General features: G+C 39.7%; 1 protein-coding gene and 2 long non-coding RNA genes across 14 annotated transcripts; 2 read left to right on the top strand and 1 right to left on the bottom strand.

The window, feature by feature from the left end:
• Positions 1–27,914: 27,914 nt before the first annotated feature.
• ADGB (androglobin) lies at positions 27,915–146,254 on the top strand. 8 transcript variants are annotated; one of them, XM_084777483.1, is made up of 37 exons: positions 27,915–28,074; positions 36,191–36,226; positions 44,275–44,419; positions 50,597–50,689; positions 53,249–53,320; positions 54,051–54,260; positions 66,194–66,333; positions 68,750–68,836; positions 70,789–71,036; positions 75,827–75,961; positions 83,686–83,780; positions 87,274–87,448; positions 88,306–88,396; positions 94,594–94,723; positions 95,004–95,037; positions 95,982–96,162; positions 97,716–97,779; positions 99,663–99,765; positions 102,384–102,525; positions 103,545–103,659; positions 105,861–106,028; positions 107,139–107,274; positions 107,827–107,964; positions 110,362–110,455; positions 111,191–111,325; positions 111,831–111,984; positions 115,400–115,587; positions 118,942–119,126; positions 119,845–120,044; positions 123,238–123,349; positions 130,295–130,467; positions 132,991–133,170; positions 133,892–134,003; positions 136,148–136,387; positions 142,363–142,453; positions 143,127–143,310; positions 145,838–146,254. In XM_084777483.1, exons 1-37 carry the CDS (start codon positions 28,001–28,003, stop codon positions 146,021–146,023), a joined length of 5,046 nt encoding a protein of 1,681 aa, XP_084633609.1. In that variant the 5' UTR covers positions 27,915–28,000; the 3' UTR covers positions 146,024–146,254. The 8 variants fall into 8 exon arrangements, with proteins under 8 accessions (XP_084633609.1, XP_084633610.1, XP_084633615.1 ...); XM_084777484.1 differs by having other exon boundaries at positions 107,830–107,964; XM_084777489.1 differs by lacking the exon at positions 136,148–136,387.
• LOC311595125 lies at positions 103,746–454,336 on the bottom strand. The gene is made up of 4 exons (XR_014778319.1): positions 454,236–454,336; positions 228,732–228,833; positions 115,790–115,904; positions 103,746–104,259 (listed from the first exon to the last, which is right to left on the bottom strand). It is a non-coding gene; the product is annotated as an uncharacterized lncRNA (long non-coding RNA).
• LOC311594054 lies at positions 260,967–269,197 on the top strand. 5 transcript variants are annotated; one of them, XR_014777929.1, is made up of 5 exons: positions 260,967–261,238; positions 263,776–263,862; positions 264,155–264,276; positions 268,371–268,611; positions 268,875–269,197. It is a non-coding gene; the product is annotated as an uncharacterized lncRNA (long non-coding RNA). The 5 variants fall into 5 exon arrangements; XR_014777930.1 differs by having other exon boundaries at positions 268,498–268,611; XR_014777931.1 differs by having other exon boundaries at positions 264,158–264,276; positions 268,498–268,611.
• Positions 454,337–498,816: the final 44,480 nt, after the last annotated feature.

A 498,816-nucleotide genomic window follows, 5' to 3' on the forward strand; every position in this document is an offset into this window, starting at 1 on the left:
GGAGGGGAGACCTGGTGGCACTCAGAGGAAGGACAGCAGGTTACCAAGAAGAGACTTGATACCCTATGAGCATATACAGGGGGAGGAAATCCCCCTCAGGAACAGTCATAGGGGAGGGGAATAAGGGGAAAATGGGAGGGAGGGAAGAATGGGAGGATACAAAGGATGGGATAACCATTGAGATGTAACAAGAACAAATTAATAAAATAATATATATCTTGGAAAAAAGAGAGACATGTCTTTAAATTATATGTATGTGAGGAGAGAATGTGTGATGAAGGTGAGAGCTACATGTAAAGGATTTCTGGCTCTATTTACACATCATGAATTAAGTCCACTGTCCCCAAGAAGCCACTTGAAAACCACCTAGTACCCTCTCACAAGTCCATCAGCATTTCACAAAATGAATTTTGCTCTCCCTGTGCCACAGTTGCTCTAAAACCTACAGCGCTCACGTGTCAAATGCAATGCATAGAATTAGACCTTCTATGAGGCAGCCCATGAAGCTGTCCTCTGAGGGCTCGCTGACTTGACTGAAATTCGGGACCACTTTAGATTTACAGTTTGCACGGATAAAAACTATGCTTCTGAGTCTTGAAGACGGCATCAGCCATGTTTTAAGGCTGTGGTTTTGGTGCCTATAGAACTGTGAAAGAACATACAGAAAGAAATACAGAGACAGTGATTGAGCCCAGCTTCAATTTCAGTTCAGTATACTGCTTCACTCATCTATAAAGACGAACTTCTATGTACTTTTTAAACTGCTAGTATTACATTTTTTTTAAATTAAAATATAATCATACCATTTTCCTCCTTCCCTTTTTTCCCTCAAACCTATCTCATGTCCTGCGCCCGCCCGCCTCACTCCCACCCCCTCCCCTGGCCTGCTTTCTCAAATTCATGGTCTCTTTTTTTGTTGTTGTCACAACCTTCCTTTTTATTGATTACTAGCTTTCAGCTACTGTCTAAAACCTTTATCTTCTGCAGAGATTTAGTTCCATAAAGTACCAGAGTGTTTTTAGGCTGCTTTGATTCAGAATGAGTTTAATCTCAGGGAACACAGGCCAAGTTTTTACAGTACTGTATCTTTAAAATAGAGCAGCTGTTCTGGGGTGCCACATGGTACTACTATTTGGCCATAAATAAGTTTGGTGCATGCTACTAACAATACACAATATGGGCAAAAGGATTTTTTTTGTCAAAATGAGTTATAGATAAACCAAGACCTTGATGCCAGGAGAGCAAGTCAGACATCTCTTGAGCACACAGAATGCTAATTAGGAACACTGTGCTCTGAGGTAGCGATACCTGCTAATCAGAAATCAGCTATGGTCAAACATTCAAACACCTCATCCTGCTGTGTAAAACAAAGCCTGATTGTTGCCACTGCCGCCTTGAAGGCGTTGCGTTCCAATACTGTGTGTGAATTTAAATAGTACCATGTCTGTTTCAATTATTTCACAACACACATTATTTAACTGCAAAAGGAACATGCAATAGGTATTTCTCTCTGTTAGCAGCCTATCGTAGGCATTTTTGCAGTTTAGTGAAGATCTCTAAAGAAGAAGAGAGTTTTTCTATATTTCAAAGGAGATCTCTGATAAAAAAACAAACTAAAGCAAGGCCATAAGCATATGGGACCCTGTGTGGTGACAGCACTTCCATCTGGGAAGCTAAGCAGAGCTGAGCCTGGTTAGGACTTGGATGGGAAACAAAACATGTAATGAACTCCTGTCTGCCTCCTTTCGCTCAGCACCCATGGGTGACGCATCTTGTGCGTGTCAGGCACAGTCTGCTGCAACAGCTAGCTTCTACTCAAAGCAGTAGTCTTGTTTCTAAATCATGGAGTAGTTAATTTAAATTACCTGTATATTCAATATGTGTTTCATTTTTATTTATGTGTACATTTCTGTGTGTGGGTGTACACACACATGTGTACCGAGGTCCAAGCTGTGCAGAAGAGGGAACCTGATCCCTGGAGGTGGAGTTAGAGGTAGCTGTGAGCCACCCCTCATGGGTCCTGGGAATTGAACCAGCAAGAGCGTCTAACAGCTGAGCCACCTCTCCAGCCCCTAGATCATGTGTTTGCAAGTGAAGATGCCACCTGAGCCTGGCTCTCCAACTGTGAGCCCCCATTCTATATATTAGATTACTAGATAAAGAGGGAACGCCGTAAGATTATTCCCAGGAGAGATAGTTTCAGAACTGTGTGTTATGAAAAGTTTGCCTTTTATCCTTTAGTAAACGACAAGTTTATAGGCTGTAGCCAACCTTGATTTTTTTTTAAGTGAAGGCTGATGATGAACTTGAAGAGGACAAAGAAACAGAGTCTGTCAAAAAGTGTCAGTTACCTGTGAGCTTCTCCACATACCTACTTGCTTTTGTCAGAGAAAGGCCCACCTTGTCCTTTTTAAAATATTTTTATTAATTTATTCATATTACACCTCAATTGTTATCCCATCCCTTGTATCCTCCCATTCCTCCCTCCCTCCCGCTTTTCCCCCTGCTCCCCTGCCCTGTGTCTGTGACTGAGGGGGACTTCCTCCTCTGTACATGCTCATAGGGTATCGACTCTCTTCTTGGTGACCTGCTATCCTTCCTCTGAGTGCCACCAGGCCTCCCCATCCAGGGAACTTGGTCAAATATGGGGCACCAGAGTTCGTGTGAAAGTCAGTCCCCACTCTCCACTCAATGGTGGAGCAGCAAGAGAAAAAGGCTGAGTAACAAAGCCCACCTTGTCCTTAAACACAATGTTTATTCTACTGCAGTCCTGATGTTTTAGGATGGCATGGCTACTTAACTAAGCTCTAGGGGCCACCTAAAAAAAAGTTGGCATTCACAATTTCTAATCCAACAGCCATTTATAAATACAGTATATGATAGGTTGTTATTTCAAACCAACAAAGAAGAGTTGATTATTTAGTAGAATAAGTTGTAATCACTAGGTGTATATCTAGGAAAATACACTGGTTCCTGACTTAGTTACTGCTCTATTGATGTTAAGAGGCGCCATAACCAAGACGGCTCTCATAAAAGAAAACATTTTGGGACTTTTGTTTTACAGTGAGCTCATTATCATCGTGGGGAAGAATGCAGTGTAACACAGACAGACACGGTACTACTGAAGTAGTTGAGAGTTAAAGCCCACCCCCAGTGACACATTTTTTTCAATAAGTCCACATATTCTTCAACGACACACCCCCTAATCCTTATCATTCTTTTGAGCAGTTGCACTCCCTGATGACTAAAAATTCTTATTCGAACCACCACAAATTTATTTATCCAAATAAATTTCAGATAAGAAAATAATTTAAATGGAAATAGATTTTTAAAAATCCAAACATAAAAACATTAAACTTTTTAAACAAATCATGACTGTAAAAAATCTGATTTATTTAAGTAAATGAAAATAAATTTTTGCCCAACATCACCTTAAATGAATTTAAAAGGCGATCCTGAAAAAAATGTATTCTATATCATAGATAAACTGCTATTTCATTAAATTTTAAGGTATTCCCAAGAAACAAAAGAAGAGCCTAATAGAAAACTGAGTGAAGAATGGTTCATCAAAATGAAAAGTCAAAGGAAATTTAACACAGGAAAAGATATTCAAACTTGCAACAATCCAAATTAAAAATGAAACTGAAATAGCATTCCCCTGATTGGGCAATAATACAACTGCTAAAAAAAATATGGAGGTGTAGTAAAACAGGCTCTCATGTTGCTGAGACTTCAAAAACCAGTGATGCATATGTAATGTATATAAAAACATCCATGATAGTTACAAATAGAGTGTTGGAATGTAGCTCAGTGGTAAAGACTTTTCTGGCACACACACGGCCCCAGGTCTAATCCCCCAAAAGAAAATAGATAGGGCTGGCAAAGGTGGTTCATTGTCACCAAGGACCCACATAGTGACATAATATAGCCAACTCCAGAAAATTGTCCTTTTTTATAAAGTAGCACTCAAACACCACCCCCATGCAGACAAGTAAAAGTTAAGTAAATAAAATGAAAATGAAAATGTGACTTTAAATTACATTTCCACACAGAACCTTAACTCATTGTAAAGTAGCTTGCTGCAGTAATATTTTCATAGGCAAAAATTTAGAAGCCATGTGTCAAAGCCAGAGTGATGCTGTGGTGTTATTTCCACAATCAGAGAAAAGCAAGAATACAGAACAGGTCCTTCTAGACGGGAACATGACAGCTTTACAGGTTGTTCTAAAAGTGAAGCACTAAATTAACTGCCGCTTGCTTCGCACTGTAGAAGTAAAACCTGCCTCATTTGATGTATGTCTCTGACTTTGCAGAAATGAATGGTTACTGTGGTCTGTGGTGAGAGCAAAAGGATCAACTTGCATATTGCACTCTCATAATTGCTTTCTGGGTTACGGTGACAACTGTCGCTGAAATCCTAGCCTACCATCTAATCTATACTAAAGAAATAATCTTGTCTTAAGGCTTAACTAACATACTATAACAAACTCGTGTAGACCAAATGGCCTATGAAGAACAGATATTTATTCTCCCAGCTCTGGGTGCTGGCGAGTCCACAATTTGGACCTTCGTAGATTCAAATGTGTTGGTATGTAGACAGCTGCTTTCTCTGTGTGTCCTCATGAGTCAGTGGAGACAGGAAGGAGGGTCTCAGATGAGGTGACATGACAATTGTGTTCCTGAACATTCTATCCCATGACTAAATCACCTTCCAAAAGGTTTGCCCCAAACAAATAACCTTGGAAGTTAAAGGCGGGATGGACGGAACCTCTTCAGTGTCCTCTGCTCCAGAAAGAATTGTAGAGTATGTATTGGGATAAGAAACGCTGAACCACATCCTAACTTTGAGAAAGAAGTGTACAAAAAGCTGAGGTCTGAAATCTTCAGGATGACTGCATCCAAACCACACCAGAGAGTTGGGAAAGGCAAACGCCTACCTCTGAGGACTCTCTCAAATAGACACTTCCAAGTGAGTAATAAGGGATTAAGTCATCACTCTTGATGGTGTAAAACAGCTCTTATTAACTGGGGTGTCAGCCAAGACGGAATTGTTTTAAAACTGAATAGAAAAGCACATGCATGATTCCTTAACTGCTACTGAGTTAAGAGGTGGATACACTTAGCCCATGGCTAATCAGGCAGAAAGAAGAAAGAAGGGGTGTGTGTGTGTGTGTGTGTGTGTGTGTGTGTGTGTGTGTGTGTGTGTTATCCTTACTGCTTGTTAAGATATACAGCATCAATATTCTCACAGCTGAGAAAACAGAGGTTCTAATAACTGAATTACTTGCCAATAACAACTCTGTGTGGGGAAGCCAGCTCGAACTCACTCTCTATCTGCCAGTGGCGGCTTTGTACTTATGCTCAGCTCAAACTGCTTTGGCTCCACAAACTTAGGTCCTCTCAGGCCTTCTTCCTTCACTTCCTCCTTTCTCACAAAGACTTCTCCACAATCACCCTGGAACCTTATTGTTCTCGGCTTCTCATGAACCAGATATGGATCTATGGTCACGGTCGCCTAGACACCCACCTGGCCTGGCTCTCTCAGTCAACCAGGTTTCTGACGTGGTTTCTCAGAATGTGGCTAGCTATGAGCTCAATTCCCCTACTCCCCTCCCCTTGACCCTAATTGATATAATTGATATTCTGCACAGCTGCAGCCAAGATCAATCACTTCTCACCTCTTCACCCCGCTCCCTACACCCTGCCTTTAAAGTATATAAGCCGCCTGAGAAAGTAAAATTTTTGTCAGCTTGATCAGACTCCTTGACTTGCTGTCTGTTCTTTGCGTCTCTTGTCCCCCAGTCTCTCCCTAGGGGTCCGAGGGTCTCAGTTGATTGTCTGGCGGGCCCGGACATCTATCCAATAAGAAATCAGAGTATCTTCTCACCATTGTTTTATGTTCCTCTAATAGCTATAACCTGCAAATTACCCCCTTAATATAGGTATTATTATACCATATCACCCTCTAGCAACTTCCTAGTATGGCAATTTTTTTTTTCATTTTTTTCGAGACAGCATTTCTCTGTGTCGCCTTGGCTGTCCTGGCCTCACTTTGTAGACCAGGCTGGCCTCGAACTCACAGAGATCTGCCTGCCTCTGCCTCCCGAGTGCTAGGATTAAAGGTGTGCACCACCACACCCGGCTGGCAAAATGTTTTTGATAAATTGACATTTGATATCTTGATGATAATCTTTCCAAACCGGATATGGCTGCCTCACACTGTTAGGCCTTTTGTTTCTCTATTCTTACACCTTCGGTTCTAGAAGAAAGCCCTGGGTGCCTTCCTTTCTTGGGTACAATGAAGCGTTGGTGATGACTGTTTATTTAGTAGCAGCTACAGCAAAAGAAGTTGTGGCTGTTCCTTAAAAGATGGACCCTCCATCCTTTCGGCTTTGCCTTGCTGCAGAGCAATTTCATTCCATAGCCATCATGCCCAGGCACTGCTGATGGAGCTTAAAGGCAGGGGCTCAATAGTGAATGCCAATGATGGGTTATAAGCCACAGACGATGGCGATTGTGTTCTCTTGGGTCCAGGAAATGACAATTGTGTCTTATCTTCTGTCATCTAGAATTGTGAAACTTTAAATATATATTTAAGGTTTTCAACATAAAAAATAAAGTCTAAAAAAAATGGATGAATGGGGGGGGGCATGCATTACATATGGCCCTGGGGATGCCAGCAAGAGGTTCACTGTCTAGTGTGGCCAGAGTTACAAGTTAATTCATAGTAGGTGAAAAGATAAATGTAACAATTAACATAGATGCATCTCTTTATGTATGTATTTTATATGTGTACATTCATTTGTCATTTATAAAATTTTATGAAGTCAACATTTGAAAAAGTTATGAGCCTCCCTAGATATCCTGCAAGGGTCTGTAAGCTTTGTTCAGTGGGTGGAAAGCTCTTTGTAGGAGGTACCATGTAAATGTGAGCAATGGAAAATCAGAAAAGCAATTGAATTACAGAGAGTCTCACTCTACAAGAGCAATCAACACAGCTGAGAGCATGGGGCCTGTGGAAATACTCTTGGTAGAATTGCAGTAGTGCTGAGGCTCATAGCCTGCTGCAGAGGTGGGACCTTCTGCAGCATCATATGGATGGAGCCTGCATCCTCCTACAGATAAAGGGGCATTTCTGGCCTAGAGGCATCAGAGAGACCAAGTGAAAAAAAAAGCAATGAGGGACAGGAGATGTAGCTCAGTAAATAGCGTGCTTGTCTAGCATACATAGGGCCGTGGGTTCTGTCCCCAGCATCGTGTAAAGCTGTGTGCGGTGGCACAATTCTGTCATCTCTTGCTTAGGAAGTGAAAGCAAGAGGATCAGAAGTTCAAGTTCATCCTCCAGTACAAAGAGGGTTCAAGCTTATCCTGGGCTGCATATGCTCTTGTTATAATAATAATAATGCTCAGGTTAAATGTGTAGCTATTTGTGAAATATTAAATTCTGTTATCAAAGAGGTGTCCTTAGTGAGAAAAAGGGCAGAACAGGCCATAATGAAGTTGTGTCCCTCCCTAAAAGCTGGAAAAAAATCTAGCAACACTGGAAGTCTTTAGATTTGGGGAACTCTGGATATCAACCAAAGACTGCCCCCTCCCAAAGAGTTGTTCAAGAACAGGGATCAGATCTCAGTGAGGACACAGAGGCTTGAAGCTTCTTGGGTACAGCCCCCTCCAGTGCATTAAAATTATCAATCAAAAAATAAATATTTCAAGTATCGAAAAAAATACCAAGTCTGGAAAACAGGAAGTAAAGAACAGAAGATGGGTTATAATAATGTCTTCCACTGCAAACACAGCCTTGGAGGTGATGACCTTCTTCCCGGAGCTAAGGATGCAGCCCGATTATCATCCATCTAATGGTTGCCTGGAGGCTAATTTGAAAACTTTATACTTTATTTCACCTGACTCCAAATGAGTCTAGTACTAAAGCTACTGTTCAGTAAGGTATTGGTGGAAAGTGCTAACAGGGAGACACTGCTGTAGCAGTAACTAAATCTATGTGTAATCATGGGACAAAGGCAGCTTGCTTTACGTCTATAAGGACAGAAGCCCAATGAGGGGTGGCCACAAGATCCTTGGAAAGCTCCCATGTTCTTTAGAAGACCATTCTTGGGAGGATACAGATACTTGCAGGCACAGGGAAAGGCCCCAAGCCAAAGGTTCTCAACCTGTGGGTCACAACCCATTTGTGGTCACCTAAGACTATTGGGGAAATTTACATTCTGTTTCATTTTAGCAACAAAATTGCAGATATAAAGAAACAAAAAAAAAATAATAATTCTGTGGTTGGGTTCACCACAACAGGAGGAACTGTATTTAAGAGTAGCAGCATTAGAAAGGTGGAGAAGCACTTGGAAGCTAACCTGGCTTGGCAGAGCACCTCTGGCTTTAGAGTTAGGATTTGCCATGGCTCTGTGTTAAAGGCATCCTTCTTGGAAAGGATGGGAAAGCCTTCGGTTGCATGCATGTAAGGACATTTCTATGTGATCATTATTTGACCACTAAATTAAGAAGCCTGTGGTAGGTCAAACAACACTACTCTGGAAAACGCAAAGGATACAACGACCCCAAATATGAAACTTTTTCAGAGATGGCAAGTGAAGAATTTAAAATGTTGGGGCATTTGGGGGTTGAGGGCTTGAATTAGTAATGTGAAGATAGTAAATTTTATGCAAACAGTCACAGATCTGGGAGACTCTGGAGCCCGAATCACACTTGCCCTCAAGCATTTTGGGTCAGGAATGCTCAACATGGACTTGGGTTATCATATGTGATCAAGGGTATATGTTTTCTAGAATTTAAGTTAAGAAATGTCTTTGAACAAATAGCAACCACAGCCATAGTGGGTGGGAAAAGAAAGGCCAGTGAGCCTCTGGAACCACTTGATACTGCTCCCCAATGCTGGGTTTAGTGGCATGCAGACATAATGTTGAGCTTTTTTTTTCTTTCATAAGGGTGGTGAGATTTGAACTCAAGTCCTCATGCTTGCACAGCCAGTGCTGTTCTCTCACTGAGCCATCTTCTTATCTGTAACCTATTATTTCTATACGTCATAAAAACAACAACAGCAGCAGACTGCCCAGGGACTGGTGAGAGGGCTCAGCAAGTAAAGGCACTTCCCGCTAAACCTGATGACCTGAGGTCCATCCCTGGAGTGCATACGGTAAGGCCATGAATGTCATGCATACATACATAACACACATACACACACACGCACACATGCATGTGCACGCGCGCGCACACACACACACACACACACACACACACACACACACACAAATAAATGTAAAAAAAAAACATAAAGAAAACTGCCCAAATCATTAGTTATAACAATATAAATGGAACCAAAATATAATTTCTAATAATAATGGCAAAAAAGTCAAAGATATAGAAGAAAGCTTGCTGTATAATTGGATTTAAAAAACTTAAAAATAATTAGTAAAACTCAAGTAGTCCTATAAGATGTGAAAAGATTGAATTAATGATTAGTTAATTGAATTAAAGATTAAATTACTAATTTAAATCTCTCAAGGAACAAGATCCATGTCTTCAATGATGAATTATGCCAAACATCAAGCAGTAATTAATTCCTACCCTGTGCCAACTTTTCCAAAACATAGGATGTGAAAACACTCTCTAATTTATTTTAAAATCAGTATTCCCAACATCAATGACAGACAAAGGTATCATAAAAAATAAAAACTAAATAAAACAAAGATCATGCAAAAGCCCTTAAAAACTAACAAAGCATTTTGAAAAATCAATGTAATCAATACACTATATTAATAAAGGAACAGAAAAAATGTGCTTACCTCAATAAAAACAGAAAGCATAAATGACAAAAATGAAAAATAAATTTAGTTATCCATGAAGAATAAAACACCTCCCTCCACCCTCTAAAAAGAAAAACAGAGAAGAAAATGTCCTCAAGGGTCTATCTGTTAAAATCACACAACAAATATCACATGTAATGCTGAAAGATGGAAGCTCCCAGAAAGAAAACAAAGATACCTTTTTTTTTGCATGTCCATCTTTATGGTACCAGGGGTTGTTCACACTAAAGCAATTAGGCAAGAAAAAGAGTGGAAAGGCATTAGGACTAAAATTAAAGAGCTAACATTACTCTTTGCTGCATACAACCTGACCTTTCATTTTGAAAAGCCATTAAGAATCCATTAAAATAATAGTGTTCATTTTCAATGAAATACTTGAGGAAAACTTCAGTGTGTAATACAATGCATAATACACCACATATAAAAAAATGGCATGTTTCTATTCATAGTAATCGTCTGAAAATGAAATTAACAAATTAATTTACAATATCATCAAATTTTAAAAAATATGTTAAATGAATTTAGCTAAAGAAGCACAAACTCCCGTACAATGATAATTGCAAACTTATTATTTTTAAATTAAAGAAGATCTAAATGAATGGATAAGTATCCCATGCTCAGGGTCCCAATGAGTTAATATTGTTGCTATACTCATTTTTGCCAAAACCTAATGAAACAAAATCAAAACCTTATCTAAATTACTTTTGTAAAATGTCAACTGCTATCTTTGTAGAAAAGGATAAATGGATCCTGAAATCTCCACAGAAGTATAAGGGGTGTGTGTTATGAGTCCCACTGCCATGACAAACAATTTAAGACGAGGAGGAGAAATTTACTTTTGCTCATACTTTCAGTCTGTAGTCACTTTGCTCCTGTAATGAGGAAGAGGTTCATGGAGCATGGTAAGGTATTGCTTACCTCGTAGTACAGAGAGATGGGCTGAGGGGAAGGAAAGAGGAAGAGGAGAGATGGAAAGAGGCAGACCAGAGCCCAGTACCTTTCATTAGCACACCCTGGAGACCCAGTTCCTCCAGCCAAGGCTTAGGGGCCATGCTAGGTCTATTTTAATAGAACCCCCAAATAATTAAAACAATGTTTTAAAATAACTACAAACCAGATGGTCTAATACCTCTTTATTTTGAACTCCATCCATAGTTACAACAATTAACTGATTTTTTTTCAGTAAGTAGTAAAATGTAAATAAAGATGAAAAACTAAATACAATGTTTAGATCTATAATTTATGTCTTCAAGCATTAAATTTGCTTATATGGTAGCTTGCATATCCCAATATTGAACTGCACACGTAAGAAAAGAAAAGTTAAATTCGCACAATTTTCAAAGCTTAGTATTAAACTCCAAGTGTTGCAGAGAGCTTCTTTGTGTTGCTATGGACAAAGTATTTGAATGACTTTAACAGATCCTTGAACTGAACAGAAATTGCTTCCCACTCAGTTATAATTTTACCACACGGAGGCTAGAGATTGGGACTAAAGCATAAGAAAGACATTCGGGTTCACATTTAATGCCTGTGTGGGATAGAACTGGTGAGTGGAAGCATGGCCTGGCGGTAGAGAGATCTTGCTTTTTAATCTGGAACACACACTGGAAGCTCTGGTTTTAATTTCACATAAGTAAATGAGGGGGGTTATCTTGAAGGAACAAATATGACTACTAAGAGTTAAGCCTTTAAAATTTGTCCCTGGAGCAGAAGTAATCACCAATAAAGAAAAATGTGGAAGAGGGATTTCCCTTTAATAAGTTTTTGCAAGTGCCAAACAGAATGATCGTTTCGTTATGTTTTCATGTATCATGTCCTTTGCTCCTGCCTTGCTCTCCCTCTCTCTTCTCCAACTGTCCTACTTTTTTGCGTTAATTGAAGTTTAGGTCATGCATGTGTCATGTTTTCTTGTCCTCCATTGTGTCTGAATGTGATATTTTATTGATTTTTGTCTCTCTCCCCCTGACAGTCTTTCTTCTATTTGATCTAGTTTCTTAATATTACTTTTCATTGTGACTTAAAAATAGTTATTGACATTTTCATTTGCAATGCCTGATTTTACTGTTTAACTCTTGGGTTCACTGTTGAATTTTATATTCTTTTGCTTGTTTATCCCCACTGAAATCATTGACGAGTTTTAGATGTAGACATTTGAATTTTCATCTGCAGTGTCAGATGTTTTAGTAGTCTTGAATTCGTTTACTGTGGGTGATAATCTCTTGGGGGACCCATGTTGCCTTACCTTCCCATGTTTCCTGTGTTTCTGTATTATGGTCTTTGCGTCTTTGGGGCTGGATGTCTTTTCTAGCTTTATTTTCAAATTTTCTTACTGCCTTCTTTCTTCTCCTGAGGGCTCAACCACCAGTACTGCTAAGAGAGGAGAAAAGAAAGCACTGAAAAAGTAATGACACCAAAACAAACCAAACTATAAATACCAGACATGAGAAGCCCACTTTCAGTTGTTGCTCAACGTCATTCAACAGACTGCCAAAACATTATATGCTGTTGTTATTGCCCTCAGTTGCCTCCCAGAGGTGTAAGGTAATTTCATATTGCTAAAGACAACATGCATTTTGGACACAGGGCCCAGAGGACCTGAGATAGATCTGACCTGAAAGTCTCCTTCTTAGAGACTAGTTTTCATGACCAAAATGTGTTGATACATGGTCTGATGTATCAGACCTCCTTCTTTGGAGGAGGAAACCAATTAGCAGTCTTAGCCAGCTGTGATGCCTATGAGTCACAACAACCAGCAATGCACAATAACCCTAAGGGTAAACTGGTGGCAGGCATTCCTTGGCAGTAACCAATAGCTCTCTAGTTTGACTTAGGGTGCCTTCAACAAGAAAGAAAGCATGCCTGGTACTGAAAACCTAGCCAACTACCTAGGCTAGTGAAGTCATGGATCTTGGAGGAGAACATACAACTGCCAGTTTACTGAAAGAATATAATCCCAAACTACATTCGGAATATTTGTTCTTATACCTGCAGATAATTGTAGTCCTCATCTTCATCAAGGAAACTTCCCTTTGCAGCAGACAGAAACTATTACATAAAACCACAACTGATCAAAATGCAGGGTAACGGAGCTCAGTCTAAACGATGCATTGTGATACAACTTTTGCACCTAAGAATCAAGGATCATTGCAGAAGAGGGGGAAGGACATGAAATGTCAGAGAAGCTACACCCATTAGGTCTTACCAACATGGCTGCCTTAATAGACATGCTAACACAGAAGGAAAGCCCATGCGGCTCAACCCTACACAAAGAACTATAGGCAACTAAGGAATCCTGAGAATGAGAGAAAGTCTTACCCAGGCAAGAGCACACCAATTGATTATCCAGTACCAAATGACCATCCCTGAAAACAAAACTACAAGCAACATTATAAAGACTAAGCAGGTTGCACTTATATATTTATTATATATGTGTTAATATATATATTAACAAAAAAAGAGTTCATGAAGTTGAAAGAAAGTAAGGGTATACATGTGAAAATTGAATAAAAGGAAAAGGAGGAAATGATATAAGTATATTATGACTTCAAAACTGACACAGAGTAAGGCACAATGTAAGCATTTTATTAGAATAAACTTTTTAAATGAATTAAATAAAGGCAGAAATCAATGACAAAGGAAGAAGAAAGGTAAGTTTACACAGAAGGAAGAAAGAAGAAAAGGATGATGAGAAGAGCACTACTCACTACTAGCTCTCTCTACCTCCTCTCTCTCTCTCTCTCTCTCTCTCTCTCTCTCTCTCTCTCTCTCTCTCTCTCTCTGGGGTACCCCTCCTTCTTTTCCTTCTCCTCCCATGCTCTTTTAATAAACCTCATATAATCTAAAAAAAAAATAAACAAAGAAGAAGAAGAGGAAGAGGAAGAAGAAGAAGAAGAAGAACAGTGAGAAGAGGGAGATTGCACAATAATGAAAAATGCAATACATGAATTGCCTTCATGTATGAATTCAAGAAGAGGAATCAAAAATGAAACTAAGACAAAATGACAGTAACATACAGTCAAAAGAGAAAGGGGAAACAAAGGTTAAAAAAAACAGGGCAATAAAATCAGACAGAGGAGTGTTTCCTACCTCCTCTGGTATTGGAATGGGCCAGATGAATGTGTCATTGCTTCATCTTGGAATTTCTTGTCCTCCCTGCCATTCAGCTTGGTGCTGAGCACAGACTGCACAAGGATCCTTGTCCTTCAGAGCTACAATCACTTTACTAGCTTCCCTTCTGTGTGGCAGAAGCCCCTGTTAGCCTCTCTTAGTCTTGCAGCATAGGGGGGTCTTGCAACTTCTCACTCTGGATACTCTGCAGTTAATAGGCCCTAGGGTACATAATGATGAGCTAAAAGACCCTCCTCACCAAGGGCACTGATACTAAGGAAGCAGGCAGAACACTGATATATTTATTGGAAAACTGGTCCTGGTGCTTTCAAATCTCTTCTTAGATGTTTTGTTGGGTGTGAACTCCAGAATCCTCAATCCTTCTAGCAGCTAACCATGCAGCTGGCCAAGCAGATTAGTGACCATAGGCTCAGGAATATAGCTCTCCTTCTGCCCACCCTCAGGTGACGGACTTTGTTTCTTATCAGCAAACAGCAGAGCCCTGAACCACAACTGGGAGCTCTGCTGCTGGTACTTTTCATCATGTCTGCTTCCTGTTCTCTTCCATTCTACAGTTGCCATCCAAGGACATGGACAGTGTCCTCAGGTTCCCTCATTAGTAATTGTTTCTTGTTTTAAGTCCCCCTTATTCCCTAACACATTTCAAAACTGATCCCTATTTTTAGACTCTAGAGTGGCCCGGTCTCTGTCCTCCCTCAAGATGGCACCTGGCTATAGTGATCTGAAATATAAGAAATGACAACACGACAAAGTGGATTGCTTCCTCCACGTCGACCTGTCACACAGGTAGAGTTACTGTCACATTAAATTCAGCAATGCTTATGAAAACTACGGGCCTGTCCTATGGATAGGACTTCCTGGTTTATTATAGGCATGACATTTTATGTCCCTCCCCTCCTCCCCAGACAGGCCTAGAGAAACAGGATTCATTTAAAAAATGAATGCATTCCAAAGATAAAATTCTAGATCATGGTTTTGGTAACTTGGCTTCTAGTCCTTTTATATTTCTTTTCTGTCAATTCTAAACAAACAAACAAACAACAAAAAAAAAAACCAGAACATTTTATGTCATTTTTCTGAAGCCTGTATCTGATTATTTGATATACTTTGGTAAATTTGGTGACTTTGCTCATAGACACCTGTGAAATTAATTGATATTTACCTGGGGCACAAATCATGGCAGAAATATTGAAGAGATTCAAAAGTAATCCTTCACTCAAAACATTAAGAAAAATAGGCACGGTTTGAATAAAAAATGTCTCCTGTGGGCTCACGTATTTGTTCATTCCAATTGGTAGCATTGTTGGTAGATACTATGGAACCTTTAGAAGGCTTGGCAGTTTCTGCAGGAAGTACATTACAGAAAGGGGGGGGGGGCTTTGAGAGATTATAGCCAGCCTTATCCCACTTCCTGCTCTCTCTGCTTCCTGTGTGTGGTTGAAGTGTGATCTTTCAGCTTACTGCATCTGCAACCATGCCTTCCCTAGCACTGTGACCATCTAGCCTTCTGGAACCATAAGCCAAAATAAACTCTTTCCTAAGTTGTTTACGGCCTATGGTGTTTTCTCACACACAAAAACGAACAAACAAAGACAACTTACACAGGAGATGAAATTTCAAGTATGCTGACTTATAATAAATATTTCTTTTCTAGCCCATTTCAACCCACACAATCCTGTAATTTATAGGCGTTCCCTCTGGTTTCATGTGGTCTGGTTCATTGTGTCTTCAGTTTCTCTTCCTACCATTTTAGTCATGCTTTTACACAGGGTATTTACTCCCTTTCTTCTCTTTCCTTACTTATTTCTCCATTTTTTATTACAAAGTATAATTTCTGGGTGCGTCTTCCTGATGAGGTCAGCACCTGAACCTTTGAGCTCAGTTTTGTAGATGACCCTGCTCTAAAGAGGCATTCATCCTCTCAGTGTACCGAGGGCTGGGCCGGTTATAACTGTGAAAGGAGGAGTAACTTGACTCTCTGTGTTCTGTTTAGCTGGGACTTCCATCTTTTTCTACCCATAAACATTGGTTCTTCAGACTCTGGGAGCTGCCTCAGCATAGTCCTCTTCTTTGCCTATTTGCAGGCTTTCAAACTCAATCTGAACCCCATCCTTGGCACTCTTCATTCTTCAGCCTGCAAATGACAGATCATGAGGCTTCTCCACCTCCATAATCAGATGAACAGAGTCCCATGATAAATCACTTGCCCACCCATTATCTATGTGTCCATCCATCATCAATATAACGATCCACCTCATTGGTCCTCTTTCCTTAACATCCCTGGCACACATAGTAAACATTATAATGCTCTGACATTTACTCCACTTACTAATTTTAAGATTAATCTATGTGTCTATAGCTCATTCTTTTCATTTTGAAAGCCATTATTGAATATGTTATCATTTTTTTTACTCTTATGTTAACAAAGATTTGAGTATTTCCAGTTTTTGGCACCATGAATGAAACTACTACAAACCTTTCCTTGTGCAAACTTTTATACAAATATTGTTACCTCTCTCTTGGGTCAATGTCAAAGTTGCTGATATTATAAAAGTACGTGTGTGCTTAAATTACAATTAACTATCCAACAGATTCCCTGAGTTCGCCATCAGTTACTACACGTTGCAGTTGCTTGTATCTGCTCCAGTAAACCTAGTAGTTTTGTTTCAAAGCAAAACACTCAGCATCGTAGAACATCACTGATCTGAGCCAGTGCATTACAGAGCTGAAGGCTGATTACCGAAATTGGATCATTTGGTTCTATTGTTAACAGGTGATGTTGTAACCTTGTTCCCTGTGTTTCAGAAAACTCTAGGACTTACCCACATGTAGCTAGGTTACCAAGTCAGCAAGAAAAGGCAAGTTCTAGTATATTTTTACTTTCAGGCCTCTGCATGGCTCATGTTTGCTAATGTCTCAGTAGCCCAGGAAAATGCCAAAGCCTAGAGACATAATTAAATGATGGAAAAAATAGAGACACCCCCATATTGAGAGGAGTTAAATCACTTTGAGACAGAACATTGCTGCAGGATAGAGAGTGAAAAAAAAAAACAGTGTATGGAAAGTAGTTTGTAGAGTGGACTTAGGGAAACCTGAAAACTCAAGTACTTCACAGAGCACAGCAGGACCAAGAGGAGGAAATTCGTGAAGTGAATGGAAGTGTCTCCTCTGTGTAGGAGCCCAAGGCTACCCTCCTGACTTACAGAACCACAGCCACAATTTGTCTGCAGGGTCACCAGGCCAGAAGGTGTGTTGGACATGGGGAGAAATGCGAATTGGCTACTTCCCCGAGGACGTACTTGCGGTGTGTGTGTGGTACTAGGGTACTTTCAGGAGTAACGGTCACTGTCTCACTTACATTGCTTTAAATCTTACACAAGTTCCTCCTCAGGCCAAATCTAAACAAGAAGAGGAAATTCCAAGAAATGAAGTCTAGCCAGGGTTTCAGAGAGCTACCAGCACACTAGTGTGAGTCTTGGTCAGTTTCAGAACTGTAGTTCTGTAGCGTAACTCTTTGGTTCCAATCTGTGCAAAACACACTTGTGCCTCCTTCATTCACTGTCTTCGGGTATCTCCACAGAGCTCACAGGACCACCTAATCCCTGACCTGCTTATGCAAATTAAACTCAACTCATACCCTCAGCATGCTTGCCTCAGACACTGGTTAATCTAAGGGAATTTATAGTTAAGTCTTTACTTATTCTTTGGTTTTTTTTTTTTTTCTTCACATCTGGCTGTATAGCCCAGGCGAGCCTAGAACTCAGTGTATATTCGAAGCTGCCCCCAAATTTGCAAATCTCCTATCTCAGCTTCTGTAGTGATGGGCTTACAGGTATGGACCACCACACCTGTAAGTTTATATTGAACCGTGTGAAATGCGACAGCTTGTTTCAGCTGGCTCGTCCCTCCATCTAGTTTTCCAATCCTTTTAACTCTAATGTGTCTGATTTGAACACTAAGTTACTTAAGACTCTGCGTTTCTTCTGATTTGTTTCCCTTCATGACAGTTTTTAGTGATCTGTAACACTGCGCGTTGGCCCGCTTGATTTCTAGTACCCCAAACTGACTGAATTCCAGGTGTCAGTATATGTCTAAGCCTCAGCACACTGCCCAGCTCACAATAGTCAACAGATATTTGTTGTGTTTCATAACTAATCAATTGTGGTAACTGACTGGCTCTGATCAAAATCTTTTTCCTTTTTGAAATTTGGAGCATCTACTTCACCCCACTTTGTAATACAATCTGAGATTAAATGAGATGGCCATTCTTAAACTCCAGTTATTCTTCGTGAAACCTCACTCTTTTCTGGGAAAAACCTTTCTCTATAGTAACGATTGCTTTGTGGAGAGGAAGAACACTCAGGCCATGTTGCCAATAAAGTAATAATATAGAAAGTTCTAAAGTGGGAACTGTATCTAAGCAGCGTTATCATATAAAACTTTAAACAGGGCGACTTTACTTGATTGAATAACACAAACACAAACCTTATCAGTTATTTTAACACTTAACCCAGTTGTTTCCCGTCTTCTTTTGAAATTCTCTTATGGACCTAACACACTAAAGGGAAATGTAAACAAAATATGCTTTCTTCTCTACCAAGTGTTAAATGAGACAAAGGAAACTCCATCTTTAAAAAGATTTGTAAAGATAGATCTGGCAAGCCCCTTAACTAGAACAGCATTCTCTAAGATGAAAATCAGGGCTGCATACTGCTCTCAAAGGTTGTACGTTGCTTATTAGTTGTGCATTTTGAGTTAGTTGTCCACACAGGAGGGAAAAGCCAAACTCTGGCCACTTGTAGTGAGGCATTGGACCCTTTTGCTTTAGGAATAAAAATCCAGCAGGAGCACTAGTGGCTGTGCTTGCCAGACTGACTTGGCTTGGCCATGTACCCTCCTCAGAAGTAAAATATTATGTCCTATCTAGATACATTGGGCTGTGTGTTGTTATTTTGTTGAGAGCTCAGAACCATTTCTAACACATACTCAAATACCTTGTATTTTCTACCAAAATAAGCTTTGCATATCTTCTTCATTTTTGAAACTGGGAGGGTCACTTTGTTCACCTTGTGGTCACTAAGGATTCACTTAGACCCAAATCCTTACCACGACTTTGATTCTTTCTTCTATCTCAGATACCATAACCTGTTGAGAAAATATCTTATGTGTTGTATGGATGCATCACTTGTTAGTTAAAACAAAACAAAACAAAACAAAACTATGGCCTATAAGATAGGTAGAATAGAAGGTGGGACATCTGGTCTTTGCCCTCCTCCTCATCCACCAGTATTTATTTTCAATAACATCACTAAATGTCCGCTCCAAATTTAGTTGCTTCCATCTGACTCAGAATAAATGGCATGAACTCAGTAAGGGGGTGTAGGGTCTGCCCCTTGTTCCTCTCTGAAGCAACCTTTTATTCTTCCCTGTGTTAGGTTCCACAGAGGCACAGAGTGCCCACGGCATGAGCCCTTCTCTCTCAGAGACTTCATTTTGTCAATGACGCTTTAAGGAATATTCTTGCTCCCAGAGGCCTGGGTGGCTTACCCCCTTACACAGGTCAGGTTTCTCTTCAAATGTCATGTTATCAGAGCAGCCATTCCTATGTCATTGTTATAATGTAGCAACTTCCTGCCCAGTTCCCGTCCCTGTTTCATGTTTCTTTTACATTACTTCCTTTTTCCTGATCTCATTTGTAACAACATAATATATCTATTATGCATTTATTATTTGTCTCCCTTTACTGAAGTATAGTAGGTTCATGAGGGCCAGGCCTTTCTTATATTCTACGCTCCTACGGTGGTTTGAATCAAAATGGCCCTCATAGACCCATAGGAAGTGGAACTGTTAGGAGGTGTGGCCTTGTTGGCATAGGTGTGGTCTTGTTGGAGGAAGGGTGTCACAGGCCTTGCGGTTTCAGATGCTCAAATCTGGTCCAGTGTCTCACTCCTTCCTGCTATTTGCCAATTCAGATGTAGAACTCTCAGCTACTTCTCCAGCGCCATGTCTGCCTGCATGCATCTGTGCTTCCCACCATGATGATAACGGTCTAGACCTCTGAATTGGAAGCCAACTCCAGTTAAATGTTTTCTTTTATAAGAGGTGTCATGGTCATGGTGTCTCTGCACAGCAATAGAAACCCTAACCAAGACACCCTCTTATATATTTCACCCCCTGCAACTAGGCCCTGGATACAACAGGCATCTAATAAATACACTAAGTGAAAGGACGGATGGGTCTATGGTCCTTATTTGCATTGTTCACACACTGTGCTCTTCCTCTATGGGCCTTTAACATTTAAAATCTGACTCTTTGGTAAAGAAAGCATACTTCTAATTAATTGTCCTTAAGTCAATGCACTTTGACAGTATGGGCAACGTATACATGTGTGTGTGTGTGTGTGTGTGTGTGTGTGTGTGTGTGTGTGCAGGCATGTGTAAGATATGGAATATGAAGACATTGAATGAGTTTCGTAAATGTAAAGAATTGTTGGCCGGGGCTGGAGAGATGGCTCAGAGGTTAGGAGTGCCGCCTGCTCTTCCAAAGGTCCTGAGTTCAATTCCCAGCAACCACATAGTGGCTCACAACCATCTATAATGTAATCTGATGTCCTCTTCTACTGTGCAGGTGTACACGGAGGTGGAACACTGTATAATAATAATAATTAATAAATAAATCTTTTAAAAAAGAGTTGCTGGTAGTTCAGCAAAAAGGCAGTAGATTCTAATTAAATTGACAGGATATGATTTTTTTTTTGGTGTGGTAAAGGATGTGCTTTATCACAATCATGGAATTTCATTCTTTTCATTTTAATCCTCAAGTTATGAAGCTTTAAATTAATCTTTACTCTCCTAAAAGATGTTAAAATTATTTGAAATTTTCACACACACACAATTTTATAAGTCTTTTCTTTGTCATTTCAGGTTTCTGTCCACTTGTTTTAGAGATTTTATGCAGATTAAGCAATGATGTCTCATAAGATAATAACTGTGTTTATTTCATTTGCCTTTGTTAGTCATAAGCAGCACAGTCAATCGTTGAAGTAAACAAAATAAGAAATGAAGTCAGGAGCTGCTTTTAGATGAGTAAGTAGAGGTTCAGAGTCTGACTTGCTCACTGTACACTTTATCCAGAATGTGAAATCAATTATGTTGAATCCCAAGTCCAAAGGCCAACATATTCATGCTAAGCTGCCTACGGAGTTGATGGCCCTCTTTGCATGGTAAGAAAGGGAGAGTTCAATCTTAGTATTCTTCGAGTTCCTCACTTCCTTCTATTCTGCCCCTGGATGCATCTTCTGCTATGCACAATTTCTTGTTGCAGCAAGTTTCCCAGGGCTGTCCCACGGCCAGGATTTGAGTGGCCATGCGCATCCTCTCCTTGTGTATCTGACTGGTACAAGACCCACGTATCTTGAGCTCATTGAGAAACTTCTTCTCAGGCATAAACTCTCATATGCCACCTTGAAGGGACCTCAGTTGAAGAACTGCTATATCAGGTTGGCCGGCTGGCATATATATGGGGGTGTTTTCTCGGTTGTTGACTGATATAGGAGGGCTCAGGCCATTGCAGATGTTATCATCCCTGGACAGATGGGCTTGGGCTATATAAGGAAAGTAGCTGAGCAAGCCACAAGGAGCAAGGTTGAAGACAGTGTTTTCTCCATGGTCTCTGCTTCCTGCTTGCCTCCAGGTTCCTGCCTTGATCTCTTGCTGTGACTTCTCTGGGTGGTATCTCAAACAAACTTTATTCTCCAATTTCCTCATGGTTGATGTTTTCTCATAGGAGCAGAGAAGCAAATAAGGGCCATGTCTTACCTGGGGCTACTTGAGAGCTCAAGTTTTGGCTATCTAGTAGACTCCCTGGCACCATCTGTAAGTGCCAGATTGTTTACTATTTTCTTTGCAGACTTACAAATTCTTCAGGGTCTGGAACCCAACCTACTCATCTTTTAAGAAACGCGCAATGCAGACAATTAAGTCTCCAACCAAGACCTATGGATAAACACAATTAAATTTGAGTAAAGAAAACTTAATATTTATAGTAGATGATGTAAACACAAAACAAGACAAAATGCATGTGTTATAACTAAGAAAAATAGCAAGTAAAGTGCAGAACATATACATTAAGAAGAAAAATAAATAAATCAACAGAAATTAATACAAAGGGAATAGAGATGGTTGAATTACTAGGTAATAACAGATACAGGCATGTTTTAAAAATGGTAACAGCTAGCAAGCTTCTTAGACTTTATAATCTCCAGCTCATGGAACCCTGACAGGTCTGAGATGTTATGACTCCTGGAACATGCTGTTCACTAATTTGCTGTCCTAATTTACTACAGCTTCAAGCTTGTCAGTCACACTGTAATCCTCTAATCAGCAATGACCTCTCTTAACTGTCCATCTGCTCCACACCTGACTGATTTTGAGGTATCTCTTTGATTCTAGTTAGCTTTATTCAATATCTTCATAATAAACCTGGGTATAGAGTGTTTACTATTTATTAGGCTTGGAGTTCACTTACATTGTTTTTTGTCCAGATAGGGTTTCTCTGTGTATCCTTGGCTGTCCTAGACTCACTTTGCAGGCCTCGAACTTACAGTGATCTGCCTGTTCTGAGCACTTGAATTAAAGGCATATGCCACCATACCTGCTTGACTTTTTCTTTTTTTAAAATGGAATCAACAGATGTGAATTAAACATTTTTTTGAGTACTATAAATGTTTTTGAGATTTTTTCCCCTGGGGTGCTGTTATTGAAAATACGATGGTCTTTTTAGGTATTGTGTATGAGATGTGTTAGGAGAAAGCAGCTTTTATATTATTGTTGTTGTTTTTGTTTTGAGTAGGGGTCTCAACTAGGTAGCCCCAACTGTCTTTGAACTCACCATATAGTCCTAGCTTTCTTCAAACTCACAGGAACCCACACTTCCTTAAGGCTGGGATTAAAGACATTCGCTACCATGCCTAGATAGGGAATAATACCTTATTTCCTGGTTCCCTTGTTTAAATGAACCTGTACTCAGAATTTCATCTCAAACATCACTAATGCTAGAGATAAAGCTTATTTGCTAGTAAACATTTTGCGGCAGGGCCACCTGATTTTTTATACATACAGAACCCAAATCAGCCATTGTAAATGTGGAGGTTGAGCTCTAGCAAAAATGGCTGGATTAAAACTGTGGTTTATAAAACCATTTTCAAACCTCCTCAGTTCATTCTATCTAGGATGGGCATGTAGTTATCTGAAACTCACTTAGCTTGCCCTAGGCCTTGTGTTCTTTAGATTTCTGGTGCAAAAAAAAAAAAAAAAAAAAAAAACAATTAGTGAAAAAGACTGCAAACTCCTTTTAATTGAAGGAGGAAGGGAGCAGAGCAAATTGCTTATAAACCTTCACTGTGAAGCAAAGTTATATTCTACTTCCATTTTTAGAGCTCTTGAGTGCTTTAGGTTTCAAACAAGATGCTTTGCCTTTTGGCAGTTTACTTTCTCTCTCTGTAAAATGGGCATGTGGCAATCCCTTGTTGTAAGTGAGTTAATAGGATAAAGGCTCTTGGAAGTATGAAGCAAGAGCTGAGCAGTCAGAAGAAGCAATCAGCAGGAGTCTAGAGGCTTAAAAAGTTCCAACTGGGTTTGTTGAAAAAGTAGGAAGATCCTTGCTTTGAGTGATCTTGTATACCATTAGTGAGAAGAGCTGGTGCATAAAAAAAAGGATTTAAAAACCCAGACTATCATAGCTACCTTACATTATAAACAGTAAAGCATGTTATAATAACAGCTATTGCTTTCTGAGTAAATGAGGCAAAGCCTGAAAATGGAAATGATGATAAACCACACTCTAATGAAGAGCACGTAGAGTTCACCCTTTATTTGGTTGAATTCCTAGCTATTAACTCTACAATTGGCCTAACTGTGAAGACACTGAGCAGCAGGAACTACAGGATTCCTTGTGGATTTGAACACTGGAGGGCACTTGAAGCAGAGATGGTAGTAGGTAGAAACTGCCACACTCACACACACAAACACACACACACACACACACACACACACACACACACACACACCTCCATTCCTCTCCTACTCCCTTTCCTCTCTTCTGGTCATCTAGGGCTGCCAGTGATGGAGAGATGGTCTGTACCAAAGCTTGATTCCACAGTTAGGCAGACACCTAGAAGCTTGCTCTGTTTCTGCAGATATATATAAGGAAGTGTGCCCTTCTACCCAGTTCCTTATGAGGCTGGGCTGCTGCTGCCCTAAGTCAAATTTCTCTTCCCTCTAGAACTAGTCTAATTGGGGGAGTGGCTACACGGTTAATAAGAAAAAAAAATAATAAAAATTATTATTATTAAAACAACAGCAGCAACAACAGCAGCAGCAGTAATAATAATAACAACATTCTCTTCTTTCCCAGTCTCTGAAAGATGTTAGCTAGAGGGGGGTTGGAGAGATGGCTCATTGACTAAGAGCACAGACCACTCTTCCAGAGGTCCTGAGTTCAATTCCCAGCACCTACATAGTGGCTCACAACCATCTATAATGTGATCAGATGCCTCTTCTGGCCCACCTGTGTGCATGAAGGCAGAGCACTATATACATAAAAATAAATAAATAAATATTTTTAAAAAGATGTCAGAAAGAAACCAGATTTGGAATTCCCTAAAATGAAACCCAAGGCAACTGCCTGGATGATGAAATGTGACCAGTGGGCAGCCTGAGGGAGTGACAGCTCAGGCTGTGCCTGGCCCATTTCCCCTCTGCAATACAGTTTCTTTACCTGTGAGGTGATAATATCACCCTCTTGAGTGCTTATTGAAGGAACCAGCCCCCTTAAGGACCCCCATTAAGGCCAAAATCTGAAAAATGTAAAAGCCGGCCTACCTCGTCTTTCCTTAAGGACCCCCATTAAGGCCAAAGCATGTAAATTTCTTGAGGGTGCAGCTTGAACCAAGGACAGACAGATATCAGATCACTGTGTGTGTGTGGCAGGGACAGAGAAAATCTTGAAGAGTCCAACTTGATTCAAGGCCTCAGTCTGTGCTCAGGGTCCAGCTGGATTCAAGGACAACCAGTTGTGTTTAAAATTTCCACTTACCCCCCCCCCCACTAAAAAAGTTCCTAAATGCCCCCTGTGACTGCTTCAACCAATCTTTTCCATAGGTTAACTTGCCCCTCCACTCACTATCCAACCATAAAATACCAAGACTTGTAACTCCCTGCTTGCAGCTTTTTTGCCCAAATGCCAACCAATCACATACTGTAAAACTCATTTCTTTGTCTAAGACCTATAAAAGGCCCGTGCCTCTGCTTCTTGAGGTCTGCAGCTTGAAAAAGCTGGGCAGACCCTGTCACGTTGGCTCAATAAATTTCTATGTGTTTGTACTGACAATGGACTCCGTCTCTTTTGGGGACTCCAGGAATAGACTAGAGATCTCTCTAAAGGTCTCAGTCTTACGTTATGACATGTCTAATACATGTGTGATATTTTACTAATAAAGAAAATGGTGGCACTCAGAGGAAGGATAGCAGGCTACCAAGAAGAGACTTGATACCCTATGAGCATATAAAGGGGGAGGAAGTCCTCCTCAGTCACAGTCATAGGGGAGGGAAGTAAGGGGAAAATGGGAAGGAGGGAGGAATGGGAGGATACAAGGGATGGGATAACCATAGAGATATAATATGAATAAATTAATAACATTTAAAAAAAAGAAAATGGAAGGTACATATCTGCCCCAAGAGCATTCTATGAATAAGAGGCAGCATTTAAATTCAGGGTTGTCTGTAAAGGGTCCAGCATCCTTTTCCCATATCTGGAATGTAGTGGACATGCAACACGTCACGCTGCTATTTTAATTATTACTCCAAAAGGACATCTGTCATCATTACCAGCATAGGGGTTTACTTTAAAGGCAGGTCTATAAGGCCAAGTCATTGTAAGGTTGGAGGAACACATGTGTTACTTGTATGGCTTCCTCAATGGTTTGACTCCATGAAGAAGAGAGGTAGCACCTGCCTATGCTGCATTCTCAATGGGATAACTGCAGGAGAAGGAACACCAGACCAGGAATTTCTTAGAACAACATACTTCTTAAAATTGTTTTGTGATCCTTTCATTCCATTCTAGTGATACTCGTCTTTTTTTTTTTTAAGATTTATTTATTTATTATGTATATAGTGCTGTGCTTGTATGTACACCTGCATTCCAGAAGAGAGCATTGGATCACATTATAGATGGCTGTGAGCCACCACGTGGTTGCTGGGCATTGAACTCATGACCTCTGGAAGAGCAGACAGTACTTTTAACCAATGAGCCATCTCTCCAGCCCTGACATCCCTCTATTTTTATCCTAACAACAGATGTTTAGAAAGCAGTTTCTGAGTGAAATAGCACTTGTGACTTAATGCCTTTCATCCACACTCCATCAGTGCTCAGTGCTGTGTTTTCTGGCAAGACATGTTTCTCCTCTAGGTCTGAGATCCTTTATATGTAAAATGTGGTTGTTTTGATTTGTAGGATTTTCTTCTCTAGAGGTTTTGGCATTTGCAGCCATAGACAGCCATGCCAAGGACATCCCTGGCTCAGAATGAAATGTACTTTTCCGTGTGGTTGGCTACTTAACGCTGTGCTATGTTTACACATGAGTCATTTGTATCAACTTATGACAACACACCTTACTGCTTCATCAAAACTCATTGTTTTGTCACCCTTTACTCTTTCATTTAGAAGAGTTCTACGGAAATTCTAGAACGTTGGTAAACAAAGCAGGGCCTTGCATTTTCTGTAGATCCATTTTAAAGGAAGGACGTGGGGGGCATACTTCTGTAGCCATAAATTTAACACTTCCAGCTTTAAATTTATTTTATGTATAAAATATGATGAAGTTGTTATCTATATAACTCTCAAGAGTATTGCAATAGTCACCCACACTCCGCTGAATGGAAGGGGGGCAGTCATTTGTAAGAGTTGAAAGATTTGATTTGAGGAAGCTGCTTTTCAATTGGATGGTGGTCTCAGCAGGTTCTTACTCCAGAGAGCAGAGGGAATTATTTTATTTCAAAGTGCTTGGTACTTTCAGGTTTATGGGTGAGGTCACCTGTATGTTCTAAATCTCAGGATCATTGGTCAAATGTCTTGGGGAAAAAAATCTTTTTGTTTTTGTTTGTTTGTTTTGTTGTGTCTTTGTGAGTGGTGATTTCCCAGTGTAAGCACTTTTTAGTTGAGCATAGTATCCACAGCTTCGTATTTAGCTGGTTGGCCAATCTTTCTCGTTATCTGCGTGCTCCCAGAAGGTACATAAGAAGCGTTGCATGTTGCGCTGAACACTTTATGTCCATTTTATCCTCCTAGTGTCATCATCACTAGCTAACAAATAGCAAAAGGAGGCTCAAAGAGAACCAGCCCCAAGTCAGGACAACTGCACAGACTGCCTGAGCACCAATCCTGAGCTTTAATAGACTTTGAGTTTACTTCGATTCCCTCCTGCCCAGCGTTTTCAGAGCCCCTCCATTCTATGACTGGATTAATCCTTTCACCTAGCCAGGCATGACACACTACTTGTCTATTTCAACGTCTAGACAAATGAATTCCTTTCTGGATCCACCGTTTTTTAAGCCTTTGGCAAACCCAGCAATATTTAATGAAGGCACTCTTCTGTTCAGCTAAGAGAGCACCCAGGTGTGCGGGGTGACACCAATAATATTAGTATTCTCCTAGCTGAAGAGGAGAATCTGTGTCTAAGGTTCATAGCCGCAGACCCAGGCATAGCACGCTGCAGAAGCCCCGTCAGCATCCATTTAACCCTGTCCATGCTTGCCCTGGTCACAGTTCCTCCCCCAGAAACCAACTTCTAGGTCTTCAGCTGTGCCGGCAATCAGAGTCCCGCCCTCCCGCCTGCTGGAAGGGCTGGGGGAGCCTTCTGGTTGGTTCTCAGAACTGGCTCACTGTCTCCAGGCAACAGTCAGTAGACGCGAGAAGCCTCCCGGGCCTGGCGGCACGCTCTCAGTGGGCCCTGCTGGAGGCTGCGGGAGCCGGCCGCAGGCATGGCTTCCAAACAAGCTAAAAGGAAAGAAGTGCATCGGATCAATTCTGCCCACGGATCTGATAAATCTAAAGAGTAAGGGGACCTCTATCATCCGGTGTTTTCCCTTCCCCTTCCCCTGGGCCTTCCACCCAGGGCCGGAAATGGTCCTTGAGCAAACCACCAGACCAGGAGTTGACTGGCTTGGTCTGTGTCTCTCTTCCCCCAGTAACCCGTCCTGGGGGTGGCCCGTCTTTTATCCTCCTCAGTCTAGAGTTACTTCCTTTCCAGAAAAGTTGCTTTCCTGCTCGGGTGTTCACACCTGTGAACTCTCCCCCACTCTTCCTGAGTGGCAAAGGCCTCTCAGAGGTTCAAAACGGTGGAGTTTCCTTTAAAAGGATGCTTGCCTGGGAAGACTTCAGCTAAAGACCACATCACTTTCACCTGTCCCCTGGAAGGAACTGGGCAGGCTGGAGACAAGACAGAAGGGGAGTTTGTGGTGTTTTGTTTTTGTTTTTGTTTTTTTTGCAGCAGCCCAGAATTCCAGACTTTTAATCAGATGAGATCAGACATGAAATGATTTCAGAAAACCAAAAGGGTCAAGTTTATAGCTTGAGGTCTATGTTTGTAATGCCTGCTCCAAGGAGGCAGGCTGGTTCATGGAATCTTTTTAGTGTCTTTCTGTTCTGGGCTGCTGTTATGTCTTCAACTTTATTCACAGTATTTTCTTTTGATATTCTCTTCCCTTTGGATACACAAGGCAGTATGTATATAGTTGAGGACTTGGCCATTCCAACTCTGAGAGACCGAAGCCTGCTATACCCATATCCTGAACAGCTCCTGCAGTACCTGTGGGAGATGGGCAGTACAAGATGTTTAACTGATGATTATAGATCCTCTCTTGCCTCTTTCTTCATCTCTTGCCCTACCTAAAGAAATCCCTCCTGTGGCTTCTCCTCCTTGGTGCCTAGTGTTTTCCTTGTAAACTCATCTGTTGTCTTTTCCTTGTAAAGTCATCTGCTGGGCCCAGTCCCGAATTGAGATGTCACTGGCAGATGTCACTGTCTCATAGAAGCAGAAAACAGTGCTATTTGGTAAAAGTACTTAATGGGCCAAATCAGTAAGTAACAATGGTTGAGGAAGAGATTTTTACCAGGCTTGAAGAAGAATTTTAAGTCCCTTTCCCCAAATAATAATTATGGTTATAAGTAATACACATCGAGGGCTCAAACCTATTTAGGAGCTTGGGGGAAAGTCTCGAGCATTACATCCTGGAAGAGATGAGGCCTTCTAACTTTGTAAGGCAACCAATTTTTATCAGTGTCTGGGTGGTATACAAAACATGACCTGGCAGGGTCCTGTGATAGTCACCGTTCCATGGGTAAGGTACTGGCTCTTTCTTTGCCTGGACTGCTGATTTCTTTTTGAAAAGATGATGTATTTTAAATGTGCTTCCTTCTTGTACACACATACAAAAAATTTGAATTAAATTCTGCTGATACAAATGTATATTTGGTATATAAAAACAGAAGGGAAATGGCAAGTACTTCTACAACATAATGTTTTAAAACTAGGTTTTGCTACTATTAATTAAACATTAAATACCAAATCATTATTTTGACATAGCATTAAGTGAGAGAATTCAAAGCAGAAGATAAATCAACTCCTTCCTCTGAGGTTTTACCAAAGAACCAATGGCTAACACGAGGCTGGTTCACAAATACCCAACAAAGTGCCACACAGTCACACAAGGATTCAGTTCCAGTTAGACTCAGGTGTGATTGTCTTTCACAATGCCCATGGGAGAAATTTAGAGAATTTGACCTCATTTTACCACTCAGGTGGTCATACAGCCAATAAAATCAATCAATCCTCCCTCCAATGATCCAGGATCAGGACATAAGAGAACAGGTTTCCAGAAGCTTGAAAGCAGCCATCCTATCCACCTAGAGCCATCATTGGTAGCATCTCTTTTGCCGTAAAATTATTTGTCAATCTGCAGAAGGGGCCATGTCTGGCTTTTGCTTACTAGAGTCGCCAACACCTGATGAGCTCTTACTGTGTGTTTGGTAAATAAGCACTTAGTTTGTTTCCCTACCTTGGTTTTCAGTTCATCTAGACTTGATTAAAACCTACCTCTCCCTCCATTCTCTCCTTTATATTCTATTGGCACCATTCAAAGTTGAGGTATCACAACTGACGTAGCCATAATAAAAATATTCCCAAGTAAATACGACTAAGCTGCCAGTTTTTACATTCCATTAGTGTGTCTGTCATGTGCACTCTTTCTCTCTAGGCCCATATAAAATCTTTTTGGGGCTCACTCTGGCACCAAACCATTTATGATGTTTGGTATTCAAATGTCGATTTTTTTTTTAGGAGCATCCATGTATGATTACTTTCTCCCTACCACTCCCTGTGCCCCTGCAACCCTACTTTGTTTTTCCTTCTCTTGTTTTATTAGATATTTTTAAACTCCAAAATAAGTGTGGGGATATTAGTATAGTAAAATATTTAGAATCTTCACTTAATTGACTCTTTTTGTTACCATTTAACATAATAAAAAATTAGCATGACTGGCAGGCACCATTATTCTTAATTTCAGGACCTTAGGCAATTCTAAGAATTCTAATAGGATGCATAGTCTGGGTCCTGTAACTACCAGTAGTTTCTTCTCACAGCAGGGAGTGACAGAGCAGGATCCCTGATGTCCTCCTCTGCCCTCCTCCTGTGAACATGTACCACCCCACCCCCACCCTGAAAGCTATTGGAATTGTTAATACACACTCTGAGATGTAGAACTAATGGGACTTCAAGGAGTAGGACCATGATGGGCTACAATTTGCTATTAGTAGTCACAAAAGTCTCTTCTACCTCCAACAGCATAGTCAAAGCCTGACTTAAAAGGCTACAAGAAATTTAATCAACTAACAAGAAATGTGCCGCCTTCTAGATTTGTAGCGGTGATAACAGCATCAAACCTCCCTCAAATTGAGAAACACGTGACTCATCTCCATGTTAATATTATCCTTAAAACCACAAACACACATAGAAATTTCAGAAAAGGTCAAATATAGCTGACCATATGAAAATGTGGAACAAGCTAGGATAATTTAAAAATTAATTTCAATGGTATTATGAAAGCAATATAAAATAGAATGATAAATTTGTTGCTGAGTATTAAATTGAGTTCTTGGTTATCAGAGAGGGAGGGAGGGAGGGAGGGAGGGAGAGAGAGAGAGAGAGAGAGAGAGAGAGAGATGTTGCCCTGCTTAGCGATATCAGAAAAGCCTCACCCACTGCAGAGTAAGGGACAGAAGGCGGCCCCTTTCTGCCTCCTGGTAGCTAGCTCCATCCTTCCAGTCCACACGAAAGGCAGAGGCCAGAGGAGCAAAGAGGAAGGAACAAAGAAAGTACTGCGGGGGACTTTGTGATATCTGTAGTTGACCTTTGTAGAACTCAACAACCAAGAACACTTTAAAAAGCTAGTTTTGTTGCTAGAAACACGCTCCAGGGAAATCCTAATTCTTCATGATATTTCTAACTATTTCATGAGCATGTTTCACACTCAAGTCACTGGAAAGCCACAAACAAAAAAAAAAAGTGTGGGACATGGTGAGTGCGGATACGATTCATAACAGAAGCCACTAGGAGATCTACAGTCATGTTTGAACTTCCCTGGGGACTTGTTGGACAGCAAAGAAGTCATGTGTCAGCTTGAGGTCAGATTAGCACATTCATGAGACTCCTAGACTGAGGCAGTGTGTGTTTGAGAGGAAGTTGCCTCTCACTGGAGGGTGTCTTTCATCATTTCCCTTAACAGTCACTCCTTCGACGGCTAGTGTTGGGGAGGGGTGTGTTTGGGGCACAAGAGGGCATCTGGACTGCTTGTGCAGCAGGTCTTTGGGTCTTGATGCAGGTACTAGCTCATGATGCACCTGGGTGAGGGTAGTGGAATGGGATGGATAAGAAAGCGAGTTAGAACTGTAAAGCTGTGTAAGGAACATATGATTTTACATACCTGACAGCAACATAGAACTTATGCTGCATGTCACACCAGGCAAGAACAAAACAGGCAGCGGTGTGAGCTTGCAGGATGCCTCCTCCTGACTATGAGGAACGCTGGGCACTGGGTTGCAGAGCAGATCTAAGTAGTAACTATGGGAAAATCTATAGAAGCTGTGTTTGCATTGCTCCAAGCACGATGATGGCCAGGCCCTGATAGTGTGGTGTCCAAAAAGGAAAGGGTTAGTGAGTGAAAGGTCTAGGATAATGCCCCATTTAGTCCATATTTTCCCCAGGGACTGGCATAATGTATAGTAATAAATGCATGTGTAATTTGAGTTAAGTGGAAACAAACTTGGTAGCTGGGTCATAAAACCCTCTGAATCAGAAACAGTAAGGACATGAGAGCCAGAGGGCAGAGGTTCATCTCAGGGGACAAGAATCCCTGGCCCTGGGTAACACTTGGCAGAGATGATGGCATTATGTAAGTGGCCACTGCATATTTTAAAATCTCAAGCCTTGCTCAGGCAAATAGCTCTGCTTAATGGAACTAAGATGCCTTCCAACCAGAACACGCTCTGCATTTAGCTCTCCTTCTGCGATCTTCACTTTGATGATTCAGGATATTAATTCACTCAAATTTGATGTGGCTCAAGAATTATTTGTGGCAGGGACTTGACTTGTTGAAATCATTCATTTTTTTAAAAAAATTGTTGTGTGTATGTGTGTGTGTGTGTGTGTGTGTGTGTGTGTGTGCGTGTGCGCGCGCGCGCACGCGCAGACATGCTTGTGGCATTATGTGCTTGTGAAGGTCATAGGACAACTTTGGGTGTCTGCACTCAATTTCTACTTTTTTTTTTCTATGACAGTCTTTGTTTAACACTAAGCCAGGGCTGGGGGTGGGGCAGTTGGCCCATGAGATTCCAGGGATTACCTTGTCTCTGCATCCCAATCTGACTGTACTGTTTCTGGAATTACAGATGTGTGTTGCAGCTGGCTTCCTGTGGGTAGTAGGGATTCTTTCTTTCACAACAAACTTTTTATCCACTGAGCCATGTCTCCACCTTATAGCTATCTAATTGTGTGTGTGTGTGTGTGTGTGTGTGTGTGTGTGCGCGTACACAGTCTTACCCATGGGTATAGAAAGACACTCAGCTTTATTGGGCTTTCCCACAGGACACAGAGAGCTCCACTCCACTCTTTATAATCTGCTAGCATCTTTTATGACCCTCCAAGACATACATTTCCCACTAAGGCTTTCTGGTCACCCATAGAGGCAAGACTATTTATTTGGTAATGGGCAATAGTAATCAACCTTCAAATTAGCTGTCTAATTTTTGACATGTTTAACTTTATGGAAGAAATAGATACAAGCTATTCTGTTGAATGATAAAGCAGTAAAAATAACTATTAGAGAAAAAGACTTGAAAGTAGATGCCCATAGGATCTGCTTCTCCTGTTACCTAAAATATGATCAAGTTTATGCTCTGACACTGTGGCATTGTTGGTAAGCCTTCCAGTGAGCCTTCATCAAAAGTAATTTTAGAAACATCTCGTTGACTTTCATATTACTTTGACATTTCTAGGCCAGGGATTATTTAAATAAAGGAATCAATTTAAATGGTCTGTATACTTATTCTGCCATGTAATGTGAGGTAAAATGATTCAAGACCATATCCGAGGGAGATTAAAATACATCTTTGTATAGCATGGATGATTAAGTAGAAGGGTGACTAATCTTGCTTATTTTCACCCCTGAGGGAGTCCACAAGGTAAAGAAGCACCCAAGAAGGTGCTTTCAATTTTTACTGTGAGTGTTCCCTCTCAGGCACCCGAGGCTGTGTGTATGTGTAGCCCTGCTCAGGGTGGGTCCAAGATAATTCCAGAATCTGAGGCTGTAGCCATGCTAATTTGTGTGGTTAAGTTAACACACGGTGCCTTTTTAATTTAACAAATGTTGACATTATTTTAGTGGCATCACAATGAGCACTGCAGCCTAAACATTTAGTAATTCTTTTCCTCCTGTTCCTTTGAGTTGATGAATATCAGAACTTCACTTATTGTTATGCTATAGTTCATTCCTCAAATATTAGAATGTCTTTTTTGCTCCCATTTCTTCAACCCTTTGTCTCTAGCCCAGGGTACCAGATTCTACCCATAGACTCTTTGTAGACTGAGAGATGAAGGTCAACACAGAGATAGGTGTTGAATATGTTTGTAAGTGGGATTGTGGCAAAGAACCACTTTGTTGGGTGGTAAAGAGTCTGAAGGGGAGCTGTGGACTGAGTCTGGTGAGGAGCAGGCATCTAGGCCAGTTGTTAACAACAGCGGCTCTGGGCCATCAACATTTTGTGGATGCAGAGGCAAAAGGAGAGAAAGTAGAAAGAACTATGAAATGATTTAGGCAGAACTAGAAAAATGGTTCATAAACATAACTAAGTGAAGATAAGGCTAAGAGCATAATCTGGCAGCAGAAACTCTCCTACAAACGATTGCAATGAAAACTGTAAAGGGATTGAACAGCAGATTGCAACACCATGACACCATGTGTTTACTCCTTACTGGATCTAGGTCTAAGGGAAAATATGGGCCAGTTTGTAACACACACAAAGAACAAAATCATGGACTAAATAGTTGGAGTTGTGTTAATGGGCTTAGTTTTAGCCTATGCATGTAGGAGCCTTTCAGTATAGTGGGCTTGTTTCTTTCCTGGATTTGGGGTTAAATCATGAGGTATACTATCTAGAGATTTTACACACTGTTATGTTTCATCTTAAGAAAAACATATGAGTGTTGCTGTGGCAAGTAGGGGGTGGCCCATCCTGGAAGTGTCAGATGGTAGTGATTAAAGCAGCCTATGTACTTGATGTGTGGTCAGAGCAGCAGCAGCCTGCCTCTCAGATGGCTTACCTGATTCCTCCCCATCCCCAAAGGGGTAGGGAACTCATGGCACTATACTGATGCGTACTAAGGTTCTTGGAAAGATGCCATACCAACATTAGACACTGTAAGTGTTGGCTGATGAATAAGAACGTCAGTTGACTGGAGAGGGTGGAATATCGCAGATGTGTCTGGGCTATCTTAGCCTTCTTAGTATCTATTCATTGCTTACGTCTGTGTCTCCTCTAACATCCTTGTGACTGCCATGTGAAACGTTTTAACAGACCACTATCTTTTACCAGCTTAAAATGTAAGAATCCTATCAGCAAGCATTTGAGGCATTAGAACCAAGATTTCCCCACTTTGTTGTGACCTGCTTCCCAGATATACTCACAACTGCATTTGTCACTTGAGTCCCTAGGCCAGGATCGGTCACATTAGGCTCCAGAATAGACATCTGTTATCCATTTTGAGGTGAGAGCTGTTTGTTTTTTTTCTGCTTATTGTTTGTTTTGTTGTTGTTGTTTTTAAAATCATCATTGTATTCTCTTTGGTTTCTCAGACTTTGTGATCTTTATAAAAAGAATTCAGATGAGTGACTGGAGAGATGGCTTGACAGTTAAGAGCATTTACTCCTTTTTCAGAGGACCAAGGCTCAATTCCCATCATCTATATGGCAGCTCACAGCCATTTATAACTGTAGTCTTAAGGCATCAGACACTCTGAAGTAGTGTGCAAACATACACATAGGCGAGACATCCACATACATTTTTTTAAAAAAATTAGCTTTAAAAAAAATGAAGACTTGGTTGGGATAGGAAGCATACAGTGTGAAAGTCAGGTAGGGCTTCTGACAGAGCAGGGAAGGGCTTTTTCTCTAGTGAGTGCCAACAGTGGCCAAGGAGACTGCCGTTCACACATATAGATTGGCTATATGTTATTTTGTAAAATACCTAGAACAAGGGCTGGAGTTATACATCAGTGATAGAGAGCTTGCCTAGCATAAGTGAGGATCTAGCTTATACTTCCAGCACTGAGAAGGGGCAAAAAAAAATCTCTAGAAGCAAGCTTTTGCTGGGATATTGTCCTATTGAGGTGATTGGTGTCCTGTTTGGATTGTCTCTTAAAGTGAAGGACATTGAGATGTCTTTACTTCCTCAAGAATCCTCTTGCTATCTAGGAATCCTAAGGTTTAAGACCCCTGGAATCATGTTTATATACATATGGATGGCCTTTTAGGCACCTTGAGTTACCAGATCTCCTTCCAGGGCCAGATCCTGACCAGTGATCAATGTCCTGATGGTTTTTTTTTTCCTTTGTTTTGCAGCATATTGACCAAGCATAATGTGGTGGATGTGAAAAGGTAGGGCCTTTATACACTCATGTGTTTGAATGCTTGGCCCATAGGGAGCGGCACTGTTGGAAGTATGTCCTTGTTGGAGTAGGTATGGCCTTGTTGGAGGTAGTGTGTCACTGTGGGGTGGGCTTGAAGTCTCCTGTGCTGAAGCTGTCCCCAGTATGGCACACAGTCTCCTACTGCTGCTTGAAAATCAGGTTGTAGAATTCTAGACTCTTCCAGCACCATGTCTGCCTGTACACTGCCTTGCTTCCTGCCATGTAAACCAGCCCCAGTGAAATGTTTTCCTTTATAAGAGTTGCTGTGGTCATGGTGTCTTTTCATAGCAATAAAACCATAAGATACCTGGTGTCTTCCAAACCTGCTGGTACGGGTAAGCTATTTACCAGTACTCAGCCTTGATTTCTCCTCCCCTTTTCATTTCTGGAGTCCATCTGTCCATCTGCCTTCTACCTTATTTTCTTTCTTTTACCTTCCAGTTTTATCATTCTGCAATGATTTAAGTTGAACTCTCACTTTCCTTCCTATTGATCATCTAAATGAATGGTCATCAATTAAATGCAACTTTATTAACAACTCCAGGCCTTCTCTTTTAGTTAACTAATACAAGTAGACAAATCTAGCAGGATGTGTGCTACTTCAAAGGAAATCTGTCCAATGTGGGGTCATCTTTTCTTTCCCCAATCTGTGCATTTCCCTTTACCCATTTAATGGATGCTATTGGCATCTTCTTGTCAATCATTGTAGACTCTCGGTGTCCTTTCTCCAGGGTATCAGTTGGTTTTCTCCCCATGCCTCAATTTTATACTTCAGCCCCGTTTTGTTCTCTTTCCTGTAGCATTGTAGTTTGCAGTCGAGTCTCTTATCAGCCCTAGGGTATAATTGCTAAGAAAATAACCTCACCCTTTTGCTGTTAGTCAAGGAATTTCTTATCTATTTTATATAATATGCAATACCGCTAGTGAGGCATTATCCACACTGCATTTCAGGTCAGATGTTTCTGATTAAAAAGTTAGGTAGAATGATGAAAGGGAGCGAGGAGGGCAAGAAAGAAAAAACGATAAAGGAGAGTAGAGAGGAGGAGAGGGAGAAGGTGGAGAGAGAGATAGAACTGGGGAGGGAGTAGGGGACCCACCAGTACTGCACATGACTAACAGTTCTTTCTGGTCTCTGCATCAGCTGAACCCTAGCACAGCAGTTCCCACTTACGCCAATCTTCTGCCTTGTGCACCCCCTCCTGCCCTTCTTTCTACATTTCTGATAGCATTACTCTATCCAACCCATCCATCGCTAACTGAAGGTCTTTTCCATGAGGCCAAAAATGACCTCTTCAGTCCAACATGTTTGCCCTCTTTTCTGCGGGTCAGGTCCTCTGTCTCGGCTTCCTCATGCCCTTCTCCACTCTTTAGGCTCTAATTATCATGTGCCTTTATCCTGGCTAATTTGAGACTAGAAACTGAATTTTGTTAATCTTTCTATTCACTCACACACACTGCATTTTCAAAAATGGACAAATGTTGACCTGTTAAAATCAACCTATTTAAATAATTTTAGTAAACCTTAGGGAATTAAAGGTCAGCATAACAACATGTTTTTAACTATGTTTCCATTAGAAAACCTATTGTTCTTTGTAACTTTTTTCCCTTAGGAATTTGATTTTCTGAAGAGTGTGACTCAGAATGCCCCTAAAGCAAATTAAGTCTATTGTGCAGTTCTATTCCTCTTCAGGTTCCTTGTGCACACTAGCTGACACTGCTGAAGAACGCATGCTGATTGCATTTTGCATAAATAAGCTGCCTCCCAGCAGGAGTCAAGTCATACCCCAACACTGAACAGCATGCTCTGAGAAAACAATGGCAACATTCCAGGCCCTCACTTTATTGACACTTTAATATCCCTACAGTGACCAGCTTCCATAAAATAATCTCATTAAAGCAGAGACGCACAACTGTGTCTGTGTCTGGAGAAACCAGACTCACACCTGCCTATGTTTTAGTGCTTAAAAGCCTCCAAAGGCTTCATATCTTTGAACTGATTGTTTTGTTTGAAGAACTCTTATTCTTTTTAGCTCTTGTATATTTCATATTGTGCCAGCATCTTGTTTAAAGGCTTAAGATTTACTTATATTTATCTAATGTGTTGATTTTTATTGACTAGAGATAAGGTCTTTTGGTGTCCCAGGTGGTCCTCAAATTCTGGGTGTTGTTTTTGCTTACTCAGCGTTGAGATAACAGGTATGCTGCACCATGCTGTGGGGGTGAGGTGACAAGGAAGAGTAGCAATGGATGAGAATATGATCAGAGCATATTGTGTGCATTCACGGTGACATTATAGTGAAAGCCCTGACTCTACATAATGATATGTGCTACAGTAACTTAAAAATCATCTTATTGTCTTTGCAAAATATGAGTTAGTAGTGTTTTGATGGCTCCTGAAGTTATTATGTTAGGAATAGTCATATGAGAATATTTTAAGTTATGGACAGATATAATCATATAGAATGACAATTTTGACCTTGTTTCAATTCCAAATCAGGCAAAGTATTTCATTTACTTGTTCTATACTCACCCCAGAGCATGGAGTGTTTAGTACTATATAGAAATAAGTGAGGTATGGTTTAAGTGAGGGTTTCCCTTAACCAGTCTGAAATTTTATATTTTTCTAAAATGATTTCTTCCCAACTATATCTGTTATTCTACCTCAGTTAAAATAATTCTGCATTCCCAGTTTCTTCTTTTCCTACAGTAGTTTCCAATTAATTCTTAACTAACACAAGATCACTCCTTTCTGCTCTCTCTGTTTTATATCGAATTTTTCAGAGTATCCTTAATTTTTTTTAATTGCATACGGGTTTATCTCAAGTACTTTCCACCAAGGTCTATACTTATTCAGCATTGTCTCTTTGACACAAGAATAATTGTTTCCCTTGGAATTCCTTTTGTCATCGACTCTATTTTATTTTATTTTATTGTAATTTAGGCATATCTTTTGAAAGCACAAAGCTATTATTATTGTATGTCTGTAGGACAGATTTAAAATTTTTTACTAACACATTATATTATTTACTTACCGTTGTTGTTTGAGGCCCACTCCTGGGTTATGTTCATTTTCGTGTTTTCTGGAGGTAAGTCCTTCAGGCTCCTTGTCTGTCTTGTGAAGAACTTGTTATGGTACAGTCAACATTAAAATGTTTATATCTCGCTTAAGATGAACATTTTTATCTTTTGTATGTATAGAGTTTGTTTGGATGCTTTATCCCTGGCAATCTATTTACTTTGCTTCTGAAGATCACACTTTATTGCTCTCTGGTACCTACTAGTACTAGGAATTTGAGATAGCTCTTCACTGTAGGTGATTCGACCTTCTGTCATGTAAGTAAGTACATATTGTACAGGTGTAATATATACGAATATATGATTGACCCGCATTTTTCATTTGATACACCTCGGTTCAGATTACTCCCTCCTTATTTCCTATTCACCTTTTAAACATGGCCAACCTTGAATCTGAAAACACATTTTTGTCAGTTCTGCATACTTTCCATAGTCATCTTTTTTAACATTCTATGTCTCTTTATCCCCATTCCAACCTTCTACCCACTTCATCTTCCTGGAAATCCTAGTACGTCTGTGCTGCATTTTAAAGTCAGTTCATATGTCTACTTCACATTTTCTGTTTCTTTCTTTTCCTGTAAATACCAGCTTTTAAACTTCTGCCTTCCAACAGCCTCCCCACCCCCAGCAGCGGCTGATTGTCTATTCTCTATGCTCTGCCCCAGCAGCAGGCTGTCTATTCTTTATGCTATTTTATAATAATTACTTTAAATTCTTAAAATTTTACTACTAATTTTTTAAAGGGCTTTGTTCACATCTAGGTTTTTGTTTAATGCCTACCTAGTCTCAGCCCCAGGTAGAAACTGCCCCTCCTTCATCCTTTTTGCGAATTCTAATTGCACTCATTTGAAAGGCTTTTACATTTATCACTTTTCTCTTCCTCGGGTTTGATTCTTTTCTTGAGAATGCTCACTGCTCCTGGCGTTTGATTTTGTGCTTTGCTCTGTAGTTTGCAGTTCATCTCTTGTAAATATAATGAAGTCTGGCACCTTATTCCTGCCATGGAGTTGCTATAGCTCTCCTGGGTGAACAGACCCCTAAGTCACACTCCTGAGGGGACACAGTAGCTGGAATAATACCTGGTCAGCTGGCAAATAGCTGTTTGGGGAGCTGCCTGAAGAATGTTCCTCTTCTCTTGAGCCCTAGTCTCCCCAGAAAGTCAAGCGTGAGCTACAACTGAGCTACAACATAGCCAGTGGACCAGCAGAGGCCCGGAGCACCCGGGTCCAACAGAAGAACATTGATCATGTTTTAAAGTTTTACCACAGAGCCACCACCTCCCAAATCTTAATGCTAGAATTTTGAGTCCTTTGCCATATGGGAAATAGCACCCCTGATGCCATACTCGTAGTGGAAGTCTGTCTCCATTCAAGCTGCCCAGCTTGTCATACCATAAACTGCAGGGCTGCAGTACCATACTTAATTCAAGGCTAAGAGCTTGGAAATGGCTCTGACCCCTTGTTCCCTCTTGATACTTCCTTCTCATGTCCCGCCATTTATGGGCATCTAGACTTTGAGATCTTCAAGCTCTACTGTTAGAATCCATGTCCTACTGAGCAGTTGTGCACTGTACCTTTTCATTGCACAACTCACCACAGCAAATTCTTTCTGGAATCAGCACACGAAGGGATCATCATCTGTCGCCCAGCACTGCTTCCCCATGATGCTTGCTCTCTCTTCCCCAGGCTGACCTTCCACAGCTTCGTATTTTTCCTATGGGAGCCATCTCTTCACAGTTATCTGTAGTGTTTCCTTCCTCCACACTGCTGAGTTTGTTGTTGCTGTTGTTCTCTTTGTTTGCTTGCTTGTTTGTTTTGTGATATCTTTTAAATATCCCATTCTGAACATTTGAAATATCCAGGTTTTACCTCAGAAATCTTCTCCATTAACTTGTAATAAGCTTTTAAAAGTTGTTTCTATCAAATGTATCTATATTTGAGTTCTTGATACAGCCTGTGCTTTTAATGATGTGATGTGATCTACTAGAACTCGAGTTTATTGCTACATCAATTAACTGTGACCAGCTCTGAGGTTTTGATATTGCTGGTTTGATTTTTCCAAAGCTTGGCAGCATGTATGTTTCTACTACTGCAAGTTCCCAAATCTTCCTTTACTGTACAGTGGTTAAGGGCATGTGCTGCTCTCCACAGAGGCCCAGGGTTGTGTTCTCATGGTAGCTCATAATTCCAGTTCCAGGGGGATCCAATGCCCTCTTCTGACTTCCACAGGCACCAGGCATGTGTACACCTACATTCATTTGGGTAAAACACTCATATACATAAACATTTAAAAATATAAAAGACATTCAAAAATCACCTGTTCTCAGAATTGATGAGACCAGGCACAGGGCGCCTTGAAGGTGTAAAAGGCTCTCATCTATGCGAGAACAGTTGCTAGGTTCTGCGAGCCGACTTCAAAGGCACACACACTGTGCTGAGAATTTAATGAGCAGCATTTTTCGAGGGTATTTGAAGTCCTCAGTATATTTGACCTTGGGCTGTACTTGAACATTATTTATCATGTGTGCCTAACATGACCAGTGGTTCTCCAGACCGCTTCGACACCATTGACTGCAATCTTTTTATGTAATATCCAATATAATTGTAATACGTCTGACGGGTTCCAAGGAAAGGCAGCCAATTAGTTACAAAGCTTAAGAGCTTGAAGAGGAACCATTGACTGATGTGTGGCAGACTGAAGAGGGAAACAAATATTTGAAGAACACTTCTTTCCTAAAAAAATAAAAATAAAAGTGAAATCTTTTAAAAATAGTTTTTAAGACTGTCAACTTTATAAAGCCAGGTGTGATGGGTGGGTTACACGTTTAATCCCAGCACCTGAGAGGCAGAGGCAGGTAGGCGCTCTCTCTCTCTCTTTCTCTCTGTATCTCTCTTTCTGTAAGATCGAGGTCAGCCTGTTCTACTCACACAGGGAGTTCTGACGACAGTCAGGATTACATAGAGAAACCCTGTACCCCCAAAACTAACAAAAACTGTTCATTTTTAACGTGATGTAACCTTAGCTCCGTTTTGTTTTTATTACAAAATCATCATTTCTTTTAACCTGTAGGCTGCAGCAGCACTTCAAAGAACTTCATGTCATAAAGACTTGTCCTTTGCCTAGGTTTCTCTATTAATAGTATGGAATTTTCTATTTTTCCTGAAAACTTATTCTTTGCCTCCTTATCTCTTATATATTCTGACATTCTGCTTAGGGATATATCCTCAGACTTTATTTCCTAACCAGGCAGCAGACTGATATTTAAAACAAAAACAAAACTGGAAAGCCCGTATTAAAAAAATGGGAAACTCTGGACCCCAAAATGAGGAAGAATTGAAGATGACAGCGTCTTCTGAAGAGGCTGGGCAGTGTCACGGGATCTTTTGCTTTAAAGCAAGTGGAGAAAAGTCCTGAGCACAAAAGAGGAAATGAGTATGGGATTCCACCTCTTCTGGCAGCCTTGTAGCTTTCCCCTCTAAGAGCAGCTGGGAGAGAGCGAATGTCGGGACACAGCACAGCAAACATGCAAGCTCTTCAACCAGAAGGAAGTGCGACCTGCTGTGGTTCCAGAGAGGGATGAAGAAATGCACCCTAACCCTCTAGCACTAGATTGGGAATTTCTGCATGAAGTTCGGGTCACACACTGGGTCACTATCACCACCCAGACAGAACGTGGCTGTCCCCAGACCAGAATATTTGCCAAACATTTCTTCTACCTCCCCCAACAATAGCAAGGGCCCGGCTTGAATCTAGACTGTTCTTGCTTTTCACAGGGTTTGAGTGAAAGCACATCTCTTACAATCCTTTGTTGAAATGTACTTGACAGAGGCCAATCCAGGTTCCCAGTTCTCCTGAGGAGGGTGAACTTTAGCACAAGCACCGTCGGCCAGTGGGAAGGAATACAAAGACAGAGCTGCACACAGGAAGTACTAACAGAGGGCCAGGGCCAGAGTGCCCAAGTCACTGAAAGGAGGCCTAGACCACATCAGGGAGCATCGGGGTACTACTGAGGGGCGGAGCCTAGGAGAGACCTTGCTAGCTAGCTCACAGGCTAAAGCTAAAGTGTCTGGGACCCAGTCCATTGACCCTCTACAGGTGCAAGTAAGATCCTGACTCCCGGTTGCCTCCCTTTCCCTTTGGTCCTCCATGGAGGATTGATGGGTGGAGAGAGGCCTAGAAAGGAAAAAGGTCTTGACAATTAGGAGAGAGAGAGAAAAATGTGTGTACAAGATTCATAGCAACAATAAAACCTACTGTAATCTTGTTTATAAAAATGAAAAGCTTTAAAATTGAAATCCACAAATTTGAAATTCCAAATTATGGATGTTTAGTTAAATGAAATATATAATAGAAGATGGCTATTATTATTATGCAACCATTAAAATAATAGATAAGTACTTATGTACACAGGACATACATAAAAATAGATGGGAAATATAATAGTAATTTTATTTTTTTAATCAAAAACTACAATTTTCACATTGATCTGATTGTGATAAACTATGTGGTACTTAAGGGAAATCCTTTTTGGTTAACAGTTTTTTTAAAAATCAAAATAATAATGACTTAGTACTTTTACATATAGAGAAACCAAAATCATATTTGTGGGAATATTCCAAAATCTACTATTCTTGTAAGAAAATTTTCTTGAGCATGAATTATAGTTAAATTATATTATATTCCTATGAAGCTAGGTAGTACTCTATTCACACCAACTTTTGAGTGTCCTGCCTTAGTCAGTAGGGACAAATGTTACTCTTTGCAAGTCCTCTCTTTCTCTAGAATTGGCACCTGTTAATGTCTGGCTGACAAGCGTACCCGATAAACTCTATTGGCAAGATCATTCAGTTTATGCTATGCAATTAGCTCACAATTTTATCTCATAAGCTGTAATTGAGACTCTTGAGCCTTCTGTCTCTCAAGGTTCTATCCCTTTAGCAGCACTGTACCACCGGGTTCGGTTGAACAGAAGAAGGGAAAGTTCCCGATCTGGCCGGAGTGGAGCGAGGCAGACATAAATGCTGAAAAGTGGGATGCAGGCAAAGGCGTGAAGGAGAAGGACAAGACTGGCAAGAGCCCCATCTTCGTAAGTAGGCGTGGCCTAGGCTGCTGACGCCATGTTGTGTGTTTTGCAGCCCTAGAGAGGTAAGCCAGGGTCTCACAAATGCTAGACAAGTTCTGCCCCTGAGTTGCACCCCTGGCTCGTTAACGGGAGTTTGCACTCCTCCGTCTCTCCAATCTCCATTCCAAAAGGAGAGCTTCTCTTTTCCCCTTGATCCCCTCCCTTCTGTACCCCCTTTCCATTTCCCCAAGCTTTGTTATCCTGGGACAATGGCTAGGAACAAATATGACCGCCTCCTTGTGAAATACACAGAAAAATGAGAGATAAATGAGCTGCTTTGGCAACTGGTTTGGACAACAGAGAACCTGTATTTGACTCATTAACAAAAGTCTTGGGGTATCTGCTTTGGCGTATGATGTTCAGCCTTTGACTGGCCTGAGAGGCTACAAAAGGAAACAAGGAGGCAGTTGGCCACTGTTCATTCTCTGTTTTCCTCCCACCTTCCAGACAGACGTGTGTCTTAGTAACACAGATACATCCTAGAATCTGATCAGCAAGATAGTTTTCACCATTACTCTGAGCTCCTAAAAGGTTGTTTTAAGGTCCCTGTGAGAGGTTTCAAGCCCTTCTGCCCTTCCCTCCTAAAGGTTTCCCCACACTTTGGGTTGATTCATCTGGTTGCTTCACAGCTCCATTGCTTAAAGATAGACTTGCCCAATCCAGCCCACTGCTGTAAAATCTGAGAGACACACACACCGGCAGAGATGCACATCCAAACGCAAGCAAGTTGTAATTGCTGCAAAGCACTATAATATCTTATCTTCACTTGAACTCACAGAGTTCACAGGCCCTTTGAGCCGGAAAGGTCCAATCATTTTAGGTAGGGAGCAAAGATTACATTGTGCTAACACATTGCTAATTTGGATATTTAGGGGCTAACAAACCAGTCACTGAGAATTTGCATTCTGTTGATAGAATTTAAACATTAATATCTATCATTTTAGAATATTCTATATAAATAAAGACATCATAGGCCAATCTAACCATTCTGGTTACCTTGCATGTATTTCAAAAAATTTGTGACACGAGTATTTGGAAGTGAATGTTACCAATGGTCCACAATTAAATTTTACTCAAGAATCAAGCTTCTGCCAAGGGCACATGCAATCTTAGAAAAAATCTTTTATATTTTTTCCTTTATTGAAAACAGATTTTTTTCTCTAACATAATGTATCCTGCTTCTGTTTTTTTCTCACCTCTCACATCTCAATTCTTTCCCACTTCCCATCTGGATCCATCCATGTTCTGTCTTATATTAGAAAACAAGCACGCTTCTAAGGGGTAATATTAAAATAAAATGTAATATAGTATAATAAGATAAAACAAAGACTAGCACATCCAAATTAGAGAAACCAAAGTGAAGGTGCCTTGTGCCCCATGAAAGGCACAAGACACAGACCTACTTGTCTGCATAACTCAGGAATCCCATAAAACCACTAAACTGGAAGCCATAATATATATGCAAAGGACCTATATGGTTTAAAAAAGAGAAGAAGTATATCTATATATAATTTATATAGAGTATATTATATAAATATAATATATGTATAACAAAAAATAATAAGATAAAGTTAAGAAAGGAAAAAAGCACAGGAGAAAAAGCCCTCCCAGGGCATTTAAGACAAGGAAACTCCACAGATGCCCCTGAATTCCTTTCCTTTTGGCCACCTAGTGCCGAGTATGCGGCAGACTACCATTAGTTTGTCTCCCCAGTGAGACTCTCCTTGAGAAATCTAGACTCTCATTTGCAGGTAGTTATCAGTTGGAGATTGTTTCTGGGCTAGGCATCTGTGTGTGTGTTCACTTCTCCTTTTAGCTCTAGGACTCCATTTGGTGTTGACCTCGACAGGCACTGTGCATGTCACCTCAGTCTCTGTGAGCTCATGTGAGCTTTGATTACGTTGATTTAGAAGGCCTTGTTTTCTTGCTTTCTTCCATCCCTTCTGGATCTTAATATCTTAGTGCCTCCTCTTCCTCAGGGTTCTCTGAGGTCTGAGGGGAGGGTTAGGATAGAGACAACTGGTTTTGGGCTGGATGTTCCAAGTCTCTCACTCTCTACATAATGACTGGCTGCAGGATAAAGTTTCTCTGATGATGGCTGAGGTAGACACTGATCTATAGGTATAGCAGAATGTTATGAGGAGTCATTTCACTATTTTTCTTTCTTATTCCTTACTTTCTTTTAGAACAATAGTATTTGTTTTACACTAGGTACTGGGGCTATTGAGCTTAGGTTGTTGATCACACAAGCAGTGATGGTATGGGTTCTGTATTGGGGAGTGATCCTAAGTCAAATCAGATATTGGTTTGTAGCTCCCACATGCTCTGTGCCATCATTGCCCTAGCTTATGGTAGGACTTTCATGCAAATCACTATGGTAAATACTAAAGGATTTGTGACTGAGTTGGTGTTTGGCTGTATGGGCAGTACCTTCCTGTATCAAAGGCCACTGTCAGGTTTAGCCATTCTTGAGGGTATAAGATGAAATCTCTAAGTAGCTTTGACATGCATTTCCCTGGTGGCTAAGGATGTTGAACATTTCTTTAAGAGTTTCTCAGCCACTTGAGTTTCTTCTTCTGAGAATTAACTGTTTATATCTTTACTCCATATTAAAGTGGGATTATTTGTTTCCTTGATATCTAGGTTTTTTTGAGCTCTTTATATATTTTGGATATTAGTCCTTTCTCAGATGTATAATTGGTTTTAAAAAATCTTTTCCCATTCTGTAGGCTGCCACTTTGAATGATAAAGTTTTTTGCTGTGCAGAAGCTTCTTGGTTTCGTGAAGTCTTGTTTACTAATTATTTATCTAGTGTCTGTGCTAACAATGTTCTTTCCAGAAAGTATTTTTCCTGTGCCAGTGAGTGCAATGCTACTCCCTAAGTTTCTTTTCTATCAGATTATGTGTGCCTCTGCTTATCTAGAGACTTCAGCTGTCATACTAGTATGAAGTCTCTCCAAGAATTTTTATGTAGGCACTTAGTGCTATAAACTTGCCTGTTTGAACTACCTTAATTATGTCTCTTAAGTTTGAACATGTGTTGTAATGATTTTTATTCAATTCTATAAAGTATTTAATTTCTTTTTTAACTTCTGTCTTGACCCATTTTTCATTCAGTAGTGAGTTGTTGAGTTTCCATGAGTTTACAGGGTTTTTATTGTTTCTGTTGCTGTTGCTATCCAGCTTTAATCTGTGGTGGTCATATAGGATGCAGGTGTTATTTCAGTTTTCTCATATCTGTTGAGAGTTGATTTGTGTCAAAGTTTATAGTCAGCTTTGGAGACAGTTTCATGAGGTAATGAGAAGAAGGTATATTCTTTTCTATTTGGGTAAAATTTTCGGTACATATTTGTTAGGTCCATTTAATTTATAATGTCACTTAGCTCCAGCATTTCTCCATTTAGTTCTTGTCTGGGTGACCAGTCTATTTGTGAGAGTTGGATTTTGTAGTCTCTCACTTTCAGTGTGAGGGTCAATATGTGATTGTAGTAGTAGTAGTGTTTCTCTTATGAACTTGGATGTTCTTGTGTTTGGTGCATAAATGTTAAGAATTTTGATGTCCTCTTGGTGGATTTTTCTTTGATGAACACATATTGTCCTTCCCTATCTCTTTTGGTTAGTTTTGGTTTGAAGTCTAGTTTGTCACATTAAAATGGCTATACTAGCTGGCCTTTTAGGTCTGTTTGTTTGGAATATCTTTTTCCATCCTTTTATCCTGAGGTGATCTATCCTTGATGTGAAGATGCATTTATTGGATAGAGAAGAAGGATGTATGCTATCTATACATCCGCATTGTTAGTCTGTGTCTCTTTATTAGGGAGCTGTAATCTTTGATGTTGAGAGATATCAATGAGTAGTGTTATTTTGCTGCTGTGTTTGTCGGTATGTTTCCTCTCTTTGGATTTGCTGGTCTGTGATTATTCCTTCCTTCGTGTTTTCTTGGATGTGTCTAACTCCTTTAGGTTGAAGTTTTCCTTCTATCACCTTTTGTAAGACTAGATTTGTAGATAGATATGGGTTAAATTAGGTTTTATCATGGAATGTTTTATTTTTCCATCTATTGGAACTCAACGTTTTGCTGGGTATAATAGTCTAGGCTGGCATCTGTGGTCTTTTAGCATCATTAGAATATCTACCCAGGCCCTTCTGGCCTTCTAGACTCTCTACTGAGAAGTCAGGTATAATTTTAATAGAACTGCCTTTATAAGTTACTTGTTTTTTTCCCTTGTAGCTTTTAATATTCTTTCTTTGTTTTGTACATTTAGTTATATTTGGTTATTATTCTTTTCTGGTCCAGTCTCTGTTTGGTGTTCTGTATGCTTTTTGTACCTTTTATGCATCTCCTTTTTATTCCAGGGGAATTATCTTCTATAATTTTGTTGAAAATATTTTCTGTACCACTGATCTGGATTCTCTTTCTCTTATTCATAATATCCTTAGATTTGATATTTTCATTATGTCCCAGATTTCTTAGATGTCAGGATTTTTTAGATTTAACATTTTCTTTGACCATGATATCCATTTCTTCTACAATGCCTCCAGTGTCTGAGGTTATCTCTTTCATCTCTTGTGTTCTGTTTGTTAGGCTTGCCTCTGAGGTTCCTGTTTGAGTTCCAAATATTTTTACTTTCAAATATCCCTAGTTTGGGTTTTCCTTATTAATTCTATTTCTACTTTTGGGTCTTTAATTGTTTTATTCATTTCCTGCTACTATTTGTTTGTGTGTTCTTAGATTTTTTTAAAGGGATTTTTTCATTTCTTATTTAAGGATCTTTATCATATTAACAAAGTCTATTTTAAGGTCTTTGTTATGTGCTTCAGCTATGTTGCAGCACTCAGGGCCTGCTTTCATAGGGCTGCTGGCCTCTCAGGGCCTACTTGTCATAGGGCCCGCTGTTATAGGGCTGCTGTGCTCTCAGGGCCTGCTGTCATAGGGCTCCTGTCATAGGGCTGCTGGGCTCTCAGGGCCTACTGTCACAGGGCTCCTGTCATAGGGCTGCTGTGCTCTCAAGGCCTACTTGTCATAGGGCTCCTGTCATAGGGCTGCTGTGCTCTCAAGGCCTATTGTCATAGGGCTCCTGTCATAGGGCTGTTGGGCTCTCAGGGCCTACTGTCATAGGGCTCCTGTAATCTCAGAGCCTGCTGTCATAGGGCTCCTGTCATAGGGCTGCTGTGCTCTCAAGGCCTATTGTCATAGGGCTCCTGTCATAGGGCTGCTGGCCTCTCAGGGCCCACTGTCATAGGGCTGCTGGCCTCTCAGAGCCTGCTGTCATAGGGCTCCTGGCCTTTCAGGGCCTGCTGTCATAGGGCTCCTGGCCTCTCAGGGCCTGCTGTCATAGGCCTGCTGGCCTCTCAGGGCCTACTTGTCATAGGGCTGCTGGGCTCTCAGGGCCTGCTGTCATAGGGCTGCTGGGCTCTAGTGGAGACATACTGTTCTGGCTGTTATGGATTACATTTTTACACTGGTGTGTAGGCACCTGGGTTTGGGAAGATCGTAATTCTAAGTGCAGATATTTAGTCTTTTCTTTGTTGGGCAGGTATGCTATTCCTTGGTTTCTGTTGCCCTCTCTGGTTCTTAGAAGAGTATGGTGGCTGGTGGGTGTTGCCTGGTAAGAAATTCTTCTGGGATTCTGATAGGTATGACCACTGGGGACAAAATGTATTTCTAGGTATTCGGAACTGACACTCGGGGATGGGGATGGGCTAGAGGGAGGGGAGGAGAGATTCACAGGAAGGAGGGAAACAGGTTGTTTCACCAGGATCTGCTTAGTTCCCTTGGAATGGGACCAGAGAGGAAGCAGAGTCCAAAGCAGGTGGCACTGCAAAGCGGGCATGAGAGCTGTGGGTTAGACTTGGAGGACCCAGAGGTGAAGATTTAACCACTTCCCTGACCATTCTGAATTTCAGTATTCAAGTATTTTACAAAGTACTTCTGAATACACACACACACACACACACACACACACACACACACACACACACACATACATACATACACACACACATACACACACACACCATCCACAAATGATACTATATTGATCTAACATTTGTATCAGTTGTTTTTTTAAATTTAAGATTGGAATTTTATTGTAACAAAACTGTATAACACGTTCAATTTATTTACTTATTTTTACCTAGCACTTTTTTGAAGACCCTGAAGGGAAGATTGAATTGCCACCATCATTGAAAATCTTTTCTTGGAAACGTCCGCAAGATTTTATACTTAGCCGTGTAAGAATTATTTTCACTATTGAATGAAATACTTATTACCTACAGGGATGGAATATCTTATTGACCAAAGCATGCAGTCCTCAAATAATTTGTATGTTTTTTCTGTGATTTATAGCAAAAGCAATTGTTCTTTTGGCTTCTAACTCAGAAGTTAGTATTTATAAGTGTATTTTAGTAATTCCTTTATTGGTGGAGCTATGGAGATGGCTCAGCTGATTTGGTGTTTTCTGGTCAAGGATGAGGACATGAGTTCAATCCCCAGAACCCTTTTAAAAAGCCAGCTGTGGCAGCATACACTTGCAAACACAGCACTGGAAAGGGACACACAGGCTACTTTCCAGGCCTCACCAGCCAACCAGCCTAGTGAATTTCAAGTGAAAGTAAAACCATCACTGTAAAGCCAGAGTGGGAGTGACTGAGGAAGAGACACAAGGTTGCCCTCTGGCCTCGCCTCCACATATGCCACCCATGTGTCCTAGCACACACACATGCATACTCACAGAGGCATAGCATAATAACAAGCTTTGTACAGATGTCAAAGAGATTATTGTATTTTTGTTGAAAGCCTTGGTTTTTCTACTTCTACCCAAAATGCCAAATTATAGCCAAACATGTTGCACAAAGTTATTCATTATTTCTGACTGTCGGATTCTGCATCTCGGCAGGAAATCACAAGGCCTGAAGGTCTGTTTCCTCTAATGTTTATTAGAACCAATTTTCTAGTCCAGGAGATTTGCACATGGGTTCCCGTCTTCCAGGGCTCCTTCAAACATCTTCCAAAGCTCATCTTGGTTTCTAGACTCCACGCTCAGCCAATTGAATCATACGTTTGTGGAGATGCCTTCATTCTAAACAGCTCTCACATACTTCAGAACTTTAGATGCTCCAGCCTAACATCTTAATAGCCACGTTAATTTGAGTGTATTTCTTGTCTCTGGGGTTTTAATTATCACTAATGCCTTTGCCCTTGCTGAATTTCTTACTGTTTTCACTGAATGCCTAGAACACCAGTAGGGCAAATTAATTAGTACCAGTCAAATAGTTGTAACGGAGCTGATTCTTGTGTGCGTTTGTAGCCTATTGAGTTGCTGTTTCCACATGAAGTAGTTTTTATTCTTCAAAGTGTTAGCCTCCATTACAGTTGGTACCAATGCAGGAAAATGGAATTCATTCCCCTTACTAATTGAAAAAATGCTGCATCTACATTCAAAATAATTTACTGAAACAATGGTGTATTTTGAATAATGTTTCTTTGTTAGCCGTTTCAGATAAGTCCATTATGCACAAATCATGCTTCTGAATCAATTTTAATATCAGACAAAATGCACATGAATATAAATTTTCCACTGTCCACATAATGCACCTAACATTAATAAGCTTTTAATAACTCTTAATCTATAAATTTACCATTGATTCATTTTATAAATCAAATTATTTTTGTGAACTCTACTTTTTAGTAGACCTTGAGTTACATTTGTATTAAAATTAAATTCAGTCTTTTAAATAGACTCTTCACGCCCATACATCATAAGAGGCCATGAGCCTGCACACCACTACTGGTCCTCGACCCAGGTTCAGCCACACATCCTAAGAGGCCTCATCAGCCTGCACAGCGCTACTGGTCCTCCACACAGGTTCCTCTCTAGATGGATCATCTAGAATAAGGTAACACAGAACATCTAGAACTGAAAGTCTAACTAAGGAAATCTCTAGAAGGTTTCAAGATTTGATGTATAGCATCACAGTAAGAATCATTAAGCATACTTGCAAGTACGGTTAAAACAAGGACAAAAAGGTCTCATAAAATAATAACTTCATATGAGATTTGATCTAGGACACCTTCCTTTCCTCCAACTGTTTCATGAACCTAATCTCTTTTTTTATTTTTTATTGCAACTCTTCACTGTTCCCTTTACTCTATCCAAACACTTCCACATGCCCTTCTTTTCATTAATTGCTGTTACATGCATTTGTGTATATACATGTGTATTCCTAAATATAACTTGCTGAGTCTCTATATACTGTATTCCTGTGTATGATTTCCAGTGAAGTACTTTAAGAAAGCTCAGGTTACCTTGGCCTCACCTCCTGCCCTTCAGAGTCACATTTGCCTGTAAACAAATGGTTGTTCACTACTTTTGATAGCAGGGTTTATTTTTTACACCACCAAAAAGGAGTCCTGATGTGTGCAAATTGTTTGGTTCCTCTGAAGGAATGGGCTTGTGTGATGGTTTCCAACATCAGAGGTTACATTGTAAAAAGCTGGGCAGCTGGTGTGATGTAATCTCAGCCTTTGACTTTAAAAACCCTTATCAGGCTTTGCCAAAGGTGTTCCCAGGCACTAGCCTGCTCTTGGTGGGCCTGTTAGAGGACGTGCTCTATTATTCATTGGCTTAATGCAGCGTGGTGATCTGTAACATTCAGGAATTTTGGTATAACCAATTGGTGTGCTCTCCCCTGGAGAAGACTACTTCTTCCACAAAACTGTCCTTCAATAAGTTAGATTTCTTCTATTTTTAAACAAATATATATGTGTCTACTTTGTTTTTTCAATTTCAGCCTCCCGTAGTTGTGAAAAATGAAATCATGTTTGACTTGTTTTCACCAAACGAGCACTTACTCTGCAGTGAGGTAGGTAGGGCCACAGGGCCCATTCCCAGCTGAGGAATGGCTCTAGGCCCGTCTACATAAACAGCTCCTGGTCAGCCATTGGCACTCACCCTTGCTCACCGTTAAGTCATGGTACTGTTGAATGGGATTTTTCTCTCCCCCCAGTTCCCTAGACGTATAGCTGTCAATTAAAATTTGTATTTATTTATGTATTTATGGTATATAATTTTAGTGATATACATGCACACACACATCACACACACATACACACACCACACACATAACATACACACACACACACATACACACACACAGAGAGAATGGACAATTCATCAAATCAAGCATACTTGCTTGTGTGGTGAGAATACTTAAAATCAACCATTTTAGCTTACTTAGTTTTAAAAATTCTGTTTTGTGAAGTACTTAGTTGCACACCACCCCATATATGTATGAGTGCTGTGTATGTGCATGTATGTATGTATATATATATATAAACACACTCTGCTAACTCAAAGTCAAAGTCAAATCAAGTTTTTTAGGTCTATTTAATTTATATTGTTATTCTATATCATGAAAATAAGACCTATGATTTATTTCCATAATGTTTCCATAATGTTGAAATTAAAATGATGAATATACTATATGTAAAATTTATTATTACTCTTAGAAACGGATTTTTACCATATTTCACATAAAACTGCATTGTCATTTTAACGTAACCTATTAGTGGCTCCTGTTGTTTTGTGTCCAGCTGATGAGATGGATCATCAGTGAAATCTACGCCGTGTGGAAGATCTTCAACGGAGGGATTCTGAGCAATTACTACAAAGGGAACTCGGGGGAGCTGCCTACTCTGCTCTGGAAACCCTGGGAGCACATATACTCCCTCTGCAAGGCGGTGAAAGGCCACATGCCTTTGTTTAACAGTTACGGGAAGTACGTAGTGAAGCTTTTCTGGATGGTAAGTCATTCAAGGTGTTGTACGTTTATCCTCCCTATTAAAATAATCAACCAGAATTAAAAAACCAAAACCCCAAAACCAAAACCACCAAAAACAAAACAAGACAAAACAAACAAACAAACAAACAAACAAACCCCCACAGTCTTTCGTCTGCTTGGGCAAGATCAGATTTTCTCTAGCAGGGTTAGTTAACCATTCTCTGGGAGACTGCCAGGAATGTGGCTGAGCAGCCAGATAGTTGTGGAGCTCAGCGATTTCCAGTGGTTCTTCAGTGTCATCCAAGGAACCCCTTGCAGGAGAGCTGCTCAGCAGCAGGCAAGCACTAATACACAACATTCCCATAGGCGTTCTTTTTGCCAGCACGTGATGGATTTTCAACTGATAGAAATCTACAGTCTCTCACCTGGGGGAAGAACTTCTACCTCTTTCTAAGCAAGCCCCAGCTAGGAGGGCTCCATCCATACCGGTGTGCATCACCATTACTGAAGGACTGAAGTCGCTCTTTCTGACGAGATATGCTTGGCCCACCCTCTCATTATCTCCTTTTCCAGACACAAACCTTTCAGGCTTTGATTTTGAAAATTCTTTTCCAGTTCTCCCGCAATACTCATTCTTGTCTATCATTTACTTTGCCCTGCAAAGATTTAGAAACATGTTCCTAAGAGAACTCTTGGCTCCCTTCTGCTTGCTCGCTCAGTGTGTGTGGTCTGCTGCAGACGCGTTTGCTCTCAGTTGCTGCTCCCTTCCTGGCTCCCTCTTCTCTGCCCTAATGTTTTCTTTTGACTCTAGAGTGATTTCATTTTCCTCTCTTGTTAAAGAGATGCTCTTCCTTCTTTTCATGGGAACCTCAGAGCCTTTTTCTTCATGACCTCTTAGAGGGTAACCCATTTCCTCGAGTCCTCTAATATTTAAAATTCTGTTTTTTAAAAACTGTCTTTAGAGATCGAGGCCCCAAATCTCCAAAACTCAAGAGGCTTAAGCAGGAGGTCCTGAAGTTCAAGGCCTTTCTAGGCTACCGATTAGGATCAAGGCTAGCGTGGGTTGTTTAGTGAGAGCCTTTCTCAAAATAAAAAGTTAAAACAAACGACATCAAAACCGCAGTTAAGCGTTCGGGCTAAATGGTAGAGTGCTTGTCTAATTGTCCCCAGTACTGTGACATTAAGTGAATAATTAATTGTGGTTGTTATACCAGCATATTATTTCTCAGAAAAGTGATCACATTATGTTTAGTCTGGATTCTCAGCTAGTTGTTCAAAGTCCTTTGACATCAGCTAGATAGACAAGGCATTGTGTCTCACTGGGAACAGCACATAGGACAGACATTGGTTTCCCATTCCATCTGGCTGTAATGACAGGATGCAGGGACACACAGAGCCTTTCCAAGTACTTCCCAATTTCCATATTGCTTTGGCTCCCAAGAGGAGAGAAAGAAGCAGTTTAGCTATTGTTCCCCACTTGAGATACAGAATGCTGTGGGCAGCCTGTCAGTGTTTTTGTGCTTTCATCTGCTTGTAATAAAAAGATAGCATGTACACAGAGACCAGTAATCCCCCTCGTTGCTATTAGTGTATTTATGTGAAAATGCTCTTGTTTTTATTCCTCACTGAGCTTTATATTTTCATTCACACTATTATTACCCAATCTAGAGCTTCTTGGACTGTGGGGAGTACAGCAAAACACCAGCAAGAACATGTGGGGGGACTACAAATCCCAGTTTCCCATGTCCCCGCTCCCGTTTTCTTGACCTTCTTAATCCATCTGAGAGCAGAGGCTACAATGTTGTTTTGCTTCCGCAGTGTTGTTTTTGAGACTGGGTCTCAATTGTACTGTCTGGCCTTGAACTCACAATGTCGTATGGCCTTGGAGTGTCCCGTTCTTACAAACTCCCATCTGTTCAGCTAGCTGACATCAGCCACTGAGTAACACTTAACAGTCCTGCTATTTGAATCAATTCTCAATGATATCTCTGTTAATTAAATTTAGTGCACAATGCTTTCAAGATATGAAATAATGGCAATGACAAATTCTTTTTCTATTACTCAGTTACTGTATCACCCCCAAAGAAATGCTATGTTTAAATTATTATTATTATTATTATTATTATTATTATTATTATTATTATTATTATTATATCTCTTATCAGGCAAATTCAAATGCTATTAACACAATCAAGATAGAAAATCAGAGTTCTTTGTAAGTTAGCACATTGAGACAACCACAGTCAATGCGTCATGTGCATTTCTTTAACTGTATATGAGAATATACAAATAATACAGTTCTACAATTGCCCACTCTCTTAATCATGAGCATTTTCTATGTTCATATCTTCTTGTGTGTTCTGTGTACTGTTCTGTGGACATATAAACAAATGCATGCTCATTTATACTAAGCTTCCATTAACAAACCCTTAGGCTATGACCAGTGTTTTACCTATACAAACAAGGCTACATGTCAGTATCTTTATGTGTATGTCTTGCCAAAGAGGATGGAGTTTTCTCTTTAATATTGTTGCATGTGAAAAGTGCACCATTATGAATATGAAAATGTTCAATTTGATAAGCATTCAAATTACTCATTTTAATTTGTATTTAAGTTACTTTTGCCATTTAATTCCTTGTTTATTCCTTGTTATCATTCTTATTTTGAAATTTGTTTATCTATCCTGACTACGTGTATGACTTTTGAGTGTTCTTTTGGGATTCTCTTTCAGTTTTTTCTGTTTGTGTTTGTGAGCATACTATATATATTTATTTTTCCAGGAAGTAAAATATACATGCAAAGCTCTACATAGCCCTTAGTAAGAAACCTTCACTCTTTCCCTTTTTGGAGATATTTTTCTTAAACATTTTCTGAATAGCTTGAGAACTTCATCATAAATTTCTTAAAAATTATTTTATTTTTAGTTACACGTGCACCTCTCTGTGTGTCTGTGCATGTGCTTGTAGGTACCAAGGGAGGCCAGAAAAGGGCATAAGATTTTCTGGAGCAGGACCTACAGGCTGTTGTGAGTTTCCTGGTATAGGTGCAAAGGACAGAACTCAATCTAGTCTTCATGATTAAGTAGCAAGGGATTTTACTCACTCCCTCCCTCTCTCTCTCTCTCTCTCTCTCTCTCTCTCTCTCTCTCTCTCTCTCTCTCCCCCCCTCTCTTTCTCTCTACCACCTCATTATAAGTTTGCTTTATTATTCACATACAATTTTAAGAGATCCTGAGAACAATACTCTCATACTGATAAGATGTTATTTCTTTCCCCTTACCTCTTACTTCATGCTTCATGTACTATTTCCTTTCATTGCATTTTTTAAAATCCTTCCTGGAGAATCCTCCCCTTTCACTGTTTCTGAGTCAGTCCCTTGGTAGCGCATTGCCTTGATTTCCCTCTTTCTAGAATGCTTACTTCATCCTCATGCCTTGAAGGATATTTACCCTAGTACCAGAGCTTAAGTCGACAGCTTTTTTCCTTCAGCATTTGAAAGAACATGCTCCCTGATCGTGCTCCCCAATAATGACCCCCATGCTTCCCAAAGAATACTCTGCCTTAACCAGCAGACTGTCTCTGTTCTTGCTTTTGGCTTCTGAGATTTTAGCCCCCGTTTTCACTTTTCAAAAGTTCGGTATCACTGGCTGTGGATTTCTTTGTATTTACCCAGTTTGGTTTAATCTGGGATTCTTTCATTTACAGGTTTATATCTTGAGAAAAAAATGTGAAAGTTTCAGCTGTAATATCATAAGATGTATTTTTATATCCACATTCTTTTTCCTCTTTTTTGTTGACTTAAAAACATGGATATTGACCAATTCTGTGTCACTCCTCATGTCTGAGCCTTATGTGTTAATCTCTACAACTCTAATGTTCACTTTGATAATTTCTATGCCATCTATAGTCGATTGTTCCCAATAGGGAAGAAGTTTTAACTTTAATTTTTAAATATTGTATTTTATACTTTTTACATTTTTGTTAAGATTTTCATTTAAGAGTTTTCTCTGTTACTTATTGGAGCATTATTAGTGTTATTGCTTTTAGTTTCTTCTTTAATAATGTCACTTTCTCCCCAATGGGTAGAGTGTGTGTGTGTGTGTGTGTGTGTGTGTGTGTGTGTGTGTTTGTGTCTGTGCACGCACGCGTGTGCACATGTGTGTGTGTGTTCTGACAAATATTGACATCTCAGGCTCTGCCCAGGAGAAATGTCATTTTATTACTGCAGTGGAGGTCAAGACAGATTGCAGCCTTGACTGAAATTTCACTTAACTGGTGAAATGTCTTTCCAATGATTGTTTACTCCTTGATTTTTCTAGTTGTAATTCACACTGTTAGTTAAATAATGGATTATGCTTTCACCATGCTTACGGAAGGAAGCAGCATAAATGTATAGTCACTTAGCTAGAACCTAATTGTGGAAACTATGATAATTTAAATATGATAATATATGAAAATATTTTTATAATTTATATTTATAGGTTTCTTTGTCCCAGTAATTTATAAGTCTGTATTGCTTAATGTTGCATCATAGTAAGAGAAATACCTGACAGAAATGATTATAAGAGGAAATATTTACTTTAGATCACTGTTTCAGAGGACTCAGCACATTGGCAGGAGGGTGTGGTAGAGCCAAGCAGATCATGTCATGATTGGCCAGGAAATGGAGAAAGGAGCTTTGGCTCCTTCTCACTTTCCCTCTTTGATGCTACCCAGGTGGTAATCTTGCTGAGGGTGGGCCTCATCATTACTCTTCGGAAACATCCTCTTAGCACAGCCACAGGTGTGCCTGACTAATCTCATAGGTGATTCTAAACCTATATGTATTGACCATAATGGTTAACCGTTACAGAGGGATACCACTTTAGAAGCAGCCTTAAAACTGAAAAAAACAAAGAAAAAGAAAAATTGAGATTTAAAAAAGATACGGTGCTAACACAATAAACATTTTCAAATATCCAATATAGGCTTTACATTAAAACAGTAAAATATCAAATCTAAGAATCCTTCTGTGTTCAGCCATGGAGGTATAAACCTCATACACATGTACATAAGTTAATTTAAGCTGCTATAATTAAATACTATATACTGGGTAACTTAAAAATGATAGAAATTGCTGGAAGTGCAAGTAACCAGATGTCTAGTGAAAGCTTGCTTCCTAGTTCATCTCACTATTACCTAATATGACATAAGAGAACTCAAATCTTCAGCCATTTATAGGGACACAAATAATTTCATGCAGTTTCTAGTTTTGTGATATAATTACCTTCCAAAGACCTCACCTCCCAGTACCAACATAGCTATTAAATTTTCAACATTTCTTTTGAGGGCAAATGGCAGTCTATAGAAAGTATGTATGTAGACATAAATGCATGAAGTGTTTAATGTGTAAATTTTAAGGAAAGAATCAGCCAAACTAGAAGGACAGTTAGAAGTCTACTCAATTTATACTTTAGAAATGTACACAATACTGAATGTTCACCCCTGTGTTATAATAGATTTTTATTTAATAGACTTTTTGAAATATAATTGCTTACAATATAAGGGGCACAGTTTAATAATAAAAGCATTCTTAGTTAAAACATCTTCAAACATCTGGCAAGAGAGAGTAGCTGTTGAATTGCTTTAATATAATTAATTATTGAAGATAGTTTCAAATTCTTCTTTCATGGGATCCAGTTGGCCACTTTGAAACATGGGTTGCAATCAAAATGTGAGAGGAGACCTTCCAGGAGCTATTTTTTTTTAATTGTAGCACAATATGTCAACTTTAACACACCATTTTAACCATTTAATAGTAGAATTCATTTGCTTTAAGTGTTTTCACAGTTTGTGAAACTGTCACTATTATTTCCTGAATTTTCCATCACAAGAAGGAGAGACTTTGTATTCAGTAAATACTGGCTTCCCATTCTTTTCCTCTGTGCCCCTTGGTGACCACTTTCTCTCTCTATGAGTGTCCTAATTTCATTTCTGTTGTTGTAATAAATTATCCTTGCAAAAACCAACAGAGGGGAGAAAGGGTTTCTTTGCCTTATAGTTATTATAGATCATAGTTTGTCACTGTAGGAAGCCCAGGGCAGGTTCTCAAAGCTCATCACATCCATAGTCCAGAGCTGAAAGGAAGAAAAGCGGGCCGGCTTCATGCTCAGCTAGGTTTCTGTATTCACAGTCCAGGGCCCAGGCCAGGGAGTGGTACTGCCCACTTTCACACTGGGCATCTCCACCTCAATCAACCTGAAAGTCAAAGTTTCTCAGATGCCAACCTGATCTAGACACTCCCTCACTGAGACCTTCTTCCCAGTAATTCTAGGTTGTGTCAAACTGACAGTGAAAATTGACCATCTCAGTGAGTCTGCCTTTTTTTAAAGGTACATTAGTGGGCAAAGCACCTCTCTTCTTGTATCTCCCTTATTTCTGTGTTGATGTATTGTTGTTAAAGTTACACGTAAAGTTACAAGGATGGGGGTGCCTTTACCCTGTAGCTTTAACTCTATCTTGCCCTGTAGCATCTATTGAGAAAGAAAGAGACATATACAAGGTACTAAATAAGGTAATATTGAATTCAGGGTTACAAGTACCATAGAAGGAAAATACTTCAAATGTCACTTTCTTAGAACTTCCCTCTAGCAAAATGAATTATTTTATTCTTCTGGCCCTGGGGTGATTTTCACATACTAGTTTTATATTATTTATATACATGCCTTTGCTAACTAGATCATAAATACTTAATAGCAAAAGCCTTAGCTGTAATGATTAAAAAAATAAGAATGCCAGGCAACAGATATGGTATAGAGAAGTTTATTATATGAGCATGGAAGTGGGAGAGACATGAGAGAGAGAAGGGCGGCGGGGGGGGGGGGGGTTTGTCCTTTTCATATCCTGGGGCAAGGGCACACCTAGTGGTAGGTAGGTAATGACTTCATAGGTTGCTAGGCAGACTGGGGGCAGTATGCTAGCATACCTCCCTTTTGCTATAATTAAAAATGAGGACATTGGATTGCTTTTCATGCAAAGTAAGTTAAATTATATAAATATAGGTTCATTGGAAGCAGCTCTTGGCTGTCATGTGAGGGGGAAAAGAGAGAGAGAGAGAAAAGCAAGAGCAACAAAATATCCAGATTATATGATGAAGGGGAAGAAAAAGCTCTGTCCTGGAAAGTTCAGGGCAGAGGGTAAGGTACATCTGCCATGTCCTGCAGCAGATAGGGATTGAGGAGTGCTGGGAGAACCTGGAGCTCTTTGCCCCAGGTCTGAAGCACACCACTTCAATCTTTTGTTGATAATAAATGGATAAGAATCAATCATTTTTTGACTGCTTCCTGCTGACAGTGGGGTGGTGACAGGGAATCAAAAGGCTGAAATGTTGGCTAAGTCCAGGAAGAGCAGGCTCTTGTATTTGCTGTCCCGGGTCTGGGAACACCTGCAGCTAGGAAGGAAAATCCAGGTCCAGCTGACATGACCTGTGAGGTTGAACTGGAGCACCTGTGGGTAGCTGCGTTGACGCTGTCCTGGATGTAGGAAATCCTGACAGGAAACTGGAACATATATGCAGGCAGAACACAAAGTCAGTAGGTTAGGGACAAAATTCTCTTTTGGTGTATATTTGAAACCTTTGGGAGAGCGAGCAGCGATGGAAGTTTTGGAGGGAAGAAGAGAAAAATTTGAGTCTGTGGGGTCTTCCTTTCATTTTACCTTAGGTGTTTATTTGAAACTTTTGGGAGAGCTGCCTGTAATTAAAAAGCCTCATTTTGGATCTGTCCAGGTTCAGCTGCAAAGGAGTGTAAGCTTAGCAGCCCTTAATGTGGGCACAGGGACTGGAAATTCTCTAAAAGGCATCACAGAGGGGAGCCTGAAAGGACAGGGAAGGGACTGTTCTCACTGGGGAGAGTAGAAGTCAGTGACTCTCAGGGTATCCCCTAAGGAAGATTTAACTGGACAAGGTTGGTACAACTGTTTCAGCAGCTCATCAGATGCTGGTCAGAGACCAAGGGCATGTCCTGAGAGTAGACATGGTTACCTAGTTCCAGGGTTTTGAACAAATGAGAAGGGAGTGAGATGGAACCATACTGGTAGAAGGAGATCTCACCCAAGCTGAGGAAGGTTTGGATGTAGGGTCTGAATGTAGGTTGGCAAGAATGGCGGGAAGGGATTGGATGAAGAGTTTGGATGTAGGTTGGCAAGAACAGCAGGTAGAGTTTAAGGCAACCAAAAGGGAAGACTCAGCAATCAGCCTGTGTTGGGTACAAGAATGTAGCAATCAAGTAGGTAGACGAGTCCAAAACTCAGAGAAAGGGCGAGGAATCCCACCCTCTGAGAAAGGCTATAGGTGGGAAACTTAGGCTGTTAACTGGCACTACTTATCTGCATTCCATTTGACCTGAGAGGTGGATTTTCTGTAGCTTACAAGAATCCTTTTAAGTTTTCAAAGGGAGATAAATTTCAGACAAGTGAGCATCATCATTGTTTGCAGTCTTCAGTGAAATTCATATTGTAGGAAAAGGCAATAGACATATTTTTGGGCCATAACATAGCAGAGGCTTGTGGAGGGGCAGAGGGAGGCGACTGAGTTAAAAGCATGAATACTCTTTGAGGTGAGCTTAGGAAAGGCAGAAGTCTTACAGATCTTTCTGACATATCTGGAACAGTAACATGGGAGGACATAAGGCTCCTGTAAAGCAGAGAGGCAAAAGCCCACTTGATCTTAATTTTTAGCATCAGTACACACCAGGAAAGATGTCTGTCCAGAAGACTGGATGTATATAACTCAAGCACAATGGGAAACCTTTTAGTCTATACTTACAAGACAGACCAAGGAAAATTTAAAATGTTGAGTTTGGAGCTATAATAGAGCATCATATAGTGGAATATTTTACCATAGTTAGATTAATAAATCAGAGCTTCATTGATTAGTGTCAACACGCTGAACAGTTAATATAAAATAGCATAGCAACAGAAAGAAATAAAACATCCTTTTAGATCCTCTGTCCTTCATAACTTGAATTTGCCAATTTTAAAACATCTTCATAGACCTTCTAAGATTCATAACTTGCTTTTACCAATCTTAAAACATCTTCTTAGACCTTTTAGCATTCATAAAACATCTACTTGGAAGCTTTAAGATATAGGTGAAGTGGCAGGTAGATTGTATCTAGACCTTACAGTAGCTCTAGGAGTGAGATTTAAAGCTTCTTGAATATGAAGAGGAGTGGGAAGGTATCTAAAGCCTGTTTATCTTTAACCTGAGGTCTGTGAGAAAGGCAAAGCTGTTTGTCCTTTTAAATAAGAGATTTAGTATCTAGTAGTTTTAACTAGCTAATAAATTGACCAATGAACTAACCGGGCAAATGACTTTGAGCTAAGGACCTAATTGTCTTTTTCCTAGCTATCAAGCTAACATCAACTTAGCCGTCAATGTGATCAGAGACCTGAGAAGGATAAATTGTAATCTGAATGAATCTATGTATTAATAAAAATGACAGAGATATCTAGTTAGTCATATGCCAGTATCTAGACAATTGTCTCCGGTGGCAACATGGCACCATGGGCAGACAGTCTGGCATCAGGCACAGAGGACAAGAGCTGTTTCTGTGGAAGGAGAATATGGGAGAGACTGACTTCACCTTGTTTTTAGGAAAGTGAGACAATGACTCTCCAGGTGTCCAGTTTGTCTACAGTTCATGTTGGGCCCTAGCAAGAGAGCAAGATGCTTGGGGCAGTCTTGCCTAGTGGTCAGCATACCACAATCCAGGCTTGAAGTCATCTGCCATTGTGCCCAAATTTGAGACCTTGGGGACTGTCATTATGATCTAGGAATCTTAATCCTCTCCCCCCCCCCTCTCTCTCTCTCTCTCTGTCACAATAAACTTACACATGATATGTTAAATGCCACAGTCAGCAAATCTCTGACAAGTTTGAGGGTTAGAATATTTGAGTTAAGCAACCTCTGTCTGCATCTAGTTATCTGCTCTAAACTGTACTTTGGAAATGTAAATTATAATGTTATGATCTTATCCTACGTTTGATCTTGAAAATATAATTAATCATATTAGTTCTTAGCATGGCTAAAAATATATTCTTGAATATGTTAAAGGATTTGACCATTTATAAGATCTTAATAATTAAAGACTAGGACTTTAGGTTTTATCCCTGTTAAGTAGAGGTCTTAAAAATCATAAACATAGTCCATAAACAGAGAACATAACAGTTTCCTGTATGATTAATAACATCATATTTAGGAAACAAAGCTAAACATATTTATAAGGCAGTGATTTTTAAGTTTTTGAGAATGTAAGTAGGGCATAATAGTTTTAACATTGTAAATGAATGAATATCTCTAGAATTAATATATTTTGATGTAGTAATACAGCAGGGCATTATATCAAATCTATTGACCAGGAAGCCTACAGGCACCCCTGGTGGGAGAAACAACATTCATCTTGTTAATTTGAATAGACCTTTATAACCTTGAAATAGAAAACATTTTGAACAGGGTAGAATAAAATGAGACTTGTTAGTTTCTTAGTCTAAAAGGAGATCAACAGAGAGTTAATTATGATTAAGAAGTTTTATAAAGGTTGATTTGTATCATATACTCTACATGAGAGTTTGAATTTAGATTCTAAACATCACACACAATGAACGAATGATAAATCTTTAGATAAGAGTTTACAGTGTAATTTTATGATTTTCTTTTAGAGCAAAAATATAAATCAGAGATGATTTTTACTTTTGAGAGTTGGAAAGTACAGCCTTAAAGAAATGAGGCCAGGTTTTTTAGCAGAGCGCGTGGCATATGTGGCTTCCTCAGCCCAGGATTCAGCAGGCACTGAGGACAGGGTGGGTGGCAGTTGTTCCAGCCATACCCAAGTGGTTCACAGTGGAAACGTGAGTGGGAGAGGTGGGAGCAAGTGACCCTGCCCCTGGCTATCCCAACCTTTGGGAATGTTGCGTGCATCCGTTTGTTTGTGTCTCCCACAGGCCCACTTACTATAGGAAAGGGAAGGGAGAGCATGCACCTTGGGAATCTGCAGGGGAGGAAGAAGTGAGTTACAGCACATTGTAATGATTAAAAAATAAAAATACCAGGCGAGAGACATGATATGGAGAAATTTATTAGATGATCATGGGAGAGCATGGAAGTGTGAGGGGCACTAGAGAGAGAGCAGGGGAGTGATGGGTTTGTCCTTTTTAAATCCTGGGCAGGGCACACCTAGTGGCAAGAAAGTAGTGATGGTCATAGATTGCTAGGCAGACTGTGGGCAGTATGCTAACATTAGCCATGGATCATGACTATTATCGGGCAATCCTTTGCTTGATTTTACTACTGAGAATTTTAACACAAGAATGAATTAACAAGAAATCTAGGCATGTAAGCGAAAACAAAAAAAATATAATTTGAGATCATTTGCTTCACGCTTTTAATTATGAAATGAAGAGCTTTTAGTTAAACATAATGGTTTGGCTAAAGAAAATATTACTTTATTTAATATTGAAAATTGGATGATTAACTAGGAGTACTTAAAATGCGGGGATTGGAAGTATGAGATTAGTAAGCATATGTCTGCTTAGTAATTACTGCTGAGTAATAATTAAGGTTCTATTTAAAGAATTTTTAGTGTGAATATGCAAAGTATATTATGTTCAATCTTATTTTTGGTTGAATCATGTTTTCATTCTGCTATTTAATATATATTTATTTCATTATATGCTCATAGGCCCTCCAAAAGAAAAATCAATATTGGTATCACTATAGATATGCTATGATAATATATTTCAGAAGCTAAAACAATCAGATTAGTTCTGAACCCTGTATCTCAGTTTTCTAACATAAGATGTTAACTTCAGATTTTTTTATTGAAAAATAAAAGTAAGCAGAAATATGTGTGAGAAAGAGAACACCATACGCCATCATCCATCACTGATGACATTACACTGTTTTCTTCTCATCTTCAGGGTTGCTGGAGAAAGATAACTATTGATGACTTTCTGCCATTCGATGAGGATAACAATCTATTGCTTCCAGCTACCTCCTATGAGTTTGAACTCTGGCCATTGCTACTGTCTAAAGCTATCATTAAGCTGGCAAATGTTGAGTATGTAAAGAGACATTATCACTTATTTATATGAAAATAACAGGACAGCTACCTCTAACCTGAACGCCTTTAACAAACTAATTCAAGGAAATCATTTCTAAACTATGTACACTTTCAAGTATAAAAGTCAATGTGACTATGGACGTATTGTCTTAACTGAGTAAGAGACAAAACCACCCCAAAAAAGAACACTCAAAAGTCCTGCACACCATGCTTTCTTACCAGGAGTGGAAAGTGTATCAGGGAGTGTGTTTCATGTAAATGAGGGAAATTGTTTCTTAGGGAGAAAACATTAAGTCTTTTAAGTAATGAATAATATGTATTAAGATCCAGCTAGTGTTTTATAGTCTGTGTTTGCAGCCATAATGTATAAACCTTGAAAAGACCCGAGAGCTCTTGAGTAGTTTGCTCCCACTGGCCACCTGATATCGTCATGATGAAAATTCTTCATTTTTTTTTAGTGTGTTTGCAAAATCTGCCTATATTCTTGCACCCACGGTACAAGTCTGCCATGGCTCCAGACAAGCCTTTCTTCCATTTTGGTCCTTTCAGAATCAACACACAGCGAGAAGAACGCTCAAATACTGGCGTTAGCCAAGCATGGCAACTGCACACATCCTCACACACAGCCCAATCCCGTAACCTCCTGCAGCATGCCATAGCAATGCTATCCTCCACAGAGCTCACCCTGGGTCCAGCAGACCCTGTCAGTCCCCTGCTCCAAGCTGAGCCCCTCCCCTGCTCTAAGAGGCGTTCGCACACCATGCTAAGGCTGCATTGTCTGTGCAGTCTCTTGACTCTGCTTCCTTTTTCAGTCTCTCAAGGATACAGAACAAAACAGCCACCACTACTGCCAACTTCTTCCTGTCAGCTAACCCTTAATTTCTACTGATAATTTGTTTTGCTCAGCTTTCAGTCCTTTATTTCAATGGTTTTTGTAAAAAAAAAAAATTAACTTGTTTTTTTCCTTTTAAGTAGATAAATATTATTACATATTTCCACTGGTGGCAGTTATGTCTGTTTGTTTGGGAAAAATATGTATAATGTCCTTAGTGTTCCTAAGAATCGGAGCTTCCAGGCTGGCGAAGGATTAAATAGTTGACCTGAATAGCTGCAGCAGCATTTCATTTGTTGTAAAGCCGTGGTTCAGTGCAATTCATTAAGAACACGACTAATAGAGTTATTCTTTTAAAATAAGTAAACAAAGCCAGCTTGAAAATAAAAGACTAATTAAAGTATAGTACATTTTTAAAAAGATTCCTAGTCGAACCTGCCTTACATGACATCCTTTAAATTTTTCTATAAATTCATCTCATATTTAATTTTATATGTGAGGTGTAGCATTCTATAGACAAACCTAATACATTGTGGTGATTTACATACCCATGTGGAATATGAAGAGAAAAGAGCATAATTTCCATAAGGCCTGCAATGTCACTCATAAAATGAAATTACCAGAGGCATTTAGAGGATACAATGAACCACACACCAGATTTATGTTGTCTTTGGGAAATGTACAGGCATCAGAATTCATAATCTATTAAATAAACCAGTGCAACCCCAGTAACAGAGGGCTACATCACTGACATGCTATGACTTGTTTCCCACGAAATGGAAGTGTGTTGGTCAGTCATCAGTGTTAGCACTGTGCTCGGCACAAGGTAGAGCATGCTCCACTCTGGAGTAGAAAGGGCCATCATATTTTTCTACGTAGACTAATTAATGGACATGTGAACACACTAAGCAGCCAAGGAAAGCACGCATAGGCAGAAGGACCAATGCAGGGTGCGGCATCTTGATAATGACAACCTGACTCTGCGTCCCACTGCCAGCTCTACTCTTTTACAGGATGGACCAGATAGTTCTGCAAGTTTCACTCAGGGTTCCACATACTGGTCTTGAGTTGCCATGTAAGAGACAATCCATGGCCTCGTGGGTGTCTCAGCACAGCCTCTACAAGTAGAATGGAGAACCTGCTTTACCATGAAAAGAACAGAGCCACAGGGACTATATAAACAAGTTAACATTTTATAATATAAAATATGAATGTTTTATATTTAGGAAAGTAATGGAAATATTAGAGCTTTTAAAGAAATAGTTCCTTAAAACTATTTTCAAAAGAACCCTTTGTCAAAAGAAAACAAAAATCATAGTTCATGCTTTCAAAATACATTTGAAGTTTCATATTCTATCTAACTCAAGTTTTGTTGTTGTTGTTTTTTTTTTTTTTTTTTTTTTTTTTTTACAAATTAAAGCATCTAGCTTGTGAGATAACATTCCTTTTCCCTGTGACATGCAGCTGGTATGATTCCCTGCTTTGATTATTATGCTGCTGTGTTGAGTGTTTCCTAGTCTTTATTCATTGGTATGTGTTTCCAAATGCTGGTAACTACAGCACCATGCTTTTTCTCCTCAGCATCCACATAGCACAAAGGAGAGAGCTAGGAGAATTCACAGTGATCCATGCGCTTACTGGATGGTTACCTGAAGTCATTCCTCTTCAGTAGGTTTTTAAAAGAAACATTTATTGTGTATTATTTATTATCTATCTATCTGTCATCTACCATCCATCTACCTATCTATCATCTATTTATCTATCATCTATCTATATCTATCAATCTTTCATCTATCATCTATCTATTTATCTATCTATCTATCTATCTATCTATCTATCTATCTATCTATCTATCTCTATTGTGGGTAGGGAATGGTATGCCAAGGTATACACGTGGAAATCAGAGAAGTCATGTTCCAAGGATCAAATTCAGGTCATCAGGCATAGAAGCAAGCACCTTTATCCACTGAGCTATTCACCAGCCTCTCTTCAGTAGACTTAAAGACTAAGTTGCTCATATTATTTTTTCTTTCGTTCCAGCATTTATTTAAGATATTCTTTAAGATCATTTCAAGAATGGTCATGTTTTACAAAATGCTTGGAATCAAATCATTTTGCATTTGTTTAAATTTTCTTGGGAGTTTTATGGTGAATTATTCTTCCCTATACCAATGATAATCCATAATATTCCTTGTTGAATCAAGGACAAACTAATCATAAAACAAGCAGTCAAGCAAAATCTGTTTGTGTTTGCCTACCTGCAAGATTCACCCAGCACTCAGCAGGCAAGTCTGCCATGGCTGCTCCCTGCAAAGCAACTAAAAGTGCCTGAGTCCTAGATGCTGTAGTGGGGAGTGCGTGATGACTGTACAGTACTGCTCCGTGAGAGCACCCTCACGTGGGTCGCACAGCCTGATCGCATTCCCTCCTGCAATGTATCACAGGAGCTCCATCCTCCACTGAGCCCATGCTCATGCCTCAGCAGACCCTGTCAGTCCTGTGCGCAAAGCTCAGCCCCTCCTCTTCTGTAGGAAGCATAGGTTTTTGACAGGTATATTTCAGATGTAAGTACTTAAAACAATAGCTCTGAGCCTAAGCTTGTACAGCATCTTCAGAAAAGAACAGTATATTGTTAGGGAAAAGGCCAGACAAAGGAGAAAAACTTTGAATTGCTACAGGTGGCAATCTTGGGAAGGCAAGTAGATCTCCTAAGAGGACAGATTAATACAGCTTGATCTGTAGGTCGTTCTGATATGGTCTGGAGCCCCATTCACTTCAGTTCTCTTTAGTGGTCATTCTTTACCTGCTGTGCTTAGCACAGTAATTCCAAATACTTGTCATAGAGTGTGCCCTCAATCAGTATACATAAGCGGAGTTAGTAATTTGTAAAGTATTTTCAAAGGCTCCCTAAATAGGTGTAACAATTCTTCAGGCTTTCAAAGCAAACACACGTAGCTTACTTGCCTCCATCCCTGAAATTGATGCTTGCACTGATGTCAAAGGAGCTGAAATTAATGTAACTGATTAGTGTGAGAAAATCAACTCAGAACAGATGGAGTAACAAGGAAGTGGGATAGACAAAGTATAATCCCAGAAAAGTGTACAATATGCCAGTGAATTCTAGAGCACCAATAGGAGAGGGGCTAGGGAGGGGCTTCATAAACTAAAGGCCTTTGCTACCATGTTAAAAACTCTCCCACCATCTTCTTAGGGTGAGCATATCGTTGGAAAATTCTACTCAAGAGGATGCCTTTGTACACATATGGCACTTATACATGTATAACATATTCATATACAGCATTTACAGTATCTATGCACGTATATCATGTAATCACATATAGCATATCTACACACGTATGTATTTCACCTGTCAGGGTTTTAGCATGCCTGTCACCCCTGCCAGCTTGACTTATCTGCTAGAATCTGTCTCCATATCATCAAAGCATGACACATAGGAGGAATGCAATAAAAGCATGGTCAGTGAATATTTGTAACCAAGACTTGAGGTAACAATTGCGATTAGTCTTATGATCTATGAAATTAATTAGTCTGTCAATGACTTCGTGATGTCAGGTAGAAAGCCATCATCCGGGAACTAACACAAATGTATTTCCTCTAAGTCCAGGGTATGCGGACAGAGTTTGGGAGCTCTTGAAGGAAATATTGCCTGAGTTTAAGCTCACAGAAGAGCATAGTTATGAAAACAAAATCACAGTGATAGACAACAAACTGAAAGAACCTGTGAAAGAAACCAAGGACGGCAAGGAAGTGAAGGACAGCAAGGAAGTGAAAGATGTGAAGGATTTCAAACCAGAAACTTCCGTTACAACGCTGAAGCCTCCAGAGAGAGGCGACAGAACTGTCAAGGGTAAGTCATCAAAAGTCATCCCACAGGGCACTGCATAGAGATGCTGTACGCCCCTCTTGGGGCTAATGATGCTCTTTTTATACTGTAACCATGTCTTAGCTCTCCCTTTTATTTTAGAACTCTCAGTGGTGTGAACTGTAGGTAGTTATCACCTCATACATCCCTTTCAAAAATATCAAAGGCAAGTCTCACTTTTGCTAATACTAAGTTGCTACTGTATTAGGAGCCATGATATGAACTCTAAATGTCCACTAGAATATCTTTCTCATATTTATGCACAGAGAGGGATGAACCCACACAGCAAAGTAAAAAACTTCCTTTGCTGTTTTTAGGAAATGTGATATAAGCATAGGGTACTAAGACCAGGGAGTTCAGTTTTGTAATTAGCCTTAGTTGTTTAGCGATTAAGATGTTTTTAGGTCTAGATAGATGTTTTAAGTTGATAAAGATGAGATATGATAGATATCGATTTACATTCAGAGTTTTAGATGCACCAAGATAGGAAAGATGGTTTCTTCAGGGCTGCGAAATACAAATAGCCAAAACACTATGAATGTGACATTTATATAATTCCTAATTGTTTTGTGGTTCTTCTTGCTGTAGGTAATTTATTGTTTGTTTGTGTGTGTATGTGTGTATGTGTGTGTGTGTGTGTGTGTGTGTGTGTGTGTGTAATATAAATGTATATGTAAATTAATAAAAGAAATAAAAAAGGTTCAAATCTGAAGAAAAACAATTTCAAATAATTTTTACAAACTTTACAGTTATTTCTGGTACTATCTTATAACTATGTGCATGTAGAAACTTCTGATGAAAAACAAATCTCCTAGGGAGGACTCAGGCTTTTCTGTATATTTGGTATTACCTAAAATGTTCCTTTAAACATTTATGTTTTATAAAGTATTAACATTTTACAGAAATACTCTTTATGAAGATTGTTTCTAACCTGGGAGGGAGAGACAGGAGGGTCACAGCTGGTAGCCAGCCTGGGCAACCATGTGAGAATCCAAAGCTCAGTGGTGTAACACTTGCCTAGCATAGGCAAGGACTTAAGTTTGATTCCCAGCTCTGAAAAGGTAAAAGCATAATAAAAGACCATATCTTCCAGTATTTCTTAACATGTAGTAGACAGAAAATTTTACTTCAGATCTTCAAACAGATGTCAAGATCAGATTCTGATCATTGTGCATCCACACAGGCCTAGCTTCCTGAAAATAAGCCAATACAGAAATGTGAGTGGGTTATTTTTTTCATTATATTCCCAATTAGTTTTCTTCTAGATGCCATTTTTGATGTTTCACAAATGAACATCCAAGCATCCATCCATTAATATTCATCTAAATATACTCTCTACTTATGAAAGTACGGGACATTTTCTAGGAATTGGTGACCATCTTGGCAAACAGATGTGGAACAACCCACCTTCTGAACCTGATGCTTTCCTGGGAAATGCTGACCAATTAAAAGGAAGCTATGCTAACCAAATGTGAACTTTGAAGGGCATGATAGGACGCTGTAAGGTTTGGTACAGGAGTTTGTTATAGCCTGCAGCAATGAGTGGGAGTAACCTAGAGGAAAAAGACAGCTGTGGTCAGAATGCTGGTAACAGAGGAGAAGGCAGACACAGATACTGAGAAACATGGGGAGGACAGCTGAGCATCAGAGGGCACGGTGTATAGAGTGTTTCGATGAAGCAGGGTGGAAGGCTTATTGGTTTAAGTAGAGCTGGGTTTAAGCAGGAGTGATCCGATGGCTTGTTCCCAATCATGTTAGGAATCCTGGTCTTCACTGTAAGCATTACTGACAGGCAGTGACCAGTCTTGAAGGGACTCAAAATCCAATTTGCTTTTACAGAAGATATTTTTTGGCCACCAATGACAAGAATATTTTGTGAGGTTTCAGAGAGGATCAGAGAGGAAATTGTGGATGGAAGTAGAAAAAAAGCCAGCTTGGGAACTGTTGGATCAGCTCATGTTAGATAAGGTGGCATCTTGGAATAGGGAAAGTGGAGAGGCCCAATGAGATGACTGATTCAAGGAAAAAAGAAGGAAGGGAGGGAGGAAGAAAGGAAGGAAAGAAGGAAGAAAAGAAAGGAAGATAGAGAAAGAAAGGAAGAAAGAATGAAAGAAAGAAAGAAAGAAAGAAAGAAAGAAAGAAAGGTAATTAGAAAATAGCAAAACTTAGTTTAGGTAATTTATGAAATTCTGAGTTGTAAAACTGGAAGCCTACCAGGAGGCGCCACAGAATGATTTTGGTCTTATTTAATCTGAAATGCTTTGAAAATAATCACATAGATTTTTAGTCTCAAACTGGCAGTGGTCATCCAGGAGGCATTCACAGGTAGGTGGTGAACTAAGAAGGTAGAAGCTGAACCTGGAGAGTGTAAATATCTGAAAACTGGTACCAATTACTGATTGGTGAGGTAGAAAAAAGAGGGGGAAAGTTCCTCCAAGAATAAGGAAGGATATATAAAATATTGTAGAAAGATGAACTGTGATGCAGACTTCAGCTTCTCCATCAGATTGTTTGCTGTAAAGGTCAGTAGACACTGGCCATGATGCATATGGTTAGCCATGAGAGAGAGTTAGGGGGACAGGAAGAAATATAATACACAGACAACTCTGTGAGAAATTTGGCCTTGAAGAGCAATAGAGTAATAAAACAAAAGTTGATGGTGATTAATGTGTGATAGCTAGAATATGTATTTGTTACCCTAATGAGGGAGAGTGCAGCAGTGCTACAGGGCATTGTGAGTCCAGTTCTTTCCCCCTTCTCAGGAAATGGACACTACTGCTATCGTTTAAGATGGATCTTTGTGGTCACTGGGTAGAACTGTTGAGTTTTCCATAGTCCTGAGGGACAATGGCTCCTCCGATCTAAGGGGCAGGTACATGTCCTGGGTCCATGGGGTGAATGGATGTAGGCTAGGCGAATAGACAAGCTTGGTTCAGAAGAGGTTGAGGATTGCTGACAAGAGATTTGAGTATTTTCTGTTTCTAGGAAGCCTAGCCCTGAGCTGAAAGTGAGGTTGAGATGGAAGTTAGGGACTTGGTGGAAATTTGCGAGCAATCAGCAAGGTTTGTAGGACTAGCTAAGAAGAATAATGCCGAGTAACACTCAGCTGTCAAGTTGTTTATAGTGGGGTTTGCCAAAATCATGTAATTAAAGGACAGATAACACCTTAATCAAGTCGTAAACTCAACTAGTAGCTTGTTTTTCTATTTATATATATTTTATAGGATATATTATAAATCAAATTCTAAATAGAACTTTGAAAGTAAAGTCTTAAAATTATAAATGAAATCATATACTGCTACATAAAATTAGCTTAAGTTAAGTTGATAATTATGTAAAATAAAGTTTTGTTAATCTAACTTTTAATACTTAAATTTCTCAATTAAACATCTCAGCCTATATTTGAAGTTATACTCATATTTGCTTTTATGTTTAACGTACATTTAAAATCTACTTCAAACACTATGAGACAGCTTAGGTTTATTTTCAATGCTAAGGGACACTATAATTAATTTAGGTAATAATTTTTAATAATTATACACATTTTTTAAAAAGTGAAAAGGAAGTTGTGCAATGGTGGCTCATGCCTTTAATCCTAGCAACTGAGAGGCAGAGGCAGGTGGATCTCTGTGAGTTCGAGACCAGCCTGGTCTACACAGTGAGTCTAGGACAGTCAGGGTAACACAGAGAAACCCTGACTGAAAAAGAAAAGAAAGGAAAGGAAAGGAAAGGAAAGAAAGAAAGAAAGAAAGAAAGAAAAGAAAAAAGTGGATAGGGGACCAACGAGGTTTATAAATTTAGCAGTTGATACAGAGAATCTGAACCCATATTCTGAATTGAAAGGATTCATTAATGAGAGAAAAGAATCTTGACTTTTTAAAATTAAAATAGACAGTCTTTCATAGAGCGCCCCTCTACCAAGCAGGGACAGCTTGGTAAATGGTTTATTGCACAAGCCATACTGAAAACAGGCAGTTGGTTTGTGGGTGTGGTTGGATTGCTACCCCACAAAAGGATGTTTTACGGAAAGAAAATGGTATTTTCTAGAACTTAAGGCCCCAAGTATAGAAGATTGAGAAGGCCTTAGATAGATAGGTCTAAATGTTCAAAGCATGCTTTGCTGGTTTTGATTGTTTGTTTCATTTTTGAGAAGAGGAAATTAGTCAGACATGACTATATACAAATAAAATATATCTGAGGGGCTGGAGGCGTGGCCTCCTGGTCGAGAACTTTCTACAAAGCATAGGAATCTGAGTCTGGTTTTCCAGCACCCTGCATAGAAAGCATGGGGCTGCCTCTGTAACCCCAGTGCTGTGGGGAGCAGAGACAGGAGGATCTACAGAGTTTACTAGCCAAGGAGTCAGCCAAAACAAGGGGGCTCCAGGTTCAGTGAGAGAGAGAGAGAGAGAGACCCTGACTCAAGGGCACAGGGGAGAAAGTGAGAGCAGGGCTCCCAGCATCCTCTTGTGCCTCTCTGTGTATGTGCATTAGCACCACAGGTCCCCATGCATACATGCACACATTCAATCACTATTTGCATACAACCTAAAACTTGGTATAGTAATTTAGTTACTATGCATATACTACTAATTCACAGCCCGTGCTTTATTATGCTATTTCTAATCAGAAGCGGCTACACTGTAGAAGAAATCAAGGTTATAGGTTTACACTTGAGTGTTGGTGCTTTGGCTTTCTTTAGAACACACTGGCTGAATATGTAGCACACTCTGAGGTTTTCTAGGCAAGAGATTTACCATGTTTTTTTAATGTGTTAGAGAAAGCAGATGCAAAAGACCTTGGGAAGAAGAAGAATAAGGATGGAGAGAAGGAGAAGGAAAGATTCAAATTTTCACTCCATGGTTCGAGACCCTCATCTGATGTTCAGTACTCTGTGCAGTCCTTGTCAGATTGTAAGCTCTCAGTCTCTTACAGTAACTACTGTAGTTGCTGCCTAAGATGATAGAAACTGCGGGGGGCAGGGGGGGGAGGTAGAGGTACGTTGTCTCTTTTGAAGTAACTAAGTAAGGTTCAAATTTTCCCTCAAACCTTGGATCCTTTGTGTAACTGATGGGTTGGTTTGTTGTGGCAGATGAAAACAAACGGAAAACTGCCCTTGACAGTGCCTCATTTAAACAGGACTAAACACTGCCTCCCCCTTTTCTTTGTGAAAGGAAAAGCTATTACGTATCCCCTCCCCCACATTAGAACTCATGGTTAAACTGGGTGTAGTGGTGCATGCCTTTAATCCCAGCACTCTGAAGGCAGAGTCAGGTGGATCTCTGTGTTTGAGGTTGCCTTGGTCTACATAGTGAATTCCATGCCTTCCAGGCCTACACAGTGAGACCCCGATCTCAAAACAGAACAAAACAAATAAAACAAAAAGCAGAAAAACTAAAACAAAAGAATCAAATCTGATTTTAAAAACCAAGGAATTTATGAATAAACAGGATCTGACTCAGCTTTGGACTGTGAGCTCTGCCTAAAGTCAGATCTCTCCTTCAACACTGGGTGTATGGGGAGGAAGGATAGTGAGTGAGCCCCCTTTGAAGCCAGCTTCCACCCCTGAGCACCACCACAGGAGCATCTAAGAGGGTTCTCAGAATTAAAAATTAAAGTCCAAACCATTTGTGTGTCGGTATGTCACGCTTTGAGGGTGCATTTCTCTTCATCAGCTGCTTTAGTTTTATAGCAGGTTATACCTAGATGGACCCTGAGTATTCAAAAGATAGCTAGCTGACTTATAGACCCAATTCCCAGGAGAAAGAATGGCTTAATTTATATTATTTATATTCAACTTGATGATAGAAATATAATATGCTTGAGCCAGCTCTAAAGAAGCATGGGAAATGTAATGTAAAAGACGTATGTTTTATTAATTTTCTGAAATTAATATGTTTATCATAGCAGTAATTAAAATAAAAGCCACTCATACTTTTAAATTTTCAAAAGGAAGATAAAGTGAGGTAACACGTGTTTTATAGATATTTATGGGCTAGACAGATGGCTTAGAGGTTAAGAGCACTGACTGCTCTTCCAGAGGTCCTGAGTTCAAATCCCAGCAACCACTTGGTGGCTCATAACCATCTATGATGTGATCTAATGCCTTCTTCTGGCCTGCACCTGTACATGCAGGCAGAGCACTGTATACTTAATTAACATTTAAAAATAAATAATAAATAAGTTTTTAAAAAACCCAGGTGGTGGTGGTGCACGCCTTTAATCCTAGCACTTGGGAGGCAGAAGCAGGCTGATCTCCATGAGTTCGAGGCCAGCCTGGTCTACAAAGTGAGTCCAGGACAGCCAAGGCTACACAGAGAAACCCTGTCTTGGAAAAAAACAAAAATAAATAGATATTTATGCATGCTTTTCATGTATGTGCTTACATTTCTATAATATATACTATAATCTATTATGTGCTAATAACTATGTGACATTTAAAGGTTTTCCCCCAGTTTGTTATTATAAAAATAAATATATTCACGAATGTAACTTAAAAATATTTCAAACAATACATTTCATTTTTCCAATGACATGAAATTAAGACTATTTCTTACTATCATGAATTCTTCTAAACAATATTTAACATAAATGTATTACTATCCTAGAGTTCTGACACCATTAGCCATGTGGATCCTAAAGTTTTTTTTTTAACAACAGATATGGGGAAATAGGTGAGGTGGTTACAGTTAAGATCTTTCCGGGTCAAACTCATCTGTAGTTGGCCACTTCTGTTTTTATATACCACTATAAATGCAGTTGCCCATGATTCCGGGAGCTGGAGAGAGACAGCATGCCTAGGTGTTTTAGGGAAAGAGGGCCCCCTCTGGTGGACAGTAGCTAACCTTTGTCAAATTTTGCTTCCTTGAATGCTGGATCCCCATTCCTCTTTTCGATAAATGTGTATTCAGCACTTTGCAAAAACATGGCCCAAATTGTGCAGTAATTGCATCTAGTTCAGGTTCATGGGAATTTAGGACATGTGCTTGCTCACACAGACACACACACCCACACCTCATCCCTTATGTATTGCTAAAGACAGAGTTTAATGGGAACTCTGTAATGTGAGTTCCCATTCATAAAAGGAAACAAAAGGGTGAATTGTAGTCATTGGCCTTTACCAACTATAAAATTCTTCTGAGAAATCCCAGTGTCGACCTTTGACCCCTATATGGGAAGTCCATTGGCCCTGGCTGTAGTATTTTGGCACAACTCCACAGGAGTCGGAAGTGGGTTTGCAAGTCTAGGACGATGACCTTCAGAGTCCATCCCATTAACCATTGTCTTATCCTTTCCCTCAACATCTGGTGATAGTACAATCTTTAAACATTGAACAGTTTCCTGACCAACTAAACTTAAAATGTAGTTTTAAAAGAAACTTGGGTTCACATTGTGACATTAATGAAAAACACGCAGGTTTTAATGTATGAGTGCATCAGACATTTCTACTATCTGACAAAAAGTTACCATAAATATCTATTTGAATTTTGACACAAAATTATTACCTCCAGGGTAACTTAGATTTCATAACTTATCAAGAGGTCTAAAATGTATGGCAAAGGAGCATTACTCAGTAGGACTAGGATATAGTTTTGTGGACACATTTCTGATTATGAGAGAGACTATCAACCTCTGTAATTTCCTCTCACTGATTAAGAACAGTTATTCTGTGCATCTCAGATTCTATGAAAGTTAGATTAGCCAGTGCTGGTGATGTAACCCATGAAACATGAGCAGGAATGAAATGCCCCACTTCCAGCTTGCTAATGGGATGCTCACATACACAACACTTCCTTTGCTATCCTGGCACTGTTGAGAGCATAGTCATAGGTGGACAGAGTCAGAAGCAATGAAAACCTATGGGGAGATTTGCTTGTGGGTCTGTAATGTCAGCTTCATACTATATGTAAACAAAAGGAAACTAATAACAACATTTCTAAACTTGTATAATGATTGGGGATTATTATAGCAGCTGGCATCACTTACCAATACGCACAATGTTGCCAAGGTTAGAGTACCAGTTTCAAGGTGAAGATATGTGGGGCCTGATTAGCAGGAGGGAGGCTAGCAATACAGACAGAAGTATCTCAAGCTTGACCTCTACCGAGATCTAGACATCTATCACTGCAAAGCTGGAAGCGGTTACACATTTGAAAGTGGTTGTGCAGTTGGTGAGTTTAGATCTCAGAAATACATGGTAGAATGCCTAGTAATGTGCACAGTGTTCATTTGTAATACTTACCCTTAGCAAGGTTCTGCCAATAAAAGATAAGCCTGCCAAGAATGGTCTATATTCCAAAATACTTTAAACAAACAAACAAACAAACAAACAAAAGTGCAGAAAAATGTCAGAGATCAAAGAACTATAAGATTAAGAAGAAGGCTACTTCTTGACCACAAATAATTTGACCTAACACTTTAGGATGCCCATGATTTTCATAGGCATGTGCCATTCATATACATGTGTCACTCATCCTCCATCTCACTGCCCTCCCCTTGCCTCCCTTCGGCTGGTTCCTATTCTTTGTCCAAACAGTCGCCCTTTTCCTTTCATGTCATATATGTTCCATTATCTTCTTTTGTACCCATCTCTTAATATGTCTCTTTCTACTTTATCATAATCTCCTCTTCTAGTTTCAGGACACATGCACACATACACACGTATCTACATACATGTATAATATCAAGCTAAGAAATTATAAGCCTACTAGAAAAATTCTTCTGCTGTTAAACTTTGCATCATATTCTGGAATTACAAATAACTTCTGGTGGAAAGTGACCTGAAAAGCCTTCTGGTCAACCTGTTCTTCAGCTATTGCTACAGAGAATAGTAGATAATAAAGAATTAAAAGCATCCTTTCACACTCACTTCTCACATTTTACACCACTCAACAATGCATCTTAGATACATTTATTAACCTAACTTAAATTTAGTTTTCTTACCTGAAAGAAATGGTGCCATACAATTTATTTCACAGACTTGTATGAGAACTGACTCATGTAATATACTTAAGGCAGCGCTTAACACATAGGAAACAGTCAATGGAGTTAGCCTCTCCAACAAACTGAATATCACAACTGAGGACAGATTTATAACCTTCAACAACATTCCAGGGCTTTCTAGTCATTTTGTAATAATTGGGTGTTCATCTACTGTAAATCAATGTTTCCGGCTGACCTGGTTCTATATTAAGACAGTACAGTTTAACAGAGGATGAACCAGTGACAAAAGGATGTTTAAGTAATTGTACATACTTTATGGCAGAGCTTTCTGGTATGTGCTTATAGGAAGCACAAAGAGCTTCATTCCATGTGAAATGAAACATCTAAATCATAACAACATGGCTAAAGCCTCTAGGAAGAAGACACTTAAAATTAAGATGGCAGTTTTTATCAAGGAGGAGACTCACAATACATACTCAGAAATATTTTAAGCCCATTTTAGAAGTTAGGATTTTGAATGTCATCTCTTCATATGAAAGTGAGTCTCTTCCCCACCCCCTTATATTAGCCTATTATTAAACATGCTGGAATGTAGGGCTGTTTCAATATCTGGAAAGTTAGATACTGAAATCATAGTTTCTGTCGTGAGTTGTGAATAAATGATACTATAGGATTCTTGGAGTCAAGTATCTACCTTCAGGGTGTTCCAAAGGTGCTTGGGTTCATATCTAACGAAACAAGAAGGCAGCGCAGAGTTCTAACTTAGTAAAATAAAATAGCATACTAACAAAGATAATGGCTGCCTGTTGAATATCTGAGCCTCATTATAAATAATTCTTACTGTTTGTAGATAACAGGCACTTTCAGATTTTTTTGAAAATTATTAACTTCCTCTCTTTTCTCAGACACTTAGTCTGTGATAGGAGGAACATGGAGAGGTCAGGGTCATCTCAGGATACACAGCAGGTTTCAGGCCAGCCTCAGCTTCTCCTGTCACAAACCACAAAAAGAAAGAAAGAAAGAAAGAAAGAAAGAAAGAAAGAAAGAAAGAAAGAAAGAAAGAAAGAAAGAAAGAAAAGGAAGAAAAAAATTGTTTCAGGAAGGACTACAGAAGAGATGGGGCATAATTTAGGCCCTAATACTTTTATATATAAAGACCTTAATATCAAAACTTAGGAGGAAGTTAATATAATGGATGATTTTATGTCTCTACTGGGTCATGTGGTACTCAGAAATCTGGGCAAGCATTGGGTGAAGATGCCTTCTGGATGATATTAATATTCAGATCGGTAGGCAGAGTGAAGCAGCTCAGAGTGTCTCCTGTGAACAGACTCCATCCAAACAGGTAAACACTGGATATGAAAAGGCTCACCTTCTCCCATCTGAGTGCCTATAGACTCAGACCAAAACACTGACCTGCCTTGGGACTGGAGTCTGTTCACCTTGCCCAGCTGACTGACTTACCTTCAGACTGGGTGATAATTACATGAAACAACTCCTCACTTTCACTCCAGTTCCATCTTGGTTCTGTTTCTCGAGTGGGACAGGATCGATGTAGATGTTGCTATGATGATTCAATGTGCTGGTATAACACACACTGAAAAATAGGGGCATGAATTTGGAACTGAGTGATGATATAGGCGCTCAGAAGAGTTTGAGATACACACTTGCAAAAGCCTGAATGTCTCTGAATAGCTGGTTGGTAAGAATTACATATATGAGAGGCCATGGGTAGCCATTGTAGTTGGATACAAGGAAGGGTTGACTGGAAACTGGAGGAAAGGCAGTTCTTGTTGTCAATTGGGAAGGAGGTGGTCAGACTGTTCTACTGTTTTGTAGAAGCAAAAAAACTGTGAGCAGTAGTAACACTGGGTATTTACCTGAGGTGGTTTCTCAGCACAGTTTTGGGCATGACGGCTAACTTTCTTACTTTGAGTATTAAAATATGAGAGAAGGGAGGTGAATGGAAGGAATTGTAAGCCAGAAAACAATAAAAACTTGAATATTAGAGACACTTTCAGACTAACCTTATCTTAAAACAAGAAAGCTTGTAAATGAGTGTCAAGGGTGTGGTTAAAAGCACTCATCAGGAAATTACCCACAATGGAGCTAATCAGTCAAGTTCACAAAGACTAGGGAGAGGAACAGTGTTATCCACACAGAGGCCATTTTAGAGTGCATACAGATAGGATGATGGAAGGCTGTTGGTCTGTAACTCCACAGGATAGGACCATAGAGCTGCTTGTCTGTGCGTGGGAATATGCAGGTAAGTCCCCAAGGCCATTCAGAGGCAATCAGAACTGCAGCGCATCTGATCCCCGGGGAAGCAAGGCTGTTTTCAGTTGATCTGTAGATGGTAGGCTGTGCTCCTTGCTTTTAGTAACTCATATTACTCATGCAAAAGGCCAGATGGGCCTCTTTGCAAGGGCTCTTTATAAAGGAAACCATGAGAAAATGTTCTTACAGTCAGGAACCGTGGCACGCACCTGTAATCCCAGCACTCAGGGAGTCAGAGGCAGGCAAATCTCTGTGAATTTGAGGCCAGCCTGGTCTACAAAGTGAGTCCAGGATGGCCAAGGCTGCACAGAGAAACCCTGTCTCTAAAAACTAAAATCGAAAGCAAAATAAAACCAACCAAACAACAACAAAATGTTCTCACAATTTCTCTGGACAAAGCCAATATGGTAGGACTGCCACTAAAGGCTGACGGAGAACAGTGGCTGAGAATCCAGCCCCAAAAGAATTATTCCCAAGCCTAAGATTCAGTGGAACTGACTTTGCTAAGCTTTTGTGACGACAGGGGTGCCTACCCCTGTCCTATGCTCTTCTCTCCATTCTATTTTGGAGTCACATTTCTTGTCCAATGCCACAGGCTCATAGCTATATAAGAACTTTAGGAGAAATTTTCATTTCTCTTTATAGCTGAATAAGTGTTCATTGTTCCATGTTAAGAGACAAACATAAGAAAAGTTTTGCCTTCGACGAGTCATGTGATAAGTCTCTGTGGAGGTGAGCTAGGTATTTCAGTGAAACTTTGCACTTGGGATTCATGCTAACTCACTTAACGCTCTTGGTGCTCTTATCCTGGGCCAAGAGGAAGTGGGGTATGTAGATGATATAGTTTATGGAGGAGCAGAACTTCTTGGAAGAGATTCTCTCTCTCTCTCTCTCTCTCTCTCTCTCTCTCTCTCTCTCTCTCTCTCTCTCTCTCTCTCTCTCTCTGTCTGTCTCTCCCTCCCTCCAAGCTTTATTTATTTATTACGTATTCTGTATCTTTAGACCAGAAGAGGGCACCAAATCTCACTATAGATTTGAGCCACATGTGAGCCACCATGTGTTTGCTGAGAATTGAACTCAGGACCTTTGGAAGAGCAGCCAGTGCTCTTAACCTCTGAGCCATCTCTCCAGCCCCGATTGTTTCTCTCTTAATTGAGATTTTGAAGCCCTGACCTCGACTGTGTTTTTGAAGATTCTTTTAGGGTGATAGTTCAGGTTAAATCATTATAAAAAGAGGAAAAGATGCCAGATATAGTCTACATTTTCTTATTTTCTTTATTATTTATGTCTCTTTCTCCTTCCCTTGTGCTTGCCTCCCCCTTGTTTTCATACCTCCCATAAGTAGTCCACAGTGAGCAAAAACTGTCTCATTTCACATTGACGAGAATGCTCATGGTCCAATGTGTTTGTTTTCCAGGTTCCTCGGCAACACAGTCCCCTCACATGGTTGTATATGCCACCTTTACACCACTCTATTTGTTTGAAAGCAAGATCTTTACATTAGAGAAGATGGTAAGAATTCAAAACCAAGAGATACAATATCCTTATCTGTAGTGGCCGGGAGAGCGGGGGGGGGGGGGGGGGAGGCGCGGGGATGGGGAGGTACATGTTACTTGACTTAAACTAAGGAGCTGCAACATGCAAAATTACCTCAGTTGTTCATAGTACTATCTAAGTATATAAAGGTAAAATATAATCACATTTTATTTTAAGATATTTTCTATTATATATGAAAGAAAAGATAGAGAATCCCTTCTGCTTGCTGGATGTCCCACATCTTTCCTGCCTTGGCCATAAGCCACAGGTTTTTAAACTGATGGATGTTGCATACATACAAAGCACAAGAGATCCCTTCTGCAGAAGTATATCACTAATGTTACAGCCCAAAGAGTGTTAAAATCAGCACATCATGACAGCTTGCATTTAGTAAAGTAGCAATGGAGAAAACATAAGAATAGAAGAAAATGTCTGCAATCTAGTAACCCTCCTCCAGTACACTTTGGGTTTTAGAAAAATAAGCTTCTCCCACCTGCCAGCTCTGGCCCATTCTTGTAGAGAATTTGAAATAGAATCGGGGAAGGAGTAAAGGGGTCTTGGAAATCAAGATTTCTAGCATAAGTTTTTTGCATGAACCATTCAACAGACATTATTAAGTACGGATTTAATCTTGCAAATGTTACTCTAAATCCATCTTTACCTTTAATTCTTGTTTAAGGATGCCTGAGACACTTCAGGAGAGTTTTTTTTTTTTAACAATAAAATTTTAACCAGAATTTGTAATATTACTTACTTAATTCATAAGCATTACATAATACATTGAAAATAAAGTCTGAGAGCTTTTTTCATTTTAGAATTTATCATGCTAAATCAGGCCACTACTTTGATAGATTAGTCATTATGGCACAGAATTAATACTGTGTTTTTCAACCAACACTCTATATTTTCACAATACTTTGTTTCATTTATTTTGTAATGTTGTACGGTTCAAAAAGAAGTTATTTTTTTATTAAAGCATTAAAGCTGAGAGAGAGAGAGAGAGAGAGAGAGAGAGAGAGAGAGAGAAGACAAACAGACAAAGACAGACAGATTGTGTCTCAAGATTATCCTTTGTAAAATGTCTAGAATTTATCCCGCTTAAAAGGTATTATTTTCGATAATACTAATGTGTAACCCTAGCAGCAATGCTCCTTTAAGACATGTTATTTTGAGGCATCCTCTTATTAATAGCCTTAAATTGTCCCCTGAGTTTCCAGTTGATTATTCTCAAGAGGTGACCTGATTTCATCATGGCTTCTAACACCTAATAAAATAAAGGTTGTAGGGAAAAACTTACTCTCTAGATGTTCTAGGGTTGTGTATTTTTAAAGCTACTCTATGAATTACAAAAATTTCTGAATGTTTTTTAGTAAATTGGTAAGAGTCTGCAAGGAAAAAAGTAAAAAACAGTTTCTCTCTAAGGCTACTTTTAAAACTCAGAGTATCACTTTTCTCTTATATTTGAATTATTATTATATCATTATTATAGAAACCAATTATGTAATTCCTTGAGAGACTAACTTCAGTGTGGTTGGTATTACTTAACTAAATAAATGCTAGTTATTAAATTTGCTATTACTAAAATTATATCATTTTGATATTATCTTTAAAATTGTTTATTAAATTCATTTCTTAAATGTAAAGCAACCTGTAGATCAATTTAGCGTTCTCTCTCTCTCTCTCTCTCTCTCTCTCTCTCTCTCTCTCTCTCCTCTTTCTTTTTCTATAACATATTTCCGGCAGCAGTTAGAAATAATAGTCTGACATATTTCAACCAGCTTAACAAAAGGACTAGTTCCCAGGGCAGCTTCTAGCCCCACTGTCAATGCCTCCATTGTCCCCAATGATGGGGACTTCCTGAGGAAAAACCCACTATTGAAAGATTACAATCTGGGTATATTCCAAGGAGTGGGATAGCTGGGTCTTGAGGAAGCCCTATTCCCATTTTTCTGAGAAAACGCCAGATAGCTTTCCAAAGTGGTTGTACTAGTTTGCATTCCCACCAGCAGTGAAGGAGTGTTCCTCTCTCTCCACATCCTCGCCAACATGTGGTGTCATTTGAGTTTTTGATCTTAGCCATTCTGATGGGTGTAAGATGGAATCTCAGTGTCGTTTTGATTTGCATTTCTCTGATGCCTAACGAGGATGAGCATTTCTTTAAGTGTTTCTCAGCCATTTGATATTCCTCTGTTGAGAATTCTCTGTTTAGTTCTAAGCCCCATTTTGCAATTGGGTTGTTTAGGGACATATGCTCAACCATGTTCATAGCTGCTTTATACACAATAGCCAGAACATGGAAACAGCCTAAGTGTCCCTCAGTAGAAGAATGGACTAAGAAACTATGGTACATTTACACTATGGAGTATTACTCAGCTATTAAAAACGAGGAATTCCCGAAATTTGTGGACAAATGGATTGACCTAGAAATTATCATAATGAGTGAGTTCACCCAGAAGCAAAAAGAGACAAACGGTATATACTCACTTATATCAAAACACTAGTCCAAGGGATACGTCCCATGAAAAACCTTACTTACCAAGAAAGTGGGTCAGAGGAGAGGACATCCTATTGAGACTTTAGGCGAGAGTAGCATGGAAGAATGGGGAAATAACAGGACCCACAGGGTCCTGGAAACCTACAAGAAGAACTTTATGACAGGCAGATCTGGGTCCTGGGGTCCTCCTCAAACTAAAGCACCAGCCAAGGAGAAATAGGCAGTAAACTTCGAACCCGTACCAAGACCTAGCCGACGAACACGATATTCTCCACTGTTGAGTGGAGAGTGAGATCTGATTCTCACGTGAACTCTGGTGCCCCTTTTCTGACCATGTCCCCTGGATGGGGAGGCCTGGTGGCACTCAGAAGAAGGATAGCAAGTTACCAAGAAGAGACTCAATAATCTTAGAGTATACATAGGGGGAAGAAGTCTCCCTCAATCACAGACATAGGGGAGGGGAGAAGGGGGGAAGTGGGAGGGAGGGAGGAATGGGAGGAAACAGGGGAAGGGCTAACAATCAAGATGTAATATGAATAAATTAATTAAAAAAAAAAAAAAAAAAAAGAAAGATTACAATCTGTCATAGATAAGGCCACCTCTTGCCACCATACAAAACCTAAAAACATTTAAAACCTTTAAAAACTCTTAAGTACCAATTGCTGGAGGGTTTTTTTTTTTCATTTTTGGATGATAAGAATTGGTTTTACAGCTTCAACAGAGAAAACTGCGGCCTACAAACTTTTATATTCTCATTGGAACTTAAACTTGAGAATGACCTAATTTCTTCCTTTTCAATAAGCAAACAGGGTCTCAGGAAAACTCAAAGATACAAAGAAATATAAATAGTAGTGGCATTTCTGTTAAAGGGTTAGAAACATAAGGCCTCCTTCTTTTTTTCTATATTGGCAAAACCGTTGTTTTAAATACACACGGCAGTGAAGATTCATTTTGATCCCTCTCTTCATCTCTTAGGCAAATTCTGCGGAGAAACTTAGGGAATATGGGCTTTCTCACCTCTGTAGCCATCCTGTGCTGGTGACCAGAAGTAGGTCATGTCCCCTTGTGCCACCCCCCACATCTCCTCCCTTACCTCCCTGGAAACTCATTCGCCAAAAAAAGGAAACAGTCATAACAGACGAAGCTCAAGGTATGCGCCCTGTTGTCTTACAGTCTAATTTACACTTCTCTCAGGGCTGGCCAGGCTCTTCCACGGAAAATGGTATGTGCTGAGGTAAACCATGCAGACTTGCACCTAAAGCCGCTAGACTCCTACATCCAAATTATGTAGTTAAAAAGTCAAATATGCACACTGTACTTTAGACTGGTGAGTTGAGCTTATCATACAGTTCTCTTCTTTTTATTGGGTTTAATATGTAAGGTACAAACAGGAACAGAAACGAGAAGTGACTTTCGCTCTGACGCACAGTGCAGAATGAGCAGAGGAGCTTTGCTGTCCTGTCTCAGCCCTGTTTCTTTTCCAGTTCCACTTCAGGTTCATCGTGGCAATGTGTGTATTTCTCCTTGGGAGTTTCTTACTTCTAAGCCAGCTTAGTGCTGCTGCATACCCAACAGTCCGCGCTCAGCCCACTGTTTCTTTGCTATCCACGGTACCCCCCCATTTCTTCTCCCACTCTGGTCTCTCTGAACCAGTTCACACTCCTTTGCATGTCCTAAACAGCTGTGCTGAGAGGTTACCTGATGGACACTGTTTTTCTTTAAAGACTTCTAAAGAACGTCATCCTTGTACTTAAAGCAGCAGCAAATGCAAAGGTTTGTCAAGCCTCACCATTTGGGATCATTGTTCCACGCACAGGCTTAAGAAAACGTGGCTAAGGACAAAGCTAATGTTGGCAAACCCCTTAAACTGTTTCAACTAACTGAAATGTCTCTGTTCATTCCTGCTTGTCTCCATTGAAATCCCCGGGTAAAACATGTCCTCTAACCGGCACTGCCTTAGAATCTGAAGGATTCTGGAAGTGTGCATCACACTTCCCGACTTTTCAGATGCTGCACCGAAGAAGCCCGAGCAGTTCCTTGAGATTTCAAGTCCATTTTTGAATTATAGAATGACTCCATTTACAATTCCAACAGAAACGTAAGTACACGATTCTCTCGCCAGTGCCCCTTGTTCACGCCGCATCTGTGATGCATGTGGTTAAAAACCATGCTGAATGGGAAGAGTGGTTGAAGAACATTCAAGCCAAATCCACGTGTGCAACTGGGGTGGGTGTTTTGTTTGTTTGTTTGGCTGGTTGGTTTTGTTTTGTTTTGTTGTTGTTTCATTGTGGTTTTTTGTTTGGTTGGTTTTGTTTTTGTTTTTCGAGACAGGGTTTCTCTGTGTAGCCTCAGCTGTCCTGTACTCACTTTGTAGGCTAACCTGGCCGCGAACTCACAGAGATCCATCTGCCTCTGCCTCCCTGAGTGCTGGGATTACTGGTATGTGTCACAGCGCCTGGCTCTCACAACCTGTTAAAGGTCTTGTAGACCATGATTACAACATTTTATTTATTCTCAAATATTTTTGTTTATATTTTTATGTATGTGTATTATAGGCTACATTTTTGATATTCCTCCTAAATGAAATGCTGAATTTCTAGCCCCTGGATGGCTGAGTTTGTTAGGAATGGTTTTTAAAAGTATAATTGAGTTATATAGGGCTCTAGTCTGATAACATCTGTCTGTGGGGGAGATTCCAAGAGCTCTTAGTCTTGATGATAAACAAGCTGTATGGATGCACAGTGGCTGCCAGCAGAAGTCTTATTTACACAAGGAAGCAAAAGTGTGCCTGGCCGAGGACCTCACGGAAGTTGTGGTTATCTGCATAGGATAAAACCAGTCAAAAACCTCACTGTGGGTAAGAGAGGTTCATCAGGCCCCATTGCTAGCTGGAAGAGCTATTGGCAGTTGATGACTGAGGGGTGGGGTCGGGGTGAGACAGTTCTTTCTTTACTGGTGTGAACTCTGTTAGGTCGCCTATGTGGATGGCCTCAGTGCCCTGCATATGGGCAGCAATTATCGCATTCAGTGGGTTCTTAGGGAGGAGGAGGAAGAGAAGGACATGGATTGTGAGGGAGAGCTTTCTAGGTGTGGTTGGAGGAGGGGGGGGTAGCGACAAATATGACCAAAATGCATTCCATGCATGTGTGAAATTTCCCCAAAATAATACATTTAAGTGTGCAGGCTGGGAAGCAACATGGCTGACCTCAGGTGGCGTTTTTGTGGGTTATTGCATGTTAATGGAGGGATGTTTCCAGAGTGGAGCTACTAAATTATCTTTCTGTTTGATATCAATTAGAACTTGAGGTTTCACTAGTCCAAGTCATATGCAGCTGGTGGTCAAAGGCAGGCTATGTATACAGTGGGATCTATTTTCCCTTAAGTGTGCCTTTTTTGGCCCAGGAGCATCAGTAAGACAGTCACAGTGGTCATTTATAGAGCTAGGTTTCTGGAATGCACGTGCCCTAGGGGTTTGTAGATAAAAGTGCTTTTGAAGTTCTGGGAGAATATTCTGTGATCAGGATAGCTCCTTCTTCGGACCGAACAAGAGGACTTAACAGTGGATCTCATGAGTAATAAAACAGCGGAGGTAGTATAGTGAGGGGACTGTCCCCTGACTCCACATGCCTTGCCTTGAAAACCTTTTCTCACTCATTACTCACAAAATAGTAGGACACAAAAATAACCCAGCAACGTTTTAACACTGACAGCCTTCTCGTTGTGTCCAGTCACACCATATTTGCACTGACATAGTATTGAAAATCACTTACGTATTCCGTGAAATTAGAGCTTTCTCTACACTTACCTCTCCTTTATGGTTCAGTACCAAAGTCATCTTTAACAGCAATGTAGGCATTTTTATAAAGTTCCAGATTGGTGTCTCCAGTTCAAGGTTGTTATTGCAGCAACAACCCATTTCCGGGCATCTATTCTGTCTGAGTTCGGAGTGTGTAAACGAAACATCATAAGAGCGTGGGTTGTAAATATCAAGAATATACCTCTGTCCTGGAAGCCAGGAAGTCCTAGATCAAGATGCCAGTTCATCTAATGTGTGGCAAGGACCCATTTGCTTACAGAACCCCCTCCCCCTTTTTCTGCTGCTGCACGTGCTGGAAGTGATACCCAGGCTCCCCAGTCCCTGAGCAAAAGTCTCACTTATAAGAACTTTGCTAGTTTGCATTCCCACCAGCAATGAAGGAGTGTTCCTCTCTCCCCACATCCTCGCCAGCATGTGGTGTCGCTTGAATTTTTGATCTTAGCCATTCTGATGGGTGTAAGATGGAATCTCAGAGTTGTTTTGATTTGCATTTCCCTGATGACTAAGGAGGTTGAGCATTTCTTTAAGTGTTTCTCAGCCATTTGATATTCCTCTGTTGAGAATTCTCTGTTTAGTTCCATGCCCCATTTCTCAATTGGGTTATTTGGTATGGTGGTATTTAATTTCTTGAGTTCCTTATATATTTTGGATATTAGACCTTTGTCAGACTTAGGGTTGGTGAAGATCTTTTCCCAGTCTGTAGACTGTCGCTTTGTTCTCTTTACAGTGTCTCCTGCCTTACAGAAGCTTCTCAGCCTCATGAGGTCCCATTTATTAATTGTTGACATTAATGTCTGGGCTGTTGGTGTTCTGTTCAGGAAGTTGTCTCCTGTGCCAATATGTTCCAAGCTCTTTCCCATTTTTTCTTCTAAGTGACTTAGTGTCTCTGGTTTTATGTTGAGGTCTTTAATCCACTTGGATTTGAGTTTTGTACAAGGTGACAAATATGGGTCCAGTTGCATTTTTTTACACATAGACATCCAGTTAGACCAGCACCATTTGTTGAAGATGCTATCCCTTTTCCATCGAATGGATTTAGCTTCTTTGTCAAAAATCAAATGACCATATGTGTGTGGATTCATATCTGGGTCTTCGATTCGATTCCACTGATCAACCAGCCTGTTGCTGTGCCAGTACCATGCTGTTTTAATTACTATTGCTTTATAGTACAGTTTGAGATCAGGTATGGAGACTCCTCCAGAGCACCTTTTATTGTACAAGATTGTTTTAGCTATTCTGGGTTTTTTGTTTTTCCATATGAAGTTCAGAATAGAACTTTCAATGTCCTTAAAAAATTGTGTAGGTATTTTGATAGGGATTGCATTGAATCTGTAGATTGCTTTTGGTAGGATGGCCATTTTTATTATGTTAATTCTCCCTATCCATGAGCAAGGTAGATCCTTCCATCTTCTCATGTCATCTTCAATCTCTTTCTTTAGGGTTTTGAAATTTTTTTCAAACAGGTCCTTCACTTGCTTAGTTAGAGTAACTCCTAAGTACTTTATATTGCTTGTAGCTAATGTGAAGGGTGTAGTTTTCCTAATTTCTTCCTCTGCAAGCTTGTCATTTGTGTATAGGAAGGCTATGTGTCCTAATAGCTTCCCCAGAGCCTCAGGGTTTAGGTCCAATGCAGGAACTGGACCTCGAAGGCCCACACACTAACAGCATGGCATTCCCTGCCCTTTGTGGGGCCATGTGCCCTGCTCTTCCTGAAGGGCACAACCCATGAAGCTATGAAAACTTCCAAGTATCTGACTATTTCTATACCTTTCTTATGGTTATATTTCTAGATATGTGGAAGAATATTGTGAAGTTTATTTTCCATTCTGTCTGCACTTTTTTTGTGTAGATTATAGGTTTTGTGCCAATCTGTAAAATTTTGATATTTAATACAACACTAAAGATTTGACAGGTGCTTGCACTCAGCAAGTATTGAGTGGAAAATGTCTAAGTCATTCAGAAGCTTTTTATTATCTTCCAGTTCGGTAGTTGTAATCACAGGTCACTATGCATGTTTGATGTATTTGGGCACATTTTAGAATATTTTAGTTGTTGAAAACATTTTATTTAAAGTATTGAATAAGAGAAATATTATTCTTCAGGGACGAGCACCCACCCCCGACTCTAATTGGTTATCTAATATCATGTGGTCAGTCTCAAAATCATATACATTCAGTTAACATTATATGCACTAAGCAGGTGGTATTTATATATTTAGAAATATATGTGCATGTATATATATATGTATATATAATACATATATCACAATTAAAGAAAATGGGGCACACATTTGAGAGAGAGCAAGGGGGTACATAGGAGGGTTGAAGATAGAAAAAGGCAGATGGGAAATGATATAATTATATTTCAATTACAAAAGTGAAACTGATTGTAACAGTCTTGAATAGCTTACATAATGGGATATATCATATCACTTTCCCCTTTGCTGTGACAAAATAGCAGACAGAAGCAACCTGAGGAAGGAAGTGGTGCTTTACCAGCTGCCTAGGTTCGCCTTACTCCAGTCCAGCCGACTCTGGAGGCTGGTCCTCGGATCCGTGAGGATTGTAGTTTTCCCTTTCAGAAATTCTTTGTAGTCTTTGGTCTTTGCGCTGACAAAACTTGCGTACTAATTACAGGTTATATGGGTTATAAAAACTGTAGCTCCTTGACACCAGAGGAAAGTTTCTTATAGCTTATAATACCCAGCCTTTAAGAATCTCTATGTTAATAGGATCCAAAACGGATTGATCTCATAGTCCAAGCTCCCCAAATTACTCCCATACAGAAGTTTCTGTAACTTCTGTTAGCTTTACTATTTGATTAAGGTACATTAAAAAAAATCTAATACCCAGAAAGAGTCAACTGTCACTTGATTGGCTGCCACTATCTTCTACCTGATGTAATATGTTATAATTCACTCACATATTCAAGCTCTGTAGCAGAGCCAAAGGCAGAGACATGTGAGTGACTTTGTACTTTTTCCAGAAGACATGTTCTAGACCTGTTCTTCTATACAATCAGATTTTTTAACTTTATTTTTTTTAATTCATAACTTACTCATATTACACCCCAACTTTACCCCCCTCACTCATATCCTCCCAGATTGACCCTCCCTCCCTCTTCTGCCCTATTCCCCTCCCCTAGTCCTCTGACATGGGGGCCCTCCTCCCCCACCACCTGACCACAGTCTCTATCAGGTCTTCTCAAGATAGCCTGCATCTCCTTCCTCTGTGGGCCCACAAGACCGCCCCACCATGGGTAAATGATCAAATTGCAGCCACTAGAGTTCATGTCAGAGTCAGTTCCTGCTCCCTCCTCCCCGCCACGCATGCCCCTGCTCCCCCACCACACACACACACACACACACACACACACACACACACACACACACACTTGGAGAATGAGCTGTCCATCAGTTCATGGACCCAGGGGGATCTGACAAACTGATGCACCAATTTAGAACAGTGCCTACAGAGAACAATCAGGTGTGTGTGTAGGTGTGTGTGTCTGCGCGCACGCATGTGCACGTGCACGCATGCACATGTGTGTGCAAGAGCAATACCATGGAAAATTTTTACTGTCATGATTTCGCTTTATTGAAATTCCATTGCTGTAGCAAAACAGGTTTGCTCACTCGCTCATGGTTTTAAGAGACAATTGGAGCCTCATAAATATGTTTCTGCTGCCCTCTAGCGGAAATTGTGTGTAAACTGGAGAATTCAACCTATGAAGTCTACATGTGTAAAATTTATTTTTCTTTTGCTTTTGAGACAGGGTTTCACTGATATCCCTAGCTGACCTAGAACTTAATATATAGGCCAGGTTGGCCATGCTTTCACAGAGATTTACCTGCATCTTCTTTCTATGTGCTGGGGTTAAAGGTGTTCACCACCATGCCCAACTATATATGTAGAATTTGATTTTCTTTGAAACACTGTGTAAAATGTAGATGCTATGATAGACATATCATTGTGCCAATGAAATTCATGCTACAGTGATGCTGTCTAGACCATATCAATCCATGACTTCCTGAGTGCCTTAAGTAGACAGTATGAAAGTCACACTTAAAAACTTAAGTGCTGACACTTTAGGATTAAATATCCCACAGCAATATTTTCATACACACACACACACACACACACACACACACACACACACACACAGAGAGAGAGAGAGAGAGAGAGAGAGAGAGAGAGAGAGAGAGAGGGAGAGGGCGGGAGGGAGAATTCCACTAATGCTGATAATTAAATCCCTTTATTTTGATCATTAACATGTACACCTTTAAAACAGTGTCACAAGAAAACTTTTACAGCAATACATGGACTGATAGAGTTGTAGTATAAAAAGTAGTATAAAAGGTTATTTGTCAACACTAACAAAATCAAACCCTTTTCTTGTTGGCAAAACTAAGCTTATTTGTTAGTCACTGTAAGGCAGAAATTACAGTAACAGAAGTTTTGTGGGTTTTTCTCCTCCAGGCATTTTGTGCAATCTGTCATTAAGAAAGGAACACCGCTAGGGTCCAGTCTTCCTCCCCTTGTGGAAAATGAATTAGTACCAAGAATCAGCCTTGGAGATATGAGCATCGTGGCAGGAAACCCATCTCAGGTGCTGGCTCAACCCTGAACCATATGAGAGTCATCCTACACTGTGAACTATCTTCTGTCTGTAAAGTGTATATACTCCACAGCTCAGCAGTATAAAGAATGCCTCTAAAGCATCCATCTCATGTGCCTGTGGCAGTTTAGAAAATGAATTATCTTCCTTTAAGAGTCCTTCTGTGTCCCTCCTGGCTCACATTTCCCATAAGCCATTAAAGAGAGCCTGTATAACTTTCTAATGTGTGCAATTTTGTTTATACTTTTATTTGTTCTTCTTTGTTTTGCAGGCTAATATTCCATCACAGAGTACACCTGGAAAAGGTAAATTAGTAATTTCCTGATGGTTTTGCTCTCCCATTGATATCAAAGTACACAAAAGCTTTGCTTCTCGGCAGTCTTAGTTCTCCTGTTCCTTGCCTCCGCACCTCCTATGATTTACTAATTCTTGTCTACTCCAGACTGGAAACATGGCATTTTCACAGATTAAGTTCAAACTAGAATAGAAATGGAGGAGAACACGAGTCTGTGAGTAAAGGGCATATGGTCATTTTATTTTGGTGTTTTATTTTATTTCATGTAAGACAGGGTCTTGCTGAATCTCCCAGACTGGCCTACAAGGTTGGCCTCAATCTCTTAATCTTCCAACTTGCTGAGTTTACAGATGTCTGTCTACAAGTTCATGACTTTTAATGCATGCTGTAGTCAAAGTACTGAAGCCATTGCCAGTTCCTGTTACTAACTAAAGACTTGACCAAGACTCAAATCCTAAAGAAATGTCACATACACATATATACGACATTGGTTCAAGGCTCTATGTGAGCTTTATGACAGCACTTGACAAATATAATCCATGGTCACATGGTCACCAAGGAGCGTAATTAAAGGGCTAGCAGAACAAAGCAGGGCCAACATACATGCCATGTTTTTATTTTGCTTTCTGCACTCTGGACTGTTCCTTCTTTTCAAACTCCCTCTGTAGCAGATTTTTAGCACATAAGTTAAGTAATCGTTGTTGTAACTTTGCAATTTCTGAAGAACATGCTCCTAAACTTACCAAAGCGAGTTCAAGGTCCCTGAGTTACAAAATCGTAACATGTGAGAATGATACCTTCACAAACCTTAGGCCTCATAGAAGTGATTGTCTCACTTCCCATAGATAGAACTTGGATTGGAAATATGCCCTACCATTCATTTTCCACACTTCAACAGCCTGTTGCTTAACAGTGTAAGATATGCTGGACATATTTGCTCTCTCCCCTTCCCAGAGGAGCAGACAGAGGTTGCACAGGGGGATAGCCACGCGCCCGAGGCTGCCGGGTTAGAAAAGGACTTGATCAACCTGATAACAGTGTCACAGGACAAGTCGCAGGAAGAGCTTGTGGCAATCAATGAAAGTGCTTCCAAAGAAATATGGTTGGACTTTGAAGACTTTTGTGTCTGTTTTCAGTAAGTATTTGTCTCCATCAGGGTTTCATTGCTGTGGTGAAACATCATGACCAAATCCCAAGTTGGGGTGGAAAAGGTTTATTTGGCTTACACTTCCACATTGCTGTTCATCACCAAAGGAGGTCAGTACAAGAACTTAAGCAGGGCAGGATTCTGGAGGCAGGAGCTGATGCAAAGACCATGGAGGGGTGCTGCTTACTGGCTTGCTTCCCATGGCTTGCTCAGCCTGCAAGGACCAGCAGCCCAGGCATGGCACCACCCACCATGGCCTGGGCTCTCCCCTGTTTATCACTAATTCAGAACATGCCTTAGAGCTGGATCTCGTAGAGGCATTCCTCAACTGAGGCTCTTTCCTCTTTGAGGACTCTAGCTTTTGTCAAGTTGATTACACACACATACACACACACACCACCACCACACATGTGCACGTGCACACACACACACACACACACACACACACACACACACACCACACAGAACTCCAGCAAATACAACATTCAAATGCCATTCATCTGACTAGGTTCTCCTGGCTAAATCCTGAGCTGCATACCATACAGGCTCGTAGCAGGGTCAATTTCTGTACATTTGTATATTATTCATATAATCTATTCATTCTTAACGATCATTCAAGAAGAAAGCAAATATCAGCTGGGAATTCACATAATTTTAAATTCAGTTTTTAAAATTTTTATTGGAAACACAATTTCTTATGGAATACATGCCAACCAGTTCCCCCCACCCCACCCCACTCATTGCAGCTCCTTTCCACATCCCTTGCCCTCCAGATCCATTCGGCCTCTATTTCCTCTTCAGAAAAGAGCAAACATCTAAGAGATGACAGCCAAAGAGGAGAAACCAAGACACAATAAGACAAGACAAAAGCCCTCATATTGAGGTTGAACAAGGCAACCCAATAGGAGGAAACAAGTCTCAAGAGCAAGCAAAAGAGTCAGAGACATACCTGCTCCAACCTTTAGGTGTCCCACAAATACACCAAACGGTCACAGCATGTACCCAGAGGACCTAGAGCAGACCCAAGCAGGCCCCGTGCTTGCTGCTTCAGTCTCTGTGAAAACTCAGCTCAGCTGAGCTCTACTTAGTTGGTTCAGTGGGCTGGGTTTCCTGGTGTCCTCCATCCCTCTGACTCCTACAGTCTTTCCTCTCAATCTTCCCTGGGATTCTCTGCTCTCTCTCTCTCTCTCTCTCTCTCTCTCTCTCTCTCTCTCTCTCTCTCTCTCTCTCTCTCTCTCTCTCTCTCTGGAAGGACCTGTGGGTCTCTGTACCTGCACTCTTCTGCTGGTGAGAAGGAATAATGGATGCACTGAATATCCATCCACACAGCACATTATCAAACCCACTCTAGCCAGTCTCAGCTCCTCCCCACACACTTGTTAAATAAGACGAATTTTCCCACTGAGATCATATATCATTCAGAACAACAAATGCAGCACTTTCTAAAAGGCTATAAAATTATTTGAGTCTAAGAAACTGAACATGTAGTACGAGTTTTACATGCAATAGCGATAACCTACTGTAAATGTTCTCTTTTTCAGCCACATATATATTTTCCACAAGCCAAGTTCTTATTGTCTTAATTATCAAAAATCAGAATTCAAGGTAATTGCATTAAACTTTCCTTTTTATGAATCAGTTTTATGTAGAATCAGCTTGTTAAAGTGATTCTAAGTGTCTCAAGCATTTATAAATCTCTTACACAATTATAACTGAAACATCAATTTTCATGTTTTTAATCACCCCTTGTCCAGGCCATAAGCAATGCTTTACCAGTTTGTATCCCCAAAAGTCACTCACATGGTTGGGGTATAACTGAGATAATGCTTGTAAGATGTTTGGAAAAGTGCTTATCAATATATATATATATATATATATATATATATATAATGTAATATATATAATGTCATATTATATATCAGTATACATAATACATGTTGTCTGTCATTTACTAGAGTTCACACTTTTTGAAACCATTTTAATATACATGCATATGTAGTGATATAATCAATTATTCTTTGTTTTGATATTCTTTTTATAAAATGATGGTGATTATTTTTCCTTTAAAAATGTCAGTTTGGCAAAATAGGATGGCATGTCTATGGGAATCTTTCCCCTGAGTGTTTATAGCATACATGGTTGTGAGAACATGATATATTTTAGAAACTGGAGCTCAAAGCTTTCCATGCAGCCTGAGAGGAAAGGTTGACTATGCTCTGAGGCTGGCCTTTAGTCACTGGTCCTGCCAACTTAGCACAGAGACAGAGGCCACAGCACACCTCACAGAGAGCCTCTTGATGCTCAGGGTGAGACTGGGGGAGAGAATTCTTAAACATCACTTATGGATGGCTTTGCGGACAGCCAATATCTCCATTGCTGAATATTTAACAATGAGTCCCTTGCAGAGACTCACCGTCACAGACACATGTTGCCCTGGGAGACCCAACATCCTTCACATGAGTATGTTGGAATTTAAAGAAAACATGAAATAAATGTTTGGATGGTAACTAATAAAAATATTGAAGAAGTCAGTGATTTAGAACTTCTTATGCCATGCCAGACATTTCTAGTAGTTGTTTCGTAGTTTATTGGATAAAAAGGTTTCCTTTTTCATGGTGTGATTCCTGTATTAAATGGTTGTTTAAATATTGTGGTAAAGTAGCACATCTATGACATAGTTCTACAGCATAGTGACAATTATATTTGTTGAATATTCTTATGGTATGTCATCATCCAAAATTGCATTAAAGAACTGTGGGGCTGGAAGCAATAACAAGACCGTAGTCATGAATACAGTGTTAACGTCAAGCTTTTATTTTCAACCCTTGCTTTGCTATGTATAAATGTGTACCTTTGGCAACCTGGTCATCCTGCTCTGCATTCTCTCGGGAATTAGGCATCCTCACAGTTCTCCATAGGATACACTAACATCCTAAACAGGTTGCTGTGTCAACTGTCTTTTCCAAGAACTCCAGTCTGACCAATCATTTCACTGTATCTCCAAAACAAAACTTTACCCTGCATGGTTAGCAGCAAGCAGTGGTCATATTTTTTAAAGATCTCATGAAAAGACTGAGAAAGGATTTGGTTTGTTGTTGTTGTTTTAACCATTGTATGGCTATGTAAAATGCCTGAATGCGTCCCTGCTAGGCCGTTGAATTTGTTGCCATGCTCAGTCTGTGTCCTCTTGCTTGTCCATAGCTGATCTCTGCCCTCAGCCTGCTCTCTTTCTCACCACTTTACTTCTGGAATTGACAGTTCCCCTATTTTGCTCACAATGAAGTTTTCTCATTCAGCAGCTCATCTCTCAGAGGCCCCAGACCCAGCTGCCACCAGACTATTGCTCAGAATGGCTTCATCTGCTTATAACTGTAGTGTACTGACTGTGGTCCATAGAATGTAGTCAGCTTCTCAGTGTGCATGAGCTACACTGTGACTGACCGGATGAACAGACTGCTAAGCTCGATGCCTGGTCTTATTTCTTGCAGTTTTCAGAGGAGCGTGTGCCCTACTATCTATTTGTGGACAGCCTGAAGCCCATTGAACTACTGGTTTGCTTTTCTGCTTTGGTGCGCTGGGGGGAATCTGGAGGTAAGAGGGTTCTGAGAGTGCGAGCGTCTGGATGCTCAGAGCACAGGTGGGCTCGGGAACATAGCACGATCAACTTCCCGGCCATGGGTGGAGAAGACAACATCTCTTTGTAGTTTGCCAAGAGTTACACAGGACTGCCACTGCCTATGTTGCTCTTGCCCCTCCAACACTGGGCATGGTACTGACTCTTGCCACCCAATTCTCTATTAGTCACAACCTCTTTGGCGTGCTTAGTCTTACTTCTTTTCACATCCACTTGTCATCTTTCTTGTTTGTTACTTGACCTGACAATGATCAACAATGATCTTTTGTGTTTTGTCTATTTTGGGTTCTTCTGTGATCTGTGACGCCCTTTTCCCTAAGGTCCTGTACTGGAGGTTTGTCCCCCATTGTGCTAATGTCCAGTTAGAGAAATCTGCATGTAGTAGAGGCTTGTGGGAAGTGACTAAGCTGCTGCATATGGATTGGGTTAATGTTGCTTTCAGACTGAATATAATAACCTAATGAGAAGGGGCTGGTATAGCATGGAGCCTCTGCATGTTTTTGGCTGCTTGTGCACACATTCAGTTCCCATTGCTATGTTATACAGGTAGACTGAGTGCTAACCTGGAATCCAGGGCAGTTTCCTTGGATTTCTAGACTCTAGACTAAATAAGCCTTCTTCTTCTTCTCCTTCTCCTCCTCCTCCTCCTTCTCCTTCTTTTTTCTTTATGAAGTATATAGATTTGAGTGCTTTCTTTTAACAGTAGAAGACAGAGCAATAGCCCATACTCACCATCATTATACTGGGAACTATATCCCCGACAGCTATGCATCGTCTCCGCCATCCTTATGCTAAGGTCTCAACTCTTTAACCACCATCTTTGCTCTTCAGCTCACCCTCTCTGGTCTCCCAGGCTTATAATTCTTGACTCTAATAAGCTCTCTGTCCATCTACACTATACTGTTCTTTATATGTCTATCACTCTTTGCATCACTGCTTTTCTTCTACTCCAGTGTAAGTTCTCTGGCCAGTCACTGTCATTTTATCCTTTTGTGAACCCTACAAGACATGCCCAGGTTTTTGACATTGTGACAGCCACAAAGTCCACTCTCTGCTTAACAAAACTAAAATCTCATAATGTTTTGAGTAAGTTAATGATTCTGTGTTGGGCTGCAGGAATGGCTCTCTTTAGCTGCATAAATCCACTTATGGCCCATGAACCACAAGTTGGAACATGCTGGCTAATAAACACACTTGCCCTTACCGCTTTACATCACTCCTTCCTGTTAAGCATTCTAGTGTCAAACTCAACACTGCCTAATCATTGGCTGCAGAAAAAGCATCAGAATATGACTGAAAGAAGGAAGAGCCCTCCTAGTCAGCTCACGCAACACTGAGGAACGCTGATCTCAGCCAGCTCCCCTCTGCAGGCATTCCCTGGTGTGCATTCTCCCACTCTCATTCTCATAAAGTATTACCTTCAACCTTGCCATCTTCAAGTCTTTCACATCTACTCTTATTCCCATTCATTTTTAGTTGAAAGCCATGCTGCTGACTTTAGTGAGAAAGCAGCAGGCCTCACTTCCCCCACACAAGTTCCCCAAGGCCCTAACCTGTCCTGCCTCTCACTTTAGTGGGTTGACTTCCCTACCTTGTGCAAGGATGCAGGATACACACTTCTGATTATTTTTGTACTCTTTTGGCCTATTTTGTTAAAGCACATCTTTAACTTGGGTTAACCATGTCATATCATAATTGTTAAACAAATGTCCCAATACTCAAGCACTGGGTATTCTGACCATATTAAGGGTCGGGGCTTTTATGCTTCAGCATGGATCCCAGTTGGTTTGAATCATGGATATTACATAGCATGTGCAAAATAAACATTCATTTAATAAACATTCCAAAATGTAGTGATCTGAGTTTAAGACAGCGACTAAGCTTCCAGCTCGGAGGTCTTCGTGTTCCAGGACATTGGAATTCTGCTTGAGTGAGGATGCTGTAACCTAGTGTCTTCATCCTGAAAGTTTTCTGGAAGGAGGGCAAAATACATTTTATTCTCAGTCACTGATGAAAGATAATTATTGATGCACATTTAAAGAAAAACCTACTTGATTTTAAAGTTAAATCTTGTTTCTTGCAACTTTTACATACGTTCAAAGATTCTTTGAATTTTAAAGGCAAACCCTTAGATAGACAGGGGAATGTTTTTATTTTCTCTAATACCATCTTGGAATTCTCTTACTGTTCTGGTTATTACATGATTTTTCCCATTATAGTTGCATCTGGGAAGATATTCTAATCATGCACATAGAGATGATTAAAAATTCTTGACAGACTATGATGAAATATATTGCATGCTCTCCTTTTCTCAATTTTCTCATCCTAATTTTTCATCTGAGGAGATAATTATGAAGGCCACACTGGACAGGGAGGCAGAGCCATAGCTAAGCAAGGGACTATTTGCCGTACTTACACTCTTAGCTTCTCACATGTCAGGAAGTCGTTTGGAATATCTTCAGTACCTGATCCATCTTTCATGATCACATACATTGTTGCTGGACAGAAAGCAGTGCAAAAGGAGGCCGGCTGTCCTTTCATACTCGTATTTCAATGTGTGTCCCTTCTCCCAAAGCCCTAACAAAAGATAGTCCTCACGTGGAGCCTGGGCTCTTGACAGCTGAAGAAATCACCTGGAAGTCCCTCAAGCCTGTCAGTTCTGTTCTGAGGATCCACACCTATGCTACCAAAGCCGCCATGGTGCGCCTGCCTGTCGGGTAGGCTCTGACTTCATTTTCCCACTTTTGAGTCTTTTAGACTGCTGCTAATGAGACAAAAAAAATGGGAGTTCTACATTATTATTCCCTGGAGTGATTTGACAAGGTACCTGTCTATCAGAGGGATTCTTGAGAGAGAGAATCCTATCAATGAATGACATTCCCAGGGCCACAAAGGATGGGGAGGCCCTAGGGCTGAACATGAAAGACATGGCTTAACCCTGCTTCACCCAGGGTTTCTAACATGAAGCCAGTAATAATATGTCCTGTGTTCTAATAAATCTTACTATTCGATAACAAGAACTCTGCTTGATTCTGCTTAAATATGGACCCCATTTAGATTGTAAAGTAGAATTTCTTCCCTCCAACCTAGAATTTCACCTGTGATGTGTTTTTGTTAGATGTTTATTTTTAACTGTGATAACACTAGACAAGCACATCACAGTTTCTGTTTGAAAGAAGTTACATACAATGGAAGTGTTTTCTTGATTTTAGAATATACAACTTTGAATACTATCTCATACTTCAAATGGAAAATATTATTCCTGGAATTTTACCCAAAGATCAGTCAATTATATGTGATCAGTAAAAAGTCATGGAGAGACTGAGGACGGTGGTCATCTCTGCTTTGAATGGCATAGACACTAGGCAGGAGGTAGAGAATTCATGTATGTGAAATTATTATGTGTTTGTGAATCTGCAAACTTCTGCACTCATGTGAGAGAAAACATCTAGAACCCTCTTCATTAGCACAGGATATGGGAAGCAGCTTCAATGTGTGAAAGTTTGCCATTTTTCTCTAATTATTTGTCTCCTACAATCAGTAAAACACAGATTTTGTAATTATCTAGCGTTATCCTAGAGTAGAATCCCAAAGATAGTTTTCCCGTCTATATTTTTTAAAAAAATAACTCTTTATTAACTTTGACTTAAAGTTCCAAACTCTGATCGAATAACTAGCAGAGGTGAAATACTTTCAACATAGGACGCAATCTTCACATGGTCTCCGTTCCCTCTAGGAGGCATATGCTGCTCTTCAGTGCTTATTCCCCCGTGGGACATGCCTTACATGTCTGCAGCATGGTGACATTTGTCATTGGGGATGAGGATGTTGTACTGCCCAACTTTGAGCCGGTAAATATCTTAGCAAAGCCCCCCTCTCTGGTATCAATCCTGTATGTATGTATGTATGTATGTATGTATGTATGTATGTATGTATGTACATACGTACGTACGTATGTATGCATGCATGCATGCATGTATATATTTAGCTTATTCCTTCCTCCTTTGAAAGCCTATTAAACTATTTCTATATCCTCTAACAAATGCTGACGTGTGTAATCTGTGTAATTAGCAGTCTAAAGTCTGTAGAGAAACAAAGTTAATTCTTCCCCGACAACTGCTCCCACCTCTACACATTTGAGTCTTTAATTTCTTTCAGTATATCCAGTGGGTGTATTGGTCCTTTGGAGGGGTAAAGCACCAGTGAAGTCCTTTTGAGTGACGTTTAAAATTTGAACATTTCTCCCCGCTTCCATCCCTTCCCTAATTTAGGCAGTTAGAGTGTGTAATTCAGGGAGTCCGAGGAGTCAGGGTGTTTCACTACAAGCATCCATCACTTCTTCCTCTTCCACGACAGTCTCTTCTTGCTTCTCTGCTCTGAAGATAAAGTGGGTGCAGCAAGGCCACTAACCTCTTCTCTCTGTTTACGGTGTTCTCTGTCGGCATGTGTACCTAGGGGAGGTTAAAATTTGTTATCTTCTGCTGTCTGACTCCCAGTACTTCCTCACCACCAGTAACTCTGACTAAAACGCCCAGATGAAACAAACTAAACATCCAAGATAGCGAGCTAAAACTCCAGTTGGCACAAATATGGGATTCTCTAAGGCAGCCAGCGGGAGACCTTGTAGCAACAAGAGGGTTGAAGACTGCATCTTTCCTGTCCTGTTCTGACGGCCCAGACAAGCCAGCTTTCGCCCCCTAGCGGTCTTAGCAGGATTCTACAAGCTTCTCAAGGCTTCCTTCTGTTAGCTGTGCTGTCTTCCCTGTGCTTCTCAGTCTGTTCAGCAAGGACTAAGGGAAGAACAAGTTGACCTCCTCTCCTAAGGCATCCTTTGTTTCCTTGGCTGTCCTGGAATTTTTGTTTGTGTTTATTACCTTGGCGTTTTGGAGATAAGAGATCATGATGTAACCCAAGCTAACCTGGAACTCAGGGTCACCTTGCATAGCTTCCTGAGGATCTGGGGTTACAAGCATTTGCGGCCATGGCTTGCTTTACCTTGCTTATTTCAAATTCTTCTGGAAGACAGTTCTCCTTATGTGCTGTGCAGTACCCAGCTTACAGGAGTCTTAGCTCCTGGTGATTATTTTGTTGTAAGATTTTCTATTTTTATACCATAGGATGGTATATACTCCTATGTTATAAGGAGTATTGCAGTCAATACTAATCTCTGTTCTGCCCTTTTTCTAATGGAGATGCAAAGGGCACACCCTTGCCCATGAGCTGAGAGAGCCTAATCCCCAGAGTCACAACTGATCATTCTCACAATGCTACGCAACTAAGTATTCCTCTGGGTAGAGGCTTAGTCTACTTAGACCGCCACTAGGCAAGACCTTGCTCAGCACTGATGGTTAGAAGGGTCAGGCAGGTATTCAAGTGTTGGCAGAGAAGGCATCTGTATGTTTGACAACACTTTCTCACCCATCAGGCCCTCTGGGTTGTCCAGGCACATTTGCTGGGTCTACTCTCAGTCCTGTGGGCATCCAGGGAACAGTGATGACACTATGATACCCCCTAGAGAAAGGGGAAAGAAGGCTCAGTTTTCCTCCAACTCCCTCTAAGCAGGCACGTACTGCTCCAGGCAATGCAAACACTACCCAGTACACACCAACCTGGGCAGTCTTCAAACATCTCAGACTGGCTTGTCCCCTAGAACCTCTGTCAGCTCAGAGCTCTTACTGGTTGTCAGAATGGCTAGTGGAGGGAGCCAGCAGCCCAAGCTAGCCCACATGCTGGTCTTTATCTTGCAAGACCCTTTCCTTACAAGCTTCTCTGCCCCACCCCCTGAAATCCCAGTCTCTCTCAGCCTGATTTCTAGACACCTTAGAGAACTAACTCCTAAAGTTAATACCCTGAGTCTCCCCAACTCTACCACGGTGCTGCTTTTCTTCCACGGTCCTTTTCCTAGGACCTCCAGTCCTTTTCTCATGTCTCCCAGGCATTCTCCATAAATAAAGTAGCCTTGAATCAGAGGATTTCCTTACACTTCCTGCAAACGTAACTACCGGTAGATAACCAAGAGGATGGCCACCACAGGTCCTTTCTGTCTTCACAGGAGAGCTACCGGTTTACGGAACAGTCTCTAATAATTATGAAGGCTATTGGAAATGTGATTACTAGTTTCAAAGACAAAGGTAAACTGTCTGCAGCTCTGAGGGACCTGCAAGCAGCTCACTACCCTATCCCCCTCCACAACAAAGAACTCACTGCTCAGCACTTCCGGGTAAGCAGTTCTGGTTCTGATGCTCACAGCAGGAGCCCTCCCACCAGAGAGATGGACTCCAAGTACTGAGTCTAGGGAAGTGGATTGCATGGAGCTTGTGTCTTTGGAGAGTCCTTTCAGGAAGCTGAGAGGAATCTAGAGGAATGAACTGAGAAAGTGGGCAAAACAGTTCCTGAAAGAGCATGGTAATGGCTGCTGTGAGCTACTGAGGCCCACTCATCAGGAGGCTCCTGCTAAACTGTGAATGATGTCTTTCCAGAAAGGACAAAGAGATGCAGCCACTTGCCAGCAGGGTTTTTTTTCCCCAATAGTTCAAGATGCCCTCTTATAACACAAGCTTCTGCTGCAGCTGAACAGCTTTCCCGCCTTCTAGATAGCCTGTAGGAAGGAAGGGAAGTCAGGGTACTTTGGGTTGTCTCATGAGGAAGGAACCTGAAGGTACTTGTTCACCCCACCTTTGTGGAGATCCCATTACATCTACTTGTATTTGTTTGCTGTTTGTTTGCCTCTGAGCAATTGACATTCAGGGTAAATTATTTTTGTTATGGGACTGTATTATGCAGTGTGAGATGTGTAACAGATCACTTGTCCTCACTGCATATGACAATAATATCCAGTTGTGACACCCCCCCCCAAAAAAAATGCCTTAGACCTTATCACACTACCTTTCAGAGAGGGATTTCATGCCCAGAAGGAAAATACAGGGTATTCAGTAAACCTAATTTTGTGTAAGCTTGTGTAAGCACAAGTAAAATTTTATTTGCCTTAAAAAACATTTTTATTGTTACTCACACGTAAGCTGATGTTGGATATTGTTGCCAAGCAGAAAAGAAGGAAATTGTTTTATGAACATTAAGGTAGAATACAATATACATCCCAGACATTCAGCTGAATCTGCAATGACATATGTCCACCTTGTCACATATTCAAACAGACACAACCTTTGCAGATATACTCAACAGTCAAGGCTAATCCTCTATTAAAGAACAATTCAGCTCCACTTGCCATAATTAGTTCAACCTAGATTGTCCCACTGTCGTTAATTGTGTGTGTGTGTGTGTGTGTGTGTGTGTGTGTGTGTGTGTGTGTGAATATTTTTATCTTTTCCAGGTTTTCCACATATCATTGTGGCGTTTAATGAAAAAATCTCAAATAACCAAGCCTCCTTTAAACTTCAAGTTTGCATTCCGGGCCATGGTTTTAGAGTTGGACGTACTGGATTCCTTCTCGGAGGATGCCTCTTTCGGTACTGACTCATTTTATGTCTCTGAGCGTGGAAATGATGAATAATTTTAAAAGGGTATGTTTAGCTGTTATGTGTCAGAGCCAACAGATATGCCAGACAGCCATAGAGGTCAAGCTCTCTCTAGGATGCTCCAAGGGCTCCTGAGGTCTGCTGAGGAAGCATACTAAGCCTTGTCATATGTACTCCCAGGGGCCCCAGAATTCCTCTGTACTTGTCACTGACCTGCCTGGTATGAACTGAGGAATCTTGAGGAGATGCCCAAATTCCTTCCTTCCTCTTAACATGGTCCATTTCTATTGTCACTATTCTGTTCCCTCTCAGTTCTGAGGGAAGCCTCTGGCTTCTTTCTGATGGAAGTTAAAGGCAGGTCATTAAACATCACAGCTTCCTTCCCCAGACCTTTACCTCACTCCGTGGACAGTGTGAAATGGGATGTTCAATCCATCCCATGGAATTTTACATACCTGAAGGCTTTCATAGCTGCCGGCATTAAAATTTGGGGGAAAGGATTAGATCTAAATCACAATCTAGCGTTTGACTTTCTTTTACCAGCAGAATGGGTAGACCTTAAATATTGTATGCCAATACATGAGAAGGAGTATTCTCCTGAGGAAATAGCTGCTGCAGTGAAAATTCAGTCCATGTGGAAAGGGACCTATGTCAGACAGCTCTTCAAAGCCAGAACACCAGGTATGGTTTTAAGACACTTGAAATGGACCCAAGAGTATAGGAATAAGTGCTTCTATAGTGCACTAAGGTGTTTTAGAGTCACCTTGCTTTACAGAACAGTTAATTAATTTTATCTATTAACCACTGAAATGCTCTGAGGCAAGGAGCTGGTCAGAGTTCATTTCTTCATTCTCTGAACTCATCAGTGTCTGAGACGTTATGCACAGATTTACTGAAAGGATGAATGTCAGGGCTGGGGCAATGAGGGAGAAGAGAAGCTTGCTGCACAAGCTTGAGAACTGAAGTTCAGATCCCAGATGCTACAGAAAAGCCATACAGATGTGGCAACCAAGCTGTCCCTGTGGCCAGCTGTCCATCCAGATGGGCCTCATCAGGGAGTTCGGGTTCTGCTGGAGACCCTGCCTCAGTAAACAATTAGAGAGTAACGGAGAAAGACACCTACATCAAATTTTGGCAGCTACATGTATGTGCATGCATGCATGTGTCCACTGCACACACATGTGTCCACACAGATGCACACATGCACTGATACTGCTCACTACACATTGAAATAGGATGTTTATTCCATGAATCATGGAGAAAATGACTGGCTTAGTTTTCCGAATCTGCTGTGAGTTTATTTCAGTCATGCCACGTTTGGTTGCAGCAGGTTCCTGCACATTTCTAGACTGAATTTCACTGCAGTGAAAGATGCAGGAGTGTCACAGAAGTGAATAAAGAATGCTGGTGCTTGTGTGCGTGCTGAAGCTGATGTTAAGTTAGGGGCAAGAATGTGTTTCAAAATGCTCTAACATTTGAGAAGGGAACTGTTTCAGGTATATCAGCTGAATTTGGAAGGAATAATGCCTGTTTTATCAAATCAAAGATTTAAAGGTGTAGTTGATCCTTTTCATCATGTAATATCTATTGACCATTTGAGAGGAAAGATTCATCTTTGATAGAACTTTTTTGCTCACTGAAACATTTTGTTATAAAATATCTCTATGGAAAACATTTAGTAACAACATTGGCATGTTTGCCTAAGGAGTAAAAAGATTTTTTAAGTATTTTTTAAACACACAGTAAATAGTCTTTGATAGAAACATATTACAAATGAAGGTGTGATAATGCACACGTGTATTTCCTGCACTCAGAAGGATGAGGGCAGAGGATTGCTAGTGCTAATTTGAAGCTTACCTGGATGACCAGATCAAGAAATGAGGTAGGCAGGCAGGCAGGCAGGAAGGAAGGAAGGAAGGAAGGGAGGAAGGAAGGCAGAAAGGCAGGCAGGCAGAAAGACAGACAGACAGGTAGGCAGGCAGGAAGGAAGGCAGGAAGGCAGGCAGGCAGGGAGGCAGGAAGGAAGGAAAGAAGGAAGGAAGGAAGGAAGGACAGAAGGAAAGCAGGTAAGCAGTCAGGCAGGAAGGGAGGGAGGGAGGGAGGAAGGCAGGCAGGAAGGAAGAAGGGGAGGAGGGAAGAAGGGAAGGAAAGAAAGAAAGGAAAGGAAAGGAGAAAGAAAGAGCAAGCTAAGATAGAAATAAATTATAATTACATGATTTTCACATTTTTCTCCATTAAAAAACTAATGCATTTATCAAATTCATTACATGGTTAAATGTTTATTTTTTCCTAAGTAGTAACTATTAGTCATACAGTTCTCTTTCTCTTTTTCTCCCCTGTTGTGGAAACTGAAAAGGTGCAAGCAATTTCACAACATAGTTCTTTCTCTCCACTCGAATCCATTGAATGGATCTCAGAGACCATACTCCAGTGACAAATACAGGAAGGAAACTGGCCAGGCAGACAAAGCGGCTCCCTTATATCAGGCAAATGCTACAGTTCTCACTTCAGATCCTGACCAGAACAATGAAAGAGCTTAGGCAGGGCATAAGAAAAAGAGAGTGGTCTTCTGACCAGTTGACTTTGGGATGCTTACCCAGAAGGCTGACCCCAGAAAGTTTAATTTAGGTATATTTAAGCTTAGCCCAACTTGGAAAAAAAGTTTCCTGGTGATAGTAACTCAATCACTAGTATACAACAGTTTAAGACATGAGTACGACTACATCAAAACTCTTATAAAGTGATATTTTCCATAAAGATATGCTCTACAGATGAACTGAGAAAGATGGGGTAGTCTCTGAAGGAGCCAATGTGGTCTGGCCATACACATAGCACTGAGGTCACTACTGTATTAAGCACATCTGAGAAACAGGTTACACATCCTTTTCTTTGAAGAGACAGCCCTGTGTGATTAACATCCCTGGCTTCCCTAGCCTTCTCTGTAAGTACAAGGACCTTCTGACTCCTTGAGTGGACTTCAAATTCTTTACTTGCAAAATGAAAACTGCAGAAGATCGTTGTTCATATGGATTTAATATTGTTGTTACTATCACTGTTGTTATTGCTATTGTTGTTTAGATACAAAGGAAAATACCACTGTTGCAGATACACTTCAAAAAATTTGGGCAGTATTAGAGATGAATATGGAGCAATACGCACTGTCTCTCCTAAGGTAACGAACACCTCTCAACCTAAAGATACTCCTAGGTCTCCAGTAAAGAACTGGCTATGTGGCCATAACGGACCCTATCCCAGATAGCTGCTGAGGTACTGTGAAAAAAGACCCAGCATTTGTGGTGCTTTTGAGGCTGGATGTATGTTCAGGCAGGAAGGGAGGAGCCATCCCTCAGCTCCACCCACTCCCACCCTGTTGTGGAAGATGCCACAGGCCTCCCTGAACAGTTATGGGAACCAGAAAACTCAAGAGGATGAAACTTCTAGTCTTATCCTCTTGTGGGTACCCTTAGTTTGTCGCAATCGAATTTTCCAAACTCATGGCTCACATTAACCTCACAAGCTCCATCCCAATCTCTAGTCTCTAGCAGGGTCCTTCAGTGGCCCTGACTCCATTTTTATAACTGCTTTGCCTGCTTAGCAGCTTAAACATCAAGCCTCGTTTCCCTCTGCGAGCATCAGTCATTCCCTTGCTTGGGAATTATAGTCTCCTTCAGTTACGATGATCAGACAACTTATGTGCCTTTGAAAGATGCCATTCCCCTCTGACCTGCAGTGTGCTCCTTCCCCCTTGAGGCCAGATGCAATGAATCACGCAGTGCCTCTTTGATGGTGACCCAGGAAACTTTGGCTTCTAGTATTTTAGTATTTCAGAAGCTCTGTCTTTTCTGTAGACAGAGTTCATTTGTAAAGTGCTTTGTCATTGATACTCAAGTTCTTTTTCTACTTCTAGACTAATGTTTAGAAGCAAGTGTAAGTCTATGGAGTCTTACCCATGCTACCAAGATGAAGAAACTAAGGTGGCCTTTGCTGACCACACTGTCAACTATGCAGACCAACCGCCAAATTCTTGGTTTATAGTATTCAGGCAAGTGGTGAACGGTGCCATTGTCAGATGGCATGCAATGTTCAGATCTGCAGTTTCAGGAACGAAAGTATGGTTAGCAGTAAAAGTACTGGCCTCTAGGCTGCTTTCATATTTGCTCACAACTTTTTCATATATGATACATAATTTTTTCATATATAAGATATGTCAAAGAATTTTTATCAATGTTGCTTATTTCAAAGTATGAAACAATTTATAGATTTTCAGTGAATATGTAACCATAATAAGTCAATCTGTTTCCACCAGAGATAGATAACATTTATTTCCAAGCAATAGCATATTAGGTACAAGTTATGAGTGGTATATAACATAGGCATTTGCATTTGTACATCAAAATAACACAGTAATAGTAACTTGACATGGAAAAGATAGGGCAAACCTTTCAGTTATTTGCAGCTTTATGTTTTTACAGAGATTCTTTGGGATGAAATTCTATTTCACGTTTTAAGAGTCTCATTAAGAAAAGCTCATGCTTTTGTAATTACAGAGAAACATTTTTGGTTCCTCAAGATATGATGTTAGTCCCCAAAGTATATACTACACTCCCCGTCTGTTTGCTGCACGTGGTTAACAATGACACAATGGAGCAGGTGCCCAAGGTGTTTCAGAAAGTGGTGCCTTACCTGTACACCAAAAACAAGGTAGGTGCAAAATGAATCCCCAGATGATAAAACAGAGAGAAAAGGCCTGGGCTAGACTGGGAGACCAGCAGCGAGCGCAGCAGCTATGCTTGCTGTCTACTGGGAGGAAAGGTGCCCTGTTTGTTCTAATACGAGTCCATACAGGAGGATACAGCAAGTGTGACTGCTGCCACACACTTTACATTTCAGAAGGAACACACTATGTGTGTCCTGTCCACTGTTGTAAACCACACCAACTTTGAAAACATAAATGGGTCCCAGGAGTTCATTTGGTCCTATATTCAAGCAGGTCAGAGGGGCGACTCTGTCTCACAGGTAGTAGCCTTGTTCGCTTAAGAATTTTAGGTCTAGATAGATAATTTAAGTTGATAGAGATGAGATATGACAGATACTGATTTACCTTTAGAATAGATAGGAAAGATGTTTTCATCAAGGTTGCCAAATTCAGGTAGCCAAAACATTATGAATGTAACTTTTTTTTTATATAATTCCTGATTGTTTTGTTATTGTTTTTAAAATTATCTCCATTACCTGTCCAGCTAGCCATCAATTAAGACATGGACACTTGTTATATTTTAAGATAGCCTTAGTTAACCTGGGGTAGTGCAGATATCAATCCTCTAAACTAGTACTTTCCATAGTAGGACAGGCATGGGATCCCTGTCTCAATCCCATGCCATCTGCTTCTAATAACTTCTATCAAACCATCTCTCATCCAAAATCCCAAATACTTGTTAATGTTCTTCATCTGGGCAGGATTCTCCATCCACACCGCCAGCCATGTGTTGTTTATTTATTTATTTGTGTTGGTGTGAGGGTGTCAGATCTTGGAGTTACAGACAGTTGTGAGCTGTCATGTGGGTGCTGGGAATTGAACCCGGGTCCTTTGGAAGAGCAGGCAGTGCTCTTAACCACTGTGCCATCTCTCCAGCCCGCCTTCTTTTCTTCAATTCAGGTCTCTCTTCTTTCTCCTGGTGGTGGTCCTTCTTCTTCCCAAAATTCCTTCCTCTTTAAGCCCCACCTGTCTGTCCCCTGCCCTCCCCAAGTGGGATGGCTTTTTTATTAAGCAAAGGGTGAGTCAGAAAGCAAGGAGTAATCAGCATCAAAATACATCAGCTTATCCCCCAATATCCCCCCTTTTCTGTCTAAATAAAAAAAGGCCATTTTTTATATACAGTAAGTACAATTGTGAAAAATTACAAAAACCAATTGGTAAGACTTACAAACATAATTTTTAATCAAAATGTATTTGGCAACCTTGTAGAACATATTGTCTATTCTATTGTGGTAAATCTAAAGTTTTGAACCTAAATCAACATCTATTAAAGCACACATATATCAACCTAAAAATATCTATCTAGACTTAAAAGTATCTTTTAAACTCTTAAAACAACTAAGCTTAATTTTAAAATTAACTATCTGGCCTTCAACCCCATCAGAGACTTGAGAAGGAATAAATTTAACTACCTAGGTAAAAGGGAAGTGTAGGTTAGCAGTTTTTAAAATGAAAAAATAACAGTTTATTGCCTGAATAGACACCAAAACTACATAACGTTGGCGCATCATCTTCAGTCTTCTGGCCCAGTATATCTGACAGGCATATTTGTGAAGCAGGAACCATTGAAGACTTGCTTACCCTGCCTTGGCAGAGTCTGGCCATCGACTCTGACATCCACTAGCATTCTGGTACCAGAAAAGCATGATGGTGCATGTGTACCTGAAAGTCATCAGTTTCCAACCATTACCATAAAATTCATGTCCTTCCAGGTGTTTATAAAACATACTATTCTAAAGTTTAAAACTACACAATTAATTTTTTATTTCATGATTTCTCAAGGTTTTTCATAAGCTAACATATATCTCCAGAGGGGAAAGTTATGCAATACTTCCCAAATATACTACATCATAGAAACCCATTTTCATAAAAGGTACAGGGTCCATATTTCACAAAAGATACAGGGTCCATATTTCACAAAACACATCTTAGAAGACACTACTGTAAATGGAAGCCCTTGTCATTTTCCTGCATAGAGTCTGACAGTCTTAACCATTAAATAATTTGTTCTGGCATTGATGAGCCATCTTGCTGTGATATCTCAGACATGGTCCCCAGCGATAGCAGAACACTATAGGGTATCTAAAACTAATGTAAAGCTGCATCAAATGTACCCCTGGATGCTACTCAACTTGGTTCCCCACCTGAAGACCTGATAAAGAGTCATCTTACATTGTGTGAAATCCATCAGCTCTGTCATTGTTTACCTGTGCATTTGTTATATGGAGTTATACTTCCTTATAGACTCAGGTTGGTTTGCAGGAGCCTGTTTGTTCCTTTGGACTTCCACAAGGCATGCTCTGAAGCCTCACAAGAACCGTCCCTGGACTTAGGCTTGCAACTGTATGTGCTTCTTCAGTTAAACAAATGAGCAGTTGTTTCCTCTACTCCTGTCATCATCCCTCAAAGACAGGACAATGCGATTTACAACACTGACCTGTGAGCTTTCTGAGAGTTTGTTTACAGTAATGGGGAATCTAACACAGGAATTCACACAAGCTAAGCAAGCATCCTATCATTTGAATACACCCTTAGTCCTAAGATGATTATTATTTTTTCTTTTTGCAAATTCATTTTACAGCCTGATCCCAGCCCCCTCCCTCCTGTCCTTCCAGCCCCACCTTCACATCTCTTTCCCATCCCTCCATCCTCTTATCTTCAGAGAAGGAAGCCCCCCCCCCATGGGTACCAACCCACCCTGGTACAACAAATCATTGCAGGACTAGGCACATCCGTCCCCACTGAGGCCAAACAAGGCAGCCCAGGTATATGAAAGGGATCCTAAGGCAATCTGCAGAGTTGAGATGGCCTCTGTTCTAATTGTTAGGGGACCTACATAAACAATGAGCTGCATATCTGCAACATATGTAGAGGGGACCTAGGTCCAGCATATGCATGCTCTTTGGTTGGTGTTTCAGACTCTGTGAGCCCCCATAGACCCAGGTTAGTTTACTCTGTAGGTCTTCTTGTGGTATCCTTGACCCCTCTGGCTCCCTCAGTCCTTTCTTCCATTCTTCTACAAGACTCCAGGAGTTCAACCTATTGTTTGGCTGTGGGTCTCTGCATCTGTTTCCATCAGCTACTAGATGAAGCCTCTCAGAAGACATTTATGCTAGGTTTCTGTCTTCAATCATAGCAGAGTATCATAAATAGTGACAGGGCTTGGCTCTCTCCCATGGGGGTGGGTCTCAAGATGATTATTTCTAAGAAGAATTTTAAATACAATGTTAATGGCTTGATGGTTCTTAGGGGCTCTTGGGCTCTATGAGGATATCGTAACATTTATTTCAATGAGCGGCCCACATATTTGAAAGGCTGGTGGCAATGTGAATGCTATGTGTGTGGTGCCTTCTGTTTTAGAAGGGATACACGTTTGTGGCGGAAGCATATACTGGCGAATCATATGTGTCAGGTGCACGATGGAAACTGAGGCTCATCGGCTCTTACAGCCCACTACCATTCCTCTCTCGAGATGCTCCATGCAACACCTTCACCATAAAGGAAATCAAAGACTACTACATCCCGAATGACAAGAAAATCCTCTTCAGGTATAACTACATAATAGAGAGATAAAGGCATTCTTTATAAATATTAATAATTAATATATAAATAAATAATAATTAATAAATATTAAGAATTAATAATTCTTGTACATTAAATTCAAAGTAATTTTATGGAAATAACTAATTAACAGTAACATTGGTAAATGGATACTGAGCACCCTGGCTCTGGATTCTGGTTCTGACATACCAGCACTTTGTGTGTTCTCCCCGTGTCTTCCTAATGCTCTTCCATTCCTTCAAGGTCTTCATTATGTTGATTGCATGAACTTGTTGTATTTGGAATCAAGACTCTCAATATATTCCTTTTAAAAAATTGCACCATCACCCCACATTCTTAATTTTTAGGTCTAGTATTTATTACCAAGGTAGTTACCTTTCTAACATAATATTTACACATGTGCTATAAAATGTGTGTTAGTTTTCCATTGGCTGTAGAGTAAAACTCAAGCTGCAGAGTCTAATGTTCCTTGTCCTTGCTCAGCCACCAACTTCTAGCCAGGGCTGCCTCTTAACAGAACAAAAAGTTCCTCCAGAAATGTGAGTTGTACACTTTTATTTTCTAGCACACTTATTTATTTTGAAATATTCCATCCTCATTTTGACACTTAATACTTTTCAAAATGTAAGCCCTTTGTATTGAAATTCACAAATATAAATAGCTGGTCCAGATGCCATTTTATGGTAAACATTTTGCTCAATGTATACATTCTAGCTGTGTCTTTGTGCATCAGCCTTTATGAAAATTAATACAAATGGAAGGCCAGATGCATGGACTTTCAAATAGGAATTAGCATAGTGCCTAATGCATAATTGGCCTACATTAAATTTCCTCTCTTTTTAATAGAAAACGTTCTTCTGCCTGAATTTAGGAATGCATTAACCATATGAATGCCATTCATAATCTATAAACAAACAGCCTTCACTTTGCTGTTGCTTCTTACGTCATTTCTCTCTGGTCATAGTTTACCATGTTTAAGATTGTAACAACGAGAGCAGTTCTGACATTAAGTACTATGTAATTATCATTTATTAATAGCATTATGATGTTTTTAGCTATTTTATTACTGCCCATACTCACTCATGTAAATACAGAGCCATTTACTTGGTTAAAGGCTGCTTCTTATTGTTAAAGACATGGTCTATGGTACCTAGTTTAAAAAATGCCCTATTACTTTCTAGGGCTTTATTATATTGAAGAGATCATGTGCTTTAAAAGTGCCACACCAGGGTGAATTGGTTTTCAGAAGAAAAAACTTAAGTCTTTCTGATATAATTTGCTAAATAATATACTTTGCCTGATTTTTCTTATAATTCCTATATTCAACTTGTAGAATATTAATGTATCACTCAGATGGCTTCCAGATGTTGACTTGAGTGAAAAGGGATGTAGAGGGTAGAGGGACAGACAGACAGCTCTAAGATAGTTCAAGTGGTAACCCTGGCAACAGCAAACACTTCAGCTCATTGCTCTGCCACAGCTGCCATGTTAAGGACTTGACACAATACTGAGTGGCTGAATGGCAAAAATGTCTCCTTCCACACTCTGAAGTCAAGTTGTCACCAGGGTGGTTATCTCCAAGGCATTCTGGGAAGAATTTGTTTCTTAACTTCTTCTCCGTGTTCTTTGTCTACTCACATTCTTCACTGTGTGGATCCATCTTTCAAATTTCTATTTTCCTCGTTATATGGTGTTGAATCATGTAATTGTTTCTAAATCCCACCTTTCTAAGATCATCAGCCATATTGATTTGGCCACATCCTTTAACTTTTCCTATGAAAAAATATTTTCACATGAGATGACCTTGTGAGGTTGCCAACATGGCTTTTATACAAAGAAGAGATAACAATTCAACCAACCATAAAGAGGTACATGGATCTAGAGAAAAAATATTTTACAAAGTTGAGGTAAAATTAAAAGACTTGGCTGATTGTATTTGCCTTGGGAAATGTCTGAGTGATGTCATTTACTTCAGGCAAGGACACAGGGCAGAAGATAATCCGTAAGGTAGTCAGTAGGAAGACAGTTCTCAATTGTAAATATCACTAACAACCACGTGACTCTTTGAGAGAGAGCTGAGCTTGGGGCTTCCATTTAGGAACCTTGATAACATTTAATCTCCTGGAGAACCCAGAAAACTGTAGAATGAATGTTGATTTCAATCTATGAATGAGAACAGAGCACTGCTTCTTTGACATGTGTGGGATATCAGTGACAGAGGGCCTGAGAAAGCAGACTCAAAGGGAAGGGACAGTATGAAGTTGTTCTACTCAGAGGGGACAGGTGTCTAGAGAGAAGACACCACAGGTCCCTCCAACCCTGCTGGACTCTCCCAAGACATCAGAAGATAAGAGCAGAAGTTTCCCTGCATCTGGGAGCTGCACACTGCTTGGAATTCTGCCAGTGCAAATCAAGACTCTGGTTAGTGCTGAGCAAGTGAGTGGGAGGCAATTGATGAGAAAAGAAAAAGGGGAGTGCCCTGTGGAAGGGTAGTCAGGGCACTGTGGAGAGCAAAGCGATAGCTTTGGGATTTGCCTCTTGTATTTACATTTGCTTAAAGTAACTGAAAGTCTATATCAAGGCCTGGACGTTTGTGAAGAATTACTGGAGATAGAAAACAACAGCAAAAATAAAAATATAAGAACCAGAAAGATAGCTCAGAGGGTCAAGTGCTTGCCATGAAATACTCAAGCATGACAATCTAAGCTCTATCCCAAGAATTCATGGGAAGGTGAAAAGAGAACCACCCATGTGTGCTTGCATGAATGTCCTTTTTCAATCTCAATCTCTCACCCCTCTCCCTCTCTATATCACATGTGCATGTGTGCTTGCATGTAGGCCTCTCCCAATTTCATTCTCTCACCCCTCTCCCTCCCCCTCCCCTTTCCCGTCATCCCTTTCTTTCACTCTCTTTCTCTCTCTCTCTCTCCCCCCCCCCCTCTCTCTCTCTCTCTCTCTCTCTCTCACACACACACACACACACACAAACACACACACACTAGAATACAATTTTTAATTAAAAAATACAGGCAGTGATGGTCATGTAACTGTCAAGGATGGTGGCTTTTAGGTATAAGTGGCTTCTCATCATACTTAACGAAAAGATGCAGTTCCTACTTGGAATTTTCTAATGCCAGAAACACATGCTACTGTTTTTCTCAACTGTGTGATATTGGCTTCCTTTGTCAAGGTCTGCAGTAACTAACATTTTAGCATTTCCATGGCCTTACAAAGCTGTTTTACTTTCAGGGGAGGGAATGAGAAAATCACACAATTTCTCTTACCGACTTAGGGGACAGATCAGTGTTCTTTCTCATAAAGCTGAGCCTTTCTCACAATAGGTACTCCATTAAAGTGACAGGGGCACAGTGTCTTACAATACAAGTCCGCACATCCAAATCTGATGCCTTCGTCAAGCTGCAAGTGCTGGAGAGCGAGGAGACCATGGTGAGCACCATGGGCAAAGGGCAAGCCATCATTCCTGCCTTCTACTTCCTTGGAAGTGAAAAAGCACTGAGCTCCCAGTGTAAGTACCTGTCTGGGGTGTCAACCGCATTCATAAACAGAGCCTTGTAGCACTGTGACATTTGAAATGTTTAAAATAGAAATCACGAGTTGCCACTTGACAAACACTGAGTTTGACCCCAGGGATGCTATTGTAATTATGTGTCTAAGTAGGATCCAAAACCAATAGATTGCTTAGGACTCTCCTTTCAAGATTGTACTTTGAGAATATGTATTTCTTAAACATGAGCCTGCTTTTGTTTTTTTATTTATCTGTATGTATATGAGTGTTCACCTACATGTATGAATGGGCACCGTATGCATGGTTGCTCCCACAGAGGTCAGAAGGAGGAGTTGGGTCTCTGGGAACTGGGGCCACGGGTAGCTTTAAGGTACCATGAGGATGCTGGGAACTAAACCAAAGTCCTCTTCAGGAGCAGCATGTGCTCTTTACTGATGAATCATCTCTCCAGCTCCACATAAACTTTCTCAATAACCTTCTCTAAGACTAGAAAACTTCAAAGACTCTAATGGGTTTTTTAAAGTTTATCTTCTTAAAATAAGCATATCCTTTAAAGTATACTATATGCTATTAGCATAGACTCTCTCTCTCTCTCTCTCTCTCTCTCTCTCTCTCTCTCTATATATATATATATATATATATATATATATATATATCCTATTACATCAGTAATACCAATGACTATCAAATATACTAACATACTGTTTCTCCTTTTTAGCTAGCAAGCAAATTCTCTTATCTCATACTTCACCTAAGAAAGAGCCAGAAGTGATACCCAAAAGAAAACCTGGCCAGACAAGTCAGAAATCCTTTAAGGGAAGACCCGGAAGTGTGTTGGTAGATATTGGTATGCCTCTGCTGGAAGACGAAGTTATGAGTGTACCCACTATCGAGGAAAATTTTAGCACAGGACAGCAGGTACATTAACAGAGAGAAAGAGAGGGAGAGGGAGGGAGAAGGAAAGAGAGAGGGAGAAAGGAGAATTGATTGAGGCTAGGAAGGTGGCTCAGTGGGTAAAATATACATAAGTAACTCCAGCCTGGAAGGCTGAGACAAGCAGGTCTCACTGGCTAGTTAGCTTAGGAAAAATGGAAAGTTCTAGATTCAGTCGGAGACTCTGTCTCAAAAAACTAAGATAGAGAGTGACCAAGGAAGAAACCTGAAATTGACTGTGGCCTCCAAGTGCACCTGTATACAAATGTTCACATGTGTGCATGCACACAGAGGGAACACATAAATGTAAAAACAAGTGAAGATTTATCGCAGAATGTACATAGGGACTGGGGCTTTTTTGTGATGATGCTTTTGGTCATACTACTTAGAAATCATTAGAGACTTTCAACCAAAATTAATCAGAAGAGATGGGGGAAGGACACATCATACTCATCAAAGAAAAAGATTCACCAAAATGACATCTCAATTCTGAACATCTATGCTCTAAATAAAAGGGCACCCATATTCATAAAAGAAACATTACTGATGCTTAAATCATATATCAAACCCTAGATATGAATAATGGGATACTTTAACAGGTTATTGAGACAGAACCTAAACAAAGAAATAATGAAGCTAACCAATGTTATGAATCAAATGGACCTAACAGTTACCTACAGAACGTTGTACTATAACACAAAAGAATATACCTTTTTCTCAGAACCTCTTAAAACCTTCTCCAAATTTTACAATATAGTAGTTCACAAAGCAAGCCTCAACAGATACAAAAAAATTGAAATAATACCTTGTATTCTATCAGAACACTATGAATTAAAGCTGGACTTAAACAACAGAAATAACAGAAAGCCTACAAACTCATAGAAACTGAACAACCCTCTATTCAGTGACCACTGGGTCAGGGAATAAATAATAAATAAATGAGACTTGCTAAAATTCAATGAAAATGAAGACACAGCATATCCAAACATATGATATACAATGAAAGCAGTATTAAGAGGAAAGTTCATAGCACTAAGTGCCTTCATAAGGAAATTGGAGGGACCTCATAATAGCATTTAAAAGCACACCTGAAAGCTCTAGAACAAAAAGAAACAGACATACCTAAGAAGAGTAGACAGAAGGAAATATTAAGACTCAAGCTGAAATCAATAACTTATAAACAAAGAGAACAAGACAACGAATCAACAAAACCAAGAGCTGGTTCTTTGAGAAAATGAACAAAATGGACAAACTCTTAGCCAAACTAAATAAAATATAGAGAGACAGTATCCAAATTAACAAATTCATAAATGAAAAGAGGGACACAGCAACAGACACAGTGGAAATCCAAAGAATCATTAGGTCTTATTTTAAAAACTTGTGCTCCACAAAATTGGAAATTCTAAAGGAAATAGACAACTTTCCTGATAGATAACCACTTACCAAAGTTAGATCAAGATCAGGTAAACAAGTTAAATAGACCTATTCCCCCTAAGGAAATAGAAGCACTTATTAAAATCATTCCAACCAAAAAAGCCCTAGACCAGAAAGTTCTAGCACAGAATTTTTTTAAAAAGAGCTAATACCAATACTACTCAAACTATTCCACAAAATAAAAACAAAAGAATATTGCCAAACTCATTCTGTGAGGCCATAGTCATTCTGATACCTAAACACTACAAAGATTCAACCAAGAAAGAGAATTTCAGACCAATTTCCTATGTGAACATTGATGCAAAATACTCAATAAAATGCTCACAAACCAAATCTAAGAACACATAAAAAAAATAATCCACCATAATCAAGTAGGCTTCACCCTAGGGATTCAGGGATGGTTCAGTATATGAAAATCCACCAATGTAATCTACCACATAAGCTAAAAGAAAAAAAAAACCCACATGATCATCTCATTAGACTCCGAAAAAAGCCTTTGACAAAATCTAACACCCATTCATGTTAAAAGTCTTGGAGAGATCAGGGACACAAGACACATACCTAAACCCAATGAAGGTAATATGCAGCAAGCTGAGAGCCAACATCAAATTAAATGGAGAGACACTTAAAGCAGTTCCAAGGACAAGACAAGACTGCCCACTCTCTCCAGAGCTGTTCAATATGGCACATGAAGTTCTAGCTAGAGCAATAAGGCAACTAAAGATCAAGGGGTGATGAGGCTTAAGGCCTGCATCTTAACTGAGGCTCCCCTCTCCCAAATGACTCCAGACTATATTGAGTTAACATAAAACAAGTCAGAACAAAGAGAAACACTGATTTTTTGGGGGGACGGGAAGGGGTGAAACTATCATTCAAGGGAGAAAAGGTAATCTGTCTATCAGAGGTGAGGGAACCTTCCTGTCCTTCATCACAGCTAATACTGTATATAAAGGTGGATTCCAGCTACACTGTAGATTTAAGTGGGAATATCAAGCCACAAAGGTAATAAAAGATGATGCAGAAGACCAATTTCCTAATTTAAGTATAAAGAAAAGAAAGCCCTAAGTGCCAATCACTTTGAAAAGATACTTGGGTTCTATAGAAATATAAGAATATGAAACAGAAATGCGATTTTTACTTTATGTCCATTGCAGTGGTAAAAATCAGAATATGTAGATGACGGAGGCAGTGACTGGGATGGAGAATGTTAAATGCGCTTTAACTGTGAGACCCGGGGTGTCTTAGCTACTGTTCTACTGCTGTGTGAGACAGGACACGATCAAGACTACTTATGAAAGAGAGGATTTAACTAGGGCAGCCTATGGTGCGAGGTGTGGCAGCAGGCAGGCAGGAGGCTGGAGTAAGAGGTAGAAGCTAACATCTTATCTGCAAGTTGGAGGCAGAGAGACTGGGCCTGATATAAAGCCCACCCTCCAGGACACACCTCCTCCAATAAGTCACACCTCCTTATTGTTCCCAAAACAGTTCTACCAACTTGAGAGGAAGCATTCAAACCTAGTAGCTTATGGCGTGGGGGGTAGGGTGGGGTGGGGTGGGTGTTCTTACTCAAACCTCCACAGCTTGTTTCTAAAAAAAAAAAAAAAAAAAAAAAAAAATTTCGTTTAATTAACCCATGATTTTTATGTTTCATAAAGTTATCCATTATAAGCTTGACCTAGTAACTTTGTGCACGCACACGCTGACTCTCTCGGCTGTCTTGCCTCCCTGCCTTTTCCGCTCTCAGTGTTACAGGTACATCATACAGTGCTTGGTGTTATTCAACAGCTGGCCACTCAATGAAACTCAACTGACATTTGTTCAAATGCTGAAAGACCTAGAGAAGCTTGATATCAAAGGTATGCTGACCTGAATACTTTTACAATACTTTTAAAATTTCATGTGTGTAAGTGTTTTGCCTGCATGTATGTATGCATGTGCATGCCTTGTGCTTGTGGAGGTCTAAAGAGGGCATTGGATCTCTGGCAACAGGAGTTCCAGATGATTGTGAGTCTCCATGTGGGTGTTAGGGGCAGAACCCTGGTCCTTTGCAACAGCAGCAGTGTTCTTAACACTGAGTCATCTCTCTGGATCCATACCTTAAACGTTACTTATACCATTTATATTTTAAGTACTGAATAGTACATTGGTCATACTCTATAATCTATAGTTTCATATTTTCTGTCGTATTAATTATGTTTCAATATTTTTACTACGTAATTTATGAAAAATAAAAGTATTTCATCATGGAGGCCGAGCCTAAACACATTTTGTCTAAGTAGCAAAACTTATGCAGCAGTTATACTTGTAAACCTTTCAAGAAATAAACACATGACTTTTATGATTATACAACTCTATTATCCATAATTGTCAGGAAAGAATAAGATGAAGAGAGACTCTGAAGGTACACTTATTTTATCACAGGACTCAGGAGGCAGAGGCAGGTGGATCTCTCTGAGTTCAAGGGCAGTATGGTATTCATAACTACATTGATCCAGGGTTACATAGTGAATCCCTGTCTCAAAAATATGTTATGCTAGGGCTAGAGAGATAGCTCAGAGGTTAAAATCACTGTCTACCTTCAAGAGGACTGTGGTTCAATTCCTAACACTAACATGACCCGACACCCTCACACAGAAATACATTCAAGGAAAACACCAATGCACATAAAAAATAAAAAGGAATCATCAAAAAATTTTAAAGGTTATGCTAAAGATTCATGTGCAAATAAAACATAATTACATACATAAATAGAAATAATAGAAAAACAGTACAATATTGTCAGTGCTTCTGTGTTCAGCAAAGCTAGCTTTCTTTTTTCTTTCCTGTTCCTCAGGGACAATTCATAGTGCTGATAAATGTTAAATTATATTCCTGGAAGATTAGAACTATAGTAGAGAAAAGAATAAAATCTAAGCCTTCTTGTTTGCCTGGATGGTCTAGTCCTTGAGATGCCTATGCTAATTATAATCATTTGTTAGATCGATCTTGACACAACCAAGATAGTCATGCTACTATTGCTCAAATCAATTCCAAATATATAGCACGTAACAGAGGACACGTTACTCAAGACCTGCTCACAAGAAGAGCCCATCAGGGCTGGAGACATAAGTCAGTGAAGTAAACCAGCCAGGCATGGGCAAGGCTCTTGGTTCAAACTAAGGGTGGGGAGGAGGGAGGGAGAGGTAGAAAGAAGAAGTGGGGGAGATGATGGAGGGAGGGAGAGGAAGAGGGAGGGAAGGAGGGGAAGAGAAGGAGGGAGAGAGGGAGTGGAGGGGTGGAGGGGGAGAGGAGGGAGGGGAACAACCTGATTAACATCACATGGGAGTGCACACATGGTAAGCTATCCAGGGCAAAGCAACATCACACAGTTTAGAATTAAAGTCAATTTAAACAGTGTGTAAAATGTGAAGATAACAACTCAAGTTAAGAGCCAGGCGTGGTGGTGCACACCTTTAATGCCAGCACTCCAGAGGCAGAGGCAGGTGGATCGCTGTGAGTTCGAGGCCAGCCTAGTCTACAAAGCGAGTCCAGGGTAGTCAAGGCTACACAGAGAAACCCTGTCTCAAACAAAACTGAACTAAACTAAACCAAACTAAACAAAAACCAACTTGAGTTAAGTCTACAAGAGGAAAGTCACACTGAGATGGGGAAATGCATCACAATAGCTAAGCTGCTGACTTCTGTCACATGTAAGGGCAGGAGAGCTCTGGTCCTGAAAGATTCTCACAAAGACACAGGCGGCCTGTAGGAGTTCTCAGCTCCTTGTAGCATTCAAACATGGTACCAGTGTTATTCTATATTTCAACTACAATATAGGCCTGCAAGACTCTTAACATGTATTGTTTTGTGATACCACATTTGTCAGTTTCATGTTGGATAAGCACCTGCTGAAATTAAACCATGCCATGCATTGAATAGAATATTTGTTGATGAAAAGTAGTAAGCAAAGAAACTAAGAAGTTATTACATTTAAAACAATCTGGGGAGATTTTCTATTTGAGAGGAGTTGTTGAGAAATCTTTTTGACAATCAAATAGCTTTTGAGTTCAGAGTAAGGGTTGTTACTAATTGCGTTTAAAAATGGTCTTATAATTACATTTTGTTTAGTGTGTGTGCATGTGTGTGTGCATGTGTGTGTGTTTGTGTGTGTGTATGTGTGTGCCCGCATACATGCACACACTTACTTCAGCTTTTGAGTATGGAAATCAGAGGGCAACCTGTGTGAGTTGATTTCCTCTTGCATTATTGTGGGTCCCTGAGATCAAACTCACATAACCAGGTTTGGCAACATTCCCCATTCACCCACTGAGCCTTTCTCGAGGACTCTGAAGTGTGGATTTTTTGGTGACCAGTTCAATTAAATTAAAACATATCAATACATCAACTATAGTGTTTCAGTTCTATTTACAGCTCAAAGCTTACATATTTTCTAGTTTTCTTTTTTAATTTGAAGGATATTGAGTGTTTGGAAAACTTTAGTTCTTGATGTTTTAATTATCAATATTTAGCTTAATTTTGAAATATAAATATTTTTATCAAGAAGAAATAGGTCATGTTATTTTGTTACTGTGCATTTAAATTTTCATATTCATCCTGAAGTCATAAAATATTTTTCATTAATTTAAACAATTTAATTTCTTTGAGAAATATATGATTTGATGTTTTTCAGAACTTTACATCCTTATACCTTAGAAATAAAAACAAAACCAAAAGAATCCCCAGGTCTGATATACAGACACAGATCTGTATTTCTGCTATTATTTATAGGAACTGTGACTTCCTGCAATGTGAGACAACAGCGCCACCTTTTGTTTGTTTCAGTACCTACAGTTCAGCCTTCAGCATTGTGATGCTGTCTTTCTAAACTGAGTCTGCCAATATGCCACCTCTTTATGTTAGTAATCAAGGCCTTTGAGGTTCTGATTTATCTAGTAAAACACATAATTCTTATCTATCAGATACTCTTGGTTTAGGGGCTTAGGTGATAAAGGCTTGCTAGGATTATTTGTTTTAGGAGAGAACTACACAATGAAGCATTGTGAATCCAAGTAAAAAAGTCTTTGTTGGGACAAAATATTACATACATTTTATATTGATATGGTTTAGAATATAATATTTTATAATAACAGACATTTTAAGATATATTACAAAACAGACATGGTTACTATATAAGATTGTTTTGTTTCCACTTACAAGGAAGTGAACCTCTTAGGTAAACACATAATTTGCCCTAAAGAAATTTAGAAATTATAGGATTGTTCAAATGCAAATCAGATTTCAGTTTCCAAGGATACAAATTAAATCACTGACTTTTAGTTGTTAAAAGCAAACTTGCATTTCTATCTATATGGTGTCCTCACCATCCACTGACAGTGTCCGTCTACTGTGTGCTGGGTACGTGGTGTCAGGCTTCTTAAGCGCATGGCAGCAGCAGGGGTTGATTCTCCCTGAGCTCTGCTTGCAAGGGATGTGCAGGGTGATGCCGCCAGGGCATTCTAATTGCAGCCGTTCCCATGATGTCACACCTTCCACAACTTTGGCGTCACCACAACTTTGGAGTCAGTAGACTGGGTTCCATCTCACAGCTTATTTTGATACATGCTGCCAACATAATGCACACTTCCTGCAAGCCTTGCACACTAAAGTAAGCAACCTGGTTATCACTGCATCCTATGGATTAATCAATTGATTTAAAGGGCACAGCATGAAGACAGACAAAATTTACATTTTGTCAGCATCAAAAGGAAAGAAATGTCTAAGAGCAAAGGCCTTGTACATTAATGAGATTAAATGGGTACTAATTCATGCTTATTATAAATAAATGTTTTTATTATAATCTTACTCAGAGACACCACTAAGAACATGAATATGTATAGAAAACAAACAAAAACATGGGAGAATTAAGAAACTGCAGAAGTAAGTATGGATTTGAAAGAAAAGAAGGTAGTCTCCGAAGATCAGAGGAACAAAAAGATATGTAGTAAAATAAATATAAAAATGGCCGCTATAAATTCTCCCTTTTGGATAATTATGTTTTGTAATTTAAATGTGCCTTATAACAAAACATCATTGAACTGTATATGTTCATAAGAGGGACATTCTTTAATTTCAAAGATATAACAAGTTTTAGGACAAAGGGATGGAACACACATTACAAATAGTAACCCAGATAAACCAGGAATTGTCAATAATAGATTTTAAAGGCCAAAACAGGTATTTCAGTTATTTTATAATGCTGAAGAGACCACATATCCATAAAGCAAAACCATTATAAACGTCTGAACCTAACAACAGTCTTTAAAATGCATGAAGCAGAACTCGTATTAAAATAAGAAATGGCTAATTCTACAGCAAGCTGGAAATTTCTGTTACTGCACTTTAAAAGCAAAATTCATAAGCTTATAAAACACTTGAATAACGTGGCAAACAATCCGCCCTAGGAAAAGAATTCTCCACCAAGCACCTCCAGGACCTCTGGAGCATCTGCAGGATGACGCCAGATAAAGCAGTGACATGAGCCTGAACAACCGGGCAGGGGTCAAAATCAGGCAGCTATGTTCTCTGATCACAATGGAAGAAAACTAGAAACCAGTACGAAATGAATGGGGAGATTTCATAGCTGTGGAACAAGCAAACCTGTCTTAACATAATTGTCTACATAAAAAAAAAAAAAGACCTGAAAAATGGAGTTGAGAGGGATGGCTCAGAGGCTAAAGAACACTTACTGCCCTTGTAGAGAACAAAGGTTCAGTTCCCAGCACCTACATGGTGGCTCACAACTGCCTGTAACTTCAGCTTCGGAAAATCTGATGTCTGAGGCCACCTATATGCACAAATGCCACACACACACACACACACACACATACACACACACACACACACACACACACACACACACACACACGTTTGTTCTTTTTAAAGAACAAACTAAAAAAAAAAAGAATAATAAGAAAAGAAAATTAATCCCAAATCAAAAGGAAGGAAACAGTAAAGGTTAGAGCACAGAGGAATGAACTGCATAGCACAGGCAACAATCACGGTAGCTATGTTATGAGGAAAAAGGCCCCCAGAAGGCAAGCAAGGTGATTAATGACCTGATGGGTGTATAACCTTAATGCTCTAAAGTCCACTACCCTATACACTGATGAGGCCAAGAATTCTGAGGCACTGCCTGACAAAATTCCAGTGCCCCAACAACTAGGTGTCCTTAAGGCGTGCTTGACAAAATGCCAGTGCCTGGGTGTCTTGGATTGACCCTTTACTATGGAAATTCCTCACTGCTAGAGGCTTCTCTCCAAAGTTTACAATTGGAAATTAGTAAAAGCTGATGCTAATAAAAACCAAGAAAGTTATTGGTGATTCCTTGGGAAAATACAACTATGTAGAAAAGTGAGTCTTTTACAGAATTTATTCAGATTCATTGTTAGATTATTAATAAATGATTTTGGTAAATGATATAGAGGATTTAAAAAGAATTAATAAAGAAGAAAAATTTAGGGAAACTTTGAAATCTGACAAACTATAATTAAAATCACTAGGTCTGTATGCTCAGCTTCGGAAACTAGGAACTAGTTTAGAAAGAAAGAGATTTTGATCATGCTATTATCAACAGTCCTTGGTGCCTGCTTAAAAGCAAAAGAAAACTGTTTTAAAATTGTAATGTTTCTTTACAGGATTATAATAAAAATAGAAATTGTATTAAAGTAAAAGTACATGATGAGGTTAAAGGAAAGTATTGGAAACAGTCCTAAAGTTCTAATAGTTTTCTATTCTTTGCAAAACTACAGTAAAGATAAAAATTGTATTGATACAGGAATTCAAGACAAAGTCACAGAGACAGGCATGTTGCCTCAGAGAACTGACTGCCCTTCTAGATAAACTTGACAGGCCAGGACTTTTCTGATGTTATGGAAAGACAAAAGGACAAGCCACCTCTAAGTAAAAAGACTACACAATATTTTTAAATGATAGTTTTATTTTAAATATTAAAAAAAATAAAAGATCTACTAAGGTTCAGGAAGACAAGGTTAGGGTATCAGATGGAGGGATTGATCTTTGATCTATATTTTAAAAATATATTTTATTAATTTATTCATATTACATCTCAGTTGTTATCTTGAGCTATTAACTATATCCCAACTTAAAACAAAATTAAGTAGAGTCACTTTGTTTAGCATCTTTTGTAACCCCAAGGCTTTACGATACCAATCATAAGGAAGAAAATTTTGAGTTAAAAGAAAATTGATTTTATCCTAAAGTTAAGATTTAGTCCTCAGGAAATTTGCTGTTTGCTCACTTTGTTCCCCTTGTTCCTATATACTTATGTAACAAAAAAAAAAAAAAAGATTTCAAGTTGTATAACCAATGAGTAAAGTTGATAAAGATCTTTAAGGAAATGATTTTGTGTATAAATAAAGCTTCTGAGAGACACAAGTTGCCAAAGCAGGTAAAGCCACTAAGGCTTCCTCTGTGTCCCAGCTCTCGTCAAAATAAATTGAGTGGTGTTCTGCATCTGATTCTTTCTTCCCTTGCTGCTCTTACATTTACACTTCTTCAGGATCCAACCCTCATCCAGAGTGGGACTCCGCCAATATACACCAATATTGAGTTTATGATATATGAACTATATCTGAATTTTATTAGAATTTTGACCAGTTCTTATGAAACTTTTGTTTACAAGGAAAATAATTTAACTTCTTTGGATGAAGAAGCATTTTCCCAGAGCGCTTGTCATGTCCCTACAGGAAATGGTCTTGTCGTCACGTCACGTCTCATTTGTTTTCACTTTCATGTCTCTTTAGCTCATATAGAGAAACATGAAGAACAAGTTACCACAGGAAGTCAAGATTTCCATGCTGTCAGCGAAGGGCAGAAATCTGTCAGCACTTCCAAAATGTCAAGGAAAGGCAAAGAGAAGGCTGCAGAGAGGGAAAAGTTAGCCAAGGAAAAGCAGGCTCCTCGCTCTGAACCTCAGGTGGGTGCAGGCATGACTTCCTCCTTAAGAGGTGCTGGTGGCACTTGTAAAATGGACGGTAAGGGGAAGTCAGCTATGGAAGAAAATGAGGATTCACTGTCCCAGACTCCAGGAGTGAGAACTCATGTCCACTTGCGTTTAAAAGTCCTACGTTTTAGCTGCATCATGCCCTTGGGAGCATCATGAAGTAAACAAGTTTGACTGTATCCACAGATTCATCCCTTAGCACCTTGATAGTTCTCTCTCTGTCAATCAAAACTCAATACTGGAAAAGCACTTTCAGAGCCATTTAAAGAGAAATGCTAACACTCCAGTCTTCAGAAGTAAGAAAGAAAAGAATTCTTATTTCTGACATGTGGTTCTCATTAAAATACAAAGAGCATCACTTAGGGAGCAAGGTCTTCTGGGTAACAATGAAACCAAATTTTAAGTGAAACCTTTATGCAGTGGCTACAACTGTCTCCTCTTCTCTGATACATTAATGAAACTAAATTTTAAGTGAAACCTTTATGCAGTGGCTACAACTGTCTCCTCTTCTCTGATAACATCATTTCAGATGGGCATAGTCTTGAGCTGCTGTGATGTCCTCTGCACCATACCACTTTTAACAATTAACTTGCCTGGTAGGGTCTTGGAAGTTCGCACTTCTGGAACCTCCAGATTCAAAGCTAGTTGGCCATGAAAACCCTTTCTTTTCCAAGTTGCTTTTGGTCATAGTGTTCATTACATCAACAGAAAAACATACATCCCAGCATATTAAATGGAAACTTGAGAGAGAGATTGGCAAAATGACTATTTGGAGAACAAGGGTCTCTCTCCTTCTCTGATTGTCCAGGTATGAACCTCTCATATGTAAAAGTCAAATCCCATTTCTGCTGTCTCCAATCCTTGGAAGTGATTCTATAGACCTTAAAGTACCCTTCACATCCAGAGTGAATCTGCAGCAACTACATTCAGAGCTAGAAATGATTAATTATCTTGTTCAGTTTTGTGAAGACATCATGAGTGGCCACAAGTATATTTTAGACTTTATGTAAAATATTTTAAACAGTGTGTGTTTGTGTGTGCATGCGCGCGTGTACGTTTGCATGCATGTGCGCACACATACTCATAGGTATATTTGCAGGCCACAGGACAACCCGTGGAAAGCAGTTCTCTCCTTCTACCATATATACTCTGGGGATGGAACTGACAGCATCAGGTTTGGCAGCGAGCCCCCTTACTTCCCTGGCTAGTTTCTGTTTTAAAACGGATACAGCTTAGCATCACTTGGGAAATCAATTGAAGAAATGCTTGCATCAGATTGGCTTGTGGCCATGTCTGAGAAATCATCTTTGATGATTGATGCAGGGCCCAGCCCACTGTAGGCAGCACCATCCCTATGCAGGTGAATCTGGGCTATATAAGAAAGCCAGGTGTACAAAAGCTGGTGAATTAACCAGCAAGGAGCCACCCTTCACGCTGTTTGCTTCAGTTCATGCTTGAGCTTCTGACCTGACTTCCTCCCAGTGATGGGCCCCAGAGCATAAGCTGAAATAACCCCTTTTTCTCCCCAAATTGCTTTGGTCATGGCATTTATCACATCAACAGAAAAACAAACTGCAACACCCATCAGCCAGATTTTGACTTTATTTTGTGTAATTTTAAGTCAAGACTGCATAAAGTGATGGGCATATATACTTGTTTTCATGTGATATACATGAATATGTGTCTGTCTGTGTACATGTATATAGTTACATGTGTATGCATGTGCCTGTAGAGGCTAAGTATTCATGTTAGGAGTCTTCCTCAATCACTTTCCAGTATATTCACTGACATAAGACCCCTCAGCTGAATCCCTAACTCATTGTGGTGGCCGGCCTAGCCAGCCAGCTTGTTCTGGGGGGAATCCCATCTTTACCTTCTGAGCACCTGGGTTCCACATGGGCAGATTTCCTGCATTCTGAACTCTACCCTTTATATTTTCAAAGCAAGCACACTTTATCTGCTCAGCCACATCTCCAGCTCCATAGGTGCCACACACAATTGTACAGGCCATTGACTTCCAACAAGCACAGCCACTGTGCAGCTCCCGGGAAAGATTGTAGATTATGTCCATGAACCCATTGCTGTCCCTGAACCAAAGCTCCAGGTAAGAACCTATCACACTACTTTCACAGAATTCGTACAGATGCCTCATACAAGTGGAATTAATGTGTGTTCAGCTTCTCTTACACCCGGGCCTGCAGGACTCTTCACATGGTAGGGTACAACAGATGTTTACTTGTAGTCAAGCTCAGCACCCAACATGGGAACGTGCTATAAGTTGTTTGTTCACCACCCCGATATTCTTTTATGTTATTCGATTCATATGCTTTTGCGGCTGTAAAAAGTGTATAAGGAACATTCTTACCCCAGTCTTAGCAATCATGGTATGATTTCTCTATGGTAAGTGTCTCACTGTGGGATCCCTGTTTAGCAGGGAATCCTAGAACCTTCCTAGGAGAGAAAAACATTCATATTTTTAACCTTTTTCTTTCCTAGCCAATTCCCACTGCTCACTCTCAGCAAGAAGATCCAAACAAACCCTACTGGATTTTGAGGCTGGTCTCTGAACACAGTGAGTCAGACTATGTTGATGTGAAAAAAGACACAGACCGAGCAGATGAAATCCGAGCCATGAAGCAAGCTTGGGAGACAACTGAGCCAGGAAGGGCTATCAAGGTCACCTGCCTGAAAGGCTGCTCTTTCTTTCTCTCTTCATTGTTGGATGTAGTCGGAGGCATGAGTTCCGTGGGTAAAACCACAGTGGGGTTCCTTTGGGTGTGGGACTTGGAATTTAATATTAGATACTGGCTAGTTGAATTGTGACATGACATAAGACTAAACTGTGACCATCAAACCCCCCTTTACACATAGCTATGAGGGCTGGGTTCATATGTATCCTGAAAAACCTCAAGTAGGAGAGCATGCAACATTTAATGTATGCGTTCCTGCTAGAGCTTTAGAATGAAAAGTATATGCTGCCCCCTTGTGGAATCTAAATACCTGTTTCTCCTTGCTCTTAATAGGACAGGCTCTCAATGTTTTTCCTGATGCTACTGCCCTTTAATATAGTTCCTTATGCTGTGGTGACCACCAACATATTACTTTCATTGCTACTTAATAACATAATTTCCTACTTTAATGAATCGTGATATAAATATTTTTGTAGAGGGTTGCCAAAGAGGTGGAGATCCACAAGTTGAGAATCGCTGGCTGGAGGCCTTAGAACTTCAGTTAATGAAGAGCTGGCCTGGTCTAAACTACCTTATTTGTATTTTCTTCTTTCATTTTATGTTTTGGAACGCATATGTCTCTCTTCCTTTGAGTACCATGACTTTGCTTTGGCCTGCACCACTTGCTGCTTTTCGAAGTGTTCACGGAGCTGACATCTGTCTTCTAGGCTTCTCAAGCCCGTTTGAAGTACCTCAGCCGGTTCATTAAGAAGCCACCTGAACCCCCGGCCCCCATCCCCGTCGCCGAGACTGTCTCTACTACTAAATCCTCAGAAGAAGGTTAGTGGAGGCCATGAGCTGCTCAGGCATTCAGTAGGGCCTCCTTAGTCACAAGGAATCATTTCAGAGTTTATAATCCTTGGGATGGCAAAAAGCCACGTGGCTTCAAATCAGGACACGAATAGCCTTTTAATTATCCAGCCACTTGCACCTATTTTCTCATTCATATGCCCGTTCTCCACACATAGGCAGAAGTAGGTTTTCTTCCTTAAGAGAAGTTGAAGAATATGGTGTGGTGCAATCCCTGCATTTGGGAGGTAGAGGCAAGAGGATTGTCATGTCCATATTCAATTATATAGCAAACTCAAGGCTGGCCTGAGCTACAGGCAACCCTGTGTTTAAAAGATAAGATGATAATGAAACCAAAGATGGAATAAGGTTCTTACTTACTGTGATGGTGGCCATGTGGAGTTTGAGACAGGCCTACAGCTTAATAATGCGGCACCTTAAGAATAAGAGTAAGAATAAGAATAGTTCTAATAAAGATAACTTCTTATGTGGAATCATTGTCAATACAATGACAATGGCCTGGCAACTTGCACTACTTAAACTACAGTTGATTCTGGTACTCAAAGATGATTGTCTTCAAGACCTACAGTGTATACCAAACTGCGCAAGAGTTGGCGGCCCTTCTAGGAAATGGTGATGTGTTTACATATAATCTGGGTACATTCTCCTGCATCCTTCCAATTACCCTCATATTTTTATAGACATAATTCAATCTAAGTGCTTTCTGAGTAGTTGCTATATCATTTAGAGAATATAAAGATAAACAAGTATATATGTTCAGTACAAATGAAACTAACATAGAACTAACTATGTAGTAAATAACAGCATACAATTTTAAACAATGTATTTCGGATTATTTAATATTTACCATACTATGTATATGTGCATGCTGTTTGGGTGGTTGCCATACTACACATACAGAGGACAAACAACTTTGTGCAGTCAGTTTTCTCCTTTCCATGGATTCTAGGAGTTGAACTCAGATCACTAGGCTTACACAGCAAGTATTACTTTACCTCTCTGAGCGTCTTGTCATTCTTTAACCTTATATGTTTATAATGTTGTATTAATTAGTTAATCTTTATGTTATGTATACGTGTGTTTTTTTCCTGCATGTATGTTCATGTACCACATGTGTGTCTGGTGTCCAAGGAGGCCAGAAGACAGCATCATATACCCTAAAACTAGAGTTATAGACAGTTGTCATTCAGGTACTGGGAATCAAATCTGGGTTCTCTAGAAGAGCATCTCTCCAGTCCTGCCTTAACAAATTCTTGATCCATAGTTAGTTGACTGGGTTCATGGATGTAGAACACAGAAATACAGAGGACAAACTAAACTTTTTTTGACATTTGTATACCAGCCCATTAATGTATATTCTGATTTCCAAGGCAGAGAGAATCTCAGTAATATATCTAAGTTTGTGAGAAACAAGAGACCCAGAAAGCATGCAGACCTGGCCCTCCTTTGATCCACTGTCTTGTCACAGATATAGTCATACCTATGTCCAAGTACCACTGGAGGCAGAAGCAATTCACACCCCAAAATCCTCCATTTCATTCAAATCAGAATATAATGTCAAGTAGGTCACCTACAATGGATGAATAAATAGGAGAATAATGCTTGGCTAATGTGCAAGTTGGGGGTCGTTTTTTGTGATTTTTTTCATGGCCAGGAATCACTATTAGAGTGTTGCTAAGGAAAATCTTCTTAGCTGTAGGATCTTCACAAGTAAGAATCTTTTTCAGTTGTATTTTATGACAACTTAAATAAGTATTGACTCAGTAGTCTCTTCTCAAAGAGAAGTACCTTGCATATATACAGTGGTCCCAATACTTAAGGACATCCCCCTCTATAAATATTGCCTTAGTTTCTTAAAGCCTCTGAGTGTGTATGGCTCTCATATCCAGAGGAGGCTTCCAATCATACCTCACACATAGGCCTACACTAGCCACATCACTCTTTGGCATCCCAAGTGCTGCAGGGTGCCCAGGCCCTGGTTAGACATTGCAAAGCTTTGGAATCATGTGCCCCAAATCTGGGCTCCTACGAACCAGCCCTGTTAGTTTTATTTGCATGTGACTTAGCAGAGTGCAAGTTATTTTTTTTTCAGGAACATATACATTGTGCTATAGGAGAAGTAGCAGGAAGTACTGGTAAAGATGTAGACACCAAAGAAGTGCCACCACCAACACCGGCAGCAGGAAACGTCCTGTGGAAGAAGTGGCAACTGTCCAAGAGCATCAAGGATCTGACAAAATCCACAACCAGTGAGGGTGGAGCGCCTGCGCCACCAAAGGAAGAACGCGAACCGAGTGCCCTGAGAAATGTCCTGAGCAGTATATTGAGTGCACAAGCACGCAAGGAGACCCCTGGTGAGTTCTCATCTTGCCGGTAAGGTAAGACACAAACTTGTCTTTGAAATGACAGTACGTCACAGATTATAACAAGCACATGTGAGACTAGGGCTCCCAAAATAGGAGGTGGGGAGGATGATCAGCTTTCACAGCTGGGACTGCAGCATTGGTTCCTGGCATACTAATCTAGATTTCATTGCTCTCCTGAGGACTACAGCAAATGCTGGAGTTAAAAGAAAATACTGTTGACCAAGGATTCTTTATCCAGTAAAAACCATTCTCAAAGACTTAAGCCTTTTAAAAAGTAGCTCAGTTGTCGAGCACTTGCTTACTACATGCAAGATTCTTAGTTCAATTTTCAGTACTAAAAAAAGGGAAAAAGGGTGGTGGTGGTGGTTGATGATTACAGAAAACTAGGTGCATCTTCCTGAAGACTGACGAATTTGAGTCTAGAGTAGATGGCTTAAAATCAGTGTCATAGGAAACCTTCTAGATTAAGAGGAAATGCAGATCCACAAGAAAAGGTCTTACATAGACATATGTTTGAAGAAATCATATTTATATTTCTGAATTTGAATTTTTAAATTGATTTGAAAAGAGTAATCGGAAAACTGTAGTGATTAGCTTCTGACTGGAAACACCATGCCAATAAGAGTACAAATGATGGCCTAGAAACAGGAGCTGTATAAAAAAATATTCTATATGATGTTTGCATGAATACCGATCTGATGTAAATGGTGACAAATGCAAATATGTATTGTAAAAAGTATTGTTAAACACATGAAAATAGCAGCATATCCAAACCACCAGTATACCACCAAGGCAGCTCCGAGGAAGTCTATGAGGATGAGCATCTCCTGGAAAAAAAAAAGTCCCTTCTACCTAGTACAACTCACAGAACTAGGGAACGGAGATTAGAGCTAATACAAATATAGAAGGAAAGAGATAAAAAACAGAGCATAAACAAATGAAATAAAGACTAAAAATCAAGGTACAAATGAGTCACTTTACTAACCTTTTAAAAAGGAGTGGGAGAGACTCAAATAAGTGAAAATAGGAGTTGGAAAGGAAGGCATTAAAATTAACAACAGAGAAATACAACGGTATGCTGGCCATGACCTTAAATGGATGGGAAAGTTGCTGGACAAATAGCTTCCAGGAATTGGATGGTGAAGAGCTAGGAGATGGCTCAGTGGCTAATGTTCAGGTCTGTAGCTCTAGTGCTCACCAACTCGGAAACATGTGGATCCTCAGAGTTTGCTGGCTAGTCAGTTTAGTGAAACAGTGAGCTCCAGGCTCTGTGAGAGACCATGCTGCTAAAAGTAGGTTGCCAGCCATAGCTGAAGATAGCTCTTGTCCTCTGGCTATTGTATGCTTTCCTGTACATACATGAACACACACACACACACACTATATATATATATATATATAGTGTGTGTGTGTGTGTGTGTGTGTGTGTGTATGACAAGAAATTCAAGTCTTTGAAGAAAGAAATCAAACAAGATATCAGAAGACAGAAAGATCTCCCATGCTCATGGATCAGTAGGATTAACATAGTAAAAATGGCCATCTTACCAAAAGCAATCTACAGATTCAATGCAATTCCCATCAAAATTCCAACACAACTGTTTACAGACCTTGAAAGAGCAGCCACCAATTTCATATGGGAAAACAAAAGACCCAGGATAGCTAAAACAATTTTTGTATAAAAACAAAACAAACAAAACAAAAGAACATCTGGAGGTATCACCATCCCTGATTTCAAGCTGTACTACAGAGCAATAGTAATGAAAACTGCATGGTATTGGCATAAAAACAAACAACTTGATCATTGGAGCAGAATTAATGACCCAGAATAAACCCACATACCTACAGACAACTAAATTTTTACAAATAAGCCAAAACCATACAATGGAAAAAATAAAGCATCTTCAATGAATGGTTCTGGTCTAACTGCATGTAGAAGAATTCAAATAGATCCATATGTATTACCCTTCACAAAACTCAAGTCCAAGTGGATCAAAAACCTCAATATAAACTCGGATACATTAAACCTATTAGAAGACAAAGTGGGGAAGAGCCTTGACATCATTGGCATAGGAGACAACTTCCTGAACAGAACACCAATAGTTCAGGCTCTAAGATCAACAATTAGTAAATGGGACCTCATGAAACTGAAAAGCTTCTGTAAAGCAAAGGACACTGACAACAGGACAAAAAGACAGCCTACACTCTGGGAAAAGATCTTCACCAACCCTACATCTTCGGAAATCAATCTGTTGCCTTCTCAGAAAACTGGGAATAGCTTTACCTTAAGCCCTAGCTATACTATTCCTGGGCATATACCCAAAAGATGCTCCACCATACAATAATGACATTTGCTCAACTATGTTCATAGCTACTTTATTCATAGTAGCTAGAATCTGAAAAAAAATACAGATGTCCCTCAACCAAAAATGGATAAAGAAACTGTGGTACATTTGCACAATGGAATACTACTAAGCTATTAAAAACAAGGAAATCATGAAATTTGCAGGCAAATAGAACTAGAAAAGATTATCCTGAGTGAGGTAGCCCAGACACAGAGAGACACATATGGCATATACTTACTTATAAATGGATTTTAGTCGTATACTGTAGGATAACCGTACTACAGTTCACAGACCCAAAGAAGATAAGTAACAAAGAGGACCCAAGGGAGGATGTTTAAATCTCACTGAGAAGTGGTTAAAGAGAGGGAACAGGGTAAGAGAGCAAGTAAAGAAAGAAAGGAAGGTCGATATCAGACCTGAGGCGTAGCAGGGGTTGGGAGGACAGAGGACATGCAGAGAAGAGAAACGTTGGGCAAGGACTTCTCTGCGACAAGCTGGGAGGGTGTACTTCTGGGAGGATACAAGGGTACCCTATCTAAGACTTCTATTACCAGGGCATGGAGTCTTAGCCACCCTCTAACTAGACACAACTCCTAGTGGAAGGAGGCGAACACTAACCCACAAAAAACTTCAGCCTAAAACCCTTACCTTGCTTCCAAGATATGTAGGGATAAAAATAAAGCAGAGATTGGGGAAATATCCAATCAATGCCTGGCCCAACCTGAGACCTACCTCATGGGAGACAGCCAACCCCTGACACTATTAAAGGTCCTCAGCTATGCTTGCAGATAGGAGCCTAGCGTAGCTGTCCTCTTGAGTGGCTACACCCACCAATGGCTCTGAACAGATGTGGAGACTCTCAGCTGAACATTGGACATAGCACAGGGAGTTTTATGGAAAAGTGGAGGAATGAATAGAAAGGCCTGGAGGTGATAGGAGCCCAAGAAGATCAACAGAGACAGCTAACCAGAGGGCAGGGGGGCCTGAGGAGACTGAAGCTCCAACTAAGGACCATGTATGAACTGTATCTAGGCCTCCTACACAGATGTAACCAATGGGTAGTTGGGTCCTTTATGGGTCCCTTATTAAGGGGAATGAGGGCTGACTCTAACATGGACTCTGTTGCCAGCTTTTCAATCACTTTCCCCTGGTGGGGCTACCTCATCAGGCCACAGGGGAAGAGGATGTACTAGGTCCTGATGTGACTTGATATGCTAGGGAGGATGGATAGGGAGCTCCCCTTCTCTGAGGACTAGAGGGGGGGGAGCTAGTGGAAACAGAGAGGGAGGGTGCGACCAGGAAGAGAGGTAGGAGGGGGCTATGGCTGGGGTATAAAGTTAATAATAATAATAATAATAATAATAATAATAATAATAATAATAATAATAATAATAATAATAATAAAAATCTGGTAAGAAAGCCGAGAGGCTGGACAAAATCAACCTGTCAGTCAGAAACCCAGTCCTCTGATAATGAAGCAATCCATAGAGTATTTCATGGATCTATGCATGAGGGTGAAGCTCTTGTTTCCTAATTTACTACCTCTAACAGTTCTATATATAGGCATATTTCATCTGTAACAGTGATGACTTAGTTTCATTCCAATTTCAATAAGATTTGTTATTCCTCCTCTTGCCTAATTGCTCCTCTAAGGCCTCCCAGATTATGTTAAATGAAAGAAAAATCTTTTATCTTATTCCAGACCTTAAAGCTACTTCTTTCGACTTTCTTCTGTTCAGTAATATTAGAATTGGTATCAATATGGCTTTTGTCTTTTTTGAGAAATGAACATGGAGTATAAAGAGGCAAGTAAAAAAAAAACAATCAAGAAAGACTTTATACTGTGTAATTACTGCACTGTTACCTACCTGTTAAGTAGGCTATAGAGGGTCTTTCTGAGCTGGTTGAATGTACTCTCAACAATATGTCAATCCATGACTCTATACAGTTATCCAAACCCATACAATATGGAAGACCTAGAGTGAACCCTAAAGTAAACTGTGGTGTTTGTGATGGTAGTTGGGAAATATTGACAATGGGGTAAGATATATGTGTATTTGTAAAGGGTTAAGCAGAATAGTTCCAATATTGCTATGAATCCAAACTACTCTTAGAAATAAGAATTGAAAACAGAATGAAATGAAAAGATTTTTTTCCTTGGTAATTCCAACTTTTATAATGATATTAGTAACAGTCACTTTGGATAGAGGGCCAGAGTTGGGTTAATGGGATAAAGTACCTGCTTGCCATGTAAGCTTGACAACCTGAGTTCACCCCGACATTAAAAAGTCAACGTGGTGTCATCCATCTGTATCTAGCACTCCTCAAGATGGGAGGTGGGACAGGAGAATGGGCTGGATGTTCACTGGCCAGCTGGCCTTGATATGTTGCACAGCATCAGAAATAACAGAAACCCTGTCTCAAGAAGGTGGAAGGTGAGAACTGACGCCCAAAAGTTGTCCTCTGACCTCGCATTGCATGCCATATGCATACTGATGCATCAAAAGGAAGGAAGGAAAGAAGGAAGGAAGGAAGGAAGAGAGGAAAAGAAAGAAAGAAAGAAGAAAGGAAGGAAAGGAAAGAAAGATCTACTGTGGTTTGAAAGTTCCTTAAGGGGGTATCTGTAATTTTACTTTTTAAATTTATTATACTTTATTCATATTGCATTCTGATTGTAACCCCCTCACTTGTATCTTCCCATTTCCAATCTCCCTCCCTCTTCCATGCTGTTCCTCTCCCCTAGGCCTCTGACGGGGGCTGGGGGTCTCCTCCCTTATCATCCGACAACAATATTGTGACCCAACCCATTCCCACTTATAGCAGACAGCCAAGAAAACAACACTAGATTCACCAATGTAGACTAAAGACTGCTCAGAGCTTCTGGAGGAAATGGACACTGACTGTATAGAAGGGTGGAATGAGTAATGTAAAACTCTTAGTTTGTATGTTTAAATGATGATCAAAGAACATAATAGATTTATTTTAAAATATTGTGTTGCATCCTTCAAATGGGGTGTTGTTGTTGTTGTTGTTGTTCTGTTTTGCATGTAAACTATGCTTTCTTTTTATTTTAAAGACACAGTGTTCTGGAAAAGTCAAAAGGTCACTATCATACAAAGACTTAAATTCTTCATTAAATCTCTTCTTGTGCCTCCCTGTGGGTGCATGGAGTAAAAGTTATTCCTTTGCTTTTCAGAGTGTTTATTTTACATATTGCTTAGTCCAGTGGAAGGCACAATAGAATCTTAAGTACATTTGAAATGTGTCTCCTGTAGTGCTTAGCATGACTTTCAAACATTTCTCCAGCTCTTTAAATTTTCATTTAACTCACTTACAATGTAACTTTGTAACTTGGAGTAAGTCTGTTTTCCCCTCCTTCATCTAAATGTGATTAGGAAAGAATTTGATAGTATTCTAATGGCGTATATTCATTTTCTTACCTCCCTCATTTAACTGTAGATAAAGTTATAACAAATAGAGGCTAACTATAAAATATTATATTTCAAAAAATCCTAACAAAACGGGGTTGTTCCTTACCAAAAAACACTGTTTTCAACCCGGAGATACAATACTAGTTTGGTTATTTACCTCCGGAAGCCTGTTTTCTTTGCTTTCCAACAGTGACCCGTGTTCGATCTCAGACGATTTTGGAAATGTCTCCACGGCTCATTCGAAAAGCACTAGAATTTGTGGACCTCAGTAATTATGTACGGTAAGTTTTAGCAAACATGACCAGTACAGACAAGTGTGTTCATAGAATCTTAGATATATCCCCAATGGGCAGTTGCTAAGGAACCAGAAAGTTGAAATCAAATACTTATTATGTCTTAATTTTGTGTAAGTCCTTAAAGCTGCATGAGTTTTCAGCATAAGTTCGGCAAATGTTTTATTACATCAGTCACCAACTCACTCACATGACTTTTGTAAAAAATTAACTTGAACCTACATGAAGTTCTCATAATTCATGCTACTATTATTTATAGAAGTTGCATTTTTTTAGAACTAAATAATAGGATTGATAGAGCTCATCCTGTATGTTTATATGTTTGAGAATGTTGTCACACTTACTAAATGGATAGATTCAAAACTAAGACCCACAAAATACTCAAAGTTTTGAACACTAACTTCATAGTCACTTTATATAATGATGTATCTAAATTTACTGACATTCTCCATAATATTTTACTAAAATATCAATGAGTGAGCATACAGTACTGAACCCATTTTTATAAAGTGAATGTTTTATTCCGCCATCCTTCATGTTTGGTTTGGTTCCCTTTACCTCGCTGCTAACACAATTCTAAATTACTTTTGCATTCTGAAATAACACTTACTGTCAAGCTCTCAAGTGATTTTCTTATTTCATCTGACATTTTTACACCAAGGAACACAACTGAAGAGGCTGTGCTGCAAACCGACGAGCTGAATAAGCAGCAAGCAATGCAGAAGGCAGAAGAAATCCACCAGTATCGCCAGTATAGGTCCCGAATCCTTAGCATCAGAGACATTGAACAGGAGGAACGATTTAAGGAAAGGGATGAGGTCCTGGAAATGTATGGGGAAATGCGGGTGAGTCTAGAATTATGCACGGCCACTTTGCTGAGTTAGTCATCTGCTTGGAGGAAGTTTTAATATTTAGTTCTATAGTTTACCACCTCCCAGAAAGGATGGATACGTGTTCATATGTCTCACTTCTTTCACTGACTCCTTAAAATCCCACTAACCTGTCATAGTAGGAATCTATCTTCAGAAGGGATGAATGTAGAAAATTATGGGCGGAAAGGATACTACCTGAGTTGAGACAGGCATCTGGCTCTGGGAAAATGCTTGGAAATCTACCTGTTTGCTCACAGAATTCACACAGGATAGTCCACAGGCCCAGCATGCTGGTACCATGGAGGTTGGGAAGTGAAAAGAAAGTGGAAAACAACTAGGTTTACTTGGTTTAGATATATTTAAAAGTCATAGATAAAAACCACAACTCTTCACTATGGGCGGCCATTGTTACCCCATTTCTGCAGCAGCATCAAGGTACTTACAGAGACATGGTACAAAGAAAAGCTTTCTATGATATGGAAGCCTGGACTTAATTGAAAACAGGACTATGGTAGTAGAAATGGAGAAACACAGCAAATGTGTAAGGATAGCTTCCATCTGTGATGAATGACAGGGATTTATTCTTTCCTCTGTCTTCCCTAATACTCATACATATACACAAATACACTCCAACATATTCATATAGACACACAGACACTCACACATTACACTGACATACAGACACACATATGTACACACCTACATATACACACAGTCACACATGTGCATATACATGCTATGCACATTCATACACACACACACACACACACACACACACACACACACACACACATACACACAGTGGGGAGGATGGAGAGCTATAGAACTTTCTAAGGATTTTAGCAATAATGATGGCTGGATTCTCCATCGCACTATTGCCTACTGATATGGAGGAATGTGTGAGTTAGGTGCCTCTTCTTGTCTGTTCAGCGGGCACTTCAAACAAACCCTCTCCAAATGTTAATTGTAGCACTTTTAGCCCTCCCTCCTATTTCATGACGAACTTGTCACTTCATCATTATCTTCATTTTAGAAAATGGCAATCACAATTTCCTTTGTACAGAGCAGAAACTTTGGTGGCAATCCTGACTGTCACTCTTTACCAGTAATCCATTATCAAATTCTATTTACTCTACCTTGAGAATCCATCTAGAGCTCAATTGTCTCTCCCTACACCCAGCCCCAGTGCAGACCATGATTATACCTGGGCAGGGTCTTGCTACAGATCACTCATTGATCTACTAACTACTTCCATCCTTGCCCTTGTGTGATATGCTCTTTCCTTGGCAACCAGAAGGACGGGACATTCTGGAGAAACTGTTTCATTTTGTGGTAACAAACGACCTCACTATTTCAGTGACCAATGGAGGAATCTGGCACACTTGTTTTCTATAAAGAGAGGGAATGTTTTGTTTCTGTGCATCCCATGGCTTTTTGTCCAGCACATATACTGCTTCTGATTACTTCACCCTACCAATAGTAACACCAAATCAAAGATCATACTTAACTGAGTGGAAATACATACAATAGTCAGATTTGTTTCACAAGCTTCATCGTTCCAAACTCTGGCATTTCTCATTCTAGGCATATGTCTAGTGCAATTCAGTGGGGTTCTTCTTATGTTTATTAAGATACAGAGTGAGTCTGAAAGAGATATTATGCAGAAATCTCTGCTGTGACTATTATGACAATGATTATGTATATGTATGTGTGTGTGTGTGTGTGTGTGTGTGTGTGTGTGTGTGTGTGTGACCACACTGAACTGATGGTGGCAATTCAGCCATGACACTTCTGTCCAGAAGTAGCACATTATTGCCACATGCATTTCATTGGTTAAAGTAAACCATGTGGTCACTCATAACTTCAAACGTAGAGCCAGTTTTGGTTGAATGTCAAACATATAAAGAGATGAAACAATGCATTTCTGTTACTTAAGCGACCTGGTTGCTGTGATTTTATAACAGCAACTCTGGCAGTCTAATACAGATGGCCAGATTACCTGCAGCTTGAGAAAGGATGGAGAAGTATTTATCCATTGCACTAATTGCATAATCGTGCCTCATTTTTGATTTTTTAAAGTTATATTCCTATGTGTATACCTCATTATTGCTTAACACGAAAGTGTAATATAGACTCTAAATATGAATGCATTTTAAATCTGTCTCTTCTAGAGAAGGCCTGCATCCTGGTTTACTCTTAGACTTGAAAGTGGAGAATAGGAACGGTGTTTGATAAATGAATCAGTATCGATTAATTATTGTTAAAATTGCATACAGTCAATATAACATAATACGTTATCAGAAATAGGGAATGTCAGGGTTACTTTCTATGTTTAGTAGCTGAGCAAATGTAATAGGCAAGGGGGACGTGGATAAGAAATATTAACTGGGACACTGTTGGCACAAGGGAAGGATAAAGAAAAAGCATTCTTTGTTTTCCCCCTGATAATTCTGCATCGTCATCAGTGAGACTGACGGGCATGGGGTTTGTCTTGGAACAGGACTCTGTAGATGAGGCCCGGCAGAAGATCCTTGATGTCCGGGAAGAATACAGAAACAAGTTGCTGGAGGCCGAGCGCCTGAGGCTGGAAGCTTTGGCAGCTCAGGAGGCTGCACTGAAGGCAGAGTCGGAAAAGAAGTCTCCAGTGTCCGACTCCCAGAAGAAGAAGAAAGGGAAGAAGAAGTAACTCCTCTGTCTAAGAAAGAAGTGTGCGATGCACTGTTCCCTTGCCTCTTAAAACAGTAGATCGACATTGGTTTCACTGGAGAAAATTTCCCCCACTCAGAGTGTCTACATTATAATGTTAACATGTTGGTTTTTCTTAGAAAAGATTTGAAGCCATTAGCTTCTCAGATGTTCTAATTTCAATAAAATTGATAACAAATGTTTAGATTGTAAATAAATTCTATGTGCTTCACTTTGAATCTTCTGCATTAAAATAAATCTGTGTGTGCATAGTGCCTGCATGCATGTGTGTGCATGTGGGTGTGCTCCTATATGTGGGCACACTCCATGCATTTAGGCATCAGAAACACTTTAGAGAAGGGGCTGTCTCTCCTTCCTCCCTGGCTTCTGCTGCTGTCTTGTATACTCCAGGCTCGCTGGCCCACAACCTCCAGGTGACATTATCCTGTATTCACTTCCCATCTTACCATAGCAGGGTTGCAGATTTGTGCTAGCACATCTGGCATCACACACAGGTTCCGGGGAAGTATATAACTCAGTCATTGGACTCTCGTGGCAGCTTCTTTGTATCCACTGAGACATCTTTTCCTGGCCCAAAGTTTAAGTATTTTTCTTGTTAATTATGTTTATATGTATTTGTGTGTATGTCTGCACATGTGTCATACCTTTACAACCCAGAAGATAGTATCAGGTCCCCTGGTGCTATGTCTCACCCTATGTGTGTCCTGGGAAGTGATCTCCAGTGCACTATAAGTGCAGCAAGGGCTCTGAACTCTTGAGCCATCTTTCCAGTCCCTTGAATTTTAACTGGTAGCAAACCAAGATCCTAAGTGAGTCAAGAGAATTATCTTTGGAAAAATCAAGGAAGATAGGTATATATTGTCCTTAAGAGAAGCTACGTCAAATTGCAAAAGTTTTAGAAGATAATTATGAATTCTTCATAATTGTGCCAGTTTTGAAAAGCTGAGCTTTAGTAAAACATTATTGGGCAAAATGGCTCCATTACAAAGGAAATAATAAGATGCAAACATTGTCTATAGAACTACTCACAAAAGACAGTAAATGCAGTCAACTGAGGTACCTGTTACCAGATGCATGAGTTCTTCTAAATGTATGTGCAATAAAACAGTCTTCAGTTATAAAAATAAAATAAATAGAATCCTGTCACTTTTAGCAACATGGGTGGAAGTGGGTGACATGGTATTAAATAAATCAAACCACATGCAAAACAATTCTGTTTTCACATCTGGAGCTGAGGTATTTGACTTTATGGAAAGGTAGTACTGGGTAGGACGATGGGTAGGGTTGCTGATTCTGCTTAATAGCCATTTATCATATATTTTTTATTTATCAATAGGGCCTTATTGTTTATTATCAGGCCTGTTGCTATTATTATATTTATTATTATTATTTATTACATGAGTATATTCTAACTCACTAGCAATCAATCAAGACACAGACACCTGTTATATTTTAAAATAGCCTTAGTTAACCTGGGGCAGAGCGGACATTAATCCTCTAAACTACTTTCCATAGCCCAATCCCATGCCATCTTTTTCTAATATTTCTAATATTTTCTATCAAGCTACCTCTCCTGAGGGATGGTATTAGAGGCAAATGCTACCGCTGGTTTATGTAGCATGGAACCCACAGGTTCACCCATTCCAGGCAAGCATTCAGAATGGTTTCTACCCACAGGTGTGTTCCACTCACTAGCTCCAATGCATATTGAAGATCCTTAGTAATTGAAGCGACCACCATTGTGTTGGCCTCGGTGGTTGCCCCCAGATGGCTACACTACCACATGTGAAATGATCTAATTATGAAATAACAAATCATTTCACCAGGCACCCATGCTTGCTTATGATTTGGCCAAATATGTAGGCATGTCTGTGATTCAACCAGACAAACATATATGCCTATGATTCAACCAGACATATATGTATGCCTATGATTTATCCAGACATACAAACATGCCTATGATTCAACAAGACACACGCATGTCTATAATTCTACCAGACAGACATGTTTACTTGTAATTCAGCCAGGCACACGTGTGCCTACAATTTAATCCAGCACACATGTGCCTATGACTTAATCAGGCATACTTTCATGCCTCCAAAGTAACCAGGGATATATTTGAGCCTAGGATTCAATCAGATGTACATATGTGCCTATAATTTAACAACACATACATATGTGCCCATAATTTTAAATAATTCTTATTTTATTAAAATAAACTGAAGATGTCTCTTCACTTTGTTAATTATAAAAGTCCACTCCTCTAATCTGCCAATACTTTTCCTACATTCCTGACATTTTCTATTTTCACCAACTCAAAGTATGTGACTGCATCTTCATTGCCTCCCTCTGTGGTTCAAACAAAGAGGGATACCAAACCGCACCCCCCCCAAAGAACCCCAAAACCAAAACAAAACAAAACCCAAATCCTAAAACGTGTGCCTTTGTGAGAGGACTCCAGGTAAATACGTTATATACTAAAGACTGTATTTAAATGATCAAATAACATAGATCATGAAAGCTCACTGGTGAAGATGGGCCAGTTTTAGTAATACTCACCATTGTGGTTTTAAGGCTTGGAACAGCCATTTATATGCTATTCTCAGAAGAAAATATGAACTTCTGCAAATGGATAAAATTATAGTAGCAAACCTCATCAGTGGTAATTTCCCTGGCGTAACAGGATATAAAACTACCATATATTTTCTCAGGAAACCTAACTTAGCTGATGTTTGAGTTAATTACTTCTGCAGTGACATTTTCTTCAACAAAATAAGGCAGAGGACTACATAGAAACACACCTGACACAATGACTCCTGTCTTCCACTTGCACGCACCACTTCTCTTAAGTTGTTCCTCTGGTATTTTGTCACAGTGAAAAAAAGTGAGTAATAACCTTCTTGACTACTTCACACATTTCATGTGCTACAATATGTTAAAAATGTACAGAATGTCACAATACATATAACAGAATAATTTTAATATATTTAAATATGCTATGCTATCTGTATGGTATGGACGGTTAGTCTGTTAACATGGCTTTATATTTGTAGTCATGGTCATTTTCCAAAAATTTATCACATTTGTCTTCAAGTGAAAATATTGAGAAACATAATTGACTGAGCTTAAGTGAGAGATTTACACCCTAGAGAGTAGGTGACAACAGATGGCCAGCAGTCAGCAGAGGCACTCTCTGGTTTTCACAGAAAAAGTGCGCCCTGCTCTAATCAAGACACCTCGGTCTTCCAAATATGCCCTTAATCAACACACCACTAAGGCATTTCGGACAGTATCTCATTTGGAAGCGCTTACTAAGAAAATTAAAATGAGACATCTTTCACACATGTCTTCATCCAGAAGAATCTCCCTTCGTCCCTATCTGCTTCCCACACATAAATACTGTACAGTTTTAAGCCGGAAAATAAATAGTGCTTTCATTCAGAAAGGCTGGAGCAGGAGACAGTCCCATTCTTGGTCCATACCCATTCTGAAGTTATTCTGTTAAACACTGTGAAGGTCTCTGGTAAGCAACAGAGAGAGCTTTGCTGAGCAGATCTGGTCCTGCACTTTAGGGAGACCCCTCTGCTCATGTGACCTGCCACAGTTCCTTGCTGCATCTACTCAGAAGCTCTTGTTTCTTATACTGATCCATATCTCACGTGGGAATGATTACAAAGATGCCCATCTTTGGAGCCGACTACTATTTGTTTCCGGTTCCTCTGAGTATACCCAGGTCTATTGCATACAGACACAGACTGATATCAGATAAAGGGGTTACTACGCTCAGAATTAAAATAGCAAACACGGTTCATAGCAATTACTTTCTTAATCTTCAAAAACCTGTGGCTACTATAATGGACAGGCCTGGTCTCTCCTGCTCCACATTCCTACTGGGTTTTTTTTCCTCTGTAAGACGACAACAAACAAACAAACAAACCCCAAAACAAAACAAAACAACAACAAAAACACCCTGAAGTTGAACCTAAATAAATACAAGCAACATAGGTCACCACACTGGCGTGGTTTGCTGTCCTTTTTTCTTCAATGGTTTTTGTCCTGTAAGTTGGCCAGAGTGGTGTGTGTGTGTGTGTGTGTGTGTGTGTGTGTGTGTGTGTGTGTGTGTGTTAAGAAGCAAATAATACCTGAAAAATGGTGTGCCTTGCCCTAAGTTTCTCTGTATCGTGTATAACAATGGTTTTGCAGACGGTGCCTTGTTCCAAGAAGGCTCTGTTTTACAAACAACTTTTGATTTCATTTTGAAGGTGGAAAATGAATCTGCATCTAAGTGGACCAATGAGAAAATGGCCCACTCTGTCTGATCACCCACAGGGCAGAGATTGATAAATGATTTATTCCAGGAAGTGGGAAGAATGGCATCCTATATATTTGCTGGGACTACATGCATGTAATTAAAATCATATCAAAATAAAAAGGAGCCTACTACTTACCCCCAAACCAAGGACAGGGTGGAACTCCCACACCTGGACGCCATACAGAGACAGACCTAACATTGTGATGGCGACCATAACACAGACCTGCTATCTGATCTCCAGGAATGAATATCAATGGACCAACAGGCAGAGAATGCTAGATGTCTCAATAGTTTCAGCTCGACCCAGTCTCCACTGATGAGGTAGCTGATCAGATTTACCACCTGCCTATCTTCCAAAAGGATGCTTGCTCATCTAGGGTGATGTCTAATCCTGTCCATTCATCTGTTTCCAGCCCTGGCCTTTCACTTTCAAGCTGGCCTTGACTCTGGCCTTGAAGACCCTGGGGGTTTTGTGTGGTCTCACCACCCACAAGATTCCCTTTCTATTTCTACCATTCCTTTGTTTTGGCTTCTCCAGACTCTGTATAACACCTTTAAAAACCTGGTTCCTTTAACCAAGCAAATGGTCCTTCTTGTTACCATCCTGTAACTTATGTATATACACCTGCATAGACAGGGAGGTGATAAGATAGGTCGCTAATAGAGTATTGCCATGGAATGCGTCATCTGAGAGTTAATATTAGTAATAATATTGGAGTGAAAGAACCTCTGCTTGTCTTGGCCAGTACTATCTAGGAGAGTACAAACCATCTCGAAAATAACCGTTTTACTGTTAGTCCTGAAAATTGTGAGGAGAAAAGACCAAATGCACCACTGTCCAATTAAAGCAAACTGCATTTTGGGGTGCACCTGGACCTGGCCAGCTGGCTGTCTCACTATACATAGGGATTTGAGAGCACAGCCTCTGCTGGACTCTTGAAGTTCCTTTTAAAGGAAGATAGGTGTTCGCAGGGACAAGAGAGTTGGTCTTTATACATTGTTAGATACAATGAAAGGGAAAGAACGAGAGTAAGGATGTACGTGGGGTGGGTGGGGTTTACGTGGGGTGGGTGGGGTTTACGTGGGGTGGGTGGGGTTTACGTGGGGTGGGTGGGGTTTACATTAGACCTAAGAAACAGGAATTTATTCTTTTTGTTTTTGTTTGGTTTTTGTTTTTTTCAAGGTTACACAGGGTTTCTCTGTGTAGCCTTGGCTGTCCTGGACACACTTTGCAGAGCAGGCTGGCCTAGACACTCCCAGAGATCTTCCTGCCTCTGCCTCCTGAGTGCTAGGATTACAAGCAGGCACCACCACACCCAGCAGGGCGCCCAGCAGGAACTTACTCTTTAAACTACTGTACGGATTTTAACACAGGAAAAACAGGAACGTTATTTTTTTTTTAAACTATAAGTAGAAACCTTTAACCTGCATGGGACAAACAGGAACTTATTAACTGTCTTATCTTCACACAGAACTCTACTTATAATGTATATATTTTCTGTTTTGCTCTCCCATTAACTTACCAGGTCTGTTGCTCCTGTTTCGGTCTTACATTACCTTAAGAATTTATTGTTATTCAAAAACTGCTAACATTATGGAAAGACCTAAATGTATTTGCCAATGTTTCTGACATAACGTATGATGTCTGCAGTCCAGGCTAGCAAGTCGTAAGAAGGGAGCACAGATATAGGAAGTTCATGGAGATGCTGTTCACAAAGAAATAAAGGCGAAGAGCTTCAGAATTGTCTCGTGAGAGTGGGCGGCTGAGTAAAGTCACTGTAGCAGCTTTGTTTCATGGAAACACCACACCATGCTCTACATGTCCAGATGGTCATTAGCAAATAAACTTTTTTTTTAATTGATAACTGGGGATCGGCATGTGATTTCCTGTCCCTGAGGTTTCTGTTCCATTCTGCACAAGGGGTCAGGTGTTGCCACCGTGTGATGCTAGGACATCCTTTGTAATTAGATAACCAGTTGTTTCAGCTTTTTGTTAAAAACAAACCAAAGAAAACCACTTGAGTGATCCTAATTACAGTCATGCTGGAGGGCAAAGAAATCATAGAGAGAGGACACTTGTGCCCTTCCCTATAGCTCTCAGACTAATGAAAAATTTCCGGGGGGAATCTCTGCTGGGGGAGGAAACGCTTGCACCCTATACCAGTCAGCAGGATCTTGTCTCCCTGCAAGAGACTTCATGCAGTTCTAATGGGCAACCTGCAGGCCTGAAGGGGAGTTTGGACCAAGCCTTGACTGCTCTTAGTGACCACGTCTATCACCTGCTTTCTGAAGTTCAAGTCAGAACTCAAAAGATGGGCTTCAGAAGCCTAGTGAGCCTCTTTATTTGTTCTTAAATGTCACCACACTTGATGAATTTCCTTTCTCTCAGTTTAATTGTTTCTCATCTCTTTAATTAGCATATTGAGGAAGGGTACCAAACTTCTTAGGGGCCGCCAGAGCTCAGGTGTGTACCCGAAAACTGGCAATGGCATTGCTGGCTACCTGATCATTTTGCCCCTTTTCGTGAAACACAACTGCAAATCGTGGAAATGGTACAAGACCAGATGTATTGTTTTCAGACCCACCAAAGCAAAAGAGAAGCCACGGGACGCTGAAGGTCCGCCTTATCTTCTAGGTCATCTGGAAATCCCTTTCGGTGTTAGGTGAACTGATACCACAAATGAAGTTTATCTATGTGGGGTCTCACCACTAGCAAGTAGCCAGAGCAAAAGCTTTCTTTTCTCTTCTTTCTTTCAGGCATTTCCTTTCTCTGGTGAGCAATAGCCATCATGTCAACAGAAGTAGCATCAGGGATTAAGATGTAGCTGAGTCAAGGAAGCGTCTTAGAGCCCATTGGTCCATGACTCTTCCCCAACTCAGAGATCCTCGGCCAAGAGGAAGAGAACTCAGAGTCAGCAAGAGGCCTCATTTGGCAGGACTGTTGGTACCTGCTGCCTGAGTCTTCTCTGGCCAGAGAAACACACTAGTCAGGGGGCATTTGTAGGAAGACTTACCACCCCTCACTCCTACTGGTGGCCACCCATCCATCACCTGGCACAAGGATATTTCCTTTTGGGTCCTGTGGCAGCACCAGCAAAGAGCAGCAGCAACACCAGACAAACCAAGGCAAGGTAGATATCACCACGAGGCTGTGCAGATTAAAATGCCATCACAACTATAATCCACATGAAAGGTCAAAACTCTCCATGCTATAAAGCTCAGCAAAGTAAAATATCAACATAGGCCCCAGACTAGCTTAACACAGCAAAGGGAGAAATATACAAATGCATTTGGTTCATACTAGTGACCTGTAAATGTCCCAGTCTGTGGGATTCTGAGATTCTGAATTTTCTTTGGCAGCCCTGTGTCATTTCCTGTATGAAAAAGACGGAAATAATTTTCATAGAGAAAATGAATGACCTTGAGGGGCTTGGAGCCCACTTAGTTTCCCCTAACAGCCTATAAAGCAACCTAGAACTCCAGTTGGCTTGGGCAATAAGCATACTCTTTTTTCTGACAATGTACCTGGAAACCTGGGAGCCCCAGCTACACCAGGATGCATGGATATCTGTTTTAAACTAAGGAATTCCTTTTCTCCCCTTACCAGCCCCTTGATAATACCCTGGTTGTGTTCAAACATCCTGAAAGCAAGAGAGACAGGCTGGTCAAGTTTGGGCTGGTTTTTGCCTGCATGCAAACAGTGTCCTCTGAGTGACTTTTTTAAGGGAAGAATCTCCTATTTACCATCATATGTCTATGAGTAAGCAAGGGTGCATCTGATTAAAATCAAATGCAGCATGAGACAGGGCACATGCAGTAGTAAAACATAAACTCAAGCTCACTGGCTGAAACCAAGAAGCCACCTACACGCTATGGCTAGCAACCAGCAGCTCCTCCTCCTGAACCCCACAGACAGAGGCTGCCAATAGTCATGTGAGGCCCCAATGTGTTCTGCCTCCAGGGTCAGGGGCTGGCTTACAGTATGCCAGTATGCACAGTCACCTTGCCTTTAGATAAATTTTCCTTTAAACCTCTTCGACCTCTAGGCACTTGGGTTCTTCAAACAGGATGCCAAGAAGCTGGAAGCACCCGGTTCAGGCGGCAACCTCCTGTTAGAGTTAGCATTTGCTCCCTTCCATCCTAGGTCTGCATGGAGGCATAGCAGGCACCAAGTCAGCTGCTCTACAGACCAACAAACAGAATACTCTGTGACCAAGAGCTTAGCACTGATGATGGCCATGATGAATGACAGGGTTGATGAAGACGTTGTCTGGAACACTGACTGGATCATTATGTAAGGCTCCAAAGAAGCACTGATGGCTGCATGGATTCTCGAGCCAGGCATGTTCCAAATGTCAAGGATTTGAAATGTGTCTGCAATGATTTTAAGTCAGCGTAGTCATTCTCACTTTCATAAGCAAAGTGAAATTATTTTATTAGTGTTTCTTTCCAAGTAGCTCTTCCCATCTGTTTTATAATTTGGCTGGAATTTTGTGGCAACATAAATTAAATAAAAAATTGGCCACGAGACACCCTGATGTTTGCTGAGGTGTGACATGATTCAGCACCTCAGATACAAGGCTGAGGAGTTGAGCGTCTAGAACAATCCAGGGTGAAGCTGAGAGAGCCAAAGGGAAAAGTTTACTGTAGAGAGTGAAGTCAGTTCAGTCCCAACATTATTAAAGTATTAAAGTATATTTTTAAAAATGTGCCTGTGCCTGCACATGCACGTTCTCTCACGCACACGCACAGGCACAGGCACGCACGCACCCTGCATACATCATGTGCAGTGGGCAAATGCTGTGGAGCTCCTGTGGAGTTCAAAGGACAGCATCATCAAGTCTTCCCATGTTTCCTTGTGTTCTGGGGTAAACTAAGACATCCAGGCTTGCGTAACTTGTGCCTTTACCCACCCGGTCCTCATCATCCCGCTGTGCCCTCTCAGCCTACTGTATATTTGTGGGTTTTTTTTTCCCAATGAGTCAGACAGGGAATAAAAGCTACCTTGTTGTAAATCACCAGAGATTCAAAGCCTGCCCTTGCCTCTTTCACGGTCTTCCTTTTACATCTCCCCTCCCATTCACCCTCCTTCTCATAGTTGCTAGGAGACACGCACTTACTAACATTTCAAGGAACGAGCTCTTGCTTTATGCTGGTTTGTATTTTTTCCCGAAGGGAATTTTTTTTCTTTTTTAAGATTTACTCATTTTTCTTTCATGGGCATGAGTGTCTTTTCTTGCATGTATATAAATGTACTCTATGCATGCCGGGTGCTCAAGGAGGCCAGAAGAGGACAGCAGATCCCTTGAGACTGGAGTTATAGATGGTCGTGAGCTACGATGCCAGTGCTGGGAACTGACCTCAGGTCCTCTGCCTGTGCAGCCAGCTCTCTTAATCACTGAGCTGTCTCTCCCAGTGCCCATTTTATACATTTTAAGTAAATCACCAAAGAATACCATCCTTGATTGGCCGTCTAAAACCAGACTGGTATGACTGTGCTAACCCCCTCCTTCCCCAGTGATTTTCCTGAGAGGGCTCCCCAGCTCAAGGGCAGGAGTGAACCATAGCCTATCTTCTCACTGCCTTGCCTGGCCCTTGAGCAGTGCCCACAGCCAGCAGGTGGGGACAATCGTGAGCTCCGGGTTACCATGAGCACACTGTCGAAATAAACACACCGTCATCATCTCATCGCCAGATCCTTTGTTCATTCAAGATGAAAACCAAAGCAATCTGAGAAAATGAGAATTAATAGATGAGAATTATTATATATTATATAATTATATAATAGAGAGAATTAATAGACCACACATTAAAAACAAAAAACAAACAGACAGACAAAAACTTCGCAATCAGACAAAAAGGCCTGTTTCAGCTTTGAGATCTCAAATTAGAAAACCGTCTTGCCAGGTGGCAGCAATGAATGTAGAAGGAGAACCCGAACCAGACCCAGAAATGTGGCCAGCCAAGATCAGCCTAGACCTTTAGTTATTAAAAACAAAAAAACCACAGACATAGGGGAGGGGTATAGGGGGAAAGCGGGAGGGAGGGAAGAATGGGAGGATACAAGGGATGGGATAACAACTGAGATGTAATATGAATAAATTAATAAAATATTTTAAAAACAAACAAACAAACAAAAACCAAAATAACAAAATAAAACAAAGCCAGCAGCTTGCTCTTGGCACCAGGAGTTGTGGGCCCCTTTGCCTGTCGCCTGCTGCCACACCTCTACTCTGCCACTGTGATCTCTCTGGAACCATTAGCCCCACTGAGCTCCCCCTTCCTTCAGCTGGCATTGATTCTTAGACAAGGCATCACGAAATTTGCTCAGGCTGACCTTGAACTTCTGTTCCTCCTAGTCCGCCTTCCTGATAGCTAGCCTGTGGCACCGGGCCTAGCTCTTTTCTTTACATAACACTATTAACTTGGAATCATTTGGGAGCTTATGGTTTACTTTTAAGAAAATATTTCAGAAGAAAGTCACAGGACAGAAACTTAAGGGCACCATAAGCATTAAGCGCTCAGTTAAAACACTCAGGAGTGGAAATGCAGTTATGTAAAGGGCAATATTAACTGCTTCCTCATTCCTCACCTGAGCTATGTTCCGACATGAAGCAAACTCTCTTAGGTTCAGACAAACATGCCCACATTTTTATCTGTCCCATAGCTCTTCTCAGTGTACACAATGCAGTGTGTAGCAATCAATTTGTGAATACATACCCTTGTCTAAACTATTAAAATCAAGATATCATTTTAAGAGCAAGTAAACTTCACTTGATTTTTCAGATGAGAACGTCATTACTCCTAAAACAGTTATACAATATTAGCACAAGTTTTCAAAAATTGTTATAAGAAAAAGGTAGTAATTAAGCTGTCACTGTGTGAGGTAAATCCATCATTTTGGTAAATGATAGAGTTGTGTGCAGTAGACAAGTTACCAAGTATTTAACTGGTCCCCTACCCTACTAGGTCTTATTTTATGTGTGCAGGTGTTTTGCTTTCCTGTTGTCTGTACCTACAAGCATGCTGTGCTCCCTCGTGAGGCTACAAGAGACACCTGACCCTTTGAAACTGGGGTTATAGATACACATGAGCTGCCATGTGGATGCTAGGAGTCAAACCCAGGTCCTCTGGAAGAACAGTTAGTGTTTTTTTAACCATGAGCCATCTCTCCAGTTCCATCTTATTAATTTTTAGTATTTTTTATAATTCTCTTAGAATTTGATACATGTGTACACTATATTTAGATCATATTTATGCCCTCCACTTCGTTAACTAATCCTGATTCTTCCCCACTCTCCCCCATTCTCCCACACCCGTACCAACAGCATGCTTTGTCTTTTTTTTTTTTTTTAATAATCTTCTGAGACCAACTTGTGAATCCAGGGTCCAAACTACAGAACGCACCTGACCAACAGATGACAGGCAACTTTGAGGGACCCAAAAGTGAAGGAGCTGCAAAGACTCACAACAAACACTGGACATCCAGAGAGATCCAGAGAGCCCTGAGGGTACCAGCACTAGGTATCAGCTATACTGGCCAATTACTCTTTGCTCTTTTTCCATGTTTGTCTCTCCTTAGACACCATGCAGGGGGTTAAAAGAGTAGCAACTGGCAAACCAGGAAAGATGTAGAGCCAGAAGGCAGAAAGAAGGTCATGCTTCCTGTCTCTTCCCATCTTGCAGGCTGGGCTTGGGTGCAAGCTTGAGGATGAAGTCTCAGGGGGCATGAACAAGCCGAGTTCCTGTTTTAATCCCAGGGAGGAGTTATGTGGTGATTACACTGCACTGAGCTTTTAGTGCCAAATTAATGGATATTTCTTTAGGATCCAAGGCCTCACTGAAAGCCTCCCACGTGGATAATATGAACCAGGGTCCTCTAGAGGAAGAGAATGGACAGAATATTCATATATTAAAAGGAGAGTCCTTCGATTGACTCACACGCTGTGGCCTGGGCAGTCCAACAACGGCTGCCTTAACAGTCGAGAGGCTGAGAGCTAGGTGCTGCTCAGACCATGACACTCAAAAGATCAGAAGGCCCGATCTGTCACCAGAGGCCTGAAAGATTCCTAGAGAGCTGCTGGTCTCCAGTGCACATTACAAGATCAAAGAGGCTAATTTTTTTTTTTAAGATTTACTTTTTTATTATATTCACAGTGTTCTGCCTGCATCAATGTCTGCAGGCCAGAAGAGGGTACCAGATCTCATTATTGATGGTTGTGAGCCACCATGTGGTGGCTGGGAATTGAACTCAGGACCTCTGGAAGAATAGATAGTGTTCTTAAACTCTGAGCCATCTCTCCAGCCCCAGAGAGGCTAAATTTTGATGTCAATGAAGGATGGAGCATCATCATCATTATCACCACCACCACCACCACCACCACCACCATCATCACCATCATCACCATCATCACCATCATCACCAGCAGCAGCAACAGCAGCAAGAGCAATGCAAGCTTTCCCTGACACTTTGGACTTTACCCTTTCGTTAATGCTTCCATCCCCACCATTCGACTACTTGTCTAGCATGTGGCTGACCACAATACTTGCCTTAACTAACAGGAAATGACTCTCCTCTTTCTCTTCATCTTCCTCTCCTGGGCAGCTGCCAAAATTTTATTTCTGCCCTGTGTAGAAGTGTGGAGGAGTTTCTTTTAAACTCAATAAGACTGCCCTCGAGAGATTTCTTTTAGTCTGTTCTTAATTTTTTTTTTTTTTTTTTTTTTTTTTTTTTTTTTTTACTAGTGAGACTAAGAACTCCAAGAGAGGACTCTGATTGATCTAGTCACATGTATCAACTCTGGTGAGTCCCCAGATTTTTCCATAACAAAATGGAAGATAGCATCATGGAAGAAACAGGCCCCTCAAAAAGGGATCAGGAGAGATTATGCAGAGTACAAGGAGACAAAGAAAGTCAGGGGCCAGCCTTACTATCTTCTGACCCTCTCTAAAGACCCACCTGCAGTGGGAGTGAGTAGTGAGAGGGGTGATGGAAGAATTGCAGGGCAGTGGATTTGATCACAATGTGCTGCATGCAAGTATGACTTTCTTAAATGAAAGCAAGGAAAGAAGCAAGCAAGCAAGGAAGGAAAGATGCAAGGAAGGAAGGAAAGATGCAAGGAAGGAAAGAAAGAAAGAAAGAAAGAAAGAAAGAAAGAAAGAAAGAAGGAAAGAAGGAGGGAGAAGGAAGGAAGAAGGAAGGAAGAAGGAAGGAAGAAGGAAGAAAGGGAAAGAGGAAGGAAGGAAGGAAGGGAGGGAGGGAGCGAGGAAGGATGGATGAAGGTCCTAGTCCATTGGTTCCTTCCAGTGATCTCAGATCTTTTTAAAGCTCGGCTCTTAAAGGACCTACCACATCTCACATCTCAGCCACCCTGCTGGATACCACGCCTGCAATATGTAACCCTACGGTTGGTTACATATTGGAAAAGAGTCAGAGGCAATTTTTGAATGCCGCTGACTGCCTTAAGACTAAGTGGGGCCAACAGCTCATTTTAAAAGAGGTTTCTATGATTTTATAGAGGGCACCTGCAGCTGGGAAGGAATTAAAGGCGAGGAAGAAGTTCGGATAGTCCTGCAGTTTGAGGATCTTTTGCTCCTGTGATGTGATTAGGACCAATCCCTCTACATCTGCTCAGCCTGCAGGTACTGGTCCTCGCCATCCTGCAGATATAGATAGGGAGAGGACGGATTCCTACTTGTGGAATATGCAGAATTAGCCTCTCCCCCACTGAATCTATACATATGTTGACACTTGAGGCTGTTGTTCTTGCTGAACGAGAACGTTCACTTATGGTTTTTTGTGCAGAAAATTCCCTTCTCGTGCAGTGCAAGGAGAAAATAGTGTCCCAGAAGTGGGCAATGCCTGGAATGCCAGAGAAGACGCCATCTCCAAGGTCCTCCGGTAGAGGGCATCAGGGGACCAGCGTGCAGGCTGCGTTTCCTCACTAGGGAGATTACGCAACGATGAGGACGCAGGCTCCAGGGACAGAGATGGCTGACGTGAAAGAAGATCGCACAGCTGCGGCCGAAGAGGCCCAGAGTCCCCAGAGGGCAGGACGGTTGTCAGGAATCTTCCTCCTTCCTATGAAACCCTGGAAACTGCTTAGTTGTATTTCTGGTTGATTTGCAGGTGCATACAGCTGTCAGCTGCCTGTGAACCGGGTGACACTGGCTCAGTGCTGGCTCAATGTTTTCTAAGGAGATTGCCCTGCCTGAATTCGTTTTTTTCGAGACTAAATAATAATAGTTATTAAAGGCACCATCTCTTGTGCTGCTCCTCGGTGCCTTCAGGGTGCTAGGGGTTGGGTGAGTGAGCATCACGTAGTTTTTCCTACTTTTTTTTTTTTTTAATCTTCCCACCTGCTGCGAGGGGTCCTGCTAGCTGCTTGTTCCAGCTTCCCTGCTGAGATAAACACAGCTTGTTAGAAAACCAGGGAGGGAAGAAGAGAAGCACAGGACATCAGTCTCTCCTCAAATATCCCCAAATATATTCCACTTATCTACCCTGGCAAGAGAGCAGTGCTTGCTCAGAGGTTGAGAAGGGCTCCAAACACTGTGATTTCCTCAACTCAGCTTTCCTCTCGCTGCTAAGTTACTGTTTAGGGATTTGTTTTTCTTTTTCTTTATATATATATCAGTGATACGGCTGGCTACTGTATTTAGAAAAGGATTCTAGTAAGACTGATGAGAGATAAGGAAATTTCTCTGGGTAGGGATATGAGCTGCTAGCCTATGCCTTTTATTACATCATAAGAAAAAGCATAAATTGCTTTAAAAAGAAATTAAAATATCAAAGCCAGGCTTGTTTCATTAAAGACTGCAGAGACTTTGAAAAACAGATGTGGGGGAAGAGACCATGAAGGTACTTACAATGCTGTCACCCAGAGGTCATTGTTGGCATTTAATTCACCACATACACAGATGATACTTTTATGGCATTACAAATGCCATGCTTTAAAGCGTTATCTTATTCACAGTGGCTAAACAGCATTATTTCGCTCCCGAAAAATATCCGTAATTCAAATATTTTCATGATAGTTCTCATCACGTATCAGGTAAATGTAGCACAATATATCTTATATCTACTTAATCCAGGAAGGAAGGACAAGGGGCTGGTCTCATTACTTTTGGTATTTTGCTCCTAAAGACATAACAAAGTTAGTATGTTTTGAACACTCTGGTATTTCTCCAGGGGGATTTTTTTTTTTTTTTTTTTTTGCTAGAAGAGAAATTGAGGGTTGATGGCTATTTTAAGTCACTCAGTGTATATCTACAAATACTTTCCCAAAAGCATGGTGCCAGTTTGTATTCTAACTAATTGAGGGCCGGACTTTTCCAGTTTTGTAGGTTAAAAAAAAAAAGCCTCTTGTTGTTTTAATTCACATTCCTGAATCTCTTTCTCCTGGCTCTTTGCAAAGGAAGGGGAAACTGACGCAAGCAATAAAAACTGTAAGTGGAAGACAAGGGACAAGGGAGACCTGGAGGCAGGTGTGCTGGTGGATTTCACGAGCCCATGCCTCTTTCAGAGAATGATGTATTTATGGGTGCCTGGAACTGCGGGAGATTAGATGCTCTTGTTCTCCTGAAATTCATATGCTATGGTCTTCTAGGGGATGCGATCATTTAATAGAAGTGCAAGGCTCATCAAATAGGTTGACAGCCTTGTCAAGGAGAGCCTGGCAGCTTCCTTGCCCTCCACCATGGGAGCACACAGTGACAGGACACCAACTGTGACTCAGAGAGTGGCCCCACTAGAGGACAAACTGGTCAGGGACTTAATTTTGGACTTAGCAGTCTCCAGACCTGTGAGAAGCACGCTCCTGTTTTTATGATGATATTCTGTGATCCAGTGAGTCAACAGCTGTTGACTGTGGGAAGGAGATGGCACCAGAGATCCAGATTAGAATGATTCTTGAATTGGATCACTCACCTGTGATGATCCCAAGACCTAACCCCATTTACAAAGTCTAAGTACAAAAATGCTGAGGATGTTTGGCCTAACGTGAAGCAGAATTGTAACTTGGCAGAGGAGATGGGTTTTGACAAAACGTATCACCTTATGACTTGGCCCCAAAGCGAGCTTCATATCTAGGTGGATTTGTGTCATCTTGTGTTTGTAACAGAATATCCTTGCAGACATAATTTCCCTTATTCTGGTGCTTATGGAAGCCACAGCAAGCCATGCTAGCAGGAGACCACGAGGGAACAGCCATGCACTGTGGAGGCAACTCCATTTTGCTCAAGTACCAATTTGCTGGAAAACAATTTGCCAGAGACAACCTAATTTACAAAGTTTTAAGCAAACTTAAAAAGTCTGAGTTTCAGCCTGGCCCCACACTTTGCCTTGCTCTCATATGCAACATTTACCCAGTCTCTGCCCCTCCCCCCCCCTTTTTTTTTAAACAAAGGCAAAGTCAAGTTCAGAAGCAGGTGCGTGAAATAAGCAGAAATAGGGGCAGAAATTATGCTGAAGCTTATATACAAAACCTTCAATGAGTCAGGAAATTGGTCATTTTTCAAGTTAATTTTAGCAAACTGGCTTTCAACAAATTGGCTTCCATCCCTGTTTGGTACCATCTTCCAGAAATATCTCCTTTGGCTTTTTCTATAGTGTTCTTCTCCATCCAATGTGCTTTACCTGGGATTATGCTAAGAATACCCCCCAACACTCAGACTTTGGCATAAAACATAAAGAATTACACACTGGCTGGCTCAGTTTGAACGCAAGATTCTGAGAAGAGTTGGGTCAGGCCATGTGAATATTCAACAAGGCTGAAGCTAGGGAAGGGTGAAACAAGGAAGTTTACACAGGGTATTTTGGAATAATAACCTCCAATGAAAAATACCACTAATAATTAATAAGTATAGCATCAGATTAGTTGGGCAGATGTCTTTGGAGATGTACTTGTTGTTGATGATGTTGTTTTGTTTATTTTTGTTTTCCAGACAGAGTTTCTCTGTGTAGCCTTAGATGCCCTGGACTTGCTTTGTAGACCAGGCTGGCCTCAAACTCCCAAAGATTCGCCTGCCTCTGCTCCCTGAGTGCTGGGATTACAGGTGTGCACCATCACTCACTGCTGGCTTGGAGAAGGTGTGTGTGTGTGTGTGTGTGTGTGTGTGTGTGTGTGTGTGTGTGTGTGTGTGTATGCTTTGAGATTCTTTGTGAATAGGCTTTTTTTTTCCCCTGAGACAGGGTTTTTCTAGTAGTCCTGTCTGTCCTGGACTCGCTTTGTAGACTAGGCTGGCCTCTAATTTACAGGCATCTGCCTGCTTCTGCCTCCTGAGTGCTGGAATTAAAGGCGTGTGCCACAATGCCTGGACTTCTTTTTGTTTGGTTGTACTTTGTTTTTCGAGACAGGGTTTCTCTGTGTATCCTTGGCTGCCCTGGACTTGCTTTGTAGACCAGATTGGTCTCTAACTCACAGAGATCCACCTGTGTCTGCCTCCCAACTGCTGGGATTATAGGCATGTGCCACCACTCCCAGCTAGACTTTTGTTGTTGTTGTTGTTGTTGTTGTTTTAATTATCAAATACTCTGGCACAAGAGCAACTCCTTCATGGCCTCTGATGTGAATATAGTCATTTTTGTTGTTAAGACAGCACAAAAGTAACTCTGTTTTGATCCTTACTTTTATGTGTACGAAGTTTCCATGGTGATGGGATGCTGGAAATGATGTTACTAATCTTTCCAACCTCTATCAATAGCCATGGGCCCAAAGGAGCCTAAATGTAAGGCAGAGACTGCCCACCTCACAGTTCCTGCACCACACACACCTCTTTTTCCTAATGCTTTTATGCTCTTTCAATCATCAACACTGAACAAAAATAAGTAACCAATGAGGACTCTTCCTCTAATTTCTTCTGCCCCATGAGAGAGTTCTCGGGCATTTGGTCTGCCTTGGGAAGAGAGAATTCAAAAGCTTGGAATTCGGAAGAAAGAGAGACAGGGCGAGACTCCTGGGAGTCCCTTCCTGCATGTTTCTAGGCATTTTCCTAATGAAGTCTAGATCTTGTTCTCCTTCGCCATGGAAGATCCCAGACTTCAGGGAAAATTAGAGATGGTAGGAGACTGTTAGAGAAACAAACCATAGGGAAACATCATTTTTCTGCATACTGAGTCATGGCAGAATTCCATTAAGCTTCTATTACTTGCTATGTACCATTGTGGTTCCTAGGAAATGTCAAGCTCACTATACTTACAGCATGTAAGGGGAGAAAATTTTATTTATAGAAAGTTTACACAGTGTTCATGTATTAAATGCTAAGGTCTCAGGTTGATCATAAACTGGATCATGAACTGGAACAGTAAATGCCTCAGCCGATGTGGTATGGGGATTCAAATCGTGATTAAGGAAGATGGAAGGGTGAGCTGGAGACAGTGTCAAAGGTGCATTGATGTATGGCTTGAAAGGTGAAGAAGGAAATGGAGTTGAGCAATAGGCAGCGAACACTTTCATCTGTCATGCTGGAAATTCGGTGATGTCTCGGGAGTGGTTGCTCATTTAAAGTCACCTCCACAGAGTTTCAGAGCTGAGGGTGACTCATCCATAGGAGCAAACAAGACTTGCTCTTAGCTAGGAAAGGGTGCGTATTAAACATGCCCCTTTATGGAAATGTAGTGCATATAGATAGATAGATTGATGGATTTATAGATAAATACATGATAGCTAATTAACTAAGTGAATTAAGGCAGATGGGAACATAATTAATAATAAACATGAAACTGTTCATGTTCCTTTTTTGTCGATCTACATTCTTCCCAACAGAAGGAACACATTCACACTTTATAAAAGGCAGCATTACCTCTGATCTAGGAACCATGTTATTTCAAACACATCGAAAGGCTACAAGTTTGCCTATTGCTTGGTTGGGGGAAAAGGCCTGTTCATGGATCCGTCACTGAGAGTCTCATAATATCCATCTGCTGTTTACACCCGTCTCTTGAAATGTAAGGGCTGTTGGAGTTAGATCAGAAATACTCCATGTAGAATGGAGTAGAGATGCATGTTACACACATGTTACACACATGTTACACACATGTTACACACATGGGGTATATGTGAGACCTCACCAGGGCTCATCTAGCTCCTTTAAAGATCCTTGGAAGGCTGCTTTGTATCATTCCTAGTTCCATAGCTACAATAGTTTTCACTCATTAACTGCAATGACTGTCATCTTTGGCCCCAGGCAACAGAGCCCCTGGCTCACTCTGAAGTACATGTTGTGTTCAGTTTCTCACAGGAATGGACAGAATAGATGGGGTGGTTACACTGTGTCATTGAAGGAAGCCTTTCACTTACTTTCTGTCTTGAAGATAGTTGGAGACTAATGCGTTGCTTGAAGTAAATAAATGGCACAGGGGACCCTGTCAGGACTGAGCTTGCCTCAGGAAAAGCATCTTCAGACCTTACAGTATATGGCCCTCCCAGAGAAGAAGATACAGGAGAGGCCAAGAATCAAAGAAATACGGAACTCAACACACGGTCCAGCTTTGTCTTTTTCTATTGTGGAGCAGGGGAGCCTGAAAGTTTTTTTTTTCCAGAACCCCAGACATCTCATGCTGAGATCAGCAGGAGCAGAACCGTCCCTCTCCTGGCCCTCTAGGTCCCAGAACACATAGCCTTGTAGCCCCCAACTCTGCCACCTTTGAGGTACTATATAGCCTGGCAGCCAGTTATACCTTAAACTTTCTCTCTTTATAAAGTCATGTCCAGCAGGGACCTGAAAATTCCTCTTCATGCAAATTAGGCATTCCCAGCAGTTTGGCCCTGGCCAATGATGTATACTCACCCCCAAAGCCTCTACCTATTCCCCAAAGATTTACATAGCTTTTGTTCTCTCCAATTAAAGGAGGCATCTCACTGAAGCTGTCTCCTGAGAAGTCTGTTTTTCACACACTCACAGAGGTAACTTGAGATCTCTTTCCCCAGGTCATGCCTACCTTTCTGCAGGATTCTGCAGGATTCACCTGTTGTGATCATGAGCAGTTCACCTTTACAGGTGGGGAAGTGGGGTCAAGTATGGCACTGTATCATCCAGGCACTTTACCTTTTGTAGGAGCCATGAAACCATCAGGCACCTAAATTTCTATTTATCCTTCATTACTCTCAGCATACAACTATCCTGCTACAGACTATGACTTGACCTCAGATGGCAGCTTCAGATTAGTCATCACGACTGCATTACAAGAGACACTAACCCAAATGGCAGAGTCCAAAGGACAGCCTTTCCCAGGAAGGTGATCTCAGCCAAGCCAGAATCCACATCAACACCTGATTGTGTGTCTCATGCTCAGAGTGTAACCACAACATCAAGTCATGAAAGGGGCTAAGGAATGTCTTTCCTCAGCTGCAGTGTCCGTCCCGCCACATGAAGGCATAGTTCGGTTACTAATAAGTAAAGGGCAATAAAAGAAACTCATTAGTGTAGTTGAAAAATAGAGATTTCGGTGAATCTATGTTTGCATGTTTGTCCAGTGCTGGACATTGTTCTCATTTCCTGCGTTTAATTGCATGTTGCCAGCATCATAGTAATAACCTCTGATCAGAGCCATGATAAAAAAGAAAGTTCTCTACACAATGACAGGGAAAGAAGCCAAGCAGCACAGCATTCTAGTGGGTACGGTACTACAATTCCACATAGAAACAAAATACTATTCTGTATACATCTTTCTGGAAAGCATTATCCTCATGGGTAGGTAAACATTGGTGTGTGTGTATACCCACCTTTCTTTGGCAGGTGGTCCAAAAGCCATCTACATATACTTATAGATATCAGCACCTTTCTTGGTCCACTCATGTCTAAAACTGTTTTATTTATCAAGAGCTTGTGGACTCACATAGTTGAAATGTTTTGAGAATCTTGTTCAAGTGGCTCATAATGTCTAAAGTCTCCAATCAAGTATTGTACCTGTTCTTTAACTTAAAGGCCTTCCTATTTAGTCTGAACTGTGGGATGCTATATCCACTTCCTCTCAAAGGTATTTACCATTTCTCTTCACCTTGTATTTCTTCCCCAGTTTTCAGAGTCAAGTCCACAAACATTTTTTTGTGTCTCCTTTTTTTTCATCTTTTGAAAGGTGAATCCAATAACAAGGTCACTTAAAAGTCACTCAAAAGAATTGCGTGTCACCAGAGACAATCTTTCTGTCAATATTCAGATGCTTCCATTTGAAAATTCAGCATGGGCCATGGTGATGTACACTGTCTGCAAACAAACAAACAAAAAAGGGGGATCCTGCCACAATGTGCATAGGAGGAGAAAGATCAGATTTTGGATCAGCATGCAATTATGCATTAATAATACATGGAATGATAGCCAAAAAAAAAAAAAAAGAGCTTGGCAAATCTCCCAGGTACTTCACATAACATAATTTCTGTGATCTGCTTTGCCTGTGAAGAGTGGAACACACTCCCAGGTTGGCTCAGGGGTCGAGGACTTGGCACCAGTCCAAAGACTAGCACAGTGACTCTGCTCTTAAAAGGACACCTCTGCAAACCTTTGCTTTCTCCCTGGCAGGGTGTAGAGCTGTGGGGAGGAAGACATGGGTCTGGTTAGCGCCACAGGTTGAAAGCCCACGTCTTTCAGATCTTTCCTGCAAGCATGCATGGGGTTTCCTCTGACATTTGAAGAAGTTCAGTTCCTAGGAAGCAAATGGCGGTCTGTTCTTTATATGACAGATGGCATGTGAATGCACTGGAGAGACTGTAGGAACATGGGTGTATATAGTCTTCTTCAAAATACGCCGATACCTGTAGGCAGAGACTCTATTCCTTTCTAACAGTATTTCTCCTATTTCTGCTCCTATAATACTCTCCCCATGCCTGATCACTTCAGTTTAGCACATTTTTGTATATTTAAAGTTCACAAGGCCAAATACAAAATTAAATCTCAGAACAGAAATACCTAAATATTAATTGAATTAATAATATTTACATACAATAGCGCATTCCACTTTATTTCTTGATTATAGTTTTTAATAGACAGTGTTCTCAATCTAGGCAGTGGTGGCGCACACCTTTAGTCCCAGCACTCAGGAGGCAGAGGCAGGAGGATCTCTGTGAGTTTCTGGCCAGCCTAGTCTACAGAGTGAGTTCTAGAACAGCCAGTGCTACACAGAGAAACCATGTTTTGAAAAAGAAATGCAAATAAAAAGTAAAGCAAAACAAACAAAAGAAACAAGAAGATCGTGCCTTTTTTATGCCACCCCTCTCAATTATTTGAGTGTGCTGATTCATTTATAAGGACACAGCCAGCATCGCTTTGTTTTGGCACCTCCTTACCAGCTCATCTGCTGTGGTTTGTATGTGGAATTCCCCTACACACTCCTGTGTTTGCACACTTGGTCACCAGCTGGTGGAGCTGCTTCGGAGGGGTATGGAGCCTTTAGGAGGGAGCATTGCTGGTGCAAGTAGAGTAATGGGAGTAGACATTGGAGATTCATAGGCCAGCCCCACCCACTTTCCACTTTCTGGTTTTTTGGTTTTTGTTTTTTTTTTTTTGTTTTGTTTTGTTTTGTTTTTTACTGCAGCTACAATGTGATTAGAGGATGAGCTCTGTCTCTGTCTCTCTGTCTCTCTGTCTCTCTGTCTCTCTGTCTCTCTGTCTCTCTCTCACTTTCTCTCTCTCTCTCTCTCTCTCTCTCACTTTCCCTCTCTCTCTCTCTCTCTCTCTCTCTCTCTCTCTCTCTCTCTCTCTCACACACACACACACACACACACACACATACACCATGGGAATAAATCCATCTAACTGTAAACCAAAATAAACCCCTCTTTCCATAATTGGCTTGTCAGATATTTGGTCACAGCAAATAAAAAAGTGATTAATATAAGCTTAGTCACTGCAAAGAGTTGCTTCTGTATATGAATGGGAGGCAGCAAGTTGGAGAAGGTGTGTGTGTGTGTGTGTGTGTGTGTGTGTGTGTGTGTGTGTGTGTGTGCAAGATCTATAGCAAGACTGCCTCCAGGAACCATGGATCTCAGCCAACTGATCCTAATATTTAAATGACTTCAGTTGCACTAAAGTCAGCCCATTTATTCTTATCAGCTTCTCCAATCTTGGTATCCATTCCTGATAATGGATCTTTATGTCACCTAAAACAAGCTCTCCTGACTCCAAATGCCAAGTACAATCCCTTGTCCTTTACTTCCCTTGCAGCCCCAGAGATTCTCGTGAAAGTGGATGCACCATCTCTAAAGTAGGGTCAGGAAGGTCAACTTAAAAGTGGCTGACGGTCCTGATCTTCCCTTCACCTAGGGCAGGAAGCACCTCCTCCAAATACACAGGAAAATCCAAGAGTGAGTGTCCCCATCTCCTACGCTCATGTAATTCTCATAGTAATTTTCATTCTTGTTTTTTGTTATGATTGTTTTCATATGTAATATTTAGAGTAGTATGCTCCCAAGGATCAGCTTGGATCTTACACATTTTATATGGTCCCAATGCAACTAGCATATAGCACTTCATGGATAGTTTAATAAATAATTGGTTAAAAAAAACTTAATGAAACAAATTCAGGGGCCCAGAAATAATTTCTTAACTGCACTGTTTGCTTGATTTCAGCTTGTCATTGGATTGATCTGGCAGAATGTAATTTGAGACTTGCTTCAAGTGGGTGTCATTGCTTGCTTGAAGCTATTAAATCTAGTGTCATCTGTACGGAGTCCATCTACTTCCAAGCAGATCTGTGTGGCGAAAAGCAAAGGTCCTTATTATATGAGTAGATGTCTGAGGACTTAAAGTTAATTTTTGAAGGGTTTCCCCCTAATAAAAAAGCCATCTATGCATATAGAAAAATGCATAGTGACTAAAGTTCATTATGCTTCCCTGAAATCATAACCCAGATATGATTTATTGAATTTTACGGTATGCCATGCCATCAGATGCACTGTGTCATATAAACTTCATAGCCGGCATGCTGAAGGCATTACTGTTAATGATTATTCCCACTTTATAGGGGAAGAGCTTGTGAATGAGAGACAACATGTAAATTGATAAAAATTGCACAAAAGAGAAAAGTCTGAATGCAACCAGAGATTGCCCAATACCTTAGAAGAAAACAGGTCCTTGTGGCTTGTTGCCAGGGATATTTTTTTTCCTGCGTGATTCAGACCTCATCAGCAGTAAAAGCCTAGGCAACAGGATGTCTTCTGTCGGGTTGCATTGCCCCTGGGAAAGCCTGAGCCCCTGCTTGTCATCTCACTGTTCTAAAAAAGGCTCAAGATAAAAAGTCCTTCATGACAACAGAACTATGCCACTTTCTCCCTCTAGGACAGGCACCAAAGAGCTCATTGGTGAAGTTCTCACTTCTAGGCCCACCAGGGAAGGAATCCAAGGAGGCAGTGGCTTGTCATGGCAGGTATGAGAAAATGAAAGGAATGTGGTAGAGATGATGGCAAAGGTAGGTGTTTGGGGTCCTCACCATTAGGTACTACAGGGAGCAGGTCCTTTCTTTTCCATCAGTGTGCTTTATATGAAGCAGAAAGGTACACTGGGAAATCCTAACCATGATAAGGTCAGGCATGTAGCATGGCACAGAAGATGCGACTAGTTGGTGCCCTCCACCAATAAGATACCACTGGAACTGTGTGGCCCTTAAGTCAGTACTACAGGAACCACTGCCCATCTCTTTCTTTGCTCTGGCCAGTGAAAATTTCAAAATTTAGCCAGTCTCTCAGCAACTCCAAGAAAGATCACATTCATAGCAATTGACTTTTATCATCTTGGATTGATTTTCATCGGCAACAGTGCTCCTGATGCATTTGAGATACAGGATTTTTTTATTATGTATTTTTTTTTCAATTTCTTGCATCACAACTGTTGGCAGCATTTTTGCTTATGCCACACTCAAGCAGTTGTTGATGTGTTTGTTTCCTTACTGCTGCTTCTATGCAGATTTTCTTTGCCTTTGGTATCACTGAGAAGGCTCACAATATTGATCTTGTTGCTACAAAGAATCCTCCTGAAATACTGAAAACCAATTACCTCATACTGCACCGGGCAATAAATTTTAGGATAGCCTTAGCAAAAGGAGTCAGTATAGTGTTTTACAAGAAAGGAAACTATAAAGGGAGTGTTCTTTGGATTCTTCTCTTGCGATAAGCCATTCAGGTCATGTTTTATTGGTGCTCATTATCAAGGTGGGGAGTGATAAGTGTGGAAACCATAGAAACCTATTATGACCAAATTGGTGTTGCTTCGAAACACCAGTGACTCATGCTGTGAAATACTTCCTATGATCCATTAAGACAGGTTCAGAGTTTTGTTAGGAGGGCCTGCAATATGCACATTGTAAATAGACATCAGTTACATGCTCACGGGGAAGCTCTCCATATAAAACGGCATGCAAGTCACCGGGGTTTCCTTAGAAATAACACACCAGCTTTTATCAGCTTGCTCAATTGCATCACCTGAGTTATAAAGAATATAAAAGGTTCTGACTGAATACCTACTTGGCCCCTCTCTCTTTCATGTGCTGTTTGCTTTTAGTTCTTAAAATGTTTGGTTTTTTAAAATTAAACAATTTTTAATTTTTTTACATATACATTTACACAATCAGGAATTATATAAATGTTACATTCTTAGTGTTTTGGCTATTTGTATTTGACAGCCTTGAAGAAGACATCTTTCCTGCTATCTTGGTGCATCGAAAATTACGACTGTAAGTCAATCTCCATAATATCTTGTCATTATCAACTTAACACATCTATCTAGGCCTAAAAACACCTTCAGCCCTAAACAACTAAGCTTCATTGTAAAACTAAGCTACCTGATCTTCAGCTCCATCAGAGACTTGAGAAGGAACAAACTTGATACAGGTTGACTCCTGGAAATACCCAGCCTACCTGATGATGAGCATTAGGGAACTTCCTTATGGAGATGGCTTCAGGTGTAGTAGGCAAACCACTGGGCAAAATGTCCTTGTTTCTCCCACAGCCAGAATTCTGCCTACAAAATGGCAAGCTTGGATGCAGGCAGAGTTGATGGGCCAAGATAGGGTAAGCAAGTCCTCAGTGGTTCCTGCCTCACAAATATGTCTGCCAGATATATTGGGCAAGGAGGCTGAAGAGGATGCTCCAACGCTGTGGAGAGTTTTGGGTGACTATTCAAGTGGCAAACTGTCTCTGTCATCTTCTCACTTGGAAAGTTACTAACCTGTACTCTCGGCATATTTAGTTCTTAAAATGTTAAGGAAGAATGTGCACTCAGAAGTATGTCAGCCTTGTCTAATGCTTATTCATCCCACAAAGCATAACCAAAGCAATGAGTACACAGCTAAGTGAATAAAGCACAATATCGGAGCACCCCCATGCAGTGTGAAGAATAGACAGTCGGGATGGCCACACAGCAAAGGAAACAAAGCACCACCCACCCATGTCAATCAGCTCAACTAGAGAAGACTTTACAGCATGAAGGAAAAAGTAAGCAACCCCTGTTATCACGATGGACTCCTGTAGTCTTTGTTACTGTGGTCCTACAGCCATCATAGGCACCAAGCTCAGTTTAGAGGTCTTCCTGGGGTTCACACAGCTTGCTACTCTAGACCCTAGGCCCATCAGAGCAGCCATAACAACAGTTCCTGGGTGCAAGTGCTGCCCTGCCCCTCGCTAAGGGCAGGTGTGCAAGAGCAGGGGAAAGTTACATCTGAGCTGGCAGAACGTCCATGTTCTCTCAATGCTGGAGCCAAGTCAGTATTGTGATCCCATAAAATAGGAACTGTGCCCTGATGGGACCGATGACACCACTCACTTGTATTCTACCTGAGAGATGTTTCTGGCCAGAGAAGAAAGCACATCTGAGCTACTAAAGCACCCCAGGCCTTTGGTACATGAATTAATCTAGTAATTTGTGGGCTATGAATATATCTTAGCGGTAGGGGCCTTGCCTAGCATATATGGAGCACTCTGTTTAATCTTGAGTAATACACACAGTCTCTCTCCCCACCTCTCTCTGGTAGTTCAGTCCTAGGGAATCAGAGCCTTGGTCCAGGAGAATAGCCATAATTTGCGTGCTCAAACCTAGGTGGTGCTTGGTGTTCAAAAGAACTGTAAGCTTGGCCCATCCTCTGAGCCAAACAATGGTTGACCCATGGCTGACTAGAGAAGCCAACGCTGCACTGTTCCCTAGTACACAGAGCCCATGTTGCATAGGCACCACACTAGTCCCAGTTCCTGGATGCTACTGCACTGGCTCACGTAGACCTGAGCTCTTTACCTGGCTCCACTAGGTCAGAGGGCAGAGTTGTCATAGTACAACACACTCTCTTCTGCTCTCCAAGCTGCCATAGTGTTCTGTTGACTTTCAACGTGATTGTAGCCCTGCCCCGGTTTTTGAAGGACTGAACCTGAAGAACGCCCTTCCTCCCTGGCACTTTGCCAGTGGTACATTTTGACCACTGGACTAAGCCACAGGTGCAGCTTTGCTTCCTGAGCGTGAATGACCAGGAACTACTCCAAGTGGGAAAACTAATGACCACCTGTGCCTAAGAGAGCGGTCATACACCCAAGTCACACATTCAACAGCAGTTCAACAAGACACTTGGACAGACACCCGGTTCTACTGTCCCCGGGCACCTGTGTCCTAGAACACAGCATGACTGGAGCCGTCTGTGGGCGCAAGTCAAGCCTGATACCAAGAGGGGTCCTGGCAGCTGTGTCACTTGGCTATGGAAAATATAAGTACAAGAAGAGCCAGAGAGTTCTGGGTACTAAGATGGCTTACACATTGCTGTCCACCCACTGACACAAACTCTTCAAACCAATTCACTGAGGGGGCTTTTTGCCACCACTGATGCTGGCACAGTTCAACAAACTGTAGTGACTACGTGTCTGTATCTAAAACCATAGTTGTAGTGTGAATGTGAAATATCATCCCACAGGCTCACATACTTGGATACTTTTGATTTAATGAAGTCCCTGGATACAAGACTTTTGGTCATGTTTTATGGCAGTTCTCTTATAATGTTATTTGTTATTTACATTTAATTTTTAAATCCATTTCAACGTAGTTGGGTTTATAAAAGAAAGTACTTCCTAGCACATTTTGAAGCAGAAGGCACATAATAAAGGTTCATGTTTACATGTCTACATGTAAAAAAAAATGTACATGTGGGCATAGTAAAACATTTAGAAAGAACCAAGAAAGGTAACATGAGGTGACAAGGAAGGACAGATGCAGGCAAACTACATATGCCATGAAAGAGAATATAAAGATAATTGCTTTTCTGCCTTGTTAACTTTCTTTTTTGTGTGGGTGGATAAGTAAAAAAAAATATATAATTCATAGTGAATGTATAAAACTCTAAACGAAGCTCTACAGCTTCAGAAGGGCTGTTTTAACTGTATGCAAGTTCACTGAGATTACAGAATAGGCAACTGCTTGTTTGAGTGGCCATGTTAGTCAAACTATGTGACATTTTTATTTGTGAGCTCATTATAATAAAGTGATTTGTATACTAGAAAGGAAGGAAAGAAGATAGGAAGGAAGGAAGGAGGGAAGGAAGGAAGGAAGGAGGGGAAAGAAAAGATCTGCTTCATGTTGGTGTGAGGTGAGTCATTGCGGCGGTTCACAGGAAGCTTCCCAGTGGTTCCAGAAGCTCAGAGAACCACTGAGCTCATCTGCTACCCAGGCTCAGCAGAGCATGTGCGTTGCCACTTCGGACATAAACAAGGAAGGACCTTTGAAAACATAGCCCATCAATCACGCTATTGATTCAGTTCATTCCTCCTCGCTGTAGCCTGAAGTTCACTTGTGATGTCATGTCGGTCTATGCCGAACTGGCCAGAGTGGTCTCTTTTCTAGTGTGTCTACAGTTTCATTCAGTCAAGGCGCCATGGTTCATGCTTGTAACTCTCTAACATGCTTTACTTTTTAGTAATGCAAATTCCATCAATAGTTTTCTTTCCCAAATGGCAAATCTTATAATTTTATACTTCCAGTTGAAGGCTGGAAATTTCTTCAAAGGTTGAAATGTTTCTAAGGGTTTGTATTACACAGCACCACGGTTTCTCAGTAGCATTGGCATTTGTATTGTATTTTGTTTTCCAATTTGGAAGACACTTATTATAATCATTCATGTGATTCTCAGAAAATGTTATTAGCTTTTTTTCCATACATACTAGCATATCTTTCAATATGCTATATCTTTTCCTATCCTTGTTATTTTAAATGATATATTTTTCATTTCAAAATAGCATGAATCAATTATACCCTACTATACTTTCTGGGTTTCTTATAAGTAGTTATGATAATGAAAAATGAAACATTCTGTTTTTAATCAGACACTTAGCTAAAAAAAAATGGCCAATCCTCCTTGTCATATTCCATTTGTGCACTTGGTATGGAGGGGGATATTGTTGACTTGATTCTTCTGAGAGTATGCACCACAAACTCAGGGAAGAAACGATCACAGAATGGTTCCTTATATTTAAGAAATATTTTTATATAAAAGCATATTACTGAAACTTCAGATCACAGAATATTGTTCTTTATCTCAATTTGATTTTAGCTGTCAGGCCTAAAGATATTACTAAAATATATTCTTTTTTCTATTTTTTTGTTTGTTTTTTTGCAATAGGGTTTCTTTGTGTAGTCTTGGCTGTCCTGGACTCTCTTTGTAGACCAGGCTGGTCTTGAACTCACAGAGATCCACCTGCCTCTGTCTCCCTGAGTGTTAGGATTACAGGTGTGCACCACTGCGCCTAGCCTAAAATACATTTTTACCAAAGGAAAAATATTAAATCTGCAATATCCAGTATTTAAATAAATTTCCCTTCTTATTAAATTTCTCCTAATTATTTTCATATTCAACCATAATTTCATAGAGATCTTTGTCATCACAATGGTTTCAGTAAGCAAGTGACTTGTGAGCAAATCTTTCCCCACAGTAGTAGCAGAAGTTAACTAACCAAATGAAGTATTTCAAAGCATAAAGCTAAATCATCAAATCAGAAAGCACACAACCTTTAGTTATTTGTCCTTCCAAAATTCTCCATGAACAGACAGAGGGGTGAGACCATTTTGAAATTATGTAACCATCTTTCACTAGGCTGAAAACTGTCTTAAGGCTGCTGACAGGGAAAGAAATCAGTAGATGTCTCATGGCTAGGCCGAACAGACCTGAGGCCAGCTGCGCTTGGCTACTTTGGGGCCTTAAAAATTGTCTTGGCCTAGATTGAATTGCTGTCTAATACACAGGAACTAAATTAGGTCTGTAATTCAGATGGCCTTTTCTAATGACTTATTTTATTCTGTCAATAAAGCTGACAACAGAGACTGGCACAGTCCCTTTGCCCAACTCTGGCCTGTCATGTCAAGTCATGTGACAGAGTGGAGTGCTGCCAGACATACACTTCACTGGAGTTTTCTTGAAAACAAGAACGAGGTTAGGGAGACAGGCTGCTCAAGCTCAGGGACTTTCTCAGCAGACAGTGGGATGGCACTCATCACTCACTTGGAGATGTCACAGAGGGCATTTTCATTGATGGTACAGCCCAACGTTTGTAAAGATAAGCAAGTCTGCTTTTCCGGTTAAAACCTCTTCCTTCTGCACAGGACTTCCTACAGTGACCTCAGATCTTTCTAAGAGATTCCAATAATTTATCTCTCTTTCACTCCTGAGATCATGCAAGGATCTCTGCGAAAAAATGGGGAAGCTAGATTTGATAGCAAAATGAAATCACAAAAGAATTTTTAAAAGGTATTCATCACAAGATTTTTTTTTTAAACAGCCCTTTTCAAAGGAACAGAAAATAGGCAGCTTTACCTTTGTTCGGATATTTCCTTGATGTCAATCTAGTCACTAATCAGTTCATGTACAGATAGGCTAACATTCAAGAATATTCTGTCACTTAAACAGGTAATTAAGGGATAGGTGTGTGGGCTTGCTGACAGAATCCTGATTAAAAGCCACTGTGATAACCCATTTGTCACGATTACTTGCCTGGGTAAATGCACACACATACACACACACATGTGCACATACATACACACACACACACACACACACACACACACACACACACACACCCCTTCCCTTAGCAGAGGAAAATGAACTAGCTCAGAGAAGCCTGAAAGAGGCCAAGTGTGGGCAGTCAGTTGCCACTAAACTATAAATCATGAAACTGCTTTCAAAGCTGATTTTGACTGAGTTAGGCCTTAAGTAAAAAGTTGAAGAATAACTTTTAGAAAATGCTGCTTGCCAATCAAGAAAAGGGATAAAAGTTCCTTTAAAATATAGTAAGATGTTTGTTCTTACTCAAAGTAAGAAAAGTTTCAACTAGAATGTTGAGATAATATTTGTGCATGAAGAAAACTGGCAGCGAGGGGTGGAGGAGGCTCCAGTGCTAAGATGCTGGGCCTGTAAAGATGAAGATCTAAGTCTCAAACCCAGCACCCATGTTAAAAAACAAAAAACCCACCTGGCAGCGCAGTGCACCTAGTCGAGGCAGAAACAAGAGGATCCCTGGGTCTTGCTGGCTAGCCAAATTAGCCTGATTAATGGATATTTAACTACTCCAGATTTAGTGGAGAGCCTGTCTCCAAAGAAAAGGTTAAGAGACACACTAAGAGTCCTGACATTGACCTCCAAAGCCTTCACACACATGCATGTGTACCCACTACATGTGTACATACAGGTACACTAGCACACACACATATAAAAACAAAGCAAGTCACACACACACACACACACACACACACACACACACACCCACACACACACCATGAAATAAAAATGTTAACATTCTCCTTGGCCAGGGCTTGGGCAAATTATCATCTCATTACTGAACCTGAAACTCTTAAGTTCATAGAAGTTCTTTGGGAAGCAAATTGGCCACTTCCATGAACATTCTAGATGCACTAACCAGACTCATTCAGGAACTTCCATCTCCAGGAGGTGATATTATCAGGTAGAGAGAAATGATTTTGAACAGAGATTACCATTTGGCATGTCGCCACTGATAAAAAGAAATAGAAACAGCGCAAATATGCACCACAGTGTAGAGATTATAAAATACTTATCATTACTTTATAACCTAAATGAAATGTATAGCACTTAAGAAACATACAACAGATGAGGCTGGTGAGATGAATCAGTGAGTGAAAATGTTTGCTTCTAAAGGGCAACCTAGGTTGATGCTCAGGACCGATGCCAAACACTGGATGCAATGGCATGCTTCTGTAGCCAGGCCCTCCTGCAGTGAGACAGAGAGCTGACACAGTAGAGCAGACTGGATGCTGTGGTCCAGCGAGCCTGCAGTGCGCAGTGTGGCACAGACAGGAAAGACCCTGTGTCAACACAGTGAAAAGAGAGAAATGAACTCCTGACTACTATCCTGTGACTTTCACTGGCCACATGACCTGTGTGTTCCCACACTCTCACACACTAGCAATAGCAAAAAAAAAAAAAAAAAAAAAAAAAAAAAAAAAAAAAAAAAAAAAAAAAAATTAAAATTGAAAGTTGTCAAGACAAATTTAATTACAAAACCAAAATGAAGATTAATATACAAAATGTAATTCTTTTTGCGCATGCACTTAGTACATCAACTAGCTCTAAGAGTGACTCACAAGAAACTAAGAACATACTGCTGTAATAAGTAAAACTGAGACGGTGAGATGGGAATAAAAATGGGAATGATATAGATTTAATTATATTGTCTTCAGGAGTTATCTAAACCCAGGACAAGAAAAATTAACACAAGGGGGGAAATGGTAAAGGCAAAAAAAAAAAAAAAAAAAAAAAAAAGGAAAAGAAGTAAAGGCCCAATGCATTCCTTTTTAAAAGTGATTTCAACATGAAGAGTGCTGCACTTCCTATGGGAAAGGCCCCAAACTTTCAGCAATTATTTCTACCATTTTTTACAGAAGTTAGAGATCAAAAGCATTTTCCTACTGTGAGTGCCAAGAAATCTATATTTCAAAACCTCGGCTCATGCTGACTCATTGTCTACAATGGGAAAGTCATTTTATCTTTTTATGCTTTTTTTCTACCACCATTATAAGACTCTTCAACCCAAAATGTTATTCAGGTGGAGGATTTTGGGGTTGGAATTGTCGATTTCAGTGTCTTTCCAAACCAGCTTCATTGTCTTAAAGACTATTTCTTTAGCAGGGATCTTGAGAAAAAGAGTCAAATATATTAAAGACAGCCTTTTTTATTCACTGTATTCCTTTCTTAAATCACTTTTTTCCTGGATATTTTTTTTTCTGATAGAACATAGGTATTTTTAGCGACTTCTTATGTGGTTTTTGTTGTTGTTGTCGTTGTTGTTGTCAGGCTCCCCAAATAGCATTTATTCTGCTGCCTTGCAGTGAGTTATTTAACCTTTGACTGGTGAACTCAGCCATGTAACTGCTGTATGCCTGACAGGCGCCCCTGGGCTACCCTGGGTGCTTGTTTATGGGAGTCCTGTAGTTTTCCTTTCCAGAGTCTCACTCAGCCAGGTTCCTAATCACTCAGCTCTTCTGCTGAGATAAGGAGCGCCTGTCAGCTCTGATAAGATTCTAACTCTCACTACAAGGATATTGTGGAATGTGCTTCCATAACAAAACGTAGTCAGAAAGAGGCCGGTGTTCTAAAGGTCAAACTGTTACAGCCTTTGGCTCTGTTCAAGATGCTAAACTAATGTTCCAGTTCATGAAACGCTTTTGATATTTGCTTGCAGACTGGCAAAATCCCAGTGGAAAATCCTTCTCGTAACTCGTTTATCCATCCCTGTTGCCTTTGGTGGCTCTTCTTGACACAGGTTAGATTCTGTAGGTTTGAAGTCCCTGCTACTGTTAAATGAAGCCATGAAGGTCACTGTCCCTCCAATCAGTTCCCCCTCCAGCCTCTCTCTGTGTGTGCTGTCCTCTTTCTCTTAGGTTAATTCTTGGGGCTCTCACAGCACGCCTCAATTATCCTAGTAGCACAGTGGAGCGAGGCAGTGACTTATAAGAGATACCCAAGACCCTAGGGGATTTGCCAAGGTTACAACTGGCAGAGCCTAAAATAGCTGTCAGTGCAGTTAGGAAGCCCAGACACGGGCATGGACATAGGCAATACCAATAAGTCACTCTAGACACAAGGTCCACAAATTATAAGGGCTTGGGTAAGTCTTATCAGATAGCAATCATTTTCTAGTGAGGTAAAATGAGAAACTTAGCAGGGTGCAGTGGTGCATGCCTGTAGTCCCAGCACTCAGGGAGGCAGAGTCAGCGGGGATCAGCCTAGCCTACAAAGCCAGTCCAGGACAGCAGCTGAGGTTACACAGAGAAACCCTGTCTCAAGAAAGCTTAAAAGAGAGAGAGAGAGAGAGAGAGAGAGAGAGAGAGAGAGAGAGAGAAAGAGAAAAGAAATGAAAAACTAGGTAGGATTTATGTAACTTAACTGAGAGATGGGACACCATCAATGGAAGAAAAATGCACATCAAGGAAAAGAAGCAGCTTAGTACAAAGTGGATTTTTTTTTTTTTACAAAGTGGATTTTTAATTCAACAAGCCCCCAAACAAGCTGGGATGGAGGTATGTTGGATATGCACTGCATGTCATGAGGCTTGCCGTTCTCAAAGACCTCTTCATGCTGAAATAAACAGCCCACTACTGCCTGCTGTTAAGGCAGGAAATCCCAGCACTGCCTTCTGAGGACGTAGGTTGATGCATAAGCTGCCCAGCCAATCATGGTGCTGCGGTTGTGTCACAACTAGTCTGCCCAGAGGAGCCATGTGTGGACTGAATTCGAAATGTGACCCACAAGAACATATATGTGTTCTTTGCATGTGATCACTGGTTGGTGGCATTGTTTTGGGAGACTGTGGACTCTTTGGAGGATGGAAAATAAGCAGCCAGATGTTGGCCTTGAAAGTTATCCCATCTCCAATTCTGGCCCAGCTCCATGCTTCCTTGTCTACCATGATGTGAGGAACCTGAACAAGGCTTTGTGTCACCATAGTTGGGATCTAGGCCCATGCTTTCTTTGACACAAAGTCGTGTCCTCTGCCACTCTGAGCCAAGATCAATTTTCCTTCCTTAACCGGTTTCTGTCAGATATTTGGTCACAAGTGAGAAAAGAAACTAAGGCAAGCAGCTGGCTAAGTCATGTTTACCAGTTACCTTTGAAAACTAAAGCTTGACTGTGATAGCAAAAGAGAGCAAATAATATGAGGGGAAGACCCTATAGGACATGACCTGCCATCCACACCTCTTAAAGGTTGAAGCTTCTTTGCCTCTACAAGACGACAGTTACCCCAAAGGTTCATAGGAATATGGGTGTTAATTAAGGATCATAGGACTAAACCCTGAATATCTTGACCTTCTAAAGATTCTATATATGTATAGTAAACATCACATAATTTCCCCTCAAACCAAGGGAAAATCAAAGAGCCATTTCCTGGGGAATATTTGATATGATGGCATAAGGTAGCTTATTGGAATACTGAGTACTCTTCCAGTTTGGGTAACAAGAACAAATTAAATGACCCAAGACACTTAGCACCAAGGACGATAATACCACTGGGAAGGGGCTGGAGAGATGGCTCAATATTAAGTGTTCTTTCTGGTCTACCAGTGGACCAGAGATCTGTTCCCAACACCCGTGTCAAATGCTCATGGCCACATATGACTCCCATTCCAGGAGATCCAACGTCTACTTCTGGTAGGTTCTCTCTCTCTTTCTCTCCACCCCCCCCAAACACACACACACACACACACACACACACACACACACACACACACTTAAAACAGAAACACAATGACTACAGAGTGGGGACCATGGAGAAACAGTAGCTCTAGAAAAGCAGAACAAGTTGCCGATCTCCTCCATGGACAGATACACGATGGTGCCACACACTTGGGATAAGAGAGAATATTGGGAGACTCAGCCTTTTCAATGGAAGAAAAGAGTGACAGCCTAGCAATGCAAAGGAAGTGTAAGTGAGATACATCTTTTTTCTTTCTTTCTTTCTTTTTTTGTTTCTTTCTTTCTTTCTTTCTTTTTTCTTTTCTTTTTTTGTCTAGAAACAAACAAACAAACAAACAAAACCAAAATGGTTTGTCTTCTGAAATATTCTAAAAGAAAATAAAACAACAAAGAAATAGCGGCAGCAGTATCTGAGGCATAACCCTCAGCAAGCTGTCAGTCATGCAGGCAAGACATCTCTTCTACTCTAGATGATAGGCTAAGAATAAGCACCTGACAGCTGAGCTGGTGGCACACGCCTTTAAACTCAGCACTAGGGAGGCACAGGCAGGCAGATTTCTGTGAGTCCAAGGTCAGCCTGGTCTACAAAGTGAGTCCAGGACAGCCATGGTGACTCAGAGAAACCCAGTCTCAAAAAACCAAACCAAACCAAACCAAACCAACAAAAAAGAGTAAGGGACCTGGAACTCTGGTAGGTATAAGGTAGGTGGAGACCATTTCTCTGCAAATCTAGAAAGAAAGAACTGGAGAGAGGGAGCCAGGGATGAGTTCTCTTTCACTGATGACTGAAAAGATGGCAACCGAGAAGGACAGGAGCTTGGAGGTCAGTCTCCAATGCTCTTCTTGCTTCCAGTGTCACCAAATGCATGTCAGGTACACAAGAGAGCATCGGTCTTCCCAAGTGTCCAATGGGCATCTTTCTGACTTAGTTCATCCCCTTTTGTTCCCCCAGCCTTACTCCTGAAGAACATGTCTAACTGTTCTTTCCGACAACCATTATCAGAGTCTTGAAACATTGATTCCAAAGATCTTTACTTCCCTGAGTTTTCTCTGTCTTGAAAACCTTCCCCAATTTTGGTGTCCCCAATTTGACCACTTCCCCTTGGTAGGGAGGCTTGGCAGTACTCAGAGGAAGGGGAAGCAGCCTATCAGGATGAGACCTGATAGGATGGATGTGATCATATGGTGGGGGAGGAGATCCCCTTCTGTCAGAGGACTAGGAAAGGGGAATAGGGCAAAAGAGGGTGGGTAACAGAAAGATACATGTGACAGATAACAATTGGGATGTAATCTGAATAAATTATTAAAAAGAAGGAGGAGGAGGAGGAGAAGGAGAAGGAGAAGAAGAAGAAGAAGAAGAAGAAGAAGAAGAAGAAGAAGAAGAAGAAGAAGAAAAAGAAGAAGAAGAAGAAGAAGAAGAAGAAGAAAACGAAGATACTTTTCCTCTGGTTTCAATTATCCACAATCTATTCACAGTTCTTGAAAAGATCTCCTCTTCCTACACATCCTTTGCCTCTCTATTTTCTTCCTTAAAATCTTAGTTTCTCTTGATTGCTTTCCAAATGCAGCTACAATTGAAGACCACAGCTTTATTGCTTTCCAGATCTTAAGATTCCTGTCCTCCCACATTTGATTCTTCAATGACTGTCATATTTCAGTAATTTTAAGAAAACACATGAAAATGTACTATTATTGCAATCAGAAAATGTGGTCATTTTCTCTCATATCTATCACATTTGGCCCGTTTTCTATTTGAACACAACTCTCCTTCCTTCTTCAGCCGTGCCTTGAAATTTCCAGCATTGTGGCTTTCACTCAAGAGTTTCTGACTGTTTTAGTCAGGGTTTCTATTCCTGTGATGAAAGACTGTGACCAAAAGCAACACGGGGAGGAGAGGGTTTATTTTGCTTACCCTTCCACACCACTGTTAATCATCATAGGCAGTCAGGGCATGAGCTCAAGCAAGTCAAGAACCTGGAGACAGGAGCTGATGCATAAACCATGGAGGGACGCTGCTTACCGGCTTGTACCTCAACAGTTTGCTCAATCTTCTTTGTTATGGCACCACATATAATGGCCTGGGCCCTTCCCCTACTAATCACTATTTAAGAAAAATGCCCCACAGGCTGCCTGAAGCCCAATCTTATAGAGGGAATTTCTTTTTTAAAAAATTATTTATGCATTATAATTTATTCACATTACATCCTGATTGTTATCCCTTCACTCTTAACTTCCAGTTGCCACCCTTCCTCCCTCTTCCACCCTATTCCCCAGACCTCTGGATGGGGGGGTCTGCTCCCCCACCATCTGATTACACTATATCAGCCAGACCCTGGGCAGAGAGCTGAGAGTTGTATGGAAGAGTGGAGGACTTGGGGTCGAAAGGGCCTGGAGGGGTCAGGAGCCCCACAGGGAGACCACCAAGGCCAGCAGATATGGACCCAGGGTGGGGGAGGGGGGCGGCCCTGCACGTACTGATTCACCAACCAAGGACAATGCATGCAGAGTACCTAGACCCCATGTGCATACGTAGCTGATGGACAGTTCATTCTCCATGTGTGTGGACAGAGTGGGAGAAAGGGGGCTGCCTCCGACATGAGCTATGGTGCCTGTGATTTGATCACTGCTTCTTGATGGGGCGACCTTCAGGGTACACAGAGGAAGGGGATGCAGGCTCCCCCTGATAGAAGGAATTTCTTAGCAGAGGTTCCCTCCTTTTAGATAACTCTAGCTTCAGGTTGGCATAAAAACTAGCCAGGACACCTACACAGTAGCAAGTTTATTCTCAGGTAGAAACCATTATTTTTCCTTCTTGATCCTTTCGAACTGCACAGTCATAATCCCCCAGCATAAGAAAGATGAGGGTAACTTTGATAAACACAACAGTAATAGTAATCATACCTTCCATCTAGAGGGGATTTGTGGTATATATAATGTTTTCTTTCACGCATCCTCCTAGTCTATGCTTACGAATATAGATAGAAAAAAAATGTGCAAAATTCCTTTCTTCCCCACATCTTCCCATATTTAACACAAATTTTTATATATAGAGAGAGCAAAACAAAGCTTGATGGATAAATTGAGGTTTCAATGCACGACTTTAGGAAAAAGCTTTCCATGAATTTTTCTCACACTTTACAAGCTGGGATGATAAATAATTTTTCACTTCCTGCTCTCTACAGGGGAGTTCTTGAGAATTAAAGACAGAATCGTAAAAGGGTTTGTTTTACAATGGTACCAAGAGAAGTAGAACTGAAAGGAATCTCAGACGACAGGGACAGCTGACAACAAATTCTTTATCCTTCCTGTGGCTGTCCCAGCTTTAGGGACACCGAGGAACAGATAACCCCAAATTTTAAGAGTTTTATCCTAAACATGAAGGCAGTCACTGGGCCCCGCGCTAAGTAGCAGCTTTGACAGACCGACCTGTTAAGGGGACCCTTCTATCAGTACAGGATGCTCAGGATGCTCAGGATGCTCAGGATGCAGGCCCCAAGGCAATGTCGACTGTTAGGTGCTGTGATGGGGTTATGAAACCCAGAGGGCCACTCCATTGTCTTGCATTGTCTTCTGTCTGAAACAAATTCCTTTCTCTAAGTATGCTGCTCTGCTCTCTCCGGCTGCTCAGTTCTCCTTTCACCTAAAACCTAGTGGCGCCCAGATGGCGCCATTCGTTTCTCATCCCACAGCTCTCCCGGGCCCTACGTAATACTGGGTGGACCAGAGGGCTGCCTCTGGATTGGACTCAGAGTAACTTGGCTATGGTCTGAATGCCCCACCATTAAATTCTCATTGTTCCCAACAGACCATTTGTTATTGGCAAGCAAAAGCCTACCAGAGAGTGTGACCAATTCTGGGTCCTTCTGCCTTGGGCCAGACTCTGCCTGGAGTTGCTCCAGTCTCTTGGTGGGGCCTGCCTATGTGAAGATGTGTAGGCGACTCTGGGCTGGCCATGCTCCACCATCATCACACAAGCTTGGGTTGTACATAGGTGATTCCTTCAGCTACCTTGACTGGGGTCCTCTGATTGCAGCACAGAGGCTCCCATGCTCAGGGACCCCAGCCTCAGGCACTGGGGATATTTTGGACATGTCTCTGGGAATGCTACTTGGCAGGAGTGACCCGAACCTGACCTCAGTGCTTCCCCAGCTGCTAAAATGCTCCAGTCTGGTCACTGCAGCCTGCTGTACCAGCCATACCCTTGAGCTGGCAGCTACAGCAGCTAGACATCGTGGCAGTCCATAGCACTTTCAAATCTGCCTGCCACTGGTTGCTCACAACACATGGCAGTTGCCATGTTGGTTTCTGGACATAGGAGGTGGAGCTTTTGCCCTCTACCCATTGTTGTTATTGGCAACCACATGACTAACCGCCATCTTTGTTTTCAGATATCATGGATACACGTGCCAGTCCTGTTCAACTCCTTACTAAACTCCAAATACAGCTTCTAGGTTTTACAATGGTTATCTAACTTTGACTTTCATAGTTTTAAGGTTGTATTTTTACCCTGATGCAAAATGTTTTTGTTTCTAATTTATGTCTTTACTAACTCCTAGACAATTAAATAAATGCTGTTCCTCCTGTCACCAGCTACCCTGTATTAAACTACAGGTTTCTTGGATAATTAGTTTTATACAGTTTTTAAAATTATTCTGTAATGTTCTGCTATATTAACATTCATTTGTTTATGATGTTAAAACTTAAACCACGGCCTTATAAGTATATTTAGCCTTATTTTCCAAATGTGATGTTACTGAACATACAAAAACTGTTCTGCTTTTCTATAGACTGTGCCATACTTAGCTTCAAACTATAAGCAAAGTTTGCCTAGTAAATATTCTTAAAATAGACTTCAGTCTCACTGCCATGTTAACTAAAAGTCTGAGAATGGTTCCTAAACCTCCATATGGGAACTGGTAAAAGTAGTTTTAAAGTCCTTAAAACCCAAGAGGAGCCTTCCTGACAGGCTCAGCCACAGCAAAATTTATGCTCCAGGCCTTAGGTACTGTCCTGAAAAAAACAAAAACAAAAACAAAAACAAAAACAAACTAGAGGTCTGCAATGCCCACTCCCACCTGGATCCAGCCTGAGCCAGCTCTGCCAGGGACTTGTTTCAGATGCAGTCAAAACAGGATATTGGTCCCACAGCTACTGCAGCCAGAAGGGAACACCTTCCAAGCCCTCTTCATATGCAGGAGACCAAACTTTAACTGTCAGGTCTAGATATAGTCTACCTATTACCAGACTTTCTTTTAGCTAGGGGAAAGAGACTACTTACAGCAATTTTACTTATGTCTTAAAGCTTTCTAGAAGGTGTCTTAGGTTGATAATACAAGTTATAAATTCTAGGAGGTCTAAGAAAGTGTTATAAGTTGGTAAACACAAGCTATGAAGGTCAGAAGGTTTAGAGGATGTTTTGTTTCTACTTGTTGCTATGCTATTATATTAACTGTCTAAAGCTTTGACACTAATCAATGGAGCACTGATTTATTAAGTTAACTATGGTAAAACATTCCACTATATGATCCTATTATAGTTCCAAGCTCAATATTTAAAATTTCCTTTTGTCTGTCTTTTTCTTAAAAATGTCTATCATTGGGCTTAAATTATATACATCCAATCTTCTGGACAGAAATCTTTCATGATATGTACTGATGCTGAAAATCAAGATCAAGTGAGCCTTTTCCCTTCTGCTCTGTGGGAGATTTCTGTCCTCCCCATGTTCCTCTTCCACAGATGTCAAAAAGTTTCATAAGGCTTCTACCTTTCCTAAGCTCACTTCAAAGAGCATTTGTATTTTTAACATAAACTTCTTTTCCCAAGCCTCTACTATGCTATATGTCTACTGCCTTTGCCTTCAAAGTGTACATGTCTCACAATGTGTATTTCACTTCAGATTTCAAACAATGATCATGCTTACGTGTCTAAAATTTATCTTTCTTTATGAACTTAAAAGGATTCTTATAAGCTACAGAATACATCTCTCAGGTCAAATAGAACCCAGATAAGTATTGTCAATCAACAGCCTAAGTGTCTCACCTATTTCCTAACTCAGGGGATAGGATTCCTGGCCCCTTTCCCTGGTTTTGAGACTTCCCTAACTACCTTATTGCCACCTTCCTGCACCCAACACCATGTGAAGTCTCTCTTCCTGGTTGTGTAAATGCTTCCTTCTCTTTGTCTGAGAGACCTTCACCACCTCTCTGGTTCACAGGGAGTGGAAGTGCCCAACCCTGGTGTGCATGACTGATTGGTCCTTCTCGCTGACCTAAAACTAGGACTATTCCCACTGAGTGAGACCGCCAAACAGCTGCCATCCAGCAACTGAAAAATCCTAGTGCACTAGATGGCTGTGTCCCTGGGCCAGTTCATCCGTGGAGCTGTGATCAGAACTGATGAGTCACTGGGACAGCCTGTGTACGTGTCTTTTGAGTCACAATTTGTTTCTGGGGATAACCTAACAGATAACTGACTTCACCTCTCTGAGAAATAGCCCATTAACCACCTTTCCAGGTTCCTCTGAGATGCTGTCTGGAGAATCTCAAATCCCTATGCCCACAATAAGGGCTGCTAAGCTTACACACCTCTGCAAACAAACTTGGACAGATCCAAAGCTAAACCTTTGTAGTTATTGCTAGCAATTGGGTAAAATGGAAGAAAGCTCCTTATATTCAAACATTCTCTTTGCGCTCCCAAAATTTTCAAGCGTTGTCTTTTTCCTCATCTTCAAGCCTTGTCTCTTCTTTGCTCTTTCAAGAATTTCAAATGTACACCTAAAGGAAATTTCTCCTTAACCTACTAACTTTGTCCTCTGCCCACATATATGTTCCAGTATTCTGCCAGACTTCCTACTTCCAGGACATCGTCAAAGCAGCTCCCCACAGATGTTCCAGTCCAACCTCACTGATCATGTCAGCTGGAATTGCATTGCCCCTCCTAGCTGCAGATGTCTCAGACCCTGGACAGAAAATTCAATAGCCTGTTCTTCCAGAACCTGGACATTTCAGGCTTAACCCCCTGGCACTGGCCTACTGTTAGCAGGATGCAGTTTATTTGTTTGCTTCTTTCTTTCTTTCTTTCTTTCTTTCTTTCTTTCTTTCTTTCTTTCTTTCTTTCTTTCTTCTTTGTCCCAACTTGTGGTTTCACCCTCTTAATTGCAGATAACTTCACAGTGAGCTCTCTGAGATGGCCCTCTGGTTGTGCTGCACTGGTTAACACCTCTGGCAATTTCCTGCCCTTTCTGTGCTTTATGCCTCTTTAGAAAGTACTCTATTTTAATGGGTAATATAACTAGACTCAAGTTATTTTGAAATAATTATAGTGGGAGTTTAAATCATGATCAGAAAAGCAAACAAATAGTTAGAAGACATAAGAAGAGGAAAAGGAAATGGACAGGACATAAGCATAGATGCCAAGTCTTGGTACTGCCAAATATTTTTACTTGTAATCATGTACAAATCATACATTTTATTTCAAGAGAAATTAAAAGAATAATACAATGAACTATGATCTGCTTTGTATCACTATTCATTGATTATAATATTTTCCCTTACACACATTTTAAAGTAAGTGTGAGATAAGCTTTACTTGTAAGTACCTCAGTATGTATGTCCCCTACAAAGATGCTCTTCTATAGAACCTTTCAACCATTCTCACAAGTGATGGTGGATGGTCATAGATGAGATTTTGTCCACCTAGATTCTCAATTGTAAAGCAATGACTTTCCTTACACTTAACATGTAACGAGGGGACTGTTCCTTTAAGATCTTATCTTTTCAACAATATTTCACCTATTTTACAAAAATCAATTATGAAAAAAATGACATTTTTTATTATTAATTTATTCTTGTTACATCTCAATGGTTATCCCATCCCTTGTATCTTTCCATTCTTCCCTCCCTCCCATTTTCCCCTTATTCCCCTCCCCTATGACTGTTCCTGAGGGGGATTACCTCCCCCTGTATATGCTCATAGGGTGTCAAGTCTCTTCTTGGTAACCTGCTATCCGCTCAAACTAAGGCACCAGCCAAGGACAATACAGGCAGTAAACTTTAAACCCCTACCCAGATCTAGCCAATGGGCAGAACATTCTCCACAGTTGAGTGGAGAGTGGGATATGACTTTCTCACGTACTCTGCTGCCTCATATTTGACCATGTTCCCTGGAAGGGGAGACCTGGTGGCACTCAGAGAAAAACATTTTATCACTGAGAAAATGTTGGCATCAAGTCCTGGCTTCTCCCTATCAACTGTTATTTGAGGGATCCTGATGTAGGGGCTGATCAGACTCAGTCAGCTGCCCTTGGGAGTCATGCTGAGCCATTCTGTTCCCAAGGATGCCAGCTTCTGTTTCTTTGTCACACCCCTCAGAAACCTATTGCCTTTCTAAAGATCCCATGGCTCCCTACAGGATTACAATCTTATGGTACTCCAAACTCCACCTGTCCTGGTGAGTCACTGTTTCCTGCTCTACACCAACAATGCTGAGCTCAGGATTTTACTCCAGTTGATGGAGACAAGAACAATGCATGGGCAGCAGACTTTGTCAAACACCTGGAGATATCATAAAGGAAAGAAAATAATTTATTTGGATCCTCACCAAAAATTCTGAATCAAAAGTTAGTTATGTCTAGTGTTAAAAAGTCATTTGTCTTGACCTTATGTCTCAGACATCCTCATCTGAGCTACTTTATGTTTCCCCTGTTATTAACACAATGACACAGTTTCTTTAATATTTGTACTGATGCTAATCTGGCACTGCTCAACCCTTACAGTGAAGTCAGCTGAGCCTTCTTCCTGTGTGTCTACAGACTCAGAGGAATCTTTAAAATCATATGCAGTAAAGACTAGGGCCTTTAGCTTTCAATTTTCCTCATGCTATTCTGAGGATAACATTTGAAAGACAATGGGGAGGAAAGGCGAATTGTCATTAAATAATATCTCCAATCAGGTGCAGAAAAAAAAATGAGTCAATATGTGTGAAACATTACAAACAGAGTCAGAGGAAGGCTAACATGCCTTTAAGTTTCCATCTGTCCATCGCGGTGAGGTACCAACTGTAGCTAACACTATAAATGGTGAGAGTGTGTCAACCTCAATGAGGATGAGACATATGTTGCATGTAAGATTTATAGTAACTAATTAGAGGCTATTTTTCGAGCTTTCTTTCTAATGAAAAAAAATCTGCTGTTACACACATGAAGACAACGAAGACAAGGCAACGTCCATTAGAGCCATTTTAGAGTAAATACAGATGTTTGAGCATCAGTATTATGCTAAGGTAATTATTTTTTATCTTTGAAAGAGTCAACAACAGACACCAAATGTCCCCATCCAGACCAAAATCAGATTTACTACAAATGAAACATTATGGGAATTTTGCAATTGTTGCTTTAATTTTGTTAGCATTTTTAGAATGGATTTTAAGATTAGTAAATTTTTTAGCAGATTATTTTTTTTTACTGTAATTTGGAGGCAAGGGAGCAGACCCATAGACAACATAGATACATGTGTGCACATCTAACTAATGTCTGGAGAGGTTAAATAGTGTATGTATTTTATTCAAGTGCATCTGCCAAAATGTTTCCCTCAAATAATAGCTATCTCAAAACAAAATTTCAACCTTTTCTGTTTATATTGCTCAGCTTCCAGTTCATATCACACATAAATCTTGTCCTATTACACTTTGAAGGTAAGGATAAAATGTCATTTTTACAATCATTTTCAGAATGTTGGGAAATAGGACTTTCCAATGGGCTCTTTGCAGCTTGTTTCAGGGCGGTGAACACGATGTGCGAAAAGAACATTATGTCTACTCTGTCCACACAGCCCTGAAAGATGCCTCTTTGACATCCCTCTACTTGGCCAGGCTGTCCCTACTGATACTTTTCTGTCTGCTTTTGCTCTCATGGTGCTTCTAAATATCTGCCTTCCCTGTCAAGTGTGTCTTAGCTTTGAAAGAGTCCTCTGCTTTGTGAGAAGGGAACTCTGTGGTCACCACAGATTTTCCGCACTGCTGTGTTCACTGCTGGCATCATCTGCAGAGAAATGGTCCAGCAAGAAGTGGCAAAAAGAGAAACGGGTTGGACTGTAAGTGTAAGGTCCCTTTCTTCTATAGAACCAAGATGAAGTACTTTCCTTTTCTAACTGTGATCCTATGCTGAAGTCCTGGTAGAGGAAAGATGTTCTAGGCAGAGATGCAGTGTCCTTACCTTTGCCTGTCAGACCTTCATTTAGTTACAAAATTAGTGTAATGAAAGGAAATGGCCTTACATCAAAGAATTGGAAAAAGAACCCTGCCAGGCCTGGAACAGGTGTGCTTTTGTGTGTCTTAAAAACCCAAAATTCATCTTCTTTTTCTATAATGGGGAATGTAGGAGTTGGAAAGGTGGATCAGGGGGTAAACTGCTCAGTGCATCAGCATAAAGACTTGAGTTTGGTACCAGGTAAGAAGCCAGTGTGACAGTATGTACCTCTGAATCCTGTGCTGGTGCTGGTGTCCTTCTTCCTTAACTTTTGGATATCCTCAGTTAAAGCTACTTGAGGTCTAGCTTTTATGTCATGCCTTATATCATCTGTGAGTAGATCCTAAAGGACGTGGGAGGAAATAAGAGCGTCCCTTCACCAACTGGTCAGATGATAGAGAACTTGACTTCCCTTTCCTGATATATGTTTCCTAACTTTTAAAATACAGAGAGCCTGCATGGGTGTGAACCTAGGTACTTTGCATATATACTATGGCTGTGTAGCATGGTATTCTTGTGGGGTTCCTAACAGTGGGAGTGGGGGTGTCTTTAACTCTTTTGCTTCCTCTTGGGATTCTTTTCCTCCTACTGGGTTCCCTTGTCCAGCCTTGATAGGATAATTTGTGCCTAATCTTATAGTATCTTGTTATTCTGTCTTTGGTTGATATCCCTGGGGGGTGCTTACTCTTTTCTGAAGGAAAATAAAGGAGCAATGGATCTGGGGGAGAAGGGGGGCATGGAGAAAGGGGGAGGTTGCGGTCAGGATGAGAGAAGACTAAACACTTTGGAAATCAATCTGGTGCTTTCTCAGAAAATTGTGAACAGTGCTACCTCAAGATCCAGCTATAGCACCCCTAGACATATACCTGAAAGATGCTCCACCACACAACAAGGACATTTGCTCAACTATGTTCATAGCAGCTTTATTTGTAATAGTCAGAATCTGGAAATAACCTAGATGTCCCTCAACTGAAGTGGATAAAGAAACTGTGGTACATTTACACAGTGGAATACTACACAGTTATTAAAAACAAGGAGATCTTGAAATTTGCAGGCAAATGGATGATCATCCTGAGTGAGGTAACCCAGACCCAGAAAGACACGCATGGTATGTACTCACTTATAAGTAGATATTAGCCATATAATATAGGATAACCACACTGAAATATACAGACCTAAAGAACAAGGAGGACTCTAGGAAGAATGCTTAATTCTCATTCAGACTGGCAAATAAAATAGATACTGGAAGTGGTTGAAGAGAAGGAACAGGACAGGAGCCTACCATAGTGGTACTCTGAAAGAGTGCACCCAGTTGGGGATCGAAGCTAAAAATTGGGGTGGAGAACAAGGAGTCTTAAGGAAGAGGTGGGGGATAGAAAGTACTGGAACAGAGCTCCACAAGGAGACCAATAAAGCCAACAAATCTGGGGGAGGGGGGATGCTGCAGAGACTGATACACCAATCAAGGATCATGCATGGTGAGGACCCAGACCCCACGCTCAGATGTAGTTGATGGGCAGCACAGTCTCCTTGTGGGTCCCATAATATGGGGAGGATGGGCTACCTCTGACATGGACTCTGGTACCCACTCAATGATCACTTTCCACTGGCAGAGCAGCCTTATCAAGTCACAGAGGAAGAGGATGCGGGAAGTTTAGATGAGACTTGATAGGCTGGGGTCAAATGATAGGGGAGGAGGGCTCCCCTTTTCTGAGGACTGGGGTCAGGGAAAGGGATGAGGGAGGGAGGGGGGACCAGAAGTGAGTGGGCTATAATAGGGATGTGAAGTGAACAAATTAAAATTACAAAAAAAAATTTAAGAAGAAGGAGGAAAAAAAATACAGGGAGACTGGCAGCAGATTAAAAGACTTAAGTGCCATCTTTCCTATCTTGTTGGGTCTAGATTTCTGAATGAAGATCAATATCTATTATATCTCATCTCTATTAACTTAAAACATCTATCTTGATCTAAAAACATCTTAACCCCTAACCAACTAAATGTAATGTAAGATTAAACTATCTGGTCTTAATCCCATCAGAGACTTGAGAAGGAATAAAACTGAGTAAACCGGAAGTGCAGGTTAGCAGCTTCCAAAATGAAAAAATGACTGATACAGTTTACTGCCTGAACAGTCACCCAACACTCTCTATAACATTGGAGCATTATCTTCAGCCTTCTTGCTCACTATCTCTGAGAGACATATTTGTGATGCAGGAACTATTGAGGACTTGCTTACCCTGTCTTGGCAGAGTTCAGCCATTAACTCGGCCTACATCTAAGCTTGCCCATTTTTAGGCAGAATTCTGTTTGTGACAAGGACATTTTTCCCAGTGGCTTGTTTGCCACATTTGAAGCCAACTCCATAAGGAGGTTCTTTGATGCTCATTATCTTCTTTCAGGCAGGCTGGGTATTGCCAGGAGTTAACTTGTCTTGTTGTCAAAAAAAATCTTTAGAACAGTAAAAACATTTTTAAATGCCATATTCTGTAGGTCTCTGAGGCTTTTGAAAACCTTATTTAACTACTTTACCTTATGTATCTATAGAATCATATCTATCTGTTAGACCTAGAATATATATTCTTGTGATAAAATTAGACTAGTATTTGACATGACCATGATTTGTTCAATTAACAATTAGCTTGTATTTCTTAATTATCCTAAATATGATGTAGCACCACTTTCAAGGTATTGAAAGTAAACCTTGTATTATAATTGAGTTGGACATATATAATACCTCATATTAGAGTAGAAATATTACTTCAAGTTTGCCAAATACAAATAGCCAAATCACTATGAATGTAATATTTATATAATTCCTGATTATCTCATGGTTCTTCCTGCTTATGTAGTTTATTTTATTCATGTCTAATAATATAAATGTATATGTTTAAAAAAGAAACATAATAAAAATTTAAAAAAAAGAATCACAGGTAGATCTCTGAGAAATTAATAAAATGTAATTTTAAAGTGGAAAAAAAAAAAAAAAGACCTGAATACCCAGTAACAAACTTAATGAGCCTAGTGTTCTCCTATTGTCATTTACTCTTCTGGATACATAAATTTAATTCTTATCTACTTCTATGTAGATATGAAACTATGTGGTCTACAACAATACAGCAGAAAGAGAGTGGTAGCCTGTTCCAGGTTCAGCCAGAGGGATGTTGTAAATTATTGAGGGGAAGATGTCTACTGGGAAATGCTGGGAGGTTTTTGAAAGGAAATTTCCAAAAAGGAACTAAGGAGGCCATAGATCCTCGTTCACTGCTGCAAACAAAATCCAGGTCTCCATAGGGAATCATAGGCCAATGTTTGTTCTGAAAGGAGTTATATTTTCTTTAATATCATCCCCAAAGTATGAAATGATAAGAAAAGGTAAAAAAACAAAACAAAACAAAAACACTAAGACTCAAAGAAATAAAGCAATTTGCATAAGCTTCTAAGTTGATACTTAGTGAGTGATGGAGCTGCCAACTCATAACTCCTGCCCCGGACTCAGTGTTTTAAAGCTGACTTGCAAATAGAGCACAAGCAAAGCCCCCAATGTTAATTCCAGAGGACTAATAGTATTCTGTCTTGTGACTTCACCGAAGCTTTAAAAAGCAAATTTGTTGTTGTTGTTGTTGTTGTTAATTTCCTCTGTACTTCCATTAGATGAGCTAAAGAGAAACATTGAAAAATAGATTGCCATGAGAGGGCAGTGGAGTTTTACTGGTTCTAGGAGGAAGAAAGACTGGAGGTTTTGGAAGTTAGCACAAAGTATGCCCTGCGTGGTGAGCATGGGGGTGGGCAGAAGCCAGAGCCCAGGAGGAGACTTGCAGTGTCTAAAAGCTGGCATGTATATGGACTTGAACACAGCCATAACATATCAGGGAGGTCTCACATAAAGATGCCCTTCCTTTGCGATGATTGCATTTATCAAAAGAAACTCAAAATTTCAGGAGAATGGGAGGTTTTCTGCTGGCGGGGGAAAGGGGGGGGGGTGCTCACTGCAAGCCTGCCTGATTATACACGTACATGTACCCATTACAATTGAGGCAGAGAGAGAGAGAGAGAGAGAGAGAGAGAGAGAGAGAGAGAGAGAGAGAGAGAGAGAGAGACCCAAGGAAAGCCCTGGAGGGGAGGAACTGAACTACTCTCAGATGCTCCCTTTGGGGAGCGAGGTCTGGTGCTATTGTCAGCATTAAAGTGGCCCTGCATATATGCTTTTTCTTTGTTTTCACATCCCTGCTTCAGTTATGCCCTCAGAGGTAAGGAAACACCAGCAACAGTTTTCAGTCACTCACAATCGAGTTTGTCTCCAATATTTCTGCTGCCTCAATGTTCAGAAATGGCAACTTAGAGAATCAAGGCCTTTTTATTTGTGTTGATCTCTTTGTCTGTCCAGCGACAGGACCTGCTGCTGCTGAGTTAGCTAGCGTCTACACAGGGAAACGAGGATTAACATGAGGTGCATGCATGTACTGTAAACAATGAACATATTATCTCAAATACACACATTAACCATGAATCCCATGACATGCTTGATGAGGAGTCAGTAAAGGGTGTCCTTTTGAAAAATTCATCTACTCTACTGGTTTTCAGTGAGATTTTAAAAATAGTTTTATATTTGACCTCTAAACCATTTACTAATTGCTTCCTACTTTACATAGTTCAAATTGCTCACTACAGTCATTTTGATTATTTCACAAAAATATTTCACCCAGGAATAGAATTTGGTTGCTTAGTCCAGGAAGTGATACCTACTTCTTCATAAAGCAATTTTCAGAAGATTGGAAAGGGTCTTGAGGAAACAAATAAGAAAACCTGGGTTATGGAGGTATATCCACACAGTGGGTCCCTGGGTACTCTACTGTCGACACTCACATCACACACAGGCGTGCAGGCACGCATGCACACATGCACAGTCTGTGCCTCTCACAGCTGAACCCCAAGTGTAAGCCCTTGTCCTCACCTGCTTCGTTTCTTCCAGCTCTCATACCTAGCATTGTGAGATCTGCATAAATCCAAGAAAATCAGAGTTTCTCCTGGGAGAAGGTGTAGGTAACAGGATTAAGTGTGCTCAGCTCCCAAAAACCTAACCCAAGGCAACCTTTTTTTAGCATCTTGATTCATGGAGGTTGGTTTGAACACAGTAAAGGTAAGTTTACTCAGTCACCAATAATGTGCTGCCATCACGGAAAGGAAAGAATCAAAGCACTTTCCCATGCTGCCATATAACCAAGAGTGAGCCCAGCTTTCAATGCTCTACCTCACCCTCTCTGCCTCTTCCATCATCCCTGATTATCTGTTGTATGATTCCGAATCTGCGCCTGCCTGAAGGAAGAATTGGGAGTCTGTCCTGTCCCTGTGTCTGTCTGGGTGATCATGTGTGCCCCTAGCAGAGGCCTTTGCTCTCTCTTCTGTTGACTAGCACAGAAGGCATCACACTGGGAAGTAATGAGGGGCAGTCCACAGAAATCAGAGACACAGTTTTACAAGGGATCAAGTCACTGGCTCCAACTGACCCAGATAACAAACAAATGCTACATTCACACACATTCCTCATACGTTTACATTCACATGTAAATGCTGCTTCAAGCACCTATGGTGGATATTTATTTTATAAGTCTACTTTCAGCATATCCTTTCATTTTTCTAGGGAGCAATTATCATAACACGCATACAAATATACATGCATTGCCATTGGGTCAGGGGTGTGGAAGAATACATACCTTAAGATTATAGCTATGCATATGTTAGACTGTAAAATCTAGTTGTTTGGGAAATTCTAGGCAAGTAAGGATGATTGTTACATTGTTCTCTTAAAGGCAGGTTAAATAAACAGGCTGAGCACACAGGGGTGATAGCAATTTAAATCTGAAGTGACCCCACGGTGTATTACTAACTCTGGCTGTGACGTCCAGCAGAAATTCCAGTCTCTTAGAATATAAGAGATAATTTTCACAATATTGAGTGACCACAATTTAGAAGAGTAAAGTCTGGTAATAGGTAAGTGACATTTTAATTATAAAACTTAGAGCCATTTTCCCTACTGTGTTTTAACTATTTGATCTCTGATGTTCAGTGAATATATAAAATTAAAAATAGTAAAAGCACATGGCATGGGAGGGGGGGGGGGATCCTCAAATAGTATTCTTTCAAACCACTTCCAACACTCAGACATTTTTTTAATGTACCAAATAACTTTAAAATATAGGTCTTATCCAAAGCACTAACTGCTTATGATGTGGTGTATTAAAGTAACTTTTATATCCTGACTTAATTGTTGTCTCCAAAGCTTACTGCTTCCATCTGCTAACCTAGGTCTAGTCCTGGAAGCTTCTAGTCTCTGTATAATCTAATCTAGGCATACAATGTTCTCAGCCTAGGAGACTTAATTTTGAATAAGCTTACCTTTTCTACTTCTTTTTGATCTCTGGTTGGCTGCTTCAACTCAGCTGCCCTCTCCAAGATGACTGAGTCAAACTGGCTTTTCTCAGATTCTGACTGAATTGCTCCACTTGGCCTCAAACTGCCTCTAGCAATTTGTCCTAATCTTCTGGATTCTTCTTATTCTCTGGCTTCAGCTGCCTGTGCTGACTTGCCTTGAACTCAGGAATGAACTCCAACATCTTGCTTCCTTCTACAAACTAACTTTACCTTCACTGTTTGGGATAAAAGGTGCGTGCTAAGGATGTGTCTGTATTCCAGCCAGAGTAGCCATGTTGCAGCATTAAAATTCCTCTATCTCTTCTCCCTTTACGTTTAAGCTAAAAATTGTACACAGTTTAACTTTTATAATAGAAGCAATTTTCAATCCCACAAACTTAACAGTCCAAATATCCTTATGAAAATCCACTGATGTGACGATCCTTCATTACTGCTGCCCGATCATTGGTCCTTCAGAAAACGTCTACTTCAGCATCAAGGTTTTCCAACCTCCCAGTCTGTGTCGCTGTCTTTCCGCTTCTCTTCCTTGAGCTGTACCTTTCATGTGGAAGCTGCTCTCACTTGGATCAAATCTTTTTCAATTTGCTGGAACCCATAGTCTTTCATCACCTATAAAACCGTAGGCAAAATCTCTTCCCCAACATAACAGATTACCTGATTTTCGTTCTGGTGTTTAAAACATCTTTAAAGAATACAGGTTGATCTACTTCAACAGGTTTTTCTACCATCCAGTGTCCTTCAGCTAATCTTATAGCCCCTTTCTGTTTAACGGGGTACAATTAGGTCTTTATGAATCCACACACAGACCAGACACTTCAGCACTAGCATTCCACGCCCAGTTCCAAGTCAGTGAGTCAGGCTTCATGTCAGCGAGCTGGGCTTCCTGCTTGTTGTCAGTGGGCTGTCTATCTTTAATCCTCAATTTCACTGGGTACCACAGTTCCACATTTAAGCATTTCCTGTTCTCTTCCTTCCTCTTTCTCTTGTCTCTCAAGCCTCTGTGTTATCAGCTACTTTTTGTTATTGCTGTACAGCTGTTTTTTCAACCTTTTTTTTTTTTGAGAGGAAAAATAAAATAAAGGTTGCAATTGAAAGAAGGAAGAGTTTACTCCAGTGGTCACAACTGCAATAAATACTGCAGTAAGCTTTTTCAAGTAAGGTTTCTATCCCCTCATGTCCTATTCTTGCTATTAAGAGATCTGAAATGGAGTTTCCCATTTTTGAATGGAGGAAGAGTCTGTCTATATAATTAAAATTGCCTTTGGGGTGGCTTACTGCAATTCACTGCCTCAGAGGCTCCTTTGTTGTTTCTTATTCTGGGATTGAAGCTCCCAAGATGCCTCTGGGCATCCAGATGAGCTGGAAGAACTGGTGCTTCCTCTGGAGATGATCCCAGGCAAACTTTCCCTCTGTAGCTTTCTGTCAGATGTCTCCTGTCCTCCACAATGTTTCTGTCAGATGTCTTCTGCTTTCTGCATGTTGGCGGGCTTTCTTCTCCAATCAGGTTGGGTTATCCTTCCAACCACATTAACAGCCACATGTCAAAGTAACTTTTATTCTCCTGATTTAATTGTCATCTCAGAAGCTTTAGTGCCTCACTCTGCTAACCTAAGCCTAGTCCTGAAGGTTCTAGCCTCTGTACAATCTAATCTAGACCTACAATGTTTTTAGCCTCTGAGACTGACCGCTGAATAAGATCACACGTTCTAGCTCTTTCTGAACTCTGGCTGGCTTGTTCAACTCAGATGTCCTTGTTCAAACTCCTCTTCAAGATAACTGATTCAGCCTGGATTCTCACTCCACCTCTGACTGAATTGCAATGCTTGACCTCAAACTAACTCTAGTAATTTGTTCTAATCTTCTGGCTCCTTCTCACTCTCCAGCCCATTCTTTCTTCACCTGTGTCTAACTTGTTCTTTTTTCAACCTCTCTCTGTAAAACTCCGCGGATAAAAGTGCTTCTGGATTCCAGAAACTGAAGTGTCAGAAATTCCTCAACTCACTGACTCAACCTCCTGCTTCCTTCTACACACTAACATTACCTTCATTGTTTGGGATTAAAGGAGTGTCCTAAGGGCATGTCTGTATTCTAGCCAGAGGGAGCAAAGATATGTGCTAAGGGCGTGTCTGCATTCCAGCCACAGTAGCCATGTTGCTGGATTAAACTTCTACGGTGGTGAACATTATTAAAATAAACTGAAGGTTGGTGGGCTGCCTATTTGCATTGATTGGTAAACTCTTGCATTGATTTTCAAACTCTCGCCTACAGGGCTTGGTAAATATGAATTACTAGGGACGCTTGGCACCACAGACTTTCTTGTTTACTATGTTGATGTTTGGCCTGAGAAACCTGTATCTCTAGAGAATTCCTTTAAAAGGCCAATGTTCCTGGCAGTGCTCTACCTTATATCAACTGTATCATAACTGTCTGGATCCAGGAATACCCCTTTGAACTATCTCAAAAAGGACTTTATTCTTTTGTCTCCAAAAGCAGATAAAGGATGTTTAGAGGTCTTAGAGGACCTTGCTCCTCACACTCCGGTTTGACATATTCCTTGTGAGTTCATCATTTCATTGAGTTAGTTAGGGTGGCCACATCCTTAATCTCTGCATTAGCCCCGCTGAGCACAAAAATGTCCTGGGCTTAAAAAAAAAAAAAAAGTAAATAGTACAGAGCTTACTTAGTTCTTGGCCCAACAAATGCAGAAGACCATGGATCTACGCCAGAAATTGAGTAACATGACATGATGACCTGGGCAGTACCCAGCGGCACAGTAGCATTCTCTTGATGGTGTGCACCTGCCATGCTCATTATAATGCACTGAAATTAAATTAGAATTCATTTTTACTGCTTATTGTTCAGGGAGTAACCCTCGCACTTTCCTAATTCCTGTTATTTAGTCCCGCAGAACATGCCCCTTCGGAGGAGGAGCCACAGGCAGAGCCGACTGTATGCTGAGAAGGGGGCACAGATGGGGATGGGCCTGGCTCTCTGTCCTTTCTGTTCTTGTTGCACTTCAGATGACATGAGGGTTGTTTCGTGTTTGTTTTTCCAGTATTGGAAGCTGACAAGGACTAAAGTATCTTAACAGGAAGAGAGATAAAGAAGAATGAAGCATGTTACAGAGGCCATCTGAGTGAAAATACAGGCAGGGAAGCTATTGATGAATTCAAGATAGCTTTGGTTGATAGCCCAGGAGAATCAGACAGACAGATTGCATGGTGGAAAAGTTGGAACACATGTAAACTTTGTTCCCAATGAATAATACCACTGTAAGTTTCATCTAAAGAGGAAAGTCATTCAAATTGACCCATGTATTAAAAAAAAAAAAAAGAAAAGTTCTATCAACGATGTGAAAGGCTTGACATGCTCCAGTTTAGAGGCAGATAACGATGTGTTACGTTCCCTTGTATGAAAGGGCTATGAGCTCTAATTTAAGATCCACTAGATTCTTTTTCTTTTAGCTGCCACATTAAAATAAGGACTACAAGTTTAGTTTAACAGAGAGGTGTGCTCAGCCTGGCAGCCTGCTGATACATACTGTGCGTTGTTACATAACCCCAAGTCATTTGGTTAAATTAATCTATGCTTCTTTCATATTACAGTTACAAAGCAGGCCAAAAAAAAAATCACAATCTGATGGTACTTTCCAAACGTTTAAGCAAAAATATGCTTTCCCCCAGTGGTCTTGTGCCTCTGAGTCATCATCCCCACTTCCCCTTTTCTGGTAGCATGACCCAGCCTTCCCTTTAATCATGTCATCTGGCTTTTGAATCACTCTCTCTGCACTTCAGGAGGTGCCGGCACTTCCCTGCTGTTTAAAGCCTAAGAGTCTGTCCTCTCCTCACTGGAACATTACCCATGACCCTACCCATTCTTTGGAAAAGTGACTCATTCCAATACAAAAATAAAGTCATTTTCAGACAGGAAATAGCTATATGAGCTGATGGGGTGGGGCCAGTTAGTTCAGTGGGAGTTGAAGAATGGTAGGGATTGGTAAATACAGGAAAACAAACAGTTTTCCCCTGCCCTGTCAGTGTGTTTTTAATGGCACTTACAGGATTTCAGTTTGCTGCCTTGTGTGTGGGAACAGAGTTAACTCATCTCATACTATAACTCATAGGATTATTATCTTCCTTGAGTTGTTACAAGAAGATGGACACTCATTAGTTTGGAAAAATACATCATCTTTGATCATTGGCTGAGCCTCAAATAAAGAAGATAGCCATTAATTATTATAATTTAAGCCATCTTTACATCATGCTAGACATTTAAAAGGTGAAGGATACATATTTTGGTTAGTGAATACAAATAAAGACTTTACCTCTTTATTGGAACTGAAACATAAAATTTGCAAACGTTAATGTGTGTTTATATTATTTTTTTGCATTTCAGATGAAACAGAATTATATAGTAAAATTAGGCATAGAGTAGATTTTAATATTTGTTCTTTTAACTTGAATGAAACCAATAATTTGGCTATAAATATACACTTTTTATAGTTTCCTTTACATTAAATTTTCCACCAGAGTCAAAGGACTTTCACCAATACAATATACTAGGCTTAATCATTTCATACTTAGGAAGTTTTAAAATGAATGATTGAGTTAGATGTAAGGAAGAAGTCTTAGTTGATAAGGAAGAAAAGTTAATTGACATCTTACTCGTATGAATTACAGCAAAGATTTAAACTCAGCTCCTGAACTAAGCTAACTCCTCACCTAAATTGGCTAACTCTACAGGTTAGTTTTGTAGAACTCCATAGTTTCAAACAGCCATGTTTGAAAGTGATATCTAATTGAGGGGTAGACAATATGATGAATCAGAGAAAGATGAATCAGAGATAGGATACACTCAAGTCTAATAAGAGTAGTACAGAGAGAGAGATGAGGAAGCTTTATTGAGACAGTTTTACAATGATGTGTTGCAGCAAGCACAAGTTAGACACAGGTGAAGACAGAACAATACAGAGAATGACAATGCAGGCAAGGTTAGTTTACAGAAGGAAGCAGCCATTAATTTGAAATTGGCATCTAATTGAGGGGCAGACAAAGTGATGAATCGGAGAAAGATCTGACAGAATGAGTCAGAGATAGGATACGCCTGACTTTCACAAGAACAGACAAGAAAGAGAGGCTACTTAAGAGCAGTGCAAGGAAAGAAATCAGTCAGTTGGGAGTCGGTGCAGTGAGTACAGGCCAGTGGTGTTGAGTTTGCTTGTGAGGTAATGGAGTTCAGTTCAGGCCACCAGAGACAGTTGAAACCAGTGAATAAGAAGGAGATTAAAATATTAGAACAAATTACATGAGTGAACTTGAGGCCAAGCAGAGCAATTCAGTGAGAAGCCGATTTGAATTAGTCAGCTTGGAGAGGAGTTTGGGCCAGAAAAGTTGAGTTGAATCAGCAAGCCAGAGTTCAGAAAGAACTAGAAAGAGGGGCGTTATTCAGCAGTAAGCCTCCGAGATGACAATTACATCTGGCAATACAATGAATAAAAGTTACATTTGCACTGCTCTTCATTCCGTTTTGGGTTTCATTGGACTCAGAACACTTCCTCAAAACTAGGACTTTGAATGTGAAGATGGTTTATCAATGAACAGTGTAAGCAACAAGGGAAGTAGAGTCTTATGGTATATCTATAATGCTGTATTTTGGTTCATCTACTGGGTGATTCATGTTTGAAATCCAAGGGATATAGACAGTCTGTTGCTATAGTACCTATACAATGCAAGCATTACTTCTTCTTTATCCTGCTTTATCTCTCCTTCCCTCCCCCCGCCCCTGCAAAGGATGCAGCTGTCCTTGTACACACTGCTAGTCCTGTCACCCTTTGCTTATAACAGTGAGTTGGCAACAGATGGCTTTTCTGAGACAAGATAAGAGGACCTGGGCTTGTCCAAGTACATACTGCCTGAGCAGACAGGGCTCTTATCTGTTCAGATTCTCTTGGCTTCATTAACTATTAAATGCTAACCTTTTCTGTTTAGCAAAAGGAAACTCTACTTTTCCACAGTCTGATGAGAAAGATGTGGAGATCTATCAAGGCCATCTCTTTCACATTTTTACCTTCTAGAAGATTTAGGGGAAAAAAAAAAAAACTTTAAGAAAAAAGTTCACTAAATATTTCTCAGGGTTGCCGTGAGTATATTGCTCTTCTCTTAGCCTGGAGCTGGTTGAAGGAATCTGATGTTTTTGTATCTGCAATAACCATGTCTATAGTGCTTGCGGATAATGTTAGGAATAGCCTGAAGCAACTTTGGCCTCACAGAATGGAGAAAGCTCTCTGGAATGATCTTGTTCTGCCTGAGGGTATGTAAGGATGTCCTGTGGCTCAGTTATTTGTCCTTGGCATTGCACATCTTTTTCAGTTGAGTATTTTCTGCTTAGTCTTTGATTATTGAATATTTAAGAAAAAAATATGAATTTGGCCATCAAGAGTCACAACTCACAGAGTACAAGGAAGGTGGATCATTCTGTGAACTGGGCCTCTAAGTGGTAGAGAGTATTTTCCAACATCTCATTGAGATTTTTGTTTGTTAATGTTCTTGAGACCCAGGGTTTACATAGTCAAGGAAGTATGCAAATAATTTGTGCTTATAGGCTGTTTAAAAAGAAACCTAATTGTTCAATGTGTACTACAGAGAGGAGTTGTCTGTTGGATAGTCCTAGTTACAGGAGAAGGCTAGCTCACAGTTATGCTAAACTGTTAGACTGGAGAGCTCAGAACTACAAAACCATCACTCTGAAGATATATGCTGCTCTCACCTGACCCACCATCATCTAAATCAGGTGGGACATTTGTCACCGTTCTTGGAAACATCTTCTCTTGCTACCAGTACGTTTGTCAAAGTAATTATTCCACTTTTGGTTGGAAGAATTCTTCTAGATCTTTCTTATGCTTGTTGCATTCCCATTGATGATTCTGCAAACTGTGACAGTTCCTTTCATAGATTAAGAACCAGGACTGTCTAACTTTTGATTCAGTTTTACTAATAATTAAAATTCTATGGTGTGTGTGTGTGTGTGTGTGTGTGTGTGTGTGTGTGTGTCTGTCTGTCTGTCTGATTTTGGCTTTACAGCAGGGATAAAAATACAAGGCAAAATTGTTTTTTCTCAGGTGTTCATTTATAAAGTTATTTTTAGTTAGCACACAAATAATAGACTTCATTTGATATTTTCATATTTTAATTCTGTGTACCCTCTTCTTCTCCTCATCTTTTCTTTTCCCCTGTTTATTTTTGGACCTCTTCCTTTTCCCAAATTGTTCCCCTCCTGTTTTTATTCTATTCCTAGACTCTTAAGGGCTTTTATTATGAAGTGATTTGAATATTGTTAAGAACCAATTCTGGATCTATTGAGATAATCATGCAGTTCCTATCCTTAAGTCAATTTATGATTTATACTTCCTGATGTGCATATGTTGATGTCAACTTGGTCATATCTAAATATATTCATGATTTCACTTTGCAAGTATTTTATGGAGAATTTTTATCTATGTTCTTTTGGGAAATTGAGCTGTAGTTTTGTGGTTGTTGATGTTGTGTGTGTGTGTGTGTGTGTGTGTGTGTGTGTGTGTGTATCCTTTTCCCCCTCCCCTGCCCCTCTGCTTTCTATATGTGGATGAAAATGTGATTATCAAGCTTCTTTTTCATGCACAATATTTTTCCTGTCTGTTGGCCTGACATCACCACATTATAAACTCTCCTCGTCTGAAACTGTAAGCAAAATAAACCCTTTCTTGTATAAGTGGTTTTTTTGTCAGTGTATTTTATCATGAAAACAGGAAAGTAACTAAGACAGTGGGTCATATGTACCTAGGAATGTATCAATTTCTTTTAGGTTTTTCCAGGATTTTAAAAATAACATTTAAAAACCTGTTCTGTAATGATCCTCTGGATTGCACCAGAATCTGTTGCAGCACTCCCATTTTCATCTTCAAGCCTCTTTTTCATTATATTTAAAATGCTTTTTAAAACAAACCTTTAAAAAGTATCTACAGAATACATTGCTTCTTTCAAAGACATAAGTGGAAACAAGTGTGGCAGAGACGGAATTAAGTAAGAGTTAAAGGATCATAATTTTGCTGAAAGGAGCAAGGTTGATGTTTCAAAGTTGTGGAGTATGACCCCCAGAGACCAGAAGAGTAAATACCATGCTCTAGGACTCATGAGATGGCTCCCACTGCCCCATTTTCCTCTCCTACAATTCATCCCCTCCTTTCCTGCCTTCAAGTTTTAAAATCTTGGCTTACGAATTTCATTTTTGACTCTGATGCCTCCCTTTGGATCCTGTTCCGCTAACTGGGATGCTTTGACTAGCCTTAGGGGGAGAGAGAATATGTCTAGTCATGGAGCAACTTAATGTGCCAGGGTGGGCTGGTACCCATGGGGGACCTCCCCCTTCTCTGAGGAGAGGGGGGAATGCGGGAAGGTATGTATATGTGAGAGGACTGGGAGGAGAGAATGGGAGCTGCGATCAGGATGTAAAGTAAATAAAGAAACGGAGAAAAAAAAGAAATTTTCTTTTTGCATATCTGTGACTATCTGTATGAGCACATGTCATGTGAGTACTGTGCACATGGAAGCCAGAATAGGTCATGGGATACACTAGAGAGGTTTAGAGGCAGTTGTGAAGTGCCGGGTGTTGGTGCTAAGAATTCAATTTGTGTCCCCTGAAATAGCACCATGCATTCTTAAGCAACAGGTCTTCATCTCTCTTGCTCAATTTCCTTTTTTTTCCCCTTTTTTTCAAGAAAAACTTCCCATACAGTAAGATATTCCCCATAATCTCTTGAACACATCATTTCCTATAATTCCTTGAATATGACCTGTAGTCATCCGTGTCAGACTTCCTTTAACTTCAGTTTTCTATTTCTTTGTAAAACTGTGTACATGATGGTGTCCGAGGAAAGGGGCATTATTAGCTTTGTTTGCCATAGCACTGCATATGCTAACACTCAGGTAAATGTTAATAGACATTGAAGTGAACCACCAAGGGCCACCAAGATGGTTCAGGCTGTAAAAGGGATGACCAAGCATACCTAGCAACTGGAGTTCAATCCCTGAGACCTCATCAGTTTCCTACTTTTGTTTCAGAACAAGAAAAATGGTGCGTGTGCATGAATGTACTGTCTCATGTGTGTATATGTGGAGGCCCAAGGTTGACAATGTCTTTATGCCTTTCACTTTCTTTCTTTCTTTCTTTCTTTTTTTTAATTTTAAGAAAGGATCTCTCACTAAGTTTGGAGCTCAACATTTCTGCTAGCCTGGCTGGCCAGTGCATCACCAGAATTATTCTATTACCAGCAACCCTAGGCCCAGTGCTGGGATTACAAACTTGTGATAACACATCAGCCTTTTTTTTAAAAAAAATATTTATTTACTTATTCACTTTACATCCTGGTTTTTAGCTCTTTCCCTCCTCTCCTTCTGGACCAACTCTCTCTCCCTCTTTCTCTGTCCTCCCTCCCATATTCCCTAGAAAAGGGAAGTACCCATCCTTAGCTCATCAAATTGCATCAGAACTGAGTGCATCTTTTCCCCTGTGGTCTGGTGAGGTAGCCTCGCCAGGGGGAAGTGATCAAAAAGTAAGCATCAGAGTCTATGTCAGAGACAGCACTCACTTCCCTACTAGGGGACCAACATGAAGGCTGAGCTGCCCATCTGCTACATCTGTGTAGGGGACATAGGTCCAGCCCATGCATGGTCCTTGGTTGGTGCTTCAGTTTCCCCAAGCCCCTCTGGGTCCTCGTTTGTTGGCTCTGTTGGTCTTCTTTTTGAGCTCCTGTCACTTCCAGGTCCTTCTATCTTTCCCCCCACCTTTCCTCAATACTCACTATGCTTCATCCAATGTTGGCCTTTGAGTCTCAGCATCTGTTTGGCTCTACTGCTGGGTAGAGCCTCTCAGAGAACAGCTCTTAATGGGGAGCATAGCAAAATATCGTTAATAGTGTCAGTGGTTGGCTCTCTTCCATGGGGTGGGTGTCAGGTTAGGCCAGGACTTGGTTGGACATTCCCTCAACAATCTCTGCTCTATCTTTATCCCTGCACATCTTGGAGGTAGAATAAATTTTGGGTAGTTTCTGTGGGTGGGTTCGTGTTCCCTTCCCTCTACTGTCTACTTAGAGGGAGTCCTCTTCAGTCTCCATTACCCCTGCTACTAAAGTCTAAGCTAGAGTCACCCCTATGTCCCCCCAGAAGGCCTCCCTGTCCTAGGTCTCCAGCTTGTCACAGAGATGCCCCTACCCATGGTTGCTATTCTCTCTGCAGGTCCTTTGTTCCCATGCCCTGCTCTACCGAGGTCTGAGCACAGAAAAAAATGAGGGTGGGAGACATCAGGCTTTTAAGTGGATTCTGGGGATCCAAATTCAAGCTCTTGGGCATCCAATAGTTTATTCATTGATCCATTTTCCCAAACTCCTAGTCTGTATCTTTTAATTGGAAGTTTATGATTATTTACATTTGGCCTTATTGTTTACTGAGTTTTTCTGATACCTGTAATTCCATCAGTTGTTTTTCTAATTGTTTAAACTGTCTTTGTTGCTGTTGCTTTATTTCTCTGTTGTGTGTATTAGGAGTTGTTGGTACTATATTAGACATGGTAGATTCTTCCATAGGTCCTTTGGTCATCTATTTTCGTATGAGCCTTATTCTGCTGTGTTCTCTTGGCTGCAACTTCCTTCATCCTCCATGTAGGATTCCTTTAAGCATCTGCTTCAGTTTTGGTTTGGTAGTCACTGATTAGTTTTTGCCTGTCATGAAGTGTCTTCCTCCTCTGTCAATTTTACAAAGTAATTTCTGTGGTTCAGTTAATAATAATTGACAGCTATTTATTTTAAGGCCTTGACATACATTGTATAAATTGTAGCTCACATATCTGAAATTTATGGTTTCTGTTGAGATTTAGTGTGTTATTCTGAGGAGTCTGTCTTGGGAAGTGAACTGACATTTTTCCCTTACTAGAGTCCACTGTTGTTTGATTTGCCCTTCTGGCTTTTTGGCCGAGCATCATACTGGAGGGATGCAGCTGTGGGTGTCTCTGTAAAGCTTTAAGTAGCTCATCTTCCACTACAGTGATCTGTGGCTCCGGATGTTTATTGAACCAATGACCTCAGGCTAGGCATTATCACAAGCTAAGTGTTAGCACAGGCTAAGGTTTACCAAATGCCAAAGGTATACTTAGATGAGGATGTCATCTCCTTAGCCATCAAGGGTGGGGTTATCTCCCTCTAAATTATTTTCTGTGCTGACCCTCCTTCGGTAATCTGCATTTGGGGCTTGTCAGCTATGTCCCTCCCACTCTCTGATATGGATTCCCACTGCTCTGTCTCTCACATAAAGCTATGGCAGGAATGACTGACCTCTGTTCTAACGCTCCCATGATAGCTCAGATTTACACAATAGGTTCTGTCTCATGTTGGCTCTTGATCACCGATCTCAACCTAAGCCACTTCTATTTCACCAAAACCCCAAACAGGATTCCAGGCTTATAGGAGCATAAGCTTTGCTTTACATTTACCAGGGCCACTTAGCTTCCTTTTTGAATGATGCTTCTTTTCTTACCAGGAGCTCCCCCTGGGTCCAGGGGGCGGGGGTAGGGGCAGTGCCAGGGGGGCATTGTTCCTTTGCCTGGTATCCTTTTGTTTCCCATACTTATCAACCCCCTTTCTGTCCTTCTGTGTCTTTCTTTAGGATAGAGCTGATTCTTTCACATCCCAACTCTCCTCTTTCACTGTGTCACATGGAGGCTACACACCTTCTGCCGTCTTATCTGGAACTCTTTGTTTTGCTTTGTTTTGTTTTTGAGACAATATTGGTCTATGCAATGAAGCCATGGGCACAATGAAAAACAAAGATAATGGAGATCTTGGCAACGTTTAAATTTTTCTATTGATCTGTTGATTGTTGGATTTCAGGGTACTAGGTATTACATCTCAGTTCTTGCAAACACTAAGAAAATGCTCCATACCGAGCCACAATCTAGCTCTTTTCCTTGATTTTTAACACTATTTTTGTTAAGTCCTTGATTCAAATAATGCATTTTGAACATATGCAACCCCTCTCTCAACTCCTCCCAAAATGCCCTCTCCTTCCTCTTATCCCTTCCCACAAGGCTTTGAGTTGTCTTCTTTCTTACCTCATCGAGTCTAGTTTGTGTTACCCAGCTAGTCTTGGGAATGGGGCCTGCCTTATCATGTGGGGAACCTCACAGAGCATGGGAGGTCACACTGTTAAAAACAGACCCCTGTCACTCTCCAGTGCTTGTAGTTCCTCAGCTAGGGGTGAGATTTTGTGCCTGCCTTTCCTATTCTGTAATTTTATCTGACTGTAGCTTGTCAGGGTCTTGTGCATGCTGTCACAACTACTGGGAGTTCATATGTCCAACCGTCCTGTTGTGCCCGGATAATATGGTTTCCAGTCACCTCTGGCCGGCACTGTTAAAGGGTCCAGGGGCCTATGGCTAGGTAGGTCATAACAGGCCCTAGAGGAGAATCCAACAATCTTAATTGCTAAGTGAACATAGTCAAACAACTCCCGGTGGTTTATTGTTGTAACCACAGATCGGAGCATTTCGCAGCCCTCACCAGAGAAGCTCCTCCTTACAGCAGAGAGGAGTAACTAACACAGAGGTCTTCAAATGGTCAACTTGCACAGAATAAGCGTGTGCAGAGTGCTCAGCTCCAAATGCAGCATGCATGTTTTCTTAATTTTTAATGCTCAGCTCCAATTTGAAAGATTTAGAGTATTTTTGAAACAATGCATTTTGGTTTCAGCAAGATCTGTGCTATAGTGTTATGAGAAAAGATGATGAGAATGAAGATAAATCTTTCATTTGAGTTTGGAAACCTTGGAGCATCATTAAAATAATAACAGAATAAATCTTGTTCTTGTTTAATTTCAGCCATTTTATCAAATGCCTTTTTGGTTCAGTGTACCACTGCTTTCACCACAATTCCAAAACACCCTGAAAGACTGAATGGATATACTGATACTAAAAAATATTACTTTATATCTGCATAAATAGAATTCTATCTATTCACTCTTAAATTTATGCTTTTAGAATTAAATGTGAGTATTGACAAGATGGCTCAGTAGCTAAGAGCACTGGCTGCTCTTCCAGAGGACTAGGTTTGAATCTCAGCATCCACATGGCAGCTAACAACCATCCACCACTCCAGTGTTAGGAATCATGACTCTCTCTTCTGGCTTCTGTAGGCGCTACAGACACACGGTCCACATGTATACATGTGGAGAAAACACTCATACACATAAAATAAAAATACATAAACCTTTATAAAGTAAAATTTAATGTAATATACTTTAAGAATGAGGAGTAACTGGTTTTAAAGGCACTCATGAGGAAAATATATTTAGTTGGATAGATTGAAATAAATCAGTTCACTGAAGAATTGCTAAGTACGTGGGCACCATCTAAGCCAGGACAAAACTGGGATTCAGATAAGAGGAGACCCCAGAGGAGATGACATCTTGAGCCCTATACATCACTTGTTAAGATAATGGTACTTTTCTGGCGCTGTGATAAAACACTGACCAAACACCACTTAGGGGAGAAAGGGCTTATTTTACAGGTTACTGTCCAGCAGCAAGGGAATCCAGGACAGGAGCTCAAGGCAGGAACCTAGAGGCAGGAACTGGAGCAGAGACTATGGACAGTGGTGCGTACCGGCTTGCTCAGCTACCTTCCTTCTAGGTCTACCTGCCTGCAGCTGGCACCAAGCACAGCAGTTTGGGCCCTCCTAGACCAGTTAGTAATATGCCCCACAAGCATGTCCACAGCCCAGTCCTATGGAGCACTTTCTCAGTTGTGGTTTCCTCTTTACAAGGTGCCAAGCTGACAAGGGAAGCTAACTGTGGCAAGGTCCCAGCAAACCACAACTTGGGAAAAGTGGAGATTCTAAAAATTATCTCCTATGAGGAACAGACACAGCAACGCAGCGTATCTCATATGGAATAAAAATAATTCTAGGCTTCTGCTAAGATGGTGGACAAGAAGCTGCCTCCTTGTGACCCAATGACAAAAAAAAAAACAGTATCAGAGTATGAAAGCTTTGATTCTATTCTAGAGATAGGAAGTGAGAAAAAGCTTCAGCAGCAGTTCACAAAGGTGGTGACACGATACGTGAAAATTGTGGAGGAAAAGGCACACAATGTACAGACAGGGAGAAGAAACAAAACAAAACAACCAAAAAAAAACCGCCCCCAAAACAAAAAACCAGCCAAGTTGAACACAGCTCCAGTTGTGTGGTTTGCCAGAGGGGGAAAGGGAAGCCAAAAACTCACCACAAAGCTGAGCCAGGCAGCCCTGGTGACAGCTGATAGCCACTAAGGAGGCTGTGGGACCCCGGCACTGCTTCTGTCATTATTCCCGCCAGTTAGGAAAGTACAACGATGGGAGTAATTCTTTCATTTTCTGTTATTCATGATTAAAGTGCAGCTGGTTCCAGGACAGCCCATAACTCACTTCGTGCTATGTGTAAAACATGGCGGAAGAGATTGAATCTCTTGTTCTCTTTTGACTTCTCCCCCATCTATTTTTGTTCTTATATCTCCATGGTATTATATTTATTAAGGACTATAGTTCTTAGAAATGATAACAAACACCTGATTTCCATATCATTCTACTAGAACACAAGCCCGCTGAGAGCAGGGAGCCTTAGGAAGCCCTGTGCTATCTCTAGTGCAGTACTGTACACAGAGCCTGCTTTCGTATTTGTTGAGTGTTTGGATGGAAGGATACATGTGAACTCCTCCTCCGTACGTCATTTCCACTTACTGTCAACAACTCTAGGATGGCTGTCTTTACCCACACCTGTTAGTGTAGAAGCTATCAAAATGGGCAAAGTTATAAACTCCTATTAATTAAGTGTATTCCTATAATATTTAATACAAGTCCACTTTTTCCTATGGCTTTTCACTAGCTTCTGTAATATGAATTTAGGACCATGATCACAGTGATGGTAAGAAGTTCAACTACAGCAATATTTACTTATAACAGATTATGAGCAAGAATGCATCTACATATGTATTTTTTCTTTTAGATATTTTATTTATTTTTATATCTTTGATTTTTTATTAAATATTTTACGTATCTATTTATTACACATATATACAATAAACTATCTATAGCAAGAAGAGCCACAAAACAATCAGAAATTATATAAATGTTACACTCATAGTGTTTTAGCTTTTTATATTTGGCATGCTTGAAGAAAACATCTTTCCTATCTTGGTGAATACAAATCAATATCTATCATATCTTACATATGTATCTTAAGCAGCTGCATTGATATTATTTGCAGGCTATACTTACAGATAAGTAAATAGATTATGATGCCAATTCATTGAGACAAAGTAATATATACACATATACATCTTATACATAAATATATATGATACATAATTATATATAATACTTATATATACCTATATGTGTGTATATATTTATATATACTTATATATAATACATATAAACACATAGTTTTGTATATTATAATCCTGAGTCTGGAGTGTATTTATTATGGATTGTCACAACATTTAAATTTTTGCTCGAGTTAGTCAGCAGTGGGTTTGTTTTCTGCTGACTCACCACAATTCCCATATCTAAAGACAGTCCATTCCCTAAGATGGATCATGACACATCAGACAATGTGGTGTTTAGCCAAAGAACTTTATTATTTATGCAAGCAACTTGAGCAGAGAATGAGAAGGTGTTTACTCCAAAGAATAGTAGTGTGGCATTTAAAAAATGTATTAAGTAGAGGTAATTTGAAAAAATGTAGTGGTGGGGCTCTCCATGAGGTGGCACTCGTTGTCACCCTACCATTTAAAGTTTCAGTGCACTCACAGAGTACCTATGTATCTATAGGCATAAGTGTATACACATTTATGTGTGTGTACATATACCTGTTCAAATATGCTAAAATGCAACACATCACCAAGTTGATTTTGCACTTTAAAAAAACTTACTCATATTAGCGAGGATGAGGCACATAACCTAAACGGAGAGTAAATGTGAGTGAAGTGCCACGAAGTAGTCCAGAAAGACTACATGTCTTGTGTGTGCATGGGTGGGTGGGGGGCACTGAGTAGGTTAGCAATTTAGAAATATGTTAACGTTTTCTAAAAAGCATCGATGTTTAGTCCCTGACCTAAATTACTGTCTTCACCTGAGGTTGTCCCCCTGTTCAGGTCCCAGCCCTGTGCTCTTGTTAGGATGTTCTGCCTGCAACAGACTTCAATATGGATTTTGAGGTCAGCGAGTCACAATTACTCGCAGCTGGAGACTCAGCTAGGGTTTTGGATCATTTTGAAGTCATTTGTTTTCATGATATTAGCACTAAAGTGGGGGGGGGGGCGGAAGATTAGGCAGGTGGACTCTACAGGAAGCAGTATCCAAATAATCTAGGGGGAAGAAATAGACGTTTCTCAACAATGATCACAACACCCTTGAGCAGCCTACATACTGGCTTTGCCATCCACCACTCCAGCCCCTGCAGGAAGGAGCCCCTTCTTCCTCCTTATCTGGCTGCTTCTTTTTCAGTAAGCCCCGCCCTTTCATGATATGCAGGCAGCCCTTCAGGTCTTTGTGCATCTTAAGCCATGTTTGTAAGAGAGTTTATTTTCAAATCATCTCCACATCTAAAAGTGATTTTATGTGGGTGTCTTCGGCCAGCTACGATGATAATGGAAGCTGACATGGTCATGCTAATTTTACAGGTAAGAATCCTGAATTGAAGAAGCAACTCGGCCAAGCTCAGAAGCTACATAGACTGAAGGCCCTAGTTGAGTAGAACTCCAGACTTACTGTTCATTCACTGCTTTTTTTTTTTTTTTTTTTTAACCTGACCAGGGAACTGGCTCATGACTGATATGCCATGGGCAATGAAGACTTCACTCTGTTCTCTGTACAGGAGTGTTGTAAAGAACAATCTCTGGCCAGCAGACACTTTACATATAGTCCTTTCACTCCTGGGTGTTGTTTGCTAGAACCTTCTTAAGACACAGTCATGACCTTAGAGGAAAGATACAGTATATTAAATTGCTTCTAGTCCTACAGCTGGGTTTTTATTAAGGCTAGTGCCTGATTCTTTTTTTAGCACTGCCCCCAGGCACTTAGGAAAGGGCTCATTTTCATGGCTGGCAAGGGCATCATTCAAAGGACAATTTGAATGTGGCCTTTGATGTATTCTTTTCAGAGCTACTGTTTGGCTAGCCTGCAGGGAAATCTTTAAAACATACTAAAAGTGAATCTTATTTCCAATTTGGTGGACACTACATAAAGAAACATGGGTAAAATTCTGAATGTTGCTGTTTATTTGTGTAAGTCTGTGTCTAGGTGCATGCGTGCACATGCGTGTGTGTGTGTGTGTGTGTGTGTGTGTGTGTGTGTGTGTGTGTGTATGTGTGTGTTTGATGCACAAAACAATAAGTATGTTCTCTAGGAAATAACCTATCCAGAATTTCTTATTCATTTATAGGCCAACAAGCCAATCCCCCAATTTACCATATTTACAAAATCTGAAGACAAGAAACAAATAGCAGAAGTCTGTGGTGTAATTGCCATCATGAAGAGACATTCAGTTAGCATTTTTCAAAGATTTACTTTAAATTACCCAGATGTATTACTTACTGTTCCTAGGTATGATAGAAATATGAGATAATTTTATCTTCAAAGGGTTAAGTCAATGGCTGATTGGTTCCATACCCTTGAGCAGAATATTATGATGGTAGAGGACATTCTATTGCTCATTTCAGTCAAGAAGCAGAGAAGTATGAGTACTTCATTGGGCTTTTTGTTCTCTTATTTTATATTGTCCAATGCCCAGCTCAATGGATGGTGTTATCTACTTGCCTATATAGGGTGGGCCTATGTCCTTTGTTAATCCTTAGGTGCACTCACAGACACATGCAAGGGGGGCACTGATCTTCTCGTTTATTCTATATCCAATGAGGTAGACAATATTAGGACCGACTCATGGAGACTTGGCAGATCCTAAAGTGGCTAGATTCTCTAATGAGTCATTTCCTGCTTGTTCCCTAAGCAGCCAAATGTTGCCATGAACAGATACATGGTGTGAATAAATCAGGTAAGTGAGAAAGGTATGTATACATGTTGTATACATTTACAACATGATTACATTTAGGAGGCATGTTTCTCATCCAATATGCTGACTTAACATTTTCTTAGTGATTTTCAAAAATAAAGATCAGGTAATATTTCATCAGCAAGTACAAACACCTTACTGATACACGTGACATTCATATATACACTAAATGTGTATTTGTATACAGATATGATATGTAAAAATGTGCATATGAGATATTTATTTATTTGTGTTATCTATATTAATTATTATGACTTACCTCATTAATATCTGTTTTACCACATGTCTTATAAGAAAGCCATTCCTGGCACCAGCCCTTTGCTGGGAGTCAGTAGATTTCTGTGACACTGTTGATTTTGTTCACTGCCAAATTTCACATTGTGCAAAACAATAGCTTAATACTGGAGTGATTAAATTCCAGGGAGGCCTGACAGAACGGAGTTCTCGAAAACCTAAACCCTGCCAATTTTGATGCCTCTAATTTATTCTAACAACCAGTTAAGTCTGAATGCCTCCATCTTAATCATATTAACAGTATATTACAGAGTCTAAACACCCGAAGAACTCCAGTGGCAGAATGAATTTGGCTGCTCGCTCCTCCTTCTCTTTTTATTGGAATGATTTTTGTTGGTGGGAAGCTTTGGGTAAACCCAGGCCTTTGGTAATTCCCTATTGATTCCCTTTGTTTCTTAGATGCCTGGACCTGGGTGTTTGCCTAAATACAGTAGGAGAAATTATCATACTTATTATCCATGTAATAACATAGGTGCCAGGCATCCCATTGCTGGCATTTAACTAACCTTGTCCATACACTTGACTGCTGCTAAAGGAAAATTGTTTGAACAAACCCACATCATTTCTTATCAACCCTCAAATGCAGGCCTGAGTGACATCCCGCTGTCACTCAGGGCTGAAAGCTCCCAGAAAACATGTGCCCCAGTTTCCGTCTCTTGAGTCTACCAGGTGGGCAATATATTCAGCCTTCAGTGGGGCTTCAGTGAAGCCTGAGCCATGGCCAGTCTGCCCAAGCATCTAAGGTCCTCATACTTAGCTACAGGAAAGCTGACTATCCCATGTAGACTAGGTGTTTTTGTTTGTCAGTTTGTTTTATTTTTTAATTTTAAATCAAGTGCTTCCTGTCTCCCGGGCCCAGTTTCTGTCAACAGCCTGGAAATAGATAAGCATGTTTCTGTCCCATTCAAGCCAAGCAATTTTCACATTTAGTTTCCCAGAATACATCAACGCACACATGCACAGGCCCTGAAAATACCTATGCATCATTCCACAATGTTGCCAAGCTTGGCATGAGCAGGAGATGACTTGTGCTGTTCTCTCAGTTACACCTCTACTACACAATGTTTAGGAAGTCATTTGTACTCTCTGAGGTTATACTTTCTCAGTTATTCATACAGTGTCGCTACGAGAAATGAATGGGATACTGTCTGAAAATATAAAACAGAAGCTTAAAAAGTTGAGCGTTTAACAATTCACTTAATATGGTCAGCCTTAATTAAGAGCTTAAAGAACAGCAGTGATACAATGGTCATTACTTGTATTCTGTTTCAGTTCAAGACTCTGTGAGAGATGATGAAGCTTTTCATCTTCCTGAGGTGCAGACAAGGTGTCTTCAGAGGTTTGCTGCTGTTACTAAGCACTATGACACTAGATGCTGGTGGCTTCCAGAGTTTCTACGTAGTCTATGGTTAAGGGCAGCTGTTTGCTCAAAGGACAGATTCAAGTTGTATTTACATGCTAAACGCCTTCATTTGTAGTTATTCTGTAGCTTAATGAAGGAAATGATAAAACAGGCCCAGGAGTTTTACCTCACACTTGCACACTTTTATTATAGCCTGGGGTGTTGCAGGTCATACTTTGTCTTGGAATTTTATCTTCCATACCCAAGAATATTTAAACATTTTAAATTATGTTATGAAGTCTTGCATCGACTGCTAAAAAAAGTCCTTGAGGGACAGACAACATGACAATAAAATTGAATACTTAGGCACACACTGCCTTCTTCTTTATTAAGCCCAAACAGCACTTTCTAAAGCCAAGGCTCTGTTACTTTCTTTGGCTGTTTTGACAACTTTGATGGGTTGGAATATGAATTGAATGAAACAAAAAATGAAGTTATTTTTCTTTACTCAAACAATAAATTCAATGGGAAAAACATGATTAGAGAAATGTGTATTTCTCATTCAGGATGTCAGTGCATATTTTACATCAATTAACATACTTTTGATTGAGTCGCAGGTGGCCTAGCTTTGGCTTTGCACACGGTGAAACAGGATTCCTCAAAGTAGATGGAATATTCAACTTTTTGTTCAAGCAACTAGTTTATTTTCACTTTACATGTCAATACAATTTCCTTATACATTGGTTTCCATCCATCCTCATGTTCTAGGTCAGTAAAAACGAATTGAACAGGTCCTTCAGCTTCCTAGACAACTGGCCTGATATTCAGAGATTTATATTCAAAGAGAATAGATGGAATATGATGAAATATTAACACCGGCACTCTGTCTCTTCATAGGAAAGACTCTGTAGTGACAGAGAGGAGGTCTGGAGTTTCTTACTTCTAGAATCTCACCCAAGGAAGATTCTAATGTGTATATCTGAAAGGGGAGAGTGGGATGATCTTCTTTGCAGATACTCTTGGGTCCATGAAAGAGAATCCACTCTATCACATTTGGAGAATGGACATCATTTTTCTTCTTTGGGGTAACAGTGCAACCCAGTGGAGTTTAGATCAGTGGCACCTCATGAAATAAGTGTCCTAATCCTGAGTCTGCCCTGGCATTACAGACCTTGGCTTTCTTTTCTTTGGAAGTACAGACACTGGAATTCCTTTCTTTGGTGACCAGTGAGGTCCATCCTGACTGTTAGGTGGAACCAGGCAGTGAAAGAAAAATAGGCTATCATTTGGATAAGAACCAGATATGTGGTCTCGTTTGATGACAAACGCCAGTTTTGTTGGGGTATTCAGCTGCTGAAGCTGCCAGCAGAAACTATGATCCAGGCATCATCTTTGAATTACAGCTAAAGCCAATCACCATTCCAAAGATAGCTCCTAATGTATCTTTACCAGACTATAGATCTATAGTTTATAAGGAAGAGTGTAAGAAAAAGAAAGAACAACAGAGAATTCTTGACAGATATAGCCAGGAACTTGAAACTCTTCTAATACATAAAACCATGCAAAATGTTTCACATAAATAGGGACTGATATTACTGTCTCTTTATCAGCTTTAGAAAGTTTAGATTGTCTTTCTTACAAAATAATTTGGTTAATCAAAAGTAAATTTATCCTATATGCAAAAGGACACAAGTTTTAACTCATATTAGGACAATCTGTAAAAGGATATAAGTAATAGATCACCTAATCTGAAAAAAAAATGTAGCAATACCAACATAAGGAGCGGCTTTTCTCATTACTCTTGATGTTAACAACTCCTTCCAAGATAGCTTTCCCCTGGACACATAGACTATGAATTTTTAGCTTCTTTCTTTCTTCATGCTTACAAAGGCTGAATCTTTTATGAACATTTAGAGAGTTCTTTGGATGTCAAGCTGCTAAGTGACAAGACAGTGTGGTGATGAAAAACCTTGCCGACTTAACACTCATCTGGATGCACATCATCTACTCATCCTTAGGAGAATTCTCTAGCAAAGCAAGATGGAGATTTGTTCCCAGGCCAGCTTTTCTGTGCAGCTTTCCTGCTAGTCTTGATGCTTCTGGCAGCAAGTACAGCTGACATTAAGTATGCTGCACACACTGTCTTTGTGCATGCTGTTTCTCAGTATTTGAAAAAAAATTTCTCAAAGCCAGTGCTATAAAAATACATGTTTTAACCAAGTTTGAACCCATAAAGCCAAGAGCCAGCTAAAGAAAAGTGTGCAGTCTTCTTAAAACATGAGAGTGCAGAAACGCACAGGTCCCAACCTGTGGGTTGCAACCTCAACGGGGTTCACATATCAGATACTTATATTACCATTAATAACAGTAACAAAATGACACTTATTTTTATGGTTGGGGGTCACCACAACATGTAGAATTGCATTAAAGGGTCACAGCATTAGGAAGGCAGAAAGTCACTAGTATAAACCACAGTGCTTTATTACTTGGGGAAGGCAGTACTATGAAGAAAGGAATCCTGGGAGTTGGCAGAGGCAAATTTCATTCTGCCTTGTTATAACTAATGCATGACCTTAGCCTAGTAGAAACCTTGGTCCTCAAGGTTTTTTCATTTGTAAAATGTAAGGTGGGCCTTACTTATTGTCCTGTCTCAGGCTAAGGTTCTGCATCCCTAAGGTATTGTTAAATGTTTGTCTTTTATGGAGTGAGAGAAGTATAAATCCAAAAACATGGGATTTTTACATTGAGGTGATGTTTGGTGTCACATTATGGAGTGATATTGTAGAGGAGGCAGTCGAATGCACCTCTACCTCTTTAGAAATTTCTGGTTGACACTCCTAAGTATGTCAGGTATAAGGGAGTAGACTCTGGGCCTTGTAGGAGGTTAGCGTGCAAGTCAACCTTCCTTTCCTTTCTTTCCCTTCCTCCCCCTGCCATGCCCCTGCTCCCTCTCCCCTTCCCCCAATAGCCCAAGCAGGCATGGAATTCACTATCCTTTTGCCTTCATCTCCCAAGGGTTGAGATTACAAGTGTGTACCTCTGTACTGAACACAGATGATTATGCCTTGCTTTAAGCACAATAAATGGTGGCAAAATATTATAACAAAGGACTCTACTGTGAGCCTGGAGGTAAAATTGTGCCAGGGTCATCGTCCAAGTAAAGCATCTAAGTGACCAAGTGTGGCAGGTGATGCAGAATCCAGAATATCAGGTCAGCAATGCTAGTCTTTGGGGAAAGAGGGGATGCTGATACAAAATAGTTGTTGTGGTCTGGTGAGCAAATATAAATAAATGCACTGACTCTGAAGATCTTGGCACAGACAGTACAATAATGAGCTGCTTTGACAAGTCCAAAAAATGTTTCTGTCTCTCCTCTTTCCTTTGATTTGGCATCTACTTTACCTTGTATTGATTTGTTCCTCATTTCCCCAGCAACAAAATTTGCCTTCTTCCTTATTTTCAATATTATATTCTCCCCACAGAGGTTATTTCTAGTGCCTCTAGCTTCTTCCTAAATGATTTATTACATTTTCTTTCGTGTCCTCTATTAGCTCTTCTTCCAGAGGAAAAAATAAGAACAAAAACACATTTAACTGGTACACACACACACACACACACACACACACACACACACACACACACTCGTATTTCCCCAAGTTATTTAGGGAGTGGAGGAAAAGAAAAACAGAACTCTGTGTGGTTGGCTTGAGGGATCCTTCCAAGTTTATCCAAAAGGCATTGCCTCCAAGTCCATTGCCTCTGTGCCTGGCTCACCTATTCCTCCAGAAGTAGGACAGATGCTGCCTGTCATACACACTTATAAAAATCACACTCATTTAATGTGTCAACCAATCTTAATGTTGAGAGTTCTTTCCTATTTAAACAATATACTTCCATCAGTGTACAGTTGGTCGCCATTGCAACAATGGCCTCATAAAAATCATGGCTACCGCTGCAAAGTGTTCACATTTATCACAGGCTTTCCCAGCCATGCTGGTAGTCTAACCTCACTTGGCTGATTTTTAAGTAATGGTTTTAGTTTATAGATGAAGACAGCAAACGTGCCAGAGCAAGAGACCTAACTACCTGTTTAAGTAAGTTGACTTTGTTCTAGCTCTGAAAGTTGCTGTAAACTCTCAGGTGTCTCCATAGGCTCCTTGCTTGAGTGTTGGGCACAGAAAGTGTATTAGATAAGAGATCACAGCGTAGTCCAGCTTCTCAGCTCTGCCCCAGCTGACCCACATGGCTAAGGCCATATGAGTACTTTCAAATGAATTTTCATGGTACGAAGCCATGACAGTTGCTCCCCAGATCCCTATCACTTATCATGGGCCTACATTGCTGTGCCTCATTTCTGAAATCATAAAATGTAGTAACAGTGACTATTAGAGTCGGGCGAGCATTTTATAGATGAATAATCACCTAAAGAGCTATCTCTGAAAAAGCCAGGCAGTGGTGGTGCATGCCTTTAATCCCAGCACTTGAGAGGCAGAGGCAGGTGGATCTCTGTGAGTTCGAAGCCAGTCTAGTCCACAGAGCGAGTTCCAGGAGACAGCCAGGGCTACACAGAGAAACCTTGTCTCAAAAAGACAAAGACAAAAACAAAAACAAACAAACAAAAACAAACAAAAAAAAAACCCCAACAACAACAAAAACAAAACAAAAGAAAGAAAGAAAGAAAATGAAAGAAAGAAAGAAAGAAAGAAAGAAAGAAAGAAAAAATGAAAGAAAGAAAGACAGGTCTGCCCTAGCTTTTCACATTATTTGGGCCGGGCATGGTGGCATACGCCTTTAAACACAGCACTCCGGAGCCAGAGGCAGGCAGATCGCTGTCAATTCGAATTTGAGGCCAGCCTAGTCTACAAAGCGAGTCCAGGACAGCCAAGACTAACACAGAGAGACTCTGTCTCAAAAAACAAAAAAACAAAAACAAACAAACAAACAAAAAGAGAATTATCTCTGTTTCTGTTTCAATGTCTACTTTTGGGGGTCCTTTCAGAATACTTTCTTTGTAGGTTGGTTTTTTGGTTCACTGACATGCATGTATATGTGTCTGCCCATGAGTATGTGCATACTAGTGCAGACACATGTGGAGGCAAGGAGAGGGTGTCAGATTTCCCTGTACTGGGGTTACAGGCAGTTATGCGCAACTGCATGTGGGTAGTAGGCTCTGAAACCAGGTGTGCACCAAGCTCATCTTGACTACTGAGCCATCTCTCCAGCCCCATGAACCATTAAGCCACAGCAGCAGCAGCCCAGCAATGGGGGTCATCCTTTTCCCCTTTCAAATGCTACGCATTTTCATGTCTTTAAGAAATGTTTCAGTGCTTTGCAGTCACATTTTATCAAGTTCCTTTGCTGTAGAGAGTCGAGATTATGGCACATATGGCTCATCTTCAATATTTCATTTCTCCTTTCTCCTGCAAGAGTCTGGTATTTCAGGGAGAGTGTCTGTTATGAGGAGATATGCTGATAAACTCTTTCACAGTCTACAAAAAGTAAGCATCTTTCCCAAAGTTCAGAGGGAATGTGCTGAATGCCGAATTCAGTCCACAATGGTACTCGGTGGTAGATTCTGTTCATCCGGAGACTGAAAATATGGCCACCTGACTTGAAAAGAGAGAAACCCCTCCATGACGTCAGAGGACCCCATACATGAATCCATTTCTACCACCTGCATCTGAAAAATCAGTAGGAGGTCATTTAAAAACTAGCATTCCCATTTTGTATAGTCATTCAAACAGTCTCACCATCGTGAGGGTGTGGATATTAGAGAGCTGCCTGGGGGAGCTACAGAGGGCTTACGATGAGGACATCAAGGCACAGCCTAGGTGGCTGGTGCTATCACATTCCATCTCTATCTGAGCTCTATTGCTGTAGACACCATCAATGCAGTACTCTTGTCTTTCTGACTCCTTGGGAAGCAGCCTGGAGCTACAGTTTTCTACAGGCTCATCATCACTCGCTGATCACAGACTCCCAGTGAGATGCGAGGCTGCAGCCTCGTGCCCTGGCATAAAGTTATGACAAGCACTATGGAGCTTTTGACTGATAGCCTTGCTAAGTGTGGCACTGCCGATAACTGAATAATCAGTAGTAGGCTCAAGGCCTGCATCTGTCAAGTGTCCCCCTCACTTTGGAGAAGGCCGTTGGCCTGCCTGTGCCTTAGTTTCCCTGCTTGGTAAGCTGTGAGTTGCATTTGGAGAGCAGTCTTTTGAAAAAGTGCTACATTTGCCAATCAATCCAAACCATGTGTATTGGGAGGGGCAGGCATTGCTCTGGGCATGGGAGATGGGAGAACGCGCAAACCAGACTCAAGAATGCTAGCAGTTGAAAACTACTTTGCTACTTTTAACCAGTCATCATGCATATACACACCGCCTGCCCTTTCGGTACTAAGGCAAATCACAATACAGTGTATTTCCCTTATTTTTACATGGCTTTCTAGTTCCTTCAAATGTAAAGATTCATGTGTACGCTATCCGCTAGGGAAATGTAGATCTGGCGGCATAAGGAAGTTCTTGTGTCTTAGGTCTCCCCAGATCCCTCAGTAGAGGGTGGATTCTGTGCACCAAGGATGTGCTCAGACAAGCTCCGGAGGACCTCCCAGAGCTCTCCTGCAGGCTGTCCTGGCTCTCATGTTTCAACCTCAGGCTCACCAGCCTCAGACTGCTGACTCATGCTCCCGATGCAAGTCTAGTGGCCATGAACATATCCTGTCTATCTTTTTTTTTTTCCTTCTTCACACAAATTTCCTTGGTAACCAGGCAGATGATATGGGAATGGAAATTGGCAGGCTTGAACTCAAACTACAAAAATACGATCTGCCTCATGCAGGAAACAAGGGGCTTCTCTGGAAAAGCACACAGTAAGTGCTCAGAAGAGCTATTCGGGTCTTCAGACCTCTGGTGACCAGAGGGAATTCAGATCACTATGAGCGACACTTCTTTGCATTAAAAAAAAATCCTTTGGATTATTTCCATAATGTGCTGTGTGAGACAGTCTGCCGGTTTCTCTTTTTGTGCCAGGAACTCTGGAACTGGGCACAGAGAGCTCAGTGAGGCAGAAAAGCCAGAACCTGCCTCATATCAAAATCCATCCCAGTCCCAACCTGGCTGCATCTTGCTTCTGAGTTAGGGAGCCAGGGTTCACTGGAGGTCAGCACAGCTCCACAGGCTCATTTGGAGTTTTAGTGTATTGCTGTGGAAACCATGTTTAATCACCTCTCGTCAGCTGGCTGGATGCTACAATAATATTACCCTGTGTTGCCACAATAGTGATTAAAATACAACAACCCCCAAGAACTGCTTCCGCAGCCCTCTTGTAGGAAAGCACGCAGGAATGGGCAGGAAGAACTCAGCCTTCTGCAGCATACAGATATTCCCAGAAAGACAGTTCGGAAGCCAGTTTATTAGGATGGGAGCTATCACCGCTGCCATGTGGGGTGCCAGGGCTGCCAGTTGCTGTTTTATTAACCTTCTCTTCTGTCTGACTCAGACTCACAAAATTTGTGACCATGGACTCAGGACTTACTTTAAAGTGAGTCATCTAAACACAACCAATCGTGGCTCTCTAGGCAAATTCAGCTCAGATTTGGAGCTGCTATTTCTATTCTCAAATGGCCTTTTCCTTCAGTATCAGGAAAGACATCAGTGAGGTGGGGCCGGGTGAATCTGTTAAAGATGCTAAAATGAATACATCACCTTGAACAATTCTATGCCTAAAGCCACAGCCTCCAGTTGGTGAAGCCGGAGGCTTTCCACTGGGAAGGTCACAATAGATCTGCAAAGCTGATTTTTTTTTTAGAGCGATGTGCTATGCATGGGAAGAGGAAAGACATTCCTGACAAAGCAGAATGAAAATGAGGGTTTTATTTTTCCTGACAGAAGAGCAAGATTCAAATCTAAGTCCTGAGCAAGAGGTCATTTTGACATACAGAAGGTCGTTTCCTTCATCACCTGAGCACCTAGAACATTCTTGAGGAGACTCTTGCCACTGCCGCTCAAGTGGCACAAGAGTCATCAGCACTCTGGAAGTCAAGTCTTCCTTGAACCAGAACAATGGATTCATGGTGTATCTTTCCACATGAGCCAGGGTGGGCAATATAAACTACAGATGTGATGCTGTCAATCTGCAAAGCAACAAAGAAGATATGGCCAATTGCCTTCTATCCCCAGGCACAAAGCAATAGCATTCAACATCAAAAGGCCATCACCATAGCCTCTGATCTAATAAAAGTCTCTGGGACTATATGATCCTAGTGAGAGCATTGTTTGTACTTGGGTTCTTGTGACAATATTAGAGACAAGGTTAGAGAAAGAAGTTATTTGGGGCTGGTAATTCTTGTTATATAGATGAGAAAAATGAAGCACAAAGCAGGTCAAACTACCAGTAATAAAAAAAAAATGGACTAGAATTTTTCTTTTTATGACGTAATACCTTGCCTTTGGCATTGTTTGGATCATAACATTTCTTTGGCGGAAGGGACAGGAAGAAACAGGGATCCAGGTGAGCAAGCACGGAAGCTGAAATCTGAACCCATAGAGAAATCCAATAGAAACCGGTACCCAGAAGCTTATTATCTGAAGGTCAGTGAGTAGACACAGATCCTCATCGATAACCAAGAAATGGTCCCATCTGAAGATACATGAATCACAGAAAATACTTAGAACAAAACGAAAAGAAGTTGACCCTGTTAATATATTTCCTTCTAGTAGCTGAGCAGGCTGGGAAACAATCTGTTCTTTGCTACCAAAGGAAGGTCTAATTCCCATCCCTCCCAAGGGTCCTACTACATCCAACATGATGGATAGCATCTCATGGGAGATGGTTAGAAGGGCGCAGTTACAATGTTATAATGTATTATAATTATATACATTTGTCTTGAACTGAGAACATGTTTGCTGTCAAATGTAATGTATGAGAAGAAAAAGAACACACGGCAAAGATCAGGAGATTACTAAAGGGGTGGAATTATGAGAGTTCATGCCAAACCTAGGCATGGCCTGGGAGAGCTGAGCCTGGCCCTGTCTCCATGGGGCAGGCTGTGGCCCACTGTACCCAGCTCCAGAAACAAACACACTGTTCCTTGGTAGGCTCATGCTCCTAGAGAATTACACAAAAAGTGTGGCCCAACTAGCACTCCCAGCTCAGATCAGGATTTTAAATGGAACCCAGACGGCAGAAATATATTTGAGAGTACCTTCTCATGGAAGTGTGACTGACCATGGCCAACCAAGATGAAGGAAAAAATGAAGACATAATTGAGCATTTTACTGACCAAGTGCTAGAAGCCAGCTACTATGGCCGAAGTGTTTTCATCCACTTTCTCATTGAGTGTTAGTCATGATAAACACTAGAAAGCAGGAACTTTAAAGTGAGACACAATTATTTTCACTCATGTTCCTAGAGCTTTTGGTCCATGGCCATCTATATCAGGATAAGACAGAACATCTTGGCACATAGAAGTTGTTCATTTCATTGCAGCAAGGAGGGGAGAGTGGAGAGGCGTGCCACAGATAGGCAAGGTAACGTTCAAGGGCACACCCCGATGATCCTCCTTCAGCTAAGCCCCACCTCCTCACTTTCTACTGCCTCTCCAAGCAGCGACACTAAAGTGAGAGCCAAAGCCTCATAAGCCTATATTGTTGTTTTATGTTTAAATCAAGACAATGTACTCCATCATGTGATAATTAGGAATAGTCTCATTTTACTAGAGTCATAAGGTTTAAGTTCTAGGTGGGTTTCAGTCATTGTGTGTGTATGTGTGTTTGCTATTTGCACCCATGTTGTGGAAGGTGTGCCTATATACACACAGAGGCCAGAAGGAAGATTTCAAGTGTCCATCTCTATCATAGGCAGCCTTATTCCTTTGTTACAGGTTGTCACACTGAACCTGGAGCTGAGATGACAGCCAGGAAGCTCTAATGACCCTCCTGCCTCTGTCTTCCACAGCACTAGGATCCAAGTTCATATCTTCACACTTAGGAGAAGAGTGCTCTCATCCAGTGAACCGCTCCCTGGGTCCCAATTCTGCATGTCCTTGGCACTAATTTTTAATAAAGATGTCTATGGAATTTAGGTATATACCATACTCAAATATTACAAAATACATGCTAGTTAAATAGCATCTTGTCATAGGCCACATAGGCCAGACGTTAATGAGAAAACATTTTCCAATAGTGCATCTGTAATTTCAAAATCACAGGCATATAGATGACTCATTCTTAGTGAGAGGATCTGAAGAAACAGAAACTGGCCAGAATTACCTGGGAGGACTGCTCAAGTCTGTCATTCCTATTCCATGTCCAGCCATGTCGCATCAGACAGTGGACAGTATTGGTGTTTCTTATCCATCAGGAGTGCTGGGTCTTAAAAACAAAGAAACATGCCATGTTATTATTTTGTAAGTCTTTCAAATAAGGGACTTGTAGATGACCTAATTTAGACTTTGATAGTTGAATTGTGACTCACACAGTCATAGTTTTACATATAACCAACATTCTTTGCCTCCTATTACTGCACTGATGTCCTCTACCTATAAACAGACACATTGCTTTATCAATGTATGGACTTCTGATCAGATTAATATAGAACAAATTACTTAATTATAAAATAGCAGATATAGTTGATATTGTATTTGATAGTGTAGTCAAGATGTGTTTACTGGGTGCTTGCCGTTGGATCTTATGCACTAGAGTCTTTATTTTTATTTTATGTTTCATTGATGTTTCGCCTACATATATGTCTAAGTGAGGGTGTCAAAAGGCCTGCAACTGGAGTTACAGACAGGTGTGAGTTGCTACGTGAGTACTGGGAATTGACTCTGAAAAAGCAGTCAGTGCTCTTAAGCACTGATCATCTCTCCAGCCCCTGAGCTGGACATTTGTTTAAGCATCTTTCTGAAGAAGCATGGGATGAACAACAGCAAATGCTTTCAGCGACATCAGGGTTTTCTTGCCATGAATGGAGGCTGCTTGGAAATTAAACAACCATGCCTTTCAAGTGCTTTAGAGATGCAAACATTTAGCAACAGTTCCTAGCATCCCCATCATTACAACTTACTGTACTCTACAGACTCAAATACAGTAGTAAACTATATTGGCTAGGCCTTAATGACAACGTAGACTAGGCAGACAGTCAAGATGGGCTCTGTAGACTAACAATAACTGACTGGTGCTATTTTAGGGATTTTGTGCTAAAATACAAGTTAGTGAGTGAATCTATACTGATATATGGTGTGAGGCTTGTGAAACATGGAATCTGAAGGCCTGCATCCAAAGCTCATTTTGCAAGCTCTGGATGTGCATATAAGTTAGTAGGGCTTTAGTGGACCCCCCCTTAATTTCACTAGAATGTTATAAAGAGCAATTGATCTAAGATATATAAAAGTATTTCAGAAACTATGACATTATTTTCATAGAAAGTATTAGATTTATAAAACTGTTTAGAAAAATATGAAATAATGCATATATAGAAAGTTGAGTATTGTTTTTATTATGTGACCTAAGATTTTATAATTCTATTTCAGGTTTTTTTTTTGTCATACTATGTTTTACAATGTATTATGTATGTTATTTTTATCATATGTCAACATCATATTATTTGTTTATTATAAACAACTGAAGAGACTCTGAGGAGAAGAAAACAGGCAAGAACACATGCTTAGGTACAGAGGAATTTGCTCCTCTCTCCTATAAATTATTGACCAAAGTTCCATGGCCGTGTTGCTTTTTAACCCATTTACTAAACACATAAAACATATACAACAGTACCATCTGTAATAAAAGAAATAATTTTGATTTTTGAAGCATTCATCTATTTGATTAATACATAGACTCAATTAGAATGATTTCCATTGCAAAGTTATCATCATCTTTGTAATCCTATTAACCATGATTCTGAATATCCATATGGCTCAAGGACTGTGCCAAGTCCTGCTAGTGTTGCAGTCTCCTGCTCCTTTTTCCTCATTCCCTTCCAGAAGCAGCTGATTTGGGATTGCCGTAATCACAATGAAAATACTTTGGATGCCTGATTAAGAAGATAGTGTGACACTTATTCATTAGACTAAATGTTATATCACACAGAAACATCTGGAAAAAAAACAAGTGTCCTTCGAAAGATAAAGCCAGGGGATGGTCAGGCATGACTGGAGACATGTTCTTATCAAGGTGACTTTTTCTTCAAGGTCATAGCTTCATTTTTGTATTTGCTTTTCGTAAAGCAAGTGTTTTGCAAACGTTATCCTGCCTGCAGGAATCTGGTAATTGGTAATGTGAAGGCCTGTCTGCGAAGCAAATAACTGCTGCAGAGAATCGGATTTAGCATCATGACTTTTATTCATTTTTAATATAGAATTTCATGCCTCATCAGGAGCTAAGCTAGTCTGTCATGTCTCTGTTCATTTCAGAGAGTGCCACTCTGCTGCTCTGTTTGTGCTTTTGCAAATATCAACACAGTTTAGGAGGAAAAGGTGACATTCTGTTCTCTTTTCCAGCCTTTTTCCTAAGTTAATTGTTTTGTTTGTTTGTTTGTTATTTTTAAATCCTTAAAATCCCCTCTCACAATTTTACCAATTCCATCTTGCAGTCCTCATTAACGAGTGTCACAGCTTATCAAAATCATCATTTCCTGTTAAACTTACACTTGAGCTAATGTGATGGAATGATCTTCCTGCCAGAATCTCTTCATTCTCTTTCATTTTCTTTACTCGACTGCAGATTGGCGAACCAAACACCCAGAGGCTCTCCTTACACAGCTAAGGGGAGGTAGGCATTTCACTGCTCTTTCAGCTTTATTCTTCACCCCCCCTCTTTGTTTATAGAACTGACTTTTATTATAATTTACCCCCCTCTTTGTTTATAGAACTGACTTTTATTATAATTTACCAATGTGCTGGGAACACAATGGTGATTCTCCAGATGGCTCATCTAGCCCACGAGAGTGCATTCCTTTTTACATTTGATCTGAGAATAGCCAATATGTTCTTAGCATGAACTGATTCTGTTTCTAGCCTGTCCCTTCACAGCCTAATCTCACCAGCTTTCAGATGATAAATACATATGTTCCTTAATTGCCTGTTCTCCTACATATTTCTTTATGCTTCCCCCTTTACATTTTCACTCACACTTAATTGGTACAGTAGTAGGAGAGAAGCTTCCTATTAAAAAAAAATTATTTGCGTATTTAAGTCAGCTTTTCCTCCAGTGTGTGGTATGGCTTCTAAGATGAAGGTTTAAATTTCATGTTGTGCCAGAATATTTATTCTAAAAGCATTTCTCAGGAAGTAGAAAGTACGCCTATAAATAAATGAAGAGAAAAGAAAGTTGGAAAAGAGAGAGGCTTTATGTTAAACATGTGTTTCTGCAACCTCTGATCGCAGCCTTTGTCAAGTTATATAACACCAAGCTGGTTACAGTAACCAAGTACACATCGCATTAGTGTCAGCTTTGTGCCTTTAATTCCAAGGCAATGAAAACAAGGGCTCCAAAGTGCTCCCAAGAACAGTGAATATACTACCAAGAAACTAGTTAGTGACGAGTGATTATGCATGTGCACACATTGTACTAGTTACCTTTCTGCTGATGTAACAAAATGCTCTTCAAAATTCCAGTTAGTGTGGGAAGGGTTTATTTTGGCTATGGTCCCAAAGTGTGACAGTCCATCCTGGTTTGGAAGTTATGCCTAGCTTGGCAGCCAGGAGGCAAAGAGATCATGTTTTTATCCTCATACAGAAAACAGAGTAAGAGAACAAGGAGTCGGGTCAGGCTATAAAACTTCAAAACCCGTATCCGGTGATGTAAATCTTCCAGCAATGCCCTACCTCCTGAAGCTCTCATAACCCTTCCAAATAGTGTTACTAACTTGTGACCAAGTGTTCAAATACCTGAGCTCAGAGAGGACACTTCTCACTCAAACTACAACACGTATGAACACGTGTGAGCATATACATAAGAGCAAAAGGATAACTATATAATAAATGTTTCTCATTCCCTTGGTTTCTCTAGTGCAAAGTCAACTGAGTACAATGGAATAATGTTTATACCAGTGAGAATATTCTTTCTAGGTTTGTCAGAATTGTGAAAACCTTTTTATTGGGCCAAACAGGTCTAAGGGAGTAGAACTATTGCTAAAATCCTAATGCTGTAGTGTTGCCATTCCCGTACAATGACAGACTAAGGCTTTAGCTCTCACTCCCTAGTCCAAATGCCCATTTAGTCTCCCATGTGTTCATCTGACACACCTGAAAGTATTATTTGTCTGTTTACTGAGCTTGGGGACAGGGTAAGCAGGAGAGAATTACGAAGACATTCAGGACATTTCAGCAGCTTGCCATTTATGGAAATGTCATGGCTTCTGTATGTTGTAGGAAGAAACTCTCAAAATGGATGGGACAGAGAATTTCTCTGCCATATTGTAGAATGAGGATGTTGTCTCCTTCCTATAGGTAAAGGAGAGAAGTCATTCAGAACAGGTGAGTGTGATATCATACATCCTTAGATCTGGCAGCAATGTGGAATGTGCCATGGGGTGTGTACTAATTGACAAGTATGCATTTGAAGACAACTGATATAGAAGGGTGAGAGAGGAAGAGTCAGTCTGTCCAGAGAAGATGTTAGCAGAAGGTTATTGTATAATTCAAGTGCTAGTTTCTGTACCCTGCCCCATTTAGTGGCAAGCCTTGTTCTGAGAACCTGTCTCAGTGTTGTATAAACTCTGCCACCACCATCCACCCCACCCTCCCCCTTGTTCCCTTGTTTGTCAATAAGGCAGCTTACATCCAATCACTGATCATAGGGGAGAGTAGGGCTGAACTTCCTGCCAGCCAGGGAAGGAGGAGTTAGAAGAGGAAGTAGGGAACTCAGCCACAAGCAGAGGTATAAGAAAGATGAAGAAGTTTCAGCTGGAGCAAAGAAAGAACTAAAAGGCAAATATCTTGGGAATTTGGGCAGAGATGGAGTCAGGATAACATAGAGGGTTAAGAACAGGCTGAAGTTGCTCAAGATAGTGCTGTAAAGCTTTATAAGCAAATATAAGAGTCTCAATTATTTGTGTGATAGCCGGGTTAAGAGAGAAACTAAGAGAAGCAAACACTGTTTTGTAAGAATGACCGTAACAAGAAAATATAACTGTTATGACTCAATAACGATACCAGAGTTGAGAGAAAAACAAGGACTCCAAGACACCACAAGAGCTATTTGCACAGCAATGGTTATTATACACTATTCACAGTAGTTATGTTTATTCAGCCAATCTAGGTGTCTGACAACAAAGGAAGGGAGAAAGAATGTGTGGTATATATACATAGTAGTTTATTTTTTACCATAAAGAGTAAGTTTATATTGTTTTTAAGACAATGGGTACAATTGGAGATGATCATAGTAAGTAAATTAAAGCTGTCACAGGAAAATGAAAACTGTTTTTCTCTTATTTGTGACTACTAGATTTTTTTATATACAGAAAATCATGAATGTATATATAAAAATAGAATGACACACTTCTTGGGTAATTCCTTGCTTCTGAGTTTGAAGAGCTAAGTGAATTTCTGACATAACATGGGCAATGCAGAATTAGTTTTGTGAATGAGGTCAGTTTTGGATATGAGAGGTCCAAACACCTTGTGACATGTTACTAAAACATTTTCAGTGGCATAAAGTAGAAGCACACAGTGTCAAGCTTGGAATAGAAGATTTGACTCCAATAAAAAAATATCAGTGTTCTAGATTTGGGAGTCATCAGCATGGCATGGTTAGAAACTCAGTAGTAAGCTTGCGCAGACACATGGGAATTCACTTAAGTTCTAGGTAGAAGAAAGAATAGCAAAGGAGAATTTCAGAAGAGGAAGAAGAGCACCAGAAGACAGCCATGCTTCAGAAAGAATAGTTCTTTCTTAAAATTAAATAGATAAAGATGTAATAATACTTTAGTATATACCTATGCCAGTGGTAAGACTTGTCAGTAGAGTTTAATATAAAATAAGGAATCTTATTGATGGACCATATACATTCTAATATATATATCTATATCTATATCTATATATATATATATCACTATATATATATATATATATATCACTCAAAAATAAATTTGTTGAAAATTAGAGAAAATACATGTATATGTTATATAGAAAGCTGGTCTAGAAATCACATATCAATGAGAAAGTCTCTTCAAGTTATAAAAATCCAATGACAAAAATTGTGTTTGAGAATTATTAGTCCCTACTTTTGGTGCTCATGAATCAACCAGTACTGGATTAGGCCATTTGCTCACATCTGAAAAGCTGGGCAAAACGTATGTGATAATGTTTCATATGCTGGACAACCAGTATGAACTCCAAGGATGAAACACGAGGAAAGAAGCCCCGAGAGTAGCAGCCCCTGGGCAGAGACACAGACAGGAAGGGAGACAGGCAGAGCATGGACAGCTATAGAACCATAGCTTGGAGGGTAATGATGTCCAGAATAACAGGACTGAGTGCTTTAGAGAGGGGAATGGACAGGGTGCATGTTCAAGGAACTAAGCAGAAACAATTGTGGATCTTCAAAGTCTGAAACCTTAGAAACCTTCCTCTGGGGGGGCTGCAGGGGTGTCACATATCAGATATCCTGCATTGCAAATATATAAACAGATTTAAAACAAAAACAAAATTACAGTTATGAAGTAGCAACAAAATAATTTTATGGATGGAGGTCACCACTACATGAGGAACTACACTGAAGTGTCACAACATTAGGAAGGTTGGAAACCACTGAGATAAGCACTGACCTATAATTAGAAATATTAAATCTGTGTTGTGCTTAATTTATAATAAAAAATGGAGAAGATGTGGGCTGTCCATAAGAGAACCACAGAAAAACCAGGATATAGGAGGCAATCTGTACTTAGTAAACAGTGAAAGATACTTTCATGAATTTAAAACAAAAACAATGAAAATACCAAGGTAATTCTCAAGTAAGTTGCTTTCTGACACAAACAAACTCAAAACCATTATAAGGAAGACAGCAAAACATTCAATAGTAAAACTGCCAAAAAGTCTAGCATGTAATAATAGTTCACTGGGCAGACAAAGTAGCTGTGAAAGAGCTACAGTTTCAAAATAGCAATCAATAGAAACAGACACAAGAGAGCCAATGAGATGACTCAATGGATTAAGGGGCTGGTCATCAACTTTGAGAACTTGAGTTATATCTCTGGGAACCACATGGTGGAAAGAGAAGTGGTACCTGAAAAGGTGTCTATGACCTCCATACATAAATATAAACCCCCCTCTCTCTCCAACACACATACACACACACACACACACACACACACACAAACACACACACACACATATGAATAAATAATATGCAATAATTTTAAAAAACTGAAATAGATACAGGAATTATTGGGAGGCTAGAACAGCTAATAAAGGTTATAAACACATGATTTTATCATTAATAAAGAAGGTAATGCTGAGTATATGTAAAAGCATCAACTTGAATTTTTTAGAGCAAAAATGGAAATGTAGAATCTACTGAATGAATTAAAAAGCAAACTAAATGCTATAGAAAATAGTTCAATGACTTAAAAATTACTTTTATTTAGTGTGTGTATGTGGGGGGTTGGGGTGGGGGAGAGGTGTAAGATGTTTGTGCCCGGAATTGAAATCAGGTTATTAGATTTTACAGCAAGAGATGTCAATCTTAAAATGACCCCACATGACTCTTTAGAAATGGAAATTTAGACATGGTGTCCAGAAGAAGGACTATTCTCCAAGTATTAATTATATTTTCTTCTCTAATTCTTAAGCTCAGAACAGATTTTCTATGGAGTGGTATTTTATTGCAAGGCCTTTCCTCTATGAGAGAATAAATATTACTTGAATTTATGACATGTTCTTGATCTGAAAAGACAAATAAATTCAATCCCAAATATCAGTTCATGAAACTCACTCTATGTGAGAAGCAGGAAGCTCTGGCCTACAACTTTTCAGTGTGACTAGGCTCAATGGAAAGCAAGTGATCTATGTGTACTGTACGTTCACTGGATTTTCAATTAATTTGGGGGAAGATGGATTGATCTGCTGAATTGCAAATGGTCAGTGATGATTGAGTCAGTTACATCTGATGTCATCCATAACTTTATTCTCTTGATATGAATGTGATGTCTGGTTAATGCAGTTTTTTTTTTCTCTCCATATCTAACCAAGGTCTGTATGCCCACATTTCTGAAGTAGCTCCTAAGCTTCTACATTTTTCTAGTGAACACTGTGAGGGACTAAGTCAGACAAGAACTTGTGACTGTGAAATAATAAACTACTGTGTGTGTGTGGGGGGGGGAGGAGCAGCAATTACTGTTTGAACTTGTTATCAGGGCAGCTGGAGTCAGATCATTTTTATGACAACCAGTCTAAACAGACTTACTGTTTTTTGTGTTAGTTCTTGAATGAAAATCCCTTAAGAGGTGAAGAATGAGAGGACCCAGGAGGGTCATGGGTAATCTGAAGGGGGGGGGGTAACGGTTGAAGGTTTGCACCTCATCATTCATGTACAGAGTACGAAGGGACTGATCTTGCTCTCTGTGGCCACTGCTGTGCGTTGGTTCCTATCAGGGAAGGATGCATTTCTGTGGCTTCAGGAAGTTGTTAAGTGACACTGTAATTAAAGGGTCCTACAATGCTTACTCTGTTTAAAAAACTATTTTGAAGAATGAATTATAAAAATGTACTTAAAAATCTTTAAAGTACCTGCCCTACTATTCCCACCAAGTCTTGTCTGTTCATTCCGTGGGGTACAGGTTTAGATATCCCCCAGTCGGTTTTGGAATGGACATAATGTCTTTTTGTCAGTGGGTACAGGGCTAGCCTTGGTTGTACTAATGACACTGTGACAAAAGCTGCATGTTTCCTGGGCATATCACAGTAAAAGGGAGGAGGTTTCTTATAAGTCTTGCATATCAGCCAGCATTGTACCACAAAAATTAGGGTTTAAGTCAGTGGTTCTCAACCTTTTGGGGGGGTTGAATGACCTTTTCATAGGGTCACCTAAGACCACCAGAAGGCAGATATTTACTTTATGATTCATAACTATAGCAAAATTACAGCTATAACACATCAGTGAAAATCATCTTATGGTTAGGGGTCACCACAACATGAGGATCCCTAAAGGGTCACAGCATTTGGAAGTGGTTTAGAACCACCACTTTAAATCCATTTGATCTTAGAAACATCATATAAGGTTTCACTTTTAGACTTACCTACAGAACTCAATTTTTTATGTTAATAGTACTGTTAAGTAGCAAACTAAGACATGCTCATGAAACACTCAGTTCTTGTGTGTGTTCCATTCTGTATGCGAACAAGTCCACGTCTGGGAAGTAGAATTAGTATGAATATAGCCCCACAAGTTCTAAATTCATATAATTTGTTGTAATTGAATTCAGGGGTTGGGAAATAGTGGTCAGCATTTTTTAATGAAGTCTTTCATTACATGAAATTACAACCATGTAGTCGGGCAGGTACTACGCAAGCAACAGAACAGTTGTGCACAGGACCAATGATATGCCCGGCACCTTCTTATTATATTACGTGCATTGGACTTATTAATCCTCAGGACTCTTAACAATAACATTTCTCATCAGCATCTTTTGGGGGTTCTATTTGTTTCATTCTCCAAACCTTTCCATCTTCACCTTCTCAGGAAATAGAGCTATGAAAGCTACATCCTTGGCTTTAAAAGTCTATTGCAGCAATGCGCAACCCTGTTCAGAGTTGGATAGAAAATACCTGAGACAGGAGGTATTAGCAAATATAACTTTCTCCTCCTGTAGTCTGCTGCTTTTACCGTAGAATGTTCCCTTGGTTGCTATATTCCTTGTTTCCAGAGCTATGGGAGGTTCAGGAGGACTACGGAGGCCAGAAGATGGAGGAACACTTAAGACTTAATAACACCTCACCTTTGACCATGTCCTCTGGGGGGGAGACCTGGTCGCACTCAGAGGAAGGACAGCAGGTTACCAAGAAGAGACTTGATACCCTATGAGCATATACAGGGGGAGGTAATCCCCCTCAGGAACAGTCATAGGGGAGGGGAATAAGGGGAAAAGAGGAGGAAGGGAAGAATGGGAGGATACAAGGGATGGGATAACCATTGAGATGTAACAAGAATAAATTAATAAAGGAAAAAATATATACAAAAAATAAATATAACATTGAAAAAAAGAAGACTTAATAACACATATAAGGCTCCAAGGGAAAGAAAGCAAGAGCTTGAGGTTTCCGTGAGGTCTGCATTGGCCCTCCAGGGTAGAGACATTCTAAAGGAAGAAATTCCAAGTCAGAAAGTGTAGAGGGCATGAGGTCCTTGTGCTCACAGATAAACATAGGGAAAGCAGAAATGCTAAACACGCAGGCTTGTCTCCCCAAGAAGGGATGTATACCTGTTTCCGGGCATGGCTATAGTTAATAGTCTGGTGATCTGTATACCTGCAGGGCCAGATGACACCTGAATCTCCTAGACTATTGTGTTTAGTCCAGACTCTTCCTTCCTTGCTCTTTATGCTGAGCCTTGTTTCTCAGTCAATTGAACCCACTCTTATGGAAGAGGCCACATGCACTTTGCAAAAGAGCTTCAAGGTAGCCATGCCTTAAGCTTATGATAATTGAAATGTTCTTCCAAAGTTGTACTGTACTTAAGAACATCTAAAATGAACTGTCCGGTGTCATACTCAGAAAGTTTAAACCGACACCAGCTACTGAGTCCTGTTGATGCATTTCCTTCTTGTTTCAGTAAGATTGCTAATCTGCAGGCCTTGGTGTCCACAGAGATCCCCACAGGAGAGAGTCTCAGTGTAATCATAGTAGCACCCAGCCAATAATGTTGGCCAAACAAGGTTACAGCCTCATGGAGGTGAGTGGCTATGAGAAAAGCTACTACAGTGGGAGAGACATATGTAGTCAATCCTCTCATCCTCCCAAACACCATAAAAAAGAAACAGCTATGTTAACTCCAAGGTTTTATAAAGGAAATTATTTTAGTTACTAGGACCTCCATTTAAAACTTGTTAATGTATAAGAAAAAGAGGGCTTCGTTCTCTCGTGGTTCTAGAGAATGGGATGTCCATGCTCTTGTGGTTCTATCTGCTATGGGATTCATGGGAGTTCATAACACAGTGGAAATCTGAAGGGGAGAGATGCCCTAAGAGTGTGCAATAATGGGTAACTCTGTCAAGATAGCTAACCCTTTCCTGGGAGAAAGGCGTTCATTCATGTTTGAAGGCTCTAGTTCTATGACTTGAACATTTTCCCCTGAGTCTCAGTTCTTTCAATTAGCACATTGAAGAATTGGTGCTTCCACCCATGAATGTGGGAGGGACATGGCTGAGTCATAGAAGAGATCCATCCAGCTGGAACAACAGTAGAAAGGGGAAAGTGCATATTTAGGAACCAGTACTGGGTAGATCACCCCACATCAAGGATGGTCAAAAAATAGACAAAATTTCCCTGTCAAAGGTAGACTGCAGTTACCTCTTCTCTGACCTTTTCTCATTCTTCTTTCTCTAGCACTTTCATTATTTCTGAGACCCTTCCTTCTTTCTTAACCCCATCCACTGATGGCTGCTGAGAAAAGGAAATTCAGCTTTCTTTAAATATGGTCTATGTTTTAGCAGATGGCCCAACACTCGAGCACAAACTGACAGCATTAAGTGGACTGAACGTGTTTAAGAAAGAGCGTGTGAAATTAGGAAGTAAAAGTTGGGGCAAATAGGAGGAATTGGAAGCAAAGGAATGGGATATAAATGTGATCAAGGCACATTATATCATGAATAAAATTATCAACGATGACTTTTTAACAGAATGGCCCATGCCTTTCAGGAGACATTCAGAAGGCTCCTGAAATGTATACAACTTCATCTTTTTAACCTTCCTGCCTATTCTTATTATGAGAACCCTCTACCACATTAATTTATTATATCACTATGTTCCTTTGGGACATGATCTCATAACATAGCCAAAACATTTGATGATCCTCCTGCCTCAGCCTCCTGTGTGCTAGGATTACAGGTGTTGATCCAATAGATCTTGCAATATACTCTATTCTTAAAAACCTTTTGTCTTCATGTGTATTCTTTTTTTTTTTTTGTTAATCCTACCCAAGATCCTTTGCTTTCATGCTATTTTCTTGCCTTCTTTGAACTTTCAATGCTGTGTGAAGCCCACAAAGCCCACTCAGTACCTACATGGCAGTTGCATTTCTTTCTTATTTTACATTTTATTTATATTTTATAAGCTCTTAATGCTATTAAAGTATCTACATGATTAACTATTCTAGAGAAAAAGCAAAGTACAAAATGGGTAGTTAATATATAACTAATAGGCTATTGAAAGGAATAATGGTTAAATTTATTGAGAAGACCTAGAAAGATAGTTTGCCAGCATCCAGTACAGTGATAAGAGTTTAGAGATGAGAAAAGGGAATCCTAAGCAAGCTGGTAGACTTGATCAACAAGCTTGAGCCATGAGAAGAGTAAATTTTAACATACTTTGACTATCTACCATGTACTAGGTATAGTTACAAAATGACTTGTTTAATCTTTCAACAATCCTCTGAAATAGCTCATTTTATAGATAAAGAAAGATGCACGGGAGTATTGGGTGATCTACACCAAGTCATATAGCTTTGTAAAGGGCAGAACCAAGTAGGCAGATCCTCAGTAGGTGACAGAATGCCCATGTTTAGTCATCTCGACCTTCAGCCATTCCAGTCTGTACTCCTCTATGTCATTTAATCTCTAGTTGGTTATCGTAGTGATTTCTTTGGATTTATAAATAAGGAGATATAAAATGTTGTCTGACTACAAGTTCCTACTATTAAATAAAAGTCTTGGGAAAATAACGAACATGATCATAACAAGTCTAGTGAAGAGAATGAGGTTAATCCTACCTATTAAATGATTCCTGTTGAGAAATGTTGTGTAGATGCCACTTAAATTTGCTATACTCTCTTCTTCACAGCACTTAATAAGTAGACCCAACCTTTAGTAGCACATGAACTTGGCTACTTTGAGTTCAATTTTTTTTTAAATTTTTAATGTCCATGGATTACAAGGGAAAAATGTAATGCAATAGAAAGAGTAAGCACAGAGACTTGGGGTCCAGTTGTTGAAAGTAAAGATCATATCCATATTTCTATTCTGAAAACTCTCCAAGCTTTTTTTTTCCCAGAGCTTTGTCAACTAAAGCCTAGGTCAAGCAAGATATTTTTAATTGCTTCATGCTTAGCCTTCTCTGCTAATTAAACTCCAGTTTTTAATTTATTACAGTCTTCCTTTTACTCATTCATCATCCTTCTGAGCTCACCACTTCTAGACTACAATTTTGAAAAATTCTGAAGCAGTTGTAGATGCTGCCTTCCCTGTTAATTATAAGAGGAACTGGAAAAACAATTAAGCAGCAGCATTTTAATGGTCTCCAAAGTTCTGTTTGTATCAAATCCACAGGCTCAGTGTTTACTTTATCTAGACCCACTCACCTCTTTTTTTTTTTTCAGGTAAACAATTTGTTTATTTATTTATTTATTTAATCTATTCTTGTTACATCTCAATGGTTATTCCATCCCTTGTATCCTCCTATTCCTCCCTCCCTCCCATTTTCCCCTTACTCCCCTCCCCTATGACTGTGCCTGAGGGCGACTTCCTCTCCTTTTATGTGCTCATAGGGTACCAAGTCTCTTCTGGGTAGCCTGCTATCCTTCCTCTGAGTGACACCAGGTCTCCCCCTCCAGAGGACATGGTCAAATATGAGGCACCAGAGTTTGTGTGAAAGTCATACACCACTCTCCACTCAACTGTGGAGAATGATCTCTTAACAACCTCTTAGAATAGTAGAACTTTCTTCTCTAGCCCAACCCAGCCAGCCTTAAACCACAAACATGATCTGTTCCTCAGTGTCTTGGGACCCTTCTGTGCTTCCTCCTTGTGCGAGGAGCATCCTCTTCATGATCTGCATCATCATCTTTTCAGCACATCAGGTTCTAACATCCGCCCAGGGCATTGCTGTATTTTTCTTTCATTGCAAGTATAGAGAACAAATCTACTACCATTTCTGCATGATCATTTCTCAATATCAATGTACAGCTATTGTATATTACTTAAATTTTGTTTTTTTTCTAGATTAAATACCCCTTATTGTTTGGATTCTGATGGTTCATCAGAATTATGACCTAATATATTTCTGAGTTTGAGAGCACCTAATAAAATAAAATCTAAAAATTATTATATGGGGTACTGTGTTTGAAGTATATTTAATTTTCCTTTCAAGATTCTACTCTGAAAATCCATTTTTCATAAGCTTTTTAATCTTATACATGCTCTCATGTTGTACCAGGCAACTAAAACTTTACATTAATTTTCATTCGGCATAAATTTCCAAAGCCAGCACTTTTCACTTAATGTTTTAAAGATATAAGGTAGGGCTTTTTGTATTCATCTCAGTTGAATTACATATGGTTCATTTTTGACTCATCATTTTAAACTGTTGAAAATATTCATCTTCCAGAACACTGTTTATCACTTACTTGGGTACATGGGCTGCCTTGGTTTTTAGTTATATTACAGGTAATATTGCTGAAATGGACCATACCAAACACTGATACTGAGGCCAGCTATGTGATATCATGAAAATCATGTCTCTCTATGTTGGTGATGTAGAAATTTAGAGGCATTAACAAAAATGCTGTACTCAGAGTATTAAATAATATACTTGAAGAATCTGTATCAGTTCTTTTTGTCCCTTCCCAAATCTCCACAATCCTTTAGGAAGCTTATTGAGCCATGAGATCATGTTTATGATCCTTATATTGACTATTTCCTTGTGAGCATAAAAGAAGACATCTTATAAAGATGCTGATACTTTCCACACTTAAAATAACTATTCTACAATATAATTATCAACTGTCATGACCTGCACAGTGTTGGGCTTGGCCTGACTCGGGTAACAAAAGAATGAAAGGACAGACAAACAGACACAAATACTGAAAAGTTGGGATCCCTGTGGGCTTTAGACTCTGATGAAGTCATACCTCACAGCAGTGGTAGGCCAGAAACTCATTATGTTTATTTTACACACCTGAATCTGGAGTCAGGTGTATTGTATACAGCTTAATAGGAAGGAGGTAGGGGTAGGTGGGGGTATTTTATACAGCTGCACAAGGAGGCTGACTTAGCTATCAATAGGTGTTTTCTGCAGGGAGAAAATATCTAGGGGAGGAAAAAGCTATGATTTACATTTTTGCATACACTGTCAACATCCAGGCATGGACAGGATGGCTTTGCTATTCGCATGAGTCTGACCTGGGAAAATCTTTGTGTGTGTGAAACTGGGATGCAGGGTGTGGCCACACTGAACGTCAACAATACACATTCACTAAGGGCTTTATCCTTGCCCCATAAACCACATATTATTTATACCATGAATATGTTATGGTCTATAACCCAGCTATATTTTTATTTCAATTCTTTTCTCTACAAAGTAACTTGATCATTGGACTCAAGGGTCAGCAAGCAGAAGGGAATCCCTGCCTGGAAACCTAGACAGCTACCTGTAGCTAATAAAGGCAGGGACCATAGAAGAGAATCTCGTGTTTCTACTTCACTAAATTAATATAACCCCCAACTGCATTCTAAGTATTTACCATTATACCCACTGATGAGTGTAGCTCTGACCCCTCAACAAAGAAGTGTCCTTTTGCAGAAGATGGTGTACATCACTGAAAGCCACAATTAGAAAAAATGCAGGAAAGCACAAAAATACAAAAAAAGGAGAAATGGAACTAAACATACTACAAAGAATCCATATTGACAACGAGAATGAAAGATGAAGGCCGAGGGTTGCCTTGACCAGCATCAGGTAAGCATGTGCTCGTGGGGTGGCTCCTTCATTCATCGCTTCCCCTGCCCACAAACGTTCACACAGTGTTAAATAACTTGCAAGTTATTTAGGTAATTTAGTAAGTTAAACAACTGGAAATTTTGTTGTTGTTTTAGAAATATTTTCTTCCTTGGCTACTTTAACACATATCACATGGATCATAGCAAAATACTTGATGTATCATAATTTTCTCCTTTCCTGTTCTTACCAGTCAGTCACCTAGTTTCTTTTTCCTTCCTAGAGGCATTTACTTTCACCTGTCTCTTACGTATTTTCTAGACACCTTTTTTTTTTAAAGATGTATTTATTATTATGTATACAGTGCTCTGTCTGCAAATACACCTGTAGGCTGGAAGAGGGCATCATATCATATTACAGGCGGTTGTGAACCACCATGTGGTTGCTGGGAAGTGAACTCAGGACCTTTGGAAGAGCAGGCGGCGCCCTTAACCACTGACCCATCTCTCCAGGCCCCTTTCTAGACATCTTGATGTCATAGACAAGTTTAATCATTTCACATAAACTGTGAGCCGACTGTGCCTGTTAGCATGAGGTCTGACTGGTTTTATCTTGTTCATGGAGCCTACAGATGGCTTACACTACCACACATTACCTGCCAAACTTCAAGTCACTATTTCCCTAGTACTGAAGCATGTCGATAACCGACAGATTACCCATAACTTCACGGTACATCTTTTACCAATATTTATAACATTAGCATGATCATCTTCTGCCCCAGAGAAGACCCAAGGAGGGCACCAGACTTTATCGTATACGCCTATAGTCACTACAGTCTAAACACAGTCAGAATTCCTCCTGGTGGAAGCTACAGTTAAATTGCTTGGATCTTTACCTAAAGTTTCGTTCTTTACAACACAATGCAGAATGTTTTTTGAGGCTACCTTCCTGAGTTCCAGGCAGAAACTACATGGCTCCCTATATATGGTCCCTTTCCACTGGGGAAAGGCTTTTGAGTCTTACTGGAGTATAAACAAATTCTTCTTCTTCTTTTTTCCTTTTTCTTTCTTTTTTATTAATTTATTCATATTACATCTCAATTGTTTTCCCTTGTATCCTCCTATTCCTCCCTTCCTCCCTTCTCCCCTTCCCTATGTCTGTGATTGAGGGAGACCTCCTCCCCCTATATAAGCTTTTAGAGTATCGAGTCTCTTCTTGGCAACTTGCTATCCTTCCTCTGTGTGCCGCCAGGTCTCCCCATCCGGGGGACATGGTCAGAAAAGGGGGCACCAGAGTTCGTGTGAGAGTCCAAATTCTTCTTTTTAATGGATGTTTTCCTAAGAGACTCGGCTGCTGGGGAAATGTCATCTTTATTTCCTATGGTCTGGGCACACACAAGTTCTAAGTCCAGCTCAGGGGAACAGTTCCTTCCTTGCTCATCTCCCATGCTGTCAAGTTTCCTACATATGACCAGGTAGAGAGATGGGATAGGGTTTTTCCTCTTCTCTCTTAGAAATAATAATGACAGGGAATGTTGGTACCCAGCTTTGATTGCAGCATCCCAGGGGCAGAGGCAGAGGGATCTCTATGAGTTCAAGGAAAGCTTAGTCTACATAATAAATTCCAGGGCAGCCAGGTTGAATAAAAAGTTGATCTCTTGCTCTGATTTTATAATCCGTATACTATTTACCAGATCTGATGGCACCGCGTGACATACAGCCACTTTTATCACATTTCCTTGGTAACCAAAACACGATCTGGTGCCTTACTGGCTCCATGGTTAAAAAAAATTCTGTTTTGATCATCTAATTACATGCTATTTTTACTTGTTTACTATTATAATTGATTCTACAGTGAATGATTTTTATCTACATCATGTCATGCATGTGCAAGATGTTAAATGAGTCCAAGTGGAACGAATTACTTTACGTCAAAGGTCTCTATTTGTTTTCCTTTTATTGAAAATAGATTTTTTTCATACAATATATCCTGACTATGATTTCCCACCCTCTACTCCTCCACATCTCTCCCTCCAACCAGATCCATCCCTTTCTCTCTTTCATTAGGAAATAAACAGGCTTATTATGGATAATAATGATAATAATAATGATAATAATAAAAATAAAGCAAAATATAATACAATTAAACTAAAACATCTAAATAGGAAAACAAAAACAAAAAGAAGGAAAAACATCCAAGAAAAGTCACAAAACCAAGATAAACATAGAGACCTACTTGTTTACACAATCAGGAATCCCATAAAATCACTAAGCTTAAAGCCATATTATACAAATGATCTGTAGACTAAAAAGATAAAGCCATTTAAAATACACCAATAAATAGAAATAAAAGAATAGGGTAAAAAATCACTCAGACCTTGTCTCAACACTGTCAGATAATATAACTTCCAAATATGCCACTGAGTTTGTTTTCTGTTGGTCATCTACTGCTGGACATGCAGCCTTAAGAGTAGTTTGTTTCCCCAGTGAAACTGCCTGGAAGGAAACTGAAATTTCATTTGCTAATCATCAGTTGGAGAAAGGTCCAGGAATAAGGGTGCAGCATGTGCCCACTTTTCCTTTCAGTAGTTTGATCCCATCTGGTGCAGACCCTGTGCAAGCTGACTCAGTCTCTGTGAGTTCCTATGCATCAATTCTGCTAATTTAGAGGGCTTTGTTTTCTTGGTGTCATCTGTTCTCCCCGGTTCTTACACTCTTTCTGCCCCTTCTTCCACAGAGTCTCCCAAACTCTGAGAGGAGGAATTTGATGGTGTCTTAATTAATGTTACTATTACTATTATGAAACCTCATGACCAAAACCTTAGGTAAGATTTATTTGGTTTATACTTCTGATGATCATAGTTCATCACTGAAGGAAGTCATGGCAGGGACTTAAACAAAGCAGAAAGCTAGAGGCAGAAGCTGATGCAGAGGCCTTGGAAGGGTGCTGTTTATGGCTTTCTTCCTATGGCTTGCTGAACCTGCTTTCTTATAAAACCAAGAACTACCAGCCCAGAATCACCATCTACAATAGGCTGGGCCCTTCCATGTCAATGACTAAGTAAGAACATGCCCTACAGGCTTGCCTATAGCTGTGTCTTATGGAGGCATTTTTCTCAGTTGAGGCTTCCTTTCTCTCTGATGACTCCAGCTTGTGTCAAGTTGACATAATTCTATCTAGCACAGATTGATACATCATGTTTAGGGCTGAGTGTTCCAAGGTCTCTCACTCTAGGCATATTGTCTGGCTATGGGTCTATGTCTTTGTCACCATCTGCTGCATGATGAAGCTTCTCTGATGCTGCCTGAACAAGACACTAATCTATGAGTATAGCAGAATGTCATTTTATCACTACATTCTTTTAGTAGAACAGTAGTATTTGGCTTTTACCCTAGGTCTCAAGTTTTTGGTCACCCCAACAGTGTTAGATATGGGTTCCATCTTGTGAAGTGGGCTTTCAGTCAAATCAGATATTGATTGGTTACTCTTACAAGCTTTATGCCATCATTATACTAGTGTATCTTGTAGGCAGGGCGCCATTGTTGAGCAAAGCATTTGACACTGGGTTGTTGTTTACTTTTCTCTTTTGGTAGTTTGCAGAGTAATTTCCTAAATCAGAGACACTAGCAGCTAAGAGTGAAGGCTCTATGGAGGCACCAGCTTGACTTCTCCATGTTCAATGAATTTGTGTCGATGTTGAATTTAGAACTTGGGCCTTGGAATCAGTTTGTGGAGAGTAACGTGTTGGCTCAGATTCCTTAACAATTAAACTTTATTATGAATGCATCTTCCTCTTTCTTACAATCCAACTACCCTAAACAGGAGAGGAAGGAGATTAAGGAGAATAAGTATGAAATCTTTTGGGTATCAGTTCTGCGGGGCAAATCCCTTGGTGTAATTCTCTGGGAATCTAGCAGATTCTTTGCCTGACAGAAGAACCTGCATGGTCCATGGACTGAACCTGGAGAACTCCACTTCCACCAAGCTCCTTGCTCATTGATGAATCTCCCAACTCCCTGCACTGTCAGGAAACTGCCCCCATCTCTCTCCCTCCTCCCATCATGGTTGTTTTGCAATACAATAGCCTGGCAGGAGTTGCCAGCCCCTGTCTTCAATTCTTCACAAATATGGCTCTTCTGAGTCTACCACAGATGCTTATCAGTCTGTAGAGACAAAGCCTCAGTAGGGTAGCATCTGGAGGCTGCCTTCACCCCAGGCCAGACCAAGGCAAGACCACATTCTTTTCACAGCAACCTATAGGGTTGGCAATAGTTTGAGGACTCCCATGGGACCATTGAACCTGAGAGAAGGGAAAGTGGGCAACAGCTTTGAACTTACTGGCCCAGGAACTTTCTGAACAGAACCCCATTAGCATAGATGCTAGACACACAATTAATAAATGGAAATTCATGAAACTGAAAGGCTTCTGCAAGGCAGAAGGGCAGCATCATTCAACATAGCAGTCTATAGAAAGGAAAAAGATTAGAGAGTTGAAAATCTAAAATATATAATGAGCTCAAAATAATAGACATCAAGAAAACAAATAACCCAATTACAAATGACTACAGATCTAAACAAAGAATTATCAAAAAAAAAAAAAAAAAAAAAAAAAAAAAAGAAACTCAAATGCCTGAGAAACTCTTAAGGAAATGTTCAGCATCCTTAGTTATCAGAAAAATGAAAATCAAAGTGATTGAAGTTTCATCTTATACCCTCACAAATGGCCAAGATCGATGAAATAAGTGGCAGCTCAGGATGGTAAGGAAATAAAGTTTGGGCAGCACTCATCCATTTCAAGTAGGAGTGCAAACTTGTATAGCTACTATGGAAATCAGTCTGGCAGTCCCTCAGGTATATGGATAAAGGTCTACCTCAGGATTCAGCTACCACTCTTGGATATACACCCAAAGGATGCTTCATCCTACCCTAGAGACACTTACTCAACCATCTTCATTGCTTATCTATTCCCAATATCTAGAAAGTGGAAAGAACTTAGATGATGTTCCTCAATAGAAGGATGAAAAAGGAAAATGTGGTACATCTGTCTACACAATGGAATGTTACTCAGCTATTTAAAAAAAATGAAATCATGAAATTCATAGGTAAATGGATAGAACTGGGGGAAAAAAATCACCCTGAGTAAGTAACCCAGACTCAGACATACAAATATGGAATGTATTTGTCTTTATGTAGATTTTAGCTCTGAATTAAATGATAATTAAGCTATAATCCTTAGAAACAGAGAACTCCAGTATAGGGTAAAGGAGTATGGTGGGGAGAGGAGTAGGTAGACAGGGAAATAGAATAGCCATGGATGGATATGAGGGCCTGGGAAAGCAGGATCCAATAGAGGGAAAGAGAGAAGATGGGGAAAAAGGAGGGACTGTGGAAAGAAAAGTTAAGACAAGGGCCATTTGAGAAGTATAGAAACCTAATACAACAAAATATTCCTAAAATATATGCATATGTGAAGGTGATCTAAATGAAATTGCCACATAGTAGGGGACACAGAGCCTCAATTGGACATATCTTGTCACCAAATGAAGCTTCTAATCTTAGTAATGGGTTATGTATAATTGAATTGTCAGACAGAGGTTTCTATTTTCATTTGTGATGGATGTTGCTAAACTGATGCTCTTATGCCCTTTGAAAGGTATGTAAAGATTTATATTTACAGAATTCAAAAGCTGGGGTGTAGTGCTTCTCCATATCACTATTAGAAGGACATGATGTGTATTTACTGGTCTTTGTGTATTGAATTGATAATAAAATATACTTTATTTTACCCTCCTTCCCAAAGGAGAACTAGAAATATTTCAAATGTAAGATGCTTGCAATTACAAATATTTCCTATGTGTTAGTATGGTTTGAATATTAAATCAATCTTAGATGACCTTGAAGAACTTACCCTGGTCTACTATGTACTTGGCATTAATTTTGAGATTCTTTCTAAGGTATAGAGTCTATCTAGAAAGAGAATGGAATCTGCAACCAGTAATCACAGCTACGAAGTCCTGCATCCAGCCAGCATGTTCAGAGTCTTCTTAATTTGTTCTGACCATAGTTTGTAGATAATCGTAAAGAATTTCTTGTGATTCTGCTTGATCTTCTCCCCCTGTCACTCTGATGGTCTGTATTTCTGTCTGTCTTTGTCTGTGTGTCTTTTTCTCCCCCTTTCTCTCCCTGTACCCTCTCCTTGTCACTTTCTCAGGGGAGGATACAAAATCAATGGTGTCCTTCCAAGGAACACAAAGGCCTCATTCTTTGATAAGACTTGAGAAGTTAGTGCTCTTTTCTCTATGATTTTTTTTTTTTACCTAGACTGATCATCAAAAATATTTACTCATTTCATTTGTGTCCACAAGGAGCTCATGGATACAATAAAGACTTTGTAAAAGAGAGTAAGGCAGGTCTTTGGCTTTCCAGAACCTTATATATCTAGCCAGAAGGTTTATTTACTAAATACAGTTTCATCTTTGTGAAATGAAGATTTCTCGTGAGATAACATTGATCTAGAAATTCACAGATAGATTCCAAAGAATAAGAACTAACCTTGGCTAAATCTTACCAGAGTTAATAGTATATGACCTGAAATGAGCAGTTACTCAAATGTGAAGAACTTCCTTACTGCTTTTAATGAGATTTCATTATGCTTAAGTGTTGGAATGCACGGGACATTAGTTCAGATATCCCTTCAACCTAACAACATCAAACCATTGCAGCCCATCCTTAAAGCTGGAGACATTACAAAATAAAGTCAATGCCTGTGTATCAACCCCTATATTTTGTGTATGTTCTAAAGTTGGATCAAATGACTGCAATATTCTGTATGTTAGTTCAGATGAACAATGTCAGTCAGTGCCCTTGAGTGTAGGTTTTACACAACTCAGGTTTTATATTGAGCATATAATTTATGTTCAATAATATGCTCCCTTGGACCGCTTAGAGTAAAAGACTCCTTCCTCTCTCCCCATGAAAAATACAGAACTGGGGATTGATAATGCTGACTTCGGGCATTTTAATGTATTTAAGAACTCATGGTTCTAAGTGGTGGGAATAAATGAGCTTCCTGATTCTATTTATTGGTGACTAAGAGTTCCATCAAAAGCATCCCAAGGAGAGGAGAGTAACTTACTACATGTTCGACCCAAACCTCAACTGTCTTCAAGATTCTGTTCCAGATAGAACACCACCAGCCATGCTCTTTCATGGACTATTCTGTTAACCCTGCCCCCAAGGCCTTCAAGTGGCTATTGTGCTGCACAGAATTTCAGGGCCACAACAATGACTTGGAAGCTGACAGGAAATAAAGAAAAGAACACTTTGTTGTGTGAACTTTTGAAATTCTGGTTACTACTAAAGCTTTCTTACTACAAGTTATAAATGTGTAAGGAAATGTGAAAAGGAGCAAAAACTTTGTATTGGTTTAGTGTATCAACACTTAATATTCATGTTTAGAACATAATCTGATATAATGGGCATAGCTGGTGTGTATGTGTGTGTGTGTGTGTGTGTGTGTATGTGAGTGTGTGTGTGTATGATTGTGTGCCTACAGCTGTGTGTGCTCATGTGTGCATGTGCATGTGGAGACCAGATGTTGACATCCAGTGTCTTCCACTACCATTCTCCATTTTATCTTTGTGAGGTTGGGTCTCTCTCTAAACCCAGAGATCACTGACTAGCTAGACTGGCTAGCCTCAAGCCCTAGGCATCTTCCTATCTGGCCCACCCAGCCCTGTTCCCATGAGGCTTGCAGATGTATGTGTTCACAGCAGGCTTTTACTTGGGTGCTGGGAGTCAAACTCAGTTCCTCATGCTTGTGTGGTGGGTACTTTACCCACTGAGCTATCTCATCAGCCACAGGGGTTATGTTTTCATTTAAATTTATTTTTGATGTTATAATATTATAATATTGAGAATCAGCTATTAGCCATCTCAATGTTTGTCTTCTTTTGGAAGTGCATCCCTCTTACTTTGGGGGAGTCATCGCACTGTTGTCTAGTTTTCATCAGTTTCAAGCATTTAATCATTACACATTCAATGCCATGAAATAACTCAGAGAGCGCTTTTAGAGTGATGACATCACACTCTCTAGGCAAGCTTTGTTCTCTTTGCTTCATCTTTTTACCTCATTTGTGTTGGCAAGTTCACTCTCACCACAGTCTTTGGCTTATACAGCCACATCACTCAAGCATCTGCCAGGGAGTTCTCTTCTGCAGCGTTGTCTGCACTCACTCCATGCACTACCCCCTTTAGTGTCCTCGGTGCATCTTCACCTTGGTTGGCTGGTTCCCTTGGTGACTGTTTATTTGTATAAAATGTCTAATAGACTCATCTTCCATGGACGACATGGAAGAATTACAAATATAGCTTGCTCTCTGTGTATGACCTGTAGACCGATCGCGCTGATCAGTTACTGAGTTTCTGAAGAATGCTAGCTACAGGTGGTGACTGGCCAGTGATCATGCTGCACATCTGGTATTTGTACAGCGGGTGTGGGCTCAAGAGCAAAGAGGCAAAGCACGCTGTGTACAATTAGTCATCTGATCTACACCAAACACAGTGAAGAAATATCTTTACTAATTTGTGTTAACTGAAATGTATATATGTGGGAGCACTGCATACACGCAGGGTCTCTTGCTATATAAATGAAAACTATGAATGTATTTATTGATAAAGACTGCCATTTGGGAAGAAATACACAGCTCCATTTTCTAGATATAGCTTAAGAATTGAAAAGAACCATCAACCAAATACTAAGATCACATGAAAGATCGTTCCTGTGGCCATAACATTACCAGACAATACCCATCCATGTACACAAAGCTTTCTAAGCCAGGCATTTTTTCCCATGAATTTTCCAACTATTATCTTTTTAACCACCTTAACAACAATAAGATAACTACCACCAGTTCCCCTTCTTAAAGATGAAGACAGATCTCTTGACCTGCATGTAAGGTCCACTGCATGTAAACTCCACAGCAAGATTTAGATCTAAACAACACAGCTTTGAAGACATGAAGTCAGCCACTGCAAGCTGCTGCCTTGCCTCCTGAGACTGTGTTTCTAGATCTGCAAAGTGACACATCACCAGCTTATTGCTTCTCTAAGCAGAGCTACGTTTGCCTCACTTATTACCATTTATGTCTACAGATTTAAAAATCAATTCACGCACGCACAATACTGACATTATGTACTTCAGGGATTAGTATGGCTCCATAGAGCTCAAGAGAGACTTTGTTAGCGTGACTGTGATTGCCAATGGCTAGAGAAAACCTTTCTGATGGTCTGGTGAGTGAGTTTGGAGACTCAGAAGTTTGGGGTTCTCAGCACAGACATCTTTATAAAGAAGATAAAAACATCAGTAATTCAAATGCTGTGATGGTTATATCCCCAATCCCACCCATATTATAAAGAAAACACTCAAAACTGCTCTATTGGAACTTGAAAGGCACAAAATGGATTTTGGCCTTGCAAAAAGGCACTCCTCTGACCGCTGACCTAAAAAATCATAAAAGTAAATCTAGTGTCCCTGGTAAACACATTAATAGAAGCAATAGTCATTAAACAGAAACAATTCACAGGACATATATCCTCCATACCCTTTTTCAAATTTCCTTTTAAGAATCTGTTTGGAGAATACCAGTAATCAAATAACTTAATCTGAGTCCTTGAAATTGCAGCTAAAGATTAAAATGGTTGTTTATTTTTAAATCTCCTTGTGTTTCGTTGCCACTTCCTGAATGTCAGCTTGGTGCCTAGCAACAGCCAGCCCTCCTGTTTTCACTGCTATCCTCTTCTCTCTTAGACAAAGAAAAAGAAAACATGAAAGGTTATGCGGGCTGTTACTAGAAATAACTTATTTCATAAGGCAACATGAAAGACCTAGAAGCAGCCATTCATGAAGATGGAGCCGTGTGCAGACTCTCGTCCACTCTTCCTGCCATCTTGCTCCACTTTCTGAATCTGGCTGATAAGAAGAGCTCTAAATTTTATGCAACTGATCTTGGTTTCCAAACAACTGTTTTTAAAAAGAAGGTGAAAAGGGTGAGACCAAGACTGAAGAAAAATTAACAGAAGCCAGCAAAATGGTGGGATGCAATTTCCATCCTGACAGCAAGTAGAATTACATAGAAGATCATCCTCTGGACATGCCTGTGGGAATTATTTGATTGCATTAATTGAGGTGAGAAGTCCTGCCCGGGGCGCCACTCCCAGGCTGGAACCCTGAACTGTGCTAGTGGAGAAGGGAGCTGAGCCCCAGCATGCATTCATTGCTTTCCTCTTTTGACTGTGGGTGTCATGTGACCAGCTGTGTTATGACCAGCTTCCTCAGATTCTTGCTGTCTTGATTTCTCTGGGATGGCAGACTCAACCCTGAGCTCTAAGCTGAAAATGCACCCTTTCTTCCTTAAGTTGCTTTGGTCAGAGTATTTTATCACAGCAATAGAAGAAAACAAGATGACAAGTATTAACAGTGTGGGAAATAAAGACAAGATAGACCTGTGTCATCCAGAGCCAAATGACCAATGTCAACACCCTTCCCATTAGGATGACGGATGAGGGGGCTGAGTTAATGATCTTTGCATTCATTTTATGTTTAGAATGTGAACAATACTTAAGTTTGATGTGTCCCATATTGGGAAATTTAGGGTTTTCTTTTTCTTCTTCTTTCTTCTTTCTTCTTCTTCTTCTTCTTCTTCTTCTTCTTCTTCTTCTTCTTCTTCTTCTTCTTCTTCTTCTTCTTCTTCTTCTTTTCCTCCTCCTCCTCCTCCTTCTCCTCTTTCTCCTCCTCTTCTTCTTCCTCCTGCTCCTCTTTCTCCTCCTCTTCCTCTTCCTCCTTCTGATCCTCTTCCTCGTCCTCCTCCTCTCCCTCCTCCTCCTCTTCCTCCTCCTTCTCCTTGTGGTCTAGGCTAAAATGCCACATTCTCCACCTCATAGAGGCTTTCCATGTCAATCTGACATATGTTTTTCCTCAATTGATCTCTGTCATTTACCCCATTTAATTCTTTGGTAGCACTGAATACAATTTGCAATTTTCCTGTTCCCTCAATTTTATATTATCTGCTGCTTTGACCACAGAACATTTCAAGCTACATGAAGACATGGATCTTTACTCTCTTGGTCAGGCATGTATACCAGAAACAGTGCGTTGCACATAGGGGAATTGAGGAGCTACTTTGAGAGTAAATACAGGAAGGATGATATATCATTTTGGTACATCATCAATGCTCATGCATGGTGCTTGGCATGCAGCATTCATGTGATAGTCTACGCTTGCACATGAATGCACACACTTTTATTTTGTAGTGCCGGGGAACGAACCCATGGCATGCTAAATGCTCTACCACTGAGCTAACTCCAAGTAAAGTTATTCTGTTTTTTTTATGTCAGTGAGAGAGTAGAACTGATCAGCTTTTAAATAGGAGTGTTGATGTGAATTTATTAGTGTCCACATTTGCTTCTAATTACTACTGAAATAATTTCCATAAACTTGGCCCCTACAGCACAGTTTTACTTTATAATTTTCTGATAGGGACCCTTTGGGCTGCTGTTGCTTGTTAAGGTGTAGATAGAACTGAATTCCTTCTAGAGGATAGAAGTGCCTGTGGCTGCCCAAGGCTTCCTGCAGTCCTTGGATTGGGATAGCACCCATCTCTAAGATAATATCATCTAGCCAGATCTTCCTCATGCAGCAGCTCCCTGACATTGACTCTCTTCCCTTCTAGCTACTGCTTCTTCTCAAGACTCTTCTCATCAGTTACTTTAGTTTCACACAGATAATCCAGAATTTTACTCTTGCAAGGGCTTTTGCTTGACATCTGCAAGGTACTGTTCGGATATAATGGAACTGAGTCATGTGGGCTGACAAAAGTCATGGCTTGGTTAGGGACAACTACTCCGCTTATCACATCCTCACTTGGTGTGATTCCCTGAACAAATTACACTTGTATGGGGGAAAGCCCATGGAAACATCATCTCTGGTCTTTCAAACATGTACTGTGTGATCATAGTCTAGACAATAATTCCCTGTGCATATCCTCTGTTGTTCTCTCATCTCAGAACCGTGGTCTGAATGTATGAACAACACAGCTTTGCATACGCTGAGCCATAGTTTATACTAATACCACCTCTGCATACAAGTTATGTGAAATGAAGCAGATGTTGACATCTCTGGACAGGCTGAAATCCATTTCTGTTGCTGGTAGAAGATAATTATAATCAGATGAAAAGACACTGCTCTCACAGCAGCAGAATTAGTATATCTTATGAGATAAAATTCAGTGAGAGCCAAACAAGTTACATCACTATTAGGAAAATATGTATTAAGACTGCAAGAGTAGCCAAGAAGTCATATTATGGACTCCAAAAGCTACATTTACCTCAGATAATTCTCTTCATTGTCTTAGGGTAAATCAGCCTGTACAATTAAATGAGCCCAGGGGCCTAACACATTAACTTGCCGTCCATATATCCTGTCTGCCTGGGCACTGCTGGTGTTTCTGGCATTAGTTATGAAGCAATTCTTGCTGTGTTTGCACAGCATGCAGCAGTGCTCCTAGCAGGCTGCTGAGGGCCGCCAATGAATAATGCCCTCGAAGCTCCTACCCCTGTGTGTTTATGTCTAACAACTACATCAGCAATAGCTGTTCCTCTCCTCTCTCTGTGAGGTTACAGCAGAGCTGTAAATAAGCCCCTGGCAGCAGGGTTCGGTTGGCACTGGTAACCATGACTGCAAAGCCTACAGACTCGCACAGTTGCCCGGAACATTATAGGCAATTATTGCCAATAGTGTTGTTTAAGATGACCAGCCTTAAGCAGGGGCATGCAATTTTTCTAAAATCTCATTTACTTTTAATTGAATCATTCAATGCACGCATCAGGTCTTTCCTGGGATTCTATCTGTGAGGAGTTAACATTCCAGAGGAGTGGGAACACCTCCACTGCTTACCCTTCTCTCTAAGTTATCAGGAATTGCACGGGGGAGGCATCATCTCTTGTGGTAGAGGCTGGGCCTTCTCTCATGCCAGCTATGTGTCTCTTAGGGAGCTTCAGAAGAGACCGCATGATCTCAAGCTTGTGTTTTACAGCCCAGTGAAACAACACTCTTTCAAGGTTCCCGCCTACCTTATTTTCCCAGAGGCCACAGAGAAACATTTAGCTAAAAGTCACAGGAAAGCCAGTGTTCCTTAAGCTTTTAAGAATGAGGTCATTTCCACTTCCCTTTGGTGGGTAGGCCTGGTGCCACTCTGAGGAAGGGGAAGCAGCCTATCCAGATGACACCTGATAGGCTGTCATCATATGGTGGAAGGAGGTCCCCTTCTGTCACAGGTCTAGGGGAGGGTAATAGGGTTAAAGAGGGCAGAAGGGCAGACTGGGAAGATAGAAGTGAGGGGATAATAATTGGGATGTAATCTGACTAATAAAATTTAATTTTAAAAAAAGAATGAGGTCATTCTCAGTAACTACTGGCTAGTTTAATACTCTCTAGTGAATACCTTTCAAATGGAGGTATTAACCTCCTTTTCAGTAAGATCAGCAAAGGTACTCATGCTAAGTATGTGCCACATAACACACAAGATATATGGATATATGATTTATTGTAGAAGCATGGGGAGAAAAGGAAGTGAGGGGATAGCCCAGAGGAACAGAGAGAGAGAGAGAGAGAGAGAGAGAGAGAGAGAGAGAGAGAGAGAGAGAGAGAGAGAGAGAACATAAGAAAGAGATGGATGATGGATGGCAGGTTTGTTCTTGTTTATCCTGGGCCCCTGGTAGCAGTGGCAGGTGATGACATCAGAGGTTGCTAAGCAACCTGAAGGCAGGCTTGTGAAGCTACCTAGAGGCTGGCTTGTAGAGCTGCTTACATGCTAACAGCGAGTCTTTGACTTAGAATTTTTCAAAATAATAGAAACACCTGGCAGAAACACGAAGAAAAGATACCAGTGCTAGAGTCCTGACCAAAGTGGTCCCATGTGAGGATCATAGTGAGAGAGGTGTCTGCCACTGAAAGGCATGAGGACAACCCTTAAAAAGACCCTTATTTCTCTGGGCTTCGCTGAGCCCCAGCATCCCACCTGGGCCCCAGACAGCAGTTTCCTAGGTCTGTCAAGATAGTGAGCAGGTTCATCTGTCATAGCATAGGAGGGCAAACATGTCGGTAGGGCCCTGCTCACTCTCAAAGCTCTAAGAGTGTCCTCCTGTACCCTTCCAGTTACAGGCGTGGCAGTGCTCTTTAATTTGAAGCATCATTACTACACTCCTGCTTGGTCTTTACACAGCTATTCCCGCTGTGGATCAAATCAAAATCACATCTTGCCCTCCCCCTCGCCCTTGTCCTCACTCCAGCTGTCTCTCCCCTTTCTGCACTTGTGTGTGCCAAGTGCTTGTGTATATGTGTGCAAAAGCCAGAGCTCATATCAGATGTCAACATCAAAGCCAATCACTTTCCACCTTATTTTTGAAGTTCATTATTATTGCTGTTAGTGTGAAGTGCATGCTGTGCATCTGTGAACCCATTCATGTGCTCATGTGCACATCACACACACACACACACACACACACACACACAGACACACACACACACACACAAATGTGTGAGTATCAAAATAGGACTGTGAAGTTGGGTCTGTCCTTCTACCTTTGCGCAGGGTCCAGGGTTTGAACTCTGATATTCCAGGTGGCAAACTCTTTATTGACTAACCCACGTCCCCAGACTCCAGCTCCTTTCTCATAGACACATCAGCTCGTGATTCTGTCACAGGGATGTTTTGTGAACTACCCCTGTAAAATTCCAGCTGTGAAATGACACTAGGCTACTGAGACAAGGCTGCGTTTGCGTGGTGTCCAAATCTGCCCGTCGCATCTGATTGTTCCCTGAACCTTACAGGAGCATGATGAGAAATGTAAGGAAAGCTGGCAGCTCCTACACCCTGCCAAGTGTCTTTCCTTGGTGCAGCACCTGTTCCCACCAGCCAGGCTTTCTCCCAGCAGGAATCCAGCTAGGATGCTGGCTTCATTCTAGCTCTCCTCCCCTGGAAAAGCTCCCTATCTGAGGCTCTCCTGTCTTCCCTGGAGGACTCTGGAAGACTCTGCTAAACCTCCATGCAAAGTACGAAAATTTGGTTTTTGCACATGTTTGCTTAGAGCACACTTTTATTTTTGACTACAGAAGTAATATACGATGTGTTTTTTTAATGCATCAGAATATTAAAAACCTAAACAATCCTACTTGATCTCTCCTCCCAGAGGAAGCCACTTCGCTGTTAAGATGAGCTATCCGACGGCCTGTCTCTATGGAACAGATAATCTACCTTTTGCAACCAATTAGGACAAGACTGCACATATTGCTTCCTCACCCCCTGGCTCTCTGCTTCACAGAACAGAATAAACTCACAAGTGTAATTACCTGACCTCACACCTATGGAAACAGCATCAGGACCACAAAGGCTCTGTTGCTGTTTGCTCATTAGCTCTCCTAATCCTGTTCTCCGTCTACTCACCAAAGGCTGTCTAGAGCCCAGTGGTACTGGCCGCATGTTATTTCACATTATGTGTGTCCGTAATTAAGCTAAGGAATTCTGCGTTATGGATATGTCAGGTTATTTTAAATAAAACACTAACAAAATAATGGATAATGTTGGCCACAAACCCATTTGAACAGCTCTGATAATTGCATTAAAGTGTGCTCCTTAATCAAAAGGCTCACGCTGTACTCTTATTGAGATACATATGTAAGCCCTAAAAATCGTTAACCGCTTTCCACGTTACTCTCTCTTCTTGCATTCCCTTCAAACACTGTGCACTCATCATCTTAGCTCTGACTAATTTGAAAAGCAGACAGTACTGTCTTATTGCATTTTTAATCTTCCTGTCTTTGCTTACTAGTGGGGTTAGAGATTCCTATGTATATTTATAAATTAATATCTTTCTTCTTCTGTAATTGGGGCTTGAAATTAGTGTTTTTTTCTCTTTCCTGGTGGAATTTTCCCCTTAGTGCTTTTAATTTAGTAATTTATTTAGCTGATTTATACTGAGTGTTTATAATGTGCCAGACAGTTGGCTTGAGTGAGAGAAAAGAAGACTGAATCAATAGGATTGGTAGGTGATATCTACCTTTGTGGAAAATTACGTTTGTTTCCTTGTTAATTTGCAACGTCTCTTTATATATTGGGGTCTTTAACCATTCGATAAATCAACAACATTTCTATTAATTTGTCATTTTCAAAATTTGGGGGTACAGTCCCTTTTTTTATAGACCTTTAGGAATAAAATCTACATTTTGTTTTTTCAGGAGGAAAAAGGAAAAATGCTATACTTAATGAAAACTTCCTCATTCGTTTGCCTGCATGTTTTCCCTTTTCAAGTAAAATTTCTATTTGAATTTTTTTATTTTATTGTATGTCATGAGGTTTAGAATTTTATTTTTCTGAATCGTAATTAATTATTCTAGTGACAAGTATTAATGATCTGTCATGTTTTCAGTTTTTAGTGAAAAAAATGATAAATGAGATTTATCAGCCACCATTACTTTAGCTTCCTATACTGTCTTTGTTAGTTTTAACTGTCAACTGTCAATTTGCCTCCAGTGATCGGAGAGAGTTCCACTTGAGGAACTGCTCAGGTTGCATTGGCCCATGAGCATGTCTGTGGGGGATTGGCGTGATTGTTAATGTAAGAGAGCCCAGGCCATAGTGAGTGCCACCATTTCAGGGCAGGTGGTCCTGCCATTATAAGAAAGCTGGCAAAACGTGAGGCTGCCAACAAGCCAGCTAGCAAGCAGCGTTCTGCATGATTTTTGCTGTGCTCTTGTCTGTTGGGTACCTTGGCTGGCAGTATTGCCATGTGAAAAAGCAAGAAGGCCTGACTTGCATTCCTGTCTTGACTTCAGTAATGGACCATGGACCTGGAGTTGTAAGACAAAATGAACGTTTCTTCTCATTTGCCTTTGAGTCACGTATTCATGTCAGCAGCATAAATAAGACGAAAACATACAGCAACCTTGTTCTATGTGTTCCCAGATCCATATTACACACTTTGCTGCAAAGTTTTTCTTCTGTGTTTTAATATATAACATGACAAAATTTGGTTTATTTGCCCATTGGTTCTCTCTCTCTCTCTCTCTCTCTCCCTCTCTCTTTTTCCTAATTTCACATTTCTGACTCAAGCGCACAGCCTCACTGGCATTTTAATTAGGATTGCCAAAACTTCTTTAGATGGTAAATATGGATTTCTCTCACTTCTGTTCCTAGTTCATAAATAATGGTTCCTGATTATATCATGCTGAGTCTTTTCACATCCCTGAAACTAATGTCCCTTCTTATAGAACTATACAAGTAGGCCTGCCAATCCGAACCATCTATTAGAAACTCTGCCCCATTAGCCTGGAAAAATATAAGCTGAAAACAAAGTTTTGAGGTGGTCCAGAAAAAGAAAAGAAAACAAAACAAAACAATACAAAACAAAAGAGGGAAGAAACGTTGACTTTCAGATCCAAATGTCATTTTCAAATAAATCATATATAAAAATGAAGGTTAAAAAAATCTAACTAGATATTCCTTTTTATCGAGGAAAATGATACACATAGGTTATATATTTGATTGAAAATGTAAAATAATTAGGATATTTTGTAATTCTTTTGAAAGATGTCGTGGCTATTTGGTCCAATATAACATTATTCTAGAGAAAATTAAAAATATAATTTCTAACATTTTTGTTAAGAAATATTAGATGTAAGGGGTTAAGATGAGCACCTCCTGTAGGATGTCATTAAGAACTTCTACATGAACTGCCATCTTTCCTGAATCCTCTGCTTTGACTCACATTGATTTTGTCTCTGGATGACGAGCTTGCAGCCTGTCACCAGCTTTCAATCATTTGCTTTATGAAACTGTTTACCAGGGTTCTCAAGATGGCTCTGAGACTATCTGCAGATAGGAGGCTATCTTCACTAGCTGTGAACCTTGAGAAAGCTGAATTAAGTTGCTTTGTTCATTCAAAAAGCTTGCACAAAACGTCTCCGTCCATTTCTAATTATATAACTTAAAAAAAAAAATCCATGGATTCATCAAGTGCTCACTGGTGTTTCTCTTGGCACCCCAAGATGGTTCAAATTTCTTATAGAGATATGCAGTGGCACTGTGTATATCTGGCCCTCTCACTTCCTAATGCCGTGACCCCTTAATACAGTGCTGCATGTTGGAGTAACTGCCATCCATAAATGATTTCACTGGTACTTCATAACTGTAATTTGGCTACTGTTATGAGTCACAATATAATATGTGCTTTTTTTCTATATGTTTTCTATATGTTTCTTATATGTTTTTTTCTAGCCTTCTCATCACCTCCACTCTTACCCCACGAACTGTGTTGACATAACTGGGTAGGTAACTCTAGGGCCAACTAAATCAGCTAATTTCAGGGGGAAATAAAATAGTGCACAAATTTATTGTTCAGAACAAGATGGAGGCTCATAGCTTCTGCCTAGTCACGTCAACCAGCAAGCCCTAAACAAGTCTTTCTACATTATGATATAGATATCTTTGGATACGTTTATATCTAACTTTTCCCTTTAAGATGGATAGTTTCTCAGTCTCAGGGATGGGCCTGGAAAACATGTACCATCTCTGGGAATCACTTGCCCTTTCCTGTGGTTCTTGGGACTTTTAAGTATTGCTCACTTCATGCTGAGGCCTTTAGCAAACAGCACCACCAGAAAAATGAGCGTAGGAGCTCAAAGTTGCCATCACAAAATCAGAGCCCTGAGGCCAGAAAACTGTCCCTACCTAGGAGGCGTTCCACAGCGTGCAGCAGGCTGCATTCAATGGTCAAAGGGCCTCACTTCAAGTCAAGTCCTCCTCATAATCTTATTTCCAAAGCTTTTGGAAAGTATTAACTTTTCTTCTCATTTTCAAGTGGCAATTGAAAAGTAACAGGATATAATTTAATTTATATGTAAATGAAATTATTTTTCCATTTATATATTACAGTTGAAGGTGAAAAAAAATCTCTTCATCTCGATTATTAGAGGCAAAAAGACTGAGTTGAATGATTCTTCTTTCATCAACCAAAGGCAAAATTCTAAATTATATTTAGTTGCCTAATTTAATGGCATGATTATATTGAATCAGACTAGGACATTATCTACAAGTGTCAAAAGTTTTCCTCCTCAGCAAAATTTCAGTCCATTTTTTCCTCTCATTAAAAACATGTGAATTCTTTAGCTCACATTTTCTTTTATCCGGACCCCATGTTCATAAACCTCACCATCATGTATTTTTCTCAGCTGTTTTGGGAGGTCTCCGATCCTTTAGAAGAGTGTCAGTATTGGGGTGCAGCCTTCACCTACACTTGATGGATGCACTTGCCTTTGGAATTGCTTTATTTATACTTAAAAATAATTTTTACATGCCTTGCTTTTCCCCAAATTGTTTACATCCCGCTTCTTCTAGTAGGACACCACAGTGAACACTGGCTGATCTTGATCAATGCCCGGCACCAGAGGTTTGATGTACAAGGCCATCCACGCCAATAAGCAGGTAGCACGCCACTTGATGCTTGCCCGAGTAAGTCAATTTTCAGGAGAATGCGATTAAATCCTTTTATGAAATGGATTGGCCAGGTGGCTTGAGCTTAATGGTACATATAAGCAGTGTAATCTGCTTTAAATCTAGAAAGTCTCTAAAGGCCCATATGTTGTAGGCTTGCCCTGTACCCAGATCATAGTTTTATTAGACAGTGGTGGGACTTTTACCAGGAGGAGCCTACTAAAAAGGGAACTGTGGGGCCCCGGTGTCTGTGGTCCGTTTCTCTCCTTTTCTGCTCTCTCAGCAGCGTCCAGATATGAACTCTGCCCTGCAAAACATCCTCCTTCAGTGATATGCTAACTTCCCACAAGCTCAAAAGCAAGAAGCGTTAGGACCAACTGATTCTGATCTAGACCATCCAAACTTGTGAGCAGAAATGGATCAATTCCTTTATAAAGTTCATTATTTTTGGTATTTGTTATAGTGTTAGAAAACTAGGTCGATTGTTTTTAATAAGTAAAATTTATCTAGAAATATAGATGGGTAAGCAATAACTATTAATTGAAATATTTTAATGGCATACTAGTATATGTACAGACTATTAGCTTTTATAATGATTTTAAGTTAGATTCTATCATCCCATTTCATAGATGAAGAAACAGGAATATGGGGTAGTAAAATGACTTGCCCCAAATTAAAACTTACAGTGACAGAGTCAATTTTCAAATTTCCACATCCTACTCTTAAATTTGAGTTGATAATCATTATGTAGTACCACACCCTGAAACTCTACCTTTTCTGACCCAAATATTGGCCAAGAGCTTGCTTCTACTAAACTTACTGTCAGATCAGTTATTACGAATTAGTACAGCAACATGGAACTCAAAGAAGGTTGCATAGGTAGGACTTTAAATATATTCTTGTCCTTAATGTTATTTACATGTAGTTGGCCTTAATACAGAATTGTCAGATTTAGCACACAGAAACACAGGATACTGAGGGGGGAAATCTAATTCCCAGTAAAAATACTTTCTGGCTTTTTTTGTTTGTTTATTTGTTTGTTTGTTTGTTTTGGTTTTTCAAGACAGGGTTTCTCTGTGGCTGTCCTAGACTCACTTTGTAGACCTCGAACTCAGAGCTATTTGCCTGCCTCTGCCTGCCAAGTGCTGGGATTAAAGGCGTGGGCCACCACGCCCGACACTTTCTAGTTTTTAACATTAATTTTAAATTTGTGTGGAGCACACATATGCTATAATCATATGTTGAAGTCTGAGAATAACCTTAATGAATAAATAATCTCCGACCACATATGTTCTGGGGATCAAACTCAGTTCCTCAGACTTGGAAGCAAATGTCTTTACCCACTGAGCTATCTATCCAGCCCCATTTTAAAATATAACTATGTCCACATAGTGATTTTTGTTGTTGTTGCTATGTTTTGGTTTTTGTTTTTCAAGACAGGGTTTCTCTGTTACCGTGGCTGTCCTAGACTTTATAGACCAGGCTGGCCTTGAATTCACAGAGATCTGCTTTCCTCTTCCTCCCAGGTGCTGGGATTAAAGGCATGCGCCAGTGTGTTAGTCTAGATAAAATAAAAAAGTTTACTGTTTACCTCTCTAAAATAAAGGTGCTGCATGCTGAGCTGGCAGACCTGCATTTCTCAGGCAATGCTGCCACAGTCTACTTTATTCCTAAACATGATCCACTGAACAAATAAAGGACATCCATATGTAATTCTGAAAACGCACTAGCAGCCACAGGCCAGCATGATGCAAGAACCAGTCAGACCTCACAGTCACCAGGGGCTTGTGATGGGATCCTGTTCCTATCCTCAGCCCCCAGCCAACAGGATCATGTCCAAATGTGCTAGGAAGAGTGACTTTGTAGACCACTTACAGAAACTCTCTCTTTCTAACAGCATTACTCCGTGTATTTATAGCTCACCTGAAGCTTGAGGCAGCGAGGGTAGGGCGAGTGAATGGTTAGAGCATCAGTAAATTGTTATAAACACCAGTGGCCATTCTTCGTCGCACGGTACTATTGATGCACAACCCAAAATATAATGGACCACTCAAAACATTTTATTAAAGACATCCTTGCCATGACTGTTTCTCTGTGGCTGTTCTGTCTCAGCAATAACATTAGAAGGCCAGATGGGCACAATGGTTGACTAGCCGAGGCCAGAAGTGAATCCTGGATACTGCCTATCGAGCTATCACTGAGACTCAGCCAAAATGCATGATTCCATGTAAAATCAATTATGAAGTCAGCTTCCCACTACTGAGTTCACAGTGACCTTGAAAAATATTGTCCTTTGAGTCATGCCAAGTCAAAAATCATGCAAAGTGTTGTTTAATTGATGAATTGCATTTAAACGCAGCCAGCTCTATCATATTAGCCCTGTGTTGGTCACATCAGCAACTGTTCAGTAAATCGTGCATTAGCTGCTTGACTGAGGGGATGTTGTTAAAAAAAGAAAAAAAAAAAGGAAAAAAGAAACACTGGATAATTTTCTTTGCTGTATGACCAGATGTCCTCTACAAGGGTTAGCACGGTGGGGCAACAGAAAGTAATCAAAGAAGCTGCTAGAAATTATTCAGTGAGAGGGAAAGAGAAGAGCAGAGCACACTGTCTGCATCCCATGCTGAATATGTGAGCACTGGAAATGGAGTCGTCACAGCAGTGAGGATGGCGACAACTGTGCAGGGTTAAAAGTCCCCAGGATTAGATTTTGACATTCAGTCAGAAGCCATGTTTGAGGCCTTGAGGAAGTTTATTTCCTTTCTACCTAGAAGTTGGCTTGAATACTTTTCAAGGCCACTCCCACTTTTTAGATTTATAATTTTTTTCTGTGATGTAACAGGCAATTTTAGCCAGTCTCCGCTCAGGTATTGGCTTGCTGTTTTCATTTTGTGACTATTATAAACAGAATATATAGTTGAAAATCCAATATCAACTTCTTACCAATATCCCTAGTTCTAAGGCAGTTCAGCTAATTAAATTAATCAGCATACCCTAGAGCCAACATAATTCATCCTTCATATATTCTTTAATTTTCAAAAGTCAGTGAAACTGAGGTTTTAGTCAGTAAATATTTAATATTAGTAAGAATGGACTGCCTGTTGTGTACTGAAAGAGGATCCTACCTTCTGGTCTACTTATAGCAGTAAGAATATGAACAAGAAGTTTCAACTGTTTGTGAATAATGATGTTACAATGTTGTTTATAAAAATCTACAGTAGCCTAGAAAGAGTGTAAGCATCTCCTGCCCATCTCCCATGGAAGCTTGGTGTGGTGGTTCACACCTTTAATCCCAGAACTCAGGAGGCAGAGGCAGGTGGATCTTTGTGAGTTCGTGGCCAGCCTGGTCTACAAAGCAAATCCAAGACAGCCAAGGCTACACAGAGAAACCTTGTCTCGAAAAAGCCAGAGGGAGAGAGAGAGAAAGAGAGCTTGAGAGAGAGAGAGAGAGAGAGAGAGAGAGAGAGAGAGAGAGAGAGAGAGAGAGAGAAAGAGAGAGACAGACAGACAGACAGACAGACAGACAGAGACAGAGACAGAGACAGAGAGACAAAGAGGGGAAACTGTTATAGTATAGAAGTAGAAGGTGCTTTCCACGCAGAAAGCAGGGAGTTATTTAGCAAGAGTATGCATGATAGACATAGGCTGGAGGGTGCAGAGGATCAATTTGATAGCTTAAAAAAAACTCTCACAGAATAGCAAAAACAAATGAGGAAGTGAAGTAGTAAAGAATCTTGAGACGCTGGAGAGAGGGCTCAGTGGCCAGAGGGCTCAACTTTCAAACACATGGACCTGAGTTCCATCTCCAGAGTTCACATCAAAACAAGCAAAGAACCTCAGCATGGAGATTGCTCTTGTCATCCCAGTGCAGGGGAGGCTACTTGGAGAGTTCCACGCCAGTGGGAGACCCTGCCAATCAATGACACATCAGGTCTCCAGTGTTCCTTAACTCCAGGATTCATGGCTTGCTTCTCGTCCCTTCTATAGCAGCTGCCCTCCCAGCAAACAATCCTGTGCATAACCTTACAGACTGCAGCTACTAATGACATTGTCTACCCTGCTGTGTTTTCAGCTTGGAAACAAATGTGATTGCTCCTGCATGTGTTGCATCTTAGACTACAGAATTAATTTCTTATGTCCTTCAAGCTTCCCAGTGTCATGGAGCAAGAAATGTGTAATGTACTGATCCTTCTGTAGGCTCATATCTCCTCTGACCTTATAGTTTTCCCATCAATAATGGTAAAAAAAATTTTTTAGCTTGTATTTGTAGTATATTTTGTCCTTTCAGAGGGCCAGAAATTGACTCCTAAATTCTATAGAAATCTGTTTCTTTCTCTGTTAGGATGAATTAAGGTACAGGAATAGGAACAGATGGAAAAAAAGAGCTATAATTAGGGATGAGCAGAAATTGTGGCCTTCCTATTTGTATCCTTTTATTGAGTATAATGTATGAGCTTCAGTGTAATATGTAATGTGGTCATCAATTTTAATCTCTCCAGCCTTTCATTTGACTGCTGCTGCAGTTCCCGTCTGAATCTTCAAAGGGCACTGCCAGAATCATTATCACAGCCACCAGATCTTCTCCCCAGAATGTCACTGAATCTGATCAGTCTATCTTCCTTGCAGCTCGGGAGCACAGGTAGAGAGCTATTGACTCACTCGGATAATCACCTTTTCCCGGGAGCACAGCTCTGGAAGGACTGTGAGCAGCCACATTTCCAATTATATAACCGAGTTCAGGCAAGTATTCTCTTTCAGCCAGCCTGCATTTAAATGGTTCCAGCTCATGGGATAGCACGATTCTGCCTCTGCCTCGACTTAGTTGACTATGTCCTTTTAATTGAGGACAGCAGGCAAACAAACAAATAAGCAAAACAAATGAAACATAAAAATAATTTAAGAAAGCTTTCTTGAACTTGGCATTAGAGATGAACCATCTTTCGGACATTTAAATGTTTCCCATGCATGAGACAACCCAGAAATTTTCTTTTTTTTCCCCACAGCCTTACACTTTGAATGTGAGTGTACAAGAGCCAAAGGAGTCAGCAATCTGTAGCTAGTATCGTGCTAAGAGGAACGAAGGAATACAATTCCAGATGGTGCTTTTGTTCAGGAGGATAAACAGCCTTGGTGAGGCCTCACGTTCAGTCAGATGGTGTACACAGTCCGCAGTCCATTTGACAGCCTCCCAGAGATAAGAACAGCCGAGGCATGCTTTATTACTCTGCTAATTGTTTCCTTTTCTGAAGATATGAAGAAGTCTCCTGACCACGTGAATGTAATTTCAACTTTTCCTTGGAATAACGAGATATACAGGTATCCTCCCATGGAGCTATAAGGAAACTTCACAGGGAGGGCTTGTCATAAGTTCAAATAAAGAAGACAACGTTTCTTTTCAGCATTTTTTTCTGGGCTAGTTCGACTCTACTCATTGTCTACAAGCTGTTGTTTTGTTCATGAAATTCCTTGACTGGCGCAACTCTTCATGATTGCCCTGTGTATAGCCGTGCACGTTGTATCATCTACACTTCTGGGATAAATTTTAATGACAGAAGAAATAACGTCACTCAAAGTCATTTGCTTAGGATCATATTGATTGCATATACTACACCATTCGGTTGCTTTGGGGGTATGTTTAGACACGTGTGTCCGCACCTGAGGCCTAAGCTCATCATTAGCATAGCTAACAATACTGATCATGACCACCAGCCATTGCTGACTAGTTGGTGTTCATTAGCATTCTTTCAGGCTGTGACATCTACAAACCAGTGAAGACAAACGATCATTGCCACACTCAGTTTAGTGGCACAAGACTCTGACAGATGTAACCCCCAAGAGTAAGGACCAACTGCTCATTCCTTCCCACATCTGCATCCTCAAAGAGTAGGGCTAAGATTAGAATACATTTTTAAAGGTCACGTGTTTAAAAAATGAATAATCAAATTGCTTAGAGAAATTTGATAGTAAATTATTTCATTTCTTTTAGATAATTTTGTAGTAGAGCAAACAGAGAAGAATATTTTGGAGCAAAAAAAAAAAAAGACCCACAAATTTGGTTTATATAGTAAGTAGGTTGACAGAACTTTTAACTGAATGCTTCTACAAGATGCAATGATTAAAGAGCTCAGTGTCTGTGAGCTAAAGGTGGAAATAACTCTGGCTAAAGACACCCAGTTTGTACTATCTGTGAGTACATATTTGAGGACAGTTGGTTTACCTGCTGGATCTACTGTTATAGACATCTTCTTCCTTGGAGACCTTTGGCCTTCCACGTCCACCCTGTAGATAAATCATATGTATGCCCTCTCCATGGGGACTCCAGCCATCTATAAAGTGTCAGCACTTTGCCAGTCATGTGTCTGTTCCATTTTCCCGGTGATGTGTCCATTTCTTTGTGTTTCGACTGCTTTCCTCCAAAAGCAGGTACAATAATTGAGATATGGCATATGTTCTAACAAGGAAAGGTCCTGCATAATTTGTGTGTATGTCTCTGTGTGTGTGTGTGTGTGTGTGTGACGTACACATGTGCTGATGCCTCCACCCATCCCATGTGTCTATGAAAAGGCCAGAAGAGCACATTGGGTGCCCTTTTGCTCTCCATTTTACTCCTTGATAAAGGGCCTTCTACTGAGCCTGGAGCTAGGACTGCACCAAGCAAGATGCAACAATCTGGCCATCCAGACAATACCTGGCTTTGTACATGGGCACTAGAGATTCGAACCCAGGACCTTATGCTTATACACTAAGTGCTCTCATATTCCAAGTCATCTCCTTAGCATCTTGTCCAGATTATTTTGTTTTGTTCTGCTCAAGATAGGCTTTCTCTGTGTAGCCTTGGCTGGCCTAGACTCACTTTGTAGACCAGGCTAGCTTCAAACTCACAGTAGTCTGCCTGCCTCTGCCTCTCCAAGTCCTGAGATTACAGGCAAGTGCCACCACGGCCAGCTCAGATAATTCTTGATGTCAAATGAATTGGATATTCCTGTTTCTCTGCTTACTTAGTTTAACTCACAGGACACAGCATGGGCAAAGTTATCTGCCAGTCTGGTTAACTCTCAAATCCTTAGCATCTACCTGTCTATTGTGCCTATCTCTTTGGCTTGGGTTTTGCATGACTAGGACTCAGCCTTCAGATACTTTGTTAAATAAGAAGATATCTATTCAGGTAATTTAAACAATTATGGTATATTACCGATAAGAAATGCCATTGTGTCTTGGAAAATGAAGATAAGTGGAAGAGACAAGAAAAAAAAAATAACGTGCAAAACTAAGTGAAATGGGGGAAGTCAGAGATTTCACACCTTTAGGGTTTTTCCACCCTCTTAGCTATTTTTACTTGTGATCCCTGCCACCTATTCTGGGATGCTGTGTTGTTTTCTTCCTCGGTGATTTACACATCAACGCTAGCATCACCTTCCTTCTGAGGTACAGCGGAAGGTGTCAGTGGAAAAGAATTACAGCACACAAAAGACACAGAGAAGAGGATGAACTGCTGCATCCGGCCTCGAGGAGGAGCACTGAGGGAAGATCTGACACTGGGTTTAGAAAGGTACGAGTGCCTGCCAGGACCTCTGACCTTTGCATTCAGTTAATAGTGAGCTAAAGTTGAGGAAGTGGAGGATGGAAAGGGAAGCTTCCAGTTCTTTCATGACAAGAAAGATTCTTTCAATGTGCAAAGCCCTTATTTTTAAGACAAAACAGGTAACTCACTAAGGCTGTTGGAGTATCTATATCCATGACCCTCAAAAGATTAAATCCAACTTTCCTTGAAACCATATGGACACTTCATATGATGTTCACACCATGTGTCTGTGTTCATGTCACAAGTGTGTCTTCAACTTTTTCAGTGAAAAATGATGGTGCTCCTCAGGCCATAGAAATACATTTCGTACTTAAAATATAGCATGTGACAGACAGACAAGACACAATTTAAAACCTTAAACTAGATTTTCCCACTTTTCTAACACTTTTTTTTTAAATATATTAGATATCAGGGAAACAAGGAAGGACTAGATAAAGATTACAAAATTTAGTTTAGATTTAATTAGGAGCTTAATAATTATTACTTATGTAAAATGTATAGACTTAGATCCCTTAGACCAGGAGGTTTCAAAGTACAGAATGGATTCCCAACCTCTCAGAGGCTAGAGTGTCAAGTCCCACAACTCTGTAGCTGAGGTCGTCAGTAACCAAAGGTTGACCAGGAAAATTGGTATGCAAGCAAATTATAAAGATAATGGAGAATGGTGATGTTTCCTATTTTTCCTTTTGTGTGTGTGTGTGCGTGTGCATATGTGTGTGTATGTGTGTGTGAGAGAGAGAGGGAGAGAGAGAGAGAGAGAGAGAGAGAGAGAGAGAGAGAGAGAGAGAGAGAGAGAGAGATTCCCATTTGCAACAAAATCTAATGGGAGAAATTTTATACTGAATAAACCCATCCACTTATTTGCCTGGAGGATTTTCTGTGGATGCCACACTGTGCCTGTTTTCATGCATTCTGCAAAGTCATTGTAACCCTGGATAGTAAAGAAATCATGTAGATTAGATCAGCTGGCCAGGCAGGGAAATGATCTAACTTACATCTCACCTCATCATATTTGCTTTTCATTACTTCAAGCTGATGACAGTAGATAGCATTTTCCATCTCTGTAATTTTTATGTCTGTTGGCTTAAATTCTACATATGAATTTTGTCACTTGGGGTCTCTCATCTCTGAACCTTTTGGCATGTGCCAAGTCTTAATTCTTTGATGATTTCTTTTAGTTGTGTGGCATATCACTGAAAGCTGTCAACTGGCAAATTTTTATCTCCAGCTCAGCTCCATGTCCTCAAACACTGGCCCGTGTGCAGCCACCTGCATTCCTAACTCCACTTACACGTGTATTAGACATCTAACCAAAGAGGCAGATGGACTATTCTTTACCATCATAGACTATCTGGCTGGAAGCTTTCTGTGGCTTTCTAAATGAAAACTGCCCCCATGGACTCATAGGGAGTGGCATTATTAGGAGGTGTGGCCTTGTTGGATGAATTGTGTCACTGGGGATGGTCTTTGAGGTTGTAGAAGCTCAAACCAGGGCCAGCCAATGTCACCATCTCTGCCTGCTGCCTGCTAATTCAAATGTAGAACTCTCAGCTACCTCTCTACCATCTTTTCTGGCTGTGTGTTGCCATGTTGCCCACCATGACGATAATGGAGTAAGCCTCTGAACTATAAGCCAAGCCAGCCATCATTAAATGCTTTCCTTTATATGAGTTATTGCGGTCATGACATCTCCTCACAGCAACAAACTCCCTAACTGAGACACTGTCTCAATCTGATACCGACTCCTTGCCACCTAAAGAAGTACGTACTCCACAACAGTTTGCCCAGGTGTCAGTCATTCTCCTCAAGGCTTAGAGTTTGTCCTCCTAAGATCTACATGCCAGAAGATTAAGATCCCAAGTGACAAGACTAACAAGCGGTAGGACTTTAAAGAGATAGAGTCCAGGAGAGATGCTTTGACCGTGACTGCCATCATGGACAGAGCAATACTGGACTTGCCATGTGACATATGTCTTGTAGGAGGGGCTTGGGACCCACAATACATTGTTATAAAAAGGCCTAGCTTCTCCCCAGACTCTCATTTCCTGTCTTGATATGTTATCTGTCTCTCATGTGTAACTTCCCCCAGACAATGCCATCTTCTATGATGCCCCTATAAGAATTCAATGGCTATGCCATGTTCTTGGGTCTCTAGACCTGTAAACTAACTAAACAACTTCTCTTTGTAAAGTACTCAGCCCCAGGAATTTGGTCCTAACAGAACAAAATGGACTAAGACATTTTGCTGTCATTTTGAAAAATCCCATCAAGCGTTCCTCTACTCACTCCTTAGAGCCTTCACTAAAGCATCCTTTTCCTTTTCTCTCTGACCTTACAGAATTGCCCATCTTCTGTGGTAACATCTTTGTTTTTTCAACTTGGCTGTGACCCTTTGTCTTAGCCACCTCCAAACTCTCAAGACAAAGCAAGCCAACAGTGTTTGGATTTGAAGTGTTGAAAACAGCTAGCACTGCCATTTCTTCTGGTCAGATGCTCAAATTAAACTTCCTTTCTGTTTGCAGAACTTGCATTCTGGATGTGTGGCCATTAAACACAGCCTAGGAGCATGGCACGATCACTGTGCATTTCCTGTTAGCTGGGCTGACCTGCCAGGCTGGGTTTCTATGTCTCACCCTCCCTAAAACACACTAAATTGACAGCAGAGGGTTCAGAAACAGCACCCTTTCCACATATTCTCTTAAACTCTCGAACCAACGGCCTTCAATTTACCCCTCTTCTTGAACCATCGATAACACGCAAGGCTTTAACTAGCTCCATAGTCCCAGAGCCCAGAAGCTTTAAAGCAATGGTTCTCAACCTTCCTAATGCTACAACCCTTTAATACAGATCTTCATGCTGTGGTGAACCCTAACCATAAAGTTATTCTTGTTGCTACTTCTTCCTAAGTGAAGTTTTGCTGCTTTTATGAATCATAATGTAAATATCTTCTATGCGGGATATCTGATACTTGACCCCCATGAAAAGGTGTTTTGGTCTAAAGGGGGTCGCGACCCACAGGTTGAGAACCACTGCTCTAAATGGTTTCTTCTTGTAAGCTTTGACCACAGGGTCTGACCTGCTAGAACAGTACAGGCTTAGAAAGGTCAGTGAGTCTAACAAGTACAAGTGACTAGTTCCACTACTTTCCACAGCATCCTTTACTTTCCACAAACACACAGCACAGTGCGCTTTTCTTACCTGTATTCGAATTCGTGCTTTGTATGAAGCAAATCTGGAGAGGCCGCCAACACAAATGTTTCATCACTGGCAGGATTCAGTGGCCCCAGAGTGAAAATTGGTAAAGGAGGCAGCTAAGCATGCAGCGCAGAGGCCAGCACTCAGCTAGGCTCCACAATACACACAGGTTGAGTTTGTCAATGTGGTTGTTGTTTGATGCCGTAATTTTAGGAGCACAGAAGGAGAAGGGATTGGTGGCTTGAGGGGTGGGCGTCTGGACACATGTTGACAGTATCCACTCGCCACTGACACTTGAGCAATTTAACACACTGGAAATTAAGTCTGTGTTTCAAATCCTCTACACTGTGGAACCAAGTGTACCAGGCTTGTTCTATTTTTGCCGCTGGACTGTTTCACTTTGAAGACACACTTGGGAAAGATGACAGCATTAATTTAGCAAGCAACATTCATCCTGTTTTCATTAGTTACTTTTGTAGTTTCCCGTCTCGAGGCTTGATCTGATAAATGTATGGTGCCCAGAGGGTGCCTCTGTTTGTATTAATAACAGCGTCTCATTCACACCTCACCAATGATAGGACAACTCGGCTTTCCTGTTAAAGGAACATGCATCAGAAATGTTCATGAGAAGAAGCATACTTACAATGTAGCAAGTATGGGGGGTACAGCTGGGAGGGTAAGGGGGAGCAGTGAGTAAGGAGGATGGGTATAGGTGAAGTTGAGTCATTGTAGATGATCAGCAAGCCTGGGTTCTCTAAAGTGCTTGGTGGATGGCTAGCTACTGAAGCCACACGAGCCTTTGTACGTTTATCTATTAAATGGCCAGGGTCCGTGTCACCATTACAGCATTCATGACTCTATAACTGCAAAATAGAGTGTGCCAATTTTATATTTCCATATGTTATGTGGACACTGAGGACTCTTGTGGTTTCTCAGGAAGAAAATTTAGAAGGATGAATTATACAGCCATGGATTAATTTGAGTCACTTAACAATAGTAGTTAGCACTTAGCTGTATGAGTCTGTGAGTATAAGACAGGAATTCTGCCCTTAGCGCATGTTTTATAATCTCATTATTAGCACTACACTGTTACAACCACTTCATTTATGCCACATATTCAACCAACTGCACATCAAAAATATTTTTAAAGGGAACCTAAGCAATAACATGAAAACTAACTGTCTAGCATCCACATTTTATTAGGTAGTATAAGTAACTTAGAGCATGTTCCAAGTATATGGAAGGGTGTGAGTAGGATGTATGGCACTACCATGCCACTTTATGTAAGAACTCCGAGCAGCCACATGAGTATTGGGGTCCTAGAGCTAACTTTATGAAGACACTGAGCAATCACTGTGCTAATACTGAATTTAAAAATTAGAAATCCCTAACCAGGGTTAGAGCATTGAATTTTTGCTATATGCAAGGTCTTGAGTTCACTTCTACCATCGCCAAAATTCTTACCCTAAAGGATTTTAATGTAGTTGGACCAAAGCTACTTAGCTAGTTAGTAAATGGCAGAAGCAAATATTGGACCCACTGCCCTTGGTTTGCCTAGCGTGAAAATATAGCTACAGTAGCTTTAAGTTAACTTCCCTAATAGGCTTGCTCATTGTAATCATGCATCTTTTACTACCTCCTAGGGAAGACATCATTTTTGTACAGCATCACTCCATTTTGCCATGCTACACAGTGGATAGACAAAAGAAATATATATCTTTCAAATGAAGACTTCCAAAAATTGTCCATGAAAAACAAAATTTCTGAATTTATTTAATCAGTTGTTTATGGGTCTTGGTTTAGAATGCCTGCATCCAGGAAAACAAACCATTTCTGCTTCTGTTATTTGCCATATTAGATGAAATCATTGTCATGGGCTTGCTTCCATTATTAGATTTGACATTTCTAAAAATAAAAGAGTTAGGCCTTACTTATCAATAAACTCACAGTATAAAATATGCTATATACTGAATAAACAAGACCAAACTTTAATTATACATAACATAAGTGTTTCCATAAGCTTAATTTCCTCAGAAAATATTTCTCAGCAGTTTTCGGATCTATGAAAGGAAATAAAAGGACTAAAGAACATGTTTAATTCTATTCACTCAGAAAAAAAAAGTTAAGACAGAAAACAATTTAGTATTAAAATATAGGGGCTCAAATGGCTCCATGGGTAAAACACTTGCCTCACAAGTATGAGGATCTGAATTTGAGTTCCCACAACCCATGTAAAAAGCTGAGAATGGTAGCATATATCTGAAAACGTCCTGTTCCCATGATTGTGAGACAGAGGATAGATACAAAGAATCCTTTGAAGCTCATGGACCAGTTAGCTTGGCCTACGATATGTCAGAATAATAAAGAGATGTTGTTTCAAACAAAGTCGAGGAAGGGGACTGACATCTGAGGTTGACCTCTGACCTCTACGTGTGTGTTGTGGGCCACATGCATGGACTCACACACACAAACAAGCATGCCTGTCTTTGTTTCTTTTTACTGTTGCTGTTATAAAATAACCTGACAAAAGCAATTTAAAGGAGAAGGGGTCGTTTTGGCTTACGTTTCAAGGAGCTGTCTACCATGATCAGGAAGTTAAGGCAGTGGGAGCAGGAGCTAGAATCAGCTGCTTACAAAGGCATCCACTGCCAGGACTGGTCCTACTCATAATTAAGCTGTTTTCCCACTTCAATTAACATAATCAAGACAAGCATTCCCAAAGTACAGTATCCCATGTGACTGTTGATTCAAGTTGACAACTAATGTTAATCATCTCATGTATCAAATACATTCACAAAGACACACACACACACACACACACACACACACACACACACACACACACACACCAGCTAAGCATCTGCACAAAGGACAAAGAGGTGCTGTAGGTATCTATCTAAACTCTGCCAGAAGTAACTTAAAAAGTACCCTTGAAGATGTATGCACTTCTTATGTGACATGATGCTTAAGAGAAGGAATTTAATGTTGTTTTCTATGTTATAATTCATACTGATCCAAGTAACCAACTACATCACAATTGGAGAGCTATTAATAAAGACCCTGTTAAGATCTTGATGACCATGGGGCAAGGAGCTAGGTGATAGCAAAGGAAATAATATTAGGTATTAGAGGAGAACATCTAGGCAATCTAATCTTATAAATTATGTACAGAAACTTGAAGGTGCTGTGGCTTAAACGTGAATTTCCCCCTATTGTCTTCTGTGTTTCAATACTTGACTCCCCAGTGATAGTACTATTTAGAAGGTTGTAGAACCTTTAGGGGGTGGAGGCTTGCTGGAAGAAGTGGATCACTAGGGTTGGCCTTCAATTTTCATAGCTTGGCCCTACCCTCTGACCATACTGTTTCCTTATTGCAGCTGCAACGTGAGTGAGTAGCTTGCCCCACACACTGTTGTCATGGTTTCTCTATTGTGATGGTGTGTGTCCCTTTGAACTGTAAGCCAGGACAAGCCCTTACTCCTCTAATATACTTCTGGTCAGGCATATTGTCATCAATGAGAAAAGTAAATTATAATGTATAGCTGTGTGCTAAATAAAAACGGCCTAAAATGCTGTAAGCAAAGACCAATGGGCCATTTTCATGGCAGAGTGAAAAACAGGAATGCTACGAGGCACGTATAAGGTGGAAGCCTGGCTCATGAACTATCAGAGGGGACTAAGCGCTCTACTGGGAAATAATGGGCTTGAGGCTGCTCAGGTTGCATTCTGCCAATGAATCTGGCACGTGCCCGTGTCCCAATAACTTTAGTGAGGATGCACTTAGAAATGATGGACTTAAAAATGGTGTTTGATGATGGAAATTTTGAGACAGGTGTAACCTTTAGTCTGTGGTGTGGTTGTTACTCAATATTATTATTCATATCTACAGTTTTTCACAGAAGCAACAGGTGAGGCCAAAGGGTATGAAAAATGTGCAGTTTATTAAAGTAAAGGAATCGTATAGGCTTATAGTTTCATCCAAGGTACAAGTGGAGAGAGAGATTGTAACTGTGGAAATGGAAGCTCCAGCTCTGCATAGAGGTAACAGGAAAGGTATCCTGAGGGCAAGATACACCCCCCGCCCATCAAAGGTTCAGCTGCATAAATGCAAACCTCTCTGAAAGGAGACAGCTTCAACTCAGAATGACAAGGTTTCCTACTTTGGTTTTTGTTTTTTTGAGACAGGGTCCTTCTGTGTAGACTTGGCTGTCCTGGACTAGTTTGTAGGCCATGCTGGCCTCGGCCTCCTCAGGTCCTGAGATTACAGATGTGTGGCACTGTGCCCAGCAGGGGTTTCTACTTTGGAAAACATCTCCCTAGGAAACTATTTTTCCAGGATCTGCACACAGAGACTGCTGTAACTGTGGTTCAAGCAAACCAAACTCCATCCCAAGGATCAGCAGAATTTGGTAGCACTGTCTAAAAGTTACTGGTTTGAGAGTATAAAAAAATACAAGATTAAAGGGATTGTGACATCTGGCTTCATGGCTCCACAGAAGATGCAAAGGACAAGCAACATACAGCAAGGGTCAAGTCTTTACAAGGAGGCCACAGAGACCTTTGCGTGGAATTTTGAAGATAAATATTAAGTTATAATGGAGACCCCAGGATGTTACAGAGGCCAGAGCCACAGAGATTCCACTGAAGAAATATGGCATCCTAAGAAGCCATGTATAGGCAGCTGAGTGGGAGATGAATCCATCATGAGCCCCAAATGTCAGACATGGAACTGCAAGACGTCATGGGTTTTGGTCTTGCTTTGGTTGAATCTATCCTTGCTACGCCCCTATCCCTCTCTTTGGGAATAGGAACACTCATATGACTCATATGATATTCTATGGTGGGAGGCCCTAACTTGTGTTTTCCATGTATAAAGGCTCTTAACTAAGAGACTGCCTTGAGTCTCAGGGTATACACTGGATGTTGGAACAGTGTTGGGAGTGTTAAAACATTGTATGGACTTTGAAAGTTGAGATGGATACATTGCATCACAAGATGGTCCTGAGCCTTTGGGGAGCTGGATCAGGATACTGTGGTTTGAATGTGAAATGTTCCCCCACTATGTTAGTGTGTCTCAGCACTGGGTGCTAGTGATGGCGCTGTTTTGGAAAGCTCTGGGACCTCAGAAGGTGTAGCTTTGCTAGATGAACTGGGTCACTAGGGTTGGGATTTCTGTCTGCGTAGCCCAGCAACATTTCCTGACTACTCTTGGTTTCCTGGTGTGGATACTATGGAAGAAGCTACTGTTCTACTCCTGTGTCTTATTTATTGGTACCAGCATTGTGGAATATTGCTGTGACAGACCTGACCTTGTGGAAGGACTTTGAACCTTTGAGCTAGAAGAGCCATTGGGTGTTAAGAGCTCTGTAGGGGGTTCTGTGGGATCTTGGAAGATAGGAATCTTGACAGTAGGGAAGACTGAAGCCTGGCTTGTGAAGTTTCAGAGGGAAGATTAAAGATTCAATCAGGGCCTTTAGCTATTGTAATTTAAGATTCTGTGGTTCTGGTTAGCTGGGGCTGAAGAATCAGCTGTGATTAACAAGATACCAGAACTACTAAATAAAAACTTCTGCATTAAAGGCACAATAAATGCTGGTTATTTAGTAGGCTGCTATCCTTCCTCTGAGTGCCACCAGGCCTCCCCATCAAAGGAACATGGTCAAAAACGGGGCACCAGAGTTCGTGTGAAAGTCAGTCACCACTCTCCACTCAACAGTGGAAAATATTCTGTCCCTCGGCTAGATCTGTGTAGGGGTTTGAAGTTTACTTCCCATATTGTCCTTGACTGGTGTCATAGTTTGAGCAGGACCCCTGGACCCAGATCTGCCCATCATAATGTTCGTCTAGAACCCTCTGAATCCTTCTATTTAAGCCTACCAAGAAGAGGCTTGATACCCTATGAGCATATACAGGGGGAGGAGGTCCCCCTCAGTCACAGACATAGGGGAGGGGAGTAGGGGGAAAGTGGGAGGAAGGGAGGAATGGGAGGCTACAAGGGATGGGCTAACAATTGAGATGTAATATGAATAAATTAATAAAATGTTTAAAAAAATGCTGGTTAGATGGAGGTAAGAAATTAGTGGTGATTAAGAAGAGACCAGCATCACTGAGGTAACACTTCTGGGAAGTGCTTTCTGCGAACACAGAGAAGCTGCATTCAAGAGATAGCCAAGTTTATACCTTGTGCCGGCAGCTGGACTTGGCAATGTGTAAGCGTCACCCAGGTGATATGGTTTTGAAGGCATGGAGGGGTCATGGAGAGCAGGTGAGGCTTGGCACTGTAAGAGGCCAGGGGAGGTCACTGAAGGCCCAGGACTAAAGGGGTCATGCAGAGAAGTTGAGGCTTGGCACCATGAAGAATGCCTAGGAGAGGCTACTGATGAAAATGCAGCTTAATTGCAGCAGAAGACCTCAGTGTTTTGGAAATGCCAGCCCCAGGGAATGAGCACCAAGAACAGTAGCAGCAGTGGTGGTGGGGGGGGGGGGTGGGATGGGACGGGGAGGCAGCTGAGAGCAGAGCTGGAAAAGTGACCTAAACCCTCTAGGGGACGCCAGAAGATTGGGACTCTGAGACATTGGGCAGTTGGAGTTTAATTTTTGCTTTGCTTTGATTGTGACTGTTTTTCCCTCTTGAAGAAGGAAAGTATCTGATTTATTCTTGATTTTACAGAAGGCCATAGCTAAAAGGCATTGAACTTCTAAGCAGGATATTTAGATAGTTAGAGACACTGGATATTTTAACGAGAATGAAAATTTAATGTGTTTGAATTGTAATAACCATGGGACTTTTTAAGTTATTTATGTTTTTAATGTGAGATGTTAGGGATGAATAAGAAAGGATGGGTTGTGGCTTAACAGCAATTGTGTTGTGTGTCAAGTTGACAACGGGTCAGTTGTACTGGCTGGTTTTGTGTGTCTACTTGACACAAACTAGAGTCATCAGAGAGGAAGGAGCCTCAGTTAAGGAAAGGCTTCCATGACGCCTAGCTGTGAGGCATTTTCTCAATTAGAGATTGATGGGGAGTGCCCTGCCCACAGTGGGTGGTGCCATCCCTTGTCTGGTCATCCTGGCTTCTATAAGAAAGCAGGCCAGTAAGCAGCACTCCTCCAATGCCTCTGCACTAGATCCTGCCTTCAGGTTCCAGCTCTGCTTGAGTTCCTGCCCTATGATGGGCTATGATCTGGAAGTATAAGCCTAACAAACCCTTTCCTCCCCAACTGGCTTTGTAGTCTTGATGGTTCATCGCAGCAACAGAGACTCCAACTAAGACACCCTGCCTCCCAGCCTTCCCTAGCACCATGCTTTGCTTCCCAGTGAGCTGCAGACTAGTACATGCCCTCCTTCAATAGTATACTCTTGCCATGCATTTTGTAACAATAAGGAGACAGGTAACTAATACAGCTGTGTGAAGTGACCATGCATTCTGCTGCCTCAGGGATTTCTATACATGGTCATCCTCAAGGACAGGTGAGCTCCCTCACTCTCATGGTCCTCATCCTCCTTGTGTACCAGAATCCCAGAAGAGGAAATACTCTAATGTGTTATTCACGTGGAAAACAAAGACATAGTCTATGATAAATAATGTCATCTCCTTAGGGAATCTGTCTACATCAGTGGCCATGAATCCCCACAAATCAATGACAATCTCCCTAACCAGCTCTTAAAATTATGTGCAAAAGCAGCTTACACAGATGCCCTCAGACACTTCCTGTTGTCTTTGATGCTGCTTCTGGGGGATTGTGTAAAATCTTTAGCACCTTTGTTCTCGTCTTAAACATTTGAGTGGGAGAATAAAGATAGCAATAGGCATCACTAGGTACTCACACTAGCAGTAATGTGGCTCTTTCCCATGCAATCTTACTGGGTTTTATCATGATATAAGGTGTGAGAATGCAACTCATCTTTCTTTAGTGTGGTGGAATAATCGGTAATTATTTTGTCTAAGTGATAGTAAAAACACCAGTGTACAGAACGATCAGTATTTTCTCTGACTTTGCTAATCAGCTTCCTTAGCCGTGTCACTGGACACAATACCTTAGTGGTATGTGAGCTACTGAAAATTATAAACAAATTAAACTAATGTGTACCCTTTCTCCAATTTTTTCCCTGCACCACAACCCCTAATCACCACCTAATCACTAGATGAGGCTCTTCTGTGTGCCTCAGGAAACTTACTGCTTCTTATTGCACAGTTAGGCTTACCCTCACTATTCACAATGATTAGCTGAAAGAAAAGGGAGAGGGAGGGGTTTGGGCTACTTGAACTTTTCCATTTCTGCTGTGAGGCGATGTGTTTCCACTGTCTACAGTGGTGGGGGTTGGTCTGGCACTGCTGCTGTGCATCCAAATGCCAAATACCGGCCCCTAAGATCTGGTTGCTGTCCAGACAAGCGCATGCACTCTCAAGTGCTGTCATGTAAACCTTGCTAGAGTTTAAGTGGAGCTTCAGTTCCCAAGCTGGGTTCTTGGGTAAGGACTATGAGGCTAAGAGAAGCAGGAGAGAGAGAGAGAGAGAGAGAGAGAGAGAGAGAGAGAGAGAGAGAGAAGGAAGCAGATGGAAAAATAGGATGTGGCCTGATGGAGCAGATCCACCCAGACAAGACGACTTATTGGCAAGTAACTTGGGGAGTGCAGCCAGGAAGTAGCCAGCCTAGCATAGAAAATTAGTTTAAATCGTAACTGCCGAGTGATTGTGCTAAAGCTGTTTAAATACATCGATAGGCCTCTGTCTAGATTATTGGAGGGCTAGCTGGGTCATAGTAAGAGCTCTATAGAGTATAATAAATACTCTGCAACACTACAGCTCCCTTCAGGAAACCCCTCTTCATTCCTCACGCTCTGTAATTCTAGGATAGCCATTTCCCCCATGGTCCTCTTTAAGCTTTGTAATGTTGCTTGTATCTAAGTGTTTGAACCTTTTCTGTTCCCTCACCTAGAACATATTCTTTATTAAACTCTCTTTATTGAGGTGGAGGCTGGTTTTTTCAAGTTTCTGACTAAATACAATTAAGACTTTGGAAGGAGAGTAAATTACATTTTTTTCAATTTCAACATCTCAGCTCTGTTGAAACGTCTACGAAAAAAAAAAAACCCCAAAAACAGCCCTCCTTCTCTTGGTGTACTGATTTTGGAATGAGTCAATTCAATACTAATATCAGGTTAGTATGCCAGAGTGATGTTTAATCCCAGTTATCACTAGGCCCATTAGGTCTGCTCCTAAAGAAGTTCGTTTGTAGGCCCCACTCTGGCATCATCCACTCTCACAGAAAGGAACAGGCTATAACACTCGCTCAGTGGCCCACTGAGGCCATATTGCTTTTGAGACAAGACTAAACAAATCACTGATCTCATGTTAGTACAGATTTTGGGGGGCTTCAATTAAGATGAGTGTGCACTTGTACAATGTGTACGCATGCATGTGATGTGAGGAGTCTACTTCGATCACTGTCTACTTTATTTATGTCTATTGGGGGAGCTTGTCTCATTGAGCTCAAAGCTTCCAATTCCGCTAGATTGACTAGCCAGCAAGACCCAAGGGATCTGCCAGTCTCCGCTTCGTTAGCGCTACTTTTACAATCTTTCCCCAAGATGAGTCTCGCTTGTAACCAGGCTTGCTCAAAGTTGCTACATATCCCGGGCTGACCTCTAATTCAAATCATCTTGCCCCGTTCTTGTAAGTCCTGGGATCATCACTACATATCACCACACTCTACTGATGGGATGGTATTTTGGAAAGGAGAGTCTATACATTGACTTTGATAACATACTGAATCAAAATGCAGCTTGCTGTAGGATATGCTTCTTAGCATCTTGGAAACAACGGATTCGTTCTTGGCTGTTTAGGCCTCAACATTGCTTTCTTGGTGGCAGAGGATGAAGTTTGGAATGTAGAAACTAAAAGGCAAGCGGACTGACTGTTACACGTATCACCCGTTTATTGGAGACCCATGTGCTAAAGGGCAGAGGTGCAGCAAGAATGATTCCTTTGTTGGCCTCGGGTGGATAATGCCTCCGCATCTGTGGGCATCTGTTCAATCTTGGTGGGGGGGCAGCAAGCAAGCTATGGCAAAACACCCACATCTGTTTCTGTCCTGTGCAACAACCTCCCCTCTGATTAAGTTTGCATCCATGGAAAATTAAATCAGGAACGTAATGGAACCTTACAGCATGTGTGTCGGGAGTGAATTTCTTCCTGTCAGTCTGTAACCCAGCTGAAGGCCTGAGTGCTCAATAAACACAGTCTATTAATGTCATTATGATTCCTGAGCTGGCAACAGGCCTGTGTTTTGGTTTTTGTTTTTCGCAGAATCAAAGCTTCTTCAGGAGTCAGTTGGTTTACAATACAATCTCTGAGCAACTGCAGATGCAGAAACTAAACCTTTCACCGTAGTCGTGAATAAAATATTGATTAAAGAAAAGAAAAGATGTCATTCCAGTCTTGACTAGGAGATGTGCCACCCCAGCAGTATCTGAATGGGGAAGCGACATCTAGATATGCCATAACCGGCTTGGTTTTCTTAGTCACACTTGACTGTGGATCTTCTTCGCAACTTCCAATGAAAATCAGAAACTTCTCTCAGAGCCCCTTTCTATGCTTCAGAATTGCATTTCTTTGAATTATGCTTAAATCAACAGGAAGGACAGTTTAGCAGTTTATCTCCTAACTTGGTTTAGAGGCATTCTTCTTTTCTTCAGTTGTCTGTATGCTGTCTTCAGAAAGAGATTAAGAAATCACTCTGACTGGGAAGGGCCATCTGGGACTTGAGTCATTCTGATCCCTGGAGTAGGGAAAGCAGGTCAAAGCCATTCTTCATGGCAGGTCTGTATCTGGGAATCTACCTGGAGACAGTGAAGGAGCAGCATGGGCTTCAGAAGCAGCTGATAGAGGAACAATGAGGCAGATCACTCACTCCCAGTGTCTTATTTTCTTCTTTGTACAACAAGGAAACCATACTAGATCTTTTCTTTCTTTCTTTCTTTCTTTCTTTCTTTCTTTCTTTCTTTCTGTCTTGCTTGTTTGCTTCTTTCCTTCCTTTCTTCCTTTCTTCCTTCTTTCCTTTCTTTCATTTCTTTTTGGTTGTGAGAGACAGGGTTTCCCTGTATAGCCTTGTCTGTCCTGTACTTGCTTTGTAAACCAGGTTGGCCTCGAACTCACAAAGATCCACTTGCCTCTGTCTCCCTGAGTGCTGGGATGAAAGACCTACGGTACCATGCCCAGCTTATAACTTTTCAAACACTTTTCTTTTTGAACCAGTTTTTCTTTATATTATTTTTAAACCAAAAAGTTCAGAATATGACCCATAAAATAAAGCATTCTGCTCTAAATTGAAGTTGAGGCATAGAGTCCCCTCTTTTGCCCATGTTGCCTTCCTTTGGTGAGGGAAATGTTTAAGATTTCAAAGGCCTGAGGGAAATCAATATCTAGGTACTTTGCCAAGAATCCTTATTGCCTTGTGTTCTCTATTCCTAAAACTGTATGGGACTCTAATGGCTGCCATTTTCTAAGCGTAATTTGTTCAAGACATAAAGTGAGCGTGTCACACTCAGTTTCTTGTTTAAACTTTAGAAAAACTTTACAATGTGGAATTATTCCTTAGTATAGATAGACTAAGGCCCTGACATCTCAGAGTTTCAGTAGCATTTCTCTAAGGTCACAGAGCCAAGAAGTGTGGCCCAGGGACTCAGACTCCTTTCTGGAGTCTTCATCAAAGAACCCTGAAAGAAAATGAAGCTTGGTAAAATAGTGCAGCCTGAACTTGAAACTTTAAAGGGCTTAGGATGCGGATTGGTACTTTCGATGGCTGCCTCTCTTCTTTCCCCACACCTTTCATTGCCTCCTGTCCTCTCCTGTCCGCCTTCCTTCTTATCTCTTCATGCCTTTCCTTGTATTCTTTTGTTTTCCTTTCCTCCTCGCGCTTGCCCTCTCTTCCTATCCATTATCTTCTTGCCTCTCCATTGCTTTTCCTCCCCCCTTTCCTTGCATGGGCATCCATCTTCTCTTCTCTGTTCTCTTTTCATTGTTTCTGCTTCATTATCATCTCTGTCAAGATCATCTCTAGCACCCTAGAGACTTACACATGGCCATAGGACAACTGTGAGCTGTGAGTCAGTTTCACAACAGATACTCCAGGAACCCACATAGAAAAGTCCCAGAGCATTTCTTTAGGACCAGCTATTCATCTTTCACATGGTTCATCATGGCCACATTAAAGAGCACAGGAAAGGAAACAGTGTACCTGTTGTTGCTGCAGCTGGATAACTGTCCTCAGAGAGAGGAAGACAGGGAAGCACAACTACCAGGGTGGACCAGAAGATGGTTTCATTGTACCAAGATCTGGCTCTGACTAGACTGCAAAGATGTTGCTTCTTTTCATCTTCTTGTTAAGGTTCTAATTACTGAGTATCTGCTTTGGTCACTCTGTAACAATAGGCATCAATCTGCTCTTATTCAGGGGTTTCCATTTGAAACATATATTCCAGGAGAAATTACTTCTCTCCTACTTTAGTACGTGTGTGTGTGTGTGTGTGTGTGTGTGTGTGTGTGTACTTTGTCTTGGTTTTGAATATTGCTTTTCCAATTGGTGCTTCTCTCAAAATGACAATCAAGATTAACAATGAAACAAGCTTTGGTGTGAAAACTTGTGCCCCGAGAGTCCACCAAAGAAACCTTTGCGCACTCAGATATTTATGGAGGCTTCCGCTGCCTCAAAAACAAATCACTCCAAGCAGTAGGAGGCACACAACTCCTTCATATTGGTATCAAGAAATATAGATAAAGAAATGTAATCAGATGTAATATGAATAAATTAATAAAACATATTTAAAAAAGAAATGTCATCATCTTCCTGGACAGGGATGGTCAACAACATCCTGGCAATTGACCTCAGGATGAGTAGTTTCCGGAAGTGGTCTACTCCCTTCCCTGAGCCAGATGAGTCATTCTGCTCGCTATGGTACACATGAATGCCAACTACAGCTAGAAAATGCAGAGGAACCCATAGAAGATTTGAGCCATTGTTCTTAATCACATATATTGAGAGCTGACATCTGAGAGGGAGCTCTGCAACAATGATCTAAAAGGACCATACTGTTTTTCAGTATTCCCAGGAAGGCTTGAACCCATCTTCTATGGAAAATAAGGTATTGTACTATTTACCCAGTATTCAGTTCAGCAGAGCCCAGTGGTCAAATTTGTGATAGATCTTGCCTCTTCTCTCCTCTGCTCCCTCTGGCGGAACACCTGTAGGTTATTGGTGTCCAATTAAGTCTCAAGAAAAGAATGGCATGGAGAGATGCCAGCACCTGTATAAACTGGGACACCTGGAGAAGTAAAAGGACACTGAGCACTTAGCTGGAGGAAGGCTTATGTAGGTCAAAACTATGTTCTGCCTGAACTCATATCATGGGTGTTTCATCTCATCAGCACTCAGGACTTGTGGAAAAAAGCATCACGTGGCCGAGAAGTGCTGTTGGGTGAACTGTGTTCACACTCTATCCCTTATTTAAAGTCTCCATACTTTATTTGCTTATCCGGAAGGAGCCTGGGGTTGTGCTCTACTGTAGTTTACAACATATGCTAAGAGGGAAACTTAAGGAAGATGGGACAGTAACTGACTGCTTCCTGCTGTTTCCATGGCTCCAGATCAAAAGCACCAAGGGCAGCTATGTGCAAGGAAGACACTCACACACCTCTGAAGCAGAAAGCCCATTATCCATGGACGCTCCACCCAGACACCACACCCTCAGACATCCCCAGGAGAAGGTGACAGTCCACAGCAGATGATTCATTGACTGACAGGAAACATAATCTCTAACTTTTCAAACTGAACCCTGTCCTCAGAATTTATCAAGTTACCAAGCTGTTGCCAACAAGGAGATTCAGTTTTCATTCTGACATGGAGAAACATCAGGAAGCTGTTTACAACAGAGAATGGAAATGATGCAGGCTACGACTAGAAGGTGCAGGCCAACCCGGATCATTTTCCTAGTCAGAAAATGCTTTGCACCAGAGAAAACAGAACAAAATAAAGACTTTGCAAAGAAATGGGTGAAGGATCAGATCACAGACCGAGATGAGTAAGAGAAACCACAGACTGAAGAAAAAAGAACATGTGTCGAATGGGAAATATCTTTAAAAGGCCCAAGCAGGAAAAAACAAACAAACAAACAAAACCCATAAAAAACAGAAAATGGGATGACGAACATAACTAGGAAATGGCCCTAACTCAAACAGTAAGTGTTCAGCAAAACTAAAGCAGCACACCGGGTGCCCGAAGCGCCGTCGTAGGTCTAACACTGATGGTGTACTGGAGACCAGAGAGGAGAAGAAGAAAGGATGTGGTCTAGGGAGCTGAGGAAATCAACCCAAATGCCAGAAATGATGTGAAGGGACAGAGCTCCCACTGAGTGGCATCTAGCTCCTCTGCAGAGAGCATGCTTGTTTGAAAAGCAGATCTGCATTTAAGACTCAAGCAAACCTAGGGGAGGTAAGCTAGAAACCTGCCTCAATGGCACATCAGAGCTTTAGATACAAAGGCACTCAAGGGTTTTGTTGAGTACCAGAACAGTATAAAACACTAATATAGGTTAATATCTGTTTTGCAGCAATGTACAACACATACAAAACAATGTAAGAAATTTACCATGAAATAACTATAAATCACTCACAAAATTCACCATAAATTAAGTCTCAAGGAAAATAGTAATAAATACCAAAAACTACAAAAAATAACATTAACAAAGCTGAAATGAAATAAAATGTATAGCTTCAGTTACTTATATAATTACATAGTAATATAAAATATTAAACAAGTATTCTATTTAAGAATTATAGAAACAAGAAAAGCACTCAGAAAGGTAAAATTAAAAAATTAATAAAGATAGAATAACAAATTTATAAATTAGAAAATGTAAATTAGAACTGGTAAATATATATAGAGAAGTAAACTACCTATGGCTGGGTGAAAAATGAGCTTAAAAACATACACTAGTTATATATCAAGAGAAAAAATGAAAAACTATAAATATACTTAACATATGAGAGATAAACTAAATATTTAAAAACAAACTTAAATATATTGAAGAGACAACAGTCTGAAAAAACATTTGAAACACTGATTTAAGTTTATACTTTTCTAGAAAAATGTGAATTATTAAAAGACATTTCAGAAAACAGAAAGTAGAAACAGACTAAAACAAATAAGTGATACAAAATTATTATAGAAAAGTTTCTGTTATTTTGAAAACCTTATGTAAAATTATTTTGTTCTTGCTGTGTGTGTGTATATTTGTGTGTGTGTGTGTGTGTGTGTGTGTGTGTGTGTGTGTGTCTTTTTCTTTCTTTTTGGAAACAGGGCTTCACACAATCCAGGCTACATCTCTGCTGTGTAGTCGAGGATAGCCCCAAGTTCTTGATCATTTGCCTCCACTTCCTGAGTGTTCATTGCAAGTATCTGCCACCACACTTGATTCTCAGAACAATCTGTCTGTTACCTAAGCATTTCTAGCTCATGGAGAAAATCATAAAATCTTCTATTATTACCTTCAAAGCCAGAATGTGTATCATATTATGAAATGACAATGATAAGATGAGCATACATACAAAACACAGCTATGTATGGTTTTCTCCACTGTACAATATCAAAATCCCACATGGATTGCAGAAAATCATGGCAGCAGAAGTGTAGTCTCACTGTGTGGCCAGCTTCAGGTAAGCATGGTCCCACACATTACAGTGGAGCATACATGGTTCACATAGAGGGGGCACTGTACTCCTGTAGTACACAAAGGGGCCACTGTACCTCTGCAGTACAAAGATGGGCCACTGCATTACACAGAGGGGGACACTGTGCCCCTGCAGTATAGAGAGGGGGACCATTGTACCCCTGCAGTACACAGAGGGGGCCACTGTGCCCCTGCAGTACACAGAAGGGGCACTGGGGCCCTGCAGTACACAGAGAGCCCACTGTACCCCTGCAGTACACAGAGGGGGCCACTGTGCCCCTGCAGTACACAGAGGGGGCCACTGTGCCCCGGCAGTATGCCAAGAGGCCACTCGTAGAGCCTTCCAGGCTAGTACAAGTGTGCTCTGTGATGCTTCCATGACAAAAACAAAACAGAACATCTCAACTCATTTCTCAGAACACATTTAGGCCATCAAGTAGTGTCAATGACTATATCTTTGAAAAGCACAAATATAAGTGAAAAAGAAAGCAGAAGGATGTTGCTATCATATTAATGAAGGATTGGTATGCATGAACAAAGTCTATAAACCTTATTTTTCTAAAATGAAACATTTCTTACTGAACAAAAATAAACTTTAGGGAAAGGATACATAAACAGAAGAAGGTGAGTAACTTGGAAGATCATATAAACAATGTATAAGCTGGGAAAATAAATAATACTATGTAGAAAGCAAATACAAACTCAGAAAAAAATAAATTAGTAGAAAATGGATCAGAAAATAGCTAGTAGGAAAATGGGTAAAAGACACAGGAAATCCATAAAAGGAATTTAAATTACAAATGTACAAAAAGTTCAGTCTTACTAAAAGCCAAAGAACTATAAATTAAAACAAATATGAGATTTATGTTTTTCTACTAGATCAGCAAAAATCTTTTTTTAAAAATGGGCAAAACATACCTTTATATTGGTTTTTGCAGGAATGAGCATGAAGTATAAGCTGTGGATCAAAAGGTAATCTACCAATTCTTCAGGATTACCATGCCATATGCAAAACTATAAACAAACATGTTTACAGTTCATGTTTACAGAAGTTCAACTCCCACAAGTTATCTGCCCAGTGAATGTTATAGAAAACACCAGGAAGTGGCCAGTACATATTTCCAGGGATGATCACAGCATTATCTGTGATGGTAAAACTATGGAAAATACCTGAAACCTTTGGAAAAAAGACTAGTTAAATAAACAAATATTAAGGTTTATTTATTTTATGTGCATGAGTATCTTTCCTGCCAATGTGTGTGTACACATGCCTGGCGCCCTGCAGAGACCAGAAGAGGGCATTGGCTACCGTGGAGCTGCAGTTACAGATGACTGTGAGACAATACAAGGGAGCTAGAGATCAGTCCTGAGTCCTCTGCAAAAGTGTTTAGTGGCCTCAAGCACTGAGTTGCCTCTCCAGCCCAGTGGTTACATGTGTTTTTTAACAAAATCAAGTTAGCAGATATGTAGTTAAAATGTGCTATATTTACATGCATTAGCAAGGCATATCATCAATATAATATGGACTGAAAAGTATTTGGCAAAAATCTCACAAAACCCCACTTGAGTAGCTGAATCACACAAGTAGAATGTATTTCTTTACTACAAAACAGATTTGTTCCACAGTGACCCCCAGCACCCCAGAGACCATCACAAATGCAGAACTTAAGTCTTTATTTGACTGTTAAGACAGAGTCAAAACTAATAAGGTAGAATCTCGAACTTTCCCGCTTGGATGCCTGGCATCACCATAAGAACAAACTAATCTGACTTTCTAACATACCTCATGGATACAAGAGGCACAAAGATGCAAGTGATCCTATGAGAGGCCACTGTAGCACAGTCAGTCTACCAGGTGAGCACACACACACACACACACACACACCACACACCACACACACACACACCACATACACACCACACACACACACACCACATACACACCACACACATACACATCACATACACACCACACACACACCACATACACCACACACACACACACCACATACACCACACACACACACACACACACACACACACACACACACAGGAAACCAGCTGGGATCTGCTGAGATGTGCCCATTCCCAGATAAGCATAAATACTCAGAAATTTCAAATAGTTGTTATTTAAGCTGCTATATTTAGTGTTCTGTAGGAATCCATGTCTGATAAGACCTTATTGTTTAGGATTTTATTCAGTGTTATGTTTAACTAACGACGGCTGAGCTAAATAAGGATTTATACCAAAGCATATTGATTCAAATAGTAAACAGAAGCACTGACATTAGGGATACTACCCAGAATATTGTCTTCAGACAGACAGATCAGTGTTTTCAAATCAAAGATAAACAAACAGGCCGAAGCAGAGAAGAGAGATGAAAATTCCAGAAACAGCAAAGCTTTTCCTGTAAAGGGGAGATGATAAGTGCATACAGCCTGCAGGCAGTTTGGTCTCTTAAAATTACTCAGCTCTACCCCAACATAGATAGTGAGTAAACAAATTGGTAGAACAAGTGATCTACAAAACCAAATCTAATGGTGGCCTGCAGGGTGTAGTTTGAAAACCCTAGCTATGTTTCTACCTGGGCAACCCCCTGTTCATTTACCTATTTCTCCGTATCTGATGGACTTTATAAGCAGAGGAAAGGCATAGAAGGTTATTTAATTAAGAAAGTTGGTAAGATGTATCAAATCTGTATGTGGAGAGATTTAAAACCTTTTATTTTACATAAATTTTCAATCATAACTGAATATTTCAATTCAAATAGAAAGCGGTAATAGAGACATAAATATTAAGAAATTAGTGAAATGAATAAAAAAATGAATTAAAATGTATGAAAACTCAGACAGTAAATAAATTTAAGAACTGATTATGTGGGACTATTGATTGATTGATTGACAGACACAGGTTCTCACTGTGTAGCCCTGGCTTGCTTGGAACTTGCTGTTTAGAACACTCTTGACGACAGGCTGGAGAGATGGCTCAGCCATTAAAGGCTAGGCTCACAACCAAAAATAGAACACTCTGATGTCCCTGCTTCTGCTGCCTGGGTGCTAAGATTAAAGGCATGTGCTACCACATTTGGCAGACATAATTTTCACAGTTTGAAGTATTACCATGAGATTCTTGTACAGAAGGTACCTGGGAGAGCCAAAGTTACACTTTTAGTTTTAATTATTGTGACTAAGAGATCCATGAAACAAAAATGATGATGACCTGCAAGGACTTCTTGAAATGCTGGAGGCTACTGTTTATGGACGATAACAAGCCACGTGCTTTTGTGCTCTTAAACAAGTTTGTTTGACCCATCTGTACTGGATGTGCTTGATCACATGTAGGTTGGAGGTACATGGACAAGAAATACGTCAGGATGTATGATTGCCCCTGATTGGCTGTAGGTGGGCAGGAGGCACATCAGGATATGTGCTAGCCCCTAATCCTAGCTGATGGGAAATACGGTGGCCTTATAGGTATACCTTTATAAGCCTCTGCAAAATGTGACCTGGCCAAAATCCATCATCCTGGCAACTATTTAATTAAAGCTTGCTTCCAATATGGCTCAAAATTGTGGTAGTGGTCCTTTTCTCGCCCGATGGGATTAACAGTGTCAATGTGTTATTCACCCTCTTCAAATCTCTAACTTTCTACCTTCTGTTTTCACAAAATGGAACTTTGGTTTAGACGTCCCAGGTGACCCTTTTTCCTACAAGTTACGGTTACTCATGAAATGGATACATTTTAACACTGAAACGTCAACCTCTAATTGCTACATTGCTGGATAAGCTAAAGAGAAGGTTGCCATAAGATGGAGGATAATCAGCTCACTCCTGCAGCAAAAGAAGAGACGCCACACAGAGCTAACTGCACAGTTAGTGTGGCAAACATGTACTAATGAAGGTAAGGAGAAAAACAGTTTCCCATCCCCGTTTCCTCTGTGAAGCCTTCCTGATCCAGACACTTTATTGTACAACTCGCAGTAGTAGAGAAAAACGGAATTTGAATCGATGTGGTTTGAGTTATAGCTACGGATAGCTACTGACTGATATTGAAAGCCCTGGACAAGTCACTTAATCTTCTGGGGCTTTAGCTAACTCAGCTTTGAAACTAGAGTAATGATTCTATTTACAGTACTGAGCTTTCAGGAGTGTGAGGCTCCACACAGATGCGTTGAAAGGGAAAGGATCAGCTCAGGACCCCCAAACCTATTTCTCAGATCATGTTCTCTGCGCAGGGGAGATTTATTTGCCCCAGAGGGACAGGAGGTGCAGGGATAAAGGACAAACAAGGGATAGGGAAAGAGGGAGAAGAGGAAAGGAATAAAGGAAACGGAGAAAAGGAGCAAAAAAGAGGAAAAGGGGTATTTGCTTTAGAAGGGGGCAGGGATGGGACAAGGGACTTTATTTGGATAGAGAGGAGACAGATATGGCCCATAGGCAAATGGCAGTTTATAAAGGTGAAATGGGAAACCCTGTGTTAAAATGAGTTGCATAATTTTAATTAGATATGTCAATTAGACGAGCCAAAGGTGGCTTCTGATTGCTAGACTTCAATATTTTGATAACTGAAGCTCGGTAGTCAGCCTCAGGAGGACAGATTGGCCAGATGAGAGACTAGAACTTGGGGGCTAGCTTTAGGAATGTAATCTAATGGCTTTTCAGCAAAGCAGAGGGAATGGAGGAGAAGGGCAGGACCCATCAGAGTCATGGTTACCATGCTCAGGACTTCTAAGGTCCCTTCAACGGGGTTCCTGAAAGTCTCTTTAAATACACTAGAATAAAAAAGTTACTTTCATTCACAACACTCTGTAAATGCTTGTGAACTCTGCAAGTTAATTTGAACTTCTTCCATTTGCTCTGGAGACCAGCTTCAGTCACCTGTTTAGGCAGCAGCATCTTAGGAGAAGGATGTGCATCCTTATTCACAAACACAGGGCTGCTTGCTGTATTCATAGCACTCTCCTAAAGAGGGTTAAGCTCTGTGTGAGACCCAGAGTATCAAGTTTGTTGTAGCCTAAATATTAATGGCGGTGGCTGCTCAGAGTTTGTTGTGCTTGCTCAATTGTATTATATTCATTGTTTTGATATCACTTGTTGTTAATCATGTGATTATGAAACAACAGACATTCTCTACCCCCCGCTTTACTTTTTAAGAAAATTGAGTTATGATTTATTAATAGATTAGTTTATGAGCGGAAATCACTCCAAATTAAAAACATGTATAACTCATGATTATTTTAGAATTTTCTTTCTTTCTTTCTTTCTTCCTTCCTTCCTTCCTTCCTTCCTTCCTTCCACGCTTCCTTTCTTTCTTAACTTGATCACTATATATCCCAATTGTAGCCCCCTCCCTTGTCACCTTCCAATCCCCCCTCCATCTCTCACTGCCCCCCTCACTTAGTCCTCAGAAAGGGGAGCCCTCCTGCCCTAACATCTGACCTCAGCTTACACCAATAAGTATGAATTGATCTCTGACTTTGTTTGAAATTTACGTCTCACCTCCAAGGTCCTAACATTTACAGATTTCATACATACGAGGAAGTTCTTAGGCATCCCCTGAACATCCACACATTACAATTTGCATACTCTTATCAACTAGCTCAGAACTTACAATGTGTCTTTTAAAATGTATTATTGTTTCTGCTAAACAAATCTGATCTATTTCCTGGAGTTTTTTTTTTTAACTTTTATTGTTTTATTTGTACATGTACATACATGAACACATATCATGACACATATGTGGAGATCAGAGAGCATGTAGAAGTCGGTTCTCTCCTCCTACCAGATGGGTCCTGGTGATGAACACAGGTTGTCAAGTTTGGGAACAGGTACCTATAACCAAAGACCCATCTCGCCAGCCCACAGCCTGATATATTAAAGCTCATATTAGCACCCCATAACTATATGAAAAGGGGATATTTCAGGTCCAATAAAAAATAACGGAACTCCAAGGTTAGTGTTCTGTATTAAGTTTTAACTGTATATATTTATTCATCATTCTTTCCAGTTTTTAAGCAGAGTTCCAATAATATTTCAGATCTACCAATGGGATTCAGGGATGGTGGAAAACAAGATTTCTGAATTATTTCTACAGTGTAGCGGGAAACCTCTGAAGAGTGTTAAAGATGCAATACCACCCCTATGTCATGTTTTTCTAGGATCATAATGGGGGAAGGACTGATGAGGGCAAAGGAGAATGAGCCCAGCTGAAAGTGACGTCATGCATGTTTTCCTCTCCACTTTCTCATACTGTTACATGTTGTGGCACATGCACATCTCACTCAGCTCCTGTCTTACGTGATGATAATGTCCTTGATAAATAGAAGTATGCATCTCATGCCTAAAGAAGGCCCCTTATTTTCTAGAATTGCCCATACTTAAAGCTCATATTATCACCCCGTAACTATATGAAAAGAGGATATATCAGGTCCAATAAAAAAATAACAGAACTCCAAGCTTAGTGTTCTGTAGTAAGTTTTAACTGCATATATTTATTCATCATTCTTTCCAGTTTTTAAGCAGGGTTCCAATAATATGTCAGATCTATCAGTGGGATTCAGGATGGTGGAAAACAAGATTTGGACATAAAATTTCTTTATAAAACAGAGTAGCCAGGGATCCCAATAAGCCAGATGACAAAACATACAAAAAAGTTCTTCATTTTCTCTTGAAATGTGGCCACTGTACCCAGAGTACCAAACTCAGTACAGAACATATTGTAAGTTTAAATTACTCCATAGCTGAAAAAGAAAAATTACTGTCAGGTAACTTTTGTGAATGTGTGAGGACTGCAAAAGAAATGACATAAATTCTTTTGTCATTTCAGGTGCTTTTCTAGAAATGTGTGCATTTGCTTTCCTGTTGAACTCATCAGCCAATTTTCAAAGCAATTTGAGCTCATTTTTTGTAAAAGCATCTTCAAGAAAATATTCTGCTAAGGGTTTGGGATACAATCAAGATAAATGACACCCTTGCATTCCTTCCATACTAAATACACTTTTATGAATACATACATCTAAACGAATGCATCAAGGGGCCACCTGCTCTTTCCACATCCTCATGCCCGCTGTCTTCTTCCTCTCCCTGCTCTGTGTGTTACCACATTATCTTCTGACATCTTTCCCTTCCCAGAGGATTCTCCCACCATGACTTGTTCTCCAAGTGACTTGAACGTCAAGGATCAAGCTTTAGGAAGAAGGAAATTACAGATATTTATGTCACGCCCTCCATTATTAAATGTTAACAAAAGAAAAAAGAAAAAGAAAAAAAAAGCAAAAACTGAAAAGTAAAAACTCCACTTAATGGTTAGATTATTTGTTTTTTAAAAGTGCATATGAATTCACTGAAAATTAAGGCATAACCCAGACTTATGAGACACAATGAAAGCAGTGCTAAGAAGAAAGTTCAAAGCATTAAGTGCCTTTATAAAGAAATTGAAGCGATCCCATACTTGCAACTTAACAGGTCACCTGAAAGATTAGGAAAAAAAGAAGAAGATGCAAACACACTCAAGAGAAGTAGATAGCAGGAAATAGCCAAAGTCAGGTCTGAAATCATTAAATTAGAGACAAAGAGAACAAAACAAAGAACCAACCAAACAACGATCTGGTTCTCTGATAAAATCAACAAGATAGACAAACACTTCACAAAACTAACGAAAAGGCAGAAAGACAGTATCCAAATTAAGAAAGTCAAAAATGAAAAGGGGGACAGGATAACAGACAATGGGGAAATCCAAAAAATCATTACATTTTACTTCAAAAGCCTATACTCCACAAAATTGGAAACTCTAAATGAAATGGACAAATTTCTTGAAAGATTCCACTCAACCAAAGTTAAATAAAGATCAGGTAAACAAGTTATATAGTCCTATAATCCTATAAGCCCTATGGAAATAGAAACAGTCATTAAAAGTCTCCCATTAAAAAAAAAAAAGCTCAGGTCACATGGTTTAGGCTACACCCAGCAGTGGATTCAAACAGATGCTGAGACTCACAGCCAAACATTGAGTGAGGCATAGAGAGTCCTGTGGAAAAAATGTGTGTGGGAGGTGGGTATCAGGATCTGGAAATGACAGCAGCTATACAAAAAGATCAACACAGCCAACTAATCAGGCCCCAAAGGGTCTTGTGGAGACTGAAGCACCAACCAAGGACCATGCATAGACCAGACCTAGGTCCTATTCATAGATGTAGCTGATGCAGCTCAGGTTTCATGTGGGTCCCCTAGGATGGGGAGCAGGGACTGTCTCTGACATGGACTTGGTTGCCTGCATTTTGATCACTCCCTTCTGTCAGGGCTGCCTTGCCTGGGGAAGAGGATATGCTCAGTCCTGATAAAATTTGATGAGTTTGGATGAGTGAATAGGGGGGCTCCCCTTTTCTGAGAAATAGGGAATGGGGAAGAGGGAGCGAGAGTCAGGCTGAAAGGAGAAGAGGGAGGGGGCTATGATGTGGGTGTAAATTAAATAAATAAATTAATTAACAATTTTTAAAGTACATATGATAAAGTTTTGCTAGATTTGAGTTTGCCGTTAAGATTACCTCTTGTTGGGATCAAAGTTCAAAATCTACAATTGGGAAAGAAAAGGAAAATAAACATCAACCAATTTTTGGTAAAACCATCAAAATTAGTTTTAAACTTCTGTTAAGTAATCTTGGAAGAAAAAGTACAAGTAACCAAATTTTAATTTCCTTAGTGTTTCCAGTGTGGTGAAAAGAATAGTTAGCTGGGAACCACAAGCTACAGACATCTATTAACTGTGTATCAATCAGACCTCAGATGAAGAGTTATAGTAAATATATGTATGAAAAGTGGGAGGTCCTTCCTAAGCAAATTGTAGAGTCTGGAAGAGATAGGTGTAGGCATAAGGTTATTGTGTAATTCAAGTGCTGACTTCTGTAACCCTCTTCCCCATATCTGGTTGCAATCCTTGTTCTGAGAATCTCCTGTCTCAATGTTGTGTAAATACTATTCTCCAATTGTCCCCTGGTATGCCAACAAAGCAGCTGACAGCCAATAACTGAGCTGGGGAGAGAATAGGGCTGGACTTCCTGCCAACCAGAGGAGAAGGAAGAGTTAGAGGAGGAAGTTGGGGACTGAACCACTGGCAGAGGGCCAGAAGTCATCAGGCAAGAGAAGCTGGAGCAGAAAAGCTACAAGATACAAGTATCTCTGGGATCTGTGCTGGGAGGAAGACAAATTAGCTAAGAGGGTTAATAATAGAATAATAACTGCTCAGTATTTGTGTTGGGAAGCTTATTATTAAGCAAATATAAAAGAGTATCAATTATTTTTGTCATGGCGGGATTAAGAGAAAAACTGAGAAACAAATAGTTATAAAAATAACCGTGAGAGATAGGAAAGGAATTTGGAAATTGGAGTTGAAATTTGAAATCTAAAGCTGCTGTTCTTGTTTTTCCAAGTACGTTTTCTTGTTCATTCAGGCAATCTCTGTGTTCATATGGCAACTTGGCCTCCTTTCAGTTGCTCCTACTAGTTATCTCTGCTTTGCTTAGTCGTAAAGTCTTCAACTGCTTATCTCTTCACACAGAACAAGGATTAAATTACAGCTCACGTATTTTCCTAGAAACCGGAGACCCTAAAGCTGGTGATGATACAAAAATACAACTCATCTTCAAGGAGATGAGGTAGGTTATTCTGAAAGCGATCATATATAACCATGGAGGAGGCTAACTCAAATACCATATTCCAACATGGTTAGAGTTTAATGGGCCTTATGTAAAAACAAAAAGAAAATCCCACGTCCAGGCACCTTTTAAACACATGAGGAGATATATTAAGACAGCCAGTTAAAGCAGCTATAGGCCTCAATGCTACCTGGTAGCATGCTTAGCATTTTGGTTGGTAGAGACTAGGGCTTTGTTAAAATAATGCTTTCAAAAAGTTTTCTGAAGATGGTGGCACCCGTATTTAATCCCAGCATTGAGGAGGCAGAGGCAGGAGGATTCCTGTGAGTTTCAGTCCAGCCTGGTCTACAGAGTGAGTTCTAGGACATCCAGAGCTACACAGAGAAACTCTTTCTTGAAAAACAAAACAAAACAACGCCAAAGTTTAAGTGTTAGACATAGGACCTTAGGTCAGACATAGAGGTGGGCAAGAAATGGTATTTATGCTGCTAAAAACAGACCAGAATAAATGGAATTAGGCTTCAGATCTGGAACATTCCAACCTTTTTGCAGTCACTTGAAGAAGGCTCAGCAGAGGGTGCAGCATCCTCATTAAATTTTCCTAGGATTTACAGCATTTATAAGCTGTGTCCTACAAGACACATACCCTTTTAAGGAGCAACTGTCACTGCTGACTTTTAATCTACTGTTCCCTGAGTTGGAACAGTGTTAGAAAAGAGAATCTAAGGAGGATCTCCTGCTGACAAAGCTGTGTTTTGTCATTTGCCATCCGAACTTAGAAGTACTCACTACCTTTGCGCACTCAAAGGGAGGGTCATGACCTCAGTTACCCGACTTCAGGGCTATTTTCAGGATGAGCCTCCACTACCAGATGGAACACATCTCTTGTATTTTGCACTTGATTCTCCAAGTCTAATGTGTCTGCTAGTTACCCCCAGGCCAAAACATCACTGGCTGTTTGTACTCAGTGGGTGGAGGCACCATCTTTAAGTCAACACTCAACTTGTAAAGTGGCCCAGTGACCTGCTGCTGCTGGCATGGAATCATGTGGTGATTCTCTCTGGTATACTATTCTTTCTTATTTTCCAAGAAAAATTTCATAGCTCTTGGAGATTTCATACAACATATTTGTAAACTCCTCATCTCATCCCCAAACGCCTCTTTGATCAATCATCTCTTTCTCTTCCCACGCAACTTTAAGATTTTGTTTTTATAATATATTTTCCCTTTCTCTTCTTTTTTACTTCCCAACTACCCCACATTCAATCCAGCCTCTCCTATTCTCCCCAACTCTCAAGTTGAGAGCCTCCTTTTCGTTAATTACTATTGTGCCTTTTAAACACTCTAGACCCAATAATTAAAAATAACAAACCCCATATATCCCAAGAAGGCAATCGATGCAAAAGTCCTGCATTGGAACCAGGTATTATATTTTTTAAAGAGCTAGCATGAACTATGGCCAAGGCAGAGTAAATAGGCATGGGGGACATGGGTTAACACAAGGAAGAAAAATCAAAACAGGAGAGCAGTTCCAGGCCATTTATGCTCTCGTAAAGGACACTGGGTAACCAGTTTGAAGTCTCAGTGATAAATCAAGCAATTTGGGTGCTGTGAGGAGGGATCAGAAACAAATTCTATTTTCTTAGAGGCATTCTTAAGAAATGTTCTATCACTAGTAGAGATGCAGTGAGGGTCCACGTTTCTTCTTCTGCAAACTTGACTTTCTTACCCCCATTTCTATAGCTATATGGTAACTACCCTATGCTTCTCAAGACCTTTTTCTTTTTTTCTTTTTGTTGTTGTTGTTTTGTTTTTTGAGACAAGGTTCCTCTATGTAACCATGGCTGTCTTGAACTTGCTTTGTAGACCAGGATGGTATTGAACTCACAGTGATCCGCCTGTCTCTGTCCCTTTGAGTGCTGGGATTAAAGGTGTGTAGCACCAGGCTTGGCTTCTCAAGACCTTTCTATGAAAATTTCAAGTATTTAATGATCAGGAATTCTTGTCTTTGTTTCTGATTTATTTCTAATGTGTAAAGCATTATTCTAGATGTTGGGGAAACAATGATGGTGCCATAGAACAAATGTGTAACAAAATTCTGGCAGGAAGGAAAATTTTTTCCCAGATGGTTCAAATAAAATGATTTCCATGGGAAAGGCTACTTAGTTATGTTAGAAAATATCTAAGAAATGAAGAATAGAACTTATGTCACCTTGGGTCTGGCAACGGGAAATAGCTACTGCCACATCAAATGGCATAGGTTCAATGGCTGAAGTTGATAATGCAGGGTATTTCTGTTTACCTCTGGAATTCTGCTCATATTTTACTTTTTGTATTTTTAATCTCTGTGATTGCATTCTGAAAGTGTCTATTGTCCTGGTGGGATAGAGACTGTATTAATATATGTATAGGTTTCCTGCCTACGTTGTTTGCTATTGTCTATAGCTTGAACCAAATAACACTGTTAGGTTTGAAGGTCAAAAGGCACCATGTTTACCTACTTTAATCTGATGGCTTTATTGTTTTCCTCCCTTGTTCTCTGAGAGGTTTCATATTAGCTGTGTCTCATAAGTAGTGTACAGTGTTCTCCTTTTAAAACTTATACTCAGATGACCATGTGACTTTACAGTGCTTCCCAGCATATTTGTATCTGCGTTTTCTACATTTCTTTGTTCTTTCTTTCTCCATATATATATATTAGATAAAACAAATTTAACAATCCTTATTAGAACAGGAAACAATTCATGGTTCACATAGTACTCAGAGTTACAAGAGGTTCAGTGAGAAGCTCCCATAGATGGACACAGAAAGAAACAGAAAACAACCCAAAGATTACAGTGGAAAGCTCCTGGTTTGAGGCCATTACTGCCTTCAATTTGCTTATGTAGGAACATAAAACCTGACAATACAAGTACCTTCCTATGTGTTGCTCCTCACTTCCTTCCAGTGTGCTGCTTGTGTACCGTTTAGTTATTTGTCACCTTGTTGTCATCCTATGAATAAGGGTATAAATTCACCCTTTTGGGTTTCTGATTAGATAAGCATTGGCCTGTATCATTCAATTTCCATGTTCATCAGCCTCTTTCCCTCAATTTAGTTGTTTGTTAACCTATAGATTTAAATTCATCAATTACAGTATTCCATTCTAGAATTTCTAGAAGATAGTACTTTCTTAATCATGTGGCTTAAAAGCCGTATAGCACAGAAATTAAAGTGTCTCTCATAATTTAATGTTAATTTTACTGAATGTCAGTGCCCTGCTGTGAAGCACAATAGACTAAATGTGTCGGTTATTTCTATCACCGTTAATTTACCCATCCCCCAAAGACTGGGCTATGGCTTTAGAAATAGTCCACATGTGTTTATCTCAAAGCAGTCTTGAATTATAACTCCAGAGAACATCAACGTGCTCTATAAAGGACATGAATACTTACCCTAACAGCTGTTCAGAGTAACCACAAGATGGTGGCATTAAAAATAGCCTGGTCTTAATCTCCGAAGAAACAAATTGACTTGGGTACTGTGAGATCTGTGACATAGGCCATACCTCAGAATTTAATTCCTCATGAAGAGCACAATACTCATCAGCCTGCTTAGCAAATGATGATAGGAAAAGTGCTCATAAATGAAAAAAATCTACACCATTACTATGTGCCAAAATGGAATACAGATATTAAAGAGATAAATCAAGAAAGCCCATAAAGACCGAAGATACACTGCCTTAGGGCTAGGGAAGAGCTTTCAACAGTTCATACAGCATCAGTTACCAGGTTCAGTCACACCAGTACTTTTTGATGGCAAAATTAGCAGAAATATGTCAGAGATATTTTACATGTCTAAAACTACAAGGAAACTATCATCCAGACTGTACATAAGATTCATTCATATGAAAAAGAAACTCCGACGTTTAAATATGGGAAAGGATGTTTCGGTCCATTTATAGCTAAATAAAGCCAAAAGGTTTCACAAAAAATTAAATCATTAGTAACCAGAGAAATGTAATTGTGAAACAAAGAAAATGTCATGTTTAGACCTCCTGGATCCTAGCTAGGATGTTCAGTGAATAAACTATGAAAACATACTATCATGTATGTGTACTTCAGTGTCTTATCCCAATGCTTTACAACAGAATAAGACACTGAGTACGTGCTGGGGAATTGGGAGAAAGGAGTGAACCAGGGGTTTTACAGAGACAAATGGCTGATAATTGACCAAAATTGCACCAGATGGCTAAGAAAGCTTTAGCTCATCAATACAGAATAAACCATAATACACAGACCACAAATAAGATTCTGCAAGACATCCAGGATTCCTGCCTCTCTCATAGGAGTTTGACCTACAGGACATCTGGCAGCATGGAAGTGTGCTATCTTCAAAGCTCTCTGTTTCCCCTGTGAGTTCCTAAGGTCCTCAAAAGCCTACTCAGCTATGCTAGTCTGGAGTTCTAGAGCTGCGGTTCTCAACCTTCCTAATGCTGTGACCCTTTAATACAGTTCCTCGCGTTGTGGTGACCTCAGCCATAAAATTATTTTTATTGCTACCTCATAACTGCAATTTTGCTGCTGTCATCAATTATAAAATAAAATATCTGATATGCAGAATATATGATATGCAACCCCTGTGAAAAGGCCCTTTGAACACCTCATAAAGAAGTCAAGACCCAGAGGTTAAGAACCAGTGCTCTAGAGGAAAAGAAATGGTATATATCACAGATTTGCTAGATTGGCTTACAGCACAGGAGGCTGGGTGGTCCAAACATGGTTATCTGCTTGCTACAGAGTCACAACAGCCAGTAGCTCTAGAAAGCCAGAAGCCTCTAAACAAAGAAGTCAATGACGTAATTCCTACTCCAAGGCTGAAATCCTGGAAACTCCCTGGTATGACTCAGTCCAAAAGACTGAAGAAGCTGGAGACTTAAGTCAGGAGGAACAAATGTAGCAATAGACACGCTTCCTTGGGAGAATGAAGCTTGAGTGAGGTGGCGGACTTAAAAAAAAAAATGAGCACACAAGTACTAGATGTAAAGTCAGCACTGTCAAGCACAGCGATTCAGAAGGTTCTCCCTTCCCTCTCATCTGCCCCACCCCTGCTATTCCTGATCCTTCCTGTAACTTCTCCCCCAGCTCTTTTCCTCTTTCCTGTGCCCTGTGTCCACTGTTCATCTCCCTCTTGTCTTTCCTAGTCAGGTATTTTTACATGCTCTTCTTCCCCCACTTCAGTGTCTGTAAATGAAAATGGCCCCATAGATGCATAGGGAGTAGCACTATCAGGAGACGTGGTCTTGTTGAAGTAGGTGTGGTCTTGCTGGAGGAAGTATGTCACTGGAGGCAAGCTTTGAGCTTTGAATGCTCAAGCCAGGCCCAGTGTCACTCTCTCTTTTCTTGTTGCCTGCTGACCCAGATGTAGAACTCCGGGCACCCTTCTCCGGCACCATATTTGTCCACATGCCACCACCATGCAGGCTATGAAGATGTTGAACTTAACCTCTAAAACTGTAAGCCATCTGTAGTTAAATATTTTCCTTACTAAGAGTTCCTGTGGCCATGGTGTCTCCTCACAGCAATAGAAACTCTTAACTAAAACAAGCTCCATCAACATTTAAAACCCTCTGCTCCTCCCCACATACTCACACACTCTAAATATGAGCATCCCCACATGAGGGAGAATATATGCTCTGTTTCCCGGAGCTTGGGTCACTTCATATGATACTTGACAAATATTTTACATCACTTGATGGATAAAAGTTAGGTCGTTGCTTAGATCACATTTTAATAGTATAAGCAATATTTAATCTAAAATATATTTTTCTAAAGACATAATTTTGATATAAACTAGAAGACCTTGGATTTTAAAGACATAGAGACAGTCTGAGCACACAACAGATTGTTTTTCAAATTGAATTTTACAAAGTTTTATCTTCGTTTATGACTATGTGTGCATGTATATACATATGTATATATATGTGTGTGTATATATATATATATATGCTTGTAAATATATACAAATGTGCTTGTATTTTTATGTTGTTGACTAAGCACAAATTAACTTATAAATAGATGGTCATATTAACTAAGTCTTTCAATTTAGCACAAATTCCTCTCAACTTATACTATAAATAAAATCTTGAAACAAAAAATCATTTATACAGTGTTGGTTATTTGATTAATCACTGCCTTAGCCCTGGTTTGATAGGTGTTTAAACATAGCCCTGTTGCTTAGATTGGGGCTCAAGATGCAGTAGCTTCTGCTCCAGGGTGCAGTGGCTCCATCATGTACTTTGGCACTACTTGGGACATGATCATCTAGGTGCTACTATTCCTTTAAAAATTATTAATTGGAACAATGACTTAGCATTTATTTTTTAAGCAATAATAATGCTTTTAAAAAATTACAAAGAGTTGATGTTTTACCAAAATGTTTGTTTGTAGTTTCTATTCAGTGTTTTAGGCCTCTAGTTAAGAAAATGAATCTTAAATCAGTTTCATTGAGGGACAAATAAAACTAAAGAGCTTTCTAAAGGTCATTCTGCTACCACAGAAGCTTCCTTATACATACACATATATAATAAAAATACATACATATTATATACACACATGTATGTGCACATACACAAAAAGAATTAAAATAGTTATCCTGTATGAGACAATGCTCCAAATAGACATCAAAGGCTAATAAATAAAAATCTCAGTGGTAGGACTGAGTTCCCTCTTTTGGGGTTGTTGGACACTGAGGTTCCATACAAACATTACAGGCTATTGTCAACACTGTTAGTTACCCTTCCAAACCTGACTGTAAGAGTCTATTGCTGAAGATACCACGTGAGTCACAAAATGTGAGTACATACACTCCATGGCACTGACATAGAAGGCTCAGTCTTAATGACTATGTTTCATAATGCTCAGAGGTGTTATGCACACTCCCAGAGGAGGAAGGTAATCACCGATCTTACTCATCTGTAAACTCTAAGAGCTATACTGTGCTATAGGGGCAAGATCATCATGGAAGTAACCAAAGACAATTTCTAGAAAGTTCATTGTGCTTTTATCATAAATGGTTTATTCTGGTTACTTTTAAAAACAATTCATATATGTGTTCTCTTATTTACCTCATTTACCCCCTCCTTCCTTTTCCCACCCATGCCCCTCTGACTCACTCTCAAATTCATGGCTTTCTGTTCTTTAATCATTCTCTCTGTGTCTCTGTCTCTGTCTCTGTCTCTGTCTCTGTCTCTGTCTCTGTCTCTGTCTCTCTCTCTCTCAGACACAGACACAGACACAGACACACACAGACACACACACACACACACACCACACACACACACACACACACACAGTCTATTCATATATATGTATAGCAAGCCACTCTCCAATTCAATTTAAGATCATTCCTCAAAATGAAAACTAACCTGGTACCATGCTACCATTTTCACCCCCCCCAAGTATGGCTAGACAGGCCATAGGTCCCAGAGGAGAACCTATTACTATTATTCTACTAAGTGAACATGATATTAAACCAAGCCCCAGTGACATATCATTATACTCATTGATTAATGCGTTGCCCACCCCTTATCAGAGAAGCTTCTTCTTGCAGTAGATGATGATTAGATAGAGACCCACAACTAGTCAAGATACAGAGAACTAGAGACTGAAGACTCCCTAAATCCCTAAATGGGATATCTGTATCAAACCTCCTCCTCCCAAGGCTCAGTGATCACTGTGGAATAGGGGACAGAAGGGCAGAAAGAGCCAGAGGCAGAGATGACTTAAACGAAACGCTGTTTTCTGAATGAGGCAAGACAGCAGCTCAGATGAACTCACAACAGCTACAACAGCATGCACAAACCTGTGGGAACTGAAGCCAGAATCCTGCCTCTGTGGATGTCTGCCTCAGTGTTTATATAATGGCTGGATGTTAAAGCATGTTTTTTTGTTTTTGTTTTTTTTTTTGGTACTGGTGCAACTTATCTTCCAAGTATCCAGTAACCATAGTTGGAAGTCAAGAGGGAGTAAAAGGAATGACATTTTTTTTTTACCCTTTTCTTATAATATCAGTTAAGTCTCAGTCATCCCACCCACCTTTCCATGTTTTACAGCTCTGGTAAATCACCTGTCCTCTTGGTCAGAAAAGCCATAAAGACCCTATTGAGTGTGTTCTAGCCAGTGTACATTTGCCAAGAGGAGGGTCAATCCAGAAGGAAAATGCAAGTTAAGCCGAGGTCACCCATTGCCTTTGATTCCATTCTCAACAGCGAAATAAGTGGCAAAACAAACAAACAAACAAATAAAAACAAAACAAAAAACAAAAAGAAAGAAAGAAAGAAAGAAAACAAAAATGTCTAGTGGAGGCAAGGACTCCTTCTGATCCCAGACCCTCATCTGACTTTGACAGAAAAACAAGACAAAACAAAAGATCCATTTTGGTCATCTACACAGTATTAAACACACAGCAGGAAAATATAAGCAAAGCTTAGAATGATTTGTGTAAGACAGACAATGATAAACTAGACTGTAAAAGGGATAAACAATAGTTTTGGCCTTACACATGTCTTTGCATTAAATCATGTACATGAACTACTAACATATAACATAAGACAATGGCAGCCATCCCAGCTACAATACAAGCATAAGCTCCATTCATTGGATGGTTTAAATCTGTCAGTAATTAACTCTACTCCATGCTCTGGAGTAAAGTATGATCATGGTAGGTGCACCAGGGTCAAAGGCCTTGCTGTCAGAGCAGGAGGGCTTCAAGTACTGGGCAGCTCTCTCTTTCCTCTGCTCCTGCTCAGAGCTTAGGGGAATCGCCTTGAAAAAAAAAAGCATATTTGGCAACACAGGGCACCGCACCAAGGAATTCTTTCATTTACAGGAGACATTTAGAAATATCTGAAGATTCAATTATTTCTTAGGAATGGAAGCTAGTATTAAATCTGGCAGATAGAAATCGAAGATGTTGATAATTTTACAATTGGTAAAATTCTACAATGTTTTTTCTACAATGATTCATCCCCTTAAAGAATTATCCAGACCCAATGTCAGTCTGGTCAAGGTTCAGAAACTTGTGTTCTACACTTAGTTCTACACAGTAAAAAGAAATTATGTCTATTTAAAAAAAATAAAGCGAACCATATCTCAGTGATAGATGGAATCTACAGTAACTTTCTTAAGCTCAGGAACAGAGGTGTTGAACACTTACTACCACGTCACATCCCACATAACTTGAATTGAAACAGTACAAAGTCAGCAATGCACTTCATACATGGAACATGCCGAGGATCATAGCAACATGGCACACTGTCAATCAACAGTCTTTCAACCTTGCCATCTGGTGACTGACTAGGGGCTGCAGTCCACCGCCTCATTGCTTCTCCTAGCATCATAAGAGAAGCAATCATACTGATACTCTGCAACAAAATCATAATGCAAAATCTGAAATACCCTTTGAACACCTCATAAAGAAGTTAAGAACCAGTGCTCTAGAGGAAAAGAAATGGTATATATCACAGATTTGCTAGATTGGCTTACAGCACAGGAGGCTGGGTGGTCCAAACATGGTTATCTGCTTGCTACAAAGTCACAACATCCAGTAGCTCTAGAAAGCCAGAAGCCTCTAAACAAAGAAGTTTCTGCTGAGTACATTTTTCCTTTCACAGTATTCTAAGACAGCCTTCAGGAGCTATAGAGATGGCTCAGCATTGAGGAGCACAGGCTGCTCTTCTAGAGGTTCTGAGTTCAATTCTAAGCAAAGCACATGGCAGCTTACAACCATCTATAATGAGATCTGATGCCTTTTCTGGCATGGAGGCTCACATACAGACAGAGCACTCCTTAATAAATCTTTTTTAAAAAGACATCCTTCAGAGACAACTGAATGTTATTTCTGTAGATTAAAGTAATCATTAGTTAGTTTGGTACTTAATATAACATATTTTTTTGGGGAAAGGGAAGCATACGAATCTTGATAAAAGCTAGGTGTGGTGGTGCATGCCTTTAAGCCCAGCACTTGGGAGGCAGAGGCAAGCGGATTACTGTGAGTTCAAGGCCAGCCTGTCTACAAAGTGACTCTAGGACAGCCAAGTCTACACAGAGAAACTCTGTCTCAAAAAATAAAAAGAATCTTGAGTGGAGAAAGAGGAACACTCCTTCATTGCTGGTGGGAATGCAAACTAGTACAACCACTTTGGAAATATATCTGGTGCTTTCTCAGAAAAATGGAAATAGGGCTTCCTCAAGACCCAGCTATTCCACTCCTTGGAATATACCCAGAAGATGTACTACCACACAACAGGGACATATGCTCAACCATGTTCATAGCAGCCTTATTCATAATAGCCAGAACATGGAAACAGCCTACATGTCCCTCTGTAGAAGAATGGATAAAGAAACTGTGGTACATTTACACTATGGAATACTACTCAGCTATTAAAAACAAGGAATTTCCAAAATCTGTGGACAAATGGATTGAACTAGAAATTATCATAATGAGTGAGTTTACCCAGAAGCAAAAAGAGTTAAATGGTATATACTCACTTATATTGAGACACTAGTCCAAGGGGTACGTCCCCATGAAAAACTTTACCTACCAGGAAAGTGGGTCACAGGGGAGGACATCCTATTGAGACTTTAGGTGTGTGAAGCCTGGGAGAATGGGGAAATAGAAGGATCCAGAGGGTCCTGGAAAACTACAGGTGGGTCTGGGCCCTGGGATCCCCCTCTAACTATGGCACCAGCCAAGGAAAATATAGGCAGTAAACTTCGAACTCCTACCCAGACTAGCTGATGGACAGGACATTCTCCACCGTTAAGTGGAGAAAGAGATCTGACTTTCACACAAACTCTGGTGCCCCATATTTGACCATGTCCCTTGGATGGGGATGCCTGGTGGCACTCAGAGGAAGGATAATAGGTCACCAAGAAGAGACTCGATACCCTATGAGCATATACAGGGGGAGGAGGTCCCCCTCAATCACAGACATAGGGGAGGGGAGTAGGGGGGAAGCGGGAGGGAGGGAAGAATGGGGGGATACAAGGGATGGGCTAACAACTGAGATGTAATATGAATAAATTAATAATAAAAAGTATATAAAAAAGAATCTTGATAGGACTACAAGGCATCCACTACCAAAGAAAAAATGCAAACAGGTAAGAGACACTTAAAACTGTTTTACATAAAGGGGAGATAGCACAGAGGAGCAGGAATGACATCTGCAGCTAAGCTATCTGCGATGACTTTCGGGGTGGTTCTAAGCTAGATCATTGGGACCCATGAGTAGTTATTTCAAATGAAATAACTCCTCCATCTGAAGTTTCCTAAGATAAAGACCTGCTGAAGCAAGTCATTAATTGGCCAGAGAGAGTATCATCAAAGGGACAAACTAAGCATATTTTGGAAAATAGCAGAAATAAAAGCAAAAATCTAAAGCAATGAGAATAAAGGAGGGAAGGGTGAAAAGAGGATGAGGAGAAAAGGAGAAAAGAAGGAAAAAATATCCGAAAACAATTGCAATGAATAATAAATCAGTCTTGTTAATGGCATGCCCGAAGTGTTCCATTTTTATGTGAGAGCAAATAACTGTGAAGTATCACCAACATAAACACTGATTAAAAGAGATTAAATGTCTTGAGATGAAATGTCAGAACATTACACAGTGTCAGTTTGCAGTGTTCTCAAAATGTTAATGACCTCTGCTTCAGCTGCTACTATCATGGGAGATCTCCTGGGAAGGAAGGCTCGGCTGCGGGGCTCCCAGGAGGAGCTCAGAGCCCGGTCCCATCCTCTCACCATTAACAGATAAAATACCGTTGGAAATGAGTCAGTGACATTTGCAATGATTCAGAGGGGACTACGTTTTTTTTTTTAAATAAGTTTTATTTTACCTGAAAGTAGTTGAGTTTATCTTACCATTTCAATAACGACTCAGACCTGATTCAGTCAGCCTGAAATGCTCTTTAGAATAATAGTCCTTTATCTTTAACAGTGACATTTCTCCAGCAACAGTAACATCTGCAGAGGATTTGGGAAGTGACAGTTCATCATTTCACAAACTAATTCTGGAATAAGAGTGTGAGGCAGGGTGAATTCATAACCGCTTTGCCAGGACACTTGCCAAGCATTCTCAAAAATGCTCAAGTATATTCAGAAAGGACATCCCTTCCCTCATTTACTTCAATAAAAATCATTAGTACTTTTGAAAACTGTAATTATTTTTGCTTCCAAGCCAAAAAAAAGAAAAAGAGAAATAGGCCAGCACTCAGTGGCCACTTCCTTTAACTATAGCACTGGCCCAGTTACTCTCACACAACCAGCACATGTTTCTCATCCTCTCCCAATACTTGTACATATATATATCTGAGGCCTAGCAACATGTAGATTTGAGTGTACAGCCATTTATGGTTGGTACAGTCTTGTCTGTACTTACTTAAAAATGCTTAGTGAGTTTTTACTCAAATCTTCTGACCAGCTCTTTATTTTAAGAAGTCTTTGATAGCTGTGGCTTTGGAAGTAGTGGAAACAGAAATAAAAAAATAAAGTGGGGGCAACAGTAGTGTTTGGTATGTTCAAGAATAGTTACAGGAGGTATCAGAGAATTTACTGTGAAAGAGGAGCATTGTGCAATGGGAACATTAAGATTTTAGACAGAACGTTGACAAAGATTTAATGAAGAAAGCATTCTGTCTGATTATAACTGGAGTAACCATTACCTGCATATGATTATTTTAATTCGAATTAAACTGAAGTAAAAATCACAAATGCAGTCATACCAGCCGCATCCCAAATTCTCAAATGCCAAAATAGTATGGTGGCCAATGGTGGCCACCATATTGGATGGCACAAATACATACATTGCTGCAGAATATTCACCTGGACAATCCTTCTCTATGTTGAAGAGCCAGAATAAGCAGCACAACAGGTGCTTTCCAGATACTTAGAGGCCAGTAATCTTCCTATATTGGCTGGAGTCAAGGTATGAGTAAAGTAGTAGAAGATTAGTCTAAAAAGATAATCAAATTCCATTGAGTTGAATGAATGTATTTGGAACCTGGGCTTTGTTCAGATAACAGGATTGAAATAGAAAAAGTAAGATCTGATCATATATGAAACAAATATAGCTGCACACTGTGTTCATCGGTGGGACAAGGAACTCAAAATCAGAGCAATGAGACTCAGTCAATATTTTGTTAATATCTAAAGTTTGGTGATTCCAATGCACAATTGCTCTTATAGAGGTATCTTTAATATGCAAGGCGCCCTGCTCAACTTGTGTTAATAATGAGTTCCTTTTGTCTTCTCTATATTGTGGTTTCATCAATCATAATAAGCTGATTTTACTCTTTGGTGACAGAGGGTAGCATTATAATCAAGACTTGACAAAGTTCCCCGGTCACACAAAGTGTAGTTTAGACCATACTAGGTTGAAACTACACTCAGGGTGGGCAAATGTATGCATGCTATGTGACTGGATGTATGTATTCCTGTTCTCACATATATATTACTGGTTGGGGAAAATATTTTATCAAGGAGATCAGGGAGGTGAAATGGAATCAGTCTTGACATCTCTATGTATGTGTTCTTTCCTGTATCACATGTGGGACACTGAAAAGCCACTCACAAGTTACAAAATGTATATGTCAATAAAGAGAAAGAATTATGTCAATAAAGAGGAAGAAAAAATATGGCATGCCTTGGATTCATGGCAGAGTCCTGTAAGTCATATTTTCTTTCATATTCCCAGTTAAATGACCAAGGAAATTATCGTCTTCACATTGCTGTCCTCCCTTTCCTCCTCTTCCTTCTTACTTCCTTCTTTTCTGCTTCCTTCTTAAGTTTGTGAAAGATGAATAGTGGTGTTTTTGATATATTTATTAATTCATTTATGTGTTGTTGCATATAACTGGACCAATATATAAATAAATGTGGCCTACATATAGGAACCAAAAATTCTCAATAGAAGAAATAAAAATGGCTAAGAAATATCTTTAAAAGTCTTCAACATCCTTAGTAATCAGGGAAATGCAAATGAAAACTTACTTAGAGGTTTCATCTTTCCTTACCTAAAATTACAAACAAGTGAAGTGATGACAAAATCTGGTAAGGATATAGGAAAGAAGAACATGCATTCACTATTGGTAGGGTTACAAAAATGTGCAGCCGTCCTGGAAATCAGTATGGAGAATACTCAGTAAGCTAAAAATAGGTTTCCTATTTGTCCCGGGTGTACCAAAATTTGGCACATCCCCCAAAGGTTCGATACTGTACCACAGATACCTACTTAGTCATGTTCACTGCTGCTGTAGTCACAAGAGCCAGTAAATGGAAACAGCCTATATTTCCACCAGCTGGTAAATGGGTAGTGAAAATGTGGTACCTTCCAGCTATAACAAAAGATGAAATCATGACATTTTCATGTAAATGGATGGAAGTGGAAAATATTACATGCAGTAAAGTAACTGAAAGTACATAGTCTCTTATTGTTGGACCCTAGCTTTGGCTCTTTTAGGTTGAGTATATAAATAGAAATATTCACAGAGGCCAAGGACATAATATATCCAATGCTGGGAAGGGGAGAGGGACCTATAGAAAGGAGGCTACAGTGATAAAGGTTCATTAAGTAGGAGAGGAGAGAAAATGGGGGGCGTCACTAGGGAGGGCACAGGCGGAAAAAAGAAAAAGAGAGGTACAAAGAAACAGAATCAAGGATATTTGGAAAAACTATAAGGAAACGTACTGTTTTATATAAAAATATCTAGCTCTAGAATACAGCTGTTTATACACAAAGCCTTCTTTTTTAATATATGAATTATCAAATGTATCTATTTGTTTGACAGTTTTTTTTTCTGTGTAGCCATGGCTTTCCTGGACTCACTTTGTAGACCACGCTAGCCTGAAACTCACAGAGATCTACCCACTTCTGTCTCCCCAGCGCCTAGGATTGTAAGCGTGAGCCACCACACCCAGCTCAATTATCAACTTTGAACTAGTGATCTTTTATCAAATCCTCTTTTAAAAAATCTGCCAAAAAAGACTGGCTATCTCGGAGTATCAACACCAAGGCAAGGTTTACTTACAAAGGGAGAGTAAAAGCAGAGACATTGACACAAGCTAAGAGAACTGCAGAGCAGGAGGATGGAGGTTGGCATGTATACAGATTTCTGAAAGGTGGACAGAAGAGGGAATTGAGCACAGATCAGCCAGGGAAGGGCAAGCAGGAAGAGTTCTATTGCTTTTCTGTTACCCGCGTCTTGCAATGAGCATAAATTTAATTTATGTTTGGTTTCTGTTTCATCCCTTAGACATTCAGGTCTTCTGCCATGCCGGAAGAGGTCTGTCTTAGGTGAAAGTGAAGGGCCACTAAAATTATTGTATTTAAAGGAAAATACAGTAGGTAAAGAGCTCAGATGGTGTTAGTAGCACGAACCCAGTGCCACCTCTAATTCAAGAGTCCATTGCCCCACATGATGGTTCCTATGGGCTAGCTCAGTTATCTTAAATGCTGTACCAATGTATATGACAGGTGGGAGACTGAAAGATCGCCTTTGAAAGGTGCAGCATAATAAACTTTAACTCCCCTTTTTCCTGTTCATGTATACTTGAGTCTATTTCATTACTCTGTTCAACTCCCCTTTGGGATGATTTTTTAAAGGTTATTTGTGGTTAGAAACCATAACCAGGTCTTGATCTCTCTCATCCATGAAAGTACAACCAAGAACGTACTCAGGTCTTTCATCCAGCCATATGAATTAGCCAAGCACATGCATTCTGTATTGAGAATTCCTGACTAGGAGACAGAGAAAATGGAAGATGTAATGATCATTCTTGGATTTACGAGAAACGTAGAAATGGATTAAGTATACTCACAGATGGGAGAATAAGACTTTCGACTGAGAGAAAAAAAATGCCTAGTACTGTAGGTGTAGTTTTCACGGCAATTGTACCACTAATAAACTGTCACTTTTACTTGAAGACCCAGGTTTCACAGAACAGCACCTCAGGCATTTTCTGTAACTTACCGTGGGTGATTTTTAGATGCCAGTCTCATAGGGTGTGCTCAGTGTTTTATAGAGATCATAGCATTTCTAGAATGTAGGACTCTGTGGAATCTCTTCCTGGGTAGGATTGTGTTTGTGAGGATTCTCCCATTCTAATAGTAAACGCCTATGTTTAAACATTTAAGAGCACACATACTGTATAAATGCAGAAAAAAAAAAACCCTGAAAAGTATGATAGCAAATCCAAGCTGAGGATGAAGAGTGTGAAGGATTTTCTCTCATTGGGAAAATGGTTTTGTGTGAATTTGCTCTTGATTTGCTACAGAAATGTATTGACAGATTGGAAATCCACTAAAGGAAGTCTCTTGCCTCCAACGGTCCCTGCGCAAATCACAAAATGACACTGGCTTTCGCTGTGCTTTATGGGTTTCAACTCGACCCCCCACAAATCCTGTGTAAGAGGAAATGGAAGGATAGGTGACCATGAGGATCTTGTGCATCTTCCTAAACCAGGCTAGCTCACACAGAACCACAGAGATCTGGTACCCCACGGGAGTAGAGTATCTTTCCCATGTAGCTTAGGAAGCCATTTCCCAGATAGAAATAGGTACTGGTTTAGTGAAAACATTGTGAATTTCCAACCTTCTTTTTAAGAGTAGACTAATAAATACTATGTAAATTGGATAAAAGAGCACATGGGTAGCAACGTGGGTTTTCTCTTTTGACCCTTCTATAATCCCAAAAATTTCAATGGACAAGATTGGAAATTGGTATGTCGATTGTCTGCCAAGCAGCTCATCCACAGCAGTCTGCTGAGTGTCCTGCACATGAAATTAATTCATTAACACTGAGTTTTTGTGTCTCCCAGAGTCTTTCAAAAATGTAATATTCCTGGAAGGAGAGATATTTTAAGCAACCGGGGAATTATTCAGTCAATTCAATTTATAATTCAGAAGTTATGCTGACATTCAAGCCCTCTAAGATAGGGCACAGGTACTAGAGGATAAGGGAACTCATATATATATATATATATATATATATATATATATATATATATATATATATATATATAACCAAGGAAATACTGCCTTGTCCCTAAAGTTTGCAAGACCTACCTAACAAAGTATCAACCATAAACAGGACCTATAAATAGCCAATATTAGAACACTCTCTCAGCAAGACATATTCTTCAGGTCCTGACTTTACACATTTATTATCTCATTCACTAATGTGTTGATTTTATGTATTCCATTAGCACATGCTTTAATGGGGGTACTATTTTATATTCACATTCTAGGTAAAGAAACTGAGGCAAAGAAGAGATAAAGTCACATCAGCAAAGAGACAGAGTCAAAAATTTAAATCTCCACAATGTATTTCTGGGGCCTGGGATGGTATCACAGAAGGCTCCATCTTTCTGGAGAGTAGACAGCTGGTTCCCGGAGCTCTTCTAGTGAGTGATCATCCGTACATTAATACTAAAGCAAAGACCCCTTTGAGTATGGCAAGCATTTCAGAGGAGAAAAGAAGGCTACGGTCTTAGAGAACTCTTTATTGAGAAAGAAGCTTGCATGCACTTGCGAGTCAGAGAACTGACCAGCTGAATAAGGATTTTGCCTGACCAGAAGGTACACTTCCAGATCTGTCATGTACCACAGCAAGGCTGTCCTGCAAGTGGCAGGGGGAAAAAAGACACATAAATTTTAACGTGAATATCATTTACCTATTGTAGTTGATTATGAGAATCTGATCATCTGAGACATTCAGCCCTTATCTAGATTAATAAAATGAAAGCTGTGACTTTGTACTAGCTCTGTGTCTTCGATAGCGATGATCAACATTAGCCATTGCATGGTTTATCCTGACTGACTCTCAGATGTGTAGTCCAGGGACCTGCACCTGCACCAGCATTCTAAAATGGGAGTTCCCTTTTGTCACAAGGAGCCAATCCAGAGGCTATCATATATAATTATTTCTTTAAATAAAGGGGAATATAAAGCCCAAAAAGATAGGCTAATTTACCTAAGATCACAGACTTTCATGAAGACAACAGATTTGAATCCCAGTACAATGTCATTGGGGTAAGTTGATAAGTCACTTAAGTGGGGTTGTTTCTGGTTGTGAAATAGAGCATCTAGAGACTAAATGTCAAGGATGATTATGAACTTCTATATAAGGTGGTACCTTATAAGGGATACTAGGGAACACATTTATATACCAACAAATGGTGATGGTATGAAAGAAATATATAAGTTAGACAGAAATAACATATTACTATGAAGTAAATATCCCCGCTGTCCCAGTTAAAAACCCCAAGCCCTAAATAATTGACCAGTTTAATAGAAATAAAACAATGGGGCTTGGGGTAAGGGAAACTGGGGACCTTGTTTTTTATATTGAAATTCTAGAAACTGCGAAAAGAGCTCAGGATACACAGAGAAGACATATCAAGACTTTAGATGAGCACTCGCAGCATGTGCATCTGAAAAGTCACCAGAAAGCACTCAAGAAGGTAGAAGAGAAGCTATATGTGCATCTCAATACCAAGTCCTGACTATCCAGAGGGGTGACAGCAGGGCACCCTCCAGATGAATGAGACAAGCTGATGGGACAAGCTACCCAAGCAAGGGCTGCTCTGGACCTACCTCAACAGTCAGTGGAGGAGTACTGAAAGTGAACGGAATCCACAAAAACCTAATGATCTCACAACAGTACCCTATGTAAAAGAAGGAGAGAAGTGGTATCCAACAATGTGAAAACAGTACCCAGGAGCACAGTACGAACAACAGGACACTAAGAAGTAAAATAGACTACATACAGCTATTATGATGTCTATAAAAATTGCAGTCCTTTGGCCCATTGGCAGTAGAAACTGTATATACAAGGAAAGAAATGGAAACCATCTTTTAAAATTTAAAAACAGGTGGGAAGTGTTGGGGTTGTAGTTTAATGTCAAGGCTAAGGCACTTGATTAGCATGTATGGTGCAGTTGGTTTAATCTCGAGTACCACGAGACAAAGAGAAATGGAATGGTGAACGATGCAAGAAAAATATAATCAATCAAAAGTATCGGCCACCCTAAATTTTCTAAAATTCTTGAAAAATTAAATTCCTAAGATTGAAAGTGTTCAATAGACCATTCGTAACTAACCTCGTAACAAAAAAACCCATAGAAATGGTCATAGATATATGTTTTGTAGCTAATCTTAAAGTAAACAGAAAGTATTAATAGTAACTAGAGGACAAAAATACATATATAGTCAGAGAAACAGAAAATACAGCAACTTCTCTTTAGAGACTATTAAACAAACTTCACTAAAAGAATGACATATTTCCTGAAATGAAAGAAAATTTGACAATATGCATAATTTTACTTGGCAAAAATATTTCAAAAATAAGGTTGAAATGAGGACTTTTTATTTTTAAAAAACAAGCTTAGAGATTTCATCTTTAGAAAAACAGCATTCAAAAAATGTTAAATGAAGTTCTTCAAGCAAAAAAAAAAAAAATGATGTCACACAGGAATTTACCAACAGAAAACATTTCCAGAAGTGGTAAACATATAAGAAGATAGAAGACTGTTTCTCACTTTATGAATGTGACAAGGATAACTGATGGTTTAAAGCAAAATTAATTATATATGGTCTTATTATCCATGTTTAAGTAAAATACGTAACAAGTAAAATGGAAATAGTGATAATTAGCTTTGTCAGCCTGACACAATGTAGAAGCACCTGAGAGGAGGGCCTCAGTGAGGGACTGCTGACATTATGCTGGCATCTTACCGTGTCTCTGGAGGATTGTTGTAATTGTTTTGATTAATGTAAGAATAACTAGCCCACTGTGGGTGTCACTATTCCCTAGACAAGTCCTGAACTATGCAAAAGTGGAGAGATCAAGTTAAGCATGAACACACAGACAAGCAGCATGCATGCATTTGTTTCTCTTCGCTCTTAACTGTGGGGATGATGTGAGCAGCTTCAGGCTCCTGCCTGTCTTCCATGCAGTGAAGGGTTGTAACCTGAGTTTTCAGGCAGAACAAGTCCTTTCTCCTCTAACATGCTTTCTTTTTTTTTTTCAGGGTATTTTATCATAGCAACAGAAATGAAACTATGACAGAAGTATTCTGGATTACATTTCTTTACAGCATGTAAACAGTTATATTACTACTTTAAAGTAGATGGTAATAACGTATTCTAAAACATTTAACTATTAAACTAATATTATCAACTATTTAAAGATACATAGATGATAAGTCAACAATAAAGTTAAAAAAATGAATCCACTTGAAAATGCACAACAAATCAATAGGAAAACAAGAAAATGAGAAGGAAATTAACAAAAATAAGTATATAAAATAGAAAACAAATATCAACATAATGTAGCTGATCAAAATACTATCACTAATTTTATGTACTACTTTAGATATTCTAATTAAAGCCAGAAATTAATTTAATAAAAAATAAAGACCAGTCATATGTAAAGAAATCATAACCCTTTAAAATTTTATTTTAAAAATAAAATGCAGTGAAAAAATAAAAGAAATACTATGCAAATAGTTCATTTCAGAGTATTTTATTAAGACAAACAGGTAAAAACCTTCAGCGATGTGGGTGGATACAATATCAACTCAAAAAAATCACTAGCCCTCCTGTATACAAATGACAAAGGGGCTGAGGAAGAAATTAGAGAAACTACACACTTCACAATAGCCACAAATAATATAAACTATCTTTGTGTAACTCTAACCAAGCAAGTGAAAGACTTGTATGCAAAAAAATTCAAGTTTCTGAAGAAAGAAATTGAAGAAGATATCCAAAGATGGAAAGATCTCCCATGCTCATCCATCAGGAGAATTAATATAATAAAAATGGCCATCTTACCAAAAGCAATCTACAGATTCAATAGAATTCCCTTCAAAATACCTACACAATTCTTTGCAGACCTTAAAAAAAATCAATTCTCAACTTCATATAGAAAAGCAAAATATCCAGAATAGCTAAAGCAATCCTGTACAATCAAGGCTCTTTCAGAGGAATCTCCATCCCTGATCTCAAGCTGTACTATAGAGCAAGAGTAATAAAAACAGCATGATACTCACAATAGAAATAGGCTGGTCGATCAATAGAATCAATTTGAAGACCCGGAAATAAATCCACATATCCATGGACACTTGATTTTTGACAAAGAAGCCAAAACCATACAATGGAAAAAAGATAGCATCTTCAACAAATGATGGTGGTCTAACTGGAGATCGACATGGAGAAAAATGCAGGTAGATCTATATTTATCACCCTCCACAAAACTAAAGTGGATTAATGGGCCTCAACATAAAACCAGACACACTAATTCTGTTAGAAGTAAAAGTTGGGGAGAGCCTTGAACTCATTGGGGCAGGAGACAACTTCCTGAATAGAATACCAACAGCTCAGGTTCTGAGACCAACAAGTAATAAACAGGACCTAACGAAAATGAAAAGCTTCTGCAAGTCAAAGGACACTGTCAACAGAACAAAAGGATAGCCTACAGACTGGGAAAAGGCCTTCACCAAGCCTACATCCAACAAAGGGCTTTGTGTGTGTGTGTGTGTGTGTGTGTGTGAATAAAGAACTCAAGAAACTAAGCATCAACAAACCAAATAACCTAATTAAGAAATGGAGTACAGAGCTAAACAGAGAATTCTCAACAGAGGAATGTTGAATGGCTGAGAAACACTTAAAGAAATGCTCCTCGGTGTCCTTAGTTTTCAGGAAAATGCAAGTCAAAACAACTCTGAGATTCCATCTTACAACCCACTTGAATGGCTAAGATCAAAAACTCAAGTAACGGCACATGCTGGGGAGGATGTGGAGAAAAGGGAACACTTCTCCATTGCTGCTGGGAGTGCAAACTTGTACAGCTACTTTGGAAATCAATCTGGCTCTTTCTAAGAAAATTGGGACTAGTGCTACCTCAAGACTCAGCTATACCACTCCTGGGCATACACCTGAAAGATGCTCTACCACACAAGGACATTTGCTCAATTATGTTCATAGAAGCCAGAATCTGGAAACAACATACATGTCCCTCAACCAAAGAATGGATAAAGAAACCGTGGTAAATTTACACAATGGAATACTATTCAGCCATCAAAAAAATAAGAAATCTTGAAATTTGCAGGCAAATGGGTGGAACTAGAAAAGATCATCCTGACTGAGGTAACCCAGACCCAGAAAGACATGCATGGTATATACTCACTTATAAGTGGATATCAGTCCACAGAAGGATATAGATGCCTTCTGAGGGACTCCACCCAAAGGGGGATTGGGACATATACTGGGACTTGCAGCTGGATTCTGGGCAAGAGTTAGGAGATGGAAACATGGTGTGTGTGTGTGTGTGTGTGTGTGTGTGTGTGTGTGTGTGTGTGAGAGAGAGAGAGAGAGAGAGAGAGAGAGAGAGAGAGAGAGAGAGAGAGAGAGAGAGAGAGAGAGAAGCTCCACAAGAAGACTATAAAGGCTGGTGTATCTGGACCCACAGAAGGGGGGCTGCACAAACTGATGCATCAACCAAGGACTTTGCAAGCAGAGACCCTACACCCCCTGATCAGATGTAGTCGACAAAGGACAGCTCATTCTCCACATGAGGGAGGAGGAGAGAGCAGGGAAACTGCCTCTGACAAGAACTCTGGTGTCCACTATTTGATCACTGCCCCTATCAGTGAGGCCCTGTGGGATCACAGAGAAAGGGGATACAGCCTCTCCAGATGAGATCTGATAGGCTGTGGTCAGACAGTGTAGGAGGAGGACCCCACCTGTCAGAGGTCTAGGGGAGGTGAATAGGGCAGAGGAAGGAAGGAGGGTGGGAACAGGAAGATTAGAGGGAGGGGATTACAATCTGGGTATAATGTGAATAAATAATAATAATAATAATAATAATAATAATAATAATAATAATAATAAAGACAAAGAGGTGCTCTACCTTAAAATGTAAGATTTTTGGATTCATTAAAATGACACAAATATATGTGCACCTAGGTACAACTGAAAGACATTGAAAATCTACAGCTTCAATTTAATATTCTAATATATCCATATCAATATTCGATACAGGGAAAAAGCACTAAACTGGCAGCAATCTTGAAGACACAACCAATAACAATAAATCATACAACTCAGATTAAGTCAATAGAGCAAACAACAAACTATACTTTCATTTCAAATGCAGGTAAGATATTTACCAAAATATCAAGAAAACCAATATCCCTTTCATAGCTGATGCTGAAATCTTTACATTTTAAAGTTTGAATCTAATAATATAAAAAATAGTGATAGTCACAGTGTGGTCAAATAATGATTCCAAAAATGCAAGATTACTTCAACATCGACAAATTAAGTAGCGTAATTTACCATTTAAAATATAAAAAAGGAACATACACATTTCAATGAATAGATAAAATAATTTGGTGAAATTTGAAATACAATAAAACTCATGAAGCTGGAAATGTATAATGACTCTCAGTCTGATTAAAGGCATCTATAAATCTTAAGATCATACTTGGTACTCATAAGCTTATTTTTAATTCACTAGTATAGCATTTTGTACATAGATGAAAATAATTTTAATTTTAGATCATTGGTATAGAACTCAAATTTAAGATTATTCTTTACACACATTATATATTTTGAATGCTAATATAATATGCAGTATTGTACCCATACAATTCAATTATTATATAAGGCTTAGTTCCAATACTTTGAAAGTGCTATTACAGACTGTTTAGGATAAGTAAGTTATACAAGCTAATTGTTAGTTAATCAAATCATGGTCATATTAATTAGTAGTCAATTTTTTCACAAGAATATACATCCTAGGTATAACAGATTTGATTCTATAGAAAGATAAGGCAAAATAGTTAGATAAGGTCTTCAAGAACATCAGACACATATAGAATATGACATTTAAAGATGTTTTTATTGTTTCAAAATTACATTTACAATAAGAGAGGTTAATTTCTGGCAACACCCAGCCTACCTCAAAGAAGATGATGAGTATCAAAGAACCTCCTTATGGAGATGGCTGCAAATGTGGCAAACAGCCACTGGGCAAAATGTCCTCGTTTCTACCACAGACAGGATTCTGCCTTAAGAAAGGGCAAGTTTGGATGCAGGCAGAGTTGATGGCCAAACTCTCCCAAGACAGGGTAAGCAAGTCCTTAATAGTTCCTTCCTCACAAATATGTCTGTCAGATATATCGGGCCAGTAGGCTGAAGAACATGCTCCAAATTATAGAGAGTTTTGGGTGACTCTTCAGGCAGTAAACTATATCTGCCATCTTCTCATTTGGGAAGCTGCTAACCTGCACTTCCTGCCTACTCAGGCAATCAATTTTATTCCTTCTCAAATCTGATGGGGTGGAAGACCAGATAGTTTAGTTTTGCAGTTAAGCTTAGTTGTTTAGGGCTTAATATATTTTTAGGTCTAGGTAGATGTTTTAAGTTGATAATGATGAGATATGATAGATACCGATTTACATTCAGAATTTTAGACTCACCAAGATAGGAAAGATGTTTTCTTTAAGGCTGCCAAATACAAATATCCAAAACACTAAGAATGTAACATATATATATATCTTGATTGCTCTGTGGTTCTTCTGGCTGTAGCTTATTTTATATATATGTGTGTGTGTGTGTGTGTGTGTGTGTGTGTGTGTGTGTGTGTAATAATATAATTGCATATGTAAAAATATTTAATAAAAATAATAAATTAAAAAATTCCCTCTATGTTCCTCCTCTCCTCTTTTCCCCTTTCCCCTCCCCTCCCCTCCTCTCTCCTCTACCCTACTTTTTTCCTCCCTCCTCTCTCTCTCTTTCTCTGTCTCTCTCCACTAACCCTGAAGTAATTATCACTGGTACTATGTAACCTTCTAGTCCCCTTCGACACTTGTATACCTATAGCTGTGTCCAGAAATAATAAATTACATAATTTCTCTTTTGTTTTTCAATGTTAAATATACTGCACCCAAAATCCATACTGTTCTTCACTATTCTCACTAACTGCTCTGCTTGGATCTTTCCACCTGTGTAGAAGGCTGAGTTTGTTCCTCTTTGTCCCTGGGCTTTGTTTCACTGTATTTTTAGCATGGTAATTATCTCTTATGGATTTTTCCTTTTTTATGTAATTTCTTTTTTCAAAAATTTTACTTTCACAAGTAATACTGTATAAAAAAACAGCTTTGTACTGACTTGTTTGCTCAGTTTCTTTGGAGATTTAGAAAAATAAAGCAAAACAAACTGCAAAAGAATAAAGATCATACTTGGTGTGTGTGTGTGTGTACATGTGTGTACATGCTACAGTGTGCATGTGGAGATCAGAGAACGGTTTCTTGGGAGTTGGTTCTTAACTACCTTGTTTTGAGGTTGGGTCTCTCTTGTTTCTCGGTTGCACATGAATACCAACCTCAACAAAGCTCGGAGGAGCAAACAGAGATGAAGAGCCTCATGAGTCATGTCTTATTTCATAAATAAGACCCAAAAGCAAAGCACTGATAAATTGACCATCCTAAAATATAATTTTTTGTTTTCAAAAATGCTTTTTAAAAAAGTCAAGATAATCCAGACAGCAAGAGGAAAAACATGGAATATGCATCTATTAAATGGCTTTCTTCTAGAATACATGAAGAACCAGGTACAACTTAAAAACAAAAAAAAAATCTTATTTAAAATAAAGATGTGAGCGGATTACAATCAAGATGTAATGTAAATAAGTTATAATAAAATAAATTAATTTTAAAAAGATTTGAATAGCAGCTCAGCAAAGATATTCATATGAAAAATAAATATGAGTGAGATACGCAATGTGATTAATCACAAAGAATATGTTAATTAAAATTTTTTATTATGAAAACTCCACACTAACATGGATAAAATGCAAAAAGTTAAAATTTCGAAGTGTTTAAAGCCTCTAAGGCAGTTGTGGCCTCGGACACTGAACTCAGGCGTACGTTTTTCTTAACCACTCTGGAGAGCAGATTGGTCACATCTTACAAACATGCTCACTGGATGACCGTGCAGTTCCTCTTCACAGTATTTGTATCCAAGAGAAAAACAAGCACACGCTCACAAAGATCTGTGTGTAGACATTCCTAAAAATGTCTTCCAAAAAATCCCAAATAGAAAGAATACGGAATGGGCTAGATCACATGTGAGTGGTTCTAAAAGCAGAATTCTACTCTACTATTGATGAAAAAAGAACAGTGGGTAGCTACCGAAAACAATTCAGAAAATCCTCAGAAGGAAGTAGGTAGGAAAGGTCAGACACACAGACTATGTGTTCTGTGAGTTCATTTTGTATTAATTCAAGAAACCCGAACCTGTAATGACAGAAAGCCAATCGGTGGTCGCCTGTATCCAGATGCTGGGGAAGAGAATGTTGGGCCAAAAAGTGACGAGAAATTTGGTGTTATAAAAACCTTATCTGTAGGGGGCTGCAAAGATGTGTCTGTGGTTAAAAGTTCTCGCTGCTCGCGCCGAGGAGGATGCAGGTTTTTTCTGGGCACCCAATCAGGCAGTTTACAGCTGCCTGTAACTCCAGCCCCAGAGGTTTTCCTACTGTCTTCTGGTCTCTGTAGGCATCCGGATATATATATATCACATATATATATATGTGATACCCACATACAGACTCACCCAAAAGTAAAGATAAAATAAATCTAGAAACATGAGTAGGGATTCAATCCAGTCTTCTGCCCACTGGCCATCCTTTTGCATTTCTCTTCACCACGGACATTTAAGCCCTGTGCAAATTTGCATGGTTAATTTTAAGAGATGAATTTAATTGGCAGTATATTTTACAAAGATTTGCTCCACTTTTATCTGTGACAAGCTGAAGTTAACAGAAGAGACGGAAAGAAAATAACATCTGAAAAATCAAATCCCTGTCTGCTGCTTCCTGTTGTTCATTAAAAAAAAAAAAAAAAAAAAAAAAAAAAAAAAAAAAAAAAAAAAAAAAAACCAGGACTGTGAAAGAATGAGAGAAAGCTGTGGCTTCTCAAAAGCCCACCAGGAGACATGAAAACAGATAAGGAAAGGAAAACAGATTCAAATGGAGGCAAACTGCGAGCCATCAAAACTGACTGAAGTGTCACTCCTCGCCAATTATAAAAATCTAATATAATTTGTTTATGACTATCATTTTCAAAAATTTTCATTTAAAGAGAAAAACCTTTCCTCCTTCTCTGTGTAAATGTTGGGCATATTCATTTCTCTGTGATTTTTAAATTGATTTTAGAGCTACAGAGAAAGGGTCATTTATCAAAGCACCTTTAGCAGGTTGTCCTTATGGAGGGACCTGGAAGAAATTCTTAAGGGGTTGTGTTTTTCAATCCATCTAGCTGTCTGGCTGGCCACAGAGAGAGCAAGCTCAGCAGAGTAGGTTTCCATCTATAAAATTACTATAGCAACTTCACAGAAGCTTAGTGAGACTGATGCTTTAATAAGCATTTAATCAGTGGGAAGCTTGGCATCAAACATCAGCTTCCTTTGTCCCTGTGTAGCTGGGAACCCAAGGTTCCTCAGCAAGGGCTTCTTGTGGGCACAGCCTCATTGCTTTAGGCCCATTTCTAGCCTCAATCCTGTCCCCCTACCTTGGCAAGGGCTCCTGGCAAAGCAAGTGGCAGAAAGGGCTGTGCTACGTGCCTGCCTTTGATTTAACGATATTTTAAAAAAATCCACAGAATGAATAACAAAAATATTCACGTGTACAGAGTTACCATTTCCTGATGCACAGAAAAAATAGTATTTTTAATTACATCTCCAAGAACCTATTCTAAGCCAGAAGAAGATTAACAATCATGTGCAAACTAGCACGATGTCCTCATTCCCCCCTTCTATTGCTGAGCTGAAGACCATGACCAAGAGCAGCATGGGGAGGAAAGGGTTACTTCATCTTACTGATTACCACTCATCAAGAAGGGAAGTCAGGGCAGGATCTAGGGGCAGGAGCCTTGAGTCAGAAGTTGAAGCAGAGGCCATGGAGGGATGCTGCGTATTGGCTTGCTACACCCGGCCCCCAGGTTGTGTTCAGTCTCCTTTTGTATACAGCACGGGTTCACTTGTCCCGGGCTATACCACCCAGAATGGACTGGATGCTCCTCTATCAATCATTAACTAAGAAAATGGTCCAAGAGACTTGCCTACATTTTTTTTATTAATTTATTCTTATTACATCTAAATGATTATCCCATCCCTTGTATCCTCCCATTCCTCCCTCCCTCCCTCCCTCCCTCCCTCCCATTTTCCCCTTACTCCCCTCCCCTATGACTGTGACTGAGGGGGACTTCCTTCCCCTTTATATGCTCATAGGGTATCAAGTCTCTTCTTGGTAACCTGCTATCCTTCTCTGAGTGCCACCAGGTCTCCCCCTCCAGGGGTCATGGTCAAATATGAGGCACCAGAGTACGTGTGAAAGTCATACCCCACTCTCTACTCAGTACAGGCCGTAAACTTCAAACCCCTACCCAGATCTAGCCAATGGACAGGAGACTTGCCTACATCATATGAAAGCCTTTTCTCAATTGACAGTCGCTCTTCCCAGATGACGCTAAAAGGTTGACAAAAACTAAAGGGCACACACAAAGACAGATCGTACCCACAATAGTAGCAGCGACCCATTTAGCAAGTGCTTGTCCAAGGCCAAGAGTGAACCTTGCATCATTTAATCCCTTCAGTGACTCAGCAAGGTTATCACCACCACCACCACCACCACCACCACCACCATCATCATCATCATCATCTTGGTTGTGGTCCTCATTGTCGTCATCCCTATGTTATAGATAAACTGATCAGGGCTAAAAAGAAGTTAAGAAATTTAAAAAAGGTAGTCAGGAATTAAAGTACAGAGACGTTGCAAACTATTTCTTCCTTACCACCACTCAGCACATCTTAATGGTTAACATGGACTTCCCAAAAGGACAGTGGGAGCAAATTGAGCCTAGAGGAGGACTTGAGTAGGGGAGCTAACTGGAACTTTTTATCTTGACTCCTGTAGCCTGGACATGACATCAGGAGAGGCTTTCCTTCTGTCTCAGCTCTCCTTGTTCTCCGAAGTCTTACTCAAGAAACAACTTCCATTTCCTGCCGTACTGCTCATCATTGGCAATTCACAGTAATATTGTATAGAAGCACAAACTTTATGCACAGTTTTCTTTCGAAAATTGATTGGAGGTAAGTAGGTGGGCGAGGCAGCAAAGAGAAATAACTAAGAGTAAAGGTGATACGTGGGTGGATGGGGGTCAACAGGAAAAAAGAGAAATCAGAACTATATTTGTACGCTCTTGGGAAAAATGACTAAGTAAAATAAATGTGATCATTTGAAGCTGTCAGTCAGTGTGTGCTTTGTAAAAAAGGGCAGGAGGACTTTGCTTTTCTCCCACTCGAAACCATTTTAAATCAAACCAAGAGATTGCTTTCTCCAGAGAGAAGTGAGATGGTATAGAGTTATTACCTGCAAGGAGGACTTAATATACATACATATATATGTATATATATATGTGTATATATATATATACATATGCATGTGTGTGTGTGTGTGTGTGTGTGTGTGTGTGTGTGTGTGTGTGTAAAGGAGTGGTGGACTCTAAGGGAAATCAAATGTTCACTCTTGTTTGACTCCATGAAAATATGCATTAACAGAACTTCAGGGAGAGGACAGGAAACAATAAAAGGCTGGTTCACCTTTTAACAAAACCCCAGAATTTTCTTTTGCTGACCTCTTCCCACTGGGGATAAGGAACTGAAGGATGGGGCAATGAACTACAGTGCATCCTCCGCAGTGAGCCACTTGTAGGGAAAAACTCATTTCCTCTTCCTTAAACAATGCCGATGATATCTGTTTGCAGCCTATGCAAAGATGCTCACCGGTGTGGGGTGGAAGGAAGGAGAACACAGGCTGAAACACACTTCACACATCCTTGTGCCTCATGACAGTTTTGTGTTCTTCTCCACATGTACAGGATTTAAAGGACTCTAAAACTCATTTCAAGGAAAATAAAGCAATGCCAAAAGAGCGCATGTTTGTTTCCTAAGGCTGTTGAAAGAAAGCACTGCAAAGCAAATGGCTTACAACAGCAGAAGGCTGCAGTGTCACGACTCAGAGCATGGAAGCTCAGAATCAACTGTCAGCAAAGCCCTGCCTAATGCTGCAGGGGGGAGGATTTCCTTTCTTCCCCCCAAGTTCTGGGCAAAGGTGTCATGTTGGTTAGCTTATATGTCAGCTTGACACAAGCTAGTGTCGTTTGGAATGATGGCCTTTCAAGTAAGAAAATGCACCTGTAAGAAAGGTCTACAGGCAAGTCTATTAGGCATTTTTCTGGATCAGTGATAGGTGAGGGAGGGTGGGGTATATATGGCTGTAGGACGTACCAGCCCTTGTTGGGTGGTCCTGGACTGTGTAAGAAAGAAGACCGAGTAAGTCATGAGGGAGCAAGGCAGTAAGCAGCATCCAAGCATAGTCTCTGCCTGGAGCTCTTGCCCTTCATGATGGATTATATACTGTGAGCTAAAATAAACTCTTGTGTTAATGGTGTGTTATCACAGTGATAGAAGTTGAAAAGACAGTTGCCACATGTTCAAGCCTGCTCAGTCAGCCTCTACCTTCATGATCACGTGACTTCTCATGGCCCTGTGTTGACATGTTATTTTCTTCTCCTTATGAAGACACTGATGAAGTTGGATTAGGGCTCATCTAAATGACTGAATTTTTATTTTATCTTTAAAAGGCATGATTTCCAAATAAGGTCATATCCACAGGTAGTAGAGTATTAGAATTGCAATGTATTTTATATGGGGGGGGACACATATAACACAAGTGAGAACCCAGCATCTCATGCTCTTACGCTCATGATCTTAGAAGTCAAATATTAACTGAAAATGATTCTGTGGCTGCACTTCAGAGATCGCTACAAATGTATTTTCATCTCTACTATATTCCCAATTGTACCATGTGGGCATGTGTGTGCACATTTGTGCATGCCTGCGTATGTGTGTGTGCACGCATATGTGTATGTGTATGTGTCCCCCCCCCCATGTGAAATTTAGGTATCTTCCTCAATTCCTCTCCACATCAGTTTTCAAGACAGTTACCCCTGAATCTTTACCAATTCCAAGGGTGCTCCTGTCCCCATTTTCCCAGATGAGATGACAGATGAGGCTAATGCACCAGGTTCTGTGCACGGTTCAGTGCATGTTCCTGGAGATCTGAGCACATGTCCTTATGCTTGTCTGGCAGGCACTTCACCTACTGAGCCGTCTTTCTAATTCTACATTTTCTCTACCTCTTTTAGTAGCATTTGGTCATCAGCCATTGTTAAAATTACTAAACTTAAAGACAAAGATGCTATGGTCAGAACAAAAGGATGACTGCACTGGCTGCATCTCAGGTAAGAGGCATGGCCACACCTACACTTCACTTGCTCTCCTCTTTTTCTCTCTCAGATTTCAACCTTACTGCTTCCCCTTCCTTCTGTCCAGACTCCTATTTTTGCCACAGAAATATTCTTCCCAACCAGATGGGGGTGTCAGTGAAGAATTGAAAAACTTGAAGCTTACATTTGAGAATGAGATAGAAATGTAATTAATGAAACCGGTAACCTGTGCAAATATAAAACTATTCCCTAGGAACATCAGCCTCTGCTCTCAGTGACCTCTCAAGAACCATGCTTGTCCAGGACTGCGGCTAATAAATTGGATCAAGCAGTAGACATGTGATCTGGAGACAGATACTGGTTTAAATGCTGGATAAATTAATTCTTTCATAATTTTGTTCAATTTTTCTAACTTTCCTATGCTTCAGTTTTCTCATCTGTGAAATATGTTAGTGGCACTTACTTTATATAATTATAAAAATTAAGTGAGAGAATTTATCCTTAGCCTACTAATAGCATTGACAACAGGTGATGGTGGCTGTAATTCTAGAAAGAGTAATAGTTATGGTAGTAATCATACTATGCTTATGGTATATTTGTCTTCACTTTCACAAAGTATGTGAGATGATCTAAAAGGAAAACAATTGTTTTGACTTACGGTTTCCAAGGTTTCAATTCACTGTGGAGCAAGTTGTTTACACCATGGTGCCCAAGAAGAAAAAAATAATGGAAGAGAAGAAGGCACTGGAATCATACCCCAGTGACTTTCTGAGAAGAGGGGCCATCTTCCAGTGTTTCCACATCTACGTGCATATACTCCAATAACCATCACCAAGTGGAGACCAAGCCTTCAATACATGAGCTGTTGGGAAACACTAAATATACAAACTGTAACAGCATTGTCAGTCTCGATGTGTATGTCAGACTAACAAGCACAGTACAAGAAGAAATGATGGTGAAGAGCACATCTGACTCATTAAGCTGCAGCTGTTCCCTGAATAATGAGTCTAAATGATCTCCTCTTGACAGGTATCACCCCCACCTACTGCTTTGGACTACCGTCTCAAGAACCATTGAACTTATCAAAGTCCATTTTTGTAATTTTAACTCATTGCTCATTGGCTAACATCCTATTTATAATTGGGCTTTTAAATGTCTTTCTTATAGAGCAATACAGAGCCCTTTCTTAAATGTATGCTTATTATTATGAGACATTGGCTCTCTGGTATCTACAGCAATCTTGTGGGTGGAATGGTTCATCCTTGAGGAACTAGTTCTGTATAAGAAGATCTGCATAAAGTTCTGCCTCTTTAGATTTGATGGCCTTAGCATGGACAGCCCTGAGATCACTAACAGATGCCTGGGCGTCCAGACAGCTTCACTGTATGCAAATCTCTATGTACATCTTTCAAATGTGTAAGTCCAAGTTAAATATGTTGCTTTTCTCCTGATCTATGATCCTCTCCCTGCATCTTCTTTTGTCATTTCCCCCCTCTGGCAGTATCATTTCTCTCTATAAATACTTGTGAGTCTCTCCCTAGACACTCTTTTGTTATTTTTTTACTGACATTAATATTCATTATATATATATATATATATATATATATATATATATCCATTGTAAATATTCTTTAAGGGATAATACAGGCTAAATATGGTTGATCAAAAACCCCTTAAAAATAACATTGTCTTCCTTCAAAACAAAAAGTCATAGACAAAGAGAAATTTAAACCTCCCACCTGCTCACTTGAATTCCAAAACCCCAAAGTGAAATTTCTAAGTTAAAACAGAAGAGTCCCCAGAGGTGAACAAATGGTGAAGCAGAATGTATCTCCTGAAAGCTGGAACCACCTGCCAGCTTCATAAGTGAGGCGCTGACCCAATCAGAAGGCTTAACCAACTGAATATCACACACCAGACATAGGTGGAGCTGACTGTACACGAGCACCAGGACTTAGAAGACAGAGCTGGCCCAATGAGTGGAAGACAGAGGTAATCCACTACTATAAGTGACAACTGACAGGCACATGAAAGCAAGGACCTCCAAGCAAACATATCTAGAGAATAATAATAAAATTTTTTTCTGAAAACATTTAAAAAATTTTTTTCTAGAGGTCAGAACTTGTGAAATAAATTAGTAAAGAAAGGGTTTAGTTATAAAATACAGATATTACACAAATAAAATATTATAACTTGAAATGAAGATCACATATAGGTGAGATGATGTACTTATGTAGGTTAAGTGGACATAAATTGAAACATAAAATTAAGAATGTCTCCCATGATATTTCAAAAATTAAAAAGTGGAGAATGTAAGAACAGAAAAAAAGAGGTAAAGAAGTGCTAGTAGTTTTGATCTCTCTTGATGTATGGAGCAGAAAAACACAGAAAAAGTGACAATGAAATAGACAATGACTAAAAGTGATACAGAACGAGAAGAGATTGGTTTCTCTTGGATTTAAAATCCAAGAGAAATTTAATGAAGCTTTTATGTTTTTAAGGCAACACATCGAAGCAAGCTCTAAGCCAGGCATGGAATTTCAAGTTTACAATTCTAGCCAGCATTTAAGAGCCTTGATAAGAAGACTTCAATCTCAACCTAGGCCTAAGAGACTCATAGATAGATAGATAGATAGATAGATAGATAGATAGATAACAACACCCCATAAAAACAAGCTAGAGTGGGTTTGTGGCTCTGTGACAGAACGCTTAAGGCTAGGATCCAAACTCCATCACTACAAAATAGAACAAGCAAAAGTAAAAGATGCACTCCATTAGTCATAGTAAAATTGCATATCATCAGATGAAAGAAAACTTTGAAAATGCTGCAGAAGTAAAAGCAACCCTCACAACAGAACAGATAGCAGAGCTATGTAAGCCATGGTGTTTACCCAGAGAACGAATGCTAAATGAATACACTAGCCTAGAATTTTATATCTAGTCAGATCACAAATCAATAAGTCCTTTTAAAAGAAGGCAGATAGAAAGTTTTGCAACCACACACTCCTTCAGATCAAACTGCTTAAGATATACTTCAGCAAAACCAATAAACACAACTAGAACTAGAAAACTATGACAGAATCAGATATGGTCGAATTAGCACACAACATAGTAATGACTCTATGGTTGATAATAACCAGTGTTTTAATTAACTGCATTTATTACTCTTCTCATTGTTATGATTAAATATCTAATAAAAACAATGGAAGGGTTGAAGGACTTGTTTCGCCTTGGTGTTGGAGAGTATAGACCACAACATGAGGAAGGCATGGCAGTAAGAGCATAAAGCTGTTTTCTCACACTCAATGAATCAGGAAGTTGCAGAGGGAGAATTGTAACTCAACTGGGCCTTTCTTTTAATATTTTTATTCAGTCTAAGCCCTCAGCCTGTAGGATAGGACTGCCCAGATTCAGGGCATGTCTTCCAAACTCATTTAACTCTCCCTGGAAATCAGTGCCTCACTAGAGCCCAAGATATTTCATAATCCAACTATTTAGACCATGAAAAGTAGCCATCACAATAACTAGCAATGTTGCAGATAAGACAATAGTATTGGAACATTTTCACAGCATCCATGTTTCTGCATACCTTATATGCAGACATATAGATTGTCTTATAGACTGTCTGACTCTGGAGAAAAGAGCAGTTTTCCTTTTTTATTTTTATTAAATATTTTATTTTTACATATATATTTATATTATCACACATATATACAATCAACTACCTATAGCAAAAAGAACCATGTCACAATCAGGAATTACATAAATGTTACATTCTTAGCATTTTGGCTACTTGTATTTGGCAGCCTTAAAGAAAACATCTTTCTTATCTTGGTGCATCTAAAATTCTGAATGTAAATCAATATCTATCATATATCATCATTTTCAACTTAAAAAAATCTATCTAGACCTAAAAACATCTTAACTCCTAAACAACTAAGCTTAATTATAAAACTAAACTATCTGGTCTTCAACCCATCAGAGACTTGATAAGGAATAAAGTTGTTTACCTGAGTATACTGGGAGTGCAGGTTAGTAGATTTCCAAATGAGAAGATAACAGAGACAGTTTGCTACCTGAATAGTCACCCAAAATTCTCTATAACACTGGAGCATCATCTTTAGCCTTCTGGCCCAGTAATATCTGACAGACATATTTGTGAGGCAGGAACCATTGAGGACTTGCTTAACTTGTCTTGGCAGAGTTTGGCCATTGACTCTGCCTACATCCAAGCTTGTCCTTTTTAAGGCAGAATTCTGTCTGTGGTAGAAACTAGGACATTTTGCCCAGTGGTTTGTTTGCCACATTTGAAGGCATGTCCATAAGAAGGTTCTTTGATGCTCATCATCCTCCTTGAAGTAGAGTATGTATTACCAGGAGTAATACTGTCTCATTGTCAGTGAATCTTTAAAATTATAAAACATTTTTATTTATTTTTAAATATATTTTATTAACTTATTCATATTACATCTCAATTGTTATCCCATCCCTTCTATCTTCCCATTCCTTCCTCCCTCTCATTTTCCCCTTACCCCCTTCCCTATGACTGTGACAGAGGGGGACTTCCTCCCCCTGTATATGCTCATAGGGTATCAAGTCTCTTCTTGGTAACCAGCTATCCTTCCTCTGAGTACCACCAGGCCTCATTTTTAATTGCCATATTCTGTAAGCCCCTGAGGTTTTTGAAGACATTATCTAACTATTTTGCCTTATCTTTCTATAGAATCATATCTATCAGTTGCACCTAAGATGTATATTCTTGTGATAAAAATAGACAAGTAATTTTTATAGTCTTGAAAACAGAATACTTTTTTCAAAGCAGAGATCACCCACACTTGTCTTAATTTATTCTATAGCTGTGATAAAATACTTTGAAAGAAAACCCAGATAAGGGGGAAATGTTTATTCTGGTTCACTGGGGAAGTCAAGGCAGAAAGGACTTGAAGCATTTGGTTATAGCGCATCCACACTGTCTGCTGCCTGCAGACAACAGTAAACTGCAGACTATCTACTGCTCAGTTCAGTCCCTCTATTTTATAAAGTGAACTATCCCATGGCCAGAAAGTGTCCCTGTCCAAGTGAAGATGTGTCCTCCCACATCAATAATGTAAACAAAATAACTGCGGAGTTTAACATAATCTCTTTATTGTCCATGTCCAGCTAGTTGACAAACAAGACTAGGAACCATTACACTGAATGTCCATTATCATGGATTAAAAATCTCTCAGTTCACCATTTTACCCTATAAAGCAATAATTTGTATTTCCAAATGTCATCAGGAAATCTCTGAGTCACTCTTTGAAAACTGAGTTCCAGCATGTAGGAGAGGAGAAGTGTAGCTCTTTTCACTATTATTATTACAATGAATGTAAAGTCCCCACCCTTCACCCTGGTGTGTCTTCTGCTAGACCCAGTGAAATTGGTAAAATCCTGAGTCCCTTTGGTTTCTAACAGATGGAAGTAGAAATAGGACTTTAGACACAGTTAAAATGCATCACATTTGTGGAAGAGGAAGAGATACTCATAAGTTTATTTATCAAATATAACTTTAAGTTTCTTGTTAAAATCCTGAAGTTGAATTGGTAACATTGGAATTGAAGGGTTATTAAGAGCAACTGCTAGTTTTTCAGTTGATAGTTTCAAGATAAGGAAAGACTGCAGAAAAAAGAAGTTATAATAAATAGAAAAGTGTGAAAACAGATTGGCAAAAAAAAAATGTAAAACATACCAACAGTATAACTGAACACAAATATGTCTATCTAGTGTCTACAGAGAATCTACACCCCTATGTTCCAACATCTTGGGTACAGGAAGTTACCCTCAACGTGATCAAAAGAGAAATGGATATACCAAGCCAGCTATAAACCCTTTATCTACAATAGCATACTGTCTTCAAGATTTGCTGGGACAATGATAGCACAAAGCTTGTGGGAGTAACCAACTAATAACATAGTTGACTTAAGAACTACTCCATGAGATAGAACCCATACCTGACTCTGCTTGAGTAGCCAAGTACCAGAGATTAGATAGCCCAGGCACCTAGAGTAAAACCAAGTAACACTGGCCAAAAAAATAATGATAAAGTGACGTCTAATGATATTCTGCTATACTCATAGATCAGTGCCTTGTTCATCATAAGAGAAGCTTCTTCCTCCAGCAGATTGGATCAAATAGAGAGACTTGCAGCCAAACAATATGCAAGAGTGAGAGGCCTTGGGAATACTCACCTTAAATGGGATGTCTCCATCAAATCTCTCCCCCCTCAGTGTTCAGGGAACCCATAGAAAAGGAGGTGGAAAGAATATAAGAGCCAGAGGAGATGGATGACACCAAGAGAACTAGGCTCTGTCAATCAACTAGACAAAGCTCATATTAACTCAGAGACTGAAGCAGCATGCTCAGGGCTTGCAAAGGTCAGCACTAGACTCTGTGTGTATGTATTAAAGCTTCCAGTTCAGTGTTTTTACAGGATTCCTGAGTGTGGGTCTGATTTCTGTGTCTTCTCTTGGCCTCTCTTCCTTCTGTTGGCTGTCTTGTCCAACTTCAATGTGATAGGTTTTGTTTTCTCTTGTTATGTTTTATTTTGTTATAGCTTTAAAGGGGAAGGAAGGGATGGAGGAAAGAAGGAAGGAAGGATGGAAGGAAGGAAGGAAAGGAAGGAAGCTCTAGCCACTAAGGTAACTGTCAACAACTGAACTGTCACTTAACCCTGCTGGGAGATGGATAATCAGTTTTGTCCAATAGAATGACACTGAGATATTGACCTTTCAGGGCAGGCTTCATGTTCAGGAGTAATTGATCAACATATAATGGGTTCCGTAGTCTTTTTGTGTGTGCTTTTGTTTCTTTACAGTTTTGTTTTAAATTTTGGGATGTGTTTTTCTTGTTTTTTGGGGGTGCTGTTGCTATATTAGGATTTTTGTTTTTATTATTTTTTGAGAAAGAACGTAAAGTTGGGTGGGTAGGGATAGAGAGAGGAACTTAAAGTGCTTGGGGGAGTGGAAGGATAGGATCAAAATATGTTTAAATTTTAAAATTGTTTTAAATAATTAAAATGAGAAAAAATAAAGAAATGTTCTCCATGTAGGTCATAAAGGATTTTTCTATGATTAAAATTTGACCCTAAGAAGGTGGTGCTAGAATACTTTCTCGAGGGCAATATGTGCATCTACTTGTCAGAAGTCACAAACGGTAGATAAAGTAAGGAGAACCACACCATAGGAGCTCTCAGAAGGGACAAGTGGGAGGATCACACCCCAGGAGCTCTCAAGTTAATAAAGTGAGATGATCACTCCATAGACTCTCTCAAGTATCGTGGATGAGATGCCTGAAGTCATGAAGGAAAATCAACTGTTTGGGGCTAGCAGGGTGGCTCTAGTAGGAAAAGGCATTTGCCACATCGTCCTGATGACCTGGAAGCCATAGCAAAAGGACAAGGAGAGAGCCAACTGCAATCATTTGGGTTAAGGTGTTAATATTTCTAGGTGTTAATTTTTGGTTCTATAGGATCAAAGGGAAAAAATTAATACAGTCTAATGGCCTTTCCAAGTCTACCCCTCAACCCCCCACAACACACACACACATAAAGCCACAGTTTCAAAATTACTCTGGAACATGTGATTGAAGCTCTAGTTAGTGATATCCTCTGATCTATTTTTATAAGAGAACGAGAAGAAAAATGAACAGCTCAATTTCAGCTCACACTAGCCATGTATTTGCACTGGCAAGGAAATGGCAGCACAGTTCCCTTGGGCCCATGTATTTGACAGTTGGTCTCCAGTTGGTGGTGCTGTTTTTAGAGAATGTGGAACCTTCAGGAGGTAGAGCTTTGCTAGAGGAAGTGTATCACTTGGGGGAGGGGTGTTGAGTGTTCATAGCCTTACTCCACTTCCTGCCCCTCTCTACTTCCTGTACTCTCCTGTGCTTTCCTAGCCATGATATATTCTATCCCTTTGGAATTGTAAATAAACTCTTCCTTAAGTTAAAAAAAAAAAAAGGGAGGGAGAGCTAAACTTCCAAATATTGCCTTCTAGCTTCAACACACATTCTCTCTCTCTCTCTCTCTCTCTCTCTCTCTCTCTCTCTCTCTCTCTCTCTCTCTCTCTCTCACACACACACACACACACACACACACACACATATACACATACACACACACACTCACGTGAACACACATACATACATGGTCCCATGCATATACGAACTCACACACACCACATGGTCACATAAATAATCTTTTAAGGTTAATATTCTTAGATTGAGTTGTATTTACTTGATTGTATATCATTCACAAGTTCTTTCAATGTGACACAAAATGTTTAAATCTGGAATCAGAAAAAGCAATTACCAGGAAATTATTAGCAAAAGACAGTCAGAAATAACAACTTATGGTAATGAATATAAATTCTTAAGACTGATTGACGTGATATAGAAATCCCAACTGCATTCTAACATACATTATATTGGTAAATTACTATGTGCTGCTTGATCTCAGCAGGCAGCTGGCTCTGGAAGCAGTGTTGTCCCTATCTCTTGTCTCTGAGTGTACTCCAATACCCCATGTGTGGGTATTAGGCTAACCCCCCAAACTTCATGGCAGGAGGGAAAAGAAGAGCAAAACATCTCAAGAGTGAAAGCATTGCTTCCTTAAAAGCAGTTGGCAATAAACCATACCCAGCTGAGGTTACTATTGTCCATCTCCTGACAGAGAGGCCCACAGTGGGAACAGAGAGCCAGAAGCTCGGCCCCCGGGGAGCTCACCTGTGCAGAACAGCTCAATCAGGAACTCCCCAGGATGCTTCAGTCTCTGCAGAATGTTTGTAAGCCCCTGATTTGATGACATTTTCTTTAGTTTGCTCTTGCAGTCGAGCTATTCTAGTCATCTCTGCTGGATATTGTGAGGACCAATTTCGTGGTGTTTTTCTATCTACCTGCTCCTTTAGTTACTTGCTATTTGCTATTTGCTATTTTGCTTTTGCTTGCTATAGGCTTGATGAACTCACTCATTCAAAACCGAAAGTACAATAATCACAGATTATTCTCAGGATCATATAGTATATGAAACAATAGCAAAATTAATAAATTAAAGCCATAATCAAAATTCCCCTTCTCTCTCACCTTAGATCCAGCTATACCACACTTGGACATATACAGAGACACTTCTCAACTGTGTTCACTGATGCTTTCTATTCATAATAATCAGAAATTGGAAGCCAACTAGATATCCATCAACAGATGAATGGATAAAGAACATGTGGTACATTTACACAATGTAATATCACTCAGATGTTTAAAAAATGAAATTTGCAAGTAAGTGGTTGGAGCTAGGAAAATATTCCAAGTGAGGGAGCACCCCCTCCCAAAGACAAATATGTCATGTAATTCACTTGTGCATGGATGTTCGTGGTTAAGTCTTCCATAAACAGCCTACCCTCCATGTAAACATAGAGGCTAGGTAAACAGTATGGAACATGGGGCAGGGATGGCTCTCCCTAGGAAGGGAAAATAGAATACATAGTTTTGATAGACATAGGGGTGGAGCTGAGGAAGATGGAATAGGAAGATCAAATGATGAGGGGAGGGAAGAAATGATGAGAAAGGGATCAGCTGGGAGGGACAGCCAAAGCTAAGAGTCATTTAAGGGGTCATATGGAAACCTAATAGAGTAGAAGCTCCCTAAAATGTAAATGTTGATGAAAGTGATCTAAACAGATTGCCGAATAAGGGAGAAAGAGCTCCAATTGCATATGGACATCTCTCATTAACCAATGAAGCTTCCAAATCTGGGAATAGGATATTTTTAATAGAGTTCTTAGCCAGAGGGGTCCCAGGGCAATGCCCAAACAATCCAAGCTTTTGCCAAGGCTTTAGATAGCTCTCTACAAACTGATGGTGAGGCCTTATTGCTGAAGACAGCACCTACACAACTGATCGAACATTGAGAATTCGAACTGGTGCCTAGCTAGAGCCTTCATGCTTACTAATTAGTGTTCGTGGGTACTAGAAGGTACATTGCATGCTACCAGAGGAGATGTGCAACCAACCCACCTAAAAATCTGCAATGATGACCTACCTGAAAGATATGCTGAAACAATAGTGGCACAAAGCTTGTGGGGAAAAGCAAAAAATATCTGATTGGACTTAAGGCCCACTCCATGAGATAGAACCCATCCTCAACATTGCTCAAGTGACCAAGATCCTGAGACTAGATAGGCCAGGGACCTAGGGGAAAACCAAATACGACTCTTCTGCTAAAAGAACATAGCAACAAAAGGACTCCTAATGATATTCTTCTGTACTCATAGAAGAGTGCCTTGTTCAGCCATCATCAGAGAAGCTTCCTCCTGCAGCAGATGGGAAAAAATACAGAGACCTGCAGCTGGGCAATGAGAAAAGAGACAGGGACCTTGGGTCACTCCATTCTTACTGGGATCTCTCCATCAAATACCTCTCCTTGTGGCTCAGGGAATTCTGTGGAGGAGGCAGGAAAACTATAAGAACCAGAGGGATGAAGGACACCAAGGAAACAAGACCTTCTAGAAACAAGAGGAGTGGTACACGTATGAACTCACAGAGACTGGTGACACATACAGGGCCTGCATGGGTCTGGGTCACATAGAATCTCAGCACTGAGACAGGAAAAGGAGACTAGCCCTGACCCTGACCCAGAAGCTTATCTCCAACTGAGAACTACTCACAAAGGAAAGTTGGTTTTCTCCCACAGTCTCACGGGTTATTCAAACTATTTACAGGGACAGGCTTCATGCTCAGAAGTAGATGGCCAAAACATACTCAACCCAATTGCAGTTTTGGAGTGATTTTGTCTCATAGTACTTTGTCTCAGTCTTTTGTTTTTCCTTATTTTGTTTATTTATTTATTTTTTGTTTTGTTTTGTTTTTTACCTTACAGGTCTTTGGAAAATATATTATGGTTTTCAGTTCTGTGATTTTATGAGATTTCTGTGTGTGAAAATTTGGGTGTCTCTGCACCTCTATGTGCTACTTCTCTGCTTGTTCATTAGTTTTTTCCATTCCAGTTTTTTTTTATCTCATTATTATTGTTTTATATGCTTATTTGTTTCCTAAGGAGAGAAATAAAGGGTGTGGATTTGAGTGGGGGAGGTGGGGGAGGATCTGGGAAGAGTTGAGGAAGGAGAATTGTAATCAGAATATAATGTATGAAAAAAATCTAAATGACTTAAGAAATTGAGAAGAAGGAAGAGAAGGAGGAGGAAGAAGAGGAGGAGGAGGAGGAGGAGGAGGAGGAGGAGAAGAAGAAGAAGAAGAAGAAGAAGAAGAAGAAGAAGAAGAAGAAGAAGAAGAAGAAGAAGAAGAAGAAAGTTGGTTTGCCATCCAATTTTTTCTCTTATCTCTTCTGGGTCATTTACTGTTTACTGATTGATCCTCATTACTTTATCTGTACTGATTATATTATTTCTCTGACGAGGAGTCTGTGCCCTTGCCCCCAGCAGCACCCATTACATTTGTCTCTCTAACTGCACAAACGATCATGAATTTGACTGGTGTTTCATCGATCACTAGGCAGCATTTTACAAAGTTTGTGCGAAGCAGATATTAATATCACAAAAATGAAACTCAGGATCCAGTAACTTGGAAGGTGTCACAGTGACCGAGACATTCTCCTATCTTACTTTTCTCCTCACATGGGAGCTCCTTCCCAGTCTCCATTCTCTATTTCAGTCAGTTTACTAAAAGAAGTAATGAACCTGTATGAAGACCCCCCCCAGTTCATAACTGACTAATATGGAAACGAAACCCTATTATTTCTGCCTTTCAAACTCATTTATTTCTATTATGATAACACTATTTTATGGAACATTAGAGAAAGAAGCTTCCAGAAGGATTCATTTCCACTTTGTGCCCCGAGGAAGAGAATTTACAAAAAGATTAGTGAAAGATTCTCTGTTAGACACAGCTGACACATCTGAAAGTGTGCATTGTGGAGGAGTTCCTAGATGACCAAATTAATAGTACATGGTCCATTCTGAGTGGCCAAAGCTGCAGCTGGCATCACTAGTGACCGGCACAACCCACAACTTCAGGAAGGACCAAGGAGGAGTCCATTGAATGGAAATGCTGTTTTCAAAGAAATCAGTCAGACTGCAAACCACTATGTTTTTTAAGGATCACATAACGGGTGTATGTTCTAGCCATGTGTGCTGGCCAAAATCACAACCATTACCAATTAGTACTCACAGGCCCCATCAAAGCACTTTATATTTGTTCAGTGCCTTTTGTTTTTAAAAACCTTCCAACCCCTTTATGGCCATTATGCCCTTTGATGTAAATAGCCAAGGACTAAAATCACAACAAAAAGAATATTTACAGCTTACTTGCTTGAAAAATCACTTCAAAAGCTCCCCACAGTTGTATGGGTTTCACGTTTGTGCCTTGCAGGCTGCCTGATGATTTCATTCTCAGGGCGCAGCAAGGGGTTTGTCATGAATCTGCTTAATCTTACTAGGCCTGGAGTCCGATGACCTTACTGGGGCTTTACTTCCTGGTTGGCAATGAACATTCTAGAATTGGATTTAGTGACTTGTGGAACATCGTCTCTCATACAAATGTAGCGAGCGAGCTCTGAAGTCCTTCCACTTCTGGTCCAGTGCACACAATTAAGCCGGCATTAGGAAAAGTCCATCTGGCTAGTCAGGCATTACTCCAAGACAAAGATTTTTCTTTTCTTGTGCAGATATTTTAAATTTTTTCCTAGAGGAGTCTAAAATTGCACTTTAACTCTGTGCATTCTCATGTCACCAAGGCTAGTCATGAAGTAGGCACAAAGGCTCCAGGTAGGCACCAGCTGGAATTCTTCATATCCAGTCAGTTGTGGAGGCATTGTCTTTAGCAATAGGGCCTCACCATCAATTTGTGGAGAGCTACCAAAAGCCTTGGCAATAGTTTGAGTTCTTTGGGGTTTGCCATGGGCACCCCTTTGGCCAAGAACTCTGTTAAATGTAACCTATTCCCAGAACCGGAAGCTTCATTTGGTATTGAGAGAGATCCATGTCCAGTTGGAGCTCTGTCTCCCCTATCTGGCAATCTATTTAGATCACTTTCATCAACATTTATATTTCAGGAAGCTTCTACTCTATTAGGCTTCCATGTGATCCCTCAAATGACCCTTAGCTTTGGATGCCCTCCCTTTCTCCCTTTCTCATCCCTTCTTTCTTTCCCATCACTGTTTGATCTTCCTGCTCCCCCCACCACCACAACTCCACCCCATGTCCATCAAAAACCACTCCATTTCCCCTTCCTAGGGAGATCCATCCCATGATGGCCAGCCACCCCATACTTTAATAAGTCTTCTCCAGGACTGTGTAACAGTTTTCAAGCACATCTTGGTATTCACTAAGCAATATACAATTAAGGGAGACTCTAGGATGAGTAGTAGAGAGGTCATCTGTTCAAACTTTTAGATAATTAGCTCAGATAGATTTTTCTTGTATTTCTTATTCATGTTTTTATACTTTTGCTATTGTTATGATGTTGCTGTCCTTGTAAGAAGGATAGATTCACTATTAGAAATTATTCAGGGTGCTGGTAAGAGGACAGTGTTTCAGATTTAAAATAACATATTTTAAAAATATCTTCACTGACATGTTCTTTATTGTGTCAAGCTGTTCCTTTCTTCAGGCCTCATGGAGAAAGAGTGAAGTTTTCCACAGACCCTCCAGCTTGGTAATTAGGCAGTGGAGTGTGCATGCAGTCTTCCTCAGAGCTCAGAACTTCCTCACTGCAGCGGGCATCCAGAACAGTGACTGATGTTTAACAAATAGTTTTTTGGCAATACAGTTTTCTTATTATCTAATATGAATGTTCACCTAAGTCAATTCTGTCAAAAAATTTGAATTTGTTGATTAATAGTCACAAAATGTCATAATTCTAACTCTTCAATTTTCCAATGATGGTTTTCGGACAGAAATAAAAATTAGGTGAAAGGCAGCATATCATAAGACTATAACTCTGGAAAATCCTAAATGCACAGTGTATTGTGTCAGTCTGACCATAATGGGAAATGAGAACAAGTTCAAATTAACTAGAGAATGTTATTTATCTGCAGTAACCAGCAGAATCAAGGCAGTGGTTTTGTTATTTTTCTTTGCTTTGTTTTGGAAGTAGAGCTGTTTGTAGACCTAAGTGATGACAGGATGAGCTACTACCAAATGCCAGTCTAGAGTCAAGGGGTGTAACCACTCTAATACAGCACTGCTATATGTCTTGGTACCTGCAAGGAAAGGAACATCCCTTTCCCCACATATGGCCTACATGGCACCATTCTCCCTGGAGAGCTGGCATCTCATTCAGAATTGTCCACTAGGATAAGAACACCTACTTAGGTACTGAGGAATTTCCTTACAGGTAAGTGTCCATTGGGGGAAGATGGCACTCAGTTGGGAAGCATTTCAGGTACCAGAAAGCATTTGGGTTGCCTGGGAGTCATTTTGAATATATATGAGGAAAGATGGGGCTTGGTTTAATGAACTCTGCTTTGCTCTGTACGTGTGACAACAAACAGGCCTGGCAGAATGCCAAAAATGTGAAGGCAATGCATTTTTTACTCCAATGGTTCATTTTGTTCCTACTTAGGTTTGAATATTCTTTCTGTTGGCCCGATGCTGACTTGGTTTATGTCCGGCTTACTGATGAGAAACAAACTCTGACTTAAAATGAAAGCTCACTCTCATTTTACACAAGGAAATAGTCAATTCAATAAGGAAGGGAGGGGGAAGGAAAGTAGAAAAGAAAGAAGGAAAGTAGGAAAGAAGAAACAAGTGAAATGAGAAGGGAGAAAAGAGAAAGAGAAAGACAGAGAAAATGAAAGTAGAATCTTCTGGCAAGGATCCTTACTTAGATAAGAAAAACTTATTATATTCACCAGAATATAATGATATTGTGTTTTACAAAAGAGTGCTCTTTGAGCCAGCACATATGGGTCAGGAATTCCAGTGGCATGCAGATTTAGTTTGCATGTAACATGCAAGCATATTGATGCTTAGCTACACTTTAAGGGCAGATGTGGATTCTGGAATTGTTGTATAGAGACAGTTTGCTATCTGGACAGCCACCGAAAACTTTTTATAACATTGGAACATCATCTTCAATAAGTGCAATGTGATCCCTTCTTGAGAAGAAATTCGACTTCAGGCTAAAGAAGAGAAGCAATTTCAAGTCAATCACCTCACTACCATAAAGATAACCTTTAGCCCCAGGCTATGATAAGTAACTATGGCAACAAAACTGAAGGTTCTGTAAGATCTTAGAAACACATGACTGTGAATTGTACCAGGCCAGTTTGTGGCAGAAGCAGACAGGAAGCCTGCCCATTTCACGGCACCCATGATAATCTAAGTGTGCTCAGATGATCTACCTCAGAGAATTAATACAGCTCCAAACTTCTCTACAACCCTGGCTTTGGTATTGTAAATATTTGGGAGCTGTACTTTGTGTAATGGCAAGAGGCACATTTGTAAAAATTCCCAGAATCAAGTTCATGATCATGATACCATAACTCAAGCAAGAAACCTCTCTGGGATTATCTGAGACATCCCTAGAGGCTCTTTAAAAAGAGAGTTATGAATCTTTCAGTTGAAGGAAGAGGTGAAAGTGAAGAACCCCTGTTCCTCCAACTGTACCACCACTGACAGACTTGAACCAGTAAAAAACCAGTCTAGCATAGTGACTAGAAACAGCTAAAAACGGAGAAGCTTCTAAAAGGCTAAAACAAAAGAGTCTTATTTATATGTGAAATGTTTCCCTTTTTCAACCTCAGTGCCAAGAACAGATCATGCGCATGTCACATGAAACTACAAAATGAACCACAAATAACTAAGACTTGCCAGACAGCAGCGGGTTTGACCGTGGACCAGATTCGCACGTTACATCTTCAACATACACAGCAGCTGTACCGCCAAGACCACATTCTGAGTAGGATCTTGAACAGTGAAGAATGAGAAGATTATACAGAGATTAATTCAACAAAATAATCTGAGTTCCACAGTCCCCATCATGAATGTTCTTGAAAGAAAGAAAGTCCCTCTAGCAAATTGTACCATGCTTTTCAATAAACATATTTTCTTTGATTTCCTACTTAAGAACTGAAAATGTCAAAATTAATGTGAGCTCTAGAATAGTATAGTCTACTTAAGAATTTATAAATAGGCCAGAATATTAAAAATAATGCCTAATGAAAGAAAGAGTGAAAGATATTATTATTCTACTTAGAACTTCTGAATTCTTCAACTTCATTCTTTAAAGTTTTGTAGGCCATACATCAGAATCAGTGGCTCCAGAAAAAAAATCAGGATTCAATTAGTCTCATGAAATCACAGGATAATATATGATCACAATAAAATATACAAATACTATAACTAATCCTATAATAAACCATTCTCACTTGACTTTGCTATGTTAAAAAAAAATACTATTCTAGACCCTATTTTGAAATTCAATGTCCATAGGGCTTCCAGATCTACCATGTGCACTAACTACAGTCCTTATACAAGTTACTAGTTGTTTTGAGTAATTTTACTGATCTTGCTATAGAAAGTAACAACATATCATAGGCAAACATAAGAGTAAGTAAAGTAGTCCATTCATCATAGCACTCTGGGGTATACAAAACTCTTTGCAAACAGATCATACCATCATGGTTTCTACTGATGCTATTGTATCAACTGCTTCCACTATCACTGTTACTATTACTAATTGTAAGTAAGCAGAGATGAGTGAAACAAAATCTGGAGATGAGAGCAGTAAACAGGGTTCACTTATCAACTATTAAAATACAAGAATAAAAATGATGACTGTAAATTCTACATATTGAGTAATGAGTACTAAATTTGCCTCTGGAATAGCATCGCGGAATTAGAATGAGTTTGGCATGCTTGCACCATTGTTGATTAAAACGGAGAAGGAGTCTCTTCTCTCTTTAGCCAGTTTGTCTTTTGAGAAGCCTGCCCAAAATATGCTAGAATGCAAATATTACAGAACAGCTGCGTATAGCAGAATCCCTGGGGGGGGGCATTTAAATATCTGGAATTCGGTGACTATAAATGACATAATAAAATACAGCAATGGTATTTTAAGCATTGTAACATGTTTATTAAGCCCACAAAATGGTGCACATTCTTAGAATTATTAGGCAAGATCACAACATCAGTGAGCTTATAACATATCTTCAAACTTCTGATCACTGGAGGAAAGGGTTGAATAGTCAGCTCAGGCCCCTCCCTGGTAAGCACAAGGTCTTGGGTTCAGCACCAGCACTGAAAAATAATTTTAGGAATATCAAACACTAAAGCATATATAAAATGGCATACCTAATAAAAAATACTAGGCCAGCAAAGAGTCAACTAGTAAGAAATTTTGAGCCCCAACAGATAGCAAGGAGCAAAGGCAAGACTTTCTAGCTAAGAGCTTTACCACGAATAAAGGCACAAAAGAAAGACCCAGAAGGCACAAAATGAGGATACAGATTTACAGGTTTGCAAGAACTGTGGTGACTTCTCTGGTTTTCAAGTCATTTACAAAATAGTACATCCTAAGATTGCATATAAGTCAGCAAGCTGGTGACTGGAGAAATTCTCTGTGGAGAAAATGTCTGTATCAGAATTCTGGACGATTTGCAGATGGCAAAGACTGAGGACAGGAAAAGCTTCAGGGAAGCTGTAATAACTTGCTCGAGAGAGAAAAGAGTTTGAGATGAGATGCCTTCAGGGGAACAAGAAAGATGTTCTAGTTAGGAAAACCTGATGGAGGGTGAGAAGGTGCTGTGTGACTTTTCCTGAGGAGGTCTAAACAAATGACTAATCACCCGAATACAGAACCAATGGCAGACATATAAAAAAACAATTGCACCAAAGCTAAACTTGGTGAATCAATGAATTTACTGGAGTTAATTACAGGACTATGAATGATCCAAAAGTAGAGGCATCACCAAAAATCTCATCAGAATTGTGTGACAGCTCATGAAAGCTGCTTTTCTGGGGCTCTATACATGACTTATAGGCAGCTCAATTAGGAGGAGAGTCACTCCTGGGCACCTGGGCTGGTCAGATAGGCTCCTCTCTCTAGTTGTCATTACTGTCTGTATAATCTTGTAAGTTTCAGGAACTTCCTGGGACTTATGAGACCCTTATATCTGGAGTAGCAAAGAGCTTCCCTCTGTGATGGAACAATTAAATTCTGAGGAAATTATCACCCAGCTGCAGACCATATTAACTGACTAGATATGAGGAGAATATGAATGTCTGTATGGTTAAAAATATCACCCCACATGGCTTATGCAGTGTCCCTCCAAAAGAGCCATAGGGTCCAGTGAATAACTGTTCTAGAAATGTAGAGAATCATCCAGGGAGAGGAAGAAGACAGACAAAAATGAGAACACACATGTTGAGATAAAGACGTGACTTTGTAAAATAGTTATACACTGAGTACTACCAGGTTTTGCATGTGTAGAAGCCATCAGGACAAGGTCGTGACCTTGCAGATAAAGGCTCATACTTGGGACTAGAAGACAGTAAGGTCACAAGAAGTCAATGGTGACCTATAAGGGGGAAATGTCTGTAAAATTAATAATGTCTTAGTAACCATCTGTATTGAAACATCTGTTTTCTAAACTATAGATACAATGAAAGCAGTAAGCTATGTTTTCTGCAATAAATTTCTATAATGTGTCTCTTTGTGCCAGACATGGTCCAGGGAGCAGGGAAGAGAGAAGGCCAATGAATCAGAAATGAGGGCATCATTCACTGCCTCTGACTCATTTAGTCTGAACCACTGGTGCTTGAAAAAGGCAGCCTGACATCACCCAGCCCAAAATTCAAGGCAGGCCAAAGTTGTTAGAATCAGAAAAGTGGAGCCAATCGTCCATTGGTCTGACAACTAATGATTTTACCTTGTTATCTAGTTATAGCCAGTTAAAACATGGCTTTTGCCCTCAGCATTGGTTATTTTACCCTCTGTTTCCACTCTGTCTCCGAATTTCCCCCCAAAGATACTGAAACTAGGATGGCCTCTGACCTTTTCTGTTCAGCCTTCCTAAAGATTAAGAGTTAGTGCCACTAAATTAGGTCCCCTCTCTCCTAGAGAGGTCCCCTCTTTAGCTTCCTTAGATAGCAGAGAATATTAAAGTCATGCAGTTACTTCTCCAGTTGCACATATATTTCAAGGAAAACAGCTAGTTGACAGCTGAGAAAGGCATCGGGTCCTTCTGTTTCCAGGGAGATCCCTAGATGTAAAAGTTGATGATTTAATTCAGATAGCCACTTGAATGTCTTCTGGTCCTCTTTGTTTCTATGTATAGAATGGCTTGCTGTCCTCTGTCCTCAATAGCAATTGTTCTTATTGCTTGTTTCACCTGCTTTTCTTCCCACACATGAGACCGGAGTAGAAATGTATAAGATGTCCACGAACCCAGAAAACTTAAATACTCCCAGAGGCAAATTTAAGAAAGAAAAAAGTCCTTCATCTGCATTTAGTCAAAAATTGGCCTTGCATTTCAGTGCCACATGCTCCCCAAAGCTTCAAATCGGCCTGTAAAATTAAAAATCCATTTCTCTGATAACATTATGCTAGAAAATGAATCGAGCTTCAAAAAATAACAGAGTAAATTATAAGTGCAATCCTTTGAACTTACAGGGCTTTTTCTATAAAGCATTAATTTTGTTTACTAAATGGCTTCACTTCTTTTGACTTTTAGACCTAGTCTTGTTTAAAAGGCAACCACTTCAGTAAGTTCTTGTGCCTATACATGGGGAGGAATAGAGAACCCAGTCACGTAACCACTAGGAGTTGTAATTATGAGGTTAAATGTAAAGTCTCATTTCAGGGACCAGGTCTGGTAGTAACTGAGGCTAAAGAGGCCAAGAGGAGTGCTGGTGTGAGCGGAAGAAGCTTTCCGGTGTGGTTTGCAGGAAGGGGTGGGCATCACACTATTTTAGGCTGGAGCATGATGAGAATGAATTTGCATTTTAGACCGATCACTATGGTGATGCGGGGTTGGAAGGAGGCCATTTGAGAAGCAGGGAGAATTAAGAGGACCAGGATGCTGCAGCACCAGTGGCTACGCAGTAGAGGGAGAAATAGTTATTAGATTCTGGCTAGACAGGGACAGGGTATGCCGTGCTGTTTGCTCTACTATGCTCACAGTGGGGTGATGGGCTTAACACAGGAAGATTTACCCGTGGGAAAAGAGCAAAGAAACTCTCTTGCCCCAAGGCACTCTGTCCCCTGCCAAAGGCAAAACTTTTTTTCCTTCAGAGTGCTAATAATAGTAAGTGCTCAGCAAAGTGAACTGGGAGATTTTAGCCTGAGCTTGGCATTCGCACTGAGAACTTAACACTCCCCTCCCTTCCACTAGGCCTGTGCAATAAAAAGACCTGGACCCAGGGCAATCTTTAGTTTTCAGTTCTGGCATACAGATGTGACTTTGGTATATACCACTTACCTTCTCTGAATCTCACTCAGAGTAGAAGTAAAGTTCCCTCCAGACTTGTGCCGCCATACGTTCTGAGTGAGTCGGTCTAGACTGGGTGAATCAATCTCAGGGTAGAAAGGAACTAGAGATTAGCCCCCTAAAGCAGTTCATATCCATGACACACTAGATGACTCCGTGGAAAAGAAAGCCCTGAGCACAATAGACACGAAAAAAATGTGTTTCTCTAAATAAAGACAGAGACATAAAAAGCAAAGCAATTCAGTGAGATTGGATTGTTGGAAAAGTGCTGATCTTGAGTTAAAGATCTAAATTTATCAAGAAAATCACTTAAAATGAGTTTAACTGACTGAAAATGCAGGAGAGGGTTGGTCTGGGTCATCGCTCTTCCCCATCCCTAAGCTGACCAGCCATTTCATCTGGCCATCTTGCAGGTGTGCTCCTCAGTGACTGTGCTTTGTTTATTCAATGGTTCACGCAGCTTGGCTTCTCCCTGTCAGCCTCCGAGGACCACAGCCCTTCCTCCCTTGGGAATGACCTTAGTTCCCAGTAAGCCTATGACCTGGGCCTGCTATGGGACTGCTCTGCCTTGGCTAATCTGCACAGGGCTTTGGCAGCAGTTAGGTCTCCCTCCTAACCTGTCCTGTTTGAGTTCTTTACAGGCTTATTTTCCATTTGGAACTAACTGTCTTTTAATGTTGAAACCAGAAAGATACAGACTCAAAACTGACAGTGAAATATGTTCTGTTGAGAAAATTTAAAAGAAAAAATAAGTTAAGTTAAGGAAAGAAAAGAAGTCTTGAAAATATTTGAATATATTCTATTCTAGTCTAAAAAATTCTCTTATTCTGAAATTTTTTCTTCACTTAAAAAATTCAACTCTAATTTCTTTTCTCTTCCTCCTCTTCTTTCTCCTCCTCATTCTTTACATATTTTTCATTTAGAAAAAAAAAACCTTTGTGCTATAGTAACTTTTAAAGGAAAAGTAAAAGAAGCAATTTTCTTACTTCATCCATGTTATAAGAAAACTTAGCACCTGAATGCTAGTGGCATGCCAACCATCTCACCTTTCCATATACCAGTTTGCTGTTTGTCTATCTGTCTCTGTGTCTATCAGCTTCTGTATCTACATATATGTTTATCTGTCTATTTATCAATCCAACCTTATATCCTCTGACTTACAGTAGTATTTGAATCAAATATTATAGTAAATCTTTCCAGGAAGAAAAAAAAAAAAGGAAGGTTTTGTGTTTTATTGTCAATAAAATAAGACTAGGTAAAATTTTGTGAAATTTAATACATTTTAATTTTGAAATGTTGTTAATATTCAGTAACATGTGTGAGAGAGACATCCAATTGTTGAACACATCTTCATGGGGCGTTTCAGAAACAGGTGGATAGGAGCTTTCTGCCCCTCACACAGGCCATCTGGATCATACCAAAGGCTCTCCAGTGAGATTTCACTGGAGTGGTTACTTTCAATTTGACTCTCAGATCAAAAGAAGTTAACATTACTTTCCATCTTCAGGAAAAGTTAGGCACTAACATTTGGAAAGAAAGAGATGGGGAGAGAGGTGGAAATAAAAATAACTGCACATCATTCCTTAGGAGACTTCGTAGACCGTAACAGCTGGGCTTTGACATACTCTACAAAGTAGTGCTAAATCCTTTATGCTCACACTTCTGCTCCGTGGTAACTAGTCTGCTAAAGATCATCTTCACAAATTGTTCTGTCATCAGATCCAGTATGTAAATTTGGATAGTGTGGCTCACCATGAAGTCATAATAACAGGAAAACTCTCTTCAGAAATGAAGAAGAACAGGTTTAGGGCAAGGAATCTGAAAGCAGGGCTCTTGAGCAGTTTGTTTCCACAGTATCCTTCCATAGTTTTATGAACCCAGTAGGGTTGGTTCTTCCTTATCTTAGAGACAGGCGCAGCCATTACCCGAGTTTTCCAACTCAGATACTCAATGATCTCTATTTCTCTTAACTACAAGATTAAACATAAGAAGTTAAATTCAGCTGGTTTCCTGGCTCAGCGTTTCTATCCCATTCAAAATTCTTCCTAATACTCGGTGCCACTTTCTTCTCTTACATCCAGATCTACATAGGGCAGGAAGAAGTTGTTTTAAAGATCTAAAAATGTCAAATCATGTCTACATATATCTCTCAATGGTTCCTGTGCAATTTAATTTAAATAAAAACTTAAAACCTTATCACAATGTTAAGACCCTATATTATACTGTCTCCAAACCAATGGTATAAGGACTCCTCCTGTTTAATGATCATTTACCCACATCTTACTTTTTTTTTTTCAGCTGCTGTGAAAAACACTCTGATGAAGGCATCTGAAGGGAGAAAGGGAACAGTACTGTCCATCCTGGCTACACAATCAAGGCATAACTTGCTTGAAGCAGCAGGCCACATTGCATTCACAATCAGGAAGCAGACATAGAACAGTGTACGCTAGTCCTCAGCTCACAGGCCATGCCATAGGGATGGCGCCACCCAGAGTGGCACCTTAAATAATCTAATCAAGATATTCCTCCACAAACATTCCCAGAAGCCTATCTCTCAGGTGAGTCTAGCAGACAATTAACACTAACCATCACACTTTATTCTGTTCTTGGGCCAATTCTTTCTTTCTTTTTTACTTCCAGTTTTTTCTAGAAAATGATTCTCTGTGTAGCCTTTGCTGTCCTGAACTCACTTTGTAGACCAGGCTGGCCTTGAACTCACAGAGATCTGCCTGCCTCTGCCTTCCCAAGTGCTGGTATTATAGGCTTGCACCACCCATGCTTGATTTTGATCCAGGTTTCTTATCTCATTTTACATCTTTCAACAGTTCCACAAGTTATATAATTTTTATGTGTTTTAAAGAAGATGAAACTGAGACACTAGCTAGGTAATCTCTACAAAGCTAAATAGGAAAAATAAAATAAAATAAAATAAAATGAAAACACAAGTCTGTTACATGATCAAAGGAGTATAGTTCCTGAACCCAACGTTAATTAAATATTCCAACACATCTCACTTTATCCAATTCTCCTGCCTGTGATATCAAGGGACCATGTAGCAACCACACATCTCTCTGTCCCATGACCGTGCTCAGCCACTTCGCAATCTCAAGAACTCGGACTTGTTCGCCTCCCCTGAATATTGTTCCCCCAGCTCTTCATGTCATTGACTCCTCATTTACTCAAGTCTAGGCTTAGTATAGCCAACAGTGCCTTCTCAGATCTGTCCCTATTTTTTGTCCCTAACTTAAGAAAATCTTTAGCCTTCTCTCTTCCCTCATATACTTAGAAACATTGACTCAGACTGAAACTCTGGCACATAACTGGTCTAAAACTTAAACCCTAGGGTAATCAGGGTAATGTCATTCACTGAGTAACAATTTTTGACAATAAGATACAAGATGAATACTGCTAATAAACAAATTGATGAGAAGAATGGGGGCAATCTATCGTTTTTTTCCTAAGGACTTTGCACAAGATATGTAAGGATACAACACAAAGAAATGCTGTAACCATGTCGCAACAGAGAGCTACATACACCAAGTGCCAAAGTAGGCATCTATGAAGCTACGTTTTTCCCCAAGCTTAGGTTGTTAGCTAACATGTTATAGAACTCTTCTGCATTTTGCATAAGAACACAGATTTCCATATTAGTTAATATTCTGGACTTAGTTTTTACTACTGTCTCTTTATAGTATCCTAGCTGATACACAGTTATAGCCCTTGAGAAAAATGCCCCTGGGTCATCTTAGAAACTTTATCTGAAAGTTGCTTGTTTATTTACTCACCGGTTTTGGGTTTTTTTTTTTTTTTGTCTTCTCTAAAACATAAGTTCTCCAGAAATGAGTTGTTCATTTTAACAACTGAGGCTGCCAATGCTAGAGCGCTGTGGCCATTCTACATTTACAATCAGATTTGCTATCCCATCTGAATGTGCTTGAGAAAGTGCCTAACACAGGCTAATGTTCAATCCTGAGAACGTTTTATGCTGTTGCTATTATAGGCACTGTGGTAGTTTGAGTAAAATTGGCCCATAGGAAGTGGCATTATTAGCAAGTGTAGATATGGCTTTGTTGGAGGAAGCGCGACATGGAGGAGAGGCACTTTGAGGTCTCAGAAGCTGAAGCCTGCCTAATGGCTCACAGTTTCCATTCTGCTGCCTGTGGATCAAGATGTAGAACTCTCAGCTCCTTCTCCACCACCATACCTAACAAGGATATAAAACCATGACTAAGATTTGATTATCCTCTCAATTAGAGCAAAGTAATCAAAGATGTGTCACATCCAAAAGAAACAGACTTTTTTTTTTAAGGAGCAGAAAGCGTTGAAGTTTGAGATAACTAACTTTGCACAGAAATATCTACCTCTGAAGGACGCATTACACTAGAAAGCATTGCATCAATGCTGGTGGCCATGATGGTGTGCTCACCGCCGTTCAGCAATTATAGCCTCTCTAGAAGGTGACTTTTCTGTTCCCACAAGCAGAAGGAAGGAAAGAAATGCTACAAGCATCCATGTGTTTGGCAAACACTTATCTGGCTGAGAAGCAACTATTTAACAGATTCTTGACCATCATTAATGCCAATTCAACCCTGAGAAGACAAAGAAACAATCGCTTCTGGCCTAGTTCTACTATAAGAAGGGTAAAAGATAAAGGGACACTAATGTGAACTTTAAAAGAAAGTGGCGGTGTCTTCTTGAATTTTAGTTTTTCCAAAGAAAAGAAAGCTGAATATTATGAATCATGCACCCTACATTATAAGAACGTCTGCAGAATGTTTAGAGAGAAGATATGCATTATTCATAGCAGGAGACTCCTAAAGAGATTATGACTCAAAAGTGTTATGATGTTCTCAAAAAATGCAATTTTGAGTGCAATTGCAAATGATAAAAAGAGAAGAAAAAGAAAACTAAAAGAAAAGAACAGCTACAGATATTTTTAAAAGAAAAACAATTGAAGAACACTCATGCTTTTCTTATTCATTTTCTCAGGAATACAGGGCCAAAAATAGAGTAAACATTCAAAGAGTATTGACAACTTAATGAATAAACAAATGAATGAGAGTGACAGTACCAGAAAAAAAAGGATGAGAAAAACTGAAGTCAAGATTACAAGGGAAAATATTTTTCAAAACCAAAGTAACTAATGGTTTTGAAGCAAGAGAAAGCTATGACTTTTAATTTTATATGATGATGGTATAAAGATATTGGTTCTCTCCTTCCAGACCCTATGAAGGTAAAAACTATTAGCACCAGCTTGCTCAAGATGAATACATGTCTCCTGATCAAGCTCTTGATCACAGTATGAAAATAATTTGGAATTGAGATCTCTAAATATAAGAACAGTATTAAGTCATCACACATAAAGGAGATAGTAAGTTTTATTATAACATTCATTTGTATATTTATTTATTTCTGTTTTTTTTAAGACAGGATTTCTCTGTGTAGCTTTGGTTACTTTGGCACTCACTCTGCAGATCAGTTGGCTCTTAAACTCAGAGTCACCTGCTCCTGCCTGTTGAATGTAAGATTTAAAAGCATGTTCCCAGATAGTAAATATATGTTTTAGTTGAAGTGGCAAATTAATAAAACTATACTGAAGTGAAATTTTATGTATTTCATGGCAACATGATCAATGAAAGATCAAGAAGCAAATATTCCTCTTTTGTTATTGTCAATCTGACAAACCACCTGGGCTTATACATGGGTCCATGCTATGTTCATGATCAATTGTGTTGTTTTTAGCTGATAAATACTAATGTTGCATATTTGTGGGCTATGTTGTAATGTTTTATATGTATGCATTGTATTCTGATGAAATCCAGGTAACTATCATTTCTATCACCTTAAGTATCATCACTTTGTGATGAACACATTAAAAAAATCTGCTTTCCAGTTACTTTGAACTATACAATATACTCCTTTTAACTAAAATGATACGGTGTAATAGAAACAAACATTTATGTCTTTCTTTGAAACCATTTGGTGAATGAGTGAGAGGCTATTTTCAAATGAAAGTTAATGGATTATGGTAATCTGGAGGAAACAGTTGAATTGGACTGACACTGAATTTTTCTTCTTGACTTTATAATGCTCTACTTTTAAAAATGTGTCATTAAAAGTTTTGAAGTTCCTGATCCTTGAGGGGATGGTATATATGTATATGTTCAATTTCAGGATGGGCATTCTGCCATCTTGTTTTCTGTCCAACTTGGTCAGTTGTGGGTTATTTTATTAATCACAATTTACATAAGGTAGAAGCTTCTCTGATCTTGATTGAGAGACGATAGAAGCTGTAGGCAAAATAATAAGTCATTAGGAGTTGTTTCAACATTAGGTCTGTTTATCAGAATGATGGTGCTAGGGCCTAGCTAGGCCAGGTAGGGGTTTTATGTTGTAGAGTGGGAATTAAATCAAATCAGAAAGTGGTTGGTTATCTCTATGATGTTTATGCCACTATTGTACCTGTGGGCATGTCTTACCAAGCCAGTTATTATTGTGGCTCACAGAGTTTGCAGCACGGTAAGAGTTGTGACTGCTTTTCTCCTCGAGTAGCCTGTGTAGTATCCTTTAACACTCTGAAGGCTGGTAAGTAGGGATGAAGTTTTTTGTTTGATCTCTGAATGTACTAAAACACACATACATGGATGGTGTCTTCAGCAATAGGGTCCTGCCATGAACTTACGGAGGGTAATCACAAACACTGGAAATAACCTGGAATGTTTGGGGGAGGTTCACTGAACCTCAAACCTCACTGACCAAGGACTCCAAACAAAGTACCACATTCTTAAAACTGAGGTTTTTTTTTCTTTGTTAATCAGTGGTGTTTGTAGACAAAACCGCCCCTACTAGACACTGTGATTCCAAAGAGAAGACAGTGTCAGAACCAGAGGCAGCAGATGGCTACAAGCAAACAGTAGTTGCAGCAGCATGCACAAGACGCATAAGTCAACCATACTAAAGTAGAAGGCAGCGCATCTAAGAGTGTTTGGGTGAACAAATTGGTCTTGATGGCTTTTATTTTTAAAAGAACACAAAGTGGGGTGGGTAGACTAGGTGGCTAGATCTGGGAGAGTTGAGAGAGGGAGGGTCAATATGATCAAATCATGGTACATGAAATTCTCAAAGAACTAATACAATGCTTTTTTTTTAAACTTTACATTTCCAAGGCATCAATGCCTAGTGAGTATAACTAAAACACTATTCAGTTGAAATGTTTTTCCAAGATTTTGACATTTCTGGATAAGGTTAATTTAACAAGATTACACTGAAGAAAGGTAAATTAACCTGAACTCAAGTCCAAAGTATGACACGTAATCAGAATACATTAAGGAGATCGAGTCAGTTTCTGATATTTGATTACTGACACAACTTCATATTTGCATTCTTCACTTTCCCTTTCTACCCACATCTGGGAAAGCTTTTAGGAAGGAAGAAAGGAAAAAGGAAGGGGAAGAGAGAGGGAGGGAGGGAGGGAAAGAGCTGGGGGGAGGCAAGCAAGCAAGCAGGTGAGCCTGGAAATTCCTTTCTTGAGCTATACAGAACAAATTAAATAAGTTCTTCCCACATATGGGCACTTTCATCAAATGCCAACCTTCAACTACAATAAGTCTCCTGAGGGACCTTCATTGTGGGAGCAAGTTAAGTATGTTTATAACATGTAGCTTCCAGATATGTGAGTGTTGGACCACCAGTCTCTGCACAGAGGCCACAATAGGAACAGGGTTCTACAGGGGAGAGAACAAAGGTACAGCAGCAACAGGAAGGGGAGCCCAGAAAATGGAAATGGAAAAGTCAGAAATAGAAGAGTCAAGTCCGCAGTGTAAAAGGGCTTCCCAAAAGACTAGTGTGATCTTACAGGCCTGAGCAAAAGTTACTATAAAGGGGGATAGCTGTTCTCTTCCCTTGAACTGTCCTCTGTGTCTAAGTACACATGTAACTGCCTGCTCTCACATTACTTGCTCCTAGGGTGGTATTAATTAAACAAGCTTTTCGATTTAAATTTTTTCCATTTGCTGGTAACTATTGTATTATTTTTTTATTTAAATTTTATCCATTTGCTGGTAACTATTGCATGCCTATCTTCAGTTCAGACTTCCCATGGGATTACTATAGACATCTCAGGCTTGACAGATCCGAAGCCAAACTCTTGATTTTTTACCACTAACCTCCTCCATGCTTATCCCTTCTCATCTCAGTAAATGATTATTCAGACTGATAAATATGGTGTCATCCATGACACAAATTTTTTCTTTCACAATGTACTTCTGATCATAAGGTTAGCAGATCCTGTCAGCTCCAGTTTAAAACTGTATGCATAGCTCAACAGCTTCTCAAATCCCACTGCTATGCTAAGTCCCCATAATGCCATTATGTCTTGCCTACATTATCACAATAATCTCATATCTGGGCACCTTGCCCCACTTTATGTCTAATCATCACCATCAAACAATGTTTTTGTTAAAAAAAAAATAGCATCAAGGCACTCCTCTGTTCCAAAAAAACTCATGGCTTTCACGATAATAGCAAACAGTCCAACTGATCTGACTCTGCTGTTATGTCCCACACTCCAGTTTACTCTGCCCAACCTCACTGACCTCCTATTGTCCATTTCTTTTCTTTGATGTATCACCCTTCTTGTAAACTTAGGACATTTAAACCCGGATCATTTGTGGTGAATTCTTAGTCTAGGTGTCTATATAATTCATGTCTTCATTTCCTTAAGCTTTACTTAAGCCCTATCTTCTTATGAAGGGCTCCCTGATTCCCTCAGTGATGACCATAATCCTACTCATTCCACTTATACAGTGAATCTTCGTTTTGCCTCACTGTTTTCTCCCATACTCTCTAACATATCTTATGTTAATAATGAATATTACATACTGTCTGTCTTGCTCACTTAAATATAAGTTCCAGGATGATAAAAACTTTACCCTCTCATGTTCATTAACTTCAGCATCTACTCCAGTGCTTAACTTATCACAGACCCAGCAAATGTTCTCTTGGATGAATGGCTTTCATTCTTCTAATAATAAAAAAAAATAGGAAAAGAAAATGAATGAATATCATTAGCCTGGAAAAGAGTAGACATAAAGAAATTACAAGATAATAGGTGGTGACTTTACGTGGTACAAAGTTCTAAAGATACAAGGGCTACATTAGAAGTTACCCTAATAAGTTTCCATCACAAAATTATTAATTGATAAAATTAAATATATACAAAAGATGGATTTCAACTCAATTTAGGATCTTTCATATAGTATTAACGTTCTAGTAATGTCCTGGATGTCCTCCAAAGAAACAAGCTTCTTCTTGAATTCAGAGAGATAATGGTCGAAGGTGACATTTACCTGATGTCGGAACATGATACCTTGATTCTGTGTGTGGGATCTGTACTGAAAGTACTATTTGAACTAACAAACAGGCAGAAGGGAAACAGAATAAAACTCATGGTTTGCAAATCCAAATTTGATGTGGTACAGTAACTTTTATAGCTTTTGAGATGAGTTGAAAATGTTTTAAGATATGAGATTTCTGGCTAAGGCAGCAGATAAAATGCCACTTCTGTGCTACCTAACAATTGTTTAGTTGCCTAACTTAGTGTCTATCTTGCCCATATTGGCTTTTATGACCATCCTTTCTCTTTCTACACATATTTTATGGTATTTCTCTATGATTTCTTATACTTTTAACCAACATACTTTATCATACATACTTTATTTCTTCTTTTCCCGTTTTAAATTTCCTTCTCATTTCAACTATTAATTCACCTTAAATATCCTTACCTCCCAAGAGAGAAAAATGACATTTTCCCAACAAGTCCACTAGTGTTGCTGTCTCTAGACCTCATGAGGAAGTATATAAGTGACCTCTATTGAAAATTACCATCCCAAAGCATCATAACTGTTGCCACAGTCAGATTCTCCCTGAATATTAGTGGGACACAAATCTAAGTGAAGAGGCCTCAAAGAAAGACTACTGTAAAACAAAGGGGAATGGAAAACCTAAAACCCAAGGGAGAAACCCATGCCAACACAGGTACAAAAAAAGTCAATAAAGAAAAAAACCCATAAGAACACAAGCCACCATGGCCTCTCCACAGCTCTCAGCGCCTCAATACTGAAAACCAAAAAGAACAGGATGGATGAAATGCTAGAAAATGGTTGTAGAGTTCTCCTTTTCAAAAGAATAAGTAACAGCAGTGAGAGGTTAAAAAAGTTAGTGAAGTAAGGGTATCAATTAAGTACAGAAAAAAGATTATGTGGACAAAATGATCAGCAATTTTCAAAGCAATTTTCAAAGGAGGAAAAGTTCAGCAAGAAAATTAAAATTCTGAAAAAGAATGAAAAGAAATATGTGGTGAACCATTATCTATAGGCTAGATTGTGCAGATCAGATTTTAGGCAAGGAGGGCAAGGTTGAGACAATAACAGGTTCAGGTTCATCTAGAAATTAATACATGTGAATAAGATTTCTTGGAGTGCTACTGTATGCTCAAAAGACTAAGTCTGAGAACCAAGGGGACAGGAGATGGAGCTGGGATCAAAGTCTAAACACATAGACAATTATCTCAGTGCTCCACCATACAACAAGGACATTTGCTCAACTATGTTCATAGCAGCCTTATTTGTAATAGCTAGAATCTGGAAACAGCCTAGATGTCACTCATCCAAAGAATGGATAAAAAAAACCGTGGTACATTTATAAAGTGGAATACTACTCAGCTACTAAAACAAGGAAATCTTGACATTTGCAAGCAAATGGATGAAACTAGAAACTATCATCCTGAGTGAGGTAACCCAAACCCAGAGAGGCATGCATGGTATACACTCACTTATAAGTGGATATTAGCCCGACATAGATGTCCTCTGAGATACATCTACCACCCAGCGGAAGGTAGAGACAGATGCTGAGTCTTGCTGTTAGACTCTGGGTGGAGCAATGAGAGTGGTATGAAAAGTAGGAAGATAGAAGGACCCAGAAGGTTCAGGAACCCCACAAATAGACCATCAAGGCCGGAGGATCTGGACACAGGGGTCCTGCACAAACTGTTGCACCAACCAAGGACAATATATGCAGTAAACCTAGACCACCCCCTGTTCAGATCGAGCCAACGGACAGCTCATTCTCTAAAGTTGTGGGGAGAACCACAACTGCTTCTGATATGAACTCTAGCACCCCAAATTTGATCACTTCCCCTTGGTGCGGAGGCCAGGCATGGACACAGAGGAAGGGGAAGCAGGTTATCTGGATGAGATCTGATGGGCTGTGGTCATATGGTGGGGGAGGAGGTCCCCTTCTGTTAGATGTCTGGGGGAGGGAAATAGTATGGAAGAGGGAGGGAAGGTGGAAGAGGGAGGGAAGGTGGAAAAGGGAGGGAGAGTGGAAGAGGCAGAGAAGGTAGGAATGGGAAGATACAAGTGAGGGTATAACAATCAGAATGTAATCTGAATAAAGTATAATAAATTAAAATTTAACAACAAGAAAAGAAATTAAATCAGAGAAATTCTCATATCTTGAGCATGGAATGGCCATGAAAAGATGAGAGGAATTTGGAAACCCAAATAGACACACCCAGGGAACATCTCATAATGTCATCACTAAGACTTTAAACACACAGAGCAAGGAAGAAATATTAAAATCCTTTTAGCCAAAAAGCTCTATCTCACCTATAACTTAAAACATATCACAAGAACAACAGACACCTCATGATCAACCCTAAAGACCATTAGAGCATGGAATGATTTATTTTAAGCCAGGAAAGTGAGGAACCATCAACCTTGATTGCTATAGCAGCCAAGCTATCTTTTTTAAATAGATGAAAAAATTAGAACATTTTAAAAATAAGCACCACTAATGTAATTCACAATAACTGAGCCAGCAATTCAGAAGAGGCTTAAAGTGACACTGACGAAAACCAAAGGCAGTCTCATTCACAAGAAAGCATGAAAGAACATATTTTATGAACGGAATATATGGACAAAGTAAAGTGAGAAAGGAATCCACCTTGCCATCTCTAGAAAAAGAAACAGACTCAAAAGTGCCTAGTACAAATAGGGGAGGAAGAGCCAGGAGTAATTCAACTGGCCAGAACAGCCCAGCAAACTCAGGAACTAGCAATTCTCATCAAGAGCATGCAACACAGATAACCCTAACTTACCATCTAGCTAGATTTAAAAAAGCAATATCCAACTACCTGTTTTCTAAATATAGAAAGTTTTTAATTTTAATGACAAGAGCCAAAGTCAAAGGAAATAAATAAACTTACCAACTAAATGAAAACCAAAACTGAGTTCACTTGCTAGTCTCCACTTTTATTTCCTATAGTGATTAAAATCTTAGGTAAACTAAAAGAAAGGATTAACAGTGATATCAACAGAAAAGAACATGCTAAATTATGCCAATACTCAACTATCATGACCCTATACTGAATAGACCATAAAGACTCAGTCCCCAAACTTCCTAAAATTGACAAAGGTGACTACATGAAATTAATAAACTTCTACTCAGCAAAGGAAACAATCACCAGAGTGAAGAGACATCCTAGAGAGGGAGAGAAAATATTTGCCAACCACACACCAGACAGGAGATTAATTCCTACAACACCAAAGAACTATAGAAAATAAACAACAAAATCAACAATTCTCTCTATTCATAAGTGGGGCAGTCAATTGAATAGACAGCTTGCAAAAGAAAAAAAAATGAACAAGGTCTGGTTCACAAGAAAATTTTAGTTCACTACTAGTGGAAGTATAAATTGGGGTGATTATTGTGGACATTGGCAGAGGCTTTTCAAAAATCTAAAAATAAAACATGTATATGGCCCAGCTATATCCCTCTGGTGAATACCCAGAAAACCACTCATCACATCACAACTGATGCTTCTGAATCCTGTTTATCGTTGTATTATTTGCCATGGTTTAGATTTTCACCAACACATGAAGGGATTGAGAAAATGTGCAAGGAGTGCTGTACTACTTTGCTATAGAGAAAACTGGAGTTATGGCATTTGCAGAAAAAAAAAAGGAAATCATTACGTTAACCAAAATAGACGAGACTCAGAAGGACAAGTACTGCATGTTTTTCATATGTGAAGGCTGCATTTGTGTGTGTGTGTGTGTGTGTGTGTGTGTGTGTGTGTGTGTGTGTGTGTGTTTTGTGTTTTACTAGAAAGGTGACCATGACCAGGGAACAAAAGATCTTAAGAATGTGGTTCAGGAGTAGTGAAAAGGGGAGGTCACGAAATACATCTGATGTAAAAGCAGAAGGGGATTATTATTGGGAGGAAAGGACCAATAAGAGGATTTCAAGGTATAAGTAGAGGGAGGAATAATGGTAAAGTATTATGAAAATTCCATGAGGAACCCCATCACATGGCATCATAATGTTTTAAACTAATAAAAAGTCTTAAGATATATATTCCATAATATGAACATTTCAAAATTTATATTTTAATACAAATTTTCTGTGCTGGTTTTCTCTTTTTGTTTTTCCCCAACACAAACACACACACATACACACACACACACACACACACACACACACACACACACACACACACACACACGTGTGCATGAACACTCATATATGAATTACTCTAAAATCCATTGATGTTTATGTTTATGTTTCTAGAATTCCTTCAGTCTACTCAGATTCAAGTTAGAAACAGTAACAGTAACTAAAGACTTGCTGGGCTGGCTCTTGTTAAACAAGTGTTGCTACCAGAGTGGCATTGCTGGTGTCGCAAGCACAGGTACTGCAGATCTGGAAGAGTGGCACTGCTGGTCTTGCACCCATGCTTCTGTCCTGAAGTTGTCTGCACTAAATCCCAGCTCACAAAGGCTGGGACTGCAAAGTTCTTCCATATATTCCCGCAGGACATGGGAGGGTGTCTTAATTGTAACTGGCACTGAATAAATATTGACTGCAAATGCAAACCTCCCTGAAAACCTGGCAGGGTATATTTGTCATTCACCCTGGATCCTCATTTTTGAAACTTTCAAAAGGACTTTCTGAAAAGGGCAAAAATGGCATTTAAATAAATGCTGCAAATGGCTCTCACAGGACTTGAACTTTGAACTACACTTAATTTAGATTATTTTAATAGATTTGACTTTGTACGTTTCTTAATTAAGGTTACATATGTAACACTTATGCATATATATATAAACAAGACTAATTCTTATTCCATATCTTACAGGAGATGTAACAGTAAAAAGGGCAGGGTAAATGGGAAACATATTTGGGGTGTGAAAATAGTCCTTTTCTTCCTCTCATACATGCAAGTACATATTACATTTAATAGAGAAAGAAATATCCCCTTCTCTGTGGAAACTGCAATATTTCCTAAAGCAGAGTCACACTAAAAGATTGATTTACAGGAAAACCTATGAAACTATGAAGCACTTACAAAACTTACACTATTCTCAAAGAATTTACAAGGACATTATTTGTCAAGAAGATTAAAGAGGCTAGCATAAAGAAACCACTTAGTACATATAGGATATGTTAAGCTGGATATTTTTCAGAACAAACTACAAAGAACATTTAATGCTGTGTGCTATAGTGCCTCCATTTCGGAATTAAGAACACCAGGGTGAGCAGATAAGTAAACAGAAGACACAGTCTATCTTCAGGAGAATGTGCCAGTGACTTTTCCATGGTCATTACTTTCTAGTGACAGACTAGGACAAGAGTCTGACACCTGACTCCCAAAGCTCGTTCCCCTTTCTGCAGCATTCTGATTCTACCAACGTTAAATTGGAAAGTGAAAAACATCTTTAAGCGATTGAGAAGAACTCGATGTGAGTGACTGGACTTGAAGTACCATTGGAGATTCTAGAGATGAAGCAGCTTTTAAGATGACTTTTGATTGTTCTGATAACAAATTAACTTGAAAATCAATAACGAATTAAAGGATATAATCTCTACCTCTTAAACAAAAGGATGCTGCTGAGTCATTTCCCTTTAGAAGAAACCAAAATAAATTTTGAGATTTATGCCCCCAGTGGCTGACCTCCAAACACCTTTCATGAGTTTTGAAAAGTGTGTGTGTGTGTGTGTGTGTGTGTGTGTGTGTGTGTGTGTGTGCGTGCGTGCGTGTCTGTCTGTCTGTCTGTCTGTCTGTGAGAGAGCCTGTGTGTATTAGTGTACATAGGCTCAGTAAAGAATAACCATATAAAAATGAATTTTCCTGTTGACTAAGGAAGAGAAAACACCTTACCTTATAGTTGAAAAGCTATTGTATGCTAACAGACATCAGCTAAGCTGAGCCACGGTAGAGAAGCACAGTGGAACACCCTTGTTCCCCAGGAGAATTTGAGAGATAATGTTGACCTGAGGATGACATGAGGGAGCCGATTATATGCCATGGCTGCAAACCACCACTCAGTCAACTATTGGAATTTCCTGTGTTTTAGGACACCCAGCTGTCCTAAACTCATGCCATCTTGGACCAGTCCCCCTTCTGCTCATGCACATTAGTACATGTTGCACCTAGCAACCACAGAGATGAGCCTCTGCCTCTGAAAACTGTATGATAATTCTTTTTTTTTTTTTTTTAATCAGGGTCCATTAAAATACCAATTAGTTTCTGGGGAAATCTTAGACTCTAAGTAGCATTTACCAAATACTACCCATGTTCTCAAAGGATTTACATAGACAATATTGTTTATTTATGTTATATTTATAACTCTGTGAACGGTCTCTATCATATAGCCCTATTGATACCCAAGATATATTTACGGTTACACAGTAAAGGGCAAGACCATAGGTCAAAGGGAGATGTAATGACTTCAAAGCTCTACACTGAAGTACTTCTAATGCTACACTGGATTAGGGATATACCTCCATTTGTAAAGTGCTTGCCTAGCATGCACAGGAGGTATTGGGCTCAATTTGCTCCCCAGTACTGCCTAAAACCAGTTGTGATGACGTATGCCTAGAATCTTAGTTGGATGAAGGAGTGTCAGGAGTGATTAGAGGCTAGCCTGTGCTGTATGAGATCTTATCTCAAAATCAAAATGAAATTCTACATTTCACTTCCTCTAAAGAGTATGTGGGCTGAGAAATAAGTTGTTGTGCTTCCATGAAATAATATGCTGAACCCTTCAAGCCCAGTGTGGCTGTGTTTGGATGTGGAGCCTCTAAGGAAGTAAGCAACACTATATTTGGTCATAGGAACAGGGCACTTTTGTATTCGGATTGGCATCATCACAAAAGAGGCACCAAAGTGGGTTCACATTCTCTCTGTCTCTCCTCCCCCTCTCTCCCTCCATCACTGATTTTGGACTTCAGCTATCAGAACTTCGAGAAAATAAATTTCTATCGTTTAGCTCACTGACTTTATAGCCTGTTAAGATTTTACCCCAAAACTTCATATGTGGATAACTTATTATCCAATAAAACAGGTTGGGAAGACGACCCAAATAGAAGGTGCTTAGGTAGTAAGGCATCTACTCGTATTAATTGGTTGAATGTGTTCTCTCAGGAGTAAGTTACTTCTCATGGATGTGAGTTGGTTATCAGTGAGTGGCTTTTTGTAAAACAAACTACCTCATTCACATGTGCCCCTTCTCTGCCATGTTAAGCCAGATAGAGAGCCAGGGCCCTCACCATTTACATACTACTCCAGAGCCCTTATACTGAGCAGCATCCAGAGGGATTTGCCTAATAAACTTCTTTTCTTAATAAATCTCTCAGTCCATGCTAATCTACTATATCAATGGATAGAGGTCCAAGACACAACCTGAGCATGGGACACACTTTTGATGCCCAAATTTCCCCAGTTCTCATTTTTCTATGGCTCTGTAACCTGGGCTTCTCTCGTGTATTTTAGTATATATGTCACAGGGTGTTAGATGTCCATCAAATAAAAAAGAAGGGAAACAAAGAACCCTAATTCTGACTATTCATTCATTTCAATACATAATCATAAGCAGGACACAGCAAATTCAGAGAAGGAAACAGTGTTTCCTTGTTAAGACCCATACACGCCCTTATTCATACTAAGTCAGTGGCAGAGAAAGCTGGTTTTTATATATTCCAATTATATTTTCAAAATTGTTGGTAAGAATGATTCATATCCTACATATGAGTAAGCTGAAGTATAAAACAAATGGCATCTTCTCTTCATCTCAGTTATTATCCTTGGTTTATGCATCTCTCCATACAGGAAACTACAAGGAAATATTGAAAGCCACACAGGATTGTAAGGAGTTCAGCCCCAGTCCAGAGTCAATCTGATGACAGTTTCTTCCCTGGAACTGCAAAACCATGGACAGCACCATATCCTGGCCAAATCCTGAGTATCCATAGCTGCTCTGATGGCCAGAATAGCATATCAAGAGACCAGACCCCATTAAGAGCCTTTCACAACGGCCTCATATTTGCAAACATTATTTGCAGGCCATGTAGCAAAGACTTGACACTGTTGTAGAAAGATTGCCCATATTCTCTTGGGATGAGCCATCACTTATTGCTTTAAGACTGATGGGCTCCAAATTGTTCACCGCCTCATCCCTAACACCTAAATTATAGTAAAACTCACTAAATCATCATCTGTATCAGCATTGTAGCAATTGCCTAAATCACAAGAAATCTGCACTTGACTGGAAAACTTCTCAACATTAGAACACGAGGATCCAAAATTAGGATCTCACTGAAATGTGTCAGCAGGCAGACCTAGTTTTGCTCTAAAGAAGCTACCTCCCACTCTTATCTGAAACTTATTTATGCCTCCTCCAAATTGCTGGCTGGTGACGATGGAAGCATTGCTCTAGTGCAGAGTGTTTTCAATCCAATGGATCACTCCCATTATGAAATGTTAGAGGTCAAGGGCTTTAGTGTACTGTCGGAGTCGATGCGTTCTTCGAGATGAGACAGTATAAATCCAAAGAGTTGAAATAATTTACCCAAGTTCATAGGGGTGCCTGCCTTTCATTTCGATAATTCCTGCTTTTCCTTTTCATGCAAGCCTCATGTCTTCTTGCCCTCTCCATCTCCTCTGGCACTAGTCTATGCTTCACGATGGCTGCAGTTGTATGTAGACCACAAGGGAGGTGACATAGCCTAGGCGGCTATCTTTCTGCAAAGCAGATTCTCACCAGAACATTGGCACTCGGTGTCTTGGCAGAGAATGCGCTCAAGCAGGAGCAGGGAAGAGCACACCATCTGGACAGTGTGATTCTGGGTGCCAAGTGGGCCCCAGCCATAGCAAAGGAGGAGAGAGGTGGGGGGGGGAGGGGAGGAAGGGGGGCAGGGGAAGGTCACCTGACTGCACACATTTATTTTTGCTTTAAAGGGATTTGTTAGCAATGGTGCTATTCTGAGTGGAAGACATTGTAGGTGGTTCTGATGGCTGAAAAATGTGTAGGCAAGGATGAAACAAGGTGAGTGGAAGCCAGGCAATTTGCAAGTAGTTTGTGAGCCAGGAAAAGTTGGTCGTGTCAGATTACTATGTGTGAATGAAGGAATACAGTGTTGAAGGGTAAAGTAGGTTTGCTTTTTCTCCATTTTTGCCTCCTCTCTCTTTCTAGAAAAGCAATACATAGAAGGATTTCCTTAATAGTCCCTAGAAAAATAACTCGTGTTTAATACCCACTGTGTCTCTTTTCACTAAATTTTACTTACACTAGTATTGTCCTAGGTCAGACAACATGGCCCACTGAAACCATACCATTGGGTACAATTGTTTTTAAGTAATCATCTGGTAGCAATAATAATTCCTACAGCAACTTCCCACTCAGGATTCTAGGTTCCTTTATACACACTGCTTTGGGCAATAATCTTTAAATACAGCATTATTTTAAAATATCTTTATCTTCCATGTTTAAGATAGCTCCTGTGAACCTGGCCTCAAATGAGACATCATTGCTTTAAAGGTATCTTTCTAGTTTTAGAATCATACCAATTTTTCAATTATGTATCTGTACCATATCAATTGGTTGACACATTGGCACATTCACATGCATGGGGTCACTTTAATCTTGACAATAATATTCTGCTGTTACTAGTTACCCAGATGTTATATAAATGCTAAGAAGTTCACCTAACAAAACTCAAGAGTTGTGGTGTAAACACTTGCTCCAGACTGAGAAGGATTGTATTTGGGTTCTGATCCCTATTTGCCAAGAACAAATCATGAAGCAGCTATAGGTTTTGGTGATGGAGAACCCTGCCTCTAAGACTCGCCTTCAAATAAGGTAACCAGGGTGAACATGTTTAGCATATTGTGGGGATACTTGCATGTACCCCTTTCCTTCTGAGTGTGTACCTGGCCTCAAGATTTCCTACTATTCAATGATGACTTTTTTTCTCTTTCTTTTATCCTTTCTATAGTTAAGGAAGCACACTCTTTAATATACCTGAGATAGAGGATAGGACCTTTATCTATGGAATACACCTATAAGGCAAAAACTGTCCTCAAAATTTGAGTACTGTAATTAATGAGAATATAAAATGGTATTTTTATAATAGTTTTCTTACCTAATTTAAAGATATTAATTTTTATTATTTTTAAAATAAGCTAGAAGTATAGGAGCTCTTGGCTCCAGACTTTAAGTTTCCGGAAGTTAATAATACTGTTTGTGTTTCAGAATGGGTAAAATCCATACATAATTTCAAAAAAATAGAATGAGTACTCCCAGCAAAATTGATAAGGTCTAATAAGCTGCTTCTTCTGAAATGGTTTTTATTTTATCTGTCTCTGCAGTAACATAAAATCTAATGACCACATAGAAATAAAATGCATCTGGTACAGCTGATACATTCAAAATCTGTCCAAGAAGAATGAGGGCCTCTGGGCAAAATCCTCAGAACTTGGAATATCCTTTCGGTTCATCGGGATTCAATCTCTGTGAAATACAATTTGATGTCTCCAGTAGTAATTCTTCTGTCAAGAAGAAGCCTATGTTTTCCTGCTAATAAGAATTCTTCTGTTATATTTAACTTTCTTTGAAATGACCAAGCCTGAATGATCTCACAGTTTTCTTATCTTTCAACAGAGCCTAAGTGAAATTCACAAATTAGATGCAGAAAGATTTCTTCTTCATTAAAAGAAGAATTGTCTGCCCACTTCTTTTTTGCCTACCCGTGTAGAGAGTGCTCCATCATTATTCTATACCTGGCCTCTTTCCACCTCTTCTCCTCTTTCAAGGGATCAGTAACAACTCTCTTCCTGTTAGTCTTGAAGAGGATTGTTTTTCAAGAGCATTTCCCAGGCCAGTCCTTTCAATTCTTGTGTTAAGAAAAAACTGTCCTGCTCAGTAGCTTAGACACTGGAAAGCCTAAACTCTGAGGGCACTGAAGTGGGAGTCAATCTGACACAGCCATTATCTATTTTTAAGAGAAAAATACTCAGTACTTCATATCTCTTGTTATATCTTCATTTTATTACATAAAATCCACTACTCCAGTCTCAAAATATGAAATTCTAGAAGAACAAAAACAATCCTACCAATTAAACCATTTTTATATTTTAAGACATGTCTATAAACTAACCTAGCTTCCCGTATAAAATATGATTACATTTAGATTCTACTCATCAGCGTGTAAAGATAAGAAAAAGGATAGCTGGAAATCTTGTGCTGGTATTCTATGATGGTGAGTTTTCACTGTCAGTTTGACATAATTTATAATAATTTGTGAAGAGAGAGAATAGCTACATCAAGCTGGCCTGTGGGCGTGTCTGTGGGGCAGTGTCTTGACTCTGTTCATTGAGGTGAGAAGACTTGCCTACTATGGGAAGCACCATTCCCTGGGCAGAAGATCCTGAACTACATAAGAATGGAGAAAATTAGCTGAGTGAAAACATCTATGCATTCATTAATCTCTTTCTGTTGTTTGACTACGTGGGTGGCCTGACAAGCTGAGTCAAATTCCTGCCACTGTGACTTCACTTGCAATGATGGCTAAACCTGGAACTTTGAACCTTCTTCCCTGAGTTGTGTTTTATCAGGGGATATGGTCACAATAATTAAAACGGAATTAATGGATCTGAATTCCCATTATTATGAAGCATTTTTTAAACTTCAGTTTCCAAGCTGATATTAATTAAATGCTGAGTGAAAAAAATTAAAAGTCAAGTATATAAAATATGACTCATTAATAATCATTTAAACTACTTGAATAAGTATGAGGACAAACTTGCAATGCAATATTTACAAATTAAAAGAGGTGAGTCATTTTAGAAACCGTTCCTTCCCCCTCATGACTAATAACTATCCAGAATATCCCAGGCTGATCTTATGAAATATTTTACTTTAAGGGCAGTATAACAGGAATTATAGAAAAAGACAAAAATGCTCTCACGTGCTTAAGGCCTTGGCTGTTCGACATGGCAACTATGGGTACTTCTCTCCAGTCCCAGAATGCCATCCTGAATTAGTCACATATCAGGCCACTGCCAGGCTGCCTTCAGGGCCACTACACCAGAGAGGGCTCTGCCCAACCAGCTTTCCCAAAGATCAGACAAGTTCTGAGCTCATTTAACTGTTTTTACAAAGTAACTCTCCCTAACTTTTAATCATCATCCTTTGACCATCATAAAAACTTCAGTTACTATTCCCAAAAGTACTTTCAAAATTCTATTTCTGAATTTGTGCCTGATTTAACCATCCTTTCCCCCAATTCACGGGGAAAATGAACAGCTTCACTATAGCCCAAAGAAGGGAAAAAACAAGAGCATATAGTTATGAGGAATATCATGTATATAGAAATTACAATTGATTGAATTATTATCATATAAAGATAAAAAGAGATAGATGGAAATTTTGTCTTAAGATTTTGTGATAGTGAGTTTTAAATGAAAAGAAACTAACTCAGGAAATTACTATCAGTTTAAATCTCACTTTGCTTGAAATTCTGATAGAAAAATATCTTAATATTTTTTCTTTGTTTTTTGTTTTTGATTTTTGAGACAGGATTTTTCTGTGTAGCCTTGGCTGTCCTGGACTCACTTTGTAGACCAGGCTGGTCTCAAACTCACATCGATCTGCCTGCCTCTGCCTCTGGAGTGCTAGGATTAAAGGTGTGGGCTACCACGCCCAGTTAAATATCCTAATATTTCTTTTAAGCAGTCTGTTTACCTGATACCTTAGAGTATTTTAATAAGTAAAACAGGAATATTTAGGGCAGAGAAACCGAGAAAGCCAGGCTCTTTGAGCATCATTGAGACATGATTTAGATGCATTTACTTTTTCTCGGTACTGTTGGAGGTTGGTCTGGTATATTTTGATGCTAATTACTATTTGCTCTCTGCCTCACCTGTACTTTGCCTAAGAGCCTAACCTGTTTGACAAATAAAAGGTCATCCCACCTGGGTAGGGCAAATGTGATAGGCATAGCTAAGGTTCCAGGGCTTAGGGAGACAGGGTGAATCTTGGGAGGAATAGAGACCAGAGGAAAAGAGAGGAAGAAAGAGGCTGTGCCATAATGAGTTAGGAGGAGGAGAAGCACATGGCTGGCCTGGATGGAGACTTGGCTGAGATGATGATAATTAGCAAGTATATTGAATTATGGATGGGAGGTAGCATATTAGAAATTATTAGAAGCAGATGGCATGGGATTGGGGCAGGTATCCCATAACTGCCTCAGAATGGGATGCAATTTAGGAGATTAATATCTGCCCTGCCCCAGGTTAACTAAAGCTATTTGAAAATATAACAAGTGTCTGTGTCTTGATTGATTGCTTGAGGGTTAGAAAATACTGCTGTAATAATAATTATAGGCCTAATAATAAACAATATTAGGCTATACTGGTAAGTTAACTACAACAAATTGGCACCCAACTAAATTCAAGTATCCACACCCTTAAAAATCATATTTTGTCATAGTTTGGCAGGGTGAATAGCACTCAGAGAGCATCCATGGGCCAGAGCATTTCACAGACACTGCTCCTAGCTGCTTGTGGGGTCAGCTCTCACAGAGCAGAGATGGCTACAGACACGTGGCAGGTTGGAGAGGTAGAACTAGGAGGCTGACAGCCTTCTAAACTGGCCTACAAAATGGAGTTAACCACCTAGAAAAATAGTAAAATAGAGGTCCCTCTCCAAGGTGCCATGATAGAAGGTTCTTGGATCTTTTTTACTTTGTTTTGACTGTGATAGATGCAAAGTGCTTGGTCGTAGTCACACCTCTCCATAGCCTCTCCATAAAAGTTCAGGGAGAAAGGCAGAAAGTTGCAAGATGTGAGGCTACGTTACTGGCAACAAGAAGAGAAGAAAGAACCAAACCATAGAGTTGGTAGTGGCTGGCAACAAGAAGAGAAGAAAGAACCAAACCATAGAGTTGGTAGTGGCTGGAATTCAGAGCTCCTTAGCTGCTAGGTGTTTGTCAGCTTTCTGGAAAGGGTCCACCTATATGAGTTAGCAATAACTAAGTTCCAAAGAATGGTGGACAGGGCTTCACTAATTGAAGCCTAAATTGGCACAACTGAACCAAGGCTTAGACTTTCTTGTTTCCTTGCTTGATTTTTGCTTGAGATTTCTGAAGATTTTTTTTACTGGCATTGAGATGAAATATTTGAGCAGGGTGGTAGTGGTACACGGAATAATGATGTCACTGCTCTAATGAGGCCAGCCAGTCTCCTTGAAAGTGGAGCTTCCAAGGGAGAAATGGTGCCGAGGGGTAATGAGCCTAAGAGATATGTTCTGTTGCTCAATGTAAGGAGCAAGTTTGGGCAGGGAGACAGACATACAAGCTGCATGCCTTCCATTCCCTCCGAAAGCCTTTGTATGCTGAGTTGAGGTGTCACTGCTCCGAGGCTGGCTTAGCCCTCAAAATATGAGCCACTTTCACAGGGGAGGGGAGGGGTTTGGGGACAGGGGACGATCACTTCAGATGCAAAGAGACGCAGAGGACTATACAGGTGACAAACTACATCTCAGCCTAATTAGGTCCCAGAAATTCAAAGACTGCATTTCATATGCGTAAAAGGTGGAAGCATCCACCCCCGCCCCCCCCCCCCCCCACTAAGAGAAGGAGTGAGACAAAAACACCCGTAAGAAAAGTAAAAACCCAGGTAGATGCCCCGGGTAAGCTTGATGTCTTTTCTTTTGCTCAGGGCAACTGGCCTGTCTAAAATGGGATACGTTTTCTTGGGAAACAGGTAGCAGCCTAGCCATAACATCAGGCACCATAGAGAAAGACATTTAGAAGTAAAAAGTGAAAGCATCCACCTCCTTAGAGAGAAGGAGTGAGACAAAAACACCTGCACCAAATGTGAAAAGCAGGTACAAGATGCCTAGGGTATGCATAAACTCTAAATTAAATAAGAGTTTGTATAAAGTATTTAAAGCTTGATGACTTTTCTTTTGCTCAGGGCAACTGGCCTGTCTCTAAAACGGGAAGAGTTCCCTCAGGAAACAGGTAGCGGCCTAGCCTATATGTCAGGCACCGCAGAGCCTAGAAAACGACATTCAGAACTATACAGTCTTGTTTTGATTTCAATATGATAATGATTGTATGTTCGATGATGTTATACTTCCTCTTTGAAAGAGGCAAATGAAATAGACCTGGATAAAAGAGAGAGTGCTAACTTAAGTCACTATATACTTATACTTACACGAATTCAAAGCGCAGAACAGGCAGTTAACTTACATTGCTAATCCCACTATATGGGAACAGCTCTGAGAGTGACTAAGACATGAATGTCTATGCATAGCTAAAGCATCTTGTTGGTTACTGAATCCCCATGATTTATTATTAGATGCCATTCTTTGTATGGCATGAATGAAGAATTACAGATGTCTTTCTTCTGCTCATACAAAGAGCAGAGAAACAGCCTTAATTGTTCCGTACGTCCTGAACACCTTATTCATAGTTTTAGGACTGTATAATGCTTGTGGGAAATTACATGTTTTCAGAGAACCAGACACGGAAACTGGATCAGACCTGACAGGATTCATTCTTCCAGAATGCTGAGAGGCTGACATCCTGCATCCTTCATGTTCCAGCCCCAAGTGCTTTGGTTGCTGTTCCTTATCAGAAAAGGACAGCTTCAAAGAAGGCTCCTGATCCAAATTGGTCCAGTATTTTAGACTGTCCCACATAGGACTTATATTAAGCCTGGAATTTCTCAACATTTAGAGACTGTACCACAAATACTATTCCAAGCTTATTTAATCATTTTTTTCCTAAACTAATTTGGGCCCCTACAAAGGTTTTATTCATCCCAAATCAGCTGGAAGAAACCTTAAGAGAAAGACACCCCATTTCCCTTAAGAGGAATCAGGTAGGTTTTTAGTTGCTTTCTTGGGTGATAGATGTTTATTGTCATTGGGTGTTGGTTATAAGTTATTATTGGTCTTATTCAGAAAGAAAATGAGTTTAGACTCAGGGATTTATCTCTTTTCCTTTATCTTTCTTTCTTAGGTATGGAGATAGGGGTTGAAAAGAAAGAAAGGGAAATATTGAAATATGTACAGATAAAAGGACAAAAAGTAGATTATTGAATCTACTCCTCAACTTAAGGCCTTGTTACTTACAAATAGGTTAATTTTAATTTATTGATATAGAATTTTGTATATTGATAAAATAAGTTTAATTTTTATACATTGAGATATAATTCAAACATAATATTATTCCTCACACATTATAGTTCTATTCTAATATGATGTATTGTACATATACAGCTCAATTAATGCAAGGTTTACTTCCATTACTCTGGTAGTGCTATTATAGGCTATTTAGGATAGTTAAGTAATACAAGTCAATTGTTACTTGATCAACTCATGGTCATGTCAAGTATAGGAGAATACACATCCTAGGTTTACCAGATAGATATAATTCTATAGATAAGGTCTTCAAAATCCTCAGAGACCTATAGAATATAGAATTTAAAGATGTTTTTATTATTTTAAGGATTCTTTGACAATAAGACAAGTTAACTCCTGGAAACACCCAGCCTACCTCAAAGAAGATGGTGAGTATCAAAGAAATTCCTTGTGGAGATGGCTTCAAGTGTGACAAAACAGCCACTGGGTAAAAATGTCCTTGTATCATCCACAGACAGAATTCTGCCTAAGACTGGCAAGCTTTGAAGCAAGTAGAGCTAATGGCAAAGCTCTGCCAAGACAGGGTAAGCAAGTCCTCAATAGTTCCTGCTTCATAAATATGTCTGCCAGATAAATTGTACCAGAAGGCTAAAGATGATGTTCCAATGTTAAGAAAGAGTTTTGGGTGATTGTTCAGGCAGCAAACTGTCTCTGTTGTTTTTTTGTTTGTTTGTTTTTGTTTTTGTTTTTGTTTTTCATTTTGGAAGCTGCTAACCTGCACTTCCTGTTTACTTAGGTAGTTAAATTTATTCCTTTTCAAGCTTCTGATGGGGTTGAAGACAAGATAGTTAGTTTTAAAATTAAGCTTAGTTGTTTGTGAGTTAAGAAGATATTTTTAGGTCTACATAGATATTTTTAGGTTGATAGATATGAGCTTTGATAAATATTGATTTAGGTCAAGACTTTAGACTCACCAAGACAAAATAGACAATATTTTCTTCAAAGTTGCCAAATATCTTTTGATTAGACATTATGTATGTAAGTCTTTTCTATTGGTTTTTATAGTATTTAATAATTGTTTTTACTGTATATAAAAAGAATGGCCGTTTTATTTAGACAAAAAAGAGGAATTGTTGGAGGTTGGCCTGGTATATTTTGATGCTAATTACTGCTTGCTGTCTCTGCCCCACCTGTACTTTGCCTAAGAGCCTAACCTGTTTGACAAATAAAAGGCCATCACACCTGGGCAGGCAAAATAGGATAGGCATAGCTAAGGTTCCAGGGCTTAGGGAGAGAGAATGAATCTTGAGAGAAAGAGAGATCAGAGGAAAAGAAAAGAAAAAGGAGGTTGCACCATCATGGGTTAGGTGGCACATAAGCACATGGCTGGTATGGATGGTGACTTGTCCCAGATGATGATAATTAGCAAGTATTTGGGATTGTGGATGGGAGGTACTTGATAGAAATTACTAGAAGCAGGTAGTAAAGGATTGGGGCAGGTTTCTCACTATGGGAAGTAGTTTAGGGGATTAATATCTGCCCCTGCCCCAGATTAACTATGGCTATTTAAAAATATAACAGTTGTCTGTCTTGATTGATTGCTAGCAGGTTAGAAAATACTGCTGTAATAATAATTATAGGACTAATAATAGATATTACCAGGCCATACTGGTAAATTAACCACAATAAAATACTTGTTTTAAGTAACTAGATTCTACATGTTGAAGAATGCTTTTTCATATCTGTCTTATTTACTATGTCCATCAAAGTGGGTTACACCTTATTAATTTTATATTGAAAGAAACATATAACCATCAATGATGGAAGGGAGTCGATGACATTGAAAGTTACCATCCACAAAGCTGGCTATGTATTATTTACTTTTGCATCACTGTGAATCAACTGAGAGAACAATTCAACAGAGGGAAGGTTTGGGGATGCTTATAACATTCTGTCTTAGATTCTTTATACCATGGTCTTGGGACTATCATCATGGTGGTAAAGATATGTGGTGGAGGAGAACTATTAATACCCTGTGTGCTGGCTAGTTATATGTCAATGCAACACAAGCTAACATCATTTTAGAAGCGGAAGTCTAAATTGAGACAATGCCCCCTCCAGATTGGCCTGTTGGAAAGCCTATGATGCATTTTCATGGTTGATGACTGATGTGAAGGACCCAGCTGACTGCTGACAGTACCACCCCAGGGCTGGTGCTCCCGAGTACCATAAGAAAGCTGGCTGAGCAAGCCAGTCAGCAGCACTCCTCCATGGCCAGTGCCTCAGTTTCTGCCTCCAGGTTCCTGCCCTGCTTCTTTAGTTCCTTCCCGACACTTTTTGATGAGGGACTGTGATGTGGAAGTAAAAGCTAAAATAAATCTTCTCTTCCCCAATTTGCTCTTAGTGAGGACATTTTATTACTGAACTAGAAACCCTAACCAAGACACCGCGGCAGTAGGAAGCACATCAGTGTAAGGCAGGAAGTGGCTAGATAACCACAAGGACATGCATGATGTGACTCATTTTTCCTAAAAGGTCCAGAACCTTCCAAAATAATGCCACCAGCTAGGATCAATAAATTTAATTCAAAAAGCATCTGGAAGACAGCGCATATCCAAACTCCATCGCCTACATCTTTCTCCACCCTCACTTCCCTCCACTCTTCCCGTTCATCCCGCCTCTGCCTATCTTGGTGTTTCCCACCTGTTTCATCTGCTTTAGCCTCAGGACATTTGTGCTTATTACTTAATTGCCTAAAACACTTCAGAGAAGCCCATCTGGTCCATCCCTTTCTGTATATCTTGGTTCGCTAAGGCTTTAGGAAAGAGTCTTTATCCAACTGTTTCCCTACCAGCCTAGTTTGCATTAACTATTTCGCACTTATCCCCTACTCTACTGACTTGTGGTGGTATAAATAAGGATGGTCTCCATAGGTTCAAATATTTGAATACTTGGGGCCCAGTTGGTGGAACTTTGGGGAGGAATAATTAGGAGGTATGGCCTTGCTAAAGGAGATGTGTCACTGGAGGTAGCTTTTGAGGTTTCAAAAGTCCATTATGATTTCCAGTTAGCTCTATCTACCTTATTCTTGTGGCTAAAGATCACAGCTGCTGCTCCAATGTCATGCCTGCCTGATTGCTGTCATGCTGTGCACTGTGATTGCAATGGACTCTCACCTTCTTACACTATCATCCCCAATAAACACTTTCTTCTATAAGATGTCATGGTCTTGATGTCTTATTATATCAATAGAACAGCAGTGTAAATTCAATGTCTATATCACATCCAAATTCATATGTCGAATCCCTAACATCCATGTATCTTGATCTCAATGTAGAAATGACACATATTAGGAAATAATTAAGGTTACACAAAGTCACAGTCAAGGCCCTGGTCTGTCAAAAACAGTGAGTGTCCTTATAAGAAGTGACAAAAAAGAACTCCCACCTTTCTCACTAAGTACATAAGGAGGTCACATGAGTAAAAAGTAATATATAGACTACCTAATAAGTCAAAACAAGAGCCTAAAAGAGCCTGCTTTGTCAGCACCTGGATCGTAGGTTTCCAACCTCTCCAAGCCTATGGTATTTGGTTACAGAAGCCCAAGAAGGTATATTACAACATTTTCATAATTGCAACAAAGGGAAGCATACCTTGAAATATATGAATAAAATAAAGCATACACTCATTGCATGTGCCATAATCTAACACAGCATGTCTGCTTTTCATGTGTGGCTTCTCTGGAAAGGAGGGAACAGGGGGGCGTGTCCATTATGAATTGGCAGAGTGGTGATGTAGTGGGGATTCTCAATTGTTATTTGCTGGATAAAATGAAAGGGACTGGTGCTACCTCAAGACCCAGCTCTACTACTCCTGGGCATATACCTGAAAGATGCTCCACCATAGAACGACATTTGTTCAACTATGTTCATAGCAGCCATATTCAAAATAGCCAGAAATTGGAAAAACCTAGATGTCCTTCAACCAAAGAATGGATAAAGAAACTGTGGTACATTTACACAATGGAATACTACTCAGCTATTAAAAACAAGGAAATAATGAAATTTGCAGAACTAGAAAGGATCATCATGAGTGAGGTAACCCAGACCCAGAAAGACACCCATGATATATACTCACTTATAAGTGGATATTGGCCCAACGTTGATGTCCTCTGAGAGACTCCACCCAGTGGGGGATTGGGACAGATGCTGGGGCTTGCTGCTGGGCTTCAGGTGAGAGTGGTATGGAAGAGTGGGGCAATGGAAGGACCCAGAGGATTCTGCAGTCCCACAGGGGAACCATCAAGGCTGGCAGATCTGGACCCAGGGGCCCTGCACAAACTGTTGTACCAACCAAGAACAATACATGCAGTAAACCTAGACTCTCTGTTCAGATCTAGCCAATAGAAAGATCATTCTCCATGGTTGTGGAGAGTGTGAACTGCCTCTGATTTGCCCCCTGATTTGATCACTTCCCCTTGGTCCGGGGGCCCATCAGGCACACATGGGAGGGTAAGCAGGCCATCTGGATGAGACTTGATAGGCTGTGGTCAATCAGTGGAGGGAGAGGTACCTTTCTGTCAGAGGTCTAGGGGAGGGGAATAGGGCAAAAAAGGGAGGGAGGGTGGGAATGGGAAGAAACAAGTGAGGGGATAACAACTGGGATGTAATCTGAATAAATTATAACACATTAAAAATGTAAAAGTAAAGAAAGTTCAGTAAATGAATTTCCAAACAATCTTAACTCTGATATGCCCTTTATTTGGATATCCCTTCCCATGGTCTGAAACAGTAAGATTTTCTGAAGCAAAAATCAGGGAAAATGGATTTTATGTTTTTCCTCTTTCATAGTCATAAGACCCAGCAAAACTATGAAACTTGCTTTTCTACCGTCAAAACAGAGCACATCCCCAGCACTTGGGAAATTGAACTAAGGGACACATGAAGGAAAAAAAAAAGAGCAAAAGACAGGGATGAGCATCTCTTGGCAAGCGAGACAGCCAGCCCAATCTACAAGCATTGTGCTGCATAATGAGAACTACAGCACAGGGAACAAAAGCACAAGCACACAATTTTTTATCACTTCAGAGAGAAGAGCAGTTACGCTTGTCAGCCGTGCCCTTCCCATGTTACAAGCATCCACAGTAGCCAGCACGAAGCTGTGGGCTAGTGCGCTATTGATAGACTTGAGAAATACACTGCAGTCTCGCAAGTTGCATATTTACATCTTAGAATCTAATCTGCTTTCTTTCCTTCATGAAATCAATTCTGTAGCAATTGAATAACCAGCCCACGAGGCATTTTAATATCCCGGGTATTTATCTGTATATAGCCCAGAAAGGGAACAGTAATTAGAAGTGACCTACTATCACCAGTGCTGAGGGGACAGATTAGACCAATCAGTGTTCCATCACTCCAGAAGGAGGTACCACAAAATCGGCTTCATTCTCTATTCAGCTCTCGGTGACAGGCTGTTGAGCCCTTTTATTTGATTCCTGGAGGAAACAGACTCTAAAATGGTTGTCATTATCTGGGATTTTGTTTCATTTTCTGTGAATTTAAGGCGTCAGTGAAATAGTCTCTGTTTTTAGCTGTGGGATCATATTGCCACATGCGCACAGTACTGGATGAAGTAGGCTTTGAAAGATCTAAAAAAGCTAAAAGAAAATGACTTTCTACATCCTCATCCATTTGAGTGTTTTGAGCTAAGCCCCGAAGGTTGAGGATTTCTTGTCAGAGTTAAGAAAAAATAACAAGGTGTTGCCACAAGATCCAGTCCAATTTTATTAGTGTTCCCTTTAAAATTTTGGTTCCTGATGTCAGCTCTGTAGCTTGCATATGCAATGCAGGCATCTAAAGAATGTGAGTAGAAGAGGATTCGGCTTTCAAAGACCAAGTGCAGCTTCTGGCTTTGTTTTTTACTGACTGCTTAGTAAGGTCTCCACATTTGGATGGCTTATCTTGTTTACCAGTGTTTGTTATTTCCATAGTGAGAATGGAGGTAAGCTGAACCTTAGAAATATATGGATAATTTCAATTTCCCTTTTCTCCCTGGCTTAATTCACACAGGCCCTTTGTTTCAAAAGCCTCTCTGCACTAGCTTAGTTCATGTAGGTCCTTTGTTCCAAGCCCTCTCCGCGTTCAGTTCAGATTTTGAAGTCCCCAAACATAGAGCTTTGGGTTTTTGTGTGAGATGTAGCACGGGTAGATTTCCTGCCCTATCACCTACCTCCCTTTATTACCTGCAGGCTGTGATAACACTTCTACAGTAGGGCACTTCTAGCCGTAGGTCAAGGGGGAATGGCTGGGAATCAGACCTGCAGCTTGAGGAAAGGCTCAAGACACACTTAAAAGAAGCACACGTGATTGAAAACATTTTTTCATGGTTAAACAGAGTCTTTTTTTTTTTTTTTTTTTGCTTTTTTACTTTCACCGTGGGGTATTAAAAATACATTTGCACTCTATAGCATGGTAGTTTCCTAAAACGTACAGAAGAACAGATGATTTCACAAAGGGGAAAGTATATAAATGACAAATGGCAGCACAAATGGCAGATGATGAGTCTCTGTCAAGAATCAGATGAAGATCGTAAAAAAAAAAAAACAAACCTCCGGTTATTTTAAACACAAAGGGGTTTACCAAGACTCTGACAAAATATTTGGGTCTGTTGTAGGGTTTAAGCAGAGGCTTAAGAGTGATTCTCTGAGCCTTATAATGGCACAAGCTTGTAGACCCCTATAAGAATCGGGAAGCAGAGAAACTGGGAAATTACCTTTGTTACTGTACACTGCCGCAAATAAATAAAAAACAAAAAAACAAGTGGTACTATCTATGTAAAATCCCTAAGAGTTGTTCATTTCAGAGCCAGCAATCTATCAAAGTGGCAGATGCCTCTTGCACTGCTGTCTATTTCTCCAGCCAAAAGCCTAAGGGCAGCTCAAGCACAAGGAAGGAACGCCCACTGCCTCTCTGCCCATGCTTAATGGAAAGATCCAAAACAGCATCAGACACAGCCCAAACACCACTTGTGCTTCATGAAAGTGAATCCTCCTGAGTCCCAGCTAGACCTCATTAGACCTAGAATCTTGCTGCAGAGAAGTCGTGTAGGCTTCGGTTCCACAGAATTGTCAGGGTGGGGAGGCACACTAGGACACAAGAGGCAAAGACATAAAGACTAGACAAGTCAAGGGTTTAGGATGCAGCCATAGCTTATGTATTCCTTCTGCCTTTAAAACAACAAGTCGGAAAAGGTCCCAAACAACAGTCTTCATAAAATCCACCCAAGGTTCTAGCATGTTAGTAACACAATTAAGTTCAATTCAATAAAATGGCAAGCCCTTCCCAGTTAAAAAGAGGCCTGTGGTTGCTTTGAATGGTGGTAGAATTATAAGCTGGATATATAACAGATAGGGAAGAGAGAAATATGTCAAATTATAACAAATGATTGAGAGTAATAGAGGAGCTAACACAATAGGATTGAATGTCAAAGTATTTCACTTAGAGAAAGGCTGTTACCATTTTCCAAGCATTTCCCGGAAACTGACCCTGAATTGGGACGTCTTAACGACATGAAGTAGGGTCACAGTTGGAATAAGTATTTCTGTGAAATTCTAGGCTTCCTTGTAGCTAAGTCAGCCGAAAACAGCTAAAAGCTGCAAGACGGGCAAAAGCATGGCACTCCAGGTCTTCACCTAATCCCTTGGAGAGATCCTCCAAAGTGTGAGGAAGAGCAGCAGGCTTAGAAGTACCTTCCCCACATACACGTAAATGCTCACGATGAACTTTAACCCCCATTAAGAGGTAATAAAATGGAAGGCCAGGTTGACAACCTAAGGATAATTAGATAATCATGGCTCCATCTTTGTGATTAAATTGGTCCACTTGGGAATTGATGGGTTATCTAGATACAGCTGGCTTATGATCCTGGCCAGTGTGCATTTGTCTCTTGGATATAACCCCTCTTTCCATGCGATGCTTCTGTTATCTCAGTACTCTGCAGAGTCTCCATCAATAAGAAGGGTCATTCATTAATCGAGGACCCTTTGGACTCTACTTATTATAGAGTATTTGAATGAAACCTTTATTCCTTGTGGATTAACTACACTATGGTATTCACTTATACCCACAAGAAATGGATTAAGATATCTTACAAAGCAAAGAAAGCTGAAGTTAGAAGTAATGTAGCAAAGAGGATCCCCCCAGGGAACCAAAAATGGTGGGTGGGATGTAAAATAAGTTGTGATTTCCACAGTAAGGAAAGCAAGGTTCTGAGCTGTAGAGCATACAGAGACCTCCAAAGCCCCATCAGGGAAATTCTGCACACACATTTTTCTTTCACTTGGTTTTTGAGACAGGGCCCTACTCCAGAGCTCAACTAGCCTGAAAATCACTATCTAGGTTATGCTGGCACCAAAGAATGCAATAATCTACTTGCTCTCAGCCTCTTGGATATTTAACCTTATTTGTTCTAATTAGTTGCCAGGGGGAGGAAACAGGAGGAACTGAGAGAAATAAAAAATGTAGAAAATTATTTTGAGAATTTATATTAAGTATAATTTCCCAGAATAATAAAAAAAAAGGTCCCATGATTTCTTTGGAACTTTTTGTCTTTAAAGTTTAGTAATTTTATTATTGTTTTGGTAACCATTCTATTGCTCTGAAGAGACACCATGACCAAGACATCTTAGAAAACATTTAAGCCTGGCCTCCTTAGGCTCATACAATTGAATATTTGGCTCCCAGTTGGTGGAATGGCTTAGGAAGGATTAGGAGGTGTGGCTTTTTGGAGATGGTATGTCACTTGGGGTAGGCTTTGGGGTTTCAAAAGCCCATACCAAGCCCAATCCCTGTGGACTACACTGCCCTCTGGTCTCTCTCTGTCTACAGATAAAATGTAAGCTCTCATCTACTGCTCCAATGCCATGACTGTCTGCCTGCTGCCACATTCCCCACCATGATGGTCATGATGCCCATCCTCTGTAACTCTAAGCATGCTGCCAATTAAATGTTTTCTAAGATGTCTTGGTCATGGTGTCTCTTCAGAGCAATAGAATGGTTACCAAAACAATAATAAAATTACTAAACTTTAAAGACAAAAAGTTCCAAAGAAATCATGGGACATTAAGGAGTATTATATGCAATGAAACAAAGGATGGGACAGAGAAGGAAAAAAATATGTCTAAGAGACTGCATGTGTTCCACAAAGCTACATTTAAAGAGATAAGCTTTCAGGGTTTTGAAGTCAAAAGCTTGACATTGGTGACTTCTCCCATTTGCTTCCAAGACCTTTCTGCCTTCAACTATACTACTCACATTTCCAACATTAGCCAATGACTTGATTTAAATTACTCATAATCTGTCTTAATTTTTTGTAGACTCATAAATTTTAGGCCTCCAGTTTCTTTTGGCTAGTATGTCATGATAAGATTCTTATTTTAAGGAACTAACTCGTTATGATTTTAAGGATGGGTTGTTGGGAAGGGGGACAACAGGAAAAGATTACTGTAGATGTCAGGAATCGCTAAAGATTCTGTAAATAGAAAAATGAAATCTGAAGAAATATAGTAAGGTTGAAAAGAAAACTAAGGATATGGAAAATCTGTATTTGTCATGGGAGCAAAGAAAGTGTATAGGAATCCAGTGTCATGGGAACAAGGTAAGAAATTGACATTAACCTCATTCATAGAAATAGCAGACTGGGAACAAGTAATGGTTTCTAGATCATAGCTGTTCCTTCTCCAGTTTCTGAATGAAAGATACATAAGAAGGAATCTTGAAGATGGTCAGAAGTAATATTATGAAAGTCAATCGAAATCTTGAAGTTGTACATAGAGTTTTAGATGGTAGAAGTAGTGCTATTAGAACAGATAAAAACCAAGGTGGACGCCCAAGGACAACTAACACTCATGAGGCAAGAAGTAAGAGTTAGCACTGGTGGAGATGTAGGAGGAGTGAAGAAATACAAACAGTCAGAAAAATGGTGTCACAGAATTACTGAGGAAAGAATGCTTCCAGGTGTGTGTTCGGGGGGGAGGGGCGGGCAAGATGTACCTCAGTGTTAACATACTTTTCTAGCACACACAAGGCTTTGGATCCAATCTGAGTCCATCCTTCTCAACACATGCATTCTTCAGAAAAGTCAAGACCAATAAAGAACTGGAAGCAGAAAAGCAGAAAATTAATTTCTTTTTGATTCTTTATCTTTCCAGGTTTTAAGAACAAGCAAAAGATGATGAGCAGTGTCAGAGTCTAAGGAAACTATAACAGTGGGGGCAACTTTAAATACAAACAGAGTCAATCTTTCAAAACTTGGTCCAACTCCTCTTCTGTGTGATATAAACTCCTTAAACTTTATAGAAAGAAGTCTCCTCATCTGTAAAATGAGAACTACATTAATTACAGGTGATTACTATGAAGCCAAAATGATATGATAGATTTTAAAGTGTTTCATGTATAGGAAATACCTAATCAACAAAAGCATTTTATTATAATCACTACCATCATCATAAAAATTGCTGCTTTACAAAAAGAAGGAATATAGGTACACAAGGACACAACTAGACCATGAGGAAAATCTTGCTTTGTGTTTTAAAAAGCAAGTATGTGCATAGACTATAGACTTGATCTCTGTAGAAATAAGGTTATAACTGACCAAGCATAGTCTTCGGCCATACAGAAAAGAAGGGAAGCAGGAGCAAAGATGAATAACTAAAAGTGGTTTTCAAAGATGCTATTTATAAATGGATATGTATGACAAGGAGAAAGATGAATTATGGAAACAAAAGAAATGATGACTTGAAATCTCACCTAGTAAAATCACAGAGAAAGACAGTTTAAAGCCTGTCATGGGACCAACATATATGAGGCAGGAAAATGTCACTTCAGAAAAATTACTTTTTCCTTAACATCTCTGAAAGAGAGATGATGGCGACAGTAATATAAATGACAGGCAGGCTAATATAACCACAACTTAAGACACCTTTCTCCTTGACCAGAAGAGCCAAGTACACAGACTATAGAAAAAGAAACGGCTTAATTTCTTTGGACTGAAGAAAAGCTGAGATTGGCAGCAGCTCCTTGCCACATCTCCCCACCCTACTTGACAATAATTTACTAGCGCTAGTACAAAAGGATCCTAACTACCACACAGGAAGGTCACATTTGACCTCACTTCAGGATGGAAAGTAGCTGGTGATGACCCAAATGATGTGATGGCGGGGGAGGGGGTGGCATTATAGGGCGGTAAAGTGTCCAGAGAGCTATGATGGACTGGACAATGTGAAATAAGTGAATAAAAGGGATGGAAGCCATGCACCTGGGCTGAGAAGGTGAGGAAAGGGACACATGCAGCAAACAGAGCTCTCTAAGGCTGTCTGGACGTTCCCCACATTTTCCTTCACGCCTTTGCTTTGCCAGTTCACTAGTATTCTTTCCCTCGCCATCCCCGCTGTTGGCTCATCTCACCACATATTGAGGATGTATTGTCATCGAATGCTGCTGCTTCAACTGGTTCTGTGGATGAACAGGGGATGAAGGTAAATTATAGCATCTATGACAATAAGAGAGAGAAAGGAAAGTACACTTCCCTTTCACGTGCTCTTGACTCTTTTCTCCTAATTTTTTTTGTAGAGATCTAGAACTAGCCCTCTAGCAGATGTTGCGTCATCATTGCCCCTTTAGTAAACATAGTATTAAAAAACAGCAGTTTGCTTTGAATATGCATATTTAAGACAGAGTATTAGCTTTAAAATAAGACATTTCCCAGGAGTAATTGCTGTTGAGTAAGTGACCTACAGCAGTATGGCCCATTAACTCCTCGCAGCTGTCAATGCTCCCTACAGACATGGCCAATGTCTCAATCATTATTGACTAACCTTGCCAGCTTTCCTGGACACAGCTGGGGTTGTGTGACACCCATTTCTAATAGCTGTATTTGGTTGTTCATTGATTAAACATTGTTCAGTTTCAGATCCTGTGACGGATATTGAAAGATGCTCTACACTGTCTTCACAGAAATGTGTGTACTTGTGCTTGTGCATGCACGCGTGCACACACACACACACACACACACACACACACACACACCAGAAATTAAGATTGAAATATGTCTTTCACATGCAACATAGGTTTTCTTTCCAAGAAGAACCTGCTAGCTCTAGAACAGAAGTTAACTTATGCTTTCAATGTATTCTATATTATCAAAGAGCCTCCCTCTCTCCTGCCTTTCTTCCCTTTCTTTCTTTCTTTCCTCTTCCCCTGCCCCTTTCTCCTGTGTGGTCAAGGCTGACTGTAACTCCTGGTCCTCCTACCTCAGCTTGCGTACTGTTATTACAGACATCTCTCTCTACACTCAGCTGCCTCAGGAGTTTTTGCCAAAACATGCAGTGCAGAGAAAACAGAGATAAATTGGCATGTTGTGTATACTAAGTATTCATACGTCATAATTTTAATTTATTATTTTCTTTCCTACAAAAACAGAGGGCACATGTTACAGGAATAGGAAAGTTGATGCCTTAATTCTGATTTTTGGGCTCTCTTTCCCAAACAATATTCTGTGATTCGTTTAGCAACCATAGCTTCTGAACCTTAAGTGGCAATATAATAAAAGAAAGAAGGACAATTGGGAGGGATTTATTTTCTTAGATGCATTTATGAAGGTAAAACTTACGTACTGTAAGTTTTATGGCTTCTATTACAATAATAATGGGATGAATGATGACAAATGATTCATCCTACTAGGCAATAGCCTTTAGAAGTTTTCTTTGGATGTCTTAGCACAGAACACATTGGCATGTAATAGAGAAAATAGTATTGGCCCATTTAATTGGAAAACAAAATCTAAGCCACAAATTAACTGATACCAAATCAGGCCATGGGATCTAAGCTCACTCCATGGTACATCAGGATCCATGCTCACTCCATCTTACATAAAGTCTGTGCTCCTTTCTATGAGCCTCTGGAGTTTCTATGGAAGCATGCCAATGGGAACTCTCAAGCAGGCCCCATTTCCATAGCAAAATCACACAGAAAATGATTTTTTAAAAAAATTCACTGAGAATGCACATCAAGCTTTTTCTGACCTTTTCAATTTTCATCAACATTCACCAAGTTTATGGCCACTGGCAATAGTGAGCTGAAAAGACAAACCACAAGTTGGAAGTTCTAATGTGTATGCGCACAAGAAAGTACTGTGATCTCCTTAATGTCAAACTCATCTTCTAATGGGATTCTTCTGTGGACAAGATGCTTGATTCTTATGAATGCTAACCAGAGTCATATCAGTATACTAAGTTGTCTTCTGTCTGAACTATGGGCTACATTTTTAAAGAAACCCCAGGAACAAAACCACAGAGCACTCAGTTGTTATAAACAATATCATATAATTCATCTCTAATTATATTTCATGATATAATTTCAATATTTTACACTAATTCATTGAAAAAAACAGTGTGAAGTTTTTCTTTGTTGGGAACATAAAATAGTGGTGCTAGCTTTTTTTAGTGAAATGTTTGAATATAGCCTGTTATTTGCAATGCATTCCACGTATAAGAAATGATGTCAAAAGAATTATTTAATAGGAAGATCTTGATAGTTCAACTCCAATTTCTCAATGGAATTCCTTGAAACTTTAAATAAAATGGGACTGAAATGTAGAAACAAGGTTCAGTGCCTATAATAGTAAGAGTACTGTACAACAAAATTTCAAAAATTAAAAATATTTACTAATTTCAGAATACACACCTAATTTACCTGGATTTAAAATTAATGGGGCCTTGAGAAGTTATTCTTTTATGAAGTTTTTGTGCTGGTTATTAAAGTGATCTTATGGTTAGCCTTGCTGTGATAAACATGGCCTTCACTAAGAAATCCTAGCCCAGGAATAAACACACTTCTGATAAGCTAAGGCAGCTACTTGGTGCCCAGAGAATCTCCTGAAGAGTCTAGAAACAAGAGTACTGCCAACTCAGTATGCTGATAGAGGGGAACCTTTCACTTAGATGCTCAGTTCACATAATGATATCCACAAAAAAAGCCTTGTTGCGCCCTAAAGACTGTCAAGATGAAATGAAGAGATGCAGAGTTCATTTTAAATCAAGCCAATCCAAAACCCGTTACTGTAGACTTTTTACGCATGACACAACCGTTTCCAGGAGAAGTCCACTGAACTCAGCCTTTCCCATAGTATACCACACTAACACAGTGTCTATTTCAGAGAGCAGTGTGCCTCACTGTCACCAAGAGCATTCTATTCCAACGCTGCCTTTATTCCTCTGTTGACGGTCTTCTCCTTCCTCACTAGCTTAGCTTTACCTCTCCTCTTCGCCCTCTTTTCCTTCTTTTTGTTTCTCTTCTGACAACCATAATGGTCCCCTGTTTTGATTGAATTGGAAATGATATCACATGGATATATTATATGTGTTCTTCACAGCCTGAAACTTTTTTTCTACTTTTTTATTATTAATTTATTCTTGTTACATCTCAATGGTTATTCCATCCCTTGTATCCTCCCATTCTTCCCTCCCTCCCATTTTCCCCTTATTCCCCTCCCCTATGACTGTTCCTGAGGGGGATTACCTTCCCCTGTATATGCTCATAGGGTATCAAGTCTCTTCTCGGTAACCCGCTATCCTTCCTCTGAATGCCACCAGGTCTCCCCCTCTAGGGGCATGATCAAATGTGAGGCACCAGAGTATGTGAGAAAGTAATATCCCACTCTCCACTCTACTGTGGAGAGTGTTCTGTCCATTGGCTAGATCTGGGTAGGGGTTTAAGGTTTACTGCCTGTATTGTCCTTGGCTCGCGCCTTAGTTTGAGTGGGACCCCTGGGCCCAAATCTGCCTATCATAATGTTCTACTTGTAGGTTTCTAGGACCCTCTGGATCCTTCTACTTTGCTATTCTCCCATGCTTCTCTTATCTAGAGTCCCACTAGAATGTCCTCCCCTCTGTCCCAGTTTCCTGGTAAGTGAAGGCTTTCGTGGGACATGCCCCTTGGGCTAGTATGCAGATATAAATGAGTATATACCATTTAAGTCTTTCTGCTTCTGGGTTAACTCACTCATTATGATCATTTCTAGCTCAATCCATTTATCCACAAATTTCGGGAATTCCTTGTTTTTAATAGCTGAGTAGTATTCCATAGTGTAAATGTACCACAGTTTCTTTATCCATTCTTCTATTGAGGGACACTTAGGCTGTTTCCATGATCTGGCTATTATGAATAAGGCTGCTATGAACATGGTTGAGCAAATGTTCTTGTTGTGTGCTAGAGCATCTTCTGGGTATATTCCAAGGAGTAGAATAGCTGGGTCTTGAGGAAGCCCTATTCCCATTTTTCTGAGATAGCACCAGATAGATTTCCAAAGTGGCTGTACTAGTTTGCATTCCCACCAGCAATGAAAGAGTGTTCCTCTCTCCCCACATCTCCCCTGGTGTCGCTTGAGTTTTTGATCTTAGCCATTCTGATGGGTGTAAGATGGAATCTCAGAGTTGTTTTGATTTGCATTTCCTGATGATTAAGGAGGTTGAGCATTTCTTTAAGTGTTTCTCAGCCATTTGCTATTCCTCTGTTGAGAATTCTCTGTTTAGTTCCAAGCCCCATTTCTCAATTGGGTTATTTGGTTTGGTGGTGTTTAATTTCTTGAGTTCTTTATATATTTTGGATATTAGACCTTTGTCAGATGTAGGGTTGGTGAAGATCTTTTCCCAGTCTGTAGGCTGTCGCTTTGTTCTCTTGACAGTGTCTCCTGCCTTACAGAAGCTTCTCAGCCTCATGAGGTCCCATTTATTAATTGTTGACATTAATGCCTGGGCTGTTGGTGTTCTGTTCAGGAAGTTGTCTCCTGTGCCAATATGTTCCAGGCTCTTCCCCACTTTTTCTTCTAAGTGACTTAGTGTCTCTGGTTTTATGTTGAGGTCTTTAATCCACTTGGATTTGAGTTTTGTGCAAGGTGACAAATATGGGTCCAGTTGCATTTTTTTACACATAGACATCCAGTTAGACCAGCAACATTTGTTGAAGATGCTATCCCTTTTCCATCGAATGGATTTGGCTTCTTTGTTGAAAATCAAGTGACCATATGTGTGTGGATTCATATCTGGGTCTTCGATTCGATTCCACTGATCAACCAGCCTGTTGTTGTGCCAGTACCATGCACAGCCTGAAACTTATACCTTTCAACATGATATGTAAATAAATCCTAATGCTTTGATTCCCTAGATCACATTTTCTGCAGAATTTATATGCAGGGCATAAATGAAAAAAAATAGAAATGTATAAAAGTTCAACTTTTCTCTTTAGAGCAATTTAAGATATTAAAGGGACATAATGAGCATTGCCTTCCTTGGCTTTTACAGAGAGCTCTGAGAAACATGATGCTTCTGTGGCTCAACCTCAGTGGACCACATTTGCTTATTCCTAACTCCCATCACGAGGCTCTATACATGGGAACTGGACGTGTCTGAAAGGAAGACAGTCTCTTGACAAGCAGCATGCTGGGAGAGTCAATGGCAGAAAGTACATCTTATCTTTACAAAAAAAGGCCTGACTTATCACTCTGGAAAGACATGCGTTAATTCCCTAAGCAGCAATGTAAGAAGTGAACCAGAACAACAAAAATGTACAAAGAGATACCGAACACGCTGTTTGGAGGACATCTGAAGACATTAACCTTTCAAAGAGAAAATAGGAGAGTGGGGAGGGCAGTGGAATAAAAGCAAAGCTTCTTCAGGTGTCCTTTACTCTAAACGCTTAGACAATTACCATAGAAACTCACCTTGGAAAGTCAGTCATGGTGAAAGACAGTCCTTTTCTGAGTCAGCCTAAAGCCAATTCATCTTTGCTAATGCAGACAGCGTGAGTTTAATATGGCTAGAAGCTAATGCAGAAAATGCAAATGCAGGAACCGTAACTGTGCAATTTTATACAAAGTACCCAGATCTGAAAAACTCTGCACAGACATAGGTTCTAGGGGACTCATTTTGAGGACTCTCCAAAAGTCCCAAGACTGTGGGGAGAAAGAGCCTGCCCGGTAGGAGAGGGGAAGAAAAGAGAAAAGTACGGCAACTCAAGATGGCTACATTCTAAAATAAACACTAAGAACAAAAGCAAAAACAAAAGGAAAGTAGTTTTAATTCTAAAACTTTACAAGAAAGAATTCCAGCTAGTGCAGCCGTACTTGAGCATGATGACATCAGGATTTATCACCAGTAAAGAAGTTGCAGGTGGATTCATCACTGTAGTAGAGATAAGTGTGGGAAGCAGGCTTGCCCTAATGTAAAAGCTGAGCCTGTGCCCTAGATGCCAGTGAGGCATTTTCATGGAAACAGGAATTAATCAAAGAAAGGCTAAGGAAATATGCCTTAAATAAATAAAGTATAAAGTACCTTTATTTTATACATAAAAATGCTGCATTTAGGAGTGAACTCCAGATAAAATTTTTTAGATTATTCTATACCTGTAGATATTATGATTAAGCTTCATTGATATTAGCTCTCCTGGGGCCCATGTGTCCAAGAGGTGTTCAGGGACTTAAGCCCTCACACTGTAAGGTATCCGGCCATCCCTTGTATATTCACATCTATCCTCAGGATAGATACTATAGATGATATATGTGCTATATATCTCATGGGGGATAGGGTCCAAAACGCCTAATACCTTCCTAAAACCATAGATACCATGAAATCCTATTTAAACTATTCAAAACTATTAATCCTATTTCCCTCTACATACATACCCATGATAATGAAATAATAAAATCACTGTCATAATTTATGCGACTATAATCATTCTCAGAATAACTTGTTATATAGGATATACTAATGGAAGCATAGTATATTCAGTGTGGGAATGTTAGACAAAGAGATAGTCTATGCCCTAGGATGGATGGGGCAATACCAACACATCACAAGATTTTATTGCAATGTTTTAAGTGGTACAACACAATTTACTTTAAAATTTCTAAATAGTACATTTCCAGAATTTTCCACTTAATATTTAAAAAAAAATAGTAGAAACCATAGAAAGCAAAGCATCAGACAAGAAAAAACTTGTTACTGTACTAGTTATGTTTTAAACTATCCTTGGGAGAACATAGACAATAGTAATAAGTAGTTTTGTGTTCATGGTTCAAATGAGGATCTCAATTTAACCTTAAAGGGCATTGGTTTTCTATAGTTCCCTGAAACAAAACAAACTTCATCTGTCTCTTTGTCTGTCAGTCTGGCCTCCAGCACCGCCCCCTGTCTGTCTGTCTGTCTGTCTGTCTGTCTGTCTGTCTGTCTCTCTCTCTCTCTCTCTCTCTCTCTCTCTCTCACACACACACACACACACACACACACACACACACACAAACACACATCCACCTCCTTTTCTTTCCGGGAAGTGTCATGGAACCCTTTTTGCACACTCCTATTCCACTTTAAGAACTCATCTTTCCAGTCTTTCCATTATACTTCTTTGAACACAGAGGGTCCTCTGTCCCCCATCTCTCACGACATCTTTGACCTTTCTGCCTTCAGCTCTTATCACTTCACCATAACGATCAAAAAATGTCACTTTCCCCTTTTGTGTGTGCTCAAGAAATTTATTTTAGTTGTTTTTTTTTTTTCAAATTCCCAATCTCTGGCTTAGCTTCTAAGTTAAGAGGTGAACAACAAATGACAGTTTTTGTGTGTTTTAAGATAATTTTAACTATAATTATTGAGTTATTGAGTGGAAGCAGAAATGGTCTCTTGTTTGATATTTCAGAGGAGTAAGTATCTTTAAATCCATTACATAGGTGTCAAATTCTATGTTTCAGTCTTAGAATACCTTAGAAGAATTATAGTCATATCCCCATGTATGTTCACACACAAAAAATGAATGAACAAATTAATCTCAAACTATAGAAAAGAATTTTAAAAAATAATATGGTGGATCCTAAGTATTTCAAAACCTGGGTGACATGGGAAAATCAATATATCACAAGATTTTATCACAACATTTAAAATGGTACACAATTTTAAAATGTCTAAATTTTCAAAGGAAAAAAGAGTTAAAACATCCTTGCTTTGTACTTTTGCATCGTAAGTGTTTTGTCACTTTAAATTATTTGTTTGAGATTTGTAATTTTTTATTAATAGTTTTGTCTAATGAGCCTTTAACCTCCTCACACATGACTTTATCAGAAATTATTTAACTTTATGAGCTGGAAGCATATACAATAATTAACATAGAATGGGCATTTAAAATAACCAAAGCAATATTAAATTTAAATTTAAATATAAATTTTAAAAGTAATATATTGAACAGTTTCACATGCAAAGGGTTTTTTTTTTCATAGAACATGCCCCCAAATTATACTTGCTATTTTGGTCATCACAGCTAATGCTGCACCTAGAAACTACAAATTAGCTGTGCTATAGAATTTTAAACACATGCCATAAATGTACTGCATCAACTAAAACTTTTACTTTTTTAAAAATAGAGGTGGCAAAACTGACAGGAAAGTTAATGGAAAGACAATAAAGACAGAGTGAAAGGATTTTTGCCTTTGTGGAAAGTAGAGAAGCTGTCTCAGAAAAGCTGTTCAACAAAGTACATAAAATATGTACTTAAATCCCAGCAAGCGTCCTTGAGAACATCAACTGAATCTACAAAAATACAACACACTTTGCTGTTTGAGAAGACAGATCTGAGATAAGAAAACCCAACTACCCTTCAAAATGGTGGAAATCCATGGCATGGCTTCATGGCATTGCTGTCCCCTCCTCAAACAAGGGAAACAACAAAACCAGGCACGCCGGATCTTTGGTGAAAATGAACTGGCTTACAACTGTAAACAGCAGTAAGTACCACACAAAAGCTAGCGGATGTTGGCAGTGGACCCCATCATGGGAGGATGATCTCTGCCAGCTACTTCTAATGTCAAATAAAGTATTAACTTCTGAGGATGTGAAAGCTTAATGTAGGAGGCTCCGTTACTTCTCCCACATGCTCATTTATCACTTCTTACTTCACAAAAGGTCATCTTGTCTGTGAACAAAGAAAACTAGACAGAAAAAAGAAACCACACTGGAATTAAAGGTTGAGTTTCATGAAATCCCTACCAGAGGACACTCATATGCTCCTAAACAGGAAAAAGATGGGAAACAAACATAAAAGAAGCCACTATATAATTGCTGTCTGGTGAATAATATATATATTACATGTAATAATTGAAGTCTACTCTCTCCTAGCACCATATCTGAATGGACTCTCAGATCCACCATCCCTGCACAGACCTGTAAGCGCTCACCTCCCAACCTAGCCCTAAGACTATCATTGCATGCAGATGATTTTGTAAATCAGCCAAGTGGCCTTTCAAGGAAGCAGATCTTCCTAACAGGATTATAGAAACAAAGCCTGGAACATGTCTGAGCTGTCACCTCAGTCTACCTCTGGCATATATGGCTTCATTTGCAGAATACATTGAGGAGTGTCAGAAATGACAACTCCACAAAGATGGAGGAGGAGGAAGAGGAGGAGGAGGAGGAAGAGGAGGAGGAGGAACTATAATTATAAAGAGTCCTGAAACTCTTGCCACCTACCAACCAAGCCCTTGAAAGCAAGGAGCATAATTTTAATGAGCACCTACTATACCTTTTAGGGTTTCCTGATTTACAATGAAAAGCTTAGACTTCAAAAGGTTTAGAGAGCTCCATATATTTTCTCTTCTATCAGAGCACTCTGTGTGTTGTGTCCTCTCAGTAAAATCTGAACATGTGGTTCCTCTCCAGGGAGTCGTATTTCATAAGTAATACTGAAAAACAAACAGCCAATAATGAAGACGGCATGAGAGCACCTATGGCGATAGCCTAATACAGCAAATAAAATTTTGGCTCCAATCAATCTATCAACTGCAAATACCCTGCTTCCGAGCATAATGGATTTATGGCAGCAAATGAAGGTGATATTTAATAACCTGTGTACCTTGAACTAAACAGTACTCCCTAGATGTAGGCCTTACTCCACTAGACAATCAATGCTTAATCCTAAAGTCTACTACAAATACCACGTTAAAGGCCTTGGCAGCAAGATCAAAGTGGCTCCATTACTTCTCATGATCCCACCTGCTTGACATAATAATGAGCTCAGAAAGCCAAGCCAAAGTAGGTCAAGTACTCCTAGGGCTGGCCTTGAGCCGCCATGGTTGGAACTGTCAGTTTACCCAACGTATTACCTGAGAAAGGAACTTGGTGTCACTAATAAGGAGGTTGGATTCCAGAAAGAGAAAAGCCAGTTGTCTGTGAATGCAGCCCCATTGACCCCACCAGCTTCATAAGATGACTTCTATGAAGAGGACTGAACATGTGAGTTCAGAAAGCCAATCAAGGAGAGACACAGACAAGTCTGGTAGGCCTGTTCTGTATCTTAACCATCTTGGAGAGAGGGGAAAAAAAAACCTGTGTCGTCAGTGTGCTCCTGACAACAGCAGCAGCAGCAGCCTGCCCCAGGGAGACATCATGGGGAAATGGTCCATTTGAACTAGAATGTTCTGTCCTATTTAAATAATGTTCCCAGAGAATACTTTTCTATTGCTCTTATGTAAATAATAAAACCCAAAGGCACTTTGGGTTTCTCAGTAAGACTGTGTGTAACACATAAGCCTGGCTTCTTGGCTCTGCTAAGGTTTTACTTAACAAATGTTGGTATGCAAGGAAGCTTCACACACATTAGGGTACTTTATTTCCCATTATCCCATTTCTAGGCTCGCTTTGGAGATAAGGTCTGAGATAATCTAACTTGGAAGATAGTTTGGATCAGGATCACACCTTCCTCTTGCTTCAGATAAGTTCTGGCTAACCATGGTCATGGCATGCATAATGTAGACATTTGAACCTGATTGGCTTTTTTTTACATAGTAGAAAAATCAGTTGATTTAATAGTTTCTTCTACATATGGTAAACCAGACTCCCTAGAAGCCTCAGAGAAGAAAACCAAAGGGAGAAAGAAAAGAATAGTTTGATATAAAAGTCAACAAATTTACAGACAAAGAAAGAAGGAGAGAAGAAGGAAAGGATACAGAAAGACACATGGTGAAGGAGAGAAAGACATTGGGAGCTAAGAAAAGCTAGTTGGATTTGGATAGGAACTCGGGACCTTATTAAAGCCCATCTCTTCTAATTCTTAGTGTAGTTTTCCATTTTACTGCCTGCTTACTCGTCTTCCATCTAAAGGTGTCTCTGGTGCATAATTTCAGTGGTATACTCCAAACTGGCAATAAGAAGTGTTATTGTTAAATTACCAGTATGGCCAAATAATGTTTATTATCAGGCCTACACATATTATGGCAGTATAACCCGCTAGCAATCTATCAAGGCACACACACTTGTTATGGTTTAAAAGTAGCCTTAGTTAACCTGGGTCAGGGCAGATATTAATCCTCTAAACTACTTCCCATAGTGGGGCAGGTATGGGATATCTGCCCCAATCCCATGCCATCTGCTTCTAATAATTTCTATCAGGCTACCTCCCATCCATAATCCCATATACTTGTTAATGTTCTTCATCTGGGCCAAATCCTCCATCCACGCCAGCCATGTGCCTCTCCTCCACCTAACCCGTGACGGTGCAACCTTCTTCTCCTCTCTTCTCTTCTGGTCTCTCTTCTTCCCAAGATTCTCTCTCTGTCTCCCCACACCAGGGAACCTTAGCCATGCCTATCTCATTTGCCCTGCCCAGGTGTGATGGCCTTTTATTAATTAGTATCAAAGTACATCAGACCAACAAAGAAGTGTGTGTCATGTCCTTTAGCACATTGGGAACAGCTGGTTTCCGGGATTATTAAAGACAGTTCTGACTTCTGGAGTGGTAAGGTGGACTCCCTACTGAATTCAGGTATTTGCAACCCCTCAGGCCAGTGAAGCACAGTTCTGGAGAAGAGAGGGAAACTGCCAAGGACATCTGGGAAAAAACTGTACATGACTATCTTTTCCGTTAATACTAGAAGTGACTTTTACTGTAATAAGAAAAAAAAATTGGAACCTATGGAAACTCAAAATTGAATCTATGAAACATAATCAAATCACACTACATTTATTTTTTCAGAGCCAATCAACGAACACGCAAGTGGGCTTGTACGGTTTAAAATCCCATCAGTTCTTGTGAAATGGAGCAGAACTCCAGTGACTCTAAGCAGAACTCCAGGCATGGGATGAGGCAAGAGTACCTATTAAGATTGGTTCTGAAATTTCTGCTAAGGTTTGCTGACTTGAACCAGTAAACTCTTGTCCCAGGAAAACTCAGTAAAGTGGCCCCTGGGTAGATGAAACTAGGGGCTTTTATTTTTTTTTTAAATATACTTTTGCATTTGCATGTGTGTGGTGTGTGCATGTATGTGCTCATATGTGTGGGTGCACATGTATGCTGAGTGTAGAGACCATAGGATGATGTAGAATGCCATCCCAGGCTAAATCCAGAACCATCTGATTTGCCTGGTCTACCTAGCCATCTCACCCCATCTCAGGGATAAGGACCCTTCATCTCTGCCTCTGGGCATCAAGGCATGCTGCAGCACCTTCCCAACTTTTAAAAAAATTTTTTATTAATTTATTCTTGTTACATCTCAATGGTTATCTCATCCCTTGTATCCTCCCATTCTTCCCTCCCTCCCATTTTCCCCTTATTCCCCTCCCCTATGATTGTTCCTGAGGGGGATTTCCTCCCCCTATATATGCTCTTAGGGTATCAAGTCTCTTAACTGGGTTCTGGAGATCCAAATTCTATTCCTCACCTTTAGCCTGCCCTGTGTTCACTAGGCCATCACTTCCATAAAAGCTAGATATAAGTGTGCCAAGATTATCATAAATTAGGGGAAAAATACTAACACCGATAAAATACTAAAAATCACAATATAATATAACTCTCAAGCTCAACCAATGATGAACATTTCCACTAACTGTTAAAAAAAAAAAAAAAGAAAGCCTAGTCTGAAAATAAGTCATGACAACAATATTAATAAAAGTGATTATATATTCATTGGAAACATAAAAACAGTTCTGCCCTCATAAGGCAAGTGCCTGGTAGTTTTGAAGCTTTGTTGTTTGGAAACAGCATGACACAGTCAGCACTTCCTTCAGTTCTCTCTAGGTCCAGGTCCTTTCCACTCAGCTCATATCCAACTCCTGCTGTAGTCCTGCCTCACAATGATCTCTCACAACCTTCTCCACAATCACCTAGAATCTCCACAATCACTTTAGAACAAATGTGTTGCACATGGCCTCCCGTTCTTAGGATACATTAACTAATGGATAGGATAGAAACTAATTTCAAGATTGTCACTCAAAATAATTTATGTGTGGCTTGGGTCTGAAAACGCATTACACATAGATCAAATTTCCTTTTGGGTACAGAGAGAAAATGAAGCAATGGCAGGGAGACACAGGAAGTTTTGGGGTTCAAGTTAGCCATGCCATGCCGAGTTAAAGTGATGTGTTCCAACCGCAGGGTGCATGTGAGAACCGCGATGTGATCTAAAGTCTGTGGTCAGAGATATCTGCGGAATGTGAAGTGGTTTTGAGTCCTTTCCCCAGTCTTGTTCATATTTTCTCTAAAAAGTGTTGAGACGCTTTCCTGATTCTTCTTGAGGATTTCTGAGGGCAGTAGAACTTTCAGGTTTAGAACTTCAGCTGTTAGGATGACGGCTTGTCTAGTTGTAAGTTTTATGGACACGCTGCTCCTTGAAGAAGGCTGAAGAGGAAGCTGAGCATTTATTTGTACAGCATTTTAAGGTATGTAAAGCTTTCATTCAGCACAGTGCCTCGTCTTAGACTCTCAGGGCAAGCCTGTGAGTAGGCAGGGCCATCTTATCAGCAATGTATAACAGAATTAGTAAGCAAAAATATATTTAATGATGGCCTATGTCATAAGAGCTATTAACAATACAAAAAGGATTCAAATCTCGGGCATCACTACATTAGCTATTTTGTTCCTGGGACTTTCATTTTTAAATAAATCTTTGGGATGGTGAGTGATTGAATTTTATTCCTAAGACTTCAGTGTTTTCACACTGAACGTGTTTTGATTTGATAATTGGCAGTGATATTATCGCTTATTGACAGCTCACTCGGTGCTTCTTAAGGCTTTTGTGCAGCTGTTTGACAACACTGCTTTATCACTCTTCCGAGCTGTCAAGCATCCTACAAACCTGCTTCTTGCTACGAACATTCAGGAATGCTTGGCTGGCCTCTGTGTGCCAAGGAAGCTAAATAATGAAGCACGGCATGCAAAGAAGGTCAAAGATGGCTGAACCAAATTACACGTTATTTGCACACTACTGGTTCTGTTTGTTTTCATTGCTCAACAGAAATCGACAGCGTAAAGGTCACGATGAAACATACTCAAAGATCTCTAAAAACAGGTTTGCCTGCATTACTCAAAAATGACAGCACATCAAATATGTCAGTCAAAGGGTGATGTTGGCTTCCAAGAGGACAAGGAAAAAGAATGGGATGATGGAATACATGGGGCTAGAAAGATGTCCTCCACTGTTTCTTCTTGTCTCTAAGTGTCCTGGAGCTAACACAATGGCTGCTGGCTTAGTCATCCAGATATGCAGAATTCTGTAGGCTTCAGCTTTCATTTTTTTTTTGAACAGGTAATAAATGCTTATGAGATTAAGAATATTTTTAAAATATCATATAAGATATCTACTGAAAACTGCAATTAATTATCTCATTCATGTAGCTAGGGATTACTTCTTGTTATTAATAGTTTCTCCGTAACAGGGGAAACCTTCTTATTTCAAGCTTATCCATTGAATCTAACTCTTGTGTGCTTTGAATTTGCCTTATTTTGATTAACATTATTGACTATATAAAATCTGTAACATTTCCAGAAAAATTAAGTATGCTTTAACTGGCAAGCTCTTAATACAACACATTATTTTTCTTTTGTTTCCTAGCCTCTGCCTTAACTGAAGACAAGGCTAATTTTATTGTTGAAGATGCCTGTCAAACTTGACTCAACTGAAAATGAAATCGACGTGTCACTTCAGTAAGACAATGGTTGCCAAATGTTCTGCCTTGAATACAAAGACAAGGCTGCTGACAGCAGATAAATAGCCAGATTATATAAGAAAACTGCTATAGCTAACGGCGTTCGTTCTGTTTCCCCAATAGGGTCTAGAAGGTGAGGCCAGATGCACTCTGGCTACTGAAACAGCCAAGCAGAGACCTTTAAGCAGCTTCCTTTCCAGGAGAGACAGCACACAGCACAGGCTAGATGAAGCAAAGCCAGCCTGTAGTGAACTGCGCTGCTTGGTCTTATGCACCGTGAGGTTTTTTCTAACTCTTGTGATAGCTCACCTACTCTCAGGACTGCTGGTCTTCTACCTCTAGTGGAATGATTAGTCTTATATGCAAACAAAAAAAATGGAAAACACACAAAACCAAAAACAGCCATGCCATTTCAGAAAGGCATTGGTATTCACTAAGGTTATCTGAGAACCCTTACTATATCTATTGATTCATGGGGAAAATCTGTACTCTGTATCATGGATGAAGACGTGGTAACTTCCTGCACCATTACAAGAGGACCTGATTTTTTCAATTTCCTTTTCAAACTCTCCAGATTTAAAAGCAAATACAAAAACATTTTTGTGCTTTGGAATTTTGTGGTTCTTCTCGCTAGGGGTCTGTTGGCCACCAGCCCATGAGGGCAGCAGGAACAGAAGGCAAGACACAGAGCTTGGGAGGCCATGAGCATGAGATTGAACACTCCAGGAACCACTTCAGGGAGCTAATTCAACTTTACTCAGGGAAATCAAAGACTGTATAGTCTTTGCAGAGTGGGTTGGGGCTCCCAGGATAGGTATACATAATTGGTTGGAACCAGGCACTTTAAGGATGCTTTGTTTTGCATTTGGCAGCACGCTCCTATCATATGAATGGGAACACAGTAGCTAATTATCCTATAGGCACAAGGAGGAGGAGAGAAGGGAGCTGTGTCAAGAGCCATGTATCAAATGTAGTTAGGGACATCTATGTTTAAAGACACACCCCAGATGAAGTTAGGCAGAGAGTTGGAGGTCCCATTTGGGGACAGGGAGTCCCACACCAAACATGGTGCTCAGAGTGGCTATCCAGACTGGGAGGACTGCAACTTCAAAGAGCAAGGTCCTCCAACAGAATTCCATACATGTATATGAAGGAATGCAATCACACCTACCTCTGATGTGCCCATCCCGCTTCCTGATATCCCCCTCAGGTACACACCCTCACTCAACTTATATCTTTTATAACACATCACACATGGGTATTTATCTCCCCCTCTTTTGCCTTTCTTGGCCACATGTACACACAATCCTTAAAATATTATATTAGTATAAATTTCTGATTTTCACAGCAATTTCTTTATCTAAAAGCCAAGGAATGAATCATACTTTCAAAAAGCATGCAGAGTGTCTCAGCCTAATATATTTCCTGTGGTGCAGCCCACAGATGTATTGCAGGTGGAGAAAATTACCTGGGCGGAGCACACAGCCTGTCTGTTGTTGGAATGGCCATTGTAAATAACCATGAAAATAAATACCCCTCATGGATATTAAAGATCTTACTTTTCATTGTTATAAAAATATAATTTAAACTTTTTCAGTGCAAAGTAAGTGCTACCCTGAATTCAGATTTATCATTGAAAAATATCACAAATGTGCTGAAAAAATTCAACTCTTCGAACTTGAGAGTCTCATGTGACTTAGACCACATCCTTGATACAGAGGTGATAATTAACCTATTGATAATTTACAGGATGACAGGCAAGTGGAGGATCTGTAGACAAGCAGATATTTTTCTGTAGTTTCAGAATCTAAACTGCTGAAATTATCAAATATCAGTGATCTTCCAAACTGCTGATATATTGGCCATATTCATATTTTAACTTCCATTTCTATTAAATTTCATAGGGTATGAATAATGAGGTTTCAAATTCATGTTAAAATTGTTAACATCGTTGTTCATGAGGCAGTCTAGAAAAGTAATCCTCTTGCCCTCTTTTTTAAGTTAATTTTTCTCAATTTTTAATCATTGTGTAAATTCCCATTCTATTCTAAGAATAATAGATATGCTTATATAAATAATCATCATATTCTATCTCACCAAAACAATTCAAATGAAACCAGACAAGATAAAATAAACTCTATGAAAATTTCCTTCCTGAATTTCTATAAGTTTGGACCTGTTTCTCTCCTCTTGAAATTACTACATTGCCTTAGAAATTTTTTGCCTATAGTAGAGTGGTCACCATGTTATCCAGAAATCTTCATATTAAGATATTTTGAATTTTAAATTATTTTACTGATAGAACTTACAGTGACCAAACTAAATGCAACATTATCACATATATTAGGATATAATGAGAAGGCCACATTAATTTTTGAAACAGAGAAAGGGTAAAGAAAGGGTTACTGAACTTATGCTGATTTCTATGCTAGTGCCTAACAATTCAGGTGGTAAACTTCAAGTTACCAGACAAATGTTTACAAGTTAAAGAGCTGAAAACAAGGACGTATGTCTTATGACATAAGACTTATTGGATATGGCAAATGGATACATACAAAACAAATGTTGTTTAGCTTTAATCCCATTGTGTAAGTTTCCTCCTTCCATTCTGCTAGGAAGCTCTTTAACAACAAAGTAGAGAACTTCATAGAGTCTCAGGAAGTCCCTGAAACTGACCAGATTCACTAGGCCACTTTCTGCCAGAGTAAGCAATAAAGTTACTAAGGGTCATAGACAAACAAAGCAGCACGGAAGATGCTGAGACTATACCAACTGCCTGAGAAAAGCAGAAACCAGCAGAGCTGCCTAGAAGTGCTTTAGAAAAGAATTGGGACACTCTCCGATCTGCTGAGCTTCCTGTATGCTCTTCAGTGTGCTCTAGTTTCCCAGCTTTTGTGAGCTGACATGCATACTGTGGTGGCCCTTAGTAATGCAGCTGTCTTTGAGCCATTTCTCCTACTGTAACCCTGCACCCATATTCCTATAACTAACCCCAATAAAATTCACTGCTTTACCAAGTTGGACTTTGGTGATATCCATAAGGGTTCCCTTTCTGGAATGAGTAGATGTATGTTGCATATCCCTAGAAAATGTTTTGTCACACAACAAACCTGCATGCCCTGTTCATGTTCAGTTGATATTTCCCAAGCATATCATTAGGTCAATGAAGGGAAGTGTCCTCACCAAATGACGTTAAAACAACTTAGCCTCCATATGCGAAAGAATGATGTTGAGATGAAGCTATACTTCATTGGTGCAGCACTTGACTAAAAATATACAATTGGCTAATAAGCATGTTTTATTTAGTGTATTGTAATAAAATTAGTGGTAGGGAAATTGAAAAGGCAGGAAGAGACTAGATGAATTGACAGCTGTTATAACCCTAAGAGATACAGAGTAGCACTAGGAACAAAACAAGGGCCTGGTGAATGACAAAGAAGACACACACGGTATGAAGGATGACACGTCATCTCTCAGATGCCAGTTTGGTTTGAAATCAACAACTGACAGCCAATGGGTCACAACTGTCCATGGAAGGTCTAATGACAACTGACTGTCAATGGATCACCTCTGTCCATGGAAGGTCTAATGACAACTTACTGTCAATGGGTCACAACTGTCCCTGGAAGATCTAATGACAATAACTGACCATCAATGGATCATGATTGTCCATGTAAGGTCTCATGACAACAACTGACCATCAATGGATCACAACCGTCCATGGAAGGTCCACATGATAACACAACTGACCCACACAATGACAAAAAAAATGACAACAGCACATACCTGAACCCTTTTCCCAATACCAAAGCCACTTCTCTTAACAATGGTCTGGGAGACGTATACACATTTCTCTTTGACTTTCTAAGAGGCATAGAAAGGAGAAAAACTAAGGAGAGTGCTGGTTTTATTTGAGCATATAAAATACTCTGAAATGGCAAAAGAATGAAATCCTCAATCTAGCCATGCTGCACTGTTGCCAGTTCATGAGGTAAGGATTGTGAAAAACCCAGTCAGACAGAAATGGAAAAAGCTGCTAAGCACATTGAAAAGGCAATTTTTCCTTTTTGCATTGCCTACAGGAATATTGAGAATTACACTGTAGATTTTATGAGGTTTGAGAAAAACAGTGAGAGACTATGGAAGAGCAAAACTAGAATCAGTACTGTTAAGGTCTGAATATGAAGAATACTCCCAAACAACTCCTCTCCGGGAAAAGACTGGTTGGCTGTTGATGCCCTTTGAGAGATAATTGGATCATGGATGGTCTAACTCATTGATGAATTTATACTTAAAGTGAATGAACCTGGTGTGGCCTAGTTGAGTAGGACATCATCAATATAGTGATTTTAAGGCTATATTGTGCACCAGCCCCTTCCTCACTTTTTTTTTTCTTGACCTCCATGAAAGGAGCAGAATTCTTCACTATATGGACCTGTCCATGGTGCTTATGGATTAAAACCTCTAAAGCCATGAGCCAAGACAAGCTTTGTTCCTCCTGCTGTTCTCTCACGTATTGTTGCCGTAGCCATGGGAAATAACAGGCCTCCACAGAGAGGAGGACATTGGGTGTAAGTACCTAGGGAGCCATCACAAAATGCTTCCAAAGACAGTCTCTAAAAAGGCAACTTGGCCTTGCTTTCACTGCATCTGAGAAGTTGATCCCACCTTCATGACCATGAACAACTCAGTCAAAGGGGATTGTGTAGGTAAACAATCCTTCTAGGTCAGCAAGGTGAGAATGTCTACTAGTAATAACCAGATTTCCCAATGTCACTGTAACCCTAGGGGCAGAAGGTAAGATTACTTCACACCCACAGAAGAGAATTGTGTATGGGGAAAATGTATAAAATACCATGGACAATATCTGAATCCTATTTTATTTAGAGACTAATGCCTCAGTTTGGAGGTGAGGCCAAGAAGCAGTGCTGTATGTGATTTCTACATAGAAAAAAAAACACATAGCATGCAGTATACTGCAGAGAAATAAAAATCAGTTGACGTCAAGCACCCTTTTTGGCCTTTTGTTCACTCTTCAGCAACCTTTTGTCAACTGTATCACCTGACATTTGTTTCTACAGTGGAAAGGTAGATGCAGCTGAGAATATGAGTCAAATGAATCTATAAATACATTTTAAAACCAATGGGAGGAACAATAGTTTTGAAAGCCTAGGTATTTTGATTTGCAAGAGTTAAGCTTCTTTGACGAATAAAGTTTCTTAGTCCTGAAAGCCTGACTTATACTCAAAGAGCCAAAACCCTGAAGCTCCATAAATAGAAGTGGAAAAGAATGTTGTCTCTTCCGTTTTTCTAACTCCCTACAGGAAAGAGATCTGTTGGCTAGTAGAAGAGGATCTTCGGAAATGGCAAAGAATGAACTTACATTAGCTATCTCCTACATGGCTCTGTAAAATAAATAAATAAAAATAAAAAAATGAGGGTTCTGTATCTCATCTCCTATAAAGAGCAGAGCCTACGGCATGGAAACACAGCTACATCTGCCTTTCAGAGATGTGCCTTCTCTTCAAAATATAGCCTGGAGACACCTTGGAGTTCATGAAGGAGGCCCCATTCCACAGGCACCAGAGTAGTAAAATAACCTATTGCTGATAAAAACAGACAGGCACATGAGCCCATGAGTAGGTTGGTAACGTGGTTGAGTGGCACTGGAGCACTCTAAAGGAGACAGCTTTTGAGTCCTCTAAGGCAGTGGTTCTCAATCTGTGGGTCACAAACCCCTCTGTGAGTTGAACAACCCTTTCACAGGGGTAGTATAGCAGATATTTACATTACGATTCATACCGGTAGCAAAACTACAGTTATGAAGCAGCAACGAAAATAATTTGATGGGTGGGGTCACCACAAATTAGGACCTGTATTAAAGGGTCGCAGCAACAGGAAGAGAACTGCTGCTTTAAGGACATAAATAAAGTTGAAGGTGAGGGTGGCACTATGAGGAAGAGAGCCCCAGAATCCTTGATCCAGGCATCCAGAAAGGCTGACATCACAAATAGATTTTTTATTCAACATTTGTATATCCTCACTCTAGTGATAACATCTGCACACTTTACTTCCCCCAAATAGATCCAATATATATTGGTTTCATTCAATCAATCTTGGGAAATGTGCCTCAAACTAAAGCATTTACTCAGCGTTCCTAATTTGGCTTAGACCGGAACACATGATTAGAGGGTCTGCAAGAATGGAATTGGCATTCCTACCCTGGTCTACTTTGCCCCATGTAAGACAATCATTAGACTTAAGGGGAGGAGCGACAGACCTGCTTTGCTTTTTGGTGCCTATCACAATAAAACTACACGTTACAGAGGCTCGGCCAGCAATTGTGACAGTAGCTCTTGATCGTTGGTTCAGCAGGATTCAGAATGCAGAATCACCATGGAAACAGACTTGTGGGTCTGTCTCTGAGGGATTTTCTACACTTGGTTAACTGAGGTGGATGAGGGGACACATCTTGAATGTGGGCAGTACTGTTCCATAGGGTGGAGTCCTGAAGTCCATACACCCAAGGAAGGGGGACTGAGCACTCTGATGTCTGACACTGTCCCAGAAGCAATAGGACCAGCTGCCTCCTGATCCTAGTGGAGGCTCTTTCATACCATGATGAATTATGTCTAATGGAATTGAAAGCCAAATAAACCATCCCCTACGTTGCTTTTGTCTGGCCTTTCATCACAACAAAGAGATGGGTAGCCAATACTAAGCTAATGTGTGGATCTGACTCAGAAGAAATGGAGTTGAGTAAAATTGGTGCCAACAGATTGTGACCGTTTTGTACTTTACCACTCAAATAGTATATGTGAAAGCCTTACCTTTTGCAACTTATGAAGGCATGAAATGGTGACATTAATTTAACTCATAATAAATTTATTTTAAAAGTACATTAAAATACTAACCACAAATGCAGCTTCTAGGGTGCTTTGCTGAACTTGCATGTAATCTGTAAGTGGCTCCTCTACTTTATCAGTGAAGTATTTTGACACTCTTTGCTCTGGACCCCTTAAACACTATTGAGTCTCCTGTGGTGCTAAACCTGTTTCAGTATATGGAGAAGGGCCCACATAGCCATGCATCATTTGCATTCAGTGACTGCCTCATTAAGAGTATGAACTCAAAAAAGTTACTCAGCATCTTCCAGCTTTGGTCTCTTTATACTTATAAAGCTGGAATAGGTTGTTATAATCTAAAGTGTTCATGAGGACAAGCACTACTCTATAAAAACGCAGCTAGCAGAAACTATTCTTCAAATGCCTTCCTGGATAGACGTGAAAGGAAAGCATCTTTCTACTTAAATTTTGCATATACCGTGTAATATATATAATATATATATAAATACTTAGTATACTATATCCAAAGCTGGCAGTTTCTGTACTTAAGCAATTCTCTAGGAAACACTGAAGGGTTTCGTGTGTCATTCATTGTATAGGCATCAAATAAAGTCCTTCAGTTAGCACCCCTCTGTCTTCCTACCGGAGACACGCTATGCAATATGAGTAAGCAGGCAGTCTTTGTCTTCTGGTAGCTCCAAATGGAACATGAACAACTATACACAGAAACAGCTAAACAAATGCAAAATATACAAACAAAGTAGAAAATTATTAGCAATGCGTGACCATAGGACTTGGCAAAGAGATTTTGTCTTCTAAATAGGTCAGCCCATAGAAGAACAGAGCATCTTAGCATTTCCCCAGCCGGTTTCAAAAGTATACAAACAACAACGGATGTGTGACTTTACTCCTCTGAGCTCCCCATAATCCCTGCATTTCCATTCTGAACACATTATCGGCATTTGAGAAACATAAAACCACATTACAGAGTTGCATGTGTTGTGTCACTAATCATCCTGGAGTGCCTATGCATATTGGTTTCTATAATGTTTTTCTGGGAAAGTGTTGAAAGTTGTATGAGGCCTGATTCTGATACAAAGCATTATTAATTTTATTATTTCATGAAATTCAGTAATATGTATGCACATGCCAGGGGCTAGGAATGCTTTTACAATCCCCCAAACAGCCACAGATGTTATGATTGCCTATTCTCTTGCATGTGTATTTTTGAGGCTCGCCTCATTTCTTAACTGTGGCATTATATAATGGCAAATCAACTACATCAAAAATAAAACTTGCTAAACTTTCCAGATGTTCACTATAGATGGCACCATACTATGGATTGGAAGATTAAATAACCGTCTTTTTTTGTGTTTGATTTTTTTCTGGTTTTGGCAACATACATGATGGTTGAATTTATTCATCACATATAGAAGGAGATCCTGGGTGTCAGTGTCACAAATTTGGAAGGTGCATGTTAACAGCATAACTACCACAACCTATTGAGAAGCTGTTATATTTTTCTTATTTTCTTGGTAGATTGATGTCAATATCTATATATAGTTTTAGGTCAATCCAAAGAATAAAACTAGTTCATCTTTGTCACCTTTTCCTCCTAAGCTGCTGATAGAGTTTTGGGTTCCATTTCTACTTTACATATACTTTGCTATTTGAAGACCATCATCTCTGCCTCCGTTTCATGATTCAACCATCAGAGTGTAGCGTTTAAAACTACATTTCTGCTCTGTACTCAGGTGTGATAGGGTCAAGCCTTGTTTTTCTATTAATGTGCTGTGAAATATACACAGCTTTCTCATCCATAGGAGAGGCCTAAAAGGATTTGCCTATAGTCAGTCATGAGGAAGTGCAATGTTTACCACTGATAATGTACCTACTACAAAGAAACTTAGGCAAGGTTAGCCACTAACTCTCTTTTGTTTCCATCCCCCTTATTCGGTTATAATACTTTGACAAAACAAATCCAACCATGTTCTCTATCTCAGAAACAAGTTACTCACTTGACTGAACAATGGCATTCTAGCCTTCTACCAGCCTCCCTGTGTTTCGGCACAATGGGCTTTGCTGTGTTTTGCATACTTCTGTGCTCCAGACCTCCCAGCTTGGCTTACATTGTCCCTTGTGCCTGAAAGATCTGCGCTCGCTCTCCACCCAGTCCTAGTCTAATCCCCTCCTCAAGGCCCAGTTCAAATGTCAAGTTCATAGTGAAATCGTCCCTGAAGTAAGCCAAGCAGACAGAATTGCTTCTGTGTGTATTTCTCCAGAGGCTTTTCAAGGAACGGTGTAGGAGTCACACCACTGCGCAGTATTCTCATTAATTGCTTCTGAAAATTTTTTTCACTGATCTTTCGTGTTCTAAGGATAGGAATCACGTCTCAATGATCTGTGCTTCCGGATAGTCCGTTATTCTCCTCGTCATCTTCTAAGAGCTGAATAAAGATTTACACCAAAGTAAAGGGATGGCTTGCATAGCACCTGAGATTCCGGATGATGGCTTCTATCAGAAATCTTCTACCATGCTCACGTTTCGATTCTCATTCCTCTGAAAAAAAAATCTTTCTAATCTCCTTCAGTTGACATCTCCACTTTGAACTTTGGCACAACTTAATCTAGGTGTCTTTCATCTGACAGTTATAATATACTGGCTTGTTTTTTTCAATGTCTCCTTTTCATATATCTGTAACTCAGTGCCACCCAGAGCCTAATGCCAGTAAAATCTGAGTGTGTCTCAAGCCCCTTCCTACCAATCTTACACCTGAATTATGACTCTAGAAAATTCTTGGGAGATGTTGTGCTCAGTCACCTTTGATTCTGAACCTCTTCCTTGGAATTAAGCACATGGGCCATCTTACTCTCCTCTCCAGGTTATTCATATCTGCTCCTGCTCAGTTTAGAAGTTATGTTCACCCTCTCTTTGGTCTAATAAATAAAAGCAACTTAAGCGAGACACACTGTTCATATAAGGTTTTGAATAAACGACAGAATTTACTAAAAGTTTGAGGGAAAAAACAAAACTCATTCCAAGGCCCATAGTGGTCTGCTTAGATGTTCTTTTATCCTTTATTAACTCAGAAATTAGTGTCAGTGTATGTTCTCTGAGATTTAAGATAGGCATGGAGGCTCTTTCCTAAAACCCCCGCACTCAGAATGTTGATGCAGAAGGACTGTTGAGAGTTCAGTGCCAGCCCCATTAATAAAAAAATGAGGCTCTGTATGAAATAAAAGCTAAAATACAAGAAGAAGAAGAAGGAGGAGGAGGAAGAGGAGGAGGAGGAGCAAGAGAAAAGGAGAAGGAGAAAGAGGGGTAAAGAGTATTATGCTGTATAGTCACAGATATAAAGTAATTCAGTTCATGTCCCAACAGTCCTCAAATGGCAACCTAACCATGCAATCTCTGAGTTTCATCTTGGAATTTAATTTCATAGGCCTTTTCAGCACATGTAGCATCTGTTTTACTTGCCATCACCGTCTTCTGCTCCCCTCTTCCCAACCCTCATTCTTGTTATAATTCTCAATTTCCCTTTCTTTGTGGAGCATTTTCTAGAAATTTCAAGCTGCTTCTTAAATGGCCTGGGTTTAGGAGAGCAACTTTAATCTCTAACATTTTAATGTTCACATCAATACTAAGCCTCCACTTGTATGTACAAATGCAATGTGGTGATCCAGCAAATTAAAACAAGTCCTTAGTTATAGGATTTATTTCCCATATTAGCTGCTGTGTTTGAACAAAAAACTTCCTTACATGTGTGCTTTATTCTGCAAACTACTGTACTTTTGAATCCATGAAAACCAGCTTTATAGCATTTTAATCTCCCAATGTTATGTCTTTTAAATACTCTTGTACTTAAGCAGGTACTATGTAAAGAGGTTTATGAAATAACCACCACTGTCACCTCCAGTGTCCCCAGGAGAGTGTGCACATGTCAACAGGGACATGCAATGCATGCTGGGAGGCCCCATGAACAGAGTTCAGCTCTGACTCTGTGAACTCATAAGAAGAATGATTTAGCACAGTGCTGACCCTGGGTTGCATTCCAGCATCTCAGAGAGAGCGAGAGAGCACATCCTTCTGGAAAGCGATTCTCAGAGGAGACCTTTCACCTTCATGGAAGCAGATGAGTGGGTATAGAAGACATTATATTCTCCCTCAAAGCATGTAGCAAAACAGGACAGGATAGAAGATAAAGTGTTCACAAAGACCTCTAAACCTTGCTGATTCTGATAACCTTGCTCAGTGAGTCACTGGTGTAAAACTTTAAAGATACAATTAAGCCCAGGCAGAGTTTTTGAAAACACATTTATTCCATAAAGTAATATATGCCAGGCATAAGTGTGTGTTTCATAGCTCTTATTAAATGTATCTGCATAGCAAATTATGTGCTGTTCTTTTAGCTCACCAACACAGAGCAAAAACTCGCTGCAGGTCTGTTTGTAATGGCAGAATAATGAGGTCTCCAGGGTCCAGGAGAAAATGGCTGGAGACGTCTCTTTGAGAATATACTCTGAGTTACTGTGAATTGGTTTTGCTTTGTGCGATGCTCAGAGTAAGAAGAAAAAAATCATATCACAGTAATTTTTCCCAAATGGGAGTACAGTCCCTCAGCTATTTTTAGTTCATTGTTCTCAGCCCCAAATACTGTTTTATTAATGTCTGTTTTAAGTAGAACCAGGCACATGCTAAAAGTTATTTGTGAAGTTCTTCTTTAAAGGCAATGGTAATCAGCATAGGATCCCCAGAGAAAAATCGACATTCATACTGAAGTTGCCCAATGAAACCATTGAGCTCCTCGAAGCAAAAGCTCACAATTCCTATTTAGATCATTTTCCTCTCTTTTATGAAGCAGATCACCGTGAAGATAAGAGAAGAAATCACAGTTCAAACGCAGACCACCACATAGCCATTAAGAGAGAGAAAAGAACGTAACTAGAAAAGAATAGGGTTTGTCTTTAAATATATATATATTTATTCTTATATATATATATAAGAAACTGACAGATCTGTACCTTACAGAACTTGCCTGTGCAGCGGTCCACACAGCCCATCTGCCTGGGCTGCTCACCCAGCCCCTATAGGTATCAACTCAACTTGTGGGGAGGTACTGATTTGTGCATATTCTTCTTGTGGGGATCAAAGGGTTAGTTAAATTGTATTACAAGGGTCAGTCATTGCTCTGAAGTCTGTAGTGCATTTGGGCTACATGACACACAGGGATTTCAGCGGGGAACGGAAACTGTTTTGTAAACAACATGAATCAGAACATAAAAGGACTTTTATTATTGTATCAAAAGAAAAGGAAAGTAAGGTGGGGTGGTATCTTATTTCCTCTTCCTAGAATGTTTTTTCTCTAGAAACCTAGAAGACTTGCTTCCTCCTATTTTTCAAATATGATCTTATACGTCGCTACCTCAAAGGAAATTGCAATTTACCATTCCCCAGCACTACCAACATTACTTCATTTCTTTTTTCCATAGTTCTTGGCTCATCTAATACGACACATGATATAATTTTTCTGTGTTTCTCTTTGTGTAAGTTCCAAAAAAGAAAGACATTTTTTTTCATGTTTCTTTCATTTGTCTTCTTTAGCTGCAGTTCTATGGTTCATTACATGCTTAATAAATCTGTGTAGAAAAAAAAGTAATTATGTATAATGAATGGTCAGTGCCTAATAACTGATGAGGGGGGTCTCTCACTGTGGCAGGCCTCAGTTCTACAGTATTGTTTTGACTTTCCTGGGCAAAATAAATAAATAAATAAATAACCTCGGCCTATTTACTTTTATTTACAAATTCCTATGAATTGCCCTGTGGGGAAACATACCTTTTTACTAAAACAGATAATGTTATAAATCGGATTTTTTTTCTAAGCAGGAATGCAATAAATCCATCACATATTTTCTCCACTATAACTAAAACACCTTAGTAGTTTCACACACACACACACACACACACACACACACACACACACACACACATACACACACACAAAAGGTAGCAGTAATCCAAGAAAGAGATACAACTTTATGTTTACTCTTTAGGAGGCATAAACTACAACTAGAAAATGAATCCTATGAGGACTGCTTTCCACACACAATGGAAGAAGACTAACCCACTCAACTTACTGCTCAGTTAGGATGGTCACTGAAGAATGGAGTGACACTAGGGGCCAAGACGTGGCTTCTGCTATGGACAAGTCTGACTTTCCACAATAGCAGAAGTCAACTATCCTCAGTAAACACAAGTCCGTGGTATGTCAATGTGTCACATACATATAATATATGCATATATTTCTAATTCATAAAAAGACTACTAACAGTATATAAGCCTAAAGGGAAGACCCATTTTTTAAAACCCACTTGTTTCTCCACAGAACCCAAAACTCGTAAGTCTCCAGAGTTCACTATCTGTGAGTATTTTGTACTTTGTTTTGTTTTGTTCTGGTTAAGAACGAAACTGTAAAGAGAAGGCAGACAATTCTCCACCACCTAGAGCTAATTATATCCAACAAAAATATATATACAGTAAAACAGAAGACCAAAATTGAAGAAAACATGAACCGAAGTTCCTAAAATAAACTCCTTCAGGGATGCAAGAGGCCTAGCGTGGGAAGCCACAGAATCTCAGCAGAAAACTGCCTACCCCAGCCATCCAATGGTGAGGTTGTCTGTTCAGCCCACGAGTTTAATCTATTCTTTGGGAAAAGAAATAATAACTAGAGAGATGCAAACTAACTAAAAAGCAGGAATAAGATCCTGTGGCATCCTGTCTCTGTGCCAAGAACAGCTTTGTGTCTCTTCCCAGAGCTGAGGGTCTCTCAGCCTTAGGTAAGATCTCAGAATTTGTAGCGAACTCGAAAGCAAATATTTCAGGTCAAAAGCCCTAACATCTCATGGATCCTAGTAAGTTCTGTCTGCTGTACCCAAGGCCATAGGCTACAGGCACCGGACACATCAGCAGACACTATGATAAGCTCTGAAAGATAGCACAACCATCAGGTGAGATGGAGTAAGAGATCTCTCTCTCACAGTAGTAGAGAAACCAAGCTCCCTCTCACAGTGTCAGAGAAAACAGAGTCCCATTATTAAATAGCAAATGTTATTATTTCCTATGTGCCAGGCACAAGTGTTTTAATATAGTCATTAATTAAATCTACTCTATTCAATATGATCAGTATTATTATGGTTGCTATGGATTGAATAATGTCTGCAAAGGCTCATGTGTTAAAAGTCCTGGCACTGTTTGGGGGTAGAAGGTAGGTCACTAGGTGTGTCTCCTTGAAGGAGATTTTAGGACTATGGGCCTTCCTCTCCACTCTGTTTCTGGCAACCATGAACTAAGCAATTGATTCCACTATGTGTTTCTAGCCATGCCAACAGTGCCCAGCAACTATAGGCTGAAAATTGTCAAACTAGGAGCCAAAATTAATTGTTTTCTTATAGGTCCATTACTCCAGGTATTTTGTCACAGTGATGAAATGGTGGATGCACAATTTGGTCTTGGAAACAAATGCATCTTCAACTTCAGGTGCTCCTCAGATTTTCAAAAAGGAGTAAGACAGATAGACCATAAAAGGTGTAAAATCCACAGGTCCAGGAGAAGCACACAGTTTCCAATCATGCAGCAAGGTAAATTATGAGTATTTGTGCAAAGCTGGAAAAAGTAATTTCATAAATAACTGGGTCACTTAAAGCTAGGGCCATTTTTGCCACTAGATGAGTGTATGCCAAACTTAGAAAAATTACAGTTTGTGAGACACTTTGGATTTGGGACTTGTTGATAAGAGGTTGGAACCAAGAACAGGCCACACACAAAGAATCTGAAGCAAAGTAACAAGACATAAGTTTTCTTGAGTCAAATGAGAAAATAATGGAATATAGACACAACCAAGACCAGAACATGCAGCACATAGTCACTTATTTTGCTAATATTTATTTAAGCTACTGTTAAGCCTCAGGAGCCAGGGTATAGTCATGAAAAGCTACACAGAGGCCATCCTGCAGCTAATAGCTTCCATGGGATAAGAACAAGTAGCTTCCATACGTTGGATCCTAAAGAAATTATGTGAAACCTGCCTCAAATTTATTTCCTATAAGCAGCCAAAAAGAAGTTTAAAACCCAGACAATCAAGACAGTCAAATGAGCATTAATTTTTTAAAAAATCTTTTGTTGCTGTTGTTGTTGTTATTGTTGTTGTTGATGATGATGATGATGATCCTATCTCATTAGCCAACTGGAAAACTAGACAACTCCGCAGTCTATGGAGGAGTGCACTTAATCCTTTTCCTCATCACCACCTGCCCCTGGGCTGTTCTTGCTCTCCCCATCATTCTTCCTCCTCACAGGGCCTGAGCAGCCACCATGTAAGAAGAGCAGAGAGAGGAGTCAATGTGATTCTGCTCAGACAATGAAGGACGGACTGCTCACCACCGGCTTGCAGACATGATACGACACGGGAGGAAAGTGCTTGAGCGTGCTGAACAGAGCTGTCTTAAAGACCTGGGTCTGCAGCCACCTCTTCAAGAGACCCCTCATCTTCAGGTCCAGGGTACAATCCAGCTCCATCTTGCTCTTCATCTACTGCTCTAGGGGAACAAGTTGCCACAAGGGCAACTTGCCTTCGTAGAGATCCTGTGAGTCCTTTTGCCCAGTGTCAAGCAGCTCTTGCACGGCTTTGCAGGGCTTGGTCGTGGTAAATTTGATGCTCCAGACCTCACATCTGTTCCACATCCCACATTTTTCAGTCAGCCTCACTTCCTAGTTGAAACATGACTTCCTCAAGAGTCCTCACTGGATCAGATAGGTTTTGACAAGCTTGGCCCCTGTCAGAGATAAGGCTGCTCTGTTGGGGAAACTGTCCAGGAAAGGGCCCCCCAGGGTCCGTTTCTTCACAGGACTTCTTGTTTTCTGTGGTTTATCTCACCCAGAAAGTTTGTTCTTCTGTTTAGCCAGTGATGTTTGGTCAACCTGACATTGGCAACCATGTAGCACTTTACGATTTTTCAGGTTATTTATTGCCTCATAAAAAGGCATTGCTGGATTTTCCCTTTATTATTCTTTTTTATTATAATTTATTCATATCACATCCTGATTATTATCATTTCACTTGTATCTTCCTGTTCCCATCCTTTATTATTCTTGAAATCCGTTTTGTTGTTCTTGTTTCATTGACAGTTGGCCTGGGCAGTCTGATAGGCAGTCAGTCCTAACTCCATTTTTTTTTACTTAGCATTTATAGGCTAATTTTTATCTCCTTTTTACCACTTCTGGTTATTTTTGCCATTAATATGTTTTAATATGTCAGCTAGTCAGCTTTTAAGTCAACCTAAATACTGGCTTTGGTCAAATAACAGTACTTACTTATATTGGTTTAATAAATAAATAGTCATAAGTATTCAAAAGTCTAGTTTCTGATTTCTAATGCTTTCTTTGGTTATTGATAAATACTATTCCTTGATATTATTTAGTATTTCTAGAGCAATGAATTCATACAGTAAAGGAAGACCAAGAGAGGAGTCATGCTAAGTAAAGGAGATATTTCTAGTGCTTACAGATGACACTCGCCTGGAAAAATCCAGGATAACCAACTGATGAAAAAGTATAAGTAAGTAGAAAATTTGACCATGTACCTCATTAAATAAAACCAATTTTGTACATATACAAATACATATCTAAATGAAAGAAATGAAAACAAAATAATTAGGAAAATAATTCCAGAAATAACAACCAAGAAGATAAAACATCTAAAATCCAGTTAGCAAGAAGCAGATAAGACCTACATATTTTTAAAAAATCATTATGATGCCCCTAACAAAAGGCTTAAACACATTGCAGGATAGGTCATATTCTTTGACAGAAAAAAAAACAGTATTCTAAACATACCAATTATTCTCAACATTAAATTTCATGAAATAAAATTTAAAATTCAATTAAGTGTTTCTAGAACTTAAAAAATAATAGTTCTATGCTTAGTAGGAGGAATATACATTCAAGAAAAAACTTACAAAGAATAAGGCAAAACTAGTTCACTAGAAAGAATCACAAAGCTTCCATTAATTTTTGTGCTATTTATTAAATCATACTAGCATATAATTTGATTAAAGACCCAAGTAAATCTGAGAATGATACACAATAAAAACATTACATTTAAAAGAACTGTCAATCAAGTGAAGAGGAAATCTGTAGAATGGGAGCCTACATACAACAGAGGATTAGTGTCTGAAGTATACTTTAAAAAAAAAACTTTAAAAACTAAACATCAAGAAATAAACAACCTAATTAAAAATGAACCACAGAATTGAACAGAGAGATAGATCTCAAAAGAAGAAACACAATGGCAAACAAGTGCCTTAAGAAGTGTTCCACATCTTTAGCCAGCAGGGAAATACTGATTGAAACTACTTTAAAATTCTATCTCATTTCAGTCAGAATGGCTACCATCAATAACACAAAGGAAAACAAACCCTGGGATAGATGGGAGGAAAGGGGCCCCCTTATACATTACTATTGATAGGAGTGGAATTTAGCGCAGCCACTTTGGAAAGCACTGAAAATTTTTAAAACAAATCCTAGAAATAGAAGTACAATATGATACAGTTATATCATTTCTTGGCATATCCAAAGGACTCTCTATAATACTTACTAAAATATCTACATATTCATATTTGTTATTTTTCCACAATACCTAAAATATAGAATCACCCGAAATGCCCTTTAACTTATGAACAGACAGTAAAAATGTGATGCATCTATGCAATGGAATTATATTCAGCTGTAAATAAAAAAAATAAATAATTAAATTGACAGGTAAATGGATTCAAGTGGAAAAACTATCCTGAGTGAGGTAATCCAAACCCATAAAAGACAAAAAGTCACATACACACAAGCAATCACTTGTGACTACTAGCTTCAAATCTCTATTTAACTTGGAGTACCTGTAGAAAACAACAGAGTAGAAAGTGACCAGTGAAGGGGAGAAGACCGTAAGGGGTAAGGGGATGCACATAAACAAGCATGGGTAAAAAGAAAGTCAAGAAGGGGATTCTTGGGAGTAGAAAAGTTTAGGCAGGAAATGCAATGAGTATGAAAAATAAGGAGATAAGGAGAAGGATTAATCAACACTAACAGTGTATGAAAATGCCATATGGAAACCTACGCAATTAAGATATTGTGTTCAAATAGTCTTAAAAGGAAAATGTCTCGAATGGCCTCAGATGCTCCTAGAAGCCGTGGGTTACTAAACAAAACAGGTGTGAGATGCCGCTGGTGAGTTTTTGGGTCACCTCAGAGGCCCCTAGAACAATGCAGGTTCTTACATCCCTTTCAGTTGTCCACAGGAAGTAGATAGTAAGGCACTATTGCTAATGATACCACACACCTTGTTTGCAAGATACAGAGAAATCAAGCAAGAACAGAGCAGGAACTTGCTTTCTGGAAGCTAGCTTTCATGGTGTTGAAAGGTGCTGTGTAGGCTGCTTGTGTAAGAAAAAAAAAGACATCAATAGTGTGACTCAGCTGTGAACTCTACAAACGTAATTAGGAACCCACCAGGCTGGATGAGTCCACTTATGTAATAATGGTCGGACTATTATGAGAGCAACCAACTACTCTAATTGGATTTGAGGACCACTTCATAGGAGGAAACTCATGCATGGTATTATAAACATAGCCAAAAACATGTGCCTGGAAAAATCATAGGTCCTAGGGGTAGAAAATAATACTATTTAGTTAAGTTGACCTAGTACCAAACTATCTTCTAAATATCTGTTTATCCATAGATAGATGATATTCTCAGCCTTAATCAGACAAACTTCTTTTTACAGTGAATGCAGACTACATTCACTGTGTGAATTCACTGAATCCTATTCAAAGTCCTGAGACTAAGTTACAGTCGAATTGTTTAGTGTTTAGCCTTAAGCAAGACATTTATATACCCTTCTGAAGCGCAAGGGACATCATGCAAGAGGGGGTGGAAAGAATGAGAAAGCCGGAAGACTGGACTTGAAATACTACCTTGACACACCCTTTGCATTCATAAATGCAAAGCATTTGCTGTTATAAGCATTGGACCTACACAAGACTGGCCCTATGAGTCATGGACAAGGACCTTTCTTTGCTGATCTGTGGGCTACTAATACATTATAGAAGAGGGGAAATCATTGTCTTCAGTCATGTAACCACTAGCGAGCCATCAAGCTCCCAAACCTCACTGACATAAAGATGATGCTGGTTAAACTTAGTAGGTCACAAAACAAAAGACATAAATGTAGGAAAGTGGGGGTGGACAGGGATGGGCAGGAGACAAAAGAGGGCAGGAATGGAATAATTAGAATCACTTTATACATGTACAAAATTATCAAAGGACAAATTTAATTAATTAAAAATCCATTTGTAATCAATAAATATTCTTGGACAATTTGAAAATTAATTAATGATAAGCTTTTGATCTTTATGCTAATAGGCCAAAAATGCATATTTTTAAATAGAGTATTTAAACTATTCTGTCATGGTTTTAATTTACAATTAAGTAGAGAAAGATTTTAGTCTCTTTTATAACAAGTTTTTTATATTTTGTAACAGGATTTACTCTGTAGCCTAGGCTGTTCTGTAACTCACAACATATGCCAGGTTCTCTTCAAATTCTGCAATCCACCTACATCAGCTTTTTAAGGGCTGACATTATAGATATGTACTACCAAGCCTACTTTCATATAACTTTTAAAAACTTTTTATATATTTCTTTGCTCTATTATTTGATTTTTGTCACTTTTCATAAATATTTTATATAAAATTCAATTTAACAGATGGATTATTCAATATTAGGCATGAAAATTTATGCATTTTGGGGACAAATAGTACTTTTTAAAAAAATCATATTAATTTTGATAGAAGTATCTGATCTAAATGTATCTATTATAATTACTAATGTGTTAAATTTAAATGTGCCACTTGGTTTTGTGATTTTTCATCATTGTTTGTTAATGTTGTTTTTCATATTTCCTAACTTCCATTGCATACATATTTCATTTTTTCTTCTGCAAGTACAGATGTTATCTGAAATGTATATTTGTTCTTCCCTAATAAGTTCAAACGGTGAGATGGGTGGTGATTTTCCATACTGTACCAAGTGCAGTGTCTCTCAGTATATCTAGTGGATTAATTCAAGAACCCTTCATAGTTACCAAGTTATACAAGATAATATATTGTTTAAAAATAATCTATGCAATCCTATCATAACTTTTATCATTTATAGACTACTGAATTTAATAAAGTAAAAATGTTACACAGGCCTACAAGCTGAGCAGCCAGGAGGCTCGCCAAATTTTGTCCACTTTCTAACTCAGAAAGGTCTGGTTGGTCTGGAAGATTTCACTTTCTCATTAACTCACTTCTTCAACCTGTCATCTGGAATTATCATTATCTTGAATACAAGTGTATATATAGAATTCCCTGCTAGCCTGATCCACCTGGGGCAAAGGCAATAGAGGTGAGCTGCACAGCTGTCTCCAGACCATATCACCTTCCATCTCAAGGAGGCTTGTGGGGGGCAGGGACAGGAACATCCAGATTAGAACCATCCCTGCCCATACTCTGCCTGCCTGATCCACCTGGAGGTGGAGGCATAGCCAGCAGGGACCCAAGGCTCTGCCTGCCACCCTGAGGAGTCCTGTATCTAGAACATCCAGCCAACATCAGGGACAGCCAGAGGACTAAAGGCCAACTTAAAAACACAATCAACAAGAACCAGGGAAATATGGTACCACCAGACCCCAGCTATCCTACTGAAACAAGCCTTGGATAGTCTAAGACAGCCAAAGCAGAAGAAGACGACTTTAAATACAACATTATAGAGGTGATAGAGGCCTTTAATGAAGAAATGAGTGAATCCCTTAAAGAAATATAGGAGAGTACAATCAAACAGGTCAAGGAAATTAATAAAACCGTTCAAGACCCGAAAGCAGAAATAGAAGCAATAAAGAAAGCACTAACTGAGGGAATCCTGGAGGTGAAAAGCCTCAGGAAGAGAACAGGAACTACAGATGCAAGCATCACCAATGGAATACAGGAACTAGAAGAGAGAATCTCAGGTGCAGAAGATAGGATTGAAGAAATGGATACATCAGTCAAAGAAAATGTTAAATCTAAAAAGTCCCCCACACAAACACACACACACACACACACACACACACACACACAAGAAATCTGGGACACTATGAAAATACCAAACCTAAGAATAATAGTAATAGAAGAAGCAGATGATTCCTTAGCTCCGAGGCCTAGAAGATATTTTCAACAAAATCATAGAATAAAACGTCCCCAACATAAAGAAAGAGATGCCTGTAAACATACAAGAGGCTTACAGAGCACCAAACAGATAAGACCAGAAAAGAAAATATTCCTGCCACATAATAATCAAAACATTAAATGTACAGAACAAAGAAAGAACATTAAAATCAACAAGGGAAAAATGCCAAGTAACATATAAAAGCAGGCCTATTAGAATTACACTTGACTTCTCTTCAAAGACTCTAAAAGCCAGAACGGCCTGGGCAGATATATTGTAAACTCTAAAAGACCATAAATATCAGCTCAGGCTGTTATACCCAGCAAAATTTTCAATCACCATAGATGGATAAAAAAAAATATTTTATGACAACACCAGATCTAAACAATATCTATCCACAAATATAGCTCTGTAGAACATACAAAAGGAGAACACCAATACAAGGAGGTTAACTATGCCCAAGAAAACATGAAAAATAACCCCACACCAGGAAAACCAAAAGAAGGAAAACACACACACTCACCACTACCAACATCAAAATAACAGGAATTAGTAATCATTGGTCATTAATATCTCTCAACATCAATGGACTTAGTTGCCCCAGTAAAAACACATAGACTATAGATTTCAATATAAGATCTATCATTCTGCTGCATACAAGAAATACACCTCAGAAACAAAAACAGACATTACCTCAGAGTAAAGGACTGGGAACATGTTTTCTAAGCAAATGGACCCAAGAAGCAAGATGGAGCAGCTATTCTATTATCTATTAAAATAGATTTTCAATAAAAATTAATCAAAAGAGACTACATGCTCATCAAAGGAAAAATCCACCAGGACGGCTTCTCATTTCTCAACATCTATGTCCCAGATGCAAGGACACCCACATTTGTAAAAGAAACATTGCTAAAACTTAAATGAATTTTTTGATAGAAAAATAATTATGTGGCTTGTGTGTTTGTGTATATGAATGGGAAAAAGGAGGAAGAGAGAGGGGGAGAGTGGGAGAAAGAGAGAGTGCATGTGCTTTCTGGAGCAGAGGCTGTTTCTTAATTATCCTTGTATCCTCAGCTTCTAACAGGTCTACTGAAAGGGGTTCAATAAATAAATGTTGAATTGAATTCAATTGAGCTATTGATTGTTAGTTGTTTGTAGGAAGGTCATCCAGGTGGAAATGCCCAGAAGTCAATTTGTCATTTTAAAGCTCAAGAGAAAGGTTAAAGTTGTAAATATATTTGGTGTTGTCAGTATATTTGCTTTCTTGATTGATTCCCATGAGTTGTATTTTACTAAATCAAATGCATTGATAGCATATATTGACTAATGTTTATAATCTCATTGTTATGGTTTTCATGTGTGCATAATGCATTGTAATAATAAGCAAAGACTGATTTTTCTACCTTCGCTCCTCTATCTTTATTAGTGGGTATAATCTCCAAGGATTTTTTTTTTACTCAAAGATAAATTGGATAGACTCTAAGATAACAAGTTTAAATAGCTGATTTCTCAAATGATGTAAAGTAACTCAAGTGAGTTCAAAATAAATATTCAACCCTAATTTGACTGGTTTAAAATTAGCAACTAAGTTAGGAGAAAGGAGAATATACAAAATTTTGTATAAGATGTTCCAAACTGGATTTACTCTGCCAAAGGTCGTTATCTACATGGTGTTTTTTTTTTAAGTCAACTAGATATTGTTCAATTGCCATATTATCATTTAGCCTCAACTTGCTATGTTCAGACAAAAGAGAAACATGGTTTCTATTTTCAAGAATGCTATGTACTTCTCCTGGATTTCATTATTTTTTTCCTTCAGAAGCACTTAAGTAGGTGTTTTTTAAATGGAAGTGAGGAAGCACAGCTTTCTTCACAGCTTCCTGCGGTCATTTTCTTTCACAGTTTCCCATGGTACTTGATAATTCAACACTTAAAAGACCTCAAGGGATCTTGACCTCATAACTCTGCCATGTTTCCTGCCTGAAGACACAGCAGCTGTTGCCTTGGCGACCATGCTGGAGGAAGGGAAGAGTAGCCAGTCAAGCACCAAAACTCTTAGGATGAAGGAGTGAAGTTCACAGAGGAGGGTTTCTTTCTATTTCCTAATTGGTGGTCTTCCCTCTTCTTTCATTTTTCATTGAGGAAAAAAAAATAAGAGTAAATGTATTAATTGCCAGATACACCTGTCACCCAGCTGCAAACTCAGCTGAGGTCTAATCTTTAACCATCAGAATACTCTGAGGCAAATCTCAGTGATTTTACCCTTTCGTTTATGAATATTTGTAACTGTTTAAAAACATAATGGAAGCATCATTATCATCACACTTCCCCCCAAGAATGGCTGCACTCGCCCACTCTCATTGGCTATCCAGTGAGAGGTCAAACACTCCGTCTAACGCATTCTGCCTTTCCGGTTGTCACTGCCACCGGGTTGCTTTGAACACAGAGCCAAACACAATGCAGTTTATTTGTTCCTTCAGGTCTGGGATATTTAGACTCTGCTGCTGTTTCTACTCCGTCCTTTAAGGGAGTCCTGCAAGTGGGTACTTAGAGCAAGAAGCTTTCCTTAATTAAGGCTCAAATTTGGGTGTGATGCTTTGTAGAGGTGCATAGCACCCAATTGCCTCTATTTTGGAAACATTAAGAGCCACTGAATTGATCCATTCTTTCAGGCAAAGCTTAAAGGCATTTAAAATATCATTTTGTACACATAAATTATAACATATAGTGTGTTTCCATCTGTTTCACTGATGCTCAGATTTTCCTGTTTTGCTAGTAGGAACCTTTTCAAATCGGCTCCAGAGTCTTCCTGATGCAACCCCTGCAGCCTGTTGAGTTCCTTATTATTTTTTTGTAATATATGTCCTCATTCCTAGCCAAGGACCAGATATGCTACCAGGTACTAAAGTCCTTCTATTCTTGTAAGGTATATAAATATCTAGAGCCGATGAATTGGTCTTTTTTTTTACATGTGTACATAAATTTATTATGTGTATATGTCTACAAATATAATTATACATATATATGCAACTTTGATCATATTCTCCCGTATTCTTCTCTTTTTTTTCTTTTTTTATTAATTTATTCTTGTTACATCTCAATGGTTATCCCATCCCTTGTATCCTCCCATTCTTCCCTCCCTCCCATTTTCCCCTTATTCCCCTCTCCTATGACTGTTCCTGAGGGGGATTACCTCCTCCTGTATATGCTCATAGGGTATCAAGTCTCTTCTTGGTAACCTGCTGTCCTTCCTCTGAGTGCCACCAGGTCTCCCCCTCTAGGGGACATGGTCAAAGGTGAGGCACCAGAGTATGTGAGAAAGAAACTGTGGTACATATACACTATGGAATACTATTCAGCTATTAAAAACAAGGAATTCCCAAAATTTGTGGAGAAATGGATTAATCTAGAAATGATCATAATGAGTGAGTTAACCCAGAAGCAGAAAGACTCAAATGGTATATACTCACTTATATCTGTATATTAGCCCAAGGGGCATGTCCCACGAAAGCCTTCACTTACCAGGAAACTGAGACAGAGGGGAGGACATTCTATTGGGACTCTAGATGAGACAAGCATGGGAGAATAGCAAAGTAGAAGGATCCAGAGGGTCCTAGAAACCTACAAGTAGAACATTATGATAGGCAGATTTGGGCCCAGGGGTCCCGCTCAAACTAAGGCACCAGCCAAGGACAATACAGGCCGTAAAACTTTAAACCCCTACCCAGATCTAGCCAATGGTCAGAACATTCTCCACAGTAGAGTGGAGAGTGGGCGATGAATTGGTCTTAATTTGACTTTTAATGCCATAAGACGAGAAGAGCCAGCAACACTTACCACTTGAGTTTTATCAATGCATTCTTCTGATAACTGAGCTGTTGATGTTGGCCACTCCCTCTGCCTGGAGCATCTCTCCCTCCTTCCCATTCTTATCTACTCTGCTCATATCTTCCACGCCTCAGTTCAAAGGTCTCCGTACAGGAAGGTATTTTTTCAGCTCCTGACACAACCAATTTCTGCTGCTGCACAAACTTGAGATGTTACAACGCTTCCCACATGCTAACATGGTGATTCGATGAATACTTTATTTTCTTCTTAGACAGTAACATCCAAGAGAACAGAAGTCCACCTTGGACTTGTCCCATCACTGTGTTCTCATCTCTAACAGATACTACGCCTAGATGAGCCCTTCATAGTGGGCTGATGAGCACGCCCCATCTTGCAAGCCTGCTCAGAATCCAGAATCTAATGACACTATTCTGATAAGAAAGGAAAGAGACATTCAGACATAGATCATAGGGCAAGATAGAAACTGCAATTGAACATTTCTAAGCAGAGGAATGGTGGCAGATGCCAAGTGCTACTGGGTATCAGAAGTGGAAAAAAGATAGAAAAAGATTTTTTTCTCCAGAGCCTCTGAGAGGGCAAGGCCTTGTCTTGATGTCACATTGATTTTGAACGTCTATTCTCTAGAGCTGTGAGAGAATAAATAAATGTCTGTGGTTTAAGCCATTGGATCCATAGCACTTTGTGACAGGAGCCCTGGAAAACAAATATGGTGGCTATTCTGTTGTAAAGTGGATTAGGAAGTGGCTTTTTAAAGAATCAGTGTTGCCAGGCAGTGGTGGCGCAGGCCTTTAATTCCAGCACTCAGGAGGCAGAGGCAGGTGGATTGCTGTGAGTTCGAGGCAAGCCAGGTCTACAAACCAGGTCTCAGCTACACAGAGAAACCCTGTCTCAAAAAACAAACAAACAAATAAACAAAAAATGAATCAGTGTGTTGTTGTGTTCAGGTGAAAAGGTAGTAATTCCTGTGCATAATGAGGGAGACAGCCCTCCACATAGGGTTCATTGCTTGTCCCTCCATACTGAAAGGACACTGAAAAGGCCTGTCTGTACAGTATGGGGTAGTAATTCACAGTCAGGAACCACTGGGGCAGACATGAAGGGTCTCTTTGAAGGTGCTGGGAAACTTGCACTACTTGTGTACCATGTCTGCTTTGATCTTTTTTTATTTAAAAAAAAAAAAGCAGACATGGTACAGTACACAAGAAGTGCAAGCTTATATCAGGACCATGGGAAAGCCTGGTGGCTTGGACCTAGATCAGTGTTACAGGCCAAGGAATGAGTGTCACAGTAACAAATCCACCCACCATACCTTCAGTCACTTAGCTGCCCACTGTAATATTGCCATTCTCGGCTCAGCTCACCACAGGTCTCAGTCATAGAACCAACATTCTTTGCCTTCGATCCTTTGTACTTTTCATACAACTACTTCTCACTCATTGTGTCATTATGCAAAACTATTCTTGATCCTCATGATCTAGTCAAAATGCCTAAAGCTCCTCTATTTGAATGTCCAATACATCACTTCGTTCAACAGAGGAGTCAGTTTGGGGGTTGTATTAATTTCCAACAACTAAAAGCAAAAAGCAGAAAACTGCTTCTACAGAGGAACAAAATGCAGGATAGATATCATTTAAAATCGACACTAAGAACGACAGATCTAAAAGGTACTTGGTTTTTAAATCAGTGCTATGCAAGATCAGTTCCAAATAGTGAATTTTATAGTTTCTCTCTTTCAGAGACAGTCTTATGTTTAATCATCCCCCCCTCCTTATCTTACAGTTGCAGTGACAAAGAGATTAGCATCGCATGACAGAAGTGCTAACCAACTTGAAGTCATAAGATTGGACTTTTAGCTATGTTTCTGTCACTTCTAAACAGTGTACAATTGGACAGGCCATTCAAGCATGCCTCGGATGAGAAAAGTTCATAGGTATCTAAAACCAGTGCCTGGTACATAGTTCACACTGAGCAAGAGTGAGACTATAAAGGCAAAATGCAGACCCCATGGCTACGAGAGAAATCATACCACTTTTGGGCTTGTACAGTTGAGCCAATTTGAGTTTCCTCTCCTCAGTCTCCTCCTCTACAAAGGAAGACTTGGTTCCTAGCACCAAGAACACTTGCAGACATTAAAACATATGATTTCTAAAAAGAACTTAGTACAAGGCTTGGCACATTTTAAGCATTTAATAAATCTTTTAATACTTGAGAGGGACACGTTGTTCATAGTTTCAAACATTCCACGTACATTGCATGTTTGAAATACTATGTGACTGATCTTGATCATCACAAGTTAAAATTTGGACTTTTAAAATGATAATGATGTTAGTAAAATAAGTAAAATATCTTATTACTGGCAAGGAATAGGTAGAGGATCCACATGACTCATTTCATACTCTCTCTCTTTAATAATATTATCAAATCGTATTCTGTAAAACAAGCCAAAATAAGCAAAACTCATTCTGAGTTCTATTTCATTTTTTTTATTCTGAACCAGAACTGCTAGCTACAGAAAGGACAAGGTCTTGTGAACAGGTGCTACGGCATTAAATGTCACTTTCTTAGATAAAGCTGCTATCCCACAGTGGCAGAGAAGACCAGGCCTTTCTGGAGATGAAAACTACCTTATTTTAAAACTCACATACACTCTCATATCAATATAATCATGAAGGAAAAGGCTAAAACATTATAAAGTTTTTAGGCCGTCTTTTATCCCTTTACTGTAAATGACCCAGGTATTTTGATAGCAGAACAAAAAGAATACACGATTACCATAGAATACTTGCCTCATCAAAATGTTTTTCTATCTATTCTGGTGCAACGATTTGTCTAAAGATGACACAATGCAATGACAAGTGTTTTAAATTACCCATTTTAGTCTTTGCTTATATATAAAAAGAATGGAAATATGCATTGGATAGGCAAGTCTGACTTTTGGCAGCCACAGTCATAGCATCAGAAAGTATAATTATCAAATCACCCCAAGACTATTTTGTCATGTAGTGTGGCAGGTAAATAATGGATGATTTAATGAGAGAATTATTTTAGCACCTGGTTATGCAGATGTAGGCATTTGTTCAAATGAAGGGTAAGGCTTACAGAAAGATCAGCTAACATCCCTGAGAACACTGCTCTTCATTCTCAGCCCTAAAGATATGTTTTTCTTCTTCTAAATATTCTAGAATATTGTGGTTCTTTATTTCAAAGTATTTATGAAATTTCACAAGAAATACATATTTTAAGAAATCACAACAGAAAATATATTAATACACAAGACATTAACATACCCCATTCTTTCTCAATTCTGTTTTCTCTACATCCTTTGTACTGTGTGTGTATGTACCTCACATGTGGAAACAGATGCAAATAAGAAAACAAAAGTGTTCTTCAAGTTTATTAAATGTTATGATACAAAGACAGAGATGTATCTCAGTAATATGGTATATGATTAGCATGCTACAAGCCCTATGCTCTGTGTCCTGTGCCCCGCCCCCCCAAAAAAACCCAATACTATGATTTTTGCAGCAGCTAAGGAAAGGTTTTCAGAAGTCTTCAGAACCGGGGCCACTTTACCCTAACTTTACGTGGGGTCTGACTGAGTTGCCTATACGATGTTAGTTTTTCAAACTTGAATTGTAGCTATTTCTAGTTCAATGTTGTCCAGCTTAGCATTACACAATTATAGTTACCAAGGCCAAAAATATCCTCAAGAGGCAAACTTTCAAATTAGTTAGAAGTTCAGTTTAAATATTTGCATCAAATACTTAGCGAGATTCTGAGACCTCACCCAGTGTGGAAGACTCATTTCAATCCACAGGATGACAGCTGCAGAGCTGCCTTGCCTGGGTGAGAAGTGTTCTTCCCCTCAGTGAAGGAGGTTCCGATAAGGCTGGGCATCCATAATCCTGTGGTTTTGACACTATTTTCAGCCCCAACTGACACTACGAGATACAGGGAAGTGTGATAATGAAAATAACAGGATCCAGGGTGTATGGAAATTAGCTAACCTTTCCCCCAAGAAATTCATCAGAACAGAAGGATGGCATTACATGTGGTACGATTAGGGCTCCAGTGTGAAAAGTTGTCATACAGCTGAGATCATGCAGCCAACAAGAAAGTACACTTTACATTTCTGGGACATGGGGACATGGAAAGAACACTTCTTGACAATGAGTCCAACAAGATAGACCCCAAAGCAAAGCCACGAGGATGAAGTCCACTTATATTAATATCCTAGCTCATGCAGTTGTTGTATCCCATGAGACAACATATGAGTGTCTAGCATGATGCCTGCTTTTACTGAAACGCTTGCTACATGCGTGAAGCTGGGGTTTATCTTCATTCTAGCCCTAAGCAAAAGGCATCATGGGATAATCTCTTCACGGAAGCCAGTGCTTCTTCATCAATGATCAAAAAAATCATTGAGAACTGGGGACTTTTTTTTTCTACATCAGGAATTTTTGATTGCCTTCAAGGATGGCAGGAAGTTAGATTTTCATCAGTGTGCACTAGAGAACTCCGCAATATTATAGCCAATCGTGTCGTGACTGATGGTGGCTAAGAGCACAGATATGGGAGTCAGACTATTTGAATCCAAATACCACTTCTCCACTGTGGGCAAGCTGCCTGTGCTGTATGTGCCCCAGTCCCCTCACTTTTGTACAGATTCAACTTCATCACGAGGAATAAGTAAGTATATTAACATACATTCTTCAGGAACCGTCTCCTCCGTTGGGATGCTCTATGCTTGCTGATAATTTTACAGCAGTGATGAATATGCTGCTCATTCTTCCACACCCACTGCAAGCACCAACACTGGAAACATGACAGCTCAGGAGCATCTCCTTCACTGCATCTCACAGCCCCTCCTGGTCCTCTAAGAGCTTTCTTTGTCCTTTTACATTGTATGTAGTTCTAGACACAGACAACAGCGTCTACACAAATTAGTAAACACCTGCTTGTAGTTTCTCTCCAAGAAGCCTGATGGTGATGCTGTTGCTAGGAACCTGAGCTAGTCTGGAATAGGCATAGTTGACCCTTTTCCAGCTGTTTTGGAAAGATCATGTGAAAATGATTACCACACTGGCACCATCTTTAAGAAAGTAACTTTTTTTTTCTAAATTATTGGGCAAACTATGGTTACTATTTTAGTGGCATTCTCTGACCCAGGTATTCTCGATATCAAATAACCTGTTCACACACCAAAAAATTAAGGCAAAAAAAGGTTATTCTCTCTGAAAGCTAATAAATAAGGCTTTTAATTCATTGTGATTACTAGATTTGGCAGACAAATAATTATGCTGTGAAATGATACTACAAAAAACCATTATCCCAATGAAAACAAGAGCAAACCAAAAACTAAGCTGCACGGAGGGGGAAAAAAAATAAAGCGTGTCACAATGGCACTGTCACTGTCACTGGCCTAGAGTAATTAGGTGCAGTTCTCCCACAGATGGCCTTGTGGTTGAACGACACTGTTTCCACCAATGCAGCAATCCTTTCACTGCTGATTTTATAGATGGATTTTATAAGCTATGTGAAAACTCTCTGTAACGTCTCCTTAGAGTACTGTGACAGAAGAGGTAACATGACCTCAAACGGAGCGCTATGCACTGACTTGTTTATTATGTGAGCAAAGCCACCACGGATGTTTCCATGAGCCCCTTGCCGACATTGTGAAACATCAATGCAGGAAATGGCCACTCTCTCCCAAATGTGAGAATTATTTCTAATTTCAGCAAACAAGCTTGGATAGAGTATCCCTGATTTTCCTTTGTTGCGCTGACCCTTGACCATAAAGTTATTATTCTTTTAACTACATCATCACTCTCATTTGCTACCATTATGAACTATAGTATAAATATCTGTGTTTTCTGGTGGCCTCAGGTGATGCCTGGGAAAGGGACATTTGACCCCACTGAAGGGGTCACAACCCACAGGTTGAAAGCCACTGCATGAGGAGAATTTAAAGCATCACTGGAGGTCTGAGAGAGAAGACCAGGAAGAGGCTAAGGCAAAGAGTGGAAGAAGGGGAATCTCCAGCAGCAAGGGGTCCTACTCAGTTTGCTCTGGGCTGCAGCACCTGCTCCTGTCCTCCCTTCTGCAATCTCAGTTTTCTTGGTAAAAAAAGTACAATGAGAATATCTCCCTAGGATTATTCTCAGTAGCTAATGAAATATGTATGCACCTAACACAACTACATAAATACAATGAATACGAGTATTAAAAATGTCTCACAACTTACCAATCCTATAGCTGATGAAGGGCTAATAACCAAAATATATAAAGAACTCAAACATTAAATACCAATGAACAAAATAATCCAGAGCTAAGCAGAGAAGTCTCAACAGAAGAATCTCGAATGGTGAAGAGGCACTTAAAGAAATGTTCAATGTCTTTAGTCATCAGGGAAATGCAAATCAAAAGGACTCTGAGGTTCCATCTTACACCCATCAGAATGTCTAAGATAAAAAACTCAAATGACAGTACATGCTGGTGAGGATGTAGAAAAAGGAGATCACTCCTCCATAGCTAGTGAGGGTGCAAACTTGTATTACCACTTTGGTGCTTTCTTAGAAAATTGGCAATAGTGCTACTTCAAAACCCAGCTATATTACTCTTGGGTATATACCCAAAAGATGCTCCACCATACAACAAGGACACTTGCTCAATTATGTTCACAGCAGCTTTATTCATAACAACCAGATGCCCCCCTCAACTGAAGAACAATTAAAGAAACTGTGGTACATTTACACAATGGAATACTGTTCAACTATTAAAAACAAAGAAATCATGAAACTTGGCAAGCAAATGGCTGGAACTAGGAAAGATCATCCTGAGTGAAGTAACCCTGCCCCAGAATTTTACCCATGGTTATATACTCACTTATAAGTGGATTTTAGCCATATAATAAAGGATAAGCATATTACAAAGCACAGGCCCAAAGAAGATAAGTAACAAAGAGGATCCAAGTCAGTATGCTTAAATCTCACTCTGAAGGGGAAATAGAATAATAGACCGAGGTAGTGGTTGGGAGAAGAAATAAAGTAGAGAGATATGAGGGTGGAGAGCAGACCTGGGGAGCGAGGGGCTGGGAGGACAAAAGGCCTGTAGAGAAAAGAAAAACCATGGGCTAGGGTATCTCTGTGACCAGCGGGAGACCTAAGTCCGGGTTGGTTCCCAGGGGAACATGAGAGGGACTCTAGCAGAGACTCCTAGTATCAGAGGCCACAGAGACTGTAGAGGACACCCTCTAACTAGACAAGTCTGATAGAGGAAGGCTGAACACCAAGGCACCCACAAAAATTTCAACTTAAAATTCAACCTGCCTATAAGATATACAGGGATAAAGAAAGAGCAGAGATTGAGGGAATGTCCAACCAGCGCCTGGCCCAACCCAAGACCCACCACATGGGAGAGAACCAACACCCCATATTATTAAAGTTACTTTGCTATACTTGCAGACAGGAGTCAGAGTAGTCCTCTGAGTGGCTCTACCCAGCAGTACCTTGAAACAGATGCTGAGATTCACAGCCAAACATTGGGTGGTGTATAGGGCGCCTTGTGGAAAAGTGGGAGAGAGAAGGAGAAAAGAACAGGAGGTAACAGGAGCTTCACAAGAAGACCAAAAGAGCCAATTAACCAGAGCCCAGAGGGGGCTTGCTGAGACTAAAGCACCAACCAAGGACCATGCATGGACTGGAGCTAGGCCCCCAACACAGATGTAGCTGATGGACAGCTTAGGTTTCATATGGATCCCCTAGTAAGGGTGGCAGGGGCTCTCTCTGACATGAACTCTGTTGCCAGCTTTTCAATTACTTCCCCCCTGGCAGGTCTGCCTTGCCAGGCCACAGGGAAAGGGGACAAGCTTATTCTCATATGGCCCAATGAGCTGAGGTGGATGGGAAGGGGGGGCTCCCCTTTTCTGAGGAATGGGGGAGGGGGAGGGGGGAGGGGGATGGCGGAGAGGGAGGGAGGGTGGGACTGGGAGGTGAGGAGGGACGTAAAGTGAATAATTAATTAATTAATTAATTAATTTTTTAAAACCTCACAAGATAAATCCTCTTGGCCTTCACGTGAAACAGAAATCCCCAAGAGAGCTGAAGTTGAGCTGATGTTACCCTTGAAAAGCTGAGTGACCATCACAGGTCTGAGAACCTCTCTCCCTAGCTTGTGTCAAGTTATCATAAAGCTATCCAGAACAAATGACAAACACAGACGACCTGGACCACCCACAGTGTCCAACTAGGGACAGATGTCTTCAGACAGAATTCGGGCAAAGGAGGACAAACTCCATCATGTTGTCTTCACCTCCTACCCTACAATCAAACAGTACCGTGGTCTTCCCCGCCCCCAACTCCCTGTTACCCAAGCTATTGCGAGGAGAGGAAGTGATAACAGCTAACACTATCTGTGGAGGCTTCGGGAAGGTTTACAAAAGTACTCTACTTCTTACTTTAAGAGGGAAGAACCAGGCCATGACCACAATAAAAGCAAAGCAAAACCAAATTCTAAAAGAGTAAATAACTCAATATCCAATGTCTGGGATTTACTCACTTTCTTATGGGCTCCTCCAAGTGGCTGGGGTCATTTCTATGGCTCCGTGCTCTGCAGCACACGCAGCTTGTTTTCTAGGCTCCAGCTGGCCCCACTCCACAGCTGCTGCTGTTCTCGGTGGTTATCCCATGGTATTGGCATCTCCTGGATGCTGGAGTCTTCTGCTGCAACTGGGCTGCACTTTCACCAACCGCCTCTCCTGGGCATTCTTCATGGTGCCGATCTTCAACTTCTCCGTATGACCCCTTTAATCCCTGGCCTTCAAATGCCAGTGAGACTGCACCTTCACCAGTGGACTCTCCTTGTAACTTGTGTCTTAGTTAACATTTCTATTGTTGCAAAGAAATACCATGAGCAAAAGTCAAGATGGGGAGGAAAGGGCTTATTTGGCGTATACTTCCGTAGCACTGTTTATCAGGGTAGAAAGTCAGGACAGGAACTCAAGCAGGGCAGGAACCTGAAGCTGATGCAGAGGCCATAGAGAGGTGCTGCATTCTGCCTTGCTCCTCTTGGCTTGATCAGCGTGCTTTCTTATAGAAGCCAGGACCACCAGCCAAGGGATGGCTCCACCCATAGAGGTCTGGGCCCTCCCAAATCAATCAGCAAGAAAATGCCCTACAGGCTTGCCTACAATCTAATCTTATGGAGGCATATTTATTGAAGTTCTCTCTCTCTCTCTCTCTCTCTCTCTCTCTCTCTCTCTCTCTCTCTGTCTCTCTGTCTCTGTCTCTCTCTCTGTCTCTCTCTCTCTGTGTGTGTGTGTGTGTGTGTGTGTGTGTGTGTGTGTCTCTCCTCTCTCTGTCTGTCTCTGTCTCTCTGCCTCCCCCCCCCCCCCCCCCCCCCCCCGCCTCTGATGACTTTAGCGGTGTCAAGCTGACATAAAACTATTCATCACAAATGACCACCACAGGTGACCTGGACCACACAGGGTGTTTGTGTAAATAGGAGGAGAGGTTCCTCACACAGAATTCAGTCAAATGGCCCTAAGCCCCACCACACTATGGTCACTCCCCAACCCACAAGCAAACAACACTATGGTGTCCCCCCCCTTCTTGCCCAAATCATTGCAAGGAGAAAATGATAACAGCTAATGCAATCTGTGGAGGCTTCAGGGAGGTTAACAGAAGTGTTCTGCTTGTTGCAAGCTTCCTCACATCTCGGGAACCATGACAGTTGCACATCCCTCTCATCATTGCTTACCTCCACAGAATATTCAGAGACAGAGCAAGCCTGTGCCTACAAGGTGAGGACTTGTGGGTTATCCCTACCCTGGGTAGAAGGAGAAAAACCTTACCAATTGTTACTGGGGCAGCACCTGTACCTAATCACAGGATCTGAAGCAAAGCATGAACAACACACCAAGAGTATATAGAGAAAAAAATTACGTGTATCCCAGGTTCAAGAAAAGAAAAAGAATAAGAGTAAGAATCCATGAAAGCAGGGATGTAGGAGCACAACCTGAGCACAGTCTCCTCGACTCATCTCCTCTGTTCCCTGATAAGCAGAGGGTGAGCTCAGCCCTAGCTCTGGCAGAGAAGAAAAGCCAAACAGAAGGATGTTTCTTCTTTACTTTCTATTGTGCTTAAACTAAGGTCTGCAGGAAAACCAGCTGTGCAGGAGATGGCACAGAATCCCTATTTCATCTCTTAAATCAGGCTTAATGACTCCTCTACCAGAGAATATCCTGCCAATACACCTGAAGCCGAGAACTTGAGAACTCCATCTTTTTTCTTACAGGTTTTTGAGACAGGGCTTCTCTGTGTCTTGATTCACCACCCATGACCTCATTCTCTTCAGTTTTCCTCCCCCCTGGTAAATACCGAGGAAGTGTCTGAGAAAAGGGAGGAAAAGCCACACAATTCACAAAATATTACTTCTCCTCGTCAATTCTAATGGGAAATAAGCTCTCATCAAGAAACACGCCTTAAACACATCTATAACATGCTAGGCTCCCTGCCTTCTTTATGCCGTTCCTGACAACACAGACCCTTATCCCTAGCTCATGGTATAACTTATACCAAATGATGTTGTATGATTCAGTGTATCAATTAAGAGCATAGAGTTTGAACACATTTTTTAAAAAGGGGAACACAAGTAGATTGGGCTTCATCAAAATTAGAAACTTTTATTTTAAAGGACATTAATAGAGTGAAAAAAATAACGCAAGAGATTGCATCTGTGATAAACTAGTACATGAGATGCAAAATGTATATGTTATATACAATTCACATCCAGGATTTCTTTAAGTTAACAACAGTAGGGAAAAACAACATTGTAAAAATAAGCATGAAACTTGAATAGATGTTTCACCAAACAAGACTTATAAATGGCCACTAAGTTCATGTCATTGTGAGCAACATCACTAGCCACACTGTGATGTCAGTAGGGTGACTGCCAACAAAAGAAAAGTTTGGTGATGTTTATTCACTGACAACACACTGGGCTTTACTGGGAATAAATGTAAAATGGTCTACTATGGAAGATTGTATGGTAGTTACTGAAAAAGCTAAATTACAACTATGTATTATAGCAGAACCATTTGTGGGTCTATCCATAAAGAAGTAAAAGTAAGGGCTCAAATAGACCTCTGAATACCCGTATTCAAAAGAGCACCATAAACAACAGCTAAATAATAGATGCAGCCAAAACATTCATTTGCACATGAACAGGTAAGTACTATGTGTGTGAGTGAGTGATATTTGTGTAAGTATACACACATACATATATGTACATGTATATATACAGATATATTATTTTCAGAAGAATCTTATATTGTACCAAGGTTCACTTAGAACTCTTGGCAACCCTTTCTTGCCTCTCATGTGCTAGGATTCCAGATATAGTGTCATGTGATGGAATATTCTTTAGGCAGAAAGAAGAATAAAGTCCTGTTAAATGATACAACATGCAAGAATTATGAAATATTATGCTAATAAAAAAACTAGCTCCACAAAGGCAAATCTATATAACTCCACTTAAATGAGTTATCTAAGATGCTAACTATATAGAGACAGGAAGTATATTAATTGTTTACAGAGATGATAGAAAGGCAGCAATGGAGAAATATTAAGTAACAGGCAAGGTTTATATGTGTGAAGATAAAAAGACTTCTAGACATACACAGTGGTATTATTTCTTCCACATGAGATATGTACTCAATGCCCTTGAGGCACATGTTTTTAAAAATGGCTAAGATGGAAAACTTTTGGGAACACACACATTTTGGGCCATTAAAATACTAGATTTTGTCAGCCATGATGGTGCATACCTTTAATTCCAACACTTGGGAAGAAGAAACAGGCAGGTCTCTCTGAGTTTGACAGACTCTGGCTCAAAAAAAGTGTGTGTGTGTGTGTGTGTGTGTGTGTGTGTGTGTGTGTGTGTGTGTGTTTCTCGCATCAAAGTTAGCACCATCGCTATCCCAAACATTATATGTGATGCCTGTAACACAGTAACTTACCCTATTTTCCATTTCTTTATCTACAAATGTGTTAATCTGACTGCTTAAGTCTTAAGGCTGTAAATGTTTTATGAGCAATCAAATGAAAATTCAGGAACATAATAAATGTACAAAATATACTTGTGGTTATTGATATAATTTTCCTTGCTAGAGATAATAAGAAGTCTTTGATGCCATGGGAAGCAATGCCTCTTCCTTTCCTGTATCCTACATAGAACACGGCCCATGTATTGCTAAGAATTTACTGATTTAAAAATTCATGCACAATCAGTGGTTGTTCTTTAAACACTGAATATAAGTCAGTATTGATGACTTCATATTATTGAAAAGGCCTCCTTGATCCAAAGACATACATTTATATAGAACTGGCAAAGTACTGTTTTAAAAAGACTATAATTCCTCAAATCCCATGCCTGCCTGGTACCTCCTGGGAAAGTCCAGCACCTATGAGCTGTGCCCTGTCCTTTGTAGGCATCATTTTCAGGCCCAAAATTCTACCAGCATTCCTAGAGGCCTACCAGCACCAGGAACAACCAGTTGGCTAAAGGCCAGCTTAAGAACACAATCAACAAGAGCTAGGGCAATATGGCACCACCAGATCCCAGTTATCCTGCTACAGCAAGCCCTGTAACACAGCTGAAACACACACACACACACACACACACACACACACACACACACACACACACACTTAACAACTCTCTACTCAATGACCACTGAGTCAGAGAAAAAATAAAGACATTAAAGACTTTCTACCATCCAATGAAATGAGGGCATAACACACACAAACTTATGGGACACAATGAAAGCAGTGCTAAGCAGAAAGTTCATAGCACTAAGTCCCTTCATAAGAAATTGGAGAGATCCCATACTAGCAACTTAACAGCTCACCTGAAAGCTCTAGAACAAAAAGAAGCTAGCATATCCAAGTAGATGACTGTTGCTCCATCTCCCTAGGGTCCAGATCTTGGGAGAAGACAAGGGGTTCAGGCAGAGGGGGTGAGTGGTACTTGGAGTCATCACACTGACAGTAGGAGTAAGGTGAAAACAGACAAAGGGTGAACAGCTACAGCCTCATTTATTCCAGAAGAGACAGCAGGTTATATAGGTTTGGGCAACCAATCAGATTCCTCCACATCATCTCTGAGCCAGTCAATGGATACTCATCTCTGGGCACCCTCTGCCCTACCACTCTTCATTTACATCTGAGGAAGCTGCCCCAGGCCATGATGCCTAATGGCGTTTAGTCAGGAATGCCCACATGACTGGAAATAATTGTACTCAGGCCTGAAATAAAAAACTTAGAAACAAAAACAATACAAAGAATTATCAAAACCAAGAGCTGGTTCTTTGAGAAAGTCAACAAAATAGGCAAACCCTTAGCAATACTAACTAAAAGGCAGAGAAAGACTATCCAAATTAACAAAATTAGAAGTGAAAATGGGGACATAATGACAGACACTGAGGAAATCCAAAGTATCATTAGGTTTTACTTTAAAAACCAGTACTCCACAACATTTAAAAATCTGAATGAATTGGATGATTTTCTTGATAGTACCCCTTACCAAAGTTAAATCAAGATAAGACAAACAATATAAATCCCTAAGGAAAAGAAGCAGACATTAAGAGTCTCCCAACCCCTCCCCCCAACAAAAGGCAAGGGCCAGATGATTTTAGCACAAAATTCTACCAGACTTACAAAATATTCCAAAAAATAGAAACTGAAGGAACATTGCCAAACTCATTTGATGAAGCCACAGTCACCCTGATACCTAACCCACACAAAAGCTCAACAAAGAAAGAGAATAACAGATCAAATTCCCTCATGAACATTGATGCAAAAATACTCAATAAAATACTAACAAACCAAATCTAATAACAAATCAAAAATATCATCCACCAAGATCAAGTAGGCTTCCTTCCGGGGATTCAGGGATGGTTTGATATACAAAAATATATCAATGTAATCCAACATATAAACAAATTGAAAGAAAACACACACACATGCGCGTGCATGCGATTATCTCATTAGATGCTGAAAAAGCCTTTGACAAAGTCCAATACTCCTTCATCTCATTAGATACTGAAAAAGCCTTTGACAAAGTCCAATACTCCTTCATGGTAAAAGTCTTGGAGAAATCTGGGATGTGAAGTACACACCTAAAACCAATAAAAGCTATATTTACCAAGCCAACAGCCAACATCAAATTAAATGGAGAGAAACTTAAAGCAAGTCCACTAAAACCTGGGTCAAGACAAAGCTGCCCACTCTCCTCTTATCTAATTAATATACTACTTGATGTTTTAGCAGGAGCAATAAGACAACTAAAGAAGATGAAATAATATTACAAAGGAAGAAGTGAAAGTATCACTATTGCAGATGATATGATAATATGCATAAGGGATCCCAAATATTCTACAAGATAACTCCAACAGCTGATAAACACCTTCAGCTAAGTAACTAGATACAAAATTAACTAGAAAGAAAGAAAGAATAGTAGCCCTCCTGTATACAAATGATAAATTGGATAAGAAAGAGATAGGGAAATGGTTCCTGTCACAATAGCCTCAAATAATATAAAATGTCTTGAAGTAACTCTAACCAAGCAAATGAAAGATTTGTATGACAAAAACTTCAAGTTTTAAAGAAATTGAAGATGTCAGAAAATGGAAAGATTTCCCATGCTCACAGATTTGTAGAATTAACATAGTAAAAATGGCCATCTTACCAAAAGCAATCTACAGATTCAACACAGTTCTCATCAAAATTCCAACACAATTCTTTACAGATCTTGAAGGAACAATTCTGAACTTTATACAGAAAGACAAAAAAAAAAAAAACCCTGGATATCTAAAAACCACCTTGTACAATTTCAATCTGTACTATGGAGCAGTAATAATAAAAACTGCATGGTATTGGCATGTTGATACCATGACAAGTTAATCAATAGAATCTAATCAAAGACCCAGAAGTTAACCCACACACCTATAGACACTTGATTTTTGAAAAAGAAACCAAGACCACACAAGGGTGTGAGGGGGAAGAGAGCATATTCAAAACATGGTGCTGCTCTAATTAGACGTCTGCATGTATAAGAATGCAAATAGCTCCATGTCTCTCATCCTGCCTGAAATTCAAGTCCAAGTGGATCAAAGACCTCAACATAAAACCACATGCACTAAATCTAATAGAAAAGAAGCAGGGGTTAGCGTTGAAGGCATTTGCACAGGAGACAACTTCCTGAATAGACCATCAACAGCTCAGGCACTAAGATCAACAAGTGGATATTAGCCATAAAATACTTCAGGATCACCATGCAACAATCCACAGAATCAAAGAAACTAAGTAAGAAGGAGAGCTCAAAGGAGAATGCTTGAATCTCCCTGAGAAGGAGAAATAAAACAGACATTGGGTATGGATGAAGGGCGGGAACTGGGTAGGAGGTGAGGTGGAGGGGAACATGAATGATCATTTGTGGGGAGAATGGAGGGGAAAGAACTGGAATAGGCCCATGGGGGTGTGTATCACTGGTATGATCTAGAAACCTATGACAATTCCAAGGAATCTATGAAGGTGACCCTAGCTAAGACTCCTAGCAATAGGAGATTTGGAATCTGAAATGGCCACCTCCTATATAATAAGGCAAGACTTCCAAAGGAGGGATGGGAACACCAATCCAGCCACAAAAATCTTAGTCCCACAATTTTTCCTGCCTCTGAGTTATGCAGCAATATGGAGGGAATAGAAACTGAGCAATAGCCAACCGATGACTGGCCCAACTTGAGACCCATGCCATGAGAGAGAGCCCACCTCTGACACTATTGATGATACTCTCCTGTACTTGTAGACAGCTTACATAACTGGCATCTGAGAGTTCACCCAGCAGCTGATGGAAACAGTTGCAGAGACCCACAGCCAAACATTATGCAGCGTTTGTAAAAAAAAAAAAAATCTGGTGGAAATGGGATGGGAAGGATTGAAGGAGCCTGAGAGGTCAGGGACACCACAAGAACCCCTACCAAATCAACTAATCAGAGCCCATGCAGCAGTAACAGAGACTAAACAACCAACCAGAGAGAATGCACAGGATGGACCTAAGCCCCCTACACATATGTAACAGATGTGCAGCTTGGTCTTCACATGGGACTGCTAACAGCATGAGCAGGGACTGTCTCTGACTCTGTTGCCTCCCTTTGGATCGCTTTCCCCTAGCTGGGCTACCTTGTGTAGCTTCAGTAGAAGAAGATGCACCTCATCTTATTGCAACTTGATATGCCAAGGCTGGTTGATAGCCACGGGAAGGTTCCCCTTCTCTGAGGAGAAATGAAGCAGACCCGGGGAAGAGGAGGTGAAAGGGAGGGACTGGAAGGACAGGAGGGAGATGAAGCTCCAGTCAGGTTGTTAGTTAGTTAGTTAGTTAGTTAGTTAGTTAGTTAGTTAGTTAGTAATATAACTCACATTGCTATGATCCAACACATGGGGAATCAAAAGATCTTTCTTATACTGTTAGGTCATTCTAAGCAACCCGGAGATTCAACCACAGAGTACAAATGCACATAACTGGGATCCCACTATGTAAAGAAGACAAAGTTAGATAGATGGCAAAATTCTCTTGCCTATCACTGACACCAACAGAAATGTGACAGACATAGAGAACACAAGTAATACATTCTGGAAGAGGTTCAGGACCCCACCCCACCCCTTCAGAGTATCAACGTAAATGTATAAGGATGCTATTGGTTATGAGATTGAAGCATAACTTATAGGGCCATTTTTAATGTAACTGTTCTAAAATAAGTCTGTACCTTTAAAATACTATAATAACATATTAATATCAGTGCACAGATTGAGTGATTTCTGAAATGTGTAGTGTTTTCATGAGCTTTGCCTAAGACACATTTTTAAAACCTTGGATTATTTCTAATGTCTGAAATAGCCTTCTATCAATGCGAGAACAAATTTTTTTAAGGACTATTTCTCCAACAGTGGGAGTGACTTTTCTACAGATATCTTTTTCGGAACCCATACCCTAAAGCCTCATAATTCCATTAAATCGGTGCACAGCTGTGCAATTCTTTCTTTGCTCACATTATAGTGATCCCCAGGGAGTTTATGTAAATCTATGGAAATTCATTTTGAAGGCAGTACTCAGAAAGGGTGCATCCTCATTAACTAAACAATTATATCTACAAACAAGATAAAAGCAACATGCTGGAGAGCTAAATTAAACTTTGCATCAGAAAAACTAAACCACTCACATTCTTTTTGAAGCTTTAACTAAATGCCATCAAAACTGTAAGACAAAAGACTTTGAAGAAGTCCAAATAGACACGAGTGGGGAAATGTAGCTGCTATTAGCTCCTAGGGTCTGGCTGCTGGGTCCGCCTGTATTGTTCCCTTTGCCTTGCCTCCACTGAGCAAGGTTAATAGAAAAGAGAGTGGCCTTGATATTCAGATTCCAGGGAAAACTTGGAAAAACAGAAAATGGAGGCTTTTCCATGTCCTTCAAAGGGCATTCAAGTCTATCCCAAGAAACTTCAAAAAGACTAGAGTTAACAAATTAAAAATCCATGGTATTCAGTACTGAAAAGAGGTCTTACAGTTAACTTGCATTAATCCAACCTAGTTTCTTTACATACTAACTGACAAAACAATCCAAACACCAGGCTTTCTTTTCTTACATGTAAACTGGAAGCAATACAATTCTTGACTATCAATTTCTCATGAGACAAACTACACTGAGAACTTATCCCAATGATTGATGCACAGTTGGCTTTCATCTTGGATCAAAAGTGGAAGTGAGAGATCAAAGCTATATAAATGAAGAGCTAACTGGAAGATAAAAGAAGAAATTCCTCCTCTTAAATGCATTAAAGCCTCTAGCACAGAATGGGTCATGACCCTTTCACAGGGGTCACCTAAGACCATTGGGAAACACAGATATTTATATTATGATTCATAACAGTCGCAAAATTATAGTTATGAATAGCAACAAAATAATTTCATAATTGAGGGTTACCATAAAATAAGGAACTGCTCTAGCAGCTATAATGCCTGCTACAATGCCCATCAGATGGACATCAGATGATATCTAATTATCTTTCCTATAACGAGGAATGCATGAAGAAGGCAACTCATACTGCATTCAGTATCACCAGATTCTTCCTAAGTCCTTTTATTCTTTCCTCTTATTGGAGTAGATTCTTTCACAACTCAAAATTCCATATAAAAATCTTTACGTGTCTTGGATCCAAGGTTAGAAATTGAAACTGAAAGTCTCATATGATCAACTTTGCTTATCAAAGTCCCTTAGGATGGTCAATGAGGTGGATCAGCAGATGAAGGCTTCTGAGACTAATGACTTGAGTTCAATATTCAGGACCCCTGTGGTAGAAGGAAAGTAGATACTCCCAAAAATGTCCCCTGACCTCTATACATGTGCCTTGGAACAATCTATCCATCTGTGAGAAGAGCGTAGGCTGTTTTCCCTCCATTATTGGAACAATTTGTGGTTCTTCAGTTGATCTCTAAGTTAAACAAAATGGGTTTAATTTGTGGCCCATACTGGCTCAAAATGAATATCTCCTCTCCCCTCTTCACATACACACATCTATGAATATGTCTATGAATGCTCATATAAAATGCATATTCATATATAGGGACACATATACATGTCTTCCGAAATTGTATTTAGTTGCTTGATCATAATCCATAGTAAGTAACTGAGGAAAGAGTAAATCCCCATTTCCATGCCAATAATGAATGGAATAACAGGTTTGGTGAATTGCTACCCTTTGTGTTATGTCTATCCATGGGAAAAGGAGTGTGTGGGATAAGCATGGCCATATTCTCTCAATGCAGAGCACAATGTGGGCAGATGTTTTACCCTGGTACCCCAGAAACCAGAGCTAGATGCAAATGACTTAAGAGCTACCATTTTCACTAAGGGAGTCAAATGTAGATACAAAAGGAACTAAAACAAGCAAGGAGGTGCTGATATATATATATATATATATATATATATATATATATATATATATATATATATTGGAATATATAGTTCTGATGTTTAGTGTATATATAGCTCTGATATATAGAATATATAAATAGATATCTCCCACTACACTATAAAGAACTAATGAAGGCAGGCTTATGCTGTAGATGTAAGCTATGAAAAGCCAGATCAGATCATCCACACCTCAGGATCACAGAAGCTGACAGCAAAGGAGAAGTATTTGTGCATTTTTCTTTGAGTTAGTAATTAGTCAAAGGTTTTTTTCTCCTAGAATTTAAGCCACTAAAATTTACAAATGGTACATTTGTGGGCACTAAGCCCAATGACGGGCACTTTAAGATCAGCGTGAAAGTCCCCGGTTTGAGAAGTCATAGGGCACACAGATTACCACAAAAGTTAGACGGTGTCAAATTTGCCTAAGTGAACTCAACGGAGCCTGTGCTGAGGTGTCTCTGCCACACCTGCTGAAACTAGTCACAAGAACCTGAAAAACCACAGACAGGTTCACATGTGTTCTCTCATGCAGAAGGCAGTGATGACCACAGTCTATGCAGATTTTGAAACTTAGTAATGCAAATGGTTCTTTATAAGAAGATAAGGCAACAATAAATACTGATATATATTGTAACATTAAATCTACAGGACTAGATCCTTGGAATGCTGTTAGTAGTAATTACAGCATCAGTGTTACTGTATCAACTGCCGAGTTCTTCATCTTCCACTCTTTAAATGCTACACATACTTAAGTCTCTGGTGGGATGGGTTTCCATATCTTACTCATCATCTTAATTCAGCCCTTTGCAAGAATATCTGGCTCATTAGGAACTGGGCTTCATGGGTGGGCTGTGTGCCGCTCCCTCCACTGGAAGTCCCACCTGGCTAAAGGAGGTGGCAACTTTAGGCTCTATAACTCCTACTACTAGATGTCTTAGCTAGGGTCACCTTTAATCCAAAATTTGTCTCACCTACAAGAAGTCTAGAGATAAAGATGGATCAGAGATTGGGGGAATGGCAAACCAATGACTGGTCCAATTTATGACCTATTCCATTGGAGAGAGCCAACCCCTCACACTGTTAATGATACTCTGCTATGCTTGTAGACATGAGCCTAGCATCACTGTCTTCTAAAAGACTTCATCCAGCAGCTAACCTCTGTTGTGTCTAGAACATATTTTTATTGTAACTCCAAGTTGTCCAACAGACTATAAAGTCACTGTAAGAACTGACTAGGCAGTAAAGTCATACCACTATGAGCACAAATCAGAAGAAAAGCAAAAAGTATGTTTAGAAACCTAATAATTGTAAAATTTTTAAAAATCACATAAAATGTAAGTAAAATACCTAAAGTAATAATGAAAATTCAAAAGTGAGCAGTAAGATAAAATTGTCTTAAAATATTAAGCAATTTTTTTAAAAATGTAGAATAAGATTTATAATAAAAACATCCATAACAATATATTCTAGATGGGGTGTGAGAACCCAATAATATAAATAAAGAAACAAAAGTTGAAATAATGAAAAGATAGCCAAAATAAAGAACTAATTCATAATATAGAATAAATGGATGTAATAGGATCTAAAAATTTTGCTTCTCATCCCTGTAAGAAAGGATATCTATTTACACTCTTGAGAAACCATATTTTATGGGTACTTTGAGCAAGGTTAAAGCAGAGGAGAAGCATCCATAGAGGTATGTCTGAGCTCTTAGAGGACCTAAAGCTTCTATTTTCTGTGCCTTGGAATAACTTTGTAGAATTAGTTGCAAAAGACGTATGAATGCTACTCGTGTGGGGGCTACATAAGGAGAAGCCCTATGCTACATGGAATGAGGGAGCTAAGTCCATCCCTCTATGTGTTCTCACCAAAGCCCCAGGCACAGGAAGGAAACTCTCCTGGATTCTCCAAACCTAATAGTACCTTTGCCATTACACCAGGTAGACATAGTCAGTGCCACTTGGAGCAAAGGATTGATATGGGTATCTTACTTGACCCCTTGACCTACATAATCATGAGAGGTAATGAAGCAGTCACTACATTTTCCCAGTACTTTATTAGACAGCAGAGACAAAATGAGCAATAAACAAAGCCCTAGAGCAAGAACTATAAGCAACAAATAATTCTTAAGAAAGAGAATTGAGCCAGACGTGGTGGTGCATGCCTGTAATCCCAGCACTTGGGAGGCAGAGGCAGGCGGATCGCTGTGAGTTCAAGGGCAGCCTGGTCTACAAAGTGACTCCAGGACAGCCAAGGCTAACACAGAGAGACCTTGTCTCAAAAAAAAGAAAAAAAAAAGAGAGAGAGAGAGAGAGAATTGGCCTCTCTTAGGGATAAATCCCCTTACTGGCTATACAATGTAATGTAGATCGACACTAAAACTGTATATATACAAACAAAAATAGACACATACACATATTTGTTTAAAGACACACACACATACTTACACAAACTTCATATATATATATATATATATATACAATAACAATAACCAAAGAAAAAGAAGCCGTCAATTTGAAAGTGAAGGAGACAGGGGACGGGTTCAAGGAAGGATAACTTGGAGAAGTTAAAAAGAGGAAAGGGGGAGGTGATAGAACTATTTAATTTAAACATTTAAAAAGTGAATAAATTTTAAAAAGAGTGGATTTGAGGAAAGGGGGACAAGAGGTGGTAATGAGTGAGGATGAACTAATTGAAATATATTATTCACATGTATGAAAATGTCATAATGTAATATACTATTATATATAATATTCATAATATATGACAATATGTTTAAGAATATAAAATTAACTTGCTAGGTATGCAAAAAATTTTGATAAGTATTCCTTGAGAAGATAAATTATATTACTGGACAAATCGTTATATATCTCATAAAACTAATGTCATAAAAATAAAATAAAATAAAATGTAGTATTTTTGGACAAAAACAGCAAGTCAAAAAACACAATAGGGCATTATATTTTCTTTCTCTATACTCACTAAAAAACAGCATACATTTTCTAATTTTTTGATACGGTTATCATAGTAATACCAAAAACCTTAAGCAATAATTAATAAGTAAAGCAGTATGACGCTGACATTAGATCATGGAACAGAATTATAAAGACCACATGCAGACTTAGGGCATATTACTTGATCTTAGGCAGAAAACCAATAAGCAATCAAAGTCAGGTTATGAATAGGAAAGGTTATAAAACGAACGGAAAATTTTCAGGTGAAATATTTACTTTATTTCAACATGTTACATCAATATATACTCTAGGTGAAATAAATAAAAAGAAAATGCCAGGAATGTGGACAAATTTGTATCTTATGTATGTTTGTGTGTGGGTGTGCTTTATATCAATACAAGTCCATGTGAATGTGTGTGCACATCCATGTGAAACCCTGAGGTCAGTGTTGGGTGTCTTGTTCAATCACTTTCCACCTTAATTTCGGAGAAAGGGTCTCTAACTCAACTTGGAATTTGGCAACTAATCCAGGAATTCTTCTGTCTCCATCTCCCCAGTGCTAGAATTAAAGGCATGTACCGCACTAGAAAACTGAGAGAGAGTGAACTCAGGTACTCGTGTTTGTACAGCAAGTACTTTCACTGACTAAGCCGTCTCCCCAGCAAGCCTCCATCACTGCATGACACAAACCCCAATACGGAACGCATGAGAGGACGGACAGGCTGTACACATGAAAAAAAACAAACAAACAAGGAGAATTATGAAAAGAGACCAATAGCTAAGAGGAACAAAAATTAACATTAAACGTGTTACTTGTGACCTTCATATAAAAGCTATCCTTGAAAACTCATAAGAAAAAAGTCAGCTATCAAATTGTTAAATAAACTATCCACTTAAAAAATCAACTTGAATTGAGCTCCCAAACCAACCAACAAACAAACAAAAAAACTGTCCAATGCCATGGCATCCCAAGTGAACAACACAAGTTTCTTCTAAATAGTATTTTCCTCTAATAGTTTGCTTTGGTTTAAAAAAAAATATGTTCATGCGTAGGAGTAATTTAAAAATTTTTAAAAAACGGAGTCTCATTTTTATTTCTAGGAGCCAGTTTAAAAACATATTTCAAAATTCTACCTTTTTTCTCCTAGAAATTCTAGTTTCTAGCATTTTACAGTAGAAAATTTCAGCATATGTCAACTATAAAACAAGTAATATGAATAAAGCTCAATTTTTAAAGTCATAGAATAGTTTTAAGATTGTATACTTAACAAAGGTAAAATTCCATGTATACATAGATTTTTCTATATATGTGTAAATTTTAATATATGCATAATGTAAGCAATAAGGTAAAAACTGGCCGTGTGACAATAGCAAAATGATTAAGTCATTTAAGTATATTAATCACAATACAACTTATGTTATTTAAATTCAGTTAAATGTCTATGAACAAAAACAGATAATTTTGTTAGATATAAAAAGTAAGTTACAAATCAATGTGTAAAGTATATTACTGCTTCATAAAAAGATGGTGTTTGAAATATAAGTATTTAATCCTAATTTTAATGCATATGCATGTGTGTGCCTGTCAGTATGCACAAATGTTTTCAGGTACCCACAGAGGCCAGAGAAGGGTATTGGATCCCCTAGAGATGGAGGTTAGGCAATTGTGAGCCACAGGATGAGGGAGCTGGGAAGTGAACTTGGGTCCTCTGCAAGAGCAGTCATTGTTCGTAACTGCAGGGCCAAGGCACCAGCCTCCTAAGCTTAAAATGTTGTGAGGAACAAAAGGCAGATATGGAATAAACATGTGTTCAATCATGGTGTCATCTTTTCTTTTCCTAACTATTGTATATGTGTCAACAGTAAGCATGAATGATTTGTGTGCTGAGAAGAGACTGAGAACAAGACGGTGAACAAGAATGATAAAGAAGATAAAAGAAAATGTAAGACAACACTAGCCTTAGTGTATTTTCCTCTAAGGAATGTTCTTTGTCTAAATTCACAGCAGCATCGAATCTGATTATCCGCTTTCTGTAATTCCTTCGGATCCTCTGCCTGAGGTTTTGACAGCATTATACTATGCACTTGATTTTGTTTTCAAATTGTTTCACTTCTCAAAGTAATGTCACTCCGCAAAGTTTTATAAATATTCTTGGGCCAATTTTGAACACCACAAATCCCTCCGTACTCAGACATTTCAAAATGTCAAGTGAGTTTAACTGAATCGTATTGACAGCTAAATTTATAGTCGCAATTTTGCTAAAAGAACAGAACTTGAAATGTGGAGTGTGCAGAATCGCCTAGGGTTGACAGAGCATTGATTCTGGATGGAAGACATTGAGCTGGAGCTGGGTCAAGACCAACTCATACAACACACGGAGACCAAGCACTTAGCGAAAGTCACCTGAATGTATCAGGCCCTATGATAGATGCAACAAAGACCCGTCTATCTCCACAGTTCTTTGGTGCTTGTGATTTTGCAGTGCTTGTCCAGCCTTTGCTCTTTCAAACAACTTTATCTAAGGAATAGTGGGAATGACACAAGGACAAGTAGAGTTGGAAGAGTAGCCACTGTTGCTCTTCTGAGCTTAAGATTTTAAAAACATATTGACCTATGTGCTCATTTACAAAATGTTACTAAGGGTGATTAAGACCTTCCCAGTTAAAATCTGTTGTATAAAGTTCACATTTCTTTTGTGCGTATAAGGGAAAAAAAAAAAACCCTGTATTTCCGAATTAGATAGGCGTGATGCCTTCATTAAAGGAATTAATATGAATTCTTATTCAATAAAACACTACTCTTTAAATTTTGTTTTTAAAATTATTATTTTTTTAGATTTTTAGGGATCATATGAACACTTCAGCTGTCATCATGTGCAACTCGGCTTAATCAAAAACACACCCTAATTTTTTAACTCTCCATTTCGGTATTACTTTAAATTTTTTTAAGGCTTGAAAAATTATTCATGGGGGAATATTCAATATAGAACTTAAATAATAAAGTTTTAGGCTGTGGTCAATTTGTGCAGATGATTTGAAAAGATTGACTATCCTGTAGGAGAATGAAGGATCATGCTACCCTTTATTAAGATGTTTAACCACATTAGTTTGTATTAAAATTTTAAATCTATGTCTTATTCCACCTTAGCCTCTGAAAAGCAAATTGATTATTTCAATGGCTTTTCAAATAATTTCAATTCAATTCTGGAATTAAGTGTATAATAAAAAATACTAGATGAACGGAAATGAATAAGTTATAGACTCCAATGGAAAAGATCCCTTTGTCCTTAAAATGTGATGAAGTTAAGTTTTAAGATTTTTAAATCTTAAATCATCAGGACCATTGCCTTGTTTTCTAATAGGGATTGATATTTACATAGGAAAACTGAGAAATATTTATGTAATTCTTACCATATAAGCATGGGAAGAATCTCACAAATTAATAGACACAGATTATTTTTGACCATACTGAATGCAGCAAACCACCTTTAAATGAACATAGCTATATATATATGAGTCTTTTGCATTTACTGAAATGAAAGCTGGAGCATCAGTCTTTTCTTTTTTTACAATGCTACTTCAAAAGATAAACAAAGAAAGCCAATAGATAGCTTATTTCAGTGTTCTCTTAAGAGCTAGCTATTTACTTACTATAGAACACTCTTTTTCTCAATTTTTAGGGTGCTTTAGCTTTATTTACATTTCTAATAACTGCAAAAACATTTTTGGTTTTGTGATTTTTTTCTCTGCTCTGCCCGTTCCAGAGAGGAAAAATTTTCCCCTCAAATCCCAGTGCACACATGTAAATACGATTACCCAAAACAAGGCAACAAGTGCGAGGCAAGGACAAAAGAACTCTGGCGATCTGACTCACAGTCCCGCATTCAACTCTTATAGCTTGCTGCTTTTCTTTGTCCTCTTTGCTGTGAATCAAGATACTTGCTCTTTGGCAGGGTGTTTCTGCTGCAAATCCACTTTCTACCGCATTATGCAATGAAGTCAGAAGCCTGAGCTTGTGACATCAATATAGGTTGCTATGGTGACTCCTTCCATAAGTATTACAGGTTCATTGTAGGCTCAGAAAAGGGGGACTTCAGTAGAGAGGCAAAATAATGAGCATTCTCAGCTTAAATTGCAACAATGACTGGTGGGAAAATATTTTCCAAATAAGCCACAGATTTCATATTGGTATGTTATCATTGAAATAATTTCTCTAATATATTCTTTAACTTCCACAAGAGAAATGGCAAAGCCACTGACCTTCCCAAAAAACACATCCACATGATCCATGTCCAAAAAAAAAACAACAAAAACAAACAAACAAAAAAAAACCCAAAAAACAAAACAAAAAAAACCCCCCTCAGATCTTATTGCAACATTGCAACATAGCAAATTATTAGACACACTTTGTCCTTACAAAAGTCACTACCTATTATATATACTTGAATTAATAATGGTACAATGACAACATTTTTCTTATCACTGAAATAATAAAAGGGCCTCAGAATTGCATAGATAAGACCAGTTTTAGAACAGAAGCCTATTTTTAAAACGGTAGTTATAAAAATCACCTTTTGATGGTGCAAATTCATCCTTCTTTTCCTAAAATATTTCCTCAGTGCCTCAATTTAAGCAGTTAAATGTATTTACTTATGAAGGGTTTTATCTTCAAAACGTCTTTTCACTTCACATTTTTTAAACCTGAAATTGAAGCACATGAGAGAATAATTACAAAGACGGGACTCCTTTCTTCCATTAATTCTTTGTTTTTAATCACTTACCATCCTCAACAAGAAAGCCTTAATTCAATTCTGCAAATATCCCTGATTTCACTGGTGGGGCTACAACCTGTGGCACATTAGGTACAAGATGCATGCAATATAAAGCCTCCTAGAAAATGTCCATGCACAAAGTTGATAGTTATAACAGTAATAGTACAAATGATCACAAAAGCACTGCCATGTACTAAGCACCATTCCTAACTCCATGTCCATCTCATGTAATAGTCACAACCATACAATGAAAGAGGTGGTGTGGTCACTACAGATAAAACTGAAGTTCAAAGAGGTAAAGTGGCTTGCCCAAAATTACATAGCTCCTTAGAAATACAAACAGCACTTGAATTTGGGGCTGAGTCCAAAATTTTATGATGCTTAAACAGACTATAGGAACAATAATAATATAGAAAGTATAATAAAATTAGAAAATTTTACCATGATAAAAATTGAGCAAGATATTCCTCAAGGAAGAATTTATCAGCTCAAGAAGCATTTTATTATTTTGTGTTTGGATTCCTGAATACATGTGATGGCTTGTTTTCCTATTTATAACAGTTGGCAGCATAATGTGTGTTTTCCTAAAGATACTGTTTTATACTTTGGATGAAAATACACAATGGGGGAAGCATAGGCTCTTCAACAGAAGCTGGAAATACACACACAAAAGAAGCAGTGCAAACATCCCTTCTCAGAGCACACACAAAAAACAATTCACAGTGAGTTAAAGATTTAAACATAGTCGTAGAAGTCCTGTGAGAAAAAATAAGAGAGGCCTCTGGGGCTCAGATCCTGAGCTGACCCTGTTCTGAGAAACATTTTATCTTCCTTAAAAACCTGTTTCTTTCCCTGACCCTCTGAACAATTCTTAGTCTTGCACTGAACCCTCAACTTACACCACACAGCAACATGGCTCCATGCCTTCTTACTATGAATCTAGTTTTAAAAGGCACCTCTCTCTCTCTCTCTCTCTCTCTCTCTCTCTCTCTCTCTCTCCCCCTCTCTGTCTCCTGTTTCTCTCCTGCCAGCTGCCAAGATTTAAAGCTTATCTACCTTGTTTCTCTTGCAAGCTCTAATCAAATGTTCCTTGAGCTTCAAAAGCAAGCAAGCAAACAAAACAAACAAAAGGTAAGGAGCAACGCCTCATTGTTCTTATCAATGAGTTTTTCCATTTGACACAAAAGAGATGGGCAACAAAACCAAGAGCTAATTAGAAGAAGAGATGGAGATATTTGCAAATTGTATGTACAATGAGCATGCATATCCAAAATACATACCATCCAACTCAAAAGCAAGAAGAGTAATAGTCCCAGTTAGGAAATAGGCAAAATGCCTGAATAGACATATAAAGACATATTAATGGCTAGCCAGTATATGAAGAGACACTAACATCACCAACCATCAAAGAATAAACTAAAGCCACAGTGAATTATTACCTTATTCTATCAAGAGTGGCTGTGAGAAAAACGACAAACGATAGCATGTATTGGCAAGGATATGGATGAGAGAGATGTTTTCATACTGTTTGTGGGAATATAAGTTGATACAATCATTATAGATATGGATGGATGGTCCTAAAAATTAAAAAGAAGACTAATATATCATCTAACAATTATACTGCTGGGCATGTTTTCAAAGAAAATGAAATCTTTATCTCATAGATAAATCTCCATTTACATTTACATTACAGCTTTACCTACAATAGGCAAGACACAAAAACAACTGACTGTCAACAGATAAATGGGTAAAGAAAATCCACTGTAGGAGAGAGTAAGAAAAGTATGGGCACACACACGTGGAGTAAAATATTATTATATATAGCCTTACAATTTTTATCATTGCCACAATACAAATGAACCTGAAAGGCATCATGCAAGCTAAGATAAACTGTACACAGAAAGACAGTTTCACTTATGTGCAGAACAAGAAAGCTGTATTCTTAGAGCCCAGTAGAAGTATGGCTGCCAGGAACTGAAGGAGAAGAGAAACGAGAACATGCAAACTTTCCATAGAAGGTCAATTCCAGGCCTGGAGAAATGGCTCACTTGCTACAGTGTCAAACAATAAAGACCCAAGTTCAATCTCCAGTAGCTATGTAAGACAGGATGTAGCAACATTCACCTGTAATCACAGAAATGTAGAGGGAGAGACAGGAGCAACCCTGGGACTTGCTGATCAGCCAGGCCACCTGAATCGGCAAGTCCAACGTTCTCTATCCCAAACATATACTAAGGTGAGTAACTTCTAAAACACACCACGTTGACTATAGTTGATAAAGATGTTTTGAGCCAGGTGGTGGCAGTGCACACCTTTAATTCCAACAGTTGGGAGGCAGAGGCAGGCAGATCTCTGAAAGTACGAGGCCATCCTGGTCTACAGAGTGAGTTCTAGGATATGCCAAGGACACAGAGAAACCCTGTCTTGGAAGAAAAAGAAGTTTCATGAATTTGGAAGTTAAGATATAACCTAAGTGCCCTCATCACAAAATTAATTAATGAATATTTTACATGGATTGATAATGGCAATGTGTTGGCTAATCTTAGGTCATCTGAGAGAAGGGAACGGCAATTAAGAAAATATCCTAAGGTTGGGCTATAGGAAAACCAGATCGGTACTGCACTTTCCTAATTAGTGACAGATGTGGGAGGGGACCCAGCCCATTGTGGATGGTATCGCCCCTAGGCTGGTGGTTCTGGTGTCTAAAATAAAACTGGTTGAACAAGCCATGAAGAGCAAGCCAGTAAGCAGCACCCCTCCATGGCCTTCGCATCAGTTCCTGCCTCAAGGTTCCTGCCCTGCTTGCATTTCTCTCCTTACTGCTTTTGATGATAAACTGTTATATGAGAGTGTGAGTGAAATCAACCCTTTCCTCCCCAAGTTCTTTTAGGTTACAATGGTTCGTCACAGCAGTAATAACCCTAGATAAAGCAGTAGTTATTTTCCATTGTTCATGTCAATGTATATATAAACAAATTATGTGTGTGTGTGTGTGTGTGTATTATATGTTGCAATGTATACACCAACATGTCATTTTATTTTGTTAATCATGCCTCAATAAAGCTAGGAAAATGTTGGCTCCATCACTTTTTATGAAGGATTATTTTAATATTCTAGTATGCCCCAAGTTGATGTATCTTCAGCTCAAATAATATGTTACATAGTTGCTTATAAGTCACTGTTAAATGACCATTAATTCAGCAAGTATTCATTGAGTCCTGTTATGGATCAGATACCATGCTAACTGTTAGATATGAAATTACAGGCAAACTTGGAAGGGCCCTCCAGCTAAAGGAATATATAGTTCACAGTCAGAGAATGATGTTAATTAAATGACAAAATAAAGAAACATACAATTGCAGCAGCATTCATCCAGTTAGATCCTTAGCTTTCCTAAACCTATTCTATTCTACTTTTAACTCTAATTTAAAATCTGTCACTTTTAACTCCTCATCCAGTCTGACTGAGGGTTCTCCCTATTCTGAAAATACACATCTTCTTTCATTTTTTTTTTTTTTTTTTTAGCCACTGTGCTTTGGCCCTGCCATGTCAGCCATAGAATTCCCCATGCTGTTCTTTCACTGCTTCTCACCCTTTAACATGCCCACCATCTTGGACGCATTACTGGATGAACCATTGTACTGGTCAATTTTTTCTTCTTTTTTAATTATTTTTCTACATAAACCTTTATATTATTATACATATATACAATAAGCTACCTATAGCAAGAAGAACCACAACGAAATCAGAAATTATATAAATGTTACATTCTTAGTGTTTTGTCTATTTGTATTTGGCAGCCTTGAAGAAAACATCTTTTCTATCTTGGTGCATCTAAAATTCTGAATGTAAATCAGTATCTTTCATATCTCATCACTATCAACTTAAAACATCTATCTAGACCTAAAAACATCTTAACCCCTAAACAACTAAGCTTAAATTGTAAAACTAAACTATCTGGTCCTCAACCCCATGGGAGACTTGAGGAGGAATAAAATTGATTACCAGAGTATACCAGGAGTGCAGGTTAGTAGCTTTCCAGATGAGAAGATGACAAGACAGTTTGCTACCTGAATAGTCACCCAGAACTTTCTATAATGTTGGAGCACCATCTTCAGCCTTTTGGCCCAATATAGCTGACAGACATAGTTGAGGTTTGTATGTATGCTTCATCTTCTCAGCTAGACTGTAAGCTCCTGAAGAAAGCAGCCTCTAAGTCTACCTCAGTACATATATGTGTGGCTCTTACTAAAGTTTATGCCCCATCACAGGACAACCAAAGCTAATTCCATAAATTTATAAGCAAACTATGTGCACCCCTTAGTGTATGATTATGTTTTCCTCTGAGCATGACAGATTCAGATACTTGTATTTGTTTAAGTAAACTGGCATGTAATAAGTAAGATTTTGCTACCTGTCTACACAGAAGAAAAGAACTTTTTTTAATTTTAAAGGACTTTCAATAGGATATTTCAAGCAAAGAGAGTAAAAACTGAATCAACTTGTTTGTATTAATCAAAATTCCTCCAGTTGCAAAAGAAAGAAACCTAGCTTGCAATTAGCTTAAGCAAAAATGAAAGATGATTCATTGGTTTGTATAATTGGAAGGCCATGTGTAGATCTGGCTTGAGTCACAGCTAGATCTAGAAGGCTTAATGGTATTAATAAGTTGTACTGTCTTTTCTCCAAGTGTTCATCTTATTTTTATAGTGGTAGACACACCAGCTGCATGTTGTAAAGACAAAGATATCTATGATTTCCATGCTATATTAAGCACACTGAATGCACTGATTAAATGAGAATTTCTCTACCTATACTTATCTATTTCTCGCCCTCTACCATCCTGTACACTTAATTTAGAGAATGTTTGAGAGGGGAGTTGAACCTTGAGTAGTTCATATACCCAAGTCTAAAAGTTGATGTGCACAAAACAAGGACACTCATGAACGTATGGGCAGAACATGTGCCTCTGAAACAATGGAAGAAGACACTGTGTACTTGAGGAAAGGAAGAACACCTAGAATTTTTTATGAAAGAATAAAAAAATGAATGGTAAACACAATACATTGCAGAAATGTAAGAGACAATATGGAAGGCCTTTTGGATCCTGGATCATTTCGATTACTTTAAGTTTTACCTCTAAATATTCAAAGTGTACCACTATATGCCAGATGTCCCTCTAAGAACAGGAGTAAATAGAATATTTAATATTCATAACAGGAAAGATGTATTTACAGGTAATTTTGATTCAAAGTATAGCATGAAATACATCACAAACATATGTAGTAGAGTATTCAGAAATAATATGGAATGCCAATGTAATCAGTGGAAGCAGATGAGAAGAAAATTATGGGAGGAAAGATACTAAATAAAAAACAATGAACAGAAAGAATATAGTGCATGTTGAACCTCACTTCCTTCCAACCCATTATGCTGGTCAAAGTCTCTAGGAAAGCTACTGTTTGTCAAGACAATGAATAGTAAGGATCTGGAAAAAAACATGATTATGTCATAAAATGGAAGTTGGGCTTTGTACTCAGTGGTTCTGTTATGGACCAATAGGGTTTACTCCAAACAGAAATGATAAATTTGTAAGCTCTAATGTCTCAAGATGTATGTATCCTTAGGTGCTAGTACTATAGCTTAGTGGCAGAGTGCTTGTCAATCATGCATGACGTTTCAGGTTTAATCCCCAGCACAGGAAACAAATTAGCGAAGCAAAAGTAAATAAACCAATCACCTCCCAAAAGATATAATCTTACTTAGAAGTAGTGTCTTTTAAAGGACATCAAATTAAAATGTGGTCATGAGGATCAGAGCTAGTCCACTACAACAAGTATTCTTTAAAAGGGGGGAATTTTGGTTGCAGATGCTGAGATGCCCAAAGAAAAGATTATGTGAAGGGATAAAATGAAGAGGTCAAGTAAAGAGGAGGTCAGAAACCAGGTGATGCAATTACAACCCCAAGATTTTGAGAAAACTACTAGAACTCAGAAAGAGGCATATACCAGATGAGCCCTTATTAAAAGCCAACTCTGTTGATGACTTATCTTAAATGTCTACCTTATAGTACTGTTAAGTCTTGTGAAAAGCCTAAATCTTTTTCAAGGATCAAGGCAAGATGTAGCAGTTTCTTTCATAGGATGCCATGGCATGCTACTGTGCTAGGTCACAGAGAGTAGCTGTGTGGTTTTATGGCTTCATGAGAAACATTTGCAAACATCTTATGTAAGTATTATATCTTGTGTTTTATTACATGTTGTCATTTGTTAAGACAAGATGAACTTTTTTTCTGGAAACAACACTATTCTATCAGAAACCTGATAACAGATTCATAAGTGATCACTAGAAGTGTTTATTCTTAGCATCAAAGACACATCTAAGCACTCAGAATATCTATCAGCTCCTAAGTTAAAGTCACAATAAAACTTTCTCAAATATCAAGCTTTATTTTAACAACCATCAGTAATTTATCTAATTGCTAATTGAAGGGCTTTGATATGAAGCAAGATTTTTTGAAAAAGACAAACACATGGCATAAATATATAAAGTTGGCATCTGTATTAATAACGGTAACAACAAAGAGCATACAAAACTACAACACTGCATACTTATTATATTCTTGAGTAAATTGACAATGTGAATAAGGCAGTGCTATTTTTAGAATGGTAAAATGATTCTGTAATGTACAATAATGATGAATATATGACCCTATGCACTTACCAAAACTCATAGTCTGGGCACCATAAGTCTAATTAGATGCAATATTTTAATTAAAACTATTTTGAAGATGAGGCCAACCTAAGATGGGATACATAATGTGACCAAAATCCAAAATTAATTGGATTAGAAATGAATAAAATTAATAGAGACAAAAAATCACATGGCCACCTCAATAGATACAGAAAAAGTCATTTAAGTGTCTTCACTGCACATTAGGACACAGTTCTTGGCAGATTCAAGCTGGATCTAAATTAAATACCTCTTGCCTGCAGTCTAGGTTGCATAGTATCAGAAAATACTAAGAGTGCTAACAAGGAAAGGAATAAATCATATCCAGTCATATCCAGATGTGACCACAGTAATGACCAGCATGGTCATTACCTAAAGGTGCAATAGTAGCACTAATATATTTGCAGTAACCAATAGCTTTCTAATTGGACTTAAGGCCCATGCAACAAGAGGAAAACCATGCCTGATTCTAGAAACCTAGCCAACTCTAGTGGATAGTGAGGTCACAAGTCTTTCTTTCTTCTTTCTTTCTTTCTTTCTTTCTTTCCTTCCTTCCTTCCTTCTTTCCTTGTCTTTTCTTTTTTCTGCATATGAGCATTCAGTTTTTCCACCAACATTTTCTGAAATGCTGTCAGTTGTCCAGTGCATGTTTTAGACCTCTATGTCAGATATTAGATGGTTGTAGTTACTTATACTCATGTTTTGGGTCTCCCATTTTGTTCCACTGCTCTATATGTCCATTTTTTTTTTACCAGCATCATATTTTTCATCATTACAGCTCTATTACATATCTTGAAATCTGCAATAGAGAGCCCCACAGTACTTTTTTCCCTCGGGATTGGTCTGACTATGTGGCATTTTATGAATTTTAGTATTTCTTTTTCCTATTTCTACAAAAAATGTTGTGAATATTTTGGTTTGGATTTCTTTGGATCTGTAAAATGTGTTTGGTAGGATGGTGATCTTCACAGTATCAATTGTATTGATTCATGAACATGGGCTGTCTTTTCCATTTTCTAGTGTCTTTATTGATTTTTTTCTTCAGAGGTTTAAATTTTCATTATAGAAGTCATTCTTCTCCTTAGGTATAGTCCAGGTTTTTAAAATTATCTCTGAGGCTATTGGAAATGGAAGTGTTTTTATAATCTCCTTCTTGATATATTTGTTGTTGGTGTACCAAAAGGGTACTGCTCTTAAAAAACAATTTTGTATCTTGCCACTTTGCTAAAATTGTTGGTTTTCTTTGAAAGTTTTCTGGTAGCTGTTTTGGAATCTCTTACGTATAATATATATTTTGCAAACAGGAATAATTTTACTTCTTTTTCCTATTTGTATCTCTTTACTTCCCCTCTCCTACTTTGTTATTCCAGCTAGTGCTTCCAACACTATATTGAAAAGGTGTAGGGGGAAATGGACGGCCCTGTTTCATTACTGATTTTCATGGTGATGTTTTGAGTTTTTTTTTCTTCATTTAGGATAAGGTTGCTTCTGGATTTGTGATATAGAACCTTCATATATTAAATTATGTTTCTTCTAGTCCTACCCTGTCTAGGACTTTTGTCATGAAAACATATTGGAAAATCATGCCTAGTTCTAGAAACCTTGCCAACTACCCAAGGCTAGTGAGGTCACGGATCTTAGAAGAGAACCTATTAATGTCATCTTACTAGACCATCACTGTTCCTAACTGCATTCTAAATGTATCCTTCTACCCACAGTTATGTGTAGCTCTCATCCCTCATCAAAGAAGCTTCTATTCGCAGCAAAAGGAAACTATTACATAGAGTCACAACACAGTGCAGAGATCAAAAGATTATGGGGAGCTGAGCCCTTGCAGATACAACTACAAAACAACTCATGCATGTAAGGCCTAAGGAACAACTCAGAAGAAGTGGCAGAAAGATCGTATGAGCCAGAGGACCATAATACAGGATAACCACACTACAATGCACAGACATAAAGAAGCTAAATAACAAGGAGGAAGATTAATTCTCATTCAGAAGGGCAAATAGAATAGACACCAGAAGTGGTTGAAGGGAAGGAACAGGACCAGAGCCTACCATAGAGGTCCTCTGAAAACTCCATCAAGCAGGGGATCAAAGCAGATGATGAGAGTCACAGCCAAACTCTGGGGTGGAACACAGGGAGTCTTAAGAAGAGTTGGGGGATAGAAGGATCTGGAGGGGACAGGTACTCCACAAGGAGGCCAATGTATCCAACAAATATGGGTGGGGGTTGGGGGAGGGAAGGGAAGACTTCAGAGACTGATGCACTAACCACTATACATATTATCACATTTTCTATATCAATTCATCCGTTGATGAATCCTTAGTTGGTTTCCATTTCCTGGCTATTGTGAATAGTGTCAAAATGAACATGGGGGTAGAAATGAATCCTTAATGGAATGATTTTATTTGCTTTATGTATACAGCCATTTGTGGGGTTGCAGGATCACATGGTAGCTTCATTTTTAATCATAAATGTGGTTCTGCAATAGGTGCACTAATTTGTTTTTCCACAAACATTCTCCAGGGGTTCCATTCTCAGCAGCATTTTCTCTTTCTAGTCTATTTACTAACAATTGGTCTTGCTGTGGTTAGATGATAACTCACTGCAACTTTGATTGTATTTCCCTCATGAAGAGCCCTCTGAGTATTTATACATCTTGAGAAATGTCTAGATCTACTCTCACTTTTTAAATTGGGTTATTTTTATTTATATCAAGCTTCCTTAAACATTCTAAATATCAGTATCTCATTAAGTGAGTAATAGGGAAGTAGGAAATTGTTGGGAAATGTAATAGCGTTGTATCTGCACTCTAATGTGTGTTTCCTTCTCTGTGTGGACACTTTTCAGTTTACTGTAATTCTATTCATCAATTTTTACCTTTTGTCCCTGTGCTTTTATCATTTTACCCAATATAATCCTTGCCAATATCATTGTCTTAAAAGATTTTTCCATTTTTCTCTTGGTAGTTTCATGTCTTTTGTCTTTAATCTACTTTGAGATTTCTTTTGAAGTGGTGATTTATAGGAAGCTTCCTCAGTCTCTATAAGGCTATATAATATAAGCTCATGGTTAATGTCATCATCAACGAGAAAGGCTGAATGTTTTGTCTCTAGGATCAAGAACAAGATAAGGATGTTTGTTCTCGTTCCTCTTCTTTAACAATTTAAGTCTATTAGAAACAGGAATGAAAGGCATCCATATGGAAATGCATGCATTTATAGATAAGAGGGGTCTTGTTTCTTTCTTTTACATGTGGATATTGGTTTTGCTCAGAACCATGTATTGAACGGTGGTCATTTTGCCAATATAAAAACAATCTTGAGGTCAACTTTCCCCACAGGGCAAAGCTGAAGTGTAGATTTCTACACGTCAGCATTAACCCCATCCCTACTTCCAGATGTCACTCTTTCTTCATCTATTTTTTCCCATCTGCAAATACAGTCCTTGTCCCTTGCTACCTCCACTATGGGGTCAATCTTCTTTCTTGTCTCCCCCACCCCAGCTTTGATGTCTTATAGTTTACCTTTTGCTTTCTCTATCTATATCTCTTTTCTAACTCCGTTTTTTTCCCCTCTGAAATATTTTCTTCGACTTCTTAGAAGTCTTCTCCTGTATCTGCTACTTCCTTTTTCCTTGCTCTCTCCTGAGGCAGACTGAAGCAGAATGATTTGTCTTTCTATGGAAATAAACAAATAGCCACACATTTGCTTTTTCTAACATCACGATATTGTTCTTCAATTGCTCTGATCTTTGATTTTTTTTTCCTGCACAAAGAAAACGAAGTTCAAGTATACACTATAATACCAACTAAGTCATATGTAAACATTATTTTTTCAACTCTAATAATCCAGAACACATATGAACTTCATAATACAGTACCATATGTAATTTGAGGACAACGGTACCATTTGAAGATGAATCTAGCCTGTGATCTTTATAGAAGCAGCTTTTCATGTGTGACAGACAAGAACCCTCTCCATTTAATAATTTAAACTACAATCTCAGTGATTTGGTTCCATGTTCTTTTTCCTGTAATGGTTTTAATAAACCATCATATAAGCTTATAGAGCTTTCATTAAAATTGGGAAGGTGTAATACATCACCATATGAAACACTGAAGACAGTATTTCCTTCTACAACCTTTGTACTAAGGGACTCCACAAAGAATAATTTTGCATTACTTCCATTCTAATATTATTGAAGTACATTTTACAAATTAATTCATAAAGTAAAATGTTCTAGTGAGTTCTGTCTAAATTTGATTATGATTTTCTTCAACAAAACTCTTAACTTTAAAATATTTTTTTGAAAAATTATTTGAATCATGTTTAGTTAAAATAAGAAATGTCAACATTATTTTTCTAAAATACTGGAATATTTTAATATATTTCATTTGCAGTTCAGAAATTTGCCAAATATTTATCTTTTTCTCTTGTAAAAATACAACAACAAGATCCAGGTGTTGTGGAGCATGCCTGTAATACCAACACCCAGGGAGGGAGAGGCAGGCACATCTCTGTGAGTTCGAGACCAGCCTGGTCTACAAAGTGAGTTCAGGATAGCCAAGGCCACACAGAGAAACCCTGTCTTGAAAAAAAAAAGAAAACAAAACCAAAAATCACAACAACAAAACATACCCTTATCCAAACAAAACTCTTTCTTATTAGAAGATTCTACTACTCCTGAAATTATTTTGAACTTGTGGCCCTTTCTTTTTTTTTAATTTATTCATTTATTTATTGTAATGTGTATGGGTATATGTCTGTGTTCCACTTTCATGCTTAGTGTCCTCCCAGAAGGCGGCATTGGATCCCCATGGAACCATTGTTACAGATGGCTGTGAACCACCATGTGGGGGCTGGAAGAGCTAGTGCCCTTAATAGTTGAGCCATCTCTCCAGCCCTGGTCCTTACTTATATATCTGTGCAATCACCCATCTTGCTGACAGCTTCTGCTAGTCAAGTATTTCAGCCTTACAACCCTGAGCAAGGCATTCATGTTGTTGTTGGTTTAAAAAGTGAATGCATCTCTGTCTCGGCCATATCAGGATGCACAAACCTGTTATCCCAGTTACTCAGAAGGATAAGATGCAAGGATCACCGTTTCAAAGCCTTACTTACAGGGTAAGTAGGCCAGCCTTAAGATCTTAGTGAGTCTCAATTTCAGTGTTTAAACAAAAGGTAGGACTGTAGTGGTAGAGCAATTGCTCATAACATTCAAGAACCTGGGTTGAATCTCTGGCAACAGGTCTCATGCAGGTAAACACAACTCCAGTGAGTTTAGAGTTTATGCTCCTAATGTCACGTCAAGAAGATGTCTCTTGGCAACACACTGCCCCATCTTCCTGCTCTTTCGTTCTGTCTGCCCTCTCTTCCATGATATCCCTGCAGCCTTGAAAAGGCCCCATCATTCCTTATTCTCTTTGCCTCCATCTTCCTATATGCTTCCAAGTCATGTGTATATTTTCACTAGAACTAATCTATTGCCCATATTTGTCTTTTTGTTGTTGGGGTGCAAGAATTCTTCATACATGATGCTTTACAGACAGATGTTTATGTCACCCCTTTTTTTCAACTTCTGGGTCATATTTTTGAAGCACAAAAGACCAAATCTTTCTAGAGTTAAGTTTGTCTAATTTTCACTTGTTTTGCTTTGCTCTTGCTTTCAGAAATATAGGTTAGAAACTCTTGTCTAGCCTCACGTCTTGAGCTCCTAATGCCTCCTTGCAAGTGTTCTAACATGTTAGCTCATATGCATAGCTTTCATCAAACACTTCTTATAATGGTGTGACATAAGGATCCAACTTCACCCTATTTTTTGCATGTAAAATTCCTTACGCCCCAGGACCATTTGTTAAAAAATGCTATTCCTCTTTTCGAGTGAACTATCTTGGTCGCCTTGTCAGAAATCAATTGGCCACACATGTGTGGACTGACTGGAACCTCACTTGAATCCCATTGATCCTTAAGACTGCTACACCATCGGTGACCACTGATGACCATTGTTTGCTTAGATTAAGTAGCTCCTTTTCTTGAATGTTAAGACTATCAGTATTTTGGGCTTCAGAATTTTTCCATATTTTTACAACATCTGCCTAAGTGAATATTTTAGTCATGTGGCCTGTCTCCATGTGATACTTATTTTTAAATTGACCTTACTTACATAGACTGAAGTTAATTTTGTATGCGTTCAGTGTAACTTCATGTTTGATTCCAACCCATCCATGAAATTAGGAGTAGAATTTTTCAATTATTGTCTCATATTGGCTTCCAATGTTTCAGATTTTGGTTCACTTTAGAATTGGGGTGTTGGGATTTGGGGTGCTAATTCTGTAGAAACCTTTTAAGTTCAGGAACCATGACTCTGCCAACTTTATTCTATATTTTAAAGATTTTATTTGTAGACTTTTATTGTTCAAAAACATACTTTATTTAGGGTTCTAAAGAACTTCTACCACCCTTCCAACCCACCGTCCAAAGGTTGGAGAAAACGAAGGTTAATAGGAGCAGAGCATGTGGACATTTTAAGGCACAGTTCCTTAGGCTGATTCCAGCAGCTCAGTAGCAAACATCAAACATCAGTGCAAATCAGCAGCAGCAGCACGATCCAGCAGAAACAGCAAAACTCGAATTGGCACGAGTCAGCTGACTCAGCTGGAGTGCACGAGAAGTTCTCTGGCGTGTTTCTCTCTGCGAAGTGAAGCATAGTAAAACAAAGACCAGCAAAGCTATGTGAACTGTTGCAAAGCATACTGATGCAAAAGTGTTGTCTCGCTGTATAAGGGCTTCTATTTATCTCTTCTCAGGGTCCAAACAAGGATGTTTTTGCAGCTGGCAAAAGCCAACACCCCTTGCAGGAGACAGCTTGGAGTAGAACATCATGTGCCCTCTCACGTGTCTGTTTTCAGCTGTGGAAAACCACTCCCACATCCCACACTGGGAACAAAAAACACATTCACATGACACAACTGAATCTTCAAAGAAACCAGAAACTTCCACTTCAATTATTAGCATTATTGACACAAAGTCTGCATCCACACTTGCGCTTTTGTAGGCAGAATTTTGTCTGTGGTTGAAAGGGGAACATTTTGCCCAGTGGCTTGTTTGCCACATTTGAAGCCATCTCCATAAGGAGGTTCTTGGATGCTCATCATCCTCTTTGAGTTTGGCTGGGTATTGTGAGGAGTTAATCTGTCTTGTTGTCCGTGAATCTTTAAAAATAATAAAAACATTTTTAAATGTCATATTCTGTATAACTCTGAGGCTTTTGAAAACCTTACATTAGTATTCCTACTACATAGGAATAGCTCTGAGACTGATTGAGACATGAATGTCTAGTCATAGACAATGTTTCTTCTTGGCTACAGAATCCCTATGATTTATTATTAGATGGCATGAATGAAGATTTACAGATGTGAGTTACAACTAAGACGTTAATAGTAAAGTGTACCTGTGATATCAGATACTAAAATGAAATCCAAGAGTCTTTACTATAATTAAATTACACAAGAACATTAAATACATTGTATATTTATGCCACAAAAAGTCTTATTTCTGATCCTTTGTTACCTTTGAATTTAAATTCTTATCAAGAATAACTGATGAAATTAAGAGGAAACACTTTAGTTGGCTGTATTGTTATTTACTGATACCACACACAAAATAAATCTCTGATACACAGAGAATGAATTCATAATGGAAAAACAGATGCATCAAAATATGTGAATATTTTACACTACCACAAACACTCAGAAAATTCTAGATGTGAAACCAAAGTTGATTTGCTAATTATTATATTTCCCCTTGTATCTTCTGTCTTTTATTAAGTTTTATTTTTCAATTCAATCTCTCTAGTTGAATCATGCTGGTAAACCATATCATTTATACTGGTCCTAACAGTAGCCAATGAGCTAGATCACTAAAATTATTGTAGTAGAAATGGAGCCCTAACTCTAAATTGCAATGCATGTCTCTTATTGTGTAGACTAAATCTCTGTCAGTTGCCTCCATCAGTACATTTAGAACTATATTAATTAGGAAACTTTTGATGGTGTAGAAAACAAAATAATAAAAATGGCCATCCTACCAAAAGCAATCTACAGATTCAATGCAATCCCTATCAAAATACCTACACAATTTTTTAAAGACATTGAAAGTTCAATTCTGAACTTCATATAGAAAAACAAAAAAACCAGAATAGCTAAAACAATCTTGTACAATAAAAGGTGCTCTGGAGGAGTCTCCATACCTGATCTCAAACTGTACTATAAAGCAATAGTAGTTAAAACAGCATGGTACTGGCACAGCAACAGGCTGGTTGATCAGTGGAATCGAATCGAAGACCCAGATATGAATCCACACACATATGGTCACTTGATTTTCGACAAAGAAGCCAAATCCATTCAATGGAAAAGGGATAGCATCTTCAACAAATGGTGCTGGTCTAACTGGATGTCTATGTGTAAAAAAATGCAACTGGACCCATATTTGTCACCTTGCACAAAACTCAAATCCAAGTGGATTAAAGACCTCAACATAAAACCAGAGACACTAAGTCACTTAGAAGAAAAAGTGGGGAAGAGCCTGGAACATATTGGCACAGGAGACAACTTCCTGAACAGAACACCAACAGCCCAGGCATTAATGTCAACAATTAATAAATGGGACCTCATGAGGCTAAGAAGCTTCTATAAGGCAGGAGACACTGTCAAGAGAACAAAGCGACAGCCTACAGACTGGGAAAAGATCTTCACCAACCCTACATCTGACAAAGGTCTAATATCCAAAATATATAAAGAACTCAAGAAATTAAACACCACCAAACCAAATAACCCAATTGAGAAATGGGGCATGGAAGTAAACAGAGAATTCTCAACAGAGGAATATCAAATGGCTGAGAAACACTTAAAGAAATGCTCAACCTCCTTAATCATCAGGGAAATGCAAATCAAAACAACTCTGAGATTCCATCTTACACCCATCAGAATGGCTAAGATCAAAAATTCAAGCGACACCACATACTGGCGAGGATGTGGGAAGAGAGGAACACTCCTTCATTGCTGGTGGGAATGCAAACTAGTACAGCCACTTTGGAAATCTATCTGGTGCTATCTCAGAAAAATGGGAATAGGGCTTCCTCAAGACCCAGCTATTCCACTCCTTGGAATATACCCAGAAGATGCTCCAGCACACAACAGGAAAATTTGCTCAACCATGTTCATAGCAGCCTTATTCATAATAGCCAGCACATGGAAACAGCCTAAGTGTCCCTCAATAGAAGAATGGATAAAGAAACTGTGGTACATATACACTATGGAATACTATTCAGCTATTAAAAACAAGGAATTCCCGAAATTTGTGGATAAATGGATTGAGCTAGAAATGATCATAATGAGTGAGTTAACCCAGAAGCAGAAAGACTTAAATGGTATATACTCACTTATATCTGCATATTAGCCCAAGGGGCATGTCCCATGAAAGCCTTCACTTACCCGGAAACTGGGACAGAGGGGAGGACATCCTGTTGGGACTCTAGATGAGAGAAGCATGGGAGAATGGCAAAGTAGAAGGATCCAGAGGGTCCTAGAAGCCTACAAGTAGAACATTATGATAGGCAGATTTGGGCCCAGGGGTCCCACTCAAACTAAGGCACCAGCCAAGGACAATACAGGCGGTAAACCTTAAACCCCTACCCAGATCTAGCCAATAGTCAGAACATTCTCCACAGTAGAGTGGAGAGTGGGATATGACTTTCTCACATACTCTGGTGCCTCACCTTTGACCATGTCCCCTGGAGGGGGAGACCTGGTGGCACTCAGAGGAAGGACAGCAGGTTACCAAGAAGAGACTTGATACCCTATGAGCATATACAGGGGGAGGCAATCCCCCTCAGGAACAGTCATAGGGGAGGGGAATAAGGGAAAAATGGGAGGGAGGGAAGAATGGGAGGATACAAGGGATGGGATAACCATTGAGATGTAACAAGAATAAATTAATAAAGGAGAAAAAATAAAATAAATAATTAAATAAAAATAAATAAATTACTACACTGACATCAATCTGAAAAAACAAAACAAAACAAAATAGCATTTAATGATTATTCATCATCATAGAAAGCAATTCAAAGGTACATTCAGAGCCATGCCTTCCTATAAAGCAGTGGTTCTTAGCCTCTCTAATGCTTTGACCTTTTAATACAGTTCCTCTTGTTGCAGTGACTCCTGAACCATAAAATTATTTTGTTATGTATAAATTGTAATGAAAGTATATGATATGCAGGTTATCTGATATGTGACCCCAAAGGAGTTGCAGCCCACAGGTTGGAAACTACTGCTATAAAACCATCACAAGGCTACATGATTTTTTAATTGAATGATTTATTATCACACTCACATATATGCATATATGTATAAATAGGTATAAATTGTACCTTGCTTGTATTTGCCCCTCTACCACTCTCCCCTGTCACTCCTTCCCCTCCCACTGGTCCTGTCATCCACACAAACAGTTCCATTTCTACTTTCATGTTTCATGTCCTAGGTATATCTCTATCTCCATCTATCAAGCTATATAAAAATGTTCACATGCAAAAACTATAATATTTAGTCTTTCATTCCACCATTACTTTCTTTTCTTCCTCCATGCCTTCAGTTCCTCTCGGCCATGAACACAGTAACCCATATATGTGTGAATTCCTTTCTGTGTATTTGCATGTGGTGTGTGTGTGTGTGTGTGTGTGTGTGTGTGTGTGTGTGTGTGTTAAATCTATACACTGGATATAAAAGGTGTGTGAATTTGTTTAATGAATCTGGCTGATTTTGTTTATTATAATGATTCCCAGATCTATCCATTTTCTTGAAAATGACATATTTTCATTCCTTAAAACAGAATATATCTCGTGTTGGTGTGCATGTGCGTGTGCGTGTGCGTGTTGCATTTTCTTTATTCTTTCATCTAGTGGTAGGCATTTAGGTTGGTCCCGTATCTTGGCTACTGTGCATAGTGCTGCGAAAAAGCAAATCCATGAGAAAAGTCAGCGTTCGAGGAAAGGAATGGGGTGTGTCTGAGGCAGAGGCTGAAAAAATGTTCTCTAAATTCGTCTTTTCATCTAGCCAGAATCATTCAATTTCAGAGGCAAATTCTCCTTCTTACTCAGCTAAGAAATGTACTTTGAGAACCATTGACTTAAATAATTAACTTGGCATTGCCTACCTCTAACTGCCCAGAGCACTTTAATATACAAACTCATGCAGCCTGTTGTCAAAATGCAGAATTTCGACCTAACCTTGCCTCCCTACACTCTGTTCTTTCCTGTAATCACACAATATATTGTAAAATGTTATTAATTTTACTTTCTCAGTGCATCTCATAATTGAGTGTTTTTCCTATATTTACATCCCTTCCTAGTTAAAGCCTTAGATGTCTGTGACAATCGAAATGGACTTCTCCAAGTCTCTTTCCCTTCAGGAGAAACCCATGTTGCCACAAGACAGAGCTTCCAGACACGGGATTGGTCCATTCATTATTCACCGGAACACAGTGCAGCCTGCTCTGTGGACTGCAGACCTTGCTTTCACAGGCTGCGGGCTCATTTCTGTCACTCTCATCTTGCACACCCTGTTGCAGCCATCCAGAATTGCTTCTCCTCCCTGGACCATGGTGTCCTCCGTTCCTCAGTCTGCTGTCTAAGGCTCTCTGGTCCTCTCTTTCCTCCCTGGACCACAATGTGCTCCATTTTTCAGTGGGTTCTTCAAGGCTGTGCTGTCCTTCCAGATCCTGCCTTCTTCCTCTTTGTTTATATTACACTGATCTGTATTTTAATTTCTGTTTGAATAGTTCTCCCTGGAAGAAATGTTTCTCAGAATATTATCTCTCCAACTACATTCATTTGGTACACTGCAATTATCTGTTTTATATATTCTGGGAGACCAGAAGCCATTTATATGTCACCCACCTTGTGAGTTTCACATAAATCATCAATTTTTTATTTATTTTTACTTCAATGGCATTTCCCTCACCACCAACTCCTCCTCCACCTCATTTTGTTTTAAAATCAGAAACTGGGTTGAGGGTGTCATATGGAATGCTCTGTTTATCATGTTAACCATGCCATATTTTTGACATAAGGAACCCAAAGTTCAAAGGCATCATGTGATTTTTCAGGAGTCAGCTAGCGAGAGAACAGGCTTTGAGCACAGGGGAAGACAGCTCCAACACTGACTCCACAGTCATCCCTCATGGTAACATACTGGCCTAGCTTTCTTCCAGGAAACCAGATCCTGTCCCTTCTGCATCTGCCCTGTCCTGAAATGTCAGTTCTCAGATTACCCATTTGTCGACCCATAGGAACAGGACCAGTTGGATTTGACCAAACCAGTTGGAGAGTTTCAATTTTCCCATTAGCTGTTCCGGCTCAGCCAGATGCCCCTCCATGACCAGAAATATGACATTTTCACACCCCGGGTAAGAACAGGCCTACATTAAACCAGAAGCAGATCTTCCCTGAGTACCTAAGGCAGCAATGCCTATGCTTCAGCCAAACAGAGAAAATATGAAGCTTCCAAGGCAAATGTAAAGGGCTGGGGTACTGCTCCTTGGGTTGCATAAGTTTGAAAAGCATAGAAAAGCAAAAAGGAGACCGCAAGTTAGAAACGCTATTGTGGATAAACAATGAATACCATCTCTGGGTCACCCTTGGCCTAATCCACTCCGCTACATATGTTTCCAGCTCATCTCCATGGCAAAAACAAGCTCTTTGGACTCCAGTACAGTGACTGCTTTTCATCCTTAGATGCCGAACATCAAGTACAGCTCCTGGCATAATAGGTGTTTAAGAAAAGAACAAGGCAATTGTACATATGAGCCAAGGAAGAGGAAAGTGTGCTTCCACGCAGGTTGTTCCCTTAGTAAGATAGTTCAAAGAGAAATTGCATAAAATAGCTAAAATGGACTTCAGTCAGTCGGACCAGAAGTAATTGCTAGTGTTTTAGAACTGAAATGGAACTGTAAACCTCCCTCCATTCTGTTGCTTCCAACCTTCTAAGGCAGATGGATTTACATAAGCTGCCGTTCTGTGACATATTCCATCCACTTTTGTCCTGGCTGCCATGTATGACCCTTCTCACCTCATAGTATCAGTACATAATGCCTCAATCAGTGATCTTCACTCTGGGGCAGCCTTTGTCCAGCCCTTCGCTTTAGACAGCAGCCAGCACCTTAGCACTAGTCAGTGTTTTCTCATGGTGAGGCCACAAACGCCTTCCTACAATGTAACAAGATAGAGACAAGGTGAAGGGCAGCTCTCAGGGCCTGTCGGCCATCACTCATTCTTATTTCTTCTCTAGGTGTCAGCCGCCCTGGAGAGTGGCTGTGCAGACAGCTGACAGCAGGCTGGAGCAAGGTGTTCTTGAACTTGATGAATTTCCTCCGGTCAGCACTGTGATGCTGTCATCATGAGTAAACGTATAGCCTGGGAATTGAAACTTCCTGAGAAAAGAACTTCCTCCTTATTTGAAGGGTATTACTGAAATTCTTTCTAAATGTCTGGTGATTCAACCCTGTTTGCTTACAACAAGCGTAAGCAGAGATAAACCTTTTTTTAAAATTTTTTATTAATTTGTTCTTGTTATATCTCAGTGGTTAGCCCATCCCTTGTATCCTCCCATTCTTCCCTCCCTCCCATTTTCCCCTTACTCTCCTCCCTAATGACTGTTCCTGAGGGGGATTTCCTCCCCCTGTAAATGCTCATAGGGTATCAAGTCTCTTCTTGGTAGCCTGCTATCCTTCCTCTGAGTGCCACCAGATCTCCCCATCCAGGGGACATGGTCAAATATGGGGCACCAGAGTACGTGTGAAAAGTCATACCCCACTCTCCACTCAACTGTGGAGAATTTTCTGTCCATTGGCTAGATCTGGGTAGGGGTTTGAAATTTAGAAGCAGAAAGACTCAAATGGTGTATATCACTTATATCTGCATACTAGCCCAAAGGGCATGTCCCATGAAAGCCTTCACTTACCAGGAAGCTGGGACAGAGGGGAGGACATCCTATTGGGACTCTAGATGAGAGAAGCATGGGAGAATAGCAAAGTAGAAGGATCCAGAGGGTCCTAGAAACCTACAAGTAGAACATTACGACAGGCAGATTTGGGCTCAGGGGTCCCGCTCAAACTAAGGCACCAGCCAAAGACAAAACAGAGCTAAATCTTAAATGTGCTCCTAGTTAAGCATGTTGTATATATCTTCTATATGAAGACTAATATCTGGTTAGATGCCAGGATTTATTTTGTGCTGAGTGTTTAGCTGCATGTACAATGCAAATTGAGAAGGCGGTGGTTAAATAAGGTTAAGCGATGTCAGGTGACACATGCATCTTCTCCATAAGGAATGTTGCTGGGACAATTTTCAAAATTTAAAACTTAATGGAGTTTAAGGATTGCAGTCATGCCTCACAGTCCAGATTTCACAGTTGCGCTGTGTTGATGTTGGCTATCTAGTAGATTTGAAACAGGAAAACAATACAAGGTAACTCGTATCCCTGCCTCAGAATAACCCTCTGACACTGGTACAGGCTCATGGCAACTGCAATGCACCACAGATTAAGTACCAAACAAAAGAGGAGAAACTGGTCCTGAAGGTTCTCTACCAAGGATACTTTCTCTAACGCTATTGAAGACTTCAGAAGGCCGGAAGGATCGAATCACCGGGGAGCAGACTTAGTCCCATCCCTTTCTTCTCTGCTCTACAGAGAGTGAATGAGTGGGAAGAACAGCTTTGAATTTATTCCAACTCAGCCTTAAGAGACAAATGACTCCATATTATGGGGTCATCATATTTCCCTAATCTCTAAAATTCTCACTGCACCGCTCAGCAGAATTCAAGTTAACAAATTTTGAGTAAAGCTAGTTTTTGAATGGGACAAGTACTTTCACCACAGTCTCCTCCTGAAGACATATGGCCTGTCCCCAGTGATGGACCAACTGTAACTTCTCACACCTCAAAGAAGCAGCATGTCCAAACTTGGCTTGGAGCTATACTTTCATATACCAACAGCACTGTGATAATAAATGAATGAATAGTTATCAATGTTTGTTATTCCATAGCTATGGAATGTGCTAGAAAGTGAGAGGAATAAATGTCTCAAAGATGCTAAAAGTCAGGTGAAGGGAGTTAGCAAACATGAGTAAATTCCAAAAAGCATACATATCTAAAACATACACACTAAAGAAACTTGGGCATGACTTAAAATAAGTAGGACTTCTCTTCCCTTCTCTCATGCTGAAGTGTTGTCTCCACCCTTTGCCTTCTCTCTCCACTTGCTTATACTGGAATCTTCTCCTTGTTGTCCTCCAGGAGCCCACTCCACAAGAACAGAACGTTTCCACGTGTGGGGAAATCAACTTACATGTGGTTGAATATATGTATCTAACAAGTACACCTCCCCCCAGGTTGGAGACCATCATAGCTCATGGATAGACATGGACACTGTAAGCATCCATTCCGGTTCTCAACTTTTCTCTTATGGTAGATGTAGACATTGGTGTTAGAAAGCAGTGATATCAGGAAAAGGACTGAGGCATAGGGAAAGAGAGAGAAGGGACAAGTTAAAGATTCTCACTCTCTCCCTCTTCCTCTCACTCTCTCACTCTTTCTCCATCCCCATCTTCTTTCCTCTCCCCTTTCCCCTTTCCACTCTCCCTTCCCCACCCTCCATCTCTCTGTGGTTTTATCTCTCTAAAATTCTGTCATTCTCCCTATCTTTCAGTTTGGAATAGCAATAAACGCTGCCGCTTTCTGAGAGGCTTTAGAGCACCAGTTCAAGTCCCCTTCAGACTATGGGTATCATCAGAAAGGAAGGTCACTCAGTCACAATCAGACTGACATTAATCTTCCCAACAGACCTCCAAGCTGAATGTATTAGGACCCTCTGTATTCAGGTCCTTACCAAGCAAGCATTCTCCAGTGTTAGATTCCACGCTTGTGGGCCTGTGCAAGGACAGGCTGCCCCTGCACCTCTTGTCAAACCACCCACAGAAGGCGGAGCCTACTTCTCTCTCTGTAGCTCCATTTAAGAGAATTGAATCACTAGATGTTGGGGTAGTTAGACCTGTGATGGCACAATGCTGCAACTTTTCAACTTCGCTGTTGCCATGGTAACTTTTCCTGGGAAAACTTGAAATGTCTCTCTGGGGTACCAGTGACGAGCCAAAGAAGCAATTTCACTGCAGCACAGTGGACCGACAACATTACCTGGGATTCTTACAGGAACATCGGTAAGGGGTTATCTAGAGAAGCTAGACCACCAGAAAAAAGAGTTCCTCACACATACACCTCTAGTAACTGTTATGCATCTTCAGCGAGGCTGGGGCTTTGTGCTTCCAAACGGTTGCCTTGTAAGTACTTCCTCCCCTCCAGGAGTCAACATGGCCCAGTTTTGTATCTCTATGGATCATAACAGCTGCTCAGACATCAATATGGCTATGGGCATGCCACACCCAAAAGCACTGTGCCATGTCCCTAGTGGAGAAGCCTCGGGAGCACATTAAATATTAGCTAAAGGAGTCTGAAAATAATATGATCTACAACTTAAAGACTGTCTTTTTAAAAATTTACTAAACTGAAGTAGGTAGAATAATCAATCCTTATTTGCACTTGGGATCTCCTGTGTCTTTATCCTAGAGAAGATCTCTGCAGTGGGAAGGTTCTGAATCTCAAATGGTTTTTCAAAGACTAAGAAAGTTTCTTCTACCACATGATGTCTGGATTTTGTGTGTGTGTGTGTGTGTGTGTGTGTGTGTGTGTGTGTGTGTGTGTGTGTATAATTACATATATATGTAATATATTTACATATATATGTAAATCTAATTCAGCAAACAACACATTGAACACATTGGCCATTTTATTCATGTCATTTATTTTGATCTATATTATCATTACTTCTAATTTGATACTTTTCTCTATCGTACCTACAATAATTATTGTTATAAAGTTAAAGATGAAGGGTAAAATCCTTTACACAAACTTTTTCGTTTGTGCATGGTTTTCTTGGTTTAATAAAGGGTAGTTGAATGTTTTCAAAATAAAGTCATTTGGTTTTTTGTTGTTGTTGTTGTTATTGTTTGTTTGTTTGGCAGAATTGCAACACAATTTATAACTGATTCACTTAATCACATTATGTTAATTTCCTTTGTGGAGATACATGTAAAGCAATGAAAATACAGTTTAAAAATTGCTGAACTAGTAAGACCAGGATATCAAAAAGATTATACATAAATACAGATTTATTTATACTGTAAAACACATTTGACATATTCATTTTCAGCTGCTAATATAGAACCTGATTATAGGAATAGCAAAATAAGTATTTGTGTACTCTGGTAAAAATAAATAGAAACACTCAGAGAAAGTAGCTAAGCATGCCTGTAGGGTAAGGGAAAGTGTTTTCTAATATTTCTGTTATCTTTCCTAGCATCCAGAAATGATTTCTATGTAGCTAACTTCAAAGTAACTTGAAATCTCCATAAAATGGTGTGTATGGAACTTCAATGCTCAGTTATTAGCCTATGCTTGGAAAAGAGACCACAGCTACTTAAAGGGCTATGAAGCGACTTCAGTCTGTACAATTGGCTCTTAACCTCCAAACCACACTGCACAAAGCCACCTCTTGCAACATAGCTTCAGTGTAGAACAATTCTCCAAGGAAAAATAAATTAAACATGCAACCATTTTGCAAAATGAGTTTTTCTTGCACAGTACTCTAAATGATTCTAAAACAGCGCCTCTATAATACTTTTAGATTCTTCATCAAAAGCCCTGGAAGCTGCCCTATGAAGGCCTTACATTAGAAAACTGTCAAATGCAAACCAAGAATCCACACTATGGGGCTAATTTATCCCATGATGCTTTATAAAATAACTGAGCTTTCTTCCCATCTCTTCTCATAACATTATAAACCAAGGGCAATGTTCTAATTTAAACATTATGGGATGTTTAACAGACATGGGAGAGAAAATTGACAAATCTGAATGAAGAATGAAACACAGAGACACACAAGGTCTGAAAAGCTCTGTTGTATGTCCTTAATTTTTGTGAGTAGATGGGTTGCAGGATAAGAGGCCACGAAAGAAATACAGCAAGCAATGATCGTGACCTAGTTGCAATCAGAATCCAGAGAGACAGAAACCTTTAGCTGGGCAGGGTGGGCAGACTCTCAGGGAGGCTTTCCCAAGCTTGGAATGTGCTTGTGTAAGGGGTAAAAAAAGAGCCCCAAAACAGTTGACATACAGAGTTCAAAGATGAGAGGTCACATAGATGGGGGCGGGGTATGTGTGTGAGGAGAATGTGAAAGACAACAAGACAAGACGATCGCCCATCACGCAGAAGTGGAAGACTCTTACTGCAAATACTGCAGTCCCCATGAGCTGTGGTTTTACTCTTCTTGGTTTCAGTTGAAGGTGTCAACTACAGTATGAAAATACTATGTGGGGGAAAAAATAGCCCGTAAATAAACAGTGGGAAGTTTTAATGTGTGCCATCCTGAGTAACATGATAAAATTTTAATCCATCCTGCTTCATCCCACTCCTTTGGACCCATGCCTTTGTCCATAGCATCCATGTTCTATAACCTACACATTCATTACATGAACTGATATGGTAGCATCACAGTGTTTGGGTTCAAGTAACTCTATATCATCACACACACACACACACACACATGTATACAAATGTGTGTGTGTGTGTGTGTGTGTGTGTGTGTGTGTGTGCTTTGTCTGCATGTGTCCCTGTGCTCCCCCTGTATGCCTAGTGCCCGTGGAGGTCAGAAGAGTTTCAGATCACCTAGAATAAGAATTAAAGCTGGAGAGACTTGATACCCTATGAGCATATACAGGGGGAGAAGGTCCCCCTCAGTCACAGTCATAGGAGAGGGGAGTAAGGGGAAAATGGGAGGGAGGGAGGAATGGGAGGATACAAGAGATGGGATAACAATTGAGATGTAATATGAATAAATTAATAAAATATATTTAAAAAAAGAATTAAAGATGATTATGAGCTTGCTTGTGAGTCTGGTCCTCTAGAAGAGCAGCCATTATTCTTAACTACTGAGTCGTTTCTATAGCCTCGAGTTCAAGAAACTCTTATTTCGTTAATACTGTCCCCAAGGTCAAGAATGAAGATAATGCTCACTATGCTACAGTACGTTGTTGTAACAGTTGTATTATACTGTTGCTTATCTCTTTTTATAGCTAGTTTATAAATTAAGTTTCATCCCATGTATCTATGGATAGGAAGAAACAGTGTATGTTTAAGGTTAGATGGTACCCACGGTTCAGACATCTACTATGGATTCTGGATTGCGCTGCTGGTGGATAAAGATTGCTATTCATTCTGCATCCCCAGCCCCCCAAAAATTCCTGGGGCCAAACCCATGGATCCTAACTACTACCTGATTGGTAATAGGCTAAAGCATTCTTCTATCATATTTTTTAATTTCCATGAACTAACCTATTCATCAATGTTTGTCCTCAGCCCAGACATCTACCATGTTATATTGATTTTATGTCGTGACAATCTAAACAGTAAACTTAGTGCATTGATCAGAGTCCTCTAGAGGAACAGAAACAAATATATATATATATATATATATATATATATATATATATATATATTCACACTGGCTTATGATGTGGTCTGGGTATCAAGAATGGGTTCTTTACATTGCAGTGGTTGGGAACCTCAGAACCCCTCTCCTGGGCCTGAAATCCTAAAAGACTGCTGGAGAGCCACTGGGGTCCATGATGAAAGCCCCAAAAACCTGGCTTCTTCTATCAGTGTCAGAATACAGGAGCAGCAGCAACAGCAGAGGTGACAGAGTAGATGAACTCATCCATGAGATGTGAAGGCAAGCAGGCAAGAAGCAGAACCCCTTTCTCTCTGACATCTTATCTAGGATATCTTCAGAAGTCACTGCCCATACTTACAGTGCATCATCCCATTTCAATTAATGTAACCAAGAAAATCCCACACAGACATTCTCATAGAAGCAAGTCCAGGACAGCCAAGGCTACACAGAGAGAGCCTGTCTTGAAAAACAAACAAAAAATTACTCTTTAATGGTGTACCCCCCAGTAGATCGACCATACTCCAAAGCAAGCCTGACACCTAAGAGTAGTTGAGTATCACAAACTGGTGATAGGGAGAAGAAAACTCAAAGCTGGGTGGGTGGGGAAGGTGGGGAGGGTAGATATGGGAGCCGATGGGTACAAGAGGTGAATACAATCAAAATGCATTGCATGAAACTCTCAAAGAATTAATAAAAATAGTATTTAACTTATTATTTCAAGAGAAAACATACTAAAATATTATAGTTACTTTGAATAGTGAGATTATTGTTTATTCTTACTTTTTTTAATAGTCTTCTGTGTATATTTTACGATGAGGAGAAAGTGCTTTTTACATTACATCAGTGAGAATGAAAGTGTTATCACTAAGATGTCTTAGGGTCACACTCAGCAAAACTGTTTTTGTTATAACGTGACATCTGGTTAGCCTGAAAGAAAGCAGGTAAGAGCACTCAGAGTCTTCTTTAAATGTGGAACAGATACATCACTTCTTGATCCTGAGTAATTTGGTTCTTTGGGACCTAAGTGTGATTTTATTTCTTCTCGACAAACTCAGTCAGTCCCTCTCAGAATTAAAGTATCTGTATCTCATAAAGTAAACACACTAGGTGGAAACAAGGAGAGGAAATGGAAAGAATTATAAAATACAAACAGGAAACTAGTGCCCTTTTGAAAACATGTTCTTAAACGAACTTTCATTCTGAAGGATTTATTGAAGTTAGTTATGGGACTGGACTGTGTGTCTCTAAAATTGAGTGAAATGAAGCTCTCCCTGAGAGCCATCTTTTTGAAAACCAGCTTTCTGGAGTCACACTATTTTAGGATGCTATCGCACATACATTCTATGATTGCTGGTGTATTTAAATGAATATCATAAGTATTGATGATGCAAAGTATCAATAACAAATTTTCTCCCTATCTAACCCTAACTCTAGCCCTAAATAGATGCCCAAAACTCCAAGAAAAAGGCAAGCAGCATTTCTTTAATATCTATAATAGATATGTGGAGGTGGTCCATCAGAGTCTCAGGAATTTGAATATTTGGTCTCCTCTTGGAGTGTTATGTGTCAGGTTCAGGAGGTGTTGTCTTGTTACATATATTATGTCACTAGAGGTAAGCTTTGATAATGGAATGATTTTTTTCCACTTTGGATGTGTGCTATCTTTCTGCTAGAGGTTCAATGTGTGAGTGCACACCTTCCATCTCCAGAGGTAGAGCTTGCCACTTCTCAACCCTCTGAAACCCTGTGACCAAATAAACCCTCCTTCTGGATGTTTCCTTTGTCATGGCATTTTATCACAGCAATAGAAAGTAGCTAATACATATATTCTGGATAAACTGCTGTCATCAACTCGATCTAAACACACTCAATAAAAATACACGTGTCTTTTCTATCCCAGGCAATGTTAGCTAAATAATGAGATGAGTAGGAACACCCCTACGCTTAGGTACTTTCCAAGTTCATTTACTCAAGAAACTAATAGAAAACCAATCTACATGGTTCCATATTTTCCATGAGCCTTAATTATATAATTAATGTTGGGGTTTTTTTAGCTTTGAAAGACCATTTCCTTATTTCATAGGAGTCATGCCCAATTTGTTCATTTCTTTTCCACCACTTTTCCTTCTTGCTTGCTTTTTATTGTATTGATGTTGCTTTTTTGTGAAAAACTTAATATATGCACTGACTTGTATAGCATGTATCCCCAATATATGGTTATTAAACAAGTGAAATGCAGCTAGAAAAAGCATGGTCTTAATACAAAACACACAGCTCATTTCACAGATTTGGTGTTTTTAAAAATGTAAAAATGGCTTATCAATAATTTTCCAGTATTTATTTGCTGAAATATTTGAATAAATTATGTTAATGTCAATCTTGTCTTTAAGTAAATTAATAAAACATGTAATACTTATTTCAGTGCAACTACTAAGTACTTCAAGGCTGCACAGATGCTTCACAAACTTTCAGAACACTTGCATTGCACCAAATTCGTGTGGTTTCTTACTCCACTTGGTGAAACATAGCAGCTTGCTGCTTGTCATGATGTATCTATGTAAAACATGATGGTATAGGCTTTACTTTCAGCAGTTGTTTACAAGTGTCAGTGTATAAGCACACATAGCTCAGTAGAAAACCCACTGTGCATGACTCAACCTTAGTTGTGTATATATTATGTTAATTATACTATATAGTAAAAACTTATCATTCATGTCTATCTTCTATCTTCAGTGGTAATGGGAGAAATTCCTGCCTTCTAATATAGCTTGCTTCAACTTATTGAAAATCAGTATCCCACTTATAAACTTCATTAAAAGATTCACTTAAGTGGGATTTTAAAGTTTTATCTCTCAAGGGGATTATCTTGAGATTTTGAGTATAAATTCAGTGTATATCTATACATGCCTTTATACCAGAAAACAACTTTGTTTGTTTGTTTTGTTTGTTGAGACAGGGTGTCTGTGTGTAACAGCCATGTCAATCCTGCACATGCTTTGTAGACCAGGCTGGCCTCACACTCATAGAGGTCGGCCTGCCTCTGTCTCCAGAGTGCTGGAGTTAAAAGTGCTACCACTGTCTGGTTTCAAAACAACTTCTTATAGTCATGGAGGCTGGAAAACCAATAGGAGTGAAATGCATTCCTTTTATTTTTTTCTTACAAGTATAAAATATATTAAAAAAATCTCTTTCAATCTAACCTGAGTTAGTATTTTTATTTTCTAAGTCAAACTGATGGACCTAAAAGAAAAGTCCTTAAAGGATTTTCTAGCTTTGTGGTTACCCAGCAAAAGTGAATCAGTGAGCCCTACGTTCAGTGAGAGACCCCATGTCAAAAAATAGTGTTGAATGGGTGAGAATGACACTTGAGATAGAACTCTGGTATACAAAAGAGCGTACATGAAAACACACACACACACACACACACACACACACACACACACACACACCCCTATTGTCATCTTACCATCATCTCCCTTATAAGTCTCATATAAAATTCCTTAGAAATAAATAATAATGGCAGGCAATACAATGTGGAAAAAAAAGGTTAGAGTGGCAAAGGAGAAGAAACAACAAAATTGGAAAGAGTATATACAAAGCATCAAAAGAAAATTAGCCCATTCACCTATGGTGCTGAAAAACAGGATTCAAAACCCATGTGAGCCACAATGATGAACGAGGTTAAAGAGATTGACAGATAGTATAGCAAGCCCAGTCTCATGGGCTCCTTACTTAGCAACCGCATTGTCACAGCCAGGATTTGAAGACCGAAGGGCAATGATGTCAATCTCTTCATTTTGATTACTGTATTTTGTAAGAGAATTTTGTTTGTGGAATATGTGAGTTATACTACCCAGGCAACTAACTTAAAAACAACTTGGGTTACAGGGAGAAAGATGTTCTTTGTAAGGGATTCCAAGCTTTTAAGTAAGCATGGAATTGTTTCCAATAGAAGAGAAACAATATTGGGTTGTAAAATTTTTTTCTCCAATCCATTTGAAACAAAAGCAAAATAAACAAACAATGTTGTTTTGCTTTGCTTAGGTGTTGAACTCACTACAGATACGAGGCTGCCTTTGAAGCCTTAATTCTCCTGCCTCCACTCCTGATATGCTGGGATTATAGGTGTGTGTCATCATGCCTGGTTCTGGAACACAATCATTTGGGAAATAGTGTAGCCTCCTTCTTAGACAGACTCACAATGTGTCCTATATAAGTAAGAATGTCCTTTTAGGGAAGGTTGCTTCTATTCTAGCCTTTTATTGGATGCTTTTTTCCTTTCTTTTGTTGTTTCAGAACAGAATTGGATTTGGTTGGAACATGAAATGTCCCTTGGCCCCACCAGAGTCTGATCATTTGGTCCTGGCTGGTCATACTGGGCCTTCTGAAAGGGAAAGCTTTGCTGAAAGACCATGGGTGGACTTTCAACATGATACTCACTTACAACTATGTCCAGAATTCTCTCTGGTTTTTGTTCCTCCTAAATGTAACATCCATGTTTCAGGTTCCTGCTACTGTTGAAAGAACCATTGCAGCAGCTGTGATTTCACCACTACTTAAGGACTGATCATCTTGAAACTGTGAGCCAAAGTAACCACTTGTTCATGAGTTCTTTCTGTCAGGTACTTTGAAATACAGAACGTCCCTGTATCGTGGTCCATGCCCCTCCCTCAGGCTCCTGAGTACATGGATTATAGGCTTGTACCAATACACCCAGCCATATTTTCTTTTCTTTTCACTTTTTAAAAAAATTGACCTTGGGGTCAAATTTCACACATAGCTGATCACATAGATGCACAACTTTTGGTTAGCCACCTGATAGCCAACTTTCCCCCATGCCAACAGCTTCCAATCAGGTCATAACTGACACTTTCTTCCCTTCCATAAAGCTTTCCTGCTCTTCTGCCTGCCTTTGAGTGTCTGCCAACACACAAGTAATGGATGCGGATTTTACCTCTCAGTACACAACCCTTGCTTATTTTCACATGGTTGTTCTTCATTTATCCCCACAGGCAGCAGGCATTGACAGTTTTCATGCTCATTCTCACTTATTGTAATAAAGTCATTGAAAAATTTACCAGGATTTTTGGTTAATATGTGTTTCTCATTTATTGCATCAAATCACTTAATAACATCATTTTATCGTGAAAATTTAAGATGTATTTGTTGCCTTGTAGAACTAGATACGGCTAAGGTGAAATGGAATTTAGATTGCTTATAGAGAATATTCACAAAAGCTTCAGATATTGTTCGTTAGAAATGAAGATAAACTTTTCAATAGTAATTCATGCTAGAAATTATAGATTCTCTGAATCTTGCATGCAGAGATGAATCATTATGAAAAGGGGTTTTTATGTGGCTTCTAAAAAAAACACGATTTGTAAAAAGCCTTTTTATATAATTTGCTTAACAAAAGGGTGTTAAATCTGAAAATATAATATATCTTATTACTGCAAAGGCATTTAATAAGTAGTAGGAATAAAAGATACTGGAGCAGCAGCATTGCCAATAGTCAATACAGGTTAGAAAGTGGCAGAGCTTTCAAGACAGATGCTGTGCTCTTACAGTAGGCTGTCTATAAAGTCTGTGATGTGGAGACATTTAAAATTCAAGCCACGAATCTGAAGAACTCATTTGGAAGACAGATAAAGCAACTGGTAAATTCTAATTTCAGTGTTTTCTGGCTTTTGCAGATAGCAGCGAAACCATTTGCAACTGCAGCTGTTTAGCCCTTTCTCCCTCGCTGGGTTCAGGCAACCTTCAGGTTTTCCACCCCTGCTCAGTTCATTTCTTCAACCTTGCTCTTCCCACTAATTCTGGCCTCCTCCGAAGTGGAGGTGTGGCTGCCTCTGTTAAGAGTCTGCACAGTAGCCTGAGCAGAACCTTCAGAAATGCAGGTGGCTGGACCTGTCAGTTAGAAAACCAAGGGGTAGAACCCAGAGAATGCATCTGTTCACAACCTTTTAGGTGGTCCTTATGTGCGTTGGATGTAGGAATTTTCTACAGGATGGAACTATCTACCTCAGAATTCTTAGTGTCTCCTGAATCCACAGATATGTCAATAATCTAATGCGAATATAATCTATATTTTCTTTCCCTTTGCTTCTCATTTGCAATCCAAGCAGTTTCTTTGAATTTTGATAAGTTATTATTAAGGCTCTGGTCAGCCCCAGAAACATATACAGCATGCAACACTGAATGGACTCAGTAGGTTGTATTGATCATTGCTCCAATTTAAATGTACATGCAGTAACTCATTAAAAAGAAGAGACCATAAATTTGGGATGGAAGGAGGTCAGATATGGGATGGGTAAGAACGAGGCGATAGAGGGCGAAATGACATAATTATATTTTTATAGAAGTCTTTAAAGTTATTTATTAAGTAACTTGCTGCTCAATCACAACCCAAGAAAAGGAAAGCCATTCTAGTTTCTAAAATGGAGGAACTTTTCTTTTGGCTGTGGCATGTCTCTTAGTTACCAACTACTTAAAAATTTTAAAATAAGAGTAATTTTTTGACATCTACCCTCATGGTTCCAACCCATTGACCACTAATTGTGCAGGCTTTCCTTTTTCTAAGCATCTGAGTTTAGCTAGATGGATCTCAACAACTGAACTGTGCACCTATTCAGTACGAGAGCATGGTGATGTGAATGTTATTTCAGTTGTACATCCGCTAGGAGATACAGTCCACCCAGCACGAGGGACTCATTAATTCGTAATCCTCCATGCTAAGCATTGAGAGCCCCAAACAATAAATTATTTAATGTCTCCCATGGGCTATATGCAAAGTGCCAAGGGGAAACAACATTTGAGCTCCTATTTTCTAAAGACTCAGTAGTTTACTGGGCAGATATAAAAGAAAGAATTCTCAAGAGCAGAAAGCAAGGGTAAGAATGCGGGAATAGAGATGTGCTTTAAATAGAAGATCCCTGCCTCCGGGGGATGTAGACTCACTCTGGGAAAGCCAAGAAGGCTGGCAATGCCTTTGTAATAATGAGTCTTGCATGGCACATCGATAATGACAGTTGTAATAGAGAGTCTTGTGTAACATACCAATAGCGACAATTGTAATAGACGGTCTTGTGTGACACACCAATAGTGATATTGGGACCTGTTCTCTAGTTGCTGGAAGCCACAAGATGAGATTTATTTTTCTTTTAAATCTATATTTTACTGAAAATAAATACATAGAATTTTAAAGTTCATACAAGTCTCTAGGGTTTGAAATTAAATTAACATGTTCCCGCTCCTCTCCTGCCTCTCCACTTCATATTCTATTTTCCTCAGATATCCAGATTTCATACTGAAAGCTGATTAGTTTAGTATTTGCTTCCATATTTCCAAGTAGTATGGAGGACTAAAAGAATTTCATTGTGAAATCAAGAAATGCTGGTATCATCATCAATCTTTGGTCTCCTCTGCAAAGATTCTGTACTCTCTCACCAAAAGGACAGAAGCCTAGTGGACCAGAAAAAAAGTTATGTAATTTGTGCCATGGCCATCCTCTAGCTCTGACCCTTGACTTTTCCTCAGATATAGTCTCTGATGCTTAGTATTCCAGGAGACTTCTTATGACCTGAAGATACACCAAGCTGTTTGTTTGTTTGTTGTTGTTGTTTTTCTATTAAAATGCCTAAGTATTAAGTTTGACTTTCTACTTTGAAGATCCCAGGGTACCTAAATTGTATGGAACACATGGACCCAGTGCCTAGCAGATAGATGTGGGAAGTGAATGAGGGTGGAGTAACTGAGAGTCAAGGTTAGCAAACACTGACGTATTTTTAGCGCAGGCGACAATAATCTACAGCCTATAGACTACATCTTGCTCTCCACATCGTCACTTGCCTGCCTGGCTTTCTGTAGTCCAATGAAGAACATGCAAAGTTTTGTGGGTGTGTCCTCATGCTGCCATGCTGACTTCTCCCTCTTTCCATTCACTCCCCACTTGGTGTTTTCAGGAGTGAAGCCAGGACTTCACACTCATTTGAGTGTGAGTGTGCTCTATCAGTGAGCAACACCGGATGCACACCTCATTCCATCTCTCACATTTTAGGTGCTTTCACACTAAAATTGTATAAGTTAGTACTTAGGGGGGGAAAATGGCATGTGTGGAAAGGCTTGAAATATTTACTGGTGGCCCTTTACAGAAAAAGCTAGCTGGCTGCTGTTCTAAAGCAATTTATCAGGCAATGCAAAAAGCAAAAGCTCATCTGACCAAGGGAAGTGAATGAGCCTAGCTGAGCAACCGGAAAGAGGGAAAGTAAAATGTGTTTCCATTCTACTGCACTTCCTTAAATTCTCTTCAACTGTCATTTTCACCTTTAGTGTTAGGCCCCAAGAGCATTAATCTCTAGAAAACTTAAATTGTTAATAAATGTCCATGAAGCATTCCATTTTAACTTCCTTTCTCACCCTTTCTTATGCCATGCCTATATAGTTAATGCACATCTTTAACCATTTCTGGATATATGTAATGTGCTTACATATGTAAGTTGGAAGCTTCTAGGTGGTTAAAAATAAGAGAAAGATAGATAATGCCCACATTTCCTGGTTGTACTGCATGATTTTGTTATGTCAACTTTACACAAGACAGAGTCATCAGAGAGGAAGGAGCCTCAGTTGAGGAAATGCCTCCATGAGATCCAGCTGCAAGGCATTTTCTTAATTAGTGATCAGTGGGGAAGGGTCCAGTCCATTTGGGTGGTGCCATCCCTGGGCTGGTGGTCCTGGGTTCTATAAGAAATCAGGCTGAGCAAGTCAGGAGGAGCAAGCCAGTAAGCAGCACCCTCCATGGCCTCTGAATCAGCTCCTGCCTCTAGGATCCTACCCTGTTTGAGTTCCTATCTTGACTGTCTTTGGTGATGAGCAGCAGTGTGGACCCAGAAGCTGACTAAACATTTTCTTTCCTAACTTGCTTTTTGGTCATGGTGTCTTCATTGCAACAATGGAAACCCAAACTAAGATACGGTGTATGTATGTAATTTCTAAGCCTTAAATACTACCCTTATACAAACATGCTCAGAAATATTAAAGATAATACTGTACAATATATTATCTGCCTTATTTCTCAGAAAGAAGATAATTCAATATAAGATATATTTTCACATTTGATTGATTACAATTACATAGATTTTGATAGAGTTGAAGCCATTAGATGGATCGTATTGTCTGGGAAATCAACAAGTATCTAATAAATTATGTGTCCTCTGGTTATTCTACCGAAAAAAGGAGAACATACAGTGTACTTGTTTTGTTGTTGTTTATTTGTTTAGTTTGTTGGCTGATTGTTGGTATTGCTGCATGTATAAGCTGGAAGTCAACCTCAGGTATCGACTATTGGAAGCATTCCTTAGGAACCACCCACAGTGCTGGTATTACAAGCCAAGTGTGGGCCATTATTGTGTGTGTGTGTGTGTGTGTGTGTGTGTGTGTGTGTGTGTGTAAGTACTGGACGTTGAAACTGGGTCCTCTTACTTATATGGTGAACACTTTCCCAACTGAATTATGTTTTCAGTCCCCCAAGAAGATGGGTAGAGCTCACTCTATTTCCTTTTCTTTGGGATTCCATTCCCTTACAACTGCCCCTGAAATACAAACACACACACACACACACACACACACACACACACACACACACACGTACCACCTTAATCATTCCACTCAGGTACACTAAAAAACAGAGGAACCTTTCCAATAGTGAAGTAAAGGTAGGGAAAAGATCTATTTCAAGAGAACTCATGCTTAGCCACAAGAGCTACACAAATAAACAGCATTCAAAAATACTGTTAGTCGATAAAGTGTACAGGTTTGATTTTTTTCTCATGTTCTAGGGGAAGATTATTGTACTGCACTTTTCATTTAATAAAACAAGACACCATTTGCAGAGGTAACCCTTTCCCTCTTGTGTCTTACTGTGATTTAGTGGGTATAAATTGCTCCCATTAGATCCTTAATGAGCTCCTGGCTGGTGGGCTCAACTGGAACCTGTTGCAATTGTTCTGTGCACAACTGTGCACACTGTTAACTATGTTTGAACATCGGCAAGGATAGAAAGCAAGCTTAGAAGTGATTCCTAATAGGTGCTGTCTGAATTACACTTGTGGAGCATTAAGAGATTTAGATAAAATTGCAGGCTGCCCTTTTTTTAACCTCAGAGGAAAGAACTGCAGATATACTAAAACCTTACTCATTGGTATCATCTCTAAGTGGTAGGAAAGAAGCCTTGAAGACTGAAAACACTTCTTCACTATAACCAGCAAATGAAATTGAAAGAAGCAGGAAGTAGGAAAGTATATATATATATATATATATATATATATATATATATATATATATAAGCAACTGGCCAAGATGTGTAACACAGCTTCAAAAGTACTGAGAAACTTTGCAATTTGGAGGAGGGGTATCAATATTTTATAATGTAAAAGTATTGGTTCATTAAAATCTCATCCTTTCCCCTACTATGCAAAAAGACTTAAGATACAGAGATATTATTATACAACTATATAGACACTTCTAGCTTGGGTTGTAAACAATGTTTTATATATATATATATATATATATATATATATATATATATATATATACATATATAATATTTGCTACTTTGCTAGGAACTTTCAAACTCAAATTGGGTGAAAATTCATTTATGAATAGCATAATCACCAATCAAACTACCAAAAAAGCAATAATTACAGAGCTCTGTGAATAATCAATGGATATCCCATCAAGTGGAATTACACAGCTGAGACATGTTAGCATGTGGCAGGCATTCAGTAATTGTCACTGTTCTATTGTTGTGATGTGACATAATGACCAAGGCAACTCTTATAAAAGAAACCATTTAATAAACCAAAAGTTTGCTGTGGTTTCAGAGGGAACATGGCACTGAAGCAGTGGCTAAGAGCGGCATCTTGGTCCATAGACAGAGGAGAGATGCTGGACGTGGTATAGGCACTGTAAAGTATGTGAACATACTTCCTACAACAAGGCCACACCTTCTAATCCTTTCAAAGAGAGCCACTCCCAGAAGACTAAAGATTCAAATGCCTATTGGGGCCATTCTTATTCAAACCACCACAGTAATCATCGAAATGAAAGCAATGAATGAGCTAATAACTAGTCGGAGGTTTAGGTGCATAGCTCCACACAGATCCTTTCAGTCTGGTTAGTACAAGGCATGGATTCATGCTCAGGTACAAACTGAACATGGAGCCAAAATTTGGAATGGTGCGTGCGGGACCAGAAACTTTTTGAATGGTAGCATATTACATGCAGGAAATTCTATCCACAGTCTAAAGGGGTGGGGTCACAACAGTATGCAGGTGTAATCAAAGCATTGCATAAAAGCATCTTCAGGTAAGCATATATGGTATATATAAAACATAAGTAAATTTTATGTTTAAACTTGGATCCCCCTCCAAGTTATCTGATACTGTACATATAAATATTATACATATATACATACACAAACACACACACACACACACATGAAAAAAGTTCTAACCATTTCTAGACCTGTGAATTTCAGTTCAAAGTTACTAACTTGAAGAATGGATGTATGCTAACAGTTTCCAGCCACCATCCAATGGACATTTAGCTACATAATTCTACATGAGGCCATTGGTAAGGATGTCTATAATTATTAAAAACAATTTTTTGTACATTTCTTATCCAGAAAACCTTTCTAAACTAATAGCTGTTCTTATTGTTGCTCCAAGAGGAATCATTTATTGGAGAATTAATTGTCATTCTTGGAGGAAAAAGGAAGCAGTTGGGATTTGCTATACTCTCTCTTTCTTTGTCAGTCTGCTAACATGTAAATCTTTGATAGAAAAGTGTACATGGACAATAGCATTAGAGATACTTCTTGATGCCATTTTACAGTGTGACTATAACTTGAATTTAAGGGAAAAAATGTTGTTCTTCCTAAGAGTTGAGACACTTACTTTACTATCTATGATATGTAGCTGAGATAAATGTCCTTCTACCCTAAAAACAACCTTCTGAAATTATATTTATACAAGTTGCAAGAACTTGTTTCCATTTGTCCCTTAAACATAGTGTTTTTTACACAAGGTCACAAATTCAAAGAGGTAGGGAGTAAAGCATATGAATTTGACATAGTGGAATGAATGCAGAAGTCCCAGTGTGACACACAGGTCCAGGTCTGTGGGGAGAGAATGGTGGTGACACTGATAAGAAGGCTCCTGTTTTCCGAGAGACCAGAAATTCAGATCTGCGTAAAAGGCTTTTAAATTGTATTGTGTCTATTTTGGTAACTAATTAAAATGTAAAACACTGTAAAGGTCAAAACCGCAGACCAAACAGAGCTTGTCTGTGGGTTGTGTCTAGCAAAAGGGATGCTTTGCTTCTCCCTTTAAATTGCCAGCTGTTGCAGCTATTTGACTCTTTGTCTGGACCACCTTCTGAATTATCATCATTCCATCGCCTTAAAGGAACTACATCAATGCTCTCAGTAATGCTCATATTGAGAGAATAACTGTATATCTCCCTCCTAGAATGTCCACTTAAAAGGACAAATGATTTTATGTTGTGAAGAAATGATAAATACAGAACTGAAAATCTGGGGTGGTGTTGATTGTATTTGAATGGCATATCTGTCACTGATGAGCCAAGTCACCTTGTTCAAGGGACTGAATCTGTCCATGGCTCAGTTCTACACCTGCAGGTGGAGGGAATGGCAACTGGTATTATAGTTTCACATTTAAACATGTGTGCATGTCTGTGTGTGTGCATGCTTACAGGTGTGTGTGCTGTTTGATAGTTATTATTCACTTGCATTCCCACGCTTTGACTGTCTTTCCCAAGTTAGGCAGCAGTTGATACCATATGTGGTCTCAGATAGCATCCCTCTAGAGACAGAACACATGGGAGAACCAGGTCCCTGTGGCAAATCTCCACTCTTTGTCCTTAGCACCAGATGTCATCACTTCTTCAAAATGTTATAACTGCACATTTCAATAGACAGGATATACAGTGAGTTTCTGCAAAACTAAAAATATGAGCACTTAATAATATGTCATGATCTCTTCATTTTTTTCCTTACCATTTTAAAGTTAGGGACATTCTGTCTCTGCAGTTAGATGGCTTATAAAGCAAAAGGCTTTTTTTTTTTCTTTCTTTCTTTCCATGGGTTAGTGAAGCCTGGGAACTTATTGACAGATGCTTGAGCTAGATATAATTTTCCATGCTATTTCATTCAAGCTCATTTTTGCACCAAATGCCTGGTGGTTTTAATTTTCTAAATGGTAACAAAAACGTTTTTGAATGCTTATAAATAGAGAAAACAGAGGCACATTGCATCTTCTGTACTCAAATGATGATATGATTGTATAAGGTATAAATGATGACATAAAATTAATTCTCAGGCATACATACTTGTTAACTGGAAAAGTTCAAATTCACTTTATCCTTTGAAGCTCTATAGCTTGCTTTCTTATACTCTGGATTCTTACAAATAAACAAAAGTCAGATGGACTGTATTATCCACCAACGTTTCCCTTTTCAAGGTAGGAGAAGGCAACCATCACTCTCAAAAGTAACTCTGGGTGATGCTAAGAGGTCTTGACACATTGCTCACATTGACTGCTGCTTGGAAATGCTCTTCAGCTCAAGTGAAGGCTGAACCAGGAGCCAAGGAGAGCACAGACACACTGGATGAAAAAGCACCTGAGACACCATCAAGACCCACACACTGTCACACGTACCCTTAACAACAAAAAGAGAAGTAATACAAAATTCACAGCTCGGTGCATTGCGTTCACGCCTAATATCAACTAGCTAAAATGTTTGTCCTCTCTGGAGATGAGTCTGTGCATTGCTTGGAGGCATATTAAAATTGAAGGTGCATGAATTGCAAACATGCTGCTTTCTCTGTAGCAGCCATTTCGAAATTCAATCTATCCTCGGAGCACACAACTGTAATTTCAGCTACTCAGAGAGGCTGAAGCAAGGGAATCACAAGTTGGAGGTCAGTCTGGACTACTTAGTGAGACACTATCTCAAAAGATTTTTTAAAAAGGGAAAAAAAGAAGGTTTGGGGTGTAGGTAAATGCTAGAGCATTTTCTATATAGGAAGACCCTAAGTACAATCTTTGGTCCCGGGGGCAGAGAGAACATGGCATAAAAATAATGTCATCAAAAATAATGTCTTTGTCACATTATTTTCCTCTTTAATGTATTTCTTACTCTACAAAGAAAATAATATAATTAAAGCTAAATATTACTAAAGGTTAGAGTTTAATTTATAGCTCAAAATTGGAAATGTAACATTAAAGTTTAATAAAGTAGCGAACTGCACTTCAAATGTGAAATTCACAATTTTCTATAACTCTATACCTCTAACTGGGGCTTGGTTGCTTTTCTTCTTTGGAGATTTAAGACAAAAAAGTTCTTTAATTATTTTATGTCTTGATATAGTAAGGATTAGAAAAATCCCCAAGAATGTATGCCCAATATTTTATAATCAAACTCTTTCTCACTGTTTTTTTACTATGAATTAATATTATGTGATTATTCCACAGTTAGAATTGTGGCATACTATTTCTAGCATGCATAGTTCATTGTTATTGCCACACTGGAGCTATTTCTCAGTGACAACTAGTTTTTTTTAGGAAACATGAACATCCTGATGAGATTTGATAGGCTGGAGTCAGTTGGTAGGGGAGAAAAGCTCCTCCTTTCTGAGGACGAGGGAACAGAAGGAGAGTTTATGAGGGAGGAAGGGTGGGACCAGGAGAAGATGAAGGAGGGGCTACAATCAGGGTATAAAGTGAATAAATTAAAAATAAATAAACTTAATTTTTAAAAAAGGAACCTGAACATCTTGGGCTTTGTTTATAGGCACTTAGGGTACTTACATTTTTTATTTATTATAATTTATTCAGATTACATCCCAACTATCTTCTCCTCCTTTATATCTTCCCATTACCACCCTCCATCCCTCTTCTTCCCTATTCCCCTCCCCCTAGACCTCTGACAGAAGGGGACCTCCTCCCCCACCATATGACAACAGCCTATCAAGTCTCATCCGGATACACTGCTTCCTCTTCCTCTGTGTGCCCACCAGGCTTCCAGACCAAGGGGAAGTGATCAAATTGGAGGTATCAGAGTTCATGTCAGAGGCATTCTCCGCTCTCCCCACAACAGACACAAGCATCACCAACAGAATATAGGAGATGAAAGAGAGAATCTCAAGGGTAGAAGATACAATAGAAGAAATTGATACAGCAGTAAAAAAAAAAAAAAGTTAAATCTAAAAAAAAAATTCCTGACAAAAAAACATCCAAATCTATAGAACAAAGAAAGAATATTAAAAACTGCAAGGGAAAAAGGCCAAGTAACTCACAAAAGCAGATCTATCAGAATGACACCTAAATTCTCAACTGAAAAAAAAAAAGAAAGAAAAAGAAACTCTAAAGGCAAGAAGGCCCTAGACTGACGTCTCGCAGAGTTTAAGAGATGACAGATATTAAACATGAATCATGTGCCCAACAAAACTCTCAATCATCATTGATATAGAAAACAAGATATTGCAGGACAAAACCAAATTTAAACAATATCTATCCACAAATCCAACACTACAGAAAATGCTAGAAGGAAAACCAATGCAAGGAAGTTAACTATATCCACAAAAACACAGGAAAGAAATAAATCTATACCAGTAAAAACAAAAGAATGGAAACATACCTCCCCACACACACACAGTAACACCACCATCATCAAAATAACAGGAATTAACAAACATCAGTCATTAATATCTCTTAACTTCAATGGACTCAGTTCGCCAGTAAAAAGACACTGGCTAAAAGAATAACTGTGAAAACAGGATCTCTCATTCTGCTGCATTATTTTACTTTGTAATTTCACATTTAAAGTCTTTAATGAAAAAAAATTAGTTCCTAAGCATTTTATGCAGCTATCAGCTTCTACCAAAAAAAAAAAAAAAAAAAAAAGTCTTGAAGATATCAGAGATGCAAGGCACATACTTAAACATAATAAAAGCAATATTCAACAAGCCAACAGCCAACATCAAATCAAATGAAATGGAGAGAAACTTAAAGCAATTTCACTAAAATTAGGGATAAGACAAGGCTGCCTATTTTCTCCATATCTCTTCAGTATAGTACTTAAAGTCCTAACTAGAGCAGTAAGACAACTAAAGGAGATCAAGGGGATATAAAATTCTAAAGGAAGAAGTCAATGTATTTCTATTAGCAGATGATATGATAGTATGCACAAGTGATCACCAAAATTCTACCAGAAACTCCTACCCATGATAAATGCCTTCAGAAAAGTGGCTGAATACAAAATTAACTTTAACAAAAACCAGTAGCCTTCCTTTATATACATTATAAATGGACTTAGAAAGAAATTAAGGAAGCAACATCTTTCACAATAGCCACAAATAATATAAAATATTTTGCTGTAACTCTAACCAAGCAAGTGAAAGGCCTGTATGACAAGAACTTCAAGTATTTGAAAAAAAAAGAAATTAAAGAAGATCTCAGAAGGTGGAAAGATATCTCCTGTTTATGGATTGGTAGGACTAACATAGTGAAAATGTCCATTTTACCAAAAGCAATCTACATATTTAATGCAATTTCCATAAAAATTTCAACATAATTACTTGCAGACCTTGAAAGATAAATCCTTAACTTCATATGAAAAAATTAAAGACCCAGGATAGATAAAACAGTTCTGTACAATAAAAGAACTTCTGGAGGTATCACCATCTCTGATTTCAAGTTGTACTACAGAGGAATAGCAATAAAAATGGAATGGTATTGGCATAAAAACAGACAGACTAAACAATGGAATTGCATTGAAGACCCAGGAATAAACTCACACACCTACGGACATCTAATTTTTTTTTTTTACAAAGAAGCTAAAACCATTCAATGAAAAAAAGAAAGCATCTTCAACAAATGATGCTGATCTAACTGGATGCCCGCAGGTAGAAGAATGCAAATAGATCCATAATTATCACCCTGCACAAAACTCAAGTCCAAGTGTATCAAAGACCTCAACATGAAGCTGGATACACTGAATCTAACAGAGGAGAAAGTGGGCAATAGTCTTGAGCTCATTGGTACAGCAGACAACTTCCTGAACAGAATACCAACAGCTCAGTCACTAAGATCAACAATTAATAAATAGGACCTCATGAAACTGGAAAGCTTTCATAAGGCAAAAGACACTGTCAATAGAACAAAATGGCAGCCTACAAGTTGGGTAAAGATCTTCACCATCCCTACATCTGACAGAGGGCTAATATATAAAGAACTCAGGAAATTAAACAC

This window comes from Acomys minous, assembly GCF_964271855.1.
Source record: "Acomys minous genome assembly, chromosome: 3".
NCBI classification, from domain to species: domain Eukaryota; kingdom Metazoa; phylum Chordata; class Mammalia; order Rodentia; family Muridae; genus Acomys; species Acomys minous.

What these genes read in the sequence shown, in the direction of transcription:
- ADGB (XM_084777483.1), top strand. Translation starts at nt 28,001, where the DNA reads ATGGCTTCCAAACAAGCTAAAAGGAAAGAAGTGCATCGGATCAATTCT. An exon ending in TGTGCAGTCCTTGTCAGATT is followed by an intron (nt 75,962 to 83,685) that starts GTAAGCTCTCAG and finishes TTTGTTTTCCAG; the next exon opens with GTTCCTCGGCAACACAGTCC. An exon ending in AGCACGCAAGGAGACCCCTG is followed by an intron (nt 136,388 to 142,362) that starts GTGAGTTCTCAT and finishes GCTTTCCAACAG; the next exon opens with TGACCCGTGTTCGATCTCAG.